This window comes from Thermobia domestica, chromosome 13 (assembly GCF_964235325.1).
Source record: "Thermobia domestica chromosome 13, izTheDome1.hap1.1, whole genome shotgun sequence".
In the NCBI taxonomy this organism is placed as follows: Eukaryota; Metazoa; Arthropoda; class Insecta; order Zygentoma; family Lepismatidae; genus Thermobia; species Thermobia domestica.
The window spans coordinates 108,410,786-108,958,984 of record NC_137466.1 but is presented as its reverse complement, the minus strand read 5'-3'; the positions used below and the strand labels follow the sequence as shown (position 1 = coordinate 108,958,984).

General features: G+C 35.3%; 1 protein-coding gene and 1 long non-coding RNA gene across 2 annotated transcripts; one reads left to right on the top strand and one right to left on the bottom strand.

Annotated features, from left to right (window-relative positions):
• Positions 1-61,145: 61,145 nt before the first annotated feature.
• LOC145668418 (uncharacterized) lies at positions 61,146-329,535 on the top strand. Its single transcript, XM_081736231.1, has 6 exons — positions 61,146-61,901; positions 226,549-226,751; positions 260,246-260,378; positions 270,587-270,720; positions 272,939-273,170; positions 324,333-329,535. The coding sequence occupies exons 1-6, from the start codon at positions 61,853-61,855 to the stop codon at positions 324,419-324,421; spliced, it is 840 nt and encodes a 279-aa protein (XP_081592357.1). The 5' UTR covers positions 61,146-61,852; the 3' UTR covers positions 324,422-329,535.
• Positions 254,355-272,753, bottom strand: LOC145668419 (uncharacterized). Its single transcript, XR_014128026.1, has 2 exons — positions 272,507-272,753; positions 254,355-254,708 (listed from the first exon to the last, which is right to left on the bottom strand). It is a non-coding gene; the product is annotated as an uncharacterized LOC145668419 (long non-coding RNA).
• Positions 329,536-548,199: the final 218,664 nt, after the last annotated feature.

Here is a 548,199-nt window from a genome sequence, read left to right as displayed (position 1 = left end):
CCCCTGTGTGTGTGAGAGAGCAAGCAACAATAGACAGCTTTCAGTAACTATATAATGAAAGTTGTTCCCACTTGAGCATGTTGTTACATATCTTTTTTTTTTTTTTTACCCCCTATATTCTTTAAACAAAAATCGTTTTCCCTTTTTATATTATATTTATGCGTAAACAATGCCAAAATGACTGCTATGTTGGTTGTTATCTACCTATATACCTTGTTTTCTTCAACTACTACTGCAAATTTAATAAAGAGAAGCGTTCTGTAAATAATATATAAAATATTGTATTTGCTGATAAGAGTTAGTATAGTGACTGAGAATCAATTCATAATAATTTCAACAGGTAAATTATTATTATTATATTGTAAATTCCGCAACATAAGTTTCAGTCGCTATGACAGAAAGTGTTACCAATTCAATATATAAAAGAATCACTATAGGGCATCAAAATGTAAGTCGATATTACTATTTAGAGACTATTAAGAAAATATAGTAGAAACTTTCTGAGGTTAAACATTGTCTTTCGTTCTTTGTTTACCGATATTTTTAAACGTCTATTAGTGACAGTGAACTCTCTAGTCATTTAAGTAACCAACATAGTGATTTTAGGGTAGAATTGATAAGTGACTGGTATTGTACTGGCTGACTACTTTTGTCAGGCTCAACTATGTAAATATTTCAAGGTTTTAAACACAGTTACTCTTCATTTGTTTTGAGAATATGAACAGGTGCTGGTAATTTTATTTTTCAGAGTTGGCAATCACAATTGTAGCTGAAGTTGGAAACAATATATCGTAATCCCAGCCTCCGCCAAGTGAACTTTGTGGTGGAAAAACACCGTGTGCGTGGGTTTTCTCGGGGTTCTCCCGTTTCTTCCCACTTTCTTCATTCCACCATTTCATTCATTACTCATCATCATTGTCTCCCCTTAGCCTAACCGGCATAACGTGGGACGTAAAACTCAAAGATTTCATTTCATTTCAATATATCGTAATCATAGAACAACTACGTTCTTTGAAACAGTGTTCTTAGTTTGAGGGTAATTTTCCTAATCTAATCTAGGGAAATTTCGTAAATAAATTTAACAAACAGAGAAAAAGATTTTCGATAAAACACAAGAACTCCAGGAAAATTCGAGCTGACTGACGAATATAGGGCGATTCTCAGCGTTACGCACGGCACATTTGTACACAAGAGCTGCTGTTTTGAATAAAAATGTATTTTCAAATAAAATAAAAGGTATGTCAAAATTAGAAGGTAAAATTATTAGTGCATAATTAAATAAAATGAAACACTCAAAACAATTGTAAATTTGATTTACAAACCAAAATTAAGCGTTGCGCACGGGACACAGACAAAATGCTAATTTGACATCCTCTTGCATTCATTGCATAGCCTGTGTGATTTATCGACATTAACGAACATAAAAATTTTGAATCCATAATTTAATTTAAATGAATTAAATTACATTCCAAAGTATAAAAATCGACTGCTTTGCTATGAAACTCACTTAGTGTTATTAATATGTCTTTGGGCTACTTGTCTGAGCGCTGATTGGTGGCATTCAAACCACACAGTTTCGTTCAACTGTTGAGCTGTCGATCCTCTGTGCTACCTATCAAACGTTGAGTCGTTTGAACGGTGCCATTTTTAGGTGAAATGCGGGAAAGTGAATTGGAGGAAAACAGTGGACTTTTTGATTATTTAGTATGATTGTTTCTCAAGTCACAATGAAGATCTCTTTTAGTGTGAGTTTTATTAATTAGTAATATGGACTACAAGCAAGTAACTCTGTTCAGGTAATATTGCCAGTGAGAAACTGCATCGATCGAAAAAGCAATGAGTGGTGCTGAAAGGGCTAGAAAATTTAGACTTAAACATAAGGATAAGGTGAGACTGAAAAATAAAGCAAGAATGCAGTGTTAGAGGCAAGTTAAAAGACTAACTCTTTTCCTTTTGCGAAACTCATTCCACATTGTTTCGTTGTTGGACACTTAGAAGAGGAAAACACTCTAAAATGTGAAGAAGAACAAGGTAATTCAAGTTACATTGGTTCAAGGAAAACGAAAAGAGTGACAATGTACAGAATGATATATTCGTCAAGTAATGAGAGCGACATTAATTCACAATACACAATAGAAGACGATGTTCATAAAGATATTCCAACCCTCCAACTGTCGAGCTCAGAATAGGCAATATTAGAGCAGTTGTATTTCTCCTAGTGAAATTTGATTGTGGTTCTACCAGAAATAGGATTAAATTTTGGTATCTATGTGTGTGTCTGAAAGTGATGTAGAAGAAGATGGGGACATTAAAATAACAGTTCTAAAATGCATGGACAATAGTTGTACAAAGTTTTGTTTTAATGTAAAAACAAATTTTGTCTTATTTGATGAAGTTTTAAGTATACTTCCAGCACATAATTTGCTGATAAAGGGTAAATGAATGTACTATAAATTTCCAGCCCCCATAAATGTTTTTGAAAAGAACTAAAAACTTTTGAGGCGAATCCATTTGCCGCCTACAAGTCTGTCAAACCAACTTTAATATCTACCTTTCTAATGAAAAGAAAAAAGAGCGAACATAACAATTTGTTTCTAAGCCTCGTGATAAATGTTTCTACGTAACTTAACATAGACATTTTTGATAGTTATGTTTAGATATGTTTGGTTTAGTTTCTCTCAGCAAATTCATGTTTTTTTGAGTTAATATAAAAGTTTATTCTTCATTGTTTAACCTCAATAACATTAAAACACATATTGAAATCTTAATAACTTGATTTTATTCACTTTCTTGCGTAAATCTGTAAATGTCCCGTGCGTAACGTTACGCACGGGACATTTCTATACCTTATGAAATAAATAAAAAGGATAGTAAAAAGAGTTGTAAGTACCACTAACAGACTAATAATTCTACTTTGCGGCAAAAGTTTCAATGCATTATCTTCTACAATTACAAAGGAAACACGAAAAATACGTGTTTTTGGTTTCGCACGGGACAACAAAACATGACATGAGAAAACTACGAGTTTTGCCTACAAGAATCAAATATTAATTAAAACAAAATTATCAATTATTGCCAAAAGTTCACTTCATATTTTTGCTATTGTTAATATAGAAAATTGGAATATGTGAAAAACATTGATTATGGTGTAGAACAAAGTTTATGTGCTCAAAAGCTAAAAAAAATAAATATATTTTACAAAAAGATTTTAAATGTCTCAGTATATAGTTACACTATTTCTTAATAGAAAAACATAAACATCATAATTTCAAATTGATTTTGAAAATTTACTGACAATGCACCACTTGCCAGAGAATCGCAATATAAATGCTTAAATTTTTCTTGGTTCTTCAGAATAAAAACAATAGAATAGCAATAGTTTGTGTGTGTGTGTTTAAAGTAGCATGCATAATTTCCGCCCATTGTTGGTTGGATGTATTTGTGAGTATTAAAAAAAAGTGAAGAATAAGTAAAAAAAAAAAAAAGCAAAAAGCAAATGAATTAAACAAATGTGGTTGGCGCTTCCTTTAACACAGCTAAATTAAAGTTGTCACATGGCTTCTGTCATAGGAATTGAACACTCAATGGGCTAAGGGAAATTTGATAAGAAAAGGGAAAATTTTGAGGGAAATTTTCTTATGAAAACCTACGAACACTGATTTTAAACGGAAGAAACTAATACGCCATGCCGTTGAAGGTTGCTAAATGGACTTTAATGAGAGAAAGAGGAAATACAAGATAAATCCAATACAGCTGCACCCAGGGTAGTTATTTGAGCCATTTTATTCTTAGACCATTTTCATGTACTGATAGGCTGAAACAAACAGTGTTGGTTATCTATTAGCTTTAATTTTGGGCCATTTTGTATCCACACTTCCTATTTTCTAGCCATTTATCCTTAGCAGTAATTGAATTTCTTTTCCAACCATTTTTTTAATGAATCAAAACTGGATGGAACTTGTTATTTTGCAATCCTTCTACTTGCAGCAGTATTTACCGTATATCACAACACCAGAATGTCTTACTGGTATCATTACTATCTTCTATACGTCGTTACTTCACGGTAAATCAGGATACTGGAAACTTTTGTCTTTACATAGTTAATTTCAACGCTTCGATTTGAATTTGTTACTGATAAGTTTTCTTTCATTACTCTTAAGGGTCGGGTGTGATATTATTGTTTTAAATGTACATGTCCCAACAGAAGTACGAATGACGATATAAAAGACAGTTTTTACGAAAAAGTGGAACGAATATTTCACCAACTCCAGCGATATCATATGAAAATTATATTAGGGGATTTCAATGCGAAAGTAGGACGAGAGGATATTTTCAAACTAATTATCGGGAACTACAATCTGCATAAGTTAAGTAATTACAGCGGTATTGGACTCGTGAACTTTGCAACATCCGAAAACCTTATCATGAAGAGTACAACATTTCCATATCGTGACGTTCATAAATACACTTGGACCTCACCAGACGGTAAAAACACATAATCAAATTAATTATTTTAATAGATAGAAGAAGACAATCTAGCATAATGTTGTTCGGTTGTTTAGAGGGGCTGATTGTGATACTGATCACTACCTGGTATCAGCGATAATATGAGAGAAATTATCGTTGAATAAAGATAATATTCAATGTCCGAAAACGGAGAGATTTAATTTAAAGAAATTAGAAGAGAGCCAGGTAAGAGAGGAATACCAGATTGAAGTTTTTCGAATAGAGTCTCGGTTTTAGAAGATTCGGAGTGCACTAGTGTTGAGGATACTTGGACTGAAATTAAAGATAGCATGAAAATTTCAGCAAAATTAAAATTGGGACCCGCGGAAATACGTAGGAACGAACCATGGTTCGACCAGGAATGCGTTAAGGTTGCAGAGAAGAGAAAACAGAGAAAATTACGTTGGCTATAAAATCCAAATGAAATAACTACTCAAAATTACGTAGACATCAGGCGGGAACTTTCAGAAAAAGAACGCGAGTTTTTCAAAGCTAAGCTTAAGGAACTTTAAGATAATATTAAACATAATAACATTCGGGACATGTAAAAGGGGACCAAAGAATTTAAGAAAGGCTATCAACCACCTGCTTATATATTAAAGAAAGCTGACGAAACAGTTCTCACTGATATAGATAGCATCTTAAATAGATGGAAAGATTTCTTTGACGATTTGCTTAACACGCAACCTAAAACTAATGTGCGTGGAGAAAAGGAAATACACACCGCAGAACCGTACATACCAGAACGTAACCGAATAGAAGTAGAAATCGCTATAAAGAAATTAAAGAAACGCAAATCTCCTTGTGTAGACGAAATTCCGGCTGAGTTAATTTTAACTGGAGGAGAAAAATTGTGGAACAAGATACACAAACTATTTTTCCTTATCTGGAATAAGGAAGAATTTTCACAAGGGTGGAAAGAATCAATCATTGTTCCAATTTACAAGAAAAGCAACGAAACTGACTGTAATAATTATCGAGGCAACTCTCTTTTGTCAACATCCTATAAAAATCCTTTCAAATATTCTATTAGCAAGATTGACCTCATATACAGATGAAATTATTGGAGATTATCAGTGCGGATTTAGACGAAATCGATCAACTATCGACCAAATATTTACCGTTCGACAAATACTCGAAACGAAGTGGGAATACAATATTCCTGTACATCAACTATTTATTGATTTTAGAAAGGCCCACGACTTGATTAGGAAAGAAACATTGTAGTACATTCTTACAGAATTTGGAATACAGAAAAAGCTAATTAGATTAATTAAGATGTGTTTAAATGGATCTTAAAGTAAAGTTCGGGTAGGAAAACTTTTGTCTACGAGCTTTCACTTCGAGAATGGCCTGAAACAAGGAGGTGCGTTGTCGCCATTATTATTCAACTTTATCCTGCAATACGCTATAAGAAAAATCAAAGATAGCAATTGTGGCCTAGCGTTGAATGGGGTTCACCAGGTTATGACATGTGCTGATGATGTAAATTTAATAGAGGATGACAGGAGAATAATAGAAAGAAATGCAGAGGTCTTATTAAACGCTTGCGGAGACGGGTTTAGAAGTAAACTCAGAGAAAACTAAATACATGGAAGTTCGTCGGGATTGTATTATGGCAAATTATTGATGCGTTAAAATATCGAATAATACTTTTGATAATGGGAATACTTTCAAATATGTAGGATCAATATTAACAGACAAAAAACATATTCACGAAGAATTAAATATCAGCTAAAAGCGGGGAATTCGTGTTATTACTTTTCCAACATCTAAAACGATTTTGAAGTTGTGAATAGATTTAGGATATGTTATGTGTGAAATGCTGTAAAATGTGCTGTGCTAAGTTTCGAATTGAAGAACAAAGTAAAAAACAACCTTTGTAACATCTCACATTATATATTCTTTAATAACTAGGAAAGGACAGAGCTAATACACATGAGACAATAATAATCATATGACATATTCAATATGTCCACCGTTCTGTTCTATGCACATCCTTAATCGTGAGACCCAGTGCTTGTGCACTCTGCGAAGCATAGTCGGTGATATTGCGTCGTCAATTTCATTAATTTTATACTGGTAGACAATAGCTTTAAAGTGTCCCGAACGAAAAAAAAATCCAATGGAGTTATGTCGGGGAATATTACTGGCCACTCAAATGCTCCATGCTGACCTATTCAGCAACCGGGAAAATGTTCATTGAGCCATCGATTACATTACGACCATAATGCGGCGATGCCCCATTTTGTTGCCAATATTGATGAAGTCTCTCTTCGTCGTTCAACAAAAGTGGCATAACACTGTTTTCAAGCATATCTACATATTGTGCAGCATCCAAGATTCCATCAATGAAAACAGGTCCAATAAGTTTTTCGCTCCACACCATTACCTTTCCTGCACCTTGAATCTTTGATGCATCTATTTCAATGTAATTGTATATCAGTGCATTATTTTCATGTGAATTACTTCCATTTTTCTCGTAGCTATTGTGAGCAAAGGTGTTTAATAGCGGACAATCTGTTATTAAGAAGAAGAAGAAAAAATAGATAAGATGTTGTTGATTATATGTATATAATTAATGAGTAATCGTAGAAGCAGTAATTACGAATAACTTTGTTTCGAGTTGCTATGATAACTGGCTGAAAAAATAATGGAGGTTTTGAAAAATAAAAAGGTAATTGTGATGTGTATGTGATGATTTTAATTTCATGTTTGTGCAGTCACTAGTTCTTAGTGGTGACATATTTAACATTCGAACAGTGAGCTGTAAATGTAACGAAAGAAGTACGTAAAAAGAAGTAAACCGTTACATAACTTGAAATTCGTTGCATGTATAGATGGTGTTTTCCGACTAGGAAACCTTGAGACTTGTTAGAAGCTAAGTAAGCAGTCTCATAACAGTCATCACGAAGTACATTATACTAAGGAGTAAAAAGAAAATATATAGAAAACCCAAAATGGGCACTTCCAGAGGTGACAGTGGTAATGATGAAGTTGTGAATATCGAAATATCATAATCACACAGTTCAACGAATGTGGCCGAACTTATAAAGCAGTTAGGTCAGCGAATCGATACTCAATTTCAACAGATGGACACTAAATTTGAGTAAAAATTCCAACAGGTTGACACTAAATTTCAACAAATAGATACTAAGTTCCAGCAAATGGATACTAAATTTCAACAAATTACACAGTCTCTGACGCAGCAAATGGATAATAAATTGGGCATTTATTCCAAAGTTGGGCGTCCGCTTTCGCCACGTTTTTTCGTTGTTATCTCCTCTGCACACTTTGTGCAATTTGTTATTAGGTTCATTAATCCATGCTCTTCACAAACTTTTAAAAGATTTTGCTCGTTATCAACATATTGCTTCACAAATGTTAAAACTGTTAGTTCATTGCCCTTGTACATTCGCCATGTTGATAACATAAATGCTCGTTTCTTTCCCACAATGCAACTGTTTGGTTACCTTGCGCCAAGTAGTTCCCTCCGCTCGCCGTATAGTCCCATGTTTATAGCCGCATATATATAACAAATAAACAGATTTTTCGAGACTCTTATATATTATTAAGCACACAAACGATCAAATTATCCATATCTTTCCTGTAAATTTTAAAAATTTTGCTGGAAATGGACGCCCAACTTTGGAATTTAACCCATAAATTGGAACAAATAAATCAGCAAATAAACACTAAATTGGAACGAACAGATTGTAGAATGGAACAAATCCTGCATAGATTTACAGTTGTACAAAGTTCTGTGGAAGTGGTTGAAACTCAAATTAATTAGCATGCCAATCAGATTCGAAAATTGCAGGAAGAAATACATGTTATTCAGGTAAAAATTAGTACCGATAATCCAGATCCAGTCCTCATAGTCAATGTACCAAATGAATCCAGGTTAGCTGTAGAATACCCGAAAGTTATTCGGAGAAGGATGACAGTGCTACTAGTATTGAGAAAGAAGAGAGAAGAGCGCATTTTTCACATCATGGAAAGAGCACATAATGTAAAATCTAAACGTTTGAAACATTCTAGTAATAATAATTCTCACTTTAGATTTAATGAAATAAGATCGTTAACCAAATTTGGTGGCCGTTTGGAAGACATACCGGCAAGCACATTTTTGGAAAAGTTTGAAGAATGCGATTTGATTGCTATAGATAGATCCAAATTCCTTAAAATTTTCCCTCACGTGTTACTACCACCTTGTTCCGTTTGGTTCAAAGCGATCAAGGGTAGTCTACATGATTATCTAGACTTCAAAAACGCATTACTTTCAAATTATGAAAATGATTTTATGTTGGCAAATCGAAACACTTTAGTTCGAAACAGATGTTGACTGAAAGATTGACAAAAGTCTTACTGATTTGGTGATTTATGTCTATAATGAATTGAAGTTAATTAATCCATATCAATAGGAATCAAGAGTTATAGCATCAATTCGAATATTGTTACCTTTTAGGTTGCAGCAAATACTGATGTCTGCACAATGCGTTAATTTCAATCACCTCATTATGATAGTACAAAATTTTGAAAGTCAATCGATGTTGCAAGGTAATAATAACCGAAATCAGGCTAATACTAATCGAAATCCAGTTAGTCATATACCAGTTCGAAATATCAACCTGAAGGAAAAGTGTGATCCTTATGTCAGAAGTAATGTTAGATTTAGTACCGGTAATATAACCGAATATAATTTCAGGAGAAGCAGAAACAATAATCTTACATTTAGGAATCAGGCAAACAATAAATTTAATTTTCCTCGAAATAGATTTCACAGAAACTACACAGATGGCAGATATTTCCAGAATAGGAGTCAAAGATCTGATGAAGTAAATAGCTTACAGGACTGTATTCAAGATTGTGCGATTCAATGCAACCTAATTGAGTCTTTTGATAATTAAACTTGGTAATCTTTTGGTAATTAAAGTTATCCCTTCCGATAAAATATTTTCAATTAGTTATTGTTTTGTTTCACTTTGAATATTGTTATAATTCTTTTGTAAATAGTACTTTTTCTGAATTCTATGCAATTTACACTTATGCATAGATACAAATATTGTTTATCAAAGTTGTGCTAATTATGCCCAAATGGAAGAAATAAGTTATGTAGTATTTCAATATACTTTAATTTAATTTGTCAATGAACTCGAATGATGTTGAGTTAAAGAATCTATTTTAGGACCTAAATAATTAGCAAGACGGTCGTATTTCGAATACGCCCTCTTCGCCGGTGTTCTTATAGAATTAAAATTAATACAGATGTAATACAGATGAAAGGAAGATAGAAGAAAAGAAAATACTAAAAGATAGTACAAAAGATGTGAAAGAAAACGCGAAGAAAATAGTAAGCAATAATATTAAAGATGTAAAGGAAAAGAAAAAAATCAAAGAAAAGTAAAAGTGATACAAAAAATTAATAAATGTTTTCGAACCGAAAAGAAGATATATAAGTGTATTAACTTAAAGATTTAAAAGGTGGTGTGTATTATTGAAAAATATAAATTTAATCTTCTGCACACGCAATTATGAATTAAGATAACGATACCAGGTAAACTAGAAATAATTAATTATAAATTTTTGTGGAGAAGGAAAGAAAATAATAAAGAATGAAGTGCTAGAATAAAATTTATTCGGGGAGACTCCCTCTCCCTATCATCATCATCTACCAAACTTCTATAAAAGAAATGAAATAATTAATAATATAAATTGAAGCAATAAAATTCAAAATTGATGGTGTTATAAACAATCTCCTTAAATCTGGCCTATTCTACTTTTAACTCATTATGTATCGATAAGTATCGATAAATTAACCTAACGATATACGTATCTACAAATGATAATTTTATAATACCGTTTAGATGTTTTACAATGGGATTCTACGAACTCAAAGTCGTATATTTATAATGTTTTTCTGAGAATATAATATATAAAATTTTGAGAAATATGATCCTACAAGAAGCATGATCTGAGAATCGTAATAAGTTATAGGAGTTGCATGTTAAGTACGTGTGTCATTAATTGCAGAAATATTAATAGTAGATCATTGTGGTGGGAGTTTAGTTAACTTGCGAGAAACTGAGTTTTATTAAATGTATAAAAGAAATGAAAATAAGTAAATATGGTAAATGAGAAATATAATTATGAATATGATTCAGAATAATGAAAATATAATGGTAATTGGTATATTATTTGTTTTCACCACACAATGAAATAATGTTGAGGATTTTAAGTAAAAAAAATATATCTGCGCCTAGGATCAGAAAATCAAGGAAACAAGCAAACCTATATACAATATACGTATATCTACATAATTATATAAAACAACTAATGTAATAAATTTAACCTGAGTTCGTATATGAAGAAGAATCCATCATTATATGTTGTTAGATTGTTATTATAAAATATGAAATATTATTGAGTAAAACTATAAACTCATAATAAAATAAACGTTACCATTGAAATTATTTTTAGTTCCCTGGATTATTTTAATAAGTTAATATCGTAGATATTTTGGTATAATATTACAGCAAGATTTTCTGTTTACTACTTTTCGTTATGATACCATACGAAACTTTCTCCTTGTGTTGCTCTCCACATTGTCCTGAATCTTGATTTTCTTCTGATCTTTCCCGTTTCTAAGAATGAATGTGTAGCGACTCCATTGCGCAGGGCCAAGACACTTAACTGAGTTTATGTAAGTCAAAATTAAATGGTTTTCCATCGTGTAAATGAGCGTTTATTGTAAAATTTTATCAGAATTAGTAATCTAGCACTATTGCTTGATGTGGATGTACTGTCAATGAATTTAAGGGTACCTGATGACATCTTTATGCGTCGACGCGCAACATGCATACCACTTAAGTAACAGAGTACTTAAAAGTTACTAATTTGTTGCTTTCTTCATTAAAATTTGAGCTTTATTTACTGCACTAAATCTTCCTCCAAACATTCTAAGGTCATTCGGGCTAAACAGACAGGTAGAATATATTTACCCGTTGAATCTTCGTCTAGTATATTTTTAGATGATCGAAGTCAAAATTACATTATACAAGTCACTCCATATTTTACAATATAAATTTACCACTTTTTAATTGAATAATAAACACTTCTGACCAGAGTAATACATTTATTTATTTAAAAACTAAATTACAGTGTAACGACATCAGATGAAGACAACGTTAAGTTGTCGAAACTGTTACACTGTAATTTTAGTTTTTAATAAATAAATGTATTACTCTGGTCAGAAGTGTTTGTTATTCCTTTAATGAGTTCCAGAGTCGTGATGGATAGAGTTGCATTTTAAATTGAATTAAAGATACCTTTTCAGAAGTGTGGCTATATGAGGTATTGACCTATAATTTGAGTGAAACTCGGGCAAACAGCAGTGATATTCAAACTCGAACCCAAGACTTTCCTTTACCAATTACGATAACAATCAGGCTCTAATTCGTAAAACATTGGCCACATACTTTGTCCTAAAACAATATGTTCCAAATTATTTGTATTTTTTTTCTTTCAGTAAGGATACATCGTATCAAATGTTTCCCAAATAGTTATCACGTAATTTTGTATATTGAATAAATGTTGTGAGATACGTGAAGAATGATTAAGTGATTAGGAGTTTAGAGTTCCGTTCAGCTCTGAGGCTATATAACACATGGATCTACAGCTTAACGGGGTTCCGAACCACATGAGCTCACCAGGAATCGAAACCAAATCTTCCGCAACGAAGGAGCGTATACTAATCATATAGCACCAGACTTCGCTATATTTTGCAGCTGCATTGTCAGGTTAGTTTAATTTAATAACACTACCAATTTGCAGATTATATGAATTAATATGTACGCTGAAAATTGCCCTGCGTCTTCTTGAACGCTTTTTTCCCTTTTGGTCTCGCTTTCTCTGTTTCTCTTTTTTTTTCTTCCCTAACGCAGAATGAAACCAATAAATTTGCTGGTGGTAAGTGGTGGCTTCACTTAAAAACACTCATCACGTTACTCACGTGAGCGGTAGAAGTCAATTTAAAGATTTATTTATAGTGCTGTAAAAGTATAACTTTCATCTTTCCTGCTTCTGGGGAATCTTCTGGGACTTTCACAGTTATTGTTCCTTTGCCACTGTTTTTTTTTCACCCTCTTCGCCCACTATCGCCTACAATATTCATTAAATTTTCAGTGAATTTACTTAGAAATTCTGTTCCTTAATGGCTACAGCTGGTGTGAATTGCTCTTCCTTTATGAGAACTTTATCTCCCTTGTAGTTAGGAGCACTACGTAGGAGTATATTATTTGTTAAAAGATGGCTATTTTCTTCCTGTAGACACATGTGTGGGAATCATTTAATACCACAAAGTCTTTCATCGGAAATTACTCATATCAGACCTCAACGTATTCCATTTCACGCTCCCCCTTTTATCACATCCTCTTGCCAGTGATACCCATAAGTAATTTCCGATACCTAACAAGCTTTTTTTGATTATTACTGTTCATTGCTAGGAGTTGTATGTTGTAAACCTTACAAATATATGCAACACTGCGAAAAAGCAACAAAGGATTCCAAACGAAATCAATCCCTTTTTAATTGTCGATAAAATCACTTCTCCATTGTTGACTCTAACAACAACCCAGCACAGTTATTACAAATTGGTGCTTAGCCTTCGTAATTCCTTCGGCAAAGCAGATAAAATAGTAATAAAGTATGCTTTTCGTAAACTAGGTACTGTTGAACTAGTAAAATCATACCAGGTTCAGGTTTCACACTAACCTTTAAATTAAAGTTCATTTTTTAATTTGTAATTTTGGTTACATTTTCTTGTATTTCGATATGCAGCTTATCACCAGTTTCATTTATCTTTTATCTGGAGTGTTCATTTATAAAATTCTTCTTTATTGATTTAATACTTTTTGGTGTATTTATCAAAAAGTATACAAATAATATCTATAGTGCCGTACTGTTGGGGAGAGGACGAGCGGGGCGCCGCCCCGGGCGCCGAAGTAAGGGGGCGCGAAATCCGAGAGGAAAAATAAATGTTAGGAAAATGCATCTGTACATATATAAAATGGAAGGAAAAAGGTAATAAAAATGCTGAAAATCAAGAAAAAGCAAGATTTATTTTTTTCTTTTACGATTCGCGCCAATTTGCGCCAACCATGGTGGTGTTGCGCGGCTGGCCTCTCAACCTTACTCATATGCAAGGGGGCACCGTCGTATACTCTCGCCCCGAACGCTTATTATCCACGGCATGGCACTGTATATCTATCAAAATAAAGAATTCAAAAAAATCTTCATGTTTTCTGGTACTAGATTCTAATTTTTATCTTACTTCTTTTACCATTATGTATTCTTTGCGACTCCCCAAGCTGAGAAACCTCGGCTTACACAATGCCTGCATTGAGAGCATAGGTTTCAATTTAAGTCCCCAATCATTGTCTTTATATAATTGATTCCATTACTGAAACAAAAGTATGCCAGTATAATCTCTTTCATGAGCAAGTTTTATTCAACCAAGATTATAATCGTTTCTCGACTGCATATTTTCACTTACCGTATGTCCGAGCTTGCACCATACAATTCAACCGACATTAGTGGGTCTGTATATTCCAGGATAAGTTCTGTAGTTTTTTTTTTTTTTTTGTCCTATTTCAATGTAAATATATAATTCAGTGTCTTCATTGAAAAGTTCTGTTTTTAATATTTAGATTGACCTTATGACTCCTTTTGATGCTAATGATGACCCATCCACTTCTTTTGTGTACATGTAGAAATAATGACAATCCTATGTCGAACGGTTCATATTTTGTTAGAGGTTGTTTTCTATGTGTTGATTGAAGTAGCGGTTCTGGACCTCACATTACTCACAGTAGGCATTTTTTGCATCTTTGTTCTTCCATTTGTTGTATATATATATATATATATATATATATATATATATATATATATATATATATATATATATATCGGGTGTTGCAAAATAAGTGTTACAACTCTTGGGAGGTGAATCCTGCCACTGAGACAAGAAAAAAAGTTCTCTTGAACTTTCGGCTATCGGACATAGTTTCAGATCTACAAGGTGCCGAAAGCGTGGGAAAATGACTTTCGGACGCCAATAGTTCGGAAACTATCTAACGTAAAGAGGGCGGGTAAAAAATTCACTTAAGAAGTCATACCTGCTGTATTGAATTTTGCATGTTTCACAATCCTACCATGCACGCGCAAGGGATTCCCCAAAGGAACGTAGGGAGTCCCATATAATCTGCTAAATGAAAATCGGTCTAAATGGATATGAATTGATGGGGTTTCTACCAGGTAACAATAATTCGTTTGTATTAAGTCGATATCTGGAACAAATACAAAATGGTGGACACCTTCATACTCGTTGTGTGTGGTTGCATAATCGCCAGGTACGGATGCTGGCCAACAGTGAAGTTCTGAGTATTAAGTGTAGCGAATTTGTATTCAGATGCTCTAGAAAGACATCTGGAGTGTCGGTAGAGCACAAAAGATGGAGCAGGGTGATTCACATGTGTGGAAACAAGTAACAAAGAATGCCCAGACTCAGTAAACTCATACTCAGTAAACGTGAGTTCAAAGCGTCGGAAATGTAAGGATTAGCATCAAGAACATGAAAGCCATTACCAATTCACCAATAATATTCCGTCAACCCGATGCAATATGATGTGCACGGTTGCATACCAATAAGGATGCAACAACTGAGGCCAAGTTCAAATTGTGCAAGGGGACTCACTAAGAAACTGGGTAACTTAAATGAATGTCTCTAGTGGGATCACATGATCGATATTGGAATGCGGACAATTTGTGTGTTGATATCGATATGTAGCTAGTGGAGAAATGTCAACATGTGCCACTACTGCTGGGACACCGTCCCACGTGGGAAAAATAGGAAAATAACTACTCGGGTCTTGAATCTGAGGCCCTGGGCTCCCAGTAGGATTGGAAACTGCGACCACGCGAGGGAAAGTGAGCGCTCTAGCCCTGAGGCTCGAGGGAGCCTGACTTTCTCTGTATACATTTCTTTGAGGAGTACCCACTTTGTTCGGCAAGCGCTCTTGTACAGCCTCCCGACATAGTTGCGTGTTACATTTTGTTACTCCTATTGCACAGTTGTAAACAATCAAAGCTTTAAGACGTTTCTTCCTATTTCTCATGTCGTTTTATTTTCCATATGTATGGTGTTCCAGCTGTAGTGTTACATGTGCCAAATTGGTTCATTTTCGTCTTTGTCTTGGCATGTGTACTGTGTGTAAGATACATATTTGTGGAGGTATTTTGATATCGAGTACGTCATATGTCCCAGAAGACGTGAGACATGATACAAGTTTGTTATTTTCACGCTCTATCACAATTTGAACCATGGATTAAGAGATTTCTTTTCATATGTGTCGACTGTGGGACAATGTCCCAAACAGAGCGGGACATTGATACAATCTTGTTCTAGTTACGTTCTACCAAAAAGTGCACCAGATGTAATAGCAGAATGTACAGCGTTATTTTCCTAGTTTTTGCATATGAGACGGTGTCCCAGCAGTAGTGGGACATGTTGACATTTGTCCATTAGCTACATGTCGATATCAACACACACATTGGCCACATTTCAATATCGATAATGCGATCCCACTAGAGACATTCATTTAGTTTACCTGGTTTCTTAGTGAGTCCCTTTGCACAATTTCAACTTGGCCTCAGTTGTTGCATCCTTATTGGTATGCAACCGTGCACATCATATTGCATCGGGTTGAGGGAATATTATTGGTAAACTGGCAATGGCTTTCATGTTCTTGACGCTAATCCTTACATTTCCGACGCTTTGAACTCACGTTTACTGAGTATGAGTTTACTGAGTCTGGGCATTCTTTGTTACTTGTTTCCACACATGTGAATCACCCTGCTCCATCTTTTGTGCTCTACCGACACTCCAGATGTCTTTCTAGAGCATCTGAATACAAATTCGCTACACTTAATACTCAGAACTTCACTGTTGGCCAGCATCCGTACCTGGCGATTATGCAACCACACACAACGAGTATGAAGGTGTCCACCATTTTGTATTTGTTCCAGATATCGACTTAATACAAACGAATTATTGTTACCTGGTAGAAACCCCATCAATTCATATCCATTTAGACCGATTTTCATTTAGCAGATTATATGGGACTCCCTACGTTCCTTTGGGGAATCCCTTGCGCGTGCATGGTAGGATTGTGAAACATGCAAAATTCAATACAGCAGGTATGACTTCTTAAGTGAATTTTTTACCCGCCCTCTTTACGTTAGATAGTTTCCGAACTATTGGCGTCCGAAAGTCATTTTCCCACGCTTTCGGCACCTTGTAGATCTGAAACTATGTCCGATAGCCGATAGTTCAAGAGAACTTTTTTTCTTGTCTCAGTGGCAGGATTCACCTCCCAAGAGTTGTAACACTTATTTTGCAACACCCGATATATATATATATATATATATATATATATATATATATATATATATATATATATATATATATATATATATATACAGGGTGGGCCATTTTAATTAATCCACGGAAATATCTGAAAAATGATAAAACGTAGAAGAAATGTTTCAAGTATACGTTATATATTGCTAAGGGGGAAAACCAATTCCGCCAAAAGTACCCCTCCCCGCCCCCCGTAAATGGGGGTAACGGGGGGTAAATTTGAAATATCAAATGGGAACATGGGTCGAGTAATACCTCGTTCGAAAGGTCTTGGAAAACTAAGTAACGCTGTACCAAAAGATTTTCCATATTGTGCACCGGTTTCAAAATGGCCGCCATAATATGGTTCGGAAACTCCAGTACCCGTAGTGTGAAAACCATGGAAGGTAAATGAATGGAACAAAATTGAAATACGTAAATATCATAGGGCATATCGAACGGTGTGGTCCCTGTGATCCCAGTGGCCTCTCTAAAGGGGTCTTGGGGGCTAACTTCAAAATTTCAAATAGTAACATGAGTCGAGTGGTACCTCGTTCGATAAATCTTGCAAAATCTAACATATTGCAGGAGAAAACGATTGATGTGAAATGGCAGTGTTCTCAAAAGGCCGCCGAAACATAGTATCCGTGTCAGAGAAAAGGTTTAGTACCCGTAGTATGAAAGCGATTGGAGATAAATCAACAAAAGAAAAACTGGAGTAGCTAACTGACGTAAGGCATATCGAGAGGTGTTGTCGGGGTGACTCCAAGGGGCAACTGAAAGGTATCCGGGGCCAACTTGAAAATTTCAAATAGCAGCTTGAAGCGAGTAACATCACGTTACATAGACAAATTAATATCAAACAGCTTCTGTAATAAAATTTTCGACATGAGACACCGTTTTCAAAATGATCGCAAAGACATGGTGACTGTGTCTAAGAAAACGTCTAGTGCCCATAGTATGAATACGGTTAGACACAAATGAAAATAACGAAAATTAAATAGGAAAAAAACGGAGGCGTTCCAAAGCTCGAGAATAATACAACAGAGATAAAAATATTAGAGTAAAATTGCCATAATGTATAAAGAGAAATCCAAGTCCTGCAAAATAATCTCTCCCTGAGCTCTGTATGTGAGTGGGGTGGAAAGTAAAGTGAAAGTTCAAACAAGAACTCTACTTTAATTCGTAAATTAAGGCTAACCTTACAAATAGGTATGGTGTGGTTGAAACATTTGTTTGTAAGGATGATGCTGTAGAGACTAAAAAAAGAGAAACTTTTATGCAATGCGTGCTGGTTATTCAGAAAGCATTTCGGGGATATACGTACACACCGTTTCGTCCGTCAAGCTCACAATATGACATGAATGCTAATAGTTAATCAAAATGTAACTGTGGCCATCCGCGTTAACTTAATGCACCAATCCTCTTTGCATGAAGTCTGCCCTCCAAACAGCATTGGGTAGGTCAAGCGTACGCCCGAACCGTTGTCCGGTCGGACATTAAAATTTTGAAGTTAACCCACAAGACCCCTTTAGGGAGGCCACTGGGATCACAGGGATTACATCATTCGATATGCCCTATGATATTTACGTATTTCAATTTTGTTCCATTCATTTACCTTCCATGGTTTTCATACTACGGGTACTGGAGTTTCCGAACCATATCATGGCGGCCATTTTGAAACTGGTGCACAATATGAAACATCTTTTGGTACAGCGTTACTTAGTTTTCCAAGATCTTTCGAACGAGGTATTACTCGACCCATGTTCCCATTTGACATTTCAAAGTTACCCCCCGTTACCCCCATTTACGGGGGGCGAGGAGGGGTACTTTTGGCGGAATTGGTTTTCCCCCTTAGCAATATATAATGTGTACTTCAAAAATTTCTTCTATGTTTTATCATTTTTCAGATATTTCCGTGGATTAATTATAATGGCCCACCCTGTATATATATATATATATATATATATATATATATATATATATATATATATATATATGTGTGTGTGTGTGTGTGTGTGTGTGATAACGTTGCACTTTTACTGCATTGACATTCATCTCGCTGTAAAAATCGCAAGTAAAGGACGAGAGCTCAACCCTCACACCCCTTCAATGACATTCAAACTTCCTATTGTTCATACAGAAAATTTCAATGTTGAGCATTCGTTTAAGTTGGGGGTAAACTAATGATTGAAATTAATCGAAAAGGTCTTTAGTTTTTTTAAAAATTTCGGCTCCTAAAGAGAACAATTTCCAGTATTAAAATTTTCGATTCTTTTGTTTTTTAAAAAAGGAAATACGTAATGTGAGTATTCCCTTAAGTGATAGGCAGAAAATTCGATATATAAACTCATAATCAACAATGAGTCAACATTTGATACAGCGTCTTAGATAATGTCGCTTCTAAAAGGGGCAATTTTTACAGTATTGAAATTTCCACTTTTAAATTCTTTGAACCTTATTTTTGTTGCGTGAAGAATAGGCACTTCAATTTGTAGTGTTATACGCATTCGTCATTTGCTTTAGTAAATATGTTTAAATGGATACTTAACAGTCGAATCCCTCTTGCAGGGGTAGGAAGTCGCTTGGGGGGTCCGGTCCCTTATTTGCCCCTCGCGGGTTCATCAGTAGAAGTGAGTCAGCAATACGTAGCAGAAAATTAATAACTTTTAAACATGATTTTCGACTATTACCTACTTCACAACAATAACATAAAATACGTCATGCGAAATATGAAATGTGAGACATATATGTTTAGTTTGTTTATCAGATGACAGCATAAAAAAATCTGTTTGATGCATGTTATTGTCTATAAATTTTGGAAAGTGATCATATTAAATTTCAATGGGAATATATTCAAAATACGTATTTTCAAAATTAGAAGAAAACATTGTTCTTCAGTGAGTGAGTATGCCATCTGATCTATATAAATACATTATGTCTCTACACTAGAACGTTGCACTTTCCACGTGTAGTGTTTAAAAAAGATAGTAGAACGATGTAGAACGTGATAATTGTTTATTGCTGCAAATTCCTCCTCTCGCTCTTGCTGAGTTCGCAACTAGATTACGACACCAAACTCCACATGTACAAGATGCTATCCAATCAATCCTGATGTATGTGCACCAAGCTTGGAACCATGCTCCAAAAGTATATCTCAGACAGCTTCAAGTGGATCGAAACAAGGTTGCTAGGACGATATCAGGACATTCCTGGGACACGAGGCTGGCACCAGGGGCTCCGATCCTGGAGGACCAAGGAGGCCTGGCCCCTTCTCATTGTATTTATGAATATACAATATTTGGTATAATTTAAATGCAATTTGTCTTTAAATCCCTATACATGCCTTTTGCATCTGGACGCCCCCCCCCCAAATTTACAGGGAAATCGGCGCCCTTGAAAATACACGAGGATCTCAACCTTCCATCATTGACTGAGGTCAAAGAACTCCAGTCAGCCTCCTTCTGGAGATAGATACAAGGATCTGCATATACGTACACAACCACCATCACAACACAGGAACCCGCAGACACTTGTACAGGATGCCTCGTCTCGCATAAACAACACAGATGACTAGTTGCGGCCCCGAAAGATCAGTTACGAATCAAGCATCACTCGCCAAGAAAACAACGTGGAAGGCAAGGGCAAAAGCATGTTTATTGCAACCAAAACACCCGCCAACAAATTCGTTATTTTAATGCAGCTACTATCTATCCGCTAAGTAGGCCTACTCTTGGATCACAGCAACCTTGTAATAAAGTCGCTATTTCTTTCATAAAGATTCAGAAAAGATTGTTTGTTCACTTGCTGATAAACTTAAGATATGGCACATTTTCATGATTCTTTTCTTCGTATGGGCTAATTTTTGATCTACTCATATACATTGTAGTATTTAAGTTGTCAAGCATTTTAGAACAAAATTTTGTATTATACTGAAGTATACAAATCACAAATGAGGTAAAAAACGTCTTAGAGTTTCCTTACAATAAATAAGAAAATCCAAATAAACAGGGTATGATAAATAAATAACCTGTTCCAGGAGAATTGAAACTATTATTAGTATTAGCAAAGAACGGCATACCTTTAAGCGTTGTGTAAATTAGGTTTTATCAATATTTTGTCGAGAAATACGCATGAGTATTTGTCCTCAAGAACCTTATTTTGTCTTCCTAGATGTGAGCTATCGATTGAAATATATCTTGTCTTTAGAAAATATACTTATACAGAAAATAAAGGATTAGTCATAGTTTTGGGTAATAATGCGAGTTCAGTGTACAAGGGAATCAAGTCCACTTTGTGGTCATTTTGGACATATTACATCTTTAAGATCTTCGTTTGATGGTCCTTTCAGAGCTTAAAAGATTTATGTCTAGATATTGTAACTAACTCTAATAGTGTAAAAGACAGTGTTTAGTTTTGGAAATTGAATCTGGCTCTCTTACGCTCTGGTCATACTGGAAATCAGGAGTGCACCCACAGGAGGTTCACCGGTTCCGGACTCCTTTCCAAAACTTCCTAACTCAACATACATTTGTACACTTCTTCAATAAAACTATGCTGGTTTAATAGGGATATGACTGATGTATGAAAATCTCATCTACTCTTTCTCTTATATAAACAATCTAGTTGAATCATTTTTTTTTTCCCGAAAAATATGGGTGGAAGTATTTTACAATTTATCTATCGTCTTTTCGGCTGCAGAATAATACTAATTCAATCTAAATAGACGTAGTGGCTTGTAGTGTTGGACTCCCCAGGCTTTGACTCTTTTCAACAAAAATTTCTGGGGGCGCGCCTGTTGTAAAGCTTGATAACTATACTGTATTATACTTCGAATAAATTTTATCTCAGTACGGAGTGTGATTACCGTTAGTATCAATTTTTACGGTTACAAAAAAAAAAAAAAAAAATCATTTTGATGTTTTCTTGAAAACAACGCATGACAATTAACATTCTCTCGTATCATTTTGCAGATCGGTTAGATTATCGATTGGTATATGTCACATCTTCTTTGGAGATTTTTTTTTTTCGATAAACACTGATAATAATTTGCCAGGCTTACATATGTTTTATGGATTTATATATATAAATCAAATACCATTTTGCAGGTTCTTTTGATACTATAAAAATCCAACCGAATGAAAAAAAATGAAAGGAGTGCAAAAGGTTAGCTCATAAATGTCATGGCAGTAGCTATTTTATCCTTTTCACAAAATGAAATTTGATCAGAACACGTTTGTTCTTCAGTGGAGAGGAAGACAAAGCTTGATGGCTAAAAACGGAAAACGGAAAGACATCTCAATTGGAAAACGTTGTTCCCTCTCCACTCCAGATAATACAACTACACGCATTTTGGAACACTTGAAAAAAAAAATGTAACAGTGAAAAAGTATCGTATATGAATGTGTGTGCTTTCCTTTCAGCTCGTTTATTGACGTTTTGTGGTGACGGAAATTAAATTTATAACTCTTGGATCAGAAACCGGCAACATTTTTTCAAAGCAAAGATATAATCCAGGAAGGAAATACTGTTTCATCATTTGGCTGGTATGATTATGGGTTATATAATGTTTCGTTGAAGTTTATCTGAGCAAACTGGGTAATCATATATATCTGTAACGCGTAAGTGATCCTGTATTTACTCATGGAATAATATTTGGGTATTCTAAATTATTATTATGTTTTCATTAACTCTTTAATAGTTGAAAATGGTTGTTTCTTTGGGGCAGTTGAAGACGGTGGTTTGGGGAGAGGTTATTAAGTAAATTAGTACATAGGTAGGATGACAGCAGATTTAATTTCTTAGGTGACATACGGAGGCTCAGGAGGCTCAGAAGTTTTGGGGAGCAGCTATTTTTTGTATACCGAAAAGAATAGTTTTATAGTACTTGACCTGCATTACAACGGAACATGCATTGGAGCCTGATATAGGTACAGAAGAAGGGAAGGTCGCATCCTTGGCTCTCTTTGGCGCCATTTCTGTACAGATGTTTCCATTCCCTTTAAGGTCTATTGTGCATCCGTTTTAAATTTTCCTAACATGTATGTAGGAAGTTTAGTTTTTTTCAGCAATCGGAAGTCGAAAAGTATTTTTACAGTCGGTCGATAAACTCCTGTAATATCAAGAGCGTTAATGGATTCCGTGTTATAAATTTGGGAAGTAGCTCTACTCATCAAAATACGAAATAATGTTCATATAAATATACCCTAAACTATATAATTTTCAAGCTAGAGCACCGAACACGGAAAAAATCAAACTTGCTCAATGATAGCTCAAGGAATTACCCGAAAGCCTCTGAAGTAAAGATGGGTCAATATAAGTGTGAATGGAACGGCACTTCCTTAGGAAACAGAAATTCCTGGTCAGCAAGTGAATATTGCAATCGAATTCAACATGATAGGGCACTAAATGCTATGAGTAGTTGCATTATCATAGGTGAGAGCTGACTAAGTAGACGTGCAACAAATTTTGTAGCTACAGATCATCTACAGAGTACGGTATTAATGCAAGGACTGTAAGGTATTTATAATGCATGTCCTTAATTTGACTGCAAGGACAATGTTCTCTGTGTCTGACGAGTGTAACAATTACACTTCGCTGCAACTAAAAGTACTCAGTCGATCGAGCTGAAATGTGCATACATTTATACTAAGAAGTGCTAGATCTGAAATGATGGCACTCAATATATGTAAAAGGATGGTTAATAAATAAATAAAAATATAAAGCAACAACTATAACTCATATACGAATGGCGCAACCTACATTTATGGTATATCAAAATGTTCCATTTTTTTTTACTTAATTGAGCAATATATAGGTCAATAAGGTTTATGTCTCGTATTGATCTATATGTAGCCAGTAACAATGCAAATTTGTTCTTTATGCCTTATCGTTACATTCAGGATATACTGTATATTAAAGAAAACGTAATTACTTCAACAACAGACAACCTGAAACAACCTGTTCAGTGGTAGAGCGTTCACCTCTGGTGTTTGGGGTCCCGAGTTCGATCCCAGCCCCCGCCAAGTGAACTTTGTGGTGGACAAACACCATGTGCGTGGGTTTTCTCGGAGTTCTCCCGTTTCCTCCCACTTCATTCCACCATTTCATTGATTTCTCATCATCGCCGTCTCCTTTAGTCTAGCCGGCATATCCGTGGGACGTAAAACTCAAAAATTTCATTTTTTCATTTCTGAAGCAAACTATAGTTATTTAGGTTGACTACATGGTAGGCAAATTTCCTACTTTTAGTCACTCTGTTCTTGTGTGTTTCGGCTGCATTACACCAAATAAAGACAAAATTAATGAACGGAATAGATAAGCGACCATTACTCTCATTTGTCAATCACTTAGTCCTTGCTTCGAGTGAAATAGCCAACCATTCTAAATTAGGTTATTTGCAACGTGTTCCTCAGTGTCCCACTAGGTAATTATAGACTGGAATAATTACCATAGTGCTTGCTCTACTTTTTTCTAAAATTCTTTTCCGTGTTTCGCTCTTCATTGCTTCCAGTGTAGAGTGACCTCCAGTTATACCTGACATTTTATACATAAAAATAAATAAATAAATAAATAAATAAATAAATAAATAAATAAAATGTAATTGTTAAATTATTATGAAATACAAGAATAATATTTTTCTTACGTTTGTCGACTGCATGCAAAATCATCTCCGGGATTGATGAATGTAACAATTGGAGTTCGCTGCAGCAAAAGAGTAACCAGCCGATCGACAGTTGAGTTAATTTAACGTCTCGTTCAGCAGCGAGGCTATATGAGACGTGGACTTTACTGATGAACGTGAAATCCAAACCACATGAGTTCCCACAGGGAATCTAACCTGGGTCTCCGACGTCAAAGGCGCGTACGCTAACCACGTAGCCACGAAGGAGCTCTCAGGCGATCGAGATATTTAGTACACAGATAGGAGGAGGCTCACAAGTGCTAAGACGCTAAATCCAAAATCACTACTTAGACTGTATCTGTTCTCGACCCCACTCCTCCTCGGCCTAGTCATGATGTTCGTGGTACCAACGCGGGTGCCAACGGAACACAATGCAATGGCCGTCTGAGAAAAAAAACCACCTCCATGCAGTCAACATACCACTGTGGAATGTAAGATTCCGTGCATTACAGTCCTGTAAAATGTATTTTTAAATTGCACACACTGTTTGATATCGGTCTCCTTTTGCTTCTTGCACAATGCAACAGCCGTTCGCTGCTGTAGGTTATCGTGGTCAACCAACACATCCCCTTCGCACACCATTGCCTGTGGCTCGGCCATGCACATGAAATAATGTTGAGGTAAATACCAAATTACTGGGCCACACTCGTCACACTTTGCCCTTGTTTCAGTTTCGAGAGATTCTTTCCGATGTGAAGTCATCCAAATGTTGTATTCCTTTTTGTCGTGAGTAAGAGGTAATTCCTTACATCAAAATAAGAGAAAAAGTTCATATGGACCTGTGGGGAAAAGTGCATAGTTTCAGAGCTAGGACTGTCCAACATCATGCAAAAGCCAAATTTCAACAGGTTCTATATCGAGTTCCAGAAACTGTGAATGTTGGTCCTTACCAGCGTAAAGGAAACCACGCATACACAATCCAAAAGTGCATATTTAGTTAATTTTCAAAATGTGTACAGGGCATTCCCTACAGGGTGTAATTCTCACATTTGTTCTCAATAGAATTTTCAGATTTCAAGGAGGGTCCAAAGTAGGCAAGAGATAAGCCTTGACAACAATGGACATCCAATGCTTTGGAGGGAAGTCGGAAGTGTTAGGAACCGGCAGCTCCATGTTCTTTTGTGTTCGGAATAACGTGTGATGCAATGTATTTCGTCACAGAATATGTCACGTTTTCTTCACTTATAAGCATGAAAGAAAACATTGCAGCATGCGTTCTCCCGAGTACGACAGACCGTGCTGCTGACGATCCTTGACACTTCCGACATCGCGCCAAAGGATTCCATGTTCACTGCTATCAAGACTTATTGTTTGCCTACTTTGGATCAATCATAAAATCAGAGCATATCTCAAAATTCGGTTGATGGCATGTCTGGGAATTTTACCCTGTATGGAATTCTCTGCACACCCATTGAATATTAATGAAATATGCATTTTTGGATTGCGTATGCGTGACTTTCTGTATGCTGATAAGGACCACCATGCACACTTTCTCGAATTCGAAATAGGGCCTCTTAAAATTTGGCTTTTTTGCGATTTTGGACAGCCCTAACTTTGAAACTATGCACTTTTCCCCACAGGTCCATATGAACTATTTCTCTTATTTTGATGTAAGGAATTACCTCTTACAATTTGTCGGTATAGTTTATTAACACCCTATATATGTTGCGTATTTAAAAGTCTTAACCGGAAGACCAACCGGAAAACACCATTTGGTAGATTTAGGCGCAGACGGGAGGACAATATTAAGATGGATCTGGCAGATATAGAAGCACAAAATAGAAATTGGGTCCAGCTGCGTAAGGATAGAAGTCAGTGAAATGCTTTTCTGAACGCGACATTGAAGCTCCGGGCTCCATAGACCATAGAGTTAGTTAGTTAGTTATTATTGTGTATCTAGTTATTATTATACTGTGCTCATATCTTCACAACATACATTTGTGCATTTGTTCTTGTGTTATTAATTTAATGTTATCTTGTATAATGACATCCTCAAGCCAGGCCTCGGAAGGCTTGTGGAAAAAAAAAAACTGTCACTTTGTGTGTTGGATTCTGGAAAGAATGCCACTGTCTTTCGTTATACTGCCGCAGTGCATAGTAACATAACATTTGTTGATAAGTTAAATTTCCCTACATTTTGTCTCATATTTGTAAAGTTTCCCTTTTTCCCCTCCTTAAAACTCTTTCCTATTCTCGGGGGCGCGGTGGCTCAGTGGTAGAGCGTTCACCTCTGGTGCTTGGGGTCCCGGGTTCGATCCCAGCCCCCGCCAAGTGAACTTTGTGGTGGACAAACACCGTGCTCGTGGGTTTTCTCGGGGTACTCCCGTTTCCTCCCACTTTCTTCATTCCACCATTTCACTCATCTCTCATTATCACCGTCTCCTTTAGCCTAACCGGCATAACCGTGGGACGTAAAACTCAAAGATTTCATTTTTCTTTCCTATTCTCCCTACGCAGCGGAAAATTTCCCTCAAATTAGCATCACTAGTTGGAGGAGTTGGCCCATTTGGCTCTACGAACACACTGACATCATACTTTGCTACATCGTGCTCTCTGTTCACGTGTGGGAGACCTCTGGTATCGGGCTTTTATTCATTTCACGTTTCATGTAACTTACTGCTGAAAGGGATGCGATACTCAAATCCAACAACTACATTTCTCTTAACCATTGAGGTGTAGAGCTGAGTGTAAAACGGGACCCAAACTATGCGTAGCCATCAAATTTTCTAAAGAGGACTGGGTTTTCACATACAAATTATATATTAACCTACATATTATGTTATTAAAATATGGATTTTTACAGTATGTTAAGTTTGAATCACAAGTTGATGGAAATGTACCAATAAACTATTTATGAGGAAACAAAAACATGTGTTAATGGAAGTATATTCGTTTGGCTTCATGTTTATCTGGGTATAAATGAAGGATTTAAGTTTACAAAAAAAACTTCCGAAAAAAAAAACTCAGACACAGTTATGCAATGTGGTGATAAGAGGAATGAAAGCTTTAATTTAGTGTATCACTGCAGACAAAGAGTGTGGCCCATCATCTGAACCACCATCTACCGCAAACCACAAGCTACTCTGACCCACCAGACCTACAATGACGCACTCTGACCCACCACCCACCAAAACTTATCGTCATCAACTCTAACCCACGATCCACGCCCTCCTCTTCACTGAGTAAAGAGAAAAATTAAATCTTTAAGTTATACGTCCCACGGTTATGCTAAAGGAGACGGTGATGATGGGTAATGAATGAAATGGTGGAATGAAGAAAGTGGGAGAAAACGGGAGAACCCTTTGAAAACCAACGCACACGGTGTTTGCCCACCAGAAAATACACTTGGCTGGGGCTGGGATGGAACCCGGGACCCATAGCACCAGAGGTGAACTCTCTACCACTGAGCCACCGCGGCCCTCACTTATTAAAGAGTTTACACTTGTAATAAAACCAATAATCAGAGTTTGAATTTCTACGGTCAATCGTTCAAGCACTGCTCTGTTACAATACCAGTGGAACTGACCTTTACAAAATAAAATGGTAAAGTGTTTGTCATGAGTCACATTATGTTGAATTTCAGTTTAATTATAGTTATTTACTTGTTGAATTACAGATACTTTTCAGTAGAAAATAGGGTGAAATTCGAAAGTTAGAAATCAAGGTAAGGCAAACCAATGTAAAAAAAAAAAAAAAAAAAAAAAGTGTAAAATTCGACTGTCTCGAAAGCCAAGTAGTAAGTCTTATAGCTATTATTACAATTACAAATATCAATATCGAACAGTACCTAAAGTTTCTTTTTTTCCACTTAGATAAACTCATCTCAGCTAAGTCAATAGAAACAAATGAAAAAGGAAGAAAAATGGAGTCCTTGAGAGTGAAACGTAGACAAATTCAACAGGAATCAGAAAATGCTGTCTACAATGCACTGAGCAGAGTGGGTCGGTGGGTCAGAGTGGGTCATGATTGATCGGTGGGTCAGATTGGTTCACGGTCGGTCTCAGTGAGTCACGTCCAGTTGACCTACGAACCACTGACCCACTCCATCTCTGGTGAAACGGTTATATCTTTAGGGCTAACGAGGATGGATGATTAATGAAAGCGAATGATCATGGAAGAATTGATGGAATGAGAAAATGGAAATTATTATTTTTGACTTTAAGAGTCTTCATCCCGGCGAAATTAAAATACCGCTAATTTTACAGTAATTGTGTGATATCTTCAAATAGATAAAAGATAATTGAAATATGGAACAAGAGCGCCCTAGACAATATTATTTTGCGTGAGATACCGTTATCACAAGTCACTTATTGGTTTGCCGTTTTCAGCTGTTTAGAAACGCGAAAATAAATGCCGATTTTCAAAATGGCTCGAAATCGAAAGCAGATAAGTGAGTCGTGATAACGGTATCTCATGTAAAATAATATTGTCTAGGGCGCTCTTGTTCCTCATTTCGATTATATTTTATCTATTTGAAGATATCACATAATTACTGTAAAATTAGCGGTATTTTAATTTCGCCGGGATGAAGACTCTTAACGTCCCATGTTGGAGGAATGAGAAGGGAACGGGAGAACCACGAGAAAACGGAAAACGATTATGTCCACCACAAGCTCATAAGGACTGGGATCGAACTAGGGACCCTTTACAAGAGACCCCTCTATCACTAAGACACATTGGCGCCTACTACAATAGTAAATTAGCAATTGTGTGCATCCAGTTAGACAAATGAGAGTTACAAAGGGGATAATTAATTTCCATTTATATATTTTAACGTGTTAAAGTGATTTAAAATGTTTTTAATTATATTTTTCTTCATAATCTATTATAAATATTCTTCATTTGTTTTAAGTATTAAACAAGTTTTATAGACACATTACAAATGTAGTTAATTTCTTCTGGGACGGGGATCAGAGTCCGAGTCCCAATTACCCTTATCACCGTAACTACATCCTAAATCATTTGACTACTGGTTATGATGTTTGTTTTAAATTTAGGAGACAGTTATTGAGTGAGAATAGTTATTCACCGTATGTGTTGGTATCCCTTAATTAAACAGGGAAGAGAATATTGAAACTAAAATGAGTATACTTCCCATAACACTTGTAAGCATATTACGTGCTTATTCGATCATAAAAGGGAGTACGTACATGGCTCGTGGTGCATTAATGAACACTAATCTTCAAATCCTTCCGGTGACCGTGGAGTCTTCGAGAATAAGCCGATTACCCACAACAAATTCACGAAACAACAGTGTGTTATTTTTAGACAATGTCCTAGTGCAATACCGTATTCTTCCTTCTTTTTTTTAGTATTAGATAAAAGCCTAATGCTTATCCCTTGAGTATGTGCATAGAAAGTATCTCGAAAAAAGAGTCTTATGTTGAGATGTTTGCATCCACTTTTTAATCAGTGAATGCATTCGCATAATGCAACTAAAGAGGAAAAAAATTATTTTAAACAATTTTTTACACAGAAATTTGGCGCTGAAATTTCATTAGGTGTATATGGTGCAAAGTGGGGCATGTAACTTCTAAAAGCTTGTGTTATGCAGCTTATGCAATTAAGGTAATTAAAACATCAGAATCAAAGATTTCTCAATACCTTTATATTATTCGTTATATAATATAGGTATCTCTTCTGCTGCTTAAAACAGAGAGCTTCCATTGTACTTGTAATAACAGCCTTGTAAAGTGCATTGATCATTTTGTGCTCTTTACTGATGTGTTGTACTATGCAGTTGAGTATTCAAAAAGACCTCTCAGCTGATGTGGCTAACGCGCACAACTTTGGTGCATGGGTTGTAGGTTTGATTGTCGGTAGGACAGTATTGTAATGTGAACAAATACGCTGATTCGGATTCCACTTTAAACTGTAGGCCCACATTTCATATAACCTTGATATCGAAACGGACACTAAACTAAAATCCAAAATGAAAACGTAGAAATGCTTCTAGATTGAGCTGTATAAGACTTTATTGGTACTAAAATAAAGGACAGGTGCTAAACAAACTGTAGTCTACAGTTTGCAGGATGAAATAAATCTAGAAGCATTGAAAACTAAATTTCTGATGAAACAGATTTAGTAGAGCAATAATGTACACGGGAATTATAAACCTAACCTTTTATTATAAGACTTTACTATAATACAGAATGTAGTTACAATTCCAATGGTAGTCTGAAGACCAGCAGAGTTCGTTAACTAACCATGATCCAATATGGTGTCAAACTTCAAATTGATGCAAAGTGGTGCTCCTATTGTTTACCTTTTTGGTGGTTGTATATAGTAGTCATGTGCGTGCTCTGATGAACTTTATGTAGTATCGGTGCTGTGACTTTCCCAAGTGAAGTATTGCCAGTTAAACGTGGACTGAGGTGTAGTGAAAGATCTTTTCATTTCATTGCTGCTGCCTTCATACCAAGAAGACCGTCATGTGCTCTTTTAGGTAGGTAGGACGGAGGAACTACCAGTGACTACGTGACGAAGTATAAGTATAAACAACAACAACAAAAAAAACCCTAATGCTTTTTTTGTTTTCTCCTCCTTTGTGGTGATACTAATGTAAACCCTGACCCACCCGGTCTTGATTACACCAGTGCTTTAACATATATTACAAAAATGTTACATTTACAATTACAAACAAATTACTTGAATCTCGTTGAGCCTAGGTAAGATAAGGGAACTGGATTGTTTCGCAGTGACCGAATCGTGACTGAATGATTCGGTGAACCTTTCAAATAAATTACCCATTAATCGTAAAGACCGCATAACTCGTGAAGGGGGAGTGATGATTTGTATAAATAATAAGTGAAAGAGCAAGAGAAGACTGGACCTTGAACGGGATTGTGAACTTATTTGGGTGTAAGTTTTTATTCCAAAAAATCTTTAACTTTTACGTCCCACGATTATGTCGGCTAAAGGAGACGGTGATTATGAGAAATGAATGAAATGGTGGAATGAAGAAAGTGGGAGGAAACGGGAGAACCCCGAGAAAACGTACGAGCACGGTGTTTGTCCACCACAAAGTCTACACAGCGCGAGTTGGGATCGAATCAAGGACCTCAAGCACCGGAGGTGAACGCCCTACCACTTTTTTTAACTTTATTTATTGACAGCTTAACAATACAGTTGTGCAATTTAACAAAAACTACAAATTATACAACATAACTACTGATCAAAAAACCGCCCCAAGTTATGAGGGGGAAACAAAAACTTCAAATAATTAGCAAAAAATCCATAATAAGAAAGAACATTTTGACATTTGACATGCGCACCGTACATAAACAATTTGTATTGGTATTCTGAATAATCTACATGAGTAACCAGATAGTACACCGTATAAGCACACAACCAGAGCATCGAATTTTGTTTAGGCTGCGGTATATAGCAAAAATCAGGAAGGCGTAATAAAGTATCTGGGAATGCTTGAATTCCACAGTGGCATATATATATCCTAACATGGCCCGTAATAAATGCCATATTGGTAAAACCTTAGAACACGTCGTGAGACGATGTTGAGAATCATCTTCCTGTCCACAAGAGTGACATACGTTGTTTGCAAGTAAGTTAATGCGTACTAACCGAGCAGGTGTAACAAGAAGATCATGTACGACTTTATACCACTCAATACGTATATATTGCGGTATGACAGGACTATTTATATTTTTCCAAATTTGCGTCCAGCAAGAGGTGGGACTTATTCTTTCGACACGAGAGACTGTGGTATGGTCAGAAAGTAACCTTGTATTGTACAAGTTTTTTGCAAGCTCTCGAGAAGAAAGTGTCTGATCTCGTTGTAAATAACTGCCCTCCAATAAGAGTTCTTTTAAATAAGAGACCGATGGGAGTAAGTTACCTATATTTAACGGTGCAAGTATACCGACTCTTTCATACCAGAATAAGGCCCACTCTTTAGTGAAGGAAGGAGATTCCTGATACAGTTTACAATACCATTTTGTGAAATACAGAACATAACACTTTAAACGGATATTGATCAAATTAAGACCTCCACTCTCCTTCCTTTTACACAATATTGAATAAGGCACACGAAAGATGCGCCCTTGCCAAATATACCAAAGACTCAAAGATTGAATTTGACGGAGACTATCCTTCGGAGCAGGCAAAATTTGGGCAACATGCCATAATTTTGCATAAACATAGCTATGACAAATCCAGATTCGTTGTTCCAAATTAAATGGTCGAAAACGAATATCCTGACAAAGTAACTTTATATTAGTGACCACTCTCTTCCAATTAGAAATAATCATTGAGGAAACATTTGGCTGGTAGACTATACCTAATATAGAGACTTGCGACACAACAGATATAGTAGTCGGCAGATAAGTCGGAGTTGTAACACCAAACTGTAAAAATTTACATTTATGCATATTTAGACTAGCTCCAGCAGCTGTTCTAAAATGAGCCATAACCTGCATAACTTGTTGATAATCCTCTTTTGAACGGATAATGACACTAATGTCATCTGCATAAGATCGCAATGCAAGTTTAGTGACGTTTATTAGAATTCCAGTAAGCTGGCGATCGAGTTCCGTAATAAGAGGCAGGAGATATATACTAAACAAAACCGACGACAAGGGGTCTCCTTGGCGTATGGACTTACGAATTGGGAATGCTGGTGTCAAGAAACCATTGACTTGGAGTCTAGAAGCTCCATGTAAAAACAGGGTTTGGACTTGTTGAATGAATTTCTGAGGTAACCCTATATGTTGCATAACATTAAATAAATAAGAATGTCTCACATTATCAAAAGCTTGACAGAGGTCTAAACTCAGTAAACCACCCATAGTACCAGTGGTATCAAACCAAGCAACTGTGTTGCGGAAGTCCATTAGAACATCTAACATTTTGTTACCAATACTAAAGCCACTTTGGGCGTCATGCAATAGATCAGGCATGAAAGGTTGCAATCTACGAGCAAGACATTTCGCAATAATTTTGTAATCACAGTTGAGTAATGTAATAGGGCGGTAATCACTCAAGACATGGGGTTTATCTTTCTTCGGTATTAAAACAATGACCCCCGTAGCAAATGTGGTAGACACCTGACCCGTCTCTAGAATATAATGAGCGACTTCAAGAAATTCCGAGGCAATAATATCCCAATAACATTGTTACAAAGTATACGGAATTCCGTCAACACCTGGACTACTCAATGTACTACAAGATTTAACTACTTGGTGGATTTCGTTCATTGTATATGGTTGGATAAAGAGGTGTGTTTCAGAGGTAGGAAAATTCACTTGCGGCAGAGGAAATGGCGGATCAGACTGAGTAGGATCAGGTATGTCATTAAATTTATTTTGGTATTCAGAGAGTATATAAGCCGCTATATCATCTTGCTTCTGAAGGACATTCGCATCCCCTGTATGAAGAAAAGGAATACTGAGACGTTCTCGTCGGCGAATTTCTTTTATATGTTGGTGGATCACGTCTTTCGTGTGGAATCGTCAGAGGATCACGTCTTTTTGCCGTAAACCCTTCTAAGTTTTTGCGTTGCAAATTTAAAACTTTTGCTTTAAAAAATTGCAATCTTTGATATTGATCTGGAAGATCATTCCTGTAACTCAATTCTTGGAGACATTTGTGATAAAATTGCAAAGTATGTGTAGTCTGTATAGCCTGATCTTGTGCGATGCGCATAAAGAAGGTTTTGATATTGGGTTTAACCATTTTCTCCCACCAATTGAGAATAGAGTTGAAGTGGGGCTTACGTTCACACCATTTAATCCAACAGTTTCAAAAGTTTTCTTTAACTTCAGGTAAATCTAACAAAGAAGAGTTTAATTTCCAATAAGATTTACCCATTAACTTTTGTGGTACATCATAAGGGATCCACATTTGTACTGCAAAATGATCGGAAAAAGAATTACCACGCACATCATACATCACTTGTGGTGTACACACCTATCACTAACATAAAATCTGTCTATTCTACTCTTAGTACTATTACTACGGACATACGTGTACAAATGGTCTTTCTTTTTAAAAATAACAACATCCTGTAACCTAAGTCCATCGACTAAATATCGTAATTCAGGACTATAACTAGTGTCTCCTGTGGCATCTTTTCCAGGTCGAATAATACAATTATAGTCTCCCCCCAAAATTACATGATCATATGTCAGATTAAACATATATACTAACGTTTCATTAAAAAATATCTTACCTTCATTTATTTTATTATGCCCACTAGGAGAATATATATTAAGAAATAATATTTTGTTCCAAAGAAAACCAATAGCACGGCCATCTGGTGTCATGCGCAACTGAGAAATCTCAAATTCGTGCTTGATCAAAATTTCAGTACCTCTCCGGTTCACTCCCAAATTTACATAAGATTTATAACCAGTGAGATAAGTGAAATTATCTTCAACTACCTCTTGCAAAAAAATAATTCCGGGATCGTGGTCAAATATAAACTGTTTAAACAGTTGACGTTTCGTTTCCGAACTCATGCCATTAACATTAACAGTAACACAACTCAATAATGACATAAATAAACACAGTATACTTAGTAAACAAAGTAAACACAGTAAACATAAGGCAACCTTAACACTCATTTCCTGTTAAATGTAAACAACTAAAGGAAAACGAAGTATTCAGGTATTTACAGACGCCGTTTCAGAACAGTCCATATTGCTTGCCTGATTATCACCCGTATTTAATTTGTTTTGTGAGGCAGTACTCTGATTTTGCAAATGAAGCGCAATTTGTTGACGTGTCCGTCTTTTTGGTGATGTATTATCATGTCTTTTATTCTCTAATTTCGAACGTTTAATTTTGCGTTGGCTAGATCGTAGTAACGGAAAATCATCATTACTATCGATGTCAGTGTCCTGGAGAAGGTCAGAGTTATTATCGTTTGTATCAGTTTGAAGCACACAAGAAACCTCTGTTTGCTTTCTATCGACACTCCCTGTTGTTGTTGTTGTTGAAGTGAATTGACCTTCAGTTACCTCGGTCTGATCGAGTTCCACGGGAGAAACACCAGCTACTTCCTCTGGTGTTACGTCAGCTGTTTCTGCCTGTGTTTGGTTCTCAACACCTTCTCTTGGAGCTACAGGTCGAACATCATTAGAACTGAATGGAATTTCTTCCTTTGTTACATGTAATTCAGTGTCCGTAGTACTAGATTGGAGGGCAGAGGGTAGAGGTACAGGCACTTGACGGGAAAAAGTAGGGGGTATAGGCAACACTGTAGGGCGAGAATTTAAAGGACAATTAGAGCGTTCATGTAATTCTGAATGACATCGCTGGCAAGTTTTAGGCTGTCCTTCATAAATAATATGTCCTTGATATTTTGAAAACATCACAAATGATGGGATGTTTCGCTTAAGCTGGACACGGGCAAGATAAATGCCATTATTTACAGTATATCGATATTGTCTAGACCATGCATCAGGTGTAACACTTAACACATTTCCATAGGCACTTAAAGTCGTCTGAATACAAGGAATCGAAGTCTCCGGGGGCAAATTAAATATACGTAACACTTTCACTTCTAAAGTAGCATCATTTACCAATACTTTAGCAACGGTTCCATTATTATATTTGAAAGTGAGTTCACCATTAGCGTCGCGAAGAATCAGCTCCATTCGAGTTTTCCGCACTAATTTTAAATAAACACAACGTTGGGTTGTCGGAATTTGAATAGTAGCTATTTCGTCTCCTTGCAAATGAAAAGTTTCAAAAATCCAATCATGCAACTCAAAAGCACTAGGTTTCTGTGCTCCATTTTCAAATAGAAATTGAAACGTATTTACACGATTCATTTTACTTCACTTTTACAGGCCAAAAGAATAAACCACGTACCTGCAATACACAGGAGCAATTAGCTCAGAAAATTATTAATAACAGTATGTCTCACTAACTTTCCTATGCAACACAGTAAGAACAGTCTTCCAAGAACTCTTCCCCACGTCCGCTCTCGTCGACGTTTCGCACTCGTATCCACCACTGAGCCACCGCGCCCCCAATTTTTATTCCAAAGAGTCGCTTTGTGTTTATTGGGTGCTTCCACAAGAACATCTTCCAGCACATCTTACAATTAGAAACTTGCCATGAGTCACTGTTACATTCGTTGTCAGACGGTGACGTGCGTCATTCTGTGATTTCAACCTTTCCATCACGTGGTAGGACAGCAAGCATGGTGTTACTAAAGATGAAAACAACAGTTATTTCATGGGCAAATTTATTCATGGACTTGGACTAGGTCAACATAATATTTCATAATACTCGCATAAAAAGCAATCTTGACTACGTTCTCTCTAATTTAGAACTTGGTTGTGTTGTCCCATGTAGAAATCCTTTTCCCTCGGATCACGATTCCTTGTATGTTTCTTTCGATTTCCTTCCCTCCACTACGACAAACCAGCCCCTGAAAAGTAGGTCACAACTTCTTCGGAAGAAAGCCCCTTGTGGTGACATCTGCCGGGGACCAAGAACTATTTTCTTGGTGTTTGATAGAGGCAGGAATTGTTGACAATGCTGTCGATTTATTTACATCTGTGTCTACTCAACCATAAGGGACTTTGTGCCGATAAAAGCAACGAAATCGAACAGGTCTCCGGTCCGGTAGTACAATGAACTACGTAAGGTAGTTCAAACACAAAACAAAAAGCTTGCCTGGACTCTATGGAAATCATATCCGAGTGATTACACGTACAAACATTTTGCTAAAATTAGAATCCTTACCAAAAACGTACAGCGGCGTAAGTATTTTGAATACAAGGGTACGTGTGTTGCTTTTACTGTTAGTAACCTTTAGCTCTCTTAGAATGTAGTTAAATCTAGATCAAATCTCTGGGCATACCAGCAACAGTTCAAAATGAGAATATTGAAGCGAGTGATGATGAAAGATGCGACATCTTTAACAACTACTTCTGGAAAACATTTACTTCCCTTCCCTTTACAGCCCATCTTCCTTCTCTCCGCCCCATTTGTCCAAACATCTTATCCCACCTCTCTACCACCCTGGGCGAAGTTCTGACTATCTTACAATCGTTATCTCCACATAGATCAATTGGACCCGACAACATTGGTTCCCTTTTTCTCAACAAAACAGCTTCAGTTATTGCGGTTCCTCTCTCTATCTTATTCAATAGATGCTTCAAGGGTATCATTCCACCAGTTGGAAACAACCTCAAGTGACCCTAATATATAAATCTGGCAATAAAGATCATGTATTCTCTTATCGGACAATATCTCTTCTTTCTGTAGTGTCAATTATCTGCGAAAAATAGTCAAAGACAGGCTACTTAGATTCACCTTATCTTACATCCACAGTTCTAAGCACTTTTTTTTTTTTTTTTTTTTACCGAAAAGCTTAAGTGTCACAAACTTAAGTACTCTTCTTTCCTGTACAGTCCAATGTATGAATAACAATACTCAATTAAATGTTATTCAACTTTGATCTCTCGAAGGCCTTTGATTCTGTCGGTCACATTCATCTTCTTCATAAGCTTTCCAACAGGTTTAATGTACATTCCAAATTTCCCTCTTTAATCACCAGCTACTTGAAAGACAGTAAACAGAGAGTTGTTCTTTCAGAAGCGACTTCTAACCTTAAACCTGTGATCTCAGGGGTCCCTCAGGGGAGTGTACTTGAGTCCCAGCTATTTGTCCTGTATATGGATGATCTACTCGCACTTATCAGCTTATCCTAGTGACCTTCTGCTCTTTACTGACGATTGTAAATTATACAGAGAAATATCGTGTCTCCATGACACAATTGCTCTACAGGAAGACAACTTTTACCTTATTGGCTGGTGTAAAATGTGACATTTGAAACTTAACAGTAAAACAATGTACAGTATTACCATTACTTTGAAAAAGTCTCCTGTTCCTTTCATAAACCATATCACACATTCTGCTAGTTATAATGATCTTAGTGTCATCTTTGATTCAAAACTCACATTCTCTGACGACATCTCCTCAATACTTAAGAATTCAATGCGCATGTTGAGACTTCTTTACCGATTTACTGAACTACTCACTATTTCGTCATTAGCAACTTTTTATAAAACTTTAATAGCGCCCAAGGTTGAATAGTGCTCTCCCATATGGGCCATGGCAGCACCTACAGATCTCTCCAGACTTGATTCTATTCTCAATTTCTATATTCTTATAGTTCATTTTCGTGTTCCCGCACTTTGAATATTTTCTAAAGAGGAACTCTCGCGATATCTTAATATACAGACTCCGGGAGTTCGCAGAAATATCTCTGACCTGAAATTTCTTCATGAAATAGTGGAACCTTAGGATCGGAAACATTATTTCAGAAAATAATCCTCACGTGTCCTTTTCCGTACAACCCGGAATACCAATCTATTCAATCTTGCCCGTCCTAGGTTGACAATTATACAGCGGTATGTTTTTTTACAGAATACCAAACTGTTATAATCAAGTAACAACTGATGTGGACATTTTATTCAAGCTACCTGGTATTTGAAAGGGCAATTAAACGAGTTTTGACGAAATAATTTTACTTTTACGCTCTTTGTTGACACTGTTTTTTGTTTCTTTTTTTCTTTCTTTTGTTAACACTTCCCTGTGTAAAATGGCAAAGTTATACTGTATCTAGAAATGTGTTCAATAAATAAATAAATAAATAAATAAACTGCTAATTTGGTGACTAGGGATGCCCAGTCGCAGCCAATGATTGTGTTAAGGGGCCTAGTTGCAGCCAAGAAAAGATGAGGTGACCAGTTCCAGAGCAGACACTGATGTCTTCTAAGGTGCTGCAACGTCTTAGCTCCTTATATCCTCCTCAGGAGTCCTCGTAGATCATCGGAGTGATGATGACGCTCGTCGTTTTTCAGATCATACGTTGTATATTGATATCCATGGTGTGTTTTCTTATTGTTGTTGTTGAGAACTTGTAGTGTCGTCATACGCAGAGGATATAGAAATTAAGCCTAATTATTATTTTTTTCCTTTTAGATTAAATTTGTACGTAGTGGAGCGACATGATCCATAAAGCGTTAAAAACACACTAAACACTGTAATAACACTGTTGGATTCCAACACCGGAGACACATACTCCATAAGAAGCATAAGGAAATGGAGGTTAATTGAAATGAGCTTCTATGAGCTTTCCTCTGTCCAAGGCAGGATTAGTGGTAGTACATAATTTCCGTCAAAGTAGAGATCATAGGAGCATTTATCGTGTAGAATTCAGATATACTAGTTGAACCTGCGCTGTCTACTCAGCGTATCATTCTATTATGACCATGAACCCTTTGGGGAACCTATGGTACAATTTGTACCATACGGGTGTTTCATGGTACATTGCGTTATAACTCTTCTATTTGAGTTTTTTCGTCCGGTTTTTTGTTTTTGTTTTTGTTTTTCAAGTCCAGAGGAATTGTAGAAGACATTACGTATGGTTTCACACCTTCCTGCGTCCAGACATAGGAGGTGATGACGTCATAATATTTAAATATATTTTTTCTCTTATGAAGTCTATGTTTATGATTTTTTGGCGGGCTTATTTTTGCACGTGGAAGATTGAAATTTTGCACAAACATTCAATCCACCGATTAGTATTTACCAGATTTCTTCTCAGATTTCTGCGTTAAAACAGGGGGCATCCAGAGGGACAAAGGGTTGAAAAAGGGATATTTTAACCCCAAAAATCCCTTTTTTCGGCATTTTCCCGCCTTAGATACATGATGGAGACACGTGAGTCATACCGTCTGAAAGGCAGTTCTATTCTGAAGAAAATGATGTGCAAACCATGATCCTAGGGTAATTAGGGATGTCTCAGGGAATTTTTACAAAATATCCCTCTGTATACGGGAATATGGTACATTGTCGGTATATATAAATTTTTGGCGGGCTTATTTTTCACGTAGAAGATTGAAATTGTGCACAAACATTCAGCCTACCTAGTAGTATATATCAGATTTTTTTAGATCTCTGAGTTAAAACAGGGGGGTCCATAGGGGCTAAAAGTTGAAAAAAGGGATATTTTTACCCAAAAATCCCGTTTTTCGTCATTTTCCCGCCTTAGATACATGATGGAGACACCTGAGTCATACCGTCTGAAAGGCAGTTGTATTCTGAAGAAAATGATGTGCAAACATGATCCTAGGGTAATTAGGGACGTGTCAGGGAATTTTTATCAAAATATACTTCTGTATAGGGAAATATGGAGCATTTTCTTATTTTTTTGGCGAGCTTATTTTTGCACGTAGAAGATTGAAATTGTGCACAAGCATTCAGTCCACCAAGTAGTATTTACCGGATTTTTTCAGATTTCTGCGTTAAAACAAGGGGGTCCAGAGGGGCTAAAAGTTGAAAAAAGGGATATTTTTACCCCAAAAATCCCGTTTTTCGTCATTTTCCCGCCTTAGATACATGATGGAGACACGTGAGTCGTACCGTCTGAAAGGTAGTTCTATTCTGAAGAAAATGATGTGAAAACCATGATCCTAGGGTAATTAGGGATGTCTCAGGAAGTTTTTTTACCTGAGATCATGGTGTTTTACGGTAATTTGGGGCATTGTGGAGATTCTTGATAAAATTTCTCCTGTCCTTACTATTCAAGATAGAAGTGTGAAATTTGGTACACACATTGAGTCTACCACGTACTATTTATGAGATTTTTTAGATCTCTACGTTCACACGGGGCCGCTAAAAGGGGCCCAAAGTTTGGAAAAATTCCCTCCGAAATTTTCCCTTTGACATCAATTTTCCCTCTTCTGGTATACGATATGGGCATGCAAGTGGTACCATTTGAAACCCAGCTTCATTCTGAAGGGAATGAGGTATGAACTATGATCTTAGGATAAATACTGACGATGCAGTAGTTGCTTGACTGAAAGTCTAAAAAGTACCCCAAAAACCCAGGATCCCGAAAGGGTGAATCTCCTTCCAACTGTGCATGTCTCCATACTCACACGAGTAAAGGATACACAGAGAAAAATCCGTTCTCCGGACAGCGGTATATTGTACAAATATACGGTATCCTTCTGCTTACTATAGAAATCAGTACGGAACATACGCTATCCTTATGCTACATAGGCACTGCCCTTAGATGTTACATCATCCCGTTGCAGGATGTCTGACATCTAACAGTTTTCCGTATATCACATGCATATACTTATGTTACCTTCGTCCATTTGTATGTGAGATCCTGAACACCTATATTTTTTTCATACGGAAAATACATATAGATGGAACACTTATACAGAAAGTATTATAAAACATGCGTTTTCAGTTATACGTTTCCTGTACGTTAAGTCCAAAAAACTACGGAATTACGCATGTAACCTATCTTTTTAAGTACGCCACATTTGTTCTCAGAGTGGAAGGTAAAACTAAGTTCTTATTTGGGGCAGTTGCAGATATTCAACTGTAGAATTCACTGAAAGTCGTTCTGGAAAATTGAGAGAATTGGTGATTATCCATTCGAAATCTTCATATTGGAAAAAATAAATAAATTAGAGAGGTATTAAAGCCGTCCGCTTCTAAAATATGATTGCATTGAATGCTAAATGTAGACATTTCATGGAAAAGTTGAGTGACATATTGATAAGCATCTTCTGATATGTACGTCAATGAGCCAGATTTTCTGGACATTCTGCATATAAGTTACAGAGCATGATCTTACTGACAACATGTAGGTCGCTCCAAGAAAGCGAAGAAATATTGTTACTAATCACATGTAGATCGGCGATTTCTGTAGTCTGCTTTGTTGTTGGGTACGTGGAGCGGGGGTTGTGCAGAATATCCCTTTGACGTCTTCTCATTAATTAATGTTGTGTCTACACTGGTTGCGTAATTCATAAGTTATTATCATTAGTTCCATACCTAAAGATGAAATGGTCAGTATCAACGCTCGCTGTATTTCAACAATGAAGTGATAGAAAAATGAAATCTTTGAGTTTTATGTCCCACGGTTATGCCGGTTAGGCTAAAGGAGACGCTGAGGATGAGTAATGAATGAAATGGTGGAATGAAGAAAGTGGGAGGAAACGGGAGAACCCCGAGAAAACCCACGCACACGGTGTTTGTCCACCACAAATTTCACTTGGTGGGGGCTGGGATTGAACCCGTAATGAAGTGATAGAGTCAGCATTCATTTATACTAGTTGTAATCAGTAGACTCAATTGAAAAAAAAAATGCATACCTAAAAGTGAAGCATGGGTAATGCACAGTTTACAGAATTTCTATTAAGTAAAGCAAGGTATTCTAAATTTGCAGTGACCGAAAACATTTTTTTCCACATCTGCTATTGAATACTGTAAACTATCGTGTCATCCGATTTTCGAACTCCGCGAAAGAAAATCGAATGTTACTGCAAAGTATTCTACATAGTTATTGATCTTTCGGTTTCAGATTACTTTTTGTAAATACACACGCCATTTTGACTATAATTTTGGGTTACTTGTAAGTGATTGTCTCTAACTTAGTATAGCCTATTATTAATATGACACATACTGTTAGTACAGATGGATATTGACAAAAATTATTATCCGCATAATTTGGTTACTTGTGACGGAATGAGATTACCGGTTAATTCTGTTAATAAGATTACAGAACAGTACTAAGTGTCATCGCGACATTAATTTTCTTAATTAGGTATAAATATACAACTTACTTTGTAGTTGTGTGTTCTGAGGGAATTATTTCTGTATTCCAAGAGGCCAGTATTGATGAATACTGTATAAAACTGCCACAGAAATATCAAAAATCAATAATTTATCATTATCTGTCTAGTATACTTTCGCGCCTTCAGAGCATGAAAACTTTTTAAAACTTACAAATTATGTAGTATACGAGGTATCATTTCATCAAACATCTGATTCAATTTTTGTAGACAATACCATCACGAAAGATGCATGTTTAGTATACATACCTGCTGACCAAATATACTAACATGAGGGCAACGGCATTTAATATTTGAACTTTGTCACATATCTCAGGTTGAGGAATAGAGGTGAAAAGAAGAGTACGATAAAGGGTAAAATTAAATAACGTGGACACAATTATGTTGACGTTTCCAGGTTCCTTTGGGCATGGATTTGGAATTTAACAAATCTTCACGATTTTTTTTTTAAATACAGCAGAAAAACATTAGCTAATCAGAAACCGATGTGGTTCTAAGTTCCATTCGTTCATTCTCTCTCTCTCTCTCTCTTGTTTAGTTTAACTACCCACAATTATGTTCCGAGGCTAAGAGAGATACTGATAATGATAATGAACGGACTGCTGTGATGAAAAGAGTGGAAGGATGCCGAGAAAACTCATGTACATGGTGTTTATCCACTACATAGGTCATTTGCGGAAACTGCAATCAAACCAAGGACCCCACGCATCAGAGGTGGTAGTTCTGAGTATTTGCAAGTTTATTTCACTTTTTCAGATATTTTACTTTCACCAATCCAATATTTTATGAAGTGAAATGAATGCGGTTAATAAAATGGTTGACAATTTACGACATCGGTTGGAAACAAAAACGAAGCTGTAACCAGAAAAAAGATCAAGCTTTAGGCGAAAAAATTATATATATATATATATATATATATATATATATATATATATATATATATATATATATATATATATATATATATATATATATCAGAAAGCTTTTCGAATAATGTTCTTCCCTATTAGATATAACGCGATGTTTCTCAGTCTTGGGAATTACAATTAAAAGAAGCGGCTAGCGCTAGAATCACGCGTGGAAATTACTTTTACCTGGGGGGTTGTTTCCACCAGCATCATCACTCACCCTCACATCATGATTTCGTTCTTCAAATTACTTCACCCTCATTCAGTGAGTGGAGTTGTCGCTCAACGACCGTACACTTCCATCAACATCCCTTAGCTTCACACCAAACTCCTCAAGCCCTCTCCCCCAATTTTACCTGTTTTTCCCGTGTTGCACCCCCAGTGAGTTCCCTCTTTTACACACAAGAGAGCGTCTCATTTGGTCAGGATGCAGTTCGACAACGTCGCTTTTTCCTAGTAGCTACGGGAGGACCCAGTAATCTGTCCCCCGAGACGTACGGCAGGAAATCGAGTCTCCGACTGCCGGCAGCAACGGAAGTCGTAGTAGAGTGGGAAGGAAGAGGGTAGAAGCCCTCTTCCATCTCTGAAGAAGTATTTCGGCATAGGAAGGGAGAGGGGGGAAAAAGAAAGCGGAAAATCGAAGTGCACACGGTGACACGAAGAAGAAACCAAAGATGGAAGGACGAGAAAAAGTTGAAATCAAGACAGTGAGCGAGAGAAGGAATAACATACGATGAAGTGTTAGGTTAGAAGCTACGAGGCGGCAAAAGAAGCTTAATCATGATGTCTTAAAGAGTGAGAAGTGACTTTTTTGCTTTTAAAGCGAAGTAAAACTGCAATATTATGGTATAATAGCCACATCAGTAATTAAACATCACTATTTTATCTCTTCAAGGTTATTACGAGGATTCAGTGAGTAGGAAGACAGAATGCTCGATCAAAATATTTGCTTAAAGTACAAAGATTCAAAAAACGTCATCCATAGCTTTCCAATACGTATGAAATAGTACTTTATGGATAAAAATATAACATGTTTACCATAAGTTCTTTATTTTTATATCCATGGTTATTCTCCTAGAACCCTTCGATGACATACCTCAAGAAATCATTGGAAAAGTTGGCTTATTTGTTGCTAGCTTTCTTGCTTCGTAATAGAAAACTTCCAATTCCAGTCGATCTTTCTTTTTGAGACCTTTTCAATTTTTTTCACTTACCTTCGCCAGGCGAATACAGGGATGATGCCTTTAAATATGATCAATTTCCATCTATTTTATTTCCATGATTGATTTCTGTTTGACCCATTCATATTCCACCAAATCTTCCGGGACAAATACTTTACGTCTTAGGGACTATTTTATTATATTTTTACCCAAATACTACCAATCAGCGAAAAGGAAAACATACCAAAAACTAAAACAGATTATACAAATTTGTATTGGTGGTAGGCTGAAACTAAAAACACAAATAGTTCAGTATTGGATACTAAGACATAGAAATTGAATTGTCCACAGCATTCGGGCTTCCACAAGCAAGCAATAGCTAATAGCGTCTACATACGTTTCATATCGATAAGGTAGGAGTCCGGTCTGAACTTTAATGTTAGCACTTTGCATACTCCCTTTTCCGGAAGTTTAGACTGAACTGGAATACAATAATCAAGAATTCCTGTTGTAATTAAGTATAAGCTATGCCAAAGATTATGATATACATTCTTTTTTTCAGGGCTGCAACCGAAACAGTAATAGGTCAAACAAGAAAACATCGCCCCGCTTGTTTGTAGATCGTTACTAATTTACGTTAAAATTGCCATCGCGGGCAGTATCTGATAGTTTTCTAATAAACAAGTAAATTCTATAATATGAGTATTATTAGCGCTTAACAAGAACAACAGAGTCCAAAGATTAAACTTACCCCATTGAAAGATCTTACTTAGTAGAACAAAGTGATAAAGACCTACTTCAATGTAAAAGTACATGCGTAGTTTTAGCGAAAATTGAGAAAGACACATTATTTTATGCACTTACAAATTGACGATGAACGAGAACCACACCGTCTATTAAGGTGAAACTGGCACTAAAGTAATTGGAACGAAGCGGTCGGTCTCAAATATAGAAGCAGGAGGGAAGAATATAGAATAGGTGACTAGTTTTCAATACCTGGGTATTAGGTATATTATTAGTGGTGATGTGAAATGTGAACAGGATAGGAATGGTGAAAGAAGCCTTTACAAAGAAGAAAATGCTATTTTGTGGGACTTTGAGTAAAGAGTTGAAAACAAAAAAGACTCATAAAATGTTTCGTGTATAACATTGTATTGTGTGGATCAGAAACATGGACATTACGCAAAAATGATGGAAAAACAACTAGAAGCTTTCGAAATGTTGGTGTGGGGACGAATGAAGATAATAAGCTAGATCGAGTAGGAAACAAATGAGAGGGTCTTAGAAATGATGGAGGAGAAAAGAACAATTTGGGATATTGGCTGAGAAGGAACTATCATGAGGGATGTGCTATGGGGTATGGTGGCAGAAAAGAGAGGGAGAGAGTGAAGGAGACTACAATTAATGAACGATATCAAAACAGAAATATTTGTACGTGAAGATGAAGAGGTTATCGGAAGACAGTAGAGGATGGAAGCTTCTGAGTGGCGGCTACTGCCAATAATGGCAGAATACTTATGATGATGATGATAATGATGATGATGAATATATTAAAGTATTTCTCTCGAAGATCTTTAATATGTTACTGTAAAGATCACAGTACGTGTAGCACAAAATTAAAATTTTTAAAATTTTATTTCCTATTTAACTAAAATATCGTCCAGAGATAAGACATTTGATAGTTCACTTTTGAGCTTCAGAAAACGACATGCTTAAGGGTAAGTTTGAAGCATACTTGCCGAGAAAATCGACAAAAGAGAACTTTTGTAGCACTAAAATGTACGTCGTTCACTGTCAATGATAATTGACACTTCTGCTAGACTGTATCTATGCTCTGTACTAGGTATGTGTGAAGAACACTTTGTTAAATAGACCCTATATAATACTGTCTTCTTGTTGTGACACATAGTTTCCTAACAGTTACGCACATCTATGGAACTAGAGGGGATAGGGGGCAAGCCTTCTGAAGAGTACAACGAGAATGGACAGAAGAACAGTACTGTTCGATTGTGGGGTTGATTAAATGGTGGAGCGTGGACCTCACAGTATATAAGCTAGGATGGATCGGGCACGAACATTCGGAAAAGCTGATTTGTGTTTAATTTACGTCACATTTTCTAAAGTATCACCCATTGTCCTATATACGTAACTTGTGTAACTTAATTTGCATTTTACATAAAATTTCCTTAAAACGAATGTATATTTCATGGTATGTTTATGCTTAGTTAGGTAGAAACATCTTACTAAACCTTGTAAACGCATAAATTATATCAAATGAAATCTTTAAGTTTTACATCTCACGGTTATGCCGGCTGGGCTAAAGGGGACGCTGATGAATGAAATGATGGAATAAGGAAAGTGGGAGGAAACGGAAGAACCCCGAGAAAAATCATGCACACGGTACTTGTCAACCACAAAGTTCACTTGGCGCGTTCTGGGATCTAACCAAGGACCTCATGGCAACAGAATAGAACGCTATACCACCGAGTTACCGCGGCCCAAACTAATATATGGAGTTGCTAATATTTTTTCCATTACTGTATGTGGTAAGAAAGCTCTATTATTACTATTATTATTATTATTATTATTATTATTATTATTATTATTATTATTATTGTCGTTATTTATAGTAGTAGTAGTAAATATGATTTATTGCAATGTAATATTTGAATAGTTAAGATTCTCAGGGCAAATTATTAGGCTGTAAGTACGTTTAAAAAACAAGAGAAGAAAAGAAAAAACCGAATTCTTTCGCTGCAAATCTAAGCGATTATTGGACCTCTACATACAACCATCATATAAAGCCATGCTAAACTTATTATTCAATATTGTTTATTGCTTTTCCTCTTTAAATATTCTTTATCTTGTGATTGATATTCAACCCTAATAGTATTCTCTCCAGTTAATACTATTGTTTCCGTACCCTAAATAACTGCTGATTGTGTTGTTAACGGTTGTTAAGGGCATATTAGGCAGTTGAAGTATCAAGAAGAATAAAGTTTCAACTAGTGTTATTTTATTTAATCCAGAAGTGTAAATAGTAAAGAAAACACAGTAGTGAAAGTTATACTTATCCAACGAGACTGTGAAATGTAATTTGTAAAGTTCTATCAATTAATTTGTAATCACTGTATGCATTTATAAAAACTCTAGTTACTTACAGTATTTGTTGCTGCTAGTGATCAACTGTACTTTGAACCACTGATAATATTAACATTACAGATCCATGCAACACTCGAAGTAAGCCTAATATTCTATTATTTATTGTTAAAACTATTTGTGGTTTAGTAGGATTCCAACTGACTAGTATTTTAACAGCTAATCGGTACTTTTTGTCAGGCTCAAATTTCTAGGTTTAAAAGACAATTAAGTTCAATTTGTTTCGGGGATTATGAGCAGATGCCGGTAATTTTTATCCATATTTCTCGGTTGTTGGTTATAACGATGCAAAAGCAAACAAACAAACAAGTACACTATGCTAAGAAGGCTCATTGTATTTCATAAGTATCACAGAAGTTCCCTAATATTTTCTATAAAGCGTTGAATATATTACTTACTTATTGCATACTCTTTAATCCTTTGAAAATAAAAGTAATTTACAACATTGCATTTAACTCGCTTTCTGAATTTGTTCAAACCTTTCTCTCACTATTATCTATCGTTTCTGTTGATCAAATCTTACTATTTCATTTGATATCTATTGTTTCAATTTTACAAATAGTTTGTCATCAATTTCTAGTTTTCACTTAAACTAAGATTATTAAAAAATCGCATGAATAAAACATCCTTTTTATATAGTGGGTGGATTATTAAAAAATCGCATGAATAAAACATTCTTTTTATATAGTGGGTGTTCGAGTACTTTATAAATTACAAACGGTTGGAGATAGAGTGATGAAACCAAAAGTGAGCAACTCGTCCTGCAAGGTCCTCTATTATACGATACCAAGGAGTCTCCGGAAAATTTTAAAATACCATAGCAAGGTATATAATATGTATATAATTGAAGAGTTAATTGCAAAAATATCTTTTATGGGTAAAAATTATGGGAGCCCGTTTACAAAATAGTTATCAATTTATTCTGAGCTGCTGCAGTCCAATAAAACGTCCAATGCTTATAAACCAATTGCGGCTCGAGACGAAAGGACGAAACAAAAAGTCAAAACAGGAAAATGACTGAAGGCGTATCAAATTGAGTACTCTGCTTGCCGTACAGACTTCTTATCATGGAGCACTGGAGCTACTAAAATTTTAAATTGTAATATACGTAATTTTATACTTCATTGAAAGAATCATTGAAAAACAAGCAACTTAAAAGACAGGAATTTTTCCGTGCGGAGCATCGTTTGTGAAGTGGCTATCATTTAATTTTTTATCTACGATAGAATTCAGAATTCAATTATCAAAACCATTTAACTGTGGATTTTATAAGACTATGAAAGAATCCAGAATTGAAGAACAGCAACTTCGTAAATGGATGGTGTCTCACTCAGCAAACTATTTCCTTCAAAAATTGTTTGATTTCCCAATTATTCTTTCAATGATGTATTAAATTACTTACTTTCCAATTTAATATTTTTGGATGGTCCCGAAGCTCCATTACAAGGAATCACGTGCTCAAATGTAGTACTCTATGCGATGGGGTTTCTGACAGTTTTCCTATATCACTTATTTTATATTGTGAGGGTTGTAAACCAAGGGCACTTAAAATTTTAAGAGAATCATTATACATTTTTACTTTATTTAGTAAGAAATGTAAATTTGATTCTTTTAGTGTGTTGTACCTTAACGAATAGAAATTTGTACTTACTTATAAATCGGTACTCGTTTACCGGTATTACTTAGGCATACTTGAATCGATTTCTGTTAAAAGGTTATATGCAACATTTTTAACGATTTCTACTTTTTTTATATATAAAATTGACTATTTCATCGGTAGATGCAACGATTTGTGTTAAAAGGAAGTGTATTCCTTGGAACGTGTTTCAAATATAAGCCATTGCACTATATTATAATATTATATTATGATATAATATATTAATCCAAATATATATTATATTAATATATTAATGTACCCTGTTGGTCGGTCTCTCAGCTGTACTGGAATCTGGACAAACGCTCAGAAATTGGGGAATAAAACTTAAAGAAAACTCGTTTGGGTTAAAAATACAAATCCTACCATTACAATATTTCCTTATGCAATGCTATTTTTTTTTCATTCCCAGTTATGTCTCGTCGCACAATATAAATAAAATCCACCTAGAGCTCCTCCGTGGCTAAGCGGTTAGCGTACGCGCCTTTGGCGCGGGAGATCCGGGTTCGATTCCCGGCGGGAGCTCATGTGGTTCGGATTCCACGTTAATCAGTAGGTCCACGTCTCTTATAGCCTCGCTGCTAAACGGGACGATAAACTCAAAATCAACTCAACAAAATCCACCTAAACTTATAATTGCCTGCTTTGGCGTTATACCAGGTGAAGATCTGTCTCAATTTTGTAGCCACAATTTTAAATCCCGTGAGAAAATTTCACCTCAGGTTTGCATAACTTTTATTTAGCAAGTAGGTGGCCACGGTATATTCCAGTATTAACCTCAGTATTTCCCGATATGGATTCAAAGTACTTTACAAGTCGGAGTAAGTGACGACAGTGTTAATTCAGAACTTATCCTAACAGAGATTTTTTTTTTTAGAAAGTAATCTTTGGGAGAAAAATGTTTGCTTTCAAATTACTATTATTATAATTATTATTACTTATTACTATTATTAGTATCTGTCTTTTATTAATATACTACCAATGTAACAGTGTCTAAAATTTTAGATATATTTCAGAAAACCCCTGGTTTCACATTTAATGTCACCATGTTTTCTGTTAAAAGGGCGTATGTGTCCAAAGTTTATTTTTTTTTTTTTTTGGTAGATTAAACCATAATTCACAGTTACTTTCTATATAGTTAATAAACAATCAGTAACCGTGTACATTTACACATATTTTTCTTTTTACATCAACCGAACCGATTCATTAAAAAAAAAAAAACACTTTTTTGTCATTTCCTCAAAATTTTATTTACTGCACATAAGCCCTTTTAACAAAAATCGATTCGCTTGTACAAATCTTAGAGCTGTTGTACTTGACAAACGTGATGTTTTTACTACAAATTTAATTTGACTTATTGCTGTCCGTCATGTCCTTCTACGAGCTCTGTCTTCTCATATCTTTGACCTGCTTCTGTTCTGTCTATTTGCAGGATTGTAGTTTGTAGTCTTACAGGAAAACAGTAATATTTACAACTCGGTCATATTTACAAACCACTGTTTGAGTTTGAGTTTTTTTTTTTTTAAGTATTGTATATAAAAACAAGTGTGTATTTGTGTTGGTTTGTTAGTTAAGGCTTGTGTAATGTAATTAAGCAACAGGAAACAACAGTAATGTATTATAAAATTTAAAATTAAAAGATTTTACAATTTACTGTATTCTAATTTCTGAATTGTGCTGTACAAATATGATTTTATCTTTAAATTCTGATACATGAGATAAGTTAATGCTGAAGTGGGTTTCTAAGAAAAAATGCGTTTTCTGAATAATAACAAAATGAAGCTTAAGAATCTAACCTTTTAATACGTTTGAAAGCAAATGAAATTTCGGTATTTATGAAACTATCGCACAGTAAGTAGTGGATAACCAATAATAATATTAATGTTCAACGAAAAATAAGGACAAAAGATGAAACATATGACAATTGATAAATTTGATTGAGCTGAACAAATAGATAGGTGGTTGTAGGTCCTCATGCGTAGTTTTTGAGAAAATCAACAGAAACAAGTTTATTTTTTGCACACCTAACATGTATTCTAAACGACAATTTCATGCTAGCCTCTCAACCTCGGCTAAATTATATTGGTAGATTTGAATACAATGTAGTTAAGCTCTTGCGCCCTGGAACTGCGTGGTGTTAGCCCCAGTTTACCCGGTCTTGTATCCACGCATGTCTTGAATTGCACTATAATTTTGCTAACATGATACGTAAAACACTGCACTGAGAATGTAGCTCACTCCAAATTCCTAGTTATGGTACTTTGCTCACAGTTAGATTCTTCCACAGTTGCATGTATGCAACATGCTGTCACTTGTATTACTCCATGCTTGCACCACCACTTCGTCATATTCACCGACCTGCATGCACTCGGTCTTTCTACAAAAATGCCAGGATATAGTATACGTAAAGCCGCGTCAGTTCCCGAAGGAGCTGGACGCTCATACTTTTAGGGATTATTCATTGAGTATCTACGAACTTACCAAGGGGGTAACAAAGCGACTTTGATTTACTTATCGGCTGATACGAAAATAAAAAAGAATGTACCTGTACTTTATATCTGCATGTGTAGTGCCCTTGTACTTTATCTATGACTATGTGTGTGTGGGGGGGGGGGGATTTAACGCATATCGCATGTCTTGTGCTCATGGATACTTCTTATTATTGCACTACGTAGAAAATTTATGGTATTTCATGTAGAAGTGGTAATAGAACACAGAAGAAACGCAGATCACGGCGTTCTCATGTATACTATTACCAAATGCCATTTTATGAACTAACTCACAACTTGAAATTCAAAAACAAGCCAGAAAATCAATGTTGGTTATCTGTGACTAAAGAATATTCAAAGTCTTATCAAGTTAGGTTAGGCTTTGAAATTGTTAGTGACTTTTCCAACTATGTATTTATGCGAATCAACTTTCTCTGTTGTAATAAGTGAAAGTAAAACAAAACACAAAGCAGACTGGGCGTTGATTTCACTCAACGTCTTATTGTTTCAACATTGGATCTGCTCAACATTGAATCATGATTTTGGCAAATAAACAGCAGTAAATGTCGAATTGAGAACATAAAAATGAATTTTGAGAGAAAATAAATTAGATACTTGTGTAACTGTAAAATTTAACCCTTCGAAGAAAGTACAATATAATTGTGACTAAAATTTTTAATTTTTAAAATTCATTATTGCAATATAATAAGAAATGTATAATAGTCATAATAAATACTATAATTATATATATGAAAAGAGCATGGTGCTCCTTGCTTTGCGATCTGCATTATTTCTTTCTGAACTTTGATTGTTGGCGAGTATCGAAATGTTGCAAATCACTGGTCCATAGTTCTGAATCACTGCACTCACGTATATTTTAAGATCACATTTTGAAAACACATTTTTCTTTCTTTTTCTTCTGTTTTCTTAGTTAAGAAAGGAAAGTCTGTATGTAAGTGTCTATTTTATTTTCCCATTTTCCTCCTTATAGCAAATTCATTTATAATTCTGAAAGATTGTTCTTGTTACATGCAGATCTACTTTCCCTCAGCTAGGTAATTGTTTCCGTAATAATGACAGAGAGGAAGGAAATTATAGAAACAACTTCAAGTAATAAACATTTCCTTGAATTCTATTGAATGAATAGCTTACTCTACAATATTATTGCTAACCATGATTTCTAGCTATTAATTTGTTCTCTGAAGTTCTAAGAACTATTTAAAATTCAATGTAATTTTTGTTCATTTTTCTGTGCAGTTTACTTCTTGTTAATAATTGACAGAACGACTGAGAGGGAAGAATTATTATTTTGCTTTCTAACAGACATGTATGAAATATGATGTAGTTATAACGTTTTCCACGAAGTCATACAAAAATTAATAAAGCATATTTTACGACACCATTCATTTATTTTTAAAGTTTTATATTATTTTGCAACAAATATTTAATTTAAGGTAGCAGATGTTCTTGGAAGTTTAATAGACTCTCTACATATGTTATAAATTAATGTGTCAAAATGTGACAAAACATGTATGTTAATTTGCAATATGATGCGTATATGAATATATTTCTGTAACCAGCTGGTATTACGAGGTGTACACCAAAAGTACGTGCCGTTTTGTTCTAAAGTCCACATTTTATCATTTCATACAAAAAAAAAAAATGTCAAGGTTAGCGTATTCGAATTTGTTGCCTTTGTTCCCAGGTTCAATTTTTCGCGGGAGCTCATGTAGTTCGGATTCCACATTAAGCTGTCGTTTCACGTCTCATATAGCCTCGCTGCTGTAAGCCACACTAAACTCAAAAATCAAATCAAATCAACAAGATACGTGAACCAAATCAACACAGACACATTTCAGTTTTTACAGTGATGAAATACATTAAGTTCAAGAAATAGAAACTTCCAAAATAAGAAGAACAAAATTGAGGTTCTTGTTCTGTGACTGGTCATGATTCTGATTTAATTTCTAATTCAGTAGCACAGCCTGTAGAAAATTACTTACTAAATATATATATTAGTAGTCATGAGACTCCATTCCGTATCAGTCTTCGCAAAATTTTGCGGATCGCAATGCAAAGCGAAAGCTGGAACAAGTATTGAAAGTACTATACCGGTTATCATTAAATAAATAAATAAATAAATAAATAAATAAATAAAAACTCAAGTTTCGAAACGCTGATGCTTAGGGAATGTGACTCATTGTGAGTGCCAGGAAGACGCTACTAGATTCGGAAAGCCGATAAAGTGGTCAACTTTTGCATCTGATGGAGTAAGATAAAAAATATCATAGTACAAATGAAATGAACTTAAATCTTTAATTTTTACGTCGTACGCTTATGTCGGCTAGGCTAAAGAAGACGGTGATGATGAGAAATGAAGGAAATGATTTAACGAAGAAAATAAGAGGAAACGGAAGAACCCCGAGAAAACCCACCCTACATAGTGTTTGTCCACCACAAAGCTCACTTGCCTATATCATAGTACGTGAGACTGTTCAAGAAGTGAAGCTTATGAGTGGAATAACTACACAGATGTGTTTTACCACGATAAAGAAACTAAATCTTGTTCAAATCGTTAGATTTCGTCTCACTCCAACCCCACTACAAATACATGGATGCATAAAGCTGAGATCTCAGTAACATCATCTTCTAGAGAAGAAAATGTAATCTACAACTCCCAGCATAATAACTATTGCAATAATCACTGTTCAACAAATTTTGATCGAAAGTATGTAAATTCTTTGAAATTGCGATTTTTACATTCATTTAAGCATAATATGAAAGGAAATGATAATAGCAGAAGTTTATTAGCTCAGGTTGTGAAAAAAACGCCCTTGTACAACAGTAGCTGTATATATACAAATGTATTAATATTTATAGAACATTTAAGCAAAATCCTTGTAAAAACCTATATTTCACTTTTTTTAAAATCTATTTCACTGTGATGTGATAAGCTGGGGAGTTAAGAAGTACCCTAACCTATAGCTTTCTATACCCTTGTACTTCCTTTTTCAAAATTGCGCAAACACCAGTTTCACAGCGATACAGAAAATAAAGTAACCGGGGTCAAGTTAAACATTAACAATTCCGTAATAAAAATCAGTATTAACATCAAAACATGAAAAATATGTACAAATACCTTTTTGTGCAAGAACTACACTGCAATGTAGACAAAACTTTTAAGTGATTCCTTGTACAGGATTATGTTTATTTTATTTTGAGCGTCTTCGCTTGGCTTGCCTTTTGTAGGTTACATCTGGAGCATCCCTTGCAATAGTCCAACAGTAGTCGGCCAATATGTTAGAACTCCACTTTCCCTCATATCTCTTCTCCATGGCTGCAATATCTTGATGGAAACGCTCACCATGTTCGTCACATACTGCTCCACAATCTTCGGGAAAGAAGTATAGATGTGAATGAAGAAAGTGGAGTTTCAGAGACATATTGCAACCAAGACTTTCGTAGCACAATAACAACTTTGCTACCAGTTGTTTGTAATTTGTTGCTCGGTGTCTTTCCAAGAACTGTGAACAAACACTCTTCAAGCTTTCCCACGCAGCTTTTTCCTCACCTTGGAGAATTTCGTCGAACTTGTGATCTTTGAATAGTTGCCTAATCTGTGGCCCTATGAAAACACCCTCTTTAACTTTGGCATCACTTAATCGAGGGAATTGTCCTCTTAGGTACTTATAGGCCTCATCCTCTTGGTTCATGCTCTTAACAAAACTTTTCATAAGACCTAATTTAATATGTAGAGGGGGAAGCAAAATTCGGTTACAATCTACCAGTGGTTCATGCTGCACATTTTTCACTCCCGGCTGAAGAGTTTCTCTGGTACTCCAATCACTTTTGCGGTAATGAGATCCACGATCTCTACTGTCCCATTCACATATAAAGCAACAATACTTTGTATACCCTAACTGCATACCTAGCAACAGTGCTATTACTTTAAGGTCACCACAAATGAGCCACTGAAAATCGTAATATTTAATGGCTTGAAGTAAACGTTTCAAGTTTTCATAAGATTCCTTCATATGAACTGCATAACCTACAGGAATTGAAGGAAATTCATTTCCAATATGTAAAAGCACTGCCTTTAAACTCACCTTGGACGAATCTATAAAGAGCCTCTACTCCGTAGGTTCGTAATTAATTTTAAGTGCCCTCATAAGACCATTTACATCTGTACATGCCACAAGTGTGTCTTCCATAGTAAAAAATGAAGTGAACATCATCTCCCTATTCCGATACACTGAAATATTTACTTTTTCCTGCAATAAATTCCATTGCTTTACGCTTGACGCTAAAATTTCGGCTTTGCTTTTCGAGAGGTCCAAGTCTCTGACTAGATCACTTAGTTCCTCTTGAGTAAGTCTATATGGTTCACATGGAGGTTCTTCTACAACATACGTAGGGTCCTTCGAAGTACTTGATTCAGGAGCTTCAACTTCTTGATCATCATCAGAAAAAAGATCGTATTTTTTAGGTGGGTCAGGAACAGGTAGTCCTTCTCCATGTGGAACAGGGCGCATTGCAGAAGGAATGTTAGGATAGATCAAGGCTCGCTTCTTCTTCGTGGAAATTCCCTTCTTGACGGAAGGAACCATACAAAAATAACAGTCTCTGATGTGGTCGCTTGGCTCCCTCCAAATCATGGGCACTGCAAAAGGCATTGAGCGCCCCTTCTCATTAATCCAATTTTTTAGGTTGCTGGCACAAGTGTTACACACAATGTGGGGTGCCCAAGATTTACCTTGGTCTCCAATTTTACAACCAAAGTAATATTGATAGGCTTTTCTTATTAGTGGTGTTATAGTCTGCTTTTGTGAGGAAAATGTCACTTCCTCACACACGTAGCAGAAGCTATCCGCACTGTTTACACAATTTCGCGGCATTTTTGTTTATTGAAATCCTCAAAATGTCACTTGAAATAGTTCCGACAACTATTTAAAAATATACATTCGAAATACCAGTATTTTTGCGTACTTGTAGTTGTATTTTTATGTCCTGCACTACACAAACGTCACACCCAAAACTAAGTCTGTCTTTTCTAACAATAGCAGAACACTACTGAGATAAGGAACACAATGAAACCAAGCGTTCCTATAGTTTCTCCAGTGTTGCCGGATCAGTGTAACATTTTACCCCAAACGAAGCGAATATATTTATTTTTAAAGTGTTATTATTAGACATGCCTGTAAAACGAAAAGTAGAGCTAATATTCGAAAATAACTTTCAAATTCGTGATCAGCATCACAAAATCAATAAGAATTAGCTGATTTTGTTGAATTTACATTTTCGTTGTTGAACAGTGTAATCAGTGGAATGTTTTTTTCTTGACTTAGTACTACAAAATCTTCCTGCAATATATGCTAAACTTTCAACTGCTATTGTCATTCGTTTTGATGCCTTTAGCAAGAGAAAAGTTGATGAAATTTTCTGACACTTACCATCACCCTTCAAACAAAGACTTAAAGAATTTACCGAGAGGAACAAACGTAAGATGCTCTACAAACTAATATGTAAATACGAGCAAGTAGATAGATTTTTCTAGAGTTCTAAAGAATGATAGCTTTAAAATGGGGCTTATTCACTTCTTGGCAAAATATTTTTAAAAAATGAGAACAGCCGTAAATTTTTAGGGATAGAACTCTTTATGATAGGTTAGAAGAAGAGTACATTTTTCAACGAAAAGATTTCTTTTTCCTCGTTTTTCAACTTTTCAGTATTCAACACTTTGTTACCTACTTTTCTTCTGTCTACATTTTTCAGTTGAATATCTATTTCGGCCAGCACAAGATCATGATCAGAGAAAATATCAGCTCCGGGAAGGATCTTCGAGTTCTTTAAGCTATTCCAGTACCTGTTCTGAATCATAACATAGTCTATCTGATATCTTCCGCAGTCTATTGGTGACTTCCATGTATATCTTCTTCTCTTGTGATGATTGAACCAAGTGTTCCCAATTAATACTGAATTCTGTCTACAAAAATTCAACAGTTCCTCTCCCCTTTCTTTTTTTTCGCCTAAACCATATATGCCTACGATACTACCTTCCTGTTTTTCTTGCACAACTGCATTGAAATCTCCCATTACACTTACGCATGCACTTCTTTTCTCGCTATCTATAATTTCTTCTATTTTCTCATAATTTTCCTCTACTTCTTCTGTTGCATGCGAAATCGTCAGTGCATATGTCTGTATCATCACTAGATCCTTCGTTTTCCCTTTATGTCTTAGCATCATAACTCTATCATCAATAAATCGTACTTTCACAACCTTCTCCTTTAAGCGCTTTCCAAGAATTTTTTCTATGCCATTATGACTGCCCTTTTCATTACCTGAGTAAAACATTCTCTATCCTTCATTGTTCTACGTCCCATTACCTTCCCATCTAACTTCACAAACCCGTACCAAATCTAGGTTATTTTCTTTCATTTCTCCTCTAAGATTTTCTAATTTTCCTCGCTGTAACATAGTACTTACGTTCCATGTCTCTATCTTAAATCTTTTGCTCTACCCTGTCTTTCCTTCTCTGTCTGTCTTCACCCCATTATTACTTTTTCATCCAGTAATACTTCCCAAGCCATCCACCTCCCGGAGATCCGAATGGGGGAATATTTTACTTTCGGAACTATATTTTGACCTGCGAAAGACCATTGTACATATGTTCTCTTTTTACTGCCAGCAAACTATGGAAAATAGAGTGGTGGTTTCCCGTTGCCTTCCACCCCGCAGTATCTCAGCCGTTAAAGTCACTATGACCATGTCTGGGACTAATGTCCAAGTTGCCGTACCAATCACTATGATTTCCGCCAAATTGGCTGTTGGAGAACTTCTGCCTTCTCCCAGAATATGCTTCGTTTGACTACTCCATTTAGACCAATTCGGTACGGGTGACCCTTCTGGTAGTGAACTACCACCTACATAGCTCCAAAGTTCACTGTAGCACGCAATCCTCCCCATCCGACACATAAGTGTCTTCGTAAAAGTGGTGTTTATGGAGAGGTTACCGATTAAATTAAGAGTATACACAGAATTTCAAACTAAATTCTTACGTTTTTTATTAAAGTAGATACTTAATTTATTCTTGTATGAATATCTATTTAAAGAACATAATTTCCAAATGTGATCATGAACCATACCTTTCATGGTTTCATGGTTTCATACAGGTATCATGAACTTCATTTATTTTTTTTCTAAAGCCTTATTCGTTTCTTACTTAACACTTTTCCATGTATTTTTAAAAATTATTTTCATATACGATATCCTAAGACGTGTCGTCTTAGGTAGCTTTAGCTGTTCCCTTCTTTCAGAATGCTTCCTATTTCTTTGTCGTATTGATGGCATTTTATTACTACATACATAGTGCAATTTTCGATTTGTTCCATGTATTTAGATATTAAATTTTGGTAAAATTTGGGGGCGAGAGAAGGCCTTTTGTCTTATTCGTTACTATAATGATCAGCAACAATGTACAAAGTCAATACTACAAACTTAGTCATACATATATCTTATGACATACATTTTTGCAGAATTGTTGGCTTATGGTACCCCCTGTGATTGGTTATGAGAAGCAATTCAATTTTATAATTCTGTTTATTTAATTACGGGGTTCTAGAGACAGCTGTAAAGTAAATTTAGTTTGTAAACATTTCACAGTGAATCAAGGGTAGGAAACTTTGGATAAAAAGCAAGTTATGACCCATATTTAGTTAACACCTCAGCAGAAACAAAGGAGAAACCATAAAACATTACCAATCTGGATGATTAACCTTAACGTTCGAATCTTGGACCTCCTAATTGCTAAATGAGAACTCTTACCATATACATTCTTTTAAAGCGGGGCTTTATATCTAAAAATCGAAGGAGTTTACAAGGTTATGTTATCTGTATGGAATTAGTGTTACAGATTACAGAATCATTAGGTAAAATTGGTGAATCCAGCTTCTGTACGGGCGAAAATGAGGTTTACCTACGTTTGGAAATTCAAATGCTTTATTTCGAACAAAATGCATGCTCCTGATCACTTCCTCAGGGAATTTGTTGAAATTTATTACTGTAAAAAAAAAAATTGACTACTCAATAAATAGCAGTTTAAGATTATACAGACATCAATTGAAAAGAAATCTGATAAACTACCCCTGAGATTTGACAAATCAAATTCAAGAAATAATTTCACATCGATCTTTCACGAAATAAGAAAACACAAATCATTTTAACGTTCTGAATAGGAAGAAAGAAATGACATTTATTGACTGGGGTGTATAGCATGAGGGGAAAACAGAACAAAATACCAAGTATTTAGGAAAAACCTAAAATATCTTCTGTTAAAGTGGTGGGCGCGGTCGCGAAAACTAGGGGATACGATGCGATTGTGTGTGTGTAGTGGTACGAGTTGTAGTTTGTCTGTGTATGTGCGAAGAGTGAATATATGCGCGCGCACAGAAACCAGAGAAAAAGCGCGAGAGAGAAAAAGAGAAAACTCTAGCAAGCAGACGCTGTTAAGTTTCGGAGGCCTGATTGCTGTCCATACGTTCAGAGCCAGTTAACGCGACAAGGAGGTACGAATCTCCTGCGATATCGGCAATCCCGCCAAACTAAATCCGATCTCGGCATTTATTAAAGAGGGAAGAGAGGGAAAAAGAAAGAAAGAAAAAGATAACGAAATGTTAAAGCAATAAAAGAATAGCGGCATCATGTGACAACTATTAATTATAATTAAACCTTAGTCAGACTCCCAGTTTAACCTTGAGGGCAATTTAATATAGGACAAAGACCAAATGATATGTATTCACTATGTTCCATAGACTTTAAAGCGAACTTTATCATTTCGGAGCTTCTTGGACTTATCTCGGGTTGAAAAGAGAAAGGAAAACATACAAAATATTAACAATACATTTGTGAGTGTATATTTAGTGTAAGAAGTTTAAGAAAAAAGAACAAAAACGTGTTTTTATTGAGTGCAAAGACGTATGTGTTGTTTTCCGATATATTTTCAGAGTGACCTCTATCAGTGATATCTTTTTAATATATCATCCCTTCAAATGCGCAAATAGAACCTTTTATATAGAAAAAATATCATAGAAAATGATTCCGTGTGACTGAAAATTAAAACAAATAATAATAATATAAACATAATATACAAACTTTTTTTGTAAATGTATTTGAGGAATGGAGTTTAGAATAGTAAACAAAAGATGTCGTTTGTGTGGAAAATACTAAGTCTTTTTCTCTGCCACATTCCAGGTAAGAATACCTGATTACTTTTCTATAATATACTTTGAATTAAGCTTAAGGAATGATACATATATATAGATATACAATATGCAATATTAATTATTTTGTTCCGAATAAAATGCATTAAAACAACACGAAAACATTCCCTAAAAGGATATTCTCACTAACTATGGCGTTTCTTTAAGAGATGGCTTAAACTTTCCCAAATTTAATATCACATGAAGATAAATTTAAGTTTGTCGGTTCTAGTAAGTTAATATTATATATTAATATTTCATCCTAATAGCAAGAAATAAGAAACTAATGTTAAATTTCAAGATTAAAATTCAGAATAATGCCTGAGGATTTTAATTTTTACTATGCTTATACATCCTTGCGTTTAGTTATCCTTATGAAGTTATAAAATAATATTTATAAAACAGTATACAAAACATATATATATACTATTTTATAAACAAATATATAAACTCTAAATTCGTAACTAAATTATTAAATAATGCTAATACATCTTTGAACTCACTCAGTAAATATGGCTCATTGATTGACTGCATAGCCTACTTCAATCCTCGATTATCATAATATTTGAGCGCAATATAATCAGGTAAGGCTATGGTCCGCCAGATATCTTTTATTGGGATAATATGTGAATAGCTCTCATTAGTGGCTTTCTGACTCAGATGTCACTAGTTTTTAATCGAAGTAGCTTCCAAACTACTTTACAATGTTGGATCAACCTAATAATTTTGTTAGGAATAGAAACCTGAAAACAATGATATTAATCAATGTACTAAAGAAGAACATTAATAGAAAAACGTGAAAATTAACTTTGTTTTAATGAATTTCAATTTTTAAAACTGTCAGCATGATCGTAGAGTTTTGCTGAAACTAAACTTGACCACCCAACTGGCTTTCGCATCGTACGTACTACATTTTAATAGGTTTTAGTAGTTTAATCTTTTAATAAAGATCTTATTGAAATAAAATAAAAATGATAGAATTTGTCCGATTGAATTCGTTCGATATAACAAATGCAGAACTTTTATAAGAAAACTAGGTATCTAGGATATTTCTAAAGAAGGCTGTACATAATCTGAACAAGGTTTGATCAACTACATTATTCAAAAAAATGGGATTTACTCCTATGATTAACTATGGTTTGCAATGCAATAGTCTATGCACTTACCGCCATATACAGGTACCAGAGAAGTCCCCTAGTCATTTCTGGTAAGGAGCACTTGAATTTAAATGAAGTGTTTATAATATCAAGAATGACACCTTAAGTCAAAGAATTCACAATAGTTTGACATGACTGTCCTCCATGCCTTAGCAGAGTTGCAATCTCTCTGCAGTGCACTTGAATACACGTAATAACATTGCTCGGGTAACTGTACGCACTGATGCAGAAATACATTCACACAGGTGTTCAAAATTCCTAATATTCATCTTGTACACCTGACTCTTGATGTGACCTCATGCAAAGAATTCCAAGGGCGTTTGATCAGGCAACTGTGCTGCCCAAAGCTTCGTGAGCCTCGTCTAATCCAGCATCCTGGAAATGTCTCGTTGAACAAATCACGCATAATGTGAGCAAAGAGTGGCGTGACCCCGTCTTGTTGAAACACCACCGAATCCAGAATGTTGTCGGCAAACAATTGGGCTGCAATAATTGCTGAAGCATGTCCATGCACGATGTTGCCGTGATTGTTGCTTCGGCAGAAAAGAATTCACCATAAATGCGTTGTTGGGTTATGGCTAACAACACGTTCACTCGAGTGTTACATTCTAATTCCATGACGATGTTTAGTTGATTGTAACCTATTTCTTTGTAAAATTTGAAATATTATTTTTGGATATTTTATTATCCTTTATTTATTTGTAATGTATTATAACTATTTATTTGAAGTAGAAATACAACACTTACACATTTTGTGTGTGGCTTCGCATACATTCTTCACACTTACATTTCAGAGATAAATCAATTTAATATACGTAATTCAGGAATATTCATTCGTTTTCTAATGCTTGAAAAAATAAAACGTACAAATACATAATGTATTATTAAATTCCGAAATCCGACAGTGCATTAAGAAAGGGTTTTATTATTTCTTTCTTCATAATAATTTGCTGTAGATGTGAATGTCTCACAGGAAACCTATTGTCGCGGTCTGTCGCCCTAGAAAAAATGAGTCAGTTTTTGTCCCTTCTGACTCTTTTTTTTCTTCCATTCACTTCGCGATCAACATATACGTTACAGTCTACCTCCATCCAATTTCCTCTTTTCCTGGTCTCCTGAAGGACAGAAAAGGAAAGAGTTCACTGTCACAAAAATGTGTTATTATATTATACGTAAGGTCAGGCGTTCTGTAGCAGCAGTGCACGTTTAAATAAACTAAGCCAGAACGCGTGAGCAGAGGGTAATATCAAACATTTTTGTGACTCACGCTATGTTGCCATATATTTCATGAACATTAATGAGGGTTATAGGCTTTATATTAAAATAACTAAAGATTGTGTTGGGTCGTTCCTCGTTCATAAACAGGAATAAATGTTCATAATTCCCGTTAACTTTTAAATATTTTCTTCGTATTAATTTAAAAAGCATGTGACTTGATGAATACATTACAGAGCCGCCCTTGATTCACCACAAACTCACATGACCTGAAATCGAATCAGAGACTCTTCTCACTAGAAGTGAACACTCTACCACTGAGTCACCATGCCCCTCGGAAATTACAAATATGTAAACTTGAACAAGTGTCTTATGTCATCAGATACTTACGTATAATAACTTGAATATTTAAAACAATCTAGAAACAAAGAAATTAATTCAATACTTTAACAATATCTGATAAGAAATGTGATTGATATTAAAAGGTGTTTACTAGACTGTTCAGAAGAGAGCAACACGTTTTTTTTTGGGGGGGGGGAAGCTACGCCCTTTCTTCAGAATGAATGTTATATTATTGAATGTAATCAGTCGCTCATCTCCTTTAAGGTCGAAGAAATTAAAACAAAGAATATCAAAGTGTATTATTACTATTATTATGAGGTGATTTTTAGTTTAGCGTCCCGTTCAGCAGCGAGGCTATATGAGACGTGGACCTACTGATTAACGTGGAATCCGAACCACATGAGCTCCCGCCGGGAATCGAACCCGGGTCTCCCACGCCAAAGGTATTATTATTATTATATATTATTATTATTATTATTATTATTATTATTATTATTGTTATTATTGTTATTATTATTATTGTTATTATTATTATTATTATTTAACATCGCTAGCTTAGAAACTAGCCAGCTGCTAGGCAGGCAACTACATATATCTCATAGCCTTGCTCAGTGTATTGTTGTATTTAGGTTGACAATATTAAAACGAGGCCTGATAGAAAATAGATATACATGTATATACAAGAGACATAAGTGTGCTTTAGAGAGATACCTTTCCATGGCCACTAATTAGTTCAAAACGAAAGAACCACGAAGAGCCTCGCCGAGGATCGAATCCTAGTCCCCCGTGACAAAGAAGCATACCCTAACTTCTTTTTTTTTAAGTTTAAACGTGGAATGGAAGAAGTGGAAGAAAATAAATGAAATTCGAGAAAACCCAGATACAGACCCATCTCGCGGAAGCTAGGATTGAAACAGGGGCACTAGGCACCATAGGTGAATGGTCTATCACTGAGTCACAAAATTCTAACTAACTAGCTAAGAAAGTACTCTCTAATGACGAATGATACAGGTATTGAGATTTATAGGATCAATATTCTGTGGATAGTTAAGATGTTCGAAAACTTTACATAGTAAATCATGACAATAGAAAAATAATTGCTCTATCATGGCGTATTACATTAAAAAGGTGGTTTTCCTATTCCAGCTGAAGAACTATTGCTTTATACACAATCATTCTTATTTGATTGTAAATGAGAAATATTGAATATCAAGTAAATATGGATTTTCATATTACTTCATACTCGCCACTACTGGTGACAAGAGTCCCGTAGGCCACGTAATGGAAAGTTGTATTCTCTGAGAACAATCTATATGATAAGTAAATTTGAAATTACTTTCAGGACTCCATTTCCAGTTCAGCCTCAATAGAGCGAAACTTCAAATCTCTTATCACCTTAACTGATGCAAATGTGTATATAGTATTCTCATCGTAATGAGAAATAGAATGATAGGAAGGATACATAAGCTACAAGCAAGTTCGATTATGGCATCAGCATGATGTAATTTAGAACATCTAAAGAGACATATTTTATTATTATAATATATATACAAATTACAAAGTGTACAATTCGAGATATTATAGAGACCATTTCACTTTCTTCACTTGATATTAAATGAAGAAATACTAATATTGACGGTAGAAGATAGTAACGTTGGTACGACTTATGTTTAGGAAAAGGAGTTGACAAGAAAACTTTACCGTTTAATAAGTATGAAATGTATACTATTATCTCTTATAATTGAAGAGAGAATCGCACCACTGAGTACGTTTTTTAAAGAAAAACAAACATCTGTTTCATGTTTTTTTTTTTTTTTAAAAAAAACATTTACTTTAAAAGTACTTTTATTCTAACTAGGACATTGTGAAATATTCTTCTGAATTCTCATATGAGGCGCCTATTATCAAAAGTCCACCAAATCCATTTTTTTTTGCCGAAATTGAGTTATATAATGTTTGTTATGTTTGATCTAAAGAAATTCCATGGAAACAGAATTTTGTTTAAAAGCTTAATATTTCATAATAGAAAAACTAGTTCAAATATGGGACTTTGTACCCCTGTATATGGAGCTTCACTGCACGTTTTGCGAGATTACTCGAAACTAAGCGAAATGAATGTGTCGGATTTTGATACTAGGCGTCTCATATGTGTTGGTACACAGTCATGTTAATAGAAAGCTTGAGTATACATCCCGGTTTCTATGTTCCAACCTTTAGTATGATTACAGCAAATAGACAACGAGAACTATTCTTCGTTCATTTCAACCCTTTATTGCAAGTCTATGCGCTAACACACAGCATTTATGAGTACAAGTATAGAAGTATTGAAGGATAGGTTGATTGTTTATAAGTAAGATCTGTGCCAATGTTAGGATAAATTAAACAACAGTAGATAGGATCTACTACTTCATAGGTATATTTTTCATATTCTATACAAAACCAATTTTGTTCAGCATGAGATTGACTACAAACATACGTTTTAGCTCCACAAATATTCGTTTTCCTCCAAACCTACGAATCAAAATTTAGTTCAATATGATCTATCGACATATATCTTTGAGCAACATTTTAATTCAACAGAAATTAAAATTTAAGTGTTAATGATAGTTTTGGATTACCTCATTAAGCGAATTATGTATTGCCATCTTGCTAGAGACAAAATGAAGAGATCGATGATGAAATACTTCAGTATGAGATTAACTTTAATCGGTAGATGGCGTGGTTGTTGTATAGCATCAATATTTAGGTTTATAAAAACATTTTTTTTTCGATTTCCTCTGAAACTATGCATAATTTCTTTTAACTCTTAGGTATGATGTAATAAATAAACTCCATGTTTCTGGATAATCACAATAACATTTAAAACACATTTCTGACCAGAACAAAATGAATTATTTAATAACTATACGATTTTTGTTACAGTTTCAATGGAAGAAATTATTAGAAGCGATAGAAAATAATGCATAAAGTCTATTAGTGCATTTTGAATATTTCCAAATTACTGTTATTTTATTTTATATAAAGATAATTAGAATTGTAAAATTGCATTGACAAATTAACATAGTACGATTTTTGTTACAGTTTCAAGATTAATGTATAGTTATGAAATAATTCATTTTGTTCTGGTCAGAAATGTGTTTTAGGTATGATGTCTATGAACTGATATATGCCTCAGCTTTGTACAGTTTTTTCTCACTAAACATTATTTTAAAAAAATACTTTTGGTTTCGGTACTTAAAAGTTATCTAATTAATTATGAATATGACTTATTGACAGTGTATTGTGCTCTATGAGTCAGAAACATGCACATTACGCAAAGGCGATAAAAGACAACTGGAACTTTTGAAATGTAGATGTGGAGAAGAATGGAGAGAATCAGCTGGGTCAAGAGGAAAACGAATAAGAGGATGTTGGTGAGAAAAGAACAATTTTATATATTAATAAGAAGAGGAAGAAAAACTGATTGGGGCTTTAGCTAAGAAGGAACTGTATCATAAGGACGTCCTAGAGGGGTAGGGCGAAGGAGACTACAAGTAATGGAAGATATTAAAGCTAAGAAATTGTAGGTGAAGAAGAAGAGGTTACCGGAAGACCGTGGAGCATGGAAGCTTCTCATTTGCAGCAAATGACCTGTCAATAATGGCAGAATACCTGTGATGATGATAATGATGATATATTGAATATTTGCATACAATTTGAAGAAAGTATGCAGTTATGATTGTCTTTAATTCGATTGTAGTGGCAATAGAGATATCTGTAAATTGTATCTACTAAAATCACTAAGGTATATCTTTAGGTTTACTGACATATTCACGTTCTTGTTCAGGTGTGAGGCTGTATAGAATAAAAAACTTCGTTTAAAGAAGAATCTATACTACTGTAAAATCATTTGATGTTCTCGTACCGCAAATCAAACTTAACAATATCATTAGAGAATTGTTAGTTCGAAAAGGGAAGAAAAATGCAGCTTATTTCATGGTTCCTGAATTGATATTAGATTTGCACCTGTCGTGGATTTGGTATAAGGTAAAATCAGATTATTCCTCTTATTTCCCATATATTATCATAGCAATGTTATAAGAAACAGTTCTAATTATAGCAACTGTAATTAATTTGCTAATACCAACACTGAACTATTTAACCAGTTGCGGTGTTTCCACAGTAAAGCAAACCCGGCAGTCATTGGAATAAAATAGCATTTCCTTGAGGTAAGCCCCAATACTAGTAATTAGGTAAATACACATTCTTTCTACAATAAAACCTTATTTCATGTAGTTATCCACATTAAGGGAACCATATATCTTATTTATATAATGTGAGTTACTAAATTAGAACTTGGATTTTTTAAAAATATTTACATCATTAACAGAACATTGCGTAGAAAAATCTCCAATATTAGTAAGAGCTGACGATAAAAGATGTCCAAGCTCCAACTATACTCATCGATAAATCTCAGAAAAAATAATGAAAGGCGATTACTTGTAGATCTAAGAATTGTTGTTGTACGAAAACGACCTCTCCCACTAACATGAAACCGGTACTGAAATATAAAGTAATCATTTTCAGCTCCTGGCAGCATAGGCACACGGAGGATTATAGCTTTACCCCAGATGTATGTGTGTGCATGTGTGTGTATGTGTGTGTGTGTACTCATGCACGAGGGATGATCAAAATGTTACAAAACATATTATGGCTTATATGAGAGACTACCTGATAACAGAAGACACTCAACACTAGTCCTCTACGTAATCATCTTCCTAATTCAAGCACTTGTCACAATGATAAATGAGTTTTTTTCTTATACCAGTTCCACAGAAATTTATATTAAGTTCTCGTAGCCACCATGAAGCATCGATTTTGAGATTATCACACGTTAGGTAATAGCGGCCGCCATGTTCTGCTTTAGAGCAGAAAAAATGTTAGTCATTGGGTGTTAGGTCAGGGCTGTAGGGGGTGCTAAAATCGTTCCTAGCATTAACACTGAATACACTCAATAGTTTTCGTGCTGAATGAGAGCTCGCATAATCATTCAGAAAAAACACACCACAGAGGAAGAGACCAAACGTTTTCATCTCAAGGTATCCAACAACTTCAGAAGTGTTCTGTAATATCTTTCACGGTTTCTCCCTATTCCAAATAATCGATCAGTAGCACATCTAATACGTCGCAGAGTACAGTGTACAAAATTTTCTTCGACGAAGCAAAGACATTGAAATCCTTTTTCTGTTAAGAAGATTAATGCTTCCATTCCAGGGATGCCTACTTTCTTGATGGCGTGAGCATATGAACTATTGTTACATCGGCTGCTACAACGTCCTTGGTATCTGCTGATGGATCATTATAAACGTCTGCACATTTGCACAAAGCTGTCCCTTTTATTCGCATTTTGAGATATTTCCCTTTGACCACGCCGAAAACCTGAGACGTAGAGTCACAACCTTGAAAGGCATGTGCAAACAGAAAATTTTAAATGTCGTTGACTCCCAAGCTACTTTGGATTGCTTGAACATGCCACTGATGTGAACTGCGCATTCCCTTTCTTATTCTGGGATGAAAAAAATATTACCGCAGCATGTGTGTGGTGACAAAGAGGAATCAGTACATCGGTATCATCAGCAACAACAATAACATCCTTCTCGCAAGCAACTTTCACCACAGTCTGGGAAATTAATAGAGCCACATCTTCTTTTGCATCCAGTTCCTTCTAGGTGAGAACTGAGCATGTGGATGAACCGTTATTTGTTCACTTTGTTTGGTAAGAAGTTGTTAAGGGATATTAGAACATCAGAGCTGCCATTCTTTCCATATCTTCTGGTGGGTTGCATCTTTTACAACAATTCTTGCAATAATCCTTCAACCTCAGGATATCCATCGAGAACAATTATTGCACTATCATAATGATGTTGAATGTGCACTGCATAATTCCTGCAGATGTTCAGAAACGAAAAGCCTTGAGTCCATTGTACATGATGTAACAGAGCATCTCCATTCAGAATGTAAATGCTGCTGACAGGTTTGGCTTGCTGTGTTTCTTTAGTAGCAATCCGCAAGACACCTACAAGAACTGATTTATTCGCCTGTCGCGGAAGGAGAATCGAACTAAAGAGTCTTGCTGGATAGCTGCACAGTTGGTGCTTTAAGAGCTCTTGTGTTGGTATTTTTTACTAGTTGCAACTACGGCGAGTTATTGAAACAAGAGACAGGGATCGATTTGTGCAACTTTGTTTTAGCTTTATAAGCTTTTTCATTGCCATTGTCACGACTTGTTCACTTCGTTTAAAAATGTAAGGTTGAATACGTTTACCAACGGCCTGTTCACCACGTTTAAAGGTGTAATATTGCACGTTTTTACCAATCATAGAACAAAGTATGCTTTCTCCTACTTTTTCAGCTCAATCAACATTTACATTCTCAGATGAACGCACATCTGATGTTATTCTGCGAAACGAGGAATCCGCTTGAAATGGGTGTCTGTCAGTTAGATATCCCAACAACTTGTCTGTGTCTTCAGCATTCCTTCGACTTCGGGCCTAAGAAGTTTCACTGTGTTGCTCGTTTGTGTTGTACTTCACCCTAGTGAACTCTTGCATGGCACAGTTAACTTCAACACATGGTGTCATTGACTGTACCCATAGACTTATTTGAGAGTCCATCATTCCCCTTCTTGTCAGGCCTCCGCTGGATTTTATGATTCTCATCCGGACTTGTTCGATGAAATGATCTGTTTGTAGTCCTGCCCAGTATTTTTCACAAAGTCTACAACGTAAAAACCTTTGTGAAACATGGAGTGTGCATAGGGTTTTGTGCTCTGCAAGTTTTTCATATCTTGCAAATGAATGTGGATGGTCTTTGCATAAAAGTTATGTCCTGAGGCATCAAGGAATGGAAGCACCTTTGTTAGTGATCTAATGTACAGATCTCAAGTCTCCCGTTCTTTCAGCAGTTATGAACTGTTTCAGAGTACTAGCCATTTGCATGTACTGTATGCACAGTCTAGACATTCTGCTTGATGCAGTCTTTGTTTCCTTCCATGTTTCCATCATCTCCCTTTCCAGCAAAAATAGGCATTGACCTCGATTGTAGGCACATCAACTTTATCCTGTGTTTGGCCTATTGTCTCATGTTCTTCAACAGCGATAGTCTCTCTTGTTGTTGACACAGATGTATCTTTGAACAATATATTTAGTTCAAAGTACTATTTACATGCACAGCTCGATATATACATACGCACACACTTTTCTACAAAAGTCCAGGCTTTACGTGAATAATATATCCGTCTTTAAATTTAACTAATAATTATATGAAATTGAGTAAAACCTTTCATGACTGAGATGAATATTTATAGCATGGCAGTCTCTATATTGTGACTTCAGCACAATAAATAAATTCTTTCAGTCATTCAATTGCTTCTGTATTTCAGTGTCCGAAAAAAAAAGCTTCTACAAATTTTCATCCATAAGATCTATAAATGAGGAAGTGACGTCACGAACCATAGTCGCAAGTATCAGCACAGGAAGTGCGCAAATAGATCTCCAATATAAGGGAACGTTTCATGCGAAATCGTGACTCACAGTTTTAGGTAAACTTCTGCAACGTATTTGATCTAACGTAAAATGCAACTCAGTCGTATTCGCTAGTGTTGCATTCCAGCGAATGTTTGATTTGCGTTTTAATAAAGCTAACAACAATCTAACATGGGATATGGTCCAGTTATATACTTTATTAATATTATTATTATTACTTTTCATTTATAAGAACAATTTAGTTAATTCCCCTTATTTGAGGAAGAATTTCTTTCATTTATTTAAAGAAAAAAATATGTAGCCTGAGATTGCGTACTTCAACGATATAAAACACAACACTTTCACTTTATAAAATTGTCTAGCTCGCTTAGGTTCTAAGACAACGAAACTATTTTGATATCATTGGAAAGAACACATTCTACTCTACAACATTTATTACAAATGAGTTTTTGGTATCTATAACGGTTTCATAGTTATATGGCAATTTCTATAGGTAACAAACCGAATATAATGAAATTTTGGGGAGAACAGCCGCCATATTTCAATATGACAGCATCATTGCAGGACTTTGCGAGCTTTTCTCACTTCTATGATCTATTACCAACAATTTGACACAAAAACGAAGTTCCTATCCTAACTTTGTAAGAAGATATACCTGATTTTTCAAAATAAGGTGTTCAGTTCCAATATCAAATATGGCGGCTCAAAATGGCGGAAAAATACAAGTCAGATTTTGCTACACTTTTCGCATATTGTTTAGAGTGCTTTTCTCTACCATAACATCGGAATAAGAGTTTCTGTTACAATTTGTTTCGGGTAAGGTACCGTTTTTTCATTACTTTGACTGGCCTATAGGTTTATCTTTATAAAATACTGTGAAATTAAATAATTAAAAATAATCAATAAATCGATTGCAGGACACCAATATCTACCCGTATTGAAACCAGGGTTCAGGGCAAATACATGGGGCGCACGATGGCTTAGTGGTATATCGCTTACTTCTGGTACGTGGGGTCCATGATTCAATCCCCGGCCAAGTACGTTTCTGCTGGACAACACCATGTCCATGAGGTTTTCTCGGGGATACTCCCGTTTCAACTCACTTTCTCATTCTACCAAATTTTCTATCATGCATTTGCCTTAATCATCCGTCTCCCTTAGCCTAAAGGACATAAATGTGGGAAGTTAAGCTGAAATGTTTCATTTCATTTTCATTTTAGGGTAAATGCAAGACGAGTATAATTATGTCTTCGTTTACACAAATCACAGATATTTACCCTCCAAATTAGTTTATATTTCTTTGACAAAAGGCAACAGTATATCGGAAATAATTTCGAAAGGAACAAAGATTTTTAAAAAAAGATGTTTACAATAACTTTACAGTATAACTATGATTTTCTACATGTGTGGGAGATCGTATTCAACTACGTTCAGACTTATTTGTATAGGGCATATTAGTGTAAATAAAAAGTGTAACAATGTTTATTTTTCCTTCCTTTCATTTTTCTGTCTCTTCCGAGTTGTTTATTGAAAATAATATGCGTTTGTGTTTTATGTACTCTTTTTACATCCAAGTCTGAGGTTGACTTCGATAATGAAAATACAAACCCCTTTTTTGTTAAAAAAAATTAAACACAAAGAATGTGAATAAAATAGAAAAACTAATTTGTAACGTACACATTTCTTTTAGCAAACAACAACATATTACAAAAAAAAGTGTGTAGACACCAACAGGAAATTAACCGCACGCTGTAATATTTGTTATTAAACACTATTATTTGCTCAGGACATATTGTCTTTGGTAAATTACATTATGTTCATATGTTTTTTTTTTCGTCAGTTACTATTCTTTAAAAAATATTCTCACTAGTGCAGTTTCAACATTTATTTGTTGCTGCTTCTACTCTTTAGCCGAAACGGCATAATAAAAGAAATATAAAATTAATACCTTCATTTTATCAGTTGTATTTCCTGATTGTTCGAAATGAATGTCTGCAAAAGAGCAAATGCACTGACTGATGCATAGGAAGGTGTCAGAAACTAGAGATGCAAGGGCTCGGAAAAAAACCGGCTTTTTTGGAAAAAAACTCGGTTTTTTCTGCTTTGCTTTTTTGCTTGGGAAATTTTGGGCTTTATTCAAAATTCTGCTTTAAATCGATAAAGCAGACTTTGTTTCGCTTCTCTATAACACAGAAAGTCATTTAATTAGTGGTTGATGCCGATAATAATATAAAACCTCGAAAGTAAACCATGAATTTCGAAAAGATATTTTAAACAATTTTACTTCAACATTTTTACATTATGAATTCCAAAGGATTAACCAATGTATATAATAAACACATTTTAACCTCCTATATACAAAAGTAAGCAGAGTTGGCAAGAACCATGGTTGTTTCTGAAAATGCCAAAAACCCGTTTTGGGGGGGCAGTTTAAACCAGGCTTTTTTGGGGTTTAAACTAGTTTTTTTTATTTAGATATTTTGCTTTATGTATTTGTATTACATATTCACAGAAATAAGTTTGTTTCGCCTTGATGTTATTATTCAACAACGGGGTTATGCTGGAAGACGTCCCATAAGCTTAAAGAAGTCCGGTCAGTAAATTTCTTAAATTGAGAAACTCCCGCCCTAGCCATCGGGAAAATCCCGTCATTCTTTTAAATGTAAAACAATAACGGGAAAATCCTGTAAAATTTAATTTGCATGTAAAATTAATTATTATAATCAGTACGCTAAAACTGAGTGACACACAATCATAGTCAACGTCTTGCGAATAAAATCAGAAAAATAAACACACTGCTGAACAAGACTGCACTTATTTAATATAAAAACACATTTACACGTGACGTTTCGATCTTCTATCCAAGATCCTCATCAGACGTGAGTGTACGTCTGACGAGGATCTTGGATAGAAGATCGAAACGTCACGTGTAAATGTGTTTTTATATTAAATAAGTGCAGTCTTGTTCAGCAGTGTGTTTATTTTTCTAAAACTGAGGTATTAAATTACAAATTTAGTACGTAGGTATCATTGAAAGTAAAATCCAAAATATTGTTGGAAGCTAAGTAGGCAATCGATAAATTTTACCAATTTTAATCAATATATTTAAGCAACGTTCGCTTCTTTATAAAACAACAGGCATGCAGAAATATATAATTTGGTTTCGTTTTGTATGTTTAGGCTTAACATCCTTACATAATACCGAGGTTATCAAGGAGAAGACTTTCGCTTAAAGTAACATCCGAAAGAGTACTTGGTTTACACATGAAAGAAGGGTTGTGGTTCGACCGACAATTGAACATGGGACACCTTGATTAAAAGGTGAAAAGGAAATAAGACTAATGCAGATGGTTTGACATGTGAAACGTCACTATGAAGTTCACACGATTCGCATTTTTGTTCTTTTAATTTTTTTAGTTTAAACCAGTTATTTAAAAAAAAAAAACAGCTGGTGTAAACGAGCCAACCCTAAGAGTAAAAACTTCTTTCAAAAAATACACAAATAACTAGCAAAATTGTATGTAGTATTTTTACTTCAAAATATTCCATACCCTCTTTTTGAAACAAAATAAAATTAAAATAAAACATAAGAGAAATACTTAGATTTGTATGATACAATTAAAGGCTGCACATGGTTCTGTATATTCTTGAAATTCTACAGTCAAGTTTTTTATAACCACCATCAAGGGCGCCCATCAGGGGGGTTAAGGGGGCGCTTGCCCCCCCCTAGAGGAAAATGTACTTCACAATATTGAAAATCCAATAGGATTTTTACATTAGTTACAGCAAAATTTGAAACTATTTTTGAAACGTCGCTTATACTTCCCCTCCTTGGAAACCACAACATGGGCGCCCTTGATCACCATCACGGTTTACCCAGTCCTCAAGTTTTCTGAATTTTTAACAAGAGGGATTCAACATATCATTACGGTACAAAAAAAAAAAGACTACGGAATATATTTAAGTTAAGCTAAATACAACTGCACAACAAACGTGACTGAGTGGTTGGCTTTTGCGCTTCTATCGGGAAGTCCGGGATTCAACCCAGCATTCGACCATTCTGACAAAGCCTTCCTTCATTCCATCTGAGAATGTAGAAATAGTGAGTGTACTGGCCGACTAGGAGTGTAGGAGTTGGCCGACTTCCTTTCTTATTGTTTTTAAATCGTTATTATTACTAATTACCAGCAGTGACGGTTTTGCGAAGGTTCGGGGATCGGTCTTTCGGACTGAAGCCTGTTCTCCAAAGTTGTGGAATGTCTAAAACGAACGAAATATCTATTAGTTATGCCTTTACTCATAAATTTTAAGCTCCCGTCAAATAAAAATTACGAATGTTTAGAAAAACTAAACATCAGTAGTAAGAAAACCCCTCCCAAAACACTTTTTTAAATTCGCCACTGATTCTCAGTATAAAATGATCTTCAAGGTTGTATCCGGAAGATTATTGCTAAACATATAAACGAAACGAAATATTAGTTATGCCTGTACTCATAAACTTCAAGCACCTCCCAAATAAAATTAGGAGTTTTTAGAAAACGAAACAATCAGAGAAACCCCTCCCAAAGTACTTTTCTAAATCCGCTATTGATTATTTGTATAAATTGGTATTCAAGGTTGTATCTGGAAAATTATTGCTTAATCATTGCACAACTACAGTAAAACAGAAATGTGGAAATACGGTTTGACGGACATATTGAAAAACGTATGCTTTGACGGATATATAGAAAAACGTAAGTTTAACTTTCGTGCTAGAAGCTGGAGTACTAAGCTCTTAGAAATGAAACATGGATGGCAAACTAAAATGATCTAGAGAAGGAAAAAAATGTCGATAACTCAAAAGTTAAAATGAAGTTAAATAACCTGTAAAATTGCCCTCAAATACTACATTCTTCATGTTAGCTTTAATTCCTAAAATATGTGCTCCATCCATCTTGATGGTGAATTACAGAGCTAAATATGGCATTCAGGTCGTGGAAATCTTATCTAACTATAGAATATACTATAAAAAAGCTATTTAGATAGAAAAATCATGAAAATGAAAAAAAGCCAAAATTTCCAAAATTCTCGTTTTTTTTTTCAAAAAAGCCGGCTTTTTATGTGAAAAAAACCATCGATTCAAAAAAGCCGGCTTTTTTGCATAACTATCAGAAACTATTGAATTTAGTATTTTAATATTGTGATTCAATCATTTCCTGAAATCATTGACTGTGGGATAAGATATTTTGAGAAATTCTACCATTAATATGGTGGAGAGATTAAGATAGGTTAAACTTTTTTTTCGCTATTCGAGAGATATTTCAGATAGTGTGAGTAATAACTTTCAATTTTGTAGAAATGTTCCTTTTAAACACTTAACCAGTCGGTATCTACTCAATGTTCTGAGACATTGCTGATTTCATTTGCAGTAAACCACACGAAGAGAACAAGGAGCAGAGATAAAAAACTAGCTTTGATATAGGCGGTAGTGACAGGCAAATAATAACATCAGTGACGTAGTCGTAATACCTGCACACTTACACATCTGCCACATTTAGGTACATGGTTACTTCCACAATGGCAACAGCTGTCTATCTTATTTATCTATCTAGGCCTTCACTTCCTTTTGCTCTTTGAATTTCAGTCTGTCTCTTCTTCGAGCGCGAAAGAGATCCGGCGTAATATGTCGACCAGATGAAAATGGCTATCCTAGACGTGGGTGGATGTAATCGGATCGTGGGTGGATGTAATCGGATTGTGGGTGGATGTTGCAAGTTTCGGTCTTTAGAAGATCTTCATTAGTATTAAATGATATTTCTTTTGAATCATTGGGCACGCATATAGGTAACTTATAAGTTGCATTCCGATCGAGTTGGGGAGAAGAATGGAATATTATAATGTTACCATTGAATATAGCGGACATGAAATTCATTATATAAGAGCTTTTCCCCTTTAACACACACGAATCTGTATCTTCCACAAATCCGACTTTGATGATACAGATGGTGACGACACGTGCGTTCATTTGATAATATTTTAAAAAACGATTCTGACCAGAGTAGCCAATGTCAGCAGCTTTCTCCTAAATCTGGCAGTTTTATAATGCCATCCAGCAGTGATAATTAGTCTTGCGGTTGACAAGATATGTAGATATTTCAAAAGCTATTTGCAATAATCTTCGAAAGCAAGTATCATTTAGGTAGTAAATATTATTGTTCATTCTTTTTTAACATTTGAAGTTGCTAGGACAAGAATAACAAAATTTGCAAACTGCGTATTCGAGAAGTGGCATAATTATTATTACAATTGTGACCCAAATTTTGGGCAGAGTTTAGAAAACTATTTTGATCTTGATTTGAGTAATTTCGTATCACGACATATTGATACAAAAATAGGAGCCTTCCTTCACTTCTCAAGCTGAAAATGACGGCTTGGACAATGCTTTAATACTGATTACGCATTAATGGTACTTAAGTTTGATTTTAAAAATAATGTGTTACGAATACAAGTATAGTTTATAATTAAAATATGATATATCTTTTTATCAATAGCGGATTTAGGTGAAATTTTTAAATCATTATACTTTCTGATAATATCTCGGAGGTTTTTTCACGAATCTGGCGCAATTCTGAGTGGTATGATTTTAACAACATGTATTCTAGGGGACAAATGAACATAAATTTCTTTCGGTGTGATGTCCCTATTTGATATGAAAGTGCCTCAAGTAAGAAGTGAAATATATTGGAAACACACTAGCCTACTTAAAAATCCGAGGTGTATATGAACAGGGATGTCATTTGAGAAGGACTGGAGGAAAGACAATTAACGGCTTTTGAATTTGAGAAATACATATTTCTTTAATATATTGTACACTAATATATTAATAAAACAGATAAATATATCTCGGTAGAGAATCTTGCCCCTTCATTCTCTCAAGCAAAATCAGAAATGCTGCTGCTAAATATTAAACCGACGAACTAATAATGTGTAATCAAAAACTAATAATCAGTGGGTTTTGTTTATCCAATATCAGGCATCCGGTTATCATCGGGCTCATATCCGCAATACCATCCAGCTATTGTTCATAATGTGCATAATTATCCAATATATGTTATTCAATACATCGTTTTCTGCTAGTTACTTTTTTCCAATATTCATTATCAGATGATGGTTAGTATTCGTAATTCGAATATTTTCGCCTTCTCCACTGTAAATGATCAATACTATTAAGAAACTTTAAAGACACATATATTAGAAGTCTCGTATTCTGTGTTTCTGAAACCGCAGTCTTTACACTACCTTTACTATTGACATTGCTTCGTTTCTTTTGACTTTTCATAAGTAGCCATCGGACAAATAAAATCAAGATTAGTTATGAAGTTTTATTATACATTCATGAGAAATTGAATTAGAGATGCCTTCTGTTTTCGACAAACGGCGTGGTGTTCAGTGAATGTAATTGAAGGTCGTGGCATGTAACAGCGATGGTGTCAGATCTCTTAAGAGCTGTATCAATAACAGTTGGCTACAAAACGAGTAAGACAAGAGTCCTCAGTGCGTTTGATAGTGGCCAAATTGTCGGGGCTGGACTTATGAGCCACTCCATCGCTGAAGTCATCCAGGCACTCACCCTTCCAAGTTAACCGTATCAAAAGTGAGTCGTGAGTACGTGAATTTGGGCAAAAGCATCGATGCCGACAAAACTGTGGTGATGTACGCCCCTTTAATGATAGGGGTTACTGCCAGCTAGCTCGGATGGTAAGAGCAGACAGATGATCCACAGTGCGGCAGATTACTCGCCAAGTAGATCCTGGAGAACGACAATGTGTGAGCAGCATTGTCATCCAGAAAGATCTCTTCACCTTGGGGTATACAAGCAAAAGTTCCACGAGGCTACGTCTGCTAAACACCCGTCATAAGGCATAACGACTAACATGTGCAAGGTATCACCGCAATTGAATGCTCGAAGCATGGAAAAGGTTGCCTGAACAGATGAGTCGAGTTGCCAGTTAGTACACACCAATGGCCAGGTACTAGTGCGTCATCAACCACATGAGGCAATCATCTCTTACTAACAGGGGACAGTTCATTCCGGTGGTAATGGTATCCTTGTATTGGGATGTTCAAGATGTTTAAGTGTAATGAAATTGAACCTCTAGTACATCTTACAACGTTGTTCATCAGCAAACGTTACAGGAATCTGCCGGCAGACTATGTTCACTCCTTTATTAGCCTCCATCACATAACAGATGATCTGCACTTACAGAAAGACAATGTTTCAGCCTATTGCTTCTGAATTGTAGCCGACTGGTTGATTGAGTATTCCATTGTTGCCCAGATCCTTGCCTGATTCACGTGTAGCCTCGGAATCAGTTCGATTGCTCACATCTGCGATGCAGTCGAAAGGAATGTTCATGACCTGGACTCTCTGCTCTGATTAATTTTCGTGAATTATGGCAGGATGGGGAGTGATTATGAATTAGTATGGCTCCCCACTACTTCCAGTGTCTTGTAAAGTTCATGCCACTTCGCATCACTGCAGTCATCATACCAAACATGGAGTGGTACGATCTACTAGCCAGGTATATCTGATTCAATTGCTTATGAGTGTATACATTATGCTAAAACATTAATATATATATTTCAGAAAAAGGTGATTTTTTTAAAAAAAACTGATATTAGATTGGAGCAATTTAAATGCCTAACTGACGTACTTTCAAAGACTGAAAAAAGAAAACTACAATTTCTGGCGAGTTAAGGTTGTCTTCGCCTTCAGCCACTCACTTTCTCCATTGCTCAGCAACAATTGGATTCCATAAGAAACAAAATCTGGAGTATACAATACCAGGAAATTCTTAACCACAAGTTACACTGCCCGGTTGCTAAGAAATAATCGAGATACCGGAAGAGATGGCAGTTAGTGGGAAAGACGTCAAAACAATGTAGTGGGTAAGAAAATATTTCATTATTCAGGACTACAAGATAATAGTTAATTATAATATTTATGTTGCATCCAAAAGGTGTTGCTCATGGAAGTTCTACACCATCCTTTGAGCTACATATGATCATACTTTGTCGTGCAACATTTGGACAACATTGTTCGAGGTGAATTTTATGGAGTTCAGTACTGTATCGATTTCCAGTGACAATTTTGCCACGATATCCGATTTTCCGTTTTAAATTATATAACAATGTTTATCATGAATGAAAATGGAAGTAGGAAAATGCTAGGTAAACGACAAAGAATAAACATAATGGGAAACAAATGTAGGATATCCTTGAATACTAGTGATTAGAAGATGGCATTATGCGGGTGGATAAATGTAATCCACGTAAACATGTATTGTAAGAGTTTGTGTTAGAAGGGAATACTATAAATATTTTACCTAAGAAATAAATTATGCCAAGTCTGTATGGTAATGGTATTGTGAGATTTTTACTTACGTGATGGGCACCCAAGTTCTTAAAGAGAGCATCTATAATGCATTATCAATGCAACGCGACTGAAATTGGTATGTTCGTCAATCTCTTTTTGTTCACCTTGTCAAATTTTTTGATCCTCTGATATTGAATATCTGTTGCTTTGGCTTATTAAAAAGGTAACATTGAGGAAGATGTCTAACCACGATGGAGGTTGTGGGAAGTGTGTCAAGAGATTGATTTTCAATTCCTCTGCATCAGCTTCTGTAGACCAGTTGTACAATGGAAAATGAGCTGCAGAATTACGGTATCTCTCATCATCAGGAGGATGACAATAATTCTTTCATTAGTAGATAAAGAGACTACATTTGTTACGTTTTAGGATAATCAAAATTATACTTACGGAATAGGCATAAATTGTAACCAACTACAAGTAGGAACAATATGTTTCTCTTACATTTTTCTTTTTTCCTTTTGGTATCCTCACAGACATTAATATTACTTAAACACACTTCGTACTTACCCCTTGCACCTATTTCGCACATACAAGTAATAATAATGCGCTAATTAATACCCAAGTCCTATAATGGAAGGAGTTCAATTCATAACGTGACACTTGTGTACAACTATAAACGGCAGAAATTATTTAAGAAATGTAACAAGACTAAAAGAATATTAAAAAAGACAATTGTTTGAGATTCGTAGAGTACTAAATACTACTTTACTTATGAAGCATCAATGTAAAATTGATTTAAAGTGTCATAAACATTTTCAGTGTTAGACTTTGAGGTCGATATGTTTGAAATGTATTCAATTTTCTTTAAGCAGATGTTTTACATAAATATCATTGTGCTATATATACACCAACATGTACTGTACTGTGAATATTATTCTTAATGAGTATTTCAGAACATTCTATGCAAGGTGATTGGGCAGAAATATCTTAAGCAATTAAAACTAGGAAAATATACATTCCTTTATGCTAGTTTGGTGACTAGCGAGTGCGCCTTAGGCACACAGGGTCCCGGACTCGATTTCCAATGGGAGAGCGTTCCACTTTCAACTACATTGTACGTTTCATATAGCTTCAGTGATCAACTATAATCTAAGCAAACAACCATTGAGCTGCTGACAAACAATTGAGAGGTTTGGATCAACTCACACATAAAATAAATTGTTAATACGTTAAGGTTGCCACATACGTTCCGGAAAGCCGAAGGGGAACAACTGTTTAAATATTTCTCTCCGGATTTCCAGAACGGGTATGAGCGAAAACTACGCATGTTTATCTCTTCTAGTGAAACTGTTTAGGCCGATTTTATCGAAACGAAATTCTATTCTGAATAACTGTACAGGGCCGGCCGGAGTGTTGTGAGGATTTTTTTTCTTCAGCAACTCGCCACACACGTTGAGAAAATCTGGAGAGGAATAACTGTACAGTTATTTAGAATCGAATTTTGGCTTGAGCAAATCGGCCTGAATAGTCCAATTAGAAGAGGGAAGACTGGGTAGTTTTTACCCAAACATGTTTATGACAGTCGATGAGAACTAACTGCACACTAATTTATCTTCGGACTTCCTGAACGTAAGAGGGTAAGATCTTTTTTTTTTTTGGATCGAACTCAGATATCTTCAAAGGAATAACTATATAGTTATTCCTCTCCGGATTTCCGGAATGTGTGCTGCAACTACATCTATGACCTCCGACAACTATTCTAAAAACTCGATGTTCCTGACCGTTATGACTACGAAACCAACTTTACACATGAGAACTCTTCTCTGTTTGAGAGTCACACCATTTAACACTCCTAGGATAGGTAGCTCTTGTTAGTATTTCTTTCGTTTAATGTTGTATAATACTGGCTGTAAACTCCACATTAGAAAGTACTGTCATGTAACGAGACTTGAAATGTTGCATTTACATTAGATTCGTCACGTAACATATTAGTACAACAATCATTGAAAGATTCTCTCGAACTAAAAGCAAATTTTGTAGAAGATTTTTTTTTTGTTTTTCTACAGAGATAAAAATACTGCTGTTAAAATTATTCCAATATATAATTCCAGTTATATTGGAATTCTCCTTTCCTTCCAGTTATATCGATAACATAATTAATTATTCTAAGACATTAATCGAACACCTAACATCAAAAGAATATATTACTCGAATTTGAGTATAAAATTATACGAATTTCAACGGTATAAATGGTGCCAGTTCCGAGGGAGTCCACAGAGTAGAAATATTCAGGTTGCTTGCAAAATAAAACTCAAATACTGAACAAAGACCATGTATTTCTCAAGTATGCTGGAAGTAAAACTTTTGTACAACTTACTTGAGCGGATATTCTTCGTGGCTTTATAGTTAGCTTATGCATTTTCGAAGCGGATGAAGCATTTGGATCTCACGTTCAGCTGTAGGTCCACGTGTTATATAGCCTCGCTGCTGAATGGGACATTTAATCTCAACGAAATCAATGGTTTTGTTTGTGGTACGATGGACACTGAATGGCTAAACTGAATATTATGAAATTTTGAATATAGTTAGTGCTTACTTCGTATTGATTCTCTTTTTTATCGTGTCCCCTCAATTAAAATACGTAAATAATCTTATTTGCGTTAGTTTAAAATTTGTCGTTGCTGCAAGGGATTCATTAAATGTTTTGTTTAAATATGTTTTTCACTGTTACACATTATAAACTATTGTCTATTTTTTTACACGTCATACACCATAAAATCTTTTTCATTTTTTCTAAAGTTGAAATTCAACATAAACTACACAACGCCAGTGAGGAAATGAACAAAACTGGAAAGGAAATCTAGACTTTCTACGTTCAACGACAGATTTAGAACAACACAGAAGACAAAATGACACGAAAGCTGCTAGATAATAAGGCAAATGAGTGACTACATTTAGCATTTGAGTTGAGCTGGGTTGTCATCCAAGGACGCTGAGTTCTCTGTCATTTTGGGGCTGCTCATTCAGATGTGTGTTTGGTTGCAGAAGGCTTATGTGAGGATTTTAAGACAAATTGCATTCAAATTTTGCCAAATATTTGCGAGGTGGCTCAGTGGTAAAGCGTTCACCTCCGGTGCTTGGGGTTCCTGGTTCGATCCCAGCTGGCGCCGTGTGAACTTTGTAGTGGACAAACACCGTGCTCGTGGGTTTTCTCGGTGTTCTCCCGTTTCCTCCCACATTCTTCATTCCACCATTTCATTCATTTCTAATCATCATCGTCTCCTTTAGCCTAACCGGCACAACCTTAGGACGTAAAACTTAAAGATTTCATTTCATTTTCCGTTGACCAATTTGATCAAACAATTGATATTAAGAATTGACGAATCTGGCGTAGTGAGAGGGGGAATAACTGGCGATAGTTAACCTTTTTCCGAAGGTAACCTATCAGCTATTTTGCTCAAATGCTGGAAATCATTGATTAAATCTAAATATAAAAAGCTAAAAATCTGAATTGATGAATCTGATATGTACGGAGAATATGGCCTAATGTTTGTTTCTTAATGCCTAATATTTGTATCTTCTGTTTGGGGGGATGATAGATGTTTGATCAGATATAATGATTAATTTCTAAAATTCAATCAGCTTTACTAACTAAATACAAGCTGTTTTAGTAGATGAGGCTTTCCCTCCTTTACGTCAGATTCAAAATTTCTCGATGTTCGTGGCTTTAGTTTCGTTTTATTACGTTTGGTCAATGCTTTCCAACCTGTGATCAACTAACATTGATATAAAGGATAGAAAAAAGGGGGATAGGCCATTGTTCACTTCCGATTCAACACTGTATTATGTCAATCATTTAATCATCGTTTTCTAAGATATACTCAACTATTTCCAACGTTTACTCAGTTTTACTAACAGAGCTAGAGCTATAGATAATTTTAGTAAGGGTCTAACAATTGTTAATCCTAATACGCTAGATTCGAAATTCCTCGACACTAATTATTTTATTTTTGTTTGATCGGTTTGATCAACAATTTCTAGAGCTTGAACTACATTAGGGCGCATCATTACAGAGAAACGTCTCAAACAGTTCTTATTCACAACGAAAGGCGCACAGGTTAGACATTCAAAGATTATATCTTCATCCTTCCGCAAAACGATTAAGTGCAGAGAGAGTAATTTTACTCTACTATTATATAGAAGAGTAAAAGAGGGTAACATCCTACTACTAACAGAGGTAGAAACATGAAATTTGGAGTATTCCTTTTGATACAAAAGTAAGAGATAAGGAACGATTTTTGGAATTTAGATATATCTTTATTTTCTAGAAATGTTCAAACTGAATATGACTCTTAATACATAACAACGTAGCATTTTTTCATATATCATTGCTTCTTAGATATTATTGATAAAATCTGATCAAAAGATGATGTTTCGGCAGAAAATAAATGTTGGTATTAAAGAGGGGGGCTAGGTGAAGTTAACCCCCTTAATAAGAATGATCAATCTTTGTTTTGAGACATTGGAATTGACTGATCGAATCTGATCAAACAAAGACCCAACAATTGAGGAGTTTGTTGCAATAAGAGCGTAATTCTAATTTGTCTTCTAATATAATTGCCTCCAAACATAAAAAGCGATATTTGGTTTCACTCTTTTATACATATAAGAAGTTTAAACCTATCAAAATTGAAGTTTGACAAGATAAGTATCATAAAAATTTAATTTCAGTGTTTCCTGTATTCATATATATTTGATACGTATCCAAAATGTCATAAAGGAGAAAGATATTGTCGCCCAAAGTCGTCAAGTTGAAACTTCATGCCCGCCATCTTTGTCCGTTATTTTGAGAGAAAGCACACGTCGGAGAGTAGGGGACTTTGGATATGTCAAAGTACATTAACAAAGGAAATCATTCTGAAAAAAATCAGCTTTATGGGAAATTTTTCCAAATTGAAGGTGTTTTAGGTACAAAATGCCTGGACTAATAGAGAAACATACTTTCGTAGATGAGACAACTCTTTCCCTACATATTTTCGAGACGAGCCTACTTAAAATTCCGTCTCGAGGTGAACACTAGATTCAACACTTCATCACGTCAAACATTTGATTTTCGTTGGGCCAGAATTAGATATTCAACAATTTCCAGCGTCTGATCGATTTTTCAGACAAAAATATAGTTCTAGTAACGAGGCTTCAGAACATGATAGCTCTAACTTACACAAGATCCAAAATTTCTCGACAAAAAGAATCTTGTTCGATCAACACCCAAACAGGAGAGATATATAGGACATTGAAAATGTGGCTATTCTTCTGTACATATAAGATCCATTATATTTGTAACATCTATTGTTTAGTTAGATTTGATTAATGATTTTTAGTGTTTGATCGATTTAATAGATAGAAATATAGATTACCTCCAGAAAGGGATTAACTTTACGCCAACTGTTGTCCCTCTATTCACACTAGGATCGTCAATCCTCAACATTAATCGTTCGAGCTTTTTCTTTTGATCAAATTGAGCAACGGTTTCGATCGCCTGGTTTGAAGATATATAGCCCCAATTTTCTATCCTTTATAACTCTGTTAGTAAAGTTGATCAAACATTGGAAATTGTTGATCAAACCTCATCAAACGAAGATCAAACGATTAACATCCAGAAATTTTGAATCTGGGTTAAAGGGGGAGGCTAGAATTTAGTTAGACCCCTCACTAAGAGTGGCCTATATTTATGATAGTAAAGCCAATCAAACGTTAGAAATTGTTCATCATATCTGATAAACAAATGACACAAAAATAATTTTAAATTTAGTAGGAGGGTGGCTAAATCAGGTAAACCCACGTCTGACAAAGCCTCGCTCCTGAGCGGGACACTAAACCGAAACAAATTCAATTCAACATACTGAATATGTCTCTTAAGCATGGCATGTTGAGTTCATAACTGATCACACAAATCAAATCACTTGGGGTCCTTGGACAATTTTCCACTTTCTGTTTCATTGGACTTATTCATATGCAAATAACTTTATCGTGTTGAAAGTTATGGTGACAGTAACGTGAGCAGCAATTTCATCAAGAAAGGGGGTTTTCAAATTCCCAGTTTCATATGTTTCAGGGTTGTTGGATGCATATCTTAATATGGTGAATGTTAGTTATTTCGTAATGTTTGTTTAAGGGGGTTAAAACCTGTAAATCCCATTGCCACACGCCACTGTTTGATGATACACTGTTCTGACCTTCCACTGTACAAAAGTTGGAGATAGGCGTTAAAACACACAAAGTTTTCATCTGCAGAGACAGAATTTCGCTTATTATTATACTTTATTATTTATAACGTTTATCGTAAGCAATTGTCCAGTCTTGCTCATCTCGAATATCTTGTGTAATATATAACTTATATATAAGTCTCAAATTCCGATATTAATGTTTATTCAACCATCTGACAAAACGATAACAGATTCGCAAGCTGGATACTACTACCGAATACTCCCCTCTTAAGAAAATTACATAATAATGATCCATTGGCAGGTAACACTACAAGTATTTAAAAATGAATTGAACTGAACACTTATTCTATTTGGTTATTAAACGCAAGGATTATCCTGATATTTTCTTTCAGTTTCTGTGGGCAATTAGTAGTAATTGCTTATGTGCTTTTCAATTGAAATAACTTGGAGTCCATTGGAATAAAATCCAGTTCTCATTTCCTTTCTAAATGCCACACTAGACTATATATCCTTTCTTGCTTTTATCAATTAAGCGAATGAATTCAGAAACTCAAGTACCATCAACGAGATGTAAATACGTACAGTGCATGACTACTAATGAAGCATAAATTTATATTTTGAATAAACCAGGTCAAATGCTAACAACCTCACAAAAGACTTAACCTTTTCTAAGAATGAGATGCTATGGGGAAAGACAAAGAAAGGAATGAGTTAATGCTCTAAGACTTGCTTTTTATTTTACATTCACAAAACTCATTACACATACAACATATACTATTAGTAATGATAATAAAAGGAAATGTATATACCATTCGCCTAAAGGTATATTGCGAACTAAGAAGAGGTGAATGTTAGTTAAGGAAATGTCTTTGTATAGTGCATGGTGGAAATGTTTGAGATAGATGGTATGTCCAGATCTGCCTATTTATGTTATTTAGTTTGGGTCAGATATGTAGATGTAGGCTTTTCACAGTTAATTTGGAACATCAAAGGTACTCCAGTGTGAATGAGTGTGTATTCGTTTACAAAAGAAGATATTTTGTGAAAAATGAAAAGGTAAACTTTAAAGTATCTTCGAAAAATACATAAATTCGAATACATCGTATTCTGTGTTATATCATTTTGAACAGTTTGTCAGTGAATTGCGTTTAAGTGATTCTTTATTACATCAAAAACGAACTTACGGCAAATATATAACGAAGTGTGAACTGAAATGAATGAATGATAAATTTAACGTTATAATAGCTAGTATTGTTGTCATCCGGATGTCATTATTAATATCTCGTCGTCAGGTAGTAGCGTATAGTGATATAATTAAATTCTATTTAAATAAAGTGGGTGAGGTAGTAATGTGGACGGAAAAGAGCGAGATAAAGCTTGAGTTCAAGATATGTGTTTAAGGTTTAGTAGTGAATTTTGCTAGAAGTGTCCCAAAATGGTATTCAAGATTACGAAGTTTTACAAGATAGAGAGAGGGGTAGTGACATGGGTACTGAAATTGAGAAAATACATAAAATTTATGTCTTGTAAGAGTTTTGAGTTCATTGTAACCTACGTAAAATCATCTGGAAAGGAAAAGTAAATAGAGAGGGAATCGTGTGTATCATTTTTATCGTGTAAAGTTTGCGTAACGCAACTCAAACAGTTTTCGATAATTTAATCTGAAAGGTACGGTCAATGATCCTCATGTATGGGAGAGTTTTCCTCCAATAATTCTCAATAACATAATACGTCACAATCATCTCTCATTTTCAAATTATCTACTGTAGGATTATTATTGTTATGCAATGTTTACTTGTTCTGTTTCAAATAGTCTTGCAGAAATTTACTTACGAAGAAATGGAAAGAGAATGCATTAAGAAGCTTCCCTCGCTGAGCTTAATAGCAGGTTACTGTAGAAATCTAGGCAGGAGAGGCATAGTCTTGTACTAATCTCGAGAACAATAACGAAATTGTACAAGTTTGAACATACTTTATATAGCTGATCACACGTTAACTTTCAGTCAATGCAAGATTAACTATACATCTATGTACTGTAGATGGAGGCTATCTGAATATTATAATTTCCAAATTAAATAAGATTGGTGATAGTACTAACCTTTGTGGAACACCAACATGAAAAGATTTGAATATTAATACTTTCAACCCTAAGCCCAACCAGGAGTCACTGTAATTTTTTAGTCCAGTAAATGAATCCCGAATCTAGTTTGGTAATATTGTAACAATTCCACCCAATAATACAAATAAATGTTAGTATACATCTTAAAATATAATGTTAAAAATTTACTTGTCATGTATTTCGCCATCTACCTACCTTTTTCTACTATCATATATATATATATATATATATATATATATATATATATATATATATATATATATATATATATATTGTTTTTAAAACTGCGCTAAATTGAAATGATGCTTGCAAGTTTTATATACGGCCAAGGTCGATGCCAATAATGTGATAATTCACAGATCATAGTTTTTATTATGGTCATTAGTCACTAGATTTTATTATAGACATGCGAACATCGACCTCCAACGAGATCGAAGACTATTGAAACGATTTTAAAAGTGCTTTTAACATTACTTTTTAATTTCGAGCGACGGTAGGAGGAAAGGAAGTAGGGTGATCATGAATGAAAAAAGAATAACTGAATGCGATATTCCAACAGATCTCATGTTTCATGGTCTTTCCATACCGAAAAAGTTATTTCTTAATGTCCGTCTGTTCGTTTCGATGTATATATTTATTAGCCTAGAAGCATACGTTTAATGTATCCATATCAAATTAAGTTTTTTTTTGGCAAAATTCCCTAGGGAAATATACAGGGTGTTTCAAAACAACACCGACAATATTTAGGAGGTGATTCCTGACACCATACTCTTAAAAATTTCCTTGCTCAGAAATGAGAAAAATGCATGTTCATAACAAAATAAGTAATTTTTACTCATATTTGAGACAAAATCTCTCATTATTTTCAATCGTGTTTTCATTTGTAAGCTCAAGGCCAATTTTCAGGTTCCCATTTATGAGATTTTATCAGTTCTTAAAAATGAGAAAGAAATAGTGCGTGATTTGTAATGTAATACATGAGTGAAAAATAAAGGTAACAATCTTACCGAAATAATATTACTATGTTTTACTAGGGTCTAATATTGCTAGGGCTTAATTACTATACAGGAAACGAGATAAAATATTTCAGTTGTAGTCTTGTGCGAATGGATATGAGTACGCAGTATGGTGATGCGGCTGAGGTGGCGTATGAATACACCATACCATTACGAAAGTCGAGAAAGTAAACAGCATGTGAAAATAAACATATAGATTTATCAGCCAACATTCTTGGAAGTTACTACCTGCGTTTTATTAAAATTGATATTGTAATGCAAGTTCGTTTAGTTTAATGGTGGAACACTATTGTAGTAATTGAACCTAGTTTACAGTAAGAGCAAAGGTAAAGAATAAATGGATCAATTACTGTGATTATTCTTTTTGTTATGTAGTAATAAGTAGAATGGGAAGGCATGCCAATGTTTTACACCCCTTCCCTTTGTTAAAAGGTGCAAAATAGCTTATATATGGAAACAAAGAACACGTAAATCATCTGTGAAGTTAGAAACAGCGTTGAAAAAAGTGTGATTTATTATTATGGAATTGTAATGCAAAGGTATTTTGTACTGATCACCTAGCATAGATTGGGGCCTCCTCTTTTCCTCACCTGTAATCTTTCTAATGACATACATTTGCAGGTTATTTGTGACATATAGTCACTGTGCGAATTGAATATTTCGTGGAGATGGATTGTACGAATCCATACAGTGCATGAAATGTATACTTCTTTCTGAATTTACTTTCTGCACTTGCATTTCCAAGTGCAGATTCATTTTAAGAGGTCTTGTTACACCAACCAACCTGCGCTAGATAGTCACTAAAAAGCACGAATGCTATATAACCGAGTCAGGGCATGTACGCAGTATGGTGCTGCGGGGGTTGCGTCTTCAGAGGCAGGCTCGTCAGCGATTATGTGTATGCTCATAAACAATTGTTATAAAAAAAAACACTGCTTTCATGATACAAAGCTATCGTTTTTGTTAAAGTCATTTGCTCCTTACATTCGTCGCACGTCTTATTTCCTTTATTAATTTACCACTACTTATCTTATGGGCGAATACCATACGAGGTTCGACCTTTATTAATGTATTTTCACGTAAATACGCATATCGCAGGTAAGAGCACACCATATTTTGATTACTTACACACTAGTCCATTAAAATATTACTACAATTTTTTCTGTAAATTTTACAAATATGTGGATTCGTATAATCAATCTGTACCGAATATTTTTCCCAGGGGAGGGATGAATTTCACCTATATATGTATCCAATTTCACCCATATACGTATCCAGTCGTCACACACGTACACTATCTATATAGATATAATTTGAAAAGTTATCTCTACCAGGGATGAAAATTTTCTTCTCCAGGGGCGTTAAATTTTTTCTCAGAGGAGAAATCCTAGGCATCCCCCGTCAATTCGTATAGTGCATATAGCAATATACCCATTTGTTATTAATTTAACGTAGGGGCCGCGATAGCTAAGTGGTAGAGCATTCACTTGTGGTGCATGAGGTTCTTGGTTCGATCCCAACTTGAGGCAAGTGGGCTTTGTGGTGGATAAACACAGTGTGCGTGGGTTTTCTCGGGATTCTTTCTTTTTTTCTCACTTACCTTATTCCACTATCTTATTTATTCTCATCACCAGCGTCTCGTATAGCCTACTCGACACATGAGTGGGACGTAAAAACTAAGATTTCATTTTTTTTAACGTCTCAAGATTGTGCTCCAAGGCTAAGGGAGACAGTGATAAAGATGGATAATAATACTGTAATGAAAATGAGGACATTCGTTTCTTGGCAGTTTTTAGAGAATTTATCTACTTATTTTTTTGGTTTGTTGTAAAAGAAATATTTCGTAATTTAGGAATCAAAATTTCTTGAAATGAAGGTTTAAGTATGTTATACGGTGTATTTTAAATATTATAACTGTAGGTGTTTATTTAATATGCATTCTGTATGTACTAATTGTTTGAATTTTTTGCATGTTTATATTTTGTTTATACTCTTTCCCCTTCTCCTTACCGTATTTGAGAACCCTGTTTCTGTGCGGCGTTTCTCGCTTGGGAGAAAGATATTTCTCAATTCTTTTTGAGAAATGTGTTTCTCAATATGGGGGTTATATGCCCCATTTGCTCAGATGTTTCTTTCTCAATTTTAAGAAAGAATACATTTTTTCTCAAATTTGAGAAAGCATTTGCACCCCCAGAAATGAGACATAATTTCTCGCGTTTGAGTCATTATTTCTCAAAATGATTTGAGAAAATCGAAATCTCACTTTTAAGAATGTATTACTCGGTGCACAGATAAGAAACGGATGTTCTCAAATACGAGGATTTTTTTCTCGCATTAAGAAACCATTTTTAACAGTGCAAGGTAAGACAAAAAGTATAGACCAACTTGGGTGTACAAATGCTTCCTTTCGGGGTTATAGACTGCTGAAAACATGAAAAAATGAACTTTAAAGGTCCATAGTTCCAAAACTATTGAATCTACCGTAGTCGGGTTAAGACTTCACTTGGGAACTAATATGTGCCCTATCCAAAAATCCATGTTTCAGAATCCTAAGGTGCTCACGCAACAATTTTTGTAGAGGAAGTTTGGCTACGGGCATATAATTTGTGTACTGAAAGTACTTTAGTCTTCTGAAACTTAGATATTTGCATAGGGCACATACTAGTTCATAGGTGAAGTCTTGACTCGACTGCTGTAGGCACCATAGTTTTGGAGTTACGGACTTTTAAAGTTCATTTTTTCATGTTTTCGGCAGGCTATAATTCCGAAAGAAAGCATTTGTGCAACCAGATTGGTCTATACTTTTTGTCTTACCTTGGTGTCAGGAATTTCCTCCCAAACGTTGTCGGTGTTGTTTTGAAACACCCTGTATAAAATAAACTTTCATATTACCTGTAAAAATAAAGATAGCTTGCTGAAGGATGAAAGTAAAAGTGCTATTTTCTTGAAAAGGGCATTAACCACTTCATTTATCGATATTTCATTAATAACCCTAAACTGTGGCATAAATTATTTCTAAAAAAAAGAAAAAGAAAAAAGAGAAGAAAGAAAAGAAAAAAGCGAGTTTCCTCTCTGAGGTAAGTTATTTCCGCATGATTTTCTCAAACACGGATCATTCGATTGTGCTCATATTTTATAAATAAATGTTTTGTTAATAACTTGATAATTTCTCATGAAACCCAAAAGGGGTAGTTTACTCTTGGGGATGTATATTTCGGACTATTTTTCAAAAACGGGTAAAGCAATTTTCTTCATATATCATGATAAATATTTCATTAACAAGTTGACAATGTAGCATACTTGATTTTTCATGAAAATAACCAACAAGGGGTATAGATTTAGTTCTTTTTTAATGATTTTCTTCAAAATAAATCAGGTGATCTTGCTATTTCATAAATAAATAGACCATTAATAACCTTACAATACAACAAAAGTAATTTCTCATAAAAAAATCCATAAGGGATAATTTACTCCTTGGGTAAGTTTTCTTTAGACAATGATTCCTGAATATGTCTAATAATGTTGTTCAAATCTCACAAATAAACATAACATGATTTACGTAATTTAAGAATTTAGAGATTGAAAGTTTAGTGCGGTTGCTTGTACCTTTTATTTTCTTATTGGTTAGCACTGTGGGAAAGAAGATTAGTAATTGATTTTTTAAGTCTAAAAATCCATTATTTGATATGTTACCTAATCGAGTTTCCAGTGATAGCTCGTGGTCATTTAGGGATTCAATATTACACACACACACACACACACACACACATAGCATGTCTGTATGCATACATTTGAACTTTTTGTACCTCTACTGAATGTTAGATATTCATCTGCAATATTTGAACAGTAATTAGTAAATGTATATTTATTGTAACCAAGTGCTATGCGTGAGGCCTGAATTCGCATATCATTTTGGCAATTATGAATTGGCAAATTACTGTTTTTTCTTCTTTATTTTACCATAAGTAATCTGTGATGATATGCAAACTGTGAAACAAAATAAATGGACGATTCATGGATACTATATCTGGTCATTTTAGTAATCAAATCTGAAAGCTTTGGTGTTAGGCAAAAGTGCAAATACGAATATGAATTTTACTCTTAACTAAATATTAAATTTTATCGAATTTTTTAATTGTGCTTTCCAGCTACTTTTAAAAGTTGTAATTTCATTTCTCATTATGTAAAACAGATTTTATTTCGAGATAAATCTTTATTCCTTTACTTTTATTTGTTTAAATTTGAGACAAATCACTAAATTCTAAATTAATTAAATTCACTTTTGTCAATATGAGAGAAGTAGTGTGTAGTTATGATTACAATTTGTGAATAATTTTGGGTAGCTTGTGTTTACGAAGACGATTTATACAATTAAAATGTATTTCGTGGTTGCCCGTTTATCGAATATATTTCAATAGTGTCCAAAAGCTCTGAGGGTTTTCAATTGGCTCTTTGTTAAGCTAACCAAGCACACGTTCCTGGAACTTTATTTTTCATTTAACTTTCCTATTTAACAGTGAGACTATAATGAGTTCTCGGTCTACAATTTAACATTAATTTTGAAGCTCACATCCTATCAAGAGAAATCTAATCTGATCTCCTGCATCCAATGTGACAACGATGATTATATAATTAGAAGATGTTGCACTATTTGATGTCTCAATGTATGTACACTCATGTCCAAAATGATTGTCGCATATCTATAACTGTTTCTTGTAAGAATATAATTTGATAATGATTTTGCAGGTTACTTCTAATGCGGATATTATGCGTATAATCGAAAAATGTATATTTGTGGTAAATTTTATAGGAAAATAATTATAAATACGAAAATTAGAATGAGTAAAACAAAATGTTGCTAAATGGACAAGAAAATTTTATTTTTGTTTTATTGTTCTTATTTACTGTTCTTTTAACATGAAATTTGGCACATACATGTCTTTGCCGATTATACACATACTAACATTGTAAGAAATACCGGACGAATTCGTTATCAAATTATGTTCCTACAAAAACATATTTATAGACACCCGACAATCATTTTGGACATGAGTGTACCAGGAGTATCCAGAATAAGTTGATTTGTACTTGAAAATTTTTCATGTAGCGATGTGCATAGTTTAACTCTTTGTACTTCACTTTCATTTTATTTTATTTTCGGAAATTTCGAACATAAAACTAAAACTTCTATTTTAACTGATCCCTGGTTTGTTCTTTACACCTAATTGTAAGTCTGCCTTTTAAACAGATAAAAAAAGTATCAAGATCACTCCCCAACAGCATCATTTCAGATTTTGCCAGGGCGAGGGGAGATTTTACGGTGACAAAAGGATTTCACGTTTTTCATTAATATCTAAGTATACAATTGATTAAAAGCACACATGTTTCTCAAACGCAAGGGTAATTCCTCCTTTTCCTCCTCAAAGACGCTCCTGCACGCCAAATATGGTTTCGAGTCATTAATTTCTGACAATGTGTCACTATTACTACTATTCCAATGTTCTCTTCTCTTTCACTTTCTTCATCTCTATTCACCCTACTACTGCTTCATTCATTTCTTGATCGCCCTTCTCACTGGAATTGTTTTCTCAGTATTATTTGGACCTAAACGATCTATCCCATTGTTAATTATTATTTTTTCTTTCTGTCATCGTGAAAACGGATGTGAAAGAAATGTCGTTATGTTTCCTTTCAACCGGGAGAAAAAGAGTGTCAAGGTCATTACTAATTTGCATACACTATTGTTACCTGTTGCGGTTAGAAATAACTACTCGAAAACGGGCTACTTTGACAGATTTTGTACTATTTTCGGTGTATACAGGGGATACTGGTTGCAACCAGTCAATGATACTATTCTCATCATAACAATAGGTATCTAGGTTATCACATCCACTACTGAACTTAAGTTTCTGCAAGTAAGTTTTGGCTGGAAAAATTAAAGAATTACCTATCAAAATAGCCCCCGGGTTGGGGCTACTTTGACACCTTATGTATTTGATTCATAAAGTCCAAAGGTCCACATTATCCAACGTATGGGCTTACTTTAACATGGAATTAATGTAAATCCAGTGTAAAACACTGTTTTGGCCATGCGTAATATATGGTGTATGCATTTTAACCAGGAAATCTTGATTTTCTTTACATCATTATACACCATTATTAAAGTTTTTCTTAAAGCTTTATTTTTAACATCATTTTACGTGTAATAACGGAATCAAAACCTTAATTGTGAACATCACAATCATAACAAGCATACTATGGATTTTTGGATCCAATATTGCAAAACCCACGCACCCATTTTTCGCACCTGAAACACTGAATACACTCTTTACCGCCCTTGTAGTTTTGGAAGTCACACATACAGATGGCATAGGTGTTTTCGTCATACCCTTTTATTTTCTTCACCTTCTTTCCCTGGCGGGGTTGGTTTTGGAGCTGTGATGGTTGTCCAGTTTCCAGTTCTTCTATCAGGGGTTCCTCGACGATCACTTCTTCCCCAAGTGCTCTCCGACGGGCTCCCTCTTCTACTCTCATGTCTAGGCCCAGTTTCCCTTTCTTCTTGCCGTTGGAGCAACCGCTTTCCAGGAGAAACCAAGATCTTTTCCCTCGCTTCCCTTCTCTCGTTCTTGCTCTGCTGCTTGGTGCCGCTCTGGAATCGTGAAGAAATTGCAGGAGACTTGCGTCCATGTCTTTCTCGACCTGTATACTATCGGGCTCATTAGGTAACTTTAAGAGGGGAGCTTCAACGTTAAGGGGAACCAGACCTGTAGCGCAAAATCCTGCCTTCAGATTCTCGTCTACGGTGTGAGCCAGGGAATCCATGAGTCGGGACAGTAGACCAAGTAACTGTTCCTTGGGAAACGATCCGCTTCGTCGGGTATCCTTCCGCCGTAAGGTCAGTACGGCTCTCCACTTCTTTTGTACCCCTACACACTCACGTCCAGCGGATGGAGCAGATGCATCGAGATGCAACGGCGCTCACTTAAAGGAAGAATAACTCATGTGTCAAAGTAGTTACGCTCTATGTCAAAGTAACCCCCAGTGTCAAAGTGGCCCCGTTTACAGTACAGCAGAGTCTCGGTTATCCAAGCTAATTTGGATCGTATAAGCACAAACTCGGTTAACACGAATGGATACATAAAAAAACTTTTTACAGTTTTTATTATTGTTGTTTATTGATTGTTTCGCTTTATAACACTGTTAAATTGGTTTCTCAAATTCGAGAAAAGCTTCATTTGAGAACATCCGTTATTTTACCTATGTGCCGAGTAATACATTCTTAAAGGTGAGATTTCGATTTTCTCAAATTATTTTGAGAAATAATGACTCAAATGCGAGGAATTATGTCTCATTTCTGAGGGGTGCAAATGCTTTCTCAAATTTGAAAAAATGTATTTTTTTCTGAAAATTTAGAAAACATTTGAGGAAATGAGACACATTACCCCAATTTCGAAAAACACATTTCTCAAAACAATTTCAGAAATGTCTTTCTCAAAAGCGAGAAACGGTGCGCAGAAACGGGGTTCTCAAGTACGAGAAGGAGAAGGTAAAGAGCATAAACAAAACATAGACATGCAAAAAATCAAACTATTAGTACATACAGAATTTTCTTGTCCTGTATGAAACTGTCCTTGAAACTGTAACAAAAATCGTATAGTTATTAAATAATTGATTTTGTTCTGGTCAGAAATGTGGTTTAAAATGTTACACAGAATTTATATTAAATAAATATCTACAGTTAAATTGTTTAAAATATAGCACATTTAAACCTTCATTTTAAAGCAAGAAAATTACAAGGAGACTTGTATTTTAAGTGCGTTACTTATTGCTACTGTATCAGGCTGTTGAACATTTTCCTTTTAATCACTGTCCACTTTCTCAAGACTTTTCTTTTTCGTCGACGTGGGTTTACTTAAGATTCTCCTGCTTCGTCCAAGATTATACCAACTTCTTGATAATTAAGATTCAAGAATTATCCGTCTACTTCAGCCTAATGGCAACAATTTCTGCTGGAGTGTAACGTCCCACGATTATACTACGAAGCTTAGGGAGACGTTATGATGATAATGAGTGAAAATGGTGTAATGAAGAAAGTGAGGTAATCCGAAGAAAACACACATACGGCGTTTAGTCACACAGTTCACTTGACGGAGCTGGAATCAAGCCAGGGACGTCATGCATCGGAGACGAATTCTACCACTAAGTCACCGCGGTCCAATATGCCTACTTATCTCACATAAACAAGTTGCTTACATGAGAAAACACCATGTGGGTGGACTTTTCCAGGATTCTCCAGTTTCCTCCTACAAGGGACAAACGCAGGAATTTATTTTGGAGGGAGCCAAGTTCAATATCTACAAGAACAAATTGTATTAAAATTTGTAAAATTTCCCCTAAAATTAGATAAAATTTACATAAAAGTAGCGATTTCGGGGAAAGTCCGGAGATCCAGGACTCACCCCATACCATCCGCCTTCTCCATTGTGGCAGACGCATGCGACAGTTTCCACCCGTCATAATATGCTGAAACTCCACTGAGATTGGAAACAAGAACACAAACCCGTGTTCATGCAAAAACTGCCAAGAAACGTAGGCCCCCATTTTCATTACACCATTATTATCCATCTTTATTACTGTCTCAATTAGCCTTGGAACATAATCCTGGGACGTTAAGTTTTTAAAAAATATGAAATGAAAGCTTTGAGTTTTACGTCCCACAGTTGTGTCGGATAGGCTAAAGGAAACGATGACGATGAGAATGAGAGATATAGTGGAATGAAGCAAGTGAGAAGAAACGAGAGAAAGCCACGCACACTGTGTTTATCCATCACAAAGCTCACTTGCCGCGAGTTGGGATCGAACCAAGAACCTCACGCACTAGAGATGAACGCTCTATCATTGAGCTACTGCAGCCCCTACGTTAAATTAAGAACAAATGCTTACAGTATTATGCCACAAATAAACTGCAAACTTATGTCATTAAAACGATTACTGGTGATGAAAATGGAGGTCCAATCTATGCTAGGTGATCAGTACAGAGTACCTCTGAATTACAATTCCATAATAATAAATCACTTTTTAAAAGCTGTTTCTAATTACACAGATGACTTATGTGTTCTTTGTTTCCGTACATAAGCTATTTTGCACCTTATAACGAACGGCAAAAGGTGTAAACCATTGACATGCATCCCCATTCTATCGTAATATAAAAAACAACGTGCCCTACGGGACTCTAATCCGCCTTCACTTATTATTGCTGCACTCGTTATTATGTGAATTGAGTATTGGGCTTTCGTGCATAAAGGAGCCAGCCTTACTACTATAGCCTATATAACCTATATGAGGGAGGTCAACGTTCTACATCCTAATGAATGTATTATAGTATCTTTTAGTCTTTCGTAGTATGTTTACAATTCACTCAAACTTTCGTTCGAAAGCTGATGCTGCTCCTCGCCGCTATCACATGATGTGTATACATACGCCACCTCAGTCGCATCACCGTACCGCGTACGCGTCCATTCGCACTCTGCTACAACTGAAATCCATTATCTCGTTTCCTGAATAGTAATTAAGCCCTAGCAATATTACATCCTAGTAAAACATAGTAATATTCTTTCGGTACGTTTGTTACAGTTACTTTTTAATCATCTATGATATTGCAAATCAGGCACTATTTCATTCTCATTTTTAAGAATTTAGAAAATTTCATAAATGGGAACCGGAAAATTTGCCTTGAGCTCACAAATGAAAACACGTTTAAAAATAATGAGACATTTTCCCTCAAATATGAGTAAAAATTACTTATCCTGTTCTGAATATACATTTTTCTAATTTCTGAGCTAGGAAATTTTTGGACATACAGTAAAGTAGATATAATTATACATACATAAGGAATTAGATATAATACAGTAAATAAAATGCGGTTTGATATTGATACGTACATAAGACAATACAAAATACAACACAAATAAAATACTGTTTCTAACATACACATAGATCCCTATTATTAAAAAAAAAAGTCTTTCACAGTTTTCTGCTTCATTAAGCTGTCTCGTTTTCACACACGTAGCAACATCATAATGTTGGCTGGTGCCTTGTTGTCTTGCTGTTCAACGTAGAACAGTGCCTTCTCAAACTGAAACTCAAGACGTGCAGCAATCAAAGCTCACTAGCGTAGGTCTAACTATGGCAATGTCAGTCGGAGTCGTCATCTTTACGCCAGCTTTGTTTGCTTTATTGCTGAAACAAAACCCGTAAACTGCTTATCGTCGTAACCGGATTAGTTTTTTTTTTAATTTTTGTTTGTTTGTATTAAGGTCGGATAACATGGAACCTCGGTTAATCGAAACTCCGATAATCGGCACACTTCAGTGTACGTGAAGAATGAAAACAAATCGGCCGTGATAAAACATCGGAGTGCAAAGAATGATGAATTACAGTATTCAATTGTCCTGATACCCCAGTGTACAGGCAAATTTAAAGAGTTAGCTCATTACCGACATAAGAGCCCAAAGCGTTAATATCCTTCGAATAGATTTGAGTGCTGAAAAAAGTAGTGACAAGACTAAGCGATAATAATAGAATGACGATAGAAGAAGGAAGAGAATCATGATAACACTCAGGACACTATCTACCACAATTTAATTTTATCTGCGTTCAAACAAGTGATCTGTGACACTCAGAGAATGTTTTCTCCCGTTGAGTTGTCCTTTCAAGTGTTTCTCTAAGTAGAATAAGTTAATTCCTGAATTTCACATGGAAGGTATTTTAAAATATTAATAGAATCAATATTACCAGACGTAAACTATACTCACGAAGAAATTAAATGTCGACTAAAAGCAGGGAATATATGTTATTATTCAGTTCAAAATCTCTTGTTGTCGAGAATTCTGCCGAGGAATTTGAAGCTTAAAATATATAAAACGATAATCATGCCTGTTGTTCTGTATGGTTGCGAAACATGGTCGCTTACTCTGTGGGAAGAACGTAGACTGAAAGTATTTGAGAACAAGATCCTGAGACGAATATTCAGACCCAAGAGGAACGGGAATGGGGAATGGCGGAAACTTCATAACGAGGAACTACATAATTTATGCGGCTTTTCAAACATTGTTAGAATCATCAACTCAGTTCATATGTGCATATGTGTGCACCTCTGTTTTTTTTTTTTTTTGCTTCTATTCTGGGGCTTGCATCGTAGTAGAAACTACTTTGTAACATTTGTGTACCTCCCACCTGTGTTTATTACTAATCTTGTTCACCAGATACAATAGAAGCTTGAAATAGCTAATCGCACACTATGGCAGACGCTTAGCGTCGAATTCAAGGTAGGTGTACTTTTTAAAAATAACTTTCGTTCATTTGCGACTGTTTTGCTAATTGTACATATTAATTAACTAGTAAAGAATGTTATGAGACTACTTTTAATTCGTGGCGTAGAGCTACGTAACAGGTACACATGCGTGCACTGCAGGACTGCATTCGATCGTTTTGCCATGTGTATTTGATGGCGCAATAATCAGTTTGAAGTCAATTAGAGATAATTTAAGCGAATTTTTTGCACTATAAAATTCAATGGAATAGCTTTAATATATTTACTTTTGTTTACAACATTATGGGTCTTATGCAGAGTCGTTTTGTCACGTGATTAGTGCCATACTAAAGAGTTCGACTAACATATGTTTCCTGCAGTAGTCAGGTCTTTAGTATGACGCTAATCATGCTTCAAAACGACTCTGCATAAGGCGGTGAGTGTTTAATATTCTTCGTTCAGTACAATGTGCGCATATCTTGGGTTATGTTTGGATTTAGGTTAGATTAGATTAGATTTGGAACTCGATTTTGTATCACAAATGCCAGACAATAAAAGTTCTTTTTCTATGTACATATGTAACAAAAGTCTTCAAATTGTTAAGTGTAAACAAAAAGAATTCCTGTGGCGGCTTCGGAGAGATTCGGATTGAAGCATGCCCCGTAATCGTAGGATTTGCAAAAGAAAACAAAGTCAATGCAAATGTTTGTGATTCCTTGACTCATAAAGTTCAAGCCCGTTAATTTTGAGAGGAGCATTTTGCGAAACATTTTCTAAATTGGTCTCCGCAGTGTTTCTATCTTACAAAAAACATCTGTTTTAGACAAGCTAAACACTAAATATTTTTTCTTTACTCGGGTTTCATTGATAATGATGAAATTATTTGCTGTACACTTGTTGACGGTGAGCCAGCGGGCGTTTGTGGAAAATGGAGTAAGGAGGAAAGAAGAAAGTCGATGTTCCGCTGTTTGCCATTGTTGGGATGTACAACAAAAAATGGGTAGTATTGATTTAATGGATAGGTTCTTGGCATATTACAGAAGAGCAATACGCACTAGGAAATGGCCAGTGGCGTGTTTTCAACCGTTTTGTTGATTTAGTTCTAGTGAACTCCTGGCAGAAGGTATAATGAAGAAGGTCTTTCAAAGAAGAACCAGTTAACACTTCTTTGCTATCGCATGGATTTGGCAAATGCTCTCGTTCATTTTGCTGGAGAAGCAAAGAAAACTCTCAGAAACCTATACGATAGTTTACCTCAAGTGCCGGGAAAAGCGAGAGAAGAATCACACAGGGAAATGAAGATAAGGAGAGTAATCAGGCAGTCAGTACAGAAGTATGTTACGATAATATTAGCATTTATCTTTGTTTCTGGATGACAAATTTGCCAGCAAATATCGATAAGAAGGGTGTAAATCCCGAAGTAGGGCGATTTATAAAATTTGTAATATGTACCTATGTGCATTGAAAAATAATTGCTTCCACAGTATCACAAAAAGTAACCAAGGTGATTTTGTACAATGTACATTCCCTTGCGCTTACTACTGTCGTCTTCAGCACACACATCACATTATCACGACGCCGACGATAAACTAAAGAACTCATTTCTTTCCACTTTAACAAGATTGAATCAGAGATCATCAGTAACGCTATCTCTCCTGTGTGACTAACCTCCCCCTTCTTTTCTCCTATCGAGATTTGTTTCGTCGCTAAGGTAACTATAATCTAGCTATCTAAGGATAATTAGAAATTTAGAAACAAATATATATATATATATATATATATATATATATATATATATATATATATAATAAAATTGAATTTCGATAACCAAAATATTAAAGAAAAACTGACCGTGCTGCCTCAAGAAGAATTGAAGAGGGGAGTTAGTACCACAAAATGAAATTTAAAAAAAAGTAATTTTGAATTTTGAAATAAAAAAAAGGGAAATATAAGTTTCCAATGTGTTGTAAATATTGACGAAGTCGAGAAATTTCTTTGAGACCTTCCTTCCTCGTGTTCGTGGATAAGTAATTGATTTTGAATTCCAGTGGGTACCTAAATAAAACAGTTACCAACGCATGTAGATATCCACAAAGTAAACGATTTTTTTCGGAGCACATTGTCATTAACTAACGATAGAACAAGATTATGAGAAACATCAGTTAAATCTAGAACCTTTGAACCACATCAGAGGTAAAGGCAGTATCTAGTATTTTTATAAGTAAAATAAAATGGATTAAAATACAAGATATATATATGATTTTATTACATAAAACTGAAAAAAATAGGAAAAAGTAAACATAAATACGTTTATACATATCGATAATTATAATGATATATCATTATATGTAAATATATATTATTGTTCGTAACTCGAACATTAACTAGAATATTAAAGTTTATATAGCTTTAAGTACGAAATTTAAATGTTTATATACATTCTCGGAATACGTTTTGAAATTCTTCACATATTTTTCTTCATCTCCTCAATATATATATTTAAAATCACTTTGTCCCAATTCTCAATTTTCTACTTTATATTATGTTTTCGATGTTTAGTACTCAAAATAATTAAATTGTTTACAAATTTTAATACAACGAAAAAGGAAAAAAATATAACATACAGTAACGTGGATCAGAATAAAGTTTGTTTTATAATTAAAATAGGTAGTTTTAATTTGTCCACATCGCGTAATTTTATTTTGTTTGTCCAGTATGATATTTAGGATGTAGAATCATTGAATCATAGAATCTCCTGACAATAACGGTAATACGTCGCAATATTTTTTTTATTCGCCGTTGAAACGTAAGACTTGAAAATATTTTGTTACTACTAGAAACACCTTCCACTATCAATTTATTCTCACTTCAGGGGCACAAAAGCAATGAAAGTGGTTAAATATATCTTCACCGAGATGGAAAGACTTTAAAACGAACGACTGTACGTCTGAAGCCGAGTTAACATATCGCCACATCACTGAAGAAGATATCACTGTATATCGAAAATTAAATACTTTAGGATTTGGAATAGCTTGAAACTTATTATGTTATAAATAACTTAGTCAAACTTTCCACTTCTCGTACTTTAAGTACATATGCACTGAGGTAAGGCAAAAGAGAGTAAAAGTTGAAGATATCCAAAGATGGCTAAGTAGTTCCGCAGTTCACCTTACTTATCTTCCATGAACAAGAACTGAAATATTATGACATTGCCTTGCCGTGATTAACTTCAAAACCAAAATAGTCATTTCTTCTCTCTGGTTTAATAGTGATATTTTACGAATAATGGTATATTTCGTATGAAATACATGTGAACCTTCCCTTTTCGATTTCATTTCACAACTTTCCTTTAGTTACAGACAGAATGACTTGGGCTTATGGTATGAAAGCATTGTGTTTCGTTACCAGTTACAAAACAGTTCGTTAATTCAAAGCTGATAAAGTTTAATAATTGCAGTATCAGAGAAGGGACCTAGCTTTACAAAGTTGTAAAGTTTCATTTAATTTACATATATATATTATCTACAGAGGGATGGCTATAGTCGAGAGAACAAAACATCGTGGTAGGAAATTCGAGAAACTCACCAGATCACGATCTATCTTTACAATATTCTAAGTACAACGAAGATAATATAAAAAAATACTTATAAAGACCCCATCTCCACGGAGGCATAATTATTTTACAATTATTTCTTCGTATTCATAAATGTATGAAATACTACTTAGCATTTATGTTTTATCATCCGTGACTATAAACATATGGAGTTTCTAAAGAACCTGCCATTTACGAAGCGCTCTCGAAATCTAATTTCCATCCTGATACAAATGCAAAATTTAATAAATTATCATAAACACAAGATCTCAGGCCGATCCTATCTGACACCGATTACATACAGCTTTCTACTGAAATAAACATCATACTCCATTGAACATATAGTTTCATAAACCACAAAGTCAACCTGACATGTAACCATATTTGTAAGCATAATAAAACACTCTTTCCAATCATAAAATAAAAAAATCGATTTCTCTGGCCAGACTATTACCTGAATATTTCTTAATTCTTAAATGAGTGGCTGAATATTCAGAATTTAAGTTAATTAATTTTAAATCCTTCCTTTTAATAATTTTTATGTTCGCGTACTAATATAATTTAGTTCCAAATTAATGGGAAGAAAGTTATTAATTTATTAAGACGAAACAAAATTAGGGCAGGGACAAAACAAAACGGGGATTAAAAGATAATAAATTTTAAGGAATTATACCCTGCGAGGCAGGTCCGGCATCTCGAAGTTCTTTAAGAAAAACTGCTGAAAAAAAAATCTCTAATATTTTAACTCACGTTTCAGCCGTCATCAGGACATCTTCCATATGGATACTCTTACTTTTATTAATATCTAATAAATCATATAGCTCTAAGAACAATTCTAAAACAGAGAAATTTCCAAATCGTGGTTCAGTCTCCATGAGCTATGTTCAGTATAACTCCTCTAGCGGCAGCAATACATTTAAATTCACATGAAAGAAAAAGAGGAGGGGGATGCGACGACAAGACATTCTTAGTATCGGCTTATCTAGAAAGATCAGTCGCTGACCGCAAATAGCAAAGCTAACATGTTTATAAAACGTCTAACTAAAATGAAAAACAAAATACAAGAAAATGTGAATAACTCCTCAAATAAAGAAAACCATTCGTCAGACTAGTACTAATATACTAGAAATGCTCAAGTAGCTTGGAATAAAAAAAATACTAGAATACCATTTATTTCCGAAAAGGGTGACAAAGCATTACCATGCAGGTATCGACCCGCTCAATGGCAGTAAACACGAAATAAACACGAAATAACAGATAACGTAAACCTTCATCCATGCTCGAAATCCGAATGTCCCTAAAGTCTAAATATCAAGTGTAGGATTTAATTTTTACCACTTTATACGTCTATATATATAAATACGTCTATATATATAAATACGTTTTCTTTGCTAAAGGTGAATATTCGTGGAAAGAAAAATAAAATATCCATGTAATGTGTGTAATCCTATGTAATTCTTGTTTAACGTTTATATAATTGTATTAAAGTGTATGTATGTATGTATCGAATGAGGATTAACTTTAGATGTTAGTGTGATATACATATGATGCGGTATGTGTGCGTTTGTGTAGTGTGTGATGTTTTGATGAGTGTGTGATAATGTTTATGTACTAGACTCAGACAATATCTTATAACTATATTCATTTCCGGAGCTCATCTCGTACGCATAAACCAGTTATCAAAGCCTTGAAGGAGATTAAAACAGGCAATCCACTCTACTTGAACTCTGGATATATTAAAGACAAACCACAGGCAATAATGAGTGTTAGGACTGACAGGAAGATACAAGCGCGTTTATAAAAAAAACTAGAGAGTAGTACGTTGACACGATATGACGACGACGACTAAGGAAGAAACTCGCACCTTCACATGTACGATGTAACTAGAATAAACTTAACTTTTGCACAAAAAATAGCTAATATTGTTATAAGTAAATATGAGACTATAAATAAATGAATGAGTGAACGTATGATGTATCGGTATTTATATAAATCAGTCTTCTTATAAAAGAAATATAGACCTTTTAAATCTAGTGTAGTTGCATCCTAGGTAAAGAGAGAAAAAATAAGGGGGACGGTAAATTCGTAAAATAGATAAACCCAGGACATGATCGTAACTACTATAGAATTACCATAAGTTTTATATTGAAAAAAAAATATGATCCCGAGATATTATCTACTTTCCTCGCCTTTTATGCAATGAAATAATGTTTATGGGAGATACTTAGTTCCACAGGTCTATAAACTTTGCATAATACATACACAGATATAATGTTAGCTAATAAAAAAAAATATAAGTGAAAATTTCCAGTCATGATTTATACAGTGCACTACAGTTATAACGGAATCAAGTTTCCGTCTTAAATAGGTCGTCAGGCCTATGCCTAAACAGAACCTCTCCAAATTTAGGTAACTACTTTATTGAAAAAGAGGAAAAATAACAGAATTACCATCTTCAATTTCTTCGACTCTCTATATTTACTAGGACGGTGAACGGAAGTGCACTAACCGTAGGACGTTTAAGAAAGGGACTACTGTAATTTGCTTGTCCAAACAATCCGAAATATTACGTATTCGTATTCTTTGCTATTTCGATTTTATTAACTTTATGTTACTAACCAAATTTAAGGCGAAAATTTATAATTGGAACATCTATAAACAAAATAACACATTTGCTTTGGCACGTGAGAGAATGCAAGCTCACTAGTTGAAAATACACACACGTATGTCCTGATATGTATAAGAAAACCAATACTACAACACCTATTCAAAACAATAACCACTGCCAACCTCTGATCAAAACATCATGTTACTCACTTCGAACAATGTGCTCCAGGAAGGAAAAAAAGATTATGTTACACCCTTCGTTCTGATCAAATAATGTGAAGACTGGTGATAATAGACAAGATTAACGACTACATCGCGGGGAGCCCTTTGAAATGCTTAAGGGAGGGAGCACACCGAATTAGAAACCCATGTTAAAATTGTATAACATTTTCCCAGGCATTTTCCACTCTTAACATGACATAACACTCTCACAGATAAATATACCTTTACGAGCCAAGCCCCTATAATTTCTATTATGTTAATTTGTAGCCCGAACCTTTTAACTTTTATCACAGGGAAGGAATCCTCAATATCAATTTTCCCTATTTCTTAAGGCGAATCATTGTACTTCTAAATTCCACAAAGCATAGCCCAACATGGTGTGTCCAACAGACCAGTTTTCTTCATTAAACAATCTCCAGTGCTTGGCTCAAATTGATTACCAGAATCTTACCTCAATAGGTGCACGATATAATCTTTGAAATTGTATTATTGAAGTCACAAGAATCACTAGATTTTGGCATTGTTTCAGTTTTCTTTACGCCAATGGAATAGCGTTGATGATATTTCTTCCTCCGTCCTGTTAGAAATCATAGCGTCGGTCTAACACTACTCTCGCGCGCAGTCCCCAAGCTACCTTCGAAAATGTTTCGTATTTTCGCCTCTGATCCGATTTGCACGCATAATTTGCGGAGAACCTAACAAGAAACAGTCGCTATCCAGACGGAAAGAAGAAAATTTACGGTACCACTAAAAGTAAAAAAAAATATTTAAAAAAATGTAAAACGGGCGATCAATAATTGGTCGTGTTACATCTACCGGCCTCCTTTAAAAATAAAAGTAATATTTTACTTTTATTCTTAAAGTAATGCTTCGATACACTTTCTCCCAAAAAAAAAAAATCCTAAGGTAACATGTTGCGCCAGAAGATTAGCAGTGGGACGAGTTCTCCTGAAATACATATACAATTAGAGTGGGTAGTCCTTTAATAGTTCTTGACGTTTTTCTGCGGAACAGTTGAAAAGCTTCAGATTCCGGAAATTCTGAGTTCCTATGCTTTCTCTATTTAAAGTATGTAAGACGGCACAGTTCTTGAGTATCTTCTTGATGAAATATGGTCCAGCATAACACTTCATCCATTTATTTATCTTATATTGTTGAGCTGAAGATAGGAAGTGAGTTCTCAACATTACGAGTTGGCCTTCCTTCAGTTCAATTTCTACGCCAGCCTTCGGTACGGATTTATGTTTCCTCTCCCCAGAGTGTATTTCAATGTATCTCTTTCTGTCATCTACTTCATCTAATCCAGGTGGCCAAGGGAATGATTTTCTGAACGTCTCCTTGAATAATCTTACAAAGTCATCATAGGTTTTAATGTTATACTTTACAGATTGAAACCAGGCTTCGGCATAACGTAGTAAACATTTTTCTATTGTCTGAATTCGTTCAGCATCTGTCAGCGGATACATTTCCAAGCAACGTTCTAATTGACGTAAAAATCGCCTGGGAACCCCAGGAGAAATATCCCCACTAAAAACAGGAAACTTATCTAAATCCTTCAATCTTACAGAGTAACCTGGGTATTTTCCTCCTGTGCCATACGGATATGATCGAGGGATACCTTCACTGTAGACTACCTGACTCGAGGCAGGATAGTCAGCGTATGAAGCCGTAGACGTAGGATAAACCGGACCACAATTTGAAGAATTCCCAAAACTGAATACCGAAGTATTCACGCTATAATTCTCTAATACTGGAGCTTGATAGTGAGGAACAGTAGGGTGACTAGTTGGCCACACTGGTTTACAGTAGGGCAACGGAGTCATTCTGGGACTAACTTCCGTTAAAGTAGGAGTACTGATTTTAGTATTGACAGGTATATTTACATTTGTAGAATCACTAAGATTCAGAGAGAGAGGTGAGTCCTCTGCAGAAGAGACGTTAGGTTCGCTCACACTGAAATGTGCTCGCTTATGGGGAATTCCCGATTCTCCAACCCTATCTGGGTTGCTTGTTTTGACTTTGAGTTCAAGAGCATGAATTTTAGTATTCAAATTAGCAAATGCAACTTTATTCCTATCATCGAATTCAGCCACATGTATTCATAAACTAGTAATCGATTCCTCATGTTGTTGAAGTTTCTCATCATGTTTGGAAAACCTGCCGGGTACGGCCTGTAACAGGAAATCGTGAGCGCTTAACTGGTTCTCTACCTTTTGAATATTTTCTTCCAAAGAAGAGATACTACCGGTACATATATCTATACGTGAATCAACTACTGCAAATTTATTATTTACATTCGTTATCTCCCTTGTAAGTTCTTCACGTGTTTCAATCTTTACAGCCTCAAGCTGAGAAGAAAGTGTCTGGAGAGAGATCGTGATCGAATCGCATTTGGTATTAAGATTAGCACTGACAGTGTTAATCTCTTGACTTAAATTTGCATTGGCAGTACTAATGTCTCGTCTTAGTTGCTCATTAGAAGAGGCAATCGCTGCGTTCGTAGCAGCCAACATTTGCGTTATTCTAGCCATAAAATGTCCATGTCATTTCCGTTCTGCTTAGAACCTTGACTATGGATAGGAGTCGACGCTGCAGTGGGACTCACTTGGTCCTCTAAGCCGTCTGTACGACCCTCTATACTTTTCTCAAGTGACTTCTTCCTACTACAGGCTTCACATAGCCAACCAAAATCACTATCCTCTAGGATCGCATTGATACTGGTTGTGTTCGGAGAAGTCAAACAGAGGAAATGATACCAACGCCTACAGTCTATACATTCCACTACTCTTCCTCTGTCTATTGTACTTTCTTCGTTGTACGGGACGTTACAGCATGCGTACCTCCTTCCTTCACTATCGTGAGTTTCCCCATTTCCCGACATACTATTTTCATTTGTAGCCATCTTTTCTATTTAATATACACAATGACAAAACTTAATACTAAATTGGTTTGTAAACCTAACCTTTTACTTTCTCTTACATAAGTGCACCTCCCCAGGCATTTCGAGCTATACCCATGACGCAGTCGCAATATAGTATCCATCAGTCTCACATTTTTCACGTAGATGTAAAAATTAACATATTACTTTAAAACGTTACGAATTCTCTAATTACGCACAAAATTTACAACACATTTCTCAGGGATTAAATTCTCGTTTATTTTAAGCAAGGTGCCCGTTATCATAGTAACAAGCACCGTTGCTAAGGAAACGCGTCCTGTTTACGGTCGCCAATTTATGTGTGACTAACCTCCCCCTTCTTTTCTCCTATCGAGATTTGTTTCGTCGCTAAGGTAACTATAATATAGCTACCTAAGGATAATTAGAAATTTAGAAACCAAATATATATATATATATATATATATATATATATATATATATATATATATATATATATATATATATATATATATATATATATATATATATAATAAAACTGAATTTCGATAACCAAAATATTAAAGAAAAACTGACCGTGCTGCCTCAAGAAGAATTGAAGAGGGGAGTTAGTACCACAAAATGAAATTTAAAAAAAAAGTAATTTTGAATTTTGAAATAAAAAAAGGGAAATATAAGTTTCCAATGTGTTGTAAATATTGACGAAGTCGAGAAATTTCTTTGAGACCTTCCTTCCTCGTGTTCGTGGATAAGTAATTGATTTTGAATTCCAGTGGGTACCTAAATAAAACAGTTACCAACACATGTAGATATCCACAAAGTAAACGATTTTTTTTCGGAGCATATTGTCATTAACTAACGATAGAACAAGATTATGAGAAACATCAGTTAAATCTAGAACCTTTGAACCACATCAGAGGTAAAGGCAGTATCTAGTATTTTTATAAGTAAAATAAAATGGATTAAAATACAAGATATATATATGATTTTATTACATAAAACTGAAAAAAATAGGAAAAAGTAAACATAAATACGTTTATACATATCGATAATTATAATGATATATCATTATATGTATATATATATTATTGTTCGTAACTCGAACATTAACTAGAATATTAAAGTTTATATAGCTTTAAGTACGAAATTTAAATGTTTATATACATTCTCGGAATACGTTTTGAAATTCTTCACATATTTTTCTTCATCTCCTCAATATATATATTTAAAATCACTTTGTCCCAATTCTCAATTTTCTACTTTATATTATGTTTTCGATGTTTAGTACTGAAAATAATTAAATTGTTTACAAATTTTAATACAACGAAAAAGGAAAAAAATATAACATACAGTAACGTGGATCAGAATAAAGTTTGTTTTATAATTAAAATAGGTAGTTTTAATTTGTCCACATCGCGTAATTTTATTTTGTTTGTCCAGTATGATATTTAGGATGTAGAATCATTGAATCATAGAATCTCCTGACAATAACGGTAATACGTCGCAATATTTTTTTTATTCGCCGTTGAAACGTAAGACTTGAAAATATTTTGTTACTACTAGAAACACCTTCCACTATCAATTTATTCTCACTTCAGGGGCACAAAAGCAATGAAAGTGGTTAAATATATCTTCACCGAGATGGAAAGACTTTAAAACGAACGACTGTACGTCTGAAGCCGAGTTAACATATCGCCACATCACTGAAGAAGATATCACTGTATATCGAAAATTAAATACTTTAGGATTTGGAATAGCTTGAAACTTATTATGTTATAAATAACTTAGTCAAACTTTCCACTTCTCGTACTTTAAGTACATATGCACTGAGGTAAGGCAAAAGAGAGTAAAAGTTGAAGATATCCAAAGATGGCTAAGTAGTTCCGCAGTTCACCTTACTTATCTTCCATGAACAAGAACTGAAATATTATGACATTGCCTTGCCGTGATTAACTTCAAAACCAAAATAGTCATTTCTTCTCTCTGGTTTAATAGTGATATTTTACGAATAATGGTATATTTCGTATGAAATACATGTGAACCTTCCCTTTTCGATTTCATTTCACAACTTTCCTTTAGTTACAGACAGAATGACTTGGGCTTATGGTATGAAAGCATTGTGTTTCGTTACCAGTTACAAAACAGTTCGTTAATTCAAAGCTGATAAAGTTTAATAATTGCAGTATCAGAGAAGGGACCTAGCTTTACAAAGTTGTAAAGTTTCATTTAATTTACATATATATATTATCTACAGAGGGATGGCTATAGTCGAGAGAACAAAACATCGTGGTAGGAAATTCGAGAAACTCACCAGATCACGATCTATCTTTACAATATTCTAAGTACAACGAAGATAATATAAAAAAATACTTATAAAGACCCCATCTCCACGGAGGCATAATTATTTTACAATTATTTCTTCGTATTCATAAATGTATGAAATACTACTTAGCATTTATGTTTTATCATCCGTGACTATAAACATATGGAGTTTCTAAAGAACCTGCCATTTACGAAGCGCTCTCGAAATCTAATTTCCATCCTGATACAAATGCAAAATTTAATAAATTATCATAAACACAAGATCTCAGGCCGATCCTATCTGACACCGATTACATACAGCTTTCTACTGAAATAAACATCATACTCCATTGAACATATAGTTTCATAAACCACAAAGTCAACCTGACATGTAACCATATTTGTAAGCATAATAAAACACTCTTTCCAATCATAAAATAAAAAAATCGATTTCTCTGGCCAGACTATTACCTGAATATTTCTTAATTCTTAAATGAGTGGCTGAATATTCAGAATTTAAGTTAATTAATTTTAAATCCTTCCTTTTAATAATTTTTATGTTCGCGTACTAATATAATTTAGTTCCAAATTAATGGGAAGAAAGTTATTAATTTATTAAGACGAAACAAAATTAGGGCAGGGACAAAACAAAACGGGGATTAAAAGATAATAAATTTTAAGGAATTATACCCTGCGAGGCAGGTCCGGCATCTCGAAGTTCTTTAAGAAAAACTGCTGAAAAAAAAATCTCTAATATTTTAACTCACGTTTCAGCCGTCATCAGGACATCTTCCATATGGATACTCTTACTTTTATTAATATCTAATAAATCATATAGCTCTAAGAACAATTCTAAAACAGAGAAATTTCCAAATCGTGGTTCAGTCTCCATGAGCTATGTTCAGTATAACTCCTCTAGCGGCAGCAATACATTTAAATTCACATGAAAGAAAAAGAGGAGGGGGATGCGACGACAAGACATTCTTAGTATCGGCTTATCTAGAAAGATCAGTCGCTGACCGCAAATAGCAAAGCTAACATGTTTATAAAACGTCTAACTAAAATGAAAAACAAAATACAAGAAAATGTGAATAACTCCTCAAATAAAGAAAACCATTCGTCAGACTAGTACTAATATACTAGAAATGCTCAAGTAGCTTGGAATAAAAAAAATACTAGAATACCATTTATTTCCGAAAAGGGTGACAAAGCATTACCATGCAGGTATCGACCCGCTCAATGGCAGTAAACACGAAATAAACACGAAATAACAGATAACGTAAACCTTCATCCATGCTCGAAATCCGAATGTCCCTAAAGTCTAAATATCAAGTGTAGGATTTAATTTTTACCACTTTATACGTCTATATATATAAATACGTCTATATATATAAATACGTTTTCTTTGCTAAAGGTGAATATTCGTGGAAAGAAAAATAAAATATCCATGTAATGTGTGTAATCCTATGTAATTCTTGTTTAACGTTTATATAATTGTATTAAAGTGTATGTATGTATGTATCGAATGAGGATTAACTTTAGATGTTAGTGTGATATACATATGATGCGGTATGTGTGCGTTTGTGTAGTGTGTGATGTTTTGATGAGTGTGTGATAATGTTTATGTACTAGACTCAGACAATATCTTATAACTATATTCATTTCCGGAGCTCATCTCGTACGCATAAACCAGTTATCAAAGCCTTGAAGGAGATTAAAACAGGCAATCCACTCTACTTGAACTCTGGATATATTAAAGACAAACCACAGGCAATAATGAGTGTTAGGACTGACAGGAAGATACAAGCGCGTTTATAAAAAAAACTAGAGAGTAGTACGTTGACACGATATGACGACGACGACTAAGGAAGAAACTCGCACCTTCACATGTACGATGTAACTAGAATAAACTTAACTTTTGCACAAAAAATAGCTAATATTGTTATAAGTAAATATGAGACTATAAATAAATGAATGAGTGAACGTATGATGTATCGGTATTTATATAAATCAGTCTTCTTATAAAAGAAATATAGACCTTTTAAATCTAGTGTAGTTGCATCCTAGGTAAAGAGAGAAAAAATAAGGGGGACGGTAAATTCGTAAAATAGATAAACCCAGGACATGATCGTAACTACTATAGAATTACCATAAGTTTTATATTGAAAAAAAAATATGATCCCGAGATATTATCTACTTTCCTCGCCTTTTATGCAATGAAATAATGTTTATGGGAGATACTTAGTTCCACAGGTCTATAAACTTTGCATAATACATACACAGATATAATGTTAGCTAATAAAAAAAAATATAAGTGAAAATTTCCAGTCATGATTTATACAGTGCACTACAGTTATAACGGAATCAAGTTTCCGTCTTAAATAGGTCGTCAGGCCTATGCCTAAACAGAACCTCTCCAAATTTAGGTAACTACTTTATTGAAAAAGAGGAAAAATAACAGAATTACCATCTTCAATTTCTTCGACTCTCTATATTTACTAGGACGGTGAACGGAAGTGCACTAACCGTAGGACGTTTAAGAAAGGGACTACTGTAATTTGCTTGTCCAAACAATCCGAAATATTACGTATTCGTATTCTTTGCTATTTCGATTTTATTAACTTTATGTTACTAACCAAATTTAAGGCGAAAATTTATAATTGGAACATCTATAAACAAAATAACACATTTGCTTTGGCACGTGAGAGAATGCAAGCTCACTAGTTGAAAATACACACACGTATGTCCTGATATGTATAAGAAAACCAATACTACAACACCTATTCAAAACAATAACCACTGCCAACCTCTGATCAAAACATCATGTTACTCACTTCGAACAATGTGCTCCAGGAAGGAAAAAAAGATTATGTTACACCCTTCGTTCTGATCAAATAATGTGAAGACTGGTGATAATAGACAAGATTAACGACTACATCGCGGGGAGCCCTTTGAAATGCTTAAGGGAGGGAGCACACCGAATTAGAAACCCATGTTAAAATTGTATAACATTTTCCCAGGCATTTTCCACTCTTAACATGACATAACACTCTCACAGATAAATATACCTTTACGAGCCAAGCCCCTATAATTTCTATTATGTTAATTTGTAGCCCGAACCTTTTAACTTTTATCACAGGGAAGGAATCCTCAATATCAACTTTCCCTATTTCTTAAGGCGAATCATTGTACTTCTAAATTCCACAAAGCATAGCCCAACATGGTGTGTCCAACAGACCAGTTTTCTTCATTAAACAATCTCCAGTGCTTGGCTCAAATTGATTACCAGAATCTTACCTCAATAGGTGCACGATATAATCTTTGAAATTGTATTATTGAAGTCACAAGAATCACTAGATTTTGGCATTGTTTCAGTTTTCTTTACGCCAATGGAATAGCGTTGATGATATTTCTTCCTCCGTCCTGTTAGAAATCATAGCGTCGGTCTAACACTACTCTCGCGCGCAGTCCCCAAGCTACCTTCGAAAATGTTTCGTATTTTCGCCTCTGATCCGATTTGCACGCATAATTTGCGGAGAACCTAACAAGAAACAGTCGCTATCCAGACGGAAAGAAGAAAATTTACGGTACCACTAAAAGTAAAAAAAAATATTTAAAAAAATGTAAAACGGGCGATCAATAATTGGTCGTGTTACATCTACCGGCCTCCTTTAAAAATAAAAGTAATATTTTACTTTTATTCTTAAAGTAATGCTTCGATACACTTTCTCCCAAAAAAAAAAAAATCCTAAGGTAACATGTTGCGCCAGAAGATTAGCAGTGGGACGAGTTCTCCTGAAATACATATACAATTAGAGTGGGTAGTCCTTTAATAGTTCTTGACGTTTTTCTGCGGAACAGTTGAAAAGCTTCAGATTCCGGAAATTCTGAGTTCCTATGCTTTCTCTATTTAAAGTATGTAAGACGGCACAGTTCTTGAGTATCTTCTTGATGAAATATGGTCCAGCATAACACTTCATCCATTTATTTATCTTATATTGTTGAGCTGAAGATAGGAAGTGAGTTCTCAACATTACGAGTTGGCCTTCCTTCAGTTCAATTTCTACGCCAGCCTTCGGTACGGATTTATGTTTCCTCTCCCCAGAGTGTATTTCAATGTATCTCTTTCTGTCATCTACTTCATCTAATCCAGGTGGCCAAGGGAATGATTTTCTGAACGTCTCCTTGAATAATCTTACAAAGTCATCATAGGTTTTAATGTTATACTTTACAGATTGAAACCAGGCTTCGGCATAACGTAGTAAACATTTTTCTATTGTCTGAATTCGTTCAGCATCTGTCAGCGGATACATTTCCAAGCAACGTTCTAATTGACGTAAAAATCGCCTGGGAACCCCAGGAGAAATATCCCCACTAAAAACAGGAAACTTATCTAAATCCTTCAATCTTACAGAGTAACCTGGGTATTTTCCTCCTGTGCCATACGGATATGATCGAGGGATACCTTCACTGTAGACTACCTGACTCGAGGCAGGATAGTCAGCGTATGAAGCCGTAGACGTAGGATAAACCGGACCACAATTTGAAGAATTCCCAAAACTGAATACCGAAGTATTCACGCTATAATTCTCTAATACTGGAGCTTGATAGTGAGGAACAGTAGGGTGACTAGTTGGCCACACTGGTTTACAGTAGGGCAACGGAGTCATTCTGGGACTAACTTCCGTTAAAGTAGGAGTACTGATTTTAGTATTGACAGGTATATTTACATTTGTAGAATCACTAAGATTCAGAGAGAGAGGTGAGTCCTCTGCAGAAGAGACGTTAGGTTCGCTCACACTGAAATGTGCTCGCTTATGGGGAATTCCCGATTCTCCAACCCTATCTGGGTTGCTTGTTTTGACTTTGAGTTCAAGAGCATGAATTTTAGTATTCAAATTAGCAAATGCAACTTTATTCCTATCATCGAATTCAGCCACATGTATTCATAAACTAGTAATCGATTCCTCATGTTGTTGAAGTTTCTCATCATGTTTGGAAAACCTGCCGGGTACGGCCTGTAACAGGAAATCGTGAGCGCTTAACTGGTTCTCTACCTTTTGAATATTTTCTTCCAAAGAAGAGATACTACCGGTACATATATCTATACGTGAATCAACTACTGCAAATTTATTATTTACATTCGTTATCTCCCTTGTAAGTTCTTCACGTGTTTCAATCTTTACAGCCTCAAGCTGAGAAGAAAGTGTCTGGAGAGAGATCGTGATCGAATCGCATTTGGTATTAAGATTAGCACTGACAGTGTTAATCTCTTGACTTAAATTTGCATTGGCAGTACTAATGTCTCGTCTTAGTTGCTCATTAGAAGAGGCAATCGCTGCGTTCGTAGCAGCCAACATTTGCGTTATTCTAGCCATAAAAATGTCCATGTCATTTCCGTTCTGCTTAGAACCTTGACTATGGATAGGAGTCGACGCTGCAGTGGGACTCACTTGGTCCTCTAAGCCGTCTGTACGACCCTCTATACTTTTCTCAAGTGACTTCTTCCTACTACAGGCTTCACATAGCCAACCAAAATCACTATCCTCTAGGATCGCATTGATACTGGTTGTGTTCGGAGAAGTCAAACAGAGGAAATGATACCAACGCCTACAGTCTATACATTCCACTACTCTTCCTCTGTCTATTGTACTTTCTTCGTTGTACGGGACGTTACAGCATGCGTACCTCCTTCCTTCACTATCGTGAGTTTCCCCATTTCCCGACATACTATTTTCATTTGTAGCCATCTTTTCTATTTAATATACACAATGACAAAACTTAATACTAAATTGGTTTGTAAACCTAACCTTTTACTTTCTCTTACATAAGTGCACCTCCCCAGGCATTTCGAGCTATACCCATGACGCAGTCGCAATATAGTATCCATCAGTCTCACATTTTTCACGTAGATGTAAAAATTAACATATTACTTTAAAACGTTACGAATTCTCTAATTACGCACAAAATTTACAACACATTTCTCAGGGATTAAATTCTCGTTTATTTTAAGCAAGGTGCCCGTTATCATAGTAACAAGCACCGTTGCTAAGGAAACGCGTCCTGTTTACGGTCGCCAATTTATGTGTGACTAACCTCCCCCTTCTTTTCTCCTATCGAGATTTGTTTCGTCGCTAAGGTAACTATAATATAGCTACCTAAGGATAATTAGAAATTTAGAAACCAAAAATATATATATATATATATATATATATATATATATATATATATATATATATATATATAAATAATAAAACTGAATTTCGATAACCAAAATATTAAAGAAAAACTGACCGTGCTGCCTCAAGAAGAATTGAAGAGGGGAGTTAGTACCACAAAATGAAATTTAAAAAAAAAGTAATTTTGAATTTTGAAATAAAAAAAGGGAAATATAAGTTTCCAATGTGTTGTAAATATTGACGAAGTCGAGAAATTTCTTTGAGACCTTCCTTCCTCGTGTTCGTGGATAAGTAATTGATTTTGAATTCCAGTGGGTACCTAAATAAAACAGTTACCAACACATGTAGATATCCACAAAGTAAACGATTTTTTTTCGGAGCATATTGTCATTAACTAACGATAGAACAAGATTATGAGAAACATCAGTTAAATCTAGAACCTTTGAACCACATCAGAGGTAAAGGCAGTATCTAGTATTTTTATAAGTAAAATAAAATGGATTAAAATACAAGATATATATATGATTTTATTACATAAAACTGAAAAAAATAGGAAAAAGTAAACATAAATACGTTTATACATATCGATAATTATAATGATATATCATTATATGTATATATATATTATTGTTCGTAACTCGAACATTAACTAGAATATTAAAGTTTATATAGCTTTAAGTACGAAATTTAAATGTTTATATACATTCTCGGAATACGTTTTGAAATTCTTCACATATTTTTCTTCATCTCCTCAATATATATATTTAAAATCACTTTGTCCCAATTCTCAATTTTCTACTTTATATTATGTTTTCGATGTTTAGTACTGAAAATAATTAAATTGTTTACAAATTTTAATACAACGAAAAAGGAAAAAAATATAACATACAGTAACGTGGATCAGAATAAAGTTTGTTTTATAATTAAAATAGGTAGTTTTAATTTGTCCACATCGCGTAATTTTATTTTGTTTGTCCAGTATGATATTTAGGATGTAGAATCATTGAATCATAGAATCTCCTGACAATAACGGTAATACGTCGCAATATTTTTTTTATTCGCCGTTGAAACGTAAGACTTGAAAATATTTTGTTACTACTAGAAACACCTTCCACTATCAATTTATTCTCACTTCAGGGGCACAAAAGCAATGAAAGTGGTTAAATATATCTTCACCGAGATGGAAAGACTTTAAAACGAACGACTGTACGTCTGAAGCCGAGTTAACATATCGCCACATCACTGAAGAAGATATCACTGTATATCGAAAATTAAATACTTTAGGATTTGGAATAGCTTGAAACTTATTATGTTATAAATAACTTAGTCAAACTTTCCACTTCTCGTACTTTAAGTACATATGCACTGAGGTAAGGCAAAAGAGAGTAAAAGTTGAAGATATCCAAAGATGGCTAAGTAGTTCCGCAGTTCACCTTACTTATCTTCCATGAACAAGAACTGAAATATTATGACATTGCCTTGCCGTGATTAACTTCAAAACCAAAATAGTCATTTCTTCTCTCTGGTTTAATAGTGATATTTTACGAATAATGGTATATTTCGTATGAAATACATGTGAACCTTCCCTTTTCGATTTCATTTCACAACTTTCCTTTAGTTACAGACAGAATGACTTGGGCTTATGGTATGAAAGCATTGTGTTTCGTTACCAGTTACAAAACAGTTCGTTAATTCAAAGCTGATAAAGTTTAATAATTGCAGTATCAGAGAAGGGACCTAGCTTTACAAAGTTGTAAAGTTTCATTTAATTTACATATATATATTATCTACAGAGGGATGGCTATAGTCGAGAGAACAAAACATCGTGGTAGGAAATTCGAGAAACTCACCAGATCACGATCTATCTTTACAATATTCTAAGTACAACGAAGATAATATAAAAAAATACTTATAAAGACCCCATCTCCACGGAGGCATAATTATTTTACAATTATTTCTTCGTATTCATAAATGTATGAAATACTACTTAGCATTTATGTTTTATCATCCGTGACTATAAACATATGGAGTTTCTAAAGAACCTGCCATTTACGAAGCGCTCTCGAAATCTAATTTCCATCCTGATACAAATGCAAAATTTAATAAATTATCATAAACACAAGATCTCAGGCCGATCCTATCTGACACCGATTACATACAGCTTTCTACTGAAATAAACATCATACTCCATTGAACATATAGTTTCATAAACCACAAAGTCAACCTGACATGTAACCATATTTGTAAGCATAATAAAACACTCTTTCCAATCATAAAATAAAAAAATCGATTTCTCTGGCCAGACTATTACCTGAATATTTCTTAATTCTTAAATGAGTGGCTGAATATTCAGAATTTAAGTTAATTAATTTTAAATCCTTCCTTTTAATAATTTTTATGTTCGCGTACTAATATAATTTAGTTCCAAATTAATGGGAAGAAAGTTATTAATTTATTAAGACGAAACAAAATTAGGGCAGGGACAAAACAAAACGGGGATTAAAAGATAATAAATTTTAAGGAATTATACCCTGCGAGGCAGGTCCGGCATCTCGAAGTTCTTTAAGAAAAACTGCTGAAAAAAAAATCTCTAATATTTTAACTCACGTTTCAGCCGTCATCAGGACATCTTCCATATGGATACTCTTACTTTTATTAATATCTAATAAATCATATAGCTCTAAGAACAATTCTAAAACAGAGAAATTTCCAAATCGTGGTTCAGTCTCCATGAGCTATGTTCAGTATAACTCCTCTAGCGGCAGCAATACATTTAAATTCACATGAAAGAAAAAGAGGAGGGGGATGCGACGACAAGACATTCTTAGTATCGGCTTATCTAGAAAGATCAGTCGCTGACCGCAAATAGCAAAGCTAACATGTTTATAAAACGTCTAACTAAAATGAAAAACAAAATACAAGAAAATGTGAATAACTCCTCAAATAAAGAAAACCATTCGTCAGACTAGTACTAATATACTAGAAATGCTCAAGTAGCTTGGAATAAAAAAAATACTAGAATACCATTTATTTCCGAAAAGGGTGACAAAGCATTACCATGCAGGTATCGACCCGCTCAATGGCAGTAAACACGAAATAAACACGAAATAACAGATAACGTAAACCTTCATCCATGCTCGAAATCCGAATGTCCCTAAAGTCTAAATATCAAGTGTAGGATTTAATTTTTACCACTTTATACGTCTATATATATAAATACGTCTATATATATAAATACGTTTTCTTTGCTAAAGGTGAATATTCGTGGAAAGAAAAATAAAATATCCATGTAATGTGTGTAATCCTATGTAATTCTTGTTTAACGTTTATATAATTGTATTAAAGTGTATGTATGTATGTATCGAATGAGGATTAACTTTAGATGTTAGTGTGATATACATATGATGCGGTATGTGTGCGTTTGTGTAGTGTGTGATGTTTTGATGAGTGTGTGATAATGTTTATGTACTAGACTCAGACAATATCTTATAACTATATTCATTTCCGGAGCTCATCTCGTACGCATAAACCAGTTATCAAAGCCTTGAAGGAGATTAAAACAGGCAATCCACTCTACTTGAACTCTGGATATATTAAAGACAAACCACAGGCAATAATGAGTGTTAGGACTGACAGGAAGATACAAGCGCGTTTATAAAAAAAACTAGAGAGTAGTACGTTGACACGATATGACGACGACGACTAAGGAAGAAACTCGCACCTTCACATGTACGATGTAACTAGAATAAACTTAACTTTTGCACAAAAAATAGCTAATATTGTTATAAGTAAATATGAGACTATAAATAAATGAATGAGTGAACGTATGATGTATCGGTATTTATATAAATCAGTCTTCTTATAAAAGAAATATAGACCTTTTAAATCTAGTGTAGTTGCATCCTAGGTAAAGAGAGAAAAAATAAGGGGGACGGTAAATTCGTAAAATAGATAAACCCAGGACATGATCGTAACTACTATAGAATTACCATAAGTTTTATATTGAAAAAAAAATATGATCCCGAGATATTATCTACTTTCCTCGCCTTTTATGCAATGAAATAATGTTTATGGGAGATACTTAGTTCCACAGGTCTATAAACTTTGCATAATACATACACAGATATAATGTTAGCTAATAAAAAAAAATATAAGTGAAAATTTCCAGTCATGATTTATACAGTGCACTACAGTTATAACGGAATCAAGTTTCCGTCTTAAATAGGTCGTCAGGCCTATGCCTAAACAGAACCTCTCCAAATTTAGGTAACTACTTTATTGAAAAAGAGGAAAAATAACAGAATTACCATCTTCAATTTCTTCGACTCTCTATATTTACTAGGACGGTGAACGGAAGTGCACTAACCGTAGGACGTTTAAGAAAGGGACTACTGTAATTTGCTTGTCCAAACAATCCGAAATATTACGTATTCGTATTCTTTGCTATTTCGATTTTATTAACTTTATGTTACTAACCAAATTTAAGGCGAAAATTTATAATTGGAACATCTATAAACAAAATAACACATTTGCTTTGGCACGTGAGAGAATGCAAGCTCACTAGTTGAAAATACACACACGTATGTCCTGATATGTATAAGAAAACCAATACTACAACACCTATTCAAAACAATAACCACTGCCAACCTCTGATCAAAACATCATGTTACCAGTGTTGCCAGATCTACTGATTTTGCAGGAGATCTCCTGCTTTTTCTACGTTCTACTGATCTACTGCGAAAGAAAACGAAAAGTGAAAAATCTCCTGCTTTTTCCTTACTTCGAGAAGTTGAAGATTATTAATATTGAATTTTCAATGTTTGCTCACATAAAAAGATGAAATTTCTCTGTTATAATACACAAAGTTCTGTAGAGCGTATAGTTATAGAGCTTTACTATATATAATATGAATGCAAAGAATACAACTGTACGTCATCTTCTATAAGATTCGTCTATATTCTGACTTTCTGTAAGATTTACAAGTAAGTGTTGTTTAGATTGTGACTTGGGTTGGAAGAGTGGCTTAGATCATTTCTCCACGATCGACAGCAAGAAATCGTTTTACGCCACGATCACGTGTGACTGTACCATATAGCTACGTTATCGCTACGTGCATGAAAAGACATTTTCCCACTCCACTTTGCTCTTTCACTACGTTTTACTTCAGATACGTGTGTATCAAATAATATTAATATAAATCGGGACTTTCCCTTTTATTTGCTCAACGTAGTTAATCGGAAATTAATTCTGGACTGCTTGTTTTGACTACTGCCCCCTTACTAATGACGAATTTTATTGCCTTCCCCCGGATTTACATTCAAACGCCACCATTGTATGGTATGTGTCTACTGCTTTCTCCTGTTTTTTATCTTCGAATCTCCTGCTTTTCCAACTGATTGATCTGGCAACAGTGCATGTTACTCACTTCGAACAATGTGCTCCAGGAAGGAAAAAAAGATTATGTTACACCCTTCGTTCTGATCAAATAATGTGAAGACTGGTGATAATAGACAAGATTAACGACTACATCGCGGGGAGCCCTTTGAAATGCTTAAGGGAGGGAGCACACCGAATTAGAAACCCATGTTAAAATTGTATAACATTTTCCCAGGCATTTTCCACTCTTAACATGACATAACACTCTCACAGATAAATATACCTTTACGAGCCAAGCCCCTATAATTTCTATTATGTTAATTTGTAGCCCGAACCTTTTAACTTTTATCACAGGGAAGGAATCCTCAATATCAATTTTTCCTATTTCTTAAGGCGAATCATTGTACTTCTAAATTCCACAAAGCATAGCCCAACATGGTGTGTCCAACAGACCAGTTTTCTTCATTAAACAATCTCCAGTGCTTGGCTCAAATTGATTACCAGAATCTTACCTCAATAGGTGCACGATATAATCTTTGAAATTGTATTATTGAAGTCACAAGAATCACTAGATTTTGGCATTGTTTCAGTTTTCTTTACGCCGATGTAATAGCGTTGATGATATTTCTTCCTCCGTCCTGTTAGAAATCATAGCGTCGGTCTAACACTACTCTCGCGCGCAGTCCCCAAGCTACCTTCGAAAATGTTTCGTATTTTCGCCTCTGATCCGATTCGCACGCATAATTTGCGGAGAACCTAACAAGAAACAGTCGCTATCCAGACGGCAAGAAGAAAATTTACGGTACCACTAAAAGTAAAAAAAAAAAAAAAAATATTTAAAAAAAATGTAAAACGGGCGATCAATAATTGGTCGTGTTACACCTGTTCGGACCACGAGTGGTTTAGACATTTTACACAGAGGTGTCTTGATGGTTAATTGATTATCTTTTTGCAAGAGATATATGAGAGCTCAATTTTTAGGGAAGTGTGTAGATTTAAATTAGTCTGTTACGGTTGAATCTTCAAGAGCAATAAGCATATTTTTATCTAAAGTTCGTTCGTACTTATTTTTATACAGTGTGTTTCAAAACAACACCGACAGCGTTTGGGAGGTGATTCCTGACACCAAGATAAGACAAAAAGTATAGACCAGCTTGGGTGCACAAATGCTTCCTTTCGGAGTTATAGGTTTCCAAAAACATAAAAAAATAACTTTAAAGGCCCATAGCTTCAAAATTATGGGTCCTACCGTAGTCAGGTGAACACTTCACTTAGGAATTAGTATGTGCCCTATTCAAAAATACATGTTTCACAATCCTAAGGTATTCACGTAAACATTTTTATAAAGTAAGTTTGACTACGGGCATATAATTTGAAGTACTCACCATACACCTCTATAAAAATTGTTGCGGAAGTATCGTGGTATTCTTAACCATGGATATTTGGATAGGGCACATACAAGTTCCTAAGCGAAGTGTTGATCTGACTACGGTAGATCAAATAGTTTTGGAGCTATGGACCTTTCAAGTTCATTTTTGGCAGCCTATAAATCCGAAAGAAAGCATTTGTGCACCCAGATTAGTGTATAGTTTTGTCTTATCTTGGTGTCAGGAATCATCTCCCAAACATTATAGGTGTTGTTTTGAAACACTCTGTATTTTAAAATTAAACCACATGGAAAATCTGGACCACATGAAATTAACCGAGAATCAGAGCTACGTTTCCCACATCGAAGACCAGAATGCTAATCGCTTATATAACCATAAGGGAGCTGAACTGATGAATACATGCAGTGTATTTGAAGAGACTGAGTGAATGATGAGGTGAACTGAGCCGTGTAACGTAGAACTTTACTGTGTATCTTCATCTCAGTCACGTATAAGAGACCTACTGTATATATTTGTTTTCCCCGTCTCGTTAAACAAGATTAATTTTTATAATCTAAAAGATCAAAGAATAGAAATTACCAGCAGACCTACTGCTCTTTGCTATCATATTATTAATTTTCTTTGTCCTTACATTCTTCAGGAGTGTCCTTGGTTAAATTAACCTCATTCCGCTTCATCAGTAAAATGGTTAGTTCCCTTCTCTATATTAAAAGTCCTTGAATCTAATCCTCCTCCTCATTTTAACAAAGAAAGAAAGAAAGCAACAACATAATTTTGCCTCTTTTGCGAACTTCGTTTGTTATTCAGCGTTGCACAATAGTGCCGCAGGAAAATACGAAAGAGAGAGAGAGAGAGAGAAAGCTTAGTAAGGGGTTCGCAAAAGGACAAGAAAACGCGTGGACTTAAGAAGAAAACCACAAAGGCCTACGCGCCGAAAACAGGGAAATGCTTTTAAGAGGATACAGCGAGAATAACTTTGGGATGAAGGAGTTAACGCCTCTTGTATAAGGATGTTTATAAGAATATGCTTGAACAGAAAATCTAAGTGAAAAACTTTTGGGTTGTTATATAGTGTTCAAGTTATTTTCCCCTCTTATTTCTTTTTTTTTTAACTTCTCCTCTTGTAAAGAAAATCCTCGAGTAACTGTAATTTTCGTTCCTTTAAATTTCATTCTACTCTTTAATCCACCATGCATTATAATTTTCATTATTTTTTTCTATTTCATCCCATTGAACCATATAATATTTTAAAATGAACAATTTATTCCTTTTCCCGGCTCTTTGCTAACTCTCTCTATTAAAAAAAAAATTAAGTGAACAAATTAAAGTCAATGAAGAACACCAAACATTTAGAAACTTAGCCAGGTAGTGTTTACAAAGTGCTGTTAGATGAACTGAAAGTTGACCTTTAAAATTTTTCGTATAGTGTATAAGTTTGGACGTTCTATAATTATGACGTCATAATATAATATTTTATTTTATAGGAAAAGTTTAAAAATTTAATTTCCAATACTAAAATCTTTTATAACCATAAGAATATTTGCTTCACCAATATGTTTATAAAATAGTCACATTTACAAGGTGTAGAGGCGGAAATGTAACCAAAACAGAATGTATATATTCTACATTCAAAAAACTTCAATAGAAAAATCTACCTGACCTGAGTGTTACCGTAATGACAGTGAAACCTATAAATACTGACGGTTTTCTAACTTCATTTTAGTCTTAATCTTACGCTCAGCAACAATGGCATGGTCATCGTCACACTTAGCTTTATTTGGGGGCAGAAACACGATTCTGCCATTTAAAATATATAGGATAGATAGAGTAGCCTACTTTTCTCTTTGTGTTTCAACTAGAATACGAATTCAATAGTTAGTGAGGCAAAAGCAAAGATGGATGGTCGGACATTTGATGTAAGTAGAAATGTTTTACCCTTTTACAATGGTTTCAGAAAGATGGTTCAATGGAACAAAGCACAGTGTATCTGTCTCTTAGGAGGTCTTCCTGACAGGCAATTCTAGTAATTCTAGTAATTTCATCACTCAAATTTTTCTTATTCAAAATGTAAACCATCATTAGGTAAAACATTGTCACTTTTGTAAAACTATATATCAAAATAAGTTTTATTTTGGTGTAGAGAATTCAGTATATTTCATTTATTTCTGATTAAATTATCATATATTATATTGTTTAGCTGATTATTGGCTCCTTGTTTTTACAATAATATTTCGCATTTAAGTTATTAATTGCTTCATTGTTAAAAATAATATCTAAACCACTACACTACCATTAATTCTCTCATCAGAAATTGCTCTTACATACTTCTTTTGGTTGGTTAAGTTAAAACTTTCCCAGTTATTAATTGTGTCGCCTTCTAAATAAATTCACCACTCTCAACTACATTTACTGTAGGAGATAATATTGGCTATTTAATCATTCATTAATTTATTGAATATTAACTCAGTATTAGGAAAGATTTGCCCACTCTCCTTTCCTTTACCCACTCTCCTTTACCCACTCTCACATAATATACTAGTAACACCATTAAAAATTATCTAAGATAGTTCAAGATAAAAGTATAATAATAAATTAAATGCAATAAAATATAGTTATAAAATCAAATAAGTTATAACGAAATTACGAATGATGGCTACCTATAATCCCACATATTTCGTTAACACGAACATTACATTTTAAATAATAAAAAGGAAAGAGCAAATCCCTCTTACTATTACTTATAAATAACTACTAATAAGACCAAAATTTATCCTATTCTTTCTATATTTGTAAAGATACCAGTGGATGACATGACAATAAACTATGCACCCAAATTTCTGGTTAATAAGAAGAAAAGATTTGGAGACAGTTATTAACTGCTTAATAGCCCTCTTGTAGATAATACTTGGCTCACTTTCTAAATATTTGACGTTTCTCACTGTCTCCATTCAATAAAAGTTATTCAATATATATATATATATATATATATATATATATATATATATATATATTATATAATATAATTATATAATTATATTATTACATATATATTATATTATTGTTAAAATGTTAATCATTGTCTCGTATGGTCCTCGACACCAATAAGTCCCTCTGTGATTGGCCCACCTCTTGTTCCAGCTTGTACATGCCTGATCTAAGTATTACTGCATGATTTTTAAATTTATTTTTCTTGTTTGGATTTTCTGAGAAAAATGAGAATTGTAACATAATATAGAAGCCTGTAGTAGCTTCACTTTTCTTTAATTTTCATTAGTATTGCACTTTCTGTTTTATGTTGCTTGGATGCACTGTTTAAAACAGGCGTGGACATGACGAAGTAAAGAATTGTGAATAGTGTCAACTTGTGCTAAAATTTTGGACAAAACTGTGCCTGAAAGGAACATTTGAGGTAAACTAATTTTAAGAAAGCAACTAACCTACTGTTACTATTTCATCTTTTTTAATATCATAATACTAAGATTCTGGCAATATAGATTCATTTGACCGAAGAATCCAATCCTGCTTTAAATTCATCCATAATCCTTTCTCATACTTATTTTCAGATTTATACCTTTATTTATTTTTTTAAAGAAAACACAAGATCATTACGTATCTTGCCTTCAAGACATATTAAAGCTGAAATACCTTTTTTAAAATTTAGTGATAGTAATTGTGTTTAAAGGAAATTTGATATTTAGCCTTTTTTTAAACTAAAGTCTATGAATTTGTTTACAGAAAGAATGACCATATTGTGTGATACATCGATATGAAAGTAAAGTACGAACAAATATTGAGTGTCTTCGTGGCTAAACGGTCAGCGTACACGCCTTTTAGGTTCGATTTCTGGCTGGAGGTTATGTGGTTCTGATCTCACGCTAAGCATTAGGTCCACATCTCATGTAGCCTCGCTGCTGAAAGGGACGCTAAACTCTAAATCAAATCAAATTACTTCAAATATTGTTTGAGTTAGAAAGTTACTTGTAAATCTTGAATTTCTTGAATGCATGGGCTAGAAAATTCAAGTTGTTTTAATAATTTCTGATAGTAACTATTAAAATGAGCCTTGTTTCAAAACAAAGTGCCTGCTTACTGAATGGGCACCGAAGTCTATTTTCTTAAAATGTATGGTGTTAATGACGTTGTGCTTGATTTCGGTCCACTTATAAGTTGCATTATAGAATGTGGTTTCCTACGAACATTTCAATTGTATGAATTCAATGTATCAGATGTACCAATAGTCCGGGACCATGGGTCAACTCCATTATTAAGAGATACGAGAAAATGAAAAGAGAGGAAAATTATTGAAAATAACAAGTTTTCAAACTAAAATGGTTGGATTTTCGTAAATGCGACAGCCATTTGAGCTCCCCACTAGCAATTTGCCCCATGTTAAATAAAAAAGCAACGCTGCCAGTTCAGCACCCTGTTCTCATCGTCCCTCATCTTACGAAGAATATAACATTGCTGAGAATCGTACTTGAGATTATTTAGGTTCCCTCACACAACAATGTGCTTTTCACCGTGTCATTTTTATGTGCCCTTACAATCCATTCTAACAGTCTACTGACCTACAAACGTTACTTTTTCATACTGAATACTAAAATTACTTTGTAAATTTCCATTTTATTCTCTGCTGTATAATCGTTCGATCATTGTACTATTTTCCGCGATCTATATAACGAAACTTGTTGTAATAAAATCGTTTTGTCATTGGAACTTTGGGAATTTCGTAAACATTCCTTCTGACTATTCTGTAATTCTCAGGTTATTTGGTTCTCAAGAGCGAGGTATTGCATTTGACACACTTAAGTATATATTTAATACATAATTCAGATGTCAGGCTATATGAGAAATGTTGTATTGTTTCTACGGATAATTATTTATAATTAACATATTAAATCAGTATATTTATCAATGTTAGGGTAATCAAACAACAGAGAAGAATATATTACTTAATACTGTAGAATTATTTATCGTATTCAGTAAATAAATAAATATAAGGGGCATTCAAATGAAACCCGGTTACTAGTGTAACGTAACGGTAATGATTGTATTAACTCAAAAATGTAGTTATACATAGCCTTCGTTCCCCCTCACATTTATCCCTGTTTGTATGACGTATTTCGAACAAGTAGAAATAAAGTTACAAAGAATTGGCAATCGTATCGTATTCAGTAAATAAATAAATATAAGGGGCATTCAAATGAAACCCGGTTACTAGTGTAACGTAACGGTAATGATTGTATTAACTCAAAAATGTAGTTATACACAGCCTTCGTTCCCCCTCACATTTATCCCTGTTTGTATGACGTATTTCGAACAAGTAGAAATAAAGTTACAAAGAATTGGCAATTTGAGTTTTTCAAAAGTTTTTATTTCGAAAAAGTATCGAATTGCATACATGAGTTCTAATAGATATAAAAATCATAAAGCCATTTAAAATAATTTGATATTTCAAACCATTAGGAAGATATGAAAAGATTGTTAAATGCCATATATTGCCTAAAATGGCGTATTTGTGGGAACTTTTCAAAACAATTTTTGATTCACTTTGCTTCTATAATATTGCAACAGTGCTTTTTGGTAAATGTAATTATAAGTTCTCGGAATTACTTAATTTTAAGCAGTGTAGGAAACTTCTCCAGAACGGCTTTAGATATCGAATTGGTGTAAATGGCGTTGTGATTTTCAGGTCTATTTAAAACCATTCATGCAGTTGAATGAAATACTAATCTAATCTAATACTAATTTATTTATTTTTTAAATAAAGGCTTTTGAAAAGAGTCAAACTTTCAACCCATTATAACTTTGTTTGTATTCATTCGAAATCTGTTATACCAAGTCCATAGTATTCCAGTGCAAAACTAGTGCAAGTTAGTAGTGCAAGCATATATATAAACAACTTTCTATCAACAATACGTTTTGTTTTATTTGCCTTTCAAGTGTGTGAGGTTATGTTGGGCCATTCTGTACTTTAAGGGCGAAAGAAACAACAGCACTCTTATTGTAATTTTATGGAAAATTCTTAATGTGCAAGCACCCTAAAAAGCTCCATACTTTCTGAATTCTTACAACACTGTGAGAAAAAAGAAAAAGAAAATACTACGGTAAAGACAAACCAAGAAGTAATACATAAACTAACTTTGTCTGTACAGAAAGTTTTTATTACTCTCTTTGCACACTTTTATATTCTAGACATGAACACACACACACTTCAACATTTTATTCTAATAATTTTATGGCAGACGGTCTACGTGGATCGTGTATAAATATATATGTAAAGGACTCTTTCGTCAAAAAGTGAATATATTTATCTTAACTGTTTAACTTAAATTTATTGTCGTTATTATCATATTTTAACAGTCGACAAACATGAAAAAATGTAGAGGAACTAGATGGGAAAATGGTCGATTATTGTGTTAAGAATTTTAAAGCTTTTCTCTGTTTGTATATCTCTGTAATCTTTCACATAGTTAAAGCAAAGAAACTTCAACGAGAGAAATTTCGTCTTTATAATAGAAAAATGGCTTTCCATGTAGTAAACATATTATTTAATTGTTTTTCAAATCCTCATTTACTGCGTTGTAATTTATGTGTTACGGTATTTTAGATACATTCAGTTACTATTTTGTTCTCTGTATAAGTATTATCAAATTTAACATAAGAAAAAGTAAATACCGGTATATAGTGTGAAATTGACAAGAGAAATACAAATCACAATTTATGTACTGAAATGGATAGTCACCTTCTCTTGTGCTCCTTTCCCTATGTATATTTATCACACATCAAACCGCACAGAACTAACGGCCACCATCCCGTGCAGAACTGTTCTCGAGCCATAGTAAATGGGTTCATACACTAAAGGATGTCCATTATCTGTTATAAGTGTATAAATAGTGGACACGTTCAAATGGTAGGCAAGATCAAACAACAATTGTTTTAATACTTAAATAAATGCATGTCATTAATCTGAAGACAGCAAATACTGGTAAAAACCCCACACTGTACTCGAATACCCATTCATTTGACATTCATTACGTTGAAATAGGGTATACATGTAGATATCTACCTCCTAGTAAATAAGTGATTTACACAAATGTCTTCTTTGCGTATAATCGTGCAGTTCTATTTCCAGAGTAATCACATGATATTCATGTTCTACGTCAATTTCTATTTTGCATCTCTTATAGACGCTGTGCTGAAAAGATACCTTACTTTTTGCAGAAGGTTGCCGACGAAAAAAAAAAGTCGACTTTCAGTGGTCCTCTCGAAAGACGTTATGGCATGATACATTGCTGGCTACAGTGGGACCAGTACTTGATAACATTATCCGTGAGACGATGAATATAAAAGTGACAGCTTTCTGGGAGAGTTCATTTGTAGACTTTTCGCCGCTCATTAATGGGCTCTCAGCAATAGTTAAACGGTATATAGAAGAGGGTTTAATCATTCGCAAAGCTGGTATGGGTTTCTTCATCGGATGTGCCCAACAGGCTCTGTGGTCAGGGTAGGCCAGAAATTGTGAGAAGAATAACCCCAGCCGGCTCGAACTTCAAATACAATGTACTACATTAAGGAAGTACTGATAGGAAAATCTCCTAACGCAGGGAAGCTTAGGCATACTATACGTATCTCAAAGGATGTAGTTTCCAACGTCCACTAAAAGAACGTCGGATTTGAAACGTGTCACAAAAGGCCGCAAACGCTGCCTCACAGCATGGCACATCCAGGAGAGGTTCGCAAACGCTAGTAAACTGTATGGAACATACCACGCAGGAGCCAAGTGAAAGTGAGTATGTACTCTGGATGCACGGTTATTCTACCTAGGTGAGACTAAAAAAGTTCGAATCATTTTCCACCGTCCAACAGTCCACACCAGTCCAACAGTCGTTCTAATCTTGTGCTGTAGGAGAATGAGAAGTCTTCCAGGGATTTCTGTTTGTGGCGGGAATGTTGCCACTTGCTGAAGTGTCTTCCAGCACTATATTCAACATAGGTTACTTCCAGGAGAACTTTATTGCTCCTCTGTATGGCATACTATATCCCCTGCTTGTACAGTGACGAGTCTACAAATGTAAGGATCCACATGGACAAGATCACTCGATCATTCTAGGGATTCTGTGAAAGGAAAGCATAAGAGAGGGAACTAGAGTGTTCCCATTATTCTTCATCCTTGTGAAATCTTCGGAGCCTCCCTAACGATCTACTGTGCGTTTAGAACTCTCAAACAGGCACTTGCTCGCTGCCGTTACTATGCCTTGTAGAGTCTTCAGAAAGTTGTCAAAACGGGAATAAGAGACATTAACCTTCCTAATCTACGCATGAATTTGTTATAGTGGAAAGTACGCTGTCTGGCGATCGATCGTTCGCACCTGTGGGCGTCACATCGAATGGTTGAAAGAAAGTTATTTACTAGCCAGTTAAGTGGTTCAAAGGCTACTATTCTGTTATAAATTTACACACGTTATATAAAAAATTATTATACATTTATAAATTTATCGTAGATAATCTTCTACAGTCTTCTGCTGAGCCTTCAAGGGAGCCTTAGGCCTTTTCTTCTTTATTGGAGAAATGAAAACTGGAAAGAATTTACACGAACCGTAATACAAAATTATTACCTCATCCGAGCATGTACGATACTCTGTGAAAAACGTTCTTTTCTTCTTTATAAACTTGAGATAATGTAACGATTTTGGATATGACGCTACTGTCGGAGATTTTACGTTGCATACCCTTTAAGCGAGAAAAGAGAGAGAGATTAATGGCATACGTAAACAATCAAATATACTCTGAGATACGTTCCCTATAACGATAATTAGTCATCTCTATGGGTATCCTGTAATTCATACAACATTGCGTTTTAAGAAGTGATTGTATAATTACAACTGTGTTTGCAGGAATAAAACATTATTCACAGAATCCTGAAAGTTTTATATTTTAGAAACAGAGTAGCTAATTTTCTTTCTGGAAAATATGTACTTTATACTAGTAATAGTAATAGAAGAACAAGAAGAAGAACATGCGAAAAAAATAATTAAAACAAAAGCGTTGCTGCAAAGTTTTCTCTGATGTTTTAGTCAGTAGGTAGGTTGTATTCTGATTTTTGTGATGAACGCTTCGATCCAGTGGCAATAGTAAGTAACAGTACAAAGTTAATGTAACCTAGGAGAAGCAGTGAATCCGACTAACCATTTAAGGATGTGTCCTCGTCTTATATGGATAGTGCTTCTGGAAACGAGATGCCAGGAAGTAGTGGAGAATCAATTTGGACGAGAAATCTTACATACCTACTCATTATAAATTAGACCTAGAGAGACAACTTGGACCAACTGTGTACAAGTTAGTGTGAACAAGGATAATGTGTTGGAAGATGCAGAAATTTTTATGACAGGCCACATCTAACCTAATCAATCATACAAATTGTAACTTATTGTTCTTGTGTTCTGAAATGTAAATACGTCTATACGTGTTTGTGTCTTTGAATTCATGTGTGCGTGTATAAGAAAGATAGAGTGAAGATAATAAAAAATTAGAAAACAAATACATTCTCCATGCTTTTAAGTTTTATGTTACATTGCAATTTGTTTTACTAATATGAGTACTTAACACTCAATCTTGCACACAATAGTTAGGTGAGGTAAGTGACCACATAAGAACTATAAAGGTAACACAAATATTTAAAATCTACCAAGAAGAGAAATACTACCAGAGCAAAAGAATCAATGTTTTCAAAAGACAAGAAATGTGGAAACCACAAGGAAAATGTTACACGATGTGGCAAAATCCTATTCGTAAAGTTACACGAGGAAATGGTTTTAAGTTAGTGGTAGATTGATCCTTTTGCCACTAAGCCATGTCAACTTCAAGTAATAGATAGACTCCATTGGGAAGCTCAAAAGATTCAACACGACATATTTATTAAAAATTGATTAATTATAAGAAAAGTTATCGCTAAGTATGAGTTTTTAAAGATTGTATAAATTACCACCTTGCCTTAGATCAGGGTTTCTTAACCTGGGGGTCGCGAGAGGGTTTCATAGGAGTCCCAAAGAGGTAAATGTAATTAAAATCTAATACCAGAAAATATTTTAAAATATTATTTTGAATTTTGTTCTGATAGGCATATTTTTTATACATACTGTTAAGAACAACAAAACAATAGATCTACTAAACTTTTTCAACAGGTGCAGAGCTGTTTAAAAATCAATTTAAATTAAATTGGTACCATATGAAACTAATGAGAACTGCATATTGAAATACCAGAAATATACAAATGCAACAAACCCTGCATATTGAAATACAATTAAAATTGAAAGCTAATAAGATACTTGAGCATGGTGTGATTTCACTAGTGCGGCAATGTCTGATTTAATCTTCTTGACGCACATCATCAAGTCATTTAAACAACTGCCAAATCATGTTTAACAACTGTCCAAGTTTTTAACCAAAATTAGAAATTACATTTCTTTATCATGTTACTCAAAATCGAGAGAGTTATGAAGTTTTATAATTTTCAAATGGGTTTCATTTTGAAACAGTATGACGAATCGGATTCAATATTTGTAATATGAATGAACTGACCAAATTTGATTTTAATCCATTCGCTTTTAGGGAAGTTACTGTATCCACTATATACAAAAAATAGATTCTACTATTATAGAAATAGATGGATATCGTGAGACATGCGCAATAGGTATATTAAAGATTCTACACAAGCTTATTACAAAATAGAAATTACCAAGGGGGTTGCTGGCAAGAGGATTTGATAAATGGGGTTCGTGCTAGGAATTAGGTTGAAAACCACTGCCTTAGATCAATTTCAATCTAATTAATAACAACAAGCATTAAGTATAAACAACAAAATTAATCATGAGACATTCATAACGAAGACTTTCAACCTTCGGTATTGGGACAACAAATTGGTAAAGAAAGAAAACGCCGTCTAACAATACGAGGTCGTAATTTTAAAGGAAGTTGTCGTTAATTGTTTTTATATAAGATGTGAATTCATCTCTTGTCCTTGAGTAAAATCAAATCCAAACAATATTTTTCAGTGTTTCACAAAAGGTTCTATGAAAAATATAGTTCAAGTTACATTTCTAAATTACATTTGAATTCAACCATTAACTAAGGCTAACTTAAATCACAAATAGTAAGGGTAAATAAATAATCTCAAACAAAACGCTCTCTGTCTTTCACAAAAGTCAGAAGTTTTCGAAATTTATAGTGACACATTTATCTTCATTTGATATATCCAGCCCTACTTCTTGACCGATTTCAACCACACTGAATATGGAAAATAGTGCTCTCAACGGGTCGGGTCGGGTCGGGTTGAAGACCGACCCGACCCGACCCGTGACCCGAATTGACTGACCCGACCCGATGACCCGACCCGACCCGACTGACCCGAACCGTGATCCGATCTGATTGACCTTACCCGATAACCCGACCCGAGCTGACCCGGTTGACCCGACCCGACAACCCGACCCGAATAACCCGACCCGACAACCCGACCCGAGCTGACCCGATTGACCCGACCCGACAACCCGACCCGAATACCCGACCCGACAACCCGACCCGAGTTGACCCGATTGACCCGACCCAACAACCCGACCCGAATAACCCGACCCGACAACCCGACCCGAGCTGACCCGACTGACCCGACCCGACAACCCGACCCGAACTGAACTGATCCGAGTCGGGTCGGGTCGGGTCACGGGTCGGGTCGGGTCAACCCGACCCGTTTGAGAGCACTATGGTCACGACACTGGGTGAACGCCAAAATGCACTCACATTGGGAAACTAGTTTTAAAAGCATAATTTTAGAAAATAAAGCATAAAGCATAATTTAAAATATATAGCACAATTCTTGGAAAATTCTCTTTAACTGAAAGTTTAACATACTGTGTTAATATTTTTTAAAGCCGATATTTACAATGCAAAATCATTGAGAACATACCAATGCAACAATGAAGAGCTTATTTTCATTTCTGTAAACTTTCCGGTGCAATCCTTTGATGTGGAGAAAAGAAAAGAAGAAATTTTTCCGCCAACAATGAATAGTATGCAAGAACTCCATACTATATTGTTACAGTGACGACGCCAGCTTTAAGTTCTTAGGAGGGCAAAGGAGGGGTAGATACATTTTCGGGGGGCGGCTATTTGCCATACCAAAAATGACATATTTATTACGTTTGACTTATTTTACATTACATTGTGTATTTCGTTGCTGTTTTTGTTAGATCTATATGATTATAAATTAAACTTATTTCAAATAAAATTTGTAACTAACAAATAAGTAACGTCTGCACATGAAATATTTTTCAATGAAACTTTTGAAGCCTAAACATAAATTGAATTACTTTCGTGTATGCTACAAGTAACACATTCGTCTATATGCTACGTATCTCTCGCTCTCTCCCTCTCTCTCTCTCTCTCTCTCTCTCTCTATATATATATATATATATATATATATATATATAGAGAGAGAGAGAGAGAGAGAGAGAGAGAGAGAGAGAGAGAGCCAGAGAGAGAATTTACGAGGAGCTGCTGAAAATGTCGTAGTCCAATCCAGAAGGAGTGTAGGTACTAGGTAGAAAAATGAAACCGTACTTTAGAAAAACATATCTCTGTATGTACAAATATAAATTTTCATATTAATAATGAAATTCTTATTGTTTCTCAGGCCTCTGAAGTGATTGTGTGTGCCCAAACAGATAATTTCACGAACATCCAGATCCTTACTGTTATAACATTTTTGTTCCACCAAGGAAAGTCACCGAAGTAAATTAATTAGGAAATCAGTGAAACACCGCGGGACTCTCCTCCGTTATATATAGTGTTGAAGAAGTAATTGGCTTAGTATAAACGTAGCAATTTCTCAACAAATTATGCTTTACATCCAGGATGATTAAAAACAATGACTCTTCCTGGAATCATGGATGCAATTTGTGACATTATTCTTGAAAATTGCAGCATTTCAGCCAGTGGTGGATATAGCCCGGGGCCGGAGGGCCTAGGCCACCCCAGTTTTTGTGTGACAAAAATAATTTAAGCTATTTATATTTATTATAGTCTGAGGTCTGCACCCCACTTTCTCAGTTTTTACCTTCTCAGCAAAACTTGTGTCAGGGATTCTGGGCATTTCTTTGGAACTCGTCGGTAGCATAATTCAGAATGGCTTGGGTATGCGCAAGTTCTCGGCATAATGGATTCCCAAAATATATGTCAGGAGAATAAAAGGGTAACGGCATTAAGAGAAGTATTCTTCCAATTTGACCGTAATGCTGATCAATTTCGCTGACGAATAGTAACCATAGATTTAATATGGTTGTACCACTATGATCCTGAATCGGAACAACAGTCAATGGAGTAGTAGCACTCATTTCTCCATCGCCCCAAGAAGTTCAAGACACAGAAGTAGGTTGAGAAACTGTTTGGAACATTCTTCTGGTATAAGTATGGAGTGGCAGACTACCTCTTCAATGGTCAGATATTTAATCCAGAATCTCTACATTACTTACAAAACTGAAAGAAAAATTCAAAGTTCAACGCTGCGGAAAATGAAAAGAAAGGAATTCTGTTCCTTCAGGAGAATACACCTGTCCATCAAGCCCCTGCGAACATAACTGACATTGCATAATCTAGGATTTCAATGTCTAGATCATCATTCTTATTCCGCAGATTTAGCTCCGTCTAACTATTACGTGTACTTATTTCCCAAACTTAAATAACACTTGAAAGATGCCATTTTAGATCTGATAGGGGTAGTGCTACGAACAATGATGCGAGGAAATCTAGATTTTTTTTAACTTTTCTGCAAAAGCTGGAGCACTGTACAAGGTAGTATATTGACTCTCGGGGGAAGAGAAGAAGAAGTAAAACTTCACCAATCCACGTGCACTCCTTCTGGGTTGGGCTACGAATTTTTCAGCAGTTCCTAGTCAATATGGTAGACGTCACGTCAGTACTTTGAAACAAAATAAGTAAAGGAGCACTAGTATAAACCAATTACTAACTAAAGATCAGCACTCTGACAATACATTTTATTGGGAATCAATTTCATTCCATAATTTTATTATTATCATTTGCAGGAAGGGAAAACACAACTCTTTTTATCTCCTTCAAAAAATTAAGCCCTAGTAGTTGCAAACTAAGCTGTTATAAGCACAGCCTCTGAATATTGGAAGCCGAGAAAAATGATTCAGAAAAAAGAAGTTTTAAATAAAACAAAATATGAAACTGAAAACTTCAAACCTGGACAAATACAAACAAGTTACGTAACTGGTTTTACCTTTCTTTTGTTTCCAATCGAAGTTGATCCAATGAGAAGAAAACAAGTCGACCAAATCTACTATTGTTCGCTAGGCACAATTATTAAAAATCATAAGAAAGAAGTATAACTAAAATTTACCTCAAAAGGGGCTAAATTAGAAAACAGAAATATGCGTGCATACCCAGACGCTCAAAGAAGAAAGCTTGAGGATTAATCTGCCACATAGTAAATTCATGGAAAGTAGACTACAATCTGTCAATGAGATTGGTTATGATACTGATATATAATACTACATGAAGAATGTTTAAAGATTGTACGAGTCTGGGGAAGGCAGTCTAGGCGGCAGTCAGGGGGGCAGAAGTAGCTACTAGGGGGCGCTCGCCCCCCTTGCCCCCCTCTGGCGTCATCACTGTATTGTTATGTTTACTTTTTGTACTTAAGCACTTTCTGTACTTCGGTGGCATCTTTTACTTTCCCTTTCTGCATATATGTACCTGTAAGGCGCACACAAATGATAGAAAAAATTTATTCGAGCAAAGCACATCTCTTTAAAATGAATTAAGTAGAAAGTTCATTAAATATGAGAGAAACTAGTTGCAAAAAAATATCAATAAATAGATCAAGATATTTAGAATATTTGATGTATAATAAATATACATTATACACGATTAATGTAAAATAATCATTGAAATTAACAATAAAGCATAATTTAAAAAAAAAAACACAATTAAACAAGAAATAAAGCATAATGTGGGTTGCTCTAACAATTAAGTTGTATGAAGACGAGAAGAAAACGAAAGCTGATTCCTTAACGAATTTCGTTGATCATCTTTGTGTCTACAAAAACGCATTCCTAGAAACCTACAAGCTAGGTATCATATCTGTGATTATATCAGTTTCTAGTGCTACATGTGAAAGGTCATTCTCTTCTTTGAAAAGATTAAAGACTTGTATACGCAAGTCAATGACTCATGATAGGTTGAAAAACTTAGTGTTACTTTATCTTGAGAAGAAAATTGCTAAATCGTTAGATCTTTAACAAGTTGTGGATATGTTTGCTGCTGCCAACACGAATAGAAAGGTCCTCTTCCAGTAGAGGCATGAACCTATAAGTTATTTTCTTTACCTGTAAAAGTGTATTTGCTTCCACTTAAGTCAACCAGCTACACATATTTTAAACGCCATGATTAAATAACTATTTACTTATATTAGAAATCAATTGCATTAATGAATCCTAGTTGTTTGAGGTACTAAATTCTTATATTTTCACTGTTTTCCAAAGAGTAAAATCATGAACAATAAAGATGGAAACATTCACCTTAAATACACACACACACACACACACACATATATATATATATATATATATATATATATTGGAGATGTCCCCCTCAAAATCCTCTTGGGCCCTTCATTGCCCCCCCTGAAAGAAACTCTACCTACGCTACTGGACACCATGCACCAGAGATGAATTCTCTACCACTGAGCCACCGCGGCCCTGCTTGGGCTTGATCGTCCATATCCAATCTCTCTTTTGGCGTTGCTTAAACAACTTCTAGTTTTGTTCTAAATCCAGACTCCATATTGGCGTAGATATTAATATTACAGTCGATTGGTAAAATCAATCTTCCACATTTAAAAATTAAAGTACACACAAGTAGAAAAATAAGCATTTATCATAAAAACACTAACTGCAAGTGTTCAAAATAGATTTATGGTTTCTATAAAATCAATTGAAAATTGCTATTTTTAATTAGGCAGCTGTGAAAAACAGCAGCTTTCGACTCCAGCCGAGTTTAAACTCAACCTAAACTCAGTTGACCAAAGTGAACTGACCCGACTGACCCGACCCGACAACCCGACCCGATAACCCGACTGACCCGACCCGACAACCCGACCCAATAACCCGACCCGAGTGACCCGACCCGATAACCCGACCCGAGCTGACCCGATTGACCCGACCCGACAACCCGACCCGAATAACCCGACCCGACAACCCGACCCGAGTTGACCCGATTGACCCGACCCGACAACCCGACCCGAGCTGACCCGACTGACCTGACCCGACAACCCGACCCGATTAGCCTGACCCGACAACCCGACCCGAGCTGACCCGACTGACCCGACCCGATAACCCGACCCGAGTTGACCTGACCCGACCCGACCCGTTTGAGAGCACTATGTAGAAGTATGAAAGGGAATGCACGCTATATATAAACAATAATTTTTACGGAAGTTTCATGAAGCAATAAAATTAAGAAATTCCACTAAATAGACCAGGCACGATATAGAAATCAGTTTTATGAATCTTAAAAGTGATTTGAAAAGACAATGAAGGCATGGCAATAAAATAAGATATAGTAAAGTAAAAAGCTAGAATAATCTACGAGCTTTAGGAAGACTGTGATGATGATAATGAATGAAATGGGAGGAAACGGAAGATACCAAAAAAATCCACGCACATGGTGTTTGTGGAACTACAAAGCAAAGATAATTCTTTTATGATTGCAGTAAGAGATGTAAACGTAATTAACTACACACTTTCTTTCTAGTAAATTCTCAACTGAATGTATTTGTGATGCAAAGTATTTGCTGAATATTTGAAGAGAAGAAGATGCTGTTTAAATGTTAGAAAAGAATATTGAAGTTACACCAAGAAGAATAAACTATTCCTTCAAGTTATCTGCACATCAACTCATCTTATATTCACAAAAGGAAATGGAACATTTTAAGTGAAAATAACATTAGCAGCAACAGTATATCCATTGTGAAAATTGTTGCTGGGGAAAGACTAGAGAATACGTATCAGTCTCTCAGACATCTGTATTAAAAAAAGTTTGTGAAGATGGCCAGACCATAATACTCTTCGACGTCACTTGACTGTCCAGTAAGATGTCATTCGATAGTGTTCCTATCTGACGAAGAGAAACTAAATGTAGTAATAAAGTGGAGATGTAAGTCGTGATGTAATGCTAGAACTTTTCGTAGGTATACGCTCGATTTTACCGTTTCCAAAACTATAGCACATATCCACTCCTGTATCATTCATTATTTTATAAATTTGAGGCTAATATACGCTGTACTGTAAACTTTTAAATGAGTATACATTGTATACTTCAGGATACATCGCTGCTACTAAGGAGAGATTGGAAAAACATTGTATTACAAACGCAGTTATTCTGATAAATTTCTACTATTATAATGGAGCATTTAGAGTTATTTTCTCTTTGTTCAGGCATAGGACGCAACATTTTCTAGAAGGATTCGTTATTTTCAATGATTTGGCAGACCAATTAACTTATTAATTAGAAAAGAAACACAAGAAAAAGAAACTTAGATGATTTCAGGGTATTAAGAGGCAGATTGAAAGTTTGAAGTCAATGCAAGTACATAGGTAGTCATTCATAACACACAGTTTTTAATTTTTCCCACGGAACTTATAAATATGGTGCCCGGTTGTTCAGGCACACCAGATGATAACACTGCCTGCTGATTTTTTCATCATTCAAAAATCAACTATCGTTGCAAAAATCAGAGAGGACCTCATAAAAAGATTTGGAACCATATTGCAAGTTATTTCCAGGATTTACTTCGTGAAGCATCTGTTTTCGACGCATTCATACAAGAAACGGCAAAATTGTATATTACTGTATCTCCATAGCACAGTACTACACACGTCCACTCCATGGTACGGTTCAAAGTGTTAACATTCAAGGAGTGGAAGTTAAATACGATCTATATTGGCTATTGGACAGTTATCAGAGAAATAATTGGAGAAAAGACTTGCATAGCCTATTTCAGAGAATCCAAATAAACAGCACTCCAATAATCAAGTGAGAGCAATTTAAAAGATCTCTCTCACTGACAGATCCCGGTTATACCTCAAAACACAAACACACAACTGCAAAGGAACAACTAGTATGTTTTCCTTGCAGTATTTGTATTTATGGATCAACACTGTCCATTAAGATAATAATGATACTCCAAGCACATCTTATTAATTGAATTTCTGCGAATTTCTCAGCGAAATAATTTGTGTAATAATAAAATTTAAATTAGATAAATATCAGATTAAAGAGCGATTTAAGTATTTGTGTACGTATTTCTATCTTGTTTGACGTTGAACACAGTAGGCCTTATGCAGAGTCGTATTAACGTATGATTAGCGTCGTACTAAAAGCCTAATTACAGTAGGAAATGTATATTAGTCGAACTCTTTAGTATGGCACCACTAATCACGCGTCAAAATGACTCTGCATAAGGCCCAGTGTATCAAATTCTGCAGTAGCTGCATTTGAAACGTCTCTTTTTCATTTTTAAAATTAAGACTCTTAGCTAAAAAGACAATATCCGAAAGGATGCTTTCCCTTCGTTTTAATATTCCATTTCAAAATTTACGTACTTAAACAAATATCTACATTGTAAAATACACGATTGTCAGATCACATTATTATGTTTCTTCACATGCCATTGTTACTTCAATACCTCAAAGAGGTATCATATTCTTGTACTGTTATATTTGCGATTTGGACCATTGTGTAGTAGTAGGGGGGGGGGGAACCTGGGCAAAAAAGCGTATATGTCTGCAAGAGTGTTCTTCATTTTCTATAACTGAATAACTATTGAATAAGTTGTCATTAATCGCTAAAGCTTTCGTCTTTGGTACGAGCCGTTACGGTTTCGTTTCCTGTGAGAACACTTAAACAAAAAGGCGTAAAAGTTTTTTTTTTTCTTTTTAGGTCAGCTATCCTGAGTTTTTCTCAATCACATCAAGCAAATGTCAAGATGGTACAGGCTACTTTCTTCCCAACTCATTCCTTTCTTTCTTCCTCCAATAGCGTGTTCGTCGAGTTACGTCATCCCTCATATGTGACGGGCTTATGGCCAGAGATGTCCAGAATAGGGATGGCCACATTTTCCGGAAAAACGGAAAGCGGAAAATACTTTTTCCGGAAACCGGAAAATTGAAAACGGAACACGGAAAATTTTCCGGAAAAGAGGAAGACGGATTTTTTTTCGGAAAACGGAAGGCGGAAAATTGTCCGGAAAAACGGAAGACGGAAAATTTTCAGGAAAAACGGAAATGGAAAATTTTCCGAAAACGGAAGACGAAAAATTTTCCGGAAAACGGAAAATGTGATTTCCGGAAACCGGAAAACTCTTTTTCCGGAAATGGCCATCCCTAGTCCAGAAATATGTATAAATATGTTACCGAAAAGATTTGTACTGTATAACACCTTTTGAAACACAGAAAGCCTAAATGAACCATATTTTCGAGGTTGTATAATACCATTTCAGACAACGTCTTCATAATATTAACATTATAAAGTTATTATATAGGTCAGAGAACAAGTTCCTACGTTCATTTTTACTGTATATTCACTTATTTTTAATGTTATTATTATTATTTTTTTTAGCAGTCCATAATATTATTTTCTTCTCAACGCAGAGAGTTTGTACTTAATTTTCATTTTTGAAGATTAATAAAACACTGATGGAATTTATGTCACCATTTTTTTGTCCTTCTTCCATCTCTCTTTCCTTTCCTTCCTTAGTATGAATGTATGCGAAAGGAACTGCTAATAAGAACTTAATTATATTCAATAAATAAAACTCGTTTCACAAGTCAAGTGCATATACGTCAAAATTTAACGAGCATCTGTATGCGCAGCTGTCTCAGCCAGTCTTGTGCGGCAGGATGGTTTTGTTCTCACTGACGAATGAACGCGGGGAGGAAGTTTACCTTATTAACGTTAATCTTGACGAAACAAAAGCTCTCCATTGAAAGCGCTGTACACCATGCAACGAGCCATAATTGTGCTTTCTGCTAATTTGTTTGTTAGTTTGTCTGTGATGAAGTGATTCAAAAAGGAATTTCTGCATGAAAGCGTAGTTGCCAGAGTTCAATTAAAATGCATACTTTATGTATTTGTACACAAAACGTTCATTTATTAAACGAAATGTTTTATCTTAGTTGAGGTGACTCAAGAACGTTTGAGTCACTATACTTTATATCTAATGATTTGAATTTTATTTGCCTTTGTATGTGTTCTTTTTAACAACAAAGGTACTGAGTGTGCAAGAGGAGAGTTATAGATCTGGAATCTAAATGATGCAATTAGAACATAACGGATTGTTACTCAAAGAATAAAGAGAAAGAGGATGGGAAAACCTAAGGGAAAAGCTTAAAATAGTATTGTCTACGTGACGAGAAATTTCTCGTCTCGTCTCGAAAACGAGAAATTTTCTAGGATGTATATCAGTGCATACGATCTTTATACGATATTTCATCTAAGTTAATGTATCTTTTTTTGAATTAGTCCTTTTACAAAAATATCCTCTGACGCATTTCAGACTTCTCCTTAACACCTGGAAGTTATACCTCATGTTACTGAAGATAAGCACTACATAAGGTAGGGAAGGCAACAGGGGAGACCTTCAATCTTTTCCAGAAGCTGAAAATCTCGAGGAGGTTAGTCTATCACACTAAAACTGGAACTGTGAATGACTGCGTTAGACAAGGAAGGCCACAACAGTGTGTGGACCCCAAACTTCGTGAAATTGTGGCGTCACGTGTGCGAAGAAGCCCAGTACGATGGCATTTTGTGGTTGCTCGTTAATTGGAAATTTCCAAAATCTATGTCGCGTGTATTAAGGTGTAACCTGAGACTGCAAACTTACAAACGACGAACCAGACAAATCCTCGCCGAGTTAAAGCGTAAGAGTCTCATAAAAGCAAAGTGTTACGCAGCAATTAGTCGCAGATTAATTCTCTTCAGGACGAAAAACTTTTCATTCTTAAGAAAGCATTCAATGCCCGAAACGAAGTTTAATGAAGCTGCACGAAAGAGTCCACGGGTCTACAGAGGTCATGATCCTGCTTCAACTATGATACGGTGGGACGTCAGTTATGAGGGCACTATAAAGCTTCATTTTTGTGAGAAAGGAGTTAGCACATCAGCTCGAGTGTATCATACGTTGTCTTGGAGAGGCTGGTGAAGGATCTCAACACATCTCTCTTTCATGGCCAGGACTGGAGCTCTCCGGAAGATTCGGTACCCGCTCAATAAGAGCACTCTATAAAGTTATACTCTCCGATCCACCTCCTACCCTTCCCATGTTCAATTAGACCAGTCGAAACTTTGAGCAGCATTAGAATGAGAATTGAACGATAAATAAATATCACCCAAGGGCAATATTTGAGGCTTCATGATGGAAAATTATCTAAATTAACATTGTCATTCGTCTCCATCGTGGTTCTAGATCAGTCATTCAATTGGTAGATGGACACCTAGGTTTCCATATATGACATTTAATATACTAGTTATCTCACACATATACTCTAGCAAATAAGTTAAACATGCAAAAAAAAGCAGATAGAGAAATGAATTAAAAATTCTACTACTACAGGGCCGGAAACCAATTTTCCAGTTGTATTTTCCAGTTTTAATATATATATATATATATATATATATATATATATATATATATATATATATATATATATATATATATATATATATATATTTATATTCAAATGAGAAAAGTTACTTCAGATTCTGAAATTACGTACTGAGTTATTATTAGTTTTAATAATGTGTATATTCTAATAAGCAACATACTCTGCTTTATCTCAGTGACAGTTAAAAAAAAATTGAAGAACAACATTGTTCATAGTTTCCGCGTTTGAAGCTGGAAAAATTTCAGTAATTATGACAGTTTGAGACCTTTAATCCCGATCCTCGCTAAACTGACAAGAAACAGAAGGGACAAGACAATAAAACTCATATTCATGTTTCATGTAACTTTTTTTTTTTTTTTTTTTTGGAAGCAGCACATAGGCGTGTATATAGTACTAGATACGTGTGTGTAATAATACATGATGGGTTTGTTAAATGGACAGTGGGTAAGTGGTTGGGGGGTAAGAATGTTTCATATATGTTCTATACCGCGTACAAAAGGATACCGAGACCGAACAGTTCGGTTTTGACTAATAATATGCATTTGGCCATCAATCACCCGAGCAAGTATCTGGCTGTCAATCTATCTAGCCGCTGCCTATATTGTTCTTTTTCCCTTTCTCTCATTAACGTTTCATTGCTCCTAGCTTCTCTCTTTCTCTCTCTCTCTCTCATTCTCAACATGTTTCTCTCTGTAACCTCATTCTAATGTTATTTTCTTTTTTCTTTTTTTCTTTTTTTTGCGTACACAACAACAATATTGTAACATTCAATTCAAGTATTGTTATGTGGATGCTGTACTGTATATGCGAATGTTATTATTCTCTTTTTTTGATCTTACGTTACGTTACATTCTCTCTCTCTCTCTCTCTATTTCAGAGTGTGTTTTAATAAAAGTTTCCAAACAAATACTACAAACGAGCAATATTTCGTTAACACAATTTGTCACGCTTCGAACATACCTATACAATAGGGATAAAATAGAATTGCATAGACCGTACACTGCAAAACACACATAGATACAAAAGTACAACCTTTGTGAAAATAACCTCAAAACGTAACATTCTCCAAGCGTTATAATGAAAGAAGTATTGATTTTACTCATGTGCTTTTCTACGAAATTAGCAGTTCTTTTTTTTAAAAAAAAAAAAAAAAAGTTTCAAAAATAATCTTTTCAGAGCAAGTGAAATATATATATATATATATATATATATATATATATATATATATATATATATATATATATACACGTAAGTTGGTTTACATAAAACTGTTGAACTGTTTACATGTTAAACACAACTCTCTGAGATGCAATTATTAAAGTTTGATTGCCGAAGTTTGTGGACTAAAAACATATAGAAAGAAAAGAAAGTGAAAATATTTTCATTTATTTAAATTTAAACTAATTAAGTTCCACTACTGACTGTTGCTCTCTGAATTGGGCCATTTCAATCGATAGTCAATAAACATCACTGAAAAGTTTTTAAATCAAACTGAGCTTGTAAATTACAATTATATATACAATATATGTATATATACACTATTCGAAGTGCATGCTCTTTGCACAGGAAGAAAAGTTGTGTGGAAAAATATTTCAAAGATATATTTAAATCCTCCTTTTCTCCTTTACGATTTGTATTTGAATCGAAGTTAAATAAAGATAAATTATATGCATCAAAGTGCTATATTAAATAATGCATATTAGGTGGCCCAGTCATTATTCTTTGCAAAAAATGTTGACCCCGCTCTCCCTTACTCATATAGATTTCAATGATAGTGAAATGATAAGACTCTAGGTCGATCCTAGTTATAACTACGTTGAAAAATTCATGTTGAACAGTTCAAACGGTTTGTCAGTTTAGTCATTTTATGAATACAAAACAGAAAATTAAGATATTTTAGAAATTATGTCATTTGCCCCCTAGAAGCGGAATTTTCGAAAACACTGTAGCACTTGTAGCAGTGTATTTATTACCGTTTATTTTTAGTGAGGAGTTTATATACCAAGTTTCGTCTTCCTAAGATGAACAAATTCGTGAGATACTAAAGTTTTGGTGTTCATTTTTAATCTCATTTTAAATCCTTCTCTCTTCCCGCTTAGGATATACATTTTATTGTAAGAAACACGATTAAATTCCGGGTCGATAACATGCTTAAAAAAATCATTTCAACAGTTTACCTATTTTGCCATGACGCTGAGGCAGATAACGTCGATTTGAAGGTGAAGAAAAATTTATAGGAATCGTCCATTCCACCTTTCCAATTAGAAAACATTGGACATATGTCCGTTTTTGTTTTAATGAGGAATTTGTATATAAAGTTTTATCTTCTGCGGGACTCCTGAGGTATCAATTTTGAACATAAATTTTAAACCCCGTTCTCTATGTCTTCGTCAGATTAAACTAGATTAGAGTTTAGTGTTCCATTCAGTAGCTAGCCTATGTGACACATGGATCTAACGCTTAACCTTAGAACGTACAACCTCCTACTGACAGGACGAACCATCCTGAAAGTCCTGCCATGTTTATCTATAAATTATACTAGTACTTTGTATACGTCCAGTAGGACAGAAGTTCTCCTGGTGGAACTCTAGTTTTAGCACAGAAAAGAATCATATTGGTACGACTATTAGTTCAATAATGGCGATATGTTTTCTACGTTAACGTGTGTACGTTTACGTTTTTTTTTTTTTTTTTTTTTGATCCACCAAACACGAAACATGTGTGCAGTAGAGCGAATTTCGGTAATAACTGGTAAACACTAAACCTACTCTTATATTGTTTATTGTATATTTTAAAATGCGTACTACTGGAAGGCTACTGTCTTTACGGAAGAACAAACTCATATTCTTCACATTGAGGAGGTGCGTCCTGTCGGCATGACGGCGGCTTGTTTACAGAAGTCCTTCCGGAAGAGCTCTCCGGCAGGACAAAGGTTTGTATGTTCAATATTAACACGGGACCCAAACGAGTCTTCCGGACCAAAGACGCATACAATGACTATATAGCCACAAGGAATTCTCATATTCCCTTTATACACATTGAAAGTTACATAATAAAACCTCAGGTCAAGGAAATATCTAAATATGCTAAAAAATTCATCCCTCATAGTTCATTCCTTCATTATAGTCATTCTTCGTTATCATGTAACAATGAAAGTCGACTTCGTTTTTAAAATATAAATATTAGTAGACATATAGATTAATTGCTTGATTTATGTACATATAGATTTCACTTCAGTGATATGTTTTTTTATAGCTTGCCAGCAGTGACGAAATTGCACGAAATTATGGACTAGCATTATACTGCGTTATGTATACGTAGAGGAGAAGATGTTATGTAGTTTCCTCTAAATCAAGTTCTTTTTCTTACTGTAGTTGACTTCCGAGATAGAATTTAAACCCAGGTAACAATAATTAAACTGAAATCGAATTTTTACATGAGACATACTAAAAATTCAAATTGCGAAAATGAAACTGCCTTAGTTACACTGAAATTGTTTCCATTTAAACTAGAGAAATACCACGTTTTAACTCTTTTAAACAGTTTCTACTTTCATTTGTAAGCATAACATTTTACAGAGTATTAATATAGGATCTTCAAAATTAAAAAAAAAATCAATAGTTAAAAGAAGTTAAGAAAATAAGTCGTTTCTTTGAAATCAATCTAATAAATATGAGTTTAAGACACACTTTGCTAAGAAAGACCATATATTTTCATTATTTTCATTAGAAATTAAATTCGTGTTACAGTTTCACCAACTAACTTTTTGGCTTCATCAGACACTACGAGATACAGGATAACTGTACAATCTTATATACATACAACAGCTGAGACATACATACAACAGAAAAATGTCTCAACTTTTGTATGTATATAATACTAGCAGCGTTCACCCCGCTTCGCTGCGGTCACCCCGGAACGCAATAAACTTTGTTACTTAGATAATTTTTACTTTTTCGCTTTCAAGTGATATGATAAAAACCATAGAAGATTGCAGTAAATGTTAACATTATATCGCCTGTCATTTATGTTAACCCGCCCCGCTTCGCTGCGGTCACCCCGGAACGCAATAAACGTTGTTACTTAGATAATTTTTACTTTTTCGCTTTCAAGTGATATGATAAAAACCATAGTAGATTGCAGTAAATGTTAACATTATATCGCCTGTCATTTATGTTAACCCGCCGAGTGACACGGTCATGCGGGTTGCATATAAATACGTTTATTTTTACCTATGATGAACTAACAAAGGATTTGTACGTTATGGACACTTGAATGGTCAATTATCTCAAGACACTGGTAATTAAAAATTAAAGTGATATGATAAAAACCATCTAGGGTCCAAATCCTAATAACCCCCCAAAAATGAAAGAAATTGGTTCAGCCGTATTAGCGTGATGAGGGAACAAAGGATTTGTACGTTCTCTTTTATATATATAGATTGTACAGCTATTCCGAATCTCGTAGTGTCTGATGAAGCCAAAGAGTTAGTTGGTGAAACTGTAACGCGTATTTAATTTTTAATGAAAATGTGTGGTTTTACTCAGCAAAAATAATTAGTGTGTATTTAATTACTGTGTATGTAAAGCAAGGCTTCTACTTATGGAAAATATCAGTGTTTAATACTTACCAAACAGGGCTATGTGGTCAGTTTTTAACATAATCCTCATTTAAAACACATTACGTCTGACAATACTGTATCATTTCGAAACTTTAATAATCTGGAAACATATTTTACGTTAAAAAATATATTGTAATGTTTAGTCCCTTTTCCTGATGTATTTAACATGTGTGCAATATGAAGTTACAAAACTCAGTTAAACCCTTTCTGCATGATTTTTTTCCCTTTTAGCCCAAAAAAATAATCAGTATGGAAATCCTTATATGGGAACTTGAAAAATGAATTAAAACTTGAATTTTAGATTTTTCACTTAATTCCGACGAGAAATAAGTAGGTGCCATATATGACACACTTACAACTCACAAAAAACATACCAGATGACACCGAAATCTATGATCTCTGCGGTAAGGGGTTAATTAAAAGAATAATGATTTTGACAGCCCTCACTCTTTAAATCAAACAGACATCCAAAAAGTTTCGTTGACGTTGAAATGTATAACACAGAATGAAAACTAAAACTCTTCTAACTTTATATATATATAAAATTATTCTATACAGTATGCAATTTTGATCTCAAATTCTACTTATTTGCTGTAAGTATAATATGTTAATCAAGCGTAGGTACATAAATTACTTGAATCGTTCAGTAGTGAAATGAAATCTTTCAGTTTAACGACCCACCATTATGCTCACTAGGCCAAGGGACATAGATGATTAAGGCAAGTGAATGATGATGGAAGAATAGGTGGAATGCGAATGTGGGAGGAAACGGGAGTACTCCGATAAAACCCAGGTTATTGTCCACCACAAACTTTCTTGGCCGAGAAGTGAAGTAGGTACCCCACGCAGTCAATACTACCCCTACTATTACCACTACTACTGCTAATAATAAAAATAATATTGATACGTGAATTTCGTTACACAGTGTGAAACTACAAGTAGAATTCCAAACTATTGGAATTCAATGCTCAAACCTGAAGTAGTAGATATATCTATTATTATTAGTTACAATAGATTAATAAAATCACATATTTTATCAAAGATCAAAGGACTGAACCCCTATCAAAAAGCCATGACTCCCTATGCCTAATTATTTTAGTTCTATGGCGATAAAGGCTGAAACCGCGAATCGTTAATTTGAACCAATTCCGAATTGAATAGATAGTCAAGGGAGGACACAAAATCTACTGCTGGGAAGTTGTGTAGATTACAAAAAGTTCAATTGATAACATCGATCAATAGTTTTTGCTCTACGGAAATCAATATTGAAACCGGAAGTAGTAGTAAATTTTAACCACTTCCGTTTTTGTTAGTGTTGCACGTTATAATATTATGTATTCTTGAGTCCCTGAATCGTTTTCATGAAACTTCGGCCGCTCTTCCGGTTTGAGAAAAAGAGTCAATGGTGAAGGCGGTACCTATTCTTGGGAATCTAAATCAATTGTAACAAACCGCATATAGATATCTCTTACCGTTTCGTTCTATGGAGATTAGTGTTGAAACCAGAAGTAGTAGTAAATTTCCACCACTCCCGTTTTTGATACAGTGTTGCACGTTGTAATGTTATATTTTCTTGAGAACTTGAATCTTTGCACGAAGCTGCTTATCGCTAGCTATTACCATTTTTCTTATATGCGAATAAATGTTGAAATCCTTAATTAAACCACTTGTGGTTTGAATAAAGTGTTATTGGAGGATATAGAACCTTTTATTTGGACACCGAATCAATTGTAAAAAAATCTCGATATCTCTTTCTTTGTTTGCTCTACGAAAATCAGTATTGAAACCAGAAGTAGCAGTAAATTTCAGTCACTTCAGATTTTTGTAGAGTGTTGTAGTTTGTGACGATATGCTCTCTTGAGACATTGAATCGACTGCAGAAAACCATTTGCCGCTATCTATTAACATTTTTGTTCTATGGTGATCAGTAACAAAACCTGAAATGTCTAATTTGAACTATTTCCGGTTGATGTTAGAATCTTTCTTGGGACAACGATTAGATTGCAGAAAACGATTCTCGATATATCTTACCGTTCTTGCTCTGTGAGAATCAGTATTGGTACAGTGTGAGGTGCCAGGTAGCCAGAGCTGAAACAACTGTTACCTAAGAACACCAACACAAATAAAATAAAATAATTGAAGTGGAGTGGCTGGGAATATTTAAATTAACTGAAATATTTGCATAGAATGCAAATTACAAACTATGTGAAAATGATTTCTTCCCTCTTGGAGATAAGGTACTCTCCTGTAAGGGCCGCCACTCCCTTATGAAGTCGGTAGAGCAATGTTATTTATTTTTGTGGAACAGCAGATCTCAGGGTCATCTGCATAACAGCCATGCTCAAAGATGCTACAATAGTGAGTTCAGTTTATAATTTCAAATAAGGTTAAAAGAAAAAAAAATCAAAACTTTAAAAATTTACAGGTAGCAGCCTGTATTTGAGCTCACTATCTCATGGCTGTTATATGGTTCCTTGGGCAGAATACTCTCTCTGTGGCCCCATTTAGAGAGGTGGTCAAACATACACAGACAAGGGAAAAATGCCTCCTTGAATCACACTCCTGAAAACAAACATATCATTAGCACAGGTACTCACCCTACAGCAAATTGAGTAGACATTGGTTCTGGTCAGAGATGGTAGTTTTATTTCCACATAGGAACCGGAACATAAATATGATAGATGTGATGATATCCACACTTTGATACACTAATATTTTATCACCTTTACGTAGTGCACTACCACACACACACACTTTAATATATATTGATACACTTGATATTTTTAACACAATTTCATTTCTTTAAAAATAAAAAAAAATAATAACGTAGGATGAACCTGAAGTTAGGAAGGTCTGTCTGACCTTTAATAAAAAAAAATATAGATATATATATACAACTTTCTTTTATCTCCTCATATTCATGAGTTTCTGGTCTCTAACAGTTTATAGAGGAGAGACATATTTCAAACTGAAAAACATATTTAAATATCTGAGTAGATAAACAAACAAGTTGAAGATAAAAATAAACAAATTTAATATGCTGATTCACTGTTCCGATATTCACTAGATGTTCACAAGTTCTAAGTTGAATGACACAGTGTCCTTCTAGATTCTCATTCCACTGCGAAGTAAAATGTTCTGTATGAGATATGGTACACAGGATTTCTGATGTTCTATGAGGGAACTTTTAGTATCTTCTATAAACAAGCATAATAATTGCTTGAAGCCTTGTTCTAAAATGTCCAAGGACAGGCACGGCTTAAAAACGTTACCGGCCTATGTTTAATTTCTCTACTTGAGATATCTGAAGTTATATATTTCTCCCATCCTGGAAGAGATACTTTTCCCATATAAAAAGTGGGAGGTTTGACGAGATTCAAAAATACGTAGTCTCTATTGAGTGTCCATAGCACTCAGAGAATGAGTGAAGATTCACTGAACGTAAAAGTTAACTTTCATTTTTTTCACTAGATTTAATAATCACCACTGATATGTATTAACTACAGATATGTGTATATCTTACACATTCTGTAAAATGATTATAACTTCATATAGAAAACTGAGTTCTACACACTCGCGTATACAGTTGTTCACAGGACTATCCAGGGGAACCGGACAATTTGTTCACACCTTGTCCCGGGTATCAAACTCTCTGTAAGAGAAGTCAGGTGACTTCCTTCTAACCGAAAACTATATCTTGTCACCTCTCGATTCTAACTTGAACTAACCCCGTTCTCTCATGAAAACGAGTATATGTCTTTACCAAAAACAAGGAAACGAAGAAACTCGCTTCCTCAAGCAACCTTTGACAAAAGGTTCTCTGCCTTGAGGCGATATTCTGGGTGGTCCGACCTGCCAATGCACTTGTTCAGCTACCATCCGTAGCCAAATTCACCCTTTCTTTGCTGACACGTGCTGCCCCTACTCCAAGGACGGTCAACACTGAAGCTTTTGCTCCCAGCAGAAACTATGAGAGTTTTTAACACACTTTTGTTTTTCTTCACTTGTTATACACAAACTAATATGAGAAACATTGGTTATTATACATCAAAATAAAGGAAAATATACAAAGAATACATATTTATACAATTTATGAACTGTCATCTCTCTCAGAAGCAGCAGTACACCCAATTCCTGTGGCTGTCTTTCAAAACTGTCTGCTACTAATGCAGCCATGTTTGCTTGGAGAGAGCTAGAGGAACCATCTTTGTTAATTACTTACTTTTCACAAATACAAGATCCAAGTGTCTTGTTCGATACGGGATACACGATGATAAAATAAATCAGAATTTTATGCGGTATTTCCAAGAACGTGTTTAGCTTAGTACGTAAATATTAATATTAAACATCGAAAATAAGTCAAATCAGAGTATACATTTTCAAATTGGTGTTGCATTTCGGGAACAAACTAAAGGCTCGCTAGCCAGGTTTACTGGTCATTGGTGAGAAGGGGGGAGGAAGTGACGCTAGAGCTCGCTGCATTGGAAATCACACCTATAGAAAACTAAAATATCGCATGTAGAAGCGAAAAAGTTTATGGCTTTTGAAACAATACAAACGATGTGTTTCAACACACTGTATCAACTTCAGTGTAGTTCCACCAAGGAAGTTTGTAGGCTACTTCCTGTGTATAAAGATTCTTATTTAGTTCCTATTCTGGTTATTTCTTTCCATGGTGAGTTGTGAGAGACCTCACATCTTGAAGTCTAGGCGACAGCAAGTCGGAAAAAAAAACTTCTCTCAGCACTAGCTCTCTTCCAGCGTTCTGAAAATCATGTATGATTCCCATGGAATCTGCTCATTTCCTATTTAATTATTCCTTCATATATGCTTTTAATATCATTTCTTCCATCATCCCCTGTTAACTATACATTATGCAACGACGCAGTAATTAGATGCAACTATTTAATACGCTATATAATACCTATAAATGAAATAAACACAAATGAAATAAATACAATATAATACAAAATTGTATTAATATTTACGTACTATGCTAGGTGTTTTACACTTCATTACTAATAATATTAAAATAATATGCACAGAATATGCTAATGTTAAGCAATTAATTATACCACAAAATAATTATATTTCCATATCAATATGCAAATGTGCCCCTCATCTGCATTTCGATATGCAGATGATGGAGAAGGACATCGGCCTTCTACAGTAATTTCCCCCCTATGATTCTAGGTGCTGTACTTTCTAGCACAGGACGTAGATCATACGGAGGGCACATTTTCCGTTCCTGAAATATTATAGGTACACAATACATCCAAGGTAAAAAAAAATCAAAGTTAACCAACACAATAAACATAATAAATGAAATATCAATACACAAAAGCTAAATAACGAGAATTCAGTGTTCCCTAAGATACGTCACATAAATGACATAGGTTCCCATACATACACTTATACACTAATACACTAGTTCACTGAAATATACACTAACACTAACAGTATTTACACAGGTTGTCAAATCCGGTTACGTGATGCTTAGATGTGTGATCTGTTTCATCTCTATTGACCAGTACCACTGTGATCCTTCTCTTCTCTAGAAACATAGGGCTTGAATAGAAAAGCATTTCTTGTCATCTTGACTTCTTTTGTCGCTGGATCCCCTAGTGTGTACTTATTACGACCAGTGGCGGCGACAATCTGCCATGGTCCCGAGTACAAGAGTAAGAGCTTCTTCGACACACCTGCTAGAGCATCCGACTTGGGAAAAACTCTAGTTAGAACAAGGTCACCCACTTTGTACTCTACAGTACGGTGTGACTTGTCGAAGTTGCGTTTTCGTGCAGCAGCATTCCTTTTGTGGTTCTTTCTTGCAATTTCTACATAGTACTGCACGTCATGGCGCTGATCCACTTCTGGGATTTCAAACAGCCTGGCTATGTCTCTAGACATAGACTGCCCAAAGTGACACTCAAAGGCTGACACGCCAGTGGTCAGGTGTTTGGCCGAATTTAAGCACTTCTAAATTTTTTCCAAGTATTTGGGCCACAATCTCTGGTTATCATGGCACAATTTTCGTAGTAAACGTACTGTTGCTTTGACGGCGACTTCTGCCATTTCACCTTGCGGATAATATGGCGTCGACGTGATGTGCCTGATACCAAGATCTGCTAACTCTGTTTTCCAGCGGTTAGACTGGAAAGGTGACCCTCTGTCTGTTAAGACTAGTTCCACACTAGGGTTAACTTTCAGATACTCCTTCAGTTTCCTTATGGCAGTGGTAGTGTTTGCCTTTCTACATGCGTACAAGCCAATGAGCTTGGAAAATGCATCATAAAATACTAATATGTAATGGACTCCCCCAATTCCCTTGGTTAGAGGCCCTAACCAGTCTGCGCAGACCAAGTAGCCTGGCTTCTCAACTACGACGGGATTCAGTGGTCCCGGACGATAACATTGGGGAGGGTTGCTTTTCTGGCATAATTCGCAGGAAGCACAAAAACGCCTCACACTTGCCCTCATCTTTGGCCATACGAAAAATTCTGATAGAAGTGGAAGTAGTTTGCTAGCCGACATGTGCCCTCGATCTGAATGGTAATACTCGAGGAGTGGAACTACTAACACTTCTGGGATGCATATTCGGACTCCTTCCCGGTCACGCTTGCATAAGCGCCCGTTCAAAACTTCAAACCGGTGACAAGCACCATTCACCTTTGGTGAGTCCGTCTTCTCTTCGACATCTTTCTAGATCTTGCCGTAGACAGGATCTGAAGACTGCATCTCCGGTAGTATGGCTATCATCTTCCTCAACTCACATGGGATTTCCGTCAGGATGGACATCAGCGACTCCTGGAGGATAGGCTTCCGTGCAACACTGAGGTCTTCTTCTGTGTGAGGAGGGTACCTAGAGTGATAATCACTCAGATTCTCATTGGACTTGACAAACTGAAATTCGAAATTGAAGTTTGAGAGCAGCATCGCCCACCGGGTGATGCGCTGGTTTGTAAGTCTACAATAGAGAATAAACTTAAGTGCAAGGTGGTCACTGCGTACTATGAATTTAGTACCAACTAAGTACTGTTTAAACTTCACAACCCCATCTATTAGTCCATAAAATTCCTTCTCTGTTATAGAATAATTTCGTTGCGCGGCATTGAACACACGTGATGTAAATGCAATGACACGTATATCATTATTATCATCACGCTGGTACAACAGAGAAGAACACGCAATATCACACGCATCACACTCAAGAATCAATTGCTTGTCAGGCAGGACGGTTTTCAGTACTACTTCCTCCTGGAAGATCTGCTTGATCTTGTCCATCGCTGCCTGATGTACTGGTTCCCACTTGAACCTAACATTCTTCTTTAGAAGTTGGAACAACGGATGGAGAACTTCTGAGTACTTCCTACTAAAACAACGATAGTACTGGCAGTAGCCAATGAAGGAACGCAGTTCCTTTACGTTCCGTGGTGTCCTAAAATCTAACACCGCCTTCACTTTCGCCGGATCTTTACCGATACCGGATTGCGAAAGATGGAAACCAAGTATGTTCAATGATTTTCTGGCGAAATTGCACTTTTTCAGCCTGAGAGTTAGGCCGCCCGCAGTGAGTAAACCCAACACTCTGTCGAGGTGTACTAAGTGATCATCGAAGCTCCTGTCGGCTAAAATTAAATCATCAACATAAGCGCCGCAGTACTCTCTAGCTTCAGATCCAATCAACATATCTAATGCTCTAACGCAAGAAGCAAGGCTCTGTTTTGTCCCAAACGGAAGTTTTTGAAAAACATACGAAATACCTTCATGTAGGAACCCTAGATATTTCTGGCCACTTTCTTTCACTTTAATCTGCAAAAACATCTCGGTTGCATCGACGCAGCTGAACCAAGAGTTGTCGCAAATGTCTTGGAGAACAGATAGGGGTGGCATAGGTCTGTCGGAGAGATCACCAGAAATTTTGGCCGGAGCTCTTCCATCAATACAAACTCGAATGCGTCCGTCACTCTTCGGCGTCACTACCAGAGGGTTTATATAAGCTGTAGGCATCTTCTTGATCACACCCCAGGCCTCCCAACGCGAAATTTCATTCGATACTAAATTCCTGAATTTCTTTGGGTAGGGATACAATTTTGTTTTGATGGGACGTTCGTCCGTTACTCCAATCTCATGCTCGTAGTTAGCTATGCAACCTGGCTTGACATCAAAAAGCGCTTGGTGCTTTAAAAGAACAGCTTTCAAACTATCTCTTTGGGAGGCTGAGAGATCTGAGTAGTTCGAGACAAACTCCTCTATATCTGAATGGGAGGCACGTGTGTTCACTTTCAACCACTCTTCTGGTGGGAATACATGAACTGCCATTTCTTGGGTACTTGGGAATGTACCATCATCCAAGTTTGGGGCACGAGCGGCCTTTTCTCTGCAGGTCTTATGATCATTCTGTGCGCTAACCCGTATGGCCTTCCGTCTTTCATCTGACGGTTAAAAATTACACTCAAAAGTATCTACTTCCTCTATGAAACTATATGGTTTCTCGTACTCTCCATTCAATTCTAAACAACGAACTACTAGATCCTCAGTCTCGCAATCTACTGATCTAAACTTCACTTCTACATCATGAGGATGTTTGAGATGTAGAAGGCCGGTGTCATAGTCTAACACGGCACGAGATTCTGTAAAGAAGTTGGAACCTAAAATCAAAGATCTGTTCAGACCCGAAATAATAATGCCTACTGTATGAAATTCCTTCCCATGTATCTGAATGACTAACAGCGTTTGGCCTATGATCGTCGCTGATTTACTTCCGAAAGCAGACGTAACCCGTATATTCTTAGCACTCAAAAATGCGGGTGTGGGGTGGCTATTTGAGACGGAGTCCCAAATTTCTTTCGAAATGGCGGAGCAAGTAGCCCCTGTATCTAATAAAGAATTAACTTCCTTTCCAAACAAAAGTACATTAATCTCTGGCAGTGAGATGACGTTATTACTAGGTAGTTCCTCATTACTTGAATCAAATAAATTCTTAAAAATGCCATTGGCCTCTTCATATACAGCCCTATCTAAATTGATGTGTTCTCCGTTCCTACTCAACAAAGTTATCTTATTTTCTAACATGCCTTCGCTGAAATGCTTCTTTGCCTTAATTTCTAAACAAATTTTACAATTTTCTTCTTCTTTTTCTTCTACATTTTCAAAATTTTCTTTTACTGCGGTTTCACATGAGTTTTCATATAAATGTATATTTTCTACTTTCTCTTCTAAATGTCGCACATACTCGGAATTTAAATTTGTCAACTCAGATGTACTCGTTTTCTCCATTTCCATCTTACCGTTGTCCCAAGCACATGCGGACAATCCTCATTCTCTGGGAGCAGAAGAAGAGGATTGGTTACTCCTGGTAATGTTTTGGTTTTGGCTGGTAGGAGGAGGCGCACGGTCATAACGTTCCAACAGCTGAATTTCCTCGTCCTCGTGACGGAAGGAATTTCCTTGTGGTCTATCCGTGTTGCGCATTCCACCCCTCCTACCGCGGGCTCCACGAACGTTGTTGTTGTGAGAGGAGTGGGAGTTCCCCCCACGTGACCAGCCAGACGACCCACTTCCGCTGCTCTGGATGCGAGGCGGGGATCGCTGGTGGTTGTTTTGATTCGTGTTTAGATGTCTCTGTCTCTGGTAAGGACGCTGGTTTTCTCTCGTTCTATTTTTCTTACGAGCAGCGTGCTTACCGCTATGGCCAGAGGGGTTATTGTCTTCATTTTCTACGCTCACTTGGAGCATGTTGACCCCTTTCCTCTGGTTGCTCTGGTAAAACTGGTCGCGATTCGTCATCGACGACTGCAGTTCCTGTACCAGATTTAAAAGTTCTGCTATGGTCTTAGGGCGAGACGAGACTATCGCCCTAAATAGCCAGTTCGGGAAATGCCGCGGAAGTACCTTCAGTAATGTAGCATCAGACATTCTTGGCTCCAATATACTATTCTTGTGTAACAAATCCAGCAGATATTCTGCGGGGGATTTGTGTACACGATTGTCAAAGTGGGAGGTGAGAATAGTCGCCCTTAGGTTAGCCAGCCGCTCTTCACTAAGGTAACACTGCTTAAAATTTTGTACAAAATCTTCATATGTGTGGATTTTGTTCCGGTTGACTTGGAACCACTGATAACAAGTGTTCCGAATCGCTCGAGGTATGAAGCTGAGCCTCATCTCGTTCGGTACTAAAGTGACCTCAAAGTACCGGTCGAGATCTTGGAGGAAATTATAGGTTTCGGTTTCTGATTCATTTCCAGCATACACAGGTAAAGTGACGTCCCTGTGTATGAGACCAAATGCTGTTGCGAGATGCTGTCTCGTCTCATGATTACATGAGCGAGACGTCGGCGGGACAGGTTCTGTCTCGTGGGAAGTAGCGAGGTTCCCAGGTTGAGAACCAGGCAGATCGCGACTCGAGGTGTCATTTGGTGACTTAGGGCGTTCTTGTGCACTGGAGACAGAGATGCTTGCGAGTCTCCCTTCAATCACCTCGCTCGTCTCCTTTTGTATGGAGCTCTTCCACTCCTCCATTTTCTTCTCAAGTTGTGCACACACGTCTTGAACAGTATCTTGCATCTGTTGGATGCTACCGTTACATTCCGACCTGATCTCATCGAGTGGCGTTTCCTGCTCTAGTTCCCCCCGGATCCTGGCTAGTTGGGAAGCGAAACTCACTTCCACTCGCCTGACCTGATTATTCAGAGTAAGTGTGGTCTGTTCGACACGAGACGAGACCTGTTTAACACTTTCAGAAAGCTCAGTGTAATTTTCTTCTAATCTCCTAGTTGTTTCAGTGACACGTGAATTGAGATCTTCCCGAGCGCCTTCAATCTCCCCCCTCAGCTCTTCTGTAGTGATTTCAAGTCGCTCTGTCAATTCCCGCTCACTCTGCTCAAGTCTTGACGTCATGGAATCTAAACGAACTTCAAGACGAGCATTGACTGACTCTATGGCCTGTTCAAGTCTTACACTATTCTGCCTAGTTTCATTATGAACTTGTTCAAGACTTTTATCTAATTTCTCTAGGCCCCTGGAGCTTTCTTCTAATTTCTTTTCTAACTTATTTTCCAAATGGGTTGCATTTTGTTTTAGCTTTACGTCAAAATCTTCCTTTAAACTTCTACTATTCTCCTCAAGTTTTGATTCTAGTTTTCTTTCTAACTGACTCGCATTTTCCTTAAGCTGTTTAAAAAGTTCACCTATCATGGTGGCTAAATTTTCATTACTTATATCTCCCTTAGAACTACATGCATTAATGGCTGGGCTAACACTGCTTTGTTCTGTAGTTTCTGTGGTTACCTCCCTTTCCTCCCGCAATGGTACTTCCGTTTCCCTACCAGGGACTGGCGGAAACGTATCCACCGCATGAGCGTCTCCCACAACGCTGACCGGACGCTCGCTAGCGCTCTGCGCGTCAACGACACTATTCTCCTCTGAGAGCTCCCCAGCTCTCTGAGCGAACTCTTCAATTACAAACTCTCTGTCCATTTTTTCTACTCTTCGAGCCTGTGCTCGCGTTACAACCATTTACAAAAACAAACGGAATTACAAGGTTTCTTCCCCCCAAAGTTTCAAAAAAACTGAATTCTCTAAGACACAGTGATGGTAAAACAAAAATATTCAAGACACAAATAAATTTCAACACACAAGACACCTTCGTTCTTGGAAATTTTTCGGGACGAGAAACAAAACATATACCGAAATTTTACTACAGACTGTATGTTGACCAGCGAGTATATAAAATATACTTCATGCCCTTTACGCTGATGGCGCCACTTCTTTGTGAGGTGCCAGGTAGCCAGAGCTGAAACAACTGTTACCAACACAACACAACACAAGAACACCAACACAAATAAAATAAAATAATTGAAGTGGAGTGGCTGGGAATATTTAAATTAACTGAAATATTTGCATAGAATGCAAATTACAAACTATGTGAAAATGATTTCTTCCCTCTTGGAGATAAGGTACTCTCCTGTAAGGGCCGCCACTCCCTTATGAAGTCGGTAGAGCAATGTTATTTATTTTTGTGGAACAGCAGATCTCAGGGTCATCTGCATAACAGCCATGCTCAAAGATGCTACAATAGTGAGTTCAGTTTATAATTTCAAATAAGGTTAAAAGAAAAAAAAATCAAAACTTTAAAAATTTACAGGTAGCAGCCTGTATTTGAGCTCACTATCTCATGGCTGTTATATGGTTCCTTGGGCAGAATACTCTCTCTGTGGCCCCATTTAGAGAGGTGGTCAAACATACACAGACAAGGGAAAAATGCCTCCTTGAATCACACTCCTGAAAACAAACATATCATTAGCACAGGTACTCACCCTACAGCAAATTGAGTAGACATTGGTTCTGGTCAGAGATGGTAGTTTTATTTCCACATAGGAACCGGAACATAAATATGATAGATGCGATGATATCCACACTTTGATACACTAATATTTTATCACCTTTACGTAGTGCACTACCACACACACACACTTTAATATATATTGATACACTTGATATTTTTAACACAATTTCATTTCTTTAAAAATAAAAAAAAAATAATAACGTAGGATGAACCTGAAGTTAGGAAGGTCTGTCTGACCTTTAATAAAAAAAAATATAGATATATATATACAACTTTCTTTTATCTCCTCATATTCATGAGTTTCTGGTCTCTAACAGTTTATAGAGGAGAGACATATTTCAAACTGAAAAACATATTTAAATATCTGCGTAGATAAACAAACAAGTTGAAGATAAAAATAAACAAATTTAATATGCTGATTCACTGTTCCGATATTCACTAGATGTTCACAAGTTCTAAGTTGAATGACACAGTGTCCTTCTAGATTCTCATTCCACTGCGAAGTAAAATGTCCTGTATGAGATATGGTACACAGGATTTCTGATGTTCTATGAGGGAACTTTTAGTATCTTCTATAAACAAGCATAATAATTGCTTGAAGCCTTGTTCTAAAATGTCCAAGGACAGGCACGGCTTAAAAACGTTACCGGCCTATGTTTAATTTCTCTACTTGAGATATCTGAAGTTATATATTTCTCCCATCCTGGAAGAGATACTTTTCCCATATAAAAAGTGGGAGGTTTGACGAGATTCAAAAATACGTAGTCTCTATTGAGTGTCCATAGCACTCAGAGAATGAGTGAAGATTCACTGAACGTAAAAGTTAACTTTCATTTTTTTCACTAGATTTAATAATCACCACTGATATGTATTAACTACAGATATGTGTATATCTTACACATTCTGTAAAATGATTATAACTTCATATAGAAAACTGAGTTCTACACACTCGCGTATACAGTTGTTCACAGGACTATCCAGGGGAACCGGACAATTTGTTCACACCTTGTCCCGGGTATCAAACTCTCTGTAAGAGAAGTCAGGTGACTTCCTTCTAACCGAAAACTATATCTTGTCACCTCTCGATTCTAACTTGAACTAACCCCGTTCTCTCATGAAAACGAGTATATGTCTTTACCAAAAACAAGGAAACGAAGAAACTCGCTTCCTCAAGCAACCTTTGACAAAAGGTTCTCTGCCTTGAGGCGATATTCTGGGTGGTCCGACCTGCCAATGCACTTGTTCAGCTACCATCCGTAGCCAAATTCACCCTTTCTTTGCTGACACGTGCTGCCCCTACTCCAAGGACGGTCAACACTGAAGCTTTTGCTCCCAGCAGAAACTATGAGAGTTTTTAACACACTTTTGTTTTTCTTCACTTGTTATACACAAACTAATATGAGAAACATTGGTTATTATACATCAAAATAAAGGAAAATATACAAAGAATACATATTTATACAATTTATGAACTGTCATCTCTCTCAGAAGCAGCAGTACACCCAATTCCTGTGGCTGTCTTTCAAAACTGTCTGCTACTAATGCAGCCATGTTTGCTTGGAGAGAGCTAGAGGAACCATCTTTGTTAATTACTTACTTTTCACAAATACAAGATCCAAGTGTCTTGTTCGATACGGGATACACGATGATAAAATAAATCAGAATTTTATGCGGTATTTCCAAGAACGTGTTTAGCTTAGTACGTAAATATTAATATTAAACATCGAAAATAAGTCAAATCAGAGTATACATTTTCAAATTGGTGTTGCATTTCGGGAACAAACTAAAGGCTCGCTAGCCAGGTTTACTGGTCATTGGTGAGAAGGGGGGAGGAAGTGACGCTAGAGCTCGCTGCATTGGAAATCACACCTATAGAAAACTAAAATATCGCATGTAGAAGCGAAAAAGTTTATGGCTTTTGAAACAATACAAACGATGTGTTTCAACACACTGTATCAACTTCAGTGTAGTTCCACCAAGGAAGTTTGTAGGCTACTTCCTGTGTATAAAGATTCTTATTTAGTTCCTATTCTGGTTATTTCTTTCCATGGTGAGTTGTGAGAGACCTCACATCTTGAAGTCTAGGCGACAGCAAGTCGGAAAAAAAACTTCTCTCAGCACTAGCTCTCTTCCAGCGTTCTGAAAATCATGTATGATTCCCATGGAATCTGCTCATTTCCTATTTAATTATTCCTTCATATATGCTTTTAATATCATTTCTTCCATCATCCCCTGTTAACTATACATTATGCAACGACGCAGTAATTAGATGCAACTATTTAATACGCTATATAATACCTATAAATGAAATAAACACAAATGAAATAAATACAATATAATACAAAATTGTATTAATATTTACGCACTATGCTAGGTGTTTTACACTTCATTACTAATAATATTAAAATAATATGCACAGAATATGCTAATGTTAAGCAATTAATTATACCACAAAATAATTATATTTCCATATCAATATGCAAATGTGCCCCTCATCTGCATTTCGATATGCAGATGATGGAGAAGGACATCGGCCTTCTACAACAGGACGTAATATAAAATTTGAACCACTTCCGGCTTTGATAGATTGTTCGAGATACACTGAATCGTTTACAAAAAAAAACAACAACAACAACAACAAAAAAATGCTTCTCTCTATCTGTTACCATTTTCGTTCTATGACGATAAACATTGAAACCTGAGATGACCAATTTGAACCACTTCCGATTTGAATAGAGAAAAAAAAATGAAATGAAATCTTTAAGTTTTACGTCCCACGGTTATGCCGGTTAGGCTAAAGGAGACGGTGATAATGAGAGATGAGTGAAATGGTGGAATGAAGAAAGTGGGAGGAAACGGGAGAACCCCGAGAAAACCCACGAGCACGGTGTTTGTCCACCACAAAGTTCACTTGGCGGGGGCTGGGATCGAACCCGGGACCCCAAGCACCAGAGGTGAACGCTCTACCATTGAGCCACCGCTCCCCCAAATTTGAATAGAGAATTAACGGAGCAGATGTAACCTATTGTTGGGACGCTGATCCAATTGCAGGAAACCGTGTCTCAATATATCTTACCTATTTTGCTGATACCTGTCGACATACAACCGAACGGACGGACACGGCCGTTCTATAAGACTTGCAAGAATTGCATACCATATTTTGGAAGTACAATAATAATAATAATAATAATAATAATAATAATAATAATAATAATAATAATAATAATAATAATAATAATAATAATAATTGTAATAATAATAACTTAGTACCCCTTTCTTGTCTAAATTCATATGTCTTGGTACTAGTACTGCGCCCGGGTGCAAAGTCTTAAAAGCATATGGAAACAATAAACTGTAACCATAGTTCCACTATTAAGATCTACTACAGGACTTATCCAGTACCAAACGCTTTCAGGCTAGAGTTGAGCAAAGTGAACATTAAACACTCAACTGTAAACCGCGAAAGCCTGTCGTACTATGAGGGTAATAAGAAAATTCCTCAATGATTACGACGCACAGTAGAGAAGAAACAGTCTTGGTCAAGCCCGACCATAACAACAGTAGGAATAGAGGTCAAACAGAAGTAACAATATTATTATTATTATTATTATTATTATCATTATTATTATTATTATTATTATTATTATTATTATTATTATTATTATTAATAATAATAATAATAATAATAATAATAATAATAATAATAATAACATGAAAATAATAACAAAGTAATATGGAATACCAGAATGATCAACAACATAAGGTCAAAGATGTTGAAACAAATGGAATCGGAGAAAAATCATAAAGAAGACACAGAAGAATAGTAAGAAAATGCGTGTAAGAAACTTCCTGTGAACCCCAGGGATTAAAGAAAAAGCATAAAGAAACAAACACAGAAGCATACTTGAACGTCCTTATATTAATATATCATTTGCTCAAATGATAATGTAAAATAAATAATTAAACAAATATAATAAATAATGAAATAAATAAATAAATAATAAAAATAAAATTAGAGGAGCATTTTGTTCATACATTACAATTTGCAGTGTACAACAAAGACTTGACAAATCAGAAACATTTCTTCCTATTTTATTCTTCAATCGTTCCAACACAAGTTGGTAGTCTTCAGGATTAAAAATCTAATCAAATAATTGCAATTCCCAGTCAAAATACTTCGTTTATAGTACTCCATCAGATTGACAAGTGATTCTTTAAATTGTATACGTATACATAAAGAGTTTCTCTTATTATTAGTGATTAGTGACAAACTATTGATGTATCCTTCTAATACATGATTGGTCTTTGTGTAACTACAATGTGACGTGCATGGCGTAGTCTGAGCTTGGATTGATCAAATAGCAAATGTTATATTCATGGATTATGCTGTCGGTAATATTATATCGAGTATTGTTGTGTAATTAAGCGTGATAATTATTGTATAGAAATGTTCGACAATAATTTTTGGAATGTGTTATGGAACAAAACCATAACGTCGGTACAGAATGAGAAAAATTAGCTGGGTCGAACGAAGGAGGAAGTTGTAAATTTTAAGAGTGGTAGGGGACAAAAAATGATTAAAGAAGTCAATAAAAAGAAATGAATATTTTTATTAAGTGCTTGCAGGGACCTGGGTTTAGAAATGAATGGAAGAAAAATTAAATACTGTACATGGAAATTCGCCTTGTCTGTAATACTCCAAATTACGGATACATTAAAGTATCAAGTAATATTTTGGACAAAGTGGACACTTTTAAATATCTGGGATCACCATTAGCAGACGAAAATTATGCCCACAAAGAAATTAAGTGCAGTCTGAAAGCAGAGATTTCATGTTTAAGGAACTATTCAGTTCAAATACTTTTGTCCTTGCTAATTTTGTCAAAGAATTTGAAGTTTAAATTATAAAGAAACGACAGTTATGCTTATTGTACTGTATGGTTGCAAAACGTGATCGCTTATTTAGAAGGAAGAACAGATTGAAGGTGCCTGAAAATAAAATTACGAGGCGACTATTCGAACTCAAGAGGGACGGGAATGCGGAATGGCAGAAACTTCATAACGAGGAACTGCAAAAGTTATACCGTTTACTTAACTTAGGGCTATTAATTGCACAGACATCAGAATAAGCCATTTCATATAAATACGTAATTGAAAAGTCTCTAACACGATGTTAAAGCGTTTGTGCTCAATACTGTGATATACTTTATTCATAGATTACCAGTTAAAATGTAAGAAATGGCCCCACTTTCTTCCATTCTGGCTATAAGATCTGCCTACCTGAGCCCCGTAGACTTAAAGCAAAATATACAACCAACTGCGCATTGATGCCCCTCTAATTCTTGCAGTTTTAACATTAGATCCGAGGATCGACATGATTTGACGAAATAAACAGCAGCAAATGTCGCGTTGAATACGTTAAAATTACTTGACAGCTAATTGTTCGGAGATAAGTAGCTATGTGATCATAAAATTTCTAACCGAAAACTAAACAGAATTTATATTTTGTCTAAAATTTATATTTTGTCTATTTATTATTTCAATAATAATTAGAAGCACAAATAATGTCAATAACAAATGCAAGAATTAAACATTTAAATGGTGTGTGGTGATTTGTGCTTTCTTGGTCGCCAATATCGATTCCTGTCTTCTGCTGGTCCACATGTGTCGAAAGGTTAGAAACCGCTGATTTTAATTTTTGTTAGTAGCAGCAATCTATACTAAATATTCAAATTACTTCTAACTTACATTTGAGTTGGGGTATTAGAAGGAAAATCCTATATAAATAAAGCAGAAATGACTAGATTAGCGTGTATCATGTAGATCTTTCTTGAACCGAAAGTAGTGTGCTATATTAGTACAAACATTTTTTGTATTAAAGTTATACAGATATTTATGATAGCGCGAACATTCTCGTATGCATAATAAAATGCATTGTGAGAAAAACAATACAATTTCAATTGTATCGATCTCTATGAACAACTTCCATTATGCTCAAAAGAAAATATCTACAATATTATTATCATTTAATGGAAAGAAATGAGATATATAGGACTATCAGTTGATAAATCCTATTGATGTGAACAAAATGATATGCTTGAGCGTAAAATATCGCACGTAGTTTTCTAAAAAAATCAAGAGCAAAACAATTGATTTGTAAACCTAAAAGTTAAAGCTATATGAGAACTATGCCGCTTCTGAGTTGAAACTGATGCTGAATTGTATCGTCATCAAACCTTGCATCTTGACACTTGCAAGATCATATATATATATATATATATATATATATATATATATATATATATATATATATATATATATATATATATATATATATATATATAGCCTATATAGTCTATTAGAGTATATAGTCTATTGAGATACAGCCTAAACTTACCATACCAAATCTATCCAACTAAATTATAATTTCTGTTAGCTGTATTGTCCAAATATAAAGTACTAGTGTTGATTACCCATTACGTTGACTAGAAATAAACAGTTTAAATACATAACATAACATGACATCTTATGCCATGTTTGGTAAAAATGACAGTAAAAATTAAGTATCACTATTGTGGGCTGAATTTGGATTAAACGGCATCGAAAGTGTCACTGTTCTTTTTTATCCGAAAACTATGGATACATTGCTAATATCGGTCAAATTTTGGTCATTTGTAAATGTCTCCTCCTCTCCGACCCCCTCTGATGTACAGTTACAGTGAAATGATAAAAAACATCCCTGGCCAGAACCTCGTCTATGTAGGAAATTTGATCGAGACTGATCGGGTGCTTCATTCGGTACGAAGTCATAAAAGTCATTTTTATGTATTTTTCTATGTCTCCCTCTCCTCGACGTTGCACCATCAAAGTAAAATATGAAAACAATCCCAGGCTTGAACCTCATCTATGTTAAAAATTTGATCGAGATCGGTATCAGCCAACAGATCACATCGAGATGAATAAATTAAATGCTTGCGATTAAATTCTCTTGTAAAATTTTCACGAAAATCGATAAAAAAAAAACGAATTTTGTTTTTGACATTGAAAAGTATGTCGTTTATGACGATAATAATAATTGGCCATTTATTATTTTGCTACAAGATATTTTTATTTATTTATGGACTGAATATGTAAAGCAAAATATGTGTTAACTAGCGGATTGCTGTTTGTCATTTCCTCACTTTGACACAGTACCCCTTACGCCTACATTTACTTATAATTTTCATATATATATATATAAAATCTGACCTTTTACGTATTCATAGTCAATTACAAAGCTAGCTTTTCTAAAGAAGAACGATAACTTTGATGTTCTAAATGTTGTCGTTGTAGGTGAAAAAAAAAAGAAAGAAAACAGAGGATGCGACATGAAAATTTAACGGAAATTTAATTTCCTGCAATTTCCCTGCGGCACAACTTTCCTTTTACTGATTGATTGATTCCTAAGTAGTTTCTGTGGCTAAATGTAATCAATGTTCCTAACTTCCGGTACACAAGACATGTCATTTCTCTCTTCCTCTCTCCTTACGTCCCTCTTCCTCTCTATTTTGTAGACACTGTCCTATGCTTCTCTCTCTCTCTCTCTTTCTCTTTCTAAATAGCTTGGTCCAATTAAGCTATATCTCTCTCTCCGTGTTCAGGTTGCGGACATTGTGTTATATAATACAATTACCTATTGTTTGACAATATCATCAAAGAAATTTCATATTCGGGGACATGTATCTATATATATAGATATATATGTACCACAGGAAGCATTCTAATGATGAACTAATAACTGAATTTTTAAATTCTTTGTCATAAACTTTCATTTAAAAAAACATGTTTCCTCCTGAATGTAAACAAGGTAGTGACCTATTAGACTGAAATTATAGTACCTTGTCACATTGCTACAATAAAATGCCACTTGGATGGAGATTATTGAAATTGATGTTGTAATCACTCAGTAGCAGGCCATCTCTTTCACAATAAAAAGCTAACAAGACTAATGATGGTTATGCAATAACAAAAGGAACGGGAAAAGTGGTACGGGAAAACCCACATTCACTAAGGCCAATATTGTGCTTCTAAATTTCAAAATCACAGCTAAGAATGATGAGCTATAGTGGTTTCAACAAATTATATGCAAATTCCACAAGTGTTGGAGATTTACTCGAACTGTTTCCTTAAATAAAAAGTTAAAAGAACGCTAGTCTGACATAGTATTACTAATCTGCGCTACAGTTTCGATATATTATTGCCTAAAAAAAATGTGTCTGATGACAGTAGAAATATATCGGCAAGTGAGGCGCTTACAAGGAACGGACATGGACGTGTCATCCGGACATCCGAATCAAATCTAGTCCATTCGATAAACATAATAAAGACTTGTTCAAAAAGTTGTTCATGCACGAAACATTAGATGCCATGGACAATGGAGTAAGTAAGTGGGTTCATTAAGCATGCTAGTAAAAAGAAAATGGTAGACGTGTATTGAAAACTATTGCATCAACACTGTTCATTGGAAAGTCATGGTTTATAGTTCATTCTCTTCAACATAAACAAGCTTTCCAGAGGCCCATAACATACATTGGGGACCATAACATACTGGAACAAGGAAAATTGACATAATGTCGGTAAAATTCCTTCCAGAAATCCTTCTCATCAACTTTGAACCCCGCTGGAGTAGCTCCGGGTAAAACCACAAAATCCAAATGTATTTCGAAAAATTCTATAGGGGATAAGAAATGTGTATACGAAGTTGTGTATTGATAGACAGAATAGATACGAGGGAAAAGCCTGTATTGGTATACAAATCACGGAAGTAGTCACTTTCATTTTTATATTGAAGATAGATAGCTTTAAAACGGCAATGAACAGTATTCAGATGGATCTGTTTCCGTAGAACGTTAGTCGAGAGATCTTTCTTTACGTTAAATAATGGAACCTGATATGGACCAAGAGGTCTCTCCTGCGAAGGAATAAAAGATCGATCTCACCTTATATGAACTTTCGGTGGACACCACATGTCCAGAAGTCAAATAGTGCAAGGTTTGAATTTTAGGGTTGATGTTCAGGAACATATGTCATTTCATGATTTTTTGTAACCAGGTACAGCGTCATACTAAAGCTTCACGTTCCGAGGCTCGTCTCAAAGTTCCAATCTTTGGACGTTGTCTATTTTCAATTTCTTGATTGAAGGATCTAACATAAAAGTACTATAAATACATCCCACTCATGGTTAGACTTTCTGCCGTGCAATCAGCTACAAATGATCCTTAGTAGATGAAGTAAATTGTGAGATTATAGATCTCGTCTAAGAACATCATGTCTTGAATAATTTTCAGACAAATACAGTTCTAATAATCAGCCAAATGCAGTTCTAAGTTTCGTTTGCCATAGTATTATAGTGAACCCAATCTTTATTCCCTGTAAATATGTTTGTAAGTCAATTTTGACCTTTCGGTGAGCAATTTTGCAGCACAATCTTTGTGCTCGTGAGTGAGAGGATGAGGAACACATTATGCGCAAAACTGAGCCTCATATTAAAATATGGTGGAGTATCATATGGAAGCTGCCAGTATCAGTGCCAACTAACATACTTAATATATTGACAGTGATATCGCGATATTCTTCCATTAACTGTCTGTGAATTATTCTTTCGTCCATCGCTTCCTGAGGCCAACCAGAGTAAGAATCATATTTCGAAGTCTCCCTCCGCTTCTCAAATGATCGAATCCATCCTGCGAGGGATGAACACATTTGATCCCCATAAACTGTTCGCAAATTCCTATCTATTTTTTTAGCATTCTCAGTTAGCTTGTAACGTGTTTAAATGAGAAATGGAATGTTTTCCTTATAAAACTCCCATTTAACTACCAACCACTGTGACTAGACTGAATTCAGAAGCGTACCTAACTTAGACTGTAAGATTGGAACTACTGTAGATTATTTGCTTACCCTACTTGATACTAATATGTGCTATAAATACACCATCCCTTGTGACAAAAGGCTTAAATAATTTCTCTTAATATTTTGAAAGATGAAGACCTGCTTTCTTGTAAAGGTAATGCATGGCATAGAAAAGCGATAATGTTTCAGAAAACTCAACAATTTTTTTGCTAATGGTGATTTGCTTCCTAAATTTCCTAAAACATGTAATTAACCATTTTGTTGTCTTATTAAAGAAAGTTAGCTTCGTGATAAACCTATAGCTTCAACGGAAACAGGATTTTGGAAAACACACACTTTGTCACGATCAACTATCAAAACAAAACCAATTAATTATTCAGTTACAATTCGATAGCTGAAGGGACCGTCCTGTTAGTCTTATGGCTAGCTCGTATGCGTTCGGTGCACATAGTCTCGAATTCGACTCCTCGTGGGAGTGCACAAAACATTTAATTTCACAATGGTCCACTCTTATCAATCATCTGTCTCCTTTAGTCTAAAGGACATAACTGTAGAACATTATTTAAAAAAAATCATTTCAATATAGTTGCAGGATAAAGGCACGTCCAAAGAAATTCACAAAATTTCAACATTCACAATATTCACAACATGCGAAAACTTACAACAGAAGCAAAAAATTACACAAACAACAGTAAAAGGCAGAACATACCCATAAACTGTTCGCAAATTCTCATAGATTTGCAACCTACCTCAAGATGGATGAGGAAGTTTTGTTGGAGTTTTTGTTTATAATATTAATTTTTAACAGCTTGTAAGTACCTCATTAACTGAAATAAAGTACTTGCCAATTTTCTGCGATCTTACATGTTATTTTATATTAAGTTTACTTAAATAACAATGTTATTGCGCATGGAAGCATGTGAAGAAGGGGATGTCCCTACCACATAAGTTGGAAGCGTGCAAAGAAGAGGATTTTACTAACACATAAGTTGGAAGCATGTAAAGAAGAGGATTTTACTACCACATACGTTGGAAACATGTGAAGAAGGGGATGTCACCACCACATAAGTTGGAAGCATGTGAAGAAGGGGATGTCACTAGCACATAAGTTGGAAGCATGTAAAGAAGGGAATGTCACTACCAATAAGTTGGAAGCATGTGAAGGAGGGGATGCCACTGCCAGGTAGGTATTCCGGAATCATGTGAAGAAGGTAATAGCACCGATCTGACACTATCAGGTAGGCAGATCGGCACTGTAGGGGTATAAAAAAAAAAACTCACATATGGCCGAGTTTTTGATACTTGAAATTTAGCGAATGCATGCTTGGGATCCCTCTCTTGAGTAGAAATTTAAATGATAATTACGTATTCGAGCTTATGGCTTGAAGGGTTAATCGAGTCCGTTATTACACACACACATACACACACTGAACTCAAGAAATGTTAAACATTGTATCATGTAACACTTTTATGTCGACTAAATATGATTGACTATCTCTACAATGCAACATGTGTATAACAGAAAACAGTACAATTATACACATAAATATGAAATGAATACTATATGTACAGTACAATAGTACAACTATACTCTATGCGTGTGATTTTGTGTATATGTCAGCTTGTATTACAGAAAATTATTACCTTGGCCTCGAAGTATGCTTAGCCATCAATCAACTGAATTCTGTCAGTCAATTCCCTGCTCGTCCGAACTGTAGTACACAAAGTTTTGTTGTTGCGCGTATACGGCAGTGTGAGGGTTTAAGCAGAGCAAGCGAGGATAATGCATCATACTCATTAATATTTCAGCTAAACACAAGCCAAAATGTATGTGGATGTGTGTGTGAGCCTGTGATACAGAGAGGGAAGGGTTACTTTGTTCAGTCAAAACTTAACAAACTATTGGTCCTATCTGCTTTACTCCTATCTCGTTTACATCTCTCGAGCAGGCAGAAATATCACAATCGTTGTTTTAGTTTGATGATGTCCAATGTGGACACTTGTAAGCCATCAATGTCTGCATTTGTACTGACCCCCCCTCTCTCTCTCTCTCTCTCTCTTAGTCGCTGCTAACAGTCTGCTTATTCTACCACCACCCATTTATTGTTCAAATAGAAAAGTTTGATTGGGTTGCACATTTATATATATATATACATGGCGGAATGTTAGTTAGTCGCAGTATAGAGGAAGCAGGAAAACAAATTGAAGTTTTCGAAAATAATCCTACTTTCAGTTTTTCAATTTGTTTTATTCTCCCTCTCAGAATCAGGTTGTTTATACATGCGGGAAATTTTGTTTGTTCACTGCAAACAGTTAGATGTAGTTAACATGTAACTTTCTCTGATACAAATTCTATTCTTTCTCTCTCTCTCTCTCTCATTCTATCTATCTACGTATCTCTCTTTTCTATATATAACACAATTGGAGAATGGGAATGACAATATTTATCCTGCTGGTCCTTAATTGGATATCCTCTACCGCTTGGCTAGTTAGAGTACCCTACCAACTTTCCAGTTAACGGTAAGTTGTTATATATAGGCCAGACTCCAAACTAAGACACAAGGAACACCAGCCTTAAAATTTGCAAAAAGGAATTTCCACTTTTAGAGTGTTTTAATTGTTGTTATCTCCACTCCTCTTGGTATATACCAGATTCGTTATTTGGGGAGGGCAAGGGCCAATTGACCCCTAGAGTTTAAAACATGCATATATTTTAATTAACTGAATACTAATATATAATAAAAATAGCGAAATTGTACTTTCTTTTCGTTATTCACTCTAATTAAGGAAACAGATCATGAAGTTTGGTAGTATCAGCTTGACTTTGAGACAATCGTAAAATTAAGGGATAATGTCCCAAGAAATGGGTGTACTTATTAAATTTCAAACTTATCTTATTTTGCCTGAGTGCTAACAACCTCAGTCATTGGATCTACCCAGTCTTCATAAACGCCCCACACCAGGCACGTACAAAGAGTTCCTTCTGGGAGGGTGGTACAAATTGAATAGAGAATAAATTATATACAATTTCTAAAATGATCCCTAATATAATTACATTTAGAGATGCCTTTGCGTAAGTCCCTGTCCCACATGAACAACCACTACCAAGAAATGTTTTGTTTTAAGTGACGTATCCGATCACATAATATCCCATTTAAAATTTTCGATTGATGGCCAATGTTCATAATAGGGGATCTGTGGGATAAGCAGAGTTCCATTCAATGCGCCCAATAATATTTTCCTTTCACAATTTTTGTTTTATCTTTTTATCTTCAATTGTGTATGATCCACAAACTCTGGGTGTGTTATATAACTGTAAGAACTCATTTAAATGATGGATATTTCGTAAACAGTGTTGCCCACGGAAAAGAAAAAAAGTGCAACAAATTGTTTCTCTTTTCATGGTGTTTTTCAATTATATGTCAAAGGACATTCCTTCCCATTTTAAATTTTCGAGTGCCCCATGATAAGAGGCTCTGTGTATAAAAAGAGTACTTTCCATTCAATATGCCCTGTGACGTTTTTCTTTCTTTCTCAATTTTTGTTTCATCGCTATATTTTTTATTTTATTTGTTTCATCTATTTTTTTATAATATGCGCTGCACGTTTTATCTGACTTTCCAACTACTCACATTTACGTGGCAGCCATTTCGTAAACGGAGGTCCACATGATTCTTTTTCCCTACAAAAACTTTGTGAGCTCGCACCAAGTGAGTTTTGTGGTGGACAAAGCGCGCTTGAGTGGGTTTTCTTGGAGTTCTCCCGTTTCCTCCCACTTTCTTCATTCCACCATTTCACTCATTTCTCAAAATCACCGTTTCCTTTAGTATAGCCGGCGTAAACATGGGACGTAAAATTCAAAGATCACATTTTATTTTCACTTTCAAATGTGTGTGTGTGTGTGTGTGTGTATGTGTGCTCACGGTATTTTCAATTGACATACGTTCTAATTTTAAATTTTTGATTGATCTCAGGAATGCTCATTATAGACAGCCTTGTGAGTAAAAAACAGTACTTTCCACTCAATGTCCCATGAAACATTTTCCTATCTCACTTTTGTTTCAGTATATATATATATATATATATATATATATATATATATATATATATATATATATAATATGAAAGGATGGCATTAATACGAGAATCATTCGTCTCGTATGTCCTAGAAAAATAAATCGTAGGGTTTTTGAGTAAATATTTCACTACATGTTGATTTCTAAGATTTGATATGGTTCTATAACTTAGAAGAGTATTTCTTAATTGATGGTACGAACCTGTCCACTGAGAGATCCATGGAACAAATTTAGAGAGTATTGGACATTATTTACATGACATAATTTAGAAGATACAAAAAATGCTGTGGATCCCCTGTATGTATGTTGAATGCTTATAACATAAGCAAAGGTTTGTACTTCAATTGTGGTTAATCTTGCTATCTTTCTCCAAACTACTAGGTCTGGTACTACGCATATGCCAAAATTTAAAGATGTGGGATCCGCACCTTACATTAAAACTAAATTGATCAAGAGAAATAGTAGGAGATTTAAATGTCCTATATAAAATAATTGAAGCAAACCTCTAAGCATACAGTAATAATAAAAGAGATATGGTTAGTCAGACGAGAGTTCTAAGTTATACACAAATTATATTGTCCTTGAAACTTTTAAAGAGTATTATATATATATATATATATATATATATATATATATATATATACGGATATACATAAGTAGTAGCTGTTTTCGTAACTTAGAATTAGTAATGTATTATAAGAATAAGTCGTTGTGTAACATGTACACCACGTGAAGGTGTTTGGTTTGTATGGCAGGATACTTTCTCAATTAATATTGAAACTGAAAGAGGTAATACATTTCTAGCTATTCTGGTTAAAGTAGAAATATTAGAGTGGACGTGAAAATATTCCTGGGACGCTTAATTGATTGAAAGAAACCGCTTCTCACTAACCATTAGGGCTACAACTTTTATTGTGTAGAAATAATTGTTAAAACGGGAGTAGTTAGTTTCTGCCATTTTCAGTTTGAATGGAAAGTTAAGAGTGAAGCTAATATCTATTCTTTGAACGATAAATTGATTTTTATTAAATGCCTCTCGCTATCTGTTATCGTTTTTGCTCTATGTAGATCAACATATAGTGGATTTCTATTACTTTCGGTTTTTGTACAGAGTTAAAGATGGAGATAAAATGTATTCTTGGGACGCTTATTCGATTGAGAAAACCGCTTATTTCTACCCATTACCACTTAGCTCTACAGTGATCAATATTGAGACCGAAATGGTTGATTTCAAGCACTTTCAATTTGAAAATAACCTCCACCAACGAACTAGATTCCTAATACTTGACCTTCTATATCCCTTTTCAAAATTGATGGTATTCCATTAAGTAACTCTTGATACTTCTTGTTCCGCGGACGGACATACATTTTTGTCTGCCGGACGGAAACATGGACAGATAGGGAGTAGGAATATAAAGGAGTTTTGGTAAATTAAAATCCTCAGTTAATTAATTTAAATGACAGGATCAAAAAAGTACAATATCATTTACAGAGATTGTAACTTTTACAGTCAAGGTTTACTCGGGCTAGCGCAGTCAGCAGATTATCCTTTATTAGGATAGGACTTACTACCTAGATAATCTCCATGAGGCTGCGACTAAAACTCGCTTGACTTCTTATTCTGTATGCTCAATGGGACAGGTACTAGTTAGATCTACTGTCTTTACCTTATTCGAACCGCGCTCACTAAGGTCTCGGATACGCTCTTCTTTATGAAGCTCTCACTCACTATGTTTATTGGAGTTCGGGCTCGAACTCAACTATTGAGCTTAAAACCGATTGAGCCCGAGAACCAGTCTCCCTAGTTTCGACATACGCGGGTTCGATTCCCGGCGGGAGCTCATGTGGTTCGGATTCCACGTTAATCAGTAGGTCCACGTCTCATATAGCCTCGCTGCTGAACGGGACGTTAAACTCAAAATCAACTCAACTCAACTAGTTTCGACATACAAAGCTCAGGGTGGTACACTGTATATTTGTGCTCCTCTGCACACAACAATTCTATTTTGTATGAGATGCAAATTTCCATCATATAGAAGTGTGTAAACAGTATTTATGTATTGATAGTTGCGAAGACTGTTATATATACGAGTATCTATGTTGACTTGGTAGATGTGACTATTGACTATAACCACTTATTGCTACCCACTATAAACTACCCTGACTTTCGATATTTTGCAAATGGTTTCAGAAATTGATACTTTAGTTTCCGTCGAAAGGTGCTCGTATACTTCCATTTATAGTCAAAGCAATACTCCAGTATTCTCGGAGCCGCGATGGTTCAGTGGTAGAGCGTCCATCTCTGGTCCCTAGTTCGATCCCAGCCCGCGCTTGTGGTGGACAAACACCTTGTGCGGATTTTCTCGGGGTTCTTTCGTTTTCTCCTACTTTATTCAATTCATTTCTCATCATCGCCGTCTTCTTTAGCCTAGCCAGCATAACAGTGGGATGTGAAACAAAGATATCGTTTTTCTTTAGTATTCTTTGTTGTATTTCAGCTTTTCTTGAGAAATTAACTAATTTGATTTAGAGAGTAACATTATACATTAGAAATATTAATGTTTACCAGGAATTATATATATATATATATATATATATATATATATATATATATATATATATATATATATATATATATATATATATATATATATATATATATATATATATATATATATATATGTGTGTGTGTGTGTGTATGTGTGTGTGTGTGTGTATGTGTGTGGTTTTGGACGACTAATGATATACATCAAGAGTTGTATGAACAAGCACGAAGCAAGTAACTCCATTAGCATCGCACCATTTGATTTCAGTCAGGTGCAGTATGTATGCAGACGTCAAATGGCCATTGTGGAGTCGTTGCCACCACACAATGGCCCCACATCAATCACTTGCAGTGCCTATATATGCAGTTTACTGCTATTATTACTACTTCTGCTACTACTATTACTGCTACTATTTCAGCTGATGTTTTACTGGTAGCCCAAAGCACAAAATACAAGCTAAGCAAGAACTCTCTGTTCCTCCACACAGGTATAGTCTCATATACGTACATACAAACCAAGTGACATATGATCATCAGTTAAATGCCTTTCGCCTAACTCAATTATGAACTTCACGACCTTTGCTCATAAACTAGAAACACCTGCACTAAACTAACAGGGTGAGTGAGGTTCAGTCACCGAGTCAATATCTGTGGTGCCAAGCATTGTGGAGGGATGCAACAGAGGGCTTATTTTACATTGAAGAGAGGTATTTCAATGAATGTTTGTTGGGGAGAATGTTGAAATTAGCATCATTAGGGTGATATTTCAACGTTAAACTAACAGGGAAATGGACTAACAAGGCTAATTTTAGAGGTGTCAAATACATGGACATGCATACGTCTGAGTTTGTGTAATAATATGCTAAACAGTATAAGGTTTTGTTCATTATAAGCTTTAAGGTATACCACTAAATATCTCCAGAACTTGAATTGATACTTTAAGAGAGTATCACATAAAAAAAATATATGTTTGGCTACTTCCTGAAAGATAGCAAAGATGTTATACTGACAATTAAAATAATTCCGTGATACCATAAGAAAAGTAATACACATATTAGAATATTGAGGAGATTGAAAGAAGAATGATATTGTGCGATCTTAAACAAATGTAAATTTACAATTTAAATAATATAAAAGAATAGGAGAGATGAACGCATAAGTATAACAATACTTTTGTAATCTTGTGCTTAAGGATATTTCTGTCACGGTACCTCTTGCTACAGCTGCTACTTCGTAAAAATCCTAATGCAAATAGGGTATTTATAATTTAGAAATCATTGTAGGGTGATTCACCTAATATACTGGGAGTCCATAAAGTCCTGCAGGAAAGTAAAACTTTATAACTTGGAAACTACCTAATGTATTAACAAATACTTTTTGGTGTACGTACAGAAAGGTTAAAAGTTTTGTTTCAGCTAGTTAAGTTTCATCGTCAAACCTCCAATTGTGCACCATTCACGTACAAACACTCTTGCAGTCTTTCTGGGAAACCAGAATTGCGTGTTGGCGGTGCTCGTCTAGAATGTTCAAAATCACATAAGTTATTTTGTTCTTGAGATCGTGCAGATTAGCTGGCTTCTGCGAATATACCTTGGTCTTCACGTGTCCCCACAGCCAGTAATCACAAGGCGACAAATCTGGTGATCTTGCAGGCTAAGGTGTGGGTCCTCTTCGGCCAATCCATCTCTCCTTAAATTCTTCGTTAAGAAACTGTCGATCTTAAAGGGCATAGTGCGGCTGTGCCCCATCCTGTTGCATGTGGACCTCATTAAGGATGCCTAACCTAGTAAGTTCTGGCCAAAGGAATGTCTGTAGCATGTTCAGATAATTGTTACCATTTACCGTCTCTTCCTTGAAGAAAAAAGGGCCGATAATGTGGTCCATTGAAACAGCACACCACACATTGACTCTGGGACTACCCCGCTTGTGCTCCTCGAATTCACGTGGATTTTCCACCCCCCAAATTCCTCACTTGTGCCTGTTCACTTTTCTCGACACATGAAATGTGGCTTTATCTGAAAACAGAAATCAAGACAGAAGGTCACCATCTTCTTGTAAGCGGGTAAGCATTGACTCACAGAATTAAATTCTCATATCACAGTCTTTCTCTATCAGCTCGTGCACAAATTTTAACTTATAGGGCCGGACCTTCAAATTCTTGCGTACGATCTTGTGTAACGTTGTCTTCGGTATTCCCAGTTCCAATGACCTACGTTTAAGCGACTTCATTGGACTCCTATCTACACTGTCCTGCAACGTGTGAATCACATCGTCACTCGTCCCTGGCCTTCCACTGCGTGGTAAATCTGATACACTTCCCGTTTCTTTGAACTTCTCATACCACCTCTTGATACTTGTTTCTGCTGGGGGTGTTTTCCCATACGTTGTTTGGAACTTTCTCCGCACTGAAACGCAAGATTTTAATTCCACAAACGACAAAACATATTGTGTCTTTTCTTTGATAGACGTCATCTTAAGTTACGTGATTACCAGTGCAAACGTCATCGAGCATTGCGGCCAGCATCGAGCATTGTGGCCAGAACAAAACTTTAAACTTCCCTTCTTCCAACCCCAAAAATTTATACACTTAAACGTAACGGTTTCCAAGTTATAATATTTTACTTTCCTGCAGGACTTTATGGGCTCTCTTGGGACTTAAACATTGTATAAAGGCTCCTCTGAAGTACAATATCAATTACCGCAATGATATTAAATGAAACATTGATAAGCTGATCATGAACTTGAATGTGCGTAGCTTCATGAGCACTTGACCATGATTGGCAACGACCATATAACGTCAACGCCAAAGAAGCCGTGTATCACTTTTAAAAATCAGAGTTGTATTAAACATTTTCTAAAGTGTTAATGTCGTCATAGATTTTTTTGGTTCAAGATCTTTTATGTTGAAAACGTGAGATAGCTGCGATTTTTTTAAGAAAAAAGCAAACTCGTAGAAATATTTCTACACGTACTGGTAATTCATAATTGACACTACTATTCACTCGATTGACGTTTGTGTATCTGCCCATTTAACCATCTGTTCCACGATAATTCCCATAAAACTTATCCGATTTGATGAAACTTGGTATGTAACTTCCTTCAATTTGCAGAAAAAACCCTGTTGTTTGAAGTTAAAATATATCAACTATAAGAGGGATAAAAATGGGTAAAATCAACTACATCTAGCAAGTTTACACATGGATAGGCAAGACAATTTTCTAATATACCAACATGTAAAAAAGATTATGACGAAACTTAATACATGCTTTCTTTATGGAATTTGTAATATTCTCACAGCTTAAAGTTAAAATCTGCGAAGAATGAACGAGTGAGTTCAACCTCCCTTTATTCCAAAAATGTATACGATGATAATTTTCGTTTAAAATATTCAATTTTCGTGTAATATGTCCCAATCATCTCTTCTGCAGGGAGTTAAAATCAGTAAAAAAAAAAAAAAAAAATTACAGAAGTGGATGTTCATATCCTGATTTCTTTCAGAGTTCCACGATAAACTTCCTAAAATTCATTCGGCTTTGAAACAATATTATTTACGTTTCTTTGACTCTATTCTGCAAGCATCAATGCTAGGGACTAAGATCAGTCGGGAGTGAAAAATGTATTCAGCGCCCTCATGTAGAATGAATTTCTGTCCCTCCACTCCAAATTTAAGGATGTTCCGGAATAATTTTCGTTATATCTATTAGGTTTTGGTACAATATATCGTATATTTTCATTCAGGTTTGACAATCATTCGCTCTGGATGGAGCTGAAATCTGTAAAGAATAAAGTAGTACTACTATGCTCCCTCCATTTTAATTAGAGTTCAAAGATAACTGACACAAAATTTAATCGTTTTTGATATAATATTATATATAGGATGGAAAATTTATCTTGACCATCCGCTATAACGGACAAACCAAAAGAGAGAGAAAAGCGAAACTTTGCACGAAGCAACTATAAGGAGGGGGACATCTTTGTATGTATTAAACAGAAAGACTCAATTAGCAGTGTTGCCAACCCAACATCAAGTTGTATTTTTTTCTAATGACACTACGTCAGATTTCAAATCAACATGTCAAATGTAAATTTAAAATACGACTTTTATTATTCCATGTTGCAAACCTAGGATGTTATAGAACCACAAACAACAAAGATCGGAAGCCTCTCACTCGCATACAGCACAACGGAGATGCACGTGAAATACACATCGAAAGTACTTTAGTGTTGGATAGCATGCTTATGGTATGACTTGTTTCCGATGAATAGGAACGAAGTAACCAGGGCTGGAAAATTATATTTTTTTAAAGCCTTTATTTCGAAAAAAAAAATATTTAGATAAGTATCATATCTAGTTTGTATGGTTTACAATGGGTGTGTAAATTATTTTGCCGTTTACAATACTTCGATATCTCAAACCGTTCCGAAAATATGATAAACATTACTGAAGTTTGCAACATTGCTTAAATACTGCAATTGCAAGAACTTGTAATTACAACTACTAAAAGCTATTGCTGCGCTATAGAAGAGAAGGGAAACAACAATCATATTAAATATTTTTCACAAATATGCTCTTTTCAGCAGTGCTGCGAACTTTATTAATGTTTATCACATCTCTGAAACGGTTAGAGATAACAAAGTACTGTAAAAACAAAAGAATTACACATTCATTACAAACCATATATGTAACTAGATATTATACTTATCTCGGCATTTTTCCAATAAAGACTTTCAAAAGATTAAAATATTCAAGACCTGGTAACTTCTTTCCTATTTATTCGAAACAAGTCGTACCATGAAAATGCTATCCAACACTAGTACTTTCGATGTAGATTATGCTGTGCATCTCCGTTGTACTGTATGTGCATTGCAAGTTTCCGATCTGTGGATGTTTCTGATACTATAACATCCTTGGTTTGTAACACTGCATAATAAAAGTAGTATTGTAAGTTTACGGTTGACATGTTGATTTGAAATATGTAATAATCTGACGTAGTGCTGTTTGAAAAAATATAACTTTATATTGGGTTGGCAACACTGTTTGTTAGGACATTCTGTTTAATACATACGTACATAGATGTCCTCCTCCTTATAGTTGCTTCGTGCAAAGGTTTGCTTTTCTCTCTCTTTTGGTTTGTCCGTTATAACGGATGATCAAGACTAATTGTCCACCCTGTATATATTCTTTGTCTCTTTTGAGTATCAATCAAGAATAAGCGGTGAACTTAGACCAACGATGTGGTATTTATTAGTCCGCAAACATATTAAAAAGTAAGATTTAAGTTATCTCTTTTACAAATATTTGATTTTCACGGAAAATGGTGCATACTTTTTGAGGCTTTACAATTATTCCCACTACTTGTATTTAAAGTCAATCGGGGACGGTAGAATGAACTACCCCAGGTTTTATAGAGTTTAACAGAACATGATGTATGTGTTTATTGAGATTTTTATGTAATCCTAGGAACCAGCGGTGCAAATCTGTCTTCAATATTGAGGGGGGGGGGTTAACCTTCCCATAATTTTTTTAAAGCGATGTTCAAAATATTTATGATGAAACCACTACTGTGGAGGATCTGGTGAGCAGAGTTGTCTTCAACATTGGGAGGCGGGCAGATTTGAGGATTAGTCTGGGGGACATCAATTTCGTCTCACTTTCCTTTGTGGCAATCGGACACAAATCATCACATTCTCTCCAGAAAACACATTTCAAATAGGATTATTGGGAGCAGTGTTTCTTCCAGACATGCCTTTGGGGGGCACTGCCCTCCGGAGCTCTGAGAGTGCCCCCCGGAGGAGACCAAAATAATATCTATAATATAATAATAAATAGAATTGTACCAGTAGTGCCTCCCGGAATACTAAGTGTGCCCCCCAGGAATATTTTTTCTGAAAGAACGACTGATTGGGGGGACAGTCCATCAGTTCCAAGATTAGAGGGGACATGTCCCCCCTGGATTTGCGCCAGTGCTAGGAGCACGTGTATCGCAATTAGGAGGAGAAAAACAACAGTGAATACAATTTACTATTTAACTGTGTATTTTCTATATAAATAAATGAATAAAAATTTGTTGCAGAGTTAAATGTATCAATTATTATTATTATTGGCAACGTACGATGTACTCTTTACCGTCATAAAAGTGTTTATTAAAACTTCATATAAGAATTTATTCTCTAAGTATCTGACTTTATTCAGGGCAATCTGATCTATAGATTGATATATGTCTCAATTTTGAATATAATCATAATATATTTAAAGAAAAGAATAACGCTTAAGGGTTAATCATAATTGTGGGTTATGTCTCATTAACCATAGTATTTATTATCATCTTGTTAATGTCATAATAAGAAGCTTGATGACGATGATATACGCTTCAGTTTCAATTCCATCTTAGGCGTGGTTATCGTATACCATCATATATTCATGGTGGTAAGAAACTTTTTGAACAAACTTCGGGAGCTGATTCCCGATTCCGAGACTAGCAAAACGTCCCTTGGAACTTTGGTCAGTGAGAGATATTTTCGGCAATATAAGGCGCCGAAATCGTGGGAAAATGAACTTCAGAAACTGTAATTCAAAAACAGCGCAACGTAGAGAGTGCGGTATAGAACATGACACTCGAAGTCATACCTGCTAGACTGAAAAATGTATGTTTCATACTTCCGCAAGATGTGTGCGAGATATTCCCCAAAGGAACTTATGGATTCCCTATAACCTGGAAAGTAGTCCCTATGTTGGACTCTCTACGTTGCGTAATTTTTGAATTACTGCCCTCTGAAGTTCATTTTTCCCACGCTTTCGGCACCTTATATCGCCGAAACTATCCCTCACTGACCATAGTTCCAGAAGACATTTTTGGTAGTTTTGGTGGCGTAAATCAGCTCCCGAAGTTTGTTCAAATAGTTTCTTACCACCCTGTATAACACATATGTCCAACAAAAAGTAGTAACAACTCTGTTCTCACGTCAGACGACTGTGTCTCAGTATTACAAGAGTTCAGTACATCATAATAGAATATCAGGCAACAAAATGTGGCTACTTGACAAAATGTGGCCAGCAGTGCTGTAAATAAAGGAGGAAAGTGGAAACACCATAACAATACGTTTCGGAGAGCGAACATCGTGCTAGAATCAAGATTTAGGTGACACATAGGAAAAGTGGACACCAATATTTTCACGTACTTCGTGAGGCCCTTTTCGTCAAACTGAAGAAACCACTTCCCGGGAAGCACTACGACATCAAGAAAGCCAGCATCCTTCGATTTTCGAAGGGGGCTCATGTGATTCGGATTCCACGTTAATCAATAGGTCCACGTCTCGTATAGCCTCGCTGCTGAACGGGACGTTAAACTCAAAATCAACTCAACTCAAAAGCCAGCATCCATGCCATATGGCGGTCCCTGCGAGACATCGACAAAGATTGACGCATTTTACGTATGGATATTTATACTCATCTATATAATTTTGTTAAATCTGTGGAAATCTGATGGGAATATCTGTTGAGATTGGTATATTTCTCATATTTGGTCTTTTCTTTTGTTAAAAGCTCTCAGTCTTATAGAAAACATTATTATAATTTTAACATAAATTTAACATCAATCTCCCTTTGCCTTCTGAGATCATATATATATATATATATATATATATATATATATATATATATATATATATATATATATATATATATATATATATTTCATTTCTCCACTTGAGACTAACATTTAATAATTTAGCTTCTAGTATTTTATTTCACTACTATGTATAACACTAAGAAAATATTTTAGCAGAATTGGAGTACAATAAGAAGATTTGACAGAAATGGCAATTCTTTAACAGAAACTACAGCATTATGTATGGGAACAATACATATATCTATAAGGTAAACAAACCATCGTATTGGATTGCGGAGTGTAGAATGCAGTGTGGTAAAGAAATACATACATTAATACCAAACAATACTATCTCACGAGAAATGGAGGTATACATATACAAATTATTTACAGATTCTGTACAGAAACTGTTTATTTTTAATTTGTTATGCAAATGCATGAATCAAAACATAGTGAATTGTTTGTGAAATGTATTCAATACATATGCGAACGTATATGTGCTGACTTAACTGCATTTGAGCAACGATTGAAAGCGAGGGAATTTATTTATTGAAACACAACCAAAATCTCGTTAAATTAGTAATTAGCCGATACGAAGAACAGAGGAATTCATAAAGTAGGTAAACAACGCTGAAACAGTATAACTTTAAATTAGGCTATATGAGATATTATTTACCATACTAGTCTCCTTCAACACTGTTACTGTTAGTAAATACATAATTTTCAACATTTCTTTATGCGAATTCGAGTGTTACAGAAGTGTCTTTATTATTTTATGTTTATCATTATGAAGAGCATATAAAGAGCAGCTATTATTACTTAATTTCTATTCTTTATAATTATCTTTGATTATATACATGAGTGTGAAACCATATAGTAAATATGATAAATTGTTTTGCTTTCAAAAAATACTTAAATACTTGGTCAATCCTCTAAAATATACGGTACCTCTAAAATGGACGAAACTTGAGAGGTATTAAATTAAACCCAAATGAATTATCTGTAATATACACAATGACGCAGGAAATGATATACCACTTGTTTATATAGACGCTATATAACTTTTAGTAGTAAGAATGTTGAAATGAAACTACATTACAGTATGATAGAAAAAATACACTGTGGAGAAATGCTCTACTTCAGAACATGTTTAATATGGTTGCCATTTTGATTTTGTACTTGATTTAAGCGAACATGGTTGTTATTTATGAATTAGTCCCAGAAGCGACAGTCCTATTAGTGACAGGAATTGTTATCTGTGCTATGAGCGATCCATTCATTTACATTGAAATGATGGAAGATGATATGATTCCATCTCGTAAAGTATGTTTGCCTCTGGCGTTATTAGCGCCCGAACAACCTTGGTATGAAATATGTACGTGCCAGTGATACTGTTCGTCAAATATATTTTTCCTCTACTGTGAGTGCAAATAAAACTTATTTTAATTTTAAGTTAGATTTGACATAAAACATATCAAATAACTTAACAAGACATGAGTGATATTTCCATGAAAAGTATATTCCTATGTAATTATTGAAAATCCAGTTGTAATATCCCCTTTCTTCAAAAGCTCTGTTTTCTGTACTTAATTTGATTCAAATCTAATTACTCACTAAGCCCAGTAATATATTTTATTTTGAAAAACTTAAACTTGTAACAGTTTCGCCGTGAATAAAATGAAAAAAAAAAGTCAATGACAAAAGACAGCTTTTGAGATCCGTTACATCTGATTGGCTATTCTCAACCAATCCCACCAATTACAATGCAGTTCACTCTAAACAATCCAAAAGGTAAACAAAGTCTTTAAACTACCTTCTTCCCTATTGTAAGCTACTAAAACGTAAACTAATTGCTTAATTTGCCTTTCTCCCTTGTTTTGACTTATACATAAAAGCTTGTCGTGTAGCAATCTGAAATAGTACCTTATAACTAGACGAACTGTTAAGTCCTGCGAGAAATTTATAATCTGTATAATAATTTCTTCGAATACACCGTGTTTTTAGATTTCTTTGATATCCTCAAGTGGTGAACACCCTCTTTTCATGGGCGCCCGGTGGGAAGGCAGGGTTATCCTGGCTCACAAAAATGTATACGTAATATAGCAAACCACATATATCAAACATCAGATATACCAGACGTGATACAGCAACCATGGAGATGCCCTTCCCTAGAAAATTTTCTTCGGGCGCCCCTACCTCTTTCTGATTTCTTTCTTATGTCATAAACATATTCAATCTAAACTTATACTCTGTATAATTTTATTATGAAATTTTTAATTATATTAGAATCATAGACAAAGGAGGAGCTACTCTAAGTATTTAGTTAGTTTTTCCCTTGATATAGGCAATGTATTCATAGAAGTTAATTCAAAAATATAATATTAGGAAAAACATATAAAAGATTGTTAATATAATGAGAGCATTCTCACGTGTTAAATTCAGGTAGAGAGAAATTTTTCATAGTACAGTTTGTTAGGTTCTAAATCGCATTAGCATAAAACGAGTTAAAGAAGAGAGAACCTTATCTTCTTCCATTATCGTAGTATGAACGAATCGGTGACTCATAGGGCAGTTAACAGATCGAATCGGTCGCTCAAAGGTCAGTTAACAGTTCCTGTCGCTAATAGGACTGTCGCAAGTGAGAAGACACTGTTATTTATTACCCGACGGCACATATTTTCCGTGATTTCACTGCACGCGTAAACAATATGTTTTCTTAGCTCCATCAAGTTTTGAAGATGTTTCGGGGAACATATCTTTTTATTGAGATGTCCCCAGAAAATAGTCACATCGGTTAAGATCTGAACTGTGAGGAGCCAAGATTGCCCACCCTGAAGTTGGTATGTTAAATGACCTGAAATGAACTGGATAATGAGAATCTAGTGCAAGGCATCCAATACAATGTTTGCAATATACAGTCTTGCACCATCTTGCAGAAACCTTTGTGGGTTGACGAGCAAAGCAGTAGCAAGCACCAATGGAACAAAGTTATTGGGTAGCATGGTCAAATACCGCTCACTATTTATCGTTTCTTCCAAGAAGAAAGGCTCAAATCAGTCCCTAGTTGGAAAGTGTGACCCCTCAGTGTGATTCTCGGATCATAATGTTGTTTTTCATTAAGTAATAGCAAATTCTCACTAGCCCCAAAGTTCACATTTTGTTTGTTAACCATATTATTCAAATTAGACTGCGCCTCATCAGAAAACCAAACGGTATGAAAGCTTGTCGCTTATCCTCCACCCAACGAACGCACTCTGCCTGCTACTTGCTCACGTGTGAAAACTGTTGAACAGAGAAATACTTTTTTGTAATGCAACTCTAACAGTTTGAATATTCTGTGGCGAACATACAGGCTTCTGTTGAGGACGCTATTCTTCTGATATGTTCGTTCGTACACAACTTGTTCATATAGTCTGTGGATGATTTTGTTGGAGGGGCCCGTATATGAAAATGTTCTTAAATACACCTTTGAACCACAACAATACTATTCTTTTATAAGAAGAATACAATTAATGATCGCTCTTCAATTGTAAGTCTTCCTTTGTTAGTTATCTTTGAAACACTTGCTCTCCAGCGACGGCGTCGTGAATAAGGTTTCTTCTAGTTATTCTATTGTTTCTCCAAACTATGCAGCTGCTATTGTTGAGATACAAAAATTGATTTCCGGTCCGCCTGAAGTGATACCGAAAGTAATGTTGGATAATTTTGTGGACTATCCTGCATATTAATAGAAACGCAAAATATTACTGTAGAGTAAGTGAATATGATTATAAATTCAAAGTACATATCTATTTTGTTATGTAAAGTTAATCTTGGGTGGAATTGTTTATTGTAAGTAGTGATGAATTTGATTGAATCGTTGGTTAGAAAATTAGCGTCTCTTTTCAACAAAAGAGCTGTATGAGATATGAACCTGCAGTTCAAGGTGAAATTAGAACGACCGAAACGTGTTCAAATTTCAATGCACCGGATATCGAACTTAGTATTTATATAGCAGTAGAAGTATATAAATACTTGGAAAACGACACGACAGTTAAATATTATGTTAAGGCTGCAGACTACTAAATATTTTTGAAAAACTAATAATTTTTCTTTTGCCCGTTTCTCGTAAGTGGAAAGAGGTAATAAAATGTAACTTACCACAATAATAGATAATGTTATTCTACACCAGAAAATACAAATCGGAAGAATTTTCAGTGTTGCCATCCATAGAAATTACAGTGTGACCAGAATTTGAATTACTCAAAAATCTAGGTAAAGGCAGCGACTAGAAAAATGATTTCAACGGTAATTGATGACTTATCATGCTGTCTATCCTTCTTGTTTACTACTTTTTAAATAATGTTTATATTTATTTTGTAATGACTTATTTATTTTGTAAGAATTTATGTAAGGTTTATAAAATAAATAGAAATATTAAAAAGTAGTAATAAAAAAGTAGTAAACAAGAAGGATAGACAGCATGATAAGTCATCAATTACCGTTGAGTTTATTTTTCTAGTCGCTGCCTTTACTTAGATTTATGAGTAATTCAAATTCTGGTCACACTGTTATTTCTATGGATGGCAACACTGAAAATTCTTTCGATCCGTATTTTCGGGTGTAAAATAGCATTATCTATTATTGTGGTAAGTTACATTTTATTACCTCTTTCCACTTACGAAAAACGGGCAAAAGAAAAATTATTAGTTTTTCAAAAATATTCAGTAGTCTGCCCCCTTAAAGTACAGATTAAGTTTAATATTTCCATGGCCAAACTACTATAATATTTTTATATTTTAAATCCAATTTTGAGGATAAAAATTACGATATGTTTGCTTTAGAATAACAAACAAAACCAGCTTTTTTTCATTAGTAAAATTGACAGAACATTAGAGTCATGCGCAAACAGTCAATAAGTGAAATGCTACCATCATTAGAAAGATTTAGTCACTTGTCACGGTCACCAAGAGGCATTTCTGGGAAGCGTCGAACAGCATATCATTGACAAACATAATATAACCTGTAGTGAAATTATTAAGGCGTGTAATATTTCGCTACAAACAGTAAATACAATAATTCTTGATAATTTGCTGGATTTCCAAAACAATTTTCCGCTCTTGGCTTAGAGTTATTACCACATTCCATTATAGTCGGGACTTAGAGCGAGAGATTTCCATCTGCTTGGGCCTCTAAAATAATTTTTGGAAGTAAACATTTTCATAAAACGGAAACGGGGTATCCTAGAATGCTTCAGATATACAGGCAAGTCGTACTATGCTGAGGGATTCAAGACATTGGTTGAACGCTGGGGTAAAGGTATAACTGTAGGAAGGGTCAAATTCATGCATAGTTATAATTATAGTATACTTGAATAAGACTAAGGGAGGCCGGTGGCTCAGTGGTAAAGCGTTCACCTCCGGTGCTTGAGGTTTCTGGTTCGATCCCAGCTCGCGCCGTTTGGACTTTGTGGTGGACAAACACCGTGCTCATGGGTTTTCTTGGGGTTCTCCAGTTTCCTCCCACTTTCTTCATTCCACCATTTCACTCATCTCTCATCATCACCGTCTCCTTTAGCCTAACCGCCATAAACGTGGAACGTAAAACTTACAGATTTTTCTTGAATAAGACTATTTTTAACTCACAAAATATTTTGATCACAAAACCCATTATACAAGGTGGGGCCGTTAGTAGCCATTTTTAGTAAAATACAGGGGTTTGTCTTTATAGAGTAACTTCCAAATGGACAACTTTTGATGACAAGTGGTGTGACTTCAAGATTAAAAATTTTCACAGACGAACTTTGCAGTTCAATATCTCATGAAAAATTCATTTTTCCTTTATGATTGCAACCGAAAACAGTTATAAAGTTCATTTTCCAATTTTGATAGAGGATAACATTCTCTTGATGTGATTTACCTGAGATGTTTAAGTTCAAAGCTCTCTTCTGGAAAATTTAATGTTCGGAATGAACCACTTTGCATCCAAGCGATCCATCTTCCTAGCTCAGACCGTAATTAGCCTAGACATACCAAACGAGAAGGTTAACATGCAGAATAGAACAAATATTCAGAAAAGATGTATCTTACGCACATTTAAAAACCATCGCCTCATTCCCACGAAATATGTTTTATATTTTATATTAGCCCGAAATGTGTTACTAATTGGTCATCACTGACTTAGTTAATAAGTAACTATATACATACAACACGTACAAGTGCATAAATTAAACCAAACAAAAATATCATAACTGAATATAAGTTTTACTTTGTGAATCATTAAGTCTTGTTTATGAATTCCAACGAAATGTTGAAACGAAAGATAGAGATTCCGTAATCTTTTCTTTGCTTTTTTCTTTTTCCTTTTTTATACTTCGAACGACGAAAGGCGAAAATAAAGTATGGCTATCGAGAAAAAATCAAATTCGAAATTTCAATGGATTTATCATTTCATAATCCATGTATATGCATAAAGAAAAAGTGAGTTTCTGACATCAATCGATCTGATCGTCCGTTCGTTCTGAAGTAAATTTGCCTAGGGGCCACGCAGTTCAATGTATCGAGATCAAATTTCTATGTGATTCTCCAGAGGAGTTTTCGAATTTTCTTCCAGCCTTTAAAAATAAGAATGAAAATCAATATTTGCGTTTTATTCTCAAAAATGTCTCTAACGATTTTACTTATATTTCGTAAAGCCATTTTTCAATAACAACCCTATACAGTGATGTGAGTCATTTCACTGGAAAATATCGAAAGATATAATTTACTCTTCGAAGTGAGTATTTCGAGTAATTTTCTCAGGAGCAACTCGTGCAATTTTATTCATATTTCATAACTAAAATACTTCATTAATAACTTGACAATAGAGCGTAGCTCGCTTGTCCTAAAAAAAATGTACGAGGGTTAGTCTATTCTTGGAGATGAGTTATTTTCGGAGATGAGTTATTTTCTCAAAAACGACTTGGGCAATTTCGTTGATATTTCATAAACAAATAATTTATTATGGCTTAATTCATTTTATACTGAAAAATGTACGAGTGATAGTTTATTCTTGGGTGACTTTTTTGGACATTTTCCAGAAATGACTTAGACGCTTTTGTTCATATTTCATAACTAAATATTTCATTAATATAACTATAATGCTGCCTAAATTATTCCTTACGAATAAGCTTACTAGTGGCAGTTTATCCTTGAGATAAATTTGTTTTCAAATGATTTTTTCAAAAGTAACTCGTGCGATAAAAAAGTATTTCAATAATATTTTTATAATTTTGCAGAAGTAATTTCCATAAGAATACTTACAGGAGGTAGGGGGTTTAGTTTTGGAGTGAGGTTTTTACGTTCAATTTTGTGAAATACAATTTCCGCGTTATTTTATATACAAACATTTTTATTAAAATATTTATTAAAATTTTATGTACAAACATTTCATTAATAAACTTAACATATGGTACAAGACATTTCGTTATGCAAATATCTAAAAGGGGTAGTTTACGTTTGCGGTGTTTCTTTTGAACGAAATTTTCCGAAAACACCTTATAATTTTCTTCGTACTTCACCAGAGAATTTTTCATTTATAATTGTAGCACAACGTGATTTAGTTTAAAAAATTGAAGTGAGAAAGTTTGTGCGGTAGCCTGTACATGTTATTCACTATTCTTTCGCAATATCCTTGGAAAAGCTGTTTAGTTATGATTATCTTCATTAAATTCGTTTTCGAAAGTAATATACTTAATTAATAATATTCAACTGTGATATGCCTTGTTAATGTCTTTCATTTCACATATACCTTCAAGTACCTTATTTAAATATACATGAACCAAATCACAGTAAATAAGGAAATTCAGTAAATAGATGTTGAGATCGAATTGAATATATTTTGTTACATCTAGTTTTATTACATTGGTTTGTCTTCTTGGCTACTCAGAATTTAAGTTGTAGGTAAATAACGTGAAAACTTTGTGTAACCTGTATTATTAAGTAAAAGCTAACCACAACGGAATATAACGATTGATATAATTGGGTTGATTTAAACACAGGTTTCACTGTATCTTGAACGCATTAAATGTTCTGATTTTGTACTTGTTAGGCTCACAGAGCATTGTCGTTCAACGTCAATGAAATAATTAATTACCTGTGTTAAGCTCTGTATTAGCTTTACATATATGATGTGTGTGTGTGCTTTCCTCTGTCAGGAATAAATAAAAGAAATATTTACTCTATGATTTACTTTAAAATTGCCAATAATAAACTTTCTTTTAAGTGCTCCAACCAATCGAAAGTTACACTTGAATTAACTCAATAGCAATGCCGCAGAACATAAATTAATGGTGTCCCAATTTCCACTATGTGTAAAATACGTGACTCCTGATTGTTATTTACGAACGAATGTGGTAGATAAATCAAACAACACAGATTGTCTGTTAGATACTCAATCTCTTCTTATTACTAAAGAATAGTATCTGCATTAAGTGAAGTACGCAGAATTTTATAAACGTGAGGGTTCCTAACGCTGATATTTTAATAAAATAATAAATAATAACATATGAATGGGTATCCCTGTGTAAATGTCTTATATTGTCAAGGCTCCTTATTTGCGTGGGTTACGTTCCCTAAATACGCCGGGAATAGGGAATAGGAAAATGTATAGCACTATAAAAGATACGTTTCAAATTAAACTCACAAATTAATAACGATAAAAGTGCTTTTAATTAAAGTTTCTTAATAAAATTAACATCGTTAATTATCATTTTTAGACAGTAGCTTAAAGAATGTTATTTTTTCTTCTTTTGGAGCCTTTAAAAGGTTTTGTAATTCTGGCTGGTATATTTGGAAGTGGCTTCATCAAATTTCCATTTCGAAAGAAGACCTATGTACATAGATGAATCAATTTTTATGAAAAATTCATAGAAATCTTTAGCCTCTGCTCCTCCATTCATTTCTTTGAACGCCAATGTTGTTTTCTTTACTGGTTCTATGTTCTTCTTCACTAAAATTGATGATGAGAATTTTTTCTAATTCCATTTCAGTTACATTTCATCTTGCAATTCAAGCAAATCTTGAATGTCTTTACATGTGAACAGCTGAAACTATCTCGTTCTACGTTACATATAATTTGAACAGTTCGAAACTATCTCGTTCTACGTGACATATAATTTGAACAGTTCGAAACTATCTCGTTCTATGTTACTTCCAATTTAAACATTGTGGTCAATATGGATTTCTTCAACTTCTGTATAATGTCTATTTTATGCAACAATACAATTTGCTATTTAAAAAAATTTCTAACACCTTATAATATTTGTCTTCGAATCCTTCTCTATAACGTCAAGTACGATTTTAAAAATTATTATTGTAGCATAGAGTTCGAAAGCCTGACCTTGGTCCATGGGTTTCAATAAATATATAATGTTTGGTGGGAAAATATCACTATTAAATTAGAATGAACTACTTAGACTCACGAGAATGATCTGTATATCATCTGCCTTGAAATGTAAATTATTTTTTCGTTAAATAAATTCTACTTCGGGAGCAAAACAACTCTTAAACAATACTTAAAAATGGCAGCAGTAACCTGTCCACCAAATCACTGGTAACTTATTAGTATATTTAAAAAAAATACAAGGATTTAATGACCAATACGGACCAAAAGCGGGTTTATTATGAAGGATTAGAACAAAAGAGCAACTCCACTCTATCTTTTGCCATCTTAAATCCAGGTGCAGACACTTTTTCCAGTATAAACCTGTTTCATCCGCATTAAACACTTGTTCAGGTTTGTATTCACCTTGAGAAAGTAACTTCAAAAATTCATCTGGTTATGCTACTATAGTTATAGTGCCTGCAGATGCAGCTTGTGCCACAATTTTGATGCTACCGTGTAACTGTCGTACTTTAAATTTATTAAATCAACTTTCTGATACTTGAAATCCTTCAGTCGGATGTTCATTGGTATATTCTTTGAATTGCACGTAAAGCGTTTGACCTTCTCATGAATTATTACACCATTTGAAGCATTTTCTTTCTGATTACAGTCTTCAATATATAGTATTAATGTGACTTCCTTCTTTTCAATTGCTGAATTCCTCATGGTTTCTGCAGATAGCGAAGTCGAAGCTATAGACCTCTTTATTTTCTCTTCAGATATATTTATACTTCATACAGTTGATTCCTTGCTGTTAAAAAAAATGTGATACGGTTGCAAACGATTCATCAAGACGTAAACGGTCAAGAATTTTCATTTTAATCTTAGGCTATAAAACTTTTTATACAGTGTGAGCTATCTTCGGTTCATCCATGATTTATAAATCGTTAAAAAAAGATCTTAGAATATACATGTTAATCTTTTGAAAATGTTGCGAAGAATGGATATTTTGCCAAAGCACAAAAAAGAACAAAGTAGCTCCTGTGTTCACTAACAATTGAAGACGGCATCAACAGGCAGTATTAAATCAAAGAGAAATTGCAAGTAGGTGTGAAGCAACTGCTTTATGTTTATTTGCCGAGGAAATAAAAATAATATATAACTATGTATCGATAACAATGAATAAGTTTGAGATAGTTTTGATTCGCGAATAACGAAATTCTTATCCACGAGCACAGAAACTGATCACAACTACTTCCCCCGCAAATGTTTAATAAGGAACTTCGAGTGGACTGCATAATATTTTCATATGATCTGCTTACATACTGTGCTCATTCATTTTTTGTGGGAGAGGTGAAATATTGTGTGTGCTCAAACATTTATTTAAATACAAAGGCTTAACTACTATTTGTACTGGAAGATTAAGAGACGAATGTGATTTGTTTCTGTTTCTATACAGTGTTGCCACAGTCCTAGCTCTGGAGTGGGCTGAAAAATAGTACCAAATTGAAACAAAAAGGGCTGCATTCATTATTATCTCGTACTAGTGTAATACATGGCTCTATAACACGAAACTAAAAGGGGTAAAGTTCTATAACACTCCTCTCCATCTTCGAAGAGTCCAAATAAAGAAAGTGTTATTTTTAAAAATTATTTTTTAAAACCATCTAAATAGGAGGACCCGGTGTAGAACCGTTTTCTTGTAGAATCTTTGCAACGACACATAAATTACAGACTTACTTTAGCACGCACTGATCCTCTTCTGAACATTCAACGTGTGTGTGTGTGTGTTTTTATTATTATTTCAAGTTAAAATTTCCACCACACTGCTTCTTTCTTGTCTTCATGCGCGGCGCGGATGAGCCCATCTAGCGTCATTTGTTTCCCAGTATAGTTTGAATTACGAATATTCCACAAAATGTTTGTAGCGTTATGCGGTTCAACGTCACAGAATGAATGTTCAACAGCATTTTTTAAGAGTCCAACACGCAATATGGGTAACGTGAGATGTAGGAAATGTATTACTGACACTTTTGAAAATGTGACAAGTATTTGTTAAATGGTGCTGAATTGGGTACAATTGTACCAACTTTTTCACAAAAGGGGCTGAAAATGCCAGCGTGATACCAACGGGCCGATGAATGACAAAAAGGGCTGAATTTGGTACAATTGTACCAAGTGTGGCAACACTGTTTCCATAACACCCTATCCTGTAGAAGAGAAGGAGAGATTAAACCATGGTAACCTCCATTGTATACACCACTGCTTTTACAATCTGTAACAACATTTTAACGTTGTTAGAACTTCATTAAAAGCAAGTTCCCATTAATTCTAAACCTCATGTATACAAAGATACAAAAGAAAAGTGTGTTTTAATTTTCAATTATTGGTTCTAAAGATCCAATATATTTCATTCAACCAAAAATTTGGTGTACGACTTATATATAGGGAAGTACATATAGTGTAGCCAAACCTAAACTATCACTTATCTCAGTATGATGTGCATATTTTGTGTCCCTGATCTAAAAACTAATTATTGGCCAAGACCACAATCTTTTGATCCATTTTTCATCATTGCTAAAATTCTTGTTTGTAAGGATTAGCGTGACACAAAATAAAGGAGGGAGACGCTTGGGGTGTATTATTAAAATACGTAAGAAACAAGTAAGATTATGCATTTTATATTGAAATAACCAATGGTTAATATTAAATGAACGATTTGTAGTAATAATAATCAGTTACTACATATTTTAATATTAACTGTATTCTTTGTGTTATATATCACTATAATTTATCATACATAGTCTGTATATCATAGCCCGTCTGTGAATGGTTCGTTGATAAATATTAAAGAAGTTTATATAGTATAAAATTAGACTATTTTCGACCAAAATATTTTCTGGAATCATTTTCTTTTCAAAATACGATAGAAGAGAAAAAGCATAGCGATATTGAAAAAATATGAACAAATCTACACGTTTCATGCCCTTACATACCGAAAATTATTTTTGTTGTTAGTCTGACTGTTTGTTCGTCCAGACATATACATACTGTGAAGTATCTGTCTATTGGAAATGAAGTAACTATGTATTTGATATAAAGAGACATGAACTTTTGAAAACTTGAAAGAAAACTTTGTTTAGAAGTGTACATTCTCAGACACATGTTGTAAATGCACATTTGTTAAATAAACTCGACTAGCTTCCTTCTTTCCTTTCCGCATACCTTCGAGCACAGCCTGATACTTCCCGATTAGGTCATCATTCTTGAATTGATCAAAACCACGAAGAACAGAACAACAAGGGGTATTCAACACACGATTGGGACAGGTGCAGGATCATCAGAGAGAAGCGGATCCCACCATTGGAGGACCACCGACTCCACAAGACAAAGAGTACCATTCTGACGGTTCATCGCCGCAGACACCTTTAAGTTTGTCACCAGAGTAGTAGAATGAAGATGTAGAAGGACATTATCGTAAGACGCTTATCGACGCCCCTTGCAGACCAAAAGGATTAAGATTCAGATGTTGACTGTCTCCGGCTAATCTAGACTTCTCCAGATATTCATCATTCCAGATGACCAGGATGACGCCAGTCTCGATGGATCTATCAGGCTAGTGCTCATTCCTATTCTTTAATTACAACCTTTCTCTTTCTCTCACCCTTTCCCCTTACTAGTCATTTTTTAAATTAAAAACATTTGAATTTTATTTAAATTCAACCACAATTTTACAGTTAAGTACCGTGTTGTGCATCAGTTCCATCCCCATTTGGTTGCATTTATTAGTTTCATATTCTGAGCTATAACTGATGACACAGCACCGGCACAATACTTCCATAGAGGTCAGAGCATTTAACTTATCCGGATCAAAGTTTATACTTAGTTTTGGTTTGGGGGGGTGTACTTAATGTTTCTTTTATTTTGTCCCTATCCCTAAAAGTAAAGATAGATAATATAAAATCAAAAAATTGTTAAAAATATATTTCACGATTTTGTAATTTGTTTTTTTTTTCTTTATAAATCAATACTCTATTAACCACCCTACAATATGGTACAAATAACTTTTTTTGGAAAAATTAAAAAGGGATTTATTTTGGGAGATAGGTTCTTTTCAAACGATTTTCTTAAAACTACCTAGCCCATTTTATTCATATCTCATGAGCAAAATCCTATTATGTTCATTATTTGATAAATATATTTTTCGTAGACTGTAACTGTGCAGGAAGAACTTAATTTAAGAACTGAAAGCAAGGACGTTTAAGGCGATAAAACCTACCTTTTATTGAATGCAACTGAGAAGAATTTTAGGAATAACCCAGAAAATGGACCAAAAAATTGCAATCTTGACAAATAATTAGTTTTTGGATCAGGAGCCACAAAGTGTTTGAACAGCCCTTAAAAAGAGTTTTCTACGGAATAAGCACATCATACTGAGTTAAGAAAATAGTTTGGGTTTGGCTACACTGTATGTCGTTCTCCAGATATAAGACGTACAAGAACTTTTTTGATTGATATATATTGGATCTTGGATCAGGGGCCACAAAATTTTTGAACGGCCCGTGTTCGTGGACTGTATTATTTAATATTATTTTTAAGCACAAAGTTCGATGCACAATATGCTTATTTATTCCATTCAGAAACACTGCTAAATACAATATTTGTTATGCATAAGCAGCTACATACGAGTTTGCTATGCAGTCACCCACGCCAAGTTGACACTAAAAATTATTAATAATCCACCGTTGCCAGATATAAAGAAAACAAAAGAATAATGAAGTGCGGCCAAACATACCGCCCTCCTTGAAATATCATTTCAACACTACATATTATTCTACACTACACATTCTAGATATTACTCTTCATTAAATGGAAGAGGAGAAATTTTTACAATTGTTCGTTTGGAAACATCTTTGCTAGTTTTAATAGTAACAGTTCTAACAATTGATAGATTCCAATGTTGAGGAGATACCTTATCTTCCTTCACCAATAATAAATCACTGACCTTGATATTAGCATGTTTATGCCACCATTTTGGTTTTTGTTGCAGCCGAGACAAATATTCAGTTTACCATCGTTTCCAAAAATGTTGGACCAATCTTTGACTTAACTTCCTTCGTGACAAATGATAGATTTTTAATTTCTCACAAATTTGGTTCAAGTACTGCTACCGTGCATCATGAATTAAGAAATAACCAGGAGTTAATAACTGATAGTCATTAAGATAAGAAGATAGAGCAATTAATGGTCTAGAATTTAAACATGCTTCAATTTGACACAAAACTGTATACATTTCTTCAAATGTAAGCACAGTGTTACCAACTACACGTCTCAAGTGGTACCTGACAGACTTTATACCAGCTTCCCATATGCCTCCAAAGTGAGGTAGGGATGGTGAATTAAAATGCCAATTTATACATTGCATACTGAGGTAATTACATACAAATTTTTTTGAATCACCATTAATTACAAACTTTAGTAAGGATTTTTAATTCTGTTTGCATCTATGAAATTTGAACCACAATCACTGTAAATATCAGTAGGCTTTCCTCTTCTACCTACAGAACATTTCAAAGCTACAATAAATGACTCTGTTGAAGCATCACTTACTAATTCTAAATGGATGGCTTTGACACTGAAACAAATAAAGAGTGCTACATAACCTTTGAACACTTTTGAATTTCGACTTTTCATATTTTTTAACATTAGTGGACCAGCATAATCTAAACCGCAATGCAAAAATGTACGAGTTGGTGTTACTGTACCAACAGGAAGTTGACTCATTAATTAAGATGCTGTTACACTTGACTGTTTGTGATATATTACACAACTTTTAACAATTTCCCTTACAAAGTCACGACCAGCAATAATCCAAAACTTTTGTTCCAAAACAAATGAAAATAATTGTGAACCTGCATGGAGATATTTTATATCTTCGGATTTTACTAGAAGTTCTGTAATTTTAGCATGTTTTGGAAGTTAGATAGGATATTTGTAATTATATGTTACACTAGCGTTTTACAAGCGACCTCCAACCCTCATGACATCATTTTCATCAAGAAATGGATTTAAACACAATAGTTTGCTATTAGAAGGCAAAGGTTTTTTCATATGTAAGTATTTTACTTCAAGTGGATATTCAGACTCTTGAGTTTGCTTTATCCAATGCATTGATGCATTTGACAACTCCTTTGAAGTAAATGGTCAACTACATCTTAATTCCTGTTTACTTTTGTTATTCATAATAAATCTTTACACCAAGCAGCAGGGTTGCCAACAATCCCGATTCTGTTGGGACTGTACCGATTCCTGACTTATTTGTCCCGCGTCGCGACTAAACATTCGTCGAGACGCATGTTGTCCCGATTTATCGATTTTCAAAGTTAATTAATATTTTACTGATTCATTTTCACAAAGGATTAACTTATTCTTTTACACGCACAGTTTTATGTATAGAATCAATTTAACAAATTTATGATTTGACTCATGAAAAAATAGATAGCAGCTCGTCTTTAATTTATAGTTATTTACTAATTGTTTTGAGTTGATATTCCAGCCGATTATGATGATAGTATATTCCATGCAGTGCTAAAAATATTCTTTTTGCAACCTCTACATAAAAAGCGACTGCTATCGCAGTTGCAGTAACACTAGCGCTCACTTCAGCGGGTAGCCGCCAAGCTAACTTTACCGGGTACCGGCCGTCTGCTAGATCTGCCACCAGTGGCGGCGTTTTCTACTTCACTTTTAGTTTCGAGCGCAATCGCCTGTAGCTCTGCAGTATTATTCTGTTCTTCGACATTGAGTTATGAATTTATTTTTAACATATAGTTCATCACGTGTTGAATATCCGGGTAGGGGGGGAAGACTCCAACACCGATTGTCACATCCCGATTTTTTCTTTAGAAAAGTTAGCAATCCTGCCAAGCAGTAACACGAACTAACCTAGATAATAATGAAAATTTATCTGCTATTGTACACTCAACCTTAATGTGCATATTAATAATTGAAGACTTTTGTTGACATTGAACAGAATCTAATTTTTTTCAATTAATATTTACAATAGGCAACTCTGATTCCTTTAACCACTTTGGCCCGTTCCACCATAGTGAACAAGTCTAGTTCTGATGGATTCAAACCACGAGAACTACAATCAGCTGGGGTTGTCTTTGCTCGATGTGTGCACCAGCGTTACCAATGTGTGTGTAATTGCACAAAATGTGTGCAAGTTTGGCCTGTTTGTGCATTTTGTGTGTAATGCCAATCTGTGTGCATTTTGTGTGTAATTTGGCACAATTAAAAATTTTGATCATTGATGACTTTTACGAAGTTCCTTTCATTCAAATATTCATTATTTCCACCATTTTTTTTTTCTTTCTGAAAATTGCCTTCTAAAAACTACGAGCTGCAATGCCTGACTCCAGGCCAGCGCAATAAAACCAAAGAGAAAAGAACAAGTTATTTGTTATTATTGTTAATCTCTTGTTATTTTCTCTACAGTATGATAAAACCTATCTTGCTTCCTTGGTACCTCACTTCTTGTTTTTCAGAGACGGGTATCATGACATCCCCAAGCAAAGACGCTTTGTTCAAGCAAGCAATGTGAATGAATGTTGACCCTCGATGTTGGCCAAAACATGAGGCGGAGGTGGTAAGAAGTCTTGTCCTCTCACCACTTGTGAAGAAAATGCCATTTTGCAAACAGATGAACGACAGAATGGCAGATGTCCAATTAAAAACATTAAGAACGTTGAAAGCAATGGCGCAGACTTTCCAAGATTTATGTGGGTGCATATCAATGGCGGGTCATATTAGCCTATATGTTTTCAGGGAAGTCTCGATGTTTGATTGATTTACTTTTAGTTAAAATATTTTGTGAACATTGTCATAAAGGCCTGTGCTGTGAGAAAGTAAAATATATCGGTACTATAAGGATACATTGGGGCTGCCCTAGCTCAGCCGGTAACACGACTGATTTAAACGCAAGAGAAACTGGTTCAAACCCGGGTTCAAGCTAAAAATCTTGTGGGTGTGCCGCACCCACAACATTATTTATGTGGGTGCCGGAGCCCTGGAGCACCCACGTAGTCGGCGCGCATGGTTGAAAGTAAAATGAAAGTGACAATGGGCGGGAAGGTTACGGTTTTACAATAATAATAATAATAGTAAATCAAGCGCTGAATCCCTGAACAATGGCTGGTCAATGTACACTCATGTCCAAAATGATTGTCGCATATCTATAACGGTCGTGTTGTGCGAATAGGCTATAATTGGATAATAAACTCTAGTACTGTTACTATGTGTATAATCTGGAAATGTATATTTGTGCTAAATTTCATAGAAAAAAATCTAAATACGAAAATTAGAATGAGTACATCAAAATGTTGCTAAATGGACAAGAAAAGTTTTTTCGTTATATTGTTCTTATTTACAGATCTTTTGACATGAAATTTACCACATACATGTCTCTGCCGATTATACACATAGTTAGAGTGTTAAATGTACCCTGCGATATCATTATCCAAATATATTCGCACAACAAGCCTGTTATAGATATACGACAATTATTTTGGACATGAGTGTACGTATAGGTATGTACGTCATTAGACATAATATACATATAGATAGGTAGTTATGTATTGTGTAATGTTGTGTGCACTGTCTTCCAGCTTGTGTGTAAAATTGTGCAATTTGGACAGAAGGTGTGTGTAATTTTGCTTGCCGTGTCTGGCAACACTGGTGTGCACCCGTTTAATAAAAATTGATTATTGAATCTCAGATGCCTGGTTAACCACAAATGCTTTCCATTTACTAAAACATGAAGAAAGCCATGCTAACACAATAGTAGAATCTGTGTAACAGACAACCTGTTCAAACTTGATGAAGGCCGCGCCTCCATCGCTTCCGAATGCGATTGCGAATGCGAACTGAGAATTCATGTGCCTTTACTAGATCCGAAGTTTTGCGAATGCGAATCAAGTTGCAATGTCCTCTTCAGAGCTTCAATGTGAAATATTTTTGCTTCAAAGTTCGTACCTTAGAGTCTTAAAGTCTTCTTGGGGGGCTAAATAATAATAATAATTTTATTAATATCATTTGTGTGCAAAATAGAGTGAATCTCGCTTCCGTTATTATTATGCTTCCGTGGTAATCGCTACTATTTCTACTTTAAAATAAATTGACTACATAAAATTAGATTACAAATCAACCTACTTCTTAAAAAAAACATCTAAATGAGTAAAGAAACCCGTTTTTGCTATTTCAAACATATTAGTCAATAATTACATGTATTCGTAAAATCATTGTTTCAGGAACAAAAAGGAAATATATGATAAATTGATTAAAAAGTTGTGGTTCGTGTATTAATTAAATCTTCATATTTTAAAGACAAAAGAAGAAAAACATACATACCTTCCACTTCAAGTTCCTTGCTTACATCTGCCCATAATTTGTTCATAACGTGTCGTTTGTGGTAATCTGGATGGACTTGGTTCCACAATGGAACTTTATCAAAAACACAGTTTATTAAAGTATCAACTTATCTTTCCATCTTTATTTTTATTTTATTTTATTTATTTGGTTATTTATTTATTTATTTTATCTCCGCACCTCGCAACGTTGTCTGCTTTCACGAAAAACAAACTTTCTTCTTTCACGTACCGCTTAATTCCTCTGCAGACGACTCTCAATTCACATGAATTCGGTTCGAGTTTTGTATTTTCTACGAAATAGGCACATCATACTGAGTTAAGTGATAGTTTGTGTTTTTCTACGCTATATGTAGTTCTCCAGATATACTGGTAAGACGTACAAGAATTTTTTTAAATTGAAATATATTGGATCTTTTGATCCAATGAACAATTTTTTCTTTGCAAAAATAACGATGAACAAACATAAAATTTTCTATTTAAAAAAAAAGAAAAAAAAGAAAAAAAAGAGAAAGGAAACATCGTTTAACTGCTAAAAAGGTCAAATGTATAATTTATTAATTAGCAAAGAAGAAGAGATGTTTCAAAGGCAAGTACTTACTCTTAATAATTAATTAAATTAAGTCGAATATCTGGTTTCGTATACTTCTCTCCCTTTAACTATTTCACTGGAAGGAAATAATAAAAAAGAAAAAACGGCGAACATATTTAATTCCTAGACAACACATTTCATTTTGCTACATCTTGAAGATTTCTCTGCCCCTCAACAACAGACTTAATAAGACGTCTCCTTTATGTTACAATGATCATTGGAAACTCCAGAGACTTACTGTGCTTACAACAAAGAAGATTGCGGAATAGGAAAATTAAAATGAAAAAAAGGAAAAGAGAAAAGGAAAGAAAGAAAGCATTTATATAAGACAAGAGAACACTTTATCGTTAATTTTCTTTTGTCTTCTTCTTCCTCATCTTCTCATAAAGTCTTCTGTGGAGTGTAGGTGCGTGGGGGAAAGGGTGTAGAAATTAACGTGGGGGGGTGTAGTAGGGCAGAGAACAAACCAGCCCGTTTGGCATCATCCATTTTCTTCTCACACTCTTCAACTTTATACTTTTCATTAAGAAAATCCATTCTAATTCAATCTCTACTTCCGGCGTCGACCTAATTCCTTTTTCCTTTCCATCTCTTTCTTCCTTTTTTGTATGTGAAAATTATTTCTCATCAGTGATTATGAAGAGACGCAATAATAATTTCTTTCCCTGTTTCCCTCTTAACCATGCCTTTTTTTCTTCGGAATCTTTAATTCGTCTATCAGAAGGTCAAGGACAGGTTATCATTAAAAAATTAAATTAAAAGCTTCAAAAAAATGAAAAGAAAGCAAACAACCTCCACTGGCCTTTAAAACTAATTTCTTATGTATTTAGTTCGGGGTTTCATTCTTAGAGTGAAAGATATTTATGCAGAAGTTGTAGCGAAGAGTATATTTTTCTTCTTCTTCTTCAAAGTTTGTTGTTGCTTTTCCTCCCCTCGAAATTAAGTTTAACTTAATCTAAACTTAGAAGTGTATCTATATTTAATATGCCTTTCCTCTAGAGGTCTGCACGGACCGGAATTTTTAGCCTGGGCCCGGCCCGGCCCGTGAATTTACAATGTGAGGCCCGACACGAGTCCGAAATATGTTTTAGCATTTAGGCCCGAGCTCGTGTGATAATCAAATGAGCCCGAATTACAGAAACTTGATAATTAACGCAAACTCGTATTTTTATTTATAGCAATTAGAGGTTTAATTTTGCAGTTGTGCTTTAAAAGTTCTCCAGAAAGAACGGTGCAAATATATCGTTGTACGGTATATTTACAAAGATAGCTTCGAAAAGGCCCGTGAAATATAGTTGTATATTTAAAAATTCACGGCCCGAGCCCGGCCCGGAACCCGAAGTGATATATGCTTTTAGGCCCGAGCCCGCCCATGGGCCGGGTCGGGCTTAGGCCCGTGGGCTCGGCGAGCCTGTGCAGACCTCTACTTTCCTGTACTGTTCTAGAAGGAGAAATCCAGGAAACTTCAGGTTAATTGGTAGGTTAGTAGGTTGTATAAGACTGGAACAATTATTTTTCACGCGAAAATGAAAGGGCAGAAATAGAGGCGCAAAATACTTAGAGATTGTACCGAATTAGATAAAGGAAATGATAAAATATATATGCATAGGTTCAATACATCTTCATCCTGTTAGTTCGTTGAAGTGGAAGACGAATCACCATAATGCATTCTTATTTGAAAGTTCTCCCATCAGTAATTGAATGAGGACATCCCGTGCACCAAAAGCATTCACTAGCATCAATTTAAAAGCAAGTCACCCCAACTGTGACTTTGTCTCCATGGTCCCCTATCTAGCCACCTTTATACATAAGATAATTTGATATGGATACAACCACAGAAACTTCGGAGATACTTAAAAAAGTACCTATGCTCTTCAGTGGGACCAGGGCCTGCATGCATTTGGAGTGATGTGTGGTCAGCAGATCGTCTTCCTTCGTCGCTAATGCTGGCTTTCTAGAGCAACGTTCGATACTTCATTCCTTCAAATAGCTCCCAATTTTTCCTCACGACGCTGTGTGGACTCTGCAATGATAACATGGTCTGTTAAGTACTAACGGTGTCTATGCATCTCTCCTTTGACCTAGATCTGGAATGCCTTGACTTCTCTGGTCTCAAGAGAAGTGTATTCTAGTGCAGCTAGGACGTTGGCGTTAGCCTCAATTATCATTCATAAACTTTATCTTTTAATCTCAAAAAAAAAAAAAAAAAAATGGATACAGCCAGTATGATGACACGTATGTTCGTAAGACATAATGCTAAATATAATACTTCTACAGACGGTAGACCTGTCAGAATGTTGCAACAAGCTGAAATATTTCTGAATTTTCGTCGAAGGCGGAAACATCCTACTCTGTCAATCCATCAAAAGGGCCAGAAGTAAACAACAGAACGCAGTTCCCAAACTTCCAAAAATATCTATCGCGTCCCTCCATTTTCAAAAAATTACATTGACCAAAATAGACACAGGGGACCGGGACTGCTTGACGACATGCGTTCTCCTACCTTTTCAGATCCACTTTTAGTAATGTTGATAGGAAAATATTCACTCTACCAGTACAGCAAATATCGGTGTAACATGTTACGGTGAAATCTTATTAGGATATTCGTCTTCATCTCATCAGCTTCGTTATGAACATATAAAATATGAAGAGCGATGATGGATTAACTAGATTAGATCTTGAACGCAATGTGCTTAACAAAAGGAAATGCTGTAACAATAAGAAATATTTATTAACATTAAAAAATAATTTTAGCTGTTTGTGAGCCTCATCGCTGTCCAGCTTGTGGAGATGAGGTTAACCAACGTGGCCTGCATGGCCTTTCATGCATGAAGAGAGCTGGTAGATTCGCCCGACGCTCCTCCTCCGTTAATGATGTAATACTACGAGCCCTTAACACAGCTGGAATTCCTTCAATACGAAAACCTTCTGGTTGCTGTCGTTCTGATGGAAAGCAACCGGATGGGATGACACTGGTTCCACGGATAAGAGGTAAATGTTTATTGTGGTACTTCACATGCGCTGATGCATACGCTCATTCAAGTTACCCTCTGTCAGTAATGAACGCTGAAGCTGTTGCTAATCACAGAGAAGCTGAAAAGCAAAGAAAATACAACCACCTTCTCGAAAGTTTTGTTTTCACTCCAATCGCTATTGAAACCAGTGGTGCTTGGGGTGCAAGAAGTCTTGAATTCATTAGGGAGTTAGGAAGACGCATTTCTTGTGTTTCCGGCGAAGTTCGCTCCACATCTTATCTAATACAGCGCATATCTGTTTCTATCCAACGTGGTAACGTCTCGTCGGTCCTTAGCACTTTACCTCCTGGAAAGGAACTGGATAAGGTATTTATACTCCTTTAAGAATAGTTTAATATATATTTTAATCCCTGGACAATAGTTTTTCTTTGACCTTATAATTATATATTTAAATTGTAATTTTTATGAATGTAGTGTAATTATATCATTTCGGTTAACAAATTAATATATATATAGAAATTACAATTAAGTTACATCGGCAGAAGTTTGAGTGTATGTATTTATGAAATAGGAGCTTCCGTGGGAAGTTCATGTTAATTTATTCAACGTTCAGCAAATAAAAATTTATAAAAAATCAGCAATTTGCTGAGAATAATGAAAATTTACTTTGAGAATGATGAAGTTATTATTATTTCATAAAGAAAAGAAGCAAGAACCAGCAATCGAATGGAGTGTGAAGAAATTACTTCTATACTGTAATGTAAAAGAGCAAAAATGACTCACTCATCAATGTCCAGACCATATTTCTATTAGACGTAAAACTCCTTTTGTCAGAAAAGCTAAGAATAAGAAAAGCTTTTTCGAAATAATACATATCCAAAGGTTGGTAAAGAGGGGTTCAATATTGTTATTTGGCGAAATATATTAGTAATCTGATTGGTTCGAACCCCTTCATTAGCTTTAAAGCTTGTCATTTGCAGTTAACTTCTGTTCTTTCGTTCCTAATACTCCAACAGAAATCAACTAACTCACTGCAAACCGCTTGCCTTTATATCTTCTTTCCATTGATGCAACTTGGTGATAAAAGCGCACCCATGCTTGTCGTTGACATCACTACGATTGTGAGTATAGAAATCCAAATGAAAATGGAGAACGCGCAATTTTGTCGATATTCGACCATGTTCCCCAGAAAATTATAATACACTTTGAGATGAAGTTTGCTTATCACCACTAGTGCTGTTCACGCAACACATGATTGAACTATGGTTCAATTGAATATTTCCTCCTTTATTTTTGTTTCCAAACTAAGGCGTGGGAATTTGCGACACAAGTACTCATATGCCGGTCCATCTTTGTACAACCTCTTCACAAAGTTCTTTATCAGACTTAATTTAAAGCAATATCTCAAAGGATCTACAAAAGTTTATAAAGCAATACTGTTAATATTAGGAATGTATGATCAAGTAGAACCTAGTCTGTTTTCTTGTAACGTAAATCTCTGATACGGATGTTCCAATCACATAAAAAGCAGGAAAAGTTCATGTAACTCTTTTGTAAACCCAGCAAATTACAATAACCTTTAAACAATCCCAAATTTGTCACCCAAATCTATCCCATTCCAGGCACCTAAGAATTTATTTCATGTTTTCGTAAGTTTCTTTAACATCGACTGCATGAACAACGATAATTTAATAAATAAAATTACCATGTTTCAGCAAAACTGCTTTAAGACAAAATTTGGAGAATTCAGTGAAATCCTTGTCTTCATTCTTGGTCTTTATGTGATATATTTATTGATGCCAAGAGTCCTTCAATGTCATGGCACACAGTAAAATGTCCTTGTAAAACGAAACAAATTCTTTATGTATGTAGCTAAACGTTCTTACCTTCACATCATCCATCAAATGATTTCATTGTTGCAGTCTTAAGGCCATAAACTCGGCTATGTTTCTGAAAAGTTCTAAGTCCCTGAGTAGGTCATACAATTCCGTTTGTGTTGCCTTATGGCTCTCTGATAGGAGGAGTTGAAGAAAAATCAGAATCTTGAGATCTTGAGGACTGTTCTGTCTGTTACGTATCACCTTCATCATCTGTATTTATGATGAAAAGTTTCCAGTGAATATGGTATTGGCATATCAAGACTGTTTGGAATAGGTTGTGTAGTTGAGCATAGATCCGGTAACATCAGTTTCCTTTTTCTTTTTAGAATAACCCTTGCGAATATGTGGGACCAAGCAGAAATTACCAGCCAGTAATGTGATCAGTATGTTCTCGCCACAATATGGGCACTCCAAACTTCATACTGTGACGTTTTCTAGGTGCCCATGTATTAAGAGTACAGGAGCGCCTAGTACAACAAATATGAAGGTCCAGGTTCGGTTCTGGTCTTCCACTTTGCATCCGAAGTACAGGAAGTAATATTGTTTAAGGCGTTAAGTCACGTTTTCTAGATTGAAATGTAACTTTCGTCAGATATGTAGCAAAAATTGTCTGGTCTGTTCTTACACATATGAGGTATGACTTAGTACCTTAAAAATCACCTCCCTACAGAGCACAAAATGTCATTGAGTACATATACATACCCATCCACCCACCCTTACACGATTCCAGGAACTAGTACAAAGAAAGAAAACTCAACTGCGTGCGAACTGAAGCAAAATACTTCTCCAAGTAAGTGACATGTCCCACGAGAGTCCTATTGCTGGGAATACTACGTTGCGAAACAACAACCAATGTAGAAACGTTGCTGCACAGTCAGCATATGAAATCTCTCTTGATACACTGAATGCATACTGATTTGTTCAATCTGGGATGTTGATAGATTTTTTTTTTTTTTTTTTTTTTTTTTGAGAGGGGCAGCTAAAAGCTTTGATTGTGATATGTAATATCAAAGTGTTCGAAGACTCTAAAGTTGCATACTTGAGAGCCCTGATCCAAATAGATACTAAGGTTTTTCGCCAAATGACAACAATTTTAGATAGAGCCATGAATAATTTAGGGGGTGGGCCCCTTAGATAGACCTGGTTATGGACCTATGTTAAGGGTATATTACGTCACCAATGCTGACGTAATATATTGGATGCGATGTTACCAGGCCTTCAAATGTGTGGGGCACTTGAATATTTACCTCTCAGTTTCTTCGAAATGAGAGCCAATCGAAGTTTTTAAATGCTATTTTCATATTAAGCACCTTCATATTAGTTCAAACTAGATGTTTTCATTTATGTAATAGATAAAAGACCAGTGTATTCAGCAAAATATGTTTCAGCAGTATTCACTTTGCACCACTTGGATGTTATATCATCAACACGTTCCATACAGTGATATTAATCCTTCAAGCCGGGAGCCCAAGAATGGACTCGTCATTTAAATTCCTACCCTATGGGCGAGATCCCGAGCATGTAATCATTGAAACTAAATATTTAAATTAATTGGCAGTCCTTTCCCATGTATGGAAGCTTCAAATAGAAACTTTAAAGTCTTACTAACAGGTTTTACTTAAATACCACGAGTAGGATAGGGAAGTAAGGATTTGAATGATTACTTGAGGGGGTTAAATATCTAGGAAGAACAGGACATCTCACTTTTCGCATTACAATTCTCATTTATGTACAGCGGCAATCTCAGATCAACACTGCCTTAGTTTCCAGATTACATTGAATTCATACAGATTTGTTTTTCAATCTATTTTGGTATGTGTGTATGAGTGTATGTCAGACATGGTCAAATCAGATTAGGAATGAAAAATGGTAGTAGCTGTTTAAACGCTTTCAAAAATACTTTGACGTAAACCTTGTATAGTATTTCTTTAGTTGAAAGAACGGTTTGCAAGCCAATTAAAATACTCTTGTTTGTAAAATGTGTTTCACTATATAATAATGCTGATCACCAATTTAGGGAAATATTTAATCTAAGCTTTAAATCACTAAATAATTATCATGTAAAATATAACATTTGATGTTCTATTCATTCTTAGTACATAAATCTGGTTACCATCATGGAAAAACAATCTTTGTTTGTTATGCGCGAATTATTCAGAGGAATGTGGTCTTTGCAACTAAGCTGAGGGTAGAGCTAATGTTTTATAGTAGCTTTTCCAACTATAGGTATTTGATTTTCGAAGTTATGAAGGAGCGAGAGCAGCGGTTTGAGCTGAAGAGAAATGTACAGGGGATGACAGAGAGAACAAATAGTTAAAATAAAATGCATTTGCACACCTTCCAATGAAATTCCATTCTAGTTAATGGGATTGAAATGTAGAAGTCCTCCCTTGCTCACCTACTGCATATATATACTCTGCTGGATTCCACATACATTTTATGAGGACAGGAGTGATTTGAAAATAGCACATTATTTAACACGCGTCAGTACCACCCCTATCTCTCCCCAACTTTTAACGCTGTCACAAACATTGCGCATTTAAACTGAATGTCCCTTCATTTCCACAGCCACCACATCACAACAATATGATGCGGTTTTTAGATTTTTTTATTTTTGTTTTTGTTGTTGTCGTATAAAATCAACAAGATATGAACCTTTTTGATTGTAAACCACATTAGCATCCTGAATTTCAAATAACAGTCTAAATATATTTACCATTTACGTAAAAACAATTGAATTGTTTTTGACCGTAACTAGAGAAGGCTTAAACATTTATGAATAATTAATACGTTATTGTGCTATAAATAAAACAGTTTTCGCTATTACTTAGTGAATAAACAAATTGTATTATTCAACTAATGTGAGTTTATTTAATTCTACCTAAAACCACTAAACATTTAAGTCAAAATGAAGCGAACCATGACTTTGTTATACTAGAAAGTGATGTAAAAGAATCTGCATTAAGTTTTGATGTATGTATGTAGGTAGGTAGTCTATCTAATAACCAAGCTCAATTTAGCAATATACATTAGTATACATCAATGGTTATTATTATTATTATTATTATTATTATTATTATTATTATTATTATTATTATTATTATTATTATTATTATTAGTAGTAGTAGTAGTAGTAGTAGTAGTAGTAGTTGTTGTTGTTGTTGTTGTTGTAGAAGAGTAGTACTATCCCTTCGAGAGTAGGGTTCTCCCCTTCCAATTTTAGTAGAAAGACTAAAATGGACATAGAATACATTAATGGGATGCTTAATTGATTGCAAAATACTGCTTGCCCTTATTAATTATCGCTATTCTCACTCTTTATCTACCATTGTGTAAGCCGGAAATGTTGATTTCTGCTACTTTGAAAACGAAACCTTTAAGTTTTACGTCCCACGATTATGCCGGTTAGGCTAAAGGAGACGGTGATAATGAGAAATGAATGATATGGTGGAATGAAGAAAGTGGGTGGAAACGGGAGAACCCCGAGAAAACCCACGAGCACGGTGTTTGTCCACCACAAAGTCCACATGGCGCGAGCTGGGTTCGAACCAGGGACCCCAAGCACCGGAGGTGAACGCTCTACCACTGAGCCACCTCGTCCCCTCTGCTACTTTGAGTTTGGAAAGAGTGTTAAGCTTCTCGCTATCCCTGATCATTTTTGGTCTAAGAAGAACAGTTGGAACCGGAAGCTGTATTATGTTTATGTTACTTCTGGTTTTAGTAGATCCTTAAAGGTGGAGGTAAAAAATGTGTTCTTGGGACGCATAATTGATTGTAGTAAACCACTTTCTGCTATCGATTCCCGTTTGTGCTCTACAGTGACCAACGTAAAAAAAAAAAAAAAAAAAAAACGGAATTTATTGATTTCAACCTTTCTCTGTTTGAATATCTTTTCGATTAACGAACTTGATTTCAAGCTTTTGACCCTCTAGAGTGTGGTCAAAATTCACGGTGATCTGTCAAGTAGTTCTTGAGACTTTTTATCTCACGGACGGACGAACGAACGGACACAACGGACAGAGTAAATATTGAAAGCAGTTTTCGTAAGACAAACTCCTTAAAACTCACGCTTCTGATGCATAAATAATTACAGATAAACACTTAGTTAAATTCCTATAATGTTTACAAGTATTTAGGTAAGTGCTAGCTATAATTTTCTATTGAACATGTACCTGACTTGTACAATAATTTGTAATTGCACCATGGTACTTGTTGATTTTCTTATTTGAAACAAGAATTTTAGGAATGATCCCAAAAAATGGATCAAAAAAATTGCAATTTTCGCCAATAGTAATTTTTTTTTAGATCATGGGTCACAAAATTTTTGAACTGCCCCTAAATCGAGTTCTCGCATTTTCTACAGAATAAACACGTCATACTGAGTTAAGTGATAGTTTGGGTTTGGCTACACTAGATGTAGTTCTCCAGATATAATTCCTTCAAAATAAATTTTGCCTGAAATATATTGGATCTTTTGATCTAGTAAACATGTTGAAAGTACATTATGTTTAAGAGCACTACTTGTTTTCGAGTTTGTGAAATAAGAAGACACTATTAAAATCAGACACAATTATTATAGTAGTAGTAGATTAGTCGATTAGAGCAGATGTATTTGTAACAATTTTCTACCATGATCTGGAACTGACATATTTTTTTTTTCACGTCAATGCTTGCAATGTTATATATATATATATATATATATATATATATATATATATATATATATATATATATATATATATATATATATATATATAAGGAAATTCGGTTTACGTTGTGAAATCGTGGTAGACATTCAGACTATAACATCTAATATTCTAACCAGATGGTAAGTAATTTAAAAGTTCCAGCATCAATAATCCATGATGGTAAGTAATTTAAAATTTCCAGCATCAATAATCCATGATAGGTAAAACGGAGTCTACTATGGGAATGCTGAATCTATGTAATAAAACTTATACATCTTTCTCGCTATTTATCTACGAACATCCAATATTAAAGAAGGAATTGATATAGTTTTTTACAACTTCTGGATTTGATAGCGAAAAAAACTTAACCTTAACCACATCAAGATAATCGTTTAATTAATATCTATTACTGATTTGGCTATATATAGAGATATTAATCTTGGAATTCAATGTTAGAATAGGCTTGTATTATTTTCTGTTTCAATAGAGTTATTAGATTAGACTAGATTTTTAGTTAAGCGTTAGCGTACGCTCCTTTGGCATGGGGATCTATTCCTTACGAGAGCTCATGTGGTTTGGATTTCACGTCAATCTGTAGGACCACGTATCATATAGCCTCGCTAACTGAAAGAGACGTTAAAACCGAAAGTCAAATCAAATCAAATTTTCAGAATAATCATTCCTTTCAGCAGCTAGGATATGTGAAGTGTGGACCTACAGCTTACCACGGGATTTGAACCACATGAACTCCCATTCGGGAATCCAACGCAACGGTGCGTAAGCGAACAGTTTAGTCACGTGGTAGCTTAGAGACCAGAACTATATATACACGCTCCCTCTTACTTTTCTTCTTTTAAAGTGATCAATGTTAAAACCGTAAATTGTAGATTTTTACCACTTCTGGTTACAATAGATAAATTGAAACCGTTCGTGGGACAAAGAATTCATATCAGAGAAAAATATTTCTCTCTAATTACCGCTCTTAGTCAATATTAGTACCAGAAGTTAGAATGGGTTTCAACTACTTCTGGTTTTAGTAGAATGATAAGAACAAAGAAGAGCTACAGATGGTGATCAGAAAAATGGAAACACTTGTAGTTGGCAACACGTCAGATGTACGGGTTGGCAGTGGTGTCGTGGCGCCCGCAGCGCCGGACCGCTGGTGGTGGTGTGTTAGGTCGGTCTCCATACTACGTCAGGCACAGTGAAACAGCAGTGTCCAGTGGCTGCAGCAGACGGAGGTAGTGTAAAATGGGAGACCTCTCAGATTTTCAAAGAGGGCAAATTGTTGGTGCGCGGTTATGTGGAGTCAGTGTGACGGCAGTGGCTACTGTGTTAGGTGTGTCGCCTGGGACAGTGTCGAAGTTGATGACGGCCTACACAACACACGGGAAAACCACATCGGGGAAGTGGAACAGTGGGCGGAAGAAAATCATGAGTGACAGGTGACGCCGGGTATTAAAGCGCATTGTCACGCAGAACCGTCGTGCTACTGCCGAGCAAGTGACGGAGGAACTCAATCAGCACCTCCCCCACCCTGTTTCGACAATCACAGTCCGCCGCGAATTACATGAGATAAACTTACGGGGTCGTGTTGCACGGGCCAAACCGCTCATCAGGGACCATAACGCTTTCGCACGCCGCAAATGGTGCCGCGACCATGCAACTTGGACCGTTGAGGACTGGAAACGTGTGATATGGTCGGATGAGTCATCCTTCACCCCATTCCCAACCACGGGCCGTGTTTATATGTGGAGAACGCCCAAAGAAGCTTATGATCTGCAGTGCCTCCGCCCAACTGTGAAACATGGCGGCGGCTCGGTGATGCTGTGGGCCGCAATATCATGGTTTTCATTGGGTCCTGTGGTCACACTTAGCGGACGAATCACTGCCAACGATTATGTCGCAATTTTAAGAGACCACTTGCATCCTATGGTCCGGATGTTGTTCCCGGACAATGACGCCATCTTCCAGGATCATAATGCACCCATTCACACAGCTGGCGTTGTTGCAGCGTGGTTTGAGGAACATCGGGATGAAGTTCAACACCTCCCCTGGCTCGCCCAATCCCCAGATCTCAACATAATTGAACATATATGATCCGTCTTGGAAACACGATTCCGGCGACGATTTCCACCTCCATCCTCTCTCACAGAACTGGCCGATGCCCTGGTGTAAAATTCCACTTGCTACCATTCACGACCTCTATGTCTCCATCCCACGTCGCGTCAAGGCTGTTCTGAAGTCGAAAGGTGGTCCGACACCATATTAATCTGGTAAGTTGGAATTTCGTTCAGGCGTTTCCATTTTTCTGATCACCATTTGTATATTGATGAAATACTGAATCTATATCTAAAAAATCGTTTCTTGTTACATTTTACAACATTTGCTCTATTGCGAATGAATTAAAACAGGAAATGGTAGATTTCTATCACTTCCGGTTGAAATAAAAGTATAAGGAAGGAGATGAAATGTATTCTTGTGACGCCGAATTCATATTAAAGATACCATTTCTAGCTATCCCTAGCTTCTTTCACTGTAGTTATCAACTTTTGAATCTGATCAGGCGAATAAATACCAAAACATTTACTTTTCTTCAGTTTGAATAAATCAGAAAAAACAGTCTATTAAACATTGCGCGATAAGCATTCTCTATACAATAGTAATTTTTCCTTAGAATCTTGCAATAAATATGGCAACCACAGAAATATTTTCCATGAAATTCATCCTTTGTAGTTCTAGATGAAAATCGAAATCTGTCAACACATTTTTTGGGTAAATATTCAGTATATAAAAATTTAATAATTCTTAAAGTAATCTAGTCTTTTTTTTCTCTCTCGAAGAAAATATATAAATTTAATATTCTTTTCCAGTATCGAGAAAATGGATCCGCCTTTATAGACAAATGAAATTCAAATAACCTTCTAACATTCCGGAGATGTTTCTTTATATCTTCATAAGGAGATTTTCATGTGGTTGACAATATGAGGTCGGTTATTGCCATATTGAATTTCGATAGCCAACTCGTTTGTCTTTTCCTTTAGTTCCGCGTATATTCGGTTGGCTACAGTTCTTGGACTTTTCTTGATCTTGTCTAGACTAGAGATAAATTACTTTGAGTTTTAATAATACTGTAAATAAATTGTAAGAGTTTTCAAGAAACTTATGTTGTACTTTTTTTTTGTCTATGAATGTCAGCAGATTCTGGGCTATGATTGAAATGATATCTCTACATGTAAAAGAAAAAATGCTGAGTGACTGGCTGATCAACAGCCGGGCCAAACCTCTTTGAATTCAAATTTGAACACTACATATGATTTGCGACCTAGACAGAACATTGCACGAAGGAAGGAATTTTGTAAATTTCTTCGTGGAAGGGCGGATGCGATCGGCAATTATTATATTCAAATGTCCGTATCTCGGAATCTATTATGGTTAAAGACATTAAACTTATTATTTGGACTTCACATTTAAACTAATTAAAGACGTATTTCAATAGTCTTTGATATTTCTCATATAAGGGAAGATAAAAATAGGAAGAAAAAGGAAGGGTTATATGTTACAATAATATAGTCATATCTGAAAATATTTTATCATTTTTTAAAGTGTACAGTATAGCATATTTTTAGTGTTGGTTAATTCTTTTAAAACATTTTGAATAGAAACTTTATTTGTTTAAAAACTCAGCCTATTGGAATATAAATCGAAACATCCTACATTGAATTTTTTAATGAAAAGTTGTTGTAAGTTATGGTACTTGTTAATCTTAGTTTGCTTTCGACATAACTAAGTAATATTTTTGTTTATAAGGGGGAAAACGAAGAGAGTGGGAAAAGTGAATAATGTAAACACAACATCAACACTTGAAAAGACCACAAAATATTAAGTACATGTTTTTACTTGAATTACACTAGTTAACAAAGGTTTTGTCACATAAAAGGAAATACATGTTCTTAAAGGAACTTTTTGCGCTGAATTCGAATATGCACTCGGTTTTCTCCATCACGTACGATTTTCCCGTAACAGAGGGATTTTCGGGAAAATCCCTCAAAAATTTCCCTTTTCGTTTATTTTACAACCCAAGATCTTGTCCCCTTGTATATACTAACATAGAAATTATACCTAAGTATACTTTGATTCACATTTAACAAACCCTCCAAGTTTCGTAATAATCGCTTTATTCTTTCTAGAGAAATAAATATGTTTGTATGTATACTGTGTGTACTGTTTATTGCACCTTATAGTAATGCTTTCAGATCTCTTAAGTTGAGGTAAAACGTTTTGCTTTATTACCACAAACACATATATAAAATATAATACAATATAATTTACAAGTGTGACAATTTACAATAAACAATATTACAAATGTACCAAAAGGTCATGAAAAGACAATCAAAACTATCACAATATATGAAACTTCCATTGAGTTACAAAAACTTCCATTGAGTTACTACTTCCTTCTTTTGTAAGAAATGTTGCATTCTCTAACAAGACCCCAACAATAGTCCCCCATCATTGAAGGATCCCATCGTCCCTGGTACCTTTTCTCCATTGCCATTATATCTTGGTGGAATCTTTCCCCCTGTTCGTCGCTGAGAGCACCTAGGTTAGCAGGAAAGAAGCTGAGGTGGGAGTGCAAAAAGTGGATTTTTAAAGACATCCTACAACCCAACTCTTTGTATTTCTGTATCATGTCCTGTACGATTTCTGTGTAACTCTCAGCTTTGTTATTGCCCAGAAAGTTGCGCACAACACACTTAAATGCTGTCCAGGCAGCTAGCTCAGCACTGTTTAACTTGCTGTCAAAGCTATCATCAAGCATTAATTTCCTAATTTGGGGACCAATAAACACTCCCGCTGAAATCTTAGCATCACTCAGGTTAGGGAACTTATCTCGCAAATACTTGAAACCTTCACCAGATGTGTCCATGGCTTTGACAAAGTTTTTCATAAGTCCTAACTTGTTATGAAGTGGCGGTAGTAATATCTTATTAGAATCTACCAAAGGAGCGTATTTGACGTTGCATTCTCCAGGTACGTAATTCACTCTAGGTTCCCATTCCTTCACTTCATAATGTTTATCATCAGCTCGGCTATCCCATAAACATAAAAAACATTGGTACTTCGTGTAACCGCACTGCAGTCCTAATAAAATACCAACTACCTTGAGATCACAACATATTTGCCAACAATGGTCCTTGTAATTTATAAGATTTAGCAAAGTTGACATGGTGTCATAGGATTCCTTAATCTTCACTGAGTGCGCAAGTGGTATAGAAGGTTTTTTATTTCCATTATGTAAAAGGACAGCTTTAAGCCTGACCTTTGACGCGTCGATAAATAACCTCCATTCTTCTGGAACGTAAGGAATTCCTAGCTCCGCCATCAACCCATTTATATCCGTACATACGCACACATTATCTTGCATTGAGAAATAGCTTGAAAATTGAACATGCCTTTTCCTGTACACTGATATGTTCGTTTCTGCATCCAATAAGTTCCACTGCTGGAGCCTTGATCCCAGAAGTTCCGCCTCTTGTTTTGTCAGGTGCAAATCACGGACTAGGTCAGGACAAAACGAAAAAACTTGGAGAATTGTATATATATGTATTAAGATATACATATACTGTACGTTTAAAAAAAATATACGTTGGAAGTACATTCTATTTTTATACACGTTTCTAATTTACAGAGAGCAATACAAGTGTGTTGTTGACTATTGTAAATATTCATTTTTATGTCTGTGTTTGTAGTAATAAAGCAAATCGTTTTTACCCCAACTCAGGAGATCTGAAAGCATTACTATCAGGTGCAATAAACAGTGCACACAGTATACATAGAAATATATTTATTTCTCTAGAAAGAACAAAGCGATTTTTACGAAACTTTTAGGGTTTATTAAATATAAATCAAGGTATACTTAGGTATAATTTCTATGTTACTATATGTAAGGGGACAGGAGCTAGGGGAATAAAATATCTGAAAAAGGGAAATTTTTGAGGGAATTTCCCGAAAATCCCTCTGTTACGGGAAAACTGTACGTGATGGAGAGAAACCGAGTGCATATTCGAATTCAGCGCAAAAAGTTCCTTTATGATCAGGTGATTTTTCTCATGTAACAAACAAAAAGTTTAAATTTGTTAACTAGTGTTATTTAAAGGCCAGAAGAAGTGAACCGAAGTGAATGAAATTGTGCACAGATATTGTACACATAAAATGGGAGAATACGGGTTTCGTATTTTCCTTGAGAAAACGGTTGGGTGGGACACGGGCCTTCTAAAGCGTTGATTATGAAATATAAAAAGTGCAACTAAGTATACGTCAGAAGTTTCTAAAGAATATGTAGAATTGCAGCGAAACTTCGTATAGGGACAATTTGCAAAACAATAAATTAAACGTGTTTTAATTTGTGCGAGAAAACAGTGTTGCGGCCTGGGTTCCCTCCGAAAACAGCAAATTTTAGTGTAATAGCGCGGAAAGGGATGGACCGAAGCAAATGAAATTGTGTGTAGATATTGTATATTTATATATTTTCTGAAATAACGTTGAAGAAATGAGACAAAGGAAAATATTATCACAAGTTGTGCAAAATTAAGATGAAGCAGAAATTGCTTTTATCTGATGAGCACCCATTCGGTTACAAAACAAAGGAGTTGCGTTTTATAATCTAAACATCCATATTATTCCCAATAGGTAGGGAAAATGTTAGAATATACAGATTACCGCAATATGATTACAATAGATTTCGTTATTTTGAATTCGCTTAGAAAATGTAAATATAAGTAGTTAATCGGCATTAATAATAAACAATAACATTGTTAACAGCTGTAACAGCAACAAATGTATTATTTCAAAGTTTCTATGTCTGTCAGGTTTAATAGAAGTTCCACGATGACATATTTGGAAAATAAATGTTATTTTCAACTGAAATGTATATTGTTTACTCTGTTATGTCAACCTGATTAGAACAACTAAAATATACGGAAAAGATGTCCATTATAAAAATGAGCCAATTAGATTTGTTCTTTGAACTCCCAGTGAGATTATTTGTTCGAATGGCGTGACAAAATCATAGTAAATCGGTTTGTCGCTAGATGGCACCACCAATATTTTCATACTGGTTCATACTGTACAAACGATATCTAATACATAAAATTTAATTTGTTTTCATCATCGCTGCACTTTCTCAATTGATTGCATCGCACCGCATCAATCAACACTAACGAAATCTGCTTTTATTGCTGAATGACAGTGCTAGACGTTGAACCCATATCCAAACCTCAATTGGAAAGTGTATCGCATATATAACATGATTTTAAAATATATACGATTTTTTTAACAGTCCGCCATATTACCAGTAAGAAGAAAAATATTATAGTATCAAGCATATAATCCATTATAAGTTTTCTTCATTATACGAGGGCTATTTTTTTTTCAACTTCCGATGGAACATAATACATACACACACACACACACACACACACACACACACACACACACACACACACACACACACAAAATGTGAATCACAAGATAATTTTATTACCAAAAGTCAAGTACAATTATAGTTACTTCTCCACATTGCTGAGATGAACATTGACACTTCATAATATTTAAATAAGATTCAGCCCACAATAGTAAGGTTACTTAATATTTTCTGATTTTTCATTATATTTTCTTTTCTTAGTAATTGTAAAAAGTGACTGACTCACGGAAAGTATTACTAAGTTTTCTTATTTTAACACAGCGAGGAGGGCAATTGACGCAGGAACTGCAAACTTACAAATCATAGTATTATATATACTTATCTAGTAGGTCATCGTCTACAACCATACAAAGTTTGGTCTCGATCAGATGGGTTTGGCTGAACTCGTAAGATGTATAGTGTCTGACTTTTCAGGAAGAAAGTCAAATGAAGGACGAAATGGTATATGAGACATTAAGGGCTTCAGTATACAGATATTTTCTTATATTGTCAATATATAGTCCTTAAATATAACACTAAATATAACTATAGTGTTAAGAAGCTAGACCCTTAGTAATAATTTAAGTAAGTGAACATTTCTCTCTTTTGTCTTTTTGCAGCGATCTGGACATTTAATATCCAAGTGCACGTTCCGCCTCAAGCGCACTTCCGAGGATCTGCCACACTTAGCTGTACATTCCAACTAGGAAATCTGACTTTATATTCCGTAAAGTGGTACAAGGATGAGCATGAGTTCTTCAGGTTTATGCCTAATTACACTCCAAAAATACAGCTGTTTAATGTTACAGGCATTTCAGTAAACGTAAGTATCATAAATAAGCTTCCATTTACGCCTTTTAGCAATGTTTCTAGTGCATATCTCGATAATGTGTAGATTTGTCTTATTCGATTATCTCTTATAGTATTACACGTATTATAGACCAAATCCGAGCTTTCTGAACTCCGGATAATAACACAAAATTATCTACATTTGACCAGTTATTTCTACTAGGACTCTTATTATCGTATTATTATTATTATTATTATTATTATTATTATTATTATTATTATTATTATTATTATTATTATTATTATTATTATTATTACTGCTACTAATAATGATAATGATAATGCATTTATGTACAGTTCCTTCCAAAAATGAATATCTATCGTAGTTGCTAACAGTCTCATCTTTGGTGCGAGAAATCTCAGGTACTATTCCCGGTGCGGAAACTTAGTCGGAAAGGTATAACAGCTTTTCAGACTAGGGATCATGAGTGAGATATTTCTGGGTTTTTCCCATTCATACCAGGCAAATGATGGGAAAATACTTAACATACAGATCCCAGATCGCTTCCTTCCTGTCCCCTTCCTCGGCTAGTGCGCTCGGCGAGGGACGTCATCCCTCATACGTGAAGTGGTTAAGGCCACAGATGCAGATAATACACAGAAATATGTATAAATAAATAAATAAAATAAAATGAATACTTAATGTAACAGATGGTATCTGCGTATTCTTTTAAAATTTCAGTTTATTTATTATTAAAATATGTAGTATGGCATTTACTCAACAAATGCCGGTGCTATCATGACTCTAACATGTGACTTATGGCGTATAATTGTGAAACAAAGTAGCCGTTGCACGCTTGAATGTTTGAGGAGCGGAAGTCCTTTTTTTTTTTTGGTGATATTTTGAGTTTGAAAATGCCGCTGAAGTTCAAAATCAGTGGACACATGCATTTGAAACACGATCTTATACACGCTTGATACTACACGGTTCTGTGACAAGATTAAAACGCATGATTTAGTGCGTTTTAGACAAGAAAGACTCATAGGGCATAATAGAGCTTAAGTTTTCTTTCTTCGACTATAGTTTAAGAAAGTTTGCAATATCTTCACAGAAGTCGGCTATACGATGTAGTGTGAGACAGAGGTTAGCAGTACAAGTGTCACTGTAACATATATTAAACTTGTAATTCATAATTAAGTTTAGCAGTAATACAAACAGGTGTTAACAGTTAAAGATGTATACATTTGTACGGAGTTTGTATGTAGATGAATTATCATTGCTGCGATAACGTATGCCTCTAATTGGTTGTAACTTTGTCCGTATTATTCTACTGTTAACACTGTTACCTTTAAGCCGTTTTAAATTCTGTGTTTAGATGTGTAGAATTGACATGGATAACTTCCACGTTGAAAGGAAAAGTTCTGTTATAAATTTAACTACGAGGAATTTCACTATCTTTCCTCAAATTACCTTTAGAATGAAGATTAAATCTAGGGTCCAGGGGGACGCCCCCCTAAATTTTTGCGCCCCCCCTAAAATTTTCACGGTAGGCTTGCAAATGAACTATAATATGGTGATGAACTATAATATTTTTGGATCGGCCTCCTCTAACTTCAGCCCCCCCTTAAATTTTTGGGCTGGCTACCGGCCTGTTGATAGGTGAAAGCATTAACAGTCTATTGATGAATATGTATAGTTACAGTTGTTATTACTCCATTTGGCAACGCTAAAATAAGAATTAAAATCGTTAATATATTTGTTAATAGATCATAGATGTTCATTCTTACATCATCATTGTTTGTGTAACTTGATTTTAGTCATTTTTGAATGTCTTCAAATTTCTTCGTTATATTTGATAGTATTCTTTTAATTTTGGTTGTTTTCTCACATTAGAAGTAAATCTTACACCATTTTACACAAAACTTATTTTGCTAATAATAAAGAAATAATGAAAATCTGTACAGAGATTCATTTTAAGTGTTAGAACCGAACTATTTTTTCGGTCTAACATACGTACTAAAAGTTAATCGGGTTATAATCATGAGATTTTCAATGTATTCATATCCTTTGAAAAGCCATGCTCCCTCAATCGGTTGCACTTTGTGAGGCTCCTATGATTTCATTACTCCCTGTAGATCTTCCATAGGACAATGAGGGCGATCTTGTAAATGTCGTTAGTAGTCAAAATGTGCAAAAGTCCCTTGCGTTGAAACAAGAACTTTTCACAGAAGTATCACAAAAAATCACGTTTCCTGCTTTGTGCCATGATAAAACCAGATGGATAAGATTGGAGGCTTCGTTCATGTTCATCCATATATGTTGGAACCACAAAAAGAGTAATCGATTGGGATCATGATGGATTCCTGTAAGTAGACAGCACTCACCTTGATATTTTTGTCAAACCCTTAAACACTTCCGACTCTCCCTCGTAACTCTAATCGACGACAATCATAATTCCCAGCAGAAAACGTTCTAGTAGGCAATGACATGACAGTAGAAGTCGGTAAGTCCCTCTCAAGAGATGGCACGGAAAGTAATTATGGGAATGTTACCATTAAGCAATGTATATAAAGGAAGCAAGAAAGTTCTATCACTTTTTCATCCACCATCTTCGAACATCGATATGTCAGCTAAGACGTATCTAGAAGATCAAAAATAGTCCCCATCAGCATCGATGACCTGTAAACGTTCTGGAACGCCATGTATTCCACCGCGGCAGAGATTGGTGGGCCGTGAAGCGAAGAAGTTATCAAATACATTTTGCACCTCTACTAGGGATTTAAAGTGGCGTCCTCTAAGGTGATTGTCCAAGGAATGGAACAGGCGATAATCAGGAGGCGCAATGTCTGGGGAGTATGCGGATGTAATAGTTTTCCATCCAAAGCGTAGAATGGTGTTCCCTGTCATCCTAGCCACGTGGGGCTTAGCGTTGTCCTGTAACAGATGATCCCTTTGCGATTCTCAGGTGCTGGCTCCAGAGTTCTGAGATTTCTTGAACATGGCTCAACTGCTGACAGTACTCAGTCGCATTGCTGCTCTGACCAGCTGATAGCAGTTCCCGATGCACGTTGCTGCGAATAACTCACCAAACTCACAGGAGGAAGTTATTCTGGTGCAGTGCTGGTTTAGGCGGTTTTAGAACCGGTTCATGGGATGCTAACCAATGATGACGGCGCCGTGGAGCTTCGTTCAGGACCCACTTTTCATCAGATGCCAATATCCTATTCAAAAATGGCTCCTTCATTTGATGAGAGAGCAAAGAAACATGTGTCTGCTCGCGTTGCCTTCTAGCTCGGAGTCAAATCATGTGGGACCAATCGAACCAACTTGTAGTGCTTTGCAAGTTGATGGAGGTCCTGCCAAATGGTTTCTTCACTCACACTGAATGTAATCGCACTTCCTCACGTGTCTGGCCACTGTTCGCCTCAATTGCTGCCTTAAGTTCTTCTTTTGGACATATGAAAACTGTGTTGGTCTTTCGGCATGTGGTGCGCCTTCGACTGTTTTTCACCGCCCTTAATGTTGTTAAGCCACCGCTGCACTGTCCACGTAGTCACAACATCCTGCCCTGGCATATCTTTTGCCATACTGCAGCGTTATTTGATTCCAGTTTGAACTCGTACAGCATGCACGTCCTTATAACGCTCTGTGGCTTTCCCATGTTCACTCTCTCCTTACGCAAGTTCACGGTATAATTCAACTTCCACAACCAGGTAGTATGCCACAACCCACACCAACAACTCACCTTCGCCTTATCTCCATTCGCATTCAACTCACGGTATGAGGGCCAATGGAACACAGAGCTCCATAAAAGGCGACAGAACTTTCTTGGTTATCTTTATAAAATCTAGTGTGACATCCATTCTCCATTTTAAGCTGCGAAGTGTTTTTCGTACATTTTTTAGTTCAAAATTGTGGCGCAGGAGCTAGTTGTAATTTAGCCTCTTATGTATGCATCGCAGGCCAAGATGCTAACGAATAACATGGAAGAAAGTGGGCTGTAATACATTTAACCTCTTGGGATATGTCACGTTAGGGTGGTGGATTGCCTTGAGTAGTCAGTCGACGAATTCTACAAAGCATCTCAGGTGATATCTTCGCTAATGATCGTAAACGGACTCTTTTATTGGTGAATATTTCTTCGTGGGCCTTCTTTGTGTTTAACTGGACACGCTATCTTTAGCTGTGGTCCCTTCAATTGTTATGTCATCTTCTTGATACTGTTTCACAACTCAGTTCTACGAAACAGTACGTGAATAAAAATCCATGATGAATCTTTCATAATAATGGTTCATTTTCAGCGACATTCCTCTAGCATAAACATAACACTCTGGCATCTTTTTTTTATGATTCTGCCTCAGCTGACACACAGGTGACAGCAGCATTGTCAAATCAATAGGATATAAACTTTTTTTAACGTATCCAGGTAGATGCCTTCTTTTAACAAATTCGTAGGTTTGCTCAAAACGTTCTAGCTCGTTTGCAAAGGAATGTCGTCCTAAATAGTGAGCTTTTTCAAAACTTTACTTCTACTTTTAATCATAACATACTCCTACTTTAAATAAAGATCATAACTTATTTCTTATACCAAGTTTTCCAATTGAAGACCTAACAAATTGTGTGAAAAATGCCTGAGGTGTCACCTATGTTTTTTTCTATCAGAAGAACTTAGTGGTTGGGGTATCCGTAACAAAATTCTTTTGATTATGTTGTTATTTGATATGATGTAGACCTAAGAATTCATACTCATTATAAGAATATATTTTATTAGCATTTGTCTCATATCTGTGCCGAATTGGATCTTCATTTACTGTTATTGCCTCCTTCTATTACGTTGCACTCTCTAGGTAAACCTAATTGTTTATGTTTCAACTTATATATCCAGTGGCGTATTTACGATTTTATTTCGGGAGGGGCTTTGCTAACTTTCGGGGAGGGCTTTGCCTGGAAATGTGAAAATTCTGCAAGATATTTCATTTACTTTACTATACTAAGTAAGATTTCAGGGGGGGGAGGCTTAAGCCCGGAAGCCACCCCCCTAAATACGCCACTGTATATATCTCTCTGCTAACTCTTCTTCAAATGATTTATCCCGCAATTTTTCACCATCAATGACTGGTTCCACCAAAGATACATCCTTCTTCGCCTCAGATTCCACCACATACTAATAATCCACCAGTGACACTTCGTTACATTCATCAATATCCTAATCACATGTTAGAGCGTTTAGTTCTTTGATAGTACTTGCTTAGTTTACTATAGAAGTGTGCTAAAGCGGACAGCCTGAACCATTAACAGCTGTAAAATCATATTTACTCAAGGGCCAAGGAATGAATTTATGAAGAGAAAGAAAACCTATTATGAAATATATGTTTATTATTATACTAAAAGAAATAATCACATTTTGGAGCAATAATTACAGTGTTGCCAAATGTCGTGGTTTCAATCTGAAACCACTGAGCAATGACTGCTGTTATATTTTTACTAAAGTAAACGTATTACTAAATATTTCATAATAATAATAGAAAAGCAATAATATCATAATAATGTATATATTGGGGCAACATCCACAGGGTTGCCAAATGTTGTGGTTCATCTTGGAACCACCAGGTCATACCTAGCATTGCACTTTCTTATGATGGTGCTGATAAAAGCTGTTCTTATGGTGGCTCGCAAAGTTCATACTAAAAAGTCCAATATTGCAGAATCCAATATTGCTACACAGTCAATATTGCAGGTATTGCACGTTGTTCGCGTTCGATGAGGCTCCTGGGCGATGCTACAGAATGCACATCTGCGATATATTCCTCTTACTGACACATGTGAAGCTTTTGTAAGTCTTGTTTGAAGTGGATCATATGGCTTATGCTTACTGAGACACTTTCTCTCTCATTTCTGGGAGTTTGGTGATATTGGCCTTCCAGTCATCCCAGAAATACAGCAAATCGGAACTGCTTCAAAGAGAATGGCACTGTTCTTTATGAATCAGAAATGCATTACAACAGGGATTTGAAGAAAGTGCCACAAAACTTTTTCCTCTTTCCACGTCCCTCCCCTCCCTCAGAAGTGAAATCAAATTTCCTTGCACTATATGCAGTTTCCGTCACTAGTGAATAATAATTTCTATAACAAATGCATATAAATATCCCAAGAAAATGTATGTATTCTAATAAGAATGGTACAACCTACGGGAAACAATGTGTGCTCTAACACGTCGTTGTCCGGTGGTTTCAATCTGCAACAACATACAGGGTGTTAATGAACTATACCGACAAACTGTAAGAGGTGATTCCTCACATAAAAATAAGACAAAAAGTTCATATGGACCTATGGCGAAAAGTGCATAGTTTCAGGGCTAGGGCTGTCCAAAATTGCAAAGAAGCAAAATTTCAAGAGGCCCTATTTTGAATTCGAAATACAGCGGATGGTGGTCCTTATCAGTGTAAAGGAAGTCACGCATATGCAATCCAAAAATGCATATTTCATTAATGCTCAATGGGTGTACAGCGTATTCCGTGCAGGATGAAATTCCCAGACATGTCATCAACCGAATTTTGAGATACGCTCTGATTTTATGATTGATCCAATGTAGGCAAACAATAAGCCTTGATAGCAGTGAACACGGAATCCTTTGGCGCGATGTCGGAAGTGTTAAGCATCGTCAGCAGCACGGTCTGTCGTACTCGGCAAAACAAATGCTGTAATGTTTTCTTTCACGCTTATAAGTGAAGAAAACGTGGCATATTCTGTGACGAAATACATCGCATCACACGTTATTCCGAACACAAAAGAACATGGAGCTGCCAGTTCCCAACACTTCCGACTTCCCTCCAAAGCATTGGATGTCCATTGTATTTAAGGCTTACCTCCTGCCTAGTTTATACTCTACTTGAAATCAGGATATATCTGAAAACTCTATTGAAACCATATCTGAGAATTACAACCTGTAGGGAATATCCTGTACACCTGCTGAAAATTGATTAAATATGCACTTTTGGATTGTATATGCGTGGGTTCCTTCATGCTGATATGGACCACCCTCCACAGTTTCTGGAATTCGAAATAGGGCCTGTTAAAATTTAGCTTTTTCACGATTTTGGACAGACCTAGCTCTGAAACTATGCACTTTTCGCAATAAGTCCATATGAAATTTTTCTCTTATTTTGATGTGAGGAATCATCTCTTACAGTTTGTCGGTATAGATCATTAACACCCATTTATGATAGATAATTCAACAGAAACACAAATTTAATAATACTAGCTGAACCTGCGCTCTCTACACAGCGCATCATTCGCATATGAGCATAAATCTCCTTCTAATTCCTCACAACATCTATACATGTCCCTTTGCAGATACAAGTAAAAAAACGTATTGATTTTTTTTTAAAAAGCCAAAGGGTATCATAAAGGGGAGACTTTTTTCGATATTTTTTCGCAACATCTCGCACCGTTTCCAAGATTTGAGCCTACTTCCTGTTGGAGTTTCTAATACATGTATGACCAGTGTTTTCTTTCTTTTTGCATGTAATAAGCAAACACATTACATACACAATTAATTACAATGTCAACTATATATGGTGTTCATTTGGCAAAACACTCCAAAACTAAAGATTCATCCTACAATTAGACTGGAGAAATGGTTATCCTTCCTTTTACATTATTATTTGGCCATGAAACAAACGCCTGAGACATATACAACCCCTATATATAACAATGTGCTGTGTTGGAATGTATAACGTGTAGGATGTGATGCTTTAGTTTTTTTTTAATTTCAACACTTCCAATGTACCCTTAAAAATGTAATAAAAAATAGTGGCCATGTTTATTAAATACTCAATTAGAACTGGAAAATCTACATGAAATTTACATGAAATCTAGATGACGTGATCAATGAAAACGTCATCTTTCCAGAGCCTGTAGTTTCCGAGATCTCATTGTCGAAAGGATTGGCCAAAAACATATAAACGTCCAGTTTAAAAGAACTCCAAAGATGGCAGCACAATTCATTTGCATCTATTTCGGAGAAGGCTTATTAAAAGGCAAAGACTTTGAACAATAATTTAAAGGGATAAACTTTGTGAAAAAGGTCTCTTTAAGTAATTTATTTAAAGTACACCTTTTAAAAAATATTTGACTTTGTTATAAACGTGAAATCATAAATAACCGTAAATCAAAGGTTTGAGAGCTAAAGTTACAGGTTGGAGCTCTGTCGTTCTTAAACAAAGATACTTTTCCAGAGCTTGCTCTGAAGCGTTGTCAAGTGCATGATAACGAGTTTTGAATTATCCTTCCTCTTCCACATCCTGAGCTTCTTGTCTGTCTCTTTCTTGAGATCCTCTCGTCAGACTTATCCAGTCAAGGGCGGTCGGATCTACGGATCGAGTCAGGGGGGTTGCTCCACCTGGACAGCTATCCAAACGGGTTGTCCTACCTTCATCATCTCATTCATTCATTCATCCTTCATCAGCATCACATATACGAGAGTGACGGCTTATTATTCTCCCGGTCTGCAAGATGGCGGACCCCAATGCTTCTGGTGGACCCATAGTGGATGGCCGACATGGTAACTTACCACCTGTTTTCCTTCCTCCCTCCGCTTCGGCCACGAAGGTGGTCAAGCGGAAGGATACGGGTACTAGACAACGAACCCAGTCGGGCAGTTCAACTGCTTCTACTACATCAAACGTTTCCACGCGGTCCAGATCACCACGAAGCAAGCAGTTATATTCTGATACTGTAACGCAGCCTCGCCATCAGGCGAAAAAGCAGCATCGAGATAGACCGTCAGACTCTTCGGATATGGATGCAGCCGATAGCCACACTGATAACGCCGCTAATCATAATAAATCATCTCTCATGGACAATCATATTGCAAATAAACCCTCTCTTCACTCATTTCTCCTTCAGCAATACGATACCAAGTTCAGCAACGAAAAGTTCATAACAATTCAACTCCGTAAATATCTACCCAGCATACCTTTAACAGAAGTAATTAAAACCAGAAACGGGTACATTTTCAAGTCGCCAGACCCACAATTTGCCACTACAATTCGGAATAAGGCTTCATTTGAAATATTCGGCAAACAGGCTACCATCACTTCACTCAGCTCTAGTCGACGCAAACAAGCACCGCCACCGAGACGACCTCCACTACTTTCCGTCGTGATTCGGGGAGTCGACCCAACTTACAGTGATGAGGAGATTCATGAAGAACTTAAATACGAAGGACATACCATCAGCAAAGTTATTCGTATTCGAAATAATGCTGGACCCACTTACATGGTACGTGTCCTCACCTCATCTCAAGACACGATCGATAACCTCCTCACTGCAGGGGCACTTATCTATAAACGTAAACACCGTGTCGAACCATCGCGTTCTTCACCACCTTTGCCTCTCCGGTGTGAGAAGTGTCAGGTATACAACTCACATCATACTTCTCAGTGCACCAACTCCACTGTGTGCGGTTACTGTTCTGGGCCTCATCAAACTCGTATTTGCCCAAACATGCAACAACCTCCAAAATGCCCCACGTGCAATGATCAACACCCCGCATATAGTTATAAATGTAAAGGCAAACCTACAGCACAGGAATCTCACCCGGAGCTAGTTGTTCCTTTGCGGGCTGCAGAACCGACAGTTTCTACCAACCACACAGTTGACGATCCTGTTACCGTTAGCAAACTACTCGAATTCATTGCTCTGACATTGCAAAATATCCATCCATTCCAACGTCAACATGTTCTCCAACATATTATTGCTTCCGCCAAATCCACTTTTCATGTGTCATTATACGCTACATACTCCAACAACTACGTTCACTTCCACACCACCAAACTCGAAACAGCAGTATAATTTTAGCAACTATGGATATCATTTTCTTATTTCTAAATATCCGTTCTCTTCTTAAAAACAAAGCAGTATTTGAGACTCTCTTAATGGAAGAAAACGTTACAGCATTTCTGTTAAATGAAACCTTTCTCAAGCCCACTAATTCCTGCACTATCCCTCGATACACCTTATTACGTCATGATAGTCGCATCCCAGCACTCAGAGCCAATGGAGGTGCTGCGATAGGTTTTCGTCATTCAATTCCATTTCGCTCACACCAGTGTCCTCTATTACATATCCCAGAACACATCATCACTACCTTATATTTCAAAAATATCGCTCTTACCCTCGCAACAATCTACATCCGCCCCGGCCTTCCCATTCCTCACGACTTTTTTTCACACATCTCTCAATCATATAAACACTTCATTATACTCGCCGACATCAACCTTCATAGTCGTTCTCAAGCAGAGCGAGATGACTTTACGGACTTCATTACGGTCCATATCAGCGGTACTCTGCTTGCACTACCGTCCCCAACTCGTCCCATCAGTAATACTTCACCCGATATTGCATTGGTTTCCAATACTATCATCAGCCGTTGTACAGTAACTGTTCTGGACTTAATAGGGAGCGACCATGCGCCCATCAAGCTCACTTATCACTCCGGTCTTACTTCTCCTGCATCATTACCTTCACCACGTCTATCACCACGTTATGATAAAGCTGATTGGCCATCTTATCGTTCCTATATATCAAACGCACTGGCAGATTACGAATCCCCAACTACACAAGACGAACTAACGCACCAGGTCGATACTATCACCACTACAATTCAACAGGCTTCTTCTCTATATATTCCACAGTCTGAATCTATCCCGTACCGGCCAAAACTCCCACCACAATATCTAGCTCTTGTCCGTCGCTCACGCCAGTCATATCGGGAATTCCTGCGCACCCGGAATCCTGAAGCACTCCGCCTTCATCGTCAACTCCAAAGAACAGTTCAAAACTACATTTCGGCTTATAAATTACGCCAGTGGGTGAAAACCTGCAATCATCTTTCCGACACAGCTCATCCTACCCTGTACTGGAAGCGCTTCAATGCACTCTGTGGTAAACACACCAGGACTCCATACCCTCTCCTACTACATGATGCCCCACTTCATTCAGACACAGATAAAGCAAACGCCTTTGCTGACTATCTGCAGGGAATATTCACCCCATCCGAGTCGGACAACACAGGCATTCCTCATCCAGTCGATCAAGTGAATCTTAACTCTAGATCTTTGCAACCGAACACTACCCATGTCCTTCCCGACCATTTTCTCACTAGTCCTATCACAGTTTCCGAAATCTCATCTGTCATCCAGCGAAAAAGAAACACTGCACCTGGCTTCGATTTTATCACTTACAGACACATTAAAGAAAGTCCTATAGCACTACTTACACTTTTAGCCTTTATTTATACGTTTATCCTCCGAACGGGATACTATCCTACCGACTGGAAAGTGTCTAAAACACTCATGTTCCCCAAACCAAATAAGCCTCCATCGAATGTCTCGTCCTATCGCCCCATACAGTTAACGTCTACATTCAGCAAAATATTTGAACGAATACTTGTGAAACGCCTCCATCCTTATTTACTCGACCGCCAGCTACTCCCAACACACCAAGCCGGTTTTCGTCCATCATTTTCTATCAACGATCAACTACTCCGCCTCACAACTCTCATCACCAATCATTACAACTCCATTCAACCTTCCGTTCTTCTCCTCTTTGATCTTGAAAAAGCATTTGACAAGGTTTGGCATCTAGCACTCATATACAAGCTCATCAAATTTAAGTTTCCGATAACCTATGTTCGCATTATTTATCACTTCCTCGCATGTCGCATTTCATACATTGCCATTAATGAGCAGCTTTCACACCCTATTTTTCTAATGTGTGGGGTACCTCAAGGTTCTGCTCTTTCACCTCTCTTATACATCCTGTTTGTTGCAGATCTTCCGCACCTACCTCCCAACGTTCACCTCTTCCAGTATGCTGATGACACTGCTTTTCTTGCCCTAGGCAAAACCATCCAAGCCGTAAACACTTCATTACAAGCAGCTATAAATAGTTTCACCCACTGGTGTTCTAAATGGAAGCTGAAAATAAATGCCTCTAAAACTCAAGCAATTGCTTTTGTTCCACCTCGGAAACGTACCAAAGTTCATCGCAATCCATCCCTTCTATCGCTCACTGTCCATGATACACCCATCACTCCAACCCGCACTGTCACGTACTTAGGCATTATCTTCGATCAACATCTCACCTGGAAACCACACCTTCAAAGTGTCAAAACTAAAGCCTACAACCGCTTGAACTTGCTCAAACGCTTAACCGGTACTACCTGGGGTCTTAAAGCCAACGTTGTATTAAACACATACAAAGTCTTCCTCAGGCCAGTTCTTACCTATGGCTTTCCGGCTTGGACTTCCGCTTCATCCTCCTATTATGAAAGACTAGCCATTTTTGAAAGACATGCCTTTCGCATTGCCTTTCGCATCTCTCTGCCAAGTCCGACTCGTGATCTCTATTCCCTGATCACATTTCCTACCATCCGCTATCACCTTGAAGCACTCCGTTTAAAGTTTATCACTCAGCGTTACACACACCATCAACCCCTCCTCTTGGAAACAATGCATCATCTTGCACTTCACTCCTCTCCCGCACGATACCATTATACTCCACTTCACCTTCTGTTTACATTATACTGCTACACTGTACCACCAGACCACATCGATCGCCAACTCCTCGAAGAATATCGCCTGCATGTTCATCTCCCTCATATTTTTCCATCATTTTGTGCACAGTGATTCCATCATTACTAACAGGGCTCACCACGTCTTCATTAGCCTAGAGCAGCCCCTAGGCAGAAGATAACCGCATTTGTCCTTCTAACAGTCCTCATAATGTGTTGTGGCGTCAAGTGCACCTCACTTCATCTCTCATCTCCATCAGTGCTTTAAATTTCAAATTGTGCGTTAGTTTATATTTCAATTTCGTTAGTTTTCTTTATTGATTATTGTTATGAGTTCATTTATTCACTATATTTTTCTGTTATATACTCTCAAATTCGATAGTTTCTTTCTTTTTTTTTGTCATGTTTTGTTTTGTATTTTTAGATTTACTATATTACTTTTCGTTATGTTAACATTTATATAAACATATGAAGTTCCTTCTACCTTGATGTATGTTTATGATCGAAAAGATCATAAAGACCTCAAAATTAATGATGATTAAATAAAGATATTACTAAAACAGCCCATAGCCCATCCATTCATTCCTCACTCCTACTATACCTTTCACTACCCTTCCCTAAAAGAGGGTGTAGCCCTCTGAAAGGTAGCTAGCCGATGGCTAGCCTTAAAAAAAAAAAAAAAAAAAAAAAATCGTTCTTAAACATACTTTTCCAGAGGTTTCGCCTCTGAAGCGCCACCTATCTAAAACGGTGACGTTTTTTGTAGAAACCTTCCTACTCCTGATCCTGGACTTTTCTCCGCGTTTTTACAGGACACTGTTCATCAGACTTATCTCAGCCAAGGGTGTACAGTGTCACTGCATTAATAGGGGAACTGTCTTACCTGGACTACTATCCAAACGGGTAGTCCGACCTTGAAATCTTTCACACATCTCATCATATATACATTAGTCACGCTAGTTTTTTGCATCTGGGCAGTCGCCCAACGGACGGTCTTTAAAGATGGCGGATTCACGCACCACCTCTAGCAAACGCATGGGCAGTCGGCACACTACTCTTCCTTCTGTCGTAGACGAACCTCCTGTGTGTCCCACGAAGGTGAGGCCACGGAAGGGATCGTCAAAAGCGCAGACAAGTGCCACAACTTCTCGCACACGCAGAGATTCTCATACATCCGTTGCATCTGTGGAATCCACGACCTCCGTTCGATCCAGATCACCTCAGTCTAAAGACAGCTATGCGTCAAGGGTGCAAGATTCCCCGCCAAAGAAAAAACATCATCACGAAGACTCTGGTACTGACAATATGGAAATAGGAGCTTCCGAATCGCCAACTTCACGTGTTCCAACTTTTTCTATATTACTCCGTAATTATGACAGCAAGTTTTCCAATGAGAAGTTTGTCTCACTCCAACTTCGCAAATATCTACCACGTGCTGCTCTCAAAGAAATAGTTCATACCCGAAATGGGTACATTCTCAAAACAGCAGACCCTGATCTTTATACCACAATTCGCAACAAGGTCCCAATAGATACTTTCGGGGCAAATGCCGAAATCACTCGACTGTCAGATTCATTTCGCAAACAACCACCTCCACCACGGCGGCCTTCACTTCTCTCTGTGGTTATCCGCGGGGTAGATCCATCATACACAGATGAGGAAATCCATGAGGAATTAAAACTCGATGGATACTCTATAACTAAAGTACTTAGGATCCGTAACGACCGTGGGCCCACCTACATGGTCCGTATTCTTACTCCGCATCAAGACACGATTGACGATCTCCTCGCTCATGGGGCATATATTTATAATCGCAAACACCGAGTTGAACCATCGCGTTCACTAGCACCATTGCCCATACGCTGCGAGCGCTGTCAAGAATACAATACTCATACCACATCTGAATGTAAAAACAACTACAAGTGCGGATACTGTGCCGGACCCCACTCAACACGGCTCTGCACCAATTTAAACCAACCAGCGAAGTGCTCGACGTGTCCTGACAACCATCCCACTTATAGTTACAAGTGTAAAGCCAAGCCGCAACCAACACCAGCCCATCCCGAACTTGTTGTTCCACTACGTACGGCATCCGTCGCCCCTTCCACTCCGCCATCCACTGACACCCCTGTCACATTAAATCAATTGCTAACCTTTTTCACTCTGGCACTCCAGAATATTCACCCCTTCATACGACCACACATTTTACAGCAAATTACTCTGGCAGCCAAAACCACATTCCATATCAATTTCACAGCTACGTATTCTGGTAATACAGTACATTTTCATGCATCTCCAACCACTCCCATCAGTTAATCACTCTTACATCATGGCTTTGAACTTTCTGTATTTGAATATCAGATCATTCACCACAAACAAACTCCTGTTTGAGACTCTCCTTCGGGAGGAACGTATCACAGTTTTCCTGCTAAATGAAACATTCTTGACAAAAGCAACTCCATGTCGCATACCAGGCTACACTATACTCAGGGCAGACAATCAGATCCCAGCACAACGCGCAAATGGGGGCGTGGCAATTGGTTTCTCTCCGCATCTCCCATATCGTCAGCATCATTGTGCCATTAATCAGTTACCTGAACATCTCATCACCACTATATATTTCAAATCTCTCAACATCACGTTTGCAACCATTTACGTACGTCCTGGTCACCCTCTCCCGACTCAGTTTGTTCAGTATATCTCAAACACATACCGTCACTATATCATAATGGCCGATTTCAATCTCCATAGTCGCTCACATCTGGATCGTGTCACGTTTGAAGCTTTTATAACCACAAGTACAACTGGAATTATACATCCTCTCCCAAAGCCTACTCGACCCATATCCAACACAACGCCCGACATTGTCATCACCTCTGCAAATCTCTCCACCCATAGCGTCCTTAATGTTCTTGATACAATCGGTAGCGATCACGCTCCTGTCCAGTTTACGCTTCAACTACACCCTACTGCATCACCTCGATCGCAGATGCCTTCCCGTACTTGTTATCGCTTCGATAAAGCAAACTGGACCCATTATCACAGTTACTTGACGCAACATACATCTCATCTCACATCACCCACTACCGAAGAGGAACTCTATTCTACTATTGATTCTATTACCACTTCCATCCAGGAAGCCAGTCAACTTTATATTCCAACTAGTAAATGCACTCCATATCAGCCACGCCTACCACCACAATATCTGAATATGATAACCCGTTCACGTCAACTTTTCAGAGATTACCTTTGCACCAGAAACCCCGAATCATTGCATCATCATAAACAATTACAGCGCACAGTGCACAATTACATTAAAGCATACAAATTACGATGCTGGGTCAAAACCTGCAACAACCTAGCGACCACCAGTCATCCAACCAGATACTGGAAAAGATTCAACGCTTTATGCGGCAAGTCCAGCAACACTTCATACCCCATACTGATTGGGAACTCTGCTCCTACCACAGATACAGATACAGCAAATGCTTTTGCCGATCACCTCCAGACAATCTTCACACCCCCACCCTCTGAGGGCAGGCCACACATAGCTGATCGAATAAACCCATCTACCCCCTTTTTACAGCCTAGTCATCTACATGTACTCAACCAAAATCAACCCATCACCGCACCCATAACAGTAACAGAGCTCCGCGACACCATACGATATAAACGAAATACAGCACCAGGGTTAGATAACATCACATATCGCCAAATCCGAGAGTGTCCTTTTTCCTTGCTACTTCTTCTTGCAAATATTTTCACCTTCATCCTGCGTACTGGATACTTTCCTATGTCTTGGAAAACCTCAAAAACTCTTATGTTTCCAAAACCGCATAAACCACCTCACGAACTCTCTTCCTACAGACCGATTCAACTAACAGCAACATTCAGCAAGATACTTGAACGTATTCTCGTAAAACGCCTCCATAGCTACCTCACTCGCAGAAACATCCTACCTCTCACCCAAGCAGGATTCCGCCCTATGTTTTCTATAAATGATCAAGTTTTACGCCTCACCAGCCTAATCAGCACGCATTACAATTCAGTGAATCCATCATGTTTGGTTCTATTTGATTTGGAAAAAGCTTTTGACAAAGTGTGGCATCTCGGACTAATTCACAAACTCATTAGACTTCAGCTACCTACCGAATACATACGTCTCATTTTTAACTTTCTCTCCGGCCGCCTTACATATGTTGCCATTCGCAATAGCCTGTCTCATCCGATTTTCTTATTATCAGGAGTTCCGCAAGGTTCCGCTCTTTCCCCTCTCCTATACATTCTATTTGTAGCTGACATGCCACGCCTCCCAGATCACGTCCATGCCTTTCAGTACGCAGACGACACTGCTTTTCTTGCTCTTGGCACATCTATTCAACATATCAACCGTATCTTGCAAATCGCTATAGACGACTTCTGCCGCTGGTGTAGACACTGGAAACTTACAATAAATGCTACAAAGACACAGGCCATCATCTTTCTCCCGAAGCGGAAAACATCTAAAGTACGGAGAAATAGACGTTGTCTTTCTCTCCATGTGGATCAGGTTCCGTTGCAAGCTACCAGGACAGTAACTTACTTAGGCATCACTTTTGATACTCATCTTACATGGATGCAACATCTTAAAGCAATTACGACAAAAGCTTATAATAGACTTAATTTACTTAAACGTCTCGCTGGTACAACTTGGGGTCTATCACCGCACACTATTCTAAACACTTACAAGGTCTTTCTTCGCCCTACTTTAACCTATGGGTTTACAGCTTGGATAGCAGCTTCCGACAAATTGTACCATAAGCTTCTTGTCCTTGAACGCCACGCTTTCCGTATAGCCTTTCGTATACAATTGCCTAGCCCAACACGTGACCTTTATAGCCGTATTTCTTTTCCAACGTTGCAATATCACCTCGAAACCCTCCGACTCTCTTACATCCGTAGCCGTTTTCAAGCTCACCATCCTCTTCTGTTTGACACAATGCATTATTTAGCACTACATCCTACGCCTTCACGCCATGTACACACTCCCTTATCCCTTCTTTTCACGTTATATCACTACACACTTCCTCCCGATGATCCCATGCTTATGCTTCTAGATGATTACACCATTCATACTCATCTTCCCCTCATTTTCCCATCATTTCACGCACAGTGATTTCCTTTGTATACTAACTTGGGTTCCCACCGTCTTACATCATAGCCTAGAGTCCCCCTAGGCAAGAAGATAACCTCATGCGTCTGTTAACATCTCACCGTTGTGTTGTTTTGTGCATTGCACCTCACTCCATCCTTCATCTCCATCATCACCTAACTAAAGAATCGTATCTTACACTACATTGTTTCCATATTTCCTAATTTCACAATAAGCCTCTTTTCATCCATGTTATATTTCTCTCTTATTATGTATGCTATTTCCATCACTTTCTCAGTACTGACATTCTCACTTTTCACTTTCCATTTCATTATTATTATCATTATTATTATTATTATTATTATTATTATTATTATTATTATTATTATTATTATAAACTAACAATCATAATGTTTGTAATAAATAATTTGTAATTTTGTAATTCCTAACAACTAAAGAATGTATGTCTGTCTTTCATTCCTAGAATGTATTCATCACTGTATCAATATATGTAAACTGTGAACGTTATTTCTCCAAGCCAAATGTTAAGGAACGCAAAGTTCCTTAAGTCCAGCATTTCAACGAATAAAGATGTAATAAAGCACTTAGACCACCTCCCGACCTTTAAACCTCAGTCTCCTCACAGCACTTCCCTCAAACAGGGCGTAACCCTGTAAAAGGTAGCTAGCTTTGGCTAGCATTAAAAAAAAAAATCGTTCTTAATATACTTCCACTTGGCTCTCAACTCTCCGGCCGACGTACCTAGGTATCGAGTCTAGGCTTTGATCGATCCTGAGTTGTGGACGCAACCAGGCAATCATTGCTACGGGCGTAGTGGTGCGGCGAGATAGAGGGTTTCACCCGAGAGAGGCCAGCTATTTTTGGCTATTGCATCATTTCATTTTTCTCATTCAGGCTACCTTCATCTGAGTTACGTACTTTGTTGATTCATCACATCGACTTAGACGACCATGGATATCGACACCGGACAAACAACACCCTCACCTTCTGCTTCAACTGGTGCTATCAGCAAGACTGATAAACGCAAAAACAGCAAGGGTTCGCGGGCAGGTGTCCGATCTCGGTCGCGATCCCCAGCCCCAGTGCGAACCACTCGCAGTCATCAAAAATCGCCACCGCCAAAAAAGCACCACTCTTCGCAACCTGTGCAACCTCACTCTACCGAGATGGACGTACCATCTCCAGACGATAGGCAGCAATTTCCTTCTCTAGAAGATATCTCAAAGCCGACGTTCTATTCTTATCTGCTTACTAATTACGATCCGAAGTTCCAAAACGAGAAGCAAATTTTTCTTCAACTAACAAAGTATTTCACTCGAGCACAAGTCACTCAGATCACTAAAACTCGCAACGGGATCATAATTAAATCACCTGATCCTAACTTTGCTACGACTATTCGAAATTAATACTCTTTTGAAATTTTTGGGAAAAACGCTAACCAGCAGAAACTAACAGATAAACATATGAAACAGCAACCTCCTCCACGCCGACAACCTGCTTTATCAGTAGTCATACGTGGAGTCGAACCAAGTATAAGCGACGATGAAGTCAGCGAGGAACAAAAAGCTGAAGGACACTCCATTCTCAAGTGTTTACGCATCAAAAGCGTACATGGCGCAACTTACATGGTTCGCGTTTTGACTAGCTCTCAAGAGACCATTGACGATTTACTTTGCAATGGAGCTTTCATCTATAGAAAACGCCATAGAGTGGAGCCATCACACACACCAGCTCCCCTTCCATTGCGTTGCGAGAAATGTCAAATTTATAACTCTCATAGCACAGCGGAATGTCGTAATCCTGCGAAATGCGGATACTGCTCGCAACTTCATAACACGAAAACCTGTCCAAATCTCCAAAACCCGCTAGCGTGTAGTACTTGTGGAGATGCTCATCCCACTTTTAGCTACAGGTGTAAAGCACGGCCCCGTCCTGAACCAAGCAAGCCAGAACTAGTTGTACCCTTAAAGGTTACGGCACCTACCGACAATCCTAGGGATGCGCCAACTTCTGTTTTTCAACCAATTCAAATCAACCAGTTTCTTTCCTTTCTCACCACAGCACTTCAAAATATTCCTCCCTTTCAACGGCAACACGTCTTCCAACAAATTCAGCTGGCAGCCAAACGAATCCTCAGTGTTAAATTCCAAGCTACATACTCTGGTCAAAATGTATATTTTCACTCTTCTATTCTCAACACTGACCTTACCGCTGATCCACATTGAGTTTTCAGACATGGACTCTCATATTAGTTTATTGTTTCTGAATATCAGCTCCTTACAGGAACATAGGAATTTGTTTGAACAACTTCTTTTGGAGGAAACCATTCATGCATTCTTACTAAACGAAACTCACCTTACAGCTGCACGCTCTAGCAAAGTTTCAAATTATCATGTACTTCGCCATGACAACACCATACCAGCCCGCAGAGCAAATGGTGGGGTAGCTATTGGTTTCCCTCGAAGCTTACCATATCGCATCTTTCATCCTCCAATACAAAATCTGTCTGAAAACTTGGTTGTTACGCTCTATTTTTCAAACCTTTATGTAACCATTGCCACAATATACATTCGCCCTGGTCATGAGCTTCCTTATGTTTTTTTTCAATATGTTTCCAATAACTTCCGAATATTTGTAATCATGGCTGACATCAATTTTCACAGCCGTACCGATCGTCAAAAACGCTACTTCCAGGATTTCATCACCACTCATACTACCGGCACTATTCTGCAACTACCCAAACCAACTCGACATGTTTCCAACACTACACCAGATGTAGTCATAGTTTCGAATAATCTCATAGACCGATGCACTGTGCACGTACTCGATCCGATGGGCAGTGATCACCTTCCAATTAAACTTTCTATGACAAGCCGAGTCTCCAACCTTTCCAATTCTATTCCATCACGTGAAATCCCACGTTTTGATAAAGCAGACTGGGATGCATACCGCATTTCTCTTGCACACAGTCTTGAACACTTAGAAGCCCCTACTACAGAAGAAGGATTATATCATGCGCTTGACGTTATCACATCATCTATTCAGTCATCCGCAAACTCCCATATTCCCAAGTCAACTATTTCTCCTCATCATCCTTAACTCCCACCCCATTACCTGCCACTTATTCGTCGTTCCAGAGAACTCTATAGAGATTATCAACGCACCGGCAATGTCGAATCCTTAAGGCTTCATCGACAATTTCAACGGACAGTCCGGAATTACATACGGGCATATAAACAACGGCGTTGGATAGACACTTGCAATAATCTTTCAGATACTGCTCACCCCACGAAATCTTGGAAAAGATTCAACATTCTAACAGGTAAAAAGACACATACACCATATCCATTAATTCACCATGACAAAGCTCTTCATACCGATAAAGATAAAGCGGACGCTTTTGCCGATTATCTACAAACTATTTTCACTCCTCTACCACCTACTAATCAGTTAAAAACTCATCCAGTCGAAAAAGTTAATTTTCAGTCTCCTCACCTTCAACCAAATCCATCCCACTCTCTTCCCGCTAACCATCCACTTACAGCTCCTATCACCACAGTCGAAATTCAAGACACCATAGCACGAAAACGCAATACTGCCCCTGGACTAGATGAGATCACATATCGCCATATCAAAAAAGGACCGTATATTCTCCTACACCTCTTAGCTCTCATTTTTACATTTATACTCAGAACAGGTTACATACCGTCTCACTGGAAAACCTCGAAAGTTCTAATGTTTCAAAAGCCGGACAAACCTGCCAATAGCGTTGCTTCTTACAGACCAATTCAATTAACATTCATCTACAGCAAAATTCTTGAACGTATTCTCGTTCACAGGCTCCATCAACACCTCTCTGTTAAAAACCTTCTCCCGAATCATCAAGCAGGCTTTCGTCCAAATTACTGTATCAACGACCAACTTTTACGAATGCTCACTATCATAACTGATCATTACAATACCATCAAACCATCCTGCTTAGTATTATTTGATCTTGGAAAAGCATTTGATAAAGTTTGGCACCACGGTCTCATTGCTAAATTGTTGAATTTCAAATTTCCTCTCGCCTACGTCCGTTTTATTTATAATTTTCTCTCTTGCAGATTGGCCTATATCTCAATCAACAGCGCTCTTTCACATCCCATCTTTCTACATTCTGGCGTGCCTCAGGGTTCAGCACTTTCTCCTTTATTATATTTTCTATATGTTGCAGACTTACCGCCACTTCCAGACAACATCCAACTTTTTCAATACAGCAGACGATACAGCCTTTCTTGCTTTAGGGAACACAGTACATCAAATTAATACCGCTATGCAGTCTGCTATCAACTCCTTCGTCAGCTGGTGCAACCAGTGGAGGCTTAAGATAAATCCAGATAAAACACAAACATTATTTCTTCTTCCTCCCGGAAAACGTAGTAAAATTCAGAAAAATCCATCTTATCTCAATTTAACCGTTGACGACACTCGCCTGAAACCCGCTAATTATGTTAAATATCTTGGTCTCACCATCGACAAACACCTTACCTGGCGTCCTCATTTAAAGACGGTTGTCGCTAAAGCTTATAATAGATTGAATCTATTACGACGCTTAACTGGAACGACTTGGGGCCTCAGATCATCTGTCGTCCTAAACACATACAATGTTTTTCTCCGGCCAATACTAACGTATGGGTTCGTGGCTTGGATTAACGCCTCTCCCTTTTATTACGAGAAACTAAAAATTCTTGAACGCCATGCATTACGTATTGCATTCCGCATTAAATTACCCAGCCCTACACATGAACTTTATGAGCGCCTAACTTTTCCCCATATTTTATACCACCTTGAAACACTCCGACTGAAATATATTACTAAACGGTTCGAGGAACGACATGCCCTCCTCTTAGAAACTATGAATTTTGATATAGCTTATACCCCTTCTCACCCCCTTCATCATACTTCACTTTCCCTTCTATTTTCTTTATATCATTACACTTTACCCCCTGATCATCCCGATCTTCATGCCGTTGCTGCTTATAAAACCGACTATTCTTCACCTCTCATCTTTCCATCCTATGTTGCACAGTAGTCCTTTTGTTCTAACAGGGTTCCCACTGTCTCCATCATGGTCCTGAGCCACCCCAGGACCGGAAGATAAGCTCATTCGTCCACTAACATATCCCATGTGTTGTGATGTCCGATGCACTTCATTTTCATCTCATATATTCCACTCATTTATGATTATAGCATTAAAGCTATAATGTCCTGCTATAATGTCCTTCATATGATCCCATAACCAAATAAAGGCAATGCCATCGCTTGCAATAGTACCTACTCCCCATCCTTATGATTATAGCATAATGCTATAATGTCTGCTGTTGTATCATACTTTCACATCTATTTCTATATTTATCTTCGTAATATACCTGTTGTTTATTATTTTTTGTTTGTTTGTTATTGAAACTAATAAATAAAGAGTGTACTCATAGACCAGCACCATATACCTTCTATCCACAATCCTCTTCCTTCTCTTCCCATATAAAGGGCATAACCCTTTGGGGGAGCTAGCCATCAAGCTAGCACTAAAAAAAAAAAAAGTTCTTAATTGGTATTGTATCATTTTAATAGATAGATAGGTATAATAAAATATTCATATATTACCTTTCTTCCTGAAAATTGTGTCCCGAAAGGTGTAAAACGGTTGAATTTCTCCGATACCGCAATAAATTTGCTGCAAACAACAAACTCTGAACGTCAGTTGGCGATACAGTTTCAACGCCAACAAAAATCCTGTAAATAATTTAAACTCCTGTCCTTAGTTGACTCGCAAAGTTGATACTTAAAAGTGATTTCATTCTAAAGCCAATGGGCTGTATCGATGAAAAAGTTAGAAATGTGGTTTTACAGTGAAACCATTGGGCCGGAAAGAGTTAATTCTGGCCTATAGCTTTTTTCTTACAATTGCCATTTTGAATTATATCACAAGAGTGTTTATCTTCATTTCTCCTTCTATCTTGACATTAATTGTTCATTTCATCCCTTAAGAACATTAAAGGAATCTCAATATTTCGATTTTCTGTCCATAACCTAATATGTAGTGTTTATAGACGCACGCTTTGAAGCTTACAAGAAGGGAGCGCTTACAATGACATTGCAGGGTAATTGTTGAACCACAACAAAATCTACACTGAACATTTTCCTAATACAAGTTCGTAGTCACTTTTAATGGTTCACTTTGATGGTAATATTGTAACCACAAATTTTTATAGGTTATACTGCTTTGTGACTCAGCCCAATTCCATTAAGTTTCAATAGGAATTGAAACAAAATGAAATTGAATGAGAACCAAGTATCTACGCAAGCTAGAGTTCAAACATAATTCACAACACTATCAGTGACGACGCCAGAGGTGGGGCAAGGGGACGAGTGCCCCCCTAGTACCTACTTCTGCCCCCCCTGACGGCCACCTAGACTGCCCCCCAGACTCCTACAATCTTTAAACATTCTACATGTAGTTTTTTTTTTATATCAGCATCATAACCAATCTCATTGTCAAATTGTAGTCTGCTTTCCATGCATTTACTATGTGGCAGATTAGTAGTCAAGCTTTCTTCTTTGAGCGTCTGGGTATGCACGCATATTTCTGTTTTCTAATTTAGCGTCTTTTGAGGTGAATTTTAGTTACACTTCTTATGATTTTTAATTATTGTGCCTAGCGAACAATAGTAGATTTGGCCGACTTGTTTTCTTCTCATTGGATTAACTTCGATTGGAAACAAAAGAAAGGTAAAACCAGTAACTTGTTTGTATTTATCCAGGTTTGAAGTTTTCAGTTTCATATTTTGTTTTATTTAAAGGTTCTATACTTCTTCTTTCTGAAACATTATTCTCGGCTTTTAATATACAGAGGATGTGCTTATAACAGCTTAGTTTACAACTACCAGGGCTTAATTTTTTGAAGGGGGTAAAAAGAGTTGTGTTTTCCCTTCCTGCAAATGATAATAATAAATTTATGGAATTAAATTGATTCCTAATAAAATGTATTGTCAGAGAGCTGATCTTTAGATAGTAATTGGTTTACACTAGTGCTTCTTTACTTATTTTGTTTCAAAGTACTGACGTGACGTCTACCATATTGACAAGGAACTGCTCAAAAATTCGTAGCCCAACTCAAAAGAAGTTCACGTGGAATGGTGAAGTTTTACTTCTACACTTCCCCCGAGAGTCAATATACTACCTTGTGCAGTGCTCCAGTTTTTTTCAGAAAAGTTTAAAAATCTGAAGATTTCCTCGCACCACTGTTCGTAGCACTACCCCTATGAGATCTAAAATGGCGTCCTTTCAAGTGTTATTTAAGTTTGGGAAATAAGTACACGGAGTTAGACGGAGCTAAATCTGCGGAATAATAATGATGATCTAGACATTGAAATCCTAGATTATGCAATGTCAATTGTGTTCGCAGGGGCTTGATGGACAGGTGTATTCTCCCGAAGGAACAGAATTCCTTTCTTTTCATTTTCCGCGGCGTTGAACTTTGAATTTTTCTTTCAGTTTTGTAAGTAATGTAGAGATTCCGGATTAAATATTTGACCGTTGCGGAGGTAGTCTATGAGTACGACTCCATACTTATCCCAGAAGAATGTTGCAGACAGTTTCTCAACCTACTTCTGTGTCTTGAACTTCTTGGGGCGATGGAGAAATAAGTGCTACTACTCCATTGACTGTTGTTTCGATTCAGGATTATAGTGATACAATCATATTTCATCTATGTATACTATTCGTGAGCGAAATTGATTAGCATTACGATCAAATTGGAAGAAGACTTCTCTTGAATTGGAAGGAGACTCTTTTATTCTCCTGACATATATTTTGGGAACCTATCATGTCGAGAACTTGGGCATACCCAAGCCATTCTGAATTATGCTACCGACGAGTTCCAAAGAAATGCCCAGAACTGAGAAAGCGGGGTGCAGCCAGACCTCAGACTATAATAAGTATATCGTGAGTTTATTATACACTTTAAAAACTGTGTAAATAATAGCTTAAATTGTTTCTGTCACTCAAAAACTGGAGTGGCCTAGGCCCTCCGGGCCCGGGCTATATCCCCCACTGGCAGAAATGCTGCAATTTTCAAGAATAATGTCACAAATTGCATCCATGATTTCGGGAAGAGTCATTGCTTTTAATCATCCTGGATGTAAAGCATAATTTGTTGAGAAATCGCCACGTTTATACTAAGCCACTTACTTCTTCACCACTGTATATAACGGAGGAGAGTCCCGTGGTGTTTCACTGATTTCCTAATTAATTTACTTCGGTGACTTTCCTTGGTGGAACAAAAATGTTATAACAGTTAGGATTTGGATGTTCGTGAAATTCGCTGCTCGGGCACACATAATCACTTCAGAGGCCTGAGAAACAATAAGAATTTCATTATTAATATGAAAATTTGTATTTGTACATACAGAGATATGTTTTTCTAAACTAAAGTTTCATTTTTCTACCTAGTACCTATACTCTTTCTGGATTGGACTAGGACATCTTCAGCAGCTCCTCATAAATTCTCTTTCTCTCTCTGCCTATCTGTCTGTCTGTCTCTCTCTCTCTCTCTCTTAGGGGGCGCGGTGGCTCAGTGGTAGAGCGTTCACCTCCAGTGCTTGGGGTCCTGGTTCGATCCCAGTTCGCGCCGTGTGGACTTTGTGGTGGACAAACACCGTGCTCGTGGGTTTTCTCGGGGTTCTCTCGTTTCCTCCCACTTTCTTCATTCCACCATTTCACTCATTTCTCATTATCACAGTCTCCTTTAGCCTAACCGGCATAACGTGGTACGTTAAACTTAAAGATTTCATTTTCTCTCTCTCTCTGTATATATATATATATATATATATATATATATATATATATATATATATATATAGAGAGAGAGAGAGAGAGAGAGAGAGATAGATGCGTAGCATATAGTACTAGACGAACGTGTCACTTGTAGCATACGCGAAAGTAATTCAATTTATGTTTAGGCTTCAAAAGTTTCATTGAAAAATATTTCATGTGCAGACGTTACTTATTTGTTAGTTGCAAATTTTACTTGAAATAACTTTAATTTATAATCATATAGGTCTAATATGAAAACAGCAATGAAATACACAATGTAATGTAAAATAAGTCAAACCTAATAAATATGTCATATTTGGTATGGCAAATAGCCGCCCCCCCGAAAATGTATCTTCCCCTCCTTTGCCCCCCTAGGAACTTAAAGCTGGCGTCATCACTGAACACTATTCACTTATTCAGCTGAATTGTTCTTATAGGTCAAATAAATAGTTTGAGAAGATCCAAGAAAAGATGATGCTTTAGAAGCTCCTTATACCTCAATGTCCGAACAGTTGCCTCTAGTGATTCCTTCATCCTACTTTGGTGATTCAAATAAAGAGAAAATGTTATGACAAGTAGATTTTTGAAAAGATTAGATTTCGTATCTGCCAACCTAGTTGTTCTTTTGTAGTTTTATTTCTAACACCAAAGTTCTTTGCAAAGTATAAATAAACTCTGCATCGAAAATATTGAGTTTCTAATGTGGTACAACATTTTGTTGTTGGTTTACACAAGACTTGCATCTAAATTCGTGCTTGCGTTTAATAGACTTACATCTGCGATTTTGAGGGGATTGTTAATTGCGATAACTTCCAATTTTTTGAAGACAGTTTATCCAGAATAGTTTGACTTGAACTGACAATTATTGAATTGTATAGCCAATACATTTAGCCAATTCTTCTTCTAATTTCTTCACCAGGTCCAACTTCATCAGTCATGTCACTGCTTGCAGATTAGTTGTCATTATTACATCAGATCTCGAGAGCCAAGCAAATACATAATCGATTGATATTGGAATACATAATCCATTGATCAGAAAACAGATTCTTGAACATTTGAACTTTCAACCGTTTATTCAAAGGTGTTTCTGATGTCCCACGTATTACAAGATTTCTGCACTCTATAATTCTCTTTAACGTTGCATTTCCCACCTTCAAATTAGAACTGGTCCTAATATGGTTCAACTTTCACTTAACAACAATCAATGACTTTACTTAAAATTTTAGTATCAAAAGACTAATTTCCTGATAAAATATTGGTTCACAAACACGAGAAAAGTTTCTACTAACTTTTCCATTATCTTCTAATTATAATCGGATCATAACATCCTAACATGCAATCATACAGTGTCTGTATCAGGGGCAGGAAATCTGCAGCCTTCGTTTTTATAAAGCGTGTCCTTCTGGGTCTGTTGGAAAAAATCAAAATAATGTAAGGAATATGAAATATACTAGATAGTAAGTGAGTAAAAACTAAATAAATGATTACTTTCTTTATCTTTTAAAATATATCATAGTATTGTAGATCTTGATGTACATTATTATTAATGTAACTAATAATTGTGAAAATAACTACTAGGCATTGTCAATGCGGACATTAAGACAAAGGAAAAGATTCTCACCCCTAGTATTATACGAAGAGTATAATAAGATACAAGTATTCCTGACGATGGCTGTAGGTCGTCAGAAACAGTTATGTATTAAAATAAACACGACGTTACCTAAAACAGATGTTCTTTGGCGTGGGAGACCCGGGTTCGATTCTCGGTAGGATCTCATATGCTTTAGGTCCCACGTTAAGGTATAGGTGAACATATATACCCTCGCTCTTGAAAGCGACGCTAAACTCAAATCATATCAAACCTAAGATAAATGTTAATTCATGAAAATTGAATAAAATATCTTGAAGATATTGACTATTTAACATCCTGATGAGTGAATTATAATTCACGAGTGGTGAAAGCACAAAGCATTCTACGACAATATTATAGTTGAAGAGCTTCGGACAAATGCAATCAAAAAGAGGAAAAGGAAACATTGAAATGAAAAAAAAGTGGATTGAATTTGTCGTATTCACAAACAGAATTCTCAATGTTGTTGATGGAGCTAGGAATGATTCAGTTAACTAAATGGAACAAACACAACGTTTTAGAATATTCTACAGGGATTTTGAACATTAAAGTAACTTCCGGTGAAATTGCAATTAGGGGTACTAGAGTAAACTGTAACATTTTAAGATAATACTACGTAATCAGTCAATTACTTTGTAGTTTAAAATTTTCCCACTGATTATAGTTTCCGCACCTGTTCATGTCTTTCAAATTATTAGATAGTTTTCAATACTAAGTGTTTGCAATTTCAATGATTATCAGAAAATATTATTTGCTTAAACTATACGTGTGAAAAATCAATCATCCCTTCGTAGTATAGTTGCTTTTATGTTATTGTCTCTAGATCTTTTTCCCTGAAGTATTTCGTTACAAATTCGTGCTAGCAAATTAAACAAATATTACGGATAGTCAAGGTCTTAGAGTTAGGAAAATCAAGACAGAATATTTACATTGCCTTCTCAGCAAAAGAATGTAATTGTGACTGTAATAATACGAAGAGGTGATAATGACGAGTAAATGTAAGAACTTGGGATCAATACTGCATTAAAATTCAAGAGTATTAGAAAAAGTAAACAGCAGAATTAGTAGCTGTTGGACAAAATAAAAAGAAGTGACAGGAGTATTGTGTGACCGTAGGGTATCAATACGCCTTAAAGAAAAAGTTCGAAAAACAATAGTGAGACCTGTCTTATTATACGGAGCAGAATGTTGCACGACGAAGAAGAGATAGTAACAGAAGTTCATGTTGCGGAGATTAAGACGTTGAGGTGGATGTGTGGAGTGCTGCAGAAGGGCAGAATTAAGAATGAGGTGATCCAGGGAACAGTAAAGGTGAGACCAGTAATGAAAAAAAAAAACTACAAGAAAAGTGACTGAGATGGTTTCAGCATGTAGGGACTTCGGACATGTAGCTCAGAGAGTAGGTGCTATAGAACTGAGTGAGAAAAGAAGTGCGAGGCCGGCCAAAGAAGAAGTTTGGAAACAATGTTACCAACGGTCCACTGTGATATCAAAGTGGATGTGACACAAGATAGAAACAAGTGGAAAACAGCAATCCGACAAGTCAGACCCCAGCTAACTGGGAGAAAGGCTTCGAAGAAGAAATTTAACAAATATTATGCATAAACACAAGTGGATGACCATATTGTTAGAAGATCAGAATGTTCTTTAATTAATATATGGTCCGTAACAACATGAAAAATGTATTAATATCAGGTCTATTAAAAAGTATTAAGACTTTTGCACACGAGATAGCATTAGGGTCGAAAATTTCAGTGTAAATGAATCACAACCTGTCAGGTCGTAATTTGATAGATAGTAATTACAGTTAGTAGATGTGTAAAGAGTGTTGAAATTTTTATAATCAGACGTAAGGTATGGCGCCTTAAAAATCAGTGAACTTTTAAAACTGCGCTATATTTTACAATTTTATTTGGATAAAGGAACAAATGCTACTTTGACTTGCGAAGAAATTTGTGCTTTTTGTGGACAAGATACTTTATCAAAGGCAAAAAAAAAAAAAGGTTCAGTCGCTTTTGTTTTGGAATTTTCGATGTCTAAGATGCTCCTCGCAGTGAATGACTAATTAGTTAAAGTGGATGATATTCTGGTAAAAATCGAGGAAGACCGGGATGTAAGCAATCATGATATCACTAATGACCCAAACATCCATCATTAAACCAGTGTTAAACCATTTGAAGGAAGCTGGCTACAGAAAGCCGTGATTCAAGTCATAAACATTTACACTTGCGAACTTCTATCTGTGAATCACTATGAACTATAACAAACTACAGCCATTTCTGAAGCAGTTGATTATGAGTGATGAAAAGTGGAAGCCTACTATAACAATGTCCAAAAAGATCGTAGTCGAAGCAAAGAGAAGCTCCATTGCCTGCGACAAAGCCCACACTGACATCTAGAAAGGTTATGGTGGTATTGGTGGTACTGGAAGGACATTGTGCATCAGAACTCCTGCTGCCTGGCAGAACGATAGACTCGGACTTGTACTGTTAACAAAATTAGCCTAGCAATTCAAAAGAAATGACTGGAACTGATCATCAGAAAAGGTGCAATATACCACATTGACAACGCCAGGTCGCATACATCCTTAACGACCTGTTAGAAATTGAGAAAGCTTAGAAATGCTTCACCTTGTAGGCTGGACTTGGTACTGTCGGTATCATTTATTTCAAGCATGTATCACTTATCAAGGACGTATCACAATTTCTTCTGACCAGAAGCAACCAAAGCTTCATAGAGACAGGAATGTAGTGTGATGGAAAAAAGCCAGAAGTTTATATATACAGGGTGCGGCACGTAAAACCGGCCCGTAAAGTGAACACATAAAATGAAATGTAATGTATTGAATATGATTAACTACAACACATAAATGAAATGTAATGTATTGAATATGACTACTCACCTTCACAGCAGCCTTCACAGTAGGTGCTGAAAGTGTCCTCCGCCCACTTCAACACACATGTGAGCACGATTGAGGAGATTCATATATACCCTTGTCAGTTCTTGTGTTGTAATGCTATTGGTGACATCCTTGATCCTGGTCTTGAGTTCTTCAATTGTGTGTGGATTTGTTTCGTATACTCTTCCCTTTAACAGTCTCCATAAGTAAAAGTCACACGTGGACAAGTCTGGTAACCGAGGAGGCCACAAGCCTTTGCTGATTGTCCTCTCTGGTGTAAACATCTCATGCACAAGGGACAATGATGCAGCTGATGTGTGGCATGTTGCACCGTCCTGCTGAAAGTAACAACTGACGCTTCTCTTCGGTCAAGTGTGTATAAAACTCCTCCAAGATTCCCATATACACGTCACTGTTCACTGTCGTCTCAAAGAGAATTGTCCCTGTCGTCTCAATGGGCCCAATAACGCGTGTGGTGGAAATGGCACACCAAACACCAATCTTCTCATCATGCAAGGGTACCTGGTGGATTGCGTGTGGATTTTCTGTCGACCAATACCGGTTGTTTTGGGAATTTACGCACCCAGACAGGTGGAACCACGCCTCGTCACTCATGATGAGTTCTTGCACAACACTTATCCGGTACGGTTTTAACTTCAGTCCCCTTAAAACACGTCTGCAACTTCTCTCACTCGCATGAACCTGTTGACTCAATCTCCTGGTTGACTTTCGAGGACTTCTTGTCATTATCTCCTCCACCTGCATCTTTAATTCAGGTGTGCAGACAGATGGTCGTCTGTTCCTGGGAGCATTTTGAACCGATCCTGTACGCCGCCATTTTTCAATCAATTCCTGAATGGTGCTTTTTGCAGGCACAGAACGTCCTGGAAATTTCTCCCGAAACAAATTCTTTGTTTTCACAAAAGATCCAGTGAGAATGAACCCTTCAACAATGGCAACACGCTCGGGTATCGAATACGGCATTATCACACACTGACACTCACCCGGCTTAACACAACGAGGCCTTTTTCTCAACTGGTTTCGACAAGTTTCACTGGCTGCGGCTGCACGTGACTGCTGCAGGTCACGTAAGTCGACCCGACCTCGACACATCATCTCTTGGTAGGAAGGTAGATTATTTACGTGTTGCCAAAAACACAATATACCAGAATATTACGACGGGCCGGTTTTACGTGCCGCACCCTGTATATAACAAAATGGTACATGTCTTCTTAGTTTTGATCTCTAAAGTCTCAGTAGATGTAGGTAACTTGATACTATGGTTAATTTAAACTAATTATTTGTTAGATTATCATGTGTTGAATACAGCGAACATTTTCTCATGAATTAATGATTGGTTATATTTTAAATGAAGACGTCAGCACCAAGGGTATATGCCCCTGTTAAGAAATGTTTTCACTTATGCATAAACTTGACATATAGTTGACATTTTTCTAATGGAAACAAAGCAAGAGTAAAATCTCTTATTTTGAATGCGAGGTAGGAAAGAGAGACTGACAGGCAAATTCATCGTCAATCTAGTCTAACCAAATGATTTAATCTAATGAAACAAATACTTATTTGGAATGTGTTGAAGTAAATCAAATGTGTAAAAAGAATCAAATTTCTTATCAATAGAAACTGCACAGGTCCAGCAGAGTTTGTCATATGTAAGTCCAAGTGTTGGATCTTATTCTCACTTACATTTAAATATAGCTCAACGCACTTCTCCAGTTTAGTTGGTGGATTAAAAATAACTTCCCTTTCTGGATTTATGGCTGTACGAGAGAGAAAATATTGATCAAAGTGGAATCCAAATAAATAATCAGGTTTACACAAACACACACACACACACACACACATATATATATATATATATATATATATATATATATATATATATATATATATATATATATATATATATATATATATATATATATATATATATATATATATATATATATATATAACTACTACCTTCAGGAATAAAATAACAGATCACTTGCACAGAAGGCACGCAGATTAGACAATCGGTTATGAAGGCGAACGTCTTCAATTTTAATGATTTCTGTGATGTGTTTTCGCATATGAAAAAGCATATCATAACGTTTTTATTAAAATAGATATAAGATAATAATAATAATAATAATAATAATAATAATAATAATAATAATAATAATAATAATAATAATAATAATAATAATAATAATAATAATAATATACTGCTATGTATTCATGGACTATACAAATATAACACCCGATAACTAAATCAGTAGTGATAAACGCATTTTCCACTCTGATTATACGTACTGTAGTTCAAATTCAAGTGATCTAGTCTTATTGTAAGTACTTAATTGTTTCATTTGTAACTATAGCTTTGTTTTTTGTCGTTCTTTTAATCTTTTATCCATAGAAATCACAATCTGGGATGACAAAAGTGACACTTCAGGATCTCACTTTTAATAGTAGTGGTACTTACGTCTGTGAGGTTTCTTCTGACATACCATTTACAACTGTCAGCGCAGAGTACAAAATGAATGTAGTGGGTAAGAAATCTTATTGTTATTCAATTTTATATTTTGTTGTAAAGCTAGTTACATATATGTTGCAATTGTTTCTCAACGTAAGATCTTTCTGATTCATTGGTGGTTATAATAATGGCAATAGTAGAGAGACGATTTCTACATGAGGATGGCAAAATATGATATATCACGTTTTGATGGCTTTTTGACATTTTTGCTTCGGTAGTCGGTCACACTGATATTTTCAAGCTGTCAAAAGTTGATATTGGATTAATTAATAGTTCTTTGTTTGGCAGTGTGTATTTCGTTGTTAGTAGTGAATTGAAAGTACTTTTAATTTATTTTAAAGATATTCTAATATACTTTCCTGTAAAATTTTGATAGGTGTACATATCATGTTTTATCATCCTAGCAGAGATTTGGTCCCATCCAGTATTGGTAAATTGTGTTAAACTTGTGATTCTTGCAAGGATTTACAAGTTAAGATTACCCTTGTATCTAATCTGTCTTTTACCTGCGTTTGAGACATTGAATTCGTCTTTCTATTTGAGAGTGGAATTTAAGAAATTCGAGCAAGTAGATGAAATATAATATCTAATCTTTGCATCATAAAACTCATTGTACTAACTTGATTGCGTTTATCACCAAATGACCAAAAGACAGGTTTCCCTCTATGGTTCCCCCATGTTAATTTAGACCAGTCATTAGTAACTGGATAGTCAATGAATCTTCGTTTGCTGTTATCATTTTCAGCAAACTAAACAGCTATATAAAAAAAGGGGGGTCAACTACGTAGAGATGCAAAAAAGCCAGCTTTTTTGGATCGATGGTTTTTTCACATAAAAGGGAAAAAAACGAGAATTTTGGAAATTTTGGCATTTTTCATTTTCATGATTTTTCTATCTAAATAGCTTTCTTATAGTATATTCTATAGTTAGATAAGAATTCCATGATTTAAATGCGATATTTCGCTCTGAAATTCACCATCAAGATGGATGGAGCACATGTTTTACGAATTAAGGCTAACATGAAGAATGTAGTATTTGAGGGCAATTTTAGAGGCTATTTAACTTTATTTTAAGTTTTGAGTTATCGACATTTTTTTCTTCTCTAGATCATTTCAATTTGTCACCCGTGTTTCATTTTCAAGAACTTAGTACTCTAGCTTCTAGCGCAAAAGTTAAACTAACGTTTTCTATATATGCGTCAAAGCGTACGTTTTCAATATATCCGTCAAACCGTACTTCCACATTTCTGTTACAATGTAGCTGTGCAGTAATTTAGCAATAATTTTCCAGACACAACCTTGAATACCAATTTATACAAATAATCAGTAGCGGATTTAGAAAAGTACTTTAGGAGGGGTTTCTCTGATTGTTTCGTTTTCTAAAAAGTCCTAATTTTATTTGGGAGGTGCTTGAAGTTTATGAGTACAGGCATAACTAATATTTCGTTTCATTTATATGTTTAGCAATAATCTTCCGGATCATTTTATACTGAGAATCAGTGGCGGATTTAGAAAAGTATTTTGGGAGTTGGTTTTCTTACTAATGTTTAGTTTTTCTAAACATTCGTAATTTTTATTTGACGGGAGCTTAAAGTTTATGAGTAAAGGCATAACTATAGATATTTCGTTTGTTGCAGACATTCCGTAATTTTGGGGAACAGGCTTCAGTCCAAAAGACTGCCCCCTTAACCTTCGCAAAACCGTCACTGCTGGTAATTAGTAATAATAACGATTTAAAAACAATAAGAAAGGAAGTCGGCCAACTCACAGTACACGCACTATTTCTACATTCACAGATGGAATGAAGAAAAGCTTTGTCAGAATGGTCGAATGTTGGGTTGAATCCCGGACTTCCCGATAGAAGCGCAAAAGCTAACCACTCAGTCATGTATGTTGTGCAGTTGTATTTAGCTTAACTTAAATATATTCCGTACTCCTTTTTTGGGGGGAGGGGGGAGTTCCGTAATGATATGTTGAATCCCTCTTGTTAAAAATTAAGAAAACTTGAGGATTGGGTAAACCGTGATGGTGGTTATATAAAACTTAACTGTAGAATTTCAAGAATATACAGAACCAAACGCTCTAGATGTGCAGCCTAATATTTCTCTTATGTTTTATTTTAATTTTATTTTGTTTCAAAAAGAGGGTATGGAATATTTTGAAGTAAAAATACTACATACAATTTTGCTAGTTATTTATGTATCTTTTTTTTTTTTTAAAAAAAAAAAAAAAAAAGAAGTGTTAACTTTTAGGGTTGGCTGGTTTACACCAACTTTTTTTTTAATAACTGGTTTAAACCCAAAAAATAAAAAGAACGAAAAATGCGAATCGTGTGAACTTCATGGTGACGTTTCCACATATCAAACTACCTGCATTAGTTTTATTTCCCTTTCACCTTTTAATCAAGGTGTTCTCGGTCGAACCACAACCCTTCTTTCATGCGTAAACCAAGTAGCGGTTCGGATGTCATTTTAAGCGAAAGTCTTCTCCTTGATAATCTCGGCATTACGTAAGGATGTTAAGCCTAAACATACGAAACGAAACCAAATTGTATATTTCTGCATGCCTAAATGCCTGTTGTTTTATAAAGAAGCCAAGATTACTTAAATATATTGATAGAAATTGGCAAAATTTATCGATTGCCTACGTAGCTTCCAACATTAGCTTGGATTGGACTTTCCATGATATCTACGTATCTGTACTAAATTTATAATTTAATACCTCAGTTTTAGCGTACTGATTATGATACGTTGACCTTTAAATTTTACATGCAAAGCAATAACAGGATTTTCCCATTATTGTTTTACATTTCAAGTAATGACGGGATTTTCCCGATGGCTAGGGCGGGAGCTTCTCAATTTTAGACATTTACTGACCGGACTTCTTTAAGCTTATGGGACTTCTTCCAGCATAACCCCGCTGTTGCATAACAACACCAAGGCGAAACAAACTTATTTTTGTGAATATGTAATATAAACACATAAAGCAAAATATCTAAATCAAAAAACCTGATTAAACCAAAAAAGCCTGGTTTAAACATCCCTCCAGAAACGGGTTTTCGTCATTTCCAAAAACAACCATGGTTCTTGCCAACTCTGCTTACTTTTGTATATAGGAAATTAAAAACTTCTTATTATATACATTGGTTAATCCTTTGGAATTCGTAATGTAAATATGTTGAAGTAAAATTGTTTGAAATATCTTTTCGAAATTCATGGTTTATTTTCAAGGTTTTATATTATTATCAGCATCAACCACTAATTAAATGACTTTTTGTGTTATAGAGAAGCGAAACAAAGTGTGCTTTATCAATTTAAAGCAGAATTTTGCAAAAAGCCCAAAATTTCCCAAGCAAAAAAGCGAAGCAGAAAAAACCGAGTTTTTTTTAAAAAAAGCCGTTTTTTTTTCGAGTCCTTGCATCTTTACACCTACGTAACTTTACGTCGATAAAAAACAGTGGTGACAGACAAAGAAGAGAATCGATGATGATGTCTACGATTTTGCATAACTCGTGGATACATGACTTATTTATACACTTCCAATACTTAATTCCATTTCTCTACATTGTCATTTTCCCTTATTTATTCCACCTGTTATGTCTGTCCCTTCTCCAATCGCAAAACTGTGTTCCTACATCATCCAATCTTCCTGTTGGAAATGATTGATTTACAATTTCTAACCACACTCTTTAGGGTTAAATTTTCAAAAGTTGGTTGCGTGTTTGATTTGATTTTCAGTACCTAGTCTGCATGTGACATAGACCTACAGTTTAATGTGTGTTTCAAACCATATAAGCTCTCACGGAAAATCGATTCCGGCAAAACTATATACAGATGCTGATCCATCTCCACAAATTGAAATTGTTGCTTACCTTAGAAGATATAGCACTACGCCACCGTCCATCATGGTTGATGTAATAACCACTATTGTGACTACTGCGAGACAACGTAGCACAGTTTCCATTGCAATAGATTTCATTGCAGCTGTACGATAGGTATATTTTCCTACTTGTGCTTACAGGCTTTCTAGAAGTCATTTATCGTGTGAATTGGACGTGATAAAAGATGCTATTTGAAGCTTCCAAAAGCACAGTAATTAATGGGATTGGCATCTGGACTTTTAATGGAAATACTCTTGAAAGAAAATCGATAAATACCACTTGTAGTTACCATACGTAAAGGCGACATTTTTTCCTGTTTGGCTTGAAGCTTTGCCCAGGTGCAATTCCACACAGAGAGTGTCAACGCAATATAATGATGATATTTCGCCTATTTAAATTGGGAATAGAATATAAATTACTTGGTTGTAACCATAATTAACTGTTTGCGTTTTCTCTGGTGGCGTGTTGTTTGCCACGACTCGATTTTTGTGTTGCTTGCCACGATTTTGCCACAGTATTTGAATTCTGATCTTATCATATCTCATTATCGTGAAAATTCAGACACATCTGGAGTAAAAGGAAGGGTTGCCAGACACCTCGGTTTTTGATCCTCTCGAACAAGTGGTAAATCTTCTCGCCTTTGGGTATCATTAGACTCACTGCTGAAAGAGAACATTATGTTGCAAACAAATGAATACAAAACGTCATTAATATCTCAATAGCTTAGTAAACTGATATCATTGCATTTTCTCTTTAATGGAGTTCTTAATGTTACTTCCTGTTACATAATGTTATGTTTTTCGCTATGCTACGCGATTAAGGAACTGGGTTTTATATACTTAAGAAACATGAAATGGAATATTTCAATATTATGTCCCACGATTATGTCGTGCAGGCAAAATGATATGGTAATGATAAGAACGAATGAAAAATAGTGTAATGAAAAAAGTGGGTGCAAAAAGAACCCCAGAAAACTCACGCACACAGTGTTTGTCCACCACAAAACCCACTTTGCGCAAGGAAATTACTGCAGCTGAACGCCAGTTTACACTGGCATATCTAACAAATCTAGAGATGAAACACAATACGATAATAATAATAATAATAATAATAATAATAATAATAAATAACTGTGTAAGTAATAACAGGAAGGTTGACAAATAGCTGACTAAAGTTTATCCAGTAAATGACGTCTTACTAAAGAGTTATATGCAGCTTCAGAATTAATTAAGTCTATGGGTTTATGTGACATTTCGTTGCATAGTTTAGGAAGCTTGTATGTAGAACAGAGAACGTTGAACTACTGAAAGTCTATGTCGTACTGTATAATTAAAGTCATCAGAATAAATTGTAATTAATTTATTGATTGCGTCACTGCCAGAATTGCTTGAAAAGTTAAGCAAATATTTCTCATTTCTGTACACCGAGAATCCACCTGAGACCGATCTTATGTACTATTACATCAAAAAGCCAATATTTTAAATTGTTCTTCTTTGCTTTCTTCTGGGAGTTGTTCAGTATCAAATGAGTTATATTTCGATTGCGAGATTCAACCTTTTACATTTATATGGTCTAAATTTTACCTTCAAATTTGCGAGAAAATTAATGGTTCTAACTTAGAGGAACATAATCTGTCCGTTTACTTCTGCCATAGGTTTTACTTGTTTCAATTCGTACACAGGGCTCCCTTGTGGCTGTGATGATAACGTACGTGCCTTTGGTGTGGGTGACCTAGTTTCGATTGCCAGTGCAAACTCATGTTGATCGAAAACCATGTTAAGCTGTAGTCCTAGACCTTATAGTCTGCTGCTGAATGTTGTGCTTAACTCAAACCCACTCCAGTTCGTGCACATTCCATTTTGTTTCAGATAGGCTATGGAGGGATTGTCGACCCTTGTATTTTAATAATCTCTCTGGGATTGACTTGATTTAGAGTTCGTTCTGCATTGTGGAATCTGAACCACATGAGCTCCCTCTGAGTTTCGAACCCGAATCGCCCACGCCAAAAGCGTATACGCTAACCGCTTAGCCACTAGAGAGCTCTTTGTGTGAGGCAAGTAACAATAGAAAAATCACTAAATTCTTGTATTACTAATAGACTAAAATTTCCCTCCTCTCACCAAATTTATTTAAAACATCGCTAAATCCATATTTTTAAATCTAATTTTGTTTAATTTGATCTCTAGAAAGGCTATGAAATATTAAAAAAAAATATCGCACCCCCTGAAGAAGGTCAGGATCCCCATTTGTCGGGATTGCTACCTTCTTATGAGTAGTTCTGATGCTATGCCTAGGTTTAATGTTGGCTACACAGTCGAACACAAACAAATTGTACGCCATATCAATTTTGAAAATGAATGTGGAGAGTTTCTAAGCAAACAAATTATTATATCGAGTGCTTAAACTCACCTTGAATAAATTTAACTGTGGCGTTAACAGCCGATAGCGCAGTAATTGAATACCGTGCTTGGGACAGTTTGCATTGTATGTATTCTGTTTATAAAAATAATAGATTTGATTGTTATAATATGGTCATCTGGCAACCCTTAGCTTATGAGTCGATTTTGTATAAATCTTCACGATTGTGGTACATGATAAGCCAGAAAGAACAATACCGTGGCAAACAACACATAATATTTTCTCTTACTTACGAATTTTGAGATCCGATATGCGATACGATTTGCCTTAGTAACAAAAACCAATAGTAATATACAAGCTTTCAAAATACTTCTTTTCATTCATCCAGTATGTTACATCATTCTTTTTCATGAACACTGCAACAGGCGATGGCCGGAACGTTTAGACTGTAATTTGTGCTTTATTTATCATAACAAATTTTCAGTGACCAAGAGCTAGATGGCGCTCGTACAGCCTGGTGTCCTTGTTCTTTCGCTACGCTATATGCCGTAGTTTAACGCTTGTATACTGACCTTGCGTACAAATTGCAGTCTCAATTTGTGATGGTTTTGCTCGTTGGTTGGGTCACACGTGATTTTTTGACAATAAGACGTTGTGATAGTGAGTCCTTACGGGCCACTATATCGTGGATCTTACTAATACCCTTATTGAATCTTGTAAGTCGTGGGAGACTACTGTGTGTAATGCTTTATTGTAACACTAACAATGGCCCGTTCTGCCACAAACCTATTGTTGTAACACTGTTCTACTATGCGAGAATTGCTCAAGTTTGCACGAAAAAGAAGCACGAAGTATCCTTCCGAAAAGTTCTTTGGATAGCATTTTGTTTACTACTACACCAGAATAGGAACCTGGAATGTGAGATCCCTGCTATAGTGTGGAAAACTGAAAAACCTGAAGAAAGAAATGGAACGCATGAAGATAGATATCTTGGGAATCAGCGAAGTTAGATGGCCTGATGGAGGAGACATGTGGAGCGGGGACTTCGGAATTATTTACTCAGGAGTTGTGAACGGTACAGCAGGAGTCGGTTTTGTCTTGAATAAGAAGATAGGACAGAAAGTTACAGGCAGCTGGAGATACAATGGAAGGATAGTAATGTTGAAGATAGCAACCGAATCGAGGAATATAACGATAATTCAAGTATATATACCTACCTCAAGCTACACAGATGAGGAAGTAGAAGAAACTAATGAGCAAATAGAAGTAGTATTGATGAAAGTTCAAGACCAGGACAATATAATCATCATGGTGACTGGAACGCAGTAGTCGGTGAAAGCGAAGAAGAGAATGTAACTATGAATTTCGGCCTAGGAGAAAGGAATGTGAGAGGTGCACGATTAGTTGAGTCCTGCAAAAGCAATAATCTGACGGTAACGAACACTCTCTTCGAGCAACCACTAAGAAGAAGATACACATGGACAAGACCAGTAGACAAGGAAAGATACGAAATAGACTACATACTTTGAAATCAACTGAAAAACAGTAAGAGTTACCCAGGAGCAGACGTTGACTTGACTCAAACCATAATTTAGTTTTAATTAAGAGTGAATTACGACTAAAGAGGAAACGAGTGATAGCACCAAAAAAAAAAAAAAAAAGATGGAACAATCAAGCTAAGAAGAGATGAAAACATGAAAAAGGAATTTGCAAATGCAACAAAGAGACGTCTATGGTAGATTTAGCAGGTGATGACATCGACTCAAAATGGGAAGCCATGAAAGCAGGGATTACAAAGCTTCCAACGAGCATATAGGAAGAAAAACGAGAACCCAATATAAACCCTGGATAACAGCAGAAATATTGAAAATGATGGAGAAAACAAGACAGTTCAAGATAACAAAAAAAGAAGAGGAATACAGAAGGTGCAGAAATCACATCAACAGAGAAGTAAAGAAGACCAGAGAAAACTTTTTAAACAACTTGTGCAAAGAAAGTGACAAAAATATAGTCAAAGGCAATGCAGAAACGCCATATAATAAGGTTAAAACAGTTTGGTGAGAAAAACAAAAACACAGACATTATCATAGACAAAGACGGAACAACGCCAATAGAAGAGGAGCAGATAACAAGAAGATGGAATGAATACATTGAAGACCTCTACAGAGGAAACAGAGTGAACGAAGAAGAAATAGAAAAGGAAGAAGACGTTGATGAAAATAAATTAGGACCATCAATTTTACAGTGCGAATTTGACAATGCTTTGGAGAAAATTCAACATGGTAAAGCCTCATTGATACATCAAATACCAATGGAAATGATTAAGAATCTCGCAATAGCAACAGAGAAGGAACTATTTAATCTTATTAATGAAATGTACATCTCCGGAAAAATACCAAGAGATTTCGAGAGAAACATATTGTTCCCTATCCCGAAGAGGAAAGGCACACGGAAATGCGACGAACACAGTACTCTAAGTTTGCTTTCTCACGCATCAAAAATACTGTGCACAATTATCGCACAACGAATAGAAGGGAAAATCGAAGAACAGCTATCGGAGGACCAGTTTGGAATCAGGAGGAAAAGGGAACAAGGAAGCAATACTGAGTCCACGGTTGATAAGGAACAGCACATCAGAATAAACAAAAAAATTGTGATAGCATTAAGAGAAAGCTTTTGACAACGTAAATGGAAACATCATGTTCAGAGAGTTGAAGAATCTGAAAGTGGATTACAGAGACAGAAGAATAATATACCAACTTTATAGGAACCGGACGGCTGTTATAGAAAGGGATCAAAAGGAAGCAGGAATAAGTAAAGGAGTTAGGCAAGAAAGCTGTAAAAGTAAATGGTCAGGTTTTCAGCACAATAAGGTTTGCTGATGACATAGTATTGATGGCGGAGAACTATGAGGACTTCTAGGAAGCACTTTCAAACTTGAACGACCAACTGGAGAAAACTTGCAAATTAAAGATGAATAAAAAGAAAACCAAAGTGATAAAGTGCACAAGAGCAAACAGGAAAAGGCAAATGTATGGCTAGGTGGAGAGAAAATCAAAGACGTTAAGACTTTCCCCTATTTAGGAAGTCTAATATCCTCAAACGGAAGAAGTGAAAAAGACGTAATTTCCAGAATAGCGCAGGCTAAACAAGCTGAGTTGAGTTGAGTTGATTTTGAGTTTTACGTCCCGTTCAGCAGTGAGGCTATATGAGACGTGGACCTACTGATTAACGTGGAATCCAAACCACATGAGCTCCCGCCGGGAATCGAACCCGGGCCTCCCACGCCAAAGGAAGGCTAAACAAGCATTCTATAGGAAAAGAGGAATACTAACATCAAGAAATGTGTCGCTGGACGTCCGTAAACGATTTTTTAAGAGACTGGTATGGAGCGTGGCCCTTTATGGAGCAGACGCATGGACATTGGGGAAAGGTGAAATATCAAAACTGATCAGCATGTAGCCGTGAGTTAACTCTTTCAAATTCGTATTGGTGAATATAATATTCGTTTACTAAGTATCAAAAAGACTCCGTCTTCCAAGTATAAACATTCTACACTTATAAAAGAGTTATCCTGTCCGTTTTGCATTCAACAGATTTAATTCGTGCAAGTAGGTAACATTATTCGAATTCCGCATATCAAAAGCTCATATACCTAGGTCTCTACTATACTCAATACTTGCAAATAAATGTATCATCTAATGAGAGTGAAGTTATTCTTCCAAAAATGTGAATTGGAGAATTTTCCCTTATTCCCCCCAGGAAATTCGCACTCTGCGTATAAAAACAAGCAACAATAGTAATTATTCAATAACGGCTTAAGGTTAAATGTGCTTAATTTGAAAATTCCACTCACCTGGTAAGTTCGAAATGAGCCCCAAGTTCGCACCGAATTCCTCATATTCATTGTTTCTGTATATTTGTTCGTGCTACAATAACGTACTTTAGATTTCATATGTGATATAGAAGTGTTGTTTGAACTTTCAGCCCTCCCTGATAGCGACCCCATTCTAAGAGGATTCAAGAACACATATTCCATTGGAGAAATTGTTGAAGGCAACTGTACATCAGGCAAATCTAGTCCATCAGCAATACTTGTTTGGTACATAAACAATAATCGGGTAAGTATTGATACAAAATTTGTTTACATGTACAGCTTGTTCCAAAAATCTTGGTCTCCCACCTTGCTTTAGAAGGCGATATTCTGGCAACTACATACGGGAAATTTTACTACTTTGGCTTGAAATTGGCAGAAACACTATATATGTTAGATACAATTCCAACTGGAAATAAGGATATAGGGCTTTTCAAAGAGAGAAGGGTGACCAGGAAAGTTTTAATATAACTATACTTTGTGACTATTTGTATTTCAAATTTTTATCTATAGATGCTATTATTGTACAAATTAGTTCTCGAGGATATGACATCTCTCATAAATTATCTATGGCAAGTATAGTTATGAAAACCAAATACTATTCAGGTTCATTTTTCTTCATGAAAACTACGAATATTCTCTCATAAGTAATTTTCAACTCATCATGTTTCCAAGTCGTCTGATTCAAGAAGTGATGTAGATAATGTAATTTCAATCCATTGGACTTTCTTTGGAGTTATCAAAAAGACAAAGGAATCCGTATAGATATAGATGGTCAAAAATCTTAAATACAACATTCGAAAAAACATCGAAATATTAGGATTGAAACATGGCAAAAGATGTTTAATATTTTTTATTCTAAGATTTAAATCTGGACTCGTTGTACACTTTCGAATTTATCTTTTACATACAATTATCATAGATTATTATTTCGAAAGAAAACTTTAGCCACAATTATGCTAAACGTTTTAAATTTTATGTAAAGGAAAATCCTATAGTTCCGTTTGAAAAATGCAATACAATTTCTCATATGGCTAACAATGAAAGATAAACATGAAAAGTCAAACTACCATAAAACTGATGTCTGATGTTTGCTTGCCAAGGAACCAATTAAAGAACGCATTACACAGGCATAACTACAGGGTAATAGGGAGTCAGCCCCTTAGAAAATTGTTGTCTCCTAAGATACATTGGACAACATGCTGACACTGAGGTCCTTGAAAGGTTTTTTTAAATTATCAGAAGTAAGAGGCCATGGTTCCCCATACCAAAATATTTTGTTATGCCAATGATCATAGATATTTCTGTATGATTTCGAAAGTGATAGCAAAAGTGTTTTGTTGCTGAAATTCATTTAATATAATTGATCTCGATCTAGCTTGGATAATAGATCTGGCTTTGTAAAGATTATCTCGAAATTGTGTCAACAATGAGATTAGACAATATTCGTTGCTCGGTATTTATGCGTTCAGAAAATGAAATTGTTGTTTTCCCATGGAGGATGGATCGAGGTGGTGGAATGATAGTGAAATATTTAAAACAGTGTAATGTTTAGTGGTAATTTATATTTTTAGTTTATTTATCTTAGGTTGTATACTTTTTTAACAATTAACAGGACTAAGAAAATCCAGAAAGTTCCTAACATATACAATAAGATAAGAAATAATACACTAGTGAAATACGTAACTAATGTAAAACTTTTTAGATGCTAAAAAAAGCTGCAAACAAGTACTCGATTTAATATATATAATTTACTTATAAGTAATACGTAAAAAGAATTAGTATTGAATATCAAATATTCTTAGCCCACTAAAATATGGATGTAAAACATTAAGTAGAGTATCATGGTTTCTGAAAAGTGGTTAAGTGAAATACAAAATGATACTGCTTCATTTTCATTAGTTTGCTATATAGAACATAGAATGGATATAAAAGTTCATTTACAGAAAAGAAGAAGGGCAAGATCTGTCAGACCTGTAATTATCGTAAATATTAAAATAGTTTATATAATTACAAAATAGCAGAATACATACCAGTACCATATAGTATGTTGCTTAACCTACTAATTTTTTGACAAGTCTTTACTAATGTAAACAAATTTCAATTTCACAAGAATTTATTCGATAGCCAGAAACCAGTCTTCTTCCATTAGGTACAGTCTAATTACATCTTAAATTGCCCCCAAATTTGTGTAATATTTAAGCACAAAATTTACTATCTATTATTCCATAGACATCACTGTAATCATGATATACAAGGTATATAAAATAACCTAAACTTCCATTGTATATTTATAACTAGATGAGACATTGCATCTTCAATTCAGAATCTATGCCTATTTATCGTAACACTTGCTACCAGCTACCAATACTATCCTCAACAAGAAAAAAAGTTTCTTAATTTGACATCGATTTATTTTTAGTTCTTATTTTTCTTAATAACATGAAGACTTATTTAATTTGCAGGCAGAAGTAGGAAGCGTGAGACATTTTCCACTAATCAAAGACGTAGATGGACTCTCATCTGTGATGTCAAACATACGATTTGAGGCCAAGGACCATCACTTTCTGGGCATGCACAAAGAGCTGAAACTTACTTGTAGCGCTTCAGTAGCAAATAATGTTAAAAATTCAACATTTCGATCCTACAGACCAACACTTAGTCCAAAATATTTGGCGGACAAGCTACAAAATATAGGTAAGTGGAAGTAGTTTTTATTTGCATATATTACATATAGACAAAAATTTTCAATAATGCATAAAATATACCAAAGATTAACAAATAGAAGATATTCAGTCTATTGAATTGTAGAAATAGCGTGATGCTGTACTTCTATAGATTACTTGAAGCTCTCCTAGATTTCCAGAATGTTTTTCTGAATTTCTATAAAGAACAAGAAATATAACTCTTAAACAGATTAAGAAACATGATTTTATAAAATACGCCAGAATAGATATTTTTGGTAGGGTTCAATGAAAGAAATAGGTCAGACTAAAAACATTGGGTGCGATTTAATATTTACATGCGTTTTAATACATGATAAGCACATTGAATGAAACATGGGAACTTCTGATTATTATGGATCACTTTCATAATATCGATAAAAACTTTATAGCACCTAACTTTAGGAAGATCTCTTAAAGCATCATATCCTACAAGTTATACATCTCAACAAAGTTAAATTGTGTAGCAGGTTAGTATATCACTCGGGCATTCGTATTATTTTGAGAAATAAATAGCAAATAATTTTACTGTGAAACGATAAGCAAGAGTGAAAATTGTGTCAAAATATTGTATTGTCTTTGGTTTTACAAATCCGTACAATATTTCTGAACTGCAATTAGTATCAATGTTCGTAACCTAAGTTCCGAGATTCGATTCTATCAAACAAATACATACTTAAGTCATCTAATAAAAACATTGTAATAATAGAAATGATATATATACTCACTATTTATGCAGTATCTTATAAGGTTTAGAACTAAGCCTTAGGATCTAAAAGGATCATTTGGCGTAATATGTTAATTGCAACACGATACTAATGCGTGTTGTTACGCATTCGATATCGATCTGAAGTTGATGGTGTTTGCTTTGAATAAAAACCTTGAGTTGTGTTTTTCCCTTGTAAATAGTATAACTGTCCTCGATACTGAAAGAAACTTTAAAATACAAAAAACAAAGTAATTCAGTGATTGGAACTTGCTCCAAACATTTTTACTGTACTTAAAATTTCCTCTACAGTGATCTTTAAATGGTGTTACATCTGTTTAAATTTCATGAGTTTTGTAAACCAATGCCAGCAGCAGATCAATCCGGTGAGTATTGTGGATGCTGTGATGCTGGATGCTGTGAACTCATTTCCTTTGCCATAATATGTAGGAATCTCGCCGGTTGGGATTTGCTTTGCAGCAACAAATCGTGTAATATGATATTTGACGTTTTCCCCTCCAAAAACTGGGGGAATGTTGCTACTGGGTGGTTGCAAGCGTTCTTGTACACCCCAATGAAGTTACAAGTGGAAAATGAAGATGAACAAACATGTCAAATGTGTATTTTTAGATTAATTATATTGTTATTATTTCACATTCGACATGTTAGCTTTGCAAGAAGAGTTTGTTGCGATACTGCCATTTTTCACACTGATCTTAAATATTTCACTCAATTTGGACGCAGTGTAAAAACATATGTGCGTGAGAAATGTCTGTTTCTATGACAACTTAACTGACACTAAACGTCATTTAGCACGTCTATTAACCAGGATTTTACTACTACGTTTTTCTTCTAGATCCTAGTAGCTGTCAATAATACAAAGGCAATGAATAATGAACAATAAAATTTTCCACTGTATGAAACATAAAGGAATGCACACAACAAGAATCGGAAATTTGTTTCAATACTAATATTATTTATTGCGTTTATTAAATATTAGTTGAAGAATTATGCGAGTTGTAACGGGGCTTCGTAAATATACCAGTCCATTGACTAAGCTCATTTTTCACTACCAGAGCCGTAGCTAGAGATTATAGCGCCCGGCCAGAAGTAGAATTAGGCGCTTCCTACATTCACCTTACAAAGCTTCTTCCTTTTTTCCTTTTTTAACATATAAGAGAAGCATAGTTTGTTGTTACGCTACACTGAATTTTTATCATGCTTCTTGGACAGACCATTCCAATAACCAAAAGCGATCATTATGTACTCTTTTACAAATAAGAGCTGTTTTTAAGAGGATTATTTTGCACTTTCTGTTAAACATGACATAACCACCTTTTGTTGTATGTAGGTCCACTTGGAGAACAGTAATGGAAATTTCAACTATTTACATAGTTTGCTACTAACGATAGCAAATTAAATTTCGATACATTAGGAACTATATTTTTTTTTAAATGTTTGAAATAGGTAACAGCATTAATTTCCAGTAATAATTGTAAACTTTTGTAATAATTTTGTTCTGTATGACACACAAATAGTTTTTAACTTCGATTCTTTTACGTTAAAAATATTTTGTAAAATATAACTGAAATTCAGAAGGAGCCTTCTTTGCGAGTTTCTCAATATTGATCAATGGAGGTGAAGAATATATTTAATGTCTGTATTTAAAATCGAAAATATAGTTTCGCTACTGCATATGTTTCAAATTATAGTAATTATTTAACTAATGAATAAAAGTTCTGAATTTCAGGTTACATATTAATAATTAACATATTAAAAATAACTAACGCTACACACACACACACACACACACACACACACATATATATATATATATATATATATATATATATATATATATATATATATATATATATATATAGTAAGACTATCCATGGGTTTGGATTGATTATTTTAACAAAAGAAACACTGACCAAAGCTTAAAACCCACCTTATTTTAAATTATAATTTGTAACGGTTTCGGATATCTAACATATCCTTCTTCAGACACTATCGACAATAATAAAAATACAGACATATATATAGTAATTGTTATGACAAAGTTTAAATTCTTTATCAGTCATATATATAGTCATTGTTGTGAAAAAGTTTAAATTCTTTTAACAGACATATATATATAGTCATTGTTATACTTTTTTTTCTTTTTTCTTCTATTTGCTGAGGCCTTCAGCCAATCCCGTAAGTCTTGTTGTTCACTTTCCAACTAATCACGTTTCTCCATTTTTGGTTCTTATAAAGGCCCATTTTTTAAATTTTCTTCTTGTTTATGCTATCCATAAGGAATGACTATATATGTGACTGGTAAAGAATTTAAACTTTGCCATAACAATGACTATATACATGTTTGTATTTTCATTTATTGTCGATAGTGTCTGAAGAAGGATATGTTAGATATCCGAAACCGTTACAAATTATAATTTAAAATAAAGTGGGTTTTAAGCTTTGGTCAGCGTTTCTTTTGTTAATATATATATATATATATATATATATATATATATACGTATAATGTGTGTGTATATATATTTTATATTATGTAGGTAGATAAAAATATCACATAATGCACAAAATGTCTTGGCGATACAAGTTGTTTATGGAGAAATGGACCCAATAAATTCCTTCAAATTGCAAACATTTCATATGTCAATGGAATAATAATAATAATAAAAAAAGGATCACTGGTAGTGATCAGTCCTTGCAAAAGACAGTATTACTCCCTTGTTTCCCTTCATTTTTAATATCCGTGCGCAAACAGCAACTTACGTGTGCATGCGTGTATCTACACTCCTTCCATTTTCATACCTTCATTCTCACTGTCGTGATTAATTTGATTGGGTAGAAAAGCATGATTAACTCAGGAAACTCTTCACCATCGAAACGCCGAACACGTATTTCAGACTTTGAAAACACTGGTGCGTACACTAGAAGTGATTACTCGGCACCTTGTACATCGCATCGTCATAAAAAAAAATCATATATAATAATTTCCTTTAAATAATAAGTAAAAACTTGTTGTGATTCTTATTGAAACGTTAGAATTGCGAGCGAAACCACTTACCACTTTCGTCACGCTCATAACCGACTGTCAACAATTTGAAATCTTTCGAAGTCAGTGAGTCACACATTTTACACTATCGCCGTCTGCTCAACTCACTGTGCAGTATCGTTCTATTGCTCCTCACATAGTACTGAAGCTTATTCTAAAACACTGCTATAAACAACCTGAGGCTACAGTCGCCGCCTGATTGTTGCCAACCCTGCTATCTGATGTGTTTACAACTCTGGGTAGCGGAAAATATGGGATGATGATGATTCCTACTCCCTTATCTTGAAATGCTTTAAGTTTAGAAAAATGAAATTTGCCATTTAGATTCATTTTAAAACAATTAAACACGTGTTTGAGCGTTCATGTAAAATAACTAAAGACATGTTGAGAGCATTCATTAGAATGAGGATTAGATTTCTAAGCTTTCGGCACCTATCGCCATGTTGGCCCGTCATCAACGATGGATGACGTACCTCGGTGAACACAGTGCCCGGGGAAATGGTGCGGAAGAAACAAATGGGAAAAGAAGGAAGTGGTCTGGAATCATTATGCTAGGTACCATCCAGGCAATTGCCTGGTGTGAATTAGGTTAAGCTAGGAATACCTCACTCAGGATAGCTGGTCAGAAAAAGCTGCTATATATTTTCGATCAAGTGTCCCTACCAGGAATCAAGCCCGTCACTGCTCGCAGTAAACACGAGAGCGTTAGCGTCTGCGCTACGCAATGTCTCTTGGGTGTTCATGTAAAATAACTAAACATATATTTGGGTGATTATGTAAAATAACTGAACAGGTTTTTCTGAGTTTTTTGATACTTGACCTAGGAAGAAATAATAATATAAAAAAAAAACAACAACAAAAAAGTTGATTCATTAAAATACGTATATACTGTTAGTTCTTTAGTAGGGTCTTTAGTTAATTGCTTTAGTCAGGGTTGAAGGGTTTTTAGTTAATTGCTTTAAATTATTAATAAACGTAGTATTCCTCTCGGTTTCACAATCTTTAATATACCTAAGAACTTCTGGTTACATGCATGCAATCCACTCAGTAACTAAGTTTCATGAATGTCAACATTTCAGATAATCTACTCCTTTTGTATTTTATTCTTTAAAAGACTCTTCACTTTAGCCACTCTATAACAGCCTTACAAAAAACCTTAGAACTAAACACTATTTCCATATACTCAGCCACTTATGGCTCACAACAAACATATAATAACTTCAGCCACATCTGACTAATTTCACTCACAACAGTTTTATCCGTCATAAACATGACCCTAGTTACGTTCTTCAATTATTCTTTCCGCAAACTAACACTTTGTCTGGTATATTCTGATTAAAACCAAATACATTAAATACTACCCTAACATATACAATGTCCTAATTTCGTGCGAGACTTCGAATTAACAAGAATTCTAGACGAAAGTACCAAAAAAAAAAAAAAAAAAAGGGGAAAAAGAAAAGAAAAGAAAAAGAAAAATATTGCACATAGTAACATATTGGATCATTTGCTAGTATTACAATAAAACAACGTTATCAAAATGTTGTTGGAAATGAGATCGAAGAATTTTTAACTTTCAGTATTGGACTCCATAGAAGTTTTCAAGTATATTTAGAACAACCGAAAATAGGACTGAAATCATAGGCCGTTATCAGAAATAGAAGTTCAAGAGGGGGGAAAATGAGAGTAAATAAATATAGTACATTTATTCCTTTATTTATCTCATTATATATACTAATCAGTCAGGAAAGTATATAACTTACGTTCTCCCAATGAAGTCCTTCTGTAACGTTTGATTGTTTTCGGTCAATAACTTGAAGCGAGTCCAAGCAATTAGCAGCACCCACAAACAAGAGTCTTCCTTGCTACTTTAATTATAACTAGAGGCAATGGATACTCTAAGCACTTATGTTTAACCACGCTGTGCCTAATGACCTATTAATTAACTGACCAATTTATATTACCTTCTCTCACTTTCTGAGTTGTTTGTTCCTGTTTTCTTTTCTTTTTCTCTCTCTGTTTTCGCCAACGATTCTGAAACTTTCTAATATTGCACGTGCTATCAGAGTTTTCTGAATACACAGAATTCTAGAGGTCAAGCATTGTTGATTCAGGAATAAATACTAAATTTGATATACTAGCTATCAACTAGTCTGTTATGATTACAATATTTTTAAATATTTTTGAGCAAATTTATTACATTATTTTATTTACGCACTTCCCGGAGTTTGTACCATTGTCTAGAGCTTTTAACAAAATTACAATACAAAACTTCTAATCACACTTGTTTTTCATCTTATCACTGTTTACTAATAGATTTAGCACCGTACTTGTGGTCCTCGATTAACTTCTGATGCATGCATATTTCCTGAAATAGTGACTAATGGGTTTAGTTTAAGGTCTCATTTCAACATCAATGCTATATCAAACTGAAATTGAACTGGAGCTTACTGTTTCAAGCTGGCACGTTATAACTACTCGAATTTTTATACCCGAGGCAAGTTTCCCTACTGAGCTTCGAACACAATATCACCCACGTTAGCAGTTTGGTTACGAAATGGCACATCTGGAATATCTATTATACTTAGGATAGAATTTTGAAATGTATAACTGAATAAAATGTTCGTTACATCCATATATTTTTTTTCTTGATTTTTTTGTTTGACTATTTTCAACTGTATTGGCGAAAGATAACTGAACCAAATTTGGAATTCCAACAATAATTTTTAATTGTAAAATAAGAGTGTGAGAAGAAGTACCGGTACCACGAATAATTTCATTTATACGTATGTACTGGATAACTCGTATCATTTCAACTTAAATATATATACACATAGTACAAGGAGTGTTCATTAAAGATTTCGGCTGACCCACTTGCCATTGAGAGATGAACGAAGTTTGATACGGACACTCTCTATATAAGAACCTCCAATCTCCGCATATTTTTTCCATTGCTTTATTCACTTGTAGAAACCTTGTTTGTGGAAGTCTGCTGAATGTTCCAGCAACCATAACTTGATCCTAGAGATCATCGTTTCACTGTCTTGGAGACACTTTTCTTTCAAAAATGATATCATGCTTGGGAAGAGGTGAAATCAGATGGTGAAAAGTCAGGAGAGTATGAAGATGGGGAAAGATTCCATTTCCCCAGGATTGTGCTTCTGTTTGGAAAGCATGCGAGTTGTGACCTGCGTGTGAAGGGACTATTTCTTTGACATCGCGTTTATATGGATATAAATGATTTAAAAATAAATAAATTTAGAAAAGTAAAATAAGATTAAACTTAAATGCTATTATGTAAAAGTATAATAATAAACTCGCAGCTGTGTACACTCAATTAGGCAAGTGAGAGTAGCAAAGCGGTGATTTAATTGTTTTTATTATTTTAATGTGCTGGGAAAGTTTTATTTTTTATTTTTTTAAAATCATTCATCTTTCTATTACAAACATCATTGATTGCTGTAAGTAGAACAAATTTAATAAACACTATAACAGACGATGGAAGGAAGGTCACTGTGAGTCAGGATAACTTTTCTTGGGCAGGAACCTATTCCCGCTTTCTCTTGTGGCTGCATCCGTACGTAACTTCTCTGTACAACCCATTAATGCTTCATTTGTGCGAAAGTGAACATGTACTTCCTCGACAAAATTAGAACCTCACTGTGACGGCCGAGTCGGTAAGGCAACTACCTACCAACAGGGCTCGATCCACGATGGGGTGGAATTTAGGGATGCGCTCGAGTCGAGTCTAGTCGAGATTTAAGCCTGTCTCGACTCGTCTCGAGAAAATGTTGTCTCGACTCGTGTCTCGACTCGACTCGAATTCGAGTAGAGACGTCTCGAAATTCTAGTCAAGACAAAATATACGAGTTAAAATATACACACACACATCAGGAAGACCGTTATGACTACCTACCTAATTGTTAGTATGTCCAACTTTTAGCACGAATAACAACGGCAACGCGTCTTGGCATGGTCGCAATGTTCCTCGGTGGGTCGCTGGAGAGAGTTGGCACCACATATGCACACACAGGTCATCTAATTTCCGTAAATTCCAGGGAGGGGGTGATGCACCCTCACGTTACGTTCAATCACATCCCAGATGTGATCGATTGGGTTCAGATCCGGAGAGTTTGTGGGCCAGTACATCACTTGGAACTCGCTCCTGTGGTCCTCGAACCACTCCATCACACTCCTGGCCTTGTGACATGGTGCATTATTTTGTCGAAAAATCCCACTACCGATGGAAAACATGGCCGTCATGAAGGGGGTGTACGTAGGCTGCAAGCAGCGTGCGACATCTCGGCCGTCATGGTGCTTTGCTCGAGCTCCACTGGACACATGGATGCTCAACTGAATGTTCCCTATATAATAATTAAGCCGCAGCCAGTTTGTCTCCGTCCCGCAGTACAGATGTCAGGGAGCTGTTCCCTTTGAACACGACGGATTCACACCCTCACATCGTCATGATGAAGAAGATATCGGGATTCATCAGACAATGCAATGCTCTGCCATTGTGCCAAGGTCTAGTGGTGATGGTCACGTGTTCATTTCAGTTATAGTTGCCGATGTCGTGGTGTTAACATTCGCCATCGTTAGGAGTGTTCGGTGCACTGTGTGTTCAGACTAGTGTTGTGAAGGCCTGTGATGAAAACGGAAATTGTGGGGTAAAAAACAGTTTTTTTTACTGTTTTCCCGAGCTGGGGAAAAAACGGAAAATTTGGGTATGATCAGAATCATCATTCTTGTTAATCACAGAATCATTTTAGTTAATATATTAAATCAAACATATATTTCATAGAGATATCTTCCTTGTTCTATGTAAAATTCCGGAAATTTTGAAACCATTAGAAAAAATCATTTGTTCGGAAATATTGGCAAAAACAGGAAAATGTAGTTTAAAAACTATTTATTGGCCTGATGCTAGTGATCTTACTTGCTGTAACATGTCTGCAACATATACAGTGGGAAGTGGAAAATCCGAACTAATTGGGACCACAGGTATTCGTTTTTTCAAATTGATCGGATTTTCAAAAATGAGCAAGAAAATGTCTTTTAGGCTTACATATATTGTACGGTATGTTCTTCTATCGATACAGTGGTTATTCAGTACATACAGTAATTACAATACCGTAAGTAAGGCTACTTACATTTAATGTTTCTGAAGAACTTGCTTGTACTCTAAGTCACACATAAAACTTATAGGCCTAAGAAAAAATAAAAATAAAAATACATGAGAAACAATTACATATAAATGAACTTTTGTAAAAACACTGACTTCACATAACGTCGATGGACACGCTATTGTTTGTTTATCGCTAGCGTTAAGATAAAATGTAAAAACCTTCTAGGGACCGCGTTCGGATTTTTGACGTTAGGATTATCGACGTCCTAGTGTATATACAATGTATTTCGCTAACGGAAAAATACTTAGAGGAACAGGTTTTAATTCTACTTTACACACATATACCGCACAAGTGAGTAAATTTGAGCAGCGAGAAATATATTAAATGAAACTTCCGTTAGTTATTACAGACTAGCAGAATATCCGTTCTTCGCACGGGGAGAATACGTTTCATTTTTGGACACAAAGGGCACCAAAACTGTCACCAATGAACTTGTGGAGCCCCAAAACTATGAATTTGACATTCATATCGATAATTTTCAATTATCTTTACATGTCACCATCCTCCTTAGAGTACTAATGGGGCTGAATTTGTGGATTTAAACGGCATCTTCTGTTCATCTTAGCGAGTATAGATTCGAGGCCATTTTCGATCACATATATATATATATATATATATATATATATATATATATATATATATATAGAGAGAGAGAGAGAGAGAGAGGCGGATCCAAGAGGGCTATAGCCTCCCCCTTCACACTCAAGTATACACTGCATAAAATGGGCTTCAATCCTGCTTTACACTGGATAAAACTGCAAACTATGGTCTAGCCCCTCCCTTGATCATATCCTGGATCCGCCACTATATATATATATATATATATATATATATATATATATATATATATATATATATATATATATATATACTGTATATAATGCTCAAAAAAATTAGGGGTTGAGCTGAAATATCACACAAGACCTTAAGATAGTGTATGAATAAGCTTGTGTTTGACTCATATTATCATACAAGAAGGAATGCTTTAAGATACACTAGAAAAATGAGGCACATACTGGTGTTGGGGTACGGAAAACCTTGTTCACATGGCTCATGACACAAGACGGTTATGTGTGCACCTCTCGAACTGCTCACAAACAGGCAAGGCAACAACACTGATTGTTCCTTAATATGTCATATGACCACTTCGAATAGCCAACAGGGCCTCGCACCTGCGTGGCATGGATTCAATCAGATTATCGATGAGTTCTTGGGGAATGTTGTGCCACTCATCCAGAAGAGCGACTTCCAGCTCTGGAATTGTTGTTGGATTTACTGGCCTAGCAGCAATTCGTCTGCCAAGCATTATCCAGACATGCTCAATTGGAACGAGATCCGGAGAGCATGCTGGCCACTTCATCCGAGCGATACCCTCAGCATCCAGCATCTCATCCACTAACCGAGCTATGTGAGGACGAGTATTGTCATCCATAAAAAGGAACGAATCACCAATGGCACCAGCATAAGGAAGAACAAAAGAGTTTTCGTGATCTCATCCCTATATCTGACAGCCGTCAAAGAGCCATTTCGGATTATGTGGAGCTCAGTACGCCCACCAATGTTGATTCCTGCCTACACCATCAATACACCACCATGATACTGGGATGTTTCTGGCACAAACATGGGATTGTGTCGTGTTCCACACTCTCTCCAGATGAGAACACGTCGATTATCAGGCTCTACACTGAATCGAGACTCGTCAGAGTACAAAACATTGCCCCATTCATTGCGTCCCCACCCACGATGTTCCTCCGCCTACGCTCTTTGATCAACACAGTGTCGTGCAGTTAATGGGATACACACCATAGGCCTACGTGCGTAGAGACCACCTTCTCGAAGGCGATTGCGGTCCGTTTGAGTAGATACTGTGCGTCCTGTTGTTGTTCGGAAGGCTCGCGGCAGCAGAGTTGTATTCTGACGCCGGTTTCGACCTGCTGTTAACAAGAGATAACGATCGTCTCTGGCTTTGGTTGCTAGTGGACGGCCCTGTCCTTGTCTTCTTTGAACACTTCCAGTTGTTTGAAATCGATTCCACAATCGGGAAATCACATTCTGTGCCACTCTTATGGCATGTGCCACCTCCCGCCATGACTGACAGGCTTCCAACCTCATTGAGGGCCGCGGTGGCTCAGTGGTAGAGCGTTCACCTCTGGTGCTTGGGGTCCCGGGTTCGATCCCAGCCCCTGCCAAGTGAACTTTGTGGTGTACAAACACCGTGTGCGTGTGTTTTCTAGGGGTTCTCCCGTTTCCTCCCACTTTCTTCATTCCACCCTTTCACTCATCTCTCATCATCACCGTCTCCTTTAGCCTAACCGGCATAACCGTGGGACGCAAAACTTAAAGATTTTTTCCCGGCCCGCATACAATTATAGCTTAATTTGCAAATCATCGCAAATGGAAGTGTCACCATCGATATTAGTGACCGCGAAAACTATGGATTTGACACTAATATCGGCCATTTTGGATTACTTTTACCTGTCTCGGTATCCGACCCCCCCTCCGGTGACCACCGGCCCAAATAGGGTGAATTTGTAAGTTAATGTGATCAGAGTTTCAGCATTGATTTCAGCGACCGCGAAAACTGAATTCGACAGTAATATCGGCCATTTTCTACCATTTTTACATGTCCCTGTAAGCGCACCCTGAGACCCCCTGGTTCGAATTTTGAAAAAAAAATTCGTCTTGATCTGGGGCCTGGGCCAGGGTACCCCTGAGTAAAATTTGGTAACTCTCGGTCCACTCGTCTGGTCCCCAGGCTGCATACAGACAGACAAACACAAACAAACTATTTATTTTATTTATATTAGACTAGATAGATTCTTGCAAATTATGCCAGATTTTCATATTATCTTTCCGAACTAATTTTGAAGACCCGCTCCTACTTATCTTTATATATATATACAGCATATATCTATCTATCTATCTATATCTATATATGTATATAACAAACGCAGGAATTACACCCTAAATAACGCTCCTGGAGGACCCCTTTCTCAAAAAAAAAAAAAAATGCTGGGGAAACACTTGTAGAAACTTCAGTTTTCGTGCCAGACGATTACCGAGACCTGGTGAAAAAAAAACTCCTTTAGCGATCGAATTAAAAAAATAGTTCTCCTCAGGTTAGTATTCACTGAGAATATTGTTATAAAATTTAAATTTTATGGGTAAATCAATAGACTTTGAATACATCCACATCGTATCCACTGAGTTGCGAAATTGTATACCTCCAGATATGGGCGGTCGAAGAAACTTTTCTAGGAGGCATCTTCAATATTTGCTATATTAGTCTTGCATTTAATGTGCATGGTTTGTTATATTACGTATACGTGAGCCAGGGAGGTTCATTCTTATCAAACACGGAGATTATGAAGGAGCAGATCTACTGTACAAAATATAATAAAAACATCTCTTTCGGATTTCTATCATCCCGCAGTCCAACCCCGAGACGGAAACAAAAGAGATAGGCTTTTTGTTTTTAAACAAGATAACGTGCCTAGCGAATGCTTTACATTGTGAAGATTATATTAGTGAAAATTAAACGAATATAATTTTACAACTTAATATACATATCACTAAATGTTGAGCTCCCCGTTGCTATGTGGTTAGCGTATGCGCCTTTCTCGAACGAGGTTTGATTCATGGTAGGAGCTCATGTGTTTCAAATCCGACGTTAAACTGTACGTTCACGTCTTGTAGAGCTTTGCTCCTGAAAACGACGCTAAACTATAATCTAATTTAATAGTACTAAATATTAAAAAATAATGACTTACCAAGGTGACGTCAATTTGGCAGTCATCAAATCCATTTTATACTTTCACTTAATCCAGTGGATACTAATATAACAATTACAAGACACACGCGCATATAAATACTCAGAAACAAGTACATACACACGTACACATACACAAATATGAACCCTTCAAATCTATTTACATGTGGTGGACTGCGCTGCATCAAACACTGTTATCTTCATCATCATCTTCTCATGTATCTGCATTATTTGATTCATCCACAGATTTTTTTATTTGTATTCATCATTCATTTTTGCATTTTCGGGAGGGTTCAGGGTTCTTTCTTCATTTAAACAGTCGGTTCTCTGTATTGAAAAGAGGATCAGGGGAGGAAGGGGGAATTTATACTTTAAGAATGGATAACATTTTAAGAAATATATACAAAACATGCCGCTTCCGACGCAGCACTGAAGCATTTCTTTTAGCGGTCACACCCCCTCCCCTCTCAAGTTGTAAAGTGAGAAGGGACTGAAACATCCCAGACACTCAGGGTTCAGTTGACAATAATAAAACTATGGGTAAGTAAACATCTTGTACAGAGTCACGTTTTGCTTATTTTTGAACATTTCTGTGAATTCAACAATACAACAGCGGAAATACTAATTGGTTTTATTACTCCAACCATCGCTTTAACTAAGGGATAATTCCCAACGGTCAGTGAGCCATCTAAATTTTCGTTCTTTTTCTGTTCTCCAGAGGAAAGAATGAGATTTTGCCAAGATGCTAAAGTCAAGATGTTATATACTAAATGGGAGTGAATTATGCTAGATCTAGCACCAAGATGCTAGATATGGCTTCACTGGCGGGCTTCGATATCTACAGAACTTTCTGCCAAAGCATATATATATATATATATATATATATATATATATATATATATATATATATAAACAATAGCACAATAGTTTCGATAACATATGTGTGGTCCTTCGGTAGGCTACACATCTGGTAAGAAGCTCATCCCAAAGAGTAGTTTGGACAAAAGACTCGTAGCCGGCTTGTATAGATAATTGAATTCAAATATTCAAGTATCCATTTACTGAATGCTCATATCGTGTATGCATGCATTTGCATGCATTATTTAATAAATAAATAAAGTACACACACAATTAATTATGTCAGTGATAAACGGTGTTTATTGAAAAAAAAAACCCTCTCCAAACAATGAAGATTAATCTTAGACTGGAGAAATTGTTATCCTTCGTTTTCATTATCATTTGGCCATTAAACAAACGTCTGACAGATATACAACCCCTATATACAACTATGTGATGTTGGAATATATAACTCGTAGGGTATGATGCTTTACTTTTTCAGAAATTTCAGTACTTCTAGTGAAATGAAATCTTTAGTTTTACGTCCCACGATTATGGCGGTTAGGCTAAAGGAGACGGTGATGTTGAGAAATGAATGAAATGGTGGAATAAAGAAAGTGGAAGGAAATGGGAGAACCCCGAGAAAACCCACGAGCATGGTGTTTGTCCACCACAAAGTCCACACGGCGCGATCTGGGATCGAACCAGGGACCCCATGCACCGGAAGTGAACGCCCTACCACTGAGTCACCGCGCCCCCACAGTACTTCTTGTGTACCCCTATAAATGTAATAAAGAACTAATGGCCATGTTTTTTTTAATATAAAAATATTCAATTAGAACTGGACAATTCACATAAAATTTGGAATCGACAAATGAAAACGGCACGTTTCTAGCACTTGTGGGTTCGAGATCTCATTGTTGAAAGGGTTGGAGACAAACATATAAACTTTTCTGTGAGGAGAAACATATACGCGTAAATCTAGTATTTTAAAATGAAATGAAATGAAATCTTTGAGTTTTACGTCCCACAGTTACGCCGGTTAGGCTAAAGGAGACGGTGATGATGAGTGATGAATGAAATGGTGGAATGAAGAAACTAGGAGGAAACGGGAGAACCCCGAGAAAACCCACGCACACGGTGTATCTAGTATTTTAATATATAGATAATAATTGGAATAGTTTTATTTTCGAGTGCTATTTTTTTAATATTCGCAATATTGAAATTTTTGAACTTAAATTTTTCGCGTGTTTGAAAAAAAAGAGATATCATTACTAGTAAAATTAACCTAATACAAACATATTTATCTTTTCAATTTTTCCGGAAAATCGAAAAAAAACTTTTTTTGTTGAAAAAAACAGGTTCAAAATTTCCGGAAATTTGACAACGCTAGTTCAGACACACTTGTACTTTGCCCAGCATTAAACTCTGATCTTAGTTCCGACGCAGTTCGCCGCCTGTTCTTTTTTACCAGTCTGCCCAGCCTACGACGTTCGACATCTGTAATGAGGTGGGGCACCCAACCCCTCGACATTTGGACGTCTTTTCCCCTTGGTTTCGCCACTTGCTGAAGACAATCACCATAGCACTCCTCGAACACCTGACAAGTCCTGCAGTTTCCGAAATTCTCGTGCCGAGTGTTTCTGATCCAGCACTTTCTTCAAAATAATATTAAAAATTATAGAAAAATTTTCGAGACATTCGAGTCGAGTCGAGATTTTTACCAGCTGTCTCGACTCGAAAATTCGAGTCGAGAAATGCGTTTGTCTCGACTCGTCTCGAATTTTACAAAGTGTGTCTCGACTCGAATCTCGACTCGAATTCGAGTCGAGTCGAGTCGAGATTCGAGACATTTCTCGACTCGAGCGCATCCCTAGTGGAATTTATTTTTCCGTTTTACCCTGGTCAAAATGAAACTCAGTATTTCACTCAACTTTTGTTAAATGGATATCTAGTGAAACGTGGGGAAAAGGCGGTCAGAATGTGATGATGAAAACATCATCTTCTCTCAACGCCAAAGTAATTAAAGCGTAAGACCGTACTTTCACATTGCCCGTATTTATTTTGACCTGACCCCAACTTATCTATGCTGTATGCTTTAAAGAAAATTCTCCATTATGTGTCGGTTCAGAATTACAACTGTAGAATCAAAGATGGATATTAAACATATTACAGAATAAGTATCAGGATTATTTTTCATTATTTTAGGAATGTAGGAAAATCTCTTTAACAATGAAAAAATATTAACTTTTTCTTTAATTGATGTTTCTGTTTAAAATTCTACAACCAGGAAAATAAATTAGTAATTATACGGAGAAATAAATGTCATCTAACCTGAAAAGATTGCGAAACAGACCTGCTACGGAACTGAGAGCTCCAATATTTTGACAAGTAGTTTTAGTTGTCTTGAAAATTTAGGAAACTAGGATGGTAATAGCCTACAACTCTCCTGGATAACAGCCTGAAACTATGGATGGAAGAAGTTTCGTGATATGTTGATAACATGTTCTTTATGTAATTGAAATGGTTCGAACAAGTATAAAATGCATTAAACCCCAAATAAAAGTTATGTGCTTTTTAAGACACTTGCAATACATCATGTGTTCAAAAAAGGCATTTCCCTCTCTCTTTCTTCCATTTATATGCCTATAACTCGGGCCATTCAAGGATATTCGTTCCACTATTTTATGTATAACTACAATTGAGCAAATTCTGAGGAAACGAAATTTCACTAGTTTTTGTCAATATTCGAGACGAGACCAAGACTGAGATTCGTTTCGTATCAGTATCGTCTCGAATCACAAGTATCTGATTCGATGTCGGTCTCGTCTCTAGTACGTCTATCAGGAACGTAGCCAAGGGGGACGTCTGGATCCCTTCCCCTTCGAGACCAGGAATGAAAAAAATAAGGAAGGATGAAACAAAATGAAATGAGAAAAAGAAGGATCAGCGTTAAAAATAAAATAAATAAAAACTACAGGAAGCTTTTGGTTACTCTTTCTTATGAGGAAATGTATTACTTGCAATACATAGTGGCGAGGTGAGCAAGATATCCTGGAAGAGTCTAGAATTTGAAATTTCTAGAAAAGTTACAGAATTCTCAGAATTTCTGCTACTAGTCAGGGAGATTTCAAGCTTACGAATACATAGTGCCGTTGAGTAACAGCGTGGACATTTTTATCATAATTTTTCGTCATCGAATCCTTGCAGTATCAAACATGTTATTTCAAAAACAATTTTCTGCAGCGCTCAGTGGTAGAGCGTTCACCTCTGGTGCTTGGGGTCCCGGGTTCGATCCCAGCCCCCGCCAAGTGAACTTTGTGGTGGACAAACACCGTGGATTCCTCGGGGTTTCCTCGGGATTCTCCCGTTTCCTCCTACTTTCTTCATTCATTACTCATAATCACCGTCTCCTTTAGCCTTACCGGCATAACCCTGGTACGTAAAATCAAAGATTTCATTTCATTTTCATTTTCAATTTTCTACTGCTCCTTTAACCTATCATTTCGAACCAACAATAGCTGATGGAAAAATAAAAACAAAAATTTATGCGAAAAGAAAGTTCTATTAGCATTTGATTGGACAGAGAAAGGAACGCAGATATTGTAAAATAATTTACAAGACATTATTGAAATACTTTTTACATTATTGAAGTACTTTTTATAATAGTGAATATGTACTTTTTGTAATAGTTGAGGTCATAATGAAAGGAAAATTGTTATATTTGAAAACACAGAGGAAGGACGTAAATATTGTATAATCTTTTTCAATGCGGTTTTTTATTATTATTATTTTACTCGAGATTTCTTCATAGTTTGTTATTAAAATACTTACCAAGATATCCTAATTTTATTGTCCTAACAAACCAATATATGTTGATAGTAAAGTAGTTTCGATTGATCAAGCTCCTGGGCCTTCAGAATTTCATGTCTCGTCCCCTCCCACCCCTCGTTAGAAATCTTTTGTAAACGAACCAATATATGTTCCAGTAACATAGTTTAGAGTAATCGAGCCCCTGGTGTGATGACCACAGTATTTCATGTCACGGACCCCCCCCCCCTCCTTTACGAAATCCTGGCTACGTGCCTGCGTCTATCTACGTTAAGTCTCGGTCTCGTCTTGGTTTATAAAATACCATCTCGGTCTCATATGGAAATTTCTACTCGGTCTCGTATCATCGCTACTACTCTCACATGGGTTAAGTTCTAACTTCCATACATCCTAACTAGCATTGTAAAATTTCCGGAAATTTTGAACCTGTTGGTTAAAAAAAAAAGTTTTTCGATTCCTTTCCGGAAAAATTGGGAAAAAAAAAATAAAAATCTTTGTATTAAGTTAATTTTTTCGAGCCGTTTTCTTTCCAATGTTTGAAAAATATAAGTTCAGAAATTTCAATGTTGCGAATATTAAAAAAAAAAAAAAAAAAAAAGTACATATAACTGTTCCGATTATTCTTAATTTCAATAGTCTGCACTCGTTTCTGTTATGTGCTTTTTAGTCATTAGTGGATGTGCATTAATGACAGAACTTTTACAGCTACGTACAAACCTACCATCATGGAGCGTTTCTGTTGCAACAAATAGGTCTCTTGAATGAAACTGAGTTCTTAATATGTTCTTTGATCTGGTAAAGTTTTGTTAATTTTAACCGAATTATTTCTAAAAAGAAAGAGTAATAAGCAAATTTCACTAATAGCCATGTACTTAAACATATAATTAATATTATTTAATATTCTAATAAGACTTTTATATAAACTTTATGTACTAAATCTTGTATTTAAACAGATATCTGCTTTCTAGTGCGACAAGTTATGTATATGTATCAAAATGAAAGTGACTATGTTTGTAACTTAATAACTCTTGAACCACCATATCGATCTCGATAAAATTTTCAACATAGATGAGATTCGAGATGGTTTTTATCATTTCCCTTTGAAGGTGCAACTTGAGGGAAGGGGAGGGGGGGATATAGAGAAAATGACCGATTAGTGTCGAATCCATAATTTTTGGGGGTCGCTGAGATGAACAGTGACACTTCCAATACCGTTTAAATACAAATTCAGCCCCGAAGCTTGGAGAAGAGAGAGATATATAAACAGTATTGAAAATGATTGATATTAGTGTCGAATCCATAGCTTTTAAGGTCGCAGAGATGAAAAGTAACACTTCCGATACCCTTTAAATACAAATTCAACCCCGTAACTTGGGGCTGGGGGAAGGGAGAGATATTTAAAAATGATCCATAGTTTTCGGGGCCGCTGAGATGAACAGTCGATGGTGTTTAAATACAAATTCATCCCCATTTTACATTACTATTGATTTTCTCTTAGGTGGGGTTGGTGACATGTAAAGATGATTAAAAATGACCGATATTTATGTCGAATTCATAGTTTTAGGGGTCCATAAGTTGATTCGTGACAATTTGGCCCTTCATGTCCAAAATGAAACGTATTTTCCCCGTGCGGCGAACGGGTATTCTGCAGGTCTGTAATGATAATGAACGGAACTTTCACATATTTAACCCTTTTATGTATTTCTTGCTGCTGAAATTTACTCATTTGTACGGCGTATGTGTGTATGTGTAAATAAGATCATATCTCTTTCTAAGTTGTTCGAAAAAATATACAAATTATAAATGGGAACTTTACCAGAAATCTGAAAACTAAAAAGTAAAATAAAACCTGTTACTTTTCCTGTATTTTTCCTGTTAACGAAATACATTGTATATATGCTGCAGACAGGTATATGCTTGAACATTTCTATTTCGAGTATGCCCTCTGGAAAAAAAGTGAAACATTTTCCACCTCACTCCGACGACTTTCTAAAGGAGGAAAATTTCCCTTTTCTTTGGGGAAAGAACCGTGTCCGCATCCAACTATTGAAGGATCTCGGCCACAGCAACTTCTCCTTACTCTTTCGACGGAGGTATGGGAAAACACACATTGACAGCAGCAACAGCAGGAGCACTTTTAAAATAGAAAGACTCTAGCATCAGACGAAGAAATAGTTTTGAAATTATATTTTCGGTTTTTGCCAATATTTCGGAACAAATGAGTTTTTCTAATGGGTTCAAAATTTTCGGAAATTGTTTATGGTACAAAGAAGATATCTATAAAATATATGTTTGATTTAACACATTAATTAAAATGATTCTGACCCCGTTATTTTAACACTCAACTGCCATTAAGCGTTAAGACTGCTTAAGATAATTTAAATACCTCTATATTAATTAAGCTAACTAGGATTATATTTTAGTTTCTTTTGTAGTCATAACTCCATCCTATCACAGTGCTAACTTTAAAGTGTTTGGATGAGTAATGCACATATACTTGTTGCCACAAAATTTCCCTATTCTAATACAATAAACATAAGTACTCAAATATTTGAATTCTAAATTAGTAAATATAAAAAGGTTTTCATTTGTAAAGCATAATATAGTAAAATATTCGAAAATGTCAATTTTTTTCCTTTTTCCAAGCTTGCGAAAAAACCGTAAACTGTTGTTTTACTCAAAATTTCCGTTGTTTTTTTTTTTTCATGGCCTTCACAACACTAATCCTGACCCAATTTTAACTTTCGTTGTTGCTATTAGGAAAGGGGACTGTCAATTTTTTTTAGGAATGAAATTTGAAACAAGTACTGCCAGAAATTTGAAGAATTTGGCCTTTTACGAAGACATTCTGAAATTCTGTCACAACATCCGAAAGTTCAAGAACATTACGAGGACAGAAACTATTATTGGTAATCTTCCTAAGCAATAATGACACCAACTTAAATCTGGAACCTACACATTACGCTTTACAATAAAAGCGACAAAACAATGATTGATCTTAAGTATGATTAAAATCCAACTGTTTTAACCTATCCAACGATTTATCAAGAATGATTGCAATGCGCATTGATTCAATTTGTTTTTTGGAGTTTGGTATTCCTTTTCGATACTGACTATAGATGTGACACAGACATAGACCTTAAGGAGGAATTCGAACCACCATAATGTTTTCTAACTTCAAGGACGTCTCATGGAATCGAAGCCAGGAACCACGTAAACTAAAGATGCAACCGCTAGCCATTTAACCTGTGGTGAGGGTGATGCGGTTTCAGGTTCAGATCAATGAGAAAGAAAGCATGTAGCTACGATTCCATCATTAAATTTAGATCCATCTTCAACATAACTTTTATGATGAAACATGTTAAACTTCAACGAATCTAGTCAACTAATCAGCGAAACCAAGAGCGGTTTGATGAGTAACTTGGTTTCCATAGTAATCTATTACTTTAACATCATCTGTATAATTGATCATAAAGTTTTCTTCCTATAACTAAATAATCTGTGATCTCAAGTCATTCTGACAGTAATTTGTTGTTTGACGGTTCCTTAAACAGAAGTGTTTCGAGTAAAAGTAAAAAAAAAAAAAAAAAAAAAAATGGATAAAATTCGAATTCTTAGCGTCATTCAATTCTTTGTCTGGGAAGAGAAAACAACAAAGGAAATTCATGAGAGAATTTTACCAACATTGGATTACAACTGTCCTTCCTATGATACTGCTCATTTTGAGGTAAATAAATTTTCGCGTGGAAGAACAGACATTTGAATATACATCACACCATAGAGTCCCTAAATTAGACGTGACACCCGAAATAATCGATAAAATTCCATGATTTAGTTTTGGCCGACAGCGAGTGAAAAAGTTAGCAAAATCCATAAGCATCTCAGTTGAGTGAGATTCATTTCATTTTGCATAATGATTTGTGCATGGAAACAAGTGAGTTTTATTTCACAGTGTGGAACTACGGTAGACTTCTAAAATATGGGAATTCAATACCAATCTATAAGCAATTGGTTCTAATAGACGAATAAGATCAATGATAGACCCTGTTCCTCGGACCGCTGAATGCGTATCAGAAAAGGATTACTCGCTATGCCACACTATTTTTGTTCTATAGACTCAATATTGAAGCCGGAAGAGCTAATTGACATCTATCACTTCAGGTTGCAACAAAGGACACAAATCAGATGTATCAGTGGTAGAGCGTTCACCTCTGGTGCTTGGGGTCCCGGGTTCGATCCCAGCCCCCGCCAAGTGAACTTTGTGGTGGACAAACACCGTGCTCGTGGGTTTTCTCGGGGTTCTCCCGTTTCCTCCCACTTTCTTCATTCCACCATTTCACTCATCTCTCATCATCACCGTCTCCTTTAGCCTAACCGGCATAACGTGGGACGTAAAACTTAAAGATTTCATTTTCACAAATCAGATGTAAAACATAGTCTTCCGGACTAAATTCATATCAAGAAATTTCTTATCGCATCTACTCCGTTTTACTCACTATACAATCAATGATATAACCAAATAATAGTACAGTTTCACCATTTCCAGTTTGTACAGATCGATAAAATTCGAGACAAAACGTTCATTCTTGGGGCATTGAATCTGTGTTAAGAAAACAGCATTTCAACCTCTTCTGCTCTACATGTAAATCAATATTGAAAGCGGAAGTAGTAGTAAGTTTCAACCACCTCTGATTTCCGCAGAATGTTGTGGGCGCTGATTGTATGTTCTTCTTCAGATACTGAATCGATTACAGAAAACCACTTGTCGCTATCTATCACTGTTTTTGTTCTATGACAATCAACGTTGAAAGCAGAAGTGATTCTTTTATCCCACTTCCGGTTTGAGTAGAGGGTTAATGTAAGAGATGGAACCTACATTTTCTTTTTTTAGGACGCTGAATCTATTGCAACAAATTGCTTCTCGATATGCCTGTCCCATTTTACTGTATGGAAATCAATATTGAAACCGGAATATATTCACTATATCTCAGCCACTTTCGGTTTCGGTAGAGTGTTAGGGCGGTGATGTATGATCTATTGAAATGATGAATCCATTGCAGAAAACAGCTTGTTTCTAACTATTACCATTCTTCTTCTATGGCGATAACCGTTCAAATCAGATATGGTTAATTTGAACCTTTTTTTTTTTTAATAGAGTGTCAACGCATGAAACGGAACTTGTTCTTGGGACGCCGAATTGATTACAAGAAGCCGCTTCTTGATATATATTCCCGTTTTTACTCTGATACCTGTTGTCAGACGGACAGACGGACGAACATATCTGTTCTATAAGACTTCCGATATTTATGCATAGCATAGTTTGGAAGTTTAAACACTTTGCGCATGATAGATGCCTCGATTACTCCCTCATTAAAATTCATTTCGAAAATCAAAACTTTCCTGATAGGACGAAAATTTGAGTCAAATGAATCGACCATACAGGAGGTGTATGTGTCTTATGAAATACTCGAATAAACTTATTTTCGCGATGGAATCGCGAAGCTGGAAAGTTGTCTTGCCTGGTCCGTTAAAGTTCGAGGGAACTATGTCGAAAAATAAAGTACTTTAAAAATTAAGGTTGTTTTCTTTAATATTGGACCAAGATACTTATCAAACCATCTTGTACCTCTATTATATAGGTTTTTATTTTCTTTATGCATTCAGTAAAACATGAAATATATACTGTATATAAAAGACTTAAATCAATTATCATACTTTGGGGTAATTAATTTCGATGTGCCAAATTCTTAAGTTTTCAAGTCTGGGGAAGAATTTCTGATCAGATTTCATTAGTAATGAGAGAAGAAAACGAAAAGATAACATTGTATTCTGATACCCATCAATGTTAAGTATAAATATATCGATCAAATATATTGAAACGTGAAAAATTCATATAATGACAAAGAAAAAGTAAGGCGTGGAATTAAAGAGCTAAATTTCCTCTGTCCCTAACTTACTTTGCTTTCCAATTCATGTCTGCTTTGTCAACCAACTTATCAAGGATCTTTATACAGTACCTTAATACACGTAAAGCATATATATATTTTCCTCTTCATCCTAAATCGTCCTGTGACGGATACAACTACCACTACCAAAAATACCACTATACTGGTAAGAACAGAGGAAAGAGAAAGTATGGGCGTAAAAAAAAAGGCGGGAAATCAACCACAATTCCTTACAAATGTCCTTCAATGAAGCAAAAGTGCAGTAAATGCTGGTTCGCGTGTTACGGGAACATCCACCATCGAAGATTCATCCTAGACTCTTCATTCTCTTCTTTAACTTCCGGTTTTCCTTTTGAACAAACCCTTCGTCGTCGATCGTCCAACCCTTCCCATTTTCCTCCGCTTTTTCCTTCTTCTTCTTTTTCTTGTATTTCTCTTATTCTTCTATCCCTGGTGCTGGAATTCTCTCTGGAGAAAGAAACGTAAAGGAAAGAGGAATGGGGATAGTAAATTGGCTGGGATGTTTGAAGCCAGAGCTTTGGTGAACAATAGTTGCCATCTGCAGGAAAATTATCTTTGAATTTTCTTTACTTGTTCCAAAACCTATTTAAGTAGAGAAAGACGGAAAAAATGTTTGTTCGACTCTGAAAAAAGAAAGAAAGGAAGAAAGAAAAAAAGATTTGATTTTCACACTAGGATGAAATTTCTGCCGGTGATTCATGTCTTTTTTTCTTTCCTTATATATGATCTTTCCTTTTCTTAATTATGAGATTGTGTCGTTGATGACGCTTTCACGCACTTTCATTTATGTTGTGCAATTTCTACTAGCACAAAAATAAGAAAAAAAAGTATTAATACTTCTACACAAAAGTTTTATGTCTGCTAGGATGAACACAAAATAAGATTTAACATAGTGTATCCAACTTTATATTTTACTATACAGAAAGAGCTATATAATGAATGTAACACTAGTGCTTTTTGGTTTCATACGAAGTGCAAAGAGTTGGAATATACGTAACTCAATATAATAAATGATATTTCAGAAACTTTTAGTGCTATCAACAATACTTAAAGTCCTTTTTGCTGGTACAGTGGCTAGCGAGCGTGTCTTCTGCGCACATGGTCCCAGTTTCGATTTCGATAGTGGGAGAACATTGAATATTAAACGCACTGCGGTGGTTTGAATTCCACCTTAAACTGTGTGTCCACGTCTCGTGTAGCCTCGGAGTTGAAAATTGGCGTTAAATTGAAACAAACGCTATACAAAATATGTGCTCAAGCATAACAGTAAACTATATAATAATAATAATTCATAATTGATCAGCACTGATATATACATAAACCACTGAAATAAGTATACGCTTCATACAAAACATAGAACTACTTCGTTAATAGTAAACAACAACAACAACAACAAAAAATCTATCACCATAGACAACAAATGGGAAATGGCTATATTTGTTTCTTGGCCTATAGATAAACTACACTGGTTCAAATCTTGTAACACTAAATGTAGAAAGTATGATATTAACATAAGAGTCACGTATATCCAAATCCATGGAAGGGAGTATCGGAGATGAAGGATTTTTCTACATGGATAGATAGTTTATCAGATAGACTTGAGAACTTATTATAACGCTATTTTTACAGTACAAACGAAGTTTAGGGAGACAGAAGTTTTTACTACCAGCATCTACCGGATATGGTCTGAAAACACTGCAACTTCACACTGATTTTACTATGCGGTATGCTGTGATGAGCTATAGAGCTAGTTGATTTTTTTTTCTTCTGAAAAGCTTAGGTTCTAGTACTGGATTGATGAGCACTCGTTATCCACTAGGTATCTTGCAAGTTATTTGTAATTCAGTTATATAGTAAGTTCTGGGTTAGATCCACTGCTGGGGGTTAGATGCGCTAATCGTTACAAATACTTTGTTACACATTGTTATGATTAGCCACAATTTGCAGCTATTTACGTATGCCATGTATTCTTTCTACAATAAGGAGAACTCGTTGCCAAATGAGTAGAGATCGCTTATTTGGTGCGTAGGATCAGGTTCGATTTCCGGTGTAAGCACTTGCGTTTCGCTTCCAAGTTACGGTGGACAGCCACGTCGTACATAGCCTCGATCCTGAAAAAGGAGATTAATTGAAAACCTAAAACTAAAGGGATTTTAAAGCGAAATACTGTACAATGTTATTGGACTCACTTTCTTCAGACTAGGTTGTACAGGACAGTTCTCACGTATGGTATCTATATTTTCCGGAAATACACAGTTATGAAGAATTACATAGAGATCTGTTAACATTTAAAACTCAAGATGACTTCGAGTCGTTGGTCAGATGGCATGTATTAACATGTCATCAAAAGTCCTTCGTCTATATAGAGAATAGATGTAAAATAGTTGATGTGCTTCACAAGGATAAAGATCTACAATATATTATATGCTAACGACTCAGTTACTAATAGGTCCATATCTGAAGTAAGAGTAGAGAGAGATGGACTGCTTAACTCAGATCATGTTGTCACCAAAATACCTTTATGTCATGGTATAAGCTTGAAAGATGCAAAATATTACTTTCTAAGCAAATATGCTGTGTGAAAGATGGGTTCTTTTTTATCAGGTGGTTAGAACGCATGTTGTAATCCCTACAATATAAGAGTCAGAGTTTTTGTTGTTGAACAAGAATTATAATTCAGATGGGGACCTATTTCAGTTAGGAGGTAATGAATTCGGGTGTAGAAAGCCATACAATATAGTGAAAAGATTTGATATCTTATACATTTATCCTCCAAAGTAACATTGCTGTCGGTCAGAGTTGATTGAGGACTGCACACCGTGGAAAGCCTTTATTTCACTTTTTTTTTTTTGGTTATTTTTGCCTGTAAATTTCCCTGACATCGTATAATTTAATATACAATATTGCCTCCAGAATGCAAGCGGCCCCAGGACTTGAACAACTTGGAATTCGAAGAAAGAATTCGGGCATATTTTCCCTCGGAATCTGAATGCTGCTTTGGACTTCGGATCCACGTCGTTCATGTGTGTTTGTGTGTACTTTCCTCCAGAGCTCGGCCCACTCAAAACGCTATTTCGTTCAGTGTGTTGTTCTAAGCTGTAGCGAAAGCATCTCCTATGATTTTCGATAATAATTTTGTGATTTTGTACCTGTTTTTTTAAATATAGACTTTTATAATTATAATTTTATTCATTTACATTTTTATTCAATTACAATAAACATAATTGCAATCCAGTCATTTACTGTTAAGATCATTTTGAGAATTCTATTGCGTATATTGATGCACCTTGTGTTATTTTAAAGATGAAACATCGTTTCGGAAGTCGAACTGTGTTGAAGAACGGATAAAGTTCGGATTTCAGGATGTCACAGTATATAATCTAAATTTCACTTTGATTTTGAATCTTGGGATTATTGATTATTCTTATTTTCCTTTAATTCTACTATTACATTGGAAACACTGCGTGAGGCTGACCCATCCTATCCTGATAGGAAACTGAGAGACTGGAATTCCTCCAAGTTTTCAAGATTTACTGCTTGATGGACGGCCACAAATGTCGCCCACATGGAAACCCACCCTTTCCGCTCTTTTGCGTTTGTAGCGCGCGCGTTCGCCTTAAAATCCCGCCTTTACTATTCACTGTGCCTCCTGAAATGGTTCCTACCCTACTGAGGGGACCCGTCTTTCTTTTTTTTTTTTATTATTTCAGAAAACGCGCCCAATTCTTCAGGAAAGGAAAGGAAAGAAAGAAAGAAAAGAAAAAAGGAACCCTGTCGTCGACTCATTTCCTCAGCACTTAAACTCGTCTCTCTTATCTCTCGGTTCCTTTCTTTAGTTTTTTCTCTCCTAACTCCCAAACCCCTCAGTTACTGAAGCAATCTCACGCAATTTCAAAAGTTCCTCTCGGAAGGCTATTTTACGTTGCTTCCCTTGGACCAATACTACGCTCTTAAAAATCTTTTTCTCTTATTCTCTCTCTCTCACACACACACACATACACAGGGAAACGAACATACATACTCTCACACATAGTTCCTCTCCGTATCATGTCTTTCAGTAAAGGTGGCTTCAAACTGATAGATCGTATCCGATGTCCTCTTACGCTAATGGTAAGAGATACATTTTTTATTTTAACCCTTTAATGAGCAATGTGCCATAACGTCTACTCGTGCGTAGTGTGGGTTGCCTAACTTTCATTCTTGCCCTGCCTTTTCGTCTCTCTCTCTCTCTCTCTCCTTTAAGTACTGACTAAGGAGATTTGCAAACAATGACATTGAGTTTTGGTTAGTGATCCATTACATTGTAATCACACTTCAATCTTTAAGGAGAGAAAGAAAAAAGAAAGAATGAAAAGTAATTTTGAGGACAAACATAAGAAGTATAATTTAGATCATTTTTATTTGTCACTTGAAGTTAATGGAGTCCCACAAGTACCCTAAGTTGACTTAAACTCTCCATTTTCTCCCTAATTGCTTATTTGCTTCTGTCTTGGTAGTGTCCCGACAAATTTAGTGAACAAATTGCTACGATAAATCCACAAATGTGAGTCTACTATTTTCTATTTCCATACGTATATATAAAAAAGGTTGGCATTGGGAACAAAATAGCATTTGTAATTATTAATGTAACGTAATCTTGAAAGTAAACTTTAAAATATCATTATAACATGTTGAATGAATTCACAGTAAGTACAAACCTAAGAAAGCCTTTTTAAAACAATGATTTTATAACATGCACTGAATTGGAGTTATGTACAGGGTGAGTAAAAAAAAAGGACTTTACAATTTTAAAAGCATATAGAAATTTATTGAGATTACTTACAGGAACAAGAAAGGTATCAACTTGTAGCAAAACTCTTCAAGTTTGACATCAAGATCTCGTTTTGGTACGATGTGACTGAAGTTGGTGATACGGCAAACATTCCACCGAAAGTCAATTTTTTCCCACACTTGCTCCAGCTGATCGGGCTTAACTTCTGCAACGGCAGCGTAGAAGCGATTTCTTATGTCTGCAAGATTGTAGGGGCGGAACATACACTTTTCCAACAAAACTCCACTTCGCCGTCTTTTTGGTAGTAATAGGTCACTTGTTGTTGTTCGTCTTCACCTATCTCAGAAATTAAAAAAAAAAAATCCAACATATCAAGTTGCACGATGCTAGTGACAGTGTTCTCCATGAATAAAAAAAAGGACCATAGACTTTAAATTCGCTAAGGGCACAAAATACATTTACCTTTGGACTGTCACGGACGTGTTAAATGGTTTGACGTGGGTTTTCGTTGCCACAGATTCTGTAGTTGTGGGTGTTCATCATGGCAGTGAAATGAAATGTACTTTCATTGCTGAAGATAATTGTGTTAGCGAATGTCTCGTCTTCCTCTAAAGATCAAAATTTCCACATATAATTCTCAATGCACTACCTTATAGACGACAGTAATTTGTTGTACTATTGTCAATTTGTATGGTTTCAAGAGTAAACGTCTGCGTAGCACTCGGTAAACTGTCTTTCGTGGAAGACTTGTCTCGCAAGACTTACGCCACGTTGGTATTTTGCGACTACAAACAAAGCTTTCTGCAACCTGTTACTCAACACCAGGAGCAAAGGGTAATTTGTCACTACGAACAGAACAACCAGAATAAAAAAGTTCTTGTGCCAACTGTTAATTGTAGACTTGCTTGGAGGTTTCTTATCCTATCCCATATAAAATCTACGCTGAACAACTGTTGCAAACTTCGTTTCATGAAATAACAACACACATCGAGCACGCCACGCACCAGTGAAAGTTGCTTTTTTAAGCGGTATCCAGGCAATACAGCGCAAGGACAAAAAAAGAGCATGAACAAAAATCGCGTGTGGACAAAAACAGCGCATGCAAATATCGCATATACAAAAACAGCGCATGATCAAAAACAGCACAAGAACAAAAACAGCGATGCAAATACAGCGTGGACAAAACAGCGAATGAACAAAAACAGCACACAGAGAAAAGCAACGTATGGAGAGATGTGGCAACGGTAAAACCAAAGCATGAACAGAAAGAGCGCGCTTTTAATTAGTAACTTGATCTTAGGCACTTCTTACATAATTTTCAAATGAATTTCGAAACAGATCATTATACTTGACGGTTCTATGTCAAAAGCACGCAAACAATAACAGCAATGAGAGAAAACAGTGAACGCAAATACAGCGTGGACAAAACCAGCGCATCAACAAAAACCGCGTAAGGCAAAAACAGCGCATGCAAATACAGCGTGAACAAAAACAGCGCCTGGTCAAAAATCGTGCACAGGCAAAAACAGCGTGAGGAAGTACAGCACAGGAAAAACAGCGCATGGACAAAAACCACGCATGCACAAAAACAGCGCCTGCAAATAGAGCGTGGACAAAAACCGTGCACAGACAAAAACAGAGCATGGACAAACACCGCGCACAGACAAAAATAGTGCAAGCAAATACAACATGGACAAAAAGCATATATGAACATTTTACACTAGGCTTGCTCTCGCTCGAGCACACTTCTTCCAACTGGGCGCGGTCGCGATCACACCGGCTCGCACTCAATTCTCTCGAAAGGACTCGCGCTTATTAATCCTAACAGGGCTCGCGTTAACCCGAACTCCCGCTCAGTTCTCTCAACTAAACTCGCGCTCACTCGGCATTGCAGTCACTTCCCTCAACTAGGCTTGCGCTTGCGGTCACTTCTCTTAACTGAGCTCGCGCTCACACGGGCTTGCACTCAATTCTCTCGAATGGGTTCACGGCCACTAATCCTAAATGGGCTCGTGTTCACTTGGACTCGCGTTCACTTCTCTCAACTGAGCTCTCGCTTACTCGGACTCACGCTAACTTCCCTCAACTGGGCTCGTGCTCGGGATCACTTCTCTCCTCCGGGCTCGCGATCACTTCCCCAAAATGGGCTCGCGTTCTCTCGGACTGCCCCTCACTTCTCTCAACTGAGCTCGGGCTCACTGTGGCTTGCGATCACTTCTTTCAACTGGGCTCACGCTCACTCGGACTCGCGCTCACTTATTTGATTGAGGCTCGAGCTCAGTTATTTATGACGAACGCGGTTTTGCGCGAGTGCCAAGCTCGCGAGTTTGGACACCTATGACAAAAGCAGCGCATACATGGTCCGCAAAACACATCGTTTCCCAAAGCAAACATTAAGGCAATAGTTGTGAGACTAATCTATTGTGCTGCCAAAATGTCTTGAGCCGTGGCAAAAACGCGAACTAAAGCTCACATCCCGACACACCCACGCGCTGAGTCAATAAGGTTTCAGCAGCTGCTAAGCGAGAGAGCCTTAGCGAAAGAGAGTGGAATTCCTTCAGCCGATAGCAGCGCCTCAAACGGAAGACTTGGTGTCAAGTCAATGTGGTATAGCAAAGCACACTAGCTCTTCCGCTGAACCCGACTCTTGGTTGGATCGCCCACTTACAGTATTCCGAACTTTACTATAGACTTCATCTTAGTGCTGATTCTACCAGTCAGGACTATACTAAGCCACGCGTTATGCAGAATGGGACAAATAGAGCATCCAAGATATCAATGCGAAGAAATAGGCACACCATAACATCACGTATGGTGTCCATTACTGGAAAGACAGACATCCAAACAAAAAGGATCAAATAAAAATGAAAGGAATAAACGAAATTATAGCTCATGATGAGGACTATAGGATATTAAGGAAAATAACAAATGACTAATCAAAATTAAGAAGAGAACAATATACTAGGACAAATGATTAAAATTGTACCGAAACACCGAAATAAGAATGATGAATAAGAATTGTTTGGATTCTATAGAGTGGGAGATATAAAATTCGGAACACATGTTTCAGCGTTTTGGAAAATTCTGCGTCTAAGGGAGAAAGTTTGGGTCATTTTCATATTCCTTTATTAATAGAGTTGAGTTGATTTTGAGTTTAAAATCCCTTTCAGCAGCGAGGCTATATGAGAAGTGGACCTACTGATTAACGTAGAATCCGAACCACATGAGCTCCCACCGGGAATCGAACCCGGGTCTCCCACGCCAAAGGCGCGTACGCTAACCACTTAGCCACGAAGGAGCTCCCTTTATTAACAGAGATAGTGACAATGTGAGGATTCACTTAAGTGTAAGATGTGAAATTAAATATACGTATAAATAGTTCAATAAAAAGAAAAGAATACCTGTTTAAGATTTTTTGAAAAATTTCGCCTCTAAGAGGAAAAGAGATATATATTTTTTTAAAAAAAATATTAAAATATCCCTCTGTTTACTCACAAAGTGCCGAATATAGGGGATTTGCTGAAGTTGAATACTGTGAAATTCGGATTATAAACTCTTAATTTAAAACAAAGGATATATATATATATAATTTTTAAAAATTCCGCTTCTGGAAGAGCAAGGAGAGCAATATGTACGATTATATGGAAGAGTGAAAATGGTTCACTGAAAGTTGAAGCCATATTAATAATTTAATATATTAGGAATGTGAATAAGAAAGGATTTTTTAAAATACGTATAATAAGGGAGGGAAAGGTAATTCAAATGTTTTGTCCAGAACAGGGTAGCACATACATCCCTGAAGTTAAGGAGATGAACCTTGATATATAAATTCCTCAATAAAAATAGGCGGGAACATGTCCTGAAGCCTGTAAAAATTCCCGTGTTAAGAGAAAAAAAGACATTTTGTAAATTTTTAGCCTGCATTGAAAGTGATGCTGTCTGTTCTTTGTGATTGATCACGGGAAAATGATTAAAGACTTTAAAACCAAATTTGAAAAATTCTTAGTATCTACAGCGATCTAGGGCATCAATAAACTCTTTGATAAAAGCGCTTATCCTATAGAACAAATATGGAATATTTAGACTGAGCCCCCACGATTAAGCACCGATACTAAGGCAGACGGTGATGATGAGAAACGTATGAAAGAGTGGAATGAAGAAAGTGGGAGAAAACGGGGAAACCACGAGAAAACTCATACAGACGGTGTTTGCCCACCACAAAGCTTACTTGGCTTGAGCTGGGATCGAACCAGGCTCTAGAAGTGAATGCTATACCAATGAGCCACAACAGCTCGTCTGTATCCCAGGGACGTACGGAAGGGGGGGGACACGGGGGTCCGGACCCCCCCCCCCCGAAATTTCGACTTTTTAAAAATTTAGCCTAATTTTAGGGGCAATTTTAGCAATTTTAATATAAAATAGCTTCATATTTAGTTTGAACCCCCCCCGAAATAAATTCCTGGGTACGCTACTGCTGTATCCTGTAGGTGTATGGGGTTCAACATTAACGCAAAAATAGAGTCTCTTATAACTCTCTCAAATTACGAAGAAAATCTGTATATAAACTTCTTATAACAAATAATTGAAAATGTGATCCAGTATTTTCCAAAATTCCGGTCTTAAGAGGAGAAAGGGTAATTTCTATATCGTTTCATCACGTTGGAATATATGTTTTCTGTTGTTCGCTATTTTATCACGGAACGACACTTATATGTTTGAAGTGAATCATATAAAATAGTTCCTGGCTCAAAGTTTTTATCATGTCATATTGATTAACGGGCGTATCTTAAGGTGGTAGGGGAGTTCAAAATTTATCCCCAAAATAGAGAATTTTATGGAATTTTAAAATTAAACTTCCATTGAAATGCATATCCTAAAGAGGAAAGGGGTGCAAATATTTTCCATAAATCTGTTCTCCCTGTACGAAGAACTATTATTTCAACTAGTATATAATATACAGTGTAAATACGAGTAAGACTGAAACATCGGACACTCTTCTAAGCTTGAGGACTAACATTTTTATTTGTATATTACATCATCCACAATGTGTTTTTAGTCTAAATTATTGCTTCATTTTGCCTTGAGATTCAGAAATCTGCAATCAATTCTAGTTTATCCGGAATCTTGATGAAAGATTTATTTTGCTGTAAAAGTGGCAGTCACTCAGTGACTGTATTCTACTAAAGGACCATGAAATATGTACATACAGTAGATAATAGTATGTACAGGTTTACACAAGATATATCCATATATCCGTAATTTCATGCACTCATCATACAGCCCACATTAAAAATATGAAACACTGAATTATGGAACTAATGCAATGAATGAATGCACATGAAAGTTTTTTTCATCTAATAGATTTCGATATGTTCACGTTTTTTGGCCCTCCATAAATCCATCCGATATTCTACTTCTGCCATGTTCTCCCACAAAATGAGCAGAATATCTACTGTTGGCTTCTTGATAAGTTATAGATGTGCAACATTGCTGAAGTCTATACAATTTATGGATGAAATGAGGTTACCGGAAGCGTCCTGAATGTATAATTGTAGCTCATTATAATTGTCAACACTAAAGTATGTATAATGTGAATGTTATTTATTGTAAATAATTAAAATTGTAAGACAGATTTTTGGAACAATGTTTTTTCCCTTTCAAATGAATAAATGGAGGTTTAATTCTGAGTGTCTGACATTTTAAGCTTATAGTATATAAGAACTTCTATCGTTCCCCATATAACTTCATGATTTAACATGCTAAGTTCTAAAACTAGTTAAAATTACAAAGCCCACTCACTTTATTTATCTTTTCCTGACTTCGTATGCAGATTGCACATTTGGGGCGCCTAGTATCAAAACCCGTCAAATCCATTTTTTACGGAAGTTGTGTTATATATCGCTTGTTATATGTTTGATCTAAAGGAATTCCAGGGAAACAGAATTTTGTTTAAAAGCTTAATATTTCATACTAAAAAAGCTAGTTCAAATATGGGACTTTGTACGCGTGTATATGGAGCTTCAATGCACGATTTGCGAGATTACTCGAAACTAAGCGAAATGGATGTGTCGGATTTTGATACTTGGCGTCTCATTTCTCAGATCAACCAACCACTTAATAAGTTTGTAGAGAATAATAGTTAAAAACCCGTAACTCGAAAATCAGGACATTTAGTAACTTTTTTTTTTGCTCTATACTACACCTATCATATATGAATAGCTACTTTGTTCTTCCATGTATTCTATTAGCTTTCATGTTGTAGGTTATTAGGCATTATCATTATATTTGATACGTCTCAAGCTATCATAACTAACACTCTTTATTACTAGACATGAAGCTCCCACGATCACTTCCCTGTTCTCCCTTTTTTCATTCACTCCTTTACATGTATTAATAAAACAGAGTGTGTGGTTTAAAGCCCCAGGTTGTTCCTGTTAAATGTTAAAGAGGATTAAGGTGATTGTTGCTTGGCTTTTGCGTTGGTAGCACTTACATTATGCTTCTAAAAATATAAGTCCCTTCAATATATTCATGGAATGAGCAGTTGCAGGAATAGGGACAACTAGATTAAAATTATAAATTGAATAAAACATCTTTGTACATAGAAATTAATTCAACAATTTATGTAGCCATCAAATTATAACAAATATACGTGTATTTTCACCTTTTTGATGTGAAGCTTCATTATACATAAACATCATATTCATTAAACCTTCTCACTAAATAGCGAAATATTTAGAAGATAAGAAGATTCTACTAATTAATGTAATTGCTCGCTTAAAAATAACGTGTTCTCTGAATTCCTCCAAGAGACATAAAGTATTTCCATTTTTGAAAACATGCATGTAACAAGAACAAAGAAGATTTAGAACATTTATTTTAATAACAAGGAAGACTCTTGTTTTAAACTTTATTTGGTTTAGTTCATTTAATTTAGAATCGTATTTAATTTAACAGAAGACAGGAAATTCCATACCCTTTAAGCCATGCTACTCCTTCCCAAAAATTTTCCTAGTATTCTAGCTGAACCTGCGCTCTTTACACAGCGTATCATTCACATATAAGCATGAATCTCCTCGTCATTCCTCACAACATCTGTACATGTCCATTTATCTCGGACACAAGTGAAGGCCGTCTTGATAAAAATCGGCAAGGGGTACCATAAAGAGGAGATTTTTTCTATTATTTTTTTCAATGTCTCGCACTATTTGCAAGATTTAAGCCTACTTGCGGTTGGGGTTTCATATTCATGTATGATCAGTCTTTTATTTCTTCTTGAATGCAGTATGTATTATACAATACACACACAATTAATTATAATGTCAGTGATGTTGAACAAAACACTCCAAACAATAAAGATTCATCTTGGACTGGAGAAATGATAATCCTTCGTTTTTCATTCTCATTTAGCCATGAAAGAAACGCCGGAAAGTTATACTAACCCCGTATACATATGTGTGGTGTTGGAATATATAACTCGTAGAATATGGCGCTTTACTTTTTTAAAATTTCAATACTTCCAGTGTAGCCCTAAAAATGTAATAAAGAAATAACGACCATTTTTTAAAAAAAGAATATTGAATTAAAACTTAATAATCTACACAAAATTTGCAATCTATCAGTGAAAACGGCATCTTTCTAGAACGTGTAGTTTCTGAGATATCATTGTCAAAATAATTGGCCTCAAACGTATATACTTCTGTTTACCACAGACATATAAACCTAACATTTTAATATATAGATTTTAGTCACAAACTAATACCCGACATTACATTTACTCATTATTTCCATTTCTCATAGCTCCTTCTCTCTGACCATTTTGTAATAGATCTAGATTAGTGAGTGTGTGGATGTGTATATTATTACTTTTATAAGTATATGCTTTTTAATATCAAATATTTAGTTGGTAATTAGTTTAAACATTTTGCCTCAACTTTCCCAACAAATTTCAATAGTAAATTATATGTCATGATCCCCCATTGTTGATGGTCAATGCAGGGTACGAAATTCTAGAAGATGGATCCCTCTTAATACTTTTGGTGTACATTTTTCCTCTCCTACTAATAATTGCTTAGGTCAACAAAGTGACAGTATTGTAAGCAGTTGACACACTAATTAATATCTAATCAACATGTACCTATTTCACATGTAACTAACTGTAAACTAGTACCCCTAATTCCATATGGTTTAATATCTATGGATATCAATTATGTGAAATCTCTAAATGTTGAAGCATTTCAGTCCGGAGTTTTTTTTAAACTTCCTTCCTCTCTCTCTCCTCCGCCACTTTGATCGTAAGAATTTCCCACCTCATCCTTTGGACAATCTCATATTGAAGGCGTGATTTTGGCAATGGATCCGATATTCTGTTTCAAATATTGAAGAACTAAAATTTGGAAATCATATTACTTGATTCTACGCTATCATTATTAGTATTGCATGATTTATTTTCTTAATAAAAATATCATTATTGAACGAACGACTTTTAAGAAAAAGTTAGCTTTCTTCCTTCTTCTTTTTTTTTTTAAATCTACACATAGACACACATTTGCAAGGAATGACAACAACACTTGAGGATTAGCACAAAGAAACTCATCATTTACTTTTATTTATCTGTCTCTTCAGATCACAAATCATATAACATAAAGGTAAACATTTAATTTAACTTAATAGCGTACAGTCGTTGCTTGGAATTTCAATGGTTCCATTATGCTACATCCGGTTAGTAGCAATTCCGTCCTAGTAACAAAAAGGATACATCTCTTCTTCCTGATCTAATTACTACCATTGTAGCGTTCTCATCCGCTGTCAGGACAAGAGCCGATGTTAAAGGGGGCAACATTCATGGATACCAAAGCTCATGCAATGTTGACCAATCAACACTACCCAAGTCCGTCCTTAGAGGGATCTACGAAGACGAACGCAATTCCGAGTCATACGGCAGGTGCAGATGGATAATTCAACATAATCAACAATAATTAAACGTAAATACCAGTCACAAATTCAAAATATATGTGCATATATAAATATATAAATAAATAACAACAACAACAACAATTCAAGTATATATAATTTATTATAATAATATACAATATTATTTCGGGTAAAATATATTGAGCAACAAACAAATCTTTCTTCCTTCGAAGTCTATTCGTAATATAGATTCAACGATAATATTCAGTCAATGATTATATTATTGTTCAACTCATCGGAGTTAGAAGCCTATCCAGGAACAATAACAATTTAATCTCAAGACTAATTTCAAGAATAATAATTATAATTTTTATTTTCTTTTATCAATTTCAATTTATTTGACCAGAGTAGAGAGAATAAATTCCTTAAATTGAATTTCTGAATCTTAAACATAAAGGTCTCAGGAAAAAAAACAATCTAGAAAAACGATCAAGAAAAATCCTTTTCTTTGGGGGGAGCAATCTCCAATATCCAGAGATCCGTTAGGTATATGTTGAAAACAACGATAATAATTAATTTAAGAAGTATGTCAAAATCTTTCAACAAATTTGGAGTGCCGTGCCTCACCGCACCGTTCGCCTACAATAGCAAGCAATAGGATAAATCTCAAATTGTTCAAAAAAACTATATGGATCAATTTCAATACTAATCGCATTAATAAATGCTGAAAATAAAGCAGATTATAAACAATTACGATACGCACCGGGTTTTAGCCCGCTTACCAAAAATGAAATGCTGAATTATCAATCGTAATTCACGTAATTATTAACGCAGTCCAAAGAAATAATCTATTAATCGACTCTATTTGGAATCAAACATGACGACCCACAAACACAGAACACAAACAAAGGACAATCAACTATAATATATATTAATCAACACTCACCTCTTATATTCTTTTTTTTATTACCTTTCTTTGGGTTTTAATACCTCGCTCTCAGTCTGCTTGTCGTCTGTTCTGTATCAGATTACAAGAATAAATGTGCTTTGGCTGTGATCGAAAAGTAACTCAAAGACCAATACTTAGGTCTGAAAACGAAAATGTCAGAATGTATCTAGTTCTATCACTGATTCAGTCGGCTCTCTCGGACCAAAAAAAAAAGATCGAGAGACACAATAGAAATCTTCAGTGATACTACGAGACAAACCCAGAATAAGGTACAGTGTCTCTTACCAAGTGACATTCACCACTGCTCTCACCTCAATCCTCAACATTCTCATTCCACCATTCAACCAAACTAACTTCCATTTAAAATAATGAAAGTCACGCTCTGTTTCCAGGTTCACCAAAACCACTATGACCGAACTTAGGTCTGGTTTCATCAAATTGAAATACTCTCACTCTTTTCCACATTATCATTCCACCGATCCGTCAGACAATCAAACCATGAGAGTGGACACTACGATTGCAGGGAATATAATTCTATTGTAAGACCATGCGTTCCAACGTGCAATGGGGAACAGACCTCTGTTCTCACTCGAAATATCCCACTTTATCATTCCACCAACTAAAGAAAAACCACTTCAGATTCAGGATATTACGAGTATTAATGCATGAACAACATGCTATTTTTAAGGCGATAGCCAAGAACAGGTTTATTTTACTCAGTAGCAAATCTACTCTTCCTTGTCGTAAGGAACCCATATGGAAATTCACCATGCAACACTCTCTATAAAATACGATGGATTTTTGTCGCCGAAAAGAATAGTGACTTATTGACCAAGACTTAGGTCAACTATACAGATATCTATGTCACAGATTGAATTCATCAAATGCCCCTGCACATCTGAACACGAACACGAAACAAACTTGTCTGACGTAAAATATGGAAACTTAAACAAAGACAAATATCACTCAATACTTCGAGCACCATTCAGACACTGGAAAACCACAGAGCACAAGCTAACCAATTCAATCTTATTCAGATAGCACCAATGCATATGGTCAAACACAAACCTTCCATTTGCAATTTTCGTAACATTATTTTTCTTCCCTTCTTTTTTTAAAAGAAAGAAAATCACGAAACACAACACAACTTGCACTTTTATTCTTGTTAATTGATTTAACTCCTTCCAGATGTAACAAAATGCAGATAATAGCAGACACTACAAGCTAAGTCAAACGAACGAGACACGCGTCCCATTTTCTAACATCGACGATAAATTTTCCGCCTGCTCGTAGACTGCAGGAAACGTCCTCCTTCCATCGAAATTCATAGGTCAGTTCGCAGCCGGGAAGGCTGCGAGCTCCCACGAAGGACAGCGGCGCTACGATCGCGATAAGGCACGTCTCCTACCGCGCAAGCGACCTTGAATTAACCAACAGGAAAAGGAATGTATTGCTCTCTCTCTCTCACTAACCAGAATCGTAAATAGATATTCATCATTTTCTTTGCTTTTTTTTAAAAAAAAAGAAGCAAACAAGGAAAGGTTACAAATTCTTGTTAATTTTTCCAAATCAGAGAAAAGTTAAACATCAATATCGCGTAATTATAAACATTTGCTTTCTTCTCTTTCACATAGTTTTCCCATTATTCCTTCGTCTCCAACTCATAGTAACGAGATCGTTACAGGCTGGCCTTTGTCGAGAAAAAGAAAAATTCTCCACCAAGAAATTTTTCTTTAAATCTGCACTGAATAGCTACGAAATATATAAATATCATAAGTAATGTTCATAACAATACAAACAACAACAAATACAAATTAAAATGATAATAGCAAATGCTTAAACAACACTAAATACTCAATTATTTATACATTTTTTGTTCATTATGGCCATAATGAATAAAATTATATAACAAACAACAATACTAGCAAATGCTCAATAAATATCACATTTAATTCAATTAAAAATTTACATCATAACTACATGTACAAACAAACCAATACTATTTTTCAAGACCAGGATAACTAGGTTCAGACTATTTTAATCTCTCCTACTCCTATAGACCTTTAATTCTGAGACATGCGAACGGCGATATGAGTCTGGCGTGTCATTCTCATCAGAAACTAAGACGGTATTCGGGGTCAAAAATTTCCTAATCACAAATGGACCATACCACTTGTCGCTTAAAGATTTCGCTACCTTATCTCTTAATGATGATTTAACGTGTGCCTTTAACAGGACACTTTGTCCTATGTCTAAATTAACGGGATTTCTTCTTCGTAACATCAACTTACGCCTTGTTGCCCAACTTTTCTCCATATTCTGAATAGCTTCTTTCCATATCTGAGCAGATGATTTTCCACCAAAATCAGAATCATTGATGCTCCATCGGTTTCCTAAAGGTGTATTATATGGACGTTCAAAATATACTTCGATGGGAGACATCTTTAATCCTGAGTGCTCGCTTATATTTAAGGTGAATTGGAGTTCCGGCACAAGAGTTGACCACAGATGTTGCTTCGTCGAGATGTAAGCTCTAAGGGATGCCTTCAGGGTTTTTATAAATCTTTCAGCCGCATTACCACCAGGGTGATAGGGCTCAGCCGAATGTGCTTGATACTCAAACTAAACAGGAATTTTTTAAAGTGTTCGGAAACAAAAATTGATGCATTGTCAGTGGACAGGGCCTCCGGAAAACCTAGTCGACTGAATATTTCCATCATCTTGTTAGCTACAACACTGGAACTTATGGTTTTCAAACGTTCCAAAACCACAAATCGGCTGGCGTTATCAACACCTATAAGTATAAATTTTAATCCATTCGAATTCGCTAATGCACCTACTATGTCAAACATCCAATGAGAATTAACTCTTTTACTGAAATCAGAAACTAAATATCCCATTTTCTTTTGATTCGATTCCTTAACCTTTTGGCACACATCACACGTACTTACGAAATTTTTGACATCTTCTTTCAATCCTTCCCAGGTAAATTTCTTCATCAGTTTAGCTAATGTCCTTGACACACCTGCATGGCCACCAATCAATGCATCTTCATGATGATAGTCAATAAGCACCTTCCTCAAATCTTTCGGGATTACTATCTTATAGGGGTTAATCGCCGAATTAGTTCTTTTTAACAGAATATTCTTATTAAGGAGATACCCTTGAACATCCTCACCGTTCTCAATTCTTCTGATAATATTATCCAAATCTGGATCTTCTCGTTGTAATTTATCGATAGGATCCTTAATTAAAGGCAAGTTCCAAAGATGCATTATATTCATATTTCTTCTAAATGCAGCTAATCCTACCGGGCCATCCAATATACTGAATTCAAACGGATCGTAGATTCGTGTCAAGAAATCCGCTACTATATTCTCCGCTGACTTTATATGGCGTATCTTAAAATTAAACTGACAAAGCGTTTCGACGAAAGGACCGTACTTTAAGAGCCTTTTACTGTTATTAAGTATCCAGGACAAGGCTTTATTGTCTGTTAACACGTCAAACTCATTAACCAAGTAGTGTCTATAGCGAGATATTGTTTTTACAAGACTTATAAATTCTATCTCATAAATACTGCGGTGTTTGTCCGCCTCTGAGAGTTTCTTGCTATAGAAGCACACAGGTTGAAGGTCCCCATTCGCATTCCTTTGTGAAATACATCCGGCAATACTTTTTCCACTGCCGTCGACGTGGACTACAAAACGTTTGCTAAGGTCTGGAGTTTTTAAAACTATGTTATCTATCAAAATATTTTTTAATTTATCTAGAGTTTGTTGATGTTCTTGAGTCCAAACAAATTTAGTCTTAGGAGATTTCAAGGCACTAAGGGGAGCCATTAGCTCTTGGAGCTCCGACGCAAACTTAGAATAATAACTAAATACTCCTAGTATTTTCAACAACCCGCGTCTATTACGAGGTGAAGGAATATTTCGTATAGCAGATACTCTCCTTGGGTCAATTTCCATCTGGTCTCCTTGAATAATATACCCCAGATAATTGATCTTTTTATAAAACATGAAACATTTGTCAGGAGCTATAGTTATGTTATAATCTTTGAACCTCTGTAACACCTTTTCAACCATTAACATGTGTTCTTCTATTGCATTGCTAGCTACCAGAACGTCATCAAAATAAATTTTGACACCCTTATCTGTTAGATCACCTAATACCTTTTCCATCGCCCTTGACAAAATGTTGCTCCCAGTTTTTATTCCGACCGGAACTCGGGTGTACTGATAACATCCCTTGGGAGTAACCAGGGTGGTAATCTCACGTGACGATTTATCAAGGTAGATTTGGTTGTAGGCCCGCTTTAAATCAAATTTAGAGTACAGTTTCTTATCCGCAAGGCCTGCCAGACACGCTTCTAAATTCGGGGATGGATATACGTCATTCACAATTAAGCTATTAGCCTTTATGTAATTTCCTACTATTCGATATGTATTGTTCTTATTTTTCACTAGAAAACAACTACTGCCATAGTTAGCATGGTCAACCTCTTCTAAAATCCCCTCCTTAACAAGTTCTTCAATTTGATCATAAAAAATTTTCTCCTTATTTTTAGGAACTGGAAAAGGGGTATCCTTGAAAGGTTTATTCTCTTTTAAATGTAGTCGACCAACGAACCCTTTAACACATCCAACCCTATCGGAAATTACATCGGAATATTTAGTTTTCATTGAGTCGATGAAAGCAACAATCTCAGGGTTATCGAATTTCCATGAGTCTTGCCCTAAATTCTGATTTTCCACCTGCATGTTAGGTTGATTTATCACCCGTGTGTTATTCTGAGCCATTTCCTGTTGATTAGATGAAAGGTCAGGAGGCTGAAACTTCCGATTCCGCTGAATTAATTTATGGAAATTTTCAGACTGTTCTAAGTCAACATCAGACGCTTCGGAACCACTACTATTATTTAACACCACATCCTTACGTTCATTGTCGTTCGATGGACCATTCACTCCCGAAAGTCTAGCATCATCTATTTTTTCCAAGACACTAACATTTTTCGAGGATTCTGTCACATTATCCACCCTTTTCTTCTTTCTTCTACGATTCCTATTTCTTTTGCGAGTACTGTTCTTCTTAACTCTCTCAGATTCTGGAATCTCAATTCTTGATGGATCCTCATTCTGAACAAGATCAAAATTGTCTTTTGTAGTAACAGTTTTACTAGATGACTGCTTAACACCATCAGTAGATTTCGAAACATTCACCTCATTAGGTCTTTCACTATTTAAAACTAATTTCGAAGTGTCTCCATCAGCGAGAATCCGATTATCAAAGCACATTTCATTCGCACCACTATCATAATCCTGAAGAGATTCACCCAAATTACAACAACTTGCGTCGAATTCAGAATTCACTATTTGTCCCATGGACGAATTATTCTCAAAGGGCATATCACTCGCACCATCAGATCTTCTATTACAACACATTCGAGTCGGAAAAGAACTGTCTTCCCATGTAGATGTCACTAAAGTTCCACTAGACGGATCCACAAATTTGGACATTGCATTCGCACCACCTAAAGTCTCAACAGATCGACAATTGATAATATCGCTGTTAATTAACGATGTCATCTCTCCCAAGTTCTGATCAAAAGGCAAACGAAGAATGGATGTTCCACTTTCACCATCCGAACCACTAGCACAAGCAGCTGTTCCAGACGAACAACCAAATCTCGATGACGAACTCCCCAAATTCACGTAAGATGGACGCTGGTCACAAGATTTGCCAATCACACCACCAGTCTTGCACGAATTAAGCTGCGATGAATCACTATTCTGCTTCGAGGTCCCAGAAACTAAGTTCCGGTTCGGAGACAATTGATGGTTGGACCTTTCAATCGCACCATGCATACTACCAAGCGGTTGAATACTCACATAACTATCAACCATGGAAGATAAAGTATTTTCGATATGATGACCCGAATCGATTTCTGAATCAATCATCGCTCTGAGTTGACCAAGCTGTAAGCTATTCGGAGCACGAATCTCCAAAATTCTAGATTCGGCATCAACTAGATCCAAGTCGCACTGAATCCCTTCATCTCGCAAACCATAATCAAAGATATCTTCGTATATAAAAATCGAAGCCATTTTATCTTGATCCAGAGAATCCCGAGTCTGCACTCTCTGTTGATTTCCATTCTTTCCCTTCAACTGGCCGGCATGAGGACCAGACTTAAATCCTTTAGATTGAAAACCAAAATGCCGAACTGTTTTCTTAAAGTTCAAAGCAATTCTTTTCTTGCCACCACGGAGAACTAAGGCATTATTATAATAATCAACAATTGAATTGGTGGAACGCAAAAACGGATTTCCCAGCAAACACTTACAAGGTAACTCATCTACCACCTTGAAACTAACTCTTTCAAAGTGTCCTGAAAAATTGACTGTCAATACAATTTCCTTGTTCGTGGAAAAATGCAATCCTGAAGGAGCATTTACTAATTTCTCTTGTGTTGTAGTAATATATTTCTCGAAACCACAAGCACGAACCAAATCTGCACGAACAATGTTGAAGCTTGAACCACCGTCGACGCAAATGTCCGTCAACTGACTATTAATTTTTCCGACAACGAAAGACGCAACTGTATTGTCCATCTCTGAAGGAATAAACGACGAAGTTGTTCTAGGTTTCCCTCGAGGCTCAAATAAATTATTTGGACCCCTAGAATTCAGAAAATCCCGAGAGCCACCTATCGATCGACTCAATTTATTTTCATAAAGGGTTGATCTACATTTATTTTCTAACAAAGTATTATTCACCGAGGTTTTATTCGGACCCAATCCATTATTATGATAGCTCGATACTAGAACACTAGACTTTTTTCTATTATCACTCATTTCTCTATTATAATCTAACTGGTTTCTAAAGCTCAACACGTGTTTTTCAGCTATTTCCAATAATTCCAATCGTGATGCAGGCAAATAGTTATTCAACATTCTGTACTTTTGATTAGGATTTAAACCACTCATAATAATACTCACTAATTCCGATTCCGGACCATCAAATCTTAGTACATTCATAGCTACAATAACAGACCTTACATAATCATTAACTTGTTCAGACAACTTCTGTCTTCTATAGACATATTCTGACACAAAAGAATGCCTACTCACTGGAGTAACAAAATTACTTAGTAAATTCCCTCGTAGATTATACCAACTTATATTGTTGTTCAAAGCAAATAAGATTTTTCTTAATAAAGCCCCAGTACATTTAGCTACAAGAACGGTTAGTACCATCCCGAGTGAATAACTAGTTTCTAATAGTGTTTCTTCTATTTTCAACAACAAATTGAAAACTTGATGACTATTACTCCCATCTGTCAATTTAACATCCTTAAATCTCAACTCAAGAGATTCACTGTTTCTTTTGAATGCATATTTTACCATTAAGTTATGTTCGATCCCACCAGAATCTAATCTATTAACTCCAGCATGTACACCAGATTCCGCACTATTTCTAGCATCATACCTATTTATAGGTTGTAGAAAAGGAGAACTCAAAGGAGCTTTCGGAGTAGAATTCCTTATCTGAGAAACTCTTCGATAATAGTCACGAAGATTAAGGTATCTGTTAGTATTTTGACCTTGAATATTTCCAGCAACGCTAGCGTTTGAAGAATCCCGATTTACAAACCCTGTCTGTTCAGACTGCCTTAATGGAGCTTCAAAGGCAACTTGCCTTACATCTCGCTGAGACTCTCCTAAACTAGTTGCATTAACTTGCCTACTAAACCCATAACTAACAGAATGCATACTATCATTATTTCCAATAGTACTCCGATTGACTTCAGTTGAAATCCGTCTGGCGTAAAGACTTCCCTGAGTGGGAGGAGTTAATGACATATTAAATTGCCCAAAATCAGAACGTGAATCCGCATCACAACAACCAGTTCTATCTCGTGTTACTAGTTCTGAATACCCATCGGGTATATTAATACTCACAAACTCAGATCGATTAGCCATCATAAAACGACAAATTCAAAAAAATTCCTTAAACACGCGTTTCTTTTTAAAGTAACAAGAGAAATAATACACAAGAAAATATAAAACAGATTAGCATAAACAAATTAATAACTAAACTAACTACGGATACTACAACAACCAAGGAGAACCAGCATGGAACAACCCTATATACGAAAACCTAGTCTTGAAAAATATTCAATCAACTTGCTTACAATCTTAAATTTCACTTAATATTCAATATTCTCTATTTAATTCAATTTAATCCAAAATATATTACCCTCTGTTATCATTAAACTGTCTCAAGATTATAGTTTTTACTTACAATAAACTGCGAATGTAAATTTATATATGACTAAACTTGAACCAAAAAAGTTAGGTACTGACCTATGAACCATTTTGTAGCGTTCCCATCCGCTGTCAGGACAAGAGCCGATGTTAAAGGGGCAACATTCATGGATACCAAAGCTCATGCAATGTTGACCAATCAACACTACCCAAGTCCGTCCTCAGAGGGATCTACGAAGACGAACGCAATTCCGAGTCATACGGCAGGTGCAGATGGATAATTCAACATAATCAACAATAATTAAACGTAAATACCAGTCACAAATTCAAAATATATGTGCATATATAAATATATAAATAAATAACAACAACAACAATTCAAGTATATATAATTTATTATAATAATATACAATATTATTTCGGGTAAAATATATTGAGCAACAAACAAATCTTTCTTCCTTCGAAGTCTATTCGTAATATAGATTCAACGATAATATTCAGTCAATGATTATATTATTGTTCAACTCTCATCGGAGTTAGAAGCCTATCCAGGAACAATAACAATTTAATCTCAAGACTAATTTCAAGAATAATAATTATAATTTTTATTTTCTTTTATCAATTTCAATTTATTTGACCAGAGTAGAGAGAATAAATTCCTTAAATTGAATTTCTGAATCTTAAACAAAAAGTTCTCAGAAAAAAAAAACAATCTAGAAAAACGATCAAGAAATATCCTTTTCTTTGGGGGGAGCAATCTCCAATATCCAGAGATCCGTTAGGTATATGTTGAAAACAACGATAATAATTAATTTAAGAAGTATGTCAAAATCTTTCAACAAATTTGGAGTGCCGTGCCTCACCGCACCGTTCGCCTACAATAGCAAGCAATAGGATAAATCTCAAATTGTTCAAAAAAACTATATGGATCAATTTCAATACTAATCGCATTAATAAATGCTGAAAATAAAGCAGATTATAAACAATTACGATACGCACCGGGTTTTAGCCCGCTTACCAAAAATGAAATGCTGAATTATCAATCGTAATTCACGTAATTATTAACGCGGTCCAAAGAAATAATCTATTAATCGACTCTATTTGGAATCAAACATGACGACCCACAAACACAGAACACAAACAAAGGACAATCAACTATAATATATATTAATCAACACTCACCTCTTATATTCTTTTTTTTATTACCTTTCTTTGGGTTTTAATACCTCGCTCTCAGTCTGCTTGTCGTCTGTTCTGTATCAGATTACAAGAATAAATGTGCTTTGGCTGTGATCGAAAAGTAACTCAAAGACCAATACTTAGGTCTGAAAACGAAAATGTCAGAATGTATCTAGTTCTATCACTGATTCAGTCGGCTCTCTCGGACCAAAAAAAAAAGATCGAGAGACACAATAGAAATCTTCAGTGATACTACGAGACAAACCCAGAATAAGATACAGTGTCTCTTACCAAGTGACATTCACCACTGCTCTCACCTCAATCCTCAACATTCTCATTCCACCATTCAACCAAACTAACTTCCATTTAAAATAATGAAAGTCACGCTCTGTTTCCAGGTTCACCAAAACCACTATGACCGAACTTAGGTCTGGTTTCATCAAATTGAAATACTCTCACTCTTTTCCACATTATCATTCCACCGATCCGTCAGACAATCAAACCAAGAGAGTGGACACTACGATTGCAGGGAATATAATTCTATTGTAAGACCATGCGTTCCAACGTGCAATGGGGAACAGACCTCTGTTCTCACTCGAAATATCCCACTTTATCATTCCACCAACTAAAGAAAAACCACTTCAGATTCAGGATATTACGAGTATTAATGCATGAACAACATGCTATTTTTAAGGCGATAGCCAAGAACAGGTTTATTTTACTCAGTAGCAAATCTACTCTTCCTTGTCGTAAGGAACCCACATGGAAATTCACCATGCAACACTCTCTATAAAATACGATGGATTTTTGTCGCCGAAAAGAATAGCGACTTATTGACCAAGACTTAGGTCAACTATACAGATATCTATGTCACAGATTGAATTCATCAAATGCCCCTGCACATCTGAACACGAACACGAAACAAACTTGTCTGACGTAAAATATGGAAACTTAAACAAAGACAAATATCACTCAATACTTCGAGCACCATTCAGACACTGGAAAACCACAGAGCACAAGCTAACCAATTCAATCTTATTCAGATAGCACCAATGCATATGGTCAAACACAAACCTTCCATTTGCAATTTTCGTAACATTATTTTTCTTCCCTTCTTTTTTTAAAAGAAAGAAAATCACGAAACACAACACAACTTGCACTTTTATTCTTGTTAATTGATTTAACTCCTTCCAGATGTAACAAAATGCAGATAATAGCAGACACTACAAGCTAAGTCAAACGAACGAGACACGCGTCCCATTTTCTAACATCGACGATAAATTTTCCGCCTGCTCGTAGACTGCAGGAAACGTCCTCCTTCCATCGAAATTCATAGCTCAGTTCGCAGCCGGGAAGGCTGCGAGCTCCCACGAAGGACAGCGGCGCTACGATCGCGATAAGGCACGTCTCCTACCGCGCAAGCGACCTTGAATTAACCAACAGGAAAAGGAATGTATTGCTCTCTCTCTCTCACTAACCAGAATCGTAAATAGATATTCATCATTTTCTTTGCTTTTTTTTTTTAAAAAAGAGAAGCAAACAAGGAAAGGTTACAAATTCTTGTTAATTTTTCCAAATCAGAGAAAAGTTAAACATCAATATCGCGTAATTATAAACATTTGCTTTCTTCTCTTTCACATAGTTTTCCCATTATTCCTTTGTCTCCAACTCATAGTAAGGAGATCGTTACACCATGTGTACCTTTGATGCACGAGATCCCATGTTCGACTCCTGGTAGTAGAGCATCACATGCACTGCAGTGGCTGAGACTCTAATTTAAGCTGTAGGTCTCATCCTATATAGTTTTGATGTTGGCAAAGGACAAACACAAACTAATGAAATGAAGAAGAACGCAATGAGCATAAAAATGTTATATTGTGTACTAGCGAGAAAAAGTAATATCGCATACTTTGAATGTACTCATATAGATGGTTCGTACCATGAACCATGTGACAATACAATTCAGATTATCAATTCAAAGTTATAAGTGTAATATACGTAGGCTGCACTTTGGATATTACACTTATGCTAATCGTTTATTCATTACTAGAGATGTTACCTTTAGAAATAGATTATGAAGGCAGTAAAACATTATGTTGAAAGATCTGACAAAATATTAGTTACAAAAGGCCGTGACCTTACTTTGACTGAATAAATTTTTGCGTCACTTTCTGCACTATATGAGACATGGACCTAGAGCTTAACCACGTGATTCTTTACGGAAATCGAACCCGGGTCTCCCACGTCAAAGGCGCTTACGCTAACCTCTTAGCCACGAGAGAACTTTTTTGATGATATAACAGGAAAACATGGTTATAACAGTTATTAACTGATGACACATCAAGCTGCACGCCAATATGTTTGAAATTTTAATGCTTACCAGTTAGTGTGTGAGGAAGATAACATTAAGTTGTCAAAACCGTTACACTATATTTTAGTTTTAATAAATAAATGTATATAATCTGGTCAGATGTGTTAATTATACCAATTCCTAGCTCCAACATGGGGAAGGATTGTTTTCGTTATAGTTTTAGATAGGATATTATCAATATTAAAAACTTGGAAGGTATTTTGGAATAACGTCGTATAGGTTACACATACGTATTATTACAAATTTACATGTTGGAAATAAGGAAAGTTTTAAAGAAATTTTTTTGGTCTTGGGATCAAATTCGCGTCACAATTACGAAACAAGAAAACTAACTGTTTATCTATTGTCTATCAGTAAACATTAAACCGTTCAGTAGTTTCACAACAATTACGTCAATAATGTATTACTTGATACAGTTTTTAGCTGAGACTCTGCTACGTATAAAATAGTAAAGTACTTTGATATCTTAGTACATTGATCACCAGGGAGAGTTAGTTAAACCGTCTTGGTTGAGTGATATCTGTTTAAGATCTGTTTTTGATTACACTGAAAAAAATGTCCGCTTGCTGAGTGAAGATTCAATTAAAACCCAGTTACTCGCAGGTGACTTTCTGTTAAAACTACTCTTTTTGAAGAAAGCCTCTGAGTTACTAGTAACCGAGTACCATGATGAATCATGCTTTGTTCTTTTAACCTATTTCTGAGCTACTAATTAACAAGAAAATTAGCAACTGTATTTTTAAGCTATTAATTTGGTTATTTAAACATATTAAAAGCAATGGATATGGGTCAAATGTATAAAAGGCCCTGAAGAAACATGCAAGAAACTTACGTAAGAAATGTCAACCAAATTGGTCCGCTTGAGAGAGTTATAGTTGTATTGAAATGATCGAAGTATTCCCATTGTTACACTCTTAGTAGAGAAGCCTGAACTTGCTAGCCGCTCATGTTCAGGCTTTATTCTACTGAACCTGTCGTTAGTAGTTCGAATGGTCTTTATTCCATTTAGATCTGTTCTTTTCATGTTTTTCTTAATGACCTGTATGCAATCGATTAACTAATCTTCTCGGTTGAATTAGACAACTACTCATTAAATGAGTGAAGATTAAATAGCCAAGTGTTATTCGGTTGCAGTAACCGGAAGCTTTGTATGTTGTATATTCACAAAGTAACTCTGTTACTGGAAACCGAATTTTGGCTACTTTAACTTAGCAAATTTTCTCAGTGTATGATTGAAACATATACTGTATATAACATATTTTTGTACACAACGAAATATGTGTTTTATCCTTGTACTAAAAGTAATATTTCTACTTTCTTTCAGCCACATCTCAGACATTTTGCACCACAAATTTACTTCTCTTCGTCACCACTATGTATCTCATTCTCAGTTGCTCAACAGTTACAACGTGACTTTGAAAATAGACTCCAATGTAAGAGGGAGAAAGAAAAAAACTACAAAATAGAAGTGTATAAAGAGAAGAAACAGAAGAGTAGTAAAGTGAAGGTGAAAGAACGAACAAATGAAAAAATAAACATACAAAAAAAGTTATTTTATCAAGCTGCTTCGTCCAGCCATTTTTATGTGATGTTTAAAATCGCACGTCCAGGTTAAATATAATTATTTCATTACTAATTATTCAATTGCGTTCTTGTTGGCCAACACAACATACCGGCCACAATCCCCTTATTTTAATGATCAGGTAGAAAACAATTATACCTATGATCTTGCGATTATCATGTCAAAGAAGTGAAAATGAACATTTAAAAATTGTGTTAAATTTTTGTCACTAAAAGCAAGAAGACAACAGAAACGAATGTCCATTGCAAAGACAATCAAAAGAAGTCCAGAAAACAGCAATATGAAGAAAAAAGACAATTACAATTTAAAAATTTTCACGAGTGTGGAACAAGCTGAAGAAAAAAGGTTTTAAAAAATGTAATAAAATCTTCTATTTAAAACATAAATAACTACGTTGATATCACTATACACTGTGTTTTCTCTGATAGATTATATGTTGTTCTATAAATATACGAGGGTTGGATTTTTTAATGTAAGAAGTATTAACCCTATAATGCATAAAAAAATAATTGCTTTACTAATCAACACATACTTTGTAGGTGCATGATATCCTACAAGACCTTATTCAAAACCAAAGCACTTCTCTTGCTTTATAGTGACGTCATTTTTTCAATGGCTAGTACTAGCCTTTAAGGTTGGTCAGACATAAAATATATGTTTGTTCCCTCACAAGTGACAGGATGCAATATAGGGTTACACTAAAGTAGAGTAACTAAAAAAAGTCATTTGTAAAACTATCATCGGCAATATTAATGTTAAACTTTAAAATATCTTTATTATTATTTCTAGTGTTCTGAAATTAGACTTTCAAGCACTTACTGCATCATTAAAATATTTAAATCATATGTTTAAAAATTATGTTTTTTAATTACTTTATTGTATTTTAAGTTCGAGGTACATCCAATACCTACAGTCTGGCTAATTTATCTCTGTATTTGACAAATGAACACTCATTTCTCTAATGTTACCGACTTGTGTATTTTTGTATATATACACGTACTGTATGAATTACAAAGAACGGATTAAAACGTGTTTTAATAGGTAAATTAATATGGTGGACTAGAATTATGACAATGCTTATGGTCTTCAAATTCAAGACATCAGACATTGTATTGTAGCTGTTAAACGTAGAAAGGGGTAATATTACTATCATTTCTTACTCTTATAGTTGTTAGGTTTAAGATAGAACAACCAAAGGTTTTGTCAGGTTCACACATTCAAAGAACATAACAATTACATTCAATGTATTTAGTTGGTAAGAAATTTCCATTTAGATTTGCCCACTAAAAGTTAATGTCTGAATGGTAAAGGGATATGACTTCAATATATCGTGTTTAAACTACTCACAATTGCATGTTTTTCACAAGTATTATATTATTGTACTACATAAAGTTAGAACCGTCTTGTATGCTTAACATAATAGAGGTTAATTGAATACAAATTTTTATTATTTATATTCTTTCCAGGTTTACTAATTTCTATTTTTGTTCAATACGGTTCAAGGAAAAACATGTAATAGCCTTACATTTAATTCAGAATAACTTCAATCTCTCACCGAGATCATTAATGTATTGGGCAGCAGTATCTCTTAAGGAAAGCCACATCGGTGAAAATTTGAATTTTGGCAATATAACCTAAGAAAAGAAAGCTCCATATAACTACAGGAAGCTATATACAAAAATTAGACATTAAATATTTTTCTTGTAGCTTTTGCGATAAAATTTATTTTTTTACCGGTGTGACGTCCGTGAAGATGGAATTAAGAAAATGTAACATTTCTCTCACTAAAATAAATAAAACAACTGTTTGGTGATGAGAACTTCTAAGCAGGGAAGCCAAAATTATCGTGATAAATGTTATTCTCCATATTTTTGGTTGGTTAGGTTGTTTTGAGGTTTAGCGTTCCGTTCAGCACTGTGACAATATGAGACGTGGACTCACACTTTAAGGCAGGATTCGAACGAAATGAGTTCTTATGCAAAATCGAACTTAGGTCTCTCTCTCATCAATGGTGATTACGCTAACTATATAGATCTTTCTTCTTTTTTAAATTTATATACGGAAAACATTAATACATCTCCTGAAAACAAATATAATATTCATTTTTGGATAATTTGAGCTGGTAACCAGTAGGAATTACTGTGAGTATGAGGGAAGCAAAGAACAAAAGTATACATATTTACAAGAAGGATAAGAACTTGGTTGGGACACCAGCTAAGTGGAAATATTGTAACCTAGGAAAGATCATATTGAGTGTTAGGAGCAAGATGGGAGTTAAAGTGAAGAGAATTGACAATTTATGACGGTATGTTTATAGAGAATAAAATATGTCTAATTGTGTAATTGTGTAACTAATTTAATTGTGTAAAAGATATTAAATATTTTTTTAAAAGTTTTACTTCCAACAGTTTTGCTGTTTAAGCTAAATGAGAGGGATGAGTTTTGAAAGTAAATAATTATGAAATGATTTGGTGGAATGAGAATGGACGAGGAAACAAATATACTCGAGAAAACTGCGAAACTAAGTTGTTCAGTACAAACTCACGTGGATGGGGATCGAACTAGGAACCCGTTTGACTATTCTGAATATGGAATCTAATGATACGAATACTACCTTTTACATTTATAAGAAATTGATGTCACGTGGATATGCGTATACAGAAAACAGACATATACACATACGCGTACGTTCACTCATATTTCACTTATCATACGAAGTAGAAATAGGTTTATTGAAACAAATGAAGTACACATACTACATAATATGAAGACGAGAAAGGAAATCTTTTAGACACGTCATCAAAACAACAATCAATTTGAAATTCACCGTCTTGAATTCAACTGGATTTTTACACGAACATACAGAAAATTGAATCGATTTAAAATTTAACTAAAAAAACAATGAATGCAAATTACTTTATAAAGAAAATAATGTATTCTATCCACGAGTAGTACATGTCTATTTTCATGTCCATGACTATGCTAATGGACAAGTCTCATGCTCAGTGGAAAACAATGGTTACATTACAAACATTGAATTTATTACATTTTCCTTTCATCATTTATAGACCGCCGCAGAGTAAAGATTATTTACATATTATATAAGAAAGTTACGAACAGAAAACTTGGTTTCATATTTCCACAGCTAGACCATAAATGAGATGAATTTCAAATGTAAGTGAATGATCATCAAGGAAATAAATAGATTGAGAAAGTGAAGGGAAAAGGATAAACCCCCAAAAAATTCACGGGCACAGTGTTGTCCACCACAAACTCACATGAGCTCGGATTAGAGATGACTACGCTACCACTGAGCCACTGCTCCCCTTCCTTAACATTATGCTAGAGACTATTTATTATTCAAGATATAAAATGAAAATGCATCTGAAAACATAGACATAAATAAATTGGTAATTATACTTTTAAAATTACTATTAGTAACTAAAGATTAAATTTATTATCTATACATGTTTTAGATTATTATAGTTATTCAACTGCTCTTATTATTATTATAGCTATTTCAACTGTATATATTTTCGACATCGATCACAACTAATTATGTTAAAGAGGTTACCTTGTAAATTACTTTCTATCGAATGACGCATCGTCAACGTGTTCTGCCCATCTATATAGCAACGTGTTCTATGCTGCGCTATATGAACAGTAATATGTACACCGCATTCCTAACATGACTGACTTCATGTGGATGGAATAGGGTTGCATTCACTAATTGATAGGACTCAGAATGAATATATTGTAAGTATAAATTTATATTATAATATTCAAAGTCAAATGTAACATATTATAAGTGAAAATGAATTTGATGTGAAGGATTCTAAATTCGATTCCAGACCTTGTGATTTCTGACGCGAACATTGTAACTGAACATGTTTTCCAGTTATAATAATTGGACTGTAATAATTGTACTGTACTATAATAATTTTATTGCACTGTAATAATTTTATAATAATAATAATCAAAAGATCTGTGTAAGACAATATTACAAATACTCTATATACCAAGCGAATTCCTTATATTAAAGGTTACCGCGATCTCATACTGTCAATTTTTCAATTTGCACAAACGAGCAAAAGGAATAGTGAATGGTTGTTAATTTATACTGGTCTGTACACATTTATCCCTTTCGCATCCTGTGGGGCTTACGTATTTCTCTGCTCGGTTTTCTACATATTAAAATTAACAGCACGCCTACCGAAAACTTGTAACACAAGATAATTCAATGGAAATATATATATTTGTATTATATTCTGTTTTCTGGATTAGTTTAATATAATTGATTTTAAATTCTATTAAGGCAAATGATAATGTAAATTTTATGATTTTTACTACGTTCAAGAATTATAGGCGATCTTAACAAGATATTAAATGTTTGATTCACGTATATGTTAGTTTTGTAAAGTTATCAAATATATAGAAATATAGATCTATTTGAGATCGATGTTATATGAAAATGCATACGTGATATATGATGAAAACAGACGCATATGGTGATTATTTTCCAATACTCCAATCAGTTATGTTATTCTTTTCTGAAATTATGCAAGTTATTTACTTTAAATCTTAGATGAAGAATGTTTACGAAGCATCATATACTTCTCCTTGCACTGATATACTAATTTGCATTGACCGATAGACTAACTTTAAAAAAATATATTTATGCAGTAAGTGGTGAAAGTCTTAAATCCAAAAAGAAAAAAAAGTACAATTATTAATGATAGCATATTCTGTATTAATAAACAACCCTCGTACAATGTTGTTTCTGTGTTTCCTACTTTAAAAAATGTCTTTTAAATAACAAAGAATATAAATATAATATATATACCAATATATACAGTAATACACCATGTATACATATAAATATATAATTGTTTATGTTATTGTGCCAAATATAACGAAATTATTAAAGAAAAAATATTAAAACAATCTTCAATTTGTGAATGTCTTTATTTATTATACTATGGTTTAAACCTTCTTCCATTGAAGTATTTAGGATTTTGTTTCTTGCGGGTTATGCACAAAATAAGCACTTATATTTTTCCTTTCGGATGCCGACAAATTTTAATGAAGTTCATTTTTTGTCTTTAATATTTTAATAATGACACTTCCAGGTATAAGGAATGAAAACATTGAGAGAGAGTAGGGAGGGGGTAGAAATGACTGAAAGGTAAGATACTACCTAAATTATCAAGAAGGAAATGCGCGGAGAGAGATATGAAATTCGGTGTCAGCACATTTTAGAAAAATAAGTACCCTACCGTTTAAAATTAAATACAGAGCCCCCGATCAGGAAAAAGAATATAAGTCATTGAAAGGAAACGACGAAAAATTTGAATGAAATAATCAAAAAATAGAATAGTTATGAACAATAGAAGGATATTAATATTATCACACTATGTTTTATTAAACAACATACAACATTCTGTTCTTACATATTTTTACAGCTAATTTAATAACTTGATTTTTTTTAACCCTGGAAGGACACCATAGCATTATCATGAATCAAAGTACACCGTTGGGATATATACAAACCATTCCAAAATGTATACACCAGGCGAGTAAGAATTGGTACAGGGTGCTAATTTAATTTAGATTAGACTACGACATGTGTACGTCCCTATACATGTGAATTTTCTCATAGTCTAACAACAACTTTGATTATTGATCACAAATATTGGGTTAATGGTTTACTCTTCAATTTTCGGTAATTTTCTAACTGGTGACCTATCGACGCATATCCATAACTATAAAACCTAGCCTAACAAGTATTTTTGCAACTGGTCAGGTTGGTTTAGGTTAGGTTAGGTTATTGTTACTCGTACAGATATAGCCAGGTAGGTCACCAGTTAGGAGACTATCACATTTTCTGTTCATTAGTTATATTACTTGAAAATCATACAAATGTTAATATTCTTTTCCCGTCCAAATTATTTGAAACAGCTACACAAGTTTCGAAAATTCTGATTTGTTCACAGTATTAGTGAAGGTCACTTCACATCTTTACAGTCGCCACAAAGTGATGTTCAGCACATAAGCTGCATAAGCAATACACACGTATTGTTTGTCCTGGGGATAGAAAAAACACCGACCAGATCTTCCACTTGGTTATTCTTTCACAGTTTGGAGCTGATGTCTCAGTATTGCAGATATTTCTTCCAGTAGGCATATGGGTCTCTTACTTATTGACCTCATGATATGTCGCACTTCAGTCATAAAGAGTTCGAACGAAAAAAAAAATTAACAATGATATTTTCGTAGTACAAAGAACACCCTGGGGTCGTATATGACCCAGCTGCACAAAATAAATACAAATAATGTGCAGAACCAACAATTAGATGTTCCTACTTTGACCACTACTCAAGCACTGAAGGTAGACAAATCATTAACTATTTAGGTTATTTAGCGCAGGCGCAGGTGCGTAAGTAAATGCACATGGGGACGCCCGCGACCCCAGAGCGTCTTTCCAGGGTTAAAAGCAGCTCCCTTGAACAATATGTAGATCAGGGTTCATATTAAGATACATAAATTCTTAGTTTTGGTGTTAATGTCGACAGCCGACTTGAATCACAACTAACAACGGTCGAAAGTATGATAGGAGAAACGAAAGAAAGTAACAATTGAGAAAAAGAAACAGAAGAGTAGAATAGACGAAAGAAAGAAAAAAGAATGAAATTTGACAAATACAGTATTATTTCTGAACAAAGAGCATATGAAAATGGAAAGTCAGTGAAATTCTTAACAATGGTATGAAGGATTACGTGAAATGCGGAAAAACTAACAAATGTATTTCGGGAAGGGGGTGGGGATGAGCCCAATAGCCCTACTAAATACGCCAGTGCTTTCTCCTATAGTAAGAGTTAATCGGATTACAGGTTCCAAATTGATGGAAACTCTATTAAGCTTTTTAATGGTTGGTATGCTTCTAGCTTTCAAACGATATAAATCTAATATTCTAATGAAAAAGGATAAATTTGCTGGTTCCTATTTCAATTTCTCGTTCTTCTTTCATCGTTTTTGATTTATAAAAATCCTAAATAAAACTCAGAAGCAAGAGATTTCTATAACTTCAGGTTTCAAAAGAGTCAACATTCAACCTATATATGGAACTATAAATTCATATTTAAATTTAAAATACTGGCTACCGCACTATACTCTCTCGCTCCAATTTCTTAAAGTAAATCACATTATTCTTCAGCTATTCCTGAGGCATTTATTTCTGAAATATCAATAGAGTTATAAGGTGTTTTCGGGCGAGGAAGTAAACTACCCATTATGGATATTTTCATAAGAAGTAATTCACATAGCTTTATAAGTTATTAATGAAATATTTAGTTATACAATATAAATGGAATCTCCTGAGTTGTTTTTGAAAAATACACCCGAAAAAACTCACTCCCAAGAGTAAGGTAATTAACTTTTGTGATTTTTTGAGGACGTTGTCGTATTGTTAGATTATTAATGAAATATATATGAAAAAAAAGCATCTCTATCGTTTTCGAGAAAGTCTTACACCCCAGGAATAAACGACCCTTGTAAGTTTTTCCAAAGCAAATGAATATGATACATTATCAGATTATCGATAAAATATTTATTTCTGAAGTATGGGCAATTTTGCCTTAAGAACAAATGAGTTATACCATACTGTTAGTAATGAAACGTTTATTTATGGAATATGAACAAAATTGTCTGAAACTTTTTTGTAAGAAAATAGCCTAGAAAACGCCCTCCAAGAGTAAACTACCCATTTGGATTTTTAACAGAGAAACTACTTATACTACACTACACGTTGCTAATGAAATATTAATGTATGAAATATTAACAAACCGTTAGAGCAGTTTCCGAGAAAATTGCGACTTTTTAAAATTTTTACTCTTTAGTAAACTAATCTTAATTTTGGAGATGGGAAGAAATTTTGAGAACTCTTATAAATTTTGAGAATCTTATAACAATCTTGTGATTAAAATTTAGTTCGGATACATTAAACATACGTCCTCTAGACGAGCAAACACATTTATGTCGGGATCAGCGGAGGGGTGGACATCCAGAAATAATGTCGTCGACCTGTAGGCAATGGCATCGACTTTCCAAAATTTATGTGGGTACATATACGATATGTGTTATATGTTTTCAGGGGAGTCTCGATATTTTTTTTAGATTGATTTCCTTTTAGTTATGAACAGTGTCATAAAAAGTTGTGTTCGATTCTAATTTCCATTGCGGAGGACTGCCTTTGACTAGGCCAGAGACAGGTAAAGAAGTGGGGACTATGTTGCTTGGTTATCTTTGCACAAACACATTTGAAACAATTATGTTTTAGAGGTTAGAATGGCATATTTCTCTTTCCAGCAAACGGCATATCAATTTAAAATGCACCTTTGCTCACGATTGCAGAGATGGGAACAAAATTTTTAAAGTCTGTAAAATAAGAATACATTAAGACTCGAAGCTATGTTTGAAGCTCAGTAAAGTTGAACATCGTCTAAAAGTTGTCGCTTAATATCAAAGGAGTACGGAAACAAACAGCTACTTTATAAGAACAAAAAACCGTGAAAATGTAGTTGGTTACAGCCAAGCTAATGACATTCTCCATTTACTTTTAAATTTCGAAAGCTATTTTCCACAAATAGTACATTTTGAGGAAGAAATGTACATGTCATTGTTGAAGGAACTGAATTACACATATATTTCAATTTTTGAGCAATTAGTGTCCTTGGTTTAAAAAAATATTAACTGGAGACAGCATTTTCCCCTTATTTTGAGAATTACCTATATATATATATATATATACAAGTATAGGCCGTTTGATGATTTATAAAAACAGACGTTCGTGCGGAACGGGATTTATTGCCAGAAATAGGTGCCTACGGAGCTATTTCACTTTTCTACATAATCACCATGCCGTTCCAAACACTTTTCGTAACCCTGCACCATCTTCCGTAAACCCTCTGAATAGAAGTTTCCCACCTGGGATTGGAACCAGTTAACAACGGCAGTCTTGAGATCCTAGTCGTTTTAAAACCGTTGGCCACCAAGCCACCATTTCAAATGCAAGAAGAGGAAGTAATCGTTGGGTCAAGGTCGGGACTGTATGGATTGTGATGAAACAGATCCTAACGAAAATCACGAATCTTCTTCTGGACGATGGCAGCGGTATGAGGACACGCGTTGTCGTGAACGAGGATGATTCCGAACGATGATACCGAGGATGAGTTTCCCGTGGCGGCGATTTTGAATCCTACGTCGAAATTTGTTGAGGTGTCGCAGTGCACGTCAGATTTAACTGTTGTCCCACGTTCCAAGAAATCAACCAACAGGACGACCTTGTAGTCTTAAAAGACGTATCCATCAGTTTGCGAATCGAGTGCTGCGATTGATAAACTATTTTGGTTTGTGGGAACCTGAATGGCTCCATTGCATGGACTACTGTTTGTATTCTCCGTTGGTGTACGAGGTACAGTCTCATCGCCCGTCACAATGTGAAAAAAAATCATCTCCCTGTTTTCGATACCGATCCAAAAACTGTTGGTCACTGCACATTCGTTCTCTTTGTGCTGGTCTGTTAGAATTTTCGGCATCCACCTTGCACTCAACTTGTGATATCCAAACGTTTCTGTCACAATCCTGTAGATGGACGTTCGTGCAACGTGGGGAAAGTTATGAGCTACAGCACTGATCGTTAATTGCCAATCAGTTTTTGGTTCACTTGTCCCACGAGGTCATCCGTCTGAACAATAGGCCTGCCACTCCGGTCTTCATCGTGCAAGTTGGTAAGACCATTTTGAAACTCGGAACACCATTTGCGAACCTTTCCTGCACTCACTACTGTAGGTTCATACACTAGGCAAAATTCCCGATGAATATCAGCAACAGAAGTTCCTTTTGCAAACAAAAATAGAATCACACCGCGTACTTCCCGACTAGCGGGAAAAACAATTCTCGCAGCTATTACGACTTGCCTTCCACGGCTGCCAAACTCCTACTGACTGAAGACAACCACTGCAGTGGCTTCGTCAATAGTAGTCGCTGGCGCTGCAGGTATGAAATTGTGTTACGACGTTATACATCGACGGCCCTTACTTCTGGAATATGCCTCGTATATCTATCTATCTATCTATCTATCTATCTATCTATCTATATATATATATATATATATATATATATATATATATATATATATATATATAGAGAGAGAGAGAGAGAGAGAGAGAGAGAGAGAGAGAGAATCGGTTGTTAAAATATTAGGATAGCACCACTGGTGTTTATATTGCCTACAGTTGTATGTACCCTGTATGTAAGCCTTACACACGTATACAACACTGCAAAGAATAACAAGGGATCCCAAAACGAAACCAATCCCTTTCCAATTTGTTCACGAAATAATTTCTCCATTGTTGATTTATCAACAAACACAGCATAGCTTTTGCGAATTGTTGCTTAGCTTTTTGTCCCTTCGCGACCTCTAAGTATTCCCCTCGCGATCTCCTAGGCGTTCCGATTCTTCGTTATGTTCCGATCATCAGGTTAAGAAACTCGCAGAAGTGAGTTAAGGAGAATGAAGGAGTTATATTGATGACATGCTCAATCCATATCGAGAAATTGTTTCGAGCTACCATATCTTTTACATTTTTGTCTCTATTGCAATTAACTTTGAAAGCGGCATTAGATAATTCCAGACACTTCCGGCTTGCATAAAAGGATAAATGTCGAATTGGAACTGAAACCTATTCTTGCAACACTAAATTCATATCAATAAACCATTTCTAGCTATTTATTGCCTACCAGTGTTGCCACACTTGGTACAATTGTACCAAATTCCGCCCTTTTTATCATTCATCGGCCCGTTGGTACCACGCTAGCATTTTCAGCCCCTTTTGTGAAAAAGTTTGTACAATTCTACCCAATTCAGCACCATTTAACAAATACTTGTTACATTTTCTAAAGTATCAGTAAGATTTTGCTACATCTCACGTTACTTATACTCTGTGTTGGACTCTTCAAAAATGCTGTTGAACTTGCATTCTGTGGCGTTGCACCGCTTAACACTAGGAACTTTGTGTGGGGAATTCGTAATTCGAACTATACTGGGATAGAAATGACGCTAGATGTGCGCATCCGCACCGCGCATGAAGGAGACCAGAAGGAAACAGTGTGGTGGAAATATTATCTTTAAGTCTTTTTTTTTTTTTAAAAAAAAACACACACACACAAACACGTTGAATCAAGTGTTGAATAAATGAAGAAGACCAGCGTGTGCTCAAGTAAGTCTATAATCTGTCATTGCAAAGATTCTACACCAAAAAATAATAGCACGAAAAATACATTGACATGACTCCTGGCTTAGCGGGCTAAGTTGTTTACTAGTGACGCCATATTGACCAACATAAAGATACCCAAACATTTCTGCATTTTATAGATCTATATCGACATGTTGATTTGTACTCTTGGAAGAGGCGGGGGGAGGTTGTTCTAGAACATTACCTCTTTCAGTTTCATGTTATAGAGCCGTGTATTACTCTGGTATACAATTCAGCCCTTTTTGTTTCAATTTGGTACTATTTTTCAGACCACTTCAGAGCTAGGACTGTGGCAACACTGTTGCCTACCGTGTTTGTTTCAGGCACGCTCCCAGAAATGTTTGTTGGGAGGGGTCCAGGACTATAAGCCATTACATCTATTACTACTGAACGGGTATTACTGTGCACCTCAAAAGATGATAAGTAATTGTAAAATTTTTCCACCTATATTTTCAAAATAAAATGATAGAACTACAATAGACTGTATTTATAACAGAAAGGGTATAGATGAAACGTAAGATCAAATTATTATCATGCTACATCAATCATTTCCCTGTTAAACAAGCATAGTTTTATTGAGAGAGCATATAAATGTATGTTAAGTTATGAAGTGGGTGGGGAGTCCGGACCACCTGGACTTTCCCATGGGTACGTCCCTAGTTTGCTCTATAACGACCAATACTGAAACAGAAATGTACAATATATTTTATTGGGACAGCACCTTTCTCTCTCTCTCTCTTTTTTACCATGAACAAAGTAAAAAGCTAAAGTGTTATAAAATACCAATTCAAGTAAGTGAAGAAATAATAAATGAAACTTCTTGTAATTTATTTTCAGTTATTTTCCGAGAGGAAAAAGCTGTTGCTATACAGGTATGAAGATTTTGGATACGGTGGACGTTTACTCTGGTTGAAATATTCCCAGAATTTGTCTTCAGCTCCTACAAGAGAATGCTCAGATGATACCTTTAACAGTGTGTTAAGTGTTTAAGTCATCTTTTTCGTATTCAATCTAGCCCTATGATTTATATGAAATAATTCTTGTCTTTTTGATGAAATGGACACCAATTTTAATGATCTGATTTTACTAATTTATTAAGTTTAGTTAAATGTCTCTTGTTCTTCACAATATATTTGTATTATGTACAAACATTTAAAATTACTTAAATTAAAGTTAATTATTAAGCACTAAAATCATACAAGACATTTTTTTTTCAGAGAGTACGGGCAGGCCCGTGCTGGGTTACTAACGAGGGCAGTGGACAAGTCTACTAAAGGGCACCCGTACAAATATATATATATATACACTGGGTGTTCAGAAAGTAACTATGCAGTGCCATGTTGTGGTGTGCTAAGTGATAACTGATATGATTATCAATTAGTAATACATTTTCCATTCTTTAACATATTTGAACCCGACCCGACTTGACTCCATCGGATTATTTTCTAATGGAAAATAAAATACGGCAAGTTATGAACTGCATAGTCACTTTCTGAACACCCTGTATATATATCATATAACTTAATGTAGTAAACGCCGGGAAAAGATTCCTGTCACCGACATCAAACCAAAAATATAGACCAACTAAGGTGTAGAAACAGCCATAATCGAGAACATCTCGGATCGAAATCGGGCAAAAGGGAATGTCCGTTATTTTTAGTCGTAGATTCCATTAGTGTACAATCTGATATATTTCAGTGGCGATGCAAGGGTGACTCCTAAAGAAACTAGATTATTCGTTTGATTACTTTGTCAATGAGAAAAATGAACAGCAATCAAGTACAAGATTTTAATAACAGGGTGGCCACTCATTTGGAATTTCAAAATTCCCTGACTTTTCCAGAAAATTTTCCGATTTTCCAGAAAATTTCTAGAGAGATCTAAAATTGGTATAGCATTGTTTTTCAAAGCTTAAACAGAAGCTACAAGCGAAATGCAATGTGGACTAGAGGATCATTATTAAAAAAAGAATCACAAAAAAACTAGCGAAGAAAAATAGTCTAATTTTAATCACTTACTTGCCTAATTTACAATTCTCCTGTGTGTTTCCACTCCACTGTAACCAACTGCTGCACAGAACGAGAAGAGGAATGTCTATCCCTATCGCTTTCCAACCTTAAGCTTAATACTAGTCACAAAAGTACACACACCTACAAATTACTGGAACGAACACTACTTTACTGAAATGTTTTTAAACCTCAAATCACAGACTTGCAGTTCACTACAATCAAACTGAAGTTAAGATCACATCCACTTAAATGTTTTAAGACCTCAAACCAATAATCTCATCATCAATTGCAGACAGTTTCTCCTTGACATCATTCAACAACTTCATTTTCTTCGCCTCGAGTTCAATAACTTTATCCTTAATGGCATTTCTCTTCTTCTGTTTCTTTTCTTCCTCTTCTTGATTCCTCAGAGAATCAACATATACTCCATGAGCATTGCGGGCAGCATGGACAACCCTCTTTGTAATTGGAAACTTATCAATACCACCCACAGCTGAAATTTTATCATGTATCTGCCTGAGTGCAATTAGACTCAACTCGCTTTGATTTTCAATTAAACATTCTTTGTTGATTGAAAATCCCCTCTCCACACTAGCATTTCCATGAGATAAAATGAGGAGAAATTTCACAAAATCAGTCATATGTATTGAGCATGCGCCTAAATGCAGCATCTCCATCCAATGGTCATCTAATCTCTTACTTTTCCTGTCATAAGTCCTCATTGCTTCTAATGCAAGAGGATTTTTAGCAAAACCTTTGAATTCACCTTGGATTTCATCAGCTAATGTTCCTGAAATCCAATTCTTGGATACTACAATTTCTAGGCAATTGGACAATCTCTTTGCAGCTACAGTGTCATCCATAACAAACACACTTGGATCCAGGAAAGAAATTGCTCTTGTCAGGTTGAATTTTAGAGGTGACCTGTCCATTATTTTCAGTATGAATTTCTGACATCCTGCGCGACAGTCTTGTCGAAATTCAAGAGTCTGTCTATCCGATACGGTATTGGCTTTTCGTATAGCATCCTTTGATGTGTACCCAATGTTTACAAACTTGGCTGGCTTTAAGTTTTCGCTATTATTGAAATCAATCTTAACCAATGGCCGGCCTTCCAAAACACTATCTTTCACAAAACGACCTGCAACAGACAATACTATGGCCTGGAGCGAGTTGTAAAGGAAAGGAGCCAATGGAGCTTCTCCCTGAAATTCACGCAGGAAAGGTTCAACATTTTTTGCTAATGTTGTGAAAAAGCCAAGTTTTGCACCAAGCAGGTTATCATTTGTGAAATGTCTTACAGTATCAAAGCTTTTGCACTGTGGTACTTTCTTCTCATCAACAGCCCACTGTACGTATTTCTTTACATTCGGTAATGTTTCCATCGCCCGGGAAGCAACGTCCGAATTTTCTGTCCATCTAATGCTGCAAAATTTTTTCGGAAACACAGAAGACCCTGTGCATCTTATGTAATCTGCACGACGAGCTGGAACGTCTTTGAATAAATTATAAGACGCCCTTAGGAATTCTTCTAATTTCCAACCTGTTGCTTGCATGGCAGCTTTAAAAGCACAATTCATAGTATGCAGCCCACAACTTCGAATATCAAGAAGAATTGGATCTGAAGGTGAACTTGCAAGATCTTTCTGCAGGTCACTTAAAAATTTGAAGTTAACATGTGGACCATCCATCGAAACTTGAACAATTTTCTTGAGGTCCAAACCTACGATACCACTCTTGAAACTAACTTGAATGTCTGCTGACGTTGAATGTCCGAGGAACACTGAATTTAAATATCTTGCTGACACTTGGTTTCTTTCATTGTCCCAAAACCGAATCGTAAGGTCCATTTGCTGCTTTTGCGAGACTTTGTTAAGGCTTTCATCAAACCCAATAACATAATGCTTGCAAGCTTCTATTTCTTTGAGAAGATCACCTTTAAAAAGTCGTCCAAGACCATGAACGATAGTATAAGCTAACTTGGTACGTTGTAATTGCATCTTACTACAAATTTCGCTATCAGGGAACATGAGCTTGAAATTTGTTGCCAGTCGGGAAGCAGATCGGAATGACAAGTGTTCCATTACTGCCTGCAAACACCACAGAACTTCAGCTTTAGTTACTGACTCAGACACTAGAAACGACTTCATAACATTAGCATGTTTATTTTTAATAGATTCATCGGAAGCCACCAGCATCTCTTTACTTACAACCAGTTCTTCAGCGGGACAAGAAGGACCTGGATTCTGACCACTACATTCCACTGCATTCTTTTGCTGACAAAAAGTTGTTATCGGCCGAGTTACTAGAGAGTTCTTCACAGCTGCAGTGTGTTTTTTGCCTTCCATGTGGCTAATAATAGCCCGTTTCCCCATGTTGCTGAGGCTAAAAGTATTTATGCAAATCTTACAGAATGCAGCATTCCTGTTGTCCTTCACAGCAGAAAGCCACAATGAGAAATTTGGGTTGGAGAGCCAGTCGTTCGAAAAAGTAGCTTTTTTGGACATGATTGAGACGCAAACTGAAATGAATAATAATAATAATATGAATATGAGTGTACAATCATTCACATCAGAAATTAATATATATAACAACATCAATAACATAAGTACACTGTCTATTGTTTCTCATTGCTCAACGTTGTTACTGAATTTGGTATACCGAAAAAGTTAGTTAGATTAATAAGATGTGTTTAAGTGAATCCCAAAGCAAAGTCCGCGTAGGAAAATACTTGTCCGCAAGATTTCACGTTGAGAATGGCCTGAAGCAAGGATACGCTTTGTTGTCATTATTATTCAATTTTGTCCTGGAGTATGCTATAAGGAAATTAAAGGATAGCAACCAGGGCTTAGAGCTAAAAGGTGTTCACCAGGTTATGGCATACGCCTATTATGTAAATCTGATAGGGAAAGATAAAGGAACAATAGAACGAAATGCAGAGATTTATTAAATGCTTGCAGGGAAATAGGGTTAGAAGTAAACGCAGATAAAACTAAATACATGAAAGTTCGCCAGAATCGTGATAATGCAAATTGCGAATGCGTCAAGATTTGGTACCCGTAGCCCCTTTAGCTTGTAGTCTGAATAGTTTGGGTACAGATAGACAGACAGACACGCGCATTAAATATATAGATGAGGCTTGTTTTGCAAAAGTTATTTTGAAACTGGGAATTAATTAACAACTTATATTTTTAATTCCACGCATGCTATTATATGTTATTACTGTTAGAAAGAGTAAATACTACAAGCTTATGCTGCGACATTTAAAGAAATACTTTTGCAGCTTCCCGAAACATGTTCGTTGCCATTAGGTACAATTTTCACTTTCTTGGAATACATCAAAACTCAACAATACTTAGAATCACTCCCCACTTCAGTTATGTAAAATAATTCTAAAACCTAGAATTATGTTGAATTCACTAAATTTAATTGTATATACAAAATTGTACCCCTAAACCAGTGGCGTATGCTGGGATTGTGACTTGGGCTATCACTAGACCTAGCAGATCCAGACAATACGGCTAGTTGATTAAATGTTAACTTCACTAACAGTGCAGTCTTTTCTGTAGTTGTTTTATTACACATTTCGAAGAATTAGCACTAGCAACTGTCTAGTTCACTTCAGATATGGGCTTCAGTGATAGCTTTGATAGCCCAAAATATACGCTACTGCCCTAAACTCGTATATTACACTGCAAAACAATGCCGCGTCTTTGACGTGGGAGACCCGGGTTCGATTCCTGGCGGGAGCTCATGTGGTTCATATTCCACGTTAATCAGTAGGTCCATGTCTCATATAGCCTCACTGCTGAACGGAATGTTAAACTAAAAAAAAATCAAATCAAAATATCCCTTACTAGTAGAAAGAAGACAAGACATTTTAGGAACTGTCGATTTTTGTGCAATTAAAGAATAACTTGTGAAGAGTGTTTCTTCCAGACATGTTTCTTGGGGACCACTGCCCCCTGAAGCTCTGAGAGTTCCCCCCGAAGGAGACCAAAATAACAGTCTATCATATAATAATAAACAGAATAGTACCTGCAGTGCCCCTCCGGAATACTAAGTGTGCCCCCGGAACATTGTTTCTGAAAGAAACACTGCTTGTGAAGGATTTTTTTTTTTTTTTTTTTTTTGCGAAATTTTATCTCAATTAGTTCCAAAGCGGCTGACTAACATATCGAGCCCTTGTAAGAAGAAATGAAAGTACACTCGAATTGTGGCGTGCTAATAGGTTAATTTTTGAGCCATTTTTCGTGGCAATTAAAACGCAATTCTTGTAGCTTTCTTAACTGCACGGGAAGACAACAAATACGTACTCACGGAGCGGCAAATATTTTTTGGCATCATTTTTATTCTATGAACCGTTAATATATACAAAAACTTTACATTAATGGGTCATTTCAAAAAAGTGGGGGCAACTGCCCCCTCACCACCCTAACGCCGCCCATGAATAAGCCATCCGTTATTCTCTTTACATATTTAGAAGCGAATAATTTATATAGGACGAATCAACATTTACGCAATGTTACAATCAATATGCATGCTTATTTCCTCAGACCAAAACAAATCTGTACTAGAATTTAGGATCGGAAAATCGAATGTAACGGAAACTCAAATACGAATACGAACAATGCGCGAAAAGGTCGATAAACGGCTCAAAATTACAGAAAATAAATCCAACCCATCATAGAAATGTCGTTTTACATAATATTTACAAATCATTGACATTGGAAAAATTCATAAAAATTATCAGTGTATATTTTATCACTCCTACGGGTGGTTACGCGCATTAACGAAAACTGACACGTTAATCATACACCACGACAGGAACTTTGGGCAACTCAGGGACACGAACTCCTAAATCCCAGTAAAATTATTGTTTTTAATTATTCTTTTGTGATTCCAGGCTTCCGGGCATTTGTCCCCTATTCCCCCTCCCCTGTCGCCGGCCCTGCAAACCATTATTAAACACAAATCATGTGAGTTATACGGCAAAGAAGTCCATGTGTTAAGAAAAAGAATTACTCGAAAGCATGGTATTTTGATCCAGGCCCATAGCTAGGAAATGGCCAACGGAGGTGGAGCCCGCACCCTGCGACAATCCTCAACTCCCTTGACTGAAATTTTCATTTCTTTTTTAAACAAATATATGTTTTAAAAAAATAAGTAGTCAATAATTCTTAAAGTTATTTTCTTGGAAAAACACCATTACAGAATTTACATAAAATCGGTTTAAAATTGCAAAATTCAAATCAAGAAACTGTTCTACTCATTATATGCTTATTATTCGTTAATTTGCAATCAAATAATTCTCCGGATTTAACAACAAATATACAATATCTTCACCAGCTGTGCTTATTAGCAACCTCTGTCATATTGCACTACAAGGTTATGCTATCGTTCTTTGACGTCACAAATGACTGTCACAAAAATACAGCAGACAAAGAACTCGTTTCTGATTGGTTATTAATTTCGGCATTTCTTTGATCTAACAACATATATTGTTGGCAAGCAATAATTCCATTGTTGAAAACAGTAAATTGAAACTTTCAGTTAAATATTATTTTATACTGTAAAATGAATTAAAATATAACCATATTGAATTAGAAATGAGTAGTTATGTGCAGATATAGTGAATTTAGACCGAAATCGATTAAAATAAAGATATTTTATATTTGAAATTAGGCCTATTATACTGACGTACAGGCCTTTACAAATTGTTAGTATACTTTTATTTCATAGTGTTGTTTTAAAACTCTTATACAGCTCACACACGAGTGATAAGCTGGTTTTTCTTATTGTTCATTCACAGAATGAGCAAAGATCATCCCACATGCAGTGTTGAATTCAGGTTTGCCCCGGGGGACATTTCCCCCGTAGATAAAAAATCCCTCCCCCGGAAGACACGAGAAAATTTAAAAGATATTAATACTGGTATGATTTTCTCCAACATATCCATCCAGCATTATCCCCCCACCCCCCGGAGAAAAGTTTCTAAATTCAACACTGCTCACGCGGGTTTTTCGCAGACCGTCAACTTGGCGGCGCAAAACGGGGGGAGGGGGGCGCGGAAGCGTAAAATCGCATTTTTTTCTTTAGGAAATTTTCACGAATTTTTTGCGACCTTAGTTTTCAAGGTATCATATTGAAATTTTGCATACGTATTTTGTGGACCTTTGACTATTTTTCATGGAAATATGAAATTTCCATGCTACGAACCCGTCACCACTAGCTCAGCATATATTTCACTATGTTGTAATTGAACAGTACTATGCATCAGTCACGAGCAAAGGCGTCCTCAGATAATTTCGCAGGGAGGGTGAAGAATACAAGCTTCCTTAATAAGTATAAACTTTTAATTTGAAAGCATAACTTTCTATTATAGAAATTATTATTAACCTATGCAATTTTCCAGAGTGGTCGACTGACCCTTCGAATTCCTCTGTGGAAGCCCATGGTCATAAATATCGTGAGGAATTATGTATTTTATTAATACCCAACCCCCTTGCACGTAACTAAAAGATACCGTCTTTAATGGTCACACAGGCCTACATGAAAGAATAGTTAGGCCTATCTACATCCTTATTGCAAACAGTGTATCACAAAAATTCAGTAGGCACACCTCTATGGCTCTATAAAGTTACGTGTTTTCATTACTAACAATTCAAAGTACTCACAAAGCTGAACACAAACAAAAAATAAATAAAAAATAAATAAATAAATAAAAATAAAAGATAAATAAAAATAGATAAATTTATAATTTCGCTGTTGTTAGAAGCCACACGACGTATAATCCCCCTCTCACACGCAAACATAAAACAGCACAATCGTGATTCGTATGTATTCTGAAATAACTCTTAATGCTTCATATTTTTTAATAACTGCATATGCATCTATCTTTACTTACCTCCTTAATCCTCAACCTCTTAAATCCAGCTGCCGGATCATAAGGTCCAAAATACACGCGTAGCACGTTTAAATACCACACAATTTCACACAAGCACACATTGATGCGGCGTAGCTAACGTATATATATATACAGGGGCGGATCCAGGATATGATCAAGGGAGGGGCTAAACCATATTTTGCCGTTTTGTCCAGTGTAAAGCAGGATCGAAGCCCATTTTATCCAGTGTATACCTGAGAGTCAAGGGGGGGCTATAGCCCCCCTTGGATCAGCCACTGTATATATATACTGAAACGGATAGTTAGTACTATGCACGTAGTCCCGGGTTCGATTTCCTGTGGACACTCAAAAGTTTTGGTGTTGGCCCAGAGAGCATGGAGCTACCTGTATTAAGAAGTAGCGGACTTCGGTCTAGAAAGTCGGCATTAACAACTTTAGGTAAGCCCGGGTCCCAAAGGTTTTGTCTTGCCAGCAGTGGCGTGCGATGGATATGCAACTGGGGAACAGGTCGACATAGATAGGAAATATTGTGTAACAAAACAACGGAACTGAAGTAAATGAGCACTAATAAAATGTGCTTTTAAGAAATCAGAAAATTTCGTTTGTAGCTGATTTTTTTTTTTAAGAACAGTAGTACATGCAGTAGCGGAATTGGGTGTAAAAACTAGGGGGGAGGGGAATGCCATTACTTCAAATTGGTGGTCAAAAGGTCAAATATCTGTAAAAAGCATAGCCAATTAATCGTGTGTCGCAAAAAGTACTGCCGCCACTGAGTACAAATGCATGTGGAATCCACACAGTTTTTGATTCCACATAGAAATACACGCGTTAACAAAAATTCCACACATTTTGTGGAATTCGACACACATTCGGAACTCTTCCGGCAGAAATACTCAACTACCGTTCAGCCTTTATATTAATCACGTGGCTACCAAAACGGGATGCAGGGGCGCAGCCCCGAGCGAATTCTGGAAACAGTGACGACGCCAGAGGGGGGCAAGGGGAGCGAGCGCCCCCTGGTGACTACTTCTGCCCCCCTGACTGCCATCTAGACTGCCCCCCAGACTCTTACAATCATAAATCATTCTACATATAGTATTTTATATCAGTATCATAACCAATCTCATTATCAAATTGTAGTCTACTTTCCATGCATTTACTATGTGGCAGATTAGTCCTCAAGCTTTCTTCTTTGAGCGTCTGGGTATGAACGCATATTTCTGTTTTCTAATTTAGCGCCTTTTCCGGTAAATTTTAGTTACAGTTCTTTCTTATGAATTTTAATTACTGTGCCTAGCGACCAATAGTGGATTTGGTCGACTTCTTTTCTTCTCATTGGATCAACTTCCATTAGAAACAAAAGAAAGGTAAAACCAATTACATAACATGTTTGCATTTATCCAGTTTTGAAGTTTTCAGTTTCATATTTTGTTTTATTTAAAGGTTTTATACTTCTATTTCCTGGAACATTATTCTCGGCTTTCAATATTCGGAGGATGGGCTTATAACAGCTTAATTTGCGACTACCAGGGCGTAATTTTTTGAAGGAAAAAAAGTTGTGTTGTCCCTTCCTCCAAATGATAATAAATGTATGGAATTAAATCGATTATTTATTTAGCTCCCAATAAAACGTATTTTCAGAGTGTTGTTGATCTTTAGTTAGTAATGGTATGCACTAGTGCTCCTTTACTTATTTTGTTTCAAAGTACTGACATGACGTCTATCATATTGACTAGAAATGTACGTGGAGCTGCTGAAAAATTCGTAGCCCAACCCAGTGCATGTGGAATGGTGAAGTTTTACTTCTTCTACACTTCCCCCGAGAGCCAATATACTACCTTGTACAGTGCTACAGTTCTGCAGAAGTTTAAAAAATCTGGAGACTTCCTCGCACCACTGTTCGTAACACTACCCTTATCAGATCTAAAGTTCAATCAGATCTAAGTTTAGGAAATAAATACAGGCAATAGTTAGACGGAACTAAATCTGGGGAATAAGGATGATGATCTAGACATTGAAATCCTAGATTATGCAATGCTTATTGTGTTCGCAGGGGTTCGATGGACAGGTGTATTCTCTTAAAGGAACACAATTACTTTCTTTTCATTTTCCGCGGTGTTGAACTTTGAATTTTTCTTTCAGTTTTGTAAGTAATGTAGAGATTCTGAATTAAATATCTGAAGGTAGTCTATGAGTACGGCTAGAGATGCGCACGAGGCGAGTCGAGACAGGATTTTCCTGACAAAATTCGAGTCGAGACATGACTCTTCCAATAGAAAAATATACATTTTTCGAGTCGAGACATCACTTTTACAGCACATTTTCGAGACGAGACAGCCATAAATCTTGTCTCGTGCGCATCCCTGTACGACTCTATACTTATCCCAGAAGAATGTTGCAAACAGTTTTTCAACCTACTTCTGTGTCTTGAACTTCTTGCGATTGAGAAATGAGTGCTACTACTCCATTGACTGTTGTTTATTTTCAGGATCATAGTGGAACAACCATATTTCGTTCATGGTTACTATTCGTGAGCGAAATGATCAGCATTACATTCAAATTGGAAGAAGACTTCTCTTAATGCCGTCACTCTTTTATTCTCCTGACAGATTTTTTGGGAACCCATTGTGTCAAGAACTTGCACATACCCAAGCCATTCTGAATTATACTACAGACGCGTTCCAAAGAAATGCCCACAATCTCTGACACAAGTTTTACTGAGACGGTAAAAACTGGGGAAGGGGGTTGCAGCCAGACCTGAGACTATAATAAGTATATCGTGAGTTTACTATACACTTTAAAAAGTGTATAAATAATAGCTTAAATTCTTTTTGTCAGTCAAAATCTAGGGTGGCGTAGGAACCCCGGCCCCAGGTTATATCTACCACTGGCTGAAATGCTGCAATTTTCAAGAATAATGTCACAAATTGCATGCATGATTTCGGGAACAGTCACTGGATGTGAAGTCATCCTGGATGTAAAGCATAATTTGTTGAGAAACCGCAACGTTTGAACTAAGCCATCACTTCTTCACCACTGTATATAATGGAGGAGAGTCCCGTAGTGTTTCACTGATTTTCTCATTAATTTACTTTGGTGACTATCCTTGGTGGAACAAAAATGTTATAATAGTTGTGATTTGGATGTTCGTGAAATTCGCTGTTTGGGCACACATAATCACTTCAGAGGCCTGAGAAAGCAAAAAGAATTTCATTATTAATATGAAAATTTGTTTTCATTATTAATATGAAAATTTGTTGAAAAGATGTTTTTCAAAACTACAGTTTCATCTTTCTACCTAGTACCTACACTCCTTCTGGGTTGGACTACGAGATTTTCAGCAGCTCCTCGTAGCATATAGTACTAGACGAATTTGTTACTTGTAGCAAACGCGAAAGTAATTCAATTTAGGTTTCAAAAGTTGCATTGAAAAATATTTCATGTGCAGACGTTACTTATTTGTTAGTTACAAATTTTACTTGAAATAAGTTTATCATATAGGCCTAATATAAAAACAACAACGAAATACACAATGTAAAGTAAGTCAAACACAATAAATGTCATTTTTGGTGTGGAAAATAGCCGCCCCCCGAAAATGTATCTGCCCCTCCTTTGCCCCCCTAGGAACTTACAGCTGGTGTCGTCACTGTCTGGAAATCGAGCAGCCATCGAACAAAACAAGTGTGTTAATTACAAAATGGTCCCGATTTCGCTCCAGCTCAATTCATGGACAGCACTAAATGACAAAAGAATATGAAGAAAGTATGCGCAGCCCAAACTAGCAGAGCTAGATAAACGAAACCTGGAAGGAAGGAGAGATCTGGGGGCGAAGCCCCCAGCGACCAAAGCTATTTTGTATATAAATAAACCGGCTAAATGACTAGGAATACAGCAGAACGTAAATTTTCTCCCGAGTAAAAATTCCCGGTTTTTCATCAAAATTCCCTGACTTTTCCCTGACTTTTCCAGAATTAAAAATTTCCCTGACTTTTCCCGGTTTTCCAGGTTTTCCAGGTGAGTGGTCACCCTGAATAATCAAAAGTAGTAGTACATCGGTCAAATTAGAACACTTAGAATTCGAAAGAAAGAGAGATATACATATGTGATTGATCTATTTTGTGTCAGCACAGAATAAACTCTCGAAAAAACAATTTAAATGGAAAGAAGTCTTAAACGTATCACAGTTATACCTTCTAGGCTAATGATAACGAATGATAAATGAACGGCTTTCTGTCCAAGTGGAATGTGTGAATTTGATCCAGATTAGTTTTATAACGACTATGCATAAGAGAGTCAGGTGGCAAAATGTATAATGAACGAGAGTACAAAGAGTTTTTCACATAACAACAGTCATTCCCATAAATTATGTGAATACAATTTAGGCCAAAGTAAACCGCATTAGATTTCCTCCTCAATACGTAATTCCGTGGAAGATAATAGTACCGAGCACAGAAACAATGAAACTCGATTAAACACAAACTGTTGCACGTATTGGACAAGATTCAAAGAATACTGATTCATTTTGTTTCGTACAAAGTAGGATAACTGTGAAATCCTTAGAGGTACCTTGTACAGTATTTGTGCAATGCAGTATATGTACACTAGACAGCTGTGAAGAATAGCAGTTCACACAGTCTGATATTTTCGACCGTTGACAGTATTGCAGAGATGACAGTGGCGAAGCAATTTTTCCACATGCTGTCAAACACATCTTAAATTTCGGAGATGACTGACGCAACTATATTAACTCGAGCAACAAGTTCTTCGGCTGTCGTGGTTAGTGTTGCATACAAATAGCGTTCCATACCCCTCTCCCAAAAAGAAAAGAAAAAAGGAAAAAAAGAAATCAAGGGTCGTGGGGTAGGGTGAACACGATGGTCATAACACAGGTCCTTTTCTCCCAGTCCAACGATCTGGGAATGTTTCATTTAGGTAGGTCTGCATATTCGTGTCAAGATGTGCTGGGATCAGTGGGTGCACTGTCATGCTGGGTGGAATCACATCTGCTGTCTTATGTTTAAAGGCACACGTTCTAACAATTTTGGGAGAACATTAAGTAAAAATAAAAGAAACGTCTTCCCACACAGGCGGGCCCGTTACAAATAAGGTCCTACCACCAAATTATCCACCATACCGCACCGCATTATTATTATTATATACTTGTAACTTGGATAGGAAAGCGTTCGTTTATCATCTATCACTATTAGTCTAGAAGATATAAGTTAGGCGTTAAATTCGTTTGTTTCATTTAAATTCTTTTGAGAGTTTATTCTGTACTGAGACAAAATAGATCAATCACACATATGTATCTCTCTTTCGAATTCTAAGAGTTCTTCTACCTTCAACAATGTACTATTATTTTTAATTGTTGAAATCTTGTACTTGATTGTTGTTAATTTTCCTCATTCAACGTTTGATAAAATACTGAAAGGAATACTCCAGTTCGTTTGAGAAGCACCCTTGCGCCGCCACTGCACTATATCCGATTGTACACTAATGGAATCTACAACCAAAAGCAATGGTCATTCTCTCCTACACGACTTCGATCCGACGCTTTTGTTCTTGAGTTATGGCTGTTTGTACATTTCTCCGACAAATTTTCGGGTGATCAAGGCACCAAAAAGAGGCATTTTTACACACAGGTTGTTGTATACTTTTCGTTTTATTTCGGTGTCAGGAATCATATCCCTACGTTTTTATATTAATTAAGGTTACACCCTGTACATATATACGGTACCATGTTATGTATTAAAACCACCAAATTTGTTTAGTAAAGTAAATAGCTACACTGTGTAAACCTCTTTACTACAGAAAAACTTCTTAGTTTTTGTAATTTTTTTTTGTCAAACAAAATGAAGCTAAATATATACCAATAAATCAAAATAGCTATCATGTATGTTAGAAATATAATATTCACTGATTATTCGAACACTGTTCTAAAGAACACAGGAACAATTAAATTTGTAAATAAAGAGCTTTAAAAAGAACTTGAATTGTTTAAACCATTGCGATAATATAAAAACCTAATATTATGTCGATTGTTTTAATATCTTTATATTATCTCGATGGTTTAAACTGCACTTGATCGATTGCACTTAGCTTACGAAAGTTTTTTGGTAATCAATTAGTAGCAGAATGAAAAACTCACATATTATTTTATCAAATAGACGTACATGTTAATTGCTTTACTGGCTTTATACATTAATAAAACAGTGTTTGTATTCTTTACCTGTTCTCTGTCAATATATCTGTATGAATGTATAATACAAAACTGGCATACAGAAGAATTGTTTTAAAAAAATATTTATCATGTGATATTTCTCAGTCCGGCTTTTATAAGGGCGCACTGTACCCTTCACAGGTTCCTTACCAACAACAACTATATGATTTTACTATACAGAACTGGTATACAGAAGAACAACTAAAACCACTTATCTATAATATGATGTTTCGCAGGGCGCACTGTACCATTCACGGATTCTTTATCAACAATAACAGTATGTTTTTATTGTACAGAACTGTGCTATACAGAAGAATAAATAAAACTCTTTACCTTTGATGTGGTTTGCAAGGGCGCCTTATGTAAAGAGCTCACTGTACTAAATACAGGTTCTTTACCAGTAACAACTGTAAGAATTTATTAAGAAAACTTGTACCATTATTTATAATGTGATGTTTTGTAGGGCGCACCGGAACATGTTACGGTGTCCCGGTGGGCCAGCACGGGCCTGAGTATGGGTCATACAAGGGACAAATTGGTAATATAAAACATTTAAAAGGCCAGTTCATTAATAAATAAATGAAATAGTAATAATTTCCTATGTAGATCACTGAGCTAAGAAACAAAGAAGATGTAGGAACTAAATACACGTATACAAGGTCCTGCCCACTAGTGTATCTACCGGTAGAGCAGTGGCAGACCTCGCCCGGGGTTGGGAGGTCTAGGTCCCCAGTTATTTTGTTTGTTTTTGAGTTTAACGTCCCGTTCAGCAGCGTGGCTATATGAGACGTGGACCTAATGATTAACGTGGAATCCGAACCACATGAGGTCACACCGGGAATCGAACCCGGGTCTCCCACGCCATAGGCGCGTACCCCCAGTTTTTTTAGTAACAAAAATAATTTAAGCTATTATATTTTTTTTGAAAGTTGATAGTAAACTCAATATATATCTATCATAGTCTGGGGTCTGGCTGCCCCCCAGATTTTACCTTCTAGATCCTCCTCTGAGACGGAGGGGTCGTGTGTAGAGTGGATAGACTGCTTCCTCCACAATTAATGTAGCTTTTAATGCAAAGTTCTACATCAATCAGAATAGAGTAGTACATCTTATCTATAAAAATTGAGCCATCCTTCCTCCTGGAACCACCGTTGGCTCTACCTTACTTCATTCCACTTTCTGCAACCATTGTTGTGGTTGAGTGTTACAAATTTGTGCGCAAATTGTCCTTTCTTACCGTGTCAACTCCTACAAATTTGATAAAAAAAAAATAAAGGAAAGAAAACTTTCTTCCAATCATAAAAGTTCAGTCTTTCAGTGATCAATAAATAATAGGTTGAGAGCCAGAATGGACTAAGTCCACTTTCATGAGAATTAAGGAATTAAAGTCCACTTTCGTATCTACTTTCATGAGATATGAACAATATACAATATTTTGTCCTCGTTATTAGCACGAAGATAATTGTTTTTATAAGATAATGTTGGTAATTTCATCCGTCCGCTACTTCACCCGATAACTCCTGATGAAAGCGAATTTTTTAATTCGCTTTTTTTTAATGTAATAGACAGCTAGAGCATGTAATTCGGTCTAGTTTATTATTGCAGTCAACCTACAAGCATTCACGGGTAATGATGGTTTTAATGGTGGTTATCCATCCTGTAACCTATAGATGGAATACTGGCCCATTCAACCAGTATTTATACTTCATTCTTAAATTTAAGTTTCGCGTGATATGTTTATCACCTACACACGTTCATCGAATCTCCATAACTTGTAGTGCGATTCATCACTCCATAGGACTGGTTTCCATTGTTCGAGAGTCCTATGGCGGCCTCCCTTGTACCACTGTGGCTTGTGAACTTTTGCTGGACCATGAAATCTGAGTGCAGCCATTTCCCGGCGGACAGTACGATCACTTGCAGCACTATTGGAAGTCGAATGGAACCCCTATGCCAACATATCTAGTGACGTTTTCCGGTTTGACTACATCATACGTTTTAAGCATCGACGATCACGATTTCCTAATATTTTGATCTAATGGACTCTAATGAAGCCGCATGTCATAACCCCTACTCGCGTCCTCTTCATGATAACATTACTCGCTGTCGACAGTCGACTGGGTTTCTGAAATTTGATATATATATATATATATATATATATATATATATATATATATATATATATATATATATATATATATATATATATATATATTATTTATTTATAATCATTATCAGAATTCATTTCCTTATCTTTTAAGAGTCTTCATTTCATTCTCCACCACTTTTTTTTCTTAATTTGATTTTCGTTAAAATAAAACAAAGAGAGTAGACATACGTATATATCATACGCCATCGACGAAACTCAGCCGATTGTAACCAAACTCGATATGAAAGTAAACCTTGATTTGCTTAGTATCTTGTAATATATTTTGCTATAAGTACAGACTTTTGGTTCCCGAGCTATGAGTAATCAAAGTTAATGGTTTTTGAACTTAGTCAAAATTTTGAAAAAGAAAACAATTTTCTAATTGTTACAACAAAATATTAGGTGAAACTATGTGCAACAAACTCTTTGAACGTTAATTTAAGGTTAACCGTTAACCTGTTAAAGGTTTAATAAATCCAGCGTGAACGTAACTACGAATATTTGTTTTAAAAAAATAATAAAGGATGAATTTCTTTCGTAATAGGAAATTCATTACTTGAATCATACGTGTTAATTTAATGACAATAAAAACATGTATAACATTTATAAAGTGATAGACAAAGGTAGGAAGGATATATATATAATACTATTAAATCGAACTGAGAATTGTTTCGAGTTATTTTAATTAAAGCAGAAAATCTGGGTTCATAGTTCATGATCCTATAATTGTGAGTCTCTTAAAATTCAATAGTAGTAAGTATGAAGGGTCTTGAAAACAAACGTAGTTAATTTAATTAGAAATATGCTAGTAAATAAGGAAAATAATACCCCCCTCTGTTAAAGACAGTCAAGAGGATTATGCGAAACGTATATTTGTTTTTTGTTCTTGAAGTTTCAATTCGTATGATAGACGTCAACTGCTGGACAATCTTTACTGCCATGTAACGGCACAATGTATAACTTCTAGCATTCTATAATTATACATCTTTATTTCAGTGGTAGATAATGGGACGTGAATAGCCACTGTTAAAGTTAACGTTACCCGTGAAGCTATTATTGGATAGACTCCATTAAGAAACTCTTCTCGTGAAGCTATTAACAGATTGACTCCATTAAGTAGCTCGATTCGTGAAGCTATTAACGGATTGACTGTATTAAGGAACTCGGCTCGTGAAGCTATTAATCGATTGACTCCATTAAGGAACTTAACTTGTGAATCTATTAACAGATTCACTTCGTTAAGGAACTCGGCCCGTGAAGCTATTAAAGGATTGACAAGTAGAGTCATTAAGGGACTCGGCCCCTGGAGCTATTAACAAATTAACTCCATTATAGAGATTCGGTCCGTGAAGCTATTAATGGATTGACTCCATTAATGACCTCGGCCCGTGAAGCTGTTAACAGATTGACTCTCTTAAGGAACTCGACTCGTAAAGCTATTAACGGATTGACTGTATTAAGGAACTCGGCTTGTGAAGCTATTAATGGATCGACTCCATTAAGGAACTCGACTTGTTAATCTATTAACGGATTGACTTCATTAAGGAACTCGGCCCGTGAAGCTATTAAAGGATTAACTCTATCAAGGAACTCGGCCCTTGGAGCTATTAACTGATTGACACCATTAAGGAACTCAGCCCGTAAAGCTATTAAGGGATTGACTTCACTAAGGAACTCGGCCCGTGAAGCTATTAACGGATTGATTCCATTAAGGAACTTGGACAAGAAATTATCTCTGACAGTCTATTGCTAAAAAAAAAGTAAAAAATTCACTTTCATTGAAGAGTTACTAGTTGGAATAATGGACAAACATACATACAAATGGATGTATTACTAACATTACAATCTTTATATGGTCCATGAACGTGATCCTAAAAAATGAAGCGTTAAAATTTACAGTGAAAACCCTTAACACCATTCCTTTGCACACATTGCGAAAACGAATTTCTCTGTCTCTCTGAACAGTTGAAATGCGTTACATAAACTATCTTCCTTGAATAACTTATCCGTTTGAGAGAAAGTGTTAAATCACTTTTTTAGAACAAATTTTAGATATTGACAAGCAAATTGTAGCTTCTCCAATATGAAATCACATTCTGTACATAATATTGCACTCTATATTCAGTTTTCGTACTATGTTCCTTGTAGTATTCTCTTGAAATTTATTTACGTTTTTATGTTACTTGGTAGTTTTAGATAGGTGTACTTACATTTTTTTAAAAAAAGATTAAACTTCTTGATCAGGAACTGACTAATTTCATAGCCTGTCTCTTATAACGAATGGATAGATCAAAATTTGAGTAAAATCTCTAAAATTGTCGCTAAATATTGATTTTAAATATTTGGATGTACGACATGACCGTGGTCCAATATCCTCTTCCTCTTCAAACATTTTCAGCTTTGTGTGTCACTGACGCTGCTGTTTCAAAAATTTTACTTTAACTCTATCTCACATAATACACGCTAAAGTAGTCCATGAGAAACTTATATATTTGATCTGCAAAGGTCATAATTTTTAGGACTTGGTGGTTTGTTGATAGATTCGATTTATTGAGGTACAAGAGGAGAGCTTACACTACAGTCTCTTCTGAGCTCTAAATTTACACTAAGTAAAATTACACGTATGACACTTGATCGAATAATATCAATTTTCGAGAAGATTAGTTATTATAACTTTTTTTTAAAAAAAAAAAAAGTTTGATCAAGAACATAAAGAAAAGTGGGACTGTAAGAAGAAGTGATTACGCGTTTTTTTAAACCAATTTGAGCACATTTGTAGCTCGCTTGGTTCTTGGAAAATTAATGAAAGGAATAATCACTTAAATATTAGTAAATGTAAGTTAAAAATGTCAACTGATCATAATCATAGTTAATTCCTATAAGTAGAAATGTAATTCTGTTAAGAATTTCTGTGAAGGACAAATGTGTACTATTCTACGAAAAATACAAACTATAAATTTTGTATATGTTACATACATTAATAGCTTACAACCTACTATTGACGCTCTTCTCGCAATGTATAGGCCTATACAAAGCATGTGTTGCATTGCTCATTTCGGATTATAGTACTGTGATAGATAGGAAATTATATTGTTTTCCAAGTAGTTCTGTATAGAAAGAATAAAAACAAGTCTAATTTTTCAAATCACAAGAAAAGGAAATGACAGATAAATGGGAAAACAGACATGAAGTACCCTATGGAACATTAACCTACAAATTAGCAGTATACAAATCCTTTAACTCACTAAATTGGCGAGCCAAATTTGTGCGATAGAGGATTGAACGATTTAACGGCTGATTTGGCTTCATTTCCGCCTTCCTGTATTGGTGCCAAAACAGCTGTCCTCTCACACCCTTCTCCGCGCTCTGTGAACAAATCATTACCAACTGGATAATTTATTGGTGCCCCCTTCATGACCAGTTACAGTTTGGAACATATATACTCGCACAACCATCATAACACGCTTGTCATAATACCAATGTATGGATCTGCAATACGGATAAGCCAGTTTCATCTCCGTAACTTGTTACAGTGTAGTAATACTATGCATACAGTAGGAAACACTAAACAAATTTAATACCTATATCTCTCTTAAAAAAAAAAAAAAAAAAAAAAACTGAAATTTAGTTCCGTTCAATGAATTTGCATGAAACTTCGAATTCATTCAGTGTTCGTTTATAAAATATACTTTAAAATCTTAACTCTTGGGAACGATAAAATTATTATCATCCTACGAAATGCAACCATAGTTGATTTTTTTACACATGGTAATATGAAATTAAATAAATTATTATTTTACTCCAACCATAAAGGCTAAAGCAGGTCTATATGAAAGAGACCGACCGGAAAACAATCAATGCAATAAGAATGAATTAACTTGGATCCACGGACATGATGTTGTCCTCCACAAATGCACATGGTCCAGTTTCGAATCAGTGACCCCTCGCACCAAAGATGAGAGCTCTACTCCTAAGTTCACGTGTCACCGTGTATGTATGTATTTTTCTCAACTAACGCACATTTTTAGCACCATAATTCTAGACAGAATTATAAAGCATTCATGTAATGTCATGCATGTGTCAAATAGTTAAAACGTTAGAAAAAAATAATAGAGTCTATTTGACATGACCTTTTCTTAGTAGTCAGTTTGGGTATGAAGCAAGTTGAATTATCTATCTACTTGTCTATATATATACACACACAGACACAATATATATATATATATATATATATATATATATATATATATATATATATATATATATATATATATATATATATATATATATATATATATATATATATAAAGAGAGAGAGAGAGAGATACGAAGGGTGTCAGTAAAATAAGGTTGCAGCCCCTGTAGGCGGACTGGTAATAATTTTGTGCGTAAGTTGGCTATACTACCTTCCATTGTCAGTCTTAACATCAATCTCGTGGGTGTTTCTTATTGCTGCCTAGAGTCTAGTGTAAATAACATATTCTTACAATGGTTGCACCGATTCAGAATCCGGCCAAATGTGAAGTGTAGTCCGTCATACGTTTTCTCCACACACAAGGTAAGCGCTCAGTAGATGTTACAAACACTTGTTTCCGTTTACCTTGCTAGACAACACTTCGACGACGATGAAGGGATCACGAATGAAGTCGAAATATGCCAGCAGCTGGTGTTATACTACTAGTCATATAACTAAAGGATACTCCGACTAACTAATTCCATGAGTGTGCCCTGACTTAAAAACCTTTTGGACAATGATAACAATTACGTCGACCTCTGTATCACTAAATACGTTGTAGTAAGCTGTTTTATCAAATAAACATATTTCCAACGAATACTAACTGCTCTAAACGTAACATGAATAATTCATTTCTTTCTTTTATGTATATTTATTTCTGATTTTGTTTTATTTAGGAAAGGTTTGGTTTTGATAATATATGTATATCGTATTGTCAAATGCTATCTCTCCTTTATAATATTAATATATATTAAAATAAAGGTTTTCAAAAAAGTATTTGTGTTTATATTAGCTAGGTTGCGGGCTCGATTCTCGGTAGAGATGCATGTGTCTCGGTTACGAACCTAAGGAATTGATTGCATATAACTTTAATTAGTGAGTTTCATATCATATAGCTTTCGTGCTGAAGAAGATCGTTGAACTCCGATAAACCAGATCATTCGGTAACTTATTCTTGCCTTGTCATTATTCAAATAGGGTTTTTCTTTATTAAAGAATTAAAGCAACCAAAAGCACAATGAGAATAAACTGCGTAACAAAACTTTAGACTTATGGTTGGTACAATGAATATGACTTTGATTATCTAAGGGAGCAGATAAAACTAATTTTAAAAATCATAGTAAACCCAAATTACAAAAATAAAGGATGATAAAATAATATTTCGCACACAATTCAACAAAGTTGCACAAAATATACAATATTAAAGCAATATTGGTAAAAATGACGCAGTGTATATCTTGTACGCAACCAAACTCACAATCGTTGTTGAAAGTAATTATGCTCTTTGGAAAGTAATGGTGTCCGTTTTTCAGAATCTCTATATTGCGCTATCTCTCCAAATAATACATGAGAGATTGAGCAGGACGTTGTTTCTACAGAGACAATTGTCCCTAGCCTTCCCAAACTGTGCCCCTAGTGCCTAGATCTTTTTGGGAGGTTGGCTTGAGTTCCAGCTTCATTTATAAGGGCTATGTTCTGACAAACAGCTGAAAGTTTCAAGGGGCTAAAAGCTGTAGCAGGGAAACTCAGCCCCCTGGCTAACCCCTAGCAACGGTCTGATGAACCTACAAAAAACAGTTATATTTACATATTTTCTTATTACGCTAGTTAGCATGACGTTCACAAATAATATCTAACTTATCTCGCATGCGCGATCTCTCCTACTTCATAATTGTGTGAACTGTCCTATTTAAGTAGGGAATAATGAACCTACATGGCTTGAGTGGAATTTTCTAGACTGATGTTCAACTACGTAGAACGCTAATTAAGACCATAGACTAACTCAAATAAGGACCACTTTCTGATTAGTTGATGCCACCACCTTCCTTTGAATATACATCGAACATTTGAGAAACCTAGGTATATACACTTACACCCTAGTATCACTCATGGAAAATGTGGAATATAGGCGTATTTCTGAGCGAAAACTTACATGAATTTTAGTGGCGGCTTTGTATGCAAAATTGCTACTTCTCCGTTTGTCACGACTCACCACCCTCATTCTTCCCCTTCCCCATCTGCTTCCCGCAAAACCAACCTACCATAGGATCTTCCCTCACTTTATTTTAGTTTTTTGAGAAACAAGGCAACTAATTAAGATAATATTACAGTATTAAAGTTTAACAATTTCACGTTCCATACAGACTTTGTATCAGAGTAATTCATCATTTGCTTCAGTTAAGAGAAGTTTTTTTCTGCATTCAGCTAGATTTTTTTAAAAATTCTAAAAGATGGCCTGTTAAAAGAAGATCTTGAAGATCACATAAAACTTTCAATTAACCAATCTCTTCAGGGTGATGCAGATGAAGAACATGAATAGCTAGAATGACATTCTTCAGCATTACTTTATTACCATTGCAGTATGTACTTATGTAATCTTATATTATTTTACAATATTATTTAACTGTCACAAAAAATTATACTGACAAACAAAATTTGAGTTCTATTTTTTGGTATGAAAGGAACTGTTACACATAAAATACTTATTATAAAAGATTGGACATATAAACCTGTACGTAACACTAATACCTAATAGTAAATAGCCGAGCTGATAAGTGTCGCTGCTAGCACTGTCTATCCGTCTGATGCTAATAGATGCTGCTAGCATGATTGCAACTTGTCAATTTATAATTATTGTGATAATTTAATTACATCTGAGAAACTGTATTGCTTGAGTTTAATGACTTGAAAATGGGTAATGATGATGTTGAATACAGACGTGGTTTGCTGTTTAATATTAAAAGAAGAACCGTAAACATATCTAGACTTGAGTATTAATATTTGTGTTACCGCAAGTTAGTTCGAGAACAAACTAAACAAAATGTAAACTTAAACAATTTGAGTTCACAAATAAGCACGGTAGTAAACAAGTATTAATGAATAGACACAAACAAATAAAGTAATATGTGCTTCTATTATTTATGTTAACATTTTAGAAATAAAGCATAATTTGTAAAAAGACAAAGCATAACTAAAAAATAATAAAATAAAATAAAAATGAATAATATGGTTTGCTCTTTTAGATAATCTTTCGGTATTGACTATATTTCCCTTAGTATGATTCACTATAGTATTTTGTTTCGTGAATATGTGTTATAAGAGAACAGAATTAGTTTTTACTGATTCTCCCAAGCGTGAAGAGGCTTGGATATTCACATAACCAGTAATTGACATATTCTCATTAATATCGACCTCCTAAAATAACTTCTAAATGTCATTGAAGAGACAAATGACCTCCTGTCATCTGTTATTGATGGCTATAAGCTATATTTTTTCTCGTTTTTCGTTTCAGAAACTGTAATATGAAACTGGTATGCAAGGCAACAAAGAAAAGGAATCATTAGATGTGTTCTTAATATACGTACATGTACGCATTGTATATACAATTATGCATCCGAAACTGAAAATGAATTTATAACTTCAATTCAATTCGCAGTCTTTCTTAGTATTTTACCTGGCAAATAAGTAAACCTAACAAACCTGTTGATACTAATTTATAAACGTCCAGTTGCGTTTCGAACTACAACTTTGTTTATTTATTTATTTATTTATTTTTTTACAATCTTTGAGCATGCAGTTAAGTTACACTGAAATATTTTATTTTCAGAAAGACATGAACCGCACTTCTGTTTGAAAGAAACGGAATGTTAATTAAATTCATTTGACAGCTATAGAAAGGACGCGAATTTACAAAATGAAGCATGAAGTATGTTGTCTGAGAATTAGGAATCAGGAAGAAAAATATACGAGATTTGTCCTTGCATCCACGCATCTATTGTAACATCTTAATAATGTTCCTTAGTTTCGTTATCTAACACTAGAGTTCAGTTGAGTTTGAGTTTAACGTCCCATACAGCAGCGAGGCTATATGACACGTGGACCTACTGATTAATGTGGAATCCGAGCTGCATGAGCGCCCGTCAGGAATCGAACCCAGATCTCCCACACGAATATATAACGCTAGAATATACTATAATATTCCTGACACTATTTTTAACTACTAGGAATTCGGATATCTCGAAATGATTTATGAGGTTATATACAAGTAATAAAGTTTAAAAATCGAAAAATAACTACGAGAGAATCATGGTGCTTAGTTTAATATACAATATATATAGGTATTCGTTTCTGTTATGAGTAATTGCAAATTTATTATTGTTCAATCACGTAGAAGAACACGGTGAAAAATTGTAGGCTGAATCAAAAAGAATACAGGAAAAGTAAAACACAAGACACATTTATGCTATATTCTGGGTGTTTCAGCTAGAACGTTCAGTACTTTTATTTAGAACTAAATTCCTGGCACAACAGCTCTTAGAGGGCCAGAGCTCAACAGTCGACTTATAGTCCTCATGCCTTTTGGGTGATGTATAGTCAGTTCAACGGTTTTCGTTGCTGTTAATGTTGTTTTTCTCGATCAGAGCTGTTTAATCTTTATTTTAAGTATCTTGCCAATGGTTCACACGATTATAGGTAAACGCAAAAATGCTAATACTGTCTGGTGAGTACAGGCAAAAACGATCGTCCATCTTTCCTCTTACCAGACCCGGTACTGTTCGACATTGTTGATCTCAACAGAAGCGGTATTCCAGTGCAGCGAGATGTTAAATCAATACTTATGCCTAGGTAAACCAACAGAATTACGGACTATTGCACTAAACTCTTTTGCTCCAAAATCTTTAGAAAATAATGCTATGATGTAGTTATTACTGAAACATTTATTTACGAAATATGAACAAAATTCTAAGACGTTTTCGGGAAAAAAACAACTTGAGAAGAAAACTTACTCCTAAACAAGGTTTCTCTTCTAAATTTTTTTCATGAGAAATAACTTACTGCTATATATTGGAATTATTAATGAAATATTCGTTTAAGAAATGTCATTAATGGATTTTTCAAGAGAAGTTATTTCGTACACCACACTATAAAATTAGTCCACTTACATCATAAAGTTGTTAGAGCCATTTTAAAGAAAATAGCAAATGTTGATTTTTCAACCTTCAGTAAACTACCCTTATTTATGGGCAGTAAGAGTAGGAAGAAAATTTGGTCCATAAGTGAAGAAGTTTATAAAACTTTACGTTCAACTGGTACTTTGACCGGTAGGACCTCTAGACAAGTGACAACACTTTCATTGGAAAACGGACGAAAATACATCAAAAAACTCTTTTCCTGGCAAGTAAGGGCCAAGAAACGTACAAGTCCGTTAATCTTGAATTCTATATTTCCTTGATCACTATACTGCCTTTTGTCCTTTCATTTCTAGAAAGTCAAAAAGTATCATAGGAACACGCCACAGGGGTCATTGTATACTAGCCTTACAGGATTCTTTATTATGTGACTCTAGGGATCACTTCAAACTTTTAAATGGGAAGGTGCTTTGTTTAAACAACTTTTCCTACAAAAGTTGTTTGCTTTCCGTGATGTTTACAATAAATATATCAGGTGGCATATTTTTATTTTAATTATAAATTATTTTTTACTTGTTTAATTATTACCAGTGACTCGTGAAAATAATGTACACAGAATGTAATTGCAATGGCATGAATTTATATGATGTAACGCTGAGAGGTGGAAACCTCGACATTATTAGATATCATGCGTAAATTTAAATTAATGGAATCATTTACGCATTGATGATGGATAAATTTAAGAAAGAAGAGCAACACTACAATGATAAAACTGGCGGATGCGATGATCAGAAGGCTATCATAAATGTACTCATACATTGTGATAAGATGTTGCACGTATTACGATGATACTTATCCATACTTGAGATTTTGGGTTTCATGTTAATTCTAGTCAAAATATTAGAATTTTTCTTCGATATTTTTTGTTGAATAGTAAGTAAATTGTGTAATACAAAATCTTTGTGATAAAATGATAAGAAAGTTTGTTTCTTCAGACTTTATTACCAGCATAAGATCTTACAACTATCAAGCAAAGGTAGAATAGACAATCTAGATAATCTGATTCACGGAAGTAAGTTATCTACCCATCAGACCACCTCTAGTTGTACCGATTGCTCGGCCATAAAAATATATCCTTCACATCTAAGGCGATTGCTCGATAGTAATGGCATACGTTCGTTTTGCAATGGGTCGAATTTTACCTATTAGTAAAGAGACCTAATCTAATAAGTAGAAGTGTATTAGCATAAGCAGTGTCAGCAACTCGACTGTTACAAAACAAGTTCACATTTATCTTGTAGTGTTAGTGGTATTTGGAATAGTTCCTACAAATTTAGCTACCATGTCCCATGGTTTCACCACATCTAAACAGAGTTCCAATCAATGTGGAAGCTTTCAAAAAATTAAGAGTGGACTTGCCAATCTCATACTCGTATTATGCTAAAGCTATCATGTGTCTTAGCCGACGCAATGGGCATACAATACGCTTATTTGAAAAAGATGAACAAACCCAGAGAATGTTTCTTAAAATTTGCATACACTTCTAAGGAAGAAAGATACTGCAAACGAAGCATTTTCCCCTAAGACAATAAAACAACCTAAGAAATAGACCACTGTAAAACAATTTCAATAACCTTCAATAAGACTTAATATCAACGCAAGCTTAAGCGTACGGACGTACCAGAATGGAAACCTTCTAAGATTTGATTGGGGCATCTCGTTTTTAACCTCATGTAGCCCCAATTAATTGCTTCAATAAATTAAGTTTGTTGGTTATTATATATATATAATATTCCAAAGATGATGTTTCCAGCTAAAAGTAAAACCAAGTGTCACTCTTAAATATTTTGCTTAGAGATTAGGTGTATCAGAACTCATTGAACCTTAACATTGAAAGATGTTAAATTGCGTTGTATGAGTTCGAGTATTTTATATTTGAATTAGTAAGACTTGTGTTTTAAAGCTGTTGAAAATCCAACGACTACTCCAGGTAGAAGGGATAGGTATATTACAGAGATGAAGTATGTCCGTGAGTCGTGAGTCAACGCTTCGTGACCCACTGCTACCCACCATAACCAACTAACTCACTCTGAGCCATAATTTATGACCCACTGTGTTTCATTTGATACTGAAAATGTCCGATCCTATTAACACAAATGCTCGATCGTGAAGTTGTTACTTTTATAGTAAAAAAAAGGTTGCGAGCTCCTTTGTAGCTCTGTGGTTAGCGTACGCACCTTTAATGCGGCAGATCGAGATTCGATTCACGAAATTCTGTGATCCAGATCCTACGTTAAGCTGTAGATCAACGTCTCATATAACCTCGCTTCTGAAAGAAACACTATACTCGAATCCAATCCAACAAAATTGCATTTGTGTCTATCACTGTATAAAAAATCGCTGTGTTATTTCAACGACATGCCTATGTGTTAACACGATTGTGTTAAAATATAACACAAACAGGTGGTTAGAACAACTCACCCTCCATTTGGGGTTGTGTCAAATGCTGGTAGTTGAAATGACATACAGCCTGTGTGTTAAATTAAGAGAAGCGTAGAATCTTCGGTGTTGTTTTCTGCGTGATTGCCAAATATGTTGGGCATTTAATTATAAAGGCTTATAAATTGAAGCTACAAACAAACAGAGTAGAAAGAAATACTTGAACAAATCTAGGTATACGGAAAATTTCAACATGTAAATCGCGCGATGTGTTTTCAATTGTTTTACATAATGTTCCTGAAAAAATATGTCAACATCGAGAAACAACATCGTATTACTGTGTCACTTCTACACTGTACTAGAGTTCATCAGTCGACACCGGGACTGTGCTTCAAAAATGGTGGAAAACAAGTTGAATCACGATTAAGAGGCAAACAAATTATAAGAATATAGGTAAGAGTTTCCTATCATTCTTGAACAAGATGTTGGGGCCGCGGTGGCTCAGTGGTAGAGCGTTCACCTCTGGTGCATGGGGTCCCGGGTTCAAACCCTGTTCCAGCCAAGTGAACTTTGTGGTGGACAACCACCGTGTTCGTGGGTTTTCTCGGGGTTCTCCCGTTTCCTCCCACTTTCTTCATTCCACCATTTCATTCATTTCTCATAATCACCGTCTCCTTTAGCCTAACCGGCATAACCGTGGGACGTAAAACTCAAAGATTTCATTTCATTTTTGAACAAGATGTTGGTGAATTTTGTTTTTCACACCATCAAAAAATACTTCACAATAAATGTTGGGGAGGACGACAAAAATTTTTATGAAGATTTTCTATATGAAGTGTTCTATAGTTTACTATTCTTATTTTAAAATTAGAATCTTCGGTAAGCGTAAGCACGCACACCACGTGGTTTTCCAACACAGAAAAATGGTTACGTCAATACCACAGACGGAGTTAATTCAACACCAAAATAAGTGTCGTAATTACACAGATGTGGGGTCGAACTAACACCAAAAACGGTGTTAATCTGTTGGTCTGGCCTTGAATTTTAGCAGTGAGTGTTGAATTAACACCACAACAGTGTTACTTATACGGGTTTGACCTCAAATTATGACAGATTGTGTGTTGAAGAAACAAGAAAATGATGTTGAAGTAACACAAGCACCTTGTTATAGCATTGATACTTGACATGGTGTAATATTAACAGAAAATAATTAACACACTATACACTGTGCTACCTTCTTCATGTTGGTGCAACACCGCCACAAGTAACACTCAACACTTTTCTCGACACCATCGACCCAGACATTGTCTCGAATCAACTACGAACACAGATCCGAATTTAACATCGCTCAACACCGGTTGTGTGTTAAAAACGTAACACACCCGCTGTGTTAAACGCCAACACCGCGGGGTTTGTGTTGAACACCGCATAGTGCTAGTCACGCTGGAACCACTGCCCTGTATTAAAATTGAGTTGAATTAACACAACCATTTTTTACTGTGTAATGCTTTAGATTCCTTCCTAAGCAGAACCGTAATTAAATGGAGAAGAAGACGGTATACGTGACCCTGGTACCGAGTTGGTGAGGACGTCAATAGAAGGAATAATGCATTAAAAGTTGAAACATTAAGGTCAGGTAACATAATTTGTGATGGCTTTTGTTGTTAGCCAACACAGCAAGTCAGAGCACCTTATATCAAGAAATATTAATTGAAATCTGCAGTGATTATTTATAACAACGCTATACTTACATAATTCTTATAAGCATGGTATTTTAAATCCTAATCCTCAATATTTCTTCTAAGTTCTTTATAAGTAAATATCTGAACAGCAGAGGAAAACTGATTATCCTACTCCTGCTTTGAAGGGTTAGTACACTCCCCTTTCCCTAACTACTACACAGAGTGGCCAGAGAGTTCCTTGACACGAGAATTAAATGCGCCTAGCAATATAAGATGTTAAGATATTTAAGATTTGAAACTCCCACCCTAAGCATTGATATGGTAAAAGTGCTCTTTATTTGAATTCCACGTGACTGCCGCGGAGGGAGAAGAATAAAGTATGTGCGTTGATCAGTTCATTGTCTTGCCCTTCCTTGTTTGGTGAACAACAATGGCCAATACCAGTAATACTTGTCCGGAGATGTATTACTTTTTTCTTCCACAGTTGCATAACCTGGGCATTAACAACACGGTTGTCTATCAACACAATGGAGCTTCCGTCCATTTTGCATTTAGTGTTCGTGTACGCTAGAACGCACTCTGGTCTGGCCGGGGATAGGGTCCGAAATACACCACCCTTTTATCCGTGGCAGCCTTGAAGTCCAGACTTAAGATATCAAGCAGCGCTCTGTGGGGCATCATCAAGCCAGAAGAAACGGTATGTTGACAATGGTGGTCTGCGAGCAAATGTGTGCTTGTGGTGCTACAACTTCCAAAGTGGATGAGTAGGAGGATATGGAGACATATCAATCTGGTAATGGAGGTTGCACATACGGACGAGTTTTGACAAATAACTGTAATTATTATTAAGTATTATTAATGTAGGGATTAAATAAGTTTAGGCGTAAAGAAACTTTCTGGTGATCCTTTAGATAAATAGGCTTGAATGAGCGTTCAATTAGAGCAAGAAAAAAATCACGCTGTTACTCAGTTCATTAATTTATTCATCTTTTTAAAATATACGGATTTATTGCAAATGTGTTATAAAGTGCCCCATGACATTAGTACCTTTTCTTATAGAGAACATATTTACATATTGAAATCATTGATATGACATACAAAAACTACGTATATCATCTTGCAAATCATAGTTACTGAAACTAAATATTGGTAAGCGTAAAGGGTATTTTTTAGACACCTTGCCCCGATCAAAGACAAATCTTGTGAAAAAGAGAAAAATTGACAGTTTCTCCTAGATCATTGTTAGGGCAAATTTGTTGTATGCAATTGTAAACAAACTTCTGCGGAGTATTTTCTTACATGTTGTGATAGAACAAAGGTTCTAGGAGCAGATATTGGAGCACTTATGCTCTATTGGTTAGATTCCGGATTAGATTCCGATTAATGCATCACTCGAATCAAGAAAGTTTAATGGTGCTTAATATTTAAGTAATTAACAAAAAATAAGTGTTCCATTACAGGGAAGATTTCAAGACAAGGTTTAATAGGATAATATACGAAGGTCCTAGAATTTCCTTTTCATCCGTCGCATATTTCTTTTCATCGGTGGCATGTTTCTTTTAAAAGATTGTAAACCGCACACTATCTTTTACTCCATTTTTACGAAAAACAAGAGTATTTAGAAAAAAATCTTGGCCAATGCTATAAAATATGCAGATGTGTATACTACGAACTTTTTACCCAAGCGCGAACAATAAAAGAACAGAAAAGGGGATACTACTCAAGTCTGTGATGTAAATTTTCCGGAAAATTTTCCGATTCATAAAAGCATACTTCACTTATCTCTACACCGTTGTTTAGCCGTAAAATTTATTTCTAATAAAAATTGCTTGAAAAAAGTTTCATGAAGTGAAAATCTAACGATTATTCATTTCTGCAAAAATGTTTCAAAAACTTTGATGTATTCTTCCCTCAGACTTCACCTTTGATCTCACAAAATCATAATCAAGTAACAACTGATGTGGACATTTTTTCGAGCTACCCAGTGTTTGAAAGAGCAATTAAACGAGCTTTGACGGAATAGTTTTACTTTTACACTCTTTTTTCTATGTTGTTGTTATTGTTGTCTTGTTTTTTTTCTTTCTTTTGTTAGCATGTCCCTGTGTAAAATGGCAAAGTTATGCTGAATCTGGGAATTTGTTCAATAAATAAATAAATTATAAAATCAAAGCATTTCTTCTTATTTTCTATTACAAGAATAATAGTCATAAGAAACTGGAACTTTTATGTTTTATATAGTTATTTCATTACATATGCAGGCATATATGTATAACGATATTGTGTATTTTTAATATCATAACTTGTATTTTTAACATCATTACTTGTATTTACGGGCAATATGTGCTAGTAAAATATACACAAGCTAGCTAAAAGAAGAAGAAGAAAAATATAAAAAGAAGTAGAATTAATTTCTTTCTGATATTATAATTGATGTTCTGTCGACATGATAATTTGATGATATATGTTATTGGTAGTCATAGCAACGAGATATATAAGATAAAACAAAGGATCCATCTTATATAATATACATGTATGTTATTTAAAGGGTGCAAAGTTTCTTTCATTACGTATTATAATAAAAGGTAATATCAAGATGGAGTGTTTACGTGGATTTTGGTAAAATAGTACACTAGATGTTATACATATTCGAACTGTGGGATATAGAGTAACGCTATAAAAATATACAAAAATAAGTCATGTTATAAATTGGTGTTTTCCGCCACGGATTGCGTTACATATGTGAAGAAATAGTGGCAATTTTCTGTTTTTGAAATAATTGATCAATTCACAAAAGTTTCTTTTTGATTTCTTGTGACATTCTAAACAATGGTATAATGGTATGACATATTTGTATTCTATGAACTCAATTTATATTCCCTGTACTTTACACACACACACACACACACACACACACATATATATATATATATATATATATATATATATATATATATATATATATATATATATATATATATATATATATATATATATATATATGCAGACAGAGAGAGACACTATATAAGTTTTTACTTGCCAATTCGAAATATTAAAAAACATCATGTTCCCGAAAGCTCATTGGAAAACTATTTGTTGCTGTCTAACTTTCCTCTACAGGACTCGTGTTTTTATTAGTTTTCAATTTTCGAAAAGTAAAGAAGGTCTTGCATTTCGAAAGTTTGTAAGAAAATGTCTATGAGTCTCAACAGTGGCAGTATATTTAAATAGAAAAAAGGCCAAGTGTACTACCCACTATCAACATTATACTGAATTTTGATTTCTCATGGAACAATATGAAGGAAAGAAAGAGAAACAAGTTTTGACTTGAGGAACTGATGTGTACAATTAAATTATGTATTTTCTGTGTCATGTTATTGAATTGAGTCTAGTTTATTTTTCTGTACTGTCCAATGAAAGGCTGTATGTTGTGTAACTCATATTCGCAGTGCATACTTTCGACTCCAATGAATCTTCAAGTGAATTTGTAGACTTTCTGAGTTGCCAATCGTTCGGAATAGTACTGGCCTGAGCGATTGCACATTTCGGTGTGCCAGTTCCATTAAGATATGTCTTGGCAAAAAGTAATTACAGGAGTAACATTTAGAAGTGTGAGGTCAAATATAATGTAGATTATAGACTGACATCTATCTCACACAATCGGTTGTATAACTAGTGTTCACAAATTCTCACTTTAATGACAACGTTTATGAATGTAAGCTAACATGTGATCAACAAACTGTCGATTTATAAACAATACTGTTGTGCCAACTTAATATGTTGGGTCAACTGTTATTCCGTATATGTGTAACTTAGTCTTAGGTATATGGTTCAAATACGTGCCTCTGGCGCTGGAGATCCTGGTTCGAAACCCAGTGGGTGCTCATGTGGTTTGGATCTCATGTTAAGCTGCAGGTCCACACCTCATATAGCCATGATGATAAACGGGACGCTAAAATCCAATTCAATGAACCCTTTGTCATTGCTTATGCGAATTCAAACTATTTAATAATAATAATAATAATAATAATAATAATAATAATAATAATAATAATAATAATAATAATAATAATAATAATAAAACGAAATAAATGTACCCTCGGACTATGATAATCACATAATTCATTTGGAACAATTTCACAAAGATAGTGGATAAATTTTAAATAATAATTCCTGTAATTTGTTTCAAATTTAAAATTAAATTCGATGATTACTCCAAACTAATAAAGGTTCAACTTTAACTCGCACCTATGTATACATCATTCAGCCTTAAATTGTCCTAACTGAACAATATCTTTTAATTTTATTTCCTTTCTTTGTGAAATCCTGCTGTATTTAACAATAGATATGTCGGAGACATATAGGGGTTATCAGTGACTACGTTAAAATAATGGTTGAATTTTAAAGTTAAGTTTAACGATTGTATCTGCCAGAAAAAGAGAATACCATATAGCAAAATCTACAAGCAAAAATTATATGGTGTGAAAGTGCATCCATATATCTCGTTCATTGACTCCCTCCCTGCAAAATAAATCGCAATTTTTCACATGTGTATTATTTATATAAGTGTGTGTGTAGAAGAGGAAAAAAACAACCGCTACATTAAGTTCCTAAAAGCACACACAAAGTATATTAAGTGTGTTTTTACTAATCTCTTGACATACCGTTTCTCCTAGCTGCCCCTTCCACTGATTTACGTCCTAAAGGGTAATGAATGTGTCAGGTTGGCATTAAGAGGGGATTATCGCAGATCTAGTGTTCCATGTGAAAGAGTGTGTGGGAGGAATGGGAGGTAGGAGTGATCCAATGCAAATCTGACCGTTTTATAATGATAAACGAAGACAAATTTTTCTCCCACTGGCAGATTCGAAAAAAGGGAGACAAAGATAGGATTTATAGTGGCCAAAATACTGTGTTTAACGGTACCATAAGTTTTTATTTAAAGAATGTATCTATGGAATTACCAAGGATACAAAAGTGAAACAAGAATTCTACGTTTTAATTTAGCAATGCACAAATTGTAATTTAAATATAATAAGCCATCATAGTTTTGCGTTTTTAATATAGAGTACAAATTATATTGGAATTTTTAAAGGTTTGTGTAGGTTAGGTGTACTTGATGAGGGTTGCGGGAATAGAGAATACCAATGTTATGATAGAATCGTGATCCAAGTGAGAAAGTAGGTACGTTAAGCAATTAAATTATTGTCTAGGTAGTGCATCCTCTGACCATGCATTATCAGTTTAGTTTTGAGTTTAACTTTTCGTTCAGTACCGAGACTATATGAGATATGGACCTACAGCTTAACGTAGAATACGAACAAGATGAGCTTCCACCGGGAATCATGCACGGACCTTCCATATCAAAGACATGCTCAATAATAATAGAGCCACGAGACAACTATTAAGAATTAACAAGTTTGGTTGTGTACAATCTAGTCGATCGGAACGCTTCTTGAAATGGATTTAATTGGACTTTAGTTTAATGAAGGTCGTTTTGTTTCATTGTTTCATAAGTAGAGTCATGAGAAAACTCAGGGTAGGTACAGTACAATCTCTCCAACTAGTGCACTCACATCTATTTAAAAAAAACAAACTGTTTGTTAATTTGAAAAGTGCCTAACGAAAGAAGTTTTGGTTTACATAATATTACAAATCCTGAAAAGATCACACAAGAGGGCATAACTTTTATGTAAAGAAAAAGTAGGTGCAATCAACTTACAAGCTAATCAAATGAAAGTAAATCGTGTTATACAATACATATGTGAATGTGAAGGACTGTGACATTTAATGATCTGTGTGATAATATATTATTATTCTGTAATTTACGAAGATAAAATAAATACCCTTTGGTGTGTCGATTATAGACATTAATTTCGATACATATACATGCAGAAGATATTAAAACAATCAACACTTTATTCATTTATAGTTTGAACATCTATATATCAATAGTGCGGCTTCATACATAATAGGTAACATTTGAAAAATGAAATGAAATCTTTAAGTTTCACGTCCCACGATTATGCCGGTTAGGCTAAAAGAGACTGTGATGATGAGAGATGAGTGAAATGGTGAAAAGAAGAAAGTCGGAGAAAACGGTAGAACCCCGAGAAAACCCACGAGCACGGTGTTTGTCCACCACAAAGTCCACAAGGAGGGAGCTGGGATCGAACCAGGGACCCCAAGCACCGGAGGTGACCGCTCTATCACTGAGCCACCGCGCCCCCAAATATGGTAACATTGGATCAGTATGCAAGAATAGGAAGAAATCTGCCTAAAAATTTTAAAATTCATAATAATCTGCAGTAAGAAGGCTTCATTGTTAATTTTCTTAAAACTTAGTTTTAAAATGCAGAATTGAGAAAATTAAATTAGGAACGACAGAGTTAAAGTTGAATTATCTTTGCCAACTGATGTTGGTACGAATGTCATTTGCTATGGAATTATATGAAATCACAAATATCTTTCAGACGTCATACAAGGATTGATTGGAACAAAATGAACATAAAACAACATACATGCCGAAAACCCGAAACAGTAGGATGGAGAGAAAGGGAGAAATAAGAATTCTCATAGATATAGAGAAGATATGGAAATTAACATACCTAGGAGAAATAGGACAAGTGAGAACAAAGTTTAGCCCGCAATTAAAAGTAGATTAACATTGGGAACTACTTTTTGTACAAATGTCTCATTGTAACTATTACTCTTACCGTATTTTGTGGGCTATCGCATTCTATGATGGAAGCTGTTCCTAGTGCAGGAAGAACATAACTTGGATAATCAGTCTGGGGTATTGGAAAAATATTTTATCCTGTCTGAGAAGAGAGGTTTGTCTCATTCTTGATGGACAGACGAAAGAGCCATTTAATCCAGTAGTACACCTGGCAGCTCAGCTGCAATCTGAGGTAGACAGGGCTGGGATAGTAGCCCACTTCCCAGAAATAATAGGACTCTGCCGAGATATGGTCATACTGCGGGCGGTTGGCATCAAAAGGTGATATGAGCTTGCCTTAATGCTTCGGCGCTCATATCAGAGACGCCGGCAGACTTCTACTCGCAGATGGAGTTTCTTCACACAAGGGTGTCCATCGTCGCAGGAGTTTTGGGCGTAACATCCCCAAAATTACCATTCTTTTCTTTCATATTTACTATTTTTCCCTCAAGATTACCATTCTGTCCCAGTAAATGCACTTTCCTCCCACAAAGTTAATATTCTCTAATTTGATTACACAATTGCCCATGAAAGATTACGTTCCCCAAATATTCTCATGGGCGAAACGTATGCCCTAAATCCCATCTGTGAACACTTCTGTCTCCACAAGTAGGTGCTTCCTCAGCTTATCCCATAATGTATGTATCTTATTACTCTAGTTGTTACATAGGTATTCCGCGACCGCCCTGGAGGTTGTGAGATACTTTCTTGAGCAATAGTGAGCTCAGTGTCGATCGAGCAATCAGTGAGACTGGGAGGAAAAAAATCTCCGAGTATTAGAGATATCATGATTATCCTTACATCAATAACTTCTGCAGAGTACATTGGGAGTCAACGTGTGAAATAATAATATTTAAAAAAAATGTAGAGGCATTTTCCTCAATGGCTGGCAATAAGGTTACCGGACAACAAGGTAGACTCCGTCTTAAAACATTAGGTCAACCTAGGGGAGAAGCAATATCTTGAAATTGTCTCAATCATCTCAATATCAATATGGCTAGTATTTTTATTACTATTATTATTAATAAATAATAATAATCTGTTTAAGAAAAACAATTGAGGTCGTTCCATGATTTTGACGGTTGAATCAGTTTTATGAAACCAGTTCTACTCTGCAATCAATGACGATTAGCTAATATACTACGTACACCTGTTTGTCGAGAATATGAGAAATAAATTAGTCAAAGCTATTGTTCTGTGAGGAGATGCAATGAAAGCATATAGTACATTACGCAATAAGGCAGAAGCTGTAAATACAAATAATGTATAGTGTAGATAAAAAAAAACACAACTTATAAGACATGCGAAAGAATCTATGGAACAAAAAAAATCATATTTAAAATTTAAGTCAATCACAAATTTAAAAGAACTATGTTTGACCATATCGCAAGAAATCGAAATAACGTTACGATTCTTCATAGGCCAAACATTTTAATAGTTTACCCTAAAATAAGGCGAAAATGCAATTTTCGTTGACAATATAATTTTGACGAGTTGTTCGATAATGGAAACAGAAATGTTTCCTTACGGGATAAAGTAAGAGGAACTACACAATTATTGCCAAGAAGTATGTAGAGTTTTGTCATTTATGTTGTTTGCAGCGCACTATTCAAAACGTTCATTCTGACAAACAATACCACATAGCATGGCTCGTCGTCGTGTTCGTCAAGAGTTTAAGTAACTCAGCGCAGTGAAATTGTGGGTCTTGCGTCACAAGGCCATGATGCATTTCAAACCGCCAAAGCATTTGTTTGTGATAATTGTTCGCAAACGTTTAGATTGGCACCAGAATGATGGAGTCAATTGTTCTAAATCTTCGCTCAGATCAAGTAGACCTACAGCAACAACTGCTGCTGAAGATGGAACTCTGATGGCAGACGTAAGAGCAATCCAATACGTCATAGACCCATCTGGCTGTACAGTACCGCTGTTGTTATGAAATCATAGCCTGCCTTATTAAGTGCCTGCCTTGGAAACTGTCTTCTTTCCACCAAAACCTTTCTCATAGAGGCTAATAAGCTAAGACGACTAGGATAATCACAGCGGAAAATTGAACTTTCTCAGGCCTACTGGGATCTAACTGTATCGAGTGATGAGGTATACCTTTCCGATCACTTAGGAAGACTCATCCGCTATAGGTCATGAGAGACAAGGTATGTGCATGTGCAGTGCAGATAGTTCATTCCTGAAGAATTGGGGCACACTTCTGGACTACATAGGAGCCACTGACACAAGAGAAATGATTCCAGTGCTGAGGCAAATGACTAGCCAGATATATATTTATGAGGCCTTGGAGAACAACTCGCTACCATTCATTCGTGCTAATTGTTCAGACCAATACTAGTTTGTGTTCATGCACGACAAAAATGCTGTTCATAGGTGCAGACGTATCCAGGTATGGCTGCAAGAGCACTTAAAACTCATGTTCTGGCCTTCACGATCTCCTGATCTCACAAAACGGGGTTTCATAAGTATCGTATCGTAACTATAGTAATGTTAGAGTACTATAGTTACGATACGATATTTATGAAACCCCATTTTGTGGAATCAGAAGATCGTGAAGGCCAGAACATGTGTTTTAAGTGCTCTTGGAGCCATAAATGGATATGTCTGCACCTATGAACAGTATTCTATGCATTGTTCTTTAATTAAGTGTAGCATATGCTTTATTCACAATTATTGTAAATCACTTTAAAGAATCTTTAACATATTTTAACGAAACTAAACTTAAGAGAAAGTAATCTTACCGTTTTCGGTTTATATTATTTTTCACTTTTCTTACACAATGTTAACAGTTTCTGGATAGCCAATTTTCTCAGATTATATATGTTCGGCAGTATGATAATAAATAATACAAAATCAATATTTTCTAACTTCTGTGGAAAATTGTTAATACTTAAGCTCCTATGGGAAATTCTTTACCTTGTATTTATGAAGTTGTACCTTCAACTCCCAATGAGGAATAACTTCTACGTTTCTATATCTCTCTTTTTAATAGAAGAATAGTTAGGAGGGAATCGGGACATAATACCAGACCTAAAACTAATATTTTCCCCCACAGAAACCGCATTACACTAACACTGAATAACAATACATATAGTTCTTTCTTTTTTTCTAAACAGAATCAAGTACAACAGTCAGGTCGTAAACTTTGCTTTGTTCAGGTCATGAACTCAGCGACCTAGATACCTCGAAATTCACCAGATTTTGTGGAAAGTTTGCTGTTATATTTTAGTTTAGTGTTCTTTTATTTTCTATACTGAAAAAGTAGCGTAGGAACAGTGTCCCCAAATGCTACAAAGCAAACAATGATACATGAGTTTAAAAGTGCGTGCCTGTTGATATGTTTTTTTTCTAAACCTAAAGTTGACAAGAAGTAAACTATGAGGCACAATGTTGTTCGCTCCAGTGGGGAACATTTATCTCTATTTAGTACAGCCATAAGTTAGGGTACGTTCCATAAAAGAGGAAGGTCCATCTAACCATTCGAGTGTTGAAAATAAACTTCTCCACGGGGAGAAAGAGAGAAAGAGGAACAGACAACATGATCTTACGCACCGTTGCTTCTTGTTGCGCGTGTGCGTGCGCGCTTGACTAAATGCGTGCGTGTCCACACACACACACACACACACACACACACACATATATATATATATATATATATATATATATATATATATATATATATATATATATATATATATATATATATATATATATATATATATATATATATGCATATGTGGCTTTTGACGCAGCCACTTTTATTATTGTTATTGGTTTCGAGCCATCCAATATTTCCACTCCATTCTTTTCCTCCAATAGACATTTTTTCTTGCTATTCCAAACGAAAGAATACATTTTTCTTTCTTACCAACACGTTTCGTTTGGATATCATCAATGTTTTATATGCTGATACATTTCAAACGATTTCAATGCATATTGCCTGAATCTTCAGTATATTTTGTGTCTTGGAAAGCTTAATACTGGAAGAATTTCGTCTCAAGAAGTGAAAAATATGGCAACTTTTCTGTTCATTGACTCACATTCTTCTAAATGTCATAAAATAATGAATTTCAGTACAAGTTATTTTTGACACCAGAGAAGACACAATGCATATTTACACCTTCGTGCCTAAGCGGTTAGCGCACGTGCCTTTGGCGTGGGAAACCCGAGTTCTATTTCCGGCAGAGCCCACTTGATTCGGAGCCCACGTTAATCAGTAGGTCCCATCTCATATAGCCTCGCTGCTGAAAAGGACTTTAAACTCAAAATTAATTCAACTCAACAATACATATGTTAAGAGTTTTGACAGGTCACTAAAGTAATATACAACAACAGCAATATTGAACAGAGACAGAAAAAATGGAGATTGTTTTTCCCCTTTATTTTAAGGATAGTCCGTTCTAATTCCCTTACATAGAAAACCATATCAGTAAAGTCCATTTTGTGTTTAATATCGAAATAAACTTTGTTGAATACAGTAGTGAAGATAAAGTGAAGCTTACATTTATGAATTAAATATTTATGCTGGTAGTTGAAACGGTCAATATTTCCATATATGGGGTATGGATAGCCAACTTTAAAATCGCCGGTGTCCATGAAGACGTTAACGAATTGACTGTATCAATGGATTTAGCACAGCCAATATTACTCTATCTAAAACAGATTTTTTTAAAAATACGCTCGTTCAAGAGTTAACGTGTAATGAATAATAAGTCTCAATGGCAGGAGCACACGAAGAAAGTTTTCTAGAGAGGGGCCCATGTCGATGGTTGATATATTACGTCTGATATTTCTAGTATTTAATATACGTGGTTTCCTATATTACGTATACATTTTCGTGAGCCAGGGAGGATCCGGATCCCACCCTTCCCTGCCCTTCTTGTGCCCATTCTCACTGGCCTTAAAATCTTATAAGCCTCAGCGGCGTAGTCCTAACCAATTTTGTGATAATATAATTTTCTGTTTTATACTATTCTGGCGCTCCAAACACAGTATAGAGTAGTTCTTGAAAATAAGAATCTCAATGTTGTTGAATTTTTACACATCCTAGAATCATATTATATTGCACAAATTGTTGTCTATGATTGTATCATTACAGTTAAAATACTTCATGTAATTAAAACAGCAATTTAATAATTAGGACAAAATAAAAATGTTGCTAAAGCCGTCTAACTATATGAATCTAAAATATACATGTGTATACCTAGGTAGTTACTAAGTTTCGTACTTATTTTGGCTATTCTGATTAATTTGAGTTTATAGCAAATGAATGATGAAATTACGTTACGACAGACGAATCTATTAGCAATAAGGAACAAAGTGACTCAGTGATAGGGTGCTCACCTTTGATGCAAGGAAACTCTGGTTCGATGATCGGTTGTATTAGTGTGTAATATACAATATCGTGCCCGTTAGTTTCATCGGGGTTCTTCCGTATCCTGCCATATTCTTTGCCACAATTCTTCCACAATCATTCACTTTCATTAACCACCAGTTTAAATTAGCATAGAAAGCATAATTTTGGGACGTTAAAATATAAATGTCATATTAGCAACACTTCTACAAATCTAAACAAGTATTTAATATTGAAAATTGCTATAACCTGTTCAACTGCCACATGACTTAGACGATGGAGTAAAGTTTACTATAAGATCTTCGAAAGAAATCAATAAACACACCTGAATGCAGAAAGCTAAGCAGCTGAGGGTCATCGTTTGAGGCTCCCGCTTTTGTAGAACGTATATAGGAAAAAATGGTGTGATAGCAAGAATCGATCATGTGGTCAATATACTGAAAACGAAACAACCAATGATGAGAAAGGATTCTCGACCCTAAGAGGTGTATTCAAGACGGATATGACGAGGAATCAACCAATATAGCTACGAATGGAAAAGTAATAAGGATATACTTCGAACTTGTAATAAAAAGGGAAGAAACGTCCAATAGATTTCTTTGAAACAGTAACCACACACAAAAATTGAATACAGTATAGAGTGCGTGACTAACGTAAGAGTAGAACACAGAAAGATTCTGAAAAATCAGTAGACTTAGTCAACGAAAAAGAGTTAAACCTGGCTGTAATAAGAACAATGTACTAAATTTAGGTAATTACAAATCTCAAATTCCACTTATTAATCTCGCAGAAGTATTACTACTTATTTATTTAATATGACTGATACTGAACTTTTATGCACTGACAACTTCTATCCTATCGTCTCGCATTGAAATCAGTAGATAACTTGTCTGAATACTCCTAATTATTCTTGATATCAATTCTTATATAACAAGGCATCACACATCTTCCTCTTCTACTAAACGCAGTATCTCTTATTAAATACAATTCAATATTTACATATCAACTATATTAGCATTTAAATTACTATAAATCTAATCTAAATAGTGAAAACTACAGAATTATTTGTCGCATACTACATACCATAACAAAATATGCTTCGACTTCTGGACAGGACAGAAGATAATACAACCAAATAAATTAGGAAAGCTTGGAGGGTAATAGTTACTATGGGTGCTGTTATATTAATATTGGCAATTACTGAAAGCTTTCTAAAGAAATATAATTAAGCGCATATATTTAAAAATAAATAAATAAGACATTTCACGACGAGCGAATTAGTAACCTACAGTTCGATGAGAGTAATGAAGAATTTGGGATGGAATTAAGGAGTGAAGACTTATAAATAATATATACATACAGACCAATGAGTAAATGTTGGGTAACAGAATAAATTACAGAGGGAAATAAAATTTAAAGAAATATTCGATAACGGTACTGCCCTTTAATAAGTTTTCAACTTTATTTATATACATGTAAAGCAAATAGTGACTATGAAATTTCAGAAGGAGCTAGAAAAGTATCCATTAAGTCGGTGAAACCGCTCTTGTGTATTACGTATTAGAAATCGAAAATTCATAGGTTGTTATAAAATTTGAAGAAAAAGTATGAAGAATACGATATAATGATTCATATGCCGTATATATAAGAAAACATTGCTAATTGAAACATCTATAGAGCACGAAAATTATGTAAAAAGAGTAGAACAAACTGGTTTTGAATATTTTGAGTCTATTCCTAAGGATCTGAAGTATGAATAGAAAATAAACGCAAGTATATACATAACGAAAAAGAGTCTTTAGGAAGAAAAAAAAGAAGTTACACAGTTACACAAAAGATAATACCGAATTAAGTTACACAAAAAGGTCATAGAGTTATAAAATAACCACTAGACGTTCTCCAAATGCTTTGCCCTTTCAATCTCACTGGTGTATGGTAAAGGTGCTCTTGCATGGCATTGTGAGTTACGAATCTTTGTTTGGAGGAAGAAAAATTTCAATTTCTTGTGAAGATCAGGGTTAAAGTGGGTCTGAAAAGATAGGAAGACGCATGACATCACGCCGTCACCTGTGCCTATTTTTGCCCATTATAATATTTTTAGGAAGAGAAGGGATGCCATAGATAATTTTTGGAAGCGGAGGAACGGCGTCCCCCGCCTTCCTCATCATTTTTACCCCTGGTGAGGATTAAAACTATATCGAGAGAAATTTAAAAGAGAAAGTTATACACTGTTTCACACTAAAGTTAGACATATTTTTAAACATCGGAAAATTATTTGTTTGCAGAAGAATTTTAATGTGTAAAATGAAGGCTATTATCGTGACCCTCTTACTGGTTACTCGAACTGCAGTGACCTTGCTTAATTGCCTTAAAAGCTGAAGTTCGTATTATTTTAATCATATAGGAGGAGAGGTTTATAATTTTCTAGAAAAAAACAAAGCAATAGATAACTTATCTACTGAAGATTGTGACAGTCAGAGACGTACACAAGAGATGGACTCTGAGGGTTCCCGAAATCCCGACTCTTTTGTACATTTAGTCTAATTTCAGGGATAGTTTCACAAATTTTAATATAATTTATCCTCATATTGAATTCCAACTTCCCGAAAAGTTCGGACCTCCCGAAATAAATTCCCATGTACGTCCCTGGTAACAGTAGATAAGACGTGTAAGAAATGAAACAAGTTGAAGGATTGGTTGCAGAAAGGAATATGTATTTAATACAGCGATCATTGATTATTATTAATAAAAGCATTTAATGATTTTTTAAAACAAATATTCGCAATACATCACAAGGGATTGAAACCATAATTAGATGAATCGATGTGCTACAGTTTAATCTTTGGTGTTATTTTCTATTTTTCTCCAGTTGATCTAGATAAAACCAAGAAGTAGCAGAAAGTTTTTTTTCAAGTGTAATATATAAGTAAAATATAATATGTCTACGCACTATTTATCCTTCATAAAAATAATATGCACTAGAAATATGAAACAAACATCTCTTTGATATATGCATTTCCAATTGATTGCTTGATTAGACTTCAACTTTTTTTAAGCTCCGAGGCTATATGAGATTGCACTACTTGCTAGAGTGGAATCCGAACCACTACAAAATTTTGTGCTGGAGGCAAGCACCATGGATCAAAGTCGTAACCAAACGCAAGAGTTTTCTCATGGTTATATGGTTAGCATATGCATCTTTGGAAGCTTTTGAGTGTGATAAGATGCACTATAATATATTATAATTTAATTATTGCGTCCGAAGAGAATTTGAAGCTCAGAACGGTTTACTATATTAAAAAGTCGTCATTCGTGATCACAATATAACTCATCGGAATAATTTTGAAGAGTGCTAAATGGACAAGGGCGCCCATGTTATGATTTCTAGAGGGGGAAAAGTATAAGCGGTATTTCAAATATAGTTTCAAATTTTGCGGTAACAATTCTAAAACTTCTATTGGGTTTTCGATCTTCCGAAGTATAATTTCCTCTAGAGGGGGGTGAGCGCTCCCTTGCCCCCCTAATGAGCACACTTGTTCATGGATCATGGGTCTGGAAGGGAAGTTAGCTCTAGGGAATGGGAACATCCATGTAACATAAAGAAGAATTGTTTTCTTTAATCCTATTTAAATAACATCAGGATCTTTGTCAATGCCCTATACTTCTCTTTCTCAAAAACCAAGTACACTGAAAGAAAAACAAACTTTTACCTCTTCCATAATGCAATTAGTTGTAAATGAGACGAAATATATAACTAAATATCATACGCTTGAAGTCACGAGCCATATCCTATACACTGATCACTGCTATATGACATTCTTTTAACTGCAATAGCTGGCTAATAATGCTTATGTTCGCGTATTGTCCCTAGAGAGCAAGGCAAAGTACAGAATAGAAGGAAAAGTAACTTTGCGTATGATGTTCTATGGCTACAAAACGTAGTGTAAAATTTGAAAATATTCTAACCATGAGTGCGTGAAAGGGAAAAATCCCTCGTGACAGCAATGGAGGGAATATATGTGTGTTTGCAGAAGGGGTAAAGCTACGAAAAACTACTGGAAAAGAAAATTATGCTAGCATAATGTCCCTCCCAGGAATACAGTGCCCTTACCAGACTCAGACAATTTAGATTTTTTAATTATTTATTTAATTTTCATGCGAGAGGATGCCTACCCTAGCTGGAGCGAGTGCCCGCGTACTTCAATGTCCATCGAGATAATTCTACCTAATTTATTTAACAAGCGGGATCTAGTTGGCTGAATACAACTAGGCCACTGTATTCTTTTTTTTTCAGCGAGTGTTTGCATGTATGTGTGTGTGTGTGTGAAAGAACGATGTATGTGTTAGTGAATGAGCATTCATAAACTGGCCTTAGTACAATGTTTCATCACTAGGGGCGTACGTGAACTGGACTCTCTCTCTCTCGATACAATTCCTAGTGCGTATCAATAATGTACAACGTGAATTCCGCGAACATTGTCTTTTATAAAGGGACCGTATAACTAACCGTATCAAATATATGTTCTTCTCTTTCCAGATTCCAGATGCATTATTATGTCTGTCAAATGTTTAGTTATTTTTGTTTTATTGACATTTTATCTTACAAGCGTGGTTTGATAAGTAAACTCGGTTTGGTATTAAAGAAAACAAATTATTATTATTATTATTATTATTATTATTATTATTATTATTATTATTGTACTTCATATCTGACATAGCTCCTTTGAAATTTAATGCAATTTTCCCCAACGTTTCTCCAACTTCGCGACTCCTTCGCGGAAATGACTTCTTTCTAGGTTTTCAAAATACTCGTTTAAATCCTGTATGATTCCTACATTTGACTCAAATTTTAACACGAGTCACTTAACGTAGGGAAAATAGTCTCATGAATTTACTTTGCTATTTTCCATTCCAGAAAAAAAAAAGAATTGATTCCCACCACGAACTTCTATCTTATCCCCTTTTCACTGTTATTGGAAACAGTTCTATTTAAGCAACTTTTCAGCAACGAATTACTGTGAGAATGACTTTAGACCACAGATTATTTATTCATCAAATGGAAACTTTATGTGCGCATATGAAGATGATGTTAACGCCATATATTAGGAGAGTAAGGAAATGACACATGACGTAGGGGGAAAATGACGCATCACATGACTAACCAAAAAGGAACAAGTGAAGTTACGTCCAGTTCAAGAAGTAATTCAAGAAGAGAGATATAAAGGGTTGAGCTTTCCTTTCTATTTTTTCTTTCTGAACGTAACAGGTTATTGAAATAAGTTTATAATCACTACTTGGGCCAGAATTAAAACTCATTTTAGAGAATCATGTTTCCATCGTTGTAGTTCGTGTTGTATACTTGCAGACTAGTACTGCCATATAGGTGGGTAACTTCCATTTAAGTGATAACAAAGATGATTTGTATGTTTATGGCTTAATGCCTGAAGTATGATGCAATCCGTTTTAAAATCATGAATAAACACCAAAATACTATTGTTTCGTTGTTATGAAATGTACGCCATCTGTTCACCCTTTACAATATGCGAACTAAATTACTATCAAACCACACTCAAAATTTACAAAATTATTGTCTCTAAAAATGCATACCAAAAATTACCTTATGTCAAGAACATCACATGTTAGGAAAATGAAACTTTGTATAAACTACTTATTCTATCAATCTAATAATCAATGTTTAAGCAGAAACTACATGACTTAATTTAACAGTTTCGAGAAACAAAGCAAAACTAAGATTTTCTTGAAAATAGACGGAGTGAAGGATTAGAGTTGAGCGTCCTCTTTCAGCAGTGAGGCAATGGGAGACGTGTATCTAGAGCTTAACATGAGATTAGAACCACATGAGATCCCATAAGTGGAAAGAAAATGATATTTCTAAAGTACCGCAAACTTACCTTTTATGCTTCGAGAGACGAAAGTGTACGAATAAGAAAGTGGAGTTCAGAAGATCCCTGAGTAAACCTACGGACAGGATGTTGTCAATCACAAACTCAAAGAGCCTGGGATAGAACTAGGGACCATCATACTAGAGATACGAAACAAAAGAAAACAGTAGGTGTTAAAAGATAGTGCTTCAAAAATACGGAAATAATTGGTTTCTAATTTTGATACTTAGTTTCTTTTCCTTCAAAAATAAAATAAGTTGCCATTCGTTAATCTTATTGATGTCTACTTCAGGGAAGATATATTACTAGTCTTCTAGTTTTATAACAGTAGAGAAATAAAAATAGAATATTTCACTATTTTATGCATCATAAAATTACAACTTTGCACGATAAATTCAAATAATATTTCTCAACATTTATGTGTAATGTCTTGTTACGAATTGTAAGAGAAAATATAATAATTAATACGTTTTCACAACACGAGTTTTGGTCTGGTAACATATAAATTTGTGTACGTACCATGTTTACGAGTGGGAAGTTATTGTTTTTCAACGAATAAGCAAGAATACATTTCTGCTGTATGCAAGACTGGACGAGAATTCATGATTAGTTAAAATTTCATTAATAGATATATTTTCACTCGCCAACTGTGAATTGTACACTCTGCATCAAAAAATTGCGACACCTAACGCCGTGCAGCTAGGCCACACAATATACACATTCTTATCCCATATCGTGTCTGGTAGAGAGACTCCCTCCCTCTCCTCCTTTCTTCAATCCCATACTAAAATCAGCTAACAACATGAACGCAGTTCTAATTTAAAACTACACATGTATTAGTACCGATAAAATGAAATAACAAAACCGAAACAAAATTCATAACTTAATTTAGGGAGAAACTGAAACACACACAATGAAAAATTGAAACCAATGAATGTCTAATACACAGAGGTTCACAAAAAATGAGGCAGAGAGAGAGAGAGACGAGGCGAGAGAGGAAGAAAAATAAAAGGGAAAACATATAAAAATGTGGAATTTTAAACTTACCAAGAAAAAAAACTAACATTATAAAGTTCTGTTACCAGAAATCCAACAGTTGCATAGAAATAACGTTTGCTTTTTTTTTCAGGACTGTTTGAATATATAGAGGATGCTTGAAACATTCACTAAGTCTCTTTCATAAAGGATAGCATATTCAATTTCCAGTAGAATTGTAGATCTCACAGACACATTTAAGATAATGTCAACAGTTTAACACACATGCTTTGTATCTGCGTGTTTGTTCGGTTGTAAATTCGGTAGTGTTCATTCGACGTACTGATACAAACTACATTCTAATAAACCCAGTAGGTAGCGTAGATCATATCTTCCACTCCAGACTACTAATGCAAAGTGAAAAAAAGAAAAAAGAAAAGAAAAAGGAAGAAAGAAAGAAAGAAAGAAAGATAAAATTGAATGATTGCTATTTTGCTGGTAAATTTTTATCAGAAATATCCTATATTAAAAGTCCAAACCGTATCATAATGCAAAGTTACAAATGTTCAAATGGAAAATTGGATGTTCCTTATAGATGTAGCAGACCTTGCATCTTTCAAATTTCAACGTGAATAAATCACATTGAATTATAAGATGGAAACAAATTTGTGTCGAACTAGTATAAATAAAATTTTGTTTTCAAATAACCAAAGAGGTTACCATTTTCTAGTCTTTTCCGAAGACTTACCTGTACCGAACATCCAAAATCACTTCCATTTCTTGCAAATATAACGTTATAATTTGCACAAAGAGAATGAACACGCTAAAGCTAAAACGGATCATAGTGTCAGTCGGATGATGTTGGCTAGCTTATGGACCACCACTGGATCGAGGATTTAAACCCATAGTGACCCGGTAATTCGACTGAGACTCGGTAACCCAGATGATAAAAAAGATATTTTGCTTATTCTCTTGCGTTTAAACAGTATTTCTTTCAGAGATGACCAGGACTGGAGATGTTATATCCAGAGCTCGAAAAACTCGACGCTGAAGTTGCCAGTTAATTACATTCTCCAGACCAGGTCTATCGTGCTCTTACTCCGTTTTAACTTTGGAACACGCACACGCAGATGAAGTGCATGTGTACGTGAGAGAGAGGGGGGAGAAGTGAAAGATGTAACGATAGGATAGGGAAACGTCAAGAAACAGACAGAGAGAGAGAGAGAGAGAGAGAGAGAGAGACGAATATAAATATGAAACATACTTATCATTACAGTGTATGATGAACAACACATACACTGTTTATTCGAATTCTAGCCAGTGATGCTTTGTAAGTTCCCCAACAGAAGATAAATCTCTGTTTGCAGCCATTATTTTATGCGAAAAAGTTATAATACCTGGTGGAGAATCGAACCCAGATTTTCTGCTTGGAAGTCTGGTACTTTACCACTACACCACCGATTGCTTTACCCAAACTTTCTTAAACAAATGCTGAAATATTTCTTTCTGAGAACGATAACACGAAAAGTGTTTACTGCAGATCAATGAAGTGTTTCGAATGTTCTGGTAAATCCCTTGCCCTTTCCCAACCAATATTCGTAAATCGTTTCTATCATGATAAAGGTGTTTACTTCCACATTTTAAAGCATTGCACATATATGAGAAATCGATTCTTCACTATCACTTTGTAAAATATGCAAGGTTGGCATGAACAGGATTTGAACCCATGCTGGACATCTTTATTAATCGTAACTCCATTACGTTACCGCTACACTAATATACCACCTGAAGCTAGAAGGCAAATATTACTTATTTTATCCTTGATGTTTGGAACGATCAAGCTTCTTCCTGTAAGTTTATTTGCACCTAAGTGCATAAAGAAATTTATTTATTCGAAGACCTAGAGAGAAATTAGTGCCCACTAATAAAGGAAACCACATTCAGTTCAAAAAAAAAAAAAAAAAAAATACAGAAATAAAAGCATATTATGCAGTAATTTCGCCGTGCAAATTCAAAAGTACGCCAATAATAATAATAATAATAATAATAATAATAATAATAATAATAATAATAATAATAATAATAATAATAATAATAATAATAATAATAATAATAACCATAATAGCCTTTATTGTAAAATTGAATGGAACTGTCTCTTGAACCACTCGACCGATCTCGATCAAATATTCAACATTGATAATGTTCCTACCAGGGAGTATTTTTATTTATTCGTTTTGATGGTGTTACTTAGGGCAGGGGAAGGTTGGAAAAATATAAAAAATTAAGAAAACTTAATAAATCTTGAATCAAACGACCGACGTGGATGAAATTTTCAACATAGATTACGTTTGTGAAGTGGAATGCTTTTAATCATTTCACTTTGATGGTGGAATGTAGGGAAGGGGAGGACGGGGAGATATACAAAAATCAATTTAAATTAAAATAAAACTGACTATGTTAATGAGTTAATAAGTCTTGAGCCACCGAACAGATCTGCATCAAATTTTCAAGATGGCTGAAGTTCGAGCCTCGAGTGGTTTTCATCATATCACTTTGAAGGTAAAACTTACGGGAGTGTATATATATATATATATATATATATATATATATATATATATATATATATATATATATATATATAATCAAATTTAATAACTCTTGAACCACCGTACCAATCTCGATAAAATTTTCAACCTAGATGAAGTACGAACCCGAGATGGATTTTCTCAGATCATTTTGATGGTGTAACTAGGTGTAACTAATTGAAATTGGAAGAATAGCAACATTTAAAAGATAACGAAAAATGGCCGATATTAGTATCGAATCTATAATTTTTGTAGTCGCTGAGATGAACAGTGACACATCTGATGCCGTTTAAATCCAAATCCAAATGATCAAAATAACCAATATCATTGTGGAATTCATAGTTTTCCTGGTGGCTGAGATGAACAATGGCACTGAAGATGCCGTGCTCCGCAGCATGGAAAGGTGAGGGGATCGAAAATGACCGATATCAATGAGCGCTTTAGTAATAGTAAAAAGTGACTGAATAACGGAGCATATTATTATTTTTTCTCAATTTAGCCCAGCAAAGCGGCCAATTGATGCTAATAATAATAATAATAATAATAATAATAATAATAATAATAATAATAATTATTATTATTATTATTATTATTATTATTATTATTATTATTATTATTATTATTATTATTATTATTATTATTGACATACTTTTGAACTTACACGGCGACATTATTTCATAATATGTTTTTATTTTAGTAATTTTTCCTGGATTGCATGTTATTTCCTTTATTAGTGGGCACTAATTTCTCTCTATATCGTCGAATAAATGAATTTCTTTGTGCACTTAGGTGCAAATAAACTTACAGGAAGAAGCTTGATCGTTTCAAAGATCAAGGATAAAGTAAGTAATATTTGCCTTCTAGCTTCAGGTGGCATCTTAGTGTAGCGGTAACGTAATGGAGATACGATTAATAAAGGTGTCCAGCATGGGTTCAAATCCTGTTCATGCCAACCTTGCATTTTTTACAAAGTGATAGTGAAGAATCGATTTCTCATATTATATGTGAAATGCTTTAAAATGTGGAAGCAAACACCTTTATCATGATAGAAACGATTTACGAATGTTGGTTGGGAAAGGGCAAGGGATTTACCAGGACATTCGAAACACTTCATTGATCTGCAGTAAACACTTTTCGTGTTATCGTTCTCAGAAAGAAATATTTCAGCATTTGTTTAAGAAAGTTTGGGTAAAGCAATCGGTGTAAATATTGTGTTTACATGAACAATACCAGTCTCTGTATAGTAGAACGTTTGAAACTGTTCCATCAATCAAAATACTTGGTATTGTATGGTATCCTACTTTACAACAGACTATCACGAAAACATATGAAGTCATAGCCTCTAAGATCCGAAGTCTTTTAATAACGCATAAATCACGTAATCTTAGTCTTTTCAGTAGAAATTTGTTTCTCAAAACTACTGTGATTAGCTTACTATGGCATTCTGCACAGATTTTCCCGTTACCAAAGCCTATCTATAAGTCTTTAAACAGTAGGCGTTGTTTTTTCTCTGGCATAATAAAGCTTTAAGAGTAGGTCAAACACAACTACTTTTGCCTGCAGCAAAAGGAGGAATAGAGTTTATGGATATTGGAATTCAGTCACGTGCTCTGCTTGTGCATAGAAGTTGTCGTATGGTTTGTTCCCACCCCAATTCGATTACTGCCACGGTTTGCAATGTCTGTTTTCAATGTATTGACCTTGTGCTTCCGATTCCTATTTTTCCTTGGGCGATTAAATTCCCTCACCTTCGCGATGTAGTACTTGATATGCTGTATGCAATAGTCGCACGACAGCAGATCGAAATTAGGTCAGTCAAAGAATTATACTGGCACTATCAGAGCACGTGCGTATCTGTTAAGCCACAGGTCATGCTTCACGTGCCATGCAAAAACTGGAGTAACATCTGAAAAAAAAAATACCTGCCAAGTTTTTAACTCACAAACAGAAAGAAATGTGGTATTTTATTGTTAATAATGTATATGAAACGTCTGCTAGGCTCTTTAATCTAGGTATCACCTCTACAAATGTATGCTATTATTGTAATCAGATAGACACTCTTGAACATCGATTCCATAACTGTTTTGACATACCACCCATTTGGCAGGCTTTTAGCACTATACTCAGTAGAATATGTCGTACCTCACAAACTCTTTTTAGCGTACATAATGTAATATTATTTCCAGATTTTCATTACTTTCCTAGCTATAAACATAATGCTGTGATCTGGTTTACTGTACAAACTATCATGTTTATTCTTGTAACAGCACGACCATTGTGTCTTGAAATGTATGAAATGTATTTAACATACCAGGCTATGAAGCTCTCTCCTGTATGTAAACGAAAATATTTTGCAAACTACTTATCTGCAATAGCTCCCACACTTTCTTATGATGTAACCCACAAACAAAAATGAACTGAATCAGTAAGTTTTTTTTAAATAATGTTTTATCTTGAATGATATTTTACACTTTCAGTGAGGCTGTGAATAGTAAATATCCTTGTAAATTTCTCTGTGTTTCGATGGAAGTAAAGTTATTTAAAAAAAAAGGTGGTGTAGTGGTAAAGTACCAGACTTCCAAGCAGAAAATCTGGGTTCGATTCTCCACCAGGTATTATAACTTTTTCGCATAAAATAATGGCTGCAAACAGAGATTTATCTTCTGTTGGGGAACTTACAAAGCATCACTGGCTAGAATTCGAATAAACAGTGTATGTGTTGTTCATCATACACTGTAATGATAAGTATGTTTCATATTTATATTCGTCTCTCTCTCTCTCTCTCTCTCTCTCTGTCTGTTTCTTGACGTTTCCCTATCCTATCGTTACATCTTTCACTTCTCCCCCCTCTCTCTCACGTACACATGCACTTCATCTGCGTGTGCGTGTTCCAAAGTTAAAACGGAGTAAGAGCACGATAGACCTGGTCTGGAGAATGTAATTAACTGGCAACTTCAGCGTCGAGTTTTTCGAGCTCTGGATATAACATCTCCAGTCCTGGTCATCTCTGAAAGAAATACTGTTTAAACGCAAGAGAATAAGCAAAATATCTGTTTTATCATCTGGGTTATCGAGTCTCAGTCGAATTACCGGGTCACTATGGGTTTAAATCCTCGATCCAGTGGTGGTCCATAAGCTAGCCAACATCATCCGACTGACACTATGATCCGTTTTAGCTTTAGCGTGTTCATTCTCTTTGTGCAAATTATAACGTTATATTTGCAAGAAATGGAAGTGATTTTGGATGTTTGGTACAGATAAGTCTTCGGAAAAGACTAGAAAATTGTAACCTCTTTGGTTATTTGAAAACAAAATTTTATTTATACTAGTTCGACACAAATTTGTTTCCATCTTATAATTCAATGTGATTTATTCACGTTGAAATTTGAAAGATGCAAGGTCTGCTACATCTATAAGGAACATCCAATTTTCCATTTGAACATTTGTAACTTTGCATTATGATACGGTTTGGACTTTTAATATAGGATATTTCTGATAAAAATTTACCAGCAAAATAGCAATCATTCAATTTTATCTTTCTTTCTTTCTTTCTTTTTTCTTTTTTTCACTTTGCATTAGTAGTCTGGAGTGGAAGATATGATCTACGCTACCTACTGGGTTTATTAGAATGTAGTTTGCATCAGTACGTCGAATGAACACTACCGAATTTACAACCGAACAAACACGCAGATACAAAGCATGTGTGTTAAACTGTTGACATTATCTTAAATGTGTCTGTGAGATCTACAATTCTACTGGAAATTGAATATGCTATCCTTTATGAAAGAGACTTAGTGAATGTTTCAAGCATCCTCTATATATTCAAACAGTCCTGAAAAAAAAAAGCAAACGTTATTTCTATGCAACTGTTGGATTTCTGGTAACAGAACTTTATAATGTTAGTTTTTTTTCTTGGTAAGTTTAAAATTCCACATTTTTATATGTTTTCCCTTTTATTTTTCTTCCTCTCTCGCCTCGTCTCTCTCTCTCTGCCTCATTTTTTGTGAACCTCTGTGTATTAGACATTCATTGGTTTCAATTTTTCATTGTGTGTGTTTCAGTTTCTCCCTAAATTAAGTTATGAATTTTGTTTCGGTTTTGTTATTTCATTTTACCGATACTAATACATGTGTAGTTTTAAATTAGAATTGCGTTCATGTTGTTAGCTAATTTTAGTATGGGATTGAAGAAAGGAGGAGAGGGAGGGAGTCTCTCTACCAGACACGATATGGGATAAGAATGTGTATATTGTGTGGCCTAGCTGCACGGCGTTAGGTGTCGCAATTTTTTTGATGCGGAGTGTACAAGCGGGGTAGGAATGAAGGTTCTAGGGAAGTGAGTGGAAAAAATAACAACCTCGTGGTTTCTGTGAACCTTATTTGTTAATATTCATTTAAAATTTTAGATTTGAATGTCTCATATTCATATAGAAAAGCAAAATTGGGGAGCACTTCCTCATCCCCAAATAAATAGTGAAGTATGTTCTAAGAATGTAATATTGTTTTGCCAAATTACACTAGCGCATTTTTACATGACAGTAAAGTTTGCCTATTGCAGAGAAGATCGAAATGCATTGAAACTTTAAAGAAAAATCATTATTAAAAATACATAATGACGTCGCAACATATTACTGACTAATCAACCGGCTTAACGTAATTATATTTTCTTGTGAGTCAAAAATAAAAAATGAAATGAAATCTTTGAGTTTTACGTCCCACGGTTATGCCGGTTAGGCTAAAGGAGACATTGATGATGAGTAATAAATGAAATGATGGAATGAAGAAAGTGGGAGGAAACGGGATTATCAAATAAACATTTAATAATAGCTTACTTCACGTATTTTTGTTCTATTTATAAAGAGCATATTCGACAATTTTCTTTTTTTTAAATTTGTCTAAACATATGTACCAACTTTGATGTGCCGTATCTCTAGAACTAAAATATAATAGAGGCTGTCAATAACCATTTTAGTGATTCTAAAAACTGTGAATTAGACACTAATACCGTTCATTTTGGATATATTAATTTTCACGGCCTTCAATCTCCCATGACGATAGGGGAATAGTTGAACTTAGTCTTCGTAAGGAGTGCATCGCAGCGTATCCCAAAAAATATAAATTTCAAACAAATATCGGTCGTTTGGGGCATATTTTCACGCCCACCAACATTTCATGACAAGCGGGCTAAGGTTGGACTTAAATGGCATAAGAAGTGTTGCTATTCATCTCATCAACCCAGAAAACTATTAATTTGACCTTAATATCGGTCCTTTAGGACATTTCATTTTTCACTACCCTCAACCTTCCATGATGATGAGGGCTAAAATTGGACTTCAACGACGCAAAGAGTGCTACTGTTCATCTCAATGACCCCAAAAACTATACATCTGACACTGGTCCCGGATATTTATAATCTCCTCTCATAGGTACGTTTCTTACCGAAATTTGAAAATAGGGTTTTCGTAGAGGATTAGATCTAGTGCGTATACAATACCGTGCGTGTGTGTACAGTGGTGTCTGTAGTTTCTAGGTATGTATTAAACTCGGTGACTAGGTCTCTTCTTTCTATGTGAGAGTCTGATAATACACACACACACACACACTAATTTATTAGACTTCCAAACTATACTATTTATAAATGTCGAACGCCTTATAGAACACCTATGTTCATCCTTTCGTTCGGCAGGAATAAGGGATAAATGGTAAGAAATTTATAGATACTTTTTTTTTCTGAATCGATTCATCGTGCCAAGAATAGTTTCCATCTCCTTTGTTAACCTGTTTTTAAAACCGAAAGTAGTTGAAACTAATTATTTCCGGTTTCAACGTTTCTCGCCGTAGAACAAAACTGGCACGTAGATAGCGATAAGTGGTTTTTCGTAAAAGATTCATCAGCTCAAGGAATTATTGTTATCATCCACAACACTCCGTCAAAACCGGAAGTGTTTGAAATTTACTCATACTTCTGGTTTCAGTAATGGTTTCCGTATAGCAAAAAGCGATGACAGATATCAATAAGCGGTTTTTTGCAATTGATTCAGCATCTTAAGAATAGACTCAATCTCCTACCTTTGACCCTGTATTCGAACCACAAGTTGGAGAAATCAACCATTTCTGGTTTCAACGTTCATTGCTATAGAACAGAAACGGTAAAATATAAAGACAAGCATGTTTCACAATCGGTTGTTCAGCTTCTCCCCTGCAACACTCTATTGAAACCGGAAGTGGTTGAAATTTACTTGTACTGTCGGTTGTAATATTGATTTTCATACAACAAAAACGGTAATAGATAGCAGAGTCTCAAGGGGACATACCATCACCGTCCGGAAAGCTCTACCAAAACCAGAAGTGTTTGGAATTCTGATTTCAATATTTATTTTCATAAATCAAAAACGGTATGAGATATCAAAAACAGTTTTTAACACAAAATCAGTGCCCGAATAATGAGGTTGTCTCAATTTTTATTTATCTGTTGAAACTAGAAGTGGTGAAAATCTACTTTTATTCGATTACAACACTGATTGTGTAGTGGATAAAATGGAAATAATGTCAAGCAGAAACGCCTGAACAGATGCAACCCAACGTACACGCGGCTTTTCAAGTTGTTGGTAACGCTGTGAAGCATTGACTCAGGCTTTTGCTATGCAATTGATGAACGAAAAAAATATAAACTCCTTTTAATATTGATCTCTATTGTTCGGAGTATGTTGTCCAATGAATACTTTATATGAAAGACGTTATAACTCGTTGTGTATGGAGTGTGCTATTGACTACATACTGCATTGAAAATGAAACAAAAAATACTAATCATACATGAGTTAGAAAATGGTTAAAATAAACTGAAAATATCAAATCTGGAGCAATTAAAAGAAATATGTTTGTAAATTTTTGTCTTTTTTCATGTCATTCTCAATATTACAAATCTCTTTCCTTCTGTACAAGAAAGGACTTTGCTTCAGTGGCGGATCTAGCCTGGGACCGGGGGGCCTAGGCGCCCCAGTTTTTGGGGTGGCAAAAATAATTTAAGGTAATATTTGTATATTTTTGGAAGTTTATAGTAATCTCATGATATACCTATCATTGTCTGGGGTCTGTTTGGCCACCCAGTTTTTACCTTTTAGATCTGCCATTGCCTTGCTTGTCCTACAGAGTACAAATCGAAATTGAAATTCAAGCATGTTAAGCAGTTCGAACCTGACGGGACACATCATCTTAGAAGTCCAAGCCGACAGTTAACCAGACAGCTACGCTAAAACGTTCATTGAGTTTACACGAACTGTTAGCTAGCTAAAATCCTTTCACGTAAGTCTAAAGGAGCCACTAAAGCAATATGAAGAGATGATCATTAATTGAGTAAATAAATTTTCTTCATTAAATTTTGTTAGGTAATTGTTATTGAAATTCAATTATTACTCTTTATTATTAACGATCGTAGCAACCTTCTATCAGTTCAAAGATTCAATTTGTTTTATATCAGTTATTATAATGTGAAAGGAAGTGTGATTTGTGAGAATACATGTGTTTATAAATTCCAATAGATGTAATTTCCAAATAACAACCGCAAATTCAGTGGTATCTCACTGTGGGACATAAAAGCTAATGTGGGGCGGAAATTCTCTTTATTCAAATTGAATAAACAGATCGTTAATCGTGTGGTTCAAATTTCCAGAAGTAAGTATTACAGTTTTTCTTTTTTTACCTACCGGAAGACTAAGAACTTCTCTTTGAATAGCCCGTTAATATTTTTTTTTTAAATTTTCAAATTCGATTAGGAAACAATATCATAAGAGTTGTAAGCGTAAAATGTCATAGCTGATAATAGGATATTAAGTATCTTTACTATTATATTATCCTATCGAGCTCCAAAGACTATGGTTCAGTTTTCAGTAGGAGCTCATGTTGTTTGGATCTCAAGCGAGTTGTGGGTCCATTTCTCAAATAGACCCGCTGCTTAAAAGAACACTAAATGCTAATTAACCAACTATTATCCTCTGAGTCCTAACATAAAATCATTCCTCAATATTAGCTTATAAAATAAAATAATTCATTTGTTTTTTGTTATACATTTTCAAATCTCAGGATAATAAATTCTGTGAAATGAAGAGATGTTTATGATATTTCTATTAAAATTGTCGTGTATAATACCGATTTCCGCGGGAGCAAAGTGCTTAACCCGAATTAAAACTCGAGTACTGTTTCGTTAAAAAAAAAAAAAAGTAATATTGAGTATACTACGTTAGGATTTGGTAATATAATGTTCTCTAAAAGGAGTTTAGCATTTGGAGGTCAAGATTGAAAAGACATTTAGTGTCATTAATAAATAACATTATAGAAACACATATGCACTATTTCATTCAATATCCTTCTGCCATTCTTTCGGCAATACAGTAATCCCGTTGCTATAGAAACTCTATCGTTTCTGGTAAAAAAAAAAAAAAGTGACCTGTGACTTCTACCGGCTTCCCTTCAAACTAACTTCACATCATTCAGTAAATCCCGCAAAGACTGAAACAAATAATAGTATTAGGACACTAGCTCAGGGTTATACAGTAAATGTATTAGAGCTTCCCAGAAAAGCCCACGCTACTTTTGACAGGTTGTCCAAAATGTATGTGGGCTGGCGTTGTCAGCATTGTATACGGCTCGCTATCTGTTGACCAGTTCCGGCAATTTATTCTGAATTGTTAAGTGTAATCCCTCTAATTGTTGACAGTACGGATCCGAGTGTATGGTTCCCCCTGCAGCAGAAGTTGTGATGTACAATGACGTTCAAATCGCACCAAACAAATAGCATATTCCACTTCCTAGACATCAAAGTGGGGTTTAGGAACGTAAGAAGAAATTTATTTCGGAGGATTTCCAAAGCTTTACGGGGGTTCCAAAATCAATATGAGGATGAATTATATTAAAATTTGTAAAATCGCCACTAAAATTAAACTAAATTTAGAGAAAAAATGGAGGGGCCAGACTTCCAGCATTTAACCCCTGCGTACATTTCTGGCAATCCTGTGCCACGTTTTTAAATCTTACTTACGTTATACATTTCTTTTGAACAGTGCAAAAGATTATTGCAGGCGAAATGTGAATGGAAACGTTGAAATGAAATTGGAATAGAGTAAGAGAACATAAATAAAGTGGAAATAGTATAAAGGAACAAATAAAGTGGAAATGGTGTAAAGGAACATAAAGTGGGAATAGAGTAAGGGAACATAAATAAAGTATGAATAGTGTAAAGAAACATAAATAAAGTATGAATAGTGTAGAGGAACGTAAATAAAGTATGAATAGTGTAAAAGAACTTAAAGAAAGTGGGAATAGTGTAAAAGAACATAAATAAAGTGATAATAGTGTAAAGGAACATAAATAATGTGGGAATACTGTAAATGAACTTAAATAAAATGCGAATAGTGTAAAGGAACATAAATAAAGTGGGGATAGTGTAAAGGAACAAAATAAGTACACTGATGTACCATATAAATGACTGAACATGTCAACATTACTCTCAAACCAATTCTAATAGCTTTCATAACCCATTTTCCCAGTGTGCAGAACAGGGATTTACACTGATTACTCAGTCATAAGGAACGAGCGTCTTGGTTCAGAACGATAAGTTGAAATGGAAATTTAAAAAAAGGAAAGAGAGAGAGAGAGAGAGAGAAGAATAAGCCACCTTAAATAAATACTCGGATAACGAGAAATTATTTTCTATCCACATATGTTCCTAAAGTGCAACTCAGGTCCCTTTCGACAACAACATTAAATTTAAATGTGTATTTTTTAAACGATGAAAAATTTGTGTAGTACTGATTCATTTGATTAGAGGTACAAAACGTGTTGGAATTCTTATAATCACATGAAAGATATTGCGTCGTGAAGTTGTACGAAGTTTCCGCGAAGCTGAGGTACATCTTGCAATAATAAGTTCTGTAACAGCAATCCTGAAACAAAGGAATGAAAGTAAGATATATCAATATAGCTAATATAAATTTAGAAACATTCATACTGACTAACAAGAATAATGACCTGTATTGAGTATTGTTCGAGAACGTAATAACCTCTCTAAATAACTCGAAAGCTGGATAATTGTGTAAATTCAAATGAGTACTTCAAGAAACAAATGAAGTTCCTTTGATGCTGCAGGTAAATAGCTACAGGCAAATGGTTATATTCACATGGTCAATATCTTGCGTTTTTGGTTTATGTTGAATTTTGAATCTGATCCCATTGAGTGCCCAAAATGCAAATTTGTGATGTTTTAGTACACATATGAGACTACAATCTGGACAATTTTCAACAAATTCACAGGGATATTTCTGTGCGAAATTCAAAATTCACATTTTAATTTGAATTTTTGAAGTGTTGTTCTTTATTGTACAGGTTTTTCAATATAGTACAATATGTAGAGCAATCCTTAAGCTTTTCAATGGTTTGTTCCATGTCTCTAGTGCACATATTAACCATTTTCTGACATTTTTTAATAATCATTGTAACTTAAAAAAAATCCCTTTTTCGCAATTTTTGAACACTCTGTAGGGGAACTTTCAGGAGGAGAGAGTTAATATTTGGGATTTTTTCATCTCCCACTATTATAAAGCTGTACACCAATTCTTAAAAAAGTCTAAGATCGTCAGGTCAGCTTTTGTCATTTCATTGGTTGATTTCACATGGAATGCCTCTGAAACAACAGAATCTCCATAACGACGGGATTGTGGTGTTGCTGAACCAATGGTAGAAGATTATCAAATAAAATGGTGTGTATGTGGGTTCATAATGTTATTTTTAGATGACAATAAATATATGCTCAATGTTGCCCTCCAAATGTTTAATACCTTTCGGACAATTTGATATTACCAAATCCTAACTTACATGTACTCGATATTTCTCTTATATTTGTACAACACACTGTGCCATATTTGCTACTGTTAATTAATTTGGATTTAAAGTCAATTTCTACAACTATGTTCATATAAGAAGGATTTTAAAGTGTAATATAAAGGAGTACTCCATTTTTAGTTCGAGGTAAACACCTTCCTGCCGCGAAAACCGGTATTATACAAGATATTTATAATAAGCACAACGTAAATATTTTTTTATTCATTTCTACAAAAGTTATGATTTTGTCATTACAGAAAACAAATGAACCATTTTATTTGTTAAGGAAACATTTGACTTGAGGATAATAGTTGGTTAATTTCAGTGTACCGTTCCTTTCAGCATCTGGCTTATTTGAGACGTAGATTCACTACTCAACGTAGAATCTGAACCACATGAGCTTCTACCGAGAGTTGTAACCTGAACTCACGCGGTCGAAATGATAATAGAATCTGTGCGAAGATACTTAATACCCTATTTTCAGCTGTAATTATTTACATTTGCAATTCTTTTGATACTGTTTCCTAATCTAATTTGAAAAGGAAAGAATTAATACAGGGTTATTCAAAGAATGTTGTCAGCCTCCAAGTAGGTTAGGAATAGAAAGAAAGAAAAGACTATTCCAGAATTTAAACGCATGAAACTATGATTAACAAACTATTCATCCAAATCGTTCGATTATTTCATACGTTGCTTCAAACTTGTTTCGTATAAAGTAATTTTCTGTTCCAAGTTAGAACTTGTTCACAATCAAATACAACTGACTTCGCGGCCAAATTAGAAGTTACAGTATGCCTCTTGCAATATAAATATAATTTATGCACAAGTTGTGTATTTTATTTTATGTCACAATAACTGGTGTAAAACAGATTGAATCTATGAAATTATGGAGTTAGTGTAAAGAAAGCAATAATAGAATTGCAATAAGAATTACTGAAACAATCAAACATGATGAGGACAATTAATTTAATCAACTAATGATTATTTCTTCACAGAGGCCTTAGTGATTCGTCTAATCTTATAATCTTATATGAAAGGTTCTTAATTACCCAACTGTTTTTGTGGGGTAAGTGATCGGCCTGGGTAAGTGGCTAAAACACTGAATTTCTGTGCAGGCTGCCCAGGTTCGAATCTCCACACGTCTGCACATTCTAATATGTTTCAATTTCAACCCATGCTCTGTGTAATAAACAACTTAAGCATTAATTTCCCTTTTTAGTATCTAGTAGCAGCTTCATTTAAGAACCATTTAAACTCTTGTGAATTACGTACGTATAATAAACCTAAAACAAAATCTAATTAATCTGGAAATACTGCTCCTTTAGTATAGTTTAATTTTGAAATATTACTCGACGAACAAAGATGAAAGGAAATAAATGGTATGAAAAAGACCGGAAGTATAAAAACAAAAGCTGTAACCCAATAAACAAAGGAAAAGAAGAAATCAAAAGAAAGTAAGTTGAAAGATAAAGCGAGAAAAGGAAGTTTGTGTGTTTGAGAGAGAGAGAGAAAGAGAGAGTGATAAAGATAAAGAGAGAGACCTAGAAAAAGAAGGGGAGCGTAGAAGAACTTTTTAAAGGAAACAAATTGAGAACTATATATCTAAATATAGTGCTTTTGAGAAGAAATCCGATTGGAAAAGACTCGGATGGTGAAATATGTGAAGAAGTTTCTCATGTAGAAAGGGAGCGACCGCTATTTCTTCAGGATAAGAGGAAGTTTTGTAGGCAAAGCAGAGTAGAGGTTGCCGGAAGGCTGTCCTTCTTCCTGTCACCACACAAAATGTGGCAACATCGATAAAAGTACTACCTATCGCACTTCCTTTTTTCTAAGTCTTTGTTACCACTTTTCCTTTTCGCCCCTTTCTTTTCCTTCCTTTACTTTTCAATCACAGTTTTAGCAAGAAAAAATACTTTTCTTTTTACAAATAATAGTAATATTAATAAAAAATAACGTATGTTCTTTTATATCTTGGAAATAGTTTGCAGGAAAGCATGAAGAGTATATAAGTGAAAATTATAATTTATGGACTTATATGTTTCAAGTTTTCTATGGACATATATCTTTACCAAGAGGTTTAAAAACAATAGAATGGTTTTGTGAGTGACAAGTACTCGTAACGTGTACGTCACTGTTAGGAGTATGTGTGTGTCAACATAAGGAGAGCACAAACTAGAACAGATACAATCTCCTAGTACCTAGACAATAATGTATTTTAGTACCTAGACAATATGATACATAAATAACTAAATAACATCATAATAACCACGAACGGTTGTTAGCAACGAGCGTCATAAAAGATAATTTTTTCTTGGAAACTACTCATGAGAATTTACCCTTACCCAGAGGTAAAAATGGATCTGAAAATGTCAGGGAACGCATGACGCCACGCCGTCCTCTGTGCCTATCTTTGTCCATTGAAATATTTTAAGAACTGGAGAGACGCTGGAAAGTCGGGAACGACGTCCCCTGTGTTCACCCTCACTTTTACCACTGTCCTTACCTTATGTTGTTCAGCTCAATATGATGTATCAATACAAATTTGTTTCATCATTGGGCAATATTATTTTAACAAAAGAGACACTGACCAAAGCTTAAAACTTTACTTTATTTTAAATTATAATTTGTAACTGTTTCGGATATCTAGCATATCCTTCTTCAGACACGATCGAAATTAATGAAAATACAGACATATATATAAATGTTGTTATAACAGAGTTTTTAAAAAAAAAATCTTACTATGGCAATATTATGCTTAAACTTTAAGAGTCAATAATAACTTTGGACTAAATCTCGTAATTGAAAACCTGTATTGCCTTAATTATTTCTAAATAGGACAAGCGTCGTAACCATATTTAATTTATCATCCCATCAGGCCACTCTGTAGCGTTTTCTTTTTTGACACACTTAAACATTTAACAGTAACATCTGAAAGGGAACACCTCGCACTGAAACTTTCGAGAAAACATCCGACCGGAGACTAGACCTATAACTAAAGTTGCTAGATATACTATGTTTTGCTAGTATCATAATGAAAGCTTTGTGAGTGTATTCGTCAGCATGATTGTCCCTGGCTGTCTTATAGTATCAATTTTAAAATTTAGACGAAAACTATTTTTCTCGATTTTCTCATAAACCACTCATTAGGATTTACTCTTATCCATATCATTTTGTCCAGCTTTATCGATTGGTATATGTCTTGTCTTTCGCCATATGTTTTTATATTGTTATGAACTAATAATACTGCAGAATGCAGTGTTATACCATTACTGTATGGTTAGACATGATATGGTGTTCTATAGTCTCCAGTGACCGTTCACCTCTGATGTCCATACAAGGGATTTTCACAAGTGCAGCATGCATTCAGAGCATGATCGCCCACAGGGAGTGACAAGTGGCATAGTCCTTCCCCGGCTTCCTTGTTCAGTTTTTTGAAGTACTTACCAAAATATAATAGCTAAGTTTCTTACTCATATGCTATAGTACTCAGTATATTTATATTAATTACTTTACTTTATTTACTGTAGTTATTAATGATATGTGCGCAAATAATTTGTTTATATGATGTGTTATGTGCACGTGTGCATCAAATGTGTGAGTGTATTTGTGACTGCGTATATGTATAGTTATTTGTCGCCTTTGGAAAAAATCTACGGGCGTCCCTGATTTGGAACTGTCCAAGCCACTCTGTGGTTTTTCCTCCATCATAAGGTAATATGTTCTTTCAACAGCACATTCAGAGAATCTCGAAGAAATGTATAATCTATTCCGTCCTAGTGGGCAAACACCGTGTTCGTGAATTTTCTCGCGGTTCTCCCGTTTCCTCCCACTCTTAATTCCACCATTTAATTCATTTCTCATAATCACCGTCTCCTTTAGCCTAACCGGCATAATCGTGGGACGTAAAACTTACAGATTTCATTTCATTTTTTCTATTCTGTCCTACATAATAGCCAGACCTCTGCACCATTGAGGACATGTGGACTTCGATTAGATGTTTGGTTCGGTTTTCAGCCCCGGCAATAAACTTTTACTTGTTGTTGTATTAGGTTTAAGAAGCACCACGAACGATGTTTCCCAAGATGGCACCATCACTTCTTCAACCGCTTACGTGGAAAGATATAAGTCCACATTGAAATAGAGAAGAAAATACAATGTTCTGATACGTATTTTGAGACACACACTATACATTCTGTTCAGAGCTATAAGATCTTGTGCGAGTAATCGTATGCAGTATACATATCTAGAAAGTGTATAAATAAAACTTCATACTGACACACAATCATAGTCAACGTATTGCGAATAAAATCAGAAAAATAAACACACTGCTGAACAAGACTGCACTTATTTAATATAAAAATACATTTACACGTGACGTGTCGATCTTCTAGCCAAGATCCTCATCAGTGTACGTCTGATGAGGATCTTGGCTAGAAGATCGACACGTCAGGTGTAAATGTATTTTTATATTAAATAAGTGCAGTCTTGTTCAGCAGTGTGTTTATTTTTCCAAAATTTCATAGTGAATGTTGAATATATAAAGTTTGAATATTAATTTTCATTTTCTTAGAGACAAAATAATTGAGCCTAGTACTAACAGAAGATATTTGAAAAGTGAACTTTAATTGAGAACATTATAATTCTAAGGTCGCTTGTAAGTGTTTGCATACAAATTAGAATCACATAATGCTACACTACTATGTCTTATGAGGCACACAACTACTAACTTAAAAGCCTACTAACTTGCAATACTTGCACTGCAATTTTATTAATTTACTTGCACACATTACAGACTATTTTTCGGTGAAGTAATTTTGAGATAAGACTCTACCTGTAGCTACAGAGTTACCAAGATCTTTATTTAGACTTACTGTTTTACGGCTCATGAAAAAAAAAATGTTTTACCTCATTTAAGTACAAAATACTTAATAATTTTATACTTGATTGTATTGTTTGAATAAGTTCAAAGACTTAAATTATTTATTATTACAGACACACAGAAATACATACTTGTAATAAATCAAGGAAATTCTCGTTTTGGCTTGCTGCAAAATACAGAACCGCAACAGAAATCAGGAAAATTTTGCAACGCAGTTTATGTTTTACTACACTGCATTAACAGCTAATGTTTTCAGCTTACATTTCTTATTTTTCTCTCTTGATGGCTCTACGAAAAACACGTTTTTGTTTCTGCTCAGTAAAAGCATAGAAAGAGAAAAAACAATAGTTTTTTCCTTAAATTGTAATTTGTTTTATGGGTTACATTTTCCGTGTTGTTTTACACTTTACTATACACACACCTTGCGTTGATGGAGAAATAAAGGGCTTATTATGCTTCCTTGAGGTACACCACGTAAATGGATAAAAAGAAAGGGAAGGGTAGAGTATGGAGTTCGGGATAGAAGAAGGCAGCGATGACGCTGTGGCAAAAAGGAGGGTTAAAAATTGGTCTCTATGGTTGTAGGATTTTTCTTTTCAAATTTCGTAAGACATGTCATAAAGCGGTTGGAAAGAAGCTATGCTCTGGTGTGTAAGAAGGGGGTTTGGGGAGGCTGTGATGTTCGTTGGATAGAATAGCTGGTAAGGAGGAAAGTGAGAAAGGCTTGCTTTATAGATATTACATAATGCATGAGATACCATCTTATGTAAAGCCGCAACACCAATAGTTGTTGTTCAGTGTTGTCACCTTAGGCTATTTTCGACCAAAGAGTACTTTGATTTCAACGCAGACATTCATGTTGACGTAAGTGAATATTTTTTTATTTGTACTTAAGTAAAGACTTGTTTCTTTTATTTAAAATAATCTGTTAATACTCCTTACATCAGTAGTTACAGTCAAAATTACTTGTAGTACTTTTTTCCTTTAAAAAGTATATGATAAAGTAAAGTATATATGATTAGATTACTACTTCTAAAATTGGGAATTTACCATCAAGAACGAAAGTGTTATCCTGTTACTAGAAAAGATATGCACTTTTAAACAAGTATTCAGTGTACTTGACTTTGACTGTGGAGATTCAGGTTTGAGTCTCGGTGCGCGGTTATGTGGTTTAGATTCCATGTTAAGCTGAAGGTCTTCGTCTTATGAAGCCTTGGTGCTGAAAGAGAGTTAAACTACAATGGAGCAAAAGAATTAAAACAAAATATTTCTTCGCAAGACCATGAAAAATTTGTTTCAGGAATGAATTTTTAAGAAATACAAACAAAGAAATTCAGTATATATATATGTATATATTCTCCCCTTTTGTCGACAGCAAACTAGAAAAACGAAAGATGAAGAATACTTTGCGCCTGTTAGTCTTTATTATAAGAAAGTCCAAAATACGAATAATGTCATACGAGGTCTGTGAATCAAGTAATGAGACCTTTCTGAACTTCACTCTTATTTATAATATACTCATACTTGCACTCTCTCGTCTTCAAATTAGTTCCCTTGGGAAACAGCACAGAAATGCAGACCTTGTTCCCTGCCTTTATAACAATGCTGGGACTGAGAAAGTGGAATCACCTTCAGCTGGTTGGGTACAGCCACTTTGATGTTTTCTGTCGTCTTACTGTGGTAGCTTTTGAGGTGTGTTTATCAATTGAGAAGATAAGAAATAACAAAGACTGATGTCACTCAAATACAGAGGCTGAGGAACGACTGAAGTCACTCAAATACTGAGGCTGAAGAAGAACAGGGATGTTTCTCCATGGCAGAAGTTTCACAGCAAACCCCTTGTGTGACAAGCAGCATTGTCATGATGAAGGAGCCAGGCATTTGGGATCTTTCGCCTCATGTGAGCGACCTGCTTTCACAGCTATTCAAAGACGTCACAGCAGAGGTGTTTGCTGATCTTTTGCTCCTGAGATATTAATTCTTTATGGACAATGTCTGTATGGATTGAATTGCAAATGAATGTAGTTTTGATTCTTTGCTTGCTCATTTGCACTTTTTACGGCAGTGGTGAATCAGGATATCTCAACTCTGCATTTTATCATGTGGCTTTAGTGTCGTACTCAAAGATCCATGGAGCTCATTCGTCGCTAAGCGGTTAGAATGCGCGCCTTAGGCGCGGAAGGTCCGGGTTCGGTTCTCGGCGGAAGCTCATTGGTTCGGATTCCACGTTAATCAGTAGGTCCACGTCTCATATAGTCTTGCTGCTGAACGGGACGTAAAACTCAAAAATCAATCAATCACAGATCCATGTCTCGTTACCTGTGATATATTCTTCAAACAATTTGAATAATTTTCAACCCACTCTAAAAGACCACAATACACTTTTGTTTGTGCTTTTTTTCATGAGTGAGATTTTTCGGTACCAGTTCCGCAAAGAAATTCATCTTTAGTTTATCAACCAAACAACTGATGAACGTTCGTGTAGTTCAAATTTTGTTTATCCGCTATTGCTCTGTCAGTTAACAAACGTTTAGGTCTAGAATTCTTTTAACATTTACATAATTTCCGGACGTTGCAGACCATCCAGAGTGTGAGTCATCTAATTCAGATTTCTGACCTTCAAAAAATGCTTTGGGACATAGAATTGACAAAGAAACATCGCCGTAGACTTCTTTGAATTTTGTACAGTCTCAATTGCGTTGTACTCAAGTTTGAAATAGAAGTGTTTCTGGTAATTTTGGCTGCTCATTTTTGTGGCAGAGCACAACAATTCACTTCACAACATGAGTTCTTCCATATCATCTGTTAACGCGGCAGCCTCGTCTCTCACATTGAGGTTGTATGGAAAGTTGACGCATGCGCGCTGCGGAGAATAGGGAGATACACGTTACCAATTCGTGAATTCTGACTCCAGTCTTATTTTTTATGTATATACATACTTTCTGTAAACTATAATGGAAATTTATTTGAATTCCATGAGTCTTTGAACAATTTAACACTTATTTCAGATGTGTATTTTTTCACATTCACAATATGATTCCAATTAATTGCAGTTCATAGAAATATTTCCTCTTTAAATCATAATAGAATCTTGAAGTGCGACCCTTTAGTAAATGAAAATGTAGCATGTAGGTTGTAGGTACGTACATTAGAGCTAGTGGTCTACCTCCACGCTTTATCTTACGCTGGCAAGACGTGCTGTGGCCGCTCGGCCATTTTGATGGATCGGTTATCCTCTGATGCATCCGACCATTTTTCCTCAATCTGGACCTTAGTCATCGTGCACGTTGTGCACCATCAAGATGTCCCGTAACCTTGATGCCTTAGCGTGTAACCCCATTCTGTGAGGGAGTGGCATACGCCTACTGCGCGGCAGAGCTAAGTTTCACCTACCAGTTACCTACTGGTCGAGACGGACTGCTAGCGAGCCAGTCCTCCCATACTCTGCAGGTATCTTGTCCGAACGTTTCAAGGCAAGCTCATCTCCCCACACACGCTCAAAGTTATCCAGATTCCTGGGACTAGCTCCCGTGTGGTACTGAATCCCACGGTATGACCAAACCCGACAGCGTCCAACTCAATCCGGGAGTCCTAGGCATGGCCGAGGGGGCTTGTTCAACCTCAGCCCTGCCTACCGATAACGTTCAACTTGCAACCGCCTTTGCGTATAGAGCTATCTTGCACACGTCGAGATACTCCATTATCTCATCCCGGTTTCTATGGTACGTGTTAATTCACCATCTGAGTTTAGTGCCGGCCCATATCCGAGTGAGTTTCTTCTCTTCAGCAAGGTCAGAACTGTTACCCAGATACCTGGGATAGGCTCCTCCCTCACCTCCGTTCAGTCCCTCAAAAAGTAGAAATCCGACACTCCCTCCCGGTAGGATCGTCCAAGCAATACGGGCCTTCCTCTAATTACGGTAGAAGTACACCGTACATTACCAGAGCCAATAACTGATGTAGACTGTCTGCTCAATGCGGACATTGTCATTTGGGAGCCATGTCTCCTTAGGGAACAAATAAACGATATATTCCAGTATTATAAAAACTATCACGTAGATAACCACATTCCGTTTACCGACACAAAAAAGTTTTTTTTTTAAATTTTTTCTTAAATCTACGAATGTGCGTTTATCCTCAGCAATCAGTTTTGTTCAGTTCGATGTGCTATCTATTACAAATAGTTCATTTCAACAGAAATTAATGGTTCAGAGCTAATTATAATTTTCGACATTATCTCATTAACCATTATCCGTACTGTACTCTTGCAAGTGATATAATGAAAAAGCTGAGGAGACTTCAATGTCAATTTTATCTTAATAATTGGTCTCATTATATAGCATCAATTTTTGGATTTACAAAGAAATCGGCTTCCTTCATAACTAATCATGACTTTTGCATTCATATAGACTGTATTTTGTGCATCTCAATACGCTCTATTGATTTGTATATATCTATATCTCTATCTATCTCTATCTCTATCTATATCTACATCTATATATAACACATCTTTTATAATTTTCTCTGCTAATGGCTAGGAAGTATTACTGTAGAATTATGATTGTATGAATTCATATATACAGGGTAAGCATAAACATGTTCGTCATTTTTGAGTCACTTATTCAATAGAGCAGAGTTACACGTACAGGAACTGATAAGTATTTTCAATCGGTAAGGCACATTTTGTTACAAATTCTAAACGAAGTAACGAAGACAGTAACGAAGACAATATACATTTTTGTTTAACAAATGTCGATTTAAGTGTTTTAAGAGAAACGACAGAAAGTTTCTAATGATTAAATTTTATTATATCATTCCATAGGTGTGGAATGTCAGTTAAATTTGTTGTGATATTGACGTACGATTTACTCATGAAATGCCATACATTCCTTTAAAAAGTGACGTAAGTGGAGATGTAATAACTCACACTCAATTAATAACGTAGAAGGTTTGCTCCAGTACATAAATAAGACTCAACAATTTCAATTACAAAATAGCGACTAGATAAAAAACAAGGTAAAAGAGGGGGAGAAGAATCGAGAAAACTATTAGAATAGAATAATAGCACTTGTCTTAATTATACTTTGTTCTCGGCGATGCTGCCGTTGTTCCTATTGACGAAGAGACTTTCCAATGTTTATATTCGTCTTCTTGGTGTTGATACACTGCAACCAATGTTAATGATGACAATTGTATTTCATATCCCGTCATATCTGCCAGGAGCGATGAATGAATTGTTTTAACTCAGCTCGATGATAGCTTCTAAACGATTGCATGGCGTACCTTCATGAACTGCTTCTACGGTGATGCACTCTTGCCGATCCTAAGTCCAGGACGGCCAGGAAACTGTTCTAGCCTCCAATAGTAGTTGCTTTTCTCCTTTACATCTGACAACACAATCGACCCATAGAAGTGTGTTCCAACAGTTTTGGTGGGACAGGACGATGACATCTTGGATCTTGCAACCGAGAAGGCTACTGTAATACAAAGGAATGTGGCGCGACTCTTGAGGGTACACTAGACTATCGTTTGTTGACTTTTCTTACAAAATGATGTAATGATATTGCAAATACTTGTCTCATAATATACAGTTGACATAAAATGTTCTTTGAGGTTGAAATGATAAATTAAATGAGATTTGAAAAATACTTTAAAGTAGTTTGATTTTAACAGTAATTTCACACTAATACACAGTATTTACGAAATACTGGAGATAAAATTGCACTATTGTTTTTTTTTATATCATGGATTAACTTATATTTAATTTTGTAATGATTAATTACCATATAAAGTAGGTGGGTAAGATCTGCCTTTTTCATTTATGATAGTCATAAAAAAGTAAAAGTGTCCATAAATGCAAGTATATCTTACGCATGTGAAGTTCAAGCATTAAACATTACATCTAGGTAACATTCATATGCAACAAATCGTAGTAAGTCATGATCATGAACATGGTTATTGATATTTTGCCTTCTAAGACGTTTATTGGGAACATGAAATAATAATTTTAGTATGACATACTTCCTTAACGCCAGGTTCATGAACCGCTGTTCATGACTACTACTCGAACTTCATATTTATATGATACACTGACTTTTTCTTTTCATTAGTATCATAGCCGAAAAAGGTAGTTTTTTCCCACCTTCTTTGCACAAAATTGAACATGTTCATAAGAATATTTAGTAGTATGCATTGCAGCTCTTTTCAAATCAGTAGTAGTATCAATAGCCAATGGGATGCGACATTTAGCGATATTGCAGGATTGCCTACTCCCCTTTCCCTTGTCGCTCTTCCCCATCTTACAAATTAATTGACAGGATTATTCACAACTTAAAAATGTAATTCCAATAACATTTTAAATATCCACTGACCATGCTGGAAATATAAAGATGAACTAAATTAATTGTCCTTGATTTATACCATTAGAACCGTTAAAAATATATTTCATCCTGCTATCACCTTCGTCTATGATTTTGTAGCTGTGTTAGCCTGAGTCATAAATTTGTTATAACAAGTTACAAATTTTGTTAATCATTATTTCATGAAATCTTCTTTTATAATATTTCTGTATGTTGTGCAAAGGATTATTCCCAGTATTTCTGTTGCGGAGTTATTTCCTTGCTGATATAGAGAGGTACTCCTGCCTGAGAATTTGCTTGCTTTAGCACAGATGAATCACACAAACGAAATGAATTCTAAATATTTTGATTTTATAGTTGTGGAAATTAAGTTTTTGCTTTTCTTCCTGTGATACGAATTTCTCTCCAACCATTTCTTTATAAAAATGTAATCTATAAAAATAATTCTAAAAATCCTTCAAAAACTGCCAATCATTTTTAAAATACATTTTGTATAGTTCACAAAAACGCAATGAGAATTTTATTTAGTAAGTAATAAATAGAGGAACAGTTCTACGAGTAAAAGAAATAAGTCTTGTTCCCGCCCGAATGTATTAGCCTCTGGTTCTCGAAGCAATCAAGTTTGCTTTGTCGTGCAATAATTTATAGTACCATTTAGATGCCTGCGCGTATGTTCAGCAACCTTGAGTTCATATATTGAGTAGAAGGGAAGAGAAAAGTAAAAAAGAATGATGAAATAGTCAAACTTAAAACACGAAAAAAAAATACATTGCCTATACTGGATAAAGAAATGTTTGTTTCGAAATTATATTTTAAATATGATCTTCTATTTTCTTTTTTCTTTATACTACTTGTATTATTTTATACATGTATGAAAATATTAATTTGATAATGTACAGTTACATATTCAAGCAAAGAAAGTCCAAGTTATTTTTAAAGTTATTTTGTTTATTATTTTATAATAGGTTACGGGTTTAATTTCATATGAAACAGGGGTAAAAGTGGATCTGAAAAGGTAGGGGGATGCTTGACATCACGCTGTCCCCCGTACCTATCTTTCCGCATTGTAAGTTTTTTAGAAAGTGGGGAGACGTCACAGATATTTTCTGGAATTGGGGAGAGAACGTACCTCCGCGTTCCCTCTCACTTTTACCACTTATATGAATAAAAAATGAACAAAACCTTGAATTAAAATCTACTAGCAGTTCTGCGAAACAATGTATTCTAAAGATTTTCACAATTGCTTTATATGGAAAGATTTTAAAGTATGCATTATGACAACCAGTTAACATAGAAACGTATCGTTCGCACGTATATGTTTTTACTTTAATTTTTCTACTCGTTAAAGACAGTAATTAATGCAGCTACATGATATTTCTAAGTAGCTCGTCCCATATTGACAACATTTACAGTGGTGTGAAGAGTCAATATATATCATCGTCTGCCACAAATTGAGAACGCCGCGTGGCTGTGATTAGGGAAAGCAGGAAGTCCGTTCAAAGTCATATAACTTATCAATTGAAAAGTCCTATAATGAAGTACATACTTCTGCAGAAAACTAGAGTAATATATCTGTTATGAAAAAATCATGAACATTTACTTACCTCTATATGATGTCTTTCTTAGCTGGTTTTCAGTAACATACGTGATACTATATTCCGCGATGCATATGATAAAACTTTCTCTATTTTCTTTTTCCCTCCACACGTAAAGCAGCACAAGACACAACTACTCCCACTGACAAATGAAGCACAATTCAAGTCCTGTCTTTTTTAGTGAAATCTGAAAAACACAAAATGTGCTATGTCTTTGGTTAATTTACAAATGGGTATTTTAATGGATAATTTAAAGATTCGTTAATAGTTTTCTTCAAATTTCCCACATCTTGCTGAAAGGTCTGTTGTGTGCTTTGTAATTTACGGAATACCCATTCTTGCAATTGATTACTTGATTGGCTAATTCTCTTGTCTATGTACCCCTCTAATCTTCCAAAGTTACTGTTAAGTTGTGTACTCAAGTTATCGTTCATTTCATTTTTCAAACTACTTAGCTGAGAGCTCAAGTTATTTTGCAGAGATTGGAAGAGGTTTTGAAAATAACTTTCCGTGTGAGTGCATGTTGAGACATTAGATCCTATTGATAATATTTGTGATTCTTCACTGTCGTTGGACGACACTCGATCTGCGACATCCATATTGATATATATTCTTTCTTTATTTCTTAGTAGATGGTAATCCGTGCTCAGTGGCGGCCGTTAGAAGTTAAAAGTGGGGGGGGGCAAGACATGATATGAACAATTGTATATCAGTGTTAGATTTCCTGGTTGTTTCTAACACTGATGAACGGTTGTATAAGTAAAAGAATACTATCTTTTTTCACTTAAAATATTGTATATCGTATTTCTGTTTTATTAAGTAAATTCATAAGAGCAATACAGGTAGGTACTAGTTCTTTATACTCTTAAACAACGAAAGTGTAATAAGAGGTTTGAGTTCTTGCTCATGAACATCTTAAAATTCTGTCTGGAAAATTGTGTGACAGATTATTTAATAAATTTACAAAACAAATAAATAGAAGGGATAATATTAATCATAGTAATGAATAATGACGCTTATTTTGAAGAAGTTATATTGAAAGTGGGAATTAATGAAGAACTTATACTTTTCATTCCACACATGCCATTAAATGAACGTTTTTACTTTTAGAAAATTAAATATAGTATGTACTGCAAGCATATGCTATGACATTTAAAGAAATATGCAATTGCAATATTAATTGCTTTGAATTGCAATTAAAACACAATTCTGTAGCTTTCTTAACTCCACGGGAAGAAGAATAACCAATACGTACTCACGCAACGGCAAATATCATATGGCACCATTGCTTTCTATGAAACAATAATACATTCAAAACCATTACCAGGGTGTCCATATTCTGGAAAATAAGTCAAAGTCAGGTAAGTAAAAATGTATCAGGTGAAGTCAGAGAAATGGCAGATTGGTCAAGGAAAGTCAGTGAAAAATCGATTTAGGTCCATTGTTCAATTACTGAATTTATGAAATAGGGTTGATTTGTTTACTGTTACTGGATGCAAAATGTAGTGTTCTCAATGATGATGTTCAGGGAGGCAGTGTTCTCTGATATAGTTGTTGGAACTAATTTTCTGGGAAAAAACATATCTAACTGCATCCTGGTATATTCGCTCAAAAGAGTAGACGCTGTTCTAGAAGAATTGCATGGTGCCAAGAGGATATGTGGACAAGTGGCTGAGAACGGGAATAAATAGTATCTCCAGCTCACAGTGAAAGCTCAGACTGAAGAATTTAAGGAAAAACTCGAATGAATTCATAGCCAATGACAGAGATGGTATTGGACTTGATGAGTTTTTTTTTTACTTAGTCTTAGGAAATGGGAAGAACTTCGTTGACTTATGGTCAGTTATGAAATGTGTTTTATCTTCTTTCACGGAAACGCATTTTTTGAAAGTGGTTTCACAATAAATAAAATTCTCATTGTTGACAACGTACAAGAAAAATCTCTGGTGGCTCAACGGATTCTGTGATGAGAATAGGTGGATCATCAATGAATTCAGTGAGAAGTTCAATGAGACAATATCAAGTGTATTTGGAAAAGAAAGAAGATTCAGCAACAACTAAAGGAGCTAGAGGAAGAAGAGAAGATAATTAAACTGCGGAGGCAACAAGAAGGATATTCAGATCAATGAGAAGAAAACTATGCGAGAAAGGATGAAAACAAATTTCTAAATGGGTTACATTTAACAACTGCACCAGCAAAAATATGTTACATAATATGTTTTTTTTTTTAATAATCAGTAAAATCATGTATGAACTGTTTATTACTATAAGCAATATTATAATGCTGTGTAATTGGTATTATAATGTGTAAGCATATAATGTGTATTTTTTTCATATCGTAAGTACTCTGTATACTGTACACTTCCGTTTGTAACTTTACAATTTGTGTAATAGGTAGGGCTAATCAATATCGGCACAATGCACATGTTTGTAAATTTATATTTCTTTGGAAAGAAAATTGAAAAAAGAAAGAAACAGAAGCGGAAGAGAACATGGCCAACTATGTGGAGTGTGGAAGCTGGGGTTTCTTTCTTTTTTCTATATTTTTAAGTTATCCAGGGGGGTAAGGGAAATCTGGAACATTCGTCATGGAAAGTCAGGGAAAAGTCAGAGATTTTTTCTCCAAATTGTGTGGACACCGTGTTTACATTTCCAAATGAAACTATATAAATTAGGGCGTCACGTCAAAAAAGTGGGGGGGCAACTGCCCCCTCTTGCCCCCACTAATCGCCGCCCATGTCCGTGCTGCAAGTTATTTGAAACTGTGTTATCCCTTAAATATATGAATGAATATAATTCTACCAAACTTTGAATCAATACTGTAAACAATCCCTTGGTTACGGCACCATTATTTTTCATATAACGGTAGTTTTTGTTATATATTATTCTCCCAAGTCCACTGTTTTATAACACTAAATGTGATAACGCAGTTTGAAATTTAACAACTTCATTTATTTAATATTCCACTTCTAAACACATTTAAACTATATTAGTGCTTTAGATATTATACATATTTTTACAAATCATTCAATTTCAACAATTCAACTCTATATTTTTACAGAATATATTTGTTCATCTTCTAATTACATAAATTACCTGGCGCTAATATACGGACACTTGTAGCCAACGAGCACTACTTATTGTTATATCATATATGCCGAAATAGAAAACAGAAAATGACGTAACAAGCCAAGAAAATGAATAATTTCTGTCGCATATTCAGCTCCTTGATTACAAGATTCAAAGAACCTTATTAACTAAAATTCTAATTGAAACTAATATTGTGGAAATGAATACTTACATAATTATTATTACGTGACATTAGTAATCCTAATTCTTAATTAATCCTTTTATTCCGACTTCGTAATATCTCACAATTCTTTAATAATAACGTCAAAGGTGCTCGCCACATTTTTCTCTGTTCCATTAGTCTACATACTTAGTAAATCTAGCTGGTTTTGGCAGGCTAAAACCTAGAAAAACTGCCCCCGGGAAAAAGCACTTAAATACCCACCTATGAGCAGGCAAATACACAACTTGAAATCAGAAGTTACAGTTGAGCGTGAAGGATATGGTGATGGAATGTCATCTTTTGTTTGCAAAGTAATGTGTAAACCATGATTTATTACACCTTTAGCTTTAAATAAGACATTTTATTGGACGTGCGTTTCGGGGAATATGATAAGTTATCCTATACGTGTATAAGACATCAATAGTATAACAATGAACAACTTCTAAGAAAAAAAGAACTGTAAACCATTTTTATAATAATTTATGAAAGTCATTCAAAAACAATATTGGTAGTAAGCAACACTGCATATCTTTTACAAAACTTGTTAGTGATCATCTGATAAGGGGAGAAAAGGCTTGCAAGAGGCTTTTTTCATGTTCACAAGGGATATTATCAGGGCTATCACATTGCATATAATACGACTGTGAAAACGAGAGAGGCAGAAATCGAAAGAACATATTCTATATGTGGTATGTGAATGACACACCCAATGCATGCATTAGATGGGGAAATTCAGAATAGGATTACGCTGCCAAAATCCTGCTACTGATGCATTTTGTTGTAAACTAAAATTGGATCTCCAACCCGTATTTGCACTTTTCTAAAGCAGAAGGAAAAAAGGATAAAATAGTAGGTAGACGGTAATAAAGCTATATAAACTAGGAGCTTAAAAATTACAAGAGGTAAAATAAAATAATAGAAACAATACAGTTTCTATATGTTCGATATGAAGAAAATGTGCGAGTTTTTTTTTTTTTATTTCTTCAAAATTACCATACCCAAAACGCCAGATGGGATTGTTTTATCTTTCATAAATTAATAATTAATTTTTGGAATTAAGTTGGATGTACCTAAACTTTCTGAGACCGCACCTCCATTCACATGTAATATATTTCATTTTAAGCCCTATATCCAGACTTATACATAGAGACGAAATACTATATGTTGTAATTCAATTTGCAGCTTATTTCTGGAAAGTAAATAGGCGTATAATACACAGATACTTATCAATTTAGTAAAATCTTTTTTAAAAAGTGCAATTTACCAGATTAATATTGCATTGGACTACCATTCACCTTCAAAACGTTTCGGATGCGACGTCTACTTCAGTCGTAGTGTTTATAACTAGTAAGAAGCATGGCCGCCTGCAGCGGGGATCAAAGGGAGACATTTTCCCCTTTATTATCGATGGGTGTTCAGTTCTTGAAACTGCATGTTAAAACATTAATTTACTCTCACATAGTATAGTACATAATTAGTTTATATTAAATATTATAGTAGGTCTACTAAAGGTATGGGTACCCGAAGGAGGTAAAGGCCCCCCTGGCTCACGAAAATGTATATGTAATATAGCAAACAAGAAATACCAGGAATAGCAAACATAATATAGTAACCATTGAGATGGCCCCCATAGAAAATTTTCTTCGGGAGCCCTTGACTATAGGTTATTTACTCTAGTTCATAAGCATATGTGCATAAAGAATTGTTGTTTTATATTGCGAGTTATATATATATATATATATATATCCCTCCCCCAAGTAGATAGCCTGGCATCGGAAGCGTCACTGTTCATCTTAGCGACCGCAAAAATGTGAATTCAGCACTAATATCGGTCATTTTTATATATCTTTCCCCCTCCCCCAAGTGGCGATGCTCATTTTGGATTTAAACCGGACCGGAAATGTTACTGTTCATCTGAATGACCCCGAAAACTATTGTTTAGACACTTATATTTGTCATTTTTGATTATTATTATTATATATAGCTTTCCCTCTCAATCATCCGTGCTGCGGCACATGGCATCAGAATTGTCACAGTTAATCTCAGCTACTCCTAAAACTATGGATTCGACACTAATATTAGTCATTTTCAATCATTTTTAAATGCTTATACAATCCTCCCCTCCCCTCCCCTCCCCTCCGTTATACAATCCCTCTCCCCAACTATCAGGGCTGAACTTGGATTGAAACAGCATCAAAAGTGTCACTGTTTCTCTCATCGTCCCCGAAAACTATGGATTCAACACTAATATTGGGCATTTTTGATCATTTTTAAATTTATCTCCCCTCCCCCTCCCCTACGTTGCATCATCAAAGTGAGTAGCCTAAAGTTATTCCTGCCCCTAAGCTCATATATGTTCAAAATTTGATTGAAATCGATCGGGTTGTTCAAGAGTAATGAAGTCACAAAGGCAGTCATTTCAATTTTATTTTTTTTTACATATATATCTCCCACCTCCCCTTTCAAACGGTTGGCTCGTCAAAGTAAAACGATAACAAACACCCAAGGTACGACCCTCATATATGTTGAAAATTTGATCGAGATTGGTTGAGTGGTTCAATAGTTATTAGGTTTTATTAGTTTTTATGTATACGTCCCCCTCCGCTCTCCCCCCCTAGGATCTAACGTTAAAGTGAAATTAAAGAAATGTTTCCAGATCCGAACCTTATGTGTCTTGAAAATTTGATTGAGGTCGCTTGGATAGTCCAAGAGTTATTAAGTTGCAAAAATAGTCACTTTCAGTCTTATATAAATTGATTTTTATATATCTACCCCTCCTTCTCTTTCACTATGTTGCGAAGTCAAATTTAAATCACAAAAACGATCAGGCCTGAACCTCATCGAAATTGAAAATTTCTTCAAGATCGGTTGAGTGGTTTAGGACTTATTAAGTTTTATTTATTTGTTTATACCCCCTCCGCCTCCCCCAACCCTCAATTCTACCACCAAAGTGAATAGAATAAAACCAGCTGAGCCTCGAACCTCATCCACGTTACAAATTTGATCGAGATCGGTCCGGCTGTTCAGGAGATTTAGAGTCACAAACATTGTGATTTTCAATATATATATATATATATATATATATATATATATATATATATATATATATATCGTTTTTTTCACCTTAGAAATATTCTGCTTGCATCCCTGATAACGAATTAAATATTATACTACTCCACGTGGAGTGCATCAGTAACTTTGAAATGCTCCAGTTATGTTGTTTATAAATAGGTACACGGTACTTATTAGTGTCTCAGGGTTGTGTTGTTGGTGATGCATATTACACTGCAAACATACTCGAACTCCAACGCAACTTCGTTCTCCTGAAATATAAGATTTGCGCAACGATGTTGACTTTCATCTTTTGGCACAATTCTCCTTTCTCAACAATCTAAAATCGTGGTAAGATTGAGCTTAAGGTCCAGTGAAAACTTTGTCATCTCGATCTGGAGAGTGAAGAAAAGCAAACAAAAGATCCATTATATAAAAATGTAAGATCCACACGAAATAGTTTTCCACAACGCCATGCAATTACGAATAACATAACGTATTATCGGAAAACAAATCATTAACTCTAAACATCTGGGAAATTACTCGTAAATTAGTTCAGCTTGTTTTATGTACACAAGAATTGTGAACATTATAGCTTCCTTAATATCATCCAATATCACACAAGTTAAAGTCCAAGCAACTTATATTAAAGCTTAATTTAGATAATTATTAAAAATGCATTTTAGTATTTATAGAACATACCGTATTTAAAGTGGCACGAAATTGGTTAAACAGTTAAATTGATATAAGAATATCCTGGTACTGGTATATGTTATATTTTACTTAAACTACATATAAAAATCGTAACAAAAAATTTAAAATGCTTAAAATTATAAAAATGTATTGAAAATGAGTATATAAGTGTGCCACTTAACTTTGTCCGCCATCTTCCTAGAATACTACTACTTTCAATTTCAGTGTTATGTTAAGTTATTTTTGTTTTCTAAGAATGTTCGTATATCGCATATCACTAATCCACCTAACATTTCTCTTCCTTTTTAGTCAGGGATTGTATACGATATTGACTGAAATAACTTGTTGCCTATGTGTTATTGGTATCCAACTAGAGAACAAAATATACTTTAGTATAATAAACACAGAAAAATAACAAGTAAAAGAACAATAAGAAAAATATGTAACGCACGATACCAATTGAAAATAATTGGCTATTACAAGTTTCATGAGGTAGAATGGAGGCGGAGATGTCCACTGGAATAGTGTCTTGTAAACGAATCACTGCAATCAATTATTTTCAGGAGCAGGGATTAGACGGGTGAATGGAGGTGTTTGAATTCATCTGATGATCCTCGAACAACGCAGCAAGAAATCTAGCGGCTTGACTGGTTGTTAACATCCTTGAATAAGACGTCATTTCTTTGAAACAATATCTGGTCATAGGATGCATATACTTGCCTAAAATTGCGACATAATCATGGGAAAGGACACGACTGGTAAGCGTTAGCACAGGAGCTATTGAAAACTAAACTATTGCGGCTCACATCATTACAGAGGCGTTGCCATGTTTCACATGAGAAGACACTGCTGATTATATACTTCTTTCCGCATCCACAATACAACAAACACTGCCGGTGGTTGGAGATAAGGCGAATCATAGCTTAGTAGACCATATTACACGTTTTCAATCATCAGTGGTCCATGTTGCATGTCCAGGGAACTATTGGAGTGATACTAAAGCGTTATGCTCCCGTACCAGTACTTTTTCGCATGCAACCCGACCCGACTCCATATTACCATTTATGTATCCCGCAGTGGACTGCGATTGTTAATACAGGTTGTAGGAAATGTTGCTTAAGTTCCTCCGTTACTTGCAGCTCAGTCACAATTCGGTTCTGAATGTCAATCTCTTTTAATGTTCAGCACGACCTGTTGCTGGGAGTTTTTCTCGACACCAGTTTCTTTTTGCCGATGTGGTTTTGCTGTGAGTTTTGTAGGTCTTCAGCACATTGGAAAGTGTGCATCGTAACACACCGAACACACTGCAACATTTGCCACCCTCGCATCACATAACCGAGCGCCAACTATTTGAAATCTCTGGAAATCATTTTACACAATCATTGCCGTTTGCTTAGTTCATTGCACACCGACGTCCTACTATTTTCCACATAGTAAGGATTTTGTAATAACACTCCATCACAAATAGTCCTGCATTGCAGTCACCACCCAATCATTGCCAACGCAGTCATTTTATATGTTTCCAACTCTAAGTGTGTCCATTAAATTGATATGGGCATGAATCGTTTATCTTTATTGAGTAGAAACAATACAAAATTAGAATATAATTGCAAAGCTGTGTATATCCTAAGAATATGCCCCTTTATTTGAAAGAAAACGGATGATTAATAACATTGAACGGTTATAGTCTAAAAGATTAGGTGAAATGAAAATATGGGAATAAATGGAAGAATGAAGGAAGTCTCAAAATAGGTTTGGGAAGCATCATAATCTCTTGAATAACAATGAAAATATTTTCTTTATATTAAATACATGTGAACTTCCATAGTTTAATCAGTGGTGGTGATAGGGTGGTAAAGCTATAGGTGGTAGTGATTTGCTACTATAAAATATGCAATATCAAATATCTGAGAATGGAATGTTCGTCTGGTCTCCAATATGCATACTCGTTGGTTTAAAAATAATTGGAAATCTAATATTAATTTTGCAGAAGAAAAGTACGAATCATAGAGAACAAATTCATGAAATAGGATAGATTCTAATAAAATTGCATTTTATAATATACCAAGAACTCTTAATATTTTAAAATATTTCTGCCAGTAGTAAAAGAAGTTATATAAAAGTCACGGGTACTTGGCCACAATACAATATTTTGTAGCGCTTCTTCTAGTGGAAGTAGACGGATAATGAGAATCATTGGAAATGAGGTTATCCGTACAATCATAAGGAGAGTTTAGTTTCTGTTTAAAAAGTAGGCCTTCGCACATAATACAATTGACTAGTACGGACTATAACACTAGTCACTGAGAACAATTGAAGAATCATTCTGGAAAAGTTGACACCGATGTCTACGAACACTTAAAGGGAAATTCACATTTTGCACCCTACTCTATAATATGTCCTCTATGACAAATCAATCTTCCTCTAAATGGTGCGTGACTAACCCTCAAAAAATTGACAGAAGAGCGAGAGAGTTACTGTCTTAAAGAAAACAAGCATGTTATACTTTGTATTTTGTCCTGAGTATAACTTCTTACTTCTAAAACAAAGCAGTTCCATGATATGTAAACAACCGAATCTCTGACTTCCAAGAAATCTATTTACCCATTCGACTCGAACAGCCTTACCGACAAATTGTTCTGATATATTTTCGTCCTGTTGTGATCACTGTGGATACAAAAAACTTAGGTCGACACATCATAACGAAGTCATGGCGTAGCATTCCTGAAAAATGTTGCAATAACTGTGCTGGAAATGTTAGGTTTCTTCACTATAACATTCATCCTTAGTTTGCCCGACATGTTCATGCCAATATTACGTTCGTTTCCTATATAATGAGAAATACATGGGTAGGTTGAGACTTAAATTCATTACGCAGTTTTTCCAGATTGTTTATCTATAAAACGTTGCCCAAAAAAGTGATGTCCCTTACTTGTTGATCTCACAAGGAACGGACATGAACCTGCCAATCGGACATCCGAATCAAACCTAGTCCATTCGATGAACATAACAAAGATATACTCATGCACAAGAAATTAGGTGTCATGGGCAACTAAGTAAGCCTCTGGGGTACATTAACCCTGTTAGTATAATGAAAATTGTAGGCTCACAGTGAAACAGCTATTGCATCAACACCGTTCGTTGGAAAGTCATGGTTTATAGTTCATTCTCTTCAGCATGAAACTAGCTTTCCAGAGATGCTGTGTATTGGGACCCATAAGGTACTTGAATAGGGAAAATTGGGAGAATGACGGGAATATTCCACCCAGAAATTCCTTCCATCAATTTTAGACCACTCTGGAGTGGCCCCAGGTAAAAGCACATAATCCAAATGTATCTCAAAAAATACTGTAGGGGATAAGAAATGCGTGTACCACGTTTTGTGTTGCTAGACAGAAAATGTATGAGGGAAAAGCGTGTATTGGTATTCTGAAACTTGTTTCCTCTGAAAAATTTTTCAACCCTATAGGGAACAGCTTGTGCGACCCAAACAAATGAGTTTCAAAGTAATTAAACACCTATAGTTTTCAACACATACGATGTGTGAGATAATACTGAGTACGTATGTGCAGGACCTGGCCGTTGTTATTGGTGTTGAATAATCGTCCAAGCAGACCAAGACGGAAATATATGTTGAAGTGAGGAGACGTTGATAATGCAAGATGAAAGAAAGGCTATCTGAACCTAAAACAGAGGCCAAATTGTGGGTCTGCAGGTAGTTGGCGCTAGTGTAACTAAGGTGGACAATATTAATTGTGTCTCAAGGAAAAGTGTCAAAGGTCACAGGACCTACAGAACTAATATTAAACAAAAACATGAGTATCATGGATCAAGAATTCAAGATCTTGTAATTAAAGATCGTAGAATGAATGCGGCAAACGTGATTGCAGAGCTTTAAAATGCAATCAGCACCTACTGGAAAAATCAGACTTGGAAGAGAGTTGTATAACCTGAATATCTCCGGTAGGAATGCGATTTACAAACTTGCTTATCCCTGCCAACAACGCTTTAGCGTAAAGAAAATGATGCCAAGAACACGCAGAATGATTAGTGAAGCACAATGTAAGTCCTCTTTTATCTTATTTCCACTGAAAGAAAATTATGCTGCATACTGTCTTCTTCGTACCGTGAAACATGTCGGCAGGTCTGTGATGCTGTGGACTGCCGCAATTTTTTGTTTTCGTGCATCATGTAATTATGTTTAGAAGACATGTCAATGCCAGTTATTATATGAACATTTAGGTTACCACGTGCGTTCTATCGTCCAGATATTTCCGGCCAATAATGCAAATTTCGAGAATGACAACACGCCAATTCATAGTGTCGATATGTAACATTATGAACTTCGGCATGAAATACAATAGCTCTCCTGGCTCGCCCAAACCTCAAATCTTAACTAATTGAATGCTTTTGAGTTGTGAGCTCAGAATTAAGAACAGAAATCTTTCTCTAATCTTTTATCGGAACTTACGTTAGTGCTGCTCTTCATTAGAAAGGGTAGAATATTCCAGTGGAAACCATTAATGACATATATGCTTCCATTCTATGACAAGTAAACGTAGTTTTGCAGATTATCGGTAATTTCAGGCCGTGGTAAGCAGGTGAATTTAATTTTGTTCAGGTGTTTCCATTATTTTGATAACTGTATGTACATCTTGTTAGTAGTGGAAGGGTTAATGTGTCAAGAAATTCAGTGCTTTATGAAGCTAATTTTTTTTTTCAAAATCACAAATCTAAGATCACGTTACTGGTAAAGATTTTTTGCGTAAGAGTAATAACATTCTTACAAGAAAAAACAACACTGTTTGTAAACAATTGACATGGTGTTTGAACGGTATATGAAGATATATTTTCTGACATGTGACCACAAAACCAACTTCTACTAAGCCTAAAATGCATGTTTTAAGCCCATCTTGACTGTGTGGAGAGACAGAGAGAGGGGATATCTTCTTCACTTTCTTTGCTTCTAGAGTGAGTGTCAGAAACGTTGACTGTTAACGTTTCGTGAGAGGAGGATGGGAAGTGGGGTGCGGACGTGCCCTGTCGGCCTGTCTCCTCTCGCATCATTAATCATACTGATACACGACATACATAAACTGTCGTTTGCAGTTCACTCGACTCTCACAAGATAGTTATTGTGCTCATTCCACTAGAGTGGCTCCTTGCTTTCTGGTAGTCTTGATTTCATTCCCCATGGATTCTACAACTAGTAACAAACAATACAAAAAGTGCTTGATGTATGTCCAGTATACTCGATATTGAATTAAAAGTGCTCTTCACTTGGATATATACAGGGTGTTTCAACACAACACCGATAACATTTGGGAGGTGATTCTTGATACCAAGATAAGACAAAAAGTATAGACCAACCTGGGTGCTCAAATGCTTCCTTTCGCACTTATAGACTGCCGAAAACATGGAAAAATAAATTTTGAAGCTCCATAGCTCCCAAACCATGGGACCTACCGTAATCGGATCAAGACTTCACTTAGGAACTAATATTGCGCTATTCAAACTAAATATGGGCATGAGTGTATTGAAGTTGTGCAGTTAATATGTCATATTTTACTTTTGGTACAAAACCACCATCTATAACAATGAAGGAGAACACGGTGGGTCAGTGCTAGAGCGCCTATCTGTGGCGCATAGGGTTGCTGGTTCGATTCTCGGCGAGGTAAGTTTGTGGTGGACAATATCATGTCCAGGTACATCTATTTACTCCCACAACCTCATTCCACCAATTCTTACATCATCATTATTGACTTGTCTTAATCATCTGTCTTCTTTAGCCTAATGGACATAGTCCTTGGACGTTAAACTGAAAGACTTCATTTCGTTCCACTTTTGCAATAAACGAATGGATGGACTGAGGTTACACTATGACCTATATACTCAGAAATGAAGATAAAATGATATCATTCAGTTTTATGTCCCACGTTTTACCGTGATGGCTAAAGAAGAGGGTGATGATGAGAATTAATGAAATGTCAGAAGAAAGAAACTGGGAAGAAACGGAGGTCAGAAAACTTACGTGCACGGTGTTTGTCCACCATAAAACTCCACTTTATGTGGTCTGGAATCGAACGATGAACACCACGCACCAGAGGTGTTCAACACTCTACTACTGAGCCATCGCGGTTCGTCGTATATATTTAGAAAATTAATTGGAGAATAGGTTGTTCAACATGATAGCATAAAGATGCCTTATGAAGAACACACAAATGCGATTAATGTCCTTTGCGAGTTCAACATGATATATATTATTTATATAGTAATGACGCAGATACAGTCAATTAACACATCGGTAGACTATATCTGAGTCATTACTAGGGCAACCCAAAAGCATAAAAAGCATAATAGGAATTTACACATATGGTTGGTACCTTGAACATGATTGGGGTTGTCTAAGGATCCAAAAGAAACTAATTTTAAAAGCATAGTTTTAGAAAATAAAGCATGAAGCATAATTTAAAATATATAGAACAATTCTTGGAAAATTCTGTTTAACTGCAAGTTTAACATACTGTATTAATATTTTTTTAAAACCAATGCAAAATCATTGAGAACATAAGAATGCAACAATGAAAAACTTATGAGGATCATTCAATAAGTAAAGAGACAAAGTCTATATTTTTAACACTAATATTTTATTTTATTTTATTTATTTATTTATTTTTTTTTTTGTTTCAGGGGTGTTAGCTGGCAACCTTGGGATATGCTCTGATCTGCTGTTTCGTAATTTTATGTCAAATAACTTCAAAAATATCAATTCATCATGGCAAGTCCTCTAGAAGATTGCACCTTAGAAGAACAGCGCTCAGTTATTAGGTTTTTAGTCGCAGAAGGTGTAAAACCAAGTGAATTTTTTTCTCGAATGTTGAGACAGTACGGTAATAGTTGTATGAACCGTGGGAATGTGTACAAGTGGGTTGATCGGTTTAAAAGTGGCCGAACAAGTATAGGTGATGAACCCCGATGTGGACGTCCAGTGGAAGATTCTGGTTCTTCGTTGGAATCGAGGACTGACGGACTTATTCGTGATAACAGAAGAATTACTGTTGAAATGATAGCTGAGGAAGTTCAAGTAAGTGTTGGAACTGTTCGCAATGTCATTAGGAACATTTTAAAGTACAGAAAAACGTGTGCCAGATGGGTTCCCAGACAGTTTACTGACGCTCATAAAGAATCAAAGCTTTCCATTTGTCAAGCCTTAACGCAACGAAGTTTGATTGAAGGAGACGCTTTTTTTGAAAGAATAGTGACTTGCGACGAGGATCCATCACTACGGCCCTGAGACCAAAAGGCAGAGTATGGAGTGGAAACACACCAGCTCTCCAGTTCGCAAAAAATTCAAGGTTCAACCTTCCGCTGGTAAAGTGCTGCTGATCATCTTTTGGGACTCACAAGGTCCAATCTATTGGGATTTTCTTGAAGATCAGCGAACTATCAATAGTGTATACTATTCTGGGACGCTAGAACACAAAGTTAAACCAGCTATCAGGAGCAAACGCTGTGGACTCTTGTCAAAAGGAGTCATTCTTCAGCACGATACCGCCCGCCCTCATACAGCCCAGCTGACCCGAGATAAGCTTCAAGAATTGGGTTGGGAGGTCTTACCTCATCCTGCCTACAGCCCAGACCTCGCCCCATCTGATTTTTACCTGTTTGGACCACTCAAAGACGCCCTACGTGGAAAAAGATTTGCTAACAATAATAAAGTTAAGGCAGCGGTGCAAAGGTGGCTTCGGGGTAAATCGAAAGATTTCTTCGCCAAGGGAATTAGGAAGCTGCAAGAAAGATGGGACAAATGCATAACTGTAAAGAGTGATTATATTGAAAAATAGCCTTAGTTTTGAAAGATTGAAATAAATTTTTATTGAGCTATAGCAATTTGTCTCTTTACTTATTGAATGCCCCTCGTATTTTTATTCCCATAAACTTCTTTCGGTGTAGTGCTTTGATGTGGAGAAAAGAAAAAAGTAAAAAAAGAAGAAAACTTTTCGCCACAAGAACTACACACTATTGTTATATGCATCTCTTGAACTTGAGCACTTTCTGTACTTTTTGGTGGCATCTTTTTCTTTCTTCCTGTCTTCGATTTTGATCTTAACTTTCTCCATCTAGGCGACATCATCAGTGAAAGAAGGTATTCCAGATCTAGAGGAGTCCGTGGTGATCATATGTCCAGTTTGCAATTGTACCGTGTTATGCAAAAGTGAACTAAGCGCCAAACTTTGAAAATCCACGTAAATGTGACGATTGGTTCCTGATAAGCATTAGAATGTTTTGCACAATCGAAAAGAGAGGAAAACCAACACATTTACAAAAGAAGAAACATAATTTCACTTTTGATTACGGCTACATTAATGCTGGACATCAACCTTTATACGTAATTTCCTTAAAAAGTGGAGCTTAGTTCGTTTTCGCAGGACACGGTACAATTGTCGTTTCCACTTGGATACCATCTCATAGGATATTCTTTCATCCCCATAGACTTCTTTCATCTTTTCGTGGATCTGTTTTGCTGGTTTCTCTTGAAATTGAAGGCACTTAGTGATATTCGTGCCTCAAGCTTGTCAATCATTGCACTTTCAGTGTTTTCCTAAAAGAAAAAAGGGAAAAATGTTATATCGAGTCCAGAATTTACATAGTTAATATACAAGGGCCTAAGTATAAAATACATGTCCGAGGGAGTTTATAGTTCATCATTTTCTAAGTGATTGCACGAACTTTTTGATACCTCCTCGTATCATGCGGGATCACTCAGGTTTTACGTTAAATTTGTAAAGGCGGAGTGTTAATTGTAATTGATATATTTAATTCAAATTATTTCCTAAGCACTAAACTCTCTTATTTCGTGAAATTCTTGGTACATATTATTTCTGTTTTATCTCTATGGTTCTATCTCATGAACTAAAAATATTTTAAATTTGGTTTATAGGGTTATTACCTGCATATCTGTACAAATGCACAGAAGGTTATAATTTACTTGTCTTATAAATATACGTACCATTTTTTCCCTTTCGTGTACAGTGTTTCTTCCAGTCACGTTTTTCAGGGGCAGTGTCCCCCCGGAGCCAAAATAATACTATATAATATAGTAACAAGCAGAATAGTACCAGCAGTGCACCCAGAACACTGTTCGCGTATACATTTATAATTAATTTGATTAAAGATCCATTAATTTGAATAGTTCACACTTTCAAAGTATGTTTTTCAACGTATTTATTGTCCGTTATAAGCAGTTTATTTAATTGAATTTGATATTTGTTAAAACAACATCAGTCATGAGATTTTCTTATTTGTAAATGTTATCTTTCAATGACATGTCAGAATGAAATGATAGCCTTATCCATACAGACAACAGAAAATAAAGAAGAAAAAGAATCATTGAAATAGTGACTGAAGCTGTTTTTTTTTTTAACAAATACTGATTTAATTGTTAAAATTTAAATGATGAACATTTTATTTATACATTTTAAAACTCATTTTATTTATTGCAGCTAAACCGAAAACAATGGGGAGACAATAGAACCTCAATTGTGTACCAAGTTGTGAGCAAAAGCAGAATAACACAATCAATAATATCCCAATATTTTTATCATCAAGTACTGCTTCCAAAAAATAATAGATTAATTAAGATTTCTTTTTTGCGAATCGTATTTATTTATTTTTTTATATTTCAAATTCTAGTCGTAATGCCCAAAGCAACAGTAGTGAATACATGCAATCCTTGTCCACTATTATTGGAAATTACCGTTTCTAACCCTAGAGGCTATAGACTGACTGTATGCACATTTCAAAATTAATGATAAAATGATATTGTAATCCAATTTTATTATTTTTGCGTTTCTATTGATCATTCTGCTCGCTCGTAGATTGATGCTAAGCTGTTTTCAACTCTGTGTAAAAAAAAATAATCATGGATATTCATTATGGGAAACTTAATTAAAATGAAGCTCATATGGAAGTAACCATCAGAATGATATTTTATGTTTAAAATGTGCTGCAGTTCACAAAGATTTTGTTTTTTTATCCATTATAATTGTCAATTTTGTAAAACGAGTTTTTTAAAAAAAATGTAACTAATGTATGTATAGAAGGGAGAGAGAGAGAGAGAGAGACAGAGAGAGAGAGACAGAGAGAGAGAGAGAGAGAGAGAGAGAGAGAATGGGTAGACTTTACAAAATCATGCTAGCGTTCATATTTACCGAAGAAAAATGTTCTCTAATATCAAAGCTGAGGACATTTCAAATTTACTTTGTGATATTATAAAACTGTTACTAAAAGTCATCATAATTTGTTTCTAATATTTTACCAAAAATATTATACTTAGAAGGAAGGATAATTGATTTCCCGGAATAATATATTCTTCCCTTAGGAAAGTTTGCTTCACAAAATTTGAAGTTAGTTCGAGAAATGCACAGAATTGCTTAGAAAGGAGCCTTATTTAGATTGTACTTTACAATAACTAAAACAGAATTGTGTTGACAAAATAACCCAGGTTCGCAGAAATAAATCCGATAGCTTGTTCTATACACGACGGTTGTTCAAAAAATCTGAAATTGCTTTTCGGAAGGGACTCGTATAAATTCTAGTTTCGCAACTGCTGTATTTGAAAAAGGTTGATTTTAGTACCTACCACTACTTGTGGACAGTTATAGTGTACATGATATGTTGCTTGTAATCCGTTACTTGTTTCTTGTCTGTGATCTTGCGCCAAATAACAATGGAGGAGATTCATGAGGAGCAGTACACAGGCATAGAATTCTGTGTTCTTTTGTAGCATAGTGAGAAAAATCTGTTATCCGGACAGTGGTATATTGTACAAATATACGGGTTCCTTATGTTTAATACAGAAATCAGTACTGAACATACATTATCCATATGCTTCATACACACTGGTCTTAGATGTTGCATCATGCAGTTGCAGGATGTCTGACATCTAACAGTCTTCCGTATATGATGCATATATTACGTACATTAGCTATGTTACATACGTCTATCTGTATGTGAGATCCTGACCACCTATATGCAGTTCTTTCGTTCATACGAAAAGTACATTTATTTATTTATTTATTTATTTATGACTTCTTTTACGTGGCGAAGTTAAGGATCTGCAGCCTTCTCCGAGCACTAAACCACGTGCATACATTATATATTTAAAAAAAACACCAATATATAAATATATAGAAAATAATAACAATTACAAAAGAAAAATATTGAACCGGAACACTTATACGAAATGTACGTATAAAATATACTTTTTTAGTTATACGTCTGCTGTATTTTAAGTCCAAAAACTATAGGACTTACATACGTAACCTACATTTGTACATACGCTACACACGTTTTCTTTCTCTATGCATAAAATCTGCAAACATGTGAATAGCTTACCATATATTACATCATTCTTCTGTTTTCTGACAACGACACCAATGATATTCGGAAGAGACAGAGGGTAGAACTTAATGCTCCCTAACCTACTTTAATGCATTTTCGTTTATGAACATGGATGCCATTTATTGGTTGATTAATGCCATGCTAACAACTTAGCTATGATTTTCACAGCTTTCTCAAATTTTCTCAATGAAGCAGCTCTGCAATGAGCGAAATAGATGATAATACCTAGAGATCAAGTCAGGAGAGTAGAGCGGGTGGAATGAAACCACCCAATAAAACCTATTATTTTCTCGCGTGTCATTATAGCTGCATACGGTTTACCGTTATCATACTGGATGATAACTCCTTGATGATTGAAAAGGTGTGGCGGCTTCGGTGTCTGTCCAGCTATTGACAGTAATTTTGCGTTAATTGTTTAGTTAGGTTCCAGGACCTTCCAGTAAATCATTCGTTTCACATTCCACGACACACACTAAGCAACACTATCTTCGGATGAAGTTCTATCATGGATGCCAATAATAATAAAGTAAAATGCAATACACAGTCCTGCCATGTTTTACGTTTTGGTACATAATCCATTTTTAAGGGTCTTCAATACAGCGAAATTAAATACCGCTAATTTTTCAGTTTTTCTGTAATATTTTCAAAACAAATAAAAAATATTCTAAAAGCAAAAAAGTAGTGAAGTAGACAACACAATTTTGCATGTGATACCGTTATCAGAACTCATCTATCTGTTTTTCAATTTGCAACTGTAGATACATTTAGCATTGTTTGTGGGTTCTGTAAATAGCGGCATACCAAAAGCAGGTATTTGAATTGTGGTAAAAGTATCACATGCAAAATCGTATTATCTAGTTCACTACGTTTCTACTTTTCAAATATTTTTTATTTGTTTTGAAGATATTACAGAAAATCTCTAAAATTAGCTGTAGTTTGCTTTCGTTGTAGTGAAGACCCTTAATGACAACGCTTTTCAACAACTGCTGATTTTGGTACCGGAAATGCAAGGAAATAAGCTCGAGACAAGTTCGTCTCGTTGATTTCCCTTCAGCTGATTTGAAGTCCAACAATCTAACTTCGTGGTGAACTCCAGACCTTTGATTTCGATCTTGTCAGTTGTTCCCGGGAGATGTTTGCAAATTCTTGTAAGGTTGACTTCGGAGTGTTTCTTATAGTTTGTTCAAGTACCTATTTGGTGAACACTGCTGGACATCAAAGTCATGGTTGATTTTGACAGCTTCTGTCCGCATCCCGAAAATTTTTGAAATCAGTTACGACATGTGTAATCCTAAACTGCATTTGAAATATACACTTCCTGAATATTTTGGCAGACTGCAGACCTAGAATTGCATTTATGGATCCAACAATTGAACAGTATTTTGATGTGTTTTCATTGTTCTCCATTTTAAACACAAACTACTCTGTCTCCATATAAGCTCCTCGATGAATCTAATTGTACAAGCTAATCTAATTGCATATTGCTGCTATAAGCTTTCCCCAATTACATGAACACTGTTTCTTGCACTGACCGTATCTTTTGTAAAGTTGGTACTCTGCTTGCACTTATCTGATAGCTAGCGACAAGTAGCTACTAGATATAGATTCAGTACCGCAATAATTGTTTTATCTCTGATTTTACTTCTCTATTGCAACTTGAATTTCTAGACATCCATTTTATTATAGATCTCCATAGAGCACAAACGGTAATAGATAGGGGAATGTGGTTTTGATATGGATTAAAAGTATTTGGAACAGGATTTATCTTTGATATTGCAATTTTACTGCAACCCAAAGTTATATATATAGTACTTCTTGCTTCAGAATTTAATTGGCATAATTTAGAAATTTACTGTGATTTCACACTATAAAACTAAAATTCACTTATTTATGTAATGAAATATTAAGGGTACTCGACCTACCCTAATTACATAAAGTTCTCTACTAGTTTACCTGCATGGTAACAAATTTGAGATTCAACTATTTTTGAGTGCATATTCTATTAATTAAATATATACAAACCAGTGAATGAGTGCTTCTTAAACTATTTCAACTGACAACACACTTTTCCGAACGCCGACATTTCGATACACTTGGGTTAGGTTACGTTAGAGTTAAGTATTGTTGCTGTATCGCAGGCGTTGGCTTCGGGAGACCCCGGTTCGATTCCCGGCGGGAGCTCAAGTGGTTCGGAGTCCACGTTAAGCAGTAGGTCCACGTCATATAGCCTCGCTGCTGAACGGGACGTTAAACTCAAAATCAACTCAACTTACAGGCGTTGGCTCGTACAGTCTACCTCAATATGTCTTTTAACTTATTGTGAAATACTACATAATAACAATATAAGTGTGGTCCTACACAAGGCCGGATTTAGGGGGTTGCAAAGGTGCACATGCACCCCCATTTGCTGTAAATATGCACTACCAAATGTGAGAAGATAGCAGTGAAAATAGCAATACTTTCTGAAAATTTCTGCTACCATATTTTTTTAGGGGGGGTTAAAAGAAAGCGATGTTTTGCAAAAATCAATAATTTATGTCAATATTCTGAAGATTGATGAAAAATAATTTAAAAAGAGCACACAATTTCCAGGCCAATCCTCATTCACACTACAAACATCTAAAGTGTTTAAAAATTTCAAATGTACTGGTAGATTTGATCCCCCGTCAGAAAATCATGGTTCCAGCTCTGGTCCTACATATCTTCTGGATGCAATGATAATTATTTGCAAGATTCAAAAATTTCGCGACACACCAGTTGAGAAAACTTATAGTTAGCTACGGTAGTTACTTTATATAAAATTATTTCTACATCTATTCGCTTAAGTTTAGTTTATCAAACAATAACCCAGGCCAAATTATTCTAATACGTATTCCGGGTAAGAAAGTACCTGAGCTTCGGAAACAAATATAATGATGTTCTCTTTCATTAGAAGTATTAAAAATGAAAGTTGGAAAAACATATCAAGAAGTGAGACAGGTTCTGTATAGTTTCCATCCCAGCTTTATACCAGTGATAACCAGACAGGATGGTCAGAACAGCATAATTTGAATACGAAGAGGAAATGCAAATACTTTAACCATGTGTATGGTTGGTCGTGACAGGCATTAAATTAAACACTAATGGTCTCGCAGGTTAATGTAAGTCGATTTTCTAAATAATAATGATAATAATAATAATAGACCAGCGATTAACTATCATACAAGGAAAAAACTTAACACATCATCATTATTTATTTTTAACTGTCTTTTGCCACTTAACAAACACAAAACAAAATAAATAAGTACATTTTATCCGTCTGTATCTATTTGTAACAATAATTATAAACCATAACATAATTAAAGCGAACTCTTAATGGTAGAAAGTTAAAATAGATACAGAGAAAAACAGAGAAAAGAAAGATCTTAAAGGCTCAATGAAACACAATAACTGTCTAGAAAACAAGAAAGCGGAAGAAAATAATTAAAAGGAGAAAGAAGAGAAATATAAAATTGGACCAGATCGAAGTTACTAGTTAGAAGTTGTCAAGACACAGAACGAAATGTAGAAAAAAAAAGGTGAAACGGATGGAAAAAAACGAAAGGGAATTGTAACGTAAAAAAGACTATAAGGAAATAGAAAAAATGGAAAGAAAGGCCCACAACATAAGACTACTTTGTCACGTGGGCAGACAGAGAGAAAAGCCCGAAGATTTAAGGGTTTAATCTAAAGTGACGTAACCTCCAACCTCTTCCAAAAGAATTACGTTGTTGCAGGGGTTCTTGAAAAGCACAGACGTGATAGCAAGCAACTTGTTACCTCGTTCACTCACTCACGTTACTATATATATTCTCTCTAAAACTTTCACAGAAACTCTTCATAGATTTTGCTTCACTTTTAGTTTCATTTAGATCCCTTTTTGGCATATTTTTACCAGTTGCTCTTTCTCTGTTTTTCTATTAGATAACGTAATGCAGTTTGAGAACAATAAACAGTACATAGTTATATTTCTACTTGATTTCTGGTTTGACATTAGCGTCAGTCTGTGAGGTCTTAGTATGACGATAAATAGAAGGATTAAATTTAGCTGCATATGTTGAGAAATGTTATATCACATGTCATTATGTAATTTCCAGCAATATAATACGTTATTAATACCATTGTACTATTACTATTATAGGTAGTGATAGTTATTTGTAGGAGGATAATCTAAGGGTTGAGGTATCGTAATGCTGGAACTTAGGTATAGCTATACATAAAAGCAAAATATGATGATAATAATAATACACATATTAATACACCATTTTGAAGATTATGTTATTCATATTGGGAACAACAATAAAGGAACGAACATGTGAATACTACAAAATGCTATACGAATAATTCAGTATATTAAATCAATAATTAGTGGCCCCGCGTAGCATAGTCGCTAACGCTCTTGCCTTCGGTGCGAGCTCTCCCGGCTTCGATTCCCCGTGGGGCACTCGGTCGAAATGTGTAAAACGTTTTTTCAGGCCAGCCACTTGAATGAGGTGTTCATCATTCACACCAGGTAAATGCAGGGGTGGTACCTAACTTATAGGTTAGGTACCTAACTTATAGAACGTTATCCCTCAAACGTGACGGGCTAAGTGGCCATGATGCCGAAAGCCCAGAAAACTAAATCCTAAATCAATACTTGTGGAAAGAGTAAAATACATGTAGTTAGGAGCACCTAAACCAAAGATATTTGAATAGGAGAATATGATGTGTTAATTTGACGATGAATTTTTAGGGAAGTTCATTAATTGATTTAGAATTTAGTGTCATGTTTAGCACTTATCCTGTATAAGATGTGATATCCAAAGAATAGTATCCGAATCACTTTAAAGCGGTATCCGAATCACATGAGATTCCACTGCGAATCGGGCCAGGGACTTCGACGCCAAAGGCACGTACATTAACCATATAGCTAAGAGGAAGCTTTTCGGGGAAGTTGATATGTACAAGTCGTTCACATCAAGACAGGAAGCGAATGAGGGAAATTATCAACAGTAAACATCGGCTGGATTTCAATGTTATCATGTGTATTACGTCTATTGCATAAAAGTACGTCGTTCGCTGGCCTTTATGTAACATTATTAAATAAAGCAAGTGACTACAATATATTCCATATGCTGGTAAGTTATTTCATTACAATGTCTGAAAAGAACTACGATTTCCACATAACCAAGTACATATATAAATATTTTATGACAAAAAAGTCAATGAACAAGAATAAATCGCATTATATTCGATAGTTACTTAGGCAACTATGGGAACGATTACGTAATAATTTGATCTTGACTGTGCAAAGACTAGGCTATTTTCAAAACTCTCGTTTATAATTTGTAATAATTTGTTATCGCCTACAAACGTTGCTGTGTAGACGTATGGTATTTTAGAAAGTCTGTTCGTCTGTTGACAGGCATCAGAGCAAGAACGCTTAGATATAAGGGAGAAACAGTTTTTATATAAATTCATTATAACAAGAATAGATTTCATCACAGTCCTTACCGCTCTATGAAAACCAGAAGTGGTTAAAATCTGTCAGTTCTAGCTTCAACATCGATTCTCATAGAGTAAAACCACAGTCAGAGACAGAAAAAACGGTTTCTTCATTATCGGTATTGAAACAATACATTCCATCTCCGCCGTGGTTCATCATCTACCGTAAATATTAAGTCTTAAAAATCTAGTACCACTTTCGGTATTATTGAAATTGCTCATAGAAAAAATGTTAATAAATGCAAAGAAATTATTTGTATCGTTCTTATCTTTCTCTTAAGGCTAAGAACTACAGATTTCTCATTCTTGATTTTAATATTTGATTCCATATAATCCTGTAAGCCTACTATAGTGTTTACAATGTGAAGAATAAAATCCACTAATCTTGCACCCAGAATATATATATATCTCCATTCCAAGTGATATCTCAAACGCAGAGGCGTACTGCATCACGATAAACTTGTATACTCGTATTTCTTCCAATTGCACTCATCTGACAGAGAGATAATAAATAAATAAATAACAGGTAGAAATAAACTTTTGTTTGTAGCAATAATTTTACACTCTATAAAGGATGATAAAATAGTATTAAAGGAATTGTTTAAAGAAATATCAAGAGCGGTAAGCCGATTAACTATTTTGTAATTTCCTTATTCTTTTCCCTGGAAGACGTTTCCTTTAAAATTTGATACAAGCTAATAAAAAATAATAAGAAGAAGAAGAAGAAAATAAGAAAAAGAGCAAAGAAAAAGTGGAAAATAAGTAGACTAAAAGGCCAGTATTTTTCATGGAGAAAGTAAGGAATAAAATGAACTTTAGTAGGAAAAGAATCAAATTCTAACCTAGTCATACATAAAATAACATGCCATGTGTCCAAATACCTCATCTTAAGACAAGACATATATATGCTTGTCTGTTAACACAAAGTACTTTGTAAATAGTAAAATACGTACCGTAGATTATATCAAAATTGACGGAAAAAAGAGAGCCACAACTGCTTGGAAAGTAGTGCAGCACTCCTCTCAAGTTCGAGGCAGTCTTGATTTGATTACATACCATGTGAGTTTGTGATGGACAACATGTGTCCATGAGCTTTTTCGAGGATCCCAAGCTTCTTCCCACATTTTCATGCCACAAATTATTTTATTCTAACCATATAGGCGTGTCATTTTAGCTTCAGTTGAGGGCGGGAAGAGCACCAAAGATATAAGATTTTCACGTTTTGTACTAGTATAATAACAGACAATCAATTAAAGTGGGGGTTCAGCTGCCCCCTCCTGACCCTCTAAATGACACCCCTGATACACATCTGTCTTTTTCAGTTCACAGTGAGTAATCGTTGAACATTAAATTAAGGATTACGTTCCATTCTTTCATAAATAGAAAAATGACTCGCTAACAAGTAATCACATTGCTTTAAATTAAATACGAAAACGGTTTCAATTTAAACATTAAATTGAATTGAATGTTTAAATTCAAACAGATCTCTTGATTCATCATACGGCTGAGTTTCTAGATTATTTTAGGTAAGATTAGGATTTTAGTAAGCAAAAGTACTATTTAAAAAATAAAATAAATAGAAGAAATTAGAGCATTGTCCTACCAACAACTATTTAATTTTAAATTTAATTTAATCTCATTCCGAAACACCAGTACACCAAAAGGCACGAATGGGAACTATTAATACTAAATCCAGAAATTCGAATCAACATAAACCCAATTTAAATTACCGTTTCTTACTCTACTATATTATCTATATACAGGGTCCATTCAATAAATTATCAGAAAAGTTATATAAAATATACAATAGTTCGACAAAGTTTGTGCCTCTTTGTTATTTTTGGCGGTGTCCTAAAGCTAAAATCATATGGGCCTGACACGCCTGCCTTGCGAACGGGATGCTGGGAATCATCGAAAGAAGATGGCGGGTTTCTTGCAGCTTTACACCAACGTATGTGTAAAGCTGCAGCGAAATGTCATTAGAATTTTAACGAGTTTGATTTCCCTGAAAGCATTCACTAAGCTCAGTGTCAGTTTTCTGTAGCCATTTCGGAAGTAACTTATACGACACAAGCAAAGACAGTAAACATGTCATGAGAAGCTATGCAAAAGTCAGTGATGCTTCGGCTACTCATGCGTTACTTTTTACTTTTCCAAGTACAGCAATAATAGATTTTAACGTTTCTTTGAATAGCAGCATAGATTCCTGTCTCTCACTCCATCCGTTTTATATTTTTTGTAATCATTTTTGTCATAGTTGACAAAAGCTCTGTACTTTTGTCATCTAGAATTTATGTTTGTTTCCCACTTGCACGAATACTGGTGCAGAATTAAGATATAATTTCATTGCATTACGGATCTTTTGCACCTTAGAGCAAAAGAAAAGCACAAAAGCAAAAATCATAAAGGCAATGATATATACAATCTGTATGTATATAAGGTTTTAGAATACCGTTTCTTGCTAAACTCCCTACTCATGGCTCCGGCGCTGTCATAGTCTTATTCCATTAAATTGTTTATGTTCAATCCGAGACTATTGACACTTTCTTTAATACTTTTGATAATCCTTTTCCGGTCACATCATATACAGACAAACCCACCAGAAGTCTTCTTTAAGCACGTACTCATCACAATTTACATACCATAGAGAATTGTTTTGTTTGAGAAACGTTCTTGTTTCATCAGCAAAAATACTGAAACATAGACTGAAAGTATTTGAGAACAAGATCCTGAGACGAATATTCGGACCCAAGAGAAATGAGAATGGGGAACGGCGGAAACTTCATAACGAAGAACTACATAATTTACACGGTTTACTAAACATTGTTAGGGTCATCAAGTCTAGGAGGTTCAGGCGGGCAGGTCATGCAGACAGGATAGAAGAAAGTAGGAACAATTTCAAAGTCTTAACTGGAAGACCAATCGGAAAACGACTATTAGGAAAACCTAGGAACTAGGAGGAAGACAATATTAAGATGGATCTCGCAGAAATAGGAATACAAAGTAGAAACTAGATCCAGTTGGCTAAGGAAAGGAGTCAGTGAAGAGCTTTTGTGAAAGCGGCATTGAACCTCCGGGTTCCATAGGCCATAGATTTAATTAGTTTAGTTAACCTTTTCTAAATTACTCAATTTTAAACCAACAAAGTTTAGAACATCATTTGGGTCACATAAAGACGAAGAGAAAGAGCTCGTCGATGCACTGATTTCTTCGTAAATGGTACTCATGCCATAGCTCTCCTGCTTTTTGTTGGGGACCGTTACTTCTTCAAGGGCTTCCTTATTTCTTCTGGAGAAAATGTTGCGTATACCTTCTTTCATTTTCGTGTTCCTGAGCAAAAATGAAAAATCGAAAACGAATACGAAAGACACTACAACGATTAAAGTAAATCACTAATCGAAACACTTAAGAAAATTGAACTCAAGTGCGTCACCATCCCAGACTATTTAATAACAGATGGAATAGTATTGTTTCATAAATTTCATGCTACCTTACAAGCTCACTTTGTCACATGGATTGCGCCACCCACAAACATTGCCGCTGTATTGTGTGATTCACGAACCACTACAGATATCTAAGTACGAAGGTAAAAGAAAACCAAACTCTAACCCCATCCAGTTTGCTTTTCTCACAAACAATAAGAGATTATCAATTTCTTTGAACGCAAAATCTGGTATTAGAAGAGGTCATAATCACAGAACACGTTTATCCTCAAACGCTGCTGCACAGAATATGGGGGAATACTACAAGTGTTCATTGCTGAAATTTAACTTCAGAAATCTGCAAATGAAAAATAGTTTCGGCCTCTTTCTAATTTCTTACGTGTCTCTTAGTAGACCTGCTACTGAGCTAACATGATCAGTTTAAAAATACCATGTTCTTTTTTCTATGATCATAAATCCGTTTGAATTAATAATTTACAGAAATTCAGAATTGATTTCTTAACGAAGTAAGAACACAACAAAATATGAAAATTGTCGTAACAAATAGTCAGAACGTCATAAAAAAACAATGGAGTCTGCTAAGTTTTAGTGTGACTTTAATTGGTATACCTCTGTGACGAAAATACCACAAGAAAAAAGAACATGAAACATTCAGAAAAGTAAGGAAAAGAAAAAAGAAACTCGGATCCATCGATTTCCGCTTATGATACATTTCCCGTGAACGTAGTAACACTGAAGTAGAAGAAATCTTTTTTCGATTATATATCCTTTTATTAGTTCAAAATACTTCATTAGTTGATGAGGGGTCATGGTCCCTTTGTATATAACCCACGTAACAATCAACCTATTAAAAGACGTGCCTTCAGTGTAGAATATGCCTGTAGGTAGATTCTATGAGGTATACGATGTCATTGTTCTCTAAGTATAGAAAGACAATTTGGGAGATATTTATACCAACACTTTGAATCCTAAGCCCGAACAAGACTAGTAGTGGGAAATTATTGGAACCTAAAGTACCCGAGCCTAGGTCTTATATTAGGTGTAAGTCTGTCAGATACCTTCCACGGGGATTGGTCTTTTATCGGCTGTGTGGACAACTTATTTCTGACTAAACTTAAAAGAAAACATTATTTGCTTGACTTCTAGTGATGAAATTGTTAAGATCTTGTATGTTGAAAGCCGTTGGCTGTGTCGTTTGTGTGTCCGCTGTGTTGTTTTGCGGCACTTCTCTGATAAATAACCGTTTTGCGCAAACTTTAACAGTTTCGTCCTATGATAATAATAAGCAAGCAAGCTTTGGACCTTGCCCACTTCATATTTTTATTCCATATTTTTCAAAAAATGTAGCTGAAGGATTTTTTGATACTGTAGGAATTCGTCGAACAATATTGATGAATGTTGTATTTGTTTTAAAAGAAAATGTTTAAAGTTTTATTTGCCATGTATTTTGTATACCTCATCTTTTAGAAATACATTAAATTGACAGGAAGGTGGAATTTGCTATCTAAGCTCAGAGTAAAAATGTTAAGAATAATTACTATCTGAAGACAGGCATTTCTCTAATGGTAATTTATATATTAACCACATAAAGAGGTTTATCAATTTAATGGACATATTTGGAGTTATAAACACGTCAGTAGCCTGGGTTGACAACGGCCAGACCACGACCACTATCCAGGACTGTCGGCAGTGGTGTATTCGGATAAGCTGCTAAGAAGATGCAGAATGATAGTGTGCAGTGAAAAGAGCAGATAATGATAGTGTAAAATGTGTGACCTCTGACTTTCAAAATGGGCAAATTCATGGCTTCTGTTATCCGGTAGGAACGTGACGAAAGTAGTAGATATGTTGTGTCGCGAGAGACAGATTCCAAGGAGATGACGGCCTAGAAAACTCGAGTCAAATACCACGTCCGTGAAGAGGAACAACAGCCATAGAGAAAATCTGTCATAGGTTCCGCAAAGCAGTAAAGTAGATTGTCACTCAGAACTGTAATTTTTCTTTTGTGGCGCAAACGACGGAATAGGTCAAGCAGCATCTCTCACAGTCTGTGTCAACAACCACAGTCTGCCGAGAGTCACATGGATGGACATGCGGAGCCGAGTAGCAAGGATAAAATCGCTGATAGGGGACTGCATTACTGTACCAGGAAGCCACGGATGCAGCGATTATGCAACACAGACAGCTATGACTGGAAGGTGTGATATGAACGGATGAGTCAACGTTTATCTTATTTCAAATTATAGGCCATATTTATGTGTTAAAGATACATAGGGTTAGCAGTGTCTCCGCTCAATCGTGAAACATGGCGACAGCTCTGTGATGATGTAGACTGCAGTATAATGATTTCGAGGGGTCCTGTGTTGATACTTACGGGTTACGTCACTGCCTGTGATTAGCCGCCATGTTAGGAGGTTATGTGCATCTTATTGGTCCAGAGATATAGTTTCCCAGAATTGACTTCTTATTACGAGATGATAATGCACTCATTCACACAGCTGGAACTGTCGTGGCGTCGTTTGAGGAACATCGGAATAAAGTCGGACGCCCATCGTGGCCTCCCAATCCCAGGACGTGAACATAATCGAATATCTACGGTCCGTTTTAAAGACACAAATCCGGGGCAAATTTCCGCTACCATCCTTTCTGGCGAAACCGAGTGACGCGCTGTACGTGAATTTGTGTAATATTCCACTTAATACAATTTATAACCTCTGTGAGTTCATTCCATGTCGCATCATAGCTGTTCTTAGGCCAGAAGGTGATCCAATGATATAGTAACATAGTAAGTTGCATTTTTCTAGGTGTTTTTATTAAATTGACAAGCCTTTGTATCTCCTAATAAATAAGGGGTGTTATCGGCTACGATTCTAGTACCTATGCAATAGAGTTATTTACAATTGGAGGTGAAATTAAGAAGATATTCATCCATGCAATTACCAAATGAAAAAATATTTTCTTACTACGATGGCTTCAGTATTTTTGATTACGATACTTAAACAATATATGGAATATGATGTAATTTATATATACGCAGTAGATAATATTTTAACACTTTAAGAAACTCACCAAATTTTTGCACTTCCTACAAGTTGTATATGTGCCCCTTTTGTTACACTGTACATGTCCAGACGGTCCTCGATCTCGCGCTGAAAGTGTTAGTATTGCCCTTGAATGTTAGGCAACCCACAATTGTATACTGATTTTTGGTTTGCATAACACTTGCAATTTTCAACATCTGCCATTTTCAAGGATTTTCCATTAAGGATATACTAATGTAAGTCATATGACCTTACGCTAGCAGAATATTTATTGAGATAGCAAGTGAATATGTGGTTAGTGAGTGTGTACTATTACTCAACTCTTACATACATGGTGTCCCGAATACTAATTCTCAGTCAATACAAATTCCAACTGTATAATTACCAATTTTAGTATGGTCGTAAAACACAAGTACAAATGAAACGAGGATTTTATCCCTAACTACACGTGAGTTGAGTTGAGTTGATTTTGAGTTTAACGTCCCGTTCAGCAGCGAGCCTATATGAGACGTGGACCTACTGATTAACGTGGAATCCGAACCACATGAGCTCCCGCCAGGAATCGAACCCGGGTCTCCCACGCCAAAGGCGCGTACGCTAACCGCTTAGCCACTGAGGAGCTCCCCAACTACACTTAATGATTCTGCTAGATCATACACGCAATATCAAGGAAGCAACGTATTTCCTTGTCAATTGCAAATTGCAAATCTGTTGTCCGGTTGCTGGTAGGTTTAATTCAAGACAGAAGAGCTGCGGTGGAAAGAGTTTCAGGTGATTGTTTTGAAGCAACTCCATTATTGAAATCTAAGTTATTTCAAACATATATGAGTATTAAAGACATGTCAGATGATAAATAGAAGATTCAATACTAAGTGATTTGGAAAAATCTGAGTAAGTTAATAGTTACTGGTGATAGTTACTAGTTAATAGTGATTTAAGAAAATCTGAGCTAATCTCCCTAGCTAGTAGCTGTATCTCGTGCCTTCAGTAAACAAAATCGAGAGTTGGATCCCAGGTGGAAGAGCATAGAATGCACTACAGTGTCAAGAGCATAAAGTAGAGCACAAGAAAAGAGGATGATCTAGTGATGTCAACCTGTAAAAAGTTTGATAAGAGACCGTCCACATATTACGTAACACTATTTTTGACCAATTTTTAACCCATCCTTCCGCTTTGTCACACTTCGTAACGCAGGCCGAACCCTTCCCCCTTTGTTACGTAACATTTTGTATTTTTGTTTTTCACCAATTTTGCTTATTTTGGAGGTAATTACAATAAAAAAAACTATTTTTAATGGTAGAACTTGTATTCTGAATACATTTGTAGCGTTTCTTTCGCGAAGCCACAAAGGAGCTCTATTTAAAAAAAAAAACATATAATAATAAAAATAAATAAAATTATTTGTTTAACCCTTTAACTACCACAATGTGTTAGGAAAAACCATATCCCTGGGGCTAAAACATAATTTTGATTTTTCTCATTTTATTTGGACCGATTCTGAGTACTGCATGTGTATAATCTTCGAACCTCCCCCCCAAAAAAATGGTGTAAAGCATTCATAAGTGCCACGCGACACAAATTTAGTAAACAGTGAGGCATAGCGTTGATGCCTCATGGCGGTTAAAGGGTTAAAAGATTGCATAAGAATCAAAATTAAAAATTACAGCATAGGGCATGCGTTAAGTAACGAAGACGTAAACCCCCCTCCTCCCCCCTTCATACACTTCGTAACTCCAGCCGAACCCTCTCCCCTCTTTGCCGCGTTACGTAGTATGTGGACGACCTCTAAGAAAAAATAACTTATTGTGATGCCTTTTGCAAACATGACGTTGCTGAAATTATCATAGTCAACAGTTTTAAGGAGCACGTTCTGGCGAACTCTGATGTTCAGGCGATGCAAACACATGATTCATTTCTTCTATATTATAAATATGCCACATTGACTTGACATCCAGTCTTCCGTTTCAGGCGCTGCTATCGGCTGCAGGAATTCCACTCTCTTTCGCTAAGGCTCTCTCGTTTAGCAGCTGCTGAACCCTTATTGGCTCAACGCGTGGGTGTGTCGGGGTGTGAGCTTTAGTTCGCATTTTTGCCACGGCTCAAGTCATTTTGGCAGCACAATACAAATTTCTGCTGTTTTGTGTTTTTTAATTACTTGGTTCAATGTAACTTACAACAACAATATGCAACATTGTTCTTAATCTTCGGAACAAGGAACAGTCAAGAAGACATTTCTCTTTAAACAATGTTGCTTGCATTATGTAATAAAAATAACTGATTACTAGCATAATAATAATTATCTGAACTTTTGTATTTAAAACTGAAAATTGCGTACTCGCAACAATAAAGATTAAAATGATCATAATTAATACTTGTAGCGCTAATTCGATCTCCTAAATTAAAATTTTCCTTAAATTTAATCTTTTTGATAAGCCAAAATGATTTTATTCGTTGAGGGTTAGTTGAATAAGATATTTGGTGGACAACATCATGTCCGTGGGTTTTCATGGGTATTCCCGTTTTTCCTTCCATTTTTTTTTCAATCCACCAATTCTTGCATCACTATTAACTTACTTTATTCATGGTCTCCATTAGCCGAAGGTGCATAATCGTGAGACGTCAAACTGAGAAATTTGAGTAAGACATTCGTTGATTGCGTTATAGACGTGTAAAATGTAAATAATTTTAGAAGATGGAACGGATAAAGACGTGTTTACCGGAGATAATAACAGACTCTTGCATCATAGGCTATATTTCCGAAATCGCTCCCCTCTTGAAAAGAAGTAATACAATTTCAACTATATTTCTACTTATCAAATTTGAAGATGCCGTTATTGCTGTTTTGTATTATGTTTGAACAAAAGTAGAAAAGTTTAGATTTTGATCAAACTTTTAGACTTTGTTGTACGAGGGCGGGGTGAAAAGTTCTCGGCCTAACCCAGAGATGGCAGTCCAATCAGCAAAATTTTATTGTTCTTCCCTGGAGGAGTTTTTCAGTTGTTCGTATAACAAGTGTCAACTTATTCTCTCAAGTAGTTTGTGTGTAGGTATTGTTGCAGTGAGACGTCTTGCGGGTTAGTTGTGAAAATGGATAAACTTGAACGTCCGGTAATCAAATTTTTAGTTTTGGATGGATTAACCCCTACGGAAATTCATCCGAAGTTGACAAAAGTTTACGGAGACTCTGCTCCTTCCATGTCAACCATTAAAAGGTAGGCAGCTGAATTTAAACGTAGTCCCACATCCCTCAAAGATGACCGACGTGAAGAATCCGAAAACCGCAACAACACCGAAACAATCGAAAAAGTGCATGATATCGTGGTGGACGACAGGCGAGTGAAGGTGAGTGAGATAGCTGAAAGTGTAGGATATCGGAGGAATGGGTGCGAAACATCTCGTACAAAGAACTAGGGATGCGAAAGCTCTGCGCAAGATGGGTGCCGCATTTGCTGACTGCCGACCAAAAGCAAATGAGAAAACAATTTTCGCAGCAATCTGTGGACCCAGTCAAAAGGGATCCGACAGAATTTGTGCGGTGATTTGTGACAATAGATGAGACATGGGTTCACCACTACACGCCAGAAATGAAATAGCAGTCTAAGCAGTAGGTGGAAGCCGGTGGTGTAGCGCCGAAGAAAGCGAAGACGATCGTATTGGTCGGAAAGATCATGACCAGTGTGTTTTGGGATGCGAAAGGGATCCTGTTAATTGATTATCTTGCAAAAGGGAGAACCATTACAGGCGAATATTACTCCAACCTTCTTGACCAGTTGGATGCCAAAATTCGGGAGAAGAGGCCTGGCTTGAAGAAGAAAATCATCTTTCACGAGGACAACGCACCTGTGCACAAGGGTGTGTTGGCGATGGGAAAACTGCGGGATTTGGGGTACGATTTGCTCGTCCATCCCCATATTCTCCTGATTTGGCACCGTCGGACTTCTATCAGTTCCCAAACTTGAAGAAATTTCTTTCTGGGAAGCGCTTCACATCGCATGAAGAAGTTGAGAGGGTCGTGGATGACTATTTTAACAACCTTCCAGACTCTCACTTCCTTGAAGGAATACTGACGTTGGAGAAATGCTGGACCACGTGTATTGAAATTAAGGGAGATTATGTCGAAAAATAAAATCACTTTTGAACTGAAATTCGCAGTCTTTCATTGTCAGGCCGAGAACTTTTCATCCCGCCCTCGTAAGTTACGACTTTTTTTGGTCTATAAGATAAGTACTCAGTCGCGGCTACGCAGGGTTTGATTGTTCAATATATGTTTATCCAGCAGGATCACTTCGTATTATAATCTGTAATGCAGAAGTGCCCATCCAGGAATGTCTAGTTAAATAAATTAATTTATCCTGAAATATATAAAAAAGGGAAGAGGAAAACAAATCTGCTTCTCATAAGGTACATACCGCCGTAGGCTCCAACCTAGCCAGTAGAGGCGTTAATCTAGGGATTAGGGTTTGTCAGCATTAGCGGAATCCATCTGAAAGGAACTTTCCGCATGTTCACGTCTTAATGCAGAGTGGTATATGTCCAGAATATACGGAGATTCTTGCGTTGTAGTACCTTAACTGTTCCTCGGAATTTTTTAATACTTGCGCAATCATATTCTTTTAATTGTAGCTCTATAGTTGGAGCTTTAACTATTTATTTTCATAGGCATCCTTTACACTGGCATTGTTAGCTTTTTAAATCTCGGGGGGGGGGAGGATCAAAATCAAAATCCTCTTTCCGACAAAAGTTATATATAAACAAAGTACTACAGTTCCTTTAAATATATTTGACTAAAAAATGGAGGGAAGCGTCCATCCCAGCACCTCCCGCTAACGACGCCCGTGTCATTTGTACTATCACACGCAAACGAGTACTTTTCACCAACACAACACTGTCACTATAGGTACTGTAAATAGAGGAATAAATTCCAATGGCTGACATTCCATCCAAGTGGAGAAAACTAATATATTAACACGAAGGTCTTTGCATGTAAATTGTCATCACCTTTCTAATACCTAAAACATTTGAGTGAAAACATCACGAACTTTCTTTAATCAGGGAGTCGAATTAACGTCGATTTAAATCAACTAACAAGATTTAAGTTTCTGTTTAAGATTATCAATATGATTGCGAGCACCGATCCTGAGAGAACCTTGAGAGATTTCAAACGTAAGATACCACTAAGAAAGGAATTTTGGAAATTCATATTTGGGAAGAGGAAATTTTGCTGACAATTATTATAAAAAGATGTCCAGATCTCTGTATCTCTGAAGGGTAGACACATGAAATTTGCTATATAGACTTGTCATTTGAAATAATTAGACATATGTTTTAGTATTTATTGATATTTGCCCTACAAAGGAAAAAAAGAGAGGAAAGAAAAAAGGATGGGGCTACAATTATTATAAGAAGGAGACTATATCTAGAAATTTCTTAAGGTTAGACACATAAAAATTGGTATTTAATCTTTTAATTTAAATAAATTAAAAATTTATTTCAACTTTTTAAAAAAATATTTTCCTTAGAAGAGAAGAAAACAGGAGGGAAGAAAAGAGGGTGAGGGTTGATATTATTATAAATTGACCATCCTAGGGGCGAAGTCTCCAGGTAGCTGAAGGCTAGTCGAATATAAAGTGTAAATTACTCTTTACAGACTTATGACAATAATTTTCTCTTCCACTGGACAACAGCATGGAAAACACCTAACAATACATTACACTTTCTTTTGTACTGTGTTGTATCACTCTATAAACCACCTATTTTTTTGATGGAAGAATCAGTTGTTGGTATCAATACTCCAGACAATATTAACACATATAATAGTAGCCTTAAAAATAAATAAATAAATAAATAAATAAAAACATTTGTATTTCTTTAGATTGCATTGAAAAAGAAACATATTATGTACACTCATGTCCAATATTATTGTCGGATGTCTAAAAATATCTTGTAGTAGAAATAAAATTTGATAACGAATTCGCGAGGTATTTCTTATAATGTTAGTATGTGTATAACCGCTACCAGGTTATAGAAGGATTTTTGTGGACACTCTGCATATTTCGTAAAGACGGTGATCATTATTTTCGATTTATACTTTATTCTGCAACGCACATAAGTTCTTTCTTCGGTGGGAATTGCTTCTTTCCCACACAATTGGACAAAGAAGTCTTTCATCATTTTTTCATATTTTTAAAACACTGCATTTTTAAAACATTGCTTTTGGTGACAACATTTCAGTTAGTGACGAACCATTTCAGTGTTTCTCCCTGACTCATTATATGCACAGTATATATTCTATAGTTACTGGGAACTGAATTAAGTGCTTTCTTTAATCACTTATGGAAACATTACAATGGATTAGAGAAATACGGGCTGACCAGATGTTCAGCAACCAAAGTGGCACCAAATGTGTTGTTTCGTACTCGTTATCTGTACTTTCTCACGCCAAAGTTATCACCGTGTCTAGTGCATTATAGGCAGTTGACTAAAATTAACATAAATTGTTTTCCATATTCTGTTTGTATGTGCATACAGGTGAGTTAACTGAGTGATTTTTGACATGAACTGCCAACACTTTCAGTTAACCATTGCAACCCGTTCCTTGAACTTGGGTGCTCAGGGAGTTTGACTCCAGGTCTGGAAGCCGTAACCACGCATATCGCTTCGAGCTTCAAATGTAACTTTTTGTTAAGGGGCACTAGCTATTAGCCGGTGAAGGACGTTTTATTACGGCTAGCCCCAACTAGTGAAGTCCCAGGTCCGCAGACCTTGTGCGTACATGTAAGTTATATATGCGCTCTCCAACATCATCATTCTACTTTGGAGAATTTCTTGTTTAATTGCTGAAGATTCATCTTTACGCCGCAGGATTGTCGGCACAGCAATTGGATTCGTCGTGGGACGATCCAGACAACTTTTCCCCAGTGCTAATCCCCCAAGTGTGTCAATAGTGTGAGAGAAGCATTTGTAGTGATATCTGAATTATAATCATATATATATATACTAGCAGCGTTCACCCCGCTTCGCTGCGGTCACCCCGGAACGCAATAAACTTTCTTACTTAGATAATTTTTACTTTTTCGCTTTCAAATTGCAAGCGCCTGTCATTTATGTTAACCCGCCGAGTCACGTGGTCATGCGGGTTGCATATACATACGTTTATTTTTACCTATGATGAACTATGGAGACTTGAATGGTCCATTATCTCAAGACACTGGTAATTAAAAATTAAAGTGATATGATAAAAACCATCTAGGGTCCAAATCCTAACACCCCCCCAAAAATGAAAGAAATCGGTTCAGCCGTATTAGCGTGATGAGTTCACAAAGGATTTGTACGTTCTCTTTTATATATATAGATATATATATATATATATATATATATATATATATATATATATATATATATATATATATATATATATATATATATATATAAAGGGCTATATTGCCTGAAAAGGGCAAAGTGTGATTTCAGCGACGAAAATTATTATATTATATATTTAGTGTTCAGTGTTGTGTCCATTCCTCTTCGCTATTTTTTCTATAAAATAGTGTTCTAATAAATAAGTATAGTGTTATTTAATCCAGTGTGTTTTCGTTGTTTGTATGAGTGATGTTTGTGTGCGTTATGGTCTGGATGACCGTCTGATCGTCCGTGAGGTTTTCGAGACGAGACACCCGAACCTCTCGGCGCCTAATGCTCATCTTATTATTGAGACCGACGAGCGATCTGGAAACAGTTTGTAACTCTTCTTGGAGAGGTCCTTCATCGTCCTGTCCAGATAAGTTCAAGTATCAGGAGAATACTTATTGGTAGGACCACGAACCACGAACAGCGACTTGAACTCCAGGGCGGTTACATGTGTATAATAAAGACGTGTATGTGGCGAATTTCATGTCAAGAGAGCAGTAAATTAGAACAATAAAAGGAAAATAAACTTTTCTGTCTATTTAGCAACATTTTATTTTACTCATTCTAATTTTCGTATTTATAATTCTTTTCCTATGAAATTTACCACAAATATACATTTCTCGATTATACACATAGTATCAGCATTAAACGTACCCTGCAAAATCATTATCAAATTATATTCTTACAAGAAGACAGCTATAGATATGCGACAATCATTTTGGACATGAGTGTATATAACAACATTAAAAGACTCATTCATAAACACGAGACGAAAGAAATTTAATGCCGAGTATAACGTATTGCTACAATAATTATGATTCTGTTGAGTGTCTAGCAGTTACGTTCAATTCATGAAATAATACTGTAAGAATATTTTTTCGAAAGTCTTGTATAAATAAGAACTTCTTTTTATAAAATCAGAAGAATGGATGAAATTCAGAACAAGTATTACTCCACAGTACTAGTACAATTGCACTACAGCTTACAATTCACGGTATATACCGTAGAATGCAACAAGAAATATTTTGAAAACATTGGCAGAATAAAAACATAATTATATAACTACGTATAATGAGATTGTGTAAATCCATCTGATATAGAAGGTGTTATATGTATAAAATCTAATTTATTGTGGATGCTGCAATAGACATTTCAACAAGAACTTTGCATATATCTTTAGGCTTACTAGGTAGGTCTAACTACACATAAACATTTTCATATATAAATAAGTTATAAATCCATACTGCAAACAATGCATTATCAAAATATACCTCTGGCCATGTACTTTAACCCTTAATTAGTCGCATGCGGAATTTTGTTCCGCACTTTTACATTTTCCTTTTTGTTTTCCCTACTTTCGATCGTATGCTTTTGAACTTTCGTCTAGCTGTCTTTTAATGTTTCATGATTAAACAACAATACATATTTGAATTGTTGTCCAAGCCACTAGTGAATATTTTGTTATTTATTTTGGAGTGATGCATTTTGCGGAGCAAAGTTCCGCGCGCGACTAAATAAGTTACCTTTTTTTCTCCTACAAATTTTACACTATCTTTCAGTTTATTGTTTTTAGCCGACAACAATTAAGCGATTCGGTGATTACAAAACATATCACAAGCAAGCGCCACCACCATTATTTTTTAAAATTTATTTTGCAAAAATATATTTTCAGGTGCAGTTCGTTTGTAAGCAACTGAACTTATAAGCGGTTCATATGTGCATTGTGCGCTCTGCAAATAAAACATAGAGAAGAGAGTCAGTCTTTTCTTTCAAAATGGATCATCATGAACGTGATGTGGACAGAATTAGAAACATGTTGCTGGAAGTTCTGGCTGAAGACGACAATTTAGATGTTCCGGATATGGAAGATGGCGATGAAGAAGATACCATCGAAGAAAGCGACCATATCTCTGCCAGTGAAGAATTAGCAGATGAAGGTGAAGTGTTGCCACATGCAGATCATGTGGAACCACTCTCAAATACTACTTCACGGGGACCATATCTTCTAGGAAAGGGCAATGTCACTAAATGGTACGCACATGCTCCACGATAAAATATACGAAGAAGAAGTCAGAATATTTTGACCTATTTACCAGGAGTCAAAGGACATGCTAAAGAAGCAAAAACGCCGAGCGAATATTGGAGTTTGTTCCTTAGTATGTCTGTGCTGGAGAGAATCGTTGAATTTACAAACCGGTGGATTGAAACACATAGGGATGCTTATAGCAGAGAAAGAGATGCTTAGGTATTTATGTCTAACGTATTTTTATATTAGTTAAATAGCACAAAATAAATTAAGACGCCTATTAAAACAAATATTTTAACTTAAAATTAAATAAAAATTAAAAGAAACAAATATATCACGAATTTTACTATGTAGTTATTATGCGGAACAAAATTCCGCACGCTACTAATTAAGTAACTTTTTTCACGCGACTAGTTAAGGGTTAATACTAGATACGTTTTCCACTGAAAATGACATCAATATAAACACGTATATGACATTTAGGTAATATGAACGGATACTTAATATACTCCTGTACAAGCCACATAAACGAACATAATAAACTACAGTGAAGACAATTGTTTCCTCTTTTAATCTAAATTTTTACATTGTCATGAGTCGGTACATACTAATGCACATCTTCCTCATGCAGATCTTCCTAATGTCCCAAAGAAGGGAAATATAATCTACTCTTACAGCAGTTCACATGATAAATAATATAACTAATAGGCCTACTAAGATATTTTCAAGACACTTCTAAATGAACTATATTGAAACCCACAATAACAAAATATAATAATTGAAAATAAGTAACTTTAAGAGCTAGTAATATATGATATCAGAGATCCTCATACTATCAGTGTATTATTAATTTTTAAACACAATGAACACTTTTGTGAGTTCGAACTTACCGATTATAAAGAACATACTGAAGATTCGTCTGGAGATAATAACTAACAAAACATACACAACGAAAATTTCAGAAATGTTCGATTTCACATTTTGATGTTTTATCTGTCTATTGTTAAAGTACGGTTAAGTTCCGAATACGCAAGGTGCCATATGGGGTGAAAATATACACACCTTTCCGATACGGAACTTAAATTGCTTTTCTTACAAGTAATGTGTTAAGTCACTATTAAAGAAAAAAATCAAACACAACACATACACTTTGGTACTTAACGATACATACTTTTGTTATTCAGTACATAAATTACTAAATAAGAAAAAAAATTTGTAAGATAATAAAAATATCAACTCTATTAGATTGGCAACAAAAGAGATACATTTTGACACGATAAAAGTTCGTTTGTCTAACTCTTAACTCTATGAAATATGTCATGCATTAAAATTACCACATGACCAAAATTCTTAATGGAGTTTTCTCTGCTTCTTTTCATCTACAGTTGATAAACACTTGTTCTTGCAATTACACGTGCCCTTTATTTCCATGGCTTGCACCACAACTGGATTCTTACCGCTAAAATCCTCAAACATCTCACCCTTTAATCGGGCTTTTTCGCCCTGTTCCTAAGGCACTATTGTGGATTTGCAACTTTTCTCCATTTTCGCTTAGTTTCTGTTTCGGTATACGCTTGTATTTCTGCACCAACTTCTGGCATACAGCTGATGATACATCTTCTTCACTAGGCTGAACTTCATTGTGTAGTTTTTGTCTGTCGAGTTACTTCTGATGTTGACCTTTGCTACTACCATCTTGAAATAACCTTCTTCTAACATTATAACTGACACTTTCTTTTTCATCTGTGCTTGGTTTGCTCGAAGGATTGTATGACGATTCCGAATCAACTAACAATTCTTCATCTGATGGCAAATTAACATCTAAACTAATATCTTCTTCACCACACTTTCATTGTTATCAGATTTCGCTTTAATCATTTCAAGTATTTTATATCCACGAGTGAAACGGCTGGACATCTTTCAGTGAGAACTAATTAGACTCTAATGAGAAAAAAAGTTATGTCAGATATACTTGTGTATGAAAGCGCCATCTACAAATTATAGTTGTTTAAAAGCAGAAAGAAATTTTGTTGACTTACTTCTTTTTGCCTTTAAGTGTCTTCGGACTTATATCCAATTTTATTGTTGCTATTTCCTAAAGTATTCATAATACAACTACAAGCTTTCTAAGAATAAGAAATATCAGAACATGTTTCAAATCTCGCAATAACTCATTTTCATTTAAAAATGACTTACTACCCTCTGCCTTTAAGGTCCAGATATATAAACTAGTTTCTTTTAAATAAAGATTAACCAATACTAATGTCTTCAGAAGGAGCCGAAGTGTTCCATGGTTGCTTATGTACCTTTCCCAATGACTTCCCTTACCTGTCAGAATATTAAAATTGTACAAGTAATAGGACACCTACGGATATTTATCTAAACAGTGGGAACGTCTGGAATTGGAAACACATCAGTGGTTTATTTCTCAAAACTACTGGTCTCATAATATGCTTTCTACAAGTTGGAAAATACCGTAAACTTGAGATATTAGCATAATACAGTAGAAGTCATGTCTAAATATGATACTAATGCTGTTACCTCTAATTTGTCTTGATTTTGTGGTATATAAATTATATTCTTAATTCTGAAAAGTTTTACACTACAGTATCACAAGACAAGTAGTTTTGAGAAATAGTCTCCAGATGTCTGATCCATATTGGCAACAGTTAAGCAGCGATCGAAGCGTCAGTCTGTTAATTGCAGTGTGTTGGGGCAAACTCTGTACTACGTGAAGAACCTTGGGAACTAACCTCATGGACGTCCATATGGTGGCAGTAGGGCGATTTTATTCTATGTTTATTCTCTATTTTAAATTAAATAGGGTTTATTCTCTGTTTTTAAATTAAATGAAATAGGGTACACTGAAAAAAATCGTCTTCATCTTACAGTGAAATATGATAATAGCAATTTTAATAACTTTAACTCAAACGTAAATAGAAATTTGAATACGAAATTACCATATTAAAAAAGTGTACTGTTTTTATGTTATGTTTTATGTTATAAGTACAACAAAACTCTGTGCTTGATACATAAAATATAAATAAAAAAATACATTTAAAAATATACGATGTGATTAACTTCAGATATTTCGTGTTGTTTCCATACTGAGGATAGTGAATGTTAAAACTAATACATACTTTACACATAAAAAATTAATCATTTTAAAAGACATCTTTGCTTCAAAATCCTCCAAATACCAATAACCAATTGAAACTAGACTTTTGACATATGATGTAATATTTGAAACTATGCTTATTTATTTTAAAAAATACTTCAACACGATATTAAATTAAGTAAACAATTTAGGAATTTCTTTTACATAAAATGAGCCAGCTAAGGTGTTAATGCCTTCTCTCGATCCAGCGAAGTTTAGTATCAAGCGATTTTTTTTTATTAGAATGATTGAATGGGAAATGAAGATTCGAGAAAAGATCTGCATGATAAGAAGGGAGCAACATTCTTAACAAATGGTAAACACCTTCTAGATTTTACTAGGTGTCCGATTCAAAACTAACCCCAAGCCCATGAAGATGTCCAGTTGTTATTCTAATGGAACTAGCATACCACGTACACCTCCACAATGACAATCATTTTTCCTCGTCAATACATTGTGCTTCTACTTCAATTGCTTTGTTATCAGCATAGAAAGAGACAAAACAAATTGCAGTTGCGGATTATTTAATTTGAATATTGTGAGTCTGGTTAGCCTACGACTGATTCATACCTCTTACATTTCGTAACTATACGATAAAAGTTATGTTTAAATAATACCGTATTTTACTTCATTTATATTGATACCCTTAGATCTGGATTAATTTTAAGTGGGATACCCAGTATAACTATGTAATACCTGTAGCATCATTGTATATTTGGCTTGGAAGGGAAGAAGGAAAGACTTTCAAACATGGGTAGATGTACACGTCTCATTATTATATATTATTATAGTAATTATTAAATAAATCAAACTCATAACAGGAAGGGTTAGTTGCTGCCCTGAAGCCATAAATTATACTACAGAAGGGACACTCCCAGAAATTTTTGTTAGATGTACAATACTACAAGCCACTACGTGTATGTAACATTGAAAGAATATTATTTGTACCCGATAAGTAATTGTAAAATACGTCCACCTATATTTTCAAAACAAATGATAGAACTAGATTGTTTTTATAAGACAAAGAGTACAGATAAAGGTAAATTCAAATGTTTAGGCTACGTCAATCATTTCCTTCTTAAACAAATATAGTTTTATTAAGAAAGTATACAAATATGTGTTGAGTTAGGAAGTTTTTTTGGGGGGTCGGGAGGGCTGACCCGGTGGATTCCGTGGGTACACTCGTGTGTAATACATATAATTGAATTGACGGAAATAACGAACTTGAAGACTAAACTAAACTACTTTTTAAATGTTCATTTTTTTTTAAATTTAAAATGCTGAATTCTACTAAATATTTCAAAATAAGGAAAAGCTACTTCCTTCGGTATCTAAAAACCAATTTTATAATCCAAATGGACATTTCATTAGTTTTGTGCACAATCTGGTGAAAATGATAATGACTCTAAAATGTGCTTTTGATCACCACTGGCAGAGTTAGCAGAAATGCACGGAGAAGGGATTTAGATTCAGATCAGAAATGGCAGAGAAACTTGAAAAGAAAGGAAACAAAAAAGTCATTGATAGACAAAAAAAAGTTCGACACTTACACAAACACACACACATACATATTGTCGAATCACACACACACACACACACACACACACACATCAACACCAGCAAACAACAGAGAGGAAAAAAGTATGCTTAAATCAATTTCTCTGGTTGATTCCACAGGGCTTCTGCGGTTTGTCGCATCTTTCTAATTAAATCCTGACATTATTGTGGGCAACATGAATTTGGATGGACGCCAAGCAGTCCATGCTGCGCCCCAGCAACCCTTAACTTGCCTTCCTTTGCCGCCAGTGTTGCTCGACTAATAGCCGAAAAGTTACTAAAGCGTAACCAGAGGTTGTTGGATGACTAAGAACGAGAGGAAAAATAAAAAAAGTAAATAAAAATGGAGGAGAAAATAACAAACGATTTGTGGAAACAAAGTTGGAAGCAAGCCCAAGAATGGAGCAATAGTCACTTGCTACACATATTATCTCCAATAATATTTTCCTTTTATATATACGTATATATATACTATGTTAAATACTATCTTGCTGGAAAAAAAATAAAGTTTATTTTCTGGTATTTTATAATCCACAAAGATCACATTACTCTTCAAAAATTAAAATTTGATACTTTGATTTTAGTTGGTCCAAGAAACTGAAAACAACCGATTGGGAAGACGGAATCCAAATAAACCATGAATAGTAATATAACATAGAAAGGATGTATATGATAGTTGGACAACTATTATCAAACAAATGAGATAGCAACGAATAATCCAGCACATGAATAATTAAAGTAAAACAAAATATTGTGTTGTGCCCATTGTTTCGATTTGTAGTATTCACTCAACTCTACACCTCCAGGGATTTAATTATTAATATTTGTCATTGAATTGTATCTCAAAATGTAGAGCGCTTACCTCTGATAAGTGGTATCCTTTGTTCGATACCTGGCCAAATATGTTAATGGTGGATAATATTGTGAACGTGGGTTCACGGGGGGTATTCTCTTTTCCTCCCACCTTCTCAGTTTCCCATTCTTCCACCATTATTCACTTACCTAAATCATCCGTCTTCCTTAGCCTATAGAGCATAATCATGGCACGTTAAACTTAAAGATTTCATCTCATTGTATTTCAAAAGGAAGTTTTTGCTATGTATTTTTCTTATATTTCAATATGCAGTTGTTACCAATTTCATTCCTCTTTCATTACCAATGTTATTAAGCGATTTTTTTTATTTCTTTAATATGCTTTCCTGTATTTAACAGTAAGTAAATAAAAAACAATATTTGTTTCAAAATAAGAAATTCCAAATAATATTTAAACACGTATTTTCCGTTACTACGTAGATCCTACTTACATTTACTTTTTCTTAATTTCCTTTCGCAACTCTTCTAGGAGTCTCAGGACACCCAGGTTCAAAAACTTCGCTCTTAGAAATTAAAGTTATTCCATTTTCTCCATCAGTTTACCACAGTCGACTGTTATTTGACATTGACATAATGAATTTAAAAATTAAGAGTCACAACTGCATTTTAACTATGAGTTTGACAATTTATAGTCGCACAACTATTTGATTTCTTTTCTTTTTAAAAAATCATTTTTATGAACTCAGTGAGACATGTGCTGTTGTTTGTTTGCCAAACTTTTGTTGATTTGTGAGTTCAATGCTGAAACTTCAACAACGTAGAGTGACATCAGCGTCCAATCAATTCTTATATTTTGTTTTAATTAGACAGACAACAGAAAAAACTGTCTAGCATGAATATGTAGCTTTAAATTAACTAGAAAGTTCAAAGCCTTCTGCACCAGATCAGAATATTCATTACTAACACATATCCAGAAGGGCTTTAGTGACTTGTATTCGAATCTGGAGTTGATAGTTGCATTAGAAGACACTTTCATGGAAACTCCATGTGGAAACGGCCCATAACATGACGTAGGGCCGTACAGGCTTGCGGTCGTGCAGATGTAATTATGACGACCCGACGGAGTCTACCCGAGATCGCAAAATTAGTAATTACTAATATTGTAGAAGATTGAGTCGTATCAGTGCAGTGTTATACGTACAGTAACTATTAATAAAATTGCAACAATTAACAAGCAACTGCAAGTGGCAGTGCAATTCAAATTGGGTGAAAAGATATACGTAGGCACAAGAAGGGTTGACTAGGATGAACTCCACGTGAATCTAGAGTACAACTAACTCAAATAACAAAATCTGCCAATAACGCCAGTGACAGATCAGTACGAACAGTCCAGTGGTACTTTCATATTGCGGAATTTTACCAACTTATCAAAAAAAAAAAAAAGCCTCTGCTTACAAAATAACAAATAACACAATTGTGCCACTGCCATATGCAATAAGCCACAAGACATTTTGGACCTTGTGTTCTCCGATAAAACAACAGTTGCCAGTTCTCAAACAACAGCCACCAATAAGTGTGTAAATGATTGGGATACCACGATTCACTATTTTCATCATCCTATGGTGTTTATACGGCAGATTGTCATGGTGTGAGATGCAGTTCAGAAAGGTGATGGTGATATATCCTTCATTTTGCGAATACATTTGTATTGTAAAATATATTTCTACCTTTCATTCATACTTGCTATCACGAGATTCCACACAATTCATTGACAACAAGATCATCTCCTAGGACGAAACTAACTTGAGAAAAGTGGTGTTCAAACAATGCTATGGCCCACAAGGCAAGAATCGCATGGATAATGATTCGCATGTCCTACAAATAAAATTTCACAATGGCCAGACATCCCGTAAAAAAAATAAATCAATAAAACAAAATAAAAATAAAAATAAAATAAAAAGAATAGTTGCTTGAGGGGCTTTGTGACGAATGATAGGCTATCTTCTGTTACAGGATGTTATCAATGACTTACTGAATAATGCCATGTGGCATTGATTCTTTACGTGCTGATAAACTTGTCTCCACCAAGTACTGACTTCAGAACCAAAATTATTCTCTCTCTGTATTATTATGTAGTAAATTGTTATAGGAGTAAGTTCATTTTTGGGATGTCTGCTTATGTCAATGTAGCGTAACTGAAATTATAAATTTCATAGTTGAAGGTTATTTTACGATATTCTTGTTCCTTGTCATAATTTTTTAGCTCTCTGCATGAGGTTTCTGAGAAATATAGTTGAAAATTTAAATTTGTATATTTGTCGAGTGCAATATACGTATTTGAAAACATGCTTTTGTAAACTGAAACTTGGAAGAAAAAGCCAGGACTTTTTTCATTCCTATGGGTTATTCTATAACGAGTTCCAGGCCTCGTTGGCTCGGTGGTAGAGCGTTCACGTCTAGTACATGGGGTCCTGGATCGATCTCAGTTCGCGCCAAGTAAACTTTGTGGTGGACAAGAACAGAGTGCATAATTTTTGTCGGGGTTTTCCCGTTTGCTCTTGCTTTCTTCATTCCACCATTTCATCCATTTCTCATTATCACTGTCTCCTTTAGCCTTGCCGTCATAATCATGGGACGTGAAACTTAGAGGTCACTTCAAAGATTTTCTATGACGAGTTTCATATTCTGTGCATTCTTTACCATCATTAGTTTTAGAGTAAAAGTTTATACATTCGCGACCTTTTAAACACGTTAATACAACTAGTAACTAAAGAAAGCCATGACAAAAAATGACTGAATCATAGAATTTTGCCTAACATTGAATGCAGCCAAAACATTATTATTCCTGATACATGAATATTAATTATACGAAAATGAAGAACTTGTCAATTAGAATAATATATATCTACAATATTCCGTGATTCTGTTAATGTATTTTTTTTTTTTTTTTTTGTGCCTAGGAGAACCACCTCGAGCTATATTGCAGGTTTGTTGCACAAGTTAAATGTTTGTTTATGAAATATGAAGAAAATTGTATAATAGTTCTGGTGAATTTCTACAGTTCACTTATTCACTTATTTAATTACTTTATGTTCTCTCTGCAGACTTCTTTCTCGTTGCTCAGTACATTGAGACCATAGTCGTACACCATAATTATTTTTAGACTTATCCTTGACATTTAATTCAAGTTTTTTAGTTTTGTTTTTTGTTTATGGCATTTGTTTATGACAAGTATAAGATAAGAAATAAGAAAAAACTAATCAAAATAGATTTTTTTATTTATTATTATTACTGTTCTTTAATTATCACGTTGAGACCACGTTGAGAAACAAACAAAAACATAGTACAATCATGTACAAAACTCACATATTCAAACAACCATCTTACTCAAAATACTTGGGAAGGGACACGATGGCTCAGTGGAACAATGCTTACCTTTCGTTAGTGGGATTCCTGGTACGATACCAAGTAAATTTGTGGTAGACAACATCGTGTCCGTGAATTTTCCCGGGTTACTCCCGTTTCCTACCACACTCTCATTCCACCAATTTTTCCATCATCATTCATTTGCCTTAATAATCTTCTCCCTTAATTTAAAGAGCATAATCGTGGGACGTTAAATTCAGAGATTTAAAAGCACTTTGATTCGCATTCCTAGATAAAATAAGGCATTGTTAGTGAACAGAAAATAAAGGAAAGCATAGAAATGACAAAAAAATGTTTTTTTAGAAGTAAGTAAATTGTATTTTGTGAGTTATTGAATAAAGCATTAAAAGGAAAAGCCCCATAAAATATTTTGTATGAAATAATGTATTAGGAAAGAAATAAAGTACAATGACCACGAAAAAGTCAGTGAGAAACTGTGAAGAGAATCCATAAATGAAATAAATGAAAAAAATAAATAGCTACGTGAAAAAAAAGACCTAAGAGTAAATGTAAGTAAAAAGAGGGAAATAAATGTACTGAAATAGTCGAAGGGAATAAAAGAAACTACTAAAGACATAGTTTCAGAAGAAAGTGTACTTTCAGCGTCGTCAGAGTGTTGTAGAAGAAAAAGCAAGGAGGTTAAAGAAAACATTATAGTCGACAGATCATATTAAAGAGAATATTCTGATATCAGGGGAAAGAGGTCAGTAAGGTAACCCAACAAAGAGTATCTTATAAAGTAGATAGGCTGTAATGAATTGAATATTTATGATCATAAATCACTGGCGTTAATAACTTTTAGATGCTAGCGGGAACATGCTACATTTCACATGCTTAAATAATTTTAAACTGCACACTGTGGTTCGATCGGGTTTAATTTGATTGAAGAAATGTATTGATTCATTGCAAATCACGTAGTGCAAAGGAAAAGAAGAAGAAATTGTAAGTCATAAACTTACAACTACTCAGGTGCGAATCCAGAACTCCTTAGCTCGTCACACATATGAGGGATGACGTCCCTCGGCGATCACACTGCCTGAGAATTGGCTCGACATTTGCCTGGTGTGAATGAGGAAAACTCATGAAAAACATCACACAGGATAGCTGGCTTGAAAAAGTCGTTACACCTTTTCGACCGGGTGACCCAGGGACGGCTCCCGGCAAAAGCGAGAGCGTTAGCGACTACGCTACGCAGAGCCAAACAAAAACAATATTCAAAATATTGGATTATAATAGAAAAACAATAACTAGTAAGAACTATATGTTCTGATAAATGTTACTTTTCCCCCGAAATAAACTCCTTAGAACTGTCATAGCTTGCCATTCAACACATTGTCGTCTAATAAAAAAATAAAGTATTACAAAGAAATAACGTGACGTGACTGTAATACATGAGCTAGTATATCAGAACATACAGATAAGATGCACAACTTTTATCACGTTGTGGTAGGTCTTTGTCAATTTTTTATACTATAATTTACCCAAACTACATTCAACATCATAGAAGAAATTAAAACATAGATTTGAAGCATGACTAGAGTCGCATGATCAGGAAAATAAAATTGCCGTCTCCTCCCTCACAAATTAACTACGATATACCAGATATCAATAAAATAAGTAAGATTCAAGAATGGTACAGGAGTGATTGGTAAGTGTTAGAATGTGTCGGCAGTCAACGAAGAATTTGCGAGTAATGTAACTGCAACACAATCTTGTGTGCCTGTTATCACTGTCTACATATAACGTCAAGTTGCTCCATATAGCTATTGCTTATCGGATCGTCAGTGGTTGTGTGATTAAATCTTGTGTTTAAAACTTTTGAGTTTCGAGTGAAAAAATGCCATGTAGAGAATGGACTTGATCTGGATGATGTCACAAAATATTAATTTAGATACTACTGGTTCATAGGGGCCGCGGTGGCTCAGTGGTAGAGCGTTCACCTCTGGTGCTTGGGGTCCCGTGTTCAATCCCAGCACCCGCCAAGTGAACTTCGTGGTTGACAAACACCGTGTGCGTGGGTTTTCTCGGGGTTCCCCCGTTTCCTCCCACTTTCTTCATTCCACCATTTCATTCATTACTCATCATCACCGGCTCCTTTAGCCTCACCGGCATTTCATTTCATTTTCACTACTGGTTCATAGTTGTCACCTGCTTGAGAAAGCTTGTAAATAAACAATGAAATTTTATGTAACCTTTTTAAACACGTTTTGACTACCGAATTGCATTTATTTTATTTTTTGCTTTTATTAAGCATTTAGATTCCACGTAACTCAAGAATATAATCTGGGTTTTAAATAATGAGAAATTATATTATCAACAAACAGACATATAAAAATAAATTATGAGGCGTCCAAATTCAATATGAGGGTAAATTATATTAAAATTTGTAAGAACATCCCTAAAATTTACTGAAAAGTTGGGATTTAGGGTGTGTGTTTGGAACTCCAGAACCACCCCACCGTGTGTACGTCCTTAACAGCCAAGATGAATCTATCTATGTAAAAATTTGGAGAAAATTAGAACAACAAAAACCGGTAAAAGGAACTGATGGAAAAATTAGTGTCTTTCGTCTTATTACGAGAAGAAAATTGATCATACTTATTGATGTGAATTCAACAGAACATCTAGTCGTGTCCAAGTAACCAAACTCCTGTAATAGTTTGAATTGTATAAGCAACAAGCACTCAATAGTTATTTCTAAATACTTAATTTTTATTAATTCTACAATAAAACGAGAAGTCACAGCGAGAATTATGTGAAAGTATGGTATTGTCAACGGGTTCATGTATTTGCTAAAGCTTTCGGAGATAATGTTATTCTAAAATATTGTATTATTAGCATCATAATCTGTATCTGTAAAAGCTCTTAGAGGTACTATAACCTACAATATTGTTTTGTCATCGAGTTCACATATCTATAAAAGCTTTCAGAATTAATGTTATTCTAAAGTATTGTATTTTCATCCGGTGCAAGTATCTGAAAAATTTTCAGAGGCATTATTAGTCTAAAATATTGTATTATGATCGGATTCACGTATGTGTAAAGCTTTCAGAGATATTGTTATTGTAAAATATTGTATTGTCATCTAGTTCATACATCTGTGAAAGCTTCTAGAGGTATTATCAATCCAAAATATTGTACTATCATCGAGCTTACGTATCTGTGAAAGCTTTCAAAGTTATTATTATTCTAAAATATTGTATTGTCATCAGATTTATGTATTTGTATAATCTTTTAGAGGTATTGTTAGTCTAAAATGTTGTGTCGTCGGGTTCAGGTATCTGCAAATAATTTAAGAATTTACGTTACGATGGAAATACGTGAAGTTCTAAAAACAGTATAAAAATATCACGGTTAGAAGTTTCAATCATTTACACTGTGGAGGATGTTTGCTGTAATTTAACTGCATAATATATAACTTCCATCTTTCTATAAGTATACACCTTTGTTTCAATAGTAAAAATGGAATATGGAGTGCCACCGTTACGGTGAATATGTTAACGGATTTACTACATTAACAAACTTGGCCGAGAACTTGTTAGCTTTTATTTTGCTTGAAGAACTTATTTTGTATTTATGCACTGTATAACTAACTCTACAGCCTATGGAGCCCGGAGGTTCAATTCCAAGTTCACATAAACTCTCCATTGACTTCTGTCTATAGCCATTTGGATCCAGTTTCTACTTTGTATTCCTATTTCCGCGAGATCCATCTTAATATTGTCCTCCCAGCTGCACCTAGGTCTTCTTAATGGACGTTTTTCGATTAAATTTCCAGTTAAAACTTTGAAAGCGTTCATCTTTTCTTTCAAGCTTACTACATGAACTGTTCACCTGAACTTCCTACAATTTATAACCCTAACAATGCTTGGTAAACGGTGTAAACTATGTAGTTTCTCGTTATGAAGTTTCTGTCATTTCCAATCCCCGTTCCTCTTGGATTATTCTCAAATACCTTGTACTTTCAGCCTATGTTCTTCGCTCAGAGTAAACGATCATGTTTCGTAACCATACAGCATAACAAGTTTACATAGTTCACATAGTTTAAGCTTCAAATTCAATGACAGAATTCACAGAAACAAAAGATTTGAACTGCAAAATAACACAAATTTCCTGGTTTCAATTGACATTTAATATTTTCCTAAATATGATTTTGGTCTGTTAACAGTGATCCTAGATATTTGAAAGTATCTACTTTATCGAAAATATTATTTGATATTTTAACGCTTCCATAATTTGCGGTATTACGATTTCGACGAACTTGCATGTATTTACTTTCCTATGCATTTACTTCCAAACCCATGTCCCTGGAAGCGTTTAATAGGGCCTCGGCATTGCTTTCTATTGTCCTCCTATTATTCTCTATTATATTTACATCATCAACCAGCATACACCATAACCTGATGATTATCATTCACCTCTTGGGTCTGGCTGCTATCTTTATATATATATATATATATATATATATAGCGTACTCCAGAACAGAGTTAAGCAGTAGTGACTACAACGCATCTTCTTATTTCAGGTCATAGATGATTCTGGTTTATGTTTTCCTAACGGTGACACGCAAAAACCCTTAACGTACAAACTCTTCCTTTATGTTACATTGAAAGATCTGCAAAATCATGGCGTCGGAAAAAAAAATGGCCTGCTTTGGAACAAATTTCTCCTAATGTCTTAATACTTCCAAATAATAAAGCATTTCTTTCATAACTTTCATAACGAAGAACCATTTGACCAAACATGAATTCCAAAATTCCATCTTTTGATTCTTGGGAAAAAAAAGAAAGCACACAGATTGTGCATTTCCTAGTGTCATTTGGTCCTGAAACACTTTGGCCCATATACATATATGTGATTTTCAAGCAGAGGTGTGAAAAAAGACGCTGTACATAGGAAAAGAAAAACTTCAAATTTTGAAGTAGTTCTTTCCTCTATACCGGTCTCTTTCTCTCTCAATACTTGAATCTAAAATACTCTTACGCATCTGCCTACCATTTCCGTCTGGTAACTAACTGCTTCCATTTTTTACTTCCGTACCGCTCCTCATTCCTTTTCTCTAAAGAACAGGATAAAAAGAAAAAATACTGAAGAGCAAAATTTCCCTTTTCATCCATGAAGTAGGGACTTATGTGGCAATGGAAGGAGGAAAAGAATATATATATATATATATATATATATATATATATATATATATATATATATATATATATATATATATAAAGTTATTTCTCCTCTTCGCTCCTCTCTTTTGAGAACATTCTGTTCTGAAAGAAAGAAAGAAAGAAAGAGATAAAGAAAAAGAATCGCAAGTCATTAAATAAAAATATTCAACTTTCTCTGGAAGAAATGTAAGAAATAATGAAAGAAACAGCAGGAACACATGGAAGAGGTTTCTATGTTCTCTTCTTTTTAAAGAAATATCACTTTATCTTTCTTGAAACTAGCATCAGTGTTGCCTCAAAGAAATCAGTGCACCTACAAAACGCAAAATAGAAACAGTAGCTACGCATGCATAAGTACAAATATCTGAAACATACTTAACATCTTATTGCATGATGTGTAGTATAAAAAAATGAGATTGTCGTGCATGTAGATTTTAAAACCAAAATCGCTGTGGGAAAGCTTTTTTTTTAAAAAAAAAAAACATAGTACTTATTTGAGTTGAGATGTGCTTTCATCACGTCATTTTGGTAATCAACTATCCAGAATTTGCGCAGATTGATAGTTTAAAATACCAATTGCATTGCAATGGAACCAATTTCTCATTGCTATACCTGATCATTGTGCATACGTATAGCTTTTATTTTGTGTACAGTTTGCACATCCACAGTAACACTAAATTTGCTCTTAATTCCCCTTAAGAAGTTTCAAGTAACCACTTTTTAGATAGACGCTTCATTTTGGTTTCAGGGGAATTTCTTCGGTGCAAAATACAGTGGTGAGGTCCAAACGTAAGCATTTTGCAAGATAAGGTCAACTATTGTGGAGAACAGGAAAGGTAATAGCTGTCCTACAACTTATAAATTGCCTACCGTTTGGCACACCGGGTCGTAAGGCTGACAAAAATGTATTTGACACTTCTATTCGACCGTATTACCATTCAAATATCATTTTCCTGTGTGTCCATATTCAAATTGAAGAATGACATTTGTCTTTGAAGAATTACTACTACATCAGTCTTGATTAAATAAAATTGCATACTGGAAATAGTAAACGATTCGGTTTAGTAAAAAGAAACAAGAAATTTCTTGAAAATACGAAACAAACTGTCAGAAGTATTGAACAATTTGTTCACCAGCTATGACTCCAAAGAAATGTTATACTTTACACCGTTCTGTGGTTTTGGAAAACTTTGCATAAACATATAAAACCTTAATAATAATAATAATAATAATAATAATAATAATAATAATAATAATAATAATAATAATAATAATAATAATAATAATAATAATAATAATAAATACGTTAGAAGAACTGTTACATTATGTGTAAATAATGTAAGAACTCTTACATTATTTCATGCGTAGAAAAGGGAACTTTCTAAAAACGTGATATTTGATAGATAATACAGTTGAATAGTGGTAGCCAATACATTTTATCAGCCTGATGACCCGGTATGCCAAACGGTAGGCAGTTGGCAAGTTGTTTGAAACCATTACCATTTAACTCCTCAGTAATAAGTGCACTTATCTTGCGAAATGCGTAAGTTTTGTTCTGCAGCACTGTGTTGGAAATCCAACAAAATCCCCCGTTACGAAAAATGAAGCTTCTATCTTTAAAAAATGATTACTTCAAACTTTTTGCAAACTCTTTTCAATTTTGATTTTTTAATACTTGTAATTCAAACACGCTTGCGATCGAGGATTTCTCCGATTCCCTAATTGTTTTATATGTAAAATGAAGTCGAATGAGCATAGTATCGATAAGAAGTCAGAATGACACCCAGCGACCTTAACTAGTGAGCATCAACGTATATACATTTTCTGAAAAATTACAAGTTGATGCATCGTTGTGCAATGGTGTACTACAGAGCAAATAAAAGTTATGCAAGTAATGTCAACCCATTCTCCAATCGAGAATGGAATGGCCAATGAAGAGTGTTGAGAAAAGACGAGTAGCCAATTAAAATGTTGGAAACCATTTCCACATGCCCCCAAAAAGGCTGCTATGTCATTACACATATAAGTTCCACGTACTCTTGTGTACGTAGGTATTCAACGACTTCTCTGTTCCTTTTATGGAACACATGATTACGTAGGCAGTCTACGTAAGTACTGGAAAGCATCCTTTTTTTTTTACTTTTTCTTTTTCCTCCTCTCTTTCTCTCATCTTAGAGATTTATATACTTCCCTCGTCCCTCTACTGCTTACGTAAAAGTTGCTGGCGTAAACCACTACAGTTTTTGATGAGACTTTGCCATTAGCAGTAAGTGCCTTAAATGGGTCGTCTAACAACCAAAAGACAACAACGCTTTGCTATTTATACTTTCTTTCTTTTTGCTTTACTAAAAAATAAGAAAAGCGTTTAGTCTTTATGTTTTCACTTATATAACTAGGCAACTTATCGCACATGTTTATACCTAAATATTTTTCTTCATCTCCATTATCTTCTTCCAACATTTGTCGTAAACATTTCCTTTATTCCATTCGAACTTATTTACTTCATTTCTCCCCTTAATTTTTGTTCTCTTTCTTGAATATCAACAGAAGTTCCCATGTTTTTTGAGCCATTTCTACAGTGCCGAGTGTTGTGTATCATATTAACAGATAGAAGTAAGGTGGTAGTAGAATAGTACCAGGAGTTTTGCTCATGACGAATTTCTCCAAACAGAACAGCGAGTGAACAGTTTTCTGGAATTGAATATAGCTTCTTCTAGAAACTTGGTGATAATCATAGTGCTCGGTTTGCCTAATTGACATGAATTCCAGGCGTGATCACAGTAACTTTAATGGTTGAATATTCTGTAGAAAGTATAGGAAAGATTTTTTTCACTCTGTTTTCAGGGGAAAGAGAAGAAACTATTGTCTTTCATAGAGCAAAATGCTTCTGTTTTCTCCTTCCTTCTTTATAAGGTTCTTTCGAAAGTGGTGATAAAGAGAGGTTATTGAATAACAGAATAAGAATATGGAAATGAGAGGTCAAGGGGTATAAGTTGAGTAAGAGCTAAAGACGAGGACCATGGAAAGTTTGCATCATGTTCCGCTGAGGAAAATTAGGAGATATCAAAGAAGTATAAAATAAAATAACGCAAATTTAGTAGCAATTTGTCAATTTTATTGGGAAGGGTTGGGAAATTACGAAGTATGGATATAAAATGTTTCGCTCAGAGGATGGAAAAGGAATGGTTAAGAACTAATTCTTGGTAAATGTCTGCAAAAACTTCAAGTTGATAAGAGTGTTATAACTTTAAGTTTTATGATAGATAATATGTCACTATTACGAAGATACATTCCAATCATTGATAAGATAAACAACGAAAGTAATAAAAGATAAAATGTTGAGAAAATGGAAGTTATAAATAGAGAAAAGCAGTGAATGAGTAATTGTAACTGACGATTTTAACAATCGTTTGGAAGAAATAATATAAGGTAGACAAATATGATCTAAGACTAAGAAAAACAAAAAGGAGACAGGCATAAAACTGTCAGACACAACTCATTTGTCATTTGAAACAGTTTGTTCAACAAGCACAACAGAACAAGATATAGATAGGTATCTCCAATAGGTAAAAAAAATAATATTATATTATGATTCAGAAGGTTTTCCGGAGTACCGCATGAAATGGTAGAAAAACCATCTGAAAGTTGACATCCTAGAGCAGGCCAAAATGAATATCCAACTATTAAATTTAGTCAGATGAAAAATAGGAAACAGGCCTTAGGATACCCAACTAAAAATGAAAGTTTTCAAAAATCATAAATGAGAGAATAATACATAAGGAGTTCTACAAAAAGCGAATTAAATTAAAACTTGAGGGTGAAAAACAACAGTTACAGGTATGAAGTAACGGTTTGTATACACACATTATGACTCTTCGATAAACATATTCCTATTTGTTTGAATTTCAGTGAATAGCTTAAAGTCAATAAAGAACTTCAAAAATTTAAAAGTGAGGCGAATAATATATACAAAATGCTATTATATGAACTACTGTTCTTATGATCTTTGGTAGAGTTTATGAATCTGAGTGTCAAACAATTAAAACGTCATGAAATGTGCTACATGAGTTCTGGTCTATAATAAAAGATTTGGACTGAGTTAATTTATTTAATAGTATTTTGTAGATACTACTCTGGCTTACTTACTATATTTTTGGGTATTCTTAATTGACTTAAGATATTCACAAAAAAGTGGGAGTAATCTGGACGAATTTCCTTAATCTTTAAGTGTGCCAGATTGCAGAAGGAATATTTGAAAATCGTAAATATAAAACTGGTGGGAAGGATATGGTAGAACGGTTGCAGAACATATAATGAGAAAATAAGGGAAAAAATGAAGTTTGTTAGCAGAATACATATAGTCCTATGAAAGTTAAAACATACAAATTAAATTAAATAGCGAATGGTGAAGAAAAATATACAGAACAAGGGAAGAATGTATCCCAACAAAATCGTACATAAACCAATAAAAATTTACTAGAAAGCAAATTGATACGATAATATGTATATTGTTAGCGAAGCTAATGAAAGCGATTTACGGATAAAAGCAATAATAGAAGAAGCGAAAGAACTCTTTAGAGAAAGAAAAGCATACTTTGCTACTATTTGACTAGACAATTAAGAAATTTAAACTTTCTGAAGTACGATACTCTATAAGAGACAGATGAATGTACAGTACATTTCACAAAAGAAATAATAAACCGCCAGATGCTTTCGAAATGTGATGTAGAGAAGAACCGAAGAAATATATCTGATTGAGAGGGGAAATAGTAGGAGAGAAAAAATCGGTATGCAGCTTTTGCCTTTCGTAGAGTTTGCATTTTCTGACTTCAGCATTAAGCAGTTTTGAACTCTCTCTTCCATATCTATGATATTCATACCTACACCAGAATTACTTCCTTCCTGTACTTATTATCTAAACTAGGTGTTCTCAATCTGTGGTACTTGTACCACTGGTGGTACGCGAGACGCTGTTGGTGGTATGTACGACTTATGGTAGTATTAATTAATAATGTGCTTTGGTGGTACGCCGGTGGAAAAGGTTAAGAAACCCTGATCTAAATTAAAACAGTTACATTTGTAAATCTTCTTATATCTACAAACGATGATACTCCCTGACGTAATAAATTAACCGACTTAAAATTACTTTTAAAGTTCCTAGTTTCATTCCTCAATTAGTATTAGTTATTATAAATTATCTTTATTACTTTCTCAGTAATATTTTCTTTTTCTTCTGTTCAGGATATGATATAATATCACCAAGCGGCAATTTATCACCATAGAATTCCGAAGCTATTTGTGAAAAGGTGGATTTGCACCGAATATCAGATCAAATAATAATGAATCAACAACATCAAATTCACTAATACTGAAAGCACCAAAATGACATCCAATACACAACCAAACAAAAATATGATATCCGTAAATGCGTCACATTACCAATAGTTTTTCATTGCACTAAAACCAAGTAGACACAAAGACTAGAACAATTTAGTGCAACCATCAGGAATATTTTTCGTATGACACTTTCTGTCAATTGACAACGATTAGAGAGCTAGAAACGTTTCCTATTTATTGTGTATACGGTTGGAAACTCTTTACGAGTGAGTTGTGCTAGTATGGCATTAGAAACATTGATGATACAACAGAGAAATATACGTGCTGGTAAAATGCCAATTGTTATTGCTAGTAAGCTGTTATAATTCAATACATGTTCAATTTCCACAGATTTTGCTATAGGTGCAGGGATTATTTGCTTATTACTTTATGTCGAAAAAGTTTAAGAAAATGAAATGTTGTTTTAGTTCTATTATAATTAGTACTATTAACTAATTAAAATGGCTCTTGAGCTCATTCGTGGCTAAGCGTACGCGCCTTCAGTGTGGAAAACTCGGTTTCTATTGTGGTTCGGATCCCATGTTAGGTTGTAGGTCCAACGTATCATATAGCCTCAGTTCTGAAAGATACGCTAAACTGAATATCAAATCAAATCAATCAAATTGCTGTTAATAGATTAAATAAGAAAGAAAGAAAAATCAATTTTTGAGTAACGGTTTGGAAATTTCCTTGTGTAGTTATTAACACGTTGATTTTGTGGATGTGTTCTTCTAAATTTTCGTCACAAAAATAGTGTACTCATTGCATTCTCTGTTTGTTCTATAAGTATTGTAGTAACAGTTAATGAATCTCTGCTTTTTTTCTCTATCTCTCTCTCTCTTCTTTCAACTTCTCGATAAGTTGATCATCCATACATATTCAACAGCAACAGATTGAACAGAGTTTGATCGTTCAAAGTGATCTCTCTCTCTCAATTTCTCCCTCTAGGGTCCCACCCCACCAAAACTCTTCCATGACAGTACATGTGCGACTGTTGACGTAATGTCACTAATTCATGGAGTCCACCCAAAATCCCGAACGGCATTGCATCCACGATAACTCTCGATCTGGAATACGCAATTAATTCCACTGCTCAACCAGAGAGTGATGTCAGTGTATGGGGGATCGTTCTCCACTATACTATGCTGCAGCGTTGGGCTTCAAAGTTGTATTTTGGATCAATTTACTGTTATCCAACTATGTAGCTAGGTTTTCGTATGCATAAGTCAAGGGAGTTTCATGAGCAATGAAGCAAAACAAGATATTCTGTTACCCTTCTCTATATTCTATTACCTGGCATAAACTAGCATGAAACACATTTATATATAGAATCCTACTTGTATCCGTGCTATCTGTGTGTGAAAGGTAAAGGATATAAAAAATTAAAGATAAAACAATCATTCAAATTAGAAGTTCTGCTTATAGATAACTAGCTGAAAGGACGTCAAATAGTTTTATGAAAAAAATTGAAAGGCGTTTGTGAACTAGTGTTGTTAAAATTCGAGTATCCCAATAAGGGATTCTTCCAATATTTGAATAAATGTTTTTTCTAATACCCATTATTCGGAGATTCGAACAAAACTTGTTACTTGACTAACTTCTTGACTAAATAATCAGATAACGTATAAATTAATACAATTGTTCGGATACCTAATAATTATTCAAACATTTGTTCAAATAACGAATAATTGCTTTACTATTGCAAATGAAAATTCGAATAGCAAAAGAAGAATATTATAGTAATTACTTGTAACATTATAATAATTATAGTTATTCGTAACGAAGAGTTGAGCAATTTTAACATTACTAGTATGAAACTTTTTTCCTTCACTTTTGTAGGATGAGTATTTCAATTAAAGGGGAACGGTGAGAACCCAGCTTCACCCAAGTGCTCAATATATTCACAGTTTCCCTTGTTGTGTAAATTTATTATGATTTTCTCTTTCTCTGCTGTTGTAAGGCTGGGAGTCCCTAGACATAACATGCCTGATTTTCTTTCCTAAGTATTCGGTTCCTCTCTAACTTCGTGTGGAGTTTGTTGAAAGTCTACGTTAGACTCAATGAGGGAAAATTGTGACTGTAATCATGGAAAATATTGTATGATGCGTAACAAGGAAAAATAGATAGTATTTAAATGTAATACTAGTTAACGAATCGAGATTAAATTTTTGAACTTTGTAGGAATTTTAATGAAAGTGAGGTGATATAAACGTAACTCAAAACAGGCACTATGATCACTTACTTTTTAGCTTAACGTTTCACGATCATGCAACGAAGCTAAGGAAGACGACAATGATGAGATGGATGATAATTGTCGAATTAAAGTAGAAGGGAACGGGAGAACCCTGAGAAAACCCACGCATGCTGTGTTGTCCACCATAAAACTGAAACTGTTATCGAACTAAGGACAGCACAGTCCAGAAATGAGCACTCTTTAACACTGAGTCACCGTGTGTCCTCAAATGTCAATTCCTTCAGTAATTCAGTCGTCATTCGATCACAGGCAAGACGACATCTTCTCTTGAAGACGTTTGAACGTTTAAAGTTAAAATATATTTCAATAATTTGATTCGTTTTAGACTTTTGAGAAGCAATTACAATGAAGCACATGAATCACTACTACGTTTTTGCCACTTTGCCATTTTCAAATTACAATTAAGATTTTATTACTAGGAATGAGATTAGTAGGAAAATAGTAATGATTTATATTCTATTAACAAATAAGTATTGATTATTTTATTGGTGTATCATTGTTTTCAGATAACAGGAAATACTTCACAACTATAAAGCGAGTTTTAAAATATCTAAAACGAAAAGTTGATTTAGTCGCCTCCTTAATTGTGTTATATTTTCTTTTGTTGTAGCTCTCATTGGCTATACATTAATCGCCTCCTTCTAAAGGACAAAAAGGGGGTAATGCCGGTCAGATGTTGCTGATTGTTCGTACTTCGCTCAGACACCTAAAACCGACAACTGCATTACGAAATCAACCAGAAATATATAGTACAGTACTTTTAATCAAGTAAATTATCGAATCAAAAGCGTAAAATAACTTATGCACAATAAATATTCACTATAACACAATAAATTCAACATTTTCAGTTTAAAATCAAGACCTTAAAACTGAATGTACTGTTCCAGATTTCGAACATTACTTCCGATAATCGTTAAGTGGAGATTTGTAACATCGAGGGATGAGTGTGTCTTTTAGAGTTGTGAGGCAAGAGGGTTTGTAAATCGTGGGTCGAGATAATGGCAATACATTAATTCTTGATGAATACACAGAACGTCAAATACATCAAGTGAAGTCACATTTACTAAGATTGTTACATATGCCTCTCGGATTAACCGTCTTTGTAAACTAGCAGAGATGATCATTTAAATTAGCAATCTAGATATTCCTCAGTAACATGCGTAAACTTATCATTCTTTTACACTTATTCCCAATATCAATCTAAGAATATTTCACAAATAAGTGTTCCAAGTAACAATGCACTGTTTTCGAATGTATATCAAGTACAGATCTATCTATTATTACGTTATATCAAAACGTTGTCTAGCCTTAAGCTCATATATCGAAAGGTTACGTAACTATCACAATTTGAGTGAGAAAATTGCATATTTAATATTTAATAAAAATGGCTAGTAGTATTAAGTAATGCACTTTCCACCTACCTTCATTTAAACGGAATCGACATTTCTGCTTCAAACCCAAACAGCAAGTAACTAATGAGAAGCCTTGCTTAGGTAGTATACACTATACAGTCAAGGGCTGCCCATGTTGTGATTTCCTGAAGGGGGAAAGTATAAGCGACATTTCAAATGTAGTCTCAAATTTTGCGATAGATATTTTTAAAAATCTATTGGGTTTTCGATCTTCCGTAGTACAATTTCCTCTAGAAGGGGGCAAGCGCCCCACCTTGCCCCCTGATGAGCGCCCTTGTATACAGTATAAATGTTATTCAGAATATCATAAGTTATGTACTTCAGAGCAACTTATTCATTTAAAGTGACTTTATATAAAGTTCTTATATACTCAGAATGTCTTTCGAAGCAACAAGTAATATGTGTATACCTTAAAATAAAACGGTATTTCATGACGGAGACAAATAGCCTTGGTTTTGATGTCCCTATTAAACTGTAATCAATCAATCAATCAATCAACGTGGTAATATGGGATACATGATCAGAAACAAGAAGAGATGAGTTGCTTAAATCCTGATTTTCAGATTACCAAATAGATCAGACAGAAATTGATCCTGATGGAGTTAGTTTTGATTGAGTGATTAGTTTTAATGGGGATGTCAGTAGCGATGGTACTAGTATCCGTCACGAAGAAATTGGATTTTCCTTCAATACAATAGAAATGTACCATTCCAAGCTTTATATTTGAATATGATAATATGAAGATGAAAAATTAATTTTCCTTTTGTTATATCAATAAATGTAATTTCATAAGACACAGTAGGATGACAAGAGCCCATTGGTGGCTTCACCAAGATTTATAGGGAAATTTTATATAGTCGTCCATAGGTCTGGTAGTTCGAATGGAGGGTGCCATGATGGCTCCTAGCTATATATAGGTGATTGTTAATCATGTATATTCATGTTGATCATGTTTCAGCTGGCAATTGCAACTTTCAGAAGGACAGTGCTTTTGTCACAAGGTTATACTGCAGTTGTCCAAGGAGAACAGTAGTGATAAATTAAGGTCTTGAATTCTAAGGGACCCAAATTTCATATTTTATATTATTCCTAGGGAGAGTGAAGTCCATGTGTTTCTAAGTTGTCCAAATATAGATGTTTGGCCTCCAAGAAAAAAAAAAAGATCTAAGTTATGGAACTGACAGTAAAATACACTAGGTAATTACATAGAGCAATCTATACATGTACACCTATATTCAACATGTTAACACAATCATTTAGTTTATTTCCGAAGAAGGTTCTGGAAACAATAAAAGGACAAAATGCTAAATTTAGAATTATGTAATACATCAGTTTTTTGAAATCCCTTAACTTGATGTATCCTAGAGACAACTTTTGTGTATTTTCAACTGTATGAATGTAATTTTCTCCATGTGTTAATCTAAATGATAAATGTTACCTCTAGGTGTTAAGTGTCCCAAAGCGCCTATATAACCTCCTTCTCTTAGTACATAACGTATAAATATGGTAGCCCGTTTTCCTCATTAGATCTTTCAAGAGAATTGTACTTCTACTGCTCTGTATTTTATTTATATTTTTTTTTCGTTACTGGTGCTCTCAGATATACATACATACGACCTGGAAAATTCTTTAGACAAAATCCCCAGTGGAGTTTATTCTCCTGCCGTCCCGCTATTCCCTTGGGGTAAAACGCACTCGTTCTCTAGACAGGTCCATTAGCAACTTACTTTTGGGACACAAATATTTGCTAAACGTGACGCTTCGTTTTGTCCCAGAAGAACACTACAGACAATCATACATCTCTACACAAGCAAGACCAAGGGAGACATCTGTTGGGAAACGAAAAAGAACTTGCTATCACATACATACATGTCCTGATGTATATACTCACAAGATTCCATTAGAGTGAGGGATATGTAGGGATGGAAGACAGGGTTGGGGGTGGAGCTAAGACAGACACAACATAGTGGACAAATATGAACGGTGAAAGCGCACCATCATCTCTGCAAATATTATCTTTGCTAATTTAACTGTTACGGGGGGAGTTGGGAGAGATGTGTAGACAGCCTCCTGAAGAGTTTATCCTGCGAGGTAGGCATCACGGTCAATATTTCTCTTACAAGAGCTTTTCTTAACGGGGTATTAAAACAAACGATCTTTTCTTCTTTTTCCGTCTTTACTTTACGAACTACTTCACGCTAGATGCCTCTGAAAGCATGTGTATTGTGTGTCAAAGAGTTTTTCTTTCAATTTTCCACACTATGTTTTATTACCTTTCTTTTTTGGAAACTTTTGATGTTTTCAGACACACACACACACACATAATATATCATCACGAAAAAAGTACATTGAGAATTAAAGGAAACTACTCTAAAATATCATGATCGATTCTTCACTAGAGCGTCCATACGTGTGACGACTATACTTGACTGTAACCAACGAAGCACATTAAGCAAATAATAGTAAAGCCTCCTAGAACAACATTCTTCCGTTTTGACCCTTATAGGTAGATTTCTACTGGTATACTAAATGACCAATCACGGATGACGCGTGCCCAATTAAGTTAACTGCATCACAATATATATATGTTTGAATAAGTTTTAGAAATCATCTATGATAATCGTTTAGCATGTCCTGAAATGGCCTAAAATATTCTATCACTGAAAAACGCTATCTAGAATGCATATTAAGATTGGTTGATACGGACTTCATTAAGAGTGCTCAAATGTACTTTTTTGTGTGTGTGTCTACTGACTATGCGGACAGAAACGACTTGGAAATGTGGCATCGTGCTAACACTGTTTAAAAGTTGTTTCCGTGCCAGTATACTCATCAAAACACATCAGAAGCTTAGGTAATTTCGAAATCTTTTTTTTTTTAAAAAAAATGTACAATTCGTGTAAAACCTTATTTATTTTTTGCAGTGTAAGATGAGTATATCACTCGAGGGGAATACAAACAGATCATCAGGATGGATCGTACCAAAGAATGACAAGAAGAGGCCATTGTATAATAGTGAAAATGGACTATATTTGTACACAGTAAATATGTTGTTGTATGAAAGCAGACTGTCGAAGGAATGGTTTAACACGTGTTTGGAAGCAAAAAGACATCAGGACCATGATTATAAAAATATACTAGTCCAGAGGAATCACGCTTTGGTCATGTGAAATCATTTTCAAACCCGATAGGAATGACTGTAGTCAGTGAATGCAGGTTCATCAAAACAAATTTACGATGCAACGTTGCCAACGAAATTTTATATAATGAACGGTTCTAGTCAAGTAAAAAAAATGAAATGAAATCTTTGAGTTTTACGTCCCACGGTTATGCCGGTTAGGCTAAAGGAGACGGTGAAGATGAGTAATGAATGAAATGGTGGAATGAAGAAAGTGGGAGGAAACGGGAGAACCCCGAGAAAACCCACCCACACGGTGTTTGTCCACCACAAAGTTCACTTGGCGGGGGCTGGGATCGAACCCGGGACCCCAAGCACCAGAGGTGAACGCTCTACCACTGAGCCACCGAGGCCCAATCTAGTCAAGTAAGAAGGTCATACTGCAGCATGTCTTCACTGATCTTAAGAATAGAAAGATTGGACTGTCATGGACCTGAAATGAGTAGCTTGATTCCACGAGTCACCCTTTTGTTTGTATTCCATTGATGCAATTCGTCGAGGGCATCGAAATTTCAATAAAGTGTGTCACTCGTAGATTTTGGAAGGTGTCGCTCAAATTGAAGGAAGTTCCAAGATGATATAAAGGTTTTTCCTTGCCATGATTTAGCCACTCACACATATGAACATGACTATGTGTACAATTTCTCCAATAACATTGTGATAAATATGCAGTGGACACTCACATTTCAAATTGGTCTCTGCCATATTCATAAAGCTTAAACCGTTTTTATATGGTATTTGAGGAAAATGCATGTTGCCTGTCGCACCCCGATTGTCCTCATAATTAAATCCAATTGAAAAATGAAATCTTTGAGTTTTACGTCCCACGGTTATGCCGGCTAGGCTAGGGTAAAGGTGATGATGAGAAATCAATGAAATGGTGTAATGAAGAAAGTGGGAGGAAACCGGAGAACCCCGAGGAAACCCGCGTACACGGTGTTTGTCCACCACAAAGTTTACTTGGCGGGAGCAGGGTTTGAATCCAGGACCCCATACACCACAGGTGAACGCTCTACCGCTGAGCCACGGCGGCTCCCGCTAAATCGAATTGAAACCCTATGAGGATATTTGGAATAGAGAGTGGAACGCAGAAATAGAACTCCTAGTACTTTGATGAGCTATAGAATATTATGAAGAGCGCAAGTGCATTTTGTATTGATACAGCAATCTGAAACAAATCTGGATACAATTCCAATTCGTATATTAAGATACATGCACGAGAATTATAAGTTGTAAGCCTACTTCATTCATATGTCACTCTGTAGGTGGAGTGCTGATGACTAAATTTCCTTGATATCCTGACCTTTAAGCTCAATAAATTTGTATTGTTATTGTATACTCTAGGAGTTTGCATGTTTTCGAGTATTGACAAGCGAGTTTGTATTTTCCTAAAATCCATCGTACGTACGAAAAACAAAGTCCTTGAAAGTGATCTCTTGCGTCCAATGTTGATGAATAATCTTTATAACAACAGATGAAATGTTGTTGTGTAGAGCAGAATACATGTAGAATTATTGGAGGAAATTTTCTGAAATAAGTCTAGAACCTTAATTTGCTTACGTTAGACTTCTCAAATTATAGATGCATACAATTTATTGTTTTATGTTTAATTACGTTTTCTTGTTAACGGCGAGGCTATATAGGACTTTCTCCATAATTTCTTCACCCTATATTTAAAAGAATTTAAGACAATTATAATTAGATTATAGCTTAAATTTGGATCTGGACTACTGCATGTGTTTGTTGCTCTCCCACGAAGAATTAAATACGGAACTTCATGCAAGATATTTATAGGTTTCCGACTCATGTCAAGAAATACAGATCTTGATTGAACAACACATTACCAATTAGAAAAAAAAGATAATTTCACATACGGAAACTTTCCAATGGAGTCCAATAGTTTCTTTTTCTTTAAGATCATTTTACGAATATGTTTGTGTTTATTTGCTGGAATAAATCTTTCAAAATATGGATATTATAGTAGGGCTGTCATTTGGGGCTCCACAGGGGATTTGTCCCATGAGTTTGAGATTTAGGTACATTTTCATACATTACATAATAATATATTTGCCTTTGGTGCAAGTGACCTTGGGTTCGATTCCTGGTTGGAAAAAATTAGTTTGCATACATTCATTTTAATTAATCATCTATCTCCAGTAATCGAAAGAGCATAATCGTGGGATGTTAAACTAAATATTTCATTTCATTTTCTTTTGAATAATATACCAATGGAAATGTTAACATTTACTTTCATCGGGGATTTGTCCTTCTCCCACCCCCGCCAGGCAAAATCTGAAATGATGTTGCTGTACTATGATATGATCAATTCTTATTTTTAATATATGAGAGTGGGGCTCCATTAGCTTACAATTCTTATTATATTTTTCTGTATTACTTTTGATAAGTTTTGTATAACGTCGCAGATTAATGTTTGTTCACTCTATCATAATCCTGACCACATATAATTAATTATGTTATGTAATAAAAATACGTAAAACAAAAAGTGGCTAACGCGTGTTCCACTTATGAATTATTAGGCTTCCGAACTATGCTTACGCGGGTCAGAAGTTTCATAGAAAATCTTTGTTCGTCCGTCCGTCTGTCTGACGAAAGGAATCAAGAGTCAAAACAGTATGAGATATCAAGAAGCGGTTTTCTGTAATTGATTCAGCGTCCCAAGAATAGGTTTAATCTCATCTGATAACCTGTTATGCAAACCGGAAGTGATTGAAATTAAGGTTCCATCTTACGTCTTAAACCTGTTATTCAACACAAAAGTGATTGAAATTAGTCATTTCCAGCTTCAACGTTTTTCACCATAGAACATAGATAGTGACAAGCAATTTCTTTGCAATTGATTCAGCGACTCAAGAAAACATACTATCATCATCCGCAACACACTGTCAAAATTGGAAGTGGTTGCAATTTATTACTACTTCTGGTTTCACTACTGATTTCCATAGAGCGAAAACGATAAAAAAGATATCGAGAAGCGGCATTCTGCAATCGAGTCAGCGTCAAAAGAATAAATTTCACATGCTATTGCCTGCTCGAATGACATTGTTTTTGTAAAAATAACTTTTCTCTCTAAATTCTTTGCTAACAGAATATACACACACCACAATTGGATCTCCTACAATGCTAACGACTAGCCCAGATAAATCACTCATATAATTGCAAAGATCACTTTTATTTTCTATACCTCAATTGGTATACACTCTTACTGAAGCTATCCCAACTATTATAGTGGATAAACAATCGCTATTCCCATACAAACATGTATAGAGTAATCACAACTCATACATCCATTACCTACTTAATAATCTAGCGATTCTCTTCACTTAACGACATTATCAACATTATCAAACTATCTCCCTAACAACGGCTTCGTCACGGCATGTGACCAATTTCATAAAACTTCCTGCCAATACTACATACTACATCCCAACATTCTCCCCCTGTTACCTAAAAAAAATCGCCGCCACTACACAACATTATATACAATTAGTATTTTTTTTTTTTTTTTTTATTACAACAAACAATCATGAACACATTATGAAGTGTCAATCGTGCTTGTCTTTCTTCTTCGGTGCTTTACACCAGGTCCTCATCTCATCAATCTGTACCTGTAAATTCTCAAGTTTTTCCATTATCATAAGTAACAATTTATCTCTATCACTTGACCATTTATGTGAAAGATCTTCACCATTCGAATTGCTTACCATTCCATCTGTCGACTTCTTTTCATCAACACTTTTTATCTTCGCTTCTTCAGTTTCGGTACTAGAAGCTGCTTTTCGTTGCCGGTGTGATGATGTTCTTTTATTTCTCATTCTTCTTTTACGCTGTACAAGATGTATTGGTTTATGGATTTCATCATTTGATGTTTCTCCAGAAGTACTTAACATGTGTTCTTTAATCTGTGGCTGTTCCATATCGCTACTTTTACTGACTGCACTTACAGGTAATATATCCAAAGCCGAAGTTGAGTCTGTTCCTGCCATATCTTCATTTGCAGTTTCTACCCAGATTGTATCCAGACGTAAAATGTTTGCCAAAGTACTTAATTCTTGGGCTTCCTGTGGAACACTGATTGCAGTTTCTTGTAACTCAGAATTAACCAAACCTTGTGTTTTACGATCAGATTCGGACAACACAAAAGAATCATATTTACATGTCAAAGCAAAATGATTTTTTCTACCACAACGTAGGCAAATCTTTCCCCATGCCGGACAACGTCCTCTTTTATGCTGCATCGCACAAAATCTACAATTAATCTTTGACACTGGTGAAGCCTGAGCCGAAGATACCGAAGAGCTATGTGAGCTATGTGATGTAGAGGTACTATCCTTCCTTTGCTGAACCCTAGACGATTGGATAGCGTTTAAATCACTTTTTTCCGATGACTTATAAAACCGTAGTTGTTGTTCGGTACTCTCCATCGCTAAAGCTATTTCTGTGGCTTTGCTGAAAGTCAGATCTCGAGTATTTAGTAACTTTCTACGGATTGATTCGTCCGCAATCCCCAACACAAACTGATCCCTCAAATTTTCGTCTAAGCAACAGGTATACTCACAGAAGGTCGACTGTTTCTTTAAATCCAATACAAAAGATGAAATTGATTGATACGGCTTCTGTCTCATGATATGAAATTGATACCTCTCCGAAATAATATTTACTTTTGTAGCATAATATTTTTTCATGACGATCTTTATATCTTCATAAGACTTTGTTGATGGAGAATCTGGCCAGCACATGTTACATACTTGATCATAAGCTTCAGTTCCCATAACAGTAAATAATGTTGCTACCTTCCGTTCTTCAGGTATTTGTGCTGCAATGCACATGAACTCAAAGCGTTCCAAATAAGTTTGGAGACGATCAGTTTCCACATTGAAAATTGGAAAGCTTGGAATTGTAGACATGATTACAGAGCGTAACTTCAAAGAACGACTGCGCCAAATGTAAAAATAACTTTTCTCTCTAAATTCTTTGCTAACAGAATATACACACACCACAATTGGATCTCCTACAATGCTAACGACTAGCCCAGATAAATCACTCATATAATTGCAAAGATCACTTTTATTTTCTATACCTCAATTGGTATACACTCTTACTGAAGCTATCCCAACTATTATAGTGGATAAACAATCGCTATTCCCATACAAACATGTATAGAGTAATCACAACTCATACATCCATTACCTACTTAATAATCTAGCGATTCTCTTCACTTAACGACATTATCAACATTATCAAACTATCTCCCTAACAACGGCTTCGTCACGGCATGTGACCAATTTCATAAAACTTCCTGCCAATACTACATACTACATCCCAACATTAAGAATGTTGGGATGTAGTATGTAGTATTGGCAGGAAGTTTTATGAAATTGGTCACATGCCGTGACGAAGCCGTTGTTAGGGAGATAGTTTGATAATGTTGATAATGTCGTTAAGTGAAGAGAATCGCTAGATTATTAAGTAGGTAATGGATGTATGAGTTGTGATTACTCTATACATGTTTGTATGGGAATAGCGATTGTTTATCCACTATAATAGTTGGGATAGCTTCAGTAAGAGTGTATACCAATTGAGGTATAGAAAATAAAAGTGATCTTTGCAGAATGTTGGGATGTAGTATGTAGTATAGGCAGGAAGTTTTATTAAATTGGTCACATGCCGTGACGAAAGCTGTTGTTAGGCAGATAGTTTATGTAATGTTCTTAATGTCGTGAAGGGAAGAGAATCGCTAGATTATTAAGTAGGTAATGGATGTATGATTGGAGTTTACCAAATACATGTTGTTTATGGGAATAGCGATTGTTTATCCGCAATAATTGTTGGGATAGTTTCAGTAAGAGTGTATACCAATAGGCGGAGAGAGCGGTTCAATCAGTTAAGAAGTTATTGAAAATAAAATTTGTACAATCGAACTATAACGTGACCAAAAATATGTTTCTGAATTGGATTCGTCAAATAAATTATGTATTTTGGCATACAAATTCCAAGATATCTCCTAATTCACCAGCGGAAATAACATTATCATTCAAACCACGCACGTGGTTTACAATTCCGCACAATGTCCAGAAGAAAACTAATAACATTTCGGATATTCTTGGAAAGACAGTTTGGGTAAAGAATCACCAGGCATCTATACCCAGATTTATAAAAGGAGTCTTACAAAGGAAAGTAGGGAGGAATACATATCAGGTATTAGTAAACGGCACTACAAGGATTTATCACAAGCATCAAATTAATAGATTGCATAAAGAGAGTGATCTTGTTCCTAAAGGAAAAACAAAACTTGTATTTACAGACGGAACAGAAACAGCGAACACAAATCAATTTTTTCAGCGTTGGAGAACTTATCCACATCAGTCCATAAGACATTTTCCAAACGAAATGGAACCAGCAACAACCAGTGATGAGGGCCTGAGAAGATCTACGAGGAAAAGAAACCCACCAGAAAGATGGGGCTATAGTTAATCTCAAAGAACATAGTTCAGGATTACAAAAAGGGGGAGAGTGTTGGCAAAAGGGGAAAAGAAGTCGACAGATGGAATGGTAAGCAATTCGAATGGTGAAGATCTTTCAGTTTTTCTTGTCAGAACAAGCAATCGTGCAGTGAATAACGTGCAATGAATCTTTTCTATACTTTTGATAATCGCTAGGAAACGGATAAATAGTATTAAAATGTGTATCTAAAACATTCAATTAACCAAGATTTGAAATGGGCCAGAGAAAGAACAAGGACAGAAAGGACCAAATCAAAACCGTTTTGCGTCAAATAGGCCCAGGTCAGAAGCGCCCCCCGACAAAAGAGCCCGAGCAAAAACGAGTACACGACCAAAAATCCTGAGATCAAAGCTGGAGTTTTAATAAGGTGGAAGGGCAAGGGTATGGATTCCACTTAATAAATTGAAGTGTTTGTTCCAAATAAATTTTATCAGTGGTTATTAGTAACAAATAGGAAACTTGAATGGTGATAATGATTTTGTTTGCTTATTGTTTTGTTCTGCAACAAATGGTATCGCTTAAATCGGTTCCCCATGAAAATTTGCTTCTGCCGCCATCTTCCTGAGCTTGTATTTACGTGTCTGCCCGATCAGACTGTGTCTATTAATGGCGGTCCCTTTATTTCTGGAATTCCATTTCCACCCCTGAATCAAAGTATAAAAATATAATTATTAGTATGAAAAATATTCTGTGAAGAGCACCTCTTTAATTTTGTTCTAGGAACATATATGTGGATCTGTATACACGATTAGTTAAAAGTATTGGGACGGACCAGTAATGACGACATTCACAGACGAAGGAAATGCAATTAATATTATTTGCAAAAACTACATTGATGGAATTGCGATTATCATGGAAGCCATATTGCATATCACACAATATTTTTAAAAGAAGAAATGTATTCTTTTACGCTTCAATTTAGGCTTAAATGTTCTCACAAATAAGAATGTGAACTCATTATCGATATATCGCCATACTTTTGTTATATAGGGTCTGTTATGTTTGATATTTGTATCTAATAGAAAAAATTAACAAGGTATTAACAAAGAGACGCTTGGACGGAGGAAGTTCATATGTTGCAAGATGGTATTGGTGTATAGAGGTAACTAAGATGGTATTGGTGTATAAAGGTAACAAAGAAAATTCTGTCGCCTTTTCACCCACCACTTTCAAGCACCGATATTGCATCTAAGACGTACCTGGAGGATGAAATATAGTAACCATCAGCATCGACGACCTTCTACCAACGTTCTGAAAGGCCATGGATTTCATCGCGATACAACTTCATGGACCATGAAGCAAAGAAGGTATCAAGAGCAGTTTGTACCTCTACTAGGAATTTGAACTGACGTCCACTAAGGTGATTTTCCAAGGAATGGAACAGGTGATAATCTGACGGAACAATGTCCAGGCAGTATGGCAGAAGCAATAGTGTGTGCAATCCAAGGCGTAGAATGGTGTTTCGGGTCATCCTAGCCAAGTGGCACTTAGCGTTGTCCTGTAACAAGAGGACCCCTTCACGATTCAGAAGTGCTGGCTCCAGAGTTTTGAGTTTTTCTTGAACACGGCTCAACAGCTGTCAGTTCACAGTTGCACTGATGTTATGACCAGCTGGTACCAGTTACCGATGGATGATGCCTGCAATCAAACACACAGGAGGACCTTCTTCTGGTGCAGTGCTAGTTTCGGCTGTTTTGAAATCTGTTCATGGGATGCTAACAATTGATGGCGGCGCCGTGGAGCTTCCTACGGGACCCACTTGTCATCATATGTCAACATATTGTCCAGAAATGGATTCCGGCACATGATGCGTCTTTGAGTATTTCGTCACCCTCCTTAAACTTGTTAAACCACCCCTGCTCAGTCCGCGTATTCACGACATCCTCACAAAGGGCCTGCCATATTTTCCGCTCCCCTGCAGCGGCGTTTGACCCCAGTCTGAACTCGTACAGCATACACGCCGTTATGATGCTCTGTGGAGGTCTTATGTTCACTCTGTCCTTACGCAAGTTCACGGTGTAACCGAACTGCCACAACCAAACAGTATGTTGAATATACCAAAACTAACAACTGACCTTCGCCTTATCTCCATTTCCGTTCAACTCACCATGTGGGAGAAAATTGAATACAGACCTCCAGAAAAAGCGACAGAAATTTCTTGGTTACATTTATAAAAAGGGCATTGAATGATTGGGTGTAGATCATGGTAGCCATCTGAATTCCACCATATTATATATCACAATATGTTTAAATAGAAAGAAGTACGTGTGTTACACAAATTTAGGCTAGAATCTTCCTTCAAACGAGGATCTGAACTGATTTTTTGACCGACTACCATTAGTAATACGTTTGACATTTGTTTCAAGTAGAAGAAATTATCGGAACAGGCAATAATAATGAGGGATGTTAGTCGTATCCTTCACATTTCTGATCATTTGCTTATGTTCGTAAAATATTGTGAAATTACCGATACCAACATATTTTAATGGTAAGTATATTTGTTGTGATTTTATTACTTTACAATTATAAAACAATAGAATGCTCTTAATGTTCAAAATTTCAAACATTTTGTAGAGCTCAACGACTTCATTCAAATAATAGCCGCTGGTGGTAATGCTTTGTCTGGTCAGTGTATTGTGCTGGGTGGGGTGAATACAGGAGGGTATAATTGTAGAATTTTTAGAAAGAAACCTTATATTATTCAAATTAAGAAATATAAGATACTTAAATTTTCTAGATTTAGTGGATAAGCCCATAATTTGGTAGGAATATGTGTTGTTTACCGACGAATCTAAATTAAATCTGCATGGATATGATAATAGAATAGTAGTAGTTTTTCGATAAGTAAATACAGAGCTAAATATCAAGGACTTTAGGTCTACTGTAAAGCACTGAGAAGGAAATGTAATTATTTGTTTTATGCATGTTCATCAGGTATTGGAGAGTTAGTGTGTATTGGTGAGATTATGACAAAAGAAATATATCTTGACTTTCTTAGAACAAAATACCAAAGTGCGAAAAATTGGTAATGTCGAGGATTTGTAATTTTATCAAGATATTGATTCCAAACTTAAAGTGCATGTTGTAAAGGAATGGTTATTTTACAGCTGCCCGAAAGTGCGTGAAACCAACCCTATCCCAAAGTATCGACTTTAATCCCATTGAGAATCTTTAGAATGAATTACAACGTGAGTCAATATGTACGAGTTATGCTGAAAGAAGGTTTGAAAAGAGCATTATGCACAGCATGGAACAATATTTCACAACACCATACAAAAGAATTTTAACAATCAGACGGAAACGCTTAAAGGAAATTATAAATCGTTGTGTTTGCTGTACTAATTATTTAAACCTGGAGAGAGAGACTAGCATTTGAGAACATTGTATTGTAGTTTGTGGTTTCATGATGTATGAATAATAATGTAATGAGGTACACACAGAAAGACACATGCAAATTTAATTTAGTATATTGCTAGCAGTCTGGAAGAAAGTACTGTCGGGATAAGATCACTCCAGCACACTAATATTGGTCGTTTCCATCATTATGTCTTTCTCCTCCCCCAGCCCAGTACACCTTGGGGAGGGGGAAGACACAATAATGATCGAAAACGACCGATGTTAGTGTCAAATCCATAGTTTTCAGGTTCATGAGCTGATTGGTGAGAGCTTCGATACCCTTTAAATCTAAATTCACACCTCCAGTGAGGGTAAGATCCCCTAGCCTAAGTAGGGAGAGTAAAAAGTGTAATATAAAATTGATCGAGAAAACGGACGATATTAGTGTAGAGGCCATAGTTTCTGGAGTCGCTAAGATGAACAGTGACATTTAAGATGTCGTTTAAATCTTAATTTAGCCGCCATTAGTACTCCTGAGTGGGGGGAAAGGGCATGTCAAAATAATTGAAAATGACCGATGTTAGTGACAAATCCATAGTTTTGGATGTCCCTAAGTTGATTTGTGACAATTTTGGTGAACTTTAAGTAGAAGATCAGCTTCCAGTTGGTATGGAGACAACCAAAAGCTTCTAAGAGAGGAGAGGGGAGGGTGATACATAAAAGAGATAGTGAACAATCGATATTAGTGTAGAGGCCATAGTTTTCGGAGTCGCTGAGATGAATAGCTACACTGTCGAGGCCGGTTAAATCCAAGTTCATCCCCCATTAGTATCTCTGAAGGGAGGTGATATGAGAAAAAAAATCTCAAACCACCGATATTATTATAGAGCCATAGTTTTCGGAGTCACTTCGTTGGTTGGCGACACTCTTACCCTTTTAATATATTTTGTTAAATCTCCCTTAGCATCATTAGGGTGCTGGGGAGGGGTTGACACGTAAAAGTAAACGAAAACAACCGATATTAATATGGAATCCATAGTACTTCATGTCCCTGACACTAATAATTACACTGCTGATAGCATTAATGTCCAAGTTCATTCCCCATCGGCATGGAGGATGAGAAGTGGTAAAAATTAAATGTCTCAAATAGCTGTGGTTAGTGTTGAATCGATAGGCTAGATTCGTCTAGCTATTAGGTTACCACTGTGATGACGTTCAATTTCAAATTAAGTAACCATTTAGGTATTAACAAGCGTATAACTGGATTGGGAAAGGCGTTGCTCGCACATCTATGTATATTTGGATGTATGTGTATGAATTTATATTTCAGCGTAACTCTGGAACGTCTGGAGCAATTTTAATCAAACTTGGTAGTCATATGACTTTCAATATGGAAAAAAATTCTGTAGGAATAAGACATCCCGAAGGGTGGGAGTTGGAAGGAGTAACATGTAACCCGGTAAGCACGCATGTCTACGGTAAGTCCAAGTTTGCCCTTAATTACCCATGATAGACTTATCCTTAGAGATTCGATTCTCTCTGTGTATGTCTTTGTCGAGTGTAAATTTTAAGTCTAGATAGTCTAGTGTTTCTGGTCTAGATAGCCTTAACGTATAAACGTATCTACGTTTAAACTACATGTAAGAATAAAGGCTGCGCAAAAATGCATACGCGTTAGACTTACGCTTAGAGATTCTTTGTGGGTATGCCTTTACCAAGCGTACATTTTAAGTCATACTTAACAAGTGTATCAATTTTATGGAATTTAAAATCTAGCCTTTCATTACGTACTATTGTTAAGTTTGAATCAAGCTTGCAATTTAGGAACTATCAAGTTTGCTGTAGCCTTGGGAGGTCTGCAGCCCTGCAAATGTAAGCTTGTGCAAACCTACAGCCTTACTCTTCAAAGCTTGAGTAAGGGTTTTAAAAGTCTGAAGTGTTATTAGGGAAATATAATGCAAAATGATTGATATTTGTTTGCAATCTATAGTTTCGGGATTGCTAAAATGAATAGTGATGCTTCCAATCACGTTAAGTCCAAGTACATCACCATCGGCAGAGGACAGGGGAGATGAAAAATAAAATGTCAAAAATGGATTAGATTTATGTCAAAATCATAATTTTCGGGTTCGGAAAAACGTTTTACCTGTTTCAAATTACTTTCGGATTCTAGTTAGTACACACTTTAAGCTAGGTATTTAAATCATATGAATTTTATTAAAAGATGTATTCTATGAAAGTATACTGTTTCAATATTTATGTCAAAAGTAGAGTATCTTCTGTATTTTTCATTGAAATAGTACATATTCTAAGGGGAATGTTATTAACATATTTTCCATAAACCTGTGTATGTATGTATGTATGTATGTATGTATGTATGTATGTATGTATGTGTGTGTGAGAGAGAGAGAGAGTGCATATGAGAGAGCGATAAAGAGAGATAATAGTATTTGCAAAGAATATTTCAAGCATTACATACGAACTTTCATATAGGGGAGACCGGGGCAACTTTTTTTTAAGTGCATGTGTGGTATTTTATCTGAAACCTATTTAGGATATCATTATCTGAAACAGGATATCATTTTCTTCCTTATACCTTTATGAACGAAGTGGAACAGGTATTTTTTTTTACAAAATTAATATTGAGTTTCACTACCAATGGTTGTGTGATCATGTGACGTTGGAAATGTGCCCCGTATGATTGAAAATACCCTCCGATTGAAAATACTCTCGCAATCTCACTCGTATCACTATTTGTGAGAATATTATTTAAAACTTTTGATTTGAATCATTACACAATTTATTCGTCTAAGGGGTTTCGCATGTGAAACAGAAGAAACTCTTCTTAGTATTCATAATATTTTCCGCGACGGAACGATCCACGATTTGCAGAGCAAAATAACATATTAAACACTTAATTCATCGGATATTCATCTCATTCTGAATTTATGGATTTGAATATTTCTGGAGAAATCGACTTTATTCGTATTCTTGCAGTGTTTAGGACAAGAAGAATTTGAAAGGGGGAAACTGAAGTCCAAAGTCCAAATAAGATACTCCACAGTTTTTTCACCAACAAGATGTCCCTGCTCCTTCACGTATGCATCCACTTCGAATCTGTGGTTGATGAGGAGGAAGAGATCTTTGTATCGTCGACACTGGCGAACTTCAAATACTCGAAGCATCCTGGATTCCGGAAAAAGAGGTGGATGTTGGTTTAGCTTCTGTTTCACATGCAGCTTCCGGTAGTATATCCTCCTTGCCAATCATTGGTGATCTAAAACGATGAGTGCGACCTCCTTGGGAAAACTACTGTAAGCAGTATCGAATAATTAAGACTTATGGAGTGAAAATATTATTACGGTGCTACCATTTTGTAATACTTTGATTTGTTGGCGAAAAAGACTACAAATATATTCACAATACAACCATTTTGTAATAAAACGTTCTACCATTAAAAATAGTTTTTATTGTAATAACTCCCAAAATAAGCTAAACTGCTGAAAAAATAAAAATAAAGGTGTTACTTAACAATTGGTGGTAGGGGTTCGGCCTTGCGTTACGAAATGTAAGAGGATGGAAGGATAAACATTGATAAAAAATAGCGTTTCGTAATATGTGTATGGCCCCTTATACGATTTGGAGTATTTCATGACTTATGCTTTACACACAGCAACACAGTTTGCAGTAGCGTCTCGTGGCATAATTTTTCGGTAGTTCACAATCGTTACAAAATTTTATTCTTTCAGTATTCGAAATAAGAAAAACGATAAAAATCAATGAAAGTAATCAATGAAAGTACGTTTCATATATATATATATATATATCTATATATATATCTATATATATATATATATATATATATATATATATATATATATATATATATATATATATATATAATGAAAAGTGCCAATTTATAAACAAATGCTCCATTTTATTCGTATATGACATTACTTCTCATGTTCTTCTGGGCAATCAACTTGGCAATAACTCTACTGAAGTTTAGTTTTTCAATTTTTTTCTCTGTTGATACTATAGCTAATGCACTAAGACTATTTTGAGCTACGGTACTCCTTTAAATGCTTTCATATTCTTTAATATGGTAACACAACTTTCAGTTTCTGAAGTCAACTTCGGATTATTTGCTTTGATTTTCACGAAGCGTTTGTAAACGTTTGAATGAGTCCACCCACATTGCATTACCATGTAAGGAATGAAGAACGCGAACCGAACATACAGGCAGCGCGACCAGACGACGATTTCTACAATTAGGCTCTTTAGCGACAAAGCTGTTATCGTCGCTGGCGGACCGCCACGGAAAATAGCTGCAAAACTGCATCGCGGATATTTTAGCCGAACAGCTGCTTTCGTCACTGGCGAGCCGCCAGCGGGAAAGAGCTGCAAAACAGAATAAGCGCGCAACGCTGTCATCCCGATTTGACACCGCCTTTGTTGGCGGCCTGGCCGCTGGAGTAGGATGCGGTCCGCCATCGATGGCGGCAAATTGTCAATGGGGTCGTGGCTAAGCGGTTAGGGTAAGTGCCTTTGGCATGGAAGACCCGAATACGATTCCCGGAGGGAGCTCATGTGGTTCGGACTGTGGTTAGTAGGTCCCGTCTAATATAGCCTCGCTGCTGAAAGGGGCGTTAAACTCAAAATCAACTTACCTCGTTTATTTGAATTGCTATGTATGCTCTTTAGTGAACTGTTAACAGTATACACGAAACATGCAATGTATCAAATTATTATGATAGTTACAGAGGCTTATTTAATTAGGAATTCTTTGTCCATATACTTTGTTATCTCAAGACACTCATTACAGTTCGGCCCCCTCCTAAGAAACATCTTTTCCGGTTACAGCTGAACGTACGTTACTGCAAATCTCAATACTCGTCTTTTTCTATTTTGCACATGTTAAAGATGAATGTTGAAAAAGATCAATTCCAAAATTTCCTCCAGGTTCCCACAATACAAAAGATAAGATTTTACCATTTTAACATTTAATATATTTAGGTAGAAAAACCGTAGCCTAAAGAAAAATCAGAGATTATACATATTTAAAAATGTCTTGAAAACAAACTAAAATTTAATTTTATTCTGCATTAATTTAAAAATCTCTGGGGGAGAGTTTTAAGCCCTCTCCGCCTAATTCCCCTTGTTACGACCTCGAAAAGCCGTAATTTTGTTTGTTCTATTAGTGTATTTTCATTACGAGAAATTGAGATAAAAAGACTGTAGATAACTGATTGAAAGACTAAGGTATATAGTATCACTATATTCTTCTATATATATTTTAAGTTGCAGTTCATTGTTTGATTCTCTTTAAAGGCCACTTTACTGGAAATCAGTCAACAAGAGCTGTCAACGCAGAAGTTCATTCTCTGATTCTGTTTAAAGCACCACATTACTGAAAATAAATCAACAATACTGCTGTTAACGCTGCTCGTGAAAATCTTGATTTGAACGTCAGGAGACCGCAGTTCCTCCTCTCAGCTACCCGTACTTGCCTTCTGTACTACACACAGAGCAGCCTATCTAGTGCAGTAGAATAGTGCAAAAATATTGCATTACTAGCTACAAGCGGGAAAATTTTCAGGATAAAAGTACACTTATAGGAAGTCTGAAAAGTACACTTATAGGACACAAGCCGGTAGTGACGTCGCTTGGCCGCAGTGACGTCACAAACATGGCCGACCATCTGAAAATTTAAATTATCATAACTCAGATACGATTAATCCTATGGACTTGATTCATAGGATTCATAGGATAGTTGGAACCAGAATCACAAGATCTACAAATCAGTATATCAGAGTCATATCCGTAAAATAATATTTTCAAGGAGAAATTCGAGTATTTTCATTTTTGCATCCATTTTAGTTAATATTTTTTTTTTGTTTCTATACATAACGAACTCACATTTGGTGGAAACACCCATTACTTTATTATAGCTTATAACACAATCTTTCTAACAAGACCCAATAGGTTACTATGACTTTATTACTTCCTGATATATTAAACTTTTAGAACATATTTGGTAGAAAAATAAGGTAAAAGCCCTGAATGTGCAAAGATTTCAAATATTGCAAATGTGCATAATGTAGACACTATTAATCCGACATACTTGATTCACGCACCGTTGGATCCGGAATCACAAACACTACAAATCATTATACTAGAGTCATATCTTCATGCAGAAATTTGAATATTTTTATTTTTTACATCCATTTTAGTTCACATTTTTGCATCTCAACACACAACGTACTCACAAATCAGAATATCTAAGAAATTTTCAATTAAAAACACTTCAAAAAACTTGAGGATGATGTTGGAGATGCCATTCGTGTTGCTTGTTCTTTTAATTCTATGAGTTCTGACATGTCCTTGGCTAGATCTGCAAATTTCCTTCGTGGTCATATGTTTAGTAACTTCCCCAAATTTGACGGTTCCTCTACCAACCAGTTCACTCCTACCACATCAGTGCCAACCGTAGTGCTGACCTTTGCTTAGATGTTACTGGAAGGATCTTAATCCTTACCTTTGGTTGTGAAGACCAAACCCTTACTAGCCAAAATCAGTTCGTACTGTCATATGTGTGACAAAGTTAACGATTTGAGACGAGTGTTGTTTACAAAAGACAACAAGGTCAGTAGAGCATATTCCGCCAACCGAAGCTGCTCTGTTTCAACACACAAAAGAGCTGCTTTACAGGCAATCATATGGAGATAATGGAATGTATGCAACCCTAAACTAACAGATCTTGTTCAGTATGGCTGGCAGAAAGCGATTACTGGATATCAACCCCTATGGTCTACTATTCCTGAGCATCAGCATCCTGTCAAGAACTCATATCGTGCGGTTATAAGAAGCAATGTTCATCAAATTGCAAACGTTTAAAGCATTATCTTCCTTGTACAGCCTTATATGCATGCGATGCTCACTGCTCTGGGAAAAACTGATGGTCTTTTTCCCCATTGGATAAAGTATGGTAATAGGTATTACACGGGAACAAAGCGATCTGCAGATATTTGTCCCTGACTAGTGTACGTACTAAAAACAGTGATATCACTTCTACTTTTTTTTAAAACAAAAAATTACATGTAAATAAATAAGAAAATTGTTAATGTAACAAAATTGTAATTTCAGATCCACATACTGTTCCACGTTTATCTTAAGCGGTAAAGCAATCACTGTTTAGCATAAGCATGTTGAAATCAAGATATGCGAATGTTGCACTGAAATTATTGTTTTTTAAAAGAACTGGTCTAAATATATCTTCCTTTTCTTTTGTTCATATTTTTCTTGTTCTACTGGAAGTGTTCATGAGATTTCTGAGATATTCTGATTTGTGAGTACTTTGTGTGTTGAAATGCAAAAATGTGAACTAAAATTGATGTAAAAAATAAAAATATTCAAATTTCTGCATGAAGATATGACTCTAGTATAATGATTTGTAGTGTTTGTGATTCCGGATCCAACGGTGCATGGATCAAGTATGTCGGATTAATAGTGTCTGCATTATCACTGACAGTTTGACCACGACACACACATACATGGATTTAATCTTCTTAGCCTGATTAATTTTCTAATGATTACATCGATTTTCCATCTCTTAGAGCTTATATCCGCCTTGTAAGCTTGACAAAAATACTTTTCAACCAAAAAATATATGATCACACACATAATCATGAATTTGTTAATGTATTGAAAGTGGTGACTCAATGATCATTATATATTTTTTCTACCCACTATGCATCATTTTTCAATTTATGTATAAATTGCAGAGTAAATACTTCATCTTCAAAATATTCTCGTTGCCCTCAAAGAAAAAACGAATGAAATAAAATGTAGAAAATTAAAACACATATAATCATTTTAATATTAGACCATATATGTTTACGTATTAAGCCACTATTAGTTGAGTTGGAGTTTATCATCTGCTTTAGCACTGACGTTATATGAGATGTGGATTTGAAAGTGGAATTTGAACTACGTGAGTTCCCATTTTGGTTCGGAAATGGGTCTCTCGCACCGAAGGTAAGTATGCTAACCATATAGCCATTAATTGTGACTAACAGCGAGTAATGGAATTCATTAAATCACTATTAACAAGTTATTTGGGCTAATTAATGAACTATAGTATTATTTTACAGAAAGGGCACTGGGAAAATATCTACAAAACTGCTCGGCCGGGTTTAGAATTGTCAACAACTCGAGCAGCTCGGCTCACAGCTCATTCACGTTCGACCCGAACCGAGAAGTGGGCCGAGCCAACTGCTCATCCAACCGACTCGGCTAGAGCAAGAGCCCTTGGCTCAGTTGAGCCGAAACGAGCAGATGGCTCGTCCCTACCAAGCCAGCTCGAGCCGATGGTTCATCCCAAGTGAGCCGGCTCGAACCATCTTCTCAGTTGAGCCGACCCGAGCTGAGCATGTTATAAAAAATTTCTTGTGGTCTCGCTATCGAGACGAGACGAGATGCGAGCAGTGTCCCCTCTCGTGAGCAACACTAAAAGTATTCTATATTACTGTTTAGCTTACATTTCTCATGGCTTTCGTTTTCCAGTGTAATCAGGCCATAATATCAAGACGAGTTAAAACGAACGAACCATTTATCAAACTCGACTGGACTCGAAATTCGACGCGAAAAACTGAATAGGCTCGGAACTCGACTCGAGGATATTACCTTTGACTTGACTCGAAACTCGGCTTGAATTCAAGTCGAGTCGAGTTTTAGCTTGACTCATGTTCATCCCTATGCGTTAAAAAATGGTTGTTTATTATTGTTCTGCTAAACTAATTATATAATAATAACAATGTTGTTATGTAAAATTAAAAATACAGAATATAGAAAAAACATTACACTACAACTAATGAAATGAGAACACATGAACTGGGAGTGAATCAAAAGTTGCCAGTAACTCTAAAATCGATACATGCATTTTATAGCTAGTTTCAAACTCTATAATCAACGAGACTCTAGGATAAGCAAACTGATCTGAAAGAACTCCAATATTACATACCATCAGCAAAGTATTTTGTAGGCCTGTTCATCAGAACACAGTTTATTCATATTAACCCCTTACTGTAAATCGTTAATTATGATACCCTAGTTATTGAAAAATATTTTCCGCCAGGGCACTTCACTTTACTTTACTTTGAAATTCTGTCCACCATCATCCTCAGCTCTTAAGAAAAAAGTATTCTTTCAAATGTTCGAACGGTAAAATATTTTCGTTCTCCATCTTTATAAAACCAACACCAATCAAAGTAAAATAGACTACCGGTATCATTGCACTCCTAGTTCGCTCACTGAATGAATTTGGAGCTTTCAGAATCTACGACAAAATCTTCCAGGTGCTTGCACTCAGTACATGTAATTTCCTAAAAAGAAACAAACAGAAAAAAAAAAACAGCAAGTGGCACTACGAACTTATCTGTCTCTCTGTGAGTCTGTGACTGTCGGTCACTGACATACGTAGTTCATGCTCGATTCTTTCATTCTGAGAAATTCACTTACAGGAAAGAAACATTAGTTTCCGAAAAAAATGTATATACATATATTGTAGTTACTCATCCCAAATGTAACGCGAAAAACGTAACGTAAACTACTTAAAAATTTGTAACGCGCTACCGTTACAGTTGCTTTGGAAAAAATGTAATACGTTACTAGGAAACGTTACTTAAAAAGTAATGCGTTACTTGCGTTACGTTACTTCTCAAGACTGGCTCACCTAGATACATTACTATTAAATGGTGAGATGATTTTGAGTTTAACGTCCATTTCAGCATCGAGGCTATATAAGACGGGATCTACTGATTAACGTGGAATCCGAACCACATGAGCTCCCGCCGGGAATCGAACCCGGGTCTCCCAACATTACTATTAAAGACAGAATTGTAACTTTTATCTAAATTTTCGAATTATACTTTTAAAGAATAAATAGATCAAAGTTTAAGAATGAAACGTATTTGCACGAAAAACAAATGTGAAATTATACACAATCATATGCTTTCTTTATATAGCAGGCGACCTGTGTGTAATCGAATATGGAACTTTCTGAGACCTCTTGCTCTTTCATTGTCATAGCAAGTGACGAAATTACTTGACTCATCCAATGCTTTCGGGTTAGAGAAGGAACAATACCTAGGTACGAAACGATCTCATACAAAGGAAAGGAAGTATATATATATATATATATATATATATATATATATATATATATATATATATATATATATATATATATATATATATATATGTATATATTAGAGAGTGTGTGTGTGTGTAGTAAACGCGATCTATTCTAATTCTGTTTATAGAGTTTTCAATCCAAAAGAGGTGAAAAATTACCCGTTGTGACATGAAGCAGTTGGACGTAAGTTAGAAACTTTTTATTCTTTTGCAGGACATATGAATCTCCCTTTTCAAGAGGCAACAGTCAAAGCTTCACAGTTGTGTTTTTTTTCTTTCTTGTTTTTAGCAGTTGTGAGTTGAAAATGTCGTGATCATCTTGTATATATATATACTTTTTGTTGATATGTATGTGTGTGTGTTTCTCTTTATATAGGAGAATGACTTTTCAGTTGAAAACAGAGCGAGAGATAGAATCCTTAGGGGGAAAGAAGTGTGAGGGCAGAATGTGTAATAGCTGTCACTTGCAGCTAAGAGCGTTGTTTTGTAAGTGAGACAGTGGTAAAACGACCGACTAAAATTCAGTCAGTCAACTCCGGATGTAGGAAAATAGTGGGAGTTCCTCCCATCGCTTGACCTTTCGTTTCCGGAGAACGGAAACTTCAGGGTTTTCTATGAGCAAAGCGGCGATACTAGTTGTTGTGTCGTCATGGGGTCCCTCTTGTGTCATTTTCTGATCCAGTTTTCATTCGACTTTCTCTGTCTCTTCCTTTCTTTATTCGCTACTCTTTATATTTCCTTTCATTTTCTTTCTTGAATATCGTTCTATACTTTCTATCTTCTTTTTTCTTCTCTTTTGTTTGTTATTTCTTCCTTTTCACCATACAGTCTCTCCTTCTTGTCCTTTGCGTCAGTGTCTCCTGCAAAGATTGGAGCGGGGAGTTTAGTTGGTTAGGGGCTTTGTAGACTTGTCTGTAAGTTGACAATTGAAGGCAACGAACCATAAAGAGTTTGTGGACGGAAGAGAGAGAGACACACACATACAGAGAGAGAGAAGTAAGCATAAAAATAAAGACGCAAAGAAAGAGAACACGAGAGAGATTTGGAGTTAGACTTGGGTAGTAGGGTGGATGAGGTAGCATTTTCATGCTGTGAGGCAGATGAAAGCAAAGGAAAGAGGGAAGTGGTGGTGTTGGAATTGTGGGTGGTGGTTGATAGTAGTAGTGGTGATAAAGACGCATGTGACAAGGAGTTTGCCGCCACACCTCTTTTGTTTTCTTCTTCTTTTCCCGCGCTCTCGATCTCGCCGCTGTGTGTGCTCTCCTCCACTTCTTCCTTTCCTTTTTCGGAAAATGTTCAAAGAGAAGCCTCCGAAAACGAATTCATCCTTTCTCTAGTAGTAATACTAATAGTAGCATTAGTAATAGTAGAAGAAGGAGAGAAGTAAGACTGTCTTGAAACAAGATATAAAGTAATTGAAGAAGAACAACAAGAAGTACAAGAGACAGAAGGAGATGTAAAGAGAGAAGACACAGAGAGGCTCAAAACCTCTTTTACACATGCTCTTTCTATTTCCTCCCTCACTCTTTGCTCTTCTCTTGTTGCCTTTTACGAGAAGTAGAGTCAAAGTTTCTAGTGCTTTATGACAAAACGGAAGTGCAAATATTTGCTGAGTGACACACATAACTCTCTTTTAAGGATACTTCTGTCGCATCTCCTTCTATCTTCTCTGCTGCCTTTTCCAAATACGTGGTACTGTTTCTTTATACGAAGAAGCATATGCTTTTTGCACAGACTTTTACTGAGAACAAAGTATATTATATTAAAATACACAAATTTCGCATAACATCTTCTTCGACGCTTTCTTTGCTAAATACCTCAAAGGGGAGAGGAGAGGCTTTGTGCGTTTATAATAACCTGTATATTCATGTTATTACGTCCAATATATACGTTATAGTATTTAATTATATGAGCGGGGTGGCTCAGTGGGAGCGCGTTCATTTCTGGTGAATAGGGTACTTGGTTCGATCTCAGCTCGCGCCAAGTGATATTTGTGGTGGACAAACACGGTGTCCGTGGGAATTTTCGGAATCATTTCTCGCCATTACTGTCTCCTTCAGCCTAGCCAGCATAATTGTGGAACGTAAAACTTAAAGATTTCATTTCATTTTTTTCCTTATAACCTAAGTTTTGGTGCTCTGTTGGTAGCCTACTGTACAATAATTACGTATATTATTTTAACATGCAGCTATATCCTGTACGATATAAATGTAATTGTGAAATATACAAACAAGAAAAATATTTGAACTTTATGCCTCACTGGCTGTTAACCTAAAAGATTTTAATTCGTTAACATATAAGGAAAAGGGAAAAAATCCAAACAAGAAACATACATCAATCAATAAATCTCACTAAGTTAAACTAAACTATATGTATGAGAGTAAATCCGAATGTTTGGTTTTGAGAAAATCGACTTTTAAAAAATACATCATAACATGTTGTATAAGTAGGAATGTATCGTTAGTTTTTAGCAATAAAAGCCTGAGTAAGTAATAAGCTAAAACTTAAAGTGAAACACACTAAAGTACACCACATCAAGCCCTTTCTGATGACACTTGTAAGAGAATTAATTTTAAGTATATTTTATATTTGCCTAGTAAACACGGATCGAAAAATAAGACTTTTCAAACTTACTTCGTACTTACTTAAGTAAAAAAAAGACATTTCATGTAATTTATTTTGATGTACAACCAGGGGTAAAAGTGGATCTGAAAAGGTAGGGGCGCATGACGTCAAACAGCCCCCGTACCTATCTTTGTTTATTGTAATTTGTTTGGAAGTGGTCGGACGCCATAGATATTTTTTTTAGGAAGCGGGAGGACGAATTCTCATTTTAACCCCTGGGTACAATAATGAGCAAAGAACACATACTATCAAAACTAAAACTTAACAATAGAAATATAGTGACGATTTTTCCCCGCTTAAATGTGAGCACCCTTGACAGACCAAAGTTACCCTTCTCACAACAGCAGATACGACACTGACACCATTTCGTTGTTCGAAGTTGGCAGTGACGACTCAACATGGCGTTCTACATCTGATAAAAGGCCCAAGTATCAAGTGAATTTGCAATTTCCTAGAACTGTCAAGATTATGAACCTCTTTGGTTGAAATTGAATTATACAAATCATGGCGTATGACAATAGGGTATAATAGACTCTAGAATTAGCGGTTGCAATATAAACGCACTATGATCACGAGCAGGATATATATATATATATATATATATATATATATATATATATATATATATATATATATATATATATATATATATATGATGTTCTTTCTTATTTCCTAATTCCTAAGTATGTGTATGTTATCGTTGGTATATAAACTTGCTAATTCCTGTCAAATACAGTGAACAACACTGATCAATATACATTTTAAAGTTAATTCTATGAATGAGAACTGTCATCGAATTTATTAAATATATAAGAATTTATTCAATATATAAATATAAAGTTATATATAAGAAAATACATATAATATAGGATTAGGTATATTTTAATGATTACGAATTTTCCATTTCGTTTTCGGATTTAAAAACAAAATCATTATTACATCCTGCACTCGCATTTACAATAACAAAACCGCAATATATGGTGCATAACTTATTGCAATATTTCACACAGACACATTACACACATTATATTTACTTTCTAAAGTACTATGGAGGTTTGAGGAATACCTTCGGGTCTCATCGCAAACGAAGAGAAAATCCCAACCTACACCTCCTCGCAGTAGAGGTAAGATTAGTTGTAGGCATAAATGCTCTTGTCCAAGGCAAGAAATAGAATTTCTCGGCTAATGTACACAATGTTACTGGATGCGGTTGCAGCACGCATGCAACCAGAAACTTAACCTTTCAGTATTTTAAATATGAACTGTTAAAAGATGCCATAATATTATATTGCACTGAAGAGCAAAGCTTTGTTTTAATCAAATAGAAAGGGAAAAACATTAAGAATAGATAGTTGAATAACTTTACCACCGCGCTTACCGCTCTCGGAATCTGCGACTAACTTTTTGTTTCATGTCATTACAGAAGTTTCCATATTTTATAAGCTATCACTGACGACTCCTTTAACAGTGGCAACCACAGGCAGCAGGGTACAAGAATGCCACCCACTAGCACGACACTTTGCTTCTTTTCTACCGAAAGGTGCGTGTTGTACCTTTGAGCAGAAATACGAAATATGTTATACATTATATGTATAAACCATGAAATAAATAACAATTTGGATGATCCTCTAATATAGCGACAATTTCAGTGTTCGCAATAGCAAAGAAGTGAATGAATCAAAACAAGTATCCTGAAGTACAGGTACAGTCAGCGACAGATGGTCTTTTCGTATGGTAAAATTTATTTTGGGAATAACGGTAATATGGCAGGATGGCTGGAACGTACAGAAAACTAAATTTATTTTAATTTACTTGAAACTGTATTCAAATTATCCTTCCATTCTGAAGTTATATAAAAAAAAACTAATTTCATCAACGAAAAGACCATTTTGTTGCTGACAAGAATGTAATAAACCATTAACAAAAGTGCATCATAATAAATTTAAGTAGAGTGATTAGAGACACTCATTATTATTCATCATATATTGTCAAAGAATTTACGCTTATGTGAATGACAATAAGTCTCTTGACTTCATCCAACGAAATATCAACACTACATACGCACCATTTATTTAACCAATACCCAACAATTTCACAGTGGAGCATTTCGGTCGAAAATGTAGCCAAAATTCAAAACAAGAAAATTGTGAGAATAAATTAAATCTTGTTAATTTTTAGTTCAATTGCCCTAATATCACGTGAGAGTTATACTTTTTAACTTATATCAGCAGGAAAGTTATATTAGTAGTGATTATTCAGTGTAGACCAGTGAGGGTTCTTGAGGGAATTCATATAGGTTAAAATTTAAATTTAATTGCTACAAGCTAAGGGAAGACACCTTCTTACAACTTCAGTACATTTGGTCAAGAATAAATACATTTGGTCAGCTTTGTTCCTTTCGCTTGCAGCGATTAAATATTAATTTTAACGTATGTGGTATCCATCAACAACCCCCAATGGTCTACACTGAATAATCTCAATTAGTATAGCTTCCCTACTGATATGAGTTGAAAGGTATTAGTCTTACGTTATATTAGAGATGTTGAACTTTAAAAAATAAGGTTTAATTTACTGACAAATTTCCCGATTCGAATATTGGACAACTATTCGAAATACCCCACTGTGAGATGGTTGAATTGGTTGCATAAATGTTGCGCATGCAATATATATACTATATATATATATATATATATATATATATATATATATATATATATATATATATATATATATATATATATATATATATATATTAGGGTGGTCCTTAATTTTTGATTTCCTAATTTCTTTGGACTCACCCCCTAAAATGGTTCCATATGGGACAAAATTAAGGAAGGAGAAAAATTAACTTCATTGAATAATATTAAATGGTGCCCCAAGCGACCTAAAATTTTGAATCCGATTACAGTACATAATATATGGGAAAAATATGGAATAAAATCTTGTAATTTAGAAACGGCTTAAGGGAACGCAAAAATGCCCTGGATAATGCAACTAGAGGAGGAAACACACCTAATGTTGTATAGTATTGTCACAGTGGGCCTCTTGAAGTCCGCCATCTTGGATTCAGATCAAAATTTTCAAATAGGAAAAGGGTCATGTGACATATCGTTTTGTGGTGGCGTTTCACCCGAAACACAAATCTGGCACTATTTTAAAGATAGCTTTAGTCGTCTAAGAATTATTACCTTTGAAAATATTTCTCTTTTTCACAAGTAATAACTTACACAACTAAATGTAAAGACATGAGTTTGGCTGGAAAAGAACAAGAGGGATATTCGCGGCTTCATTAGGAAGAGGAATGCAAAAGAAAAATGCACTTCTAAAAATGATTTGTATGAATTTTACACCAAAATACACGGAGGTAAGCATTTCAAGAAATGAAGAGGAAAACCCATTTGAGTATGTAAGATAAAATGTAAATATGTGCCTGTATGCGCCCGGACCCTGCAAGAGATGTAAAAGGAGAAAAACTAATTTTAAAACTCCAAGACAGGTTGCTGCTCTTGATCGATACAAGTCCACTGATAGAACAAGAATATATATTCTGACAGCGACGGCAGAAACATTAGGCCATAATGTAAAGGAACTAGTAATAAATATGCATCGATGCTGAGAGAAAATCCGTAGCGAAGTTGCATAAGACTACAAAAACAATTTCGGAGTGCATCAAGTGCGTTAGTTATGCAATGAGACGGAAAACTACTGCCGAATTTGACTGGTAGAGAGACTATCGACAGGTTATCAATATTTATTTCAGGATATGCTCATGAGAGGCTAATTGGTGTTCTCAGTTTGTCATCATGAAGAGGAGAACGAACATATTATTTCTACTACAGTTCATTATCTTGAAGAATGAAACTTGATATAGTTCGTGCAGGCAGTTTATTATCACACTATTCCCTGAAATATGTGTCATGTGAACGGTGCTTTCATTCTGCTAGAGCAGATGCTCCAAAATGATCTATACCTTCCTTGTAGACACTACATTTATGAATTGGTTTTAAAATGTGTATTTGACAAGTGTTGTGTTTCGTTTACATCTGGACCGGACGTTCCCCTATTTAAGCATTTTCAGAACGATTGGTCTTAAATAGATTGCACTAACTTTATCCCAGAATTGATGATGATAATGACGTAAGGAACAACATTTCAGATGTAAGAAATGAAGTATTGGATTTTCTATCAAACTTGTAGAAGCAGGACACCGGAGAGAAGATTACAGTAAATTTTTAGAACTGACATTCTTGGATGGCATACCTCCTCGAAGAGTTTTCTTTCGTTTGCCTGAAGCAATTCACCATGCAAGGTAGATGGGAAAAGCAATATACTGTTTAAAAATATTTCTCTTTCGCCCACATTTTTGTTTAACGAAGCAAATAGAAAGGGGTCTTCGGAATACATGAATTTTTCTGATACGACTATATGTCCAAGCTTGATTTAAAGTGATCAAGTAGCCCATTCACCATTACAAGACCTGCAATTTTTGAAAGCTTTGTACAGTTGTAGGCAAATAGATAATGAATTATCTGAAGTGGCTCTCTTTAATTTTTCTCAGCATCTCTGGTACTTGAAGGAGGAATATGTAGCATTAGAGTTTTTTGATGATGAAGTTAACATAGTGGAAAAACAAAAATTGGTTGAAAGAATTAAAATTGTAAGGAGAGACCGTGAAGTAGCAAAGAGGCTTGACGTAAAGATAATATCATAAACATTCTTGCGAAAAGAGAAATCAGTGATTTTGATTCAACAAACATTTTCTTCTCGTGAGATTTAAAATACCCAAAGGGTTTCTTGAGTGTGATCCGATTTCATGGTCAGATAACAATGACTATCTTCAAGGAAAGACAATAGTTAAATTCATCTCCGTAATAAACGATGCAGCAGAAAGGGAAGTGAAACTAACAGAAGATTACAACATCGTTTTTACGAAAAATGAGCATCAGAAAAAGTTTATTTTGCACAAGTGAATTCTCATAGATAATCTTTTCCTAGATGTGACAAAAGTGAACTGTGTAGTATATAAGATTGAAAACCTATTGAAAACTTACCCCAAGCTACAGCACTACATAAATAAGAGATATTTCAATTTCTTCTATGCTATATTTTTTCTTTTTCCTCATAATGGTGTATGAATCATCTTGATGGAAAAACTTATTGGTAGTTCATGGGGAAACAAAGATTTAACTTTCACTAGCAGTTTGTTTCCAGTTTATGTAAAATACTTCCAAAATTCTTACAATCCTGTGGTCTATAACTACAATAAAATAACATTACATCGAAGCATTTCGTTTTTCACACGTAATAACTCTTACAAGATTATTCGTAGCTTGCAAATAATACAAGATTTGTGCTTCTGGTAAAACGCCACCTCAAAATGATATGTAACATGACCCTCTTCCTATTTGAAAATTTTTATCTGAATTCAAGATGGCGGACTTCAATATGGCCTCCATAATAATGCTATACAAAATTCGGTTGTTCATTTCCTCTAGTTCTATTATCCAAGATATCTTTCCATTCCCTTAAGCCGTTTGTAAGTTAGAAGAGTTTATTCCAGCTTTTCTCCATATACTATATATTGTAAACGCATTCAAAATTTTAAGTCGTTTGGGGCACCATTTAAAATTATTCAATGGATCTAATTTTTCTCCTGGCTTAATTTTGTCCCATATGGAACCATTTTAGGGGGTGAGTCCAAGGAAATTCCCAAATTTATTTTTGCCCATATAAATAAGGACCACCCTAATATATATATATATATATATATATATATATATATATATATATATATATATATATATATATATATATATATATATATATATATATATATATATATATATATATATATATATATATATATATATTCAGCTGAAATGTGAAGCTTGTAGGTTTCTTGACAAACTATCGCACATGGATACAAGGCCATTGTAAGATGAGATTTAACTGACGATGTAATGGAACAAGAATGAGCGCTTGACCAGTCTCTGTAGCCTCTGACATTGAAAGCAGAGGCTTATGAATGTGGTCTGACGAGTTTGCCGCTTCACCCCTTATGAAATGGTTTGATTCTTTTCATTTCTTCTTCTAGTGTCACACATTAGAAACTTTTTGGTATCTACCAATTCTTGAAGTCAAATGAATAACATTTTATCTTTTTTATATATACTTAAAACCCAATAAAATAAACATATGAGAGCGGTAAGGTGATAAAGTGGGTGAGTGTAATTACTTTTGTGCACACCCATATGAAAAGATCTGGCTACGCCTATAGTTGAAAGATTTTGAGTAAAGGTTTGCAGCCTTTTCTCGAAGATACATGTAAAATCTACACCTTTTTATAGTTAATGTACAATGTCAATTCCAGGGTTACTTTAAAGTATTATTTAGCACTCTCACTTTTTCGGTCTTGTGAATATCGAAATTAATATTTTCGTATAATCTCTAAATTAAAACCTGATCGATAACATTATGTCAATGGATTTCTCGAAGTTTTTCTGTTTCTCCCACATTTTCATTTCATTAACTCTTTCATGATGATTCACTGTCATTATCCGTCTACTTTAGCTTAAAAAGCATAATCGATATATGTTAAATCAGATTGAATTTTCTTCTCAAATTAAAATGAACGAACGGTAGATGTAAGCGTGGGACGTAAAACAAAGATTTCATTTCATTTCATTTTTTCATTTGCATGTTAAAACTGAAATTTCAGAAACTTTATTGATTTGAGAAAACAAATAATAGATGATGAAAGCAGTTTCAATGGTTATAAGAATAAATAATGGTTTCACCTTTTATCAGTAATAAGAAAATGTGAGAAACAGTTCCAATAAAAAACTTGACTAATAAAAATATTCTTATATCTGAAAAGCCCAGGAGAAAAAAAAACATGACTTCTGTTAAACGTTCAGATAGCAGTACTTTTGATTTGTTTTAACACTAAGAATTTTTCAGTAATCGTCATGTACTTTAAGGTTCCCAGATATTTGCAAAATAAGTAGCAAGGAAACCAAGCTGTGGGCATTTTAGCAGCTTCCAAGAGTTTCAGATATCCTCTGATTTTATTGGCCGATACAGATAGGACATCAAGAGTCATGACCTTAATATAGCGGAAAGTAAAGGGCAACCTCTGGTGGCCCTCCTAGCTGAGTGTACATGCTAGTAATGAAAATCATTTTTGGTGTGGGTTCAAACCCAGCTCAAGGAAAGATTTTTTATTTTTTAAATTTTCATAACTGTTTTTTTATTAAAATAAGATCTATATATATAAAAGAGAACGTACAAATCCTTTGTCCGCTCATCACGCTAATACGGCTGAACCAATTTCTTTTATTTTTGGGGGGTTATTAGGATTTGGACCCTAGATGGTTTTTATCATATCACTTTAATTTTCAATTACCAGTGTCTTGAGATAATTGACCATTCAGGTGTCCATTACGTACAAATCCTTTGTTAGTTCATCATAGGTATAAAAATAAACGTATTTATATGCAACCCGCATGACCGTGTCACTCGGCGGGTTAACATAAATGACAGGCGTTATAATGGTTTTTATCATATCACTTGAAAGCGAAAAAGTAAAAATTATCTAAGTAACAAAGTTTATTGCGTTCGGGGGTGACCGCAGCGAAGCGGGGCGGGTTAACATAAATGACAGGCGATATAATGTTAACATTTACTGCAATCTTCTATGTTTTTTATCATATCACTTGAAAGCGAAAAAGTAAAAATTATCTAAGTAACAAAGTTTATTGCGTTCCGGGGTGACCGCAGCGAAGCGGGGTGAACGCTGCTAGTTGAAAATAATGCTAAAAAGTTATTTACCGATTATTTTTTTAAAATTTTCATAAAACTTCTTTTTACTAAAATAAACTTGCAATGTTACTATACGGATCCATAGTAAAAGTACCAGTAGCAGTATTAAAAGTAGTAGTAGTAGTAGTAGTAGTAGTAGTAGTAGTAGAAGAAGTAATAGTAGTAGTAGTAATAGTAGTAGTAGTAGTAGTGGTAGTAGTAGAAGTAATAGTAGTAGTAGTAATAGTAGTAGTAGTAGTAGTAAAAGTTGTAATAGTAGTAGTAGTAGTAGGGACAAGTTAGAAGCAACGCAAGGGTTGGTTAGGTTCTGTTCTGTTACGCAATTTTTACTGTACACTTTACATGACCAACTTCGAACACCTGGATAGTGTAGCGCGAGAAAAATAATATAGGATAGTGCATGAATAATGAAACTCTTGGGATCGGCTTAAATACAAGCTGTGGAGAGATTTCTAATTTTTTTCTTTTTGTTTTTTCATTACGTTTTGATTATGTTTCGGAGAAGGAGGACAGAATTGTAAAAACAAAAAGAACCTGTTCGACCTGGAAATTTCTACATACAGAGTTCACATACTTGAACATCTACTTAATAATTAAATGAAAATGAAATGAAATCTTTAAGTTTTACGTCCCACGGTTATGCCGGTTAGGCTAAAGGAGACGGTGATGATGAGTAAGGAATGAAATGGTGGAATGAAGAAAGTGGGAGGAAACGGGAGAACCCCGAGAAAACCCACGCACACGGTGTTTGTCCACCACAAAGTTCACTTGGCGGGGGCTGGGATCGAACCCGGGACCCCAAGCACCAGAGGTGAACGCTCTACCACTGAGCCACCGCGGCCCCTACTTAACAATTAAAATACGTAAAATTATTGATAGTGTTAACTACTAGTACACTCATTAATTACGCATGAAATACATGTTAATTACATATGACTAATTTATACACTTCTAACAATGTTGTCATTTTATTCATTCAAAGTATAATAAGTTATTAGGGGGGCACATTGCTTAAAGAAAATAACTGGAGATAACCACCTAATCCTCAGGACTTCGCATCCTGATTTTTTAAATTAATTTTGTCCCTTTCGAGACAAAGGGGCATATCTCATTTTTTTAAACTTTCCCAGGAGACAAGTTTAAAGATTTTATTACAAGTTTATTTTATCGCGTTCTGTCAAAATTTAATTTCATCTCGTAAGTTACATATCTGATATAAAGGAGATCGAAATAAATTTTAAAAGAAGACGATAGAAGAAATAATGAGAGCTTTAAACTTGTCTCCTGGAAAAGTTAAGAAAATAAGATACGCCATTTTGTCTCGAGGCGGACGATTTGTTGAAAATATTATTCCAAAAGAAATTAAATTAAAATTAAAATTCCAAATTTGAGTCAATAACATTCTAGTGACTTGAAGTGTTTTATATACAAATCATACACAAATAAATGAAAATAACACTGTAATAAAACTCTGTATAGAATTTATTTATTTATTTCAAGGATCTTATAAAATAGAGGATCTGCCCTTACAACAAAATCTTGAAGCCATACGTCACAGTTTCGCCACCCCTACTCTTCCCACTCCGCCCAATAGGATCGCAATGTTTTGAGCCAACAATCATGGCGGGAACGAAAGTAGCCAATCAGACGATGATAGAAACCAGAGTAGCCAATCAGACGTGCCGATGCTCGGCTGCTTTTTGGCTTCACCGATTTAATAGGATGAAGATACATATGGGCAGATCCTCTATTTATAACATCCTTTATTTATTTATTTATTTATTTATTTATTTATTTATTTACAAGTGTTTCAGATACAGATCAAGGTCCATTTTACACTGAAAGAATGTAACAACGCATATAATAAATAACAAAAATGAAAGACAAAATAAAACATACAAAAATATATGTATATATACATAGAATATGTACCATATTTAAAGTGACTTTAACTTGTGCTTAAAAATATTTTCAGAGTCAAAAATATTAACATCTGACAATGGACTATTATACAATGATGCCAGCCTGAAGTATAAGAAACGTTCTATAATTGATTCTTGGTGTTACATGTGTAAGTAACGTATGACTGCAAGTAAGGCGAGAAGGTACGCCAAAATTAAGAACGAAGACCAACAGTTCGGATTTAGTTTTCCCATTGATAATTTTATGGAGAAATAGCAAGTCCGCCACCATACGTCGAGTAAGTGGAGTCTGAATATTGACTTTGTTTACTAGCTCTGTTTTATTAAGATTACGCACTGAAGGAACTCTTTGTTAGACAATGGCAAGAAAAAAGTTAAGGACAGAATCAGAATGGGATAAGTTTGAAGCACAGGCCATATTCCATATCGGTGAGCAATATTCGATTTTAGGAGATACAAAAGCTTTGAAGAAAATACTGAATGATTTGAGATCGTGAATTTCCGTAAATCTGTAAAGCATACCCAGTATTCCCATTGCACTCTTAACAGTAAAAGTGATGTGATCAGCAAATGTTTCTCATTGAACAATACTCCGAGATCTTTATGTGTAGCGACTCTTTCGATAGAACTGTTATTAATACAATATTTGTGATAAATTTTATTTTTCTTCAACGAAATACTAAGAGTACAACATTTTTGAAGGTTTAGATTTAAATCCCAAGTCGTACATCAGAACGAAAGTTTAGTAAGAATTTGTTGAAGTTGTAGGGTATCATCTATGGTAGAGATTTTATGGAACATTTTACAATCATCAGCAAAGAGAGGAATGTTCATAGATGGTAAAGACAGGAAAGAACAGTGATCATCCATGTAAAGAAGAAACAGCAGTGGTCTTAGAACTAATTTTAGGAACTCCAGAAAGAACTGGGACAAATTTGGATGAGGCATCTTGCATAACAACACGTTGCATACGATTAATTAAACAATCTTTTAGTAGAGACAGAAATTTGTCATGAAGATTAGTAAAGAAGTATATTAGTGCCAATTTTGTAGAAAGCTTTGGAGAAATCTAAGCGTATTACATCCAGTTGGGAAGTTTCTGAAATACAGTTTATAGCATGAATAAGAAATTCTGAAAGGCTGGTGAGGCATGATTTCTGTTAAAGGAAGCCATGCTGTGCAATGTTCAAATAATTGGCTGTGAACTTGTAAAGTCTGTCCTTTATGATTTTCTCGCAACGAATTGACAACGGAGAGAGAAGGGAAATGGGTCTATAAGAACACACATCAGTTTTAGTGCCAGATTTATAGGTTGGAATAATATTAGCCTGTTTCCAAAGTTGAGGAAAAAAGCCTTCTATAAAATATCTATTAAATAAAGGAAACCACGGAATGAGCAATTGATGCGATTGCATTGCGAAGGAAGATTGTATAAATATTGTCGGGTCCAAGAGCACGATGGTCAAGTAGAGCTGACACGAGTGACTTGACTTCAGTGGGAGTAGTAGAAATGGAGGATGGGGAATGCGAACATACATCTTCAACAGCAGGAAAAGGATTTAGTACACCCTGGGTGGAGAAAATTCTGTAAAAATAGTCATTGAATGACTAAGCTCTGTGTTCTTCAGTAACAGTGCTCCCAGCATAGTTGATGTTCACGGGTATACTACTTTTTTCTCTCTCTCTCCTTGAATTAATGAGGGACCAGAAGCTGTTATGTCTCGAACAAAATTAAGTTGCAATGTTGGAGATGAAACTATTGTATTTTTTCTAAGTAGGAACTTATCGTATCAACGACTTTGCGAGAAACTACTGTAAGAAAACTAGTTTGGATGTTGTTTCCAGAGTGACCACGCGAGCTTCTTGTTTTTCAGACCAAACTGAAAAACCAAGAATGGAACTTCGATGATTTTTGCGGTTTTGGAGGAACAAAGTCTTTGACAGCAACTACAAAGGTATCAGTAAGAAGCGCTGTAGCATCATCGATGGTACTATTTTCCAACAAACACCATGGAGAAAGATCTAACGCACCGCGGATATCATCCCATGGTGCCTTCTTCCACAGTCTGTTAACATGTTTTGCAGGACTAGAATTTCTGTTAGAAGTTCGTATATTAGGGCAAAATATAATATCCAGTGAATGATGCTCAGCAGAAAAAAGTTCATACGTGGAGTTATTTCAATCTCTCCTCAATCTAGAGGAGACAATCTAGAACACTATCCCAGCGCGTATTGAACATATTATATTGACGTGATGACAGACCATGAATAAATGCATCCAGAAACCAGTCATCATTTCCACACTTTCCAACCCCCATATCAGGTGATATCCAATCAATGGACAAATTAAAGTCATCCACTAAAACCACATTACCTAAAGAGACGGCTGCTAATACAGAATTTCCACAGGCTTTTAAGATGGTTAAGGGTTAGTTTTTGTGTCGCCTATAGTAACAACCAAGGAACACTTTCTTACCTTTAGTAATATTAACTTCAACCCATATCATTTCACAATTTCTAGTTAGGTCGTGGAGTACTTTACTGGTCCATTTATTATTCACACAAACCATAACACCTCCACGCCGAGAGGATTCACGAACCTTTCTATATAAGTTAAAATGAGACGAAAATGGAAGTTCTTCATCTTGTAAAAAGGCGCTCAACCATGTTTCAGTGAAAAATAGGCACTCATACTGTACTAATTCAGTTTTGTGAATTTCACAGTCCATTAACTTATCCTTTATATTCCAAATATTTTGATAAACAGAAAAATCAACACTGCTATTTAATGGACCAGGTTTAGCTGAATGTCATCACTGAGAAGAAGCAAAATAATAAATAAAGATTCATAGCAGTAGGTGAGAGAGGTTCATTTCTTCTACAAGTTGGCCGGACAGTAGTGAAGTTACATAAAAATTTATATGTGAAGAGGGAGCATTAAAGATAAAAACTCTGTGACTCATGCTCCAATCAGAAATTTTACACTGAGCTCTACATATTTTCGGGGGTATCCATCTGAGGGCAAAAACACAGGAGGACCAGAAGCTCCATATACCATAATATTACGCAACACTACTAGTTGTAGCAACAATGCCAAGTTACAGATAATAAGAGACTTTTCCCGCATCGTGACCCCAAATAAAAGGAAAACACAAAGATTTGAAATAGAATGAAATAGACAGTTATATTTAGGGCATTATTTTCTAGCAGTTTGTGTAGACGCAACGCAAACTTTGCGGAGACTGGTGCAACAGTATAGGGTCTTGCGCTTGTTTATATTATTTTCACAGTAATTGCACTTAAAACATTTACGAACATGAAGTATTTACCACACATACCATCAACAGAAAGATTTCTTGGAAAATCTATCCAACAAACACCATAGGCATTTCAGTCACTATGAAAATGTTAGGGAGAAGAAGTTAACCTGCATAAATCGGTCTGGTCACACTGGCGAAGCCAAAAGTGCAATGAAAGTACAACTACACACTCTGATGCCGGTTTGGGTACAAAACCTCGCGACGACAACCTCGCGGACCAAAACCTCGCCTGGCCAAAACCTCGCCTTCCAAAACCTCGCGGCCCAAAATCTCGCCGGGCCAAAACCTCGCCGCCCAAAACGTCGCGGGACAAAATCTCGCCGGGCCAAAACCTCGCCTTGCCAAAACCACGTCTTCCAAAACCTCGCGCCCCAAAATATCGCCATACCCAAAATATCGCCTGACCAAAATGTGAATGTTCCAACAGATGATAAGGATGACGGTATAAAAGACGCTGTTTTAGAAGAAGTATCAAAGGTATTTGACTAAGTCCCGCGATACCATATGAAAATTCTATTTCTGTATTAGAGGATTTCAATGTGAAGGTAGGGTGACAGGATGTTTTTAAACTGGTTATAGGGAAAGAAAGTCTGCATAAGGAAAGTAATAACAACTAACGGGGTTAGTTTTGTGAACTTTAGAACATCCAAAAACTTAAAATTTTAACAAAAATCTAATATTTATGAAAGTATGAAATAATATATGAGTTTTTACGACGTCCCTTGATTATGTCCTGTAGGTTAAAGGAGACGTAGATGACCAGGATGAAGAAAATGATCGAATAAAGAAAGTGGGAGGAAACGGGAATGACCCCAGAAAGCCCACGTACACGATGTTTTCTATATTATTATTATTATTATTATTATTATTATTATTATTATTATTATTATTATTATTATTATTATTATTTGTAATGTTTAATTGCATATTAAGAAACTCATTGGGTAAATTTTAAAGAAAAGTTTCATTCTCGGCGAGGTTTTGGCCACGCGATGTTTTGGTCGGCGATGTTTCGGCAGCGAGATTTTGTCCGTATCCCCTGATGCCACAAGAGCAGTCTTTGTATGAAGAAGAAACAATAGCAACGACCGCAGTACCCTTGCGTCATTGAAACTACTTGAAAATAAATTGTATTGCTATACTGTTGTGTGTAACTACATGAAAAGTGCGTGCATTTCTTCTGCTACCTCTATAGTGTTTCCGAAAAATACTGAATATCCGGTACCAGCATAAGTACAATGAGAAAAAGATGTAGGTTGCGTACTTAAAAAGATAGGTTACATGCGAAATTCCTGTAGTTTTTGGACTTAACGTACAGCAGACGTATAACTGAAAACGCATGTTTTATAATACTTTCTGTTCCATCTATACATACTTTCCGCATGAAACAATGGACGTATATAATATATAACTGACGAAGGTAACATAAGTATATGCATGTGATATACGGAAAACTGTTAGATGTCAGACATCCTGTAACGGCATGATGTAACATCTAAGGGCAGAGCCTATACAGTACGACGTCGATAATCCGAACGTCAAAAATCCCAAACGTCAAAAATCCGAACGCAGTTCCTAGAAGTTTTTACATTTTCTCTTAGCGTAAGATATAAACAAACAATAGGGTTGTCCGTCGGCGTTGTGTGAAGTCAGTGTTTTCGCAAAAGCTCATTCATATGTAATTGTTTAATCTACATATTTTTTATTTTCCCTTAGGTCTATAGAAGTTAAGTTTTAAGTGTGAGTTACAAGAACAGTGTAATTTAGTGTACGAGTAGGTTCTTCAGAAACATTAAATGTAAGTAGCCAATACAGTAGTAGTATTGTAATTACTGTATGTGCTGTATAACCATTGTATCGATAAAAGAGCATACCGTACAGTATGTTTAAGCCTAAATGGCATTTTCTTGGTCATTTTCGAAAACCCGAAAAATTTGAAACTCCGAACTACCTGTGGTCCCAATTAGTTCGGATTTTCGACTTCCTACTTTAGTTGAACAAGGGAGCCTCTTCAATCGTCTTTTTACTGACGTGACAGGGTTGCTCTATCAAATGTGAATATAGATCTATAGCAATTATCAAGGAACTAAACGTATTACTACAATCTTCTCAATTTACGAAAATATTATGCAATTGATCAGTGTCTTTTCACTAACATCAAGTATTACAAATTAGAAGAAACACATCTTCAGACGTTATACCACCTCTGATTAGTTGCACAGAAAGTTTGATACATATAAGAAATGCAACAACAAAACTTCTGCGTTTGTTAAAACCAACTTTCCTAACAAGCTTGTCGATACATCAACACTTCTTTAATCACCAAGTTTTGTCAATGTTGAATCATATCGTCCCTCTCGAGACCAAAGGACGTATCTCATTTTCTTAACTTTTAAAGGGGACAAGTTTAGAAATCTTTTCTTGTTATTTATTCTATCGTCTTCTTTTAAAATTTAGATTGATCTCGTAAGTTATAAACCTAAAACGAAGGAGATCAAACTAGATTCTTAAAACAGACGATAGGGTAAATTGACGATAAAATGGCAATGGTCGTCAAAATACTTCTTCTAAAGAAACTATATATATATATATATATATATATATATATATATATATATATATATATATATATATATATATATATATAAATTTAATCGAAACACATAATATGCCTGAGTAGGCGACGGTAAGGAGGCGACCGCAGCGTTGAGCTATGTTCGGGGATATTCCGAGTGGCGTTTATTAGTCGATTCCTCGAAGAACAGTTTGAAAATGAGCCATTACACAATGGAAACAACAACAACAACAACAAAACATCAATTACTGCAGCACATTCTGTACCCTACGAGAATCTTATGAAACTATGGATGGAATTGTTAGAAACATTCAGAATGGAAAACATAAATGGCAGGTATGTTTAAGTTTTAAGGTAACAGAGTTATTATTTAGTCTCTAAAGAGGATTCATAAAACATTGCTGTTTTCTATATTCACGGGGCAGCAAAGAAATAGAGACTAGGAAATGAAAGATTAGTCACAGAAGACAGAATTCATTCAGGTGAAGCTAATATAAAGTCAAAGTCATTGGTTGATCCTCCACTTCACATTATACTGGAAATAATGAAAAAATTCGTTAAAGCAATGGACAAGGAAGGAGAATGACTCGAACATCTGAAAGGAATTTTTCCAAAACTTAGTGATGTTCAGTTAAAACAAAGAAATTTTGTTGGACCTGAAATGCGAGAACTGCGGAACGATACAGTTTGAGAAACCAGACTTTCCGCTACTTAAGAACCTGTAACGTGAAAATGTATGGTGAAAGATTTCCTAGGAAAGTATAAAGAGAACAACTGGCAATTATTGGTGGAGATCCTTCAAAATTATAAATATTTGAGATAACGAATGTCACTAAACAAGCGTCTTCTTCATTCGCATCTGAAATTTCCCCAGAAAAATTTGGACGAAATTAATGATGAATAAAAAGACAGATTTCACCAGACCATTTGAGTGATGGAAGAACTTTTCCAGGAAACATGGAATTCACTGATGTTGGGAGGTTACTGCTGGTTTCTGCTGAGAGAAAACCTTATGCCACACAGAAGAAAGAAGCACAATTTTAAATAGACTTTTGGACTTCTGTTATCGTTTAGTTTGTGACTTTTCACCATGTTCATTTATATTTCGTAAACTTATAAAATTACAACTATACTCTTTATTTCATATTAGTCTTTAAACAAGTTATCGTTTTACATACTCCAGATGTAAAACAATGTAAAATCATTACTGAATTATCTCTGCAGAAGGTCAAATCTACACATAAATAAGAATGCCAACGAGAAAAATACAGATTATCATAAAAATAAAAAAAATGTGCTGGCTGTTTTCATCTAAAATTATCATTCTAATATTATATTTTATACGATATACTTTATACTATATATAAAAGAGTACTTAATTTTCATGCTACCGAAAATTTATTAAATTTGTTGGAATGTGCAATTTACTTAAAATTTTCAGATTTATTTTAGCATTAGTTTTCCTTTTATTATTCTCTGATGATATTTTGATTCATCTCTTTCTTTCCTTCTCTCTTTTCCATATATACATGATACATAGATGGTTGACCAATGAAATTACGTGGAGAACGAAGAAAAATTTATTGGCGTCCCTTGACTACGGGTGAAGCAAAACACAATCGTCAATGTCGAGAATAATGACAGGGGAAACGATAAAAAATGAAAGAAAGAAATGAGAAAGCGGGAACTCTACACACAGTGATTCCCATTGTCAACAACTGACGGTAGCATCAAGGATAATTAATATCCTAGAATGGCCTCGTATTGTGGCTTTCTACCAACATATATATACACATATACGAATACAGAAACATGTATATGCACATACACATGTACAAGAAAGGAAAAATGTTAATATATGAACACTCATTTCTCTTTCCCATCCTTCTTTCTTATACTGTATACGTTTCCTCCTGGTGATATTGGGTATCATCATACCATATATCCCTCTACAGGCTTGTTTTTGATCCCGTGACATTCTTTTTTAAAAGTTGACCGACTCTTGATATACCTACATAGAGAGTTTTATGAATATAAAATATATATTTTACTATGTGATGAAAACAAACATGAGCACACACGCACTCATACACACAAATGTAAGATAGAAACCTTTGTTTAGTGCTCCAAAAGGCAAATAAATTGTATCATATGTTGACATTAGGTGAAACTAGATCTCCATTCCTGTATAAAATCTAGAAATTACAAACGCATTTCACGAAACATCTGCTTTACAATAAATTTGGTTTTCTACATTATCAGCAATGTTAGCAATGATAAGAGATTTGGGGCTACCTCGTTTCTAAAATTGTCATGACAATGCTGTTTTATCTTCATAAAGATATCTTTCCTCGTGAATGAGCTGTTTCGTCTAGTATTTCGTCACGGAAATATTGTCTTGTCATTTTGTCATTACTACGATTTCGTTCTTAGTAAATAAAATTTCTGCAGTTAATTTTAACATACACGTTGTCTGATAGATTATCATCCTTGTAGAAACTTAAAGAAATATGATCCAACTTTCGTTTCTAAGATGTCTTTTTCTTTGCTGTTATTACATAACTCATTCTTTTTCTCTTACTGTTTTCTTAGTTGGGTGTTATTACGCAATTCTACAGTGCTTTTATTTTATTTTTTTTTAGAAAATTGATACATTCCAATGAAATGTGTCTAAGCTAGCGTACAGAGGCGCGAGAAAACAGCCTACAACGAATGTGACCTTGTGCTTGACGTATAATCTCGTCACGCAAAAGCTGCTGAACCAGTTAAAATGAAACTTGACACGATTATCAACCTTAGGCCTTTAAATAATCTTATGATGTTAAATTTATTAAAATGCATATCCTACATGCAAAAGTGGGGTGTCATTATTAATGAAGTGGCGAGTTAAAAAAATGGGAGTGGTGACAGGTAAAACAATCGAAAACGATCGGTATTATTGTCCAATGCTTAATTTCAGGAGTCATTGCAGTGAAAAATGACACTTCCGATGATATTTAAGTACAAACTCATTCCCCATCGGCATGTTAGTAGAGGGGAATAGGGATTCGACACGAGGTGACATTGGAGACTTTTGTCGTTGCACTTTCATTGTAATACGTAGTTTAAGAGGAAAACAGTTTTAAATGCTGAGAACGTGCGCTAAGACGGAGTGACACTTTCATTGTAATGCGTACATTGAGAAAGAATTGTATGTGGCGTACGTAAAATCGTATGTTACTTTTGTAAATCCTGTAGTTTTTGGACTTAACGTACAGGAAACTTATAACTGAAAACGTATGTTTTATAATACTTTCTGTATAAGTGTTCTATCTGTACGTACTTTCCGTATGAAACAATATAGGTGGTCATGATCTCACATACAAATGAACGTATATAACATAAAGCTGACGAAGGTAACATACGTATATGTATGTAGTATAAGGAAGACTGATAGATATCAGACATTCTGCAACGGAATGATGTAACATCTAAGTTGAGTGCCTATGTAGCATACGGATAACGTATGCTCAGCACTGATTGCTACAGTAAGCAAGAGGATTCTGTATGTGTCTACATTAGGGGTATATACCGCTTTCCGGAGAACGGATTTTCCTCAGTGTATTCTTTGGGTGGCTGGGTTCAAAAGGTGATGAATGAGATAGGTGTCAAGAATTGACAATTTCAATATAATGTTGTATGTATATGAAATTAGGATTGCTTATCACATCATCACAGGAAAAGTTCTGAACAGTTTCAAATGAATTTTTGAACATGGTTAGAATATACCGAGGACATGATATTTTGATTCAGATGCGTATCCTGAGAAAGAAGGTTGTTTAAAACGTATCTTTAAAAGAGGATCTCACGATTCATTCATTATACGGAAATGAAGCTTGGTATAGAAACCTCTTACTAGAAATAAGTGAACATGTGCTTAATCTTTTCGAAAATCCCGGTTTTAACGCAAACAGCGGCCCAAATTCTATATTTTTCTCAATACATAAATTATAAAAATGATATCGAGACTGTATATCTCATTATCATTGGAAATATCAGAAAAATGCATGCTCTTTCAAATGCACTTTTAAACGTAGTTTTCACATGATTTGCAGTGAAATTTTATCATGTCACGTTCACCAAAATGCGTATACTAAAACACAGAGGGTGAACAAAATTTAAGACAAAAATAGAAAATTTCACGAGCTTCCCAAGTTAAGGACATGAAAATTTCTACATAAAAACTCCTTATTAAAAACTTCTCAGTGTCCCAACGTTTTCTAAAATTCCGCTTCTAATAGGGGAAAGGAGAATTTCCATATTCACAAAATGAAGAAACTATGGTCCTCTCGTTGAAAATTGAACAAAGATAGCACAAAATAAAGTTTTGAACATAGTGCTTAGGTCGATACAAGTATGCATCCAGTGGCGTATTTACGATTTTGTTTCGAGGGGCAGGCTTTGCCTGGAACTGTGAAAATTCTGCAAGATATTCCATTTACTTTACTATATTAAGTAAGATTTCGGGGAGCTTAAGCCTACAAGCCCCCCTCTTAAGTACGCCACTGTATGCATTCTAAAGAATGGAAATGGAAACTAATTATTCATTTCAATAATTTCGATTAAGCTACTCATAAGATGTTTGCACGTTTGTAAAGAACGGTTATTTGTTCTAGTAAAGTATTATGAAGAAAGTATCCCAAAATACTTTGGCACTGTACAATTTAACTAGTTAAGACAAAAATTAAATACAGAAGATTGATGTTAAAATGTAAGAAAGTTGACACATTTTGATGAGGTTTACATTTATCTCAGAAGCAAGGTTATTAGTAGAGCGACTAACGTGACACCGCTGGCAAGAGACCTGTTTTACAATCAATATTCATAATGCTTTCACAAGGATGTCATCAGATACGATTTTGGAGGAAATTGAAGATATGTAACATGGACAAAACTTGAAGGTGAATGTTACCTTCTTCCAGGAATCTACAATAGTTTGTTTTATGGAATAGGCAACTCTCATTTGTACACAACCAAGAAGGATCTAGTGTTAATCCAGATAGACAATGTGTTCAATTCTACCTATAGATCATCCCTCTGATTCCATCATGACATGAAACATTAAATGGTGATCCGTGTTACTCCGTTTCATAATATTCCTGTAAAGCGTAAAGACTACAGTCCATTCCTCTTCTGTGATTTTGAACTGTTAGAACGGCGTGTACACGTTACTTTGCTTGTATTTTCACTGTTATGCCAAAAATCTGTATAGAGGAATAGGATGACTCTCCTATGTCTGTACTTCAACGTAGTTTGTTACGGTGAAAATTGCACCTTCTGACAATAATCCATAATATTGGTGGTGCGATAGAACATAGCTAGCTGACGGTGTAGGTTTGCATATAATACATACACTTTGAAAATCGTTCGGATATAACCCAATCAATCTTCTGTATTTACTTCATACATTTTAACCAAGTTTTAAATATAGTTAGGAATGTATTGATGTGATACATTTAGAAATGAGTCTTGAATATGAATTTACTAAAGAATTCGAGATAGGTCTACACTGGAATTTACCTTGCTAGGATTGATCTTTTGATGACTTCCCAAATTGCTAGACCTTTGATTTAAGGCCTTTAATTTAAGTTCTCTCGGTAAATTAACACATTGAATTACATCGGTAAGTTGAAAATAAATAAAGAAAAGAAAAGCTTGACATGATAAATACGAACATCGACTAAGAGGTAAGTTATTTCACTGTAATAGATGTACCGTAATGGTGATCAATTAGCTAGTTTCATCAATTTAAAGCTATATCGAAATGACAACAGAAATAATGACGTAACTGACGTGACTATTTACGTAACTGTAATATATATATATATATATATATATATTAATATATATATATATTAATATATATATATATATATATATATATATATATATATATATATATATATATATATATATATATATATAGCGGTGCAAATTCATTTTGTTACTTAAGCATACAATGTAGACTGAAGTAACACGCTTAGTGAAAGTATGTCCTCGAACGTGTTACGTATAATTGGCTGGTACAATTGCTAGTGTTAATCAATAAACATCAGTGCAAACACCGAAAGATTTCAAATTTTGATTTTGTTAATTAAATACACTTAAGCTAAGATGATTATGCATCTGACTATGACTTTTTTTGTTTTATTCACCACGTAAACTAAACACTAAGTGTATTTAAAAATTACAACCTTTCTACTTAAAAGAAACGCATTTTGTTTTTAATTGAGTGAATTCTCCAAGGGAGAAAAGATTACCTTTTAACTCACGAGAATTGATTACTTTTCTTTCTTTTTTTTTTTTTTTAGCAAAATCGCCATCTTAGTTCTCTTTCTGCTGCTTCTTTCTAGAACGGATTAAATAAAAATATGCCAGTAGGTAAGTTTTCTATTTTTAAGCTATGGTACACTTCCTAACTAAAGAGATCACTTGAAATGGTAGACTACTTATGGTTCAAGTTGAGGCTTAAGTCCAGATATGAAAACTTCACATGTGATATTGAATTGAACTCAAAAGCCATTTGTCGCTATATCTTACTATTTCCGCTCTATGACGATTACTCTTGAAACCGGAAATAGTAAACTTTTAACGATTCGAATTGGAATACAGGTATATGAAACTATTCTTTTGACGATAGAAACCGTTTCACGCTATCTATTAACGTTTTGGACATGATATTTAGTCAAAGGACAGGAGAACTTAAATAAACCATCACTGCGGATCATTACAATTCTGAACTCCATAAAATGAACACTGATATCATATAATACTGACCAAACTTACGCGTTACATAATGCATAGCTTGGAAGTCTACACAGAAAGAATTGGGTTAAGAACTAAGTTAGAATCTAGAATGTAGTCCAACATTCTAATTTACTAGATGTTTTGCTGGTGTGAAGGAAAGGTATAAGTACAAAGAATCTACAGTAGTTCTAAAATACGGTATATATTTCGAAATTCATTTCTAACTAAATCTCTGAAATTCATATCTGTTAAGAGTTTTACTATTGAATTGAAGTGACTGAAACGTCAATTTTTACATCTAGTGGGAAATCACCATCTGTAACATCACAAATGAATGGACCTATTTCAGGGGTATGACGTTAGAATCTTCGTACATATTTGTAAAACAATCTGGGGTACTCAGTCAGACAACAAGCAATACGTTCTTGAAAGAAACGTATAAAATTGTACGATGGAAAAGAGAAATGATGGTGATTTTTTATGAGTTAAAACTAAGTCTTTCTGCACATCTGGTAGAAGATACATCAACAGTGCATTTGGGCCAGAAGTGGCGAATGAACGTGTCATATGGTGTTAGTTTGTAAAATTTCGTGCAGGCAACACAACATTGAAAAATGAGTTCCGTGGCTACTGACCAACAACGTCTTCTCATTAGCTCATCAGAAATAATATGAAAGAGAACCCTTACAAATATATAGGAGACATTGTAGATGAGTTAGGTATACATTGCACCACTGTTATTCGGCGGATATACGCAATCAGTAAGGTGAAAGAGTTGGATTGATGTACATAAATTGATAACGGACAAGGATCGCCATCTAAAGATATGAAAGTCCGTGAATGTATGTAATTACCGAAATGATTTCTGCATAAAAGTATTCATTCTCATTAAAAATGGATCTGCCATAATTTCAAACGATCTAAACAGTGGTTGAGTCTTAATCAATGTCCAGAACGGTTTCAAAACATACCCAATTACCTGTAGATTGTACTGTTGCTGGTATACTGGCTTATAGTGAAGGTGATCCATCATACTTTTTTCCATTAAGGCTAATTAATAGTGCAGGATTATGTCAGTTCCATGAAACGGATCGCAAGCACGTAGTAATGGCAAACATACATGGTTTTCTTATGTTGCACAAAACTGCACCCTTACGCTGAAAGGACGATGGAAAGTTACCAAAAGCTACAGTAAGTACACCTAAATTCTACCTCAGTGGTCTCAATCCCTTGATGTTTGTCTTACTGACTATCATGTCTTTAATGTGCATAGTTGTCTGTGCCAAAACATCTGGCAGGCTGATCTGAGATTTGAGGCCCCTTTGTACCCTTTAGGTATCTCCAAGTTTAAGGTTGACTCTATTAGACAATGTGGCTAAACCGGTAGAACTGTTGGACTTCTGGTATCAGCTGATTTTCTACTCTCTGAAAGTCCTAGGTACAGCTAGTAGCTAGACGTATCTCATTAACCATATTTGGAAGGATTTTAACTACGTAGTTGTAAAATGAGTGCAAAAGTTTAAAAGTACAGCAATCCACAAAAGTATCTCCCCGTAAGTGCTCTAATCCCATTACTTGGGATCTTACAACTCTAGTCACGATAATGATCCTATTTAAGATGTCACCTCACCTCTCTACCTAGAAGAAGGGCGAAACAAAATGCATTACTGTTATCAGCTAACAAATACTTATATTCCGTTTTCTGTTGTCATAAAATGATAATTCTATCTGTAAATCCATAAACGTAATTATATTATTGCGTCCATGTGTAAACCTAAGAAACATCTGACATACTATATATCATTTCTTCCTATGAATTGCTTCGACTATGTGACTTTTTCTTTCTTCTGTGCTAATAATAATAATAATAATAATAATAATAATAATAATAATAATAATAATAATAATAATAATAATAATAATAATAATAATAATAATAATAATAATAATAATAATAAGGGAAAACAAAATTACAATACCAATTATAAAACATTATCTTCCCAGACATAAAAAATAATTATTGCCACGACGGGATTTGAACTCAGCTGCAATGGGAGTTTCCTTCTTTTACAACTTTTTAAAAAAACAAATCGCCCCAACTGGGGTATTTTTCGTCATTGGCACTTCATGTCCTTTCGACGTATTCCAAACACTACAGAGACATGAACACAGAAATACCGAGGACAGTTAAAATACCGACCTTGCTCTTCAGAGGAATTCGAACCCGTAGAGGATGGTCCCTCATGATCAGAAACCGAACGCCCAAGATCTCTCGGCTAGTGTCACCAGCTCAATTTGCCACAAATTCCTCATATGAATATAAGAAAATACACTGGTAGTTATGAAAGATAAACATAGAACTGTTTATTTCTACACGTGTTGATACAATTCAAAGAATGTGAAAATAATTTGTTGTATTTTCTTCTTTGAAAATTAGAAGTTATGGTAAAGAAGAAATGTAATATAAATCGGAACCATCCCTGAAACCGATGACGTAGCCTCAACTTGACGAACGTTTCGAGATATTTTCTTCATTGAGGAACGTCTATGTAATTTGTTTTTGAGTTAAACAATGAAATCTCGAATAAGTAATTAAGACACTCACATAAGCATTAGTATCTTGTGTATATTCTTCCATGAAACGATTTTAACTATGTATTAGTTTGGGTGGAAGATGAAGTGGCGCCGTAGGTGAGTAGTTAGCAGATTGAACTTCTATTCGGTAGACCCGGGTTCAAATTCTGGTCAGCCTGAAACTTTTTCAAATGTTTCAATTTCAGTTCCCTAGCAAGATCTCTTCCCTAGAAAGGAAACGTTGTTGAAATAAGGAGAACTGGGGAGGGTCTGTCAATGAAGACAGTAATTTACAAACTTATTTCCAACAGTGGTTTTAGATTTGAAATTTTTTCTACTTTCAAGAGTTTCCTGATTCATGTGTGATTCTTCATTATTTCTTTGCATATACAGTGTATAATGAAATAGCATACATATTGGAATATTGAGATTAATATATTCAATTGAGATTGGTATTCATTGGACAACACGCTCTGAACCAGAGTGAATCCTCTTAGAATGGAGAAATGTATCGTGCGTATCTACTCACAATTTTACTTACATAAAGACCTGCCTCAATGCTACTAACTACTGTCAGTGCCTAGAAAAGTTACGTCTAAGTTGGGTTGCATCTATCCAGACGTTCTCACAATTGCAAATTACCTGGACCTCAAATAATGGAATTAGAGCAGTTAGTGGGGTGGGAGATACTTTTGTCGTTCGCTGTACAAGGTAATGGCGTTTAAGATAGTATCTTCATTTAACCAGTACGTTTAAGTATGCTATTCTGTATACAGTAACCGAAAGGAAGGGACATCACAATATTACAAACTGAAATGGATAGTGTATCTACATTTCCGTTACATAGAATGATGTAGAGTGCTAGGCGGCTTCACTGAAATATCGGTGTTAAATGAACATAAATCAAGAAACCCAACAATAACGGTATTAGGTTGTCACACATCACTTAATTTAAAGACTTTTGGGCAGCCATAGTTCTTTTAACTCCATAGTATTAAATACTAATTAACTACATTTCGACATTGCTTGTCATTTAATTAAATGAGCTAAATTAGTATGGTAATTGGCACTTTCAAAAATAGCCTGTTTGTTATATGTTTTGTGCAAGTAAGATGTAGTCTATTTTTTTATTTCGGAACTTTTCACGTGGCTAAAATTTAAGAATGTTTTCTAGGGCTATAAAATTGTAAGCAAAAATTAAAACTTATGAATTATACAAGTAATAATGCATTTGCGCTATATTAATAATATCACTTTGCAGTGTATGTGTCGAAAACTAATACACTAGTTAACAAAGGTTTTGTTACATAAAAGGAAATACCTGTTCTTAAAGGAACTTTTTGCGCTGAATTCGAATATGCACTCGGTTTTTCTCCATCACGTACGATTTTCCCGTAACAGAGGGATTTTCGGGAAAATCCCTCAAAAATTTCCCTTTTCGTTTATTTTACACCCCAAGATCTTGTCCACTTGCATATACTAACATAGAAATTATACCTAAGTATACTTTGATTCATATTTAACAAACCTTCCAAGTTTCGTAATAATCGCTTTATTCTTTCTAGAGAAATAAATATGTTTGTATGCATACTGTGTGTACTGTTTATTACACCTTATAGTAATGCTTTCAGATCTCTTAAGTTGAGGTAAAACGTTTTGCTTTATTACCACAAACACATATATAAAATGTAATACAATATAATTTACAAGTGTGACAATTTACAATAAACAATAATACAAATGTACCAAAAAGTCATGAAAAGACAATCAAAACTATCACAATATATGAAACTTCCATTGGGTTACAAAAACGTACACTACTTCCTTCTTTTGTAAGAAATGTTGCATTCTCTAACAAGACCCCAACAATAGTCCCCCATCATTGAAGGATACCATCGTCCCTGGTACCTTTTCTCCATTGCCATTATATCTTGGTGGAATCTTTCCCCCTGTTCGTCGCTGAGAGCACCTAGGTTAGCAGGAAAGAAGCTGAGGTGGGAGTGCAAAAAGTGGATTTTTAAAGACATCCTACAACCCAACTCTTTGTATTTCTGTATCATGTCCTGTACGACTTCTGTGTAACTCTCAGCTTTGTAATTGCCCAGAAAGTTGCGCACAACACACTTAAATGCTGTCCAGGCAGCTATCTCAGCACTGTTTAACTTGCTGTCAAAGGTATCATCAAGCATTAATTTCCTAATTTGGGGACCAATAAACACTCCCGCTGAAATCTTAGCATCACTCAGGTTAGGGAACTTATCTCGCAAATACTTGAAACCTTCACCAGATGCAGAAGCATTACTATCAGGTGCAATAAACAGTGCACACAGTATACATACAAATATATTTATTTCTCTAGAAAGAACAAAGCGATTTTTACGAAACTTTTAGGGTTTATTAAATATAAATCAAGGTATACTTAGGTATAATTTCTATGTTACTATATGTAAGGGGACAGGAGCTAGGGGAATAAAATATCTAAAAAAGGGAAATTTTTGAGGGAATTTCCCGAAAATCCCTCTGTTACGGGAAAACTGTACGTGATGGAGAGAAACCTAGTGCATATTCGAATTCAGCGCAAAAAGTTCCTTTAAGATCAGGTGATTTTTCTCATGTAACAAACAAAAAGTTTAAATTTGTTAACTAGTGTAATCTATTCCTACACTTTGTCAAATTTGAAATCTCTAATTGACACATTAATTTCCAAATATTTTAATCGCAATTGCTTTCGTTTTATCATTTCATTTCTTGCTTCATTTTCCCTTCATGATTTTTACACCTCAAAACTACTACGAAAAAGAAACTAAGAACATAAAAACAAGATGAAACAAGAAAAAAGCAAGAAAAGTAAAATGAGAAAGCAAATAACATAACATGCAAATGGAATCCTATGACAGAAAACGTAATAATATTTGTCTTGAATATAATAATAATAATAATAATAATAATAATAATAATAATAATAATAATAATAATAATAAGAAGAAGAAGAAGAAGAAGAAGAAGAAGAAGTTGAGGAGAAGAAATAAGAAGAAGAGAATGGAACTCGGTATTTTGTAAAGCTTGTAAAAAAAGCAGCAACAGCAGAAATTTGTCAAACGAAATTCAACCAAATGGGATCTTCCACTTTCGGGCATATTTTACAGGATTTCTGTGGATATGTGCGAATTTATATATATATATATATATATATATATATATATATATATATATATATATATATATATATATATATATATATATATATGTGTGTGTGTGTGTGTGTGTGTGTGTGTGTATATAAGTTCTCTCTGTGAACTGTACACATGTATCTGTATGCGTGTGTAAAAGAAGGGTGAGAGAGAGAGAGATACTACGTGTAACAGAGATAGATGCTGCAAATTTATAATCACTCGAGGCTCTACAAAGAGAAGATAAGCTTTATCTGTGGATTTCTTGCACTTGCTGCCAGGTTTTAGCCCAGCTCAGAGAACAAAACGAAGTTGCTCTCCAAACATTTGGATGACCTTGTTCCTCGTAAATTTGTACGGATTCGTATTCCGTTAAAGAACCATAGGAAGAAACTAGAGTAGAAGTATTTTTTTCTTTTTGTCTTTTTATTTAAAAAATAAAATAAAATTTCCTGAAGGGCGAGATAGAAGTATAAACCAAATCGCGAAACTTTAAGAAACACACACACACACACACACACACACACAGAGAGAGAGAGAGAGAGAGAGAGAGAGAGAGAAAGAGGTACAATGGGTAGTTTTATGCTCCCTTTTCATGCAATAGAAAAGAATGTGTTTTGCCTAGACCGTTCTATGTAGTAAAATTTATTGTTATTTGCATTATATGTTCGGTATTCTTTGCAGCCACTGTATCGACTGCATTAGAGGCAAATATTTGGTACGACCGCTAGGTATTTCAACATTATTTATCAAAATCTTTTTTTTTATTATTTTGTATATTGCTGGTTACCGAATTTAAGTGTTGTTTTATGTTTCATTTATATGCATTGCTAGGTACAGAAATAAATGCACTAATGATTACATAAAAGATGTTGAAGTTCAGATATTAAATACAAACTGAAGATTCGTATGAACACGATATTATGCACGATAAACTCGTATTTAATGAGATCAAACTGCAGAATGTCACATAAAATGTAAGTACTCAGTCAAAAAATCACTGCATTTCTCGGTGGAAAAATGTCCATAGTGATAGATATAAAATTTTACATAACTAAACAACCTAAATAAGTGGTCAAAGATGATACTACGTCATAGTAACAAAAGTTACCATAAATCTTAAAGGAGTTAATTCCATTTTTTTAATAAATATTTTTTACAAAAAGTTATTTGTAATTCGTTGCTTTTGTTATATTTTTCAGTTCAGGTCAACAGTTATGTTTTCTAGAAAGATGTAATTCATAAGACTAAATTGAACAAGATAACATTGTAGCTTATTATTATTATTATTATTTTACTTAGGCTATCAAATAGAGATTACAAGTACGAAGGTCGATCGAGTAATAATTATCGAAATGGAAAATGGAGGAAAGTGGTAGTCATTCTGAAAACAACCTTTAGTTCCATTTTTTTTCTTTTTTTTTTTATCAAAAGAGGATGTTTGTTAGTGTGACGAGGTTTCAATCCTGCATTCTAGAGATTAAACCATCATCGTGCCTCGTTGTTTTGTTAGGTTAATCTCAAGAATGTTGCCCTGAGGGCATAGTATATTAATGTTCCCATATAGAATTGGATCTGGAGCTGTTAGTACACAGAGGAAGCACATGCTAATTAATAATGTAAACAAAGACTTCAGTAAGCTTATTTTCAAATAAATATAGTATTATGTTAGAAGAAGTAATTATGTTATTTAAGAATTTTCTGGAAAACATGCCTTTGGAAACAACACTAATAGACATTCAGTACCTACTACATGAAATGTGCACATTTGACTTCAATTGTATTACTAGATATATTATGTCCTTTTCTTTATAATTACACTGTTAAAATTGTAATTTCATTGGACGTAATTTCAGATCTCTTTGTAAACATAACACATTTTTGCATATCATGAAAAAACTAAATTAAAATACCTGACCAGCAAAGAATTGTCATTTATCTTACTTTATTTTTATAATTAGCGTAAAGTTCAAATAATGGCATTGAAAAAATATTAAGCTATGTAATAAATCTAACAAAACTACAAGGTAACTAATGTAATATGATTTGGCATTTGTTTTGCAATACCCAAGAATATAATATTTTTAATTTAAAAAAGAATGGATTACTTTTTTCAATACCCCACGATATAGTATTCTTTTGTAATAATTAAGGATTTGGTATTTTTTAAAAAAAACTAAAAATTTAGTAATTTCTACAATATCACAGAATTTTTATTTTTTGCGACATCCTAGGATTTACGTGGATTCAGTATTTTTCTTTCAGTTTCCAGAGACACAGACTTTTACAGTACCCCAGAATTTATTACTTTTATAATATAAAGAGTTTTAGTATCTTTAGTAGTATTTTTATAATATTAAAAATTTTTAGTAACTAGAAATTAAATTACTAAACAAAGCAACGTTTATTTAAAAAAAATAATTACTATAACAGTTTCGTCAATTAACTGAACATATTATTTTCCAGTGTCTGATGAAGCCAGTTAGGTTAGTTGGGGAATCTATTACAGTTATTATTGTTTTTAAAAAATAAACGTTGTTTTGTTCAATTACTTGTTTTCCAAAGTTATTTAGGATAAGAATGCTAATGTGTACCAGTTAGTATCTCTTTTTCTACATTTCCTACCCTAGAATTTAATATTTAAAATGTCTCAAGATTTAGTGTCGCTGAAGCAATCATATGCTCACTGTTGTCACCAAACTGACAACAATATTATCATGTTTAAAATGCATTTTCAGACACATTTGTAAAAGTATATCAAGTTAAAAAGAAGTAATAATAAAACATTTTTAAAAAAACACACTTGGAAGTAACACTTTAAAAAATTAACGATTCGCGGTAGAAATGATGGCACTGTCTTCTCAAGAAATACTCAAAGAAATGTCTGTTTTCGTAGAACGAAGAATTTCTTATGTAAACAAAGTCGTTAGGTACTCCGTTATAAATTTCCAAGGATTTGTCTAAAGCACATGGAGAAATCACTACTTCATGCACCCACGTCAGTTAATGCACCCACGCCATTCTTTATTTTAAAATTGAAATCGGCACTGGTTTATCTTTAATGAAACCAACACAGCATTTATCGAATCAGATTGACTTATAATTAAAAAAAATGTCTCAGAAAGGATATCGAACAGTATCCAAACAAGATAACTGTACAATTCATAGGTGAGAAGACCGTGGTGATTGTATATCCCGGCTGAGTATTAGAAATATTTTCTACGATAACAAGCAAACCAATGAGGACTTTTCTGTAATGGATTTTTAATTATTATGATTGGATGAAAAATCATTTCTTTCATACAGTATCTGTTAATTACATCTTTCATAAAAGAAAATTCTAATACAGATAAAATAGAGAGTACCAGTATATGAATTTATTTTTTTAAATATAATAACTTTACTTTCTTTCAGTAGCTGTCCCTTTTTTTAATTATATAACAATCTAGTAAAACTTAGACAATGACCTATCCGCACGGGAACATCACTTCTCGTGAAATTAGTGAAGTCAATCTGCAAGAAATCTGGTCGGAGGGAAGACTAGTGATTCTACTCCTGGACGGTATTGTAGTTATGACGTCCACAGAGCTCGAGAGGACAATTTGTGTGCTCTATTTTCTTTTTCATTTTTAAGCAACTTACAAACATAAATGTAGGATTTCTATCATGCAAACACGTAAGCCCAAAATCACATATTGCATTGTAAACTTAATTTGAATATAACTTCAATCGAACGTTGTGGACGAAACGTTTCTTAGTGGGAAACAAATAAGAATTGCGAAAGTGAACAAGAAAATAAAGAGAAAGTGCCTATCCAGAGAATTAGTCTAAATGCTGTGAATTTGCAACTATTACACTAAATGAAAGATTAATATGGCAGTTGTATAATCACTAACATGTTCTCTCAAGAACCAAACTGAGGAGAGAGTAACTGAAGTGATGAGCAAACACAATGACGCATGCATCTTTTGTTCTGCAATTATTTCTTGTATGAAGTAAATTTTGAACAAAAATAATAACATGTACATTATTTCTAAATCTATATAAAATTGTTCAAAATCGACATGATTTAAACTAATGTTTACAAAACATTTAGAATATTTAAAGGCATATATATGACATAAATATATATTTGCCGGTATCTTACTCCGAAAAATAATAGGTGCGCCTAGCTCTGGGCAATCTTATAAAAGTAACCACGAAAGTTCTGTAGCTCTTTGTAGAGGTCTGTGTTCCATTGCCCTCACACCTTGGATTGAATGCGAATGGAGATAAGGCGAAGGTCGCATATTGGCGTGGGTATATCCAACATACTACCTGGTTGTGACAGTTCAGTTACGCCATGAACTTACATAAAGGAAAGAGTGAACATGAGACCTCCACAGAGTGTCATAATAGATATGATTGAAAAGCTTCTGTGTCAATACATACTTTACCCTCATATCTATTCCGTCTATCAATACAAAACTTGGTACACATATTTCTTATCCTCTATAGTATTTTTTGAGATACATTTGGATTGTGTGATTTTACCCGGGACCACTCCAAACGGGTCCAAAGTTGATGGGAGAGATTTCTGGAGGGAATTTTTCCGACATTTTCGCTATCTTTCCTGTCCAAATACGTTATGGGCCCTAATACATAGCACTTCTGAAAAGCTTCTTTCATGCTGAAGAGAATGAACCATAAACCATGACTTTCCAATGAACAGTCACTGCATGCAATAGCTATTTCGCTGCAAGTCTATAATTTTCTTAATAATAACCGGTTTAATAGGCCTTCTTTGTCCATGGTCCTAATTTTTGCTCATGAACATATCTTTGTTACGTTTATCGAATGGACTAAGTTTGAATGACCGTTCCTAGTTATTAATGATGATCATCATTAAAATTATGTTTATTATCCTTCTGTGTCGTAATCCGAAGATTTTAATCTTCCAACACTCATTTCTTTCACCGAATGGCCGTGCGACGAGAGTAGCATCCACATGATTATGTTCTTGGAAGTCTGATGGCGATAACAACTTGGTGTTTTCGGGGAAACCGTAAAAATAACGCTTTCTACAGGCATGTTTTAATTTATAGTCTTTTCTTTTTTTCTTTTAAGTACAATCGACAACAAGTTCGATATGAGATAATTTATTATAATGAATATAACAGTTTCGTGGGTGCTTTGAATGGTTATGTAATCTAGATTTTGGTATCAGAAATCATACGCACTTCTAAAATGAGCTTTCGGAGTATCTTGCTACAGCATATCCAATTGTCAATTATCAAGGTTTGGACATTAATTTTCCTTCTTATGCTTTTGTTAGTGCACATCAAGATTTCACGACTCCTTTATCACATGTCAACTGTAATATTCAAAATGTCCACACAGCTGATAACAGATCAAAAGTTAGTCTTTTTTATAAGAGGAACTACTGTGTACCGCTCACATAAAATTTCATTTTTTTCGCCGAATTTATTGTCTGTGTGTATCCTTTGTTTGTGAGGCTGAACAGGTATGGGATATATTATGTGAATATGTAGTATATATTAATAGTTATAGTAAACTTCTGAATTATATCTATTTATTTTTCTTATTTAATAGAGAACTCCTTTATGGCTAAGCGGTTAGTGTACCCGTCTGTGGCGTGGGAGACCCAGGTTCGATTCCTGGCGGGAACTTGTGGTTCTGAATCCATATTAATCAGTAGGTTCCGTATCATAAGGCCTCGCTGCTGAAAGGGACGTTAAACTCAAAATTAAATCAACTCTTTTAACAAGAAATAATTTTCTACTGTACTATTTATTATCAGTGCTACTTGTGCTAGCATCAGGGCATAATTTTACTTTTGTAGCTTTACTAGCTTATAGATTTACCATACCAAATTTTATGTCCCTACCCTACCCTGCAGAGGTTCGGATATATGGACATTTTACTATAATAATTCCCACTCCTATATCTCCCCCTTTCACATCATTTTTTTAAAAATATTTCTTTAGTGGTACTTCATGTTACAAATCCCATGCACTCTCAAAGTTTCAAATTCCTAGCTTCAGCGGTTTGACCTGGGCGTTGGTAACTCTGTCAGTCACTTACTCACTAACTCAGGACTTCTTCTCGTATATATTTGCATATTGAATATATCTTTTTATCTTGAATCTGAGGGAACAGAAAAAGTGGAAGGGGAAGTTATGGTCATTATTTTCTCCTACATTTTAAATATCGTATACGCTATATTAGTTCAAGCAAATGTTCATTCAAATATATTATTCCTGAATTCCATATATGTTTTTTATGGGTAAATATGTTATTAGCTAATACTATGAACACGCTCAGTTAACTCAACTGTAAAGCTTATGTAGAGGAAGAAAAAATTCTCTGCGTTTACATTTCCATCATTTAAAAAATAAAAAAAAAACTATTAGCTATTTAGCGTTTTGATTACCTTTTCCCTTTATTACTTTCACTTTCTCGGTATTTATGAAGTAAAATTCATTTACAGTGGTAGTTCATACTTTTTCCTCATTAAAGTATTTAAATTTGTTTTAGCAATGTTCTCTTGTATTTTTAATTCTCAAGCCTTCCAGACATTTCCAAGAAGAGCTTGCATTCAGAACAAGACTATTGACACAAAGTATTGAATGAATGATCTCAGGAAATGTAATGTCAATATTTGGTCTTGTTTATTTATTTTTGATATGTTTTAGATATTGATAATTCTGTTAGAAGTATTTACACTGTTAACAATCTTTTTAAAAATTTACAAAGTTCTAGCGAAAATCTGTAGTAACACTAAGCTAACAGTTTCATTTCTGAGCAATCTTACACAGACACACAAATAAAGTAACAATTAATAAAGATAAACTCTGAATTTATTATCCATAAAGTACATGGAATACCAGTCGACTCACGATTCAATTTTTCAGCACATGGATTTCTAGTGGCTTTATTTTTGATTCTGAGAACTGGAGTCCATTAATATTCAACTGATGTCTTCATGACATTGTCCACTAATTATAGTTCTTTGGACGTTTGTTTCGTCACGTTTGTTTCTAGGATTATAATGCTACAGAAATTTCAGTTTCCTGTCAGTTTAGTGAATTTAAAAAGAGATATACCATATATCAGGCAGTAAAAAGAGTATCCAGAGAAAGAAATCTTTAAACATTCGATCCTAATATGCATATAACATTTATTACTGTTGTTGGGTGAAGTTGCTATAAAATCACTTAAAGTGCTCTCTTACTTATATGAAAAATAAGCTTTTACAATAAAGGTATAATTTAGGATATGTAGAACATTTACTTATTATTATCATCATTGAATGACATTATATAATGTTTACTCTTTATTCTTGTCTCATTTAGATTCCTTCATCTATTACTATAGAAAAAAGTTATACGATTATAATCCAAAACATTCATATGTCTTTGTCAGAGAAGTATCGCAAAACAAGAAAACCTTTCGGGGCGTGCAAGCTATTCAAAATTTCATCCCAAGATGTCAAGGGAATAACGTTTTATTTTAGATATTAGACTGAATAAGTGTCAACACAAACTTGAGCACTACAAACTGAAATACTCATACGAACACCACAAGCTGAAATATTCATAACCCGCCTAGAATCGGCCTCCATTTTATTGTATTGATAAGGTACTTTGAGTTCTAATCCGACTTTAGAATTGAGAGTGTTAAAATTCTAGTAGTTGTGTTGTAAACTTTTACATTGTATCTTAGCTTGCTGTCCAACTTTTTTCTTCCTGACCCAAGTTTCTTGGTGATAATATTTATAAATCACCACTTGGAAAAGTCTTAGTCAAGACAAGATTTTTACAGAACAAAAGCTTATGTATACTACATGAGTAGAATACTTTGGAAATATTCCCTACATATATATTACATAATAGTTCTTACGTAACATTTCATTGAGATTTTTTTGCACTTTGAACGTCAAGACAGATTATAGGGTGATAAAAATGTCTGACTTCTATATCTGTAGTCTACAGTACGATGTTGGATAAACGTCAACAAGTTTGGGCTTTCAGCTGTGATTGAACCTAAACCTTGCACTCCAAGGCTCTAAGGCACAGACACCATAGTAGATCATGGGAGACAATAAATATGGGCCCCATCTGTTACTAGAGTCCAATTTTAATGATAAGCCTATCATTTTATCCTATTCGGTAATAGCAGCCACCTCACACAAAAAAGTTCAAATTTCGTCAAAGAAATCATTGATCAGAAAAGTTACTGGTCACTGATGGTACTGAGCCTCGAGCCTTATATAAAAATAGTGCCAAGCTATGACCATGGCAGCTATGGCTGAACACTTCCATGACCAGTTTCTGTTGTAAATGTGGATGTAGTGACCATTGGCATCTATGACCGATTTTGGGTATCCAACGGCGAATTTGCGATGTGATAAGGGACGCCGATTCCAGGAGTACGCGAGTAACCCCTAGTTTTGTAAGAAGAAAAATAAACAAGAAAAGAAAAAGAAATTATAATATTTGCCGTATTTCTTACATGATAGTTCGACACAATATTTTTATAGAGCTGAGAAGAAAGGGTATAAATTTGGGGTAGGGTGAAAAGAATATCAGGAATGAAAATTCCTGAACTGTAGTGCTGAGGATACTTTAAGTGACAAATTGTAAGAGCATTTTCCCATGTTGTCTTCAGCAAAAGTTTGTTACAAATGGGCAGCATTCATAATGGTGTAACAACTTAGATCTAAGGTTAGAATAGGTAACCTTAGGATCTTAGATCCTCCCTAATTACGCTGTGATATTCTCATTCAAGGATATAACATTTCAACTATGGAAAAAAGGAAGAAAGAAAACTAACAAAAAAATAATTAAAAATCACCTAAAATTGCATTCTCAGGATTAACGCTTTCCAAACATTTCAGGAGAAATATCCTCGGACTCCACTAAACTTAAGTGGTATTCTATATCTCAAGATCTCTTGGTCGTGAACTTTGAGAGCATCTCCACTGATTTTCAAACTGCTGTGACCTTGGATGCAGCAATATGGCATATGGTGCCAGTGATCTGTACTCTATACCAAAGAACGTGTAATAATCATACAGCTATAATGAAGCTCTTGACACAGTGACAATGTACTAATAAATGTAAACTTGATATACTAAGTAAACTGTGATTAAATGCTAATTAAAAGAAAAAATACATCTTGCTTTCAATAAGAAATTGATAAATATATGCTCACAACAATTGCAACTATACATGGAGACTTGAAAAGCATAGAGCCAGTGCATCTAAATCGCAGAGGTGTTATTCTACTTCAGGGAAACATCATACACACACTGACGGTATTGACATTATTATCAGATTCTTGAAATGTAAAATACAATTAACGTATTCCCGTTTAATGCATCTTCGAATTGTCATTTGTTATAACTGAAAGTGGCTTGCAGAATACAATGGCTAGGGAATGTACGAAGTAATATTCAGTGCTGTTCTTAGGTAAGATGTCATTTGAAGATGTTAAATGGTTACTTTCTCTTACATGCAGATGAAATGAAACTATACGAAAGGCAAAGCAAGCAAATTTGTACTACTATATCTCTGCGTGAAACAATCGTGGCAACACATAGTACTGATGAAACAAATGGGCTATAAGAGAGATGGGTTTCCTGTGTTCTTCGTAATAAGTGGGAACGTAATTCATGTGAAGCCATGGGTAATGGCAAAGGGAATATTACTGTTGCAAAGTGAAATCTGTATACCGTAAAGAACGATCATCGCATTACACTCCATTTATGAGATGTCACAGAGTAAATTGGAGTTTCTTTCAAAATCTTAGTTTATTATATAAAAACTAACTGAATATTCGTTGCATTTCTACACCTTTATCTAATTAAGCAAATAAAAAATATTATTATAATGAATTCATTTTTAATAAAATATTAATTTGGATTTTAACATCAAACTTCTTGTTTGCACGTATTTACTTGTAACAAAGAATTAACTTAAAAAAAAGAGAAATCAGACAATTTCAAATTACAAACTTATAAACAAGACAAAAATTTCAATGTTAGCTATGTTGAAGCATCAACAGTTAGCACCATTATAAAATTCGCTAAATTGAATTGTTGTTTTGAAATACTATATATATATATATATATATATATATATATATATATATATATATATATATATATAGGGATAATTAGAAATTAGGATATGGATCGATACCTTCGTCAAAAGTATTTTGTCGTAAGGAATGTCAAATTAAGTTTTTCTACACGAATGCTTAATGATGTGGACAATTCGATATATTTATTTCTTATAAATTTCTTCTTATGCTTTCCTCAACGAAGGATTAATGGTCAATATTAAGAATTAAAGTCTTTGTTATGTTATGCTGCTTATTTTAATTTTTTATGCATATTCCTTTCCTTGATATTGTCGGGTTGCCTTAATTGTATATTTTAGTCTTCCAATCTATGCTATGTATTAGGTATAGGAAGTCTTGTAAAACAGCTATCTGTGTCCATCCGTCTGTCTGTTGTCAGAGTAAAAAATTGTAAGAGATGTCGAGAAACGCTTTTCCGAAATCGATACAGTTTCCTCAAAACAAGTTCCGTCCCAAAGTATCATTTCAAATTTTACCAGGTGGGGGAAAGATGTTCACTGATATAAGACTTCACCTTGTTTATTAGTATATTACCTTAGAATTGACTAAAGAGCGTCTATTTAAAAACTCAGGGGGTATAATTATCCCATGTTCTCCACAAATAAAATCCCTGATTCCATCACGTAGGTTAACCATCTATTCAAACAGGAAGGGGTTGCATATAACCATTTCCGTTCCATTTCCGCTATAGAACATAAACAGTAAGAGAGGATGACAAACATTTTCTGGAATTGATATAATCTACACCAGCGGCGCAAATCTGTCTTCAACTTTGTGAGGGACGGGTAAGATCGTTCCCATAAACTTTTTTTTTTTTTTTAAGCGATGCTCAAAATTTTTATGAAGTTGAAAAACAATGCTGTGGAGTATCAAGGGAGCAGAGTTGTCTTCAACATTGCGAGGCTGGCAGATTTGCGGCTTGTTCTGGGAGGGCATCAATTTCATTTTACTTTCCTTTGTTGCAATCGCACACAAATCATCAATTTCTCCCCAAAATCCACATTTCAAATCGGATTATTGGGGGACAGTCCCCCAGTTCCAAAATTGGAGGGGACATGCCCCCCTCACCCACCCCGGGATTTGCGCCAGTGATCTACACCCACATCTCTTTACTAAAACCGGAAGTGATAAAAAGTTACTCCTATTTCCGGCTTCAATGTGGATTTCTAGAAACGGTAAGCTAAACTAACAGAAGGTTTTCTGGAATCGATTCGGCATCCCAACAATCAGTTTCATTTTCTGCGTTAACTCTTTATTCAAACCAGATGTGATAGAGATTTACTGCTATTTCCGGTTTCGCCATAGAGCAAGAACGGTAAAAAGATAACAAGTGGTTTTCTAAAATTAATGTATAGTCTTAAGAATAGGGTCATTCTTCTGCGTTAACCTTCTGTTCAAACTGGACTGGTAATAATGAACCATTTTCGGTTTTAACGTTGAAGAATATACAGCAGCAATGGTTAGAGATAGCCAAAAGTAAAGTACGGGACATGAATAAGCGACAAAAAACGTCAATAGTTTTAATGGCATTTTTTGTCGTTTATTCTTGTCTCGCACTTTAGCTTTCTGCAATCCATTAGATAGAAGTTCTAGGAATGCAATGAGAAGTTCTAAAAATCTACTATCACTTTCTTGTTTGAATGTTAATGTTCATATAACAAAAACAGTAAGAGACAACAAGTAATGACTTTTTGACATAGCTATAGCTCCGCAAGAATAAGTTCCATCTCTGACGTTTTCTTCTTATTACATCTGGGGGCCGCGGTGGCTCAGTGGTAGAGCGTTCGCCTCTGGAGTATGTGTCTTTGGTTCGATCTGAGCTCACGCCAAGGGAACTTTGTGGTTGACAAACACCATGTGCGTGGGTTTCCCATGGGTTCTCCCGTTTCTTCCCACTTTCTTCATTCCATCATTTCATTCTTTTCTCATCATCACCATTTCCTTTAGTCTACCCGGCATAACCGTGGAAGGTAAAACTCAAAGCTTTCATTTCATTTTTATTACAACCGGAAGGTTATTTATCTAGTATGTTTAGTATAGTATTGAATACACATAGTTTCGAAGTTTTCTGCAGTTTCCCAATGTGAAACAAAACTAATTTGTTTTCTTCAGCATATATTTTTCACCAAAATGTTAGTTCATTGTGAATAACGAATTAAAGTGGTAATCATGGCTAATCTTCTTACCTACTGTATATAAGAGTCAAAGTGCATCAGATTTGATTTTCTTCTTTCAACATGCTTTCGTTCTTTCTTCTTTCTGTCGATGATACTCGTAGCATTTTCCTCCACCACCACATTTCGAATAATTTCAGTTTTCTTCTGATTTCCAAACTCCCTATGTTTTTCTGCTCCACACAGAGGTACACTCCACACAAAGCTCTGAATTAATCAGGAGCTTAAATCAGAGTCCGTATTTTAAACAGTGAAAAATCTTAATATTCTCCTTAGAAGTACCCGTAGATTTCGTATTACCAGCAGTGTTTGGAGCCTATCGTGGCTAAAGGGCTATCATATACAACTTTGATGTGACAGATCCGGGCTCGATTCCCGGAGAAAGCTCATGTTGAACGGATTAGACGTTAAAATGTAGGTCCACATTTTATATAACCTTCTTTCTAAAATGGACACTAAAATTTAATATAATCAAATGAAACCAGTAGAGTAGCAAATAAAGGACTAACCATTAGATACATGGGAGCCTTCAATCTTTTCAGAGTACAAAAGCAAATATAATTTAAAAAGCATTACCTAGTATGTCAAATAATACTCTCATACATAATGCATCATATAAAAGACGATCATTTGCCTACATACTCTTCTTAATTACAGTAAATAAACTGTAATGCAATAGTATTTCATATAAATATACTAAGTATGTGAAAGCGAATTAATATTTACAAGAACTGAACACCGTTTGAATATCCAGGAAGGGCAACTATCCCTTGACTCCCATTGCCGGCGGCCAAGTCTTTGTTCTAACATTTGGTAAACAATATACCCGGAGAATTCGGAAAGGCATAATGATGGAATATGTGCCATCGTTTTCTAAGTTTTCTTGTTATATTGTTTTCGTTGTGTATCGTTTACATTTATTAATTGTAATGCGTGTTTATTCGCCTTCTGCAGTTCTAACAAAAACAAATGCGCATGTTTTTGTGTATATCTATATATTGATCATGAAAACAACGTAGATTGAAATAGTGGGCTTTAACGTTTATGTTTATATTCCTAGAATTGTTCAGGCAGTGAAATGGATTTATCTCAACACAAGTTATAAAGTGTCTAGTATTACAAAATTCTAAAGGTCCAGGAAAACCAACACATTTCTATAGAAATTGACGCTTGTTTTCCTGGTTGGAGCATGTAGGAGTTGATCAGAACTTCAACAACAAAACCCAACAAAGTACCCCAATATGGAAATTGATTCTCAAAATAGTGACGTAAAACGAGGGCAATCGCCTTCAATTCAATAAACATGCGTAAATTATCCAGTAATGAAGCACTATTGTTAAGTTTGAAGTGGCTTGTAGCTGGATACTTTGTGTATAATACTGTACCCGGATTCTTTGATGAAAGTGATTATGCTCTTTAGTGGTGGTTATTTTTCAAAATCTTTATTAATCACGATTTCTCATACATTGATAGCGAATATCATGCACATGAGTATATGTTATCAAACACGACGGTGATACTACAGAAACAACCTGATATGATGAAAAAAGTATGTTTTTGAAACATGACGAAACTGGCAGCGAACATTTCTATGCTACTGTAGCATACATTACTTAATATCAATATTATAATATCGAAAAACATAATTGAATGACTCGGGAAAGATAATGTTAAACAACATTTTTACACTTTCGACTTAGAATCTTTAGATTTGTGGGCTTTCCTCATCTACGGCCATGTTAGCCCGTCACTTATGAGGGATGATCTCCCTCGGCGATCATATTATTTGAGGAAAGGAAAGGAAGGAAGCGGCTTGGAACCTGTATGCCAGGTACCATCCCGGCATTTCCTTGGTGTGAGTGAGGAAAATCCAGGGAAACTTCACTCAGAATGGCTGGCTTGAAAAAGATTTCACACTTTTTCAACCGAGTATCTACACTTTTGAGTTAACTGGAAAAGAAAGTTCAGCATTCCCATGCAATGCAATGGAATGATATATAAATGCAGTTTCCTCTCCTATCCGCAGGTACATTTCAAATTTACATTCTATGCATAATGTTTTGTGGTCCAATCCCAACCCATTCTACCTAATAATGCAATGGTAGGTAGCAGTGGTCTCAGCTCCCCTGACTACCCCCCAGCTATGGGTCTGATGTATATACCTTCAGAAAACAACTGTAGTTATTGCATATTTTCTCATTATTCTCTAGTATGGTGTTCACAATCAATATATTAATTCTTCTACATACGTGATCTCTCCTTTTATTGCGTTCAATGAATGTCTGCGCGATTATGATTGTGTGAACTATCCTATTTGGAAAGGGGATAGGGAATTTTTCACGCAGACGGTAAAGTACATACAACTCTATCTTCGACAATGAATGAACAAACATAAGCAGCACTTTTCGATTATTTCACACCACAAAGTTCCTATGAATTTATACCAAACGTTTGAAAAATGTACCTGCGTACTTACTTTGCATCATTCACTTAAAATGTGGAAGTACTTCTCACGTGTCAGTTAGCATCTATCGGCACATGGATTTAACTGATGACTCTCTTTGTAAAGTTGCCAATTTTCCGTTCGTTTCAAACCCCTTTTCTTCTTCCCATTTGGACCTCGTGCAGACTTATATTGTGGAATTTCTTCTAATTTTGCCTTTTTATAGTATAAAAGAAAAATTATGTATGTGCATAACAATACTGTATATTTAATTTGTTATTTAGAATTCAATTTTCATCTTTAGCACAAGGCTACGTGGGTCATGGGAAACATTGTAAGGAGATTCCAAATCACATGTGCCCTTACTGAGAATGAAACTTGATATTCTGCATTAAAGTGACCATGTTAACCAACCACAAATGAGATTACTGGATTCCATAATCTTATATACATAACAGCATTGGCTTCCAGCTTTAGTTTCCCTTCCGGACTTAGAACATCAAGAAACTTCATTTTGATACACAGTGCCAACCTCCGAGTGACGCATCAATAGAGTACCTGCAGTAAATAATTGACCAATTTCCAAGTCATATATACATTTTACATATCACATATCAAAGCTATAACGTGGTAGTCCTTAAAATACATAATTTCATAAACTGTTGGTTCTCTGTTTTATACCATTCTGGAATTCATTAGCTCACCCCATAAGTAATGTTTTTCCGATGACTACTGGAATGGCACAATTTGACTAGTAAATAGAGAAGTAAGTTGTGTCATATAGGACATTTCATTCTCAAGCAGTGTGTATAAGGAAAATGGTCTACTCCATGTTTTGAAATTGTAGCTTGTGTTCGTTAATGCCAGTGTCGAAGGACCACATATGGCATGACGTGCGGTATAAATTTCACAAAAGACATAGAAGCAATGCAGTAGCACGAAATATCAATACTATATATACTATATATCAATACTATATATATATATATATATATATATATATATATATATATATATATATATATATATATATATATATATATATATATATATGTATATATATATATATATATATATATATATATATATATATATATATATATATATATAGATATATATATGGACGGGGTAATGTGGATGTTGGAACTTACAAAGCTGGTTTCAGAAGCTTCGGTCTGGGAACATCAGACCCACTGATAAGCCAAGAGAAGGGAGGCATATGGAGCTGTACCACGGTGTACTGTGGACAGCTGTATTGGCAAATCCAATGCAAACTTTTAAAGAGCAGGTCAGCGAAACCCATGTCATCCCTTCGACGGATTCATCATCTGCATAGTCATGGGTAGTATCGGTGAATGGGTGCCTCAACAGATGTAGCAGCAAGTGAACATCTACAATTTCCTGCTCACTTGTCACATTTCTAGACAGAATAGTGACAGACGGTGGAAAGTGAGTTCTATACTATAACATTACACGCAATCTTCAGTGGGTTTCTAAAGGAAAGTCTCGAGGAACTGTGTCAAAATATGATCTCAACCAGTGCAAAGTGATGTTAAATGTTGGGAGGGATATTCGCAGAATAATTCAATATGCGTTCTTGCACGTAACCAGACAATCAATGCAGATGTCTACTGTTAGGAGCTTGAACACCTACGAGCCACATTTTTGGAGATACGTCCTACTCTAGTTCATTGCTAGGGTGTACTCATTCATTTTGATAACGCGCACCCACACAAGAGAAGAAGAACTTATGTTACAATGAAGAGATGTGGCTGGAAGAAAATATTCCACATGAGGTTTTCACCAGGCCTTCCACCAACAGACAGACTGCCTTTATCGCATCCTGCAAAATCACTTTTAAGGGAAAATATTGCAAGAAGAGGATGGCTTGAGGCAAGAACTGACTCAGTTCTTTGCCTCAAAAATCGATGTTTTGTTTCAGCGTGTGTTTCAACTACTGGTTGACAAGTTTTGCCTTTTTATATTATAAAAGAAAAATTATATATGTGCACAGCAATACTATATATTTAATTTGCTTTGTAGAGTTTAATTGTCGTATAAACTCCACAGGTGGTAGAATATCGTAGAATCCGATGGTGACTATTTTCCTGACTAACGGTATTGTTACAGGAAAGTTTTTGTTTCTTTTCCTCACGGCAGTGACGACGCCAGCTTTAAGTTCTTAGGGGGGCAAAGGAGGGGCAGATACATTTTCGGGGGGGGGCTATTTGCCATACCAGAAATGACATATTTATTACGTTTGACTTATTTTACATTACATTGTGTATTTCGTTGCTGTTTTTATATTAGACCTATATGATTATAAATTAAAGTTATTTCAAGTAAAATTTGTTACTACAAATAAGTAACGTCTGCACATGAAATATTTTTCAATGAAACTTTTGAAGCCTAAACATAAATTGAATTCGCGTATGCTGCAAGTAATACATTCGTCTAGTAACTATATGCAACGTCTTTCTCTCTCTCTCTCTCTCTCTATATATATATATATATATATATATATATATATATATGTAGAGAGAGAGAGAGAGAGAGAGAATTTACAAGGATCTGCTGAAAATATCGTAGTCGAATCCAGAAGGAGTGTAGGTACTATGTAGAAAAATGAAACCGTAGTTTAGAAAAAACATACCTCTGTATGTACAAATACAAATTTTCATATTAATAATGAAATTCTTATTGTTTCTCAGGCCTCTGATGTGATTATGTGTCCCCAAACAGATAATTTCACAAACATCCAGATCCTAACTGTTATAACATTTTTGTTCCACCAAGGAAAGTCACCGAAGTAAATTAATTAGGAAATCAGTGAAACACCACGGAACTCTCCTCCGTTATATACAGTGGTGAAGATGTAAGTGACTTAGTATAACCGTGGAGATTTCTCAACAAATTATGCTTTATATCCAGGATGATTAAAAGCAATGACTCTTCCCGAAGTCATGGATGCAATTTGTGACATTATTCTTGAAAATTACAGGATTTCAGCCAGTAGTGGATATAGCCTGGGGCTGGAGGGCCTAAGTCACCCCAGTTTTTAAGTGACAAAAATAATTTAAGCTATTATTTATATAATTTTTAAAGTGTATAGTAAACTCACGATATACTTATTATAGTCTGAGGTCTGGCTGCACCCCGCTTTCTCAGTTCTGGGTATTTCTTTGGAACTCGTCGGTAGCATAACTCAGAATGGCTTGGGTATGCCCAAAGTTTACGGCATAATGGGTTCCCAAAATATCTATCAGGAGAATAAAAGAGTAACGGCATTAAGAGAAGTCTTCTTCCAATTTGACCCTAATGCTGATCAATTTCGCTCACGAATAGTAACCATAGACGAAATATGGTTGCGCCACCATGATCCTGAAACGAAAGAACAGTCAATGGAGTAGTAGCACTCATTTCTCCATCGCCCCAAGAAGTTCAAGACACAGAAGTAGGTTGAGAAACTGTTTGCAACATTCTTCTGGGATAAGTATGGAGTCGTACTCATAGACTACCTCCGCAACGGTCAGATATTTAATCCAGAATCTCTACATTACTTACAAAACTGAAAGAAAAGTTCAAAGTTCAACGCCGCGGAAAATGAAAAGAAAGGAATTATGCTCCTTCAGGAGAATACACCTGTCCATCAAGCCCCTGCGAACACAACTGGCATTGCATAATCTAGAGTTTCAATGTCTAGATCATCATTCTTATTCCGCAGATTTAGCTTCGTCTAACTATTACGTGTACTTATTTCCTAAACTTAAATAGCACTTGAAAGGATTCCATTTTAGATCTGATACAGGTAGTGCTACGAACAGTGGTGCGAGGAAATCTTCAGATTTTTTAACTTTTCTGCAAAAACTGGAGCAATGTACAAGGTAGTATATTGATTCTCGGAGAAAGCTTAGAAGAAGTAAAACTTCACCATTCCACGTGCACTCCTGGGTTGGGCTACGAATTTTTCAACAGTTCCTAGTCAATACGGTAGACGTCACGTCAGTACTTTGAAACAAAATAAGTAATGGAGCATTAGTATATACCAATTACTAACGAAAGATCAGCTCTCTGACAATACGTTTTACCGGGAATCAGTTTAATTCCATAAATTTATTATTATCATTTGCACAAAGGGAAAAGACAACTCTTTTTATCCCCTTCCAAAAATAAGCCCTGGTAGTTGCAAACTAAGCTATTATAAGCACATCCTCTGAATATTGAAAGCCGAGAATAATGTTTCAGAAAAAGAAGTTTTAAATAAAACAAAATATGAAACTGAAAACTTCAAACCTGGATAACTAAAATTTACCTCAAAATGCTCTAAATTAGAAAACAGAAGTATGCGTGCATACCCAGACGCTCAAAGAAGAAAGCTTGAGGACTAATCTGCCACATAGTAAATGCATGGAAAGTAGACTACAATTTGACAATGAGATTGGTTACGATACTCATATAAAATACTATATGTAGAATGTTTAAAGATTGTAGGAGTCTGGGGGGGGGCAGTCTAGGTGGCAATCAGGGGGGCAGAAGTAGCTACTAGGGGGGCGCTCGCCCCCCTTGCCCCCCTCTGGCGTCGTCACTGCCTCACGGTGCAAAAATATCACATTACTTATGAGATGACTCGACACATTGGCATCAGTAAAGAACAATCGTATCATAACTTACCCTTTTTCGCTAGCAGTACATACTTATA

Excerpts from the sequence above, each read along its gene's own strand:
- LOC145668418 (XM_081736231.1), top strand. The coding sequence starts at position 61,853 with ATGTCGTTTGTGTGGAAAATACTAAGTCTTTTTCTCTGCCACATTCCA. Across the intron at positions 260,379-270,586 it reads GTACAAAATGAATGTAGTGG|CCCTCCCTGATAGCGACCCC; the intron begins GTAAGAAATCTT and ends TTGAACTTTCAG. Across the intron at positions 273,171-324,332 it reads GGACAAGCTACAAAATATAG|CCACATCTCAGACATTTTGC; the intron begins GTAAGTGGAAGT and ends ACTTTCTTTCAG.